Raw genomic sequence first — 576716 nt, forward strand, 5'->3', positions numbered from 1 at the left:
ATAACGTAATAAAGATTCAATGATGGCCAAGTAGAGAAAGGCAAAATGGAAACACGACATTGAAAACCAGCCAGATCTCCAGTGAATTGGAATCAATGGGTTTGAACACAGGTGAAACTGCTGCTTGCAATTCCTTTTGCGTTACTTTTGTCAAGGAACTTAAAGGTATTGGTATTTATGGAGAGATTGATCAAGCTGTTTATGATGCCAAGAGGCATCAAGAAAAAAATATTGTTTGTAAGAGTTGTAACCAAACCACCACTGAATCCATTTTAGTTATTTTAAGCTTCAGTAATAGATGCGAAAATAAGAGGGGGAAAAAACAAACTAGGAAATTAGTAGAGAACAACATACATTTCCTATTGAATTTATCATTGAACCCAGGGAAGGTTTTTTGTTGTTTTTGTTTGTTTGTTTGTTTTTATTTTCAAAAGTTTTCAGCAATAGTGCACAGAACAAGAGAACACAGAACTTAAACTCCAGTGTGCTTAGACTTCAAGCACTTCCTCAATATTCAGGATATACTTTGGTTTCTAAATGCTGTCTGCTTCAGCAAAGCTGCAGCTTTACTTGTCAGTCAGGAAAGCAAGCCATGAAAACTGAGTGACAGTCAGTATACTGTGCTTAAAATAGAATGCCTTTTGCTCCAGAATCTCAAAACGCCACAAAAGACATGCATAAAATAAGTCTCCCTTAACAATGCTCTGTAAATGTAGCAATGTTACACTTTTCTTACCCCCCAAAGGAAATACAGGAAGCTTAGAGAAACACTTTTCTTTTTTTTAAAGGAATATTAAAGAAATAAGTAAATCTGACTCTCAGTGAAGACCTGCTTATGAACCTCCTTATCCTGATTCAAGCATTCTTTACATGATTTGCTTGTGTTTTTCTCTTCCATTTTCTTTATTTGTGACATTATTTTCAGTGAGAAAAAACTGGACTGACACTCGCCATGAGTTTTCAGTGTTAATGGGTGACTACAGTGCCTGTATCAGCTCCACACACAGCTGTTTAAGAAAAGATGCAAGATGAAAATTTGTGCAACATTACCATTTATAAGCCAAATGCCCTTTCATGAGCAAGAAGAACAAGCCAAGAGAAGTAAATAAGCCAAAAAATATCATATTCTGGCTTCTTTAAAAATAAATACAACTTTTTAAATTAACTTTGATTCGTCTTCTTTTTCTGTGTATGTATACACGTGTATATGTGTTTGGGTCTGCCTGCTTATACCAGATATTTTTCCTTGACCTATGTGTATTTCAGTCAAACTGAACACCAAAGTAAAGTTTTCAAAAGTACTAAATTCCTGTGCAGTTTGTGAAAGTGAGTGGAAAAGAGAATCCATATAAATTGTGCTACTGAAGGAGGGCTGAACTCTAACCTCAACACTAACAGTCGTTTGTCAAGAGTACATATCAAACAGGTGGTGTGAATAATGAAAGTACCTGAAGACTAAAGTAGCTTCACATATTACTGAACATCAGAATACAACCATAAGCTATAAAATCGTTTCACTAGTTTCGCTTCTCCTGGAGCTCTAACGTTTTGCTGTTCCTTTATATCACATGACCAGGTTTTATTTGCTGTCCTCCAGTACTTTACTGATCTCCTGGCAATCCCGCGTGAGCTTACGTTGGAGAAATTTCTTCTTGGGAGAATTGGGCCATGTCTTCTACGGCATGACATCCTGCTGCTGCTTCCATTCTCTCAGGTTGTTTTACCTGTAGTTTTTATCTTTGCTGTGTCTTCATTCTCCCAAGGTGGTATTAGTTATAGATTTCAAAATTAACCTTCATATTAATTCTGTGATTTTGGTCACTCATTTCATCTGTTGAACACCATCCCTGGAGAATTCCATCAGGCAACTCATCATAAATCAAACCTTTGGTTTTTGTTATTCCCTAATGAAGGTTCTGCAACCTGTATTAGACTTACTAGGATTTCCTTTCCTAGCCCATCCAAGCCTATCATTCCTCTCAAAGTCATATTCAATTAATTTTTAATCCAGAGGCTTGGATGATCAGTGCCTTCAGTGAAATCATGAATTTATAACACACTAATAGCCGCTCATCTGAATTCCAGCTACGGCCCAATACCCAGTGTTCAGTATTGGCGTGTGCATCTCAAGCCTCACGTGCAGCTGATGGGAAATGCAACTGGGAAGGAATTAAGGGCATCTGAATATAATGGTTGCTGTTCACACGGTGAAAAGTAGCTTAGCTCAGCTTGTCTGCTAACACTGCTGGCATCTGGTACAAATTAGAGTGGCTAATTCCATCAGCAGCGCCTACAGAAGCTGAGATTCGTGCTGGCCACCAGGTCATTATGTGTGGTATATTAAGACAGATGGGGCAGATTAATAAGCTTGAAGCTGGCTATGCATATCCTCCTTAGCTTAGTGAAAAGCACAGACTCACAATAACTGTAGTTTTGGTGCTGACCATAATATATTCCATCAGACTTGTGTTATTTTAAATCGGGGGCGTGCTTAAAACTGCGTGACATATTCCAACTGACCCTCTCCCACAACCTCTTAGGCATCAAAACAGATGAAGGAAGACCCAATTCACTTGTGAGACACAGAATAAAGAGAAATTAATTATCGTTTATGGAATTTTCTTCTTAGTAGTCAAGTTGCTTTCTTTCATGTGTTGGTGTGAATAGAAAACAGAAAAAAAGATTTTTGCAGGGGCAGATTGAAATGCAGACTGGGTGGTATCCAGGCTCATTGGGAATGGAGAACTGCTTCCTTGCACAGAAAGAAGCATAGAGGAAATTGATAGGAAGGAGAGAAGGAAGATAAAAGATGTCAGAATGAGTGAGATTTACAGGAGAAAAAAAAAAAAAAAAAGGAAAAAAAGTGAGAAAAGGTATTCAGATTCACAAAGTGAAAGAAGCAGTAATTCAAATGCAAAAACACTCCTTCAGCAGTGGTGGATCATAGTAACAAATTCATTTATTATTGCACAATTACTAACTGCTAAGATGTTTGCTTGGAAATGTACTGACATCAAAAGATACTACCAGTACTACTGGTTTTAGTAGACTTTTGCTTTTATAAACTGTAATTGAGGATCAATCACTCGTCAATGATCAAAAGAACTATCTATATGGCTGGACTGAGAACAGGTATATAAGTGACAGGATGATAGGGAAGTGTCCCACTCTGTGTGGTGGGCTCAAGTTCTTGCTTTATGGTACATGTAAATTAAATAAGAAATACAGTAGGACAAGACAAAAAGAAAAAAAAAAAAAAAGAAAAAAAGAAAACAGAAAACAACTTGATAGATCTTAAACACTTCATATTTATTATACATTAAATAAAACAATTTCAGCTCAGTTGAGAGCCTGATGGGCTGGATTTAGAAAATCAAAACTTCTAAAGGAAGGTATGTTCAGCGTAAGTGATCATTAAGTACACATGTATTAATTATATTATAATAAAACTGTATTTTGTTAAACAATTCTCAAGTGAATAAAATACATTATCCAAGAGGTATGTATTCCAAAGGTCTTATTGCACAGCTACTGGCTAATCCATGTACTTTCAGTCTGGCAAAAGTATGTTTTGTACCACCGAGTACCAACTCTGACCGCTTCCTCATGTTTATTATTACACAGCTTCTCCTCTTTCCTCATTAAAAAAACAAAAAACCACAAACACAATATCAAACAGAAAACAAAGCTGAATATTACAAAGTGTGTGTTGTCTTCAGTTCATCTCATTTCAACCCCAAAGCAATCCATGCGTATTCTTTCTTTTCAGTAAGAGCAGGTAGGGAAAACAAAACAATAAATGAGAAAGATGGGGCGGGGAAAAAAAAAAAAGAAAAAAAAGAAGAAGAAGAAGAAAAAATCTGCAGCCACACATTTGTTCTGTCAATGCAAGAATTAAAATGCTGTAATTCTGGCTACCAGTTTCCAGGGTGGCGGCAGGAAGCACTGTGGTTGGACTCTCACTTCCCCTCAGTTTTGTCTGCCTGTACTTCACGCATATACGAATCGATGATATGCGGAGGCACTCCATCCATTAATAGTCTGAAGAATGAAAGTCCACCTACAAATAAGGGACAAGACAATTTTTCAGGCTGAAGATGCCTGGAGCAATAAAAAGGTTTGAATCATTAATTTCTGGCTAAAGTGGTAAAGATTTAATCAGTCCCTATTGTATACCTCTCATTTTAAGATGGGATAAAATTCACCCCTGTTCAAAAGCCCAGCACAAGAATTAGCCATTATTTAATCTCTGTATTATACAGAACTTTCCTGTCCTCTTGCACAGGGTGAATTTCATTTCGGCTAAGTCTCTGCTCACCACACAATAGCTTCATTGCAAGCGACCTTCCGGGATTTCCATTAGGCTGGGTGGAGCGCAGTTGGAGATGGAAGTCAGCACAGAAGGAACAATGGAGAAAACACCTGATATCAAACAGTTGTGGGATACATGCAGAGACATTCAAATTCTTTTAGGGCTGGGTCTTATAATGGTTTGTAAGTATTTAGCAAAATATTTACCGCGTTGCTTGAAAGTAAGAGCTGGGATGACACATGTAAATATATATACGGAAAAAAAAAAAAAAAATAGGATTTTAGATAGAGGTGCCTAAATTTAGACTGCTGAGAGAATTGGCAGAATTCAAAATTTTCATTTCCAGCAGAAGTATGAAGAATGATCTTGGATTCACTTGTGAATGAAAAACAGATGACATGAAATTAGCTTGCTTCGCTGAAAGCTCTGCTTACTGCTGGGGCTGCCCTGCTCTACAGCCAAGCCGTATGTTGTGCTGAAGCGTACGGTGTCTGCATAGGGAAGCTTTCTCAGAGTTTGGAGCTGGTGATGGTTGATCTCAAATCTGTGGGAGCTGAAGATTTGCTCCATGTTTGTGTCATCATAAACTGCAGCAGTGAATGCATGCTCACAAGACCCTCTTTGTTTTCTCTAGTCCTGCCCAAATTTTGTTTCGTGTCTATAAAAAGAAACTTAAAAAAATTTACTTTGCAGTTTTGTGGTGGTTAGCATCAGTATGCACTGAAAAGTCAGTTCAGAAGAAACATCCCCAGCCTTTTAGGTCCATAAGCTTAATTACTGTGTCTTTGCCACTGTGAGTAAAAAGCTGAACCAAACTTAAATTGCTGCACTAAGAGAGAAACCTAGGCTTATAAGAAATCTAGTCGAAGTACTCAATTATTTTTTTGATGCTCTGGAAAAATGGACAAGGCAAAGGATTTTTTTAAGTAGGTTTAATAGTTTTAGGATTCCAAAACAAAACATTTATTTCACTGCACAGAAAAAATGTGCACATAGTGTCTAACACACCTGCTAGGACACTCCAGATCCCGCTGATGTAGAATTAGTAATTTAATACAAAGAATCCACATTAAAACTGAAATTTCATGCCATTTGAAAAAAAAAAAAAAAAAGGAACTTGTAGCAGAAACTAAATACATGGTATTTCTGTAAATTTCATTGAAATCAAAGGATGTGTGGCAGAAATAATGGGAAAAAAAGATAAATATTTTGCTAAAAATAATAGAGGCTCTCCTTTCTCAAGAGGAAGGGTGGCATTTGTGGTAAGAGAGCAACATACCAATGATATTTATTCCTTGTATAATTCTGCACAGATATTCTGTTCTGCAAGCTGCAAAATCACCCATTGATAACTGTACTTACCTTCTCAGCCTTTTCTGGAACATGCATAAAGTTTTAAAGCAAAAGTACATTGTCAGGATGAAGACATCACTGTCTGTGAATGCTTCAGCTAAATGCAACTGAGCTGATACTTACATACAGCATTTATCCTGAGTGCCGATTTTAGGTATTTATAACCTTTATTGACACAAGGATTAACCAATTAAGGTGCAATTAGTTACTAGTGATTATGAGACTGTACTATCTCACTTAACAGTTGCATTGTTGCAAGACTCCCGAACTTACATGTAGACAGATGCACAATGCAGACAAAAAGATGCATGCTTTTTAGCATTCTTTTCAACTCATGTAGTGCAAATGGTGATATGAATCATTCATTTATAAATGGAATTAAATGTTGAATAAATATTTCATTTATGTAGAGGTATATTCCTACATGAAAATAAATGACTGTAAATGCAAAATGCGTTTTATTCATGTTAACTTGTGCTTGTGTTAAATTCCATTGGAACATGCGCTGATAGAAAGTAGTGGAAGGTGCTACTAACAGGGATTACTGTAACAAGCAATTATTATACAAATCTGATTTTACATGCATTAAAACTATCATGCTACTCATTTCAAAAACATTTTCATTAAGTGACGTAATGAAAATCATGCCATACTAGGCAAGACTTTGTATGACGTGTAAACAGACATAAGCTTCATATGCAAGTACCATATGAAAGCTTACCTTAGATGACAATATACATTCAAAAATCCTTACTGTGTAACTAAGGGAGAGAGAGAAAGAGAAGTAACAATTTAATCTCAAACACAAAAGTAGAGAGAAAATGTTGAGTGAAATTATGCTTACGATTATGCCAAGATGATGTTTTAATCCTTAGTCATGTAAAATAATGTGGGAATTGAAACACATGGAGAGTAAAAGGTGGGGATCCAGTTCCACTTCAAAATTATCATTAATATGTAAAAGCTATATTAATATGTACAAGTAACTATAAATCCTGTAATTAGTCTACAGTATAGATGATAACCAAATTATGCAAATGACATTTATTGTAATAGTTTCCAAATGTAGCTTCAAAGAAGCTAACACATATATATATATAGTATTTTCCACCAGGGGAAAAAAAAGCACACACATAACACTGAAACATATATATATATGTTGAAACTCTGTAAGGCAAAATAATCAAGTACAGACTAATTACGTACCTGTATACTAAAGTATGTACTTTGTCACATATCCACATTTACATTACCTAAAACATGCCATTTACTCTATAGGTGTCTTTACCTTTAATTAAACATTTTGACTCTATAATACATCCATATATACATATATATGTATACATATATAGAAGCACTCAACTTTATACCTATTGTAGCCATTTAAAAAAAAATACCTTACTACTTCAAATACTGCAAGAACATTGTCTAGCCTAATTTCTTAGCATATTTCATTTTGAAATAGTAAATTTGGATGTATAAAACACTGGAGACTACTTTCTGGGCATTTCTACCATTTTAAAACTGCTCTGCTAATATTCTGGATTTGGGTAAGGTTGCAAGAAAACATATTTCTATTGAAATGACCAAATTCTCTGCAATTGTAATCCCAATGAACCCAAATTTAAAATAAACTGTAAAGGCGATTAAATAAAAATATATGTTTTTAAGTATAAAATTTCTAATGATTTCAATTGGATCAGAATTTTTCCCCTAGATCCTGTAGTTTAAGTTCAGGCATAGATTATCATTCAGAGCACTAATTTGTAACCAAAACCAAATCTGTAATAAAGAATGCCTTTTAAGCACAGCAAATGACTTTATGATACTTCTGATATTTCAGTAATTCTGCAAACTAACCAAGATCTGGTTTTTGAGATGCAAAATTCTGCCTTTTGGAAAGGTCTAGGCGTTCAGGTCAATGATAGTCACAGTCATTAAACAATTCTTCATACGTCCAAGTTCTATGCCCAGTGGCATAGTAGATGCATGGCTAAAATTTTTGTAACTCTGTTGTTAAATTCCTATATTCTTGATTAATTTGGCCTTCGTTGCTCATGTGACATAAACATTGTATGCCATGAGACACCAGCTAGTTTATTCTAAAAAAGCAAATAAATACACACTTTGCATGCAGAAAATGAGTTTGAATGTGAAAAGAGAGGAAGGGAATGAGATGGAATGTCCAGAGGAGTATGCTTATTATAAACCTGGTTATTCCCCGCCAAGAAGAATGGTTCTCCTGCGTTAATTACTCCTTGATATATCACTGCAGAATTAGAATATTTATAGTGGTATTTATTCGCATTTGAAATTCTTCCAAATTGACTTTAACACCATATTTATTAATATTTCTCATACAGCATCTTCACTACAATCAATCTATCAGTGATCACCAAGCTTGATTTCACTCTTAAGACAGACATACTCCAAAAACATGTATCATGGTAAAAAGCACAGTTCTTTAACTGAATCTTATCAGCTTCACTGAGGTCAATGAAAAGAAAACGTTTCCTTACAATAAAGAGAAATTCATAGCCATATTTAAGGATCTACCTAAACAAACTTAAGACATACATTTTTTATTTTCCTTAGTAAGATGAGTATGAAAAATATATCATAAAATTCAGTTTATGCATCATCTTTAAAGATAAAGGTAGAGTTACTCTTATCTCTAAGTTCTATTACATTACATTTTCAGCACAGCATATTTATAAAAAAGGCATTGTACATGCAATTGTACTGAGCAGCCTTCTTTAAGTTCACTCAGCAAAACTGAAAATGGAAGAGTGATGTAATGTCCATCTGAAATAACATCAGTAAATGTAGAACCTTTTTGAGGATAAAACAAGGATTTTATATTATTATTAAATAACTACCATGAAAACATTCAAGAAATAAGTATTAAATTTAATAATGACTAGGAGTTATATAAATAGAAAACTAGAAAATTGTAGCATATTGATAATACTCAGAATATCCATAGCTGCTCTGTTGGTCAAATACTATGCAAAATCCAAAATCCTAAACTGTTCTGTCAGTAATTCTTCCAGGATAATCCTAGAACTGGACAAATATATACACGCGCATATATATATATATGCATGATAAACTTCAGATCTCCAACAACACAGAAATAGTTGGCTAGAGCTTCTTTTCTCCGTCATAAGGAAGATTTACGTACTGCAGTGTATACTGTTGCATGGTATAGTGATCTTTAGTGTGACTTACAAAACCAGGATTTGTAATAATACCACTGACCACTGTAGTTCATACATTCACCAGGTACACAACATTGCCTTGAGCCTGGTGATCCTATTCAGGCACCATTCAACTGTACCTCAACATTACAATTTCATACCCTGATTGTTACTTGCTGGACTAAAGCAGAACCAGTTTAAAGCTATACATATAAGTGTGCATACACACACACGCACACACTGCAATCCATTTCCAGTGAGTCAGAATCCATAACACTGTGCGTCATTGTGGTGTGCAGTCATCCAAAGAGCCCTCCTAAATGAACAAACAGGCTGGGAAACTTAAGAGAAGGAGAGTTCAACACAAAAGTCAATAGAAGGTTGAAATAAGGTTCAATTATGTTTTTATGCTCCAGTCATTTAATACTCAGTTGTATTTGTCTGTATCATATAGCAAACCCTGAGGCTAACTGGTTTGCCAAGCTACAGCTGCTGTCTCTGCCTAATCCTATTCCCTTTGAATTCATCAGCTGAACTGCCAGTCACTTTAAGAGCGTCAGCACTGAACACTTACAACAGATGTCTAAACCCCACAAATTGCTAATCTGAGCAGTCTTCAAACAGGACACTTAAAACAGTGGCCAATTTTCCTGCCAGAATGTGTAGAGGAATCTCAGCGAGGGCAAGGAGTTGCAGCCTGAAGTGTTGGGAGAGACACACAGACCAAAGAGCTGTGGTGGGAAGTGGTACTACAGTAGGTGATGGTTGATAGGAGACTGGGCTCCAAAACGGTTAACTAGGGAAGGTGAGATTTTGGGTTAATGCAGCAGCCCGTCACATAGCTAAGAAGAGAGAGACGACACATGATCCAGATTGGATGCTGAATAGCAGACTGCATTTTGGAGGACTTCCTTCAGACGTGATATAAACACAAAACACTGTAGCATAAAATGTTCTGAGGAAGATGTCTGTAGCATAGTATTCAATTTTTCAGTTGATCTTTTCAAGAAAATGTTACTTCTTTGAGAAAAAAAAAGATATTTATGAATGTAGAAATGTCTGTGCTACAAATGTATTGCAATCAATGGGTTTTGCTTAAAAGATAGGAAGGATTGATTAAATTTTGTCTACAGGGAGTATTTCTTACATCCTCATTCTCACTGTAGCAATCAATGTTGGTAGGTTCAACTACAACCCGGAGGCGCAGTGCCAGAGCAAGTGAGACTGTAGGATGTACTTCAACCAGCTAATAGGATGACTACTGCAGCCCTTAGGACATGATATCATGCTCATGCATCTATCCAAGGTTTCCTTTGGGATAAATGATTGGAGGGATGCTTGAATTTAACTGAGGTGGTAGGGTGTGTTGACAACATTAAGAACTGACTTACATGTAAAATCACAGAGCTGGAAGCAATCTTGAGATATCATTTAGTACATACCATAACCCAAACAATAAATTTTACTGCAGTCATTCCTCTAAGCTGCTCTTAAAGGCTCATAGTACCTAAAGCTTTACAACCTCTACAGGAATTCTCACGCTTCACTACTCTCAGTGTTATTTACCCTAAATATTTGTTGCCATGTTGACATATGTGTATATAAATTAAAAAATATATATTTTAATTAATCTATTTATTTTTAATAAAATCTTTAGTGCAACTGTTGTAGAAAGAATCAGCTGCAGATGGGAAAGTAGGCAGCCTGCAAACATCATGGATCGTGTGCTCCCTGTTTCAGAACACTACTCAGAGAACGACAAGTAGGAAAATTAGGTGAATACTTGTCAGAAAAAATCCTCAAAGACATAATCTCAAATGCACCTAGTAACCACTTTAGTGATTAGAACATGTTTTTTGGTTTTGTTTTTCCCCCTAGAGAAATTACTTTTAATTGACTGGAAAAGCATCTAATAATTTTCAGTGTATTTCACATTCCAGTATGTAAATGTGCAATAGTAAGAAATTAAATTCCTATCAGTATTGGTGAAAGGCAAAATCACTCCATGCCTGGCTCTTAAGAACACTAACACAGAGCAACTTCCACTGATGCTGAACAAAATCTTGGAAACTTGCATATAAAGGGAGGCTGAGTGAAGACATTGGGTGTATATCATGCTTCAAAAGCAGCAAACTATATTTCAACGCAGTTCAGTGAAAAAAAAAGTTTCAAGATTAACAGAAACAACTGTATTTCACAACAGCTGTAAAAGCAGTTACTGAAGAATAATATGTAATCAACGGAAAAAATTTTCAGTTCCTAAACTTGACAGATTAGCTTTTTTTTTCCTCCTTAAAAACATTTTATGGTATTCTACACATCAATTGTAAAAATAAAATAAAATAAAATAAACAGATGACAAATAAAAGGCTTCATACTTTTAAAACGTAAAATATGGTTGTACTACAAGCAAAGTGCTGAAAGTGTAAATGTGGGAAAGGATTTTAATACTTGGGGACTCAGAATCATATAATCACAGAATATCTGAATTGGAAGGGACCCACAAGGATCATTGAGTCCAACTCACTCCTGGATCCCCAAAGGACCACCCCAAAAAAAAAAAAAAAAGTGCATCTGATAGCATTGTCCAAATGCTAGAAAGCTTGATGGAATAGCAAAACTAACTTGGCTCTTGCCTTTCAGTATAAAAAAAAATATAGATGAAGCAACCTTCTCCAGTGATGAGGTCTTCTGCTATGCTGTAAAGAGAAAGTTTGCTTGTGATCATGGAAAAGATTCATACATCGAAGATGTGTACATTACCTTTCAAAGACAACAACTTAATAAGTCATGACAATTAAGAAAAATGATATTACGCATACTTCCATTATCTTAGTTAAATGTTCAAATTCATAGACCCAGCATTTATTGAAATGGCTTCTTGCTAGCAAATTTGAGCTGTGGGACAGGATACCTCAGAAAATGGAAACTGAAACCTAAAATAAACACAGTGCAGTGCATAAGGATGTTAAATAGTATGGCTTTCTGTACAGACAAGCATGATGACAATAATAAAATTAGGCCAATATTCAGATAGCCTAAATTCTCTCTAAATTTCTGACGGAGACACTTTTTATTGGCTGGCTTTAGGCAGCTTTCCACCCTTACAATCTCAAACTTCCATGAAGCAAAAGCCTTTTGGGTTCCAACTAAATATGACCCCATCTTTTCCTAGGAAGTAGTTTTCTGAAAAATACAGCCTACCATTAGTAGTCCAATCCAAATCTTATTGCCATTCATGGTATCCCAGACAATGCCAAATCGCCTGGAATTCACAAGAATGTTTCTATTTGATGAAAATAAAGATTTGTTGTCAGTGGTAAAGGTCTGACCTACTTTTTTCCCCTTACCTGTACTTGAAAATTCATTTTTAAATGTTTTGTTCCTAAAGCAAATACAGGAAGTATATCAACTAGCTTGTGTACTTGAGAACAGTATTGTTTGTTTCTTTTTGCTGCATGGCTTTGCTAACAAACTACATTAAGAATCTTCCTTTAGAAACAAATGTGTTTGTTTAATACATCATTTTAAAGCAGACAAAACTGCCATTTCCTTGAGAGATCCGTATCCTATTCAAGATGATTTTTAATGCGTTTTCAAAGAGCTCTATGGCTGAGTCTTACTAGAGTTTATCAGGTAAGCGTCAGAGATCTGAGAGTTATATTCTAACATTGTGTCACTTGTGAAAGAGTTCTTGCAAACACTGAATGTATGAATTGAGGTTGGGGAAAAAATAAAAATAAGAAATAAAAAGTGATGCAGTATAAATACAACACAGCCCTCAAAAGGAAAACAAAACTACCAATGTAGTTTATTCTGTACTAACACCAAGTTATTATTTTCACCTGTGGAAAAAAAAAATTGTTTAAACTCCCTTTTGCCTTGCACACGTGTGTCTCCCATGAAGAGTTTGTTCAAACAAACAGTGCATTTGCAATGATTTAAAACTCTTACCTTTTACTTCCAGTTTGCAATCAACTTCTGCCTCTCCAAGTTCGTTGACTGCTCGGCAGGTGTAAGTGCCTCCATCATATGGACTGGGTTTGCGGATCTCCAAGGTACAGACACCTTGGTTGCTGAACATTCGGTACCTTGGGTCATTCATTATAATGACTTTGTTTTTCAGCCAGGTTATTTTGGGCTGTGGTAGAAACAAACGAAAACCCACATGCACAAATCTATGAAAGCAAATATTTTTACCATTGTTTGTGATGTTCTGTTAAAGCTGAATAATCCAGAAATGATGCAAAATAGATAAAACAGTCATGGAAAATAAATAATGGTTAACTCAAACAAACACGGGCTACATCATGCCTTTGTTTTAAAGCATGTGTTTTCAGTGCAGTTTCAATCACATCATTGAAGTCATAAACATAAGCCTGTTATCAATATAAGGGGTGCTGTGTAATAACAACAAACACCTCAGCCATATCTTTTGACTTCCAATTAATCTAAGTCAATAAGCAAAGGATGTTTTTAACTGCAGTTTACAGAAGGAACAGACAGAAACTCTAAAAAGTGGACATAAATGCTCTAGAGTTCCCATTTTACTAGATCAATCAATCATATCAGAAAATAAATCTCAAAAAGGCAAAACTCAAAATAAACTGGGAGACAATGCATCTGAGAACCAATGAGTATTTTTGCAATGCACTTACTTAAAGCATAATTAGCTTTTTATAGAATAATTATAGCTTTATTTTAATAACAACCTTTACTATCATCAGTTCTGGTCCCTGTACAGCCCAGCCTTTTCATGAAGTTTTGTCCTTTCCCTGGGTTAGCATTCTTTAATTCAGCTTGGCTTGTAAGACAAATTAGGTTAACTTTCTCGGTGTTAATGGATATTGCTGTGAGCTTGCTGTACCTTGGGGTTGCCCCGAACACTGCAGTTCAAAGTAGCATTGTAACCAGCTACAGCATACGTGTTAATGAGAGGCTGGGTAAACAGTGGTCGTTCACTGAAGTCAAAATCATCGTAAACTGGGTATTTGTAGACTTTACCTATGAAATGAAAACAATACATTTAGAAAGATGAGTATTGTAGTGTAGCTAAATACCCAAGCATCTTAAGAAACTCCAGAGTCTGCCTGTCCTGATGCCAGGAACCAGCCTGCCGTAGTAATTGAACTCATATGGGAGGCTAGAAGGGGTCCTGGGAAGTGACTATCGCCCTTGGTCATGCTGTAGGATTGAGGTCTGAGGGCTTGTCTGTCTGGTGTCTGTCTGTAGGTGGTGTAAAAAATAATACACGTATATTCAATTTCTTTGCCTGACTGACCTATACATTACAGAACAGCATGGGTCCTGTCTGCTGCACTGCAGAATGTCTGCCTTGACACTGTGTGTCTCAGCGTGTTCACTCTGCTGCCAATTGCTTTTCACAGTTTGCTCTGATCTGCCTGGCTCCATATCTGAAAATCCATCTGCTTCATGCAGTCCACTAACAATACAGATGCCCTCATGGATGCTGTTTCTGTGCAAGAAAAGCCTGGTAGTAAAACCCAGTTTGCCACTGACACTTTATCCCTGCTCTGTAATGCAGATTAACATCAGTAAATAACCTTCGCCCATAAACTAAGCTGGCATTTAAACCAGCTGGACAGATTGACATCTATTCCTGTGCACAGCCAACACTAAACATCTTTTTTTTTTTTTTTTTTCAACCTGCAAGGTTTCTTACTGGCTTCAATGCAGCTTAAGCCTGATACTTACTCTCATGGCAGGAGCAAGTAGGCAGAGATTAAAAGCAATTCCTATAGCCCTGCTTTTGTTTGTGATCCAGTTTCTAATAGAAAAACAATTTGTTTGTTTGTTTTTCTTAATAGAAGTGGGTTCCGGTACCCCTGATCTCCCGTCCTTCAACCTATCTGTGTGGGTGGTATGGGTTGTCTGTCCTCTACGTCATGGCAGTCATATACTCATTTGAGACAAACAGAACTGATCTGATTTGATTTTCTTCTGCTAAACCACCCATTTCTGGAATTTCCCTTCCATAAAAGGGCAGTTAGATTATATATTTATTTATTTCATGTTTAAATTGCCATTCCAAGCTGACAACTTCTGAAATGTCAGGACTTCTGACAGCAGGGATTCAGTTTTTCCAGCTCCACCTGCAAGAGATGTGAAGCAGGCAGTTAAGCTTAACTGTTGGATCCTGCCCCCTGAAACGGACTGGAGCATTTGCACAGTTGGAGCTGGGTCTCCACTGGGAGGCAGTGGCCCACTGCTGCTAACAGAGCTGTGCTCCTCTTCCAGCTCAGTGACTTAGGTCTGCCAGTGGTGACACGAGTATGATGTCCAAGATCACAGGAAGTGACAGAGTATGGAAGAAATATCTCACTTAATTAAAACACAAAACAAAACAAGCACATACACAAAACTATTAACTATATGGACAAACAAAAAAGCCCTAATATGAAATGTACTAGCTGTTGCCTGTATCTGATCGATGGCCTTTTACCTCTAATGTCTTTCCAGACTCTGAACACACCCCAACCCTTTTGACAAGGAAAGGCTAATTAGCTAACCATCTTTTGCAATCAGAGCACTCTCTTTGGTCATTGTTGCATCCTCGCTGAGGCCACACATGTTTTCAGCAAAGATCCGGAAGTAGTACTCGTTTCCTATGACGAGCTCATTAATGGTGGCACTGGTGCGGTGGTAGTGCTCAATTACCGTGAACCATTCCTGAAACACAGAAACACAGAGGCTAAGCTTCCCCGTAGCACACTGCGCTTCTAACCCAGACACTGTTTGGAAGGACCATCAAGCTGGTGGGAGTAAGATTTTCTATTAAAGGCATGTCAATGAATACTAAGTTAGTGAAGCTGACAGTAATTAACTATTCCATCTGATGTGAGTGGTAATGAGAATATCAGAGTTCAGCATTGTACAGTGAAGGCCAAATGGCAGTGAATCATACTGAATGGTTATGCTGTGTTAGCTGGAAGGGTTCATTTTAGAAAATTTAATATTACAAATGTTGTCCTGTGCAAGCAGGGTCAAGCTCCTTCATTCCTCTTCCACGCTGCTGACAGAGAAAATACTGTAGTGGACAAAAAAACCTGCAGATGGGGAAAAGCCCTCCACAATGACTTGTGTTCACACAAGGACAACACACTAACCTACTCCCTTTTCCACAAGCTGAACATTCATGAGAAATATAATTTCATCCATGTTTTTCTGGAGCAAAAGGCATATCTTAAGGCTCAGATGGGGAGATGAGTTTTAGCGTTTTGGTCTTGCAGCAGTAGCAGGACGCCTATCCTAGTACACAATACCTACATAGCACCTGATATAAAAGAGGTTAATGCTAAAAATACATCTAACATAAAATGCAGTATGATCACAAAACATTCTTGCTTTTCCTTACTCTACCCTGCAGAGTTTTTCTGCTTTTCTGAAAACCCACTTGTGCCAAGTTTCCTGTGCCACAGTTTGTGTTGATATTTGGTTGCCTTCATTTACTTCCATCTATTTCTGAGAAATCTGAACATCATCCCATGTAACTTGAGGTGTTTTCTGTATTCCTCTGAGGACCTGTAGCTAAAGAGCTGTCCTTTGAGAAAATGGTTTCCTGTGGAAGGCCAGCTGTACTAGAAATGCAGAATTCAGCACCAGAGAATATGGGGGAACTATGACCAGAATGATCCATAACACACTGTCCCCTAGACACTGCTGTTGTTGTGTTCTCCTTAACACAGTAACTTAAGGACAGGGGGCATCATTTTTCTAGTCACTGTACAGAGATTACCTCATCATACAATTTGAAGAGAAAGAAAAAAAAAAAAGAAGAATGGGAAGGGAAGCAGAGAAACATGAGGAATTCATTGATCAGACCATGAAGCAGATCAACATAATGAATTTTAGGGGTGTGTGCAAAAAGTTTCCCTTAAACAATGCCCAAAATATCATCCTAAATTTCCAGTGTTTCAATTAGCAATAAGTGTTAAATGTAAGAATCCAAAATACCTTCTTTTAGTGAGGCATAAAATTCATGTTAGTTTAATGAAAATAATAAAAATTAAAATAAATAATAAAATAATAATAAGTAAAATAAAAATTAAAATGAACATGTTGCTCTTTTTGTCACTAAATCTCAAAGCAGTTTACAAATGACATTGTACCATTTTGCCATGAGTCATAAGGAGTTGTAGTGACTAATACAATATGCCATTACAGGTTTGAAATCAGTAGCCCCACATTTTGATTCTACTAGCAACCTGGAATTAGTTCTCTCTAATCCACCTGTCCTTTCCTGTTTACTCTTTTACATCATCTGAAAACATCTCTAGGTTTTAGAGATGGGATTCTTAGAAACTTTAGATATTCCTTGAAGATTTCCTGAACATCAACCAATGATTTTTCCCCCTACATTAATTAAACATGTAAGGCTTTTTATTTTAAAAAGAACAGTTTCATAAGTACATCAGCCTTTCAAGCATCTTATTTACTTACCATACTCTTCTTATCTGCTTTTTGAATAGTGTACCCTGTAATGGCAGCATTGCCATCATCTTTTGGTGGCTTCCATGATAAATTTACATTCTCTCCCCACACGTCCTCAATAGTTACAATTTCTGGTGGGCCGGGGCGATCTGTAATGAAAATATGGGAGATGACATTATCCGTTATATTTGTTTTCTCTCTCTGCTTCCTATACACCTTCCACTTTGTTCCTGTCTCTTTCCTACACACACCTTCCACTTTATTTTCTTTCTCTCTTTTTTTACACATGCATATGCCAAACCCAATATCCAAAGAATGATGAGGCTGCAAAATAAAACTTTCAACAGTTAACCCATATCAGAATCATGAAAAACCTAATTGGACCACTTTGTGAGTATGGTTTATAATGCGCATATGCTCTTTAGTTGTAAAAGGACATGATATTTTGAAAAAGTGGTTAGCAGTTGAAAAAGTGTTCTTAAAACGGGTAGTGTCAGACAATCATTATAAAGGCTTTGCTACCAGATTTGCCTATTATGTAAAGAAATAGGTTGGTAAAAATTAAAAGTAAATGTGTTCTCTTCTCTTTCTTTCCTGCCTACATATAGTTTCAACATATAGGATTTCTTTCACGTTACACTTACTACAAACTTACTATGAATTTACTACCATTTCCATTTTTGTCTACCATTCAACAGGAAGCGGCTTGCATTCTGGATAAACAAGAACATGAAAAGCAAAACAGTGAAAAAAACAAGAGGCTATCATGTTTGAACAAGCAAACAAGCACCTGCCATTGTGTAGGGAGGTTTACTTAGAGACTGCAAATCTATAGACAAGTAATTGGAAGTAGAGAATTGTTTTCCTACAGCCTTGGAATGGCTAGAGTCCGCTCTTCTGGCATGCATGCATTTCTGTTTCTGAAAACATACCAACAATTTGAATATCTATTGTAGCTTTGTCCTCCAAGTTCTCTACTTCCACTTTCATGTCATATTCTCCAGAGTGGCTCCTTTCTGCCTTTCGGATGAAGATGATTGTGTCATTTTCAGTGTTGCGGATGTTGATTTGGTTCTTGTCTATTGGAGAACCATTTTTCTGCCATGATACTTTGCCCTTGGCCTTCCCTATAAGAAGCCAGGAAAACAATTTATATATGCTTTGGGAAAGAGAAGAGTGTCAGTCCTAAAGGGAAATCAAAACTGTCCCTGAAAGGAGCAGAGAAAGTTCATTTTTAAATAACAGAGCATTTAAGATGTAATCTCATTAATTTACCTAAAATGCATCCTCCCCACTCCCCAGGAGACCAAAAATATTTGCATATTCTGGCTAAACTGGACAATTACATGTTTTGAAAAGAAAAAGGTTAAAAGTCAAAAAAAGCACAACAAAATATTTCACCTTCTGGAACGGCCTACATTCTCTATACTGCTGATGAAAGACGAGGGCACCTAAGTAGGGGACTAATGCTCCAGGGATCCTGAACTCTCTTCTTCCACTGCAAAAGCAGTTGAAATAGTTGTTAGGTAGACCAGCTTGACATCTTTTGGGGGGATGTGTGTACATTTTTGGCATGGTAGCACCCAGTTTATGTACTTAAATAGAAGTAAATTCCACTTGATTTGCCACTGGATTTGTCTTCCAGAGGCAAACGATTTATAAATGCTGTCCGAAAGGGTACTCTTACCCTTTTTTGAATGCCTTGTCTTAGAGAATAGAATAACCATACAATATTCCTTTAACTTCTCTGGAGCAGTGTATCTTGTACCCTATTGCTGATCAAGATTTTACTAGGCTTTTGACAGCCTGGTAGAAGCCAGTATGAAGAGAAGACATTCAACTGCAATTCTTTTATTCAGAAGAATAAAGACTCTGCGGGTAGAGAGGCAGTAACTGTTGGGAGAGGTGCTATAACTTTGCAAATGGACATATCATTGGTTTTGATCTCAATAACTTAAAAATTGCAGTTTCTATCAGAGACAATGAAATTCTGTCCACTCTTCACCTCCCTCTCAAGAACACATAGTGATCAAATGCTACAGTGACACTCATGATACCATATCTAATTACTGCCAATGTAGTCATTTTGCATTGTGCTATTGATTATCTCACATACAATGTCTACTAAGAGGATTTATGGGTTCTATGGATGACAGATGATGAATCAGTCTGTCTAAGCTAGTTACCCAGTTCAGTAATTGGCTTAACATCACATCATTCTTTGAGACATCGAAACAAGCACCTGTGTACATCTGTGCATGTCCACATCTTCTTATATTAACTCACTGGCCTAACAAAAATGTATGGAAATAAGTTAAAAAGCAGCAATATAAGAAAAATGAGTCGTGAGTAATTTTCTGTCAGTGAAAGTTCTTACCTGGAAAGGAATCACAAGATTCACAGTTTCTCCAACTCTTCGAGTATAGGTCTGTTTTAAGTGTCTTGGTAGGCGAATCTTCGGAGGTTCTGAAAAAAAGAACAAAAGCTTATGTTTGACATTTATTCTCTTTTCTAACTGATGCAGTACTGCTAGGCATCACTATAAACAGAACTGTGTGGTCTACAATTCCCAAAAGTGACCACTAAGTGTGGTATCTTAAATATATTTTTCCACAGCATTACATTCAGTATACCACTGTAACTGTGGTGGTAGGAGTAGGTGAGATACTCAGTACTACTTAAAAAAGGAATATCAAATACAAACTCTGCAGAAAAAGCCTTGAAAGCCTGAACAATAAAGGCTCAGAAATGAAAGGAAGAAATAAAAATAATTACATATATTTTTAAAGATATTTACATGATTTCTAGCCACTGCAAGATGGCTTTGTAAGGGCACATCATCAGCGTCCAACTACAAGTAAGTATTAGCCTTAAAAAACAGAACTAAATATGGAAGCAGAGTATATCTGTGAGTGGGAATAGGCAGGAAGATCTTACCTACAACTTCCTTGACTAAGATAGGCTGTGGGTGGTACCTAGGCTCACTTTCACCTGCAGCATTCACAGCTTTTACTCTCACAAGGATTTTTGAGCCAGTCGGCAGACCATTGATTGTAAACTTTGTTTTGTCTGTCAGTTCTGGGTTAGCCACGATCCATTCGTCAGCTAGTTTAGGGAAAAGAGGAGGGGAGGACGAACCAAAAGAATAGGAAATTATAAATACATCCAGTGTACTGATGAGGAAAATTATAGAAAGATAATTGATTCATTATATACTGATGAATCCATCTTTTTTCTTCTAATTAGGCTAAAATGAAATCTTGAATCTTACATAGAAAAAGTTTCAAATTTTAATGCATTTCTGTCAGTTATATATTTTCACTTAGAGAAATAAATGTTTTCAGAATGTGTCTATCATTTAATTGTACCAGAGAGAAAACTCATTTGTGTTTGAATTCAACTGATAGAAAACAAGGGGGGCATAGAATATATTTCCAAAAGCACTCAGCATTGATTTAACTTTCTTGGAGAGAAATGGACTTTTCAGTTTGTTTCAATATCACAATTAAACCAGTGCTGAGTAGTCTTGAAAATACTACTGAGAGTGCAGGGATCAGAGAAGCACATTATATTTACAAATTGCAATGACATGCCATCTCTCCTGGTGCCTTTATAAGAAGTCTGTATGAAAGTTATTCACATAATGAATAATGATGTATTGATATAAATGACATATGACATAATGACAACATTCTTAGATTTTTATCCTAACCCTAAGTGGTCACACAATCACTCCATAAGATTACACAACAGCACAGTCTCTCAGAACAGTTTCAGTACAAATGATTCTTTTCCACACCATAGGTTGCTACACTGCTAACACCTTGGCCTTTGGAGCTGGAGACACGCAGTAGCAAGTCATTTTCAATACCTTCCACATCTTATAAAGATAGTACTACAATACTGCCATAAAAGACAAGAGAACTATTATAAGATAAAGTGCCCTGCAGACTTAGCACACAACACTGTGGAAGATTTTCATAAGTGTATGTCTTACTTTTAGGAATTAAGTTCTCCTTCAAGCTGCTTCTTTCAGGTTCTAGCAGAAAAGGATTGCAATCATTGACTGTTTCCTGAACACCTCCCCCTCCCCTTTATACATGTTCTGCAGAAAATTCTAAGAGTACATGTACTCTCAGAAATTTCTTTAATTTTATAAAGAGAATTTTCTTTTATTAAAGAAGTTTTAAATCCTTTGTTGGTACTGTACCTTCCAGGTTAAAAGGTGGCTCCACCAATTCCTCAGACAGATCTGTCGATATACCTTGTGAGAATCCATCTTTAAAATTAATCAGAGACACCCACTTTCACACAGATGGAGCATTTTGTCAGTGGTTAGCAATTCCTGTTAGTAAGTATGCAAAGATAATGCTGGACTTTAAAGATTTAGAGAACCTGTACTTAGGGAGTCTGCAAGTAGAAAAGAGGAGGGAAGAGGGCATCTAGATCAAGAACAGTTATGTAGGATGCTCACAGGAGAAGTAAAGGATAAGGAAAGAGAAGGAGATGAAGTTGTTTTTAGTTTGGGCCTGATTGCAGCCCTGGACAGATGAAAAATAGAGATGAAAGGAACACTTGGGAGAGAGAAACGAAACAAAATGATGTGATGATGAGAGAAAGTGTAGGTGGAGAAGAAAACACATCATAGAAGAGAGAAGAAATTCAGAGGGTAACTTTGAGAAAGCAAGACAGAAAAAAGAAGTATTGGGGTTAAAAAAAAAAAAAAAAAAAAAAAGATCACTAAGACAGAGGAAGAAAACACATTTAACTAAAGGAAACATAGAAAGAAAACTAAACATGGCCAAAGTCATGAATAATGACAAATATGATGCAATCACTAAGGCTTTATTTCCTGGTCAAAGCTATCACTGCCCTGGATTTCCTGGAAGTCTGGATTGGGCCATTTTCAGGACAGTAAAAATACTATTTCAGTATCTGTACATGCTCCTGGATGGGTACCCTGGCAAAGATCTCAGCCAACAGAGACTCTCTGAAATGCCTATTTACTAGCTATGAAAACAGATGATTTGCAGGTACAAAACCCTTTAAAGGCAGATAAACATAGTGTCCCAGGGAGAACTATGCTACCTTTGAAATACCATAGAAGAACCACTCAGCAGTGTATGTTACTGAGAACTGACTTCTCCAACATTAAAAAGATGTAGTCTACTTCACATTGCCAAAATAAGAGGTTCAAGCTGGATGTTGTAAACCATCCCTGGAAAGGGAAGTTATTTATTATCATATTTATTATTATAACCTAACATGTTATTCATCCATATGCAATGCTAGGTACTCATGATGAGACTCCAGTTCAGTAATACACAGAGAGCTGCCAAACATGCTACCACAGTTAACAAAGTCCAGGAGTCCACCATGATGATTAATCTATGAGGTTCAGACTAAATGGAAATAACAATTTTCATGAAGCCAAACTAATGCTTATGGTACCTGTATCTTCTAAAGTATGATTACATGTACATATTGTCTTCCTATTTTCAGCTTGTGATTTCTCCTAATGATTGCTATGATAAGGAAAACTCCAAAAAACCTTCTTTAAAGCTACATCAATGAAGGAAGGAATGAAGAAGTCAAGGACAAGTGAGTTTACAAACAAAGAACTAAAAGAAAATTACAGCAGAATGAATATAGACAGTTGTAAAGAGTATCTTGAAATTGAAAAGTTATTGAATAGTATAGAAGATATTAGTCCAAAGCAGAAAGGCACTGAAAGAACTGAGAAAAGGAGGCACTGAGATATTGCAAGAAGGAAAAAAGAATTGAACATAGAGAAAAGGATGTATATTTCAATAATACAACTTTTCTTAGTGTTATTTTCTACTAAGCTTGCTTCTTCCTAGACATTTTCATAACATATATACATAAATGTCAATTGTGTATATATAGATATATATGAATATATAGGAGGCATATACAGATATACACAAACACTCAGAAACCTATGTAAAATATGTTGTACCCATTCTATTTTAACTGAGGTAGGTAACAATAAGATGACAGTCTCAACTGCCATTTTGTTGCATTTCATATATTTTAAACCTATTTGAAAAATAAGATGTAAAGAACTTGTCTCATTCATCAGGCATACAGTGATCTAACGGTCCTTAAAAGGTAGATTTTGAAGACGCCTCTAAACACTCTAATTTGCATTAGCATGTATATAATTTCTTTTCCTCTCTTTTCATCTTATTTGCCAATTAAGATATTGTAATGTCAAGGGTCATATGACTGTAACATATTACAAACACTTTTAATTCTCCTCCACCATCCTACAAATGTTAAATGAAGCATAATATTCAATATACACCAAAGACCAGTTCCCTTTATACCTGTACACATCTTGCTTGTGCAAAGGAAACATTATAGGAATGCTGCATCTTGATCTTAGATTGCATGCTTACTCTTTCTGAGCTGTTCCTGCAGCTCCCTCCCAAAACACAAGGAAAACCCTTCCTACCATTCCAGCTGTGTCTGCCTTCAGGTAATCTTCTCCAAACCTCTGAGCTTCTTGCAGTCTGTTCCTGTTCCTTAAAGATATTCAGCTCAATACTACAAGATGCTGAGTGGTCCTGAGAAAAGCCAGTGGTTCTTCACTCCCTTCCCACTCGCCTGAGTGTGCGCTGAAGGCACTCTGCTCCTGTAGTATCTGACCACTTTTGTGAACTATTGTTTTCCTGGATTGACTGAATCTGAAACATGTGACATTGTGAATGACAAATTCTCTCCTCTACCTCTTGTCTCCAGGCTGTGGATTGTATTCATGAAATGCTTTCATTGAAATAGATGTCGTTATGAAAGAACACGTCCAGCTTGTCTCCTGATTTACAACACAGTGAACTGAACATAACAGATTCCCATTCATCCAATCACACAACATTGCTGGAGTCCCATTGTCTGGCATTTGCTCACACAGTCCTGCCTGTTTGGTACTCGCTCATGAGTTGGTGGACTTTTTGAAAACAGACTTCATCTGATGACAACTCAGAATAAAATCTATTGAAAAATACTAAACTGCTGCTGCTTGGTCTCCAAAATAAATGGTTGTAAATAGGTTATGTTTGCCTATTCCTTGCTATTTCACTCTTATAAATTTATTTTGTTTCTTACATCTTTATCAATTGCCTTCAGTTCTGTGTAGCTTTAAGACTTAGATGGACATAGTTAAAGATCTTGTATATAACTAGCCTGAAATGTTGGGGAAATTTAACATCCTCACATGAACTTTGCCTGCCTAGATAACTTATACAGCCAGCTGTTGGGAAGGCTGTCCATCCTCAGTATTGTAAACTGACACTTGAAGTAGCTAATCACTAATATGTCAAGATAGGGATTACCACACTGAGGAACTCCTGTCACTAAAACCTGGCTGACCTGCACATTCTTTGTGTCATGCTTATACTCATTTATTATTTCCCATCCATCCATTCACCCATCCATCCATCCACTCACTTTGTTGCTTCCACTTTTCATTCTTCTGGAAGACAAAAGGGATTACCATGGTACTTGCTACACTGCAACAGATTATATAGTTTTTGATTTGGAGTTCATAAAACGGGTTGAACTACAATAGCAGGTGGGATGTGGAATACAACCTAAAGAGAAACCTAAACACAACCCTACAGCTGGAGGCTTCTGACTGATTAATCTCTGCCTTGAAGTGAGAGCAGTAGACGCTTGTAGAGAAAACAGTGGAGGTCTCACCTATTTTCACTATTAGTAACATACCACAGTCATTGTCACTTACTTCCTTCAAAGCAGTACTCTACAACATAGCCATCTAAACCTGCTGCTCCAATGTGGTCTGGTGGCCTCCATTTCATTGTAACTGAGGTATCAGTTACTCCATCCACTGCCAGGAGAGTTGGTGGACTGGTAACAGCTGAAACAAGTTAGTAGTGAAGAGAAGGCAGAAAAATATATTACTATAAAAGTTCACATTTTTAGTGTTTTCCTCAAATTTAGCATCATCAAGGTGTCAGGCAACAGGCTAAATCCTGCCTACCAGGCATTTCCAATCATCCTAGCACTTCTCTCCCAATTGGAGACAAACAAGGAGAAGCAGATACCTCATTCCGTATCTGCTGGCAGCCTAACCCAAAGAGCAGTAAAGGGTATTGTAGAGACATTTTGAGTAGCATATTCCACAACAGCATGCTGTAGCAATATCATGGGGAGCTGTTGAGCGAGGTGGAAACCTTTGCTACCCTACAGAACAAGGCAATTTCTTTTATAAAGTCTTGTGGTTGTCACAATAGTTTGAAAAAACAGTTTCTTTATATTGGAAGGTCACCAAATTAGTCAGTGGTTATATGAGTGACAAGGCCCTCTGTTACTTTGATATAAAGTACAAATAATGATAGGACATGTAAAATGGTGTAAGATATAACCTAACTTAATCTGGTTCGTCCTTGCAAAAGGATATAAAAAATATTTGATTCCTTTCTGGAAAAACAAAACAAAACAAAACACAACACCATACTTCAGTTAACAGGGATCATTGAGGCATAGATTAATTAATATTAGAGACTATTCAAATGTATCTTAGAATATGATTCATTATAAGATATTTTGCAAATTCATTTAGTTTTTATTTCCATAGATAGATTACATACCTGTTCTTTAAAAATGGAAATCTATAGACTCTTTGTGAATAAAATATGTAGTGATCTTCAGACTTCCGGTCACTTTTCTGGATATTTTTGACCAAAGTCATTGTCTGACTGAACTTAGAGCAGGAGAAACAGAACAACCAAGAGTATACTCCATCATTATAAATTCTCTAAATTGCCAGTAGTTTGATTTTATTGACTCAATACATGGAGACATGAAACTATTAATTTATAACTATTATTATCCTCAAAAAGCATTGACTGTAGTATATTAGGCTCACCCATAGCATGTCACTGCTTTATCATAATGCAGCATTTTCTGCCTATACCTATTTGGTCTTGGTTTATGAAAGACAATCCTTCAGGGATAGACATAAAATTTATGTAGCATCTAGCAAAGATATATCATGTGCAACACAAGCATAGAAAGAACTATAGTTGTATACTCAAATGACTGCAATAATGTATCAAGAATTATTGTCTAATGCATAGCCATTTTCTATTCTTGTTTACTTACCTAAAGGAACAAAGGACTTTGAAGGCATACTTGGTTTGGAAATGCCTATTGCATTAACAGCAAATACACGGACCTCATAAGCAACACCTTCAATCATCTTCTTTTGGCTCAAAAGTTGTTTCTTTACACAATTCAAAATTTAGCCTCATCCACCTGGAGCTTTGTTTCTTTTTCCTTTCAATGAAATAACCTATTGACCAAGACAAAATAGTATTATAGCGGACCATTTTTGACTGGCCAATATCTCCTTTTTCTGGATACAGCTCAATATCCTCTCTAGCTTCAGAGTGGTTTGGGGATTATTGTTTAATTTTTCTCTTTGCAGATTATCTGATAGCACCCTTTTGGCCTTCATGGCCACATACCAAGTTTATTCCAAACTCTACTTACAACACTGTTGTTTTTAGTTTAGAGTGCAAAGGGCCTGATTCTGCTGCTCTTTGACTTTCTTCTTGGTTCATTGTATTAGAAGATATTTCAATTTACTGAGTAAATTATTTCTGAAACCCCTGCTAACATTCAAAACAGACTAATTTATCAAGTTTTGGTATTAAGAGGTTGTCTTTTAAGTAGGGGGATTGATAATTTGGCAACATACAAAATGACAAATCTCAAAGCATTAAAAAAACAGATATGTGATAAAATTGAAGACTGAATATAAACATTCTTGCATTGAACTACTCAGAGGGCCACTCTCCAAGGCCTGAGCTGAGCTCTGATACTATGATGTTCAATAATTGCAGTGAATTTCTTTTGTCTCTATTAGAGCATCACCAGCCAAAAAGAAAAGTATGTACCTAAGATAGGTGATCCACCATCATTTGCTGGAGGTTCCCAGGTCATACACAACCAGTCTTCCACCGACCTCAGTCACATTTGGTGCCTGAGGAGGATCAGGCACATCTGTTGTAGAAAAACAAAAACAAAACTTTTCTTTGCACAGTTCCTGGATTCAGTAGAAGCAGTGCAGAGCCCTCAGGCCTAATATATAAAACACTGAGAAAACAAATTGAAACTAAATTTGCCTATCTTGAATAAATACTCTGACACACAGGCAAGAGCACGGTGATAACATCAGTAGAAGCCCTTGACTATTTTATTTTTTAAGTAAGCAGTTGTTGCATTATTCTGTATGGATCCTGATTTGGCAGACATGATTTAAGAGTTTCTAATATGGAGAGAGAAAGAGAAAGGAGGTCTTTGTAGATCCTTCATGGCAGGTGGTTAGGAAGGGGATAAACGCCAAGTTCTTCAGTACAGTCAAGACACCTTAGGTGCACTTGAGGGCATGTGCCAAGGACCACAGTTACCAAGAGAATGAAGAATGTTACAAGCAGCCTGAGACAACTGCAGAAGCTTGACCCCAGTAAAGTGAGGTGGCAGCAGGAGTAGTAATTATCTCCTACTTAAATCCCAGGCTGAGCTCATGTGTCCTTCATTAACTCTGTGCCTTAGTATCCTTGAACCTCATTTCCATATCTGAAAATGAGCAAAAACAGGAAAATGGAAGATTTCTGAGAATCTTCAACAGTTTGGTAGCTAGGGAGAACGGCATCTACAGGAGAGACCCTTCAGATACAGGAAGAAAAATTTGGCTATAGTTGTGGTGCAGAAAAGCAGGATCATTTAATGGATCATTTATTGAAAAGGATCATGATAAAAGACATCATTTGTGCACTGTTTCACATGACTTACCAACCACTTTAATGTTGATTAGAGCTGTGTCCTCTCCAGCCTCATTCTTCAATGTTATTCTGAAAGGACCTGAATCTTCTCTCTCAGCTGTGTCAATGACCAGACAGCTGCTGTCTGGGTATGTTTCTGCCCGTATTCTTCCACTGTCTGTGAGCCACTAAGAATCAAAGTAATTTGAGGGAAAATTAATGGCTTCTGATTTGAGATTCAAAGTGTTCAAAATCAAAATCCTAGTGCAGTACAGGACACTTCACATTTCATTAAAAAGTGTCCATATGAAAAATCATATTAAAGCTCTGGTTTTCAGTCAGCAGATTATCACAAAAATGACAAAATAACCAAGGGATAAATAATTAACTTCAAATACTGTAACTGTTTAGTACTCAGTTTGACCATTACATCTCAAAGGAAAGGTCACTAGTCCTCACTTACCCTGTGAGCAAGAACATGCTTATATCAACACTATCAGATGTTAATTTTTGAAAAGAGTTTAGTGGATTTTCCCAAAGTCACATTGAAATGGATTGCAATGGTCAGTAGTTTGTCTTCATTGATTTCAAATAATCAATGGAGTAATTTCTCATTTGGACAAGCCCACAGTGTTGATAATACCATTAATATTTGAAAAATACTAGTCAGATATTTGACCAGATAGTTTCGAACAACCCAGCAAAAATAACGTTCCCATCTCCACATACCACAATGAAAGTTTAAATGTGAAAAGTCTGGATTTTTGATATATACAGTCAGGGATGGGTCCGTGCAAAGTTTTCAATGAAGACATCAGATGCAAGACACCAATTGCCCAACCTACCATTTTATTCTGGATTTGACACTCCATCAGAATTTATCATTTATTTTCCAAACCTGAATTTTACTATGTCTTCCTGTCAAAACCTAATAGCCATTCTGGGCACTATGTACGCAGTGGTTAGCTGTCTGGCAGATTTTCACTAGATTTCTTCTGCATCTCATATGTCCCTCTCCTTTACAATTTATTTATAGAAACAAACAAAAAAACATATTTTTTTTCCTTCATAATTGCAGTTTTTCCTCAAAGAAATCCATAAGATTCTAAATACAATCATTTTTACTCTTCACTTTTGAGGGAGAATAGTTTTTGAGATAAAACGTATCCCCTTCTTATTCTCTGCTATCAAAATAATGTCTTCAGTAGACTAATGATTAGTTTTTGAAGTAAAAGGACACTCATTAAGCTAGAGAAATATGTATAACGACAACATACCTTATCCCCTCTACTCCACATGACTTTTGGAGTTGGCTCACCGGTGATAGGGATTTCAAGTCGTAGCTTGCTTCCTGCCACTACTGTCACAGTGTTATCTTCCCCAAGACCATCAAGGTGGAGTTTAGGAGGATCTGAAAAAGAGAGATTGTCCAAATTTTTCGTAGGGCTGCCACTCTGAGAGTTCAGGGACCACAAGTCTTAGACACAGATAAACATGCTCTACAGTCTGTATTTTCCTGGCATTTTAGTCAAGTGATTTTTATTTTTTTTTAATAAATTTGTGGAGAAACAAAGAAAATAATTGATGAAAAATAAATAGAACCATAGAAAAATTGGAATAGTAGGACCATAAAAGAAAAATTTTCTATCATCCCAAGGCAGAATTATGTATATTAAAATAATTTCTGACAGGTTTCCTTTAAGTGGCTCTCAAAAATTTCCACTTATGTCTTTCTACATCTGGTTATTGTAGACTTTCTTCATCTGGAATTAGCATACTCCAGACTATTTTTACAGTCACAGTCTTAATCTAAATCCTTTTTCTGAAAATGAAATGGTTACTTTTATTGTACTCCATGGGTATGGAGAAAAACTGATGAATATACTCTTACAAAATAAGATTTTATCTTTATTGTATTACAAGATTTTATCTCTGAGCGTACTTGCTCCCCTCTTTCTTCTCCTTAACCCTTGCCAATTTTATTTCTATTACAAGTAGCCCACATCTTTCAACTTCAATTACAGACCATTTTCTAAAGCTTTCATCATTTATATTGCTCTCCTTTAGACTTCAAATTCACTGTTTGAAATTAAAAGGCAGCGGGGTATGTCAGGGTATTGTCAGGTATTGTCAGGTATTGTCAAAACAAGTCAATGCCTTGTTTTATTTTTTATTTTTATTGCTTTTGAAAGAATGGCTTCATTAACAAGCCTTCTATTCTGCTGACTGAATAAATAATGGCCAGAAACATTTAATTCTCTAGATATCATTTAACATATTGAGGGTATAAGTAAATATGTACCTACTCTACTATTTTACCAAACTAAACCCTATTTTAAAATATTAACAAACCAATTCTTCGAAGACAACAACACTAAGTCTGAAAATGGATTATAACAAGTGTTTTACACAAACTCTTAATGGCGGTTTATGTTCAGGAATTCAACATTAAGAAGCCTTCCCTGGGGGCTGCCCCAGGCTTGTAAAATATGACTGGATCCTGAGCATAGGCAGAGCACTCTCTGAATAGCTCACATGCACTTTTGCCAAAATAGCAGTTCTGCTTTTTGAGGTAGGCATCCGGTCAGAGGAAATTGAGCTGATTGTAATCAGGGATATTTCACACTGCTTTTATGTTCCAAATGTCAGAAAAATTATATATAACTCATTGTGCCAAGTACTTACCCAAACATGTACTTTGCATGGAATATTGATATTATAGGCATCTGGTACAAACATGTATTCACCCTCATCATCAACAGCAGCGCTCGCTATAATAATCTGTGGATTCTGTAAAAAAAAAAAAATGAAAAGAAATCCATGTAAATTATATTTGAATACTGTTGAAGGCTATCAAGAAAAATCTGCATAGAAAAAGGTCTAGGAGATCTGTACAAAAGTGTAAAAATACTGACTGAAAATCCTTTGCTGGATGCTTAGCTGTACTTTAGCTGATTACATACTTTGTGAATTATAGAATATATTATTGAGGTGATCATCAAATAATGTAAACATTTCTATAATTTTTTGTTTGAACACAGAAATAGAAAAATACAGTGGTGTAAGCTCTTTGATACTTGGTTTCTGTGCTTCCGCCATTAGATTGTAATTTAATTGCTTAAGAAGAAACCTTTTGGTGGTCCCACTGTGAAAATGGTCTAACTACTGTTTGTTCGGCAGAACAAAGAGACCTGTGAGAAAAGCATATGCTGCCCTTATTGCCTAACTGCATCTTCCAGGAGTACTCCAGAATATAGGAGTATTTTTGATCTCCTATATTCTGCTCTAAGTTTTGTTCAAGGTAGTACTCACCTCTGTGCCCTTCCTGCTCCTCTTTCCCTCACCTCACCCTATAGGCTTACATTATTTGTGGGGAGCACCTTCACCTTAAGTCAATCCAAGGAGTCACTGGACAGATGGCACTTGTCCCTTGCTGGGACTCAGAATTAATGCAAACATTTCATAGCCTGTTTAGGAACATCTTCACAAGCTCAGTTCCCAGCTGTGTGAACTGCCTGCTAAGCTGAAGACAATGGGATGCAGCTAAAGACCTTTTAAAGGGTTGTAGCTAAAGATAGAACCTTTTTTTTTTCCTTTTTTTTTTTTTTTAACTGAAAAACTTTCATTGAAAAAGCACAAATGATAAATGCAAAGGGCATTGGCATTTATTACAAATAAATGCAAATTTATTGTAATATAACAGGATAAAGAGGATAAGGAGACTTGGCTTTTAAGATCATAACAATAAGTCCGTTTGAAGGACAGAGATCAGACATGATTAACAGATAGTTTTCAGTGAAATAATACACATATTGGCACATCTTTACAATGTCACTCTATCAAAAGTCAAGTCAATACTCAACATGCTTACCTTCCTTTGTGATAAAGTTTTACACGGTCACTAGCTTCAACCAGTTGTCCATTTTTGTACCATTTCCCTGCCACATTCTCAGATATCTCACATTTCAGGTGGATTTCCTGTCCAAGCCTCACAGTCTGGTCTTCTAGTGCAAGTGATATCTTCAATGGTCTCACTATGAAAAAGAGAAATAGAGATATCATTGCTAATATCAAATAATAGCTTATGATCCTGTCACTGAGCTGCTACTAGCAATCACAAGTATTCAAATCAGAAAAATGCCTCTAATACTAGAACCCTGAACTCCATATGTGAGCAATATTTACATATAAGCCACTTAAGTATATCTCTTTTAATGTTTATTTTCCCCATTGTCTGATGCCTTAGAAAGGATGATCCAAAATACCCATGCCCTGACTAAGGTGATCCTATGGATATATCCAGTAGAAGTGTATTTGAATTCTTTCTCCTCTGTTGTTTAGGTGGAGGAGGGTGTTTCTATCTGCTAAAGGGCAGTAAGAAACTTTCAAGATGTGAAAGACCTGTGTCCCCATACCTATACACCTGAAGCGATTGCAGCCTACCTTTCCTGGGACTTAACTGCTCTCATAGCTCCCCCAGGTGAACACAAGATAATTTGGGGATTTACTAAAGTAGTTCATTACAAGTAGGAACTAGTTTTGAGCCTATTTTGTCAGGCTGTTATCAATGGCCACCCAGACAGTAAACTTACTTCATACGCTTCTGGTTCTTGTGTTTGCTAAACTACCTTAATTCATCCCATGAATACCCATAGATATTACTAGCTTTTGTAAAACTTGAGACCAAGAACTTCCTCTTTCTGGAATAATAGATGCTGTAGACCAGAGTGCAGAGTGAATACACAGTACCATGCGTATGCAGTAAATATCCCTGACTATAATTTGACACAAGAAACAGTGATGGGAAAGGCTACATTTTATAGGAAGACAGTTGAAAAATACTCAGCAGAAGATGCCTGAATCTGTCACTATGACAGGTACAGTGATGGAGTCAAATAGCCATAGTGGATAATTTTCAACTTGGTGATTGAACAGCATTAGTTGGTTGTGCTTAGGATGCCATTTTGTATAAAAGAGTCAAAAGAAATATGTGTATTTCAAAACAGAGTGCATGCATATATGACAAGCTTACAACATAGGACAAACTTACCACAACCATGAACTCAAACACGGTCTGGTTCATCTATCCCAGCAAGGCCAAATCTAGTAGTTTACATACAGCTACTTGCAAAACTGACATTGATATTTTATAACAAATTCTAGTCTACCTAAAACCAAAGTGGCAGAAGATTATAAGGATTCATAAAATTTTAAAGTGTTTCAAAGAGATATACAAACAGTACCAAGGGAGCTACATAGCCATATTTTTGTGCCTGTGAGTTTACTTAATGTGGTCCTGATGCATGTTAACAGTACCCCTAGTTGTAGAATTGTTTATTTTTCCAACATACTTTCTTTTTTTCTGGTTTTGGCTCAGAAGACTTGGTTTGGTTTTCCTGTGAAAACTTAAAAAGGATTCAAGAAAAGCAAGTACTTTCCTTGAGAGTTTCACTTTGTTGACCCATTATATCTTTGCATGAATAGCTTCGTTCTCCATCTTAATGGAGTGACTGAAATTTTTCAAGTGTGACTAATTCATTGTCTCTTACTGCAAACTGGATATTTGCAGCTAAGAAATTGGTATGGAAGATAATTCTCTCCTTAAACCCCGGAGAAAGGCAAGTAAATTATTTCTGTAAGATAGCAAACTATGACAAGCAAATTCAAGAGTAAGATATATTATACTTACAATCAACAGAAAGCTTAGCTTCTGATTGGCCTCCTGTTGTCATTACTGAATAAGTTGCACTGTCATTTTTTGCAGCTTCCTCTATGATTAGAGTGTGTTTTTTACCCTCAACCTTGATTCGATATCGAGATTTAGCTTCATTGGTAAGTTCTACACCATTCTTAAACCTAATAGAAAAGAAAGAGTAATTATTTTCCCAATAAAAATCCTCTGTGAATAAGACTCTCGTAGACTGAAACTTCCAGAGAAGACAAACTCATCCATGAACGTATAAGGATATTTCTGCTGTTACTACATTTCTGAACAGTGTTCTTCTGAGATATTCTTAATAAATTTCAGCTTACTGATACAGAATACATTGTCCACATTTTTGCTACAACTAAAATATTCTGTCCCTCACCTCTCTCTCAAGGAAAACAGTAGCTGTTCAAATTGTGACTCACCATTTAACATTTGCATCATCCTCAGACACTTCACAGCTCAGTTCTACTCGTTCACCAACGTAGGTATTGGTATCCTCCAGGCCTTTGGTCACCAAAATTGGAGGATCTTTGACAAGAAAAAATTACAGATTTACAATCTGAGAGAGAAAACTAATTTCAGGAGGTTTTCAAAATCATGGTATAGGAGATAATACAAAGCCAAAGTTAAAATTACAAAGCCAGTATTGTAGCATTATTTTCTGCCTGAAATCAAAAAGGAGATTGCTCATTAAGATGCTAGTAGGAAATGTGCTAAATTAAATTAAAACAAAACAAAACAAACAAAAAAACTGTTCAGATTAATAGCTGCTTTGCATCCCCTTTTTTGATAGTTTGTGCAGGCAGGTTGATACGAGAAGTTGAGATTCATCACTCGCCTAACACAGATCCCTCTCAGAAAGTAGTAATATTAGATCCTGCAACCTGTTATGCACAGTTGGATGACCTGATGGCATAACAGCGTGCCCTTACTGTTTTAGTCCCTTCTTCTTGTCAAAACTCAGGTTTGATAAGACAATAGAAATGTGCACATGGTTAGAAATAGAAACATACCACAATGGTTATCCTACTTTTAGAGGGGCAATGGACCCATTATTTTAAATAGCTTTCTGAAATATTTGATGATTTTTTTCTTTCAATGTAAACTTTATTTTCCCAAATACAGGAATTCCCTAATAGTTTTCTAATGGATATCTAACCAAAAGGACCCTTTTAACTCAATTTGTTTTGTGTGTGTGAGGGATGCCATGAATATTATCAGTTAGACTATCAATGTTACAGGAGCAAAAAATGAAAGAAAATGGCCACTTATTCGTGGCTTTTGATAGTCTTCCATTAAATCTGGGCAGATGGAGATAAAAATAACTGATAGAATGCTTGATTTGAGATTTTTCACTAAAATACCAAACACAGGATGAAGAAAAAACAGTGAGGAATCACTAAAATAGGGAGTGATCGTAAAGGCAGCTAACACAAAAACAAGCATGCACTGAGCCAGATCCTCCCTGTTAATTTCTGTTGCAGTCAAAGAAGCCACGCAAATTTACACCGGGTGAAATAGGAGCCAGGTGGTGTAGTTACCTCTCACAAACAGTTCTGTGGAGCATTTCTCATCACCAGCTGTTACGTAATAGCGAGCATCATCTGTCATCGTACAGTTATTGATAAATAGAATTCGCTGGTTACCTTTGTGCTCAAAAATGTATCTATTTAAACAGGAATACAACAAAAATACATTAGCAAAACTGCTGGACCTTTTTGTTTTATGTAGAAATTCTTTAAGGATTATGAGAGGGAAAATCCCTGTTTTTTACATAGAACAGGAAAAGCAGTCCTGGAAAGCAATTTCCAAGTTTCAAAAGGAAGAATAAGAACAATCAAAGACCTTGTGGCAAAAAGAGCTATGAGGTAGAGTGATAATCAATTTCTGGCTTGCTCCAACATCCCAGGTTTGGATGTTCAGGAAAAAAAAAAATCAAAATAAAAAATTAACAGGCTCAGAGAGATGACAGAATAAAATGGAGTCTGAAACTCTAGATGAGTAAAGATGAAAATAACCAGTAACAGGAGACCATCTTCATTCCAACACTCTTAACATTTTTATGAAGCATAATAATAGCTAAGGTTAAGAAGTTAATATTATTGGTAGGACAGATGGCACAAGAGATCAGTAATGAGATATGAGGTTTTGGTAATGGGATATGTAGCCTTTCACCTTCATGTCACCAGTTTAGATCTGCTCCAGGTTTGTAGTGACCAAAGCTCATTAGCATCTGACAGCTGCTTCAGCAGCCTGGAAGAAATACACTGGAGCATTCAATCCAGCTCCTTCTACTGGAGAGGTACATATATAGTTGACTGCAAAGCAGTTCCAAGCTATACATAGCAAAGAAAGGGGCTAAAGAAAAGATACTCTCTTAATTACACTTCTTTGTCTGAAGAATATTAATCTAAATCCTTCAATTACTTATCTAGCAACAGAATAAGGGAAACCTGCCATTCTCTGTAAGGGACTTTTTTTTTTTTTAATTTTATTTTTTTACCGGGCTGGGAAGATTTGCTGGGACTTGGGATGTTAAGAAACATTTGAGGAACATTACACTGTTGTGCATTACTGTTCTTAGCTGCATCTGACTTCAGAATGGGATTTCTACAGCAGTTTGTAAAAGTTAGTTTTGTGAACGTTACGGACAGGGCTCTAGTTCCAGTTTTTGTTCTACCTCTACTCATGTCTGTACCCAAAAAGCCACTTACTTCCTGTATGCGAAGCCAGAGTATAAACCAATATGTAGGTGATAGAGATGGTGGAGAAACTTAGGTACAGTAGATGAATTGCACATGGCTGAAGTAAATTGAGCTAATATAGATTGTTGACTTCACTGTGAGCGATAAATGGGCAGTGGAGGGCAACACACACCTCATTCCCCTTTCCTCCCTAACACTAATTATCTAATTAACAGATAGTGTTGCCTAGAGATAATTTTACAGGTGGCTTATAAGCCAGGTAGGCAAGTCTGTAATATTAAATGTTGCTTCTCTTAGTAATGATTTACTATAGAATGATTTTGACCTTCTTCTGACATAGAATTGAGGACAAGAAACTTATTTACTCACAAAGCTTCCTGACTTTTTAAAAACTACCAAGCAGAAAATGGCTCTATGTTGAGGATCTTTAATTCTCTTCTTTCAAGATAAAACAGAAGAATCTATGTTAACATTTAGCATACAGTGACATTTTTGGGCCGTGAGCAGTATGGTATCATTTACATACTTAATCAAGTATAATGAAATGCCAGAAATAAACTCTGTGCAAACCTGGGCAAAGAGAGATCTATACAACACATTTGTCAAGGAAGTACATATGTACCTATTTTATTGCTTATATACAATAAAACCACTTACTTTGCACTTGGTCGTATTTCTTGGCCATTTTTATACCACTTGAGCTCTACGGTTGGATCTGCTAGCTCCACCATGAACCTTACTTTGCCTCCTTTATCTACCTGGTATGCTGGATCAAGACCTTTGGCAAATGCTGTTGCAGAAGAGAAGTATTATTATAAAAGAAGATCAGAAAACAAATAGGAATATGAATGCTGAATTGTATTGCATAAGACTCATTAGAGCTATCAGAATATATACAGACCATGTTATGCATCACTCTCAATTCTTGGGCTGGTCCAAACAAATCAGTTTATTTTCTAGAAACAGTATCAGCAAAAGTGTAGAGCTATGCAACTCTTATTACCCTGACGAAGTTAGTATCTCTTCATGACTTTGCAGTATGACCCTGTTCTGAACAGGATTGGGTAGACATAGCTCTGACAGCTTGCTGAGAATCACTATTTCAGAGTAAAATTTTATACAGGTGGTACAATGGAATCATTTAGAATCTGTTAAACAGGACTTCTCTATCAGCACCGCCACTCAAGTTAACAGGGAATTTTAAGCTAAAATTTCTTTTGAGGTTCCCACTATCAGAATAAACATATTGAGTTGTCTAAAAGCCAAATTAGTTTCCCTGATTCTTTTTGAAGGTTGTAAAGTGTAAATTGCAATTCCACTTGTGATAAATGTTCCAGCTGCCAAACATTTGCAAAAATATCTGAAACCAGTCAAAAGCTGTCTGTCTGTGAATCCTAGTGGAGCTTTTCAAAGCAATTCTTTGAGATGTGCAAATGTAGGCCAAGTTGTTCTGGGCAAGGTAAGGCCAGAATTCAAACATTTAAAAACACTTTAGCATCAACATTTAGTTATTGCCAGCTACAAATGTTAGACCCAGGGGAGCAGGTGACCTATGGCTCGAAAATGAGTGATGCCTTAAATGCATCACCAGCTGCTAAATAATCAACTTCTGATAAAGCTTATATTATGCATGTCTCATTGCAGGGGACTGAGGATATTGAAACAGCGGAAACAGAACTACTACATTTGAACAGGAATTATTTTTTTTTTTTGGATCTTACTGAAGTGTAAGTGATTTCAATTTATAATAAAGGTAGCATAAGGGGAAAAACACCCTACTATCACCCTGTCATATAGACATTTTGCATACCATTTAAAGATGCTTCTGTAGGGAAAACCCTGAGTACAGAAAAATCCTGATATAACTGGCAGCCTCATCCTACTCAACATGGATCTGGGGAGAGGGACCAGACAGACTGGTGCTGAGGGATGCTCTTTTCACATTACAACATTCCAGCACCTCCATGTGATGCATCTGGGTAGGGAGCAGCTCTTCCTGCCAGCTGCACAATTTCTGCATTAGCTTCCAGGCCTTTCCAGACTCATAGGGGTTGGGGTAGGTGAGCAGTTTCCCTGTTCTTCAACCCCTTAGAAATCTTCACTAGATTCAAAAACTGCCACAGTGTCTCAGCAAAATAAATAAATAAATAAATAAATAAACTCCATTTCTGCTAACGGTGGCTAGAATCAGATATACCAGCAAATGAAAAGGTTGCCCATAAAGGTTAATTTGTAGTAGCATCACAAGTGTGATGATGTGAGGTAAAGGAGAAGGAGAAAGGGTGTATCAGGCAGTTGGATTACTGCAAAATACTTTAAATTTTCTTTTGTACTTGTTGAGAGAAAGTTTTGTTGTTCTTATCTAGGTGAACTCTTTCAATCAGACTTTGCCTCAATAATACTTTTTGGATGGGATATCTCTACTAAGTATATGCCTAAAAAGATGTTTTATTTTCATAACCTAAAATTTGTTATTCTTTCTTTTATACTGGATATCCCGTATCATTAGTTATGAGTCTGTAAACTAGAATGTTATAAAATAAATTACTCTAAAAGCAAGGAAATTTATGGATCTTTGAATATCCAGCTGGCTATAAACCATTGAATATTTCCAAAGAAGACTGAAATAAGTAGAACAGTTTGTTTTACTTCTAAGAATTTAAGACAAGTTGAACTAGGCATATCTATGTATCAAATATATTGATTCAGAATATCTAATATGGCCATAAAATTCAGTGCAGAACTAGAAATATCAACCAAAGACAGTTTTGCATCATCTTTATACTCAGCACATTTTGGAACAAGCCAAGTCTTGGTCCAGTCTCTGCCAGAAGTTATGGTTGCTTGAACAATCTTCTAGCTTCACCCATATGCTATTGATCCCAGTAACTAATTTACAGGGTGACAATCATCATGGGTTAATGAAATTTTGGTCAAGCTTCCTTTCCTTTGGGAAGGTTCCTGCATTAATGTGGGGTGGAGGATTTCATCTACACAAAAAAGGAATCTTCCAGGAAACCACTGTAGCAGCAGATGTATATTGCATCTAGTTCTGAAATGCTCAACCAGAACATGCAAATGACACGTGACAAAATAGTATTATGGATAGCATGATGTATTTGTATGTGTATGTATCTGTGTCTATACGTATTGTTAAACATATACCTATATTTTATATACACATATGTATAAGCACATATCTATATTTATGTATGTACATATTGTACCACACATATTATTCAGTATGGTAGCTGGAGAAAGATAGCCCTGAATGTGCTTACCCAGCAGAGGGTGAAGGGTTTTTAGTTCAGCTGGGATTTCAGAAAAATGTCAGATTAAGGGCCAAATGAAATTAAAAAGAGCAAACAATGACAACTCCATTTTAGAGCAGAAGATATTAATGATAACACAAGGTCTAATTTCCATATTGTTTTACCACATAAAAACCTCTTCACGTAGCTGGGAGACTTCGTTTCAGTTAGGACTACTGTTTGGCCAAGAGGGAGGGATGGTTTTGGTAAGCACTGAATGGGACAGGGTATTTACACTAGCAGTGGACCAAGCCCGCCTCTGACTAACTCCTTGCAGTGTGTCGAACAGGGCTGGAGTAGTAGTGTGCATGTGCTCTTGCATGGAAATGCAATAAGTTTGGATTATAGGATAGATAGTCATGTCTGACTATGGAACATGAAAATATTCTGCCTCATCCATACCTGCACTCTTCTTCACTTCCCTGCGCATGCGCTTCAGACGCTTTAACATGCCTCTCAGGTCAGTGATACCATACTGAAAAGCAATCTTCTCATATTCACTGGGATTAGCGTTCTTCAGGAGCTCCCATACATCTACCTCAGGTTCTTCTTCTTGCTGTTTAACCTCCCTAACAGCAGCAAAATAAAATTGCAGGAGAAGAGTTAGCAAGGTCTTATCTTATCAGGAAAAGGGTGGAACTGAATCCATGGTGAGGTTAAAAATGTTTTGATGAAAATTTGAAGGTCACCATCATTTTTTTTTTTTAATTTCATTTTGACATCAAGTCTTCCATATATCTGTAAGTGAATGCAAGCCCTAGGTCCACTCAGTACGAGTGGATTAGTTCAGAATGACACTCACACCTTAGGTTACATTCTCCATGGCAGAATTTGGGTGTAAGTTTTAGTTTGTCCTTTTTGATGTAATCGGCTATTAGAAATGTTATATTTCTTCATTATAAAAAGAAACAGTTGAAAATGTAGTACTATAATAGCATATGTGCTGTTTTAAATCACTGGAATTGGAAAATTTATGATGGCACCACTGAGATTTAAGTCTAATCCATACATTTCATAATTATACAAAAATGCTTTCAAATTCAGTCCCTGTAAGTGTTGCAGGTGGTGACCTATGAAATGACATATTGAAATCTAAGGGAGTCTGGGTCTGTTTATAGTTACACCAGTGCTTCACAGAATCACTTGAAATTTGGCATATTGATAGGAACTAGAGATTCCCACACCAGATTGGAGTTGCAAGATGGATCTGATTACTTCCTTGTTTATCTCAGTCTTAAGAATGGGAAATGTTTTTAGAGGCCTGTGCTTTACGATTCAATACCATATTTACTATCTTCAACTCCAAGCTAAGAAAAACAACAGAGAAAAGTAACACTGGCAACCATTAGATGAGAGAAAATGGAAGCATCCTAAACAAAATGGCAATTTTTGAGAATGAGAGATTAGCTCAAATTGAACTGCTAAAAGAAACCAGGAACTGAAGCAGAAATGTAGACCTTTTTTCCTGTGAGTTCATCAGGCTCAGAACAGGATTATGCTGCCCTGATCAAGCTAGTCTAATGAAATCAGTTATTTTGAGAAGAGAATGAGAAAATAAATGTTTGAGAAACAAGAAAAGACTGAGCTTTGCAGTGACACACTGTTAGAATTGAGTGTGATCAAGTCAGAGAATTTTGTTTAACAGGAATACAGAAAAAGCACTGGGGATCCCTGCATGGTTGGATGAGTAACTATGGAAAAACATTTTTCTGTTTAATCCATGAGATTTATTAATTTTCCTAATATGCCAGTTTTATTTAAAAAAAAAAAAGGAATAAAAACCCTCTTACTGAGGAGTCTTTGAAATACATTGTTAGCTTATAATAATAATTAGAAAATCTAGAAAATCTCTGGTATCTAATTTTATATTTTGTTCTTTTTACTTTTGTCTGTGCTCAGGATTTCTGGAGAGTGACTATGTACTGCGAACGATGGCATTTTGCTGAGATTCCTGCTGCATGGTGGCAAGTCAAGATCAGCTTGCAAACATATGTAAAAGCTGACACACTCACTGGGGTGGCATTCTCTCTCCCAGGGCTGGCCACTTGCCATAAAACTCCTGTAGGTGCTAAGAGGAGTTAGGTGCTGTGGGTATTGTGACAATGTACCCATTTAAATCAGGCAGTAGTTGAGAATGAGGATCAGTTACAGTATCCTGATTTTCAACCAGTTTCAAATAATTTGTTCCAGGCTCCTTATTATTATTATTTTTACCCTTTTAAGTAGTGGGAGAACAAATTTGACACAGAGCAAACCAACTTTGTTCTGAGACCACAATAGTTTCTGCTGTGGGTAGAGGGCAACAATGATACACATTTTCTAAGTGGATTGATCTCATCACAAAATCATTTTCAGACCTTTTCCCTGAAAATGTGCATTTTGTTGAAAGATACACCTTTTTAAAAAAGGACCTAAATGTTTTGAGATCTTGTGCCTTTTGGAATTTCATGCTGTTACTGATTCATTGCATCGATGAAGCATAACCAGTCACAGAGATGCTTACCGAGATAAAAACTGGTTTGTATTCCTGCAAGATCAGCATGAAATTAGAAAGCAGGCAGTATATAGATTCTGTGCATTTACATTTTTGTTTGTTTGTTTTTAATGAACAAACATGTTTCGACTATTATGCATGACAGGTGAAAGTTCTAGCTCTCTTCTTGGTAGTATGACCATACATATGAGGAGTGGACCTGCAATGATACCTTTTGAAACACTGAAATGAAAACATTTATTTTTATAATTGAAATGGCTACTAATAACCACACTGGGGATTAAGTAGAAGCCTTACCGTGTAATTAAGCTCATAAGTATGAGGTTGCATTTCAGTCCTTGAAGCAAGGAGGTGAGGCATCGCTTTCAGCACAATTAAATGATGTTTATAAAGTAAAAGTTTGCTTTGCCCATTAACCACATGATACTTATACTACATTTATATGGCTATACAGTATTTATCTTATAAAACATGTGAGTTACTCTTTAGTGAAATGATAACAAGACTTTTTCACATTGTCTCTTTCCACAAAAACACCGAGACCTCTTGCATGCACCTCATATTGTTAGAAAAACACCCCCACAGGCAGTCATGAGAACTCTTACGGTAAGTTATATTAGTATGATAAAAAGTCAAACTGAAGATCCTAATAAGGGGATGGAAGATTAAAAAAAAAAAAAAAACAAAGACCTCGTATATTTGAATTGGCTCACATAATTCTTTCGCTTCCTACATTTATCTTCAGCCTTCCTGTTTTCACTTCAGTCTTGCTTTAGTTGCCAAAATACTCTTTTCCCCATAGTCCATGATCCTATTGTGAACTTTTATATGTAATTAATACTGTATATTTTTGTGGTTTTTTTTTTTTTTTGTTTTTTTTTTTTCTTTCAGAGTAAGTGGTAGATAAATAAAGAATATGGTTCTTTTCCCAGATCTCTTGTGGTCAGTTACCATTGATTTCCATGGCATATACATTTATTTTTTTTTTTTTATAAATTAAAAAAACTAGCAAAGAGGAGCTGACTAACTGTTGCAGATGAAGGCTGGGTAAGGTCAATTCTTCCTTTCCTGGAATTTTCTTAATCTGTTAAAAGACTAACCTGGGTTTAAAGTCTGAAATAGCTAACAGCATAGCTATTATATCACCAGATTTTCAAGGTGAACCAGAGAAACACAGGCCCAGGTTTTTCCCCATCACAGTACTTAAGGTGAATAAACCACCATGGAATATAGTGTGCACATATTGAAACAGAAAGCTACAAAGAATACCAGTCTCTGTGATTTGAAAGCATAATATGATTTTTTTGTATTGCAGTGGCTTATGAAATCAATTAAGATGTACCCAAAGAGGTAAATTCAACCCTTGCAGCTCTTTACTCTTGCAACAGACCCAATTTTCTGAACTGCTCATCCCTGCATAGGAAATTCTCCCCCTCAAGCCTCCATGCAAACACAAAAGAAATAGCAAGTAGACTAAATGTTATTAGTCTCTTTAGATTGTGGCTCACTTTTTTCCCAGTACACTCAAGTCTGAGTTTTCTTTACAACACACTTAAAGGTACAATTAACTGAATATTTGCATATTATACTATGAGAATGATAGTTAGAAACATTGAAAAAAAATGAAAGGTCAGAAAAGTCTTAAAAAGTTATTAATGCTACACCTGACTCTTTCTGTGTGCGAACCTAATGGTTTGCAATCCACACCTGCTCACTGCATCACTTGGTTCTCACCTACGTTTCAGGAGACCACTAAAGTCAAGTTCTCCTGCATCGTCTTGTCCATCACCGCTGTTATTAATAGAAAAAGATCAAATCTTTGTTTAATTACACAAAACTTAGACAACACACATTGCAAACTCTCTGCACGTCTCTCATACTCAACACTGTCCAGACACACAGCTAATGGTATAAAATCAACACAAACTTGTATTCTTTTTCACACAAGTTATGTTTACCTTAAACACTTGTGAAAAATAACACAAAGGTTTGTATTGCTTGTTATTATACTTTGATGACAAATTTTTGTAACTGCATACATAAATTTGCCAAGATTTGTGTTAGATTTCAGTAACACAAATGAACGTGAGCTAGTCAACACAACGAGCTTTGTTTTTCATTTACATCGTGTATCTGTATAAAAACAAAGGGCTTGTGCTGATCTTTTGCTATGAATGTAAAACAAAGATTTGTATTGCTGCGTGGTGCTTTTAAACAATGTATGTCTGTGTCAAATACCATTTGACATTATACTTAAGGCTTAACTTTCTAAATGAAGGGAGAAAGTTAAAAAACAGTACATTGTATATTTTTACAGATGAAATCATATTATTATGAAGGTGCATATTTTTCTATAATGTAACCTTAAGGAGTAAAACCTTAGTATACAAATGAACATAAACAAAATAATGCCCTTAATGTTTGCAAACAGGAAGGGCAAAATCCTGTGAATGGTAAGTCAAATAATGCCAGTATTTTATCCATGATTTTGCAAGCTAGGTATTACTTAGAAAAACAGACAATATTCAGATATATCCTCATCTGATTGGGCAGTAATTATTTCAGTTAAAAATTATTGCACTTTAAAAAAATATTTCACTTTAAAAAAGATGTGCTGAAGAGAGGTGTGTACCTTTAATGTAACATCTTTTGTCTTTACTCTTTAAATCAAATCTCTTTAAATAAAATCAGTTACTTCTTAGTCACAACTTTGCTTATATGTGTAAATTAATAAACTGCATTCATTTTCTACCTATAAAACATTTTCAGTCTGAATACTTCTGTCTTTGTATGACAATTTTCACAATAAAATATAAAGATGATTTATTTGTTGTTTTATAACAAAGGTAACTAAACTAAGAAGGGAAAAAACTTCAGATGCATAAACTTACAGCCTGTGCGTATATTAATTTTTTAATATATTTTCTGTATATTTCATGTATATTATATACTTATATTTGTATATATTATTCCTAGTTTTTCTCTAAAGATGGCCTTATGACACTTTCTTACTGTAGGATAAGATAAGGCCCGTTCCTGTCTTCTTGAAATCAGTGTGCATTTTGTCTCTGCTTTTGATCAGTATAGGATTGGGACCAGGGTCTTTCATGTCATAGCTGACAATTTTCAGGAATGTGGTGAAATATTTTACTGAATGAAAATATGTTTTTAAAAACCTCTGAAGAATCAGATATTGAATTGCCTTAAATATTGCACCTTCCCTTGAAGCAATTACATTGTAGTTTTACAGAAGAGTACTGTCTGTGTTGTAGCTATATCATTTTTACCCACTAACAAATACCTTAAGCTCCATTTTTTAAATCTTTATTTCCAAAACCAATGTGAAGTTACTTGATACAACTGCCTGCCAAGATTGATGCAAGTTCTCTACACGCTACCAGCATCCATTATTGAGGAGTTTCATGGGATCACCAGTTGAAGTTACCTTCTTTTGAAAGCAGATCTGATGTCAATGGATGGAGCAGCTTGAGAAGATTCTGTGAAGTAACAGTAATACGGGAATTAAAAACGTAATTTGAAATTAATGTAGTTTATGTAATCAAAGTGATTAGGCATGTGATTTTTTTTCTGTTTCCAGCTAAATGATCACAGTTTGTGTACCTTTGACATTAAGTTCTGATAGATGTGAAGCTGTTCAGTGATAAGCCAAGTTTACTTAATGAATTTCCCTGACCTATTTCTTGCAGATCTGCATAGGAGATCCGTCTCAGCAGTGCTTCTCTCACAACCCCTTCCAGCCTGTACACAGGCTCTGGCCTTTTTCTTCCCATTCCCTACCCTTTCTCTCCCACTTGCATCTCTTCCTTTCTCAATATGCCAAGCCTCAGAGGAAAAAGGCAGTCTTCTCTATGGCTACAGGCCCATGCTGACTCTTGGCTTTGTGTGAATTACTCCTCTGTGCCAGTCTTAATCGGATTAAGGGGTTCTGATCCACAGCAAGTGCTTGGATGCAGCCACACAGGCTCCTGGCTAGCAGACCTCTGAGCACACAGGCCCTTCCTGTGCCCCTTGGGCTGTCAGTCAGCCATTAAACATCCCCTTCACTGTGGCATACTTGCCCTGACTGGTGAAAAAACAACCCAGTCTGGGCCGTTTCATAGGCGTGTTTTACTCTGGTGAACAACTATTTGGTCTGCTGGCTGCTGTCCCTGGAATTTCGGAAGACAATCTGCCTTTCTCAGGCTGATCGTGCAGGTATGCATGCAGTGTTGTGCTGGCAGAAGTGCTCTCAAAGGAAAAGATAAGACTGCAGGTTAATGTTTGCCAATCAGACCTATTAGAATGCAGAAACAGGCAAAGGTATAAATCCAGTGCTCTCCTTGTTGGGCTATTCATTGTTTTCATGTGGTGTAGAAGAAATCTGGCGTTCTGAGGTATGATCACACCATGCCTGAGCAGGGTGCGAGCACTGGGGAGCGGTGCCCTCTACACCTCCCACTCCTCAGAGACTGCCAGACAAAACCTCACTCTCTGATAGCCCTAGGCCTGGTTCTCTGTCTTGTGTGCTGATTTGAATTCAATGGGAGTTTAATCTGCCAGTTTTTCTGATTTTTGGATCAGACCTAAACGTCCCGCAGAGTATTTATCACAATGTTTATATAAGAAATCACAGATGCTTAATTCTCTGCCATCTATGATAAAGTTCTGAACAAAATGATGTGGTATTTCAGGTAAATATATACATTTATATACGTATTTATAAAGCTTTACAGATGCAAGTGGAATCTTACCAGTGACTTCAAGGTCAAAAGAGCAACTGTCAAACTTGTCCTTGTAAGATACTTCACAGCGATAGTTCCCTGCATAGTTTTCCTTAGCTTGAATGATATGCATCTCAAATGTGTGAATCTAAAAATCAAACATAATTGCTTATTACTATGGGGGATACGTTTGCATAAAGCAGAAGTTAAAAGTTTTGTCTTCCAGACCTAAAACAGTATGGTGAGGCCTGGGTTAGAATCCACTTCTCTTGAAATTCTGCCTATTGTCTAAAACTGATCTTTAAGCTCTCTGGAGCTTTGCCCCTGTGAAAAGGAAAAGCAGGCATACCTTAGTATGACGCTCAAATGACTCCTTCAGCTGTAGGTGCTTCCCTGCTTTGCTGGCCAGGTCCATCCATTTTCCTTTAAACCACTTAACATTTGGCTTTCGGAGAAGATCTTTGGCTTCTACTTTGGCTATAAATGTAATATTCCCACCTTTTAAAAAGAAAAGAATAAAAGAAAAAGAAAAAAAATAAATAAAACAAGAATTGAGGACCACGATAGCTCAGTCATAGTTGTACAAGTTTCTTTTACAATGGCTCCTTCCAGTCTCCATGTGTTAGCACTACCATGACAGTAAGAATCAGAGGGGGTGACAGAGGCTATGAGAATATACACTGCAGAGTGTTACAAAGATTAATTATTTGGGGTCTGGAAACCTTCTGCCCTTGACAATGTGGAGCTTGGGCCAAACTAAGAAGCAGGAAAAATTAGCTGAGGCAAAACTCCATGTTGTCATGGGTGAATTGTTCCCAATACTAGCATTTCCTTGCTTAAAATAAGCACGCACATTCCTAGGCTGCTAGGTAGTTGTAACATAAATAAACTCCAGTCTGGAAAAGAAAGTCTGGAGCTCTTCATCTATTTCTATCATTAATTCTGGAAGGTGCAAAGGGAAGGAAAAGATTCTTCTGTAAACAGTAATTTGGGAGTTTCCATCCTAACATTCAGGAGTTCCAGAGAATAATACAGCTAATTCTTTATATTTATTTTCCAAATAAATCTGCTCAAAATTCTCTCTCTCTCCCTCTCTTTTTTTTTTTTTTTTCCCTCAGAAACTGAGAAAAATAGTAGGAGTGTGTAAGAAAAACCCATCTGCCCACCTACTAGTGTATCTCTATACATAAGAGACATTTTAAGTAACCTATACTGAACTTGGCACCACTGCTGCTGTGCTGCTACACTGCTTACATTGACATGTTAGTATGGCTCAGGAGTGCTGTTTGAACCTCCTTGCTCTCCCCATTTACTGTGGTCTGGCTTACTTCACAATAGGGTCGCGGACTGCTTGCAGTGAATTCCTCTGGGATGAAATTAAAACCAAAGACGCACTCTGAGAGTTTACCTCCTGTGCTCCAACTGCTAGAAGGTATTTAGACCAGTAGACAAAAGATAATCCAGAGGAAATCCCCCAGAATGGTTATATTAGGGGTGACAGTTCCACTCAACCAGCCTCCTTACAAATTTGCTCCTATTAATCAGCTCAATCTACTTGCTGATTTACATGCAGCTGCAGTGCATAAAAGTTGACCTGGGAACCTCCAGGCTACTGCGTAGATGAGATCTTCCTGACATATCAATACCATTAAAACCAACAGCATCATAGTAATCAGCTTTCTTCTCCAGAAACTGTAACTCCTAGCCATTGTGCCCAGTAAATTATTTGTTAGTTTTGAATTTTTATTTATTTATTTATTTATTTTATTTTACTTTTTAAATTCTGTTTTGCCTTCAAAGAGTGGACTTCACATCCAACTAAAATCAGTGGAAGTATTTGTAGCTGGGGGCAGAAACTTGAGTGCTGTCTGAAATGCACATACCTTTTTTCAGTCTCTGTCTCTCTGGAAGTGGCTTTTAATTTTGTTTCCAAGCACTTACCAACACTCACTGAACCACTCTGAGGTTTTTCGACGAATAAGGTGGATCTTTGGGAGTCATCGCGTTTTTCTGTCTCCTCTGGAGCTCCATCTCCAATTGACCATACTGAGATGCAGAGAGAGAGGGAAATATCAATTATCTAAGCATGTTTTACTCCCTCCATAATACACTTACCTGAACTCACTAAACTGTCTAACCCTATTACCTCTTTCTTCAGATGTCCTGAAAAATATGTAAGTTTTTGTTCACACTGACATCCATGGATTGGCTGTCACATTGTGTACAGTTCCTGAAAGAATGCTACCTCTGTGGTGACAGAAAATGAAACTCTTAGGGAAGAAGAGAGGGCAACCTGATCAGCCAAGGCGGGTACTAGGCAACTTGAATGGCACCAGCATTCAACCATGAGTGCTTTACAGAGGCAATACACAAAGGTCAGCTCTTTGTTTTTCAGAAGGGAAACCAGACATGGAGGTTCTGAAAACACAAACAGCTATAACCACACACAAAACACAGATGATGCATTGTTTCTGTGAGTGTCTCCCAAACTAAAACTCAATTGATTGTACAAGCTAGTTTGTCCTTTTTTCTTCCAAAATAGGCCACTGATGAAGCTTAATTTTGAGCTTTGTTCTCTTCTACCATGATAGAAACAGAGTTTGGGAATTAATCATTGCAGAGAAATAGTTCGTCAGATGCATATGATTCCATCACATGTTCAGGCACAGCATCTTCTCTTCTAGAAACAGATTTTGGAACTGAAAAGGAGCAATGGTAGTGAGAGAAGAAGCAAGTGAGCAACGTTCCCAAGGCAGAAAACTGTGCCAGCATAGCTGTGTGTTCCTGGTGTTTCTACTTATCTGAATATCCAGGGTTTTGTGTTGTGCGGTTATTTCTTGCATGCAAAAGCATGCTTAAAGCTAATTCCTAGCAGAAAAGGCAGGGAGAGCAAGATAGTGACCGTCTCTACCAAGGGAGGGTACCTTTCTACTAAAAGGCAAAGTATGTGTCATTCCAAGAAAGAACTTGTCACATCTCTTTTCTTTTGAGGAGTTCTGGTCAGTTCATAGGTAAAACTGAGTAAAGCCAGTGCTACCCTGGCAGTACTGTAGAGCAGGGCAAATGTGGAAATGTTCAGCTATACCACACAAAGCAGGCCATGTCTTTCAAACCAGAGCTGCATCCCTTGCTCCCAAGGGACTTCTAGTTATTTCTGAATCAAAGATAGCATTCTGTAGTTTATCCAATACTCTTTTGATTTTGGTTTTGTAACTAATTTTGTTTTTTGTAACTAATAATGACCGAATTAAACTACTTTTTTTCATTTTCTCCAGACATATTCTGAAATTTAAAGATCCTTTTCCTGCTCAGTATTTTCTGCTGAAACTAGTTTGCTAGAAGTCAAAATTGTCTTTCTATCTCATAGAGATTACTACTATGGGAACCTTTTCAACTCATGAAAATTGCTATTGCAATGACAACCATAGAAAATACAAATAAACTGTTTTTATTATCCTGGAGTCAATTAGAAATTTCAAAAAGACATCAAAATGCTAGATAGCTCTGCTGTAACATCTTTGCCTTTAATTTTTTCAATGTATTATGTATGGCATGCCTAATACCTCTGTGTATTTCTGCTTGTACAATATTTTTCACATGTAAAGACATACATGTATATACACACACGTATATACACATATATGAAGACAGATGCAGACATACATGCACACAAATATATATAGATACATATCTATATATAGTCTATATAATCAAGATATTTAGATTATGCTGATATAGTATACTAGTATATGGAAACACTTAACATAAGAACAAGTGAGAGTTACTGATATGAGCAGAAGGATCTAACAGTGCTTGGATCAGGAACTTGTCACGTGCAATAATGAACCTGAGACACCACAGGGTGAAATGGAAAAAAGGATATTAATAAATGGAAGAAACTTACATAGACTCATTAATTCAGTACCACATAAAGTAATGCATACATATTATCATCACCTCTGGATATTAGCTTTTTCCTGTTTATTAAACAAACAGAACAAAACGTGGGTTTGACGTTGCCTTGTGGGCCTGGCATAGGCTGCTATGCCAGTTCAAGAACCATGGTTGAAGTACCTGCTGCTCATTTTGTTCCAGAGGCTGCAAATCCTGAAACCACAAAACTGGGTGTAGTATGCGTTACCTGGCAGAGTAGGAAGAAAGAGGTTATGACTTTGCTAAGTTCTCCCCACCATCCTTTGAGCTGTGAGAAGAAGCCATTCTCCTACAAGTCTCCTGGGGACTGTGTATTGGATTCAGGTATGCCACTGCCACCCTGTAGGCTGAGGAAGGGAATAGTTGCATATCTATCTATATGGAAATACATATAGATAGATAGGTATGTATGTATGTGTAAAGACTGATACATGTCCTGTCTGGTGCATCAAAGCCTTCTCTCTCTCTCAGTTTAGCTGCTAGAAACCTATTTAAGACTCTGATATTTAAAAGCATTTGAAAAGTTAATGTGTATAAAGAGTGGAATTAAAAATAAGTACTATCTTTAATAAATAACTCATTAATAATGATTTTATCATGTAAAATTTGGAGTGTTTCAACATGTTGTTCAGGAGTTCTCACCTGAATCTTTTCTTTCCGCTGGCTTAGACATCCCATCTGAAAGGGAAGAGCAATTTAGATGACACCAGCTCGGAGATTACAGTTTTACTGACCTCAGGTCATTGGGATTTTAAGAACATTGATTCTTCATGCAAGGAGATTAGAATAAATATTTAGGACTGTACCCATGAGGTTGAACACCAGAAAAAGGAAGTGGACAGCTTAGAAAAAAAAATCAGAAGTCTTTTCCCCTTTTCTCTAGAAAACCTAAATTCAGTTCAATTCCCATTCAAGATTTTATTTTTAGTGGTTCATTTTTAGAAGGTTTCAATGAAGCTGATACTTTCCTCATGATTTGGGTGGTTTTAGATTAGAGGTTTTTTTATATTCTTCAATATTTTTCCGAGGGAACAGTACTTTGAATTGTTTAAATAGTCTATTTATTTATTATGTTTAAAAATTTATTATTAATAATTGAAATTAAATGTCATGGTTTTGTAATTTAAAACATTATTTATATTTTTAGCTCTTACCAGTGAGGTTCTCTGACAGTGTAAATCAATGTACTGCTACTGACTTTCCAGATAGCATGCATCCCATGGTTAATAATGCAAAGTCTTTTGGAATGGACAAAGAAAATGTGATCATTTAAGGCAGTGAAGATAATTCAAAATATTTTAATTAAAAGTTTTAACTACCTTTTTTAATTTTTTTATTATTTTTTTAAGAAAGTTTTTTCTTAAAGTTTTTCATTTGACACTCTGCAAAGCCTTTTTAGTGTCCAAAATCTGTGTTTCTTTCAGTCTAATCTCTTTAAAAAACATTGTTTTTCTTTAAGCAAATGATGCTGAAGTGTTGCCCATGTCACATCTACTATGAATTACCCCTGTACTGCTGCTTTTCTTCTGCCAACTACCCAAGGCATTTTATCTGCCAGCTTGGCAGTGATGGCTTGGAGTGGTAAATTAAAACTACCAGTCTTGTAGGTAAGACATACGGCCTTAGGAGAGCTGATTGTCAATTCTGTGGATAAATTTATTTTGAAATTAAAGGCAACTATTTTATTTTTAATTCTGGAATTTGGTCTCAAGATTAACCTAGAAATGCATTCTGTATTTGTCAATAGTAACAGACTAAGGGGAATTGCCTTCAGAGATGCTTACTGATTTTTACCTTCCAATGGCAAAAGTTCTAACAAAAAGCTCAAGACAGGACCAGAAAGAAACTTGTCTGGTATGAAGGTCCTGTACTTCAGAACACGGATTAATTTAATTTTGGGCACTGCAAAAATCTTACTCTCTAATGAGCATGTTTTGAGTTCAGTCCAAAAGTTTGGACTCTTTCTTCATTAATACTCATGAGAAAAATCCATACATACATACACACACAAAGCACTATCACAGTCAGTCCTAACCTGCTGGTGGTGTACCAGCTGAAGTGTCATCTTCATCTGTGAAAAGAAATACAAATAAAAAAAAGTGCGTAAAGAAACTCAAAGCACAGGCGACCATCTGCTTTAAAACAACTATGTGAAAATGTAAAACCTGCAAAAGAAAGGGAAAAATCATAATAGTCAGGAGCACTCACAATGGAAACTTCAAACTGATGAAGAAAGCTTTGCGTAATTCAGTAGCTGAAATGGTAAACCTTAATGTTTCAAGCAAGTAAAAGAAAAATGAGATGCGAACAGTGATCTATTATTAAATCATGAGTTTATATGGAAGCTGCTGAGTGGTTCTGTTTGTTAGAGATGTAATCCACAGTAAATACATAAAAAGCCACAATGAAATCAAGGTCAATCACATATCTGACCTTCTGAGGAAGACGCCATTTCTCTGGTGTCCATGTCTGCAATTAAAATGTGCACCATATATGCATTCAGCAACATTTAAGTCAAGATATGCAACAGTTAAAAATAGTCCCCGGTATTTATACTTTATAATTTCCCTATTGTAATACTAATATAAAATGAAAGGAATAAACAACTTGTTCCCCCCTCCCCCCCCCCAATATTATAAGATAATGCCTTAAAATAGAGACAGAACTATGATCATCACAATGGATTTTCCTTTTAAGAGCACTGAATGTTAACAATCATCAGTTATTAAATAACTAGAAGCAATCGAAATCCAGGGATTTAAAATTTGTTTAAGCTCATAAGTACAATGATAGATATGTATTTATATCAATCAAAAGCCTACGAGACATGAAAATGACATTAAACCTGAAATATTGTAATCATGAATAACAGAAATCCAGAATAAAGACTAATTTTATAACAATCTCCTAAATCTCTTTGAATTTTGGATGTTGACAAGAAATCACAGAGATACCAGTTTCTGATAAAAATACATTAAAGGTCTTAAAAGTCAAATAATTAAAAAAAAAAAGAAAAAAGAAAAAAGACATGTTTAGTAGAAAGGCTGGAATAAACTAGACATATTTAGGATCTAATATATATGGAAAACAAAGATAACAATATGTCTTTTAAAATGTAACAAAAAATAAGCTGGAGAACATTTCAAAGTGGAGGAAAAGATAGTTAACTAGAGTAATATTAACCCACATTTTTAATTAGAATTTTTCCAGATTTGGGTTTCCAGAATCAACTTTTAACTCTGAAGTCATCTTTAAACTTGTCTTTATTTTTTTCAAGGACATATGCAATACCTATGGCAAAAACACATAAAATTTAATTGCATTTGAAAGAATTCTGGTCGTATTAAATTTTATGCTTGATAGATTTTTTTATGCAGAATTTATGCAAAATTTACATGCTTATCCCTGACACTTTACTCATTCCTTTTTAATGATTCATTAGACTTCTTTTAAAAATTCCCTTGGGAAGAGGATGTCAGTTGCAATAGAAGCCTTGCACGTGAAGGATTAATTTGTTATCTTATAAATGTGTTTTCTTAAAGGGAAAGGGAAAGGGAAAGGGAAAGGGAAAGGCAAGGCAAGGCAAGGCAAGGCAAGGCAAGGCAAGGCAAGGCAAGGCAAGGCAAGGCAAGGCAAGGCAAGGCAAGGCAAGGAAAGGCAAGGAAAGGCAAGGAAAGGAAAGGAAAGGAAAGGAAAGGAAAGGAAAGGAAAGGAAAGGAAAGGAAAGGAAAGGAAAGGAAAGGAAAGGAAAGGAAAGGAAAGGAAAGGAAAGGAAAGGAAGGAAAAGCAGACATTGTGGAAAAGTTCTCACCACCTGAATCTTCCGTTGACATCAGCAGACATTGAAGATACTCATTTTCAGTGAAAGCAAAGTAATGACAAAGTCATGTCAGATTTTTTAACATATAGTGCTAGCAAGTAAATTAATGCAAGGCTAAGTTATTCCACTGCAAATGTGTCTGCAGAATTTTAGACCTACTTTCCCTTGATTTGAAATCTGTTACACAAAAGTGGAAGCTGAGATTCTGCCATCAGTCACATTGTTGATAAATTTAATGTTTTGCAGAAGTGGCAAAATCATTCTACGCTATTATTTTACTTTGTTATTATTATTATTATTATTATTATTATTATTATTATTATTATTATTATTATTTTAAAAGAATACTTGAAAGCCATGTGTCAATGTCAAAAGTCTGGTCCCACATAACTGAACATGTGAATTTTGAAATTTCCTCCACTTGAGCATCATCTCAAACTCGATTTAATTGGTGAACAGACCTGGTGAACTTGATCTTTCTTTAGTGTTCCCTTGGTGTCACTCACTGATGACCAAGGGAGCTGGCATGAGAGGTACAGCAGGAATATGTAAGCAGGAGTTCTGGCCAGGGCAGAGACACTGTTTTGCAGCTGCAGTTGACTTTAGAGCACCTTAACATTTATTTATTTATTTGTTTGTTTGTTTATTTATTTTATTTGTACTACTGCACATTGGAGTAAGTCTTCAGAGTTAAGACAGGAAGTAGATAAACATCACTAAGAGCAAACCCCTGTCTTCACTCTACATAAATAATTTGAGAGTAACTCAGCCAACTGGTTCTGTCATTTTAGTTTGTGCTAGAATTATTGAGCACACTTTTGAGCACACTCCTAAGACAAATAGTTTGAAATTTAGTTGCCTTTAGTTATCCATCTGATTTTCAAAGAGCATTCACCAGTCCCATCAATGGGACTTATCCCTTCAGAAACTAAAGTAATTCCATCAGCAGTGGAATTTTAGTAGAGACATGAATGGATAAGTGAAACCTGAAGAAATACAAGAATGAAATATGCAGATGTTTTAGTAGATGGTTGGATGTAACCTAGAGAAAAGAGATAAGTAAATCTGAATAGATAGATTGGACCTAAAAAGGAATGAGCAAATTGATATTAAAGTTCATTTATTCCAACAATTAGAAACACAATTATAACAATAGCCAATGTGTAAGATAATACTGAAATTAAAAACGAAAGCAGAAGAATGTAAAATGAATGAGTTCAGGATAACATAGTAAATTAGGCAGGATTTCTGCTGTCACTTTTTGATCTGGAGATAAAAGGTATGCTCATGTGTATCCTGTTTTTTTGTTTTTTTGTTTTTTTTTTTTTCACAAAATTCAGATGTTTTTCAAACTAGAAATACAAGAAATTATTATTGTACACACACACACAGATAAATTACTGCTGTGAAGTACTGATGTTATAGCAAAACAATGACAAGGTAACAAAGAGTTTATCATACAGTCCTTCATTTCTTAACTTTACAGTGAACATAAAGGGACATAAATATTTAATTTCACACAGACAATAACTACTAAAAAGAAATAGAACAGTAAAACAGACACACAGATAGGTATACTTCATCTCCTAACTTCTGCAGCTAATGTCATCTTAGAGATGAGGGGAAAATTTTGGACCCCATGCTCCATAATTATGGACTAAGCTTTCTTTCCTAGACACCAGGTTCAGGCATTGTCTGACTGCACCAAAGAGGCCATCCCAGATTCCTACATACATTTTTTTGTAAATTATCAACACAGTAGTCACAACTGCTAGCACCCAGGTGTCTTAGGATCACTGTAGAACTCAGATATGATTTTTTTTCTATTTCATTCCTCATTTGGAGAAGTACCTAAATCTGTTATTTCTGAAACTACAGACGTGGTTTTATAAGTAGCTTATACAAAGCTGACCTCTGGCTGTTTCTGCCTTCATTTCCTTGTTGATTTTGGACAAATGGGAGAAATGAAACCATTTCCTGATTTGTGCATCATGATCACCATTATAAAGATTTTTTTTTTGACAATCAAACATGAAGGAATTACTCTCAGAAAATTTACTTTTTCTTTGTTGGTGACACTGCAACAGAACAGTAGCTGATAGGAACAATGTCATTATACTGTTCAACAAATATATTTGTGTCATAAAAAAAAAAGACAAATACTGCTGAAAATGCTGAGTGTGGCATTGACATATACAATGCTTTGCAAAGTTGACAGTTCCACTGGAGCATGACAGAAGGTCATTTTTTCTACATATAGGTACATGTATTCAGATTTTCACTGGAATTCTTACTGAGGTGGCTGCCATCACTGTGAATTGAAACTCGAAACACCTCCCACAGTGAAATCTCAAACAATTTTTGGCCTGCAAAATCCTCCTAGATAGGGTAAGCAACAATAAAGAATTTTTGCCTTTAGGAAATACCTGTGTTCTTCTGTAAATTCAAAACAGAAATGGTATAATTGTGTATAAAAATATAACAGAAGTATTTGATGTGATACCTACCATGTTTTCTTTTTAGTTCATTAAAATGTAGGCTTGTGAACAGTAGAGAGAACACCGTACATGTTAACTTCAGGAACAAACATTTCTCTCGTGTCAAGATTAAACCAAGCAGAACTAACTGCTAAAATAGCCCAAGGCAAGAACTTCATCTTTGTTCCTATCATTAGGCATGCAAATTATTCCTGAATTATGTTTGCATTACCAAGATGACAGATTTGATTACTCACAGAAAATGTTGTTTGTCAAAATAATTGCTCAATGCAAAGATAGCTAGCAAAATAACATGCACTGAAGCTTGGTTCAGCAATTTTATATTCTAAAGAGTATTTGAGTCACGTATTCTCGGTGCATTTTGATTTTGCTGAGAAAAATGGCCATGCATGCCTTTGTTAAATAAATCTGCAATTATAAGTGTGTGAATCCAGTGTGTCTAAAAGGCAAAATTTTGTCTAGGAGACCAAAAGGCAGAACATATTTTCAAGCAAGCCATTTCTTGATTTACCATGAAAAAGCAAAACCGTGCCAAATAAAAGCAAGCATCAGTTATAAGTATATTTTGTTCTGGTTTAACCTATTGTCAGAATGAAAAATTAAAAAGATTATTCTTTTCAAAATAAGCTGATGAGCTGTTTGAATTCTACTTTAGCAGGAAGTACAAAAAGGAGTGGAATTTGACCCAGTTCCCTCAACATGTGTCTTCTTAATTGGAAGAACTTCCAACAGAGCTGAAGTCTAATCTCAGCAATACAAAATACGCATTGAAAATGGAACAGATTTTACACGCATTGGTAATGGAACAGTGATGTATTTATTCACAGTAGACAGTCCTCAAAGACTTTTTTTCAGAACTTCTAATGACCTCAGCAACTGTGCTCCCAATGGGGAAGGAAAGAGGAATGAGCTGGAAGGTAGAATATGCAATATAAAGTTTCTGTGATAGAATAGAAACAGCTTAGAATTATAGATTTTCCCCACTATTTAAAAGCTACCAATGTGTGTAGTATCTGAGTTTAAGCAAGCTTGGTCAGTGCCAGCATTCATGTTCACTTAAAGATGGCTTTCTGCTCATGCAAATCACTTGAAATTTGATCTATTAAGAAGAACGGTCTGTATAGTTATTGTTGCTAAAAAGTGTCTGTCTTGTTCAAGGAACTTTTGAAGATACTCATAAGTATCTAAATTTGCTTGTACTGCGTAAGTCATGCAGAAGGATATTGGAAGCTTCACATCACACTTCTAAAATTTGGCACCAAAATCCTGAGTCCAGCTTCTAATCAAGCAATGCAGCATCAGAACAGCATTTAGGAATGTTCTCTTTACTGCACATTTTTGAAATATATTTTTGAACTCACCTTTACCCTTTTCAGTTCCACCTTCCTGTGGTGTTTTTTGTTCTGTGTAGGAAGTACAAGTATATTTTTGAGAGGATCTTAAAGTAAAAAGAAAAACTTACACAGCATTAAAAATATATATCAATATTGTAGGTTCACTAGTATTGAATAACTGTGGTTAAAGAATTATTAATATACATGTATATATCACTTACAAATGTAATTCCATAAAGCATTTGTTATACATGTAGATGCATGCATATCAGCGCATTTTCTATGTTTTGAATGAGTTATAAAAAAAAAAAAAAAAAAAAAAGGTGTTCAGTGGAAGCTACATACTGTTGTTTGTAAATAGCTGTTAGTTTTTTGTTCTTGGGGTTATTTACAAAAGCCTTTGAAAAGAATTAGATAACATTGTTAGTATGAATGGGCTTGGATCATACATGAGGTACTTCCAAATATTTTAACGGTATCCAGAATTCCGTTCCCTAAGTGGTTTATCCTTAAGACAGTATACAGAGAGAGTTTATTGAGTGTTCTCGATTATTTCTCATTGTCTTCTTCATTATCATTTTCATCTTACCTAGACTGTTTGATTTGAGGTTTTTGTGATCAGAATAGTTGATAACTTCTCATGTACTCCAATGAAGTGTATGTGAAATAACTCTAACACAGTATATGTGAGAAAACTTGAACTATAGATTGAACAAAATCAAATTTTCTAAGTTTTCTCCATTTCATTATTGGATTCCTATTATGATTCCTATTCTTCTGTGTTTTATGTCATTCTATTTGCATACAAGGGCATTTTCCATAGGAGCTTGTCAAGTCATATGAATTGTACTGACTTCAAGGAATACACACTCAATACTCTATTTACTGTGAAAAATGACTTTGTGTGGTGAACTTACCTGTCAAGTACTTGCTATAACTTGGGTTTGGGTGAAGGTCAATGGAATAATACCCTCAAGGTGAAGCTAAGATAACTTTTGTGTCATGGAGGAAAAATTTGAGAGATCCAGTGGATATTATTCCTAATTTCTTGCTCACATGTGCATAACTGTTGTAACTACAAAAATAAAACTTGAAATGTGGAAGACAAGGCCATATTCTGTAGGTGTGACAGATCCTTAGCTGCTTCTGGTTGTTAGGAATTTCAAAGCTCCAGTTGTCTGAAATATTGTCTGTTTTGGACAGATGGTCAAACTTGTTCCTTTTTAATGGGAGGTTTGCTACTTTCCCACTAATAGCTGGGTTTAGGAGAATTCACTATTTTGGAAGGTGATGTTTAAATCCCATTTGAAAATCTTATTCTTGACTGAGTATAACAGCCTGATAGCTTGACATTGAGATCTAGAAGGAGTTCTTACAATGGCTTCCCCAAAATTTGGTTTGTGCTTAACCATAAAGGCTTACTGACACCCTACTTGTTTTACAGAAGATTGTAAGTAAAGGTGTTGGGAAAAGGAAGGTAGTTATAGAAATGTTTTCATATTTAATCCTGTGTAATTATAAAGAAAGGAAGAAGATGTTATTTATTGGACAGGATTGGTAGAAATTTTCAAATAATGCTTCAAAAATCATATTTCTTTCTGGCTATAGAAACCTGCCTGCCATTTCAGTCTTACTTAAAGGTTAAGGTTGATGAAAAACATGAATTCAAGTACAAAGTGTATCTACTTAGAACACCAGTGTGAATATTTTGGAGTACCAACTGTAAAGATCTTACTGTTGAGATAAAATAAGAAAAAAATAATTTAAAAAAGTGTAACCATCATGACTGAAATATTAATTTTCATTTTAAATATATGCAATATGAAAGAGCTCATACTAGCATGAAAATATTAGAGGGTTATTTAAACATGAAACTCCTTGTGGCAAATAATACTTTTGCCTTCAGACTTTACTATTTCTTAGTGAAAGAGTGTATCATTTAAACAAGAGTGTATTGAATCAGCCTTAAAAAATGACAATTTGCAAGATGCAAGTACATGCAGGTTTAACATGTGAACTGGAAATTTATTTTTTGTGTTTGGTATGGCTGCTCAGGTAGCTACACAGAGAATAAAACTCACCAAATGGTTAAATTAGACAACTGTAACACATATATTTATTATATATATATATATATATATATATAAACCAACATCTGAGAATATAGTACAAATTTCTCAATGCAAATCAAATCCATGAGACAAAGGTTTGCATAACTTTTCATCTCCCACTAAAGAGAAGGTAGCAGCTTTGCACAGAGCTTCAGCTTTACCTGAAACCGTAGTCCTGTGCATGAGTTTCATCTCACCTAACTTTGGCTTCCTCAAAGGTGTTCACCCACTAAAATCTAGACATCTGGACTCCTTGGGTTAGTAGCCTAAACACAGACAACCAGTGATGTTTTAGATACATTATCCAGGAAACATTCATTAGATGAGCAGATACATCCCAGGATCTGCTCCACTGCTTACAGGTGGAGCAATGTTTTCAGATGGCTAATATTAGGTGAGATGAATCCAGTGCTTGATTCTGTCATCTTTGCTTACCTTGTACCTTCAATGGGAAATGGAAAGGAATATTTAGGTAATTAGATGTTGTTCGGCATCAAAGAAGACTGCATAATTTAGCTACAGAATTTAAGCAGTCATCATTTTCCTGTACCCTGAAATCATTATGCAAATATCAGGTCTCTCTCAAAGCAAAACTGAATCTGAAAAGTCAACACAAATATTTGGGCAGGCTTCTTTGCCATTCTTACTGGCTCCTTACTTCCAAAAGGACAACAAACACAAAACATGGTATGTCTATGCAGTATCTAATCTCATGCACTTCTCTTGTTAGTATTACAGCACCAATTAGCACTTTTTACACTAACCTGGAGGTGGTGGTGCATTTTCAGTTTCAGTCTCTGAAAAATGAAGAAAGAAGACAGCTATTGAGCTTCAAGAAAAGCAAATAGTTTTCGTATATTTGGTGTATACTTGTTGAATTTGTACACAGTTTGGTTAAATCATTTCATTGCAGTTCTCAGATTTTGTTGGCTTTCACACAGGCGATACTTTGCATCTTTACAATGACAAGGTCAGAAGTCTAAAGCTTATATTCTTTGAAAAGAGGGAATTGAACTTGTTCAATCCAGAGATATATAATACTTATTTACATGCATATTTCCATAATAATTTCCATAGGTGAACCCTAGTACGTTTAGTCAGTTTTGCTTTAGGACAGCTCTGCAATATCATGGAATGCAAGTTGAATTTCAAGTTTGGGTTTGATTTGTTACAGGCAATTGGTTCTGAGCCTGTACTTAAATCTACAACTTACTAAGCCAACATCATAACTGATACACTTTTGTCAGATGATACCTTAATGTTTGAGCAATTTTCCATCAACTGGGATAGTATCTGATAGGTCTTTAATCGTGAAGTGTAATGGATACATTAATTGAGAAGGATCGTGTACAGAGAACCTAGAGGCCTCATTTTCACCACAACACCAGATCTAGAGTTCAGTGTTCAGGGCAAGCAGAAAGTAAAAAATATCAGTCCAGCTGCTCTGTGTAGAACCTACAGTTAGTTAGTTTCTTTTTTTATCTTTTATCTTTTTTTTTTTACTCACGTTTTTTGTTTGTTTGTTTGTTTGTTTTGATCTAAATCAGTTCCCTTTTCATTTGTATAATACAGAAGCTAGGCTTTCTATCCTATTCTAGTGTTATCCTTTGGGATGTCATGTGCTCTGATCTGAAAACAAGAACAAATTAACTGTATAAAGCTTAATTTTTAAACAGTTAAAAGAAGCTTATTGTCAACCTATAAAAGCATAAGAACTCTAGACTGGTTGAAAATGCAATATTTATTGGAGATAGTCTATTGACTTACAGCTCAACTACTTGCAACAAGCAAAGATTTAGAAGGCTGAAATCCTCAAGTGTAACAATAGAAGGCTGATACTAGCTTTTGTCATGTTATGGGCATTAACCTCTGGGACCCCATCTCAGCTCATGTTCAGGAAATAAAGTTTCCATTTCTGTCACACAGAAATGCTGGTAAGGCTGTTCCTTTGCACACAGGTCTAAATATAAAGAAAACATACTTTTCATTCTTAACAAATTCATGTAATACTTAAAAGGGAGAAATGCTTTTAGTGCAAAGATAATTTTAAGCTGAGTGTGTGAAAGTGATATGCTTTAGGAACTTCCAGTCACATACACAAATACTGTAACAAATTGTTATAGAGGGTCCAAACAGACTAGAGGGAAAGGGCTCAGTGCTGTAAGCCTGGTCACGACACCTATCATGGGATAAAAAGGAAAATGTATATTAAAGTCCAGCAGACACAAAGTCTCATTAGGGGAAAAAACAAAACAAAACAAAACAAAACAAAAAAACTTGCCTTTATAGCAATTTGTCTTACTGCTCTACCTACTAACATACTAACATAGTAAGTTTTTCTTTGTGGCCAAGGACAGTATGAAAATTACCATAAGAAAAAATACTTTTTGGAACATCACCCCTTCATTATCATTAAATTTCTGACTGTGCTCACTACGACTAGAATCTCATCTCTGTGGTATGGAAGTCTTTTTCTTGTATGAAAAAGTAATAGCAGAAAATATTGGAAATTAATGGGAATTATACTTATCTTTTGGAAATTTGATTGCTAGAAACAGGGAGTATTCTTACTACCACTGAATTAGAAAATTCTCCCTGGCTCACTGATCTAAGCGTCCAGTCTCAGATGGCAGGGTTATGAGTGTTTTGAGGGACTTCCCTTGAGTTTTTCTTTCATTTTTAAAGTTATTTCATGGTCTGCTATATCCTCAAAGTAAGTGCATTCTTATTTGGTTTCACTCAAATAGTTTCATTTATTAATGATTTTTATAAAAGATTGCCCATTTGGGTTGCTACTAATTATTAACAGATAATGAGAGTAGTTTAGCAAGTGTGAATGTTGTTTCAGGAGAAAATAGGCATGACTTTGTATTCTGTTCAAACCCAGATAAGTCACAGGTCTTATTTTGTAGATTTTATCTTGCCTTCAGAAAAATCACACTTAACATCTAGTTATAATTAAAGGCAGCAATCAACTCAACACAGTGAACTAGACATAGTCACTATCTTTAGTTTACTGTATAAATAAATGCATGTTCCTCCTAGAAACATTTTTGCCAGTGTAAACCTATCAGTGTACTATAGACTCAATGTTTCAATATGGCTGTTCCACAAAGCAGTGCTTTGCAGTGATATAATATAGTCAACCTTTGTGACAAAAACTTGATGTTATGACCCCTCTACATTTTTACAAATATGCAAAAAATCCTATCATACAGTGGCATTGGTCAGAAATCACACATCTTTGCAGTCCTGGCTTACCTAGCAGTAGGCACAAGTGTTGTCCAAAACCTACAGGCCAGACTTAAACCACTACTATAGTCCAAACTTAATCTCACATATGCAGACATATGTCTTTGAGGAGGTACTCAAAACCTGAGCAATGTTATGGGCAACATGCTCTACTTGACCCTGTTCTGAGCAGGTAGGTTGGACTAGACCCTCTCCAGAAGTCCTTTCCAGCCTCAACTATTCTGCAGTTCTGTCATGGGAAGATGGCTGAAGCCAGTCCAGGAAGACAGTGGTTTCTTTCCGAAACCACAGTTCAAGGTTTTTCAGGCTATTGCTAGGAAAATTGAAGCAAAAACTGAGCTGAGGATAGAGACCTGAAGTTTGGAATGGGAGGCAAAAAAGGAAGGGAGATGGTTCCAGGCATTGGAAGTGGCAAAGACGTGGGAGATACTTCAGCATAATCTTTTGGCCATGTGCGACCCCTTTCATGGTCATGCTTGGCTTACAGTTCTATTCCTGAGGACAGCCAGGAAAAAAACATTAATAGCACTGAGTAGTTTCCACTTCCCCAGAGAATGATAGCCCTCTCTGGCTGACCTCTGCAACAGGCTTGTCAGCTAGGAAAGGGCTCTGTGCACTCAACCAACAGCTTACTGTTGTGGTCTTTCCCTAGGAGGCATGCTGACTGGAGTTCCCAAATGCCATTCTCAACAGCCCTGTTGCCTAATATGGTGCTCTGTCAACGCATTGTCAGGGGGCTGATGGTAGAGAAAGTGTTGCCCCTTAGGAGAAGCACTGTTCTTCACTGGGTTGGATCAAGCCTCTTGAGCTACGGGGAAAAGAACCCATTGAAGGTCCGATAAACAACTGAGCTGATATCATAATGTGAACTTGGTCTTCTAGTAAGCAACTAAAGCTAATTTCTGTCTTGCAGCTCCTAAGACAATAAATTATGGTTTCTTCTATACACTTCTTTATTTAAGAAGCCAAGAATCTTGCATTTCAGTGAGTTGTGTCATGCTAAACACAGATCTTGATTTATTTGTTGGACTTGAAACTTGTAAAGCAGATGACTATATATGTCTACAACAAGAAAAGGAATTATCAGTACATTCTATGTGACTGTTAAGAAAAAATAACCTATTAAGAAGTGTAGTTAGCAAATAAAATGAAAACACAACTGTCACTTAGGAAAGCATCTCCAGAAATGCTTTCATGTCTCATCCATGTCATGAGATGCATTCAGGATCCAGTTTGACATAGGATATGAGCACTTAGAGCCAAGAGATTTTTATGTATGATTTATAATTACACACGCATACATATACCCTTGAAAATCAGCAGGAGATGCAATTTGACCCATTACCAACTATTTTCCATCACTGTCCCACTTTTACCATCTTCAATTTTTCAGACAAAATAAGACTTAAAGTCTCTTGCTATACATACACATAACTGTTTTTAAAAGTTCCATGAGCTACTCGTGCTAAAGTTATGGAAATGCTTAAGAGCCATGTTAAATTGGGACTGTCATTATTTAAAACTTCAATTCCATTTTAGGTCTGGCTGCACTGACATCCGACCTGCAATAACCACAAGATGCTTTGGCAGGGAATTGACAGGGTGCTTATGTGTAGTGGCCAGTTTTCAAAGTCTCTAAATTCCCACTTCCACTGGCTTCTGTGACAGCAACAAGCATAGAAACTCCCTGACATCATATATATTACTTTTCACATTGGAGTGTAAACATAATGAGGCATGCTGACAGTTCTAAAACAGTTCCCAGGTCCTACTTTACTACTGCGCTGGAGTCAAAGTATCCCAAGTCTTGCAGTTCAGACCATTTGAGAGCTGCAGGTTATCTCCAGCATACTGGGAAAGAGGTCTGGCTGTATGACCCTTCTGATCTTGTGACTCTGTGCTCATGACAAGGTTTGTTTTGGGTAGCCTTAAGAAGAATGCTCAATGGTTTTGGAAAAAAAAGAGTAATGAATACCCTCCAACCCCCCCGACATATACCTCACCCCTTAGGTGAAGAAAATGACCTTGAGCATTAAATAAGGGCTTGCACAAAGTCTAAAGATAGTGTTTCACTATTCCTGGGCTGGAACATTCATAAGAGGGAGGAGGAAAGTCTCCTGCATTTATTTCTTCCTGCAGTTAAATGTAGATTGGTTATAACCCAGCAAAGACTCTGGTCGGAACAGCCAAAGGATTCAGGATCTCACCCAGTCTGACCAGAGGGCTTACTCCCATTTACCTGAAAGGGAAACCAGGACTATAGCTGCACCACCATGGATACAGGTATGATATCTGTCTGTGCAACAGCAGAATATTAAAGTGACTTTCATATGTCAAAGAGCACGAGGATAATCACTTAATGCTTTTTGTCACAAAGGACTGTCAACTTGTGTCAAATTTAAGTAGGTGGATTAAGCTTGTGGACATAGCTTCAAGGGATCGTACAAATATAACTATTACGTAGGCATTCCTAAAGTGCTGACTCTGCTCGTCAAACAAAAATAGACAAAATACTAGTTTGGGGACAGAACATGGCTCCCTGCAACCCTTATGCAGTTGTTGTATGTAGGGATTCTTCTCTGTGTGCAGACCCTAAAAAACACTAGAACTGCGTTTGTGGCACATTGCTTTCTCTGGGGGCAGAAAGTGCTCTACCAAAATTGGTGGGCAGGGAAGGACCAAGGATGTGGAACAGTTGCTAGACAAACCTCATGTCCAGACGATCAACAGAGAAAAGTAGGAAAGATACTTGTTTTCACTACTGCTTACTTTCCTGGAAAAACAAACAAAAAAACAAAACAAAACAAAAAAAACCCCACAAAACTCTGGAGAAGATAAATAACTCCAAATGATTTGACCATTATCTATAAGTCACTTCACCCAGGCCAGTAGAGAGTCACAGGGTCATGAGTGATGTGATTGAAAGCCATAGTCTCATCTTTTGGAAAACAGAATCTTGCTCAACAAAACCATAGGCATTAGTGGAGCATTATGAGCATTTCATAGGTAAACAGTAGTCTTAGGAGACCACAGATTAAATGAGCTGGGAGACAGACAGCTTGATCTAAAATAATTTCTGATCAATACAAGTGCTCCTATTACATTCAGTTGGACTTAACCTGAAGTAAACATCTATTCTTATCAATAAAGAGTAGAATAGTTAACAGTTTGCAAAACAGAAACACAATCATACAGACAGGGTCTTCCCTCTGCCTCATGAATCTGAATTATCCACAGAGAAATGTTACTTGCATATAAATTCTATAGACAGTTCCCAATCTGAGTGGAAGCAGTAAACTATAATCCCAGCTGAAATCATTACCTTATTTTTTAGAATTCCCATGGGCATTTTCTATGTTACTTTTAAAATAAAGCTACAGAAAACATTCCAACCACATTTCAGTCCTAGGTCCTAGGAGCAAAAATGGTTTGGACTTTAGTCTAAACTTCAGTCTAAAAGGGTAAAGTTAAAAAGCAATGGTGCTCTCATGCCTTGCCTACCTTACTATTATTGTAACCAACAATATGATGGAATCTGACTGATAAAATTTATTAATATATTTCTGTTTTCCATTACCAGTAGTAATGATGATGTAGGCAGATGGGGCTGTCTGTTTTGGCTCTCTGTAACTGTTTCTGGTTAGATATAAAAGCAGTAACCTTGGGTTAAATGCTATCTCTTACTGCAAAAAAAATTAACAAGTCAGCATGTTCACTGAAGCTGAAATTATTTGTATATTCCAGCAATTAAAAATTTCATAATCCACTGATGCATCTTCAGGTAGAGAATGGAGGAGAAATAAACTTAGTATTTAGTTTTAGATTTAAATTTATATATGATTAAAATTCAAAACCATTCCTAAAGAGTTTCAGCTTGTGGGGAGTAAAAAAAAAGCAAAATAAAGAATAATAATTAGTCCCCACATACAATACTTCTGTTTCAAGAAATGTCCGTATACTTGATTTTAGGGGCCATGGGTTCAGTTCAAACCATCATATATTGAAGGCAGAATGTTCCCTGATTAAGAAGAACTGAAAAACTGGGTGAACAGTTGGAAAAAAATGGCCAATAATATTGAATTCTGTGGAGCAGACACCAAAGCAACAGGTTATAGATCCACTTGAGGAGCTGTGGTTTACTTGCCTTCATTGCCATTGATAAAACAACCATCACTTGGGTCATGTTTGTTTTCCCTGCAGTTCCCATTCTTCTGTGATGATCTTACTAAAACAAATCTGATCTTATGTGAGCTTTCACAACTTTCTCATTTCTTATGAGAACTTTGCTTTCATTATATAACTTTGCTTTGATCAATCACTAAAGAACACTGTAACCGTGACCTTCAACAGTTTATTTAATAAAATATATGTTTGCATAACTGTACTCTTCTAAGTTTGTGCAAGTAGGCTATCTAGTAAAGGACTACATCACCCATGCATTCAAAACAAACAAACCAAAACAAAAGAAAAAAGAAATAACATCAACAACAATAAAACACGTATCTCATCTCTGGTAGGAGGGAGGTAGCCATCAGAAGTCAGCACCCTCATCAGATGGTGCAAGACTTCCTTGGCAAGTTTAAAGTTGCATATGTACAGTAACTGGGAACTAGACAGCTGCCCAGAGTTGACAGTGTTTAAAATAGATGAATCTGTTAATAAAAAAAAAAAAAAAAAAAAGACTGCTGAGCACTTGTGCAACTAAGAGAGAGAAAAAAAAAATAGTATTCATGGTTGTACCTCACAGATCACAGACTGGAAGTAGACTACAATTTGAGGGCCATGTATGGTTTTGATTTTTTTTTTCCCCATTGAGCAGTTTTCTAATTCATTCCGTCATTAAAAACAAAGTCCTGTTTTTTAACTTCCAAAACTGAATTTTGTTGTGATGCTATCTATCCTGAAAAATCTTCTGGGCAAACCTTTGCTGGTTACACTATCTATACAGCAAAAGAACTTTGCTAAGATGTGTTAAAGTATTTACCAAAGTGACTTAGTTATGCTGATAAGGTAATTCAGTTTGCCATCATGCCTGTACCTTTAAGGGAAGGGTTTGTCAGAACAGCTGTACCTGCAAAGCCATTGAAAAATTCTGCAGGCCTGGGTCTGTGACTATACTGATTGATCTTTTATTCCATGTCTTGCCATGGTAGGTTTTACTTTCAAGGTTGGAAATAAAAACATTTCATTTTGAACTCTAATTGCAAAACTTGTAATAAAATGTGGTTTATACAATCCCAAAGGTCACTGAAAAAAATTCTTAGCTGATATTTTTGTCACAATATTTTTGTAGTGAAAACTGTGGAACCCAGTCAGCTTCTTTCTACTAAATGTAGCAAAGGATATGCTCCATGACAAAGGCTCTCAAACTTTTCTATATTTTGACACCATTTCAGTTTATATATCAGTAATTTAACATAAGTTCAAAATGATTCCATACTCCAGAAACTCTTATATTCATCACCTACCTATTCTTGATGATCTGATTGGTTCTTTAATGTTGATTTATTTAATGTACTGCATGCTTCTGGCTCCAGTTAAACAGTCTATGTCTAAAGGATAGCAGTAAATCTCCTGTTTTTACTTTGTAAGAGCAACAATAATAGAGCCCTGAAGTACCTGATTTGAGCTTCCCAATCTCTGAGAGATACCGCTCCAGTTTCATACCTGAAAGCCTGGAGCTCTAAGTCTCAACAGTTAGCACAGATTTTTGTCTTACTCTATTTTAAGAAGGGGCTGTAAGTGCACTGCAAGCTCTACAGAATCACCCCCACTATCCTATAGTTCATGAGTATTCACACTGCCTTTTTTGTAGTGTATGTTAAAAAGGTCCCATTAAGGCCTGTAAACTGATCCGCACTGCTCCTAAACCTGATGGTCTGTATTGTATTTGCTAGTGACCCGTAAGTGGCGCTGCTGGCTAACAACATTGCATATGTCCAGCATCACTGTCTGTGGGATCCCAGCCCCAGGTATGGCTGTGTTTTCCAGAGAACAAGGAGGAGACAGAGCAGGTCTGATTCTTGTCTCCACGTTAAAAAATAGTAATTTGGCTCATACGCCAAAATTTAATAATCCACGTTTTAGTATTTGCAGAATCAACTACACAAATCTGTGGAAAGACAGATTTTGTTATCTCCAACATTTGGGAGACTTTTCTGCATAGACACAAAATGTATGAACACAGCACAGCTTCGATTTCTTTAAATTCATGAAATGTTGCAAAATATTTTCTATGTAATAAGTTGCTTATACTTATAACTTATTTCCGGTTTCAGATGCTAATAAGAAATCAAGCTTTCAAAATGACTCCTAGCCCAGCCAAGTGAAATTCTGCTTTAAATATCCCAAATCTAATTCATCCTTGTTATGTATTTACTAAAAGCAATTAAGTCACTCATCAGAAAAGTTTGACCATTTGACCATGTGAAAGAAATATAGCAATAGATAGATATGAAACTGAGAAAAACATCTTTTGCTGCAATAGTTTGATTATATATATATATATATATATATATATATAATGTGAAAGCAAAGACTTTCACTTAGTTCAGAGATGCCATGGGGAAAAGTGAAAGCAAAAGGCACCACAATATGACACCAATGACAGCAGTACATGGAGCTGTGCTAACTTCCTCTCTGAAAGCTGCAAAACATGATAAAGTAGACTAAAGGTTATTGAATTAAATACTTCAGAAAATGAAGTGCTGCTCAGGAACTACATTAATTTATTATCCAAATTTAACAATATATTTTCAATGACAATTGCACTTCCAGTTATAGGATAAAATTCAGAAATAAAATTGACAGGGCAATTATTTCAAAAGATTGTAGAATCAGAGAATCATTTAGGTTGGAAAAGATCTCTAAGATCATCAGCCATCAACCTAGCACAGCCAAGTCTACCACTATGCTATGTCCCTAAGTACCACATCTACATATGTTTTGAACACCTCCAGGGATGGTGACTCAACCACTTCCCCAGGCAGCTTTTTCCAATGCTTCACAGTCCTTTCAGTGATTTTTTTTTTTCTAATATCCACCTTGGCACAGTTTGAGGCCATTTCTTCTTGTCCTATCACTTGTTGCTACACCCCACCTTGCTACAACCTCCTTTGAGGTAGTTGTAGAGAGTGATAATGTCTCCTGGTCCTTCTTTTATCTAGGCTAAACAACCCCAGTTCCCTCAGACGCTTCTTGTAAGACTTGTTCCTCAGACCCTTCACCAGCTTCATTGCCCTTCTGTGGACACTGTCAAGCACCTTGATGTCCTTCTGGTAGTGAGGGGCCCAAAGCTGAACACAGCACTCGAGGTGCGGCCTCACCACAGCTGAGCACAGAGGGACAATCACCTCACTGGTTCTGCTGGCCACACTATTTCTGATACAAGCCAGGATGCTGTTGGCCTTCTTGGCCACCTGAGCACACTGGTGGCTCATGTTCTGCCAGCTATTGACCAATACCCCCAGGTCTCTTTCAACCAGGCAGCTTTCCAGCCACTCTTCCCTCAGCCTGTAGCATTGCATGAGGTTGTTGTGCCCCAGCTGAAGGACCCGGCACTTTGCGTTGTTGAAGCTCATACAGTTGGCCTCAGCCCATTGGTCCAGTCCCCCATGCAGAGCCTTGCTACCCTTAAGCAAATCAATGTTCCCATCCAATTTGGTGTCATCTGTAAGCTTACTGAGGGTGCATTTGATCCCATTGTCCAGATTACTGATAAAGATTGAAGAGAACTGATCCCAATCCTGAGTCCTGGAGGACACCTGTAGTGACTGGCCTCCAGCTGGATGTAACGCCAATCACCACAACTCTTTGGGCCTGGCCACCCACCCAGTTTTTTACCCAGTGATGCATACAGCCATCCAAACTGTGAGCAGCCAGTTTCTCCAGAAGAAGGCTGTGGAAAACTGTCAAAAGCTTTACTAAAATCTAGGTAGACAACACCCAGAGCCTTTCCCTCATCCTCTGAATGGGTTACCTTGTCATAGAAGATCTGGTTAGTCAAACAGGACCTGTCTTTCATAAAATCCTGCTGACTAGGCCTGATCACCTGGTTGTCCTCTATGTACTGTGTGATGGCACTCAACCTAATCTGCTCCATAACCTTCCCTGGCATTGAAGTCAAACTGACAGGCCTGTAGTTCCCTGGGTTTTCCTTCCAGCCTTTCTAATAGATGGGTACTTAACCACGAGAACTTCCTTTCAGATCATGAGATAATTTCCAAACCAGATTAGGAACTCTTTTCATAATTTGTAAAATGTCTTCACTCTTTCTTGATCTAAACGTCAACATCTTTCTTGCTAAGATATCCTGAAATATTTCATTCTGAATCAAGGAAATCATTCACACTTTTATTTTATGGGAGTTACATTGTGGACCTGATGCTCTCTATAAGTAGATTGAGTCACAGTAAGGACTACATCTAATGTGCACTTTTACCAGGTTGGTTCTGAGAGTTATGAGAGTATGTGCCTGCCAGTGGGTAACCATTCCACTCGACTGTTATGGGGAAATGAGAGCATCAGCATAGGACTGGGGTGATATGAATCATGTAACGTATTTCAGCAAATTACAAGGAAACTATTGAGATGTGCTGACAGGTGTCATTTTAATCAAATTTCAGAATGAAACATCAACAATTTAAAATTAAAATCTGCTGGTATTCCCATTTTGTAGTTTTTTAAAGGATCAACATTTCTTTAAGGTTCATGGCTAAAAACAAGGTGAAAATGTTGGGATTCCCTCAGGAGTGAATTTCTCAGCTTGTTATCAGCTCTTTGTCAAAGTAATAAGTACTACAGTGTCAACAGTGTGTCCAAATACCAAATAAGAAAAGCATTCGTTTCGAGTCTATTTGACAGTGGGTGACAGATAATCTGATACTCTGTGATCTTTTCAAGAAGGAAGAGTCTTCTCAGACTTCCTTCAGATAAGAACGGTTTCCTGCCATCTGTACTTTAGTATTGAAACTCCTATTAAGAGACAATGTCTTACAAGTTCTGTAACAAGGAACTGTGTCCCAAGGCCATCAGGCATGTAGGTGATTAGAGATCATTTCAAATAGCACTAATCCATTACATATATCTTGTGATGCTAACAATACTAAATTTTATTCATCAGGCTTGTGATAAAGAAAAAAAAAAAAGCCAACATTTGTAGCTTTTCAGTTGAATTCATTTCTCTTTCTTCATTCAGGATGAAAAAGCGGGTAGTAGCATCCACTTTCTTAGTTTACTAAGGGTAACTGATGTTCGTGGGCTATGAAATCTATGGGTTGCTGTTTTTTGTGAGTGCCATTGTTCCACTACATGGCATCGAAAGATGATTTGCAACTAAATCTGGAGAAGAGGATTTCAAAAAAAAATTAACCGGTAATTCAGGAAATGTTTGTATCAGTGTTGCAGTGTTGCTGATGCCAAACACTATAAGAATCAGAATTTACCTTAAAAAGCAGAAACTTAGTTAATGGCATTTCTGTGTATTGACCTTGGGAGTTCTCTCTCTTCCTCTCTCTGTCTCTCAGGTTTGCTTTTGTTTTTTGTTTTTGTTTTGTAAGTATGACTGCATATGGATATTTATTGTGGCTCAGATGTTTGGAATTAAGCACTGTACTGTAAAACATTTGAGAGTATTTTGCACATGTGGATGGACAAAGGTCTTTTTCTGCAGGTAAACATTTAGGGGATCTATGGTGATGTGGATATGTGGCACTAGGCAAATCCTTGGTGCATCACGCTCCAATATTTATATGCATGACATTCATATATGCCCCTTTGTGATTGTTAGGCATGCTAAGTTACGTACATCACTCTGTATTAATACAGTTAATTTTTCTACCTTTCAATCTCATTCTGAAGTAGTGAAAGTAAAATATCAGAAAACTGTGAGAATTTTACTTTCACTGAAAGCTTTCACCGAAAAAAATAATTTAAGTCGTCTTCAGGTAACCATCAGAGTTGAATTTATTTCTCTCTTCTTTCAAGATGAAAAAGAGGGTATTTCCATCCACTTTCTTAGCTTATATTAGAGGATGTTTGCAGAACAACTGCAAAGGGTCTGATCAAAATGTCAGTTATATATAAAAGAAAACTTTTTACAGGGCATCACAGCAGAATGCATTTGAGATGTTGCTGTGAATAACAGTCACAGCTTACTGAATATACTTTCTGTCCAGCTAAAAAAGCTTTTTCTTGTGAGTAAGAGAAAAAGCCCTCACTGCAAAACATGGAAATGCAAAACAAGGGCAAAGAAAAAGGGGCAGAGGACAGAGGTCAGATTTCCCCTTTAAAAATAGGGCTAAGGAAAGCTTAGATGAAAGATTAGTAAGGCTGGAGGGAATGCCATGGAAAAAATGTCATCAGGCATCTGACCCTCTGTGCCTTCACTGAAGTCTGCATCTGTGGAGGAGTGGCAGCCACAGCCTCCATTGGTATTGCAGCTTTTCTTTGGGTCTAAAATAAGGTTTTTGGCCTAGATACTAAGTTCTTATAAAAACAGATGGTACCAAGTGTGCTATGGTGTGTATATGTATATCTGCATCTATGTGAATATCACAGCACGAGACCCAGAAGCTATTAGTGATTTACTCCATCTGCATGGCATTTCTTGTGTGTCTGTTCCTAGATATCTCTAGCTATATACATTTTCCACATCACCAAGGTTTAAAAGTTTTCTGAAATTTTTGCTAGGAACAGTAATTCTTTAGTTGTACTGTAAACTAATAAACCTCTTGGAAAGGGACAGAAATGCAAGGTAATGTATGTTCAGATGTGCAAATGGCTTGAAATGTTTTATTTCAGATCAGAAAATTGTGAAAGACCCTACCAAACTAGCACAATCTGTCCAGATTCTGAGAATCCTAATATTTCTACAAAGCAGCGCTGGTAAGATTTCTTCTTTATAGAGCAGTTGGAACTGCTGCTAGGGAACATAACTTGTGCACTTTTCTTGCACAAAAAAAAAAAAGATCCTGTGGCAGAAACTGATGAAAATAAACACAAAAATGTCCAAAGACATTCAACAGCCATTCAACAGCTGTCTTACTGCTCTTTCTAGTCCACTAGCATGTTGGAGTAGGTGAGGATTAAGGAGAAAGACCTAGCCCATCAGCTGAACCAGTAAGTTTTTCATTTGGAGTCTCCTTCAGGTTTAGCTGCAACTGTGTTCAGTTTAATTTTCATCACAGCTTCAGGGCTTTGAGAGAAGACAAAATGTGGAACAGGCTTTCAGACAGGGTTTGCATTCTGGCTGTGCAAGGCATGGCTCCCACTAAAGGAAAAAAAAAATAACAGTCTGAGCTACTGTGTGATTTACTTTTGTTTGGCACCTAAGATGTTATAATCCAGTTGGTTCTATAACAAGAAGTGGAGCAAATGTCTCTGCAGTTCATGGCCATGCATATTACTCGTCGAGTTATAAATCTGTATGGAAAGGGAACCTTTCTTCATCTGTGTCTGTGTGACTACAACCTACTCTTGGCATTTATGACCAAAATTAGGAAGGTATTCTGAGACTGTAAGTCATGATGAGCGTGTATTTTAATACAGATGCCTCTCAGGAAGCATCATGGTGCGACTGAATGCTTTCAGACACTCACTAAAACCACCATTTGATCCTATGGAGAATTAAATTAGAACAGAGCTTTTTGTAATAATCACCTGATCAAAATAACTTGCTGTAGCCACCACATACAAGGGCAACTGCCTTGAGAAGTATATCACATGCTATTTTCAATTGGACATAGGGCCAGGGGATAGCAAATTATGTAAGAAATATTTCCTAATCTCCAGTGAAGGGAGAGTGATGACTATTTTGAACATGTTCCACTGGAGCAAGACACAGTAGGATTCCCTTCACACTGTGGCATCTGTATGCCCTGGGGAAGATGAAGATGACATGGGGGGGCTCTCAACTGTGAAATGAGTCACCCAGCCATGTTCCCATGTCCTGGTACTGCCACTTTCTGCACTGCATGACAGTCACATTCACCAACACACTCACAAGTTACCTTGCTCCTGAGGGTCTTCCTTGGAAGAAATAAATTTCCTCCAAGACAAGGCAGTTTTCTGAATGGTTTACTCCTTCAATGCTCTCTACATGCAGCACAGCTGAGGCTGTGCCATAGATGACTGTCTGTTAAACAATGTGCTGACACTTCTCTAGAAAGTGTAACATCCTAAATCAACCCCCATCCAGCAAAACCCCACAGCGGGGCATACAACATCTCAGTGTTATGACATCTAAACCATCATGGCTAACCACAGCAGAGGCCACAGGTTATTTTGGCACTTTTAATTGAAACTGCATGTAAGGGCACTGGGCCAAGTAAAGGGTTGTGTGTGTGTGTGACCGTCTTCTTCAGAAGGCAGTTCTAAGCAGTGTGGATGCAAGCCATCCTACACTGCACAGCCTGAGTCCCACTGACTGCTCTATGGAGATGCCCTAAACAGTGCAGACATGGATAAGGGGGGAGAGAAACCACTTCTTATAGAGAATTCCACATTTTTCCAGGTTCTGAGAGGTCTCTGGGCAGAAATCTATCTATCTTCATACTTCTGAAATCCACAGTTACTTCATCTCTGTCCCTACAATGTCTCAGGAAGCAGAGAAGATTGCCTGAATCTGCCTTCAAAACCTTGCTAGAATGGCTTCCGAAGACATACAAACTTTTTTAGCACAGAACTGAATGTTGGCTCTAATTCACTCTCTTTATAAGAGCCTTTGTCTTTGCTGATCCACTCGCTCTTTCAGTGAGCTCAAGGAGCTAAAACTATGCATGACAAATTAAGGAGAGGAACTTCCAGAAATTGGAATTCATGGATATTCCTAATTCTGCATGTTTTTTGCTGAACACATTGCAGAATATTAAGAAATGTTTTATTATTTAACGTAAAAAAGTGTTTGTCCTTCATAGCTTGAAATGTCCTTGGTGTAACCATTCATTTATTTAAAAGCTTAAAGCTGTTGTTGGAACTGAGCAAAATTTAGGTGAGTTAATTCAGTTAACTTTGTTTTGAACAGCAATGCAATTTACCATTTTTTCTTTTCTCAGTGATATAAAAAAAATAAATTTAAATTTGAGTTGATTTAAACATTCATCTTAGCTGTGCACAAAAACATAATGACTCTTTCTTATAAAAAGCAGAGCAAGTAAAAGCAGCTGGATCTCCCAAGTCACAAAGACGTGGCATTAGTAGCACCTTTTTTTTTAACTACCCAGATAATCAGTGCACCTAACAGATTAAAGGTGCTCCTCTGCTCCAAGGAATCTGGGCCAAATGCTCATGTATTGAGGCAGAGTCCCACATGCAAAGTGAGTCCTAGTCTCACTGCAAATAATGCTGGAATGGAACACTCCCTTTCTCATAAAACTGTCTGTTGCTGAAAATCCTTAAACATTACTTGGTCAAGTTATAGAGAATAACTGTGCAGCCTTATTGTTCACTAACACTCAGTTTCTGTAGCATACCCTCCTGGTTTCTAGCTGCCACTCCAGGATGTTGCAGATCTGCAATCTCAGCTCCTGAGTCATATCTGCCAGACCCACATGGATATTTCTTGTATCCTAGAGTGTCTCATATGGCAGTAGGCATCAATGTCAGGCAACTGCTGGGTAGTAAGCTGAAGAGCAGTCTGGGCTCCCCTGACTGTAATGGCCTGCTCTCTGCAACTCTGGTGGCAGTGGGGACGCCTAGTTCAATTGCCCTCACTTCCATTTGGGTATCTGGTTCCTAGCCCAGACTCCTTCCATTGCAGTGTAGAGCACATTAAGATCTTTGTATGATTGCAAGCTTATAAAAAAATTTAAAGGACAGTCTCTTCCTAACTCCTAAAATACCAACAATTCCTCAACCAAAGAATAAAATCTTCTGTTGGTGATAAAGTACATCTAAGTCCCTTGGTGAAAGACAGAAAAATCCAAATATTTTCATATTGGCTGCCTAATAGTGGCTAAAAAGACCTTTTTTTTTTTTTTTTTTGGAGTCTTCAGAAATGTTACTTCTGTAGTGACTCACAGCAGAGGGGGATGGAGGGGATGAGAAGTGTCTGTGAGTCAGCTACACAGTTCTGAACACTCAAGAGACAAAGCTGCTTGCAGTGAGACTGAGAAACTCTGCTTAGAGCTGAAGTTAACGTTTCTATCCTCTTTCATTTTCCTTTCTTTTACATGTTTTTATATTCAGTGCAAAGCCACATTAGAGTCTGGATGTGAACAAACTTTTTGTCCTCACTCTAAATCAAGTTTATTGGACATCCTAATTTCTGCATTTTCCTGAGTAAAGAGTCTAGTATTTGGCCCTATACCAAGAAAAGTTTCCTCAGATAACTTCTCTTCAAATTTGTTTTGTGCTTTCTGTTCAAAGAATGCCCTGGATGTCCCCTCCTGAAACAGAGTCTTTTATGTTTTACTATGTATATTTCTCAAGGACTGTTCATGTTCATGTTCACTGTTATTATTTTTTTTTTCTTCCTGGCTATGTGACCACAGAATCTCCCATTTCATGTAATATATCTCTTAAAACTAAAATGAAGAAACTCATCCAGTTTTTCATGTACCAGAGGTACACTATAGCACTTTTTTGTTTGTTTTTAAGCTGTCTTAATGTGATATATTTAGGAGGTATGAGGGGAAAGAACTGGGCAGTCCTTTATTTATCTTCCCAACAGGTGCAGCAAAGGGAGGCACAAAGGCAGCATTTGCTAATTGCAGTTCTGCCAAGTACAAGTACCCTCTGGTCTGCTAAAAAGCCATTTCCTTTATTTCCTTCTAAACTCAACGGAGTTTTGATTTTAATATGACAATGTTAAATATTTTTCAAGTGCATAGAGGTACTGCTTTTTGCACAGGGTGGAAGAGATTTTCAACTCCAGTAAGAGCAACAGTAAACCAGATCAATCTTGCATTATCCACCTACACTAATATTAAAATAAAATCAATGCATTTTATAAGGGAAAAAAATCAATGCAGTTCTTTCATTTACATCATAATGAAAAGAAACATAAAAAACCCAAACCAAAACAAATCCAGTTTTAAGATTTGTCTTTGCCAGTTTTTTGTTTTGTTTTGTTTTTTCTTTTCTTTTCTTTTTTTTTTTTTTTTTCTGTCAGTCAAGTTAATCTGATTGGAAAAGTAGTCTTAAACTTCAGAGCAGTGGAGGCAGAAGGTCAAAGAACAAATCCAAAATGGACTAGTATCTCAGAAGGAAGTGTGGAAGCAACACTTGGAAATTAGCTATGAGAGGGCAAATATGGTCTAAGAACAACTCAGATCCTAACATACAACAAGATCAATGCAGGAGGACATGGGCTCAATAGAGTTTGGGATGGGAGCAATGCCCACTCCAGTAGAGCTAATTATAACAGTAAGGAGTAAGTTTGCTTTCCATTTGTAAGAGATCTTAATTTATTAGTTAGAGGTGATGAAGAGAAACTTTCTGAAGAATTGTTAGGGAAAAAATATAAGGGGTTAGGGTTTCCTTCTTCCCTCACCCATCAAAATTTGTTTACATGTGACTTTAATACAGTGCTTGTAAATGATGCATACAGGCCTGGTTTTGAGCGTGACTGGGCTCCAAAACTGAAGGTAGTTAGAAATAATAGGAATGCATTTTACAGTCAGTCCTGGAGAGGGGCAAAGATAATGACAGAAGATAAATGTCTGTATGCTTTCCTCGTGCCTTGCTGAAGCATGTCTATGCAGCAAGGACAACAGCAGCTGCACTACCCAGTTTGGTGCCATAATAAAATAATTCTACACGTTCAACCTTCTGCATGAAAAGCACAAAGCAATGTTATGCAATGTTGACATTCTGGGTTCTTGGATTTTAAGGAAAACTTTTGATCAGCAGTGTTATGTTAATTTTGGAGAAAGCCAAATTCATATGCTTAAGCAAAATTTCCATTTAACTGTTTGTTCACCTCCAAAAAATTGTCTAGTCTTGAAAATATGATATTAAAATAAATCCCACTTTAATTAATTTTTATCCATCCCTATACCGAGATTGATTTCCCTCTGGAACACTGCTTTAAATATCTACTTATATGATTTATATGACTAACCTTGATAAAACTTGTCTACTAGTGCCACAGTTATCTTGATACACCTAATTGTGCTATTAAATAATGTAAATGCTATAAATGTAATGCAAATTTAACTACAGAGGAGATATGATGAAAAAAACTGGTCATGTTTCAAAGTAACGGCTGTTTCAACTGGGCTTCTTCAGAGAGAACACTGTTGTCACGTCTTCAAAGCAGTCTCTACTGATGCACTTGTTTACCTCCTTTCACAAATTTCTTCGTGTTTCAAAGATCACCCTTCTAACAGACAAAATTTACACATAGCTTTCTTCAGAACTTTTTAATCTCTGCTGTTTATAGATCTAAAAGAGTTCTACTAAAGCGCTGGCAGAAGTAGACACACTGTTTTTTTATTTTGATTCCTTGCCAGTATGTGGCTGCTCCAGGCAGTATTCAAGCAGAGCTTGCAGACCCTTAGAAAATGAAGCTGGCAGACAGTTGATAAATGCTTTAGCTTAAAATCTGGCATGGTCATTTAACTCATGGCCATGAGTTATTTCCTAGATTGGGGAGAATAAATAAGGCAAATTTACAGAGCTGCCTACTGGGGACTGACTTGCAGCTGTCCCTGTGGGATGTTGCCCAGAAATAGTTTGCAACCATTGCTTTTGAGAGACTTGGCACTTCTACAAAAGCATATCCAAATGCCATGGCCTGTGACAGTTTAAGAGGGCACTTAATTAATGGGCAGCTCTTATTATGAATATTGGTAAAAGGAAAGGGGACGAGAGGAAAGATTGGCTGACTGATTATAATAAATTACAGGAAGTAATTATGTGAGGGAGGGTTATTTTATTAGTCACTAGGAAAACTAAAGGCTGTTAAAGTTAAATGCACTGAGAAAGGTCTTTGGCATCACAGTCTTATTCCAGTCGTCCGCTGGGATCAGTTAATGGGACACCCATTGATTTAGTCTTCACCTTGCAAGTGTGAAATTTTAAACAGACCAAGACAAAACTATCTTACAATGACATGACCATATACTTCAAGGAACCCACAGCCAATGTAGTTTATAGGATATTGACTCTCTAGGAGTACAATAAAGGCCTTACATCAGGCTGTTTCTACAGTTATGAATTTGATTAGGCTGAAGAGCTCCAACAATCTTCTCTAAGCCAAGCGGTGTGCTTAATTTGGTGATCCTATTTGTTAAGAGCATGTTGTGAGGCTACACTCTCACCAAGTCTATAAATTTCTCACTTTGGTAATTTAATAATCTTAAAATATCTCAAAGACAATTTGACTTGAAACAACAACAACAACAAAACAAACAAAACTAGCCTGAGTGCTTGCTGCAGCACTGCCTGAAATATCTATTTATTTCAGTGACTGCAGTGACAAAAAATGTAAAGCTGAGATTTTCTTAACATTTAAATGTTAGCCAGTTTCTGATTGCACAGCTACTTGCTCTTGTGTATGCTGTTTTTAACTGGAATGTCCTGTGAGAATAAGGAGTGTGGGATCATTCATGTAGATTGCTTCTTTTGGAAACATTAGCAAAGTACTAATTAGGTACTTCTGTGATGCCGAAACATTTTCTACTGCAGTCAGCCCACAATGGTTTCTTAGGGAGCCCTTCCAGCTGTGTCTGCCAGAATGTGGTCAGTCCACAGAAAATCTTTATTACTTAATTGTCTCCAATACTTCACACATTGGAAATTACCTTGAGAACAGACATCTGATGGACTTGAGTATCTGAATTCTTACTGGTAGAGCTACTACCAGTAGTAGCACTGGTAGAGTACTATTAATAGCATCAGTACCACTACAAACACTCGTGGCACTAGGATAGTTAAATACTGCCAGTAGCTCAGGTGAGTTCTTAATCTATCAAAAATCTTTAGGAAGCAGCTAATCTCTTCAGTACACTAGTGTAAGTTTGTTATCACCTTTAGCTAGTGGCTGCAAATAATCTGTCTGCAATGAAGAAGAACCACTGTACAACCTGTACCTATCACTTCTCCAGAGCTCATTCCTATCTGTGAACTTTAGCTCCATCAGGACATAAAGCTTCAATTTTGTTTATGTATCTCAATGTTGACTCACCAGAAGTCACATAGTTATTCCAATGTCAAGGTATTTTGGTTCAGAGTCAATAACAGCACAACCCCAGAATTACTTTTATATTCACTGTATTGTAAGAACATCTGTGAAACAATCTAGTCTTAAATAGAATAATAATCTTTAAAACACAAACCTCCAGACCATTTTTTCTCCAAAACATATATCTTTTGAAAGTGCAGATATATTTAATTTTTATTTTATTTTATTTTTTTAGACGTCAGTCACAGAATGCATTCTGATTACACTGTGTAATTTCCAGTCAAATAACAGATCAAATAAAAAGGACACTTAATACATGTGTAAATCATTTGAATTACAAATAAGACACTCTAGAAGTGTCTTGGCTCTAGATTTGATATAGAGGATTAGGCTCTAGCATTAATACGTGCACTTGGTGTAGCTATTTTCAGATGGATACTTCATCCATCATTGTCCTCGAGCACTGAGGAGGACCAGTAAATAAAATGATCGCATTGGTCTGTCAACACTACTTGCTTAAGATTCAGTCATGCAAAAAGTTTAGTTTTCACATGTTCCCACCCTGACAAGGTGCTTAAACTGTTTAATATTCCTGATAGTTGCTCTGCTCTGCTCCTGCTTTCTACAAAAAATAGAATATATTTCAAAATGACTTTTCAAATAAAGCAAATTCTACTGATAGGTCAGTTTAAAATCTTTTTTTAAGAATTTAGGTCAGTTTTAGATAAAGGGCAGTTTTAAAAGTACTCATTCAAACTACACTCATGGGCCTAACAGACCTTTCAGAATTGATGGGAAACAAATGATGTTTAATGACTTCTGTTCTTTCCACAAGATTGTCTGTAAGATTAAATTCAGTTTTGCATTTGGGAATGCATTAGGGAATGTGTCTGTATACCTCTTATTTGCCAGTAGTTTCAAAGTATATACAATCTGCACATTTGTGGCTTTTTAGAAACTGTAAATATCACCAATGCTAAACAACAGTTATCAAAATTTCTAACAAAATGTCTAAACCTGAACAAAAAAATAATGAAGAGCTATAGAAGTACTGCAAGTATAAGAGGCTTATTTAGCTTAAATTTCCAAAATACTAAAGAAGAAATGCTAGTTTTTAAAATGTTATAAATTAATAGTTTGGACAGTCTCCAATGTACATGATTTTGTATCTTGCTATGAGACTATGTAATCAGTTTGTTTGCTGTCAACTTGATAGTACAAAGAAGGGGCTGGTATTACTGCCTTAACTAACCTTCTGAAGCATAAAATAATAATTTCTGTGTGGCAAAATGTATCATTCTAGTTTGATCTGTATAGAAAAACTTACTATATTCTTCACTTATGCATTTGACATATAGAATACATATACATATAGAATGTATTTCCATCAGAAACTTAAAGCTTTCATGAACATATCTTTTCTGTTGAATAACTTCTACAACCTAATTTTCAAGAGGATAATGAAATACATATCAACATGTTGCTTTTTAAAGACGTAAGAAATGCTTATACCTTGTTTTCCAGTCTAGATATCTTACCTATAGAGAAATTATTGATTGCACTGCAAAAATTCTGCAGTCTTTTAAAAATGAATACAGTATGTGCCCAATGAAGCGGTTTCTTAGTATCTCTGTAAAGCCATTGTTTGTTCTCTGAAGTAGTTGGAAGTCAAAGCAGTTTTGCCTTATACCTCTGCCTGAAAGTAATCTTAGTTTAAAAGAATCAGCAATCTGTCATGATGTAATGCTCTTATGAGGCTTTCACTATGAGATGTTACTGTTTTTGAAATTTGCAAGGTGGTCTGAAAAGTGTTTTGTATGTGTGTGCACATCCTCAGGTTTCCCGTAATTAAGAAATGTTCAGCTAATATTTGCTATGCTTACCATCTTTCTTGGTGGGTTCCGGCATTGTTAAAAGAACTCTTTATTCCCAGGGAGTTTCAGCCTTTCAGATGCAGTAAGTAGTAGCCCCAAGTCCAGCTGAGAGAGTATGCAGATCAGTATGACAAGCAGAGGGTGAGAAGAATTCCTCTGCTTTATATACTGCAACTGAAATATCAATCAAAATAGCACCTCCTCTCTTTTCAATGCAAACACTTTGAAAATTGACAGTTATGGGAACCCCTCTCACATCTGTTGTCTGCAGCCTCTGCTCCCTTGGCTTTTGGAAGGAATCTCTGCTGCATTGCATGGGGCTGATGAGAACATCTATAACTTTCTAAATTCAGCTGCACTGCTCGCTCCCTGCGTCTCTCTTTGTAACACGCAGACATGCATACACATGCAGATAGAGGTTGAAGAAGTGACTGCTGAGCTATTAAAGAGCCCCTCCTGCCTGCAGAGCTAATAGGAACTACCTAAATAGTTTTACCTCTTTTCACAACATAGAAGGGACAAATAAGTATGAGCAGGATGCTTTTGATTAAACTTCACTTCCTTCTTTGGAAAGAAAGTGGGATGCAAAGATGAAGAAGTGCATAGTAAAGTACTCTGTGGTATTAATGAAGAAAAAAATTATTATTATGCTCCTGTTTGGAGCAGTGAAGACCTTCCATGCCTCCTTTCTGTTTACATTTGCTACACTTTCTTGGGTCCTTTCCCTCCTTGAGGATCCCTGAGGAAGAGACATCCTTATTTTGGCTTAGGTAGAGACTGTAGAGTTCCTTTCAGCACTTCTATCTCATTAACTGGAGATGTCACTGCTGAGAGATGAGATGTTCTCCTTTCCACCCATCCAGGAGATGTTATACTCCTTGCCTTTGCCAAGCCAGGAAGCCATACAGAAGGAATGGAAATCCAATCTGCAGCAGACACAGTGAGCCACTATACTAAGCCACTGGGCTGTCCTCCTCTTAAATTCCTACCTAAACTATGAATATGTAGGCAATAGAACTGCAGGTCAAGTTAAACATGGGTACAAAGATTTATTTTCTTATGCACTTTTAGGATTTCAAGACAAAACTGTAGTGCGATAAAGTGGTTCTGAAGGGCTATTAAAACACAGGAACGTGTTCACATCATTGTCATGTACCAGTAAGAATTAGGCTACTAGACAGCCTGCACACTGTCTAAATATACCCAAATACTATAGAAATCATATTTTACAACTTTGCATAGGAGTTAGGGAAGTTGGAGTAGTCATGTGTCTGTTTATCCTCTAGCTAGCGCATGATTGTTTACTCTATGTTTTCTGGATATTTAGAAATTCCATATATGTTTTATAAGGGGTGGTCATTTCTTTTGTTTCTTTAATAGACCAGACTATCACATAGCATTTTTCCTCATCAGGCTTTTTCTGCCATACTCATTGTGGTGTTTTATTATCTGACTAATTCATGTCAGATAACATTCATGCCTATAAAATACAGAGAAAGACATGACTCACGCTGACTCCTGCCTGCAAGAACCTAAACAAAGAATGTTAAAGCTATTTCCCCCTTGTTTTCATATCACTGTCTAGGTAAACCTGCTTATATCACTAAAATAATTCCTGTGCTTGGAAATCAAACAGGATGCCACCTTAATTAGGTAACAGGGAATTTTGTATGTCTATGTATGATTGTTGTAACACTGGGGAACTGATGTGTGTAGAGACCTAATAACACTGTAGAGACCGTTTTTTTCCTATTCCCTCTATTTCTGTCCCTACACAGGCACTGAACATTTCAATGGCTGGAACCAGAAGGGAATGAAGTGCAGCTGCTGATTGTCTCCAGTATGGTGTTTCTTGAGCATGCCTTTGTAAGATATAATTATAGTTTGCTTTGCATTTCACCCATCAAAAGCCAAGAGATGCTGAGAACTGTGTGTTTGGACACTTCTGCTAATACAAGCAATAAATATGGTTGCAGATTAGCACCAGGTGGTTTACAGAGTGGACCTCCTTCAGAATCTCACAGTGAGAAAGGACTGAAGGCCATGAATACCTCTACATTCTTGAAGGGCTTCCTCTACAGCAAGACAGCATGTAAGTCAGGGACTACCTCTGTACTACTAAACAAATCAGTGCTGAGAGCACTCACTGGCTCTGAGGCCAAGTGAAAGGACATAGTTCTCATACATCCAGTAAAACTTCCTCTCTACCGCAAGAGAAACAGACTGCAAACAAAATGTCCACAGGGCATGGCTGCTGCCATGTGCCTAAATTGTGCTTAGGCATAGTTGAAGAGTGCTTGTTGGCATAAAGCAAAACGGTAGCAGGGCACATGCTAACAATCTCTACAGGACATGTCAGCCCATGCCCTAGTGTATATTCTAGCCTTAGTATAGTCAGGCTCTGTATTGGCTCTATAACCTGTTCTAGGCAGCAGAAGAAAAAGTAAAATCATGTGTAGGAAAATAATCACAAAACACTATATTTGCCTTTGTAGTATGTGGAAAGATGTGTTCTTCTTGAGGTCTATTACGTAAAGGCCAGTCAAAAGTGCAAGCAAAAGGCCATTCAACTGCATGGAATAAACCAAAACAGTGGAGTAGCAATCATCTGAAAATTTGCTCACTCTTTCCTGACATTATACTTATGCACAGAACATAGGTCTAAAATGTTTCAGTCATCTATTTTTTATGACAACAATAACTTCCTATTATATCTTCAAGACCCAGTGGAATTTCAGTGGAAGACCCTTGATAGCTTTTTAACAATCAATGGTTAAATCAGCAATAAAACATTCTACTTTGAATTCAAATGTAAATAGTTTGGGCTATAAATTATCCTATTACCCTTTTTTAAAGAATGTATTCCCTAATTATTTAGCATTACTGTTTCAATTTATCTATCACAATGGAATTTTGTTCCATTTCTTCTCCACTGTATGGACAGGCCCTTCTGCATCTTCTGTTGGCATAGGGGGTTGGAACTACGATGATCTTTTAGGTCCCTTCCAACTCGAGCCATTCTATGATTACAATGGAAATACAGTCATACTAAACAATGTTACCTCTATGAATTCATTGCATTTGATGTTATGTTCTCCCCCACTCTGGCCAAAAATTCCAGTGATACAACTTTTCTGTAATTTGTGTACCACCATCAGCCTTCATCTCATCGACCTCAGGGGACAAAAATAAACTTTCTGAGTTCTTCACCTCCATTCCTGTCCCAATTAATGTTGCTGTCCTTCTGTGGTCTCTTTCCAAGGCATGAGTGTCCTATTTTAACTCTGTTCAGCTCCCAGCTCCTTCAGTGGTTTCCAAACAGCAACTAACCAAGGCATCAGATAATTAAATCATTCCGTCTCATCTGTTTTTAATAAATTCCCTTGGTCATACATCCAAAGCCTTTATTTGTTCTTGCAGCTGCTAGGTCTGCATCCATAATTTCTTATTTGCTGCTATTCCTAGGACTGAACTCTCTCACTGACTTCAATCTCTATTCTAGTAAGTCACTGTCTATTTGTTACCAGAGAAAAATCTTCATCTTGTCAACCAGCCAAAGGATCAGGATTGATTCTTGCAAGGCCTCAGAAACTCAAGTGTTTAAAAATTTTCCACTGAAATGTTTTACTGATATCAACAAAAGCCGATCCATTGAAACAAGAATGCTGGGCAGAAATGATCAGTTTAGAGAATGGGAAAGGATTCCAAGTCTACACAAGACAATATCTGGAACTGAACCCCAAAATGCTGATATACAGCTCAAAATAGCATGCAATTTGTAGCCAGGGCATTCAACTATGTACAACAAACTTACACTTAGGTCTCTACTTTGATACATTCAAGTCAGTCTCAAATATGACTCTTATCTTGCATGGGAATGTCTTTATTATCAGACTGCTAGGATTATTTCTTTTTAGTCTTGTATTTGGAACTACTGTAATTCACTGAAATCATTTAAAATTAATTGGAGCTGGCTTGCAATGTAGTATTTCTCTCAATCTAGGTAGATGGGTGGATGGACTGCTTGGTATGCCTTTAGTTTTCACTAAAAAATGAATAGTATCTCATTTTGTATTGATTAAAAAATAAAATAAAAACATAACAGAAAAACACTTCTCATAAGTTATAATATTTGGAGTTTTGTAACATCTGGGATACGGTTATTTATTGTGTCTAAGGAAAATCAATATGAAGCAGCAGCAAACAAGCCTTCCCTTCCATCCGGAAGGACCAATAAACATGCATTTCCAGGAGGATGTTGGAAAGAAGTTTGACAATGCTCAAGCCCCGTTTAAGTCCCACATCCCTTTCTACTGGAACAAAGCCTGAAAATCCCATTCTCCATTTCTGCAGCAGAATCACTTCATAGGGATGTCATTTTGTGCTCAGCTTCTGCGTTTGCCACATACTCTATTTAATATAGGTCATTCTAGATTTTGGTACATTCATCTCTTTTGGTGTCACTGATAATCTGAAGGGCATCTTTTCTGCCAATAAAATGAACAAATCAATTATTTCAATTTCTACCATACTGGCAAGTGGAAGACTAAAAATGTGCAACTGAAAAATGTACAAATTCTATTTTTGCAACAGAGGGAAATACCTCAGCATGGAAGAATGCTTCATCTCAGTGTAGCTGCTGTTGTTAAGTCCCTATCTGATTTGTGAAGGCAGTCCTTTTGGTCTTACATGTTTACAGAATTTACTAGTATTGATGAAAGATACCAGGATTTACCTGGCCAGCTCAGTTTGATCACAGCCTTACACTGCAGACCTGCCAGGAAAAAGACTTTTCTACTCTGTTCTTTTCTCTCGTGTAAATAAGTTGTGACCTTGGTTGAAAAATGATGAGAAATATTTTCTGTATAGATGTAGTATCCACAAATGGGGTCTTACTCTATGCAGCAAGAGGAGGGAAGATTAATCTTTAAAGCCTAGATTGCATTTTACTTTTTTCCAAGACAGTCGGCTTGGAGGCACTTCAAGGCACGTACAAGATGTCGTTGACAGATAAACACCACTTGTCAGCTTTACCTTCTGCCTTACAGTGACCCAAAGAGTGGCATTAATGTGTAAGCAATACATGCCCCATGGTGTCCTATAGCAGTCACAGTGTTTCCTTTCTGACAGTAACTTCCAGTGAACTGAGGCACTCTGCACCAAAGTCAAGAGCAAGTCCATAGGTCAGGGCAGCAGGCAAAACAGCAGGAGGAAGAAGGAGAGCAGTTTCTTTCTTTCAACTGCTTTGGTGAATCAATCAGAATAAATATATATATATATAATATAAGGGATGCTAAGAAAGGAAAAGTGATGGGAATTTTGCCATTGACTTCAAGAGAGCCAAAGCTTATTTCATTCTGTTTTTAAGAGGAAACTTGAAAGAGGAATCTGCAACCAGGAGAGGAAAGAGACATTGCAGCCCAGATTTTTGTTCTTACTTCCACAGGTGAAATTGGAAGCTACTACTCACCTGAGCTATGCCTAGGTAAGCAAGACCCATGCTGGGTTTACATGCTCCATCATACAGCAAACTGTCTGGTTGTGAATGCCTGATACAGAATAACAAAGAGTTCTCTTCAGCCCAGATTTGATCTGTTCATTAAGCATATGAAATTTATAACTGTTTACAAAGAGCACATGATTGACACAGGAAATTATAATAAATCACTCTGATATGGTGCCTCCAGTGTTGCCCTATGAAATATTGGATGAGGAAAACACCCCATTGTCATTAAAAACTGGGATTCAGATCTCCTCAGTATTGCATTTTTTGTGTGTGTTTTCTGATGCAAGTATAGCATTTTGCCATTCAATTTGATGAATTAATTTTAAATTAGTTTCAGAGTATTTGGTCTATCTTTCTAGAAGTTAGAAGAATTTCAAAAACAAGCCTGTAGAAATTAAGTCCTGGAAATTCCTGAAATCCATAACTGAATATCCCAGCGGTAACACATTTTTATCACAAGTAATTTTTTCCAACTCTGCTTTCCTCCTGATTGCAATTGAGTTGTTCCAGTGTCAAAACTCTCCAGGAACCTCCTGCAGCCAAAGAAGTATGCCCTATATTATGGGAAATACTAGACTGGTGGATTCCAAATAACTTTGACTAACATGTCTGAGACAGTTTTAGATTTATTGCAATGGCAGAGGCAGAGCTCATAATTAGTGGTTACAATACCAGTCTTATATGTTAAAATCATCACAAGACACCAAATTAAACTAAAAGAAATAAATTGAGATTAATATATCTCCTTTAGAATTTTAAATCTTGCAGTCTTACAAACTTTAGTACTTCATAGAGGTAGATAAATATTTCTACAAATAAAGATGAGTGATGTAAATCCAAAAGTCATAATTCATCAACGTTCAAATAAAAGCACCCAAGTTCAGTCATGACGAGGATGAAAATGCAACTTTAAAATTCACCCTAATTTTTTGATAGTCTGGAAATGTTGTCAAAGTGGCAGTTCCCATTCAGATTGTCACTATCTAAAATCACCTTCAGATCATTCTGTGAAGGTTTTTAACAGAAATGCATTCAATTCCTAGATGTCCTGGAGAGTTCATGCTAGCAGCATCCTTAACTGGGGCATACCTCAGTTACCTCTTTGTAAAGTGAGGGCGATAGCCCGTTCTTTTGCCTGATAGCTATGGCACTCTAATCTCTGTTGTTACTACAATATATCATTACTGTTTACATTCACTAAAACACTACTGCTGCGTGTGAATAGATGGAATAAAGGGTATCAAGTTCTAGGGCTGGTATTCTCTTTACCTATTTAATCACTTGTTCTTCACATAACTGCAGTATAATTATAATAGTATAATACTCTGGACAAATTTGTTTGACATACTAATGGTATAGTTTCCTGTTACATGTAATCCAGTGCAGCTGCAGAATGTTGCTAGCAAGATGGGCCCTTTCTCCCCTCTTTTATCCTTCCTCAGCCAGAAGGTCTTGCATCAGACCTGTTGACTATGCAGGATGAGCCAGTTCAGCTTACTGATCTGAAAGAATCCTACTCATTTGGAGCAGGATATACTTTATTTCTGTTGGTGTAGCTGGCTGCAGTAATACCCTCCAGCAGCCCTATGATAGCTAGGCATGAGGCAACGGGAGCACACAGCCGCAGGCAGGGGAGTGGGACTGTCCCTCTTAGCTACAACCTACACACACATAGTGCTAGGTTTAACGGGAAATTATACCCTCGTTGTGTCAGAGATCCACCGTTTATAAACATCCGCTTCCTATTCTGGATGATAATTGAGATACGCGTGAAATACTGCATATTGATTTCTTAATTCCAATAACATCTGTTGTGCAGAGATAAGTTTTCTTTAGCTTATCTGTCTCTTTCTTTCTTTGTTTTGGATGAAATAAATAAAATTCCTCTCAGCCTTCAGTGAACTTCTGAGGGGTCTCTCAGATGCACTGAGAGTGGGCATGGGCTGCCTGAGACATAACTGCAAAGGCAACACCATCCGCTGGGAGCACAGAGCAAACGTGCAATAATTAGCTACGAATCTCCACTTCGATAGCAGGAGGCCTTGTCCTTTTCACTAAGAAATCATTTTGTTGTTGTTGTTGTTTTGTTTTTGTTTGTTTTTGTCAAAAACTTATAACTTTATGGCTACCCTTGAACTCACCAGATGCTGTAGGTTTACCTTCTTCCTCTGAACAGTGTGCAATGAAAGGAATTGTGTATTCCCTCTCCCAGCTAACAAATATAATATTTTACTTAACATACTTAATATGTCTGAATTCCAGGAACATCATCACACCACCCTGGCTTGATTTAGGAACAAGTATTGGCTGTAACAGGAATACAATGCTGGTTTCGGTTAGTATTTCCAAAGTCACTGTAGCCTTCAGTCACTCCAAGTCAGCACTGGGCTGGAAATTAATGATGTCTTTTAATTGAGTGATGAGTAGATTTTCTTGGGGAAAATCTTGTGGGTGGAGGATTTTGGTTTGAATTTTCTGGAAAACATCCAGCAGGAATTTTAAAGATTGGCTGTAAATCAAAACATTACACGAAGAGGTAAGATTAAATATTAAAAACAACTGTTAAAATCAGTTAACAAGGACTTGCTGCACTAATTAAGATGAATAGTCTGAAGAACGTAGGCTAGCAAGAATATGTTATAGATAAAGGAAGAAACAGAGACAAGTCATGAGATTTGCAGCTTCAGTGAGGTATTGGGTTGAAGAAGAGGATCCCAGAGATATAGCTTTCAGTCCTTGTCCTTGGCTCTTATTCTAAGGAATAGCCTTCTTTCTGGATCTGTGAACCCTGGAAGAGGAATCCCATGTAGATATATTTTTCTTTTGCAATGGACCGCACATACAGAGTTCAGGACGGATACCTCGTTTTGATTTTTTGGGTGAGATCCCTTGTGTTTAAGTTTTAGTAAGCACAGAGACATTTTCTGTACCTGAACTCATTTTTCCAGACTTGCAGACAGTGGAGGTCTAGCCACTGGGCTCAGTTCAGATGCTTAAACATGTGAGAGTGCCCTCTGGTATTCCTCTTAGCATCCCATTGTCCCTGCAGAACATCTGGGCCATCAGTAGGTCTAGTGTCATACCCACCTATTCCATATGACTGTCTTAGTAACTTCAAGCACCTCTGATGGCACTAGGCACATATGTTTAGGGAGCTGAACTAAACCCTTAACAAATGGGGTTTAGAGAGCAAAGCTGAAGTGAATTTAGAAAAAGATGTCTCATATCTTGTGTTTTACTGGTGACATCCATTATAATGACCAGCCTACATGATATCTCCACTCTAGATATCCAGAGAGATTAGTGGTTAAGACCACTTGGCTCTTGGATGCCCAAAAGCAGGCTCTCCTGTTCCTTCCCTTTTCCCCTCTGCTGTCTCACATGCAGAAAGCCCCAGGGCTTGTGGGGCTGCTCCCTAGTGGCCACAGCAGAACAGGCCTTTCACCCTGCTGGTGGCTGTGCACCCACAGAGCTACGTGTTGTCCAAAGTCTTTCATTTATGCACATATGAGCCATCCAGATATGTCTCTTCTCCCAACACCTCCTCTTGGTTGGCAATGCAATGCATCTCAGTGCGCAGACTTTAATGTCTGGGTTCTGATGAGTCATTTCTCGGTGGTAAAATGATGTTTAGGGTCATTTATTTTTTTTAAGTTTAGCATAAGTTTTACTATATTATTATTATTTTTTTTAATGTTGGTATTTAAGGCACTCATTTATGGGAAAAATTCTTCATCCAAAAATAGACCCTTCTTGCTCAAGTTAGAGCCTGAGGCTTAAGGCATTAGCAGCCTGGAACCATAACAATACAAATATTTGAGAAGCCCAAATGGGGCTGAATGGCATTTGTGCACTATGCTGTCATTGTTTTGTTATTGCTAGTTCAATAACCCTCATGGGATTGCTTTCTCAGGACTTTTTTCCTGCACATTAACTGCATAAGCAAGAAGAATATGTGCCATCTGTTGGCACTCAAATTAAGTATGCAAATATTTATCTCTCTCTCTTTTTTTTTTTTTTTCTTTTTTTTTTTTAAGCCCCCAGCATAAGAAAGACATGGACCTGTTAGAGTGAGACCAGAGGATGGCCACAAAGATGAGAGGCTGGAGCACCTCCCCTATGAAGACAGGCTGAAGGAGTTGGGGTTGTACAGCATAGAGAAGGCTCCGGAGAGAGCTTACAGCAGCCATCCAGTACCTAAAGGAGGTTACAGAAAACCTGGGAAGGGACTCTTTGTCAGGGTGTGTAGTGATAGGACAGGGGGTGATGGCTTTAAACTAAAAGAAGGTAGGTTTAGGTTAGGCACTAGGAAGACATTCTTTAGCATGAAGATGGTGAGACACTGGAACAATCTGCCCAAAGAAGCTATGGTGCCCCATCCCTAGAGTGTTCAAGGCCAGGCTGGATGAGGCTTTCGGCAATGTGGTCTGGTGGGAGGCGTCCCTGCCCATGGCAGGGGAGGGTTGGAACTGGGTGATCTTTAAAGTCCCTTCCAACCTAAAACATTTTGTGATTCTGTGATTCTAAGAGGGGAAAAAAATATATCTTTGTGGCTTGCAAAATATCTGAACTGAAATGGTCATTTATATGGTAAGAAATGCTTTTTTTTTTTTTTTTTTTTGTATGAACTTCTCAGGCAGCCAGTGGCAGTCCACACCTTGCCCTGCCCAGAAGGAACCAGCCATGGTCCCAGACTGTCAGTCACAATGCTTCTTCCTCTTGAGATTCACACCATGAATTGTTCCTGCAGGCATTTTGGCCAAGTCAGCTGGATGGTACTCAACACCCCCTCTACTTCTGCCTTCTCACAGGTATGGGTAGCAGTCCAAGCAGTTACTATCTCTGGGGGTTTCTTCTCACCCTCCTTTGGCAACTTCAGCAGTGCTTGCAGTTAACAACACCAACTGGACCAGGAGCACTACTATCATCTTCCATTGCATATTCTCATCTTTGCAATGACAACCTTTGGCTGTCCAATATTTAGGACTACCTGATAATGATCACTTCTTAAACCCTCCTACTAGTTTCATCAACTTCCACCTGGCTAACATGTCCAGGGTCTTGCAGGGTGTTCCAGGAGAGGCTATTAAGTCTCTCCTTCATATTCCAGCTCACTCTTATCTCCTGTCTCAAATCTCTGACCCTCTCTTGTTTCTTTTGTTAGTGTTCTGCAGTTATTGTCTGTCATGTGCTTTTGCCAAGGATCAAGCTGCAGAGAACTATAAAAATAGAGGGGGAAAAAAACCACAAACTATCAGATTTCTGCAATGTCAGAAGGATCAGCCAGTAGGTTGTGTATAGCACTATCATTTTTCCCTGGCATTAGAGCTTATGAATAGGGATAAATGTCACATAATTTCCTGAATATGTTTTTGCCAGGTTAGGAAAAAAAAAAAAAAGAAAAAAAGAAAAAGAAAAAGAGAATTTAAAGATGTCTACTAAGTACAATTTTTAAACTTTCTTCTAGTTTTAAGAAACCCTATGTTGTTGAAGGGAGCTGCTGTCTTCACAGTGCTGTCAAAGTCATAGTAATTCAAATACAGGCTTAAAAACCTGAATGCAAGTGCCTAGGTTTTAATGTACTGGTCTTACTTTACTAAAACTGAACAGGTACACAAACAGTTCATAATGTTTAATTAAGAATACACAGACCTGAATTTCTAATCCCACACTTGGTTTTAGCCTCTACCCACATTTGATTTGAGCAAGCCGGTCTCTCTCTGCTTTAGCTTTCATATTTAAGGAATTAAGGTAAAAGAATGAGGTTCTCCACTCCCTTGTCAAGTGACAATGAAAACCATTTAACTGGCACAAGTCCACCCCCAGCTTTGTGGTCACTTAAAGCTACTTAGCCCACCACATAGAGTGGAGGTGACATCCTCAGGAATTGAGCTAAACATACAATGGATTAGAAGCTTAAAATCCCAGGTGTCTTCTCCCTGTTGCCATGCAGTTCTGTGGCACATCACACAGGTCAATGTGTATCCTACATTTGCTAAAGCAAACCTGCTAAAGCTCTATTGGCCTGTTCTAACTTGGCTCTATTGGCCTTGTTCTAACTCAAATACAAAGAGAGAAGGTGAACAAGATGGACTGTCTATTAAGAACATTCTGAATTCCTCCCTGTGTAGATTCCCCCCTCCCCCCCCCACCCCACCCCACCCCCCAAATTTCTGATCTTCTGGAGATGTATAAATTCTCAAGACAAGACAGTTTGATAAGATACTCTGAAATTTGTAACAAAGCTAGTGTCACACATATAGAGGAATTAGTGATATCTGGACAATAAGAATTTAATGAAGAATTTGAACATGAAGAAGACAGTGTTATAACATAGAACTAACAGGTAATTCTGTTTCTCCCAGAAGCCTCAGAAAAAGGAGTAGTGAAAGAAAATGTTTGCATGTTGCGATAGGTAGGATGAAAGAGATACAGACAAAGAAAGTTAAATCAGATTATGGCAATTTCACAGCTCAGAGAGTGAGAACATAAAATGTAATTTGCCATGGTGAAGAAGGAGGAGGCAGTGAAGAGATCCAAAGTGATGTAAAGTACCAGAGTGGACTGATTCAACCTCTCTTGGGTTGTTACGTGAGACTAAAACACAAAGGGATATTTAGTCTGAAGATGATGTGAACAACTGAATAACTGAAATAGTTGTATTGTAGGTCACAATGAGGCCAAGCAATACTTTAGGTTAACCACACTCTTTCATAATGTTCTGGTGTGCAATCCTATCTGCACAAAACCATGCTGCGCTCCAAGTACTTCTCCCACAGAACTTGGTGTCCTTTGACATGGTTTCTTGGTGGGGATGAATGTGGAGACCTCTGGGAAAATGTAAAAATCCATCATTCCCTAAAGAAAAGTATTACCCTCTAGGCAATGGTGCTATGCCCTAGCACTTGCAGAGAGTAGGGCGGAGGTGTCCAGCTCTTGATCCTTGCACAGGCAGAAAGGTTTCTGTCAGAATAACTCCATCTGGCCCTGAAGCTGCCCATTTCCCTAGAAGTCAAAATAGTCTCACCCACAAGCTAAGACCCCTAGGGTATATCAGTTGTCAGGTTTCAAGACGTAAAGGAATATCCAACTGCCCATGTTTGGAAAGACACTGACTTAGACAGCATTTTAATCCTCTCTCTGTAGGACCTCATGTTAGCAAACACTGCAGACTGAATGTGATATGATGCAAGTTCTGCATTCTCATAATAGGAGTTTCTAATCCTGTCTTAGTCACTAAATTGCCCTTCCTGCCCTTAGCCTTTTGCACGGAAAAACTGACTAACTCACTGAGAAAAGGTCCCCTGTAAATAAAACTAACCTTTCATTTTGTTGCTACTTAGTAAAGGGTGCTACCAAGGGACAGAAATCTCCCATTATTTTACTTACTCAGCAAGTGAGAGTACATCAAAGAGCAAAGTGTGGTTGGTGGAGGTGCCTGGGGGAACAAAATGTGCCTTCTCTCTCCCTTAATATCAACTTAATATCTAAAATTGTAGGAATTCCCATCTGGGATGCCCTTTGGACAGATGCATATATTTCTCAGATTACACGTACTGAGTTGTTTAACAGGTCACACATCCCATTTGATAAAATCTCATAATGCTGAGAACTGAGCAATATTAAAAAAAAAAAAAAAAAAAAAAAAAGTATAGTTTTAGATTTTCTACTTAGCAAGTATTATGCAGCTTTAGAATTTCCCAGATTTAATTTGCTATATGCTGTTCTGTTATTGATGGAACCTATCATGGTCATTTTTTACAGTTTCCTTCCTCTGCTTTTTTAAAAAAGTTTAAAATCCCCATCTTGGAATCCTCTATACTCTGGGCCCAGTCCACCACTTTAATGCTGTTCACTGGCCTTACTTTCCAAGTCTATCCACATTTCTCTTTCACACTGTTATACCCAGTGAAGTTTCTGGAAGAAGGCACAGGAGGACACATCTTTAAGTCAGGGGGCCCTTCAGGCTCGTTGTTCCTGCTACCAGCAGAGGTGCACGTCTCAAAGTACATTCCACAGTGAGCACTGTGTGGCAGATACAGTCTGATCATTAGCAGAAGCTACTTAACTGATGAGGCTGACAGTGTCAAACCCAGATTAAGAGGTTTAAATCTACTAAAATCCCTTTTAGGGGATGTAGCTCCTTTCTTGAGATGTGTCACTGAAGCATATTTTGGCTCAACCTTTCTAGACACCTCCTCTTCACTGACATTGCTTTCCTCACTGGAGGTATCACGGAGGTTGTATTGCACTGGCAGTATCCCTTGGCACAGAGTCAGTCTGACTCATCTTCCATTTCATTACAGGGCCTGAAAACAGCTGCAGCTGTCAGAGGTTTGCAGTTACTTTGAAACATTATGATAAAACTATACTTAACTAAATTATTTTATTAAACACAGCCTTCATGTTATCAGAAGAAAAAAAAAAGGCATAAAAAAATGAAGTCTGTTGCAATGTGTCAAGGTCACGGTTCCCCATATTTGCTTGACTTTGAGCAATTGCACAGTAATCAGTAATTGCAAACCAAAAGTGAATACCCATTTACAGAGTGAAGAGAAAAACAACTCAGACAAAATACAACAGTAGAACAGCAAAATATAATACAACATAATGTAATGTATAGTGTAATGTGGCAATCTACAACTGAATATTTTGCTATTACTTGAACTTGTTTTAACTGTACATGGCGAGTGTTTCATGAGTATACTATTTTTTCCTTCAATTTATCATTTCCTTTTAAGGGGACAATGACAAACAACAGTTTCTAAGTTCTGCATAATTCCTGGAAGCCTTAATAACTTTCTTTTATATATGGTGTATGAAAGTTTTCATATGCGTATACGTTATAGATAAGTACATGAAAACTGCACTCCAAGAAATGTTGAAGTCCATTTATTAAATAAGAGACCCATGTATAATATCAGTCTCTAGCAAACATATAAGCGTATGAACTTGGCTTGCAAGAATGGGTCCTGCTAGCATTAGTAGGCTTTGCTCTAGTAGCCAGGAACACATCACAGGCTGCAAAACCCACACAAGAGGTTGAATTTGGATGGGCTTTGCAGGCTGTACAGAGCTCCATGATATTGTGACTACAACAATCAGCCCTTGAATTAGTTTTCTTAAAACTGCAGCCATGACAGGGTATATACATCCTTGAATATATGATGGTTCACCTCTAACTTCTGTTTCTAAACTCTCCTGGGAATAGTCTTGAATATATTTTTACCATTCCAGGCAGATTTATTTTATTTTTATTTTTAAAGAAGATAGGTATACTTTCAAAGCTAGAAGACAGATTATGCCTACTTAAGAACCAATTTTAAAAAATATTTTTGAATAGTGCACTTTAAAGTGCACTCTTTAAAGTTAACTGCATTTATGTGCAATTATTTATAAAATTTCAAACTAAGGTAACAATACTGGATCAAACACATCTTTCTGTAAAAAGAACATTTCCGTTACAAAATTATGAGAGGCATTACAACAATATAACAAGTATTTGCTGGAGCATTCAAAGGTTCGTATTTGATTTCAGTGATTTAATATATTTTCCTGCCAAGGAGAATCCCGTCATTCAAGCCGAGCCTTGGGCTGTTTTTCTTTCTGAAGTTTAATACAGAAACTAGCTCTCACCTTTTTTTTTTTTTTTTTCCGAAGATATTTTCCATAAAACCAAATGGATTTTCAACATACCCATTACAGTGAGGAGGGTAACATGGCATTTTTTTAAAAAGAGGTCTGAGACAAAACAACCTAGTTTATTGTATCCTCTCTGAGATGGAGTTGTCTGTAATTTTCAAAAATGAATATTCCTTAGAGGCAAATAAATACAGTCTTCTGCTGATGGCCAGGACCAGCACAAGCAAGGTGAAACTGGCTGGAAGCAAGAGGTAAGGCTATATGGAAAGTTTCTATAATCCTAGCAGTGTGAAAAGGTAAGTGGCACAAGAAATAAGCAAACCAAGCTAGAGGTTCAGGGCAATACTCTCTTGGAGTAAGATGTGCAGGCAGCAAGTTGACATTTATGTTGTTTCAGAGTAATATATCAGAAGGAAAACAAGCGGTTGCTGTTCCTGATGATGTCAAGGTGATGGCATGATGGAAGTCTTCATACTATCCCTGGAATTGCAAGGCAGGAGGCACTTGCTCTCTGGGTGGCTCTAGGCAAGGGCTGCTACTTGCATAGTAGCCACTGTACTCTTAGAAATGGCATAATCAGAGTCAATGTATCTGAGGTCAGATTAAATAGAAATAGATTCAAAATACCCCTTGGCATTCTTGCATTCTGTTTTAAAGGTCTTTAATTTTCTTTTATCTCTGTATTCCCCACTCCTGGCCAGTGCCTGAGCTCTGGAGGAAGGATAGCTATTTCTGGCCTCCCTGCTAGAAGCTAAAAGCATACATCATGCCAAAAACACAAGATCAACTATTCCATGAGAGGTTTCATGGTAACTCCCATCAAGAGGCTCTGATAAGGTTTGAATAAGCACTGGAATTTTGGCACTTACGTAAACTAGACACTTCTCTTGCCGTCTAATTCATGCTGAATGTCTGCACAGAGAAATGAGAAACCTTCTCCGCTCAGCACAGGCAGTTGTGTCCATGAATTCAGACAGCAGACTTTAACGGGCCCAACTTGGAGCTGGTGAGTAAGAAGCAAACAGGCGATGGTTGGCTCCGTCCCCTCACCACTATCTGCCACGCACAGTGGCTAAGCTAGTGTGAGAAAGAAGATTAGTAATAAATTACTCCCCTCTTCTCTGTAACGCCTGGGAGCAAGGATGATGCAAGAAGGAACCTCCTGCATGGAGGTTTGCCCCCAGCTTAGACTGCCACCTCTCTCCTATCCCAGCCCAGCTTAGGTGCCATCAGATTCCCAGAGCTCTGCCCTGCAATTACAGTACCATCCACTTACAGCAGAAAAAGGGAAAGCGAGAAAAAGAATGGAAACTCTTACATTACACAGGCGCTGGGAAATTGGGAAATAGGAAAAGATTTTTTGCTGCTCTGAGGAGGACAACAGCGCAGCATGGCACTGGCACAGGAAGATAACAACAATAGGAGACTGAACTCATCAACTCTAATTCTAATAATGAAGAAAAGAAGCCAAAGCTCTTACAAAAGAGGTGATAGCAAACAATTATTCTCGCAACCCTAACATTTCTAAACATAACCACATGAATGCTTAATTTCTGTAAATTTCAAAACCTAGAAAAGATACGAAGTGAAATAAATGATTCAATCCTTAAAAAGACTAGAGAGAGAACTGAGTAACTCTAGCTCTGGCAACCTGACTTCAGTTCCAGGTAAAATATTAGCAAAATCTGAGAGGAGCACCTATTTTTAGATGGACAGGGCAGACAAACCTATTGGCTTAAAGCCAAGAGGGATTTGTAAATCAGACAATGCCAAAGAAATCTGATAGGCTTTTTAATGTGGAATCTGAGTGGGTGTTGTGTTTTTTTGTTGTTGTTGTTTTTTTTTTTGTTTTTCTAAAAGACCTGTGCCATATGGAAACAGCTTAAATAATGCCTAGACAAGAATTCGATAAACGGAGTAGCGAAAACTTCACATGCATACTGTGTCCTTACAGATAGTCCTTGTACTTCCTTAAATAGTCTCCTTTTACCTAGGTGCTTTCTTTACGATAAGACAAAATGGGTTTTACTCAAAATAATTCAGCAAATAAACACAGAGGCCACAGAGAAAGGATAGACAGAGTCTCCCGCTCTCCCAGCATCTCTCTTTCTGTTTTACTCCTCTCTTACTTTCCCTCTCTCACACACACTCTTGCATATAAACACATACCTTCATACTTATCCTGACAGAAAAGTGTTCGTAGTTTTTTGAGATGCTGGCTGCAGACTGTTGAGTCCAGCAACAGTAAAGGATGACATTTACAAGGACTCGGGATAAAGAGAAGCTCAGTGTTCAGAGTCTCAAGAGATGGAATCAACGTATAATTTACTAAGGAACTACACCCAGAGGATGCTTGGTCATACCAAACTTTTTATTAAGATAAACGCACAACATTATTGATGTGACTCAGAATTAAGTCAGGACAGCCTCTGCTCTTCTCTGTATGGGATGGGGTTGGAGGGAAGCATTTCCTAGTAAAATCAGGCATTGTGTGCATGACTCTGCATATACTTGGTCAGAGCTAAGGTAAGTTTGGTATCCTTTTCTTTTTGTGTGGATTTTGAATTCAAAATGAGAAACAGACATAATTCTTCTTGTGTGGGATCAAAAGAAATTCTTCTTTCTTTCTTTTCCTAAGCCAATAAAGCAATGGAATGGCATGGTAATGCCTTCTCTCTCTCTCTCTCTTTTTTTTTTTTTTTTTTTTGGAATTCATATTGGAAGTTATTAAAGCCACTTTGATTTTTCTTGCAGTTCTAGAGGAGAATGCATTAGAAGCTGCATGCCAGGAAAATTCAATTGAAGAGGAATGCACTGGCCCCAGCTGCCACCATAGCTCACCCGTGGGCCTGCTAGTTTCCTCCACCCCTCTCTCCCCAAACAAAGCTTTATCTGTTTGCTGTGGTACAGCTTGGTGCCTCACACAAAGCCACGAGGACAGCAGGCCTCCAGGAGGTTACACTTCTTTCTGAGGTGATCTGCTTTGTTTTCTCTTTACAAGGTAATTACACCTGCATTATTGAGGTGCAAGACATTTTAATAAGTATTCCTGAACAACTGAGTTTCTCATATAGCTGTGCTCTCTGTAACCCAACTTATCTGCTCTAGTATTTTTGCCCAGAGAGAGTCTGAGAGCTTGATATATTTCTCTAGGATTTCTGGATACCTCTAAAGGCTAGACGGGTGAAACCACGGACAGAGTTACCGGAGAATGGTCATGCTGGTGTTACAGCGAGTATACTCATGTCCCCTTGGGCATACACGGTCGATCCAGACAGAAAGGTTACTGAAATTCTAGGAAACCCCTTGAACTGTCATCATTGCTTATGAATTTGTATACAGAAATCTAATACATAGAGACTGTCTGATTAGACGTAATTCTGTGCCTAATCTCTGCCTATCAATTTCCTTGCTCTTTATGAAAAAAAAAAAAAAAAAAGAATCACAGGAAAAGATTCCAAAAATTATTCTGTCTGCCACAGAGAATCAAATCCCCACCAGCAAATGCAAAATGTACTCAGTGACTTATCACAGCAGTTGCTTCTGTGAACGCTGTAGAGAGCTGCAGAAAAACCTTGGGATGGGTCCTCTTGGGAGCTCTTCCATCTGGTTGCCTCATGTAACAGTGTCACTTTATTGCAGACAATCCTGTGCAAAATCAGCTTTAATGACTCTCTATAGGAACAACTATGCTGACTAGAGCAAATGTTTGCAGGATGGTGCCCTCTGTCTTGTATTTAATGCAGAACCACATTGTGAGCATCTGTCACAGCTGTAACAGATGTTATAGTACATGAAGGAAAGTTCATGTCCTCTGCCCTGGTATGAACATCAATTGCATTCTTTGCTTAGCAGTTTCAGTGCAGGACTTGCAACATGGTAAAAATTGGAAGTGACAGATCAACCTAGAGGCTGTGGTGGACATTGAATAGTTCTTCCAGATGGAGACTTTATTCCAGAAACTAGTAGCGAAGCCAAAACAATAGTAAGCTGGCAAAAGAAAGTGCAGTTTTTCCCTGTTCTAGGAAATCTTTCAAGTACTCAGTTAAGAATAACTGTGAACCACACAGGTATATTGCATTTTACCTCTCCACCAAGGTTTGCTTAGTAATTTCTGAGCAGCAGACTCCTTGATTATTGGTACATTGTCATTTGCAGAGCCCAATGATGGAAATTAAATTGTCAAATTCAAGTAAGATCAAGTTGCTTTCTTAGCTGCAGCCTAGCAATACCTTCCTTAAATAACTAAGCCTTCATCCCAGACTGATTCCCAACCATCCTTAAGTAGTCAGAGTCCTCCAGTCTTAAGAGAACCTTCTCTTACATGCATCACACAGCTGAGTAGAGCTGGCCTGAGTGTATTTTGAACAAGGAACCAAAATTATGTGAATATTAATTTCTCCAGCCTATGCTCTGAGATCCAAATTGGTATCAAAGGTGTCTCACAAGATCTATGCTCATATAATTACATCCTTATATCTGGTCCAAATAAAAATCCCTATATATGCGTACACGTACTCTAGTGACTGCTTAAAAAAGTACCAATTGATTTCTAGAGGTCTCCTCAGAATTATATTTCTGTTTTCTTGGGCTGGATTTCATTTCATTTTAAACAAGTCAGCTACATGAGTAACTAATTACAGTCTTTTCACATTTTTGGCACTTTTTCTCTAGTACCTAGAGAGGTTTCAGTGGTTACTGACAGCTCCTGTCCAGCAATACTTTATTACTCCTATAATGTACTCATGACAGGAAATACTACAAAATAAAATTTTAAGAAAATAGAGCTGAAAAAAAAATCTTAAAGGATGATTTCCTGCATCTCCTATGCTAAAGCAAGATCACCTACCCTAGTATTATTCCTATTATTTTCTTTCTAAAATGACCACAAAAACTTCCAATGGTGAAGAATGTATTGCATTGCTTCATTGCCCTCACACTTCCACCATTTTTCTAATGTCTCAATTAAATTTTCTGTGCTAACATACCTGGAAACATGGTGGTGAATTTTGATTTATAAGTTGCAGATATAATAGTTTCAGAGAAAACTTACGGAGGAACTTTGAAAGAAGGTGACTAATGCAATGACTAAGGACTAATGTAATTTTTACTTCATCTCAGTATTTGTTAAATACCTTTTATATATATTTTTATAACTAAAGAAAAGATCTGAAAACCTTCACAAAGTATTATTTTTAATGATTTAATTATGAGGTTACGAGGTTATGAGTTTTCTTATATAAGTACCATCATCTGTTTTATTCCTGCAGGATTTTCAGCAGTTATTGTTATTACAGATGAGACCTTGGTACTCCTAATAACACCAAATGTTATTTTGGGCATCCATTCACATAATACTTTTGTAAGAAAGAGCTATGCCAGATTACCAGTGGGATGTGATTTGATATGAGTTACTTATCAAGAACTGACATCAGTGTTTCTATTTTTATTGCTGAAAAATTTCTGCACAAAGCTGTAAAACATTCATGTCTAGCAAGAGGAAACAGATGAGGTGTACCTTACACATAGATATGTGATGCAGTTACTGGAAAAGTAAAAAGCTGATATGTTAGCATTGCTAGCGCACCGAACACTTGCCTGTCATTGATAAAAGACATGCTAAAATTTTGTCTAGGTCCATCCAATGTTGAACACAAACTGATACTACCGAAAGCCGGGTGACAGGTAGACTATGGGTTTTGGGGAGAGCTGCAGGAAGTGAGCTTGAGCTAGTGTTGGAGGAAGGGGACTTGGAATGGAAATGTCATAGCATGGGAGATGACCAGAGCAGAGGGGAAAGGACGGAGGGAAAACTGTTAGGAGCACCGTTAGCAGTACAGTGAGCCAAGCATATGTTAGCCTAAGCCTCCTTATAGAAGTGCCATAGACATGAGCTCATGGACACAGTTATAACACTACAAAAATTACTTTATACCAAAAAGAGAATCTTTCCTTGCCACAGATATTTGTGTTCCTAAACCTCTGAGCTAAATCCTTTGCAAAACAATGTAGCACTGTTCGCATCCTGTACATCCTACATACTGGAATACGTATTCGCATCCTGCATATCCTACATACATTAAAGCCAAGGTCACCAGACAATAGCTTGTAATGGAGCTCTCAGCTCACTACAAGCAGGAGTTGTCAAGTAGTTAGATGTCATCTCAGCCTTTTTCCTAAAGAGGAAAGTAGAGCAAGTCTTCAGTCCAGCTGAGTAAAAGAATCATTTAAAGCTAAAGCTTAAATTAGAAACAAAGAACATGAAAGAAAAGCTATTTACCTCATTGAGACCTAACTTATGCTCAGTTCCAACCAACTCATTCAGATGATCAAATAATTGTTAAGCTTTAAAAAAATGAAGCTTTAGTAAAAAGGATTTAAAGAGGGTTAGTGTTGAATTTTATAGGCCTTGCCAAAGTGTAATCTGAAGTCTTACATTTTTGTTCCCATCTTTAGCATGCTGTAGCTTGAATCATAAAGCTAGCATCTTGGCTGTGGGTCAAGATCAACTGAAGTCACATGCAGGATGAGGTAGTGAAGGTGACATTATTTCTCATACCTGGCTCAGGGAAAAAAAGTGATGATCTCTGCAATCTGTGAACAATTTAGGTTCATAAGTTTGTGACAAAGACTCTCAGGTCCAGTTTTCCACATCTAAATACTCTTTACTATCCAGAGTAAGAAAGTGCTAGACAAGACTGGATATAAATTCATCACTGACCTGGGACATACAGTGCTGTGCTCTTTGATCATATGATTGACAACTGGCAAGAGTCTGCATTGTTTCTCTGTTACCTAGTGAGTATATTTGTGAGGTATTAGGAGCATGACAAGTGTCAGTACGGGGCAAGAGAGGAAAAGGGTGAAAAACAAACAGCGATAAACACCCCTATCAAAAAGAGAGCTCCACAGTGAAATTAAGTGGATGGGTGGCTCAAATTCAAATACCAATTTTTAATACCCCTCAAAATCTCATGGAGTACAAGAGAAGTGGGTCCAAAACAAGACTTCATAGCATGCTCATCTCTAAATGGAGCAGCCTGAGCAACACCGCTTTTTGGAATTTGGAATGCTGATTTTGTGACTTCTAGGCCAAATAGTTGTAATCAGAGAATTAATTAACTGGGATCATTCAGAACATGATCAAAGCACTATATGAAGGCTCTTGCATATCTCTTTATGAAATATGTTAATGGAATAATCATAACTTCTCCAGAATTGGGAAGGAACTTCAACCCTCCTGCAATGCAGCTGCTACTAAATAGCACCAATGAAGAGGCTATCCTTGCCATCAACCACTGCCAGCATATCTTGCACCTTTCCCAAGGTCTTGGCATGGGCCATTGCTGGAAGCAAAAAACTGAAGCAGCCCAGACTAACTGTCTCTAAGACACCCATCATGAGAGTTGGTTACAGCATGAAGATGAGGTCACAGCTGCTGACATACAGAACAAAATAAATAAATAAATAAATAAAAATAATGCTTGTGCCTGTGCATCACCAAACTGCAGTGTTTGACCCTGACAAGCTGCCTTGGGAGCCCTGTCAGTGCTGCTGGGGACCTCAGCATCCTGGGGAGACATGAAACACAACTGGATAGTTACCACCTCAGCTATTTCCCAAAGCATCACCTGAACTAGTATCTTGGTGCCTCCAAAACATTTAATTAACTGGAGCAAACTTCTATTTTAGTGTCTGAACAAAAGCAGTCAGAAGACATTTGGGGGTTCAGCTCACCTCATCCCTGACACAGAGCATCTCAGTGCAGCTTGGACTTTTTCCCCTCTCAGACACCTTCCTGCCTACAAACCTGATGCTGGATGAGCCCTCTTGCAGTGGAGGCGGGCAACTTGAGTCTCTCTGGGGCAATGCAGGATCTAAGGGCAGAGCAGTAAAGTGATCATTACTTAAATACTCCTTGGGAATAAAAGTAAACCTGGCAGCTTCTTCACATGTGGGCATTGTGCCCAACTGTAAGCAAATTACTATGTCTCTGCAGTCACTCACACCTCTCACTACCTTGAAATTAAAAATTGATCCTGTCAACCTGGCATAAATCATATCAAGATCTTAAATAGATTTGTTTTCAAAAGGCAATGTGATATGAAAAATATTTTTATGAGATACAGTTCACCTGTCTACTTCACTCCTTACACTTAATCAAACCTCAACAATCATACATCGTATTAAAGGAGTAAAAGTAGCTTGAAGAGTCCATACTTTTCTTTCTGTTTCAATCTATGCAGCAAATTAAAATATTTACTATATAAGTGCCTGTTTGTGTACATAAACTTCTATAGGCATACACATGTTCTGCACTCTGCATTATTATTATGTAAATGATACAAGCCTACAAAAACTGGAAACCCAAAACTGTAGATGATTAAGATATGCATATATATATATATATATATATATATAGTCCCCTAAAAGTTTAGAACTCTAAATGGCATGTTTTGCTGTGTAATGACATAACTTGCATATTTCTTGAGATCCTAACTGGCTGATCTACATTTAACTGATTCCACGGGTATCTTCTGTACCAGGTTGTGCCCGGAAGGATTCACATGAGTTTTATGCAATAAAAAATTAATACTTGCAGACCAATATCCCTGTATGACGAGCTTAATCTACCTTCTCAGGAAGTACTGCAGCATTCCAGGCCTCTGAATAGCTTTGAACAGCTGTTGTTAAAAAAATAACTATGACACAATAGCACAAAGACTTATGTCCAGACCCACTAAAGGTAGTTCAAAGTCTTGGTGGACTGAGAATCTAAAATGAGGACTCCTGTGCTTCCAAATTGCTGTAAACCAAGACTCAGGTTGAGAAAATCAACTAATTTCTTTGTCCCCCAAAACACATCTTTACATGGTTTCATGCCTAAGAAAGGAAGATTTTTGCCATAGGAAAATAGGAACTTCAGCTTCCTCTTGCTGTTTCTTATTTCCAGTCTTGAAATATCATTAAATATAAGAGCTGTAGGTAACTGCGATCACTTTCAAAGGTGTTCATCTTTCAAGAGGGCTAGTTGTTCATTTTTCTTTCAATTAAAATGAATGGAGAGCTTTGCATGCAACACCTTTCACACCTAATGTTGGAGAGTCAGGTTGCATGGGTATTTGATTTCCAGCCCAGCAAAGGTGGCAAAAGTCTTAATCTCAACAAAAGGGAAGATTGATGTGGGTTTCCTGGAACACCTGCTGCTGAAGTCATTAATGTTTGGGGCACCGTCCTTCCTACAGTGACATCAGCATGAACTGTCCTCTTGCTTTTCACAGAAAGAAGATCAGGCCCTTACTGAACAAGATTAATAGTAGCAAGCCTGCCATTGATTATATGCTGCTGTCCTCACCATGTCAGAGGGCAAACCAAGGGGTGAATTACAGCTACCCAGGGACTCCAAAACATGAGAAGAAATCAAACTGATGGAGGCACACTGGAAATTAAACCATGCTGTATCTGAGTGAAACCGATTCAGAAAGCAGAAAGGCTTACGTTTCCTGTTACTTACAGTCTGCAACAGCCCAAATCCTGCAGAGCTGTTTCTTTAGAGCTTCTCTTTGGTTACTGTATATAAGGAGGTTCTTACACTACTCACAGCTATACTCCTGTAATGATTATTCTAGAGCAACTGTGGATTTGTCAGAGACGTAAGAGGAAGAATTCTCAAGAGGATAAGGTAATATTAATATGACAATGATCTGCAATGGAAGGGGAGTGGGATGCTGAGCTTAACAAGGTGGACAAGAAGAGACCTCACAGACAAGGACACGACCAGACAACACCCAACTGAGGTGAGCAGAGCAGGGTTGGTGGCAGTAACCAGGTCAGACACAGTTCAGAGATGGCCAGACATGTCCATAGAGATGAGGAAGGTCTGAAGTCACATCAGGAAATCAGTCTATGGATTAGGGTAAGCATCTGGATCAGCAAGGTACAAGGCCAGGCAGGGCATGGCTGTAGCACAGCTCAGGCAAAACCTGATGGCTTGGTTCTCAGCTTAAATGCAACTTCCAAGTAAAGAGAGGAGTGTGTGCTGAGACTTCATTCAGCTTCTTCTCAAAGCACTCTAGTGGGCTTTTCACAAGACATGGCATAATCTCTCAGTGACACCAAGTGAAAACTAAAGATTTTCTCCACGACTACTCTTAGTGATATGCTTAGTGACCTTCCAAGGCATTTTGAAATGTTTAATCCTGATTCTCATTTGATTTAAATACTGTGGACTGCTGAACCACACTGTAAGGAGCAATTAATATCTTCTACTGGCCATTCACTATCTCACAGTTGCATCTTTCTGCTTTTGTCTCTGGCTGCAAGCAGCTAACCCATTGTGGTAGATGAGTTTATCTCCACTGCGAAGCACATTGCTATTTGTACAGAAGATGAAGTTTTTCTTACTGCTCTGTGTCGTGGTTTAACCCGTCCGGCAGCTAAACACCACGCAGCCGTTCGCTCACCCTCCCCCTCCCTCTCTGGGACGGGGGAGAGAAATGGAAAGTGAAGCCCGTGAGTTGAGATAAAGACAGTTTAATAAGACAGGAAAATAATAATAACAAAAGTAATAATAACAATAATAATAATAATACAATGGTGATAATAGGAAAATAATAATAATATGTACAAACAAGTGATGCACAATGCAATTGCTCACCACCCGCTGACCGATGCCTAGCCTAACCGAGCAGTCCGGCCCCCTGCCCCCGGCTACCCACCCCTATATATTGTTTAGCATGACATCAGATGGTATGGAATACCCCTTTGGCTAGTTTGGGTCACCTGTCCTGGGTCTGTCCCCTCCCAGCTCTTACTGCACCCCCAGCCTGCCTGTTGGCAGGACAGAGCAAAAGGCTGAGATGTCCTTGGCTTGGTATAAGCACTGCTCTGCAACAATTAAAACATCGGGGTGTTATCAGCACTCTTCTCATCCTAAGCCAAAACACAGCATTCCACCAGCTACTAGGAAGAAAATTAATTCTGTTCTATCTGAAACTTCTGTTCTAACTGAAACCAGGACACTCTGCATCTCTCCAAATGTGCTACATTTCGAACCACCCCAACTCTACCAGAGTCTGGGTGTTTTTTGAAAAGATTTTAGCCTCAACTTCTTTGGGTCCAGACTGGAGACCTAAAATCAAGGGGCTTAAAAACTGGAAGACAAATCAAATAATTAATTATTATTTTTTAAGGTATTCTGAAGGTGTTTAAGCCATCTCCTGTGTTTTCTATATCTCAGCAAGACTTACAGTGTTAGCCAAATCTGTAAGAAATGTCTTCTCATTGTTATTGAATTCTGCTCTTATGAGGCAAAGAAGTCAGCCTAGACCCTTGGGCCAGTACAAGCTGATAGTATTCCACACAGATTTGCTGAGTTTTCATTTTGCCTGAAGGAAAAATATTACATGGCTTCACCAGCATTCTGCTTGGAGATCATATCATAATGATTAGCTACATTCCAGTTTAAACTGTCATTAATATTCCCCATATGTTATTAATGCCTCTAAATCTACAGAGATATCATGACAAACTACCAGCTGTCTTTCTTTTTATTTCATTGTGGTTCTTGAACCCTTGGATTAGGTTATGTGTTTCTGGAATGTCAAATAAGGAATTTACTTTTCCATCCATCAGTTTACACTCTGCATGCAGTTTAATGGCATCTTGCTAATACAGCCTGGTTGCACTGTAATTCACCTTATAATCCATTGTATCAACACTGACTGTTCAATGTGCAACTTCCTAACAAGGTGGCTGGTGTTTCTTAGGCGCTATATTGCTCTGGGAGAGTGGCATTTCAAGATGTTCCCCCTACTCCCAGGCTGTCTGACTTGAAGCTCCCTGCTGTCGTAACTGGACATGTAGAAATATCTTCCTTTATCAGAAAAAGCAGAAGAAATGCTGATTTGGCAAAAAGTGCCCATCTGCTCCAGAAATTCCCTTCTTCTCTAGTGCATCCAGCAACTTAAATCTGGGGTGTGTTGTTGAGTAATATGAAACAAACAAACAAACAAACAAAACTGTCTCCAGGTGTGCCAGTGGAGAGCTGCTTACTGTCTCTTTTGGGCACTTTTGCATTGGATGGTGCTAATTATTTTACTTATCTCTTCTGATGCTTCAGGAACACCAGAAAGCTGGACCAGGACAAATTGAGCCTGGCTGTTAGCTGCAAGATGGGCCCAAGATCTTAACATTCTCCTTCCTGCCTGATCACTCACCTGCCACAAGCCCACAAACATCTGACCTTACCTCAGGTATGCTCTTCTAACCCTACATATATAGTGGGGATAATGGTGTTTTTTCAGAGCACTGTGAAATCTCCTGGTGAAAGTGGTATAATAAGAGACATGATAAAAATACCATATATAAAATAGTAACTGGTGGCAATGCACTTTACTCAAGTTTTAAAAATCTAGGCCTCTTTTGAGTAAACCAATGGGAATTTCATAGGTAACTCTGACAGTTTTGGTCCAAAACACGACACAGGAAATTGACAGGATGTCTGCATGTAAGACTGATAGAAGTTAAATAAAATATGGCTTTAAACCAGTGGCAGATTTCAGCAGAATTCCTTACTGAGGTAAGGTAGGTAGTGACTGCATGTGAAGTGCCACTTGCAGGCGGGTTGGTAACCCACAGGCACTTCTGGCAGGTGTAAAACAAACAAACAAAACCCAGCAACAACAAAATACCAAGAAAATGCTACATTTTGGCAAGCGCCCTCTGCTGTCACTGTCAAGTGATTTTGTTCATGGTGCGCTGACTTCAGTTTTCTAGCTTTTCTGTAGCATAGGAGTCCTTAATTGCATTGTCTAACAGAGTATTACAGGGAATGTTTCTGTCTGAAATACACCATATTTGTAAACCTGACTGAAAGCAGAACTGAAAGCCACTGTAAAAAAAAAAAAAAAAAAAAAAAAATAAGATTAAAAAATACAGATTGTGTTTTATGGTCTTGGTGTCCCTCCAGTCCCACAACTGAATCTGTTCATGCAGACAGCAGCAGGCACATGCAAAGCCATTACCCTCAGTTTGTGCACAGATGCAGGAGTCTGCTCCTGTGGTTTAGAGAGAATCTGGGAGTTTGTCTTGACTTTGTTTGTAAAACAATGTTTTTTAAACTAGGAAACCATAAGAATTGCCAGTGTGAACAAAACCTAACTAGCAAAGAGCCTGAACAACCAAGTCGGTCTCAAATGTTATCCCGATACATCAGTGTGTTTGCAGTCATTCTTGTGTTTGGCAATTACCTATGATTGTTTAGATGTTGTCACGAATGCAGGGGCAGCTCCCATTAACCAAAAAGAAGGTTAATAGATTTGTGTTTGGTAGCCAGGACACTTTTTTTTTTTTTTTTTTTTTGGAAACAATCCATGAGGCAGTTTCTTGTAAAAAAGCCCATCACTCTGTGTAGTATTTTCCATTCTTTTTATACTCACCTGACAATGTACTATACTCACCTGCAATGCACTATACAGTGCATGCAGCTGTATGACGCAACAGGAGAATTTCTCAGCTTGTAAAGGTAGGAATTGGTAACCCACTGCATCCATCTGTGCTTGGCACAGTGGGAAACTGTGATCCATTTGTCACCAGAACACGCATCTGGTAAGCATCTGAAAGGGTGGAGGTAAGTACTTGATGAATGCCTAAAGTGCTACCAGAGGGAAAAGTTTCACTGAAATCAACTTTGAATTGAAGCAGTTCAAAACAAATCAAACCAAAACTTTTCTCAGCTGGAAGCTAAGAACCCCTCCCCCCTCCTGCCTTTGTCTGCTGAAAAGGATATATGGCACAGTAAGAGCAAGACGGAGTAAATATAGTATGTAACAATAATAGTCTGGTTCTGTATCCTTCACAGAGTCTGTAAGGCTATCAATTGCAATTCCTACTCACAGGAATTCAGAAGCCTAAATCTGAATAAATAAATAAATAAATAAATATAGCTTTGCTTATTATTTTATTCTTCATGGATTCTTCACGTATTCTTCACGTGCAGGGAAGACCAACTGACCATGAGGACTGCAGACACTGCAAGTTCAGTGTGAAAAGCTGTGTGTTGGTGCCATCTGGTGGGCCTAGAGCCACCCCCACGCCAAAGAGGCAAAGCTCTTCCAGCCAGGGCGTGACCCCACCTAACGCTGTCCTGGCTCGTAGCATAGGGACCTTCCATCAGGAAACAAGGCTGAAGCTACAGCAGATAAAAAAGAAAGGACACCCTACCTGTGATATGCTTCCTCGGTAGTTAGGCTTGCTGAAGCGAACAAGCAACATGTGCCAGGGAGAGGCACTGGTCCAGAATGAGGGGATGGGCAAGGTGATTATCCAAATGCTTAGTCACAGCTGCATGAGAGGACTTCTGCCATCCCTTTAAGAAGCATAGTTCACTCTGACAGGTTCATGTCCTCAATAAGTACTCGAAGCATCAAGAGGCACACACGTTATTTCATTACAGGGCACCTAGCTCTGCTTGGGGCAGCCTTGAGAGTGGGAGACAGGAGGAGCACAGCTTCTTTCTTAGGCTCTATTCCAGGCTTTAGGCCCTGTTCCTGGCTTTTCTGAATCAAGGAAAACTATTCAAGATGCATTGTCTAAATCAGTGTGTGCATAAGTTAGGCAGGTGGGTGGTCAGAAAGTCTGCTTTCTGGCCCAGTTTGTCTGCTGGGGTGAGGAGGAAGGAGCCAAGAGCAAAATAAAATTGAAGTCAGCAGCGGCAGCAATGGGTCAGTTATCAAAAGTTACACAGCTAGCGTAAAGCTGTTCTCAGAAGCTGCTGTTTCTGTTTCCTCTCGGTGCTTGGCACCATCAGATATGTTCAAGCCTTTACAACCAGGAAGGAGGAGATGGATGCAGAGGCTGAGGGTGGGAGGACGGTGTTGGAAGGTAAGAGATGCAGATGGGACTGTCTTTTCCAGCTTCAAAGTGACTACAAGCACCCATCCTGGTTCTGCTTAGGTCTTTGTGTGTAACCTTGGCTTTATTCCATGGAGTTACATGACAGACTTGTGCAAATACTGAGACTAGCAGCAATCCAATTTCCTACATTAAATCTTGTGTCTTGTGATATGGCTATTACTTTGCCACCCAGCCATCTCAGCCCTCCATTTTAATGGTAGATGGATCATCCCTTGGTATGTTTCTGCACCACCAATTGTGTATTAAAATCTAACTCCTGGATAACACCATTACTGTACATATCAGTAAGGGATATGGCTTTGGTTAAAAGATTTCAAGACAAATGATTTCAAGATTTTCTCAACAAAGAATTCACCACTTCCTTTGTTTTGTTGTGTACAGACTTGGGGACAAGAGGATGGAGATCAGCTCTGCAGGAAGAGTTTCTTGGGGTTTTGGTTGACAGCAAGATGAATATGAGCCAGCAGTGTGCCCTGGCAGCCAAAAGGGCCAACTGTACCCTGGGGTGCATCAAGCACGGCATTGCTAGCTGGTCAAGGGAAAGGATTGTTCTCTGCTCTGCGCTGGTGCGGCCTCATCTCAAGTACTGTGTGCAGTTCTGGGTGCCACAGTATAAGAAAGATATAAAACTGTCTATGATGGCTATGGAGATGGTAAAGGGTCTGGAGGGCAAGACGTATGAGAAGGAGCTGAGGTCCCTTGGTTTGTTCAGCCCCAAGCAGAGCAGGCTGAGGGGAGGCCTCATGGTGGCCTGCAGCTCCCTCACGAGTGGAGCGGAGGGACAGGCGCTGAGCTCTGCTCTCTGGGGACAGCGACAGGACCCGAGGGAATGGCATGGAGCTGGGACAGGGGAGGGTCAGGCTGGGGGTTAGGGAAAGGGTCTGCATCCAGAGGGTGGTCGGGCACTGGGACAGGCTCCCCATGGATGTGGTCACAGCAACGAGCCTGTTGGAGTTTGGACTGTGCTCTCAGACATGTGGTCTGATTTTTTGTGTGGTCTTTTGGGGACCCAGGACTTGGACTCAGTGATCCTTGTGGGTCCTTTCAACTCGGGATATTTTATGATTCTGTATAGTTAGAGAACTGCTAACAACCAAGAATATTTTCTGTATGTGAGCCCAATGTTGGTTTATTGTATAGTTAAATATCCTGCTGTATAGCCACAGAACTACAGAAGGAATTTCCACAATCTCTCCAGGTACTTAATTTGGGGTGGTACCTATATATATATATTTTTTTTTTTTTCAAATCTTTTTCTAACACCGTCTCAGTCCACATGGTTATTCCTGTGGCTGAAATCTGTCCTCTCCGCTGTGTGCACAGTATCCTTTATCTTTCTTTTCTTCCAGTAGTATCCACGTATCTAAGCTCTTTAGTGCCTACCTACCACACGCCTCCAATCACAAGCTAAGAAAGACAGACCGTGACATTCCCTTGTTTTATTTATTTATTTTGATTCCCCCACTAGGTTTCTGGCTCATACTGTTCTCTTTCCTCAGCTTTACTTAACTCTAATTTCCCTTTCTTTCTCTCCACTGATACCATGATTCCCTCATATCTTCTCTGCCTGCACTTCCCTCCAGTTCTTCTTACCCCTGGACTCTTCTACAGTTCTGTACTGCTCTTCCAGCTGCAGCTGTAAATTCTCATCTGGTTACCAGTTTTATAGCAAGAAAATATTAATGTTTACATATAGGTGAAAAAGGTAACACAGAATCTGCAAAAGTATTTATTTCCTTAAAAAGTATACGAGGCTGAGGAAAGTGAAACTAAACACACCGATAAAGTAAACATTTTACACAATGCAAATTCTTATCCTGGTGTGTGTTACCAGCCTTGTGCATAAAGACAGTGTGCAAGTAGTGACAGATGTGCAATTTCTTGTCCAAAATGTGCAGTTTCTTGTCAAATTTATGTACATAATGATTATTTGAAGTCATAGTTAGGTACATGCTCACACAGTGAAGGCATCCCACCCTAAATTTCTCAGTCCTCTAAAAGAGTAAAAATCCTAGTACATTCAGTTGTACAGCACATTCAAGACTTAATTCTATAAAACCAGAGACATCTTGTGTCTATTTTGTAGAAAATTTACATATTATGAAATACTACACTAGAAGTAGTACCAACACAGTTATGACCTTCTTATTTTGGTAGATGTTCACTGACATAAAATCTAGGCCTTTTTTTAGTGCTGTTTAACAAACCTCAGATTTCTGAAAGTACACATCTGTCATCTTAACAAAGTATTGAATCCAAGCTTACAAAACTTGAATTTTGTTTGAGTGGAATGTGTTGCATTGTGTCCATTACATAAAATAATTTCTCCGTAGAAGTAAGCAGGATTTAAAGCAAGGGGTAACTATCAAAATCAGTGAATTGCATGAAACATATCAGGACACCATTTGTATCTCTCTACAGAAATCAGCTTTGCCTTTATTTCTACCTGGACCTGAAGTCACTTGAAGCAAAATGCAGAACATGGAATTGAATGCAGTCAAATGGAAGTATTTTGGCACAACAACCAATTCATATGACAATACAAGCTGATCAAGGAACAGAAGCATCAGAAAATGTAGAGTTACAGGTATCATCTTGGCATAAGGGGATAGTACTCTCTTTTTACCTAAATTTACTACTTCTTCCTATGAAGAGAGTGTAAAATCAGAGCATCTCAGCAGCATTGCCATGTAGAAAAAGATCTGGAGAAGTGAAACTAATCTTCTATATATAAAGTTATAACACCAAAAGAGGTTATAAATAACAAAGCTGTCTTTTTCAGCTGAGTAGAGAACTGATGGATAAAAGTGCAGCTTCACATATTAGTGAGGGCAGAACTGTAAGTATCTTCATTTAAAAACAAAACAAAACAAAAAAAAAAAACATAATCCTTATAATCCTTTACTAACCCTGTCATGGCATGGTGAGTTTCCCAAATAATCCACTGCCAACAGTGAGATGTACACCTGGCGATCCTAACACCATATGCTAGGATCTATGTTAAAATATGTTAATATAAGTGATTAAGGACTAACAACTTTGCCAACAGGTGCACCTTCATGTGGATGCTATAGTTCAGCCAGGCATTCACTTAGAAATCAGCTCTTAATAAAGAGCATTGATGAAAAAGCAGACAGTAGCTTCATGCAGTTGGCAAATCTCTCCCATTTATAATTCATATACATTCAAGTGATAGGGAGCATGTGCTCTGTGGTACAACCACACCTAATTTCTGATTGGAAATGCTGGGGATTTACACAGAGCTTCCAATGAAGGAATGTTATCAGAATGAGATCTTTGATCCAGAGAGCAGACAAAAGTCTTGATCCCCATTCTGGATATACGAGCTTGAATCTGAAGCATTCTTTTCATTAATGTCAGGACACAAGCTACTCTACAGCTGCTGTTTTTCTTCAATAGTCAATGGCTTTTTATGAGTACCTTCAAAAGGAACAAAACTAGGTAAAGATAAATTTTAAAACCCTCCTCTTCATATGTTTGTATGATATCATATAGGAAAAGCTATGTGCAGAGAAGAGTTCCTGTGCTGGAAAGTATTGCAAGCCAACAAAGACTTGGTTATATGAGAAAGATATCTAGCTGTTAGCATGCTGTAATGCATAACCATTGTTATACATGTAACTGTTATAGTTAATCCATTCGTCTGCACACTGATACTCTTGATTAGGCTGAATGTATGGATGATAAACAGTTTCTTTTCCCAAGAAATACGCTGGAGCAAGTCTCTGTAAAACAACAGCACTGAACTGGTATGTCAGCTTCCTTCGGATTTTGATTATTTCACCTGTTCTTCCATAATTCCTCAGTGCTCTGGCCATTTTCTGATATGTCATGATCTTGCGGTTTCCCTTCCTTTCTCCCCACAACTCTGCAAGTTTCTCCTTGTTTTTGGAGACAAACTGGAAGACACCATTGGGCTTATCCACCCATTGAATGCAGTTTGCCATAGCTGGATCATACAGAGACTCGTGGAGGTACTCAAACAGACGAAGTTTTTTTCTACCTATTAAGAAATAAAATACAAAAGGTCAGAATAGAACTCATGCTGGTTTTAAAATATGAGCAGTTGTCTTTTTTCCTGGAAAGGATCGTAAGGAGAAAAAAAAAAAAAAAAAAACATACGTAAACCTAATATCCTGTTTGAAATTCAAAGATCAATATAAACTATTCAACAGAAGACTACCAGTAGCAAATGGGGTGATAGTTCTGAAACAACATACAGATCTGTGGTGACAGGAAGGGATTTGGTCATTAGAGTTTTAAGAGCAGGTTATTAGTGGATCATGACAAATGTGTGTTGACTTTGCTGTGTGTTAGGACTGAGGAGCTGCTTTTAGCAATCTTCAGACACATGCTGTTCAGGGAATCACATCCTCAGGCAGTGCTGGAAAGAGACTCTGGAGAGCCAACCTGAATGCTTTTTAATAAACGCTTACCCCACTTAATCAAAACTCAAAGTATTTGAGATGAATTGATTTTGTCAGATTTGTTTCAGGACTGTTTTGGGGATGCAAGGTAGCCTCTAATATAAGAAAGAGGGAGTGAATGTTCAGGAAGAGCAAGCTAGTTTTGAACTGTAAGCCTCACCTAGTCACTAAGAAGCTAGACCTTCTCATAGACTGTATTTTTCTAAACACATGCAGAAATGTCAAATTGCATCCAATGCAGAATAAAGGAAGCTCAGTGAACAATATTTGTCAGTCAAGTATGTTCTTCTCCCCACAGGTTCAGCTCTCACACTCAAGTTTACTAGTGAGGTTTATTAGTTTCACTTAGGTCTTGTGGGTCTCTCTCTCTGCAGTGCTCCCAGTTCCCTTCACAGAGCAAAGGGTGACCAAGAAGCTGCTATAAGGAGGAAGAGTTGAAGATTATGAGACAAAGAGGAACATTTTGCAGGAAGAAGAGTCTATGCAGAAGAACGGCTTCCACTTTAACCAAAGTGGATACAAGCAGCTGCACCTAAAGTTCATAATGTCTTGTCTTGCATGGCTATTTTAAATCAGGGTCTGGGGAAAAGAGGCAGTAGCTAAGGAACACTGAGGTCAAGCCAAAACATCTGTTAGGGATGACAGTAGCTCTGCATCTGGTGATAAGGAAATAGGAGAGAAGTGACAGCCAGACTAGGAAGAAGAAGATCCTGAAATCAGAGGTACTTTCCAAAAAATAATAAAGTTTCAGGATCTAAATAAAAATTGGCCTGTGGCTAGAAGCACATATTCTACTAAAAATACCTATAATACGTTCAAATGAGAAGCTTAAAAGAAACATGAAGGAGACTGCCTGGTCACAGTAAGCAATTCTGAATAATAGCAGGTGACATCCTTAAGTCCCCTCCAACCAGAATCATCCCATAATCCTATGAACCAATGCTAGAATGAATAAGACCTGGGGGACACCTGGATACCTCTGCTGTTCATCGGAACCTCTAGATACTGCAGACTGAGTTTCTACAGGAAAACAATAGTGTAGCCACTTCTCTACCAGCATCTCAGAGTTCATGCTGTCCAGCCTCTTAGTTCTGCTGTCTAGATTTCTCCAGCTGCTGCACTGGTTTGAGAGGGCATATGGGCTTATGTGTGCTAATGAAGCTATGTTTCTAGATTCCAGCTACCATTTCTAAAGCCCTACAGCATGCAGACACACCTGTTTGAGGTAGGGTTAGTGCATGGATCTTTGCACTGCATACCGTTGAATAAGCTAGTAGTGTTTATTACCTGTCTTTAAACCACTGCACAGCATCAGTCCAAGCCAGCAGCCTAGTTTCTGCAGGTTGCTTATGCAGTCACTGGAGAGAGGAAGCTCCTCCAGAAGGTGTTTCAGAGCATCTGCATTAGGTTTCTGCACTAAATTGGCCTGAAGCAGCCTAATTCTGTGTATGTCTCTTGAAATACATCTCTTGATGGTCTCAACTTACTGAGCTTTCATTCTTATTAAGGACTGTCCTTGAAATGCATGAGTTGGACTCCTTTCAGAAGAAACCAAACTCAGAGATGCTTTCCAGAAACATATTTAAGTCACTGCAGGTTTCAGAACTTGTGGCCATCCTAGAGATAGCCCTAACCTCCATGAAACACTTTAAACACAGACTTTGCATCCTCAGTGCTAATTGTTTCATTTACAGATCTATTCCTAAAGGGTAACACTACATGCTAGTATACAGATAACCTCTTATGCACAAATAAGAGGACAAGAGGACTAAATTTATCTAGGTATAGGGGAAATAGTTCCCCAAATCATAGTTTCTGGCAGGATATTGTCATGGAGACAAAAAGAAAGAAAACAAAAAAAAAAAAAAAAAAAAAGAAGAGAGAAAATAAACAAAACACACACACACATAAGAATAGCCATCCATTCTGAAATACTGTGCAGTATAGCCTTCTGGAAAAGAAGATTGATAATAAAGTAAAAGGAAGATTAATTAGGAAATTAAGTTTAACAGAGCAGTAACAACTGAAGTTGGCTTAAGCTAACAACATCTAAAATTGGGTAAGACTTAGAAAAGTAACATTTTTTGATTGGCATATTTGCATACATAGCAGTGAATTTCAAGAGTCAGAAGTACAGAACTTAAAAGGAGAGGTTAATCTTCCCATCGTCCCAAGGAACTTGTAGTAGTCATAGTAGCTGAGCTATTAAGCAACAGAAACCACAGTGTTCAGCATCAATGGTAAGGGATGATACAAAAACTGACACCGTGTGGTTAACATTGAGAGAAGGGGATTTCAAAAAGCAATAAAATCAGGAAGCTACTCAAAAAGACCTCACAGTCAGAAGTAGCTACAACACTCAGAGCGGAAGCTGTGGAAATCTCATCTAGCAGAGTCATACAAAGGATGCTGAATCCCAAATGAAAACCCAAGAATGAATGCAACAACTGAAGTACAGTGATGGCCAATGGCACCTGAGCTACTCTCGGCAAAACAGATATCCACTCAAGTAAAGTCAACCAAAAGGAGCATAAAAACAGCTGCCAAAGTGTTCACTGGAAGTGACAAAAGCTAAGTAATTTGAACAGTAAACAGAAAAAGGCATAAAATCCAGTACAAGCATAATAGCATATGTGGAAAACCTTCAAGAAAACCACTGCTTTGACCAAAAGAAATAAAATGAGTTATTAAAGTGGATAAAGATGTTATTGTAATTCTTTGCATCAGACTTCAACCCAGATGATTTGGAGTGAACCCATCTCTGGTTTGTTTCTTCATGTAATAAACAAGAGGACAGAATGAGAAGTTAGCAGATTTATCTTACTGTATGAGATTTAGCAGATAGGAACTGAACACTAGCAATTGTATTCTAGTTAAATTGACTTATTTCTTTTTCCTGTTAAAAGTAAAAAAGAGGATACAGAGAAAGCACAATTCACCAAAGGAGTTTTAAATTAATGCAATGCACATGTCAAGATATATTCTCTCTACACACCTTTTCCTGCCTTTGGCTGGCCACCAGCAGCATGCATCACTTGGCTTTCTGGAGTATTCTGCAGCATATGGTAGACAGTCTCATCTGCATAAAAATCCCCTGAACTGTTCTTCAAGAATTAAGACAATGAAGAGTTAGCAACAGTGTACAATCTCTGAGGAAAAAGAAACTTGTAATAATTATTTGCCTGAAGGAATGCAATCTTTCATCACCCGACCCAGAGAAGACTTTTCACACCCACAAAGGCCTGCAGTGCACTCTATCTGTTCCCTGCACTCTATCAGTGCACTCTGTTGCTCCTTAGGAGCAACATTAGCATGTCCAAAGGGAATAATGGCCCAACAGGGGAGAAGTTAAGAGGGATAATAGAATAATTGCCTCACTCAGCACCTTCAACCTTTCTGCTGGAGGACCTGTGAACTCCTTTTCCAGAGTTAATAAAATACAAGGGGCACTTGGGCTATGCCACTAGACAGATTTTGTAGTTCTTGTTACGTTCTTGCTAATCTGCTGGTTGAAAACGGGCTTTTGTGGAATCTGTTTACCTGAAATTCTTTCCCCTGCACTACCCATCTTCCATCACTCCTGCAGGACACGCTTCCAGTGTTTTTATTCCAGTGTTTTTAAGAATGAAGATGAGCTGAAGCTGAGCTCAGCGTGCAAACCATGCTGGTCTTTCCAGTCGACTTAAAGCAGACCACTGGAGAAGAAATCAAAGGCCTGGTTCTTTCTCACAGGGGCAGATGCTGTGTAGAGGCTGAAATTTATTGTTCTCTACCTCTTTTGTGCAATATTCTTCTTCTCTGGGTAAGAGAGAGAAGACCTTTTCCCTGCTGTACTAGTAGGTTTGTTTGTTAGTTGTCATTTTATGTGATGAACCACAGAATAGCACCAAACAGCTAAGATGATTCCTGAAAAGAGCCTATTAAATATGTTTTGCAAATATTTCCCAGTGTAATTTTATCTGAATTATGCCTGGCCAGACTAAATTTGTGTTAGAGTTAGCATAATGATTTCTACTAGAAATCACAGATGCTCAGCTAATTTTCCATTTATGTCTGTAGTAATCAGTTCACTTACTATCATATTTCTCCAGCTATATCCTGGGTCTTCTGTAGATGGTGCTGCAGAGTAGCTGGGACTTGCTCGGAGGTGAGAGTGATGGTTGATCACAGTCAGGCAATTTTTATAACCTGAGAATTAGGAGGAAGGAGCAAAAACTGTGTGAGTAGAAGGGAGAGAAGAAGGCAAAAACAAAAACAAAAACGACAGCAGCAAACAACCTAACATGCTCCTGGGCCTGTCAAAATGCATTTATCCTGTTGCTGCTGTCTAAATAATAAACTCTCCAGAGCCGGGATGTTTATCCAATATATAACCAGGAGGTTATCCAATATAATTTGCACAGAGGTATGTATAGTGGTACTGCTAACCATGCCCTAGGCTGGTTTTTCTTACCTTCATTATGTAAAGCAATATTTGTTAAGATAAAATTCCAGTTATTTCATAGTATTGTGAAATAGTTTGGTTAATAGAAAAAGGGAGAGCCAAATAGATCACCAGTCTTAGGAAATGGGAAAATTATTGAAGATTATAATATATGTATGAGAAAGAAAAAGGGAATGTCATGCAATTCTTCAGCAGGTCATTAGTACAATGCAAGTAAGAGTCCAGAATTGTGAATGAAGTGAAGGAGAGGAGCTGGTAAACATGATTCTGGGCAATACTGTGTCAGCTGTCCAAAAACATGATTACTTCAAATCAGCTACAGGGAAAAAAAATTCTCAGAGTACCTGTAGTGCCTGAAAGAACAACACAGAAGGACCCCAAGACCTCAGGATGTTTAAAAGAAGCAGAAAAGGACACTGGACCAAGGCACTTGGAAGACATTACGCACTGTGAGTGGTCAGAAGATTTTGGAGAGCACATCTGTTGCAAGTGGAAATGTGTGTGAGCAATGGGACATAACTATACACTGAGTTGCAAGTGTTTAAACATCTCTTTGTTGGCCCTGACAACAGATACAAGCCAGAACATTGCAAGAAGTTATATATAGAGGATCCTCCAGTGTGTAAATTACCACTGCAGTGGGGCCAAAAACTTGTTTACAACAGCTGAAGATGTGGCCCGATTGCTCATATTTGCATTTCAGTATATCATAGATAAATATGTAAGTAAACTTCCTTGTATGAAACACATTCCACAAAGAAGACAGGAGGCATATTCTTCTGAACTTAGAGGGTTTCTGATATAGCCTCTTACTTTCCTTTCCTCTGAATTCTATTCACGATGTAAAAACACCAAACACAGATTTTAAGTTTTGTAGCATTTTAATTGCCAGAGTCTTGCCTGAACTGGATTAATATAGAGCTTTCATATACTTTAAGTTTTGTAAAGTGTAAATCTTAGTCTAGAAGTCAAGAAAATCACTTTTCTTCTAATTACCCAGACTCAAACTAACATTTCTGCCTAAAAATGTTTAAGTTGTATTTTAATGTAAATAAAAAGTAATTGTGGAAATTAATTTTGTATGTTGGATTCTTTGTATTTTTTATAATTATTATTCCTCTGCACTGGAATTTGCTGCTATATGAGTTTATTTACAGCATAACAGAAGAGCATTTTTTCAATTAAAGCATTAAAACTGGAAAATAGCTATTGCACTGTGGCCTTACATATTTTGGTTGTAGGAAACCTGAACTCAGTACACCTGGGGAAGGGAAATGGGGAGCTGTCCAACGACTTCCCTTTGCTGTGACTTGGAAGATGCACACCATGCTGGGAGGGACAGAAACCCTCCAAACGTTCTTCCCCTTTTTCTGCAATGTACCCCTGAGCTGTGCATTAATCCACCTCTGGGAAATTCCTCTCCCACCTATATGTTTTAAGACATACTTTCCTGTAAAAATATAAAGCGATAGTGAATGGGAATAATGGCCCCTTTTACCTTGTGAATACTGCATTTCTTTGTCAGATTGCTGCTGCAGTACTTCTAGCGCATCTTCAAAAGCCTGGCCCAGTATATCTTGATCAGGAAAATTCTGCAAGAACATTTATTCTGTCAAGAGTCAGAAAAGACTAGGCTTGTTCCTTCAACATTGTCAGTTGGAAAATATAGTGATTATATGGAATACATATGTGTCATGCCATCCTCCTGGAATACGTATTTTGCAGAAAATTAAGCATTACCAGAATCATTGCTGTTATAAGAAAGTTCTCACTCCTTTACGAAGTCTCTTTGAGGTCAGTGGGTGAGCTCTCATGGGTAACGTTACTCACTCGTGCAAATATTTCGAAGTTCATTTCTTTCATTTGCAACAGAAGTTCACTAAAAGGGTGTTATTGTTATTGGACTGCTTTGTAGTATTTAGTACAAAGGTATGTGTTACTTGTTTAATGTGATGTATGAAGCCAACACTATCATTCAGTAACATGGACATGAAAAAAAAAAAAAAAAAGGAATTTCTTATGTAGACATAATGCCATACTATGCCATTATAGGAATCAATGTAGATTTTCAGAAAACTTTATTGTCATTCTAGGAGTTCATAACTTCAGTAAAAGCTAAAAAAATCCCCCCAATATCTGAGTTTGCCTAGAAGTTTTCTATAGGGTATGTGAAGCTCTCAGTAATGAAAGAACAGAGGCACTGTAGACTTACCATTATTTAGATATCAAAGGTTGAATCCTGTTTAAAATAAACATTATTCTTGTTATATATCTCAAAATAAATAATAATTACCTCAGCAAAAATAAAATTAGCTAAATGAAATACCTCCATATTATTTCCATTGATGAAATTAAAGATAATAATACAGATAAAAGTAATTTACATAGAAAGTGGCATTTTAAGGCAATTAAATACTGTTAGCATTGTATTTTTTTATACTTCATACTATTTTTCATTAGTAATGTTTCCAGCCTTTAACCTTGTAACTTTTAAATTATTATCCAAACCATTGTATAAACATTTATAGATATTATGAAGTGAAAATGAGTTATTGCTGACATTCTGTTCTAGTTAGCTCAACTACTCCTTTCTTCCAAAAAATACTGACCAGAATTAAAATCAAATGTTTAAATCCCTTTGTTTTTCAGACCTAGTAGAAACAAGCTTGCATTTTCCATAGTGCAATTTAGCATCTGATTATATATGAAAATGCACTCTCAGAGTAATTTTGAGTTCCAGGAGCAAATTTTGTTCATTAAAAAACAATAGACAAATTTTCAGCAAGCCTAGCATGGAGTATACTTTTATATACAACATTACTCAGAAACAATTTATTTAGAAACAATTTAAGTTTACTAACTCTTCTTGGCATAGTCTATAACAATTTATTTTTTTATTTATTTTACCTTGCGTCTTTCGTTCCTGTTCTCACTTACATTTTTATTTCAAAGTTGCAATAATAATAATAAATCAGTATTTTATTATTTGAAGAATTAATTATAGTCTATTGAAAAATACTGAGCATTTTGGTAGTAATTTTAGCAGATACAAAATTTGTCTATGTGTGATGTTTTAAAATGCAAAGAAGAGACAAGATGCTTGAATATAAACAAGAAATATTTTCAGCCAAGACTCACCATAATTGTTCTAACTGGCCTCTTTTTGCCTCACATAGAACACAAATACCTTAAAGTACATTATAAAGTACTATCAACATTTATTAAAGTTTTTTTTAAATCTTGATGACCAGGAATACGTGGCTGAAGGATATCAGCATGTGAAGTGAAATCTTGGTGATTCAGTCAATTGATCTTGCTGAAGTTGATTTCTCTCTTTGATTTCAGTGCAGCAAGTATTTCAACAAACTCATTTAATTATAAAACTGGAACAAACCAAATTAATATTTTACCTGCAATGCTGGCCCCAGATTCTTGGAATATAGAACTGTAGAAATTAAAGATATGAATCTCCTTAAATATCCTAGTGAAGAGTTACTGTTTTCCCTAAAATGCATTTGTCTAACTTAAGCTCCAAAATTGACAAATGGTAACTTTGACAGAACATCAGCAGCTACGGATAATGCCTTTCAAAGCCTGTAAAGACATCAGTATCAGCAAGACACTGTTGAATGTTCATACCATTTACACTGTTGAATTCATAGGGGAAAAAAAATAAATATGTTACACCTTAAGTAAGTTTAATAAATACACTTACCTAGAATTTCAGCTCCGCACAGAATAGAAGAAACTGTCTGGTTTCATAAATAAATGGAAGACTGGGTTCCCACAGCAATGGGCTGGCAAAGGGGCTGCATTAAATAGCTGATTTTAAGGAAGTGTTTTGGTGAGGGATTTTTTTTAACAGTAAAGGTATAGTACAGTGCTAGCATGGCCCTTCACAAGAGCCCAGGACAAAGGAAGGGTGATTTATACTGAAAATAAAGTAGAATTAAATATTTTAACTATTTAACCAAAACACAAAGATCCTGGGCAGTAGGAGAGATTCCTTTTGGCTGTGGAACATCCTAATGGATCTGTCACTGGTATATTATGTATAGGGCAAAAACCTACATCCCTGGCCTGTCCCATACAGACTGCAGTGGATCTTAAAGTTTTAGCTGAACCTCCTGTTTTGCTCAGTGTGGGAATTGGACAAAACTAGACCCCAAAATACGAGGTTGGGGGAATTTCATGTCTGCTGTTCAGGTTTGTAGTCCAGACCCATCTCTAACGCATTTACTAAACCATTTAGTAAAGATCCAGTCAAGCTGTAGTTGCTGATTTGACACACACTTCCTCAGCAGCTACAAGCTGCTAATGCTACATGTGATACATCCTCTGGGATGAGGACTCTCCATGTATTTCAGTACAAAACTTCTCACCGTTGACATAATCTATCCTGTGGCATAGCTCTATGCAGCTAAGTATTCTGGAGGCACGTTCTACAAACTTTCCTCAGCATATGCCATGAAATTCTTATAAAATAGTAATTACCTCTTACAATATTTATCTATACTCCTTTAACCAAGAACCACAGTCAAGAACTGGCCTGCACCTGTCTATGAATGCTGAGTGGAAGTAATTTGAAGCCAGTATAAGCATTAGCTATCATTTGCTTGTTTCAGATTCAAGCTGCCTTTTCAAAATTTACACCGCAAACTTTCAAAAAAATTTTTTTTTTTTTTTGAGTAAAAAGCATTAATACACGCATATGTCTTTCCAAAGTACAAATTCCACTTTGTAGTAATTCTCTGGTGTGATGTGGGTTTACAAAGAAAAATGAACCAGCAACAGTGCTCTTGAAATATCAAAATGTGATTCAGCACTGGATTTCAGGCCAAAATTTGGTTATGCAATAGCTCCCTTTCCACAGACAGTCAAGTATACTCTGTAACATGGACAAACATAGATTGCATGGTTCAGTTCTGCAGTAGAAATATACATGTATACCAGATTTAAAATTATGGATGAGCTTCAAGATCCCTTGCGAGTATCATCCCAGTAAATGGTGTGGTAATAAGCAATCTGACGATGCAAACTGACCTCCCTACCCCTACATCTCTATGTGAAGTTAGGCAGTTTCTGCTCTGCCCTCCTATGCTCCCCTCTCCTCCTGGCTGTGCAGGTGCAGGTTCAGGTCAGGAGATGGGGGCTGCACCATGCTGCTCACAGCTGATTCCAGCTCACTCCGCAATGGATCCACCACGTGCCAAAGCAGAGCCCATGGATCACATGTGTGGCAACTCTGTGAAAACACACTCAGGAAAGGGCAGAAAATGCCAAAGGGGAGGAAACAAAGAAGGGAGAGTAAAACAGAGGGGACTGTGAGGGAGCAAGAGGACAAGGAGAGAAGCTCCATGACCAAACAGGCACACCCCTTCAGGGACTGTGGCCCATAGAAGACCCATGCTGTAGCAGAGGAGATGAGTAAGAAGGAAGGAGCAGTGGAAGAAAACAATTATAAACAAGGAGAAACAGAGATAAACCACTGTATCCTGTTTCCAAGCCCCCACACCTTCCATTACCTCTCCAAAGGGCTCGAGTGTAGCATGTGGCAGTGACAAGGCAGGAGGAGAGGTGTTTGGAGTGCAGCTAAGCCTGGGGAGGGGGGGACAAAGGATGTTTTAAAGCTTGTCTTCTTTGCTTCCTAATCCCCAAGTGAGTATTTAAATATTTATGTTACTGCCAGTAAATTAAGTTAAATTCCCCAAGTCAGTTTTGCCTGTGACAGTAATTGGTAAGTGATTTCCCTGCCTGTATTATGACCCATGAGTTTTCTTGCTCCTGTTCCTCTTATCTTCTCCCCTACTCTGCTGATGTGAGCAGCTGTATGGGTACGTGGCTGCTGGCCAAGGCCAACACATCCCAGTAGTAAAAGAGAGTGAAGGTCGGGAGATTAAACTAATGGTATTAACGTCATTACAATAGTCACTCTTCCTAAATTAAGTTGCTCAGTTACAATGTTCTTATTTGAAGTAAGAGGCTACAATGCAAGGAAGGCCAGCAAAAGTCTTGTTTTTAGAGGAAATGGGAAGGTGCCATGCATAGCACAATCACATAGCATAAAAACAAGAGCAATTGCTGTCTCAAACTTCTTAATCCACCAGTACATTGCGTCTTTGGCTTGCCACAAGCTCTGAGCAAGGGCTCAGTCCACCACCCAGGGAAGCCACTAGGAGTTCTGCAAATGACAGTACAGTCAAGACAGGCAGCATGTTGACCTCTACCAATAAATCCTATTACAGTAGAAAGCCTGCTTTGATTTTTGCATTGGATGGGTAGAGGGATTTCAGTCAAAAGCCTGAAAAAGAGAACGTACTATTCAAATGTTAGTGTCTCAAACAATTGTTGTGTCTGATAGCAAAATTTTAATATCAGTTAGAAAGCACAGCATCAAGCTTTTCTCCTTCTGCCATGCTTTCAAAATAAACTTTCAACAGTAGAGTGATTGTTTAAATTTCAGAAAGTTATGTCTTGCTTGCTTGGCACTGAAAAATAGTTCATAATAGTGTTATAGAAGAAGAATTTTCACCTCTCTTTCAATAAAAGACAGATCTATATCATATACTAGAGCACTTGTTGGAAGGCTCTAGAAAGCATGAAGACTCTTTCATGAGGCATTGTTCAAATGAACAATAGAGATGAGTCTCCCCCTTTCCTAAAGAAATGTAAAACTCGACAAGTTTTCTCACCATGTATTTACAGCTTTCTCAGAATTGTTTGAATGTCATACAGGTTGTAAGTGCACAAATTGACAGACAGCCCACTCACAATTGAAGTCACTTTAATAGAAAAAGACCCTCTGTTTTTAGAATTGATTCTGTCACAGGGATTCATTTGCCCCATACATAACAGCTGACTACCAGCTGAACAGTCTTCAGAAGTTAGGTGGTGAATGTGACAGCCCCAGAAAAACTCTGTCCTTGCGTCCTTGCATATTTGTTCTGGCCTTCAACAGATCCCTTTTCCATGCCTCTCCTGGCCATGCATCTCTGTGGTAATCTTTGTCATGAATCCTCATGGCTGTAGGTTTTGTATACATGGCTGTACACCACCACTTTCTCCCTGAAAGTGGAAGAGTTGAAAAATAGCATGATTGTGCTCACCTCCTTAACCTAACTAGGTTGACCAGAAAAAATTCAAATCTCTGCCAGTATGCTGGTTCTGGTCTACTCCATCCAAGGTTTGAAAGAATTTGGGAAGTTTCTTGCAGCAAGGACACAGCCTTTTCTCTATGGAGCAGGAACAGGGAACAACAGAGGGAGAGATCTCCTCTTTCTCAGTGATCATCCAGCCATGAGTGTTTGATAGTGAATTGGTCTGAAATAAGAATTAGTGGCCTCAAAAAATACCTAAATTCACATTCCCAGCCCCAGAATATAATGAAACCTCTCCTGAAAACAGAAAAACAACAACAACAAAAACCACCAATACCAAACTAAACAAACAAAACCCAGAAATGAGCACTGTTAACTCCCAGCCTAATACTGTTTACCGTAATTTTGGTCAGCTAATTAGTGTAGAATACAGAGGGGAAAAAATGAATGCAAATAAGAAAATGAAAACCACAATTATGGCATCATATCATTTAAGCAAATCAGATAATGAAACTATGTTTGAAGATCATATTTGTGCTTGTACATTTTGTTCTATGTGTTTCAACAAACAAAATTTATTCAAATACCAGAAGATGAGAATATCATAAGTTCAAACTCTTCACTTGTCTTACAAATTGTTCTGCAAATGGCAATGAAAATCTCTGCAACACAAAAAATAGACTGTTTTATTGTAATTGGTGGATTTAGAGTATCAGTTCCTTAGCTGGTGGAAATGGGTATAGAACCACCAAAGCCAAAAGATCACTTATGATTTCTATAAACAAAGGTTCTGGCTTGCAGCTGACACTGGTATTATTTTCAGTACAGTAAGGGGAAAGTTGCTGTGCCAGCACTAATGCTGCTGCACATTCTTCCTGACTTCCTGATTTGTTTTGTGTTTTTGGCTACCTTATAAAGCACTACGGTTGGTTAGGAAGAAAGAAGATCACTTTTTTCATTTTAATCCTTCTCAAAACTCTTATTGGGCAACTTTTTTTTTTTTTTTTTTTTAAGAGTTCTGTCCAAAAGATGTTTTAAAATTTGAATTTTAAACTAAAAATGAGAGATTACCTCAATCAGAGATAATAATTTCCTTACCTTTGAATATTTTATTGGGATTCCTTTCTCAGAATCATGTTTTTAATTTTAACATTGTTTTAAAATATTTTTCCTTAAAATGCTATAAATATCACTTTAATCTTTTCAGAGGAATTTAATTCTTTTCTGGAGTTTTTAGGTCTAAGAAAAAAAAATGTCCTGTTATTTCTTAAGAAGATATTCTCTATCATTAGACTATTTCAGAATCACATATGAATATCATAATGTAAAGGATATAAATAGAAGCCCTCAAGTGTTTAGATCCTGATGTATTTCTGATTTGAGAACTTATCATTCAATCATAAAAGACATATTTACTTAGCTAATTTTACACCTGTAACTTATTCTGCTTAGGTCAATCAAATAATTAGAGTCATAAAATTAGGTATTTGGATAAATCATTGCAGAGGTTAGATGTAAAAATTTAATTATCTCTTCTGTGGCCTAAATAGAGAAATGTACCATGCATGTGTGGACAGATCAGCTCTTCAGTGGAAAACCCACATCTAAAACCTCCACTTTACAACTAGGCCCAATATATTGGTCCAGTTGTCCGTATCAGCAGGCCTTCTCAGGAAGCTTCTTCTTTGGCTCCATGTAACCAAAGGAAGTGACTTTCTGCTGGGAAATCCCATGAAGACAGAAGATCAAAAACCACAACAGAAGCACAAGGAACTAATAATGACAAGTGCACTGAAGGAAAAAAAAAAAAAAAAAAAAAAAAAAAGAGATTTTAAAGTGACATATGAAACAAGATTCTGATTAATCTATAGTTATAATGAGTACTCCCTTAAATATTGGAATAGCTAAAACACCTACAAAGTAATAATACTGTGGTGTGAAGTGAGCAAGGCAGGAATAGAAATATGAGATTCCTTTACAAAAATAGCAACGGGTAATGGAAAGATTGTCATTATAGATGAGCATGATAAAGGGTATAAATTGAAATCCTAAAGACAAAACATATAGAAGGAAGAACATTATATTTTAATAACCCACTTAATGGTGAAGCTGCGGAAACCAAACAAGAACTAGTCATTTTCCAGTTAGTTGTGGAAGAAACATGCCTTCAGATTCAAGTGGCATTCAGATCAATTGGGATTAATTCAATACTCCATTTCAACACTGTTCTCCACAGATCATTAAGCTGAGATCTGACAAATGTTAAGAATAGGTGGCTTTTGGACTCCAAAGAATGGAAGGAAGCATTTTTGTCTATTTTGGAAAAGCTGAAGAGACACGACAGAAATGTAATAATTACTGTAGCATCTGCATCCATATCAAAACTTAGAAACACTGCCTTTACGCTTTACATAGTCATGGCACCAAGCCTGTTGGAGTTTAAGAAGCATTTTGACTGTGCTCTTAGTCATACGGTCTGAATTATTGGGTAGACCTGTGTGGTGCCAGGAGTTGGACTTGACAATCCTTATGGGTCCCTTCCAACTCGGGATATTCTATGATTCTCTGATTCTGCTTAGATTGCTTAGACTTCTTAGACTTACAGCCGAATCAATAAAAAGCAGACATTACAAGTTAGGCACTGAAATACATATGGTTTTGGTGCCTTGTCTTCAGTATGCAGTATGTTGCTCTTCTTAGGCCTTCTCTGAAGCTTTTAGAGACAGTTTTGTAAGCTCCAAACCAGCAGGCGCAGCACCATACAGGAAATAAAAGTACTTTAGCTAGCTAGTAAGAAACATGAGAAACCATGGCTGAAATCCCAGTCCCTTCCTTCCTTTTAAAACCCTGCTGGGGGATATGGCTACACAAGTCAAATGTGTTACATACAGTCTGGCTGAATGTTTGCAGCAATGCCACGGACAATGGTGATGTGGGTCTGGTTCCCTTCTCGGTTTCAGGAGCTCAACCTCACATTCCCCATCATTCAGGAGAATGCCCGAAGCAGTAGGCCTGCATGTTAGATCAGGGCTACAGCACTTCTTCACCTTCAGGGTGGGACATCCAAGTCTGTTAGCCATTCAAAGGACTGTTTCCAAATCTCTTATTTCCATAACAAGTGTTCTCACCATTAAACTACAATGCTAAAACTAGGCAGCTCTCATTTAAAAATGAAACATCTAAAATTGCTTGAGGTGAAAGGTCTGTTCATTAGGACTAGGAGTGATCCAGAAGCAGCAGCCAGCCTGAGCCATGCAGGGGACCTCAGGCAGAAATATGGTGCCTGGATCCTGGGCAGTGTAAGGAAGAAGGAAGGCACTGATTTTGTCAGACTGGGCCATTACTACTCATAAAAGCCACACTGCTTATTCAGATTGGGAAAAAAAATAGAGATGGAATGACAAAAACCTATAGAATTGGTATTAATGTAGAGATATGAATAAAGAATAAGAATATAATCATTGTATTGGAAGGGGCAGTAAGGAACACCACAGGAGGCAAGTACCCAACCAGCAAAGGCTACATTACTTCACACACAAAAAAAAAGGTTAATGTACAGAAGGCAAGTTATCTACAGGATGTTGCAGAAACTAAGAAATAATATTTTTAAAAAAAATAAAAGAGCAAAATTTACTCAAGGCTATTAAATATAGAGGTATAATCAAACTTTTTAAGCTGCGAGTCTTTGGGGAATGCTAGGATGTCTGCACGTAGTGATATTTGCAGCATTTTTGTGTTACATTCAGAGATCTAATCATCTACAGAACCTGAAAAGCAAGTGGAGAGGTGTTGATGCAATTAAATGCTCACAGAGTCAGGCAACTGCAGAACAGCGCTTTTTAGCTCAGTTGGGGTAACAGTACAAAACTATTTCCTAATGATAATACATCCAGGTAGAGCCTGGAAACAAGTCTGAATTGGTGATGATTTGACAAAAAGACATTCTCAGAATAGACACATTCTTTCTAAGAAAACCCATATAAGTATGTAATAGTAAGGTTTCTGGCTGCAGTGCAAGAATTTGGGATTGTTGGTGGGACACATTTTGCAGTTCAAAAAAAAAGAGTAGCAAAATATGCTCCACAAGCTGTGAGGTAGCAGAGACAATATCAAAGAACAAGGCTTAAGAAGAGAGAGAGAGGCTGCACTAGGTCAAACCAAAAGTCCACCTGGCTCAGTATCCTGTCTCTGTAGCACCTACTAGATGCCTAAGGAAGAGCATAAGAAGAGGAAAAGCATGGAGATCGAGCTTCCAGAAGTTGACTGCACACAGACCTCCTTGTGGATTTGCTTCCATGAGTTTCTTATTTTAACATTCACGTAAAAAAAAAAAAAAAAAAAAAAAAAGCAGAATAATCATTGATAGTTATCATGTATGCCTGAGAATAGGTTGACCTTTAAGTACCCACACCTAAGTTTTGAATGCAACAATGACAGCTACCACAAAACAGAATATCTGTAACAAAATAAGGACAGAGATTTAAAGAAAGATGTGTCAGTAAGGAAAAGAAGGTCCTAGAAAGTCTGTGGCAGATGAAATAAATAAATAAATAAATAAATAAATAAAAAGGCCTATAGCAGACCTATGTAGAAGCAGACAGTATAAATGTAATGTCATCTTAACGTTATTAGTGGACAAGACATATACCAGGTTCAAGCAGACAGACCACTTAAGCATTTCTTGAGGCGCCACATCTGTTGTTGCTGTACAAGAGGAAGAATCAACATATATTATCAAGCAAGCTCTAAAGTATATTTAAATCCTCTGGAAATTACCAGCCTTAGGAAAATACACCTATAACAGAAAGCAATAGAAGAGAATCAGCCTGGGATTCCCGAGTGTGTAGTGCAAGAGAGTAGAAATAATGATTGTCATATTAATGAAAATACCATTTTTTTTCATTATAAGTATACATTTTTATTTGTTATAAGAGTACTAGCTGATCTTTATCTTAAATTCAACATGTCAGGATACTAGTATAAAGCCTACAAAATGTATTTATTCCCCTTGTAACTTCAAAATAGGCAGAAAAAGTATGGAGACTATACAAAAGCAATACATTTCAATTCAAATAAGAGAAAAACATTTTTAAGAAATCTGAGTTTTCTGCATTATTCAAATTTTCGTAGAAAATGTGCAAATTCATCAGAAGGAACCAGAAATAAAAACTGTATGTTGGCACTCACCTCCTGAAAACTTAAAAGAGAAATCAGTTTGGGCTTTCAACCAAAAGATGAAATGCTTCATAAGAACTTTCCTCCAGATATTTTTGATGAAGGTTACTTTTATCTTAAATAATTAAAAATAAGGTAACTTGATAGCTTGTTCCAAATTGTGCAATGTGCAATAGGAAGGCCAACAGCCCCTCACAGGCAGATGTACCACGAGGTGAACATGCCAATATTTTCATTATTAGGCTTTTACAATGTGGGACCACATTTTGACATCTTTCTCATGTGAATTAGTACCATACTCTACGACTGGTTCCACAAAGTTAAGAAAATGCGTGTATATATATGAGTGTATATGTATGTATATATATGTATAATATATACGCTAGATATATATATATAAAATAAATAAATAAATCAGAAGCATAGCAGTTTGAGCCTCTGACAAAATGGCCTTTTTCAGGGACAGATTAAGTCCCACCAGGAAGGTGGACATCTATTTCCTACAGAGTACAGAGGGCTGAGAAGAAAAAAATATAGTAGTAGAGACTTGAAAACCATTAATCTGAAACAAAGGAAGGTGTATGGTTACGAGGAGGATATTTATAAATAGTTAAGAGAGGTAATCTATTGATAGAGTTCAGTTGGAGACATGAAAACACATCTGACCTTACAGTCAAAAGCACTGAATAAAAGTAATTAACACACAAGAACTATTTAAAGCTATTATTGGTATTATAATTGTCACATTGCCAAAAAAAAAAAAAAAAAAAAAAAGCCCAGCACATTCTGTTTTCTGTTTCTATTGAAGGGGTAGAATGAAGTCAGATTTATGTCAGAATTCTAGATAAGAGAAACTCATTTTAAGGAACTGCAGGGTGGTAAAGGAAGCTCTTCAGAAATAGAATTCCTCTCATTACTATGCTCTGAAGATGACCATAAAAACAAGCTGTCCAAATAATGGGTTTTTATGCTTTGATGATACAAACATTTGTATGGGCATAAAATGTTATGACTAGCAAATAAATACTTCCTATATTACCAGGGAAGTGCTGAAGAAGCACTTAGGCCTTGGGAATTTTTACAATCTGATGTTAAAGAAAATCTGTACCTTGAAGGTAGGGTAGGAGACATGCTGGTAATATTGTTTCCTGTCTCGGAACCTTTTTCTCAATGGGAATTTTCTGAAGCAGTGGTTTATGGGTTTACATTTCAAATCAGACTGTCTTTTTGTCATGGCTTCTACCTGGCCATACTCTTTTCAGTTTCTTTTGGGGTAAAAGAAGTAGTAAAATCCAACAACTAACTTGTCTGAGAGGTGGGTCTATTTTATTTATTTTTTCTTTTCTATGTTCCATTGTGTAAAGGGTTAGAAAAATGAAATATAAGAGAAAAAGAGATCAGGTAAAATAAAAAATTAGGAATGGCTTGATAGCTACATCCACACAACAGCCAAAGAAGCCCAAAGATCCAAATAAACGTTTTAAAATCGAATTTCTTTGTGAGAGACCTAAAATAGAAGGCAAAATGCCTGTTGAATTATCAATGAATTCAACAATGAACGAAGAGTCTTGGTGGCTATGCCACACCTTAGCCTCACATATATGCTGTAAATGTCTTCCATGGAATTCCCCCAGCCCACACAGGGGTACGCTGTACAATACGGTCTCAGCAAGTCTAGCTCAGTTAAGTTTTCTAGGATGTATATGATAGGTACAAAAGAAACATCAAAAAGCATGAAGCAGATTGAAAACTGGAATTGTGGCTTTACAAATTAAGGCTTCTGGTTGCCTCCTGTGAAAGTGTTATTAAGCTGTTGGGAGGCTAACTACTGAGTTCAGTCATATACAAGAACCCAGAATAAAGACAGGAGAGGTTTAATTAGAAGTTACCTCTTTAAAGATCACTCCATAGATTTTCTGAGCTAGGGATCCAGCTCTAGAAAAAATTCAGATGTAATTTTAAACTCATGTCTAATTAGAAGCACATTTTGCCTTAAAACTAAGTATGTGCTTAACACATCCAAAAAAAGTTGAGCTCCAGATTACTACATAGTAAGAGGTAATCCCTGGTATTTTATTAGATCCCCCAAACGATGTCAGACATCTTGAAGGAATAAATACATGTAAGATCCCAGAGAAGGCAGCTTGCAAGTTACATTTTTAACACAATGCAGCAAGGAAAAACACTGTGCCACATGACTCTTCAAATCAAATAGTATTTTTGACCTGTGACTTTGAGAAATTACTTTTGTCATTTCAAGCCAAGCTCTTAACATTATTTGTGCAAAATATATGTTGGAGTCTTGAATAACTTTTAGAGTCAGGGAATATAGAGCCTACTCAGATAAATTAAGCACAACAGAAAAATTACATATTTCATATGCACAGCCTGAGAGATCAAGTTTTACTGCATCCTGTGTCAGGCAGTTACAACAACATAAGGGATGATCTCTAATTCTTTTCTGTGCTCTTTCAAATCAGCTTTTTCTTCTCCCGTCACCTGGACAGCACTGCAATTTCATGGGACAAGTAACTGACTGGAATACAGGCTGTGCTGAAGGAAGGATGGGCTCATCTAGGAGGAAGCTGTACCAGCTACACAGGATGCCAGGGGCTGTATAAGAGGTAAATTGTGACTGGTAATTAGAAAAGCAGAAGATGCTGGGAGATAAGACTAGGAGCTAGCAGTCACAGCAGATGGAAGGTGATTGCACAGACACGGGCCCTGAACTCCAGTGAGCTCACTGGAGTGATGGGGAGAGCTGCCAGAAGGAGATTTCACTGCGACTTGAGAAGAGAGGCTTGGAACAAATTCAACAAGAAGACTTAAAGAAGAGAATTTGAACCAATTTTGGGGGGCCTGGATTAAGAGAGTAGGACTGGGAGTGAAAAGTCTAAGCCAAGAAGCCTTAGGTTGAGGGATGCAAGAAGACTAGGAGCCAAAGACATGGGCCAGGCAAGACTGATCTGTAAAATATAAGGGCAGGAGGGGTCGAGCTTGAGGAATGGAGGAGGAAAGGCAAAAGTCCTTTTCCCAGTCCCAAACTATCAAGACTACAGCGGAGCCCAAGATTTCATCGCGGCTCTGCAGAAGCACTATCCCGAGAGAAAAGGCCAAAATCAAAACATAATCATGTCCCTTCCCTCTTCCCTGGGTGCATATTTGAACATTTTCCTTTCAAGGACCCTACTTTTTTTCTGTGCATGGCGTAAATAATAAATCTTACTCTAATGCTGAACTGGGTAAACAAGACTGTCATCTGTAGAAATGCTTCTGCATCTGTTGCAGAAGTTATAAATTCTCTAGTGATTAAGGAAGAGAGAGGATGGTCTCAAAGTTAATGCAGCTGAATGCTGCCCTGGAGAAGTGGGTTCTGACCCTGTCTTTACCACAGAGTTCCCAAATGATGCTAGGCAAGTCCCTTTGAACAAACTTTCACAGGTGGTCACTTGCTGTGTGTTCCTCATTTTCTGGATATCTGACTTGAGACCTCGGTACAGATTTGCAGAAATGCTGAGTAGTACCAGCTGCAACTGCTGTCACTGAGCACCAGCCAAGCCCATAAACTGCCCACAAATGCTGAACTCTCTAAAACAAGAGTTCTTAGGTATCTCATATCAAATACAAAAAATGAGCATTCCCTAATTTAATCCCTTTGTGCCTTTGTTTCACACATATAATGCAGGGACAATAAGATTGTCTTCACAACTCAAAGCTCTTATGAACATAAATGTTTTTGTGCTTATGTAGCATTCGTATGCTGTAATGGGAGGAGCATAAAAAAAAGTCCATAAAGAGGTTAGCAGTGCTCTCTTGAAAACAACATATAACAGCATGCAGCAAGCTATGTATGCGGATGCGATTAGTAATGAAATCCCACTGGGTAGTCAGTCATTAAAGAGGCACTAACCCATGCATGCACAGCAAAGGTCTTGTAGCAGGAACAGGGGGTGATGCAGTCCAGATACTATCTTAACACATGTATATAGGGGGCAAATTGAAACTGTACCACTCAACCAAATTTTGCCATATTGTAACTAACTTTTGAGTACTTGATTTGTAATCACAAATCCTTTCAAAGTAGTTTCAAAATTGTATGCACAGACAAGAAGGTTGTGTTTTACCAGTTTCCTGCTTTAGACTATACTCTTATTTTCCTTTTTAAAGACTGATGTATTCTTGAAAGGCCTCTTACTCAGTCCTATTTGCCAACAGTTAAGTATTAAACATTACTGATAATAAATACCACAAGTTGCCTTTTGAAGAGGTTTTTCTTTGCTATTTCAAGGTACAAAGACTGATCAAAAATTTTTTCTTTGTGAAGATGACATTGACCAGTAATAACTTTGAACCAAAGTTCAAGGTCAAAGGAACCAAAAGAAAGGAAAATAAGCTGAAGAAAATGTTATCAACCCTATGATAAACAATCTCTAAGTACAGAATTCTTACGAGAATGCTAGAAAATAATTGTAAATCTGCTTTTAGAAGACTTATTTGACTCAGCATAATATTTATTATAAATAAGTTCCTCTTTTTTTTTTTTTTTTTTTTTTTTATAGAAGGTGAAACTTGGTAACATACGGTAGCACCATTCTCACAGAAGAAAAGCAGTAATTCCACATCCTACATTTCAGCAGACATACCAGCTTTATTTTAAAACTTTTGAAGAAGTGAATGCATTCATTACACAAAAATACATGGAAAGTATTTTTATACAGAAATTAGAAGGCACTGCATAGGTAGATAGCTCAATAAATAGTTTGATACAGACAGAGCTGTGTGGCAAGAAGGAAAACAAGGCCAACAGCAATTGAGCTGATAAACACCCTTTTTTCTATGCCAATGTAGAAGATTTGCCTTGCACAGATCAACAGAAGAGAATCTCAATTAGCCAGTGTATCTTGCCAGTTGTAATGAGTACCTGGCCAAAACGCCTCTCTTTTGGGTCATTGACCAAAGAATTGAAATGAAGGAGTCTTTGAAATTATGTTTTTGTCAATACTAGTAATAAACTACATTATAGAGTATATTGCCTTTGATCTTAATGGAAGTACTCTTTGGCTGTATGTCCTGTATCTGATTAATATGTCTGAATACATTCTAATTTCACAAATGTAGTTACAATTAAATGCATAAATATTCTGTGTAATTTAGGCCTCCTTTTACCAAGCATCTATTTTAGCTGGGATTCTAGATAGCTGTTAAGTACTGTATGAATAGGTTAGTTTTATACCTTACTATACTACTGCAAGAAGCTCTGGAAAGCACAGGGTGGTTTTTTGTTTTTCTTTTTGATGAGGTCTTTTGGTTCTTATGTTTATCCCCTGCCACCGTAAGTAGCTTCTACTGATCTCTGAATCATTTCCCTGTGACATTCCAGGTGCTGTGTGACACACCACATGAATAACTGAATTTAGCTGATGAGCACACAGAGGAGTAAATGGACCCATAAAGGAAGAAGGCACAGGAAAACTTCAGAAAGTTCACACTGAAGTAAAGAAGCTTCAGTTGAAAGTAGGGTATAGCAACTGGAAAATAAAGCCACACATTTCTTATTTCTTGCAAAGGTAGGTTTTTGTTGTGGTGGTTTTTTGTTTGGTTGGTTTTCGGTTTTGTTTTAGATTCGCTTGCAAATTTCATTTCAAATTTGTAGCTGACTGCTATCTTCAAAGGCTTTGAAAAATAGACATACTCCTTCTGAAATCTATTGTCCCCTTCCATAGTTGTAATGATCCTTCTTTTTCCTGGGTGTGTTCAGAGGGTACATGCCTTAAGTTTGTTGGAAAGTGCTAAAGAAGAGCTTTCTGGGACTCAAGGAACCTGCTGATTATGCTGTGGACTTTTCTGAACTGGATATCTAAAAAATGAAGTTCATGTGACTGTGAGGAAATAGACTTGCTGATCCAAGTAATCCCTTCTGTCCTGTGCTCCAAACTGGTTTGATGAACACGTACCATTATTACTGTCATTAAAATGCCAATAGTATAAACAAAAAATAGCAAGGTTGTTTGTTTGCTTGTTTGCTTTGAACTAGTATGTTCAGACTTTTAATTTGTATGTGCTACACATTGTCATAAACACATCTCTTCTTGTAATAAACACATCTCTTCTTACCACTGATGGAGACATCAGAGGTTAAGTTCTTATCAATGGAATTTCATATTTTGTCTAACATATGTTGAAGCACCATACAGTCAGGCCAGCTTTTGCATTGTTGCTGACTGCAGTGCAAAATGAAAACTGACATGGGCTTCAGTAATTGTTCTGGTTCCAGACAAATTGTTTTTTTTTTTTTTTTTTTATCACAAAAAAACTCTGAAAAGTTAGGAAGCTTTTAAAAGAACAGTTTGAACTGTTGGAACGGATAATTTGAATGAATTTATGTTAAGCAAATATCTGTGATACGTAGATAAGTGGTTTGGTGGCACATTAAAGAAAACAGGATTCCTATTCACTTGTTGTCAACAGGGAAGCCATTCCTATCTCAAAGTGGAAGGGTTAAAGGAGGAATTAGCAGCCATATATGTATATTAGGACAGTCATTTTTTTCTGGATGATTGACAAATGAAGGCAAAACTGTTCTGAGACAAGAAAAGGCTTCTAAACTGCGGGCATCTCTACTTGTACCTATTTCAATAAAATTTTTGTTTTGGTTGGTTCCCATGCCACACAAGTTTCACCTTGTTTTCTTTCTATCTATCTATCTATCTATCTATCTATCTATCTATCTATCTATCTATTTTTAATTTTAAATGAAGAGAATGAGAAAAATAAAAATGAAGGTAAAATCAATGGGTTGGTGTTTTTTTCCCCTCATGATCATGACAGCCTCCCTGGTCTTTATAGGAGTGCCTTTGCGGTCTAAGAAACTTTCACAGTTGTAAAAAGGGTCATGGGAAGAAATTTGGACAAAGCCATGCAGAGCCACTTGTTAAGGACATTCTGTATATCTGTGGCCGACATATATACTCCCATTCACACAGCCTTTCCGGGGTAAATCAAAATCCTGCTGCTCAGGATGTTGCTCACTAACTGCTTATTAGAGGATCCATATTGTATTAAAAATATAGTATTAGCCCTTAATTAAGAAGTTCTGGGAGAAAGATGTGCTTCAGAGACTTGTTTCCAGCAAACACACTGCAAATTTCAGGGATGTATTTACATGTGAGCTGAAAGGGCTCTGTATTGCTCTTCCAACAAGAGCGAGCCTCATGAAATAGCGGATTAGTGAAACAGCCACCAGAGGAATGATAATTGTGGTATCAAAAGTAATGAAGAGATTCCTGCCCACATAAACTCCTGTAAGTTTGGGACCAGACCTAGTAGAAGAGTGCCTGACAGCCCTTAGAAGAATAAAGTAGGGGACACAGGTGATCTGCAGAGGAAAAAAGTGTCTAGAAGATGTAGTTTCTGTATGATGGAGGAAACCAGTGTAAAAGGCAATGGGTCTGTATGAAAACAACACCCTTTTAAAGCTATACTGCTGAGAAGAATAAAAGCCTATGGCTGGCACAATAAACAGACACCTGCACCTAGAAACTAATGCTTCAACAGAATAAAACTAGAGCTGTGCCAATGACAAACAAGAGTCACTAAATATATCACTAACTGAACTGTGAGTTTTCAGTCCAAAATTATTTTTCTCTTCAGAAGCAAGGCCACTTATGAAGTATTTACGCAAAAATGTAATCTGTAAAAAATGCAAATTCTGGCATGTACCATTAGACTAAACTATACTTATGATTTATTTATTTTATTACAGTTCATTCATTTCATTATTATTAAATAAACAGTTTGATTTAAAAAATGGGTGTTATATATCCCACCCGGTCTATACGGTTAGATGATGAAAACAATCTCAGTCCTCAGGCAACTATAGAAAACGAGGATTTATCCTGCTTTCTGCGAAGGATGCAAGATCTCTGGGACAGCCAACAGCCCCACTCTCTGGTGTTAATCATGTACTGCACCAGAACCGAGTTCTTGCTTCTTGCTTTGGAGTTGTGGGTATGTGTCACCTGCTGGTTGGTTGGTTTTCAGTTTAGTGTGCCTCTGGGAAATTCCTGGGATTGTAATTGGAAGGTTGTCATACAGAGATCTTGTCAATTAATCCACATTTCAGAAATGCAAGTGATAAGTGAAGAAATTAGTGTAATGCGTAGAAATAGTATACAAAAAATACAAGCCAGAATGAATGGATCAGTTGCACACAACATTACCAAAAGTTTAGCCAAGTGTTTAAAAGTAACTGTGCTGTCAGACCATCACTGGAGAAAGGATTAGCCCTCTGAACATGTGTTTAAATGTAGGTTGAGAAGTGATCAAAACCATTGTCAAAGGAACATACTGCTCTTCCAAACTTCTAAGTCCCCAGTCAGCAGTGCAGCTGTACAGACCAGAAGGTGGTGTTCCACCTACAAACATTCTAGCTCACAACTAAGTCCAAAATCTACCTTTTCCTGCTCATTTTCCTTACCTGTGTAATTACAACTTCTACAGAAATATAGGGAAGGCTCAGTATGATGTCTCCATCCAATGCATACAACCCAAAGCTAGAAGCTTCTCCATACCAGGTAGGGGAAAGGCTAAAACAGAAGGATGGGGTGGGAAGTGGTTTGCACCACCTACTGTTAAACTAGGGATTTTTTAAAGGTTTGTGCTCAAATTCATTGAAAAGTCATTACATTACTCCATTTTGAAGACCAACACATGCAAGATTATGAAATGATGTTGCAATTCAAAATAACACAATTATCCTTCAACTGTTACTAAAAATAAAGATATTAATGTAATGATTGACATTTGAAAATTTCTAGGGTGAAGTTTTCATAGCACAATAGCATACAATACAGCATATGTTAGCAGAGGTGGCTCACTGAAACTTCTATACCTGAAGTCCCACAGCTATTAAAAATCCATGTGCAGGTCCAGCAGCTGTTCTGAAACCATAGGAACTGCTTAAAGGGAGCTTATTACAGGGCCAATGCACAAAGCAGTCATAAACGGTAGGTAGAATAGCTCATAAGCAATTACGTTACAATGGCATTTAACAAAACAGTTACAGCCTTACCTTTAATTAGCGTATTTGGGAGGTGAAGAGAAGCCACTTGCCATATGTGCCCCTGAGGTCTCATGAAATCCATTCTTACATTGGAGATATTTAATTTTACAAATGAAAAGTGACTTTTTCATTAGCAGAAAATCCTTCTGAAGGAGAATATACAATTTTGCTTATATATAATTCATAGGTGGGGAAGTTGTATCAAATCAAAGAGGTACTTTTTTTCTTCCTGAGGAACATGCCACAAAACAAACTAAAGAAACTCATGTGAGAAGGAAAAAGCTATGATTTATTTTGGGTATGCGTTTGGGGATGGGAAGGTACTTAAATTCAAAAGAAGATCTGCAAATCTTTCTTCTGCATCAGTCACTGGCTGCTCTTCTAGTTCAACTTTTTCTCCTGGGAAAACTGACAGAATTATAGGTCTGGCTATTCGGTGACAGAATGGCTTCTGACCTATTACCAGTCAGAAATGAGATCTATGGATAGTGGCATAATTCTGTGAAAACACCAGCTCTGATGTGGCAGTTTGCTCACTAACTGCTCAGGTTTTGCTCACTAACACACAGCTCACACTAAGGCCTGGCCATTTGTGGAGCCATTTGGTCAGAGTTGAGCAACACGTTGGTCATTATGCAGCTGTCATCCCCTGCAGCTTGCTGTCTCCTGCAGCCATCATCCCCTGCATTCTTGCATATTATTAAACCATGGAGAGGTTTCTTCAGTATCCACTAACTTATAGAAATGGCATAGACCAAATGAATTTGATGGTCTTTGTAGACTTGATGTGGACTTCATGATCTTCGGAGGTCCCTTCCAACGGGAACTATTCTATTCTATTCTATTCTATTCTATTCTATTCTATTCTATTCTATTCTATTCTATTCTATTCTATTCTATTCTATTCTATTCTATTCACTTCCAAGCTGGATAGTATAAATATATCAGCTTCCCTGAAAAGCTTTTGAGGTGGATCCAACAACAGCAGCCAAGCTGCTGAGGCTTTTGTGCTTCCTGGTGACAGAGAAGGCACAAGCCCTCTTGCTGCCAGCTAGGTAACTATTTTGCTCATAGGCGTGCAAGTTATGAGTTAGTTATGAATTAGAGAATCTGTGAGCAAGAAACTTCATGAATTAATGGAGTGATGACATAGTAAATTCACATTTTAGACAAGTCTTTTAGAGTGCCCTTAGGACAAAAGGTGACTGAGCCCTTGTTTGCCATGTTTGTTTGTCTTCTTTCCTAATGAGCTCATAAAATAAAAATTCATTGACAGGGTACAGAGGTCCCTGTATATTTAAGAGTTCCAAATGAACCACGACACTCCCTATTCAAAAGCAATCAATAAAATCAAATAACAGGGATTACTAGGAAAGCAATAGTTGAAAGAAAAAAAAAAAAAAAAAAAAAAAAAAAAACACTAAAAAGCTACTGTGGACATTTGATGCACTCACATCTTGCATATCATCTGCAGGTCCTCCCCTTAAGGAGAGACTGTGTTAGGAAACAAACAAAGGAGGACAAAGACAGCCCAAGCTATGGGATGACTTCTATGCCAAGAATAGTTAAAATAGATTCAAACTCTTTTCAGTTTGGAAAAGAGACAACAAAGGGGGATATAAGTAGCTACAAAATCAGAAATTGAATCAAGAAAGTGCATAGCGCTTTTCTGTGGTTCAGGAAATTTAATCAGCCGAGGCTGGGAGGGAGGGCTGAAGGGCAGTGACTCTACAGCCTCTCACATTGCCTGCTAGGCATCTGGTGACATCCTTCGTCAGCAGCAGGCTACAGATCTATATGAGCCTCTAAGTGGCAGAGCATGGCTGTTGTTCTGTTTGATGTACTCGTGCAGCTTCTCATTTTGTCGCTCCCTTCCTGGTCTCACAGGGGAAGCAGGAAATAAGAAGAAACAAGGGGAAAGGCAGCCAGATGAACCTTGCACGCAGCAGAACCTGAATGGCAGAAGCAGGAAGTAGGCGGGACGCTTGTTTGATGTGATGTGCTATCAGTTTTGTCAGTGCCTGTGCCTGCTGCCGGCACTCCGGCTTAAAGAGTGGTGTTTCATACCGTTTTTTCAGCATCGCTTAAAGCACTCCTCTGAAAGAGGGTGATGAAGTGCCCAAACAACCCAACGAGGAAAGCACGTTAAAAAACGAAGACATGCTCCCACACTCCAGAGTTTGTGAGCTCCTGGAGGTGAGCCACACTCCGGTGCTGTGGCTGCAGTTTAGAAGGATGAGGTGACCCTGCTTATCAGGCGGTTCTGCCAGCAGTGCAGCCAGGGCAGGGGCATTGCCAGCCAGCGTGGCCAGGGCTGAGCTTTTAACTGAGTGCAGCACGAGGCTGCCCCTCGCAAAGCATCCTTAGAAACCTGGCACAGGTCAGAAACCTTGCTGAGAGGCTTTCCTGGCGCCTAATGGCGGTCGACCTCACAGGCCAGCCTTTCTTTCTGCGACCAGAGCGGGCAGGGAGAGTTGTTTGTGGCCTCCTGGGGCTCTCACCCCACACCTGCCACCCCTTTTTGAGGGACGGCTCCCCAGGCCCGGCGGCAGGAGGGCGGCGCAGGGCGCACCCCCACCCCGTCAGGCGGCACGGGGAAGCCGGCCCCGGGGCGGGCACGGCCGCGCTCCGCTTTCGTTTTCGTTTCCTCGGGCGGGGTGGAGCGGCCCGGGGAAGAGCCGCTCGAGGCCGGCCAGGCCGATTGGGACCGGGACCGGGACCAGGACCAAAACTGGGACCGGGACCGGGACCGGGGGTGATGCCTCTGCTGTCCCCAGCCATGGCGTTGTCCGCCCAGGCGCTGCGGGTGCTGTGCGCCAGCGGCGGCAGCCTGGAGCTGAGCGAGCTCCGGCAGCAGCTGCCGGGCCGGCCCAGGGCCGAGCTGCTGGAGCCGGTGCTGCGGGACACGGAGCGCTTCACCCTGCTGCGGCGGCCCGCCGAGGAGGCGGCGGACACGGAGGAGGAGGAGGTGGTGGTGGTGGTGGCCACCAGCGCCCTGCGCCTGTGCCCGGAGCACGGCGCGGGCTGCCAGGGGCGCTGCGGGCGGCTGCACCTCTGCAAGTACCACCTGAAGGGGCTCTGCCGCAACCAGCAGGCCAGGTGAGGCAGCGGGGTGCCGGGGGGGGCTGCGGGGAGAGGCGTTTTGAGGATAAAAGTGTGGTGTTTTTGTTTTTCACAAGCCCTGGGCGTGCGGCTGCGTTGGGCGGGGGTGGTCGGGGGTTTGGGCCCGGCCGGGGGTCCCTGAGTGAGATGAGAGGGGCCCTGCGCTAGCTGTGCCCTCCCAGCACGGAGAGGCCTCGGTAAAACCCTTCCTTGCATTTCCCTGCCGGCCGAGGTACTTGAAGTGCTCTTGTTTTGTCTTTTTCAAGGCAGGCAGGAGAGGTTTCAGACTTGTTTGGGTTGCAACACTTCCTTTCCAGCCCACCGTCCTATCTGGAGCCTCTGCCACTTCCCTGTAGGGCTAGGGCGAAAGCGCTGTTTAACCTCTGCCCCGCAGAGGCTGGCACCTCCAACAAACCCGAGCGCTCCGCTTCGTGCCCACAGAGCTGAGCAGGGATGCGCTGGGACCCCACAAAGCTGAGCAGGGATGCCCTGGGATGAGCAGGAGCAAACACTGCCTGGCTTCTCGGGGTTTCCCTGTGCACAGGTCAAACACGCCGATATTGTCAGGCAGCGGTAATGCTGTAACAGCTGTAAATCAGAAGTAGCGTGGTAATTACCCTCAGGGTAATTTCGTAGTCTGCTGTGCAAATCACATAATTACTTTAGAAGGCAGTGCTGCCGTTTTTTTTTCTGGAACTAACTAATCTGATGTGCCTTTAAAGTTGTTTAGTGTAATATAGATGGGGTAGCGCAATTGTGCCAGTACATCACATTCATTTTGCACTTGGCTTTCTTAACGTGTAGGAAGGAATGCAAGTTTGTTCACGACTTCTACACTGACCACAATCACCGTGTTTTAAAACGTTATGGATTTGAGAATTTTAGCAGTAATGAACTTCGTCAGCTTCTACTTCAAAACGATCCCTCCCTCCTTCCTGAGGTGAGCAGTGGTGTGATGGTTCCGTATGCCTGTTTCGGTGACCCTCACAAAGTGGAAGAGGTTTGATGTTAGCTGGAGATGTTAGGCATCAGTTTAGTTAGCATAATCCAAATGTAATACTTTAAATCTCCTGTTCTCTTACACAGGAGGGTGTCCCTGGTTGGCAGCTGAGCAGTCACTCAGCCGCTTGCTCCCTCCCCTTTCCCCTGCTCCCTGCAGGACAGTTTCGAGAAAGTTGAAGTAACAAAAGTGGAAAAATATGAGTGAGGGTCTGGCTAAAGGCAGCTTAGTAAGTGGAGGAAAGAGAGGAAGAGATGAAGTGTTGCATGTTCACCCCTGCTCACAAGCAGAGCAATGCCCAGCCAGTCTCCAAGCAACAAGCACCTTGTAAGAGGACACCCCTCAGTCCCTCTGTTTCTATTGCTTTATGTTGTAAGGTATGGGCCATTCCTTTGGCCACTTTTGGTCAGCTATTCCAGCTTTGTCCTTTCCCAGCTTCTTTCCCATCCACAGCCTTCCTGAAGTGTGGGGGGAAGACAAAGTCTTGGCTGTGCAAGCAGTGTTCTGCTACTGATGAACACTGGTATGTTATCAGCAGTGTTTTGGTCTCGGATCCAAAACAGAGCAGCGTACAGGCTGCTGTGAAGAAACTGGAACATGGAAGTTAACTCTATGCCAGCCAGACTCAGGACTGCTTACCACCAAATTTGGGTTGAAAAATTTCACTATTCCTAAACTAGAAAACTGGAGAGTTAGGGTAGTGACAGAATAAAATCTGCTGTCCTACACTTATATGATACAGAGCAAAATACTATTTGCTTGAGAATGTCAATGACACGGCTGTTTTCTGGTGAAAGATCTTTTTGGACATTAGCAGGGAAAAGGAAAAAACTATCAAGTAATCACTTGGAAAACAAGAAGAAAAACTTGTATGTCTTCTAAATGCAAATGTAAAATTTATTGAATTCAAACAGTCTGAATATATGTGCATGTTATACTTAAATCTTTAAGTTCTTTTTTTTTTTTTTTTTTTTTTTTCCTTACTCAAGGTCTGCTTGCATTACAACAAAGGTGATGGACCTTATGGATCTTGTACTTTTAAAGAGACCTGCACCAAGCTGCATGCTTGCCAGTACTTTTTGCGGGGACAGTGCAGATTTGGCAGCAGCTGCAAGAGATCCCATGACTTGTTAAAGTCAGAAAGTTACAAGAAACTGAAGAGACAGGGAATAAGCCCAGACATTATTCAGAAACTGCCTTCCATTTATAGGAATATGTATGCCATACAAAATAACAACGGAAGTGTGTATGACATAGAAGATAACAAGTCTTCACCATGCAAAGGTAAATCATATAATCTTTTGAAAGCACCAGAAGAGTCACCATAGTGAATATTCACACAGATGCCATTAAGAAAGAGGAAATTGAATTCCGCGTCCTGATGTATCTTTTAGGATGGACCTTGCACCCAAGTCATTGGCAGCGACTTGTCTTAAATTCAAGTGGAGTGGATTTCAAGGCATGGTTGCCTGAGAAATATAGTCCTTGGATTTTTTGTTAAAAAATAAATAAATTTAAAATGGGGGTTAGAAATCCATAACTGCAACCTGGAGATCGGGAGATATTTGATGTGTTCTTCATGAAAACGCATTAACAAGGGTAGAGAACCATTTGAGAATAGAAGTCGCATTTGTGTGATTATAAACTATTTTCTCATTTTTTTTTTCTTTTAAATAGCCATTGCCTAGCACAAGAACTCACAGAGCAGTATCCTAAATGCTTCTCAGAGATACAATATTTTGTTTGCTCTTTTCTTTTGAAGTTCCTTAGAATTGTCAGTTACTATAATTTAACTGGAAAAAAATGGATAACAGAATGGAGAATCCATGTGTGTGTATGTTCATCTCTGCTATTCTCCCTGCAGTTATTATTTCTTTAGGTGTGCTTTGATTTACAAAGTATCACATTATGAGACTTTGAATTTTGTAGCTGCCTATGTTGAACAACTGAGTGGAATGCACAGATAAGTCCATCGTAAAATGCAGAGGCACTGGATTCTATTCTTATTTTGTGGTGACTGCTAGCAACTGCATGTGAGGAATTCAGCAGCTATAAGAAAGACAAATTTAGGAAGGGTGGATAAGGGATAGGACTCCTGTGCATATGAGGTTATCAAAGACATCTTTATAGCTACACTTGTAAGACGACTTACTGAAACAAAGTATATTAATAAGGCTTATAATTTCCCCGTCTAGAGAGAAAACACAGCTCTAGCCAGGAGTCTTCATCTACAAATAATGATGAATCAGAACAGATCTGTTTGTATCATCTGTACAAAAGCTGTGGTTTTAAAGGTAGGTTGTGACTGTAGCAAGTCCAGTCTGTTTGCATTTTCTGAGAAACTGAAAGTGATAAACGTTTTCCACAGAAAAGGGAAACTTTGAAGCTTATGCTTATATTTAGTTAAATTGCATCGTAATGCTGAGTGCTGGTAAGAAAACGTTTGACTGACCCGATGTACCACACAAAAGAGTTGTTTTGTCTTGCTCTGAAATGTCTAATACTGTCCTGTGTTGGAGATTGGCTGCTTTAGCTGGGTTCACCTAAGGGATTGCTGAAAGATGGGCGTCCTGTTGCCAAATAACTACAAAAGACACTCTGAATTCTGCATTTTCCCTTGTTTTCTCCAGCATTCTTCTGTTGCATCTGTCTGAGCTTGGTATCCCTTTGAAAATGTTCTGACTTGTCCAGAAAAATGCCGCTGTGTGACTTTTTTTGTTGAGATGTCCTTTTGTCATCCTTTTCCTTTTTGATGTTCTTGACTTGTGATAGCTCTGAGGTATTGCACATCTTCTCATACGAACTGTGGCGCAGTCATCTTGACTTTCTGTCGTTATGTTGCCAGTTGCTCTACCATGAAAGCTAACTTAAAGTTCATGCATATGTGTACTGGTGATTTGTTCTTCAGTGCTATTGAGGAATGACTGCATATTGACTCGTTGAGTGATTTCCTGCGATACTGATACTGCAACTACTGTTTCTGTTGCTAGTGGAATAGTTACTGCACTCTTAAGCCTATTGACTTTCTGATGTCTTTAAACGAGCTATCTGCTAACCTGAAACTGAACACTGTTTTTTTTTAGTAATATCTCTGTGGGACTGGGTGGTTAATCTTACAAAGTTGGGTCAAGTTTTTCTTGATCATGCTGAAAAATTCTGAACTACTGCTTGTAATGATTCCATAGGTGAACACTTGCCATAGCTGTGCATTTGATTATTTCACCAGCTAGGTATACGTGTGTGCCTCAAATGTGGGAGTCTTCCTCAAAGACTTTAAAAGTAACGCATGTCTTATTTTTCATTTTACTTCCATAGACAAGTGTACCAGAACTCATTTTCACTTGCCATATAGATGGCAGGTCTTTGATGGTAATACCTGGAAGGACTTCAAGAATATGGAAGAAATAGAAAAAGAATATTGTGACCCCAAAAACATCAGGTATAAACTCTTACAAGATTTAATAGCATTTGGAGTTTGCCCTCTGGACGTGCAATATTGGACCAGGTCCTCAGTGGCTATAAATTGCTGCAATTCTATTGCAGTCATTACAGAACTAGCCTTGTTTGGCATTCTTCTGCTGACCTGGCTTCATTGATCTGCTGTTGCTGGAGATCTGATCCATTGTGATTTATTCATGCTCAAAGTCTGTATAGGACCCCTTGGATTACCACATGTGGTCTGACTGGGATGGAGTTAAAACTTTCTTCTTAGCAGCTCATACAGAGCTGTGTTTTGGGTTAGTAACTAAAACTACACTCCTGATAGACGAGTGTTTTAGTTCTTGCTGAGCAGTGATTGCACAGAGTCAAGGTTTTCTCTGTTTGTCCCTCTCAGCCCTCACAAATGAGTTGGGCTGGAGTGGGCAGGAAAGTGGGAGAGGACGTGGCTACGACATCTGACCTGAACTGGCCAAAGGAATATTCTTTCCCAATAATGTCATGCTCAGCCGTAAAAACAGGGCTAGAAGAAGAGGGATTGAGTTTGGGGGTTTCCAAGGCGGCTGCTGTTCAGAGGCTTGCTGCGCAGTCTGTCTGTGGGAGGTGGGAAGCAATTTGCTTTTCTTTGATTTTTTAAAAATCATTAGTTATTTATTATGTTCCCCTTCTTCTCTTTACTTCATAAGCTTCCTTTACCTTGACCCATAAGTTTTCTTGTGTTTGCTCTTCCTCTTTTCTCCCCTCTGTCCTAATGAAGAGGGAAGGTAAGAGAAGGGGGAGTGAGCAAGCCATTCTGTGGGTACCTGGCTGCTGGCCAGGGACAACCTGCCTCAATTATTTTATGGGAATGATCCGACTCTAGTATTTCTCACTCTGAAAAAGTGGATAAATAGTTCCTAATGCTGATGCCATAGGAAATCTTACTGAATGATGATTTGTCACATGTAGTTTTGAAAATCCGTCTTTGGTTGAACTTGTCTATACGGTTTGACCCCATGATTAGAAGTAATGTTCTCTTTCACCTCTTGATGTGGAGGATGGGAAAGTAGCATGGGATTTTTTCTACCCTTTACCCACCCTATCCCTATCCGCACCGTGGAATTGGTAGAATACCTTGTATACCTGAAGAGGAAAAAATATGTACAAACACAAGACAGAACTGGTATTGTTGTGGAAACAACAAGTTTGTATTCTGCTCTTGAGTGATGTTGACTTAATTTGAAGTTTTGTGGCAGGCTTCTGAAACTATGTGAAAAGCTTCACAAACATTTTTTTTTTCTTAACAGATCTAGTAACGTGGTTACTGAAAGTGGCTATGGCTTGTCCTGCATCTCATTTCCGAATATGTGCTGTGGCTTTGGAAAGGTTAGACGTCTTTCTACAGCCTCCTCTGTGACCAGACCCCCTCACTTCATTCTTACAACAGAATGGATCTGGTATTGGAAAGATGAATATGGTGTGTGGAAGGAGTATGGAAAGAAAGTAAGTGTGGAGAGCTGGGGAGAATCTTAGCTCTATACTAAGAATGCAGAATTACTGAGTAGTGCACAGTGTTTGTTTATATCCTCTCTTTTGTCACCCCCTCCCTCTCACACTCACTTCACAGGTGGGTTTTAAAGGTCTAACGAGATGCTTCCCTGTGTATTTGACTGGTTCAGATAGAGTGAGTCATAGTCACTGGTGAGTCATAGTCATTATTAACAGATAATTCTTCAGTGAGTCACGTCAGATAGGATCACATTAATACATTCTTTTCACTGCTCCAAACTAAAACTTCCTTTTCTGAGGTTGCAGTAGCACTCTGTGTCTTTGCTCAGCTCTGTTGGTGAATCTGCAGTATCAGTAACAGTGGTCACTGCCAACTCTTTGCCGTGTAACTTCAGGCTTCATAACACTCCTTGCTTTGTCATGAGGCAGTTTCCACAGTTTTCAACTGCTTAATAGGTGCTTTTTTGCATAAGAGCTACTGTCACACATAAAGTCTGGTGCAGACTGCAACCACCTTATGACAGTTGTTGGGTTTTGAACTTGCTTGTATAAAACAGACCAGGAGAATCTCTTTGTTTCTTTTGGTTTTGGCCTGACAGGATGATGATCATGCAGCTGCCACTGTTAACAGTGATGATCTGGAGAAAGCTTATATAGCCAAAAGTACTCCAAAGCTGCACTTCAAAGCCGGAAAACATGAATATGAACTCAATTTTGGAGGTATGTTCCATTTGCCTTTTGTTGTTGTTTTTGTTTGTTTGTTTGTTTGTCTTGTTTCTCTCTCTTTTCCTCTCTTCTAGGTCATTTATGGTTTTAAACTACATTTGTGCAGGATACGATTTTTTCCTCTTGCAAGTCTGATCTGTATTTACTCACAGAAACAGAACTCCCACCAAAGTTCTCTGGATAAGAATCGCTAGTTTCTTCAATGGCATCCTTATTCCTCCAAACCTTTCATTTTTTAGGAGTTCTTGTGTTAGGCTTAAAAATGTCTGCCAGCAAGTGAAAGGGCAACTTAGCTATTGATACTAGTACCAACACTGATGCCTAGAAGCTTCTGGAAGATTTGGCAAGCTAGGTTTTGGTCTGCTTTAATCAATGGCTAGCAAATAATTAATTCTTGGCAAGGTGTGAGATGGTTCCTTAGCGTGGCAAGATTTGTGCAGACATTTTCTTTGCATATCTCTGCCTGTCTGGAAGGGCTGCAGAAATACCTTGAGTGTGTCAAAGTACAAAGATGTGTTTTTCAAGAGTTCAGGAAATTTAAATCATTTGTTAAGAATATGTAGCTGTCCTCTCTAATGCAGCTGCTTTTCCAAGTGTCCTTTTCAGAGGCTGTGGAAAACGATCAACCTGCCTGGACTGTCATGTTGCTTTAGTTGCCTTTGATCCAGCTCCCCATTACTATCTCATTCTGCATCAAGAAAACAAGCAGAAAGGGCATATGTTGTTTGCAATTCACTTGAAAGCAGTACTAGAATCTTCTCTATAGGGTAGGGAAGGGATAGGGAACTTGTTGGCTTAGAAAATTGCATAGTAAATTAATCCCTTTCCTAAGGTTTTGGCTTTTTTAGTAACCAAGGCAAATAAATGCAATGGAGACTTCTTCCAAAGCTTGCTTTTGTGCATGGTAGAGCCGAGAGGTGGGGGGTGTTAGTGGTGTGTATTTTGTTGTTGTTTTGTTTTGTTTTACCCTCTGTATCTCTCTCTGTAGATGAAGGACCATTCTACTGTCTGTTTCTGACTCATAGTTGCAAATACAGTGTGGCAATAGCTACAAGAGGACCCAAGATCCAGAACATGATGACTCTAAAATTCAGGTTGCTGTAATTTGTCTCTGGTGGTGGTCACTAATGAATGGCCTATGACACCTATTAGCTTTCATTTATAGGGATGGAAATCTACAGATACATGTAGGAAGACAATATCTTGATTGCAAATTGAGAAGGAGGGGATACAATCCATGGAGAAAAAGTAGATATTTATTTTACAATGATCCTTTTCATAGAATCATAGAATCATCAAGGTTGGAAAAGACCTTCAAGATCATCAAGTCCAACCATAAACTGACCTACCAACTGACATGACTAAACGGTGTCCCTTAGTGCCACATCTGCACATTTCTTAAACGCCTGCAGGGTTGTGGACTCCACCACTTCCTTGGGCAGTCTGTTACAATGCTTGACCACCCTCTCATGAGGAAATTCTTCCTAATGTCCAATCTAAATCTCCCCTGGTGCCCATTAAGATAGGAGATTTTCAGCTGAGTAAAGCAAGTAAGTTTGAAGCCTTCAGCCCAGTGAGGAAAAGACTGGCCTGGCACCTCTTGCTGATCCAACTTGTATTTCCTATCTGCCTCAGACTGCTGTAATTGTGAATAAATGTGAAACAAACACTGATGCATCAAGAAAAAAGTAGCTAAGATCAGTGCGACTCACTGTCATAACCAAATACATCTTCGGTAAAGAGTGGATGATGGAACAATGAAGGGAAAATATTCATCCATTGTCTATCATTCCTTATAAAGCTTATAAAGCAAAACTGAAACTGGAATCCTTCTTGGAAACTTGAATTCCCTTTGAGCTATACAGATACACTGTGGGTTCCACATCCTCTTCGGGGTTCCATGTCTGTGACAAGATGAAAAGTTTGGTTCCTTTTTTTTTCAGCATTTTTGGCAAAACATCTTGTCAAATTTTGCTGTATTGCAAAGACTTTCTGAAACACCGTGCTGATTGTTCTGTGTCCAGGTTTCAGGACAGGCTGGGATAGAGTTAATTTTTCAGAGAAGCTGGTATGGTGCTGCTGCGTTTTGGATTTCAGATGAAAATAATGTTGATACTACAGCATATTTCAGTTGTTACTGAGCAGTGCTTACACTGAGTCAAGGACTTTGGGCTTCTCATGCTGCCCCACCAGCAATGAAGTTGGGTGCACGCAAGAAGCTGGGATGGGGCACAGCCAGAGCAGCTGACCCAAACTGACCAGAGGTATCTCATGCCACATGGCATCATGCTGAACAATAAAATGGAGGGGAGCTGGCTGGGTGGGGGTTGCCATTTCTTGAGGACTGGCTGGGCATTGTTCGGTGAGTGGTGAGCAATTGTGTTGTGCATCACCTGTTTGTTTTAATTATTAATATTACTGTTTTTTTTTTCACTTTCCAATTAAACTGTCCTCATCTCAGCTCATGAGTTCTTGCACTTTTACCTTTTTTTTCCATTCACTCCCCCATCCCACTGCGGGGGAGTGCATGAATGGCAGTGTGGTGCTTTAGTTGCATGCCAGGTTAAACCACAACTTTTTGTTTTCTTTTTTTTTCTTTTTTTTTTTTTTCCCAGCCATGATTCAGAAAAACCTTCACTATACAACAGAGAGAGAAGTTTGCAGAAGACCTAAATTTGTGTCTCAGACAGACGTAGAAAAGGCCAGAGCAAGGTAAAGTACATGCAATTGCTCATTCTGGGGTGATGCGTAATAAATAGTGCATCGTGAATGTAGTCTCTTGAAGGGTGTTAAGGTGAAGGAGCATCTGTTAAGGCAGTTGGAGGAGGGACATAACCTTTCCTACATCACTGTGTAGCCAGGTCAGTGTTCCAGCCTGGCCAACAGATTTAAAGCAACTCATAAGCTTTGGGGGTGACCGCCTTTGGGCATGGCCACAGAAAGTAGGAGATAATTCAACATGTAGCAATGCTGTGAGAAGCTGCTTATTACAGGGAGCTGTTGTATTAAAGAAGCTGATACACATGGAAGCAATAAAGTTTATGCACACCAACCTTTTCTGACATCTGAGATCTGTTTTCAAAGCTAGGTATGAGTTTAGAAACAATTATTGTGAGAACAACCAGATGATCTGAGAGGTACATAGTAGTTGGCAGAGGTGGAGACAAAAGATGGGATTCTAAAAAAGAAGTTTTATGTAATTCCATGTAACAAACAGCTTTTTTTTTTTTTTATGCATTCTCTTGCAGCACACAGTGGTTTCTTTAAACAACACAAGAAGGAACAGCTAAACATACTAACTGAAATGGGGGTGGAAGTAGCAGGGGAGGGCTGTATCTGTCCTGTTTCTGACATACGGATATGCATTTTTATGTACTTACCCCAGTTTATCAAGGCTTTTATGTGTAGATTCAATTCTTTGCAACTAAGAGAACTAGTTTCATCTTTAGTTCAGCGTATATCTAAATTCCTTGTTCATTTGGCATCTTCCTTCCTGCCATAAGTCTTGACATAATGATTTGGAAAAATATTTTCATCTGCTGAACTAAAAAGACAATTTTGAAATGTTTCTGAATATGTTAAGTTGCCTGTATTTTCCCCAAACTTGGCAAAAATGTTTAGTATCATACGCATATAAAATGTAAGTATTTGTTGTGTTTTAATTGCCTATTTGTAATGTCTTTTAATGTACAGGGGCTGTAAGCGTACCGAAGAATTTAAGGGTATTCCAGCTCACTGGGACAAATCCGCCCTGCCTGACCTGGGATTCAAGGTTTGGAGGTTTTTGTTTCATCTCTTCATCTTGTTCTTGTATGCAGGTTTGTTATGTCACAGTGCCCTTGTAGATGACTGTTTCATATGTAACATAACGCAGAGGTATTGGTAACCTTGAGCCTGATATCACACTGGGCAAGCCTAGAGGTGAAACTGGAACCAAGTTTAATCTAGCAAATAGTGGCACTGTAACTATGGCAGCATTAATTTTCACTTCTACATATTAATCCCAGTCCTTGGCAAACTGGCCTGAAGGCAAATTACCGTATTAGCAAGACTGTTACTGATGCCCAAGATGCTTAGCTTTAAAAACAGTCCAGCAAGCCATGAAACATCAGAGATGAATTGTGCCTCGGAACTTAAGGGTAGCCAGTCCCTGAGGTTTATGTGAGTAGACAGCTGTACATCTATGGAGCATTGCTGAAATCAGGTTGGCATGAGGATGTTAGCATAACTCTAGTGAACTTTTTTTACCTCTGTAACACAACCAGTTAATAGCTGCATGACTTACCTTTGACTTTTTGCCTGTCTCCACCACCATCTCTGTCAACTGTAGTAATTATGCCTACAGAAGAGTTCTGTTGTGAATCATTAAAATGGCTAACCTGAAAAATGTAAGGTACACGTCCTCAACAAGTTGTCAGTAAAGAATGTCAGCGTTAGCCTTCCCTATTTTTGATGTTTTTCATGGAAATGTGCAACTAGAAAACCTTGCTTGCTTTCAGGATTGTTATTTCAGGAACTGATTTTTGGCAGCATGTCCCTACTCTTCCCTAAAATGGTTGATCAGATAAAGCCTTTTCAATTTATTTCAAAACCTGACAGGCAGTAGAGTGTTTGTGTTCACTGGCTGTAGAGAGATAAACTATAAAGATTTAAGGATTATGGGTGTAGAGGTACTCGTTGATTTGCTGCAACATAAATTCTTTATTCTTTGTATTTATGTTCTCATTTCTTCTATGTATTTAGGTAGTGTTCAATAGGTGCGTGCACATGTATCTTGGCACAGAGAGCAAAAGGGGCTGGTTGGTCAAAAGTATGCAGCTCCTTCAATGTCCTGTGAGCAAGCAACCTGGGTGTCTTAACCCTTAGTAGTTCACGTTCCCTAGCTGAGTTCACTTTTAGAGAGTAGGGATCTCTAATCTGCCTTTCATCCAAGAGTATTTTTGCTGTTCGTGTCTCTATTTCACAGAAAAGACTTTAACGGTCCGAGTAGCGCACTAGGTAGGGTGGCTTTGTTATGATTTAGTAAAAGATGAGAGCAGCTTTTTAATCTCTTCCCCTACAGCTGATTGATCTTGACAGTTCTTCTGATGAATACAAGAAAGTCAAGGCAGACTTTCAACGCACAATGCCAAAAACAGTTATTAAAAGGATTCGTAGAGTTCAGAACCCATCTCTCTGGGAACTGTATCAATGGTACGTGTAAAGTACTGCTCTGGTATGTGTGTATGAAGTTTGTTGTCTCTGTAGTTAGTTGCATGCTAAAGATAGACAAGTGTTCCTGAAATGCAGCTGCATTTCACAATCTGTTTCCACTCCCCCGCTGAAATACCTAGCCAGAATCAACACATAGATAAAGATGTACCAGCAAACCAGAACCCAATCAAGACGTAGAGCTCCGAATAATCAGATGAGCTCGGTGGGAGGAAACCTTTCTTCTGAGCAAATAGTTCTGATGTCTGCCAGGCCTGTGTCTAGGCCAGCTGCTTTCCACTGAAGCCTTGAAGCTGGAAGTCAGTCACGTCTGGAGCTAACACTGTTTTGAAGCTGGTCAGAACTGAAAGCTTTTACAGCACAGTACAACACTTATTGAGGGAAAGCCTTAACATGAACTCGTGTTTAGCAGATAATGGTAATCTCCTCTCCCTCCCAAGCAGTGAAAGGAACAAAACATTTTTAATTGTTAAATATCTGGAGGCACTTATGTACAATGAAAGCATATTCGAACCCAGCGAGAAAACACCGTACTGTGTCCGTCCAAAACTTAGGCATTTTCAGAATTTGTCTCTGAGCACTAGTACAGCTGGAACCTGTCTAGTCACTGCGGAACTACAATGATACTGCTTTTCATTGCAGGCAGAAGGAAAAAATGCAGAAGAGCAATGGTGGAAAGACAGATGAGCGTTTCTTATTTCATGGGACCAGCAAAAAACACATTGATGCCATCTGTCAGCAAAACTTTGACTGGAGGATCTGTGGCCTTCATGGGACAGTCTATGGCAAAGGTTGTTTTTCAGCTCTTTCATTAACCTTAGGCTTGCTAAAAAAAATCCCAGTAGCTACTACAGAGGTGTGAAGTTAGAAAGGGGGCACTTGGCCATTCTGGGGCTTGTGGTGAACAATATGTGTGACTTTGGCAACAATCATTTGGAGCTAAGGCATAATGAAAGGCCTTGGCTCCTGTGCTCCATTCTGTCCTTGAACAAAAACAAACAAGCTTAGTCCAGGCCTACTTCTGTTGCAGTTTCTCCCAGTTCCTGCAAAAGGCAACATGGCATTAATTGTTTTTTGCCAGGAGCATAAATGCCATCCTGGTTACAAGCTTTTTGCCTTGTTAGAAAATTATATTCCTACCCACTGTCCTGTATACAGGAAAAGATCAACTTACCAAGTGGAACAGTCACGAGACAGGCTGACTATCCATCCATGCAGCTGAATACTTAGAAACTATCTGAAGCAGTTTTAATGACTTTTAGTAGCCACTATCAAGAGAGGAACTTGGGTGAGAGTGGGGAAGATGGAAGGTTGGGGGTCAGGAGGAAAGTCTTTGAGGAATATGATCATGTTTAAAACATCACTTCTGTGGCTCTTTAACATGTATGTTATGGAAAATAAAAGCGTAGGTAATACACAGTGGTTATTTCCACTAAAAAGGACATACAGGACAAGTGAAGGCTTTAGAAGGGTCATTCCTGAACTGCTTCATGGTCATGAGTGTGCTTTTACATTATATCCTATCTTTCCCTGCAATTCTGGTGTCTTACCAACCCTGTCTTGGTGTCTTTTCTGCAGGAAGCTATTTTGCGAGGGATGCATCTTACTCTGACAACTACTGCAGGGAAGACTCATCCCCCAAGACCATGTTTCTGGCACGGGTGCTGGTGGGAGAGTTCACTCTTGGTAATTCCTCTTATGTAATTCCTCCCTTGAAGGACGGCCAGAACTTCTATGATAGTTGTGTGAATAACTTTTCAAACCCTTCTATCTTTGTCATCTTTGAGAAGCAGCAGATTTATCCAGAGTATCTCATAGAATATGTTGACCAGATAAATGCAAGACTGTGGTAGCAGCAAAACAAATCACTGTTATGTTTAGCTCTTACAAACACTTTTCTAGTGTTGGCATAACTGAGGAAAGCGATTTTTGTAAGTTGTGTACTTGGGTAGGTGAGCAGTTAGATGTTTATTCTCTCTATCCTTCCTGTGCAATAGAAAACAAGGGGTAAAAAGACACAAAGGATGTTTTAGAATTAAAATCCTCAGTCTGTCTCCCGTTTTTAGAAGGTATCAACTTTTCCTGCATTTGTAGTATTCTGAGGCTCCTATGCGTTTACTAGATGGAGCCTCTGATGGTTATAACATAAAGATTGGCTATGACTGCCAAGTTTAAATAACGTTTTGTTACAGCTGTTTCAGGATAGATCTTTACCAATGTTCATCGTTCAGAGGTTGTCGCCTTCTACCTTTTTAACTCAAAATTTGATAAAACCTTCTTTTTTAATAGTCTACAACAGTAGGCATTAAAGTGTTTGCAAATGAGACTGTACAGCCTGTCTCTTGTAGTTAACTCTTTGTATAAATTTTTAGCAGCACTGGTTTTTTTTTGTCCCTACATAACCTACAAAGCCTTGAAAATTAAAATTTCATTTGTTGAACAGGAGCAGAGACTTATTTTCTCTTGTTAGTTTCCTCATTTAAAACAAGTAGCAAAGATATGAACCAGAACAAGGGTTGCTTTGAGCTGTGATACTTAAGCAGCTGACATTTATCAAGTCACTAACCTCTTTGTTTAGGTTTGTGAGAGTACAAAGTTTTCATGCCTTTTGCTGTGCCTACAAATGAAATAGTGCTGGCAGGTGTGGGGTGAAGAAAAGAGAAGTCAACTTCTCATTTAAGACTATCATGCTTAGGAGTGAAATGCAGTGCTTGTATTGCTTGATTAACAATAAACTGTTTCTTAGAAGTATATTCATAGTTCTTTTATAACTGCTGCGAAAGGCAGGGAATGACTATCTCCTGCTCTCATTAGGGGTACTGCGCCTTTAGTTGCAGGAGACATGCTGGTTACCTATGTAATCAAGGTGTCAGGACTTCCTTGCTGGAAAAAAAAAAGTAGTTGCCTGTGAGTAGTCTTCAGCCAATGAGCTGAAACTTCTAAAATCTCAAGATTAAGTCGAATAAGTTAATTGTTCTCAGCAAAAGATGTTGTATGTTATTAGTGTTGTACAGTTGGCATATGCAGATAATCAAAAATCTTGAACTGTCAGGTCTTTCTTAAGATTAAAGTTGCTGATGCATAGATACTTACATTCTGCATTTACCACTGCTTTAATGCTCCTAAAAGAGTACTTATTAGCGATAGTTTACCACAAATTTTTTAGAAAGCCTTTTTGTCGTAGACAAAACCTATGAAAATGATGAGGGGATCTCATCGCCTTCCTCTTATGAGGAAAGGCTGAGAGAGATGGGTCTGTTTAGCCTGGAGAAGAGAAGGCTGAGAAGGGATCTTATCAATGTATATAATAAATATCTGAAGGAAGGGCGTCAAGACATTAGGGCTGCATTCTTTTCAGTGGTGCCCAGCAATAGTATGAGAAGCAATGGGCACAACCTGAAACACAGGAAGTTCCATCTAAACATGAGGAAGAAATTCTTTACTGTGAGGGTGAAGAGCACTGGAACAGGCTGCCCAGAGAGGTTGTGGAGTCTCCTTCTCTGGAGATGTTCAAAACCTGCCTGGACTTGAGCCTGCTTGATCAGGGGGGGTTGGACTCCAGGCGTCCCTTCCAACCTGTGACAAAACTTCTGTGATTCTGTGACCAAAAAAAAGCTTCTCTCTACCTGTATTCTAGAAGTACTTTTTAATTCTTCTGAATACTGATTGACAGGTGTCTGTCAGGCAACTTTTTATTACTTCAGTGCTGTATCCCAGGAGCTGAGCTGTGATTAGCCAGAAGAAGGTTGTGCAGAACTCCTTTTTATATGAACTGTAAAACTTAGCAGCATGATACCTGAATGAAAATACCCCTTTTCATGTTTAAACCCAGTAAAATCCAGTAAGTACGTGGAAAAGCAAGTTGACTATGTTCTTTCTCTTGAGTCTAATGAGTCTAATGTCAGCAAATAATAATTCACTGAAGACAGTATAGAATCATAGAATCATTCAGGTTGGAAAAGATGATCTAGTCCAACCTTTAACCTAGTACTAAAGTCCACCACTGTACCATGCTACTAAGTTCTAAATCTACACAGCTGTACGATGTATGAAAGCTCGAGCTACTTGTGCAGAAAAGATTTTCTGCCAAAACAAAGACATGTTCATCCGGATGTTCATGGCAAATGAGAATACTGATGGCATAAGCCTTTCTTCTGAAATAGCTGAAGTCATTGTTGACTACTTGAACCAAGTGAAAAGTTATTACTCTTTTGCCAGAAAACGGAAACAAATATTTTTTCATGCAAAAAGTTGAGATATTTTTAATAACAATTTTGATGGCTAATTTGGATAAAACCATTAATATTTTTAAAACCTTTATTCCTGGGGGGAAATAAATGGGGAGGTGGGTGTCTGTGTGTGTGAGTGCATGTGTGTAAATGTGTGCATAAGTAAAGTAACCAACATGAAGAAAATGGCTGGGTGTGTTACTTTGTCATATCTTACTTCTCCAGTAACACCCAAAAGAGAAAAATCACCATGTTTTCCACTTTTGAAACTGCAGTGGTAAATTTCTTGTGTATGACAAATAAAGAGGTATTCAAACCACTAAATTTCTTGTATTCCTCTCTCCTCTGTCTAAGAGCACTGTGTTTGATGACCTTTATGAGTTCTTGGAAACTTCTTAAAGACGTTGCTGTTAAGTAGTGGAATCTCTGTACAGCTGTCAGGATTTAATTTAGAAATGAACTGAGTTAAAAGTTGTTGGCATTAAAGCTAAACTTTAAGCAAAAAATGGTATTGAGCCTCTTTTCTGAGTAATAAGGATCTCTCTTTACTACTTAAGACAAAGGAAACAGCATGAACAGCATAATAGTCTTTCACTCTCTCTTCCCCTCACTCACTCCCGTGCCACGTGAGGAGAAAGATAAGCTGTGGAGGTTGTTTCCTTTTCCTAGTAGCAGGTCTGTTCTGCTAAGATAGATGGCAAGCCTGCAGAAGCCAAACAGCTTTCCTATGCCAGCAGTGCAGTGCAGAGCACGGTAGCTTATGGCTTGCCCCTGCACGAGGCTGGGCAGAGGTCTGACAGGCAGCCACGGTCAACCCACCGCACTGCTTATGAGGCTGACCTGTAATCAGGCATGTCTGGATATTCTGCCTAGTTTTTATAAACTGTGGTAGTCAAAGTCCTGTCTACCAGTGGCGGTACCAAAGGAGTGGCAGCGCACCAGCCAGTCGCGACACCTGCAGCAGGGGTGGTGGATGAAGGGAGCTTCAGTGGCTGACACCAGCTGGGGTAGTGTGTTCAGTGCTGCATGGCTTGGAGAGGACTTGCACCCACATTCACCTCTTAGAAACCATTGCTCAAAGCTGCCTCTGAGCTGAAGGGCAAGTGAGAGTTGTGGAGATACTGCTTTCCTAGGTGTGCTTTTTCCAACACAAAATCCAGGAGGGATGACTTACACAGCCAGGGTGATTGGTACTTACTCATTTCACTGTTTCATACCCACAGTTATTGGTACTCACTCATTTTACCAGGCGGTAGGCTTTACAGACCACGTCCAGCTGGCTCCTAAATAACTCCCTGTCATGTCCCAGGCTGGTCTAGTCACAGACTCAGCTCTACTTGCAAAAATCCTAGCAATGGAGGGAAACCTGCATCCCGCCTTGGACACAGCACAACACCCAGCAGTGCTGGGAGCGAACTTCTTAGGGACTGATCAGACATCAGAGCAGGGCCAGTGTGAACCAAGCAATGAAATAAAGAGCTCATAAGTCAGTCTGAGATTCTTTTGGCATATTTACTATTGTAATTGCACAGAAGGCTCTGATAGTAGGTGAAGCTGTGTCTAAGATGGAAACATCATTTAACAAAAGGAAATGAGAAGTTGGTCATTTAAGAAAGTGTCACATACAGAGGAAATGCAGCAGTTTTATGCCAATTTAGAATAGAGCACTCACATTTGCAATCAATCCAGCATAATAATTTGTAATACCTGACTTTTTCCAAGGATACTGAAGTACAAAACTGTAAAGGTTTTCCATCATCTCAGCAGTCTCATTAAAAATACTATTTTATACCAACAGATTTCAGTAATGATTGCAAAGTCCCAGAAGATGTTTTTAATAGAAGCTTTCCATTACCAAGCAGCCTTTGCTTCATATCATGTCAGAGACTGACTAGGACCCATTTGTAGAACAGACATGCCCGATTTTAAACATGCCCACAGCTCAGCAATGCAAGACAACACACTTACTGTTTCTGAGGCGAGAAATTATTTTAAACCACTTTCCTTATTCCTCCCCAGAATGAACTGCTGTTCTTAGAAAGAAGCATTTTTGTACCAGAAATGCTAACTCTCCCTAACTTTAGGATACAAGGTTATGTTTTGATGTTGCAACCATAAATGTACCTTTTAAATATATGTGTATATATATATATATGTATTATTGTTATTAAATTCTAGAGCCAAATCTGCTGAGGATCACTTTGGGACCATGGTATATAAGGTTGCAAACACCCTGTGATTACTACTCTGTTACCAGTTCCTTTTTGGAGCACTGCTGTCAGTCTCCTGTCTCGCTTTTTGCCAGCGCTTCCAGGGGACCAGAGCAGGGCTGTTCCCTCAACACAACTCTTTCCTTAGGCATGTTGCTGAGCCCACACAGCCTGGGAGAGGCCCAGCATCATTAAGTATCCTAGTAAAACGGAAGACTGTGCAGTGTCTGGTGGCTGTATCAGCAGCTGTTGTTTAAGAGGAAGAAATGGTTTGGGGCTCTTGCTGTATTTCTGGAAAGCTGGCATCCTGTTCTCTGTCTGTCTTCTCTAGCTGTCTCGCTAGGCCTGCGTGTAGAACAAGGGATGACGTACTTTCAGAAATCTGCCTTGACTTACAGATGCAAAAAAAAATATTTCCTCTGCTACAGATTGACGGGTGAAAACAGATACTCCTTCCTTTACAGCCTAGCCTCTACAGTTTGGTCTTGTTCCCTTTTTGAGAATGTAACCAAAACTTTTGCAGGGGAGCTGGAAAATAATGACTTTAGCTCACACTCAAGTGAGTTTATTTGCATGAGTACTGTCTGAGTTCAACTTAGAAGTAGTTGGGAAAGACTCTCAGTGCAATTTCTGAGCCTGTAAAATGTGATGCACAATTGTGGCCATGGCAGAACAGTTTTTTTTTTTTGTTTTTTTTTTTTTTCCCAGCGGAGTCAGCATGGCATTCAAGACGATAGCATTCTGTTCAGCCCCAGAAACATGAGTTGTTCAGCTACTCTACATGAGTGGCACTGTCTCAGATAAATACTGAGAGTACAAACAAGATTCAGATGAGAAGGCAAGATAACTTCTGTTCAGATAAGAAAAGCCCATAAAAAAGCACACACCAGTTTCATTTAGGTTGCAGTAATCATTCCAAAATGAAGCACACAAAGACCTGATAATTTACATACAGAAAAAAGACAGTTAAAAAAAAAAATAAAAAAAAAATGAGGAGATGAACAAGTCTTTAATGGCTGAGTTATTTAGACTTTGGCATGAGCTTTCTGCTCAGTCAGGTAGGTAGGAAGTTTTTAGGCACGGATCATCCAACTTTTTGCCATTTGTATATATAAGGTGGCCAGAAAATCAGCTGTCAGCACACCATTTTCAAGAGGAAAAAGTGATGAATAACATGTAGAAATTAGAATATATACATCTTGTTGCTTTACAACTAGCAGTCACTCCATCACTAATCCATATAATCACTGTCTGTAATTGGGCACTTCTGTTTATCATGACAGGGATGCTCCTTGGAAACAGGAACAAATCCATGAATGCCATGTTAGTACTTCACTGCTACCTCTACAGTTCTGATGAAAAAAAAAAAGAAATCCCATGAAAGAAAAAGACAACGCCTTCCAAGAGCAAGATACAGTAATTTGATCAGCGTTAAGGCAGCATGTGGGAAGAAGGCAGCAAAAGGTGCTTGCTGGAGAGAAACTACAGCTAGGGATCAGTGAACAGATGGCTCCTTCCAGCAATCCTTGCAGAGAAGCTGAGCAGTCAGTCTCTTCCCACTGCTGCCATGGCACTTCTCTGTGCATCCCACCAAGAGACATGCTGTACTTAAGGAAACCTCTAGCAGAGTATATCAACAGGCAGATCAACACTTGTAAGGAACTGAAAGGTGCTTCCTTATCCTTACAATTCCAGAAGATATTTTTTGTTTGTTTGTTTATAAAAATTAAAAACAAACCAATGCCTAAAAAAAAAAAAAAAAAAAAAAAAGACCCTCAAATTGAGATCATCTCCTATAACGGTTTTGTTTTCTTGCTGAAAACTTCCCTGAAGTTTTCAAGTCTATCAGTCACTGTTGTATGGTGCCCTATGAGTTGTGTGGTGATTGAATGGGTTTGTAGAGGAGCAGGAAAGAGCATGGGGGGAATGTGAAGACAGGAAGCATACTGCTGCTCTGGCTGTGAAAATGATGTGCACAGCCATACAGCTTGAATTGATCCGTTGCTGTAGCAACTGGTAATCCCACCTGAGTGGAGTGAGGCACTTGGGACATGACCTGCTCCAGAGTCACATAAGTCAAAAGAGCTGCTGAGACTGATCGTCCTGGATCCCACTCCCTGGACATTGGCTTTAGTGCTTGCAGCACTGTTAATATCCTTGAGTCAATGAGCTAGTCAATGGTGTCAGCCACAATGCTTGGAAAAGAAAGGCCTCACAGCAGTGAAGCAGACATTATACCAACATCTTCTGATTGCCCTTAAACCTTCCCCAGTCCTCCCACTTCCTTTAAATTCGTATCTTATTTTCCTCCACCTTTCCAACATCAGTTCAGTAACCAGCAAAATGGCTACCATCTCATTTCTTTGGTCTTGGTTGCTGGAACTTAACTGGCAAACAGGGGAATTCTTCACTCCTTTTCAGTCATGTCGATGAAACGTGCTAAGTGCAAATTTTTAATTTAAGTGTATATCAAAACATTTCAAAAGCATGAAGAAGGTGCTGCTCTTTCCACTTTACAGACATAAGGAGAGGTTAGGTGTGCAGGAGACTCAGCTTTGATTCTCAGCACAGTTCAGGATAAAATCCAATGCACTGAATTTCAGCTCTTCTGCTATAACTGTGATGTCTCTTGGGCTTTTTCTGGAGTAGGGATTTATAAGTGCATCAGTAGAATGTGTCAGATAATGAATGGTAATTAAAACCTATCGTAAATCTAGTGTACACTTAACACCTGCTCTGTTCACTGAATTTGAGCATTGAGAAAGCCTCTTACAGATGAGTGAAAGGAAGTGTAATGTAGAAAAGCTAGTGAGAGTGGCTTGCTTCTTTACATACACTATTCACAGCAATTTGAAAACCACCAAGTGACTGTGAAGCCCAGACCTCGTTTTAAAAAGTGATTTGAAGCTCTCCCATAGGAGGTCAGTCAGACAGCACCTGCTGTGGGACTTAGGCTCCTACCCGTCATTGGGGTTTCGAAAAATAATTATACCCAGTGAGTCACTAAACAAGGGGTTCTATCCCAAGAGGTTTCAGGATGTAAATTTTCTTTTAGCGAGATTCTAGTGTAATGTAGACTCCATTTTTTGGTCCAAGCGTGGCTTTCGATTTCAGTTGCAAAGGAATCTGAAAGGCAAAAGAACATCTTATGTACAATGGTATGTACTAGTTTATGTGTACATAACAGCCCCACATACAGACAGCCATTTTTGCTAGGGGACCAATTCATACCAGTATTACTGTAGAAGCTGTAAAGTGCTTGTTTTACAGTCAGCTGTGGTAGTATAATATTAAATAGAATTTATAGCCAGAGGCTGAGGCAGTAGTCGCCCAGGTATATTGTAGATCTGAACAGAAAGAAATTAACTCTGTAAACTCTCAAGCTGCTGAGTAAGTGGCAGGTGCAGTATATATAGTAATTGGTGTATACTAAAGTGCTAAGATCCTAGGAAAGATGTACACCTATCCTCACCCCATATAAATCAATGGATTTTGACTGCAGTGTTGCTACACTGCTCCCTGCCAAGACAGAGGTGTGTAACTTTTGTTTTATTGCAAAAATCATAAGGGCAAACACATTTTGATTAAAACATGCAGTCCAGGTCTCTTGTCCCTCCTTATTATGGAATTGGCTCTAGCGGTTCTCTCTAATGAAGAGAAAGCCATAAAGACAAGTCAGTTGTCCTGTCTAGGACACACTGCCAACCCACTGAGGTTGACAAGTAAGGCTTTTAAGCCTCTGCACATACAAACCTCGGTCTCTGGGCAGATCTTAAATCGAAACTTCTGCAAAACCCTTAGCAGAGTCATTTTGGTCTCCAGTAAACCCATCTTCATGCCAATACAGCCACGGGGTCCTGCCCCAAAGGGCAGATATGCAAAGGGATGTTGTTCCTTCTTGGCCTCCTCTGTAAACCTAGAAGGTGAAGAGGTAGAAACCAGTTCAAGAAATGTTTTTCACTCCTGATTCTATGTTATTTTATTCACATCTCAGAAGTGGTTATTTGTATTGCTCTTAATGGACAGACCAATGGGACTATTGACAGATTATGTACTGATGGGCTGATGCCCTTAAGTCAACTGATAACTGGCTTATGGACATCAGCCTTTTTCAGCTGGTGATTCCAGGAGAGGACATTAGTACTACTTGACAGTCAGTACTACTTGCTACCTGTCTTCAATGAAATGCCTTCATTCAATGAATTACACACTAGATGTGTAGACCTGTGCATGTTTCAGGGAGAGATTACAGGTAAGAGGAAGCCAACAGACTGGAATGCAAACTATGTAGGATTAGCAAGTGTTTCCCTGCTGTGCAATGCAGAAGCAAACCAATGGGAATTGGTTTTAGCCTTCCTGATTTCTCTTTGAAGTTTGCAAGGGATGATGAAATCATCTCATGGGATTGGACAGGCCATAGAAGACCGTTGTTATGATTCATTGCAGCTCTTCTTTCTGCTCTTGGCCCAAAGAGACCAGGTTACCAGCTGGGAAGCACTGAAATTGCAGACCCTTCTGTTTTTAGAGCTGAAGTACCTCAGTCTACTTGGATTAACATGACAGTTTGCATGCATCAACTAGGTAGCTCTAAAATATTATATAAATCCATTAGAAATTAGGTTATTTTTTTCCACAAGAAACTACTATTTGAATAGTGGTTGAAAGGAAAAAGGTAAATTCTGTTTGCTGACATCTACAAAGATGGATGTATACTGTACAGAGTGTGCTTGAATCAGTGTAATTTATTAGGGTCAGCAAATAATCAACAAGGTGAGGCTCTACCCTGGCCCACAATGAGTCACCGATAAGAAAAGTTCCTTAACACAAGCAAACCTTCACAGTGGTGGCATTGCCCTGGAAATCTACATAGTCCTCCCAGCTCACAGGGTGTTTGAAGCTGTTCTGGTAGTAGAGAACTACTTGTCCAGTTCTGCATGCAGATAAAGGTTCTACAGGCATTCTTGAAAATCTTTTGCCCACTTGCATACTGTTTGCAAGAACTTTAGACTTCCAAGGCCCAAAGAACTCTTGAAGTAGTTAGAGATGTGAAGTAATACAGGCAATTCTGAGATCTTGAAAAAAATAACACTGCATATTTCTGCTAACCCTATCTCCATGCTTAGGTACCTAAATCAGATTTGTATACTACTCCATGGATACTTCCATGCAAATGGGTTAATGTGATTCTTGCCTTGCTCACCCTCATATATCATTCTGGTAAATTTAAAGCCTGCCTTGTATTATTCCTGAGGCAGATTTCAAAAAGAAATATTAGGGGGAAAAATGACCATAGCAGAACTAATTTATTATTTGTTAAGCTCTTATTTTATAATTCTTACTAACATTACCAACTGATATAAGCTGGGGAGGGTGTTAGTAATTATGCTTCATTCCTCAGGGAAATTTCCAAAGGGAATTTATCTCAGATTCATTACGTACAGCACTGTATGAGTCAATGGGACTGCAGCCACCATTTTACCCCATAATGCACGTTCATACTACTGTTAAGGTGTTGAATAAAAGTTAAGACAGCATTTCTAGATAAACTTAGCTCAAAACAAACAAACAAAAAACACCTAGACTTCCAGTTATTGCTAAGATTCCTCCTCAAAAAAAAAAAAAAAAAAAAAAAAAAAAAAAAAAATGGTCTGAGCATCTATAACCCTGACATTACTCTTCTTCATGACTTAAGGTGCCTGGTATAGCATATACCAAAATTTGCTCCAGAAGGAATCCACTGTGTGTAACACCTAAAACACATGGGTTTACCTGCTGGCGAGGATGGTTCTGGACTGCCACGTATCATGCTCAGTCATTTGCAGAGCATAATTTTTTTTCTTAGCAGACTTTTCAACACAGTGGTATCTTAAAATACAGCTGTCCATAAAACAGGTTAAAATAAAGCTGCTTATAAAACAAAATTGTGCTTTCACATAGCACCACATCAGCTAAAGCTCTGTGGGCCTTCCCCATAAGCTCAATGCAGGAACTGTAGAGTAGGGGAAGGTAACACAAACACAACTTGACAGGGGTCCCTGCAGCTGAAGATAATAAATGTTCCATGTGAAAATACGTCTTGCCAAGCACAGCTAAGAAACCAGGATCCTAGCTTAAGGACAGAGAGAAAATTCCCAGTGGGAGATGGGATAGGTTCCCTGCTCACAGCACATCCAAACCATAACAAGATCTGAGGTGAAAAGGCTGCTCTAAATCAGCCAGGCACTGTACGAGTTTCCTGCATAGCTGCATGCCAGTAAATAGACTGTCTTCCTACAGAACTTCTACATCCAGAAGTGACACTATTTGCAGCATCTGATTGGGAAACATCTAAAAACATAAGTCCTGTTTCAACTGTTGACCAGACTTTGTACTCTCTCTAGGATGCACCACTATTACCAGTTGTCTGATTTGGTTGAAAGAAAATATTTTATGATCTAAATTAAACTGCACTCCTCTTGAGGAAGATACTGCTTTAGGTGAATTTGGGAAGATTGTGGCTGTGAAGGAGCAGCAGTACCTGGTGCCTCCACTGGACAGGCTGGAGTACTGCGCCCACCCTGATGTGTGAAATAGCATTTAAGGCAGGCCTTTGGTCTCAAACAGTCCTAACAAGGCCTGCAGCTTAAGAATTGAAAGCATTACAGCACGTACCTCTCAGGAATGAACTTCTCTGGCTCTGGCCAGAACTCGGGGTTGTGGTGGAGATGTCCAACTGCGGTTTCAATGACAGCCCCGGCTGGAATATGCTGTCCCAGCACTACACAGTCCTTAGCAGCTTCCCGAGTGAACCTGCAACAGCAAGTGTCATATATCCCAGATGATTAATAAATGTGAAGACACAGCAGGAAGGAACCATAAAAGTCAATCTCTTCAGTTGGACTGACTTTGCAGTTTAGGGAGTAAAACTTTCCCAGTATATAAATACAGCAACCATTACTGGTGTTAGTGTCTTCGCAGATTACTATCATCTCCAACTACCTATAAACACATATCCCCAGTGCAGCTAGCTAACTTTTGTCCTTTTCACAGTAATTTCTGGCTGCTTATTATTTTCAGAAACATTAACTGTTGAACTGCAATTTTGCTGTTAAAGTCAGCTTAAGAACCTATTTCTTATGAAAATTGCAGATGAAATGCGTCAGTCATCGCTAATAACAGGCAGAAAGACTATACTGTTTTGCCTTCAGGAAAAGTTATATCAAACACAGTTTTTGAGTTTTATTTGAGAGGCTCCCTCACTCTGGGACTGCACCTGAAACTTAGCAAGGGACAGTTTTAATGCTAGGGTTAAGTGCTCTGCTGCTGCTACAGAAATACAGCCAATTCACAAACCATTGAAAGCCTGCAGCTCACTCATCAAGGACAGGCGAGACGTCAGCAACATAACTGTCCAGTTTCCTCCCACCCTGTGGTGGCAGGTGATGGAGTGGGACTGTCCTTAGGGACCTTACTGTGACAAGACTGAGACAAGCAGCCTGGCTGCAGCCGAGCTTGGGTCTGTAAACCCTGTAAAAATGCCGTGTGGGTGTGCATGTGTGCAGGGATAGATCCTGATAGGGATCTTTCGGAGCTTGGGTGGTCACTGCAGACCCCAGCCTGGCTGCAGGCAGCTGTGGGCTCGCTCAGCTGGCAGCTATTGCCCAGCACCAGCTGGGAGCACAGGGGCTCCCTTTGCTGCTCCCTGCACTGAGCCTAAAAAGTTGAATGAAGATTTCAGTTTCAGGGCTGTCAGTCGAGTGTTATTATAGAAACACATTCTTTCCTCACTGTCACCCAGTTTCTCTCTTTCTCGTAGACAAATAAATAGCAGAGACTCCAGACCTGGAACAAAATTCTGACATGTTAAGGAACACATTGACAAGCCATCTTTCTCATCCTTACATGAATTTGGTGACAGTGGAAACATTAGTTTTGTGGAAGAAAATTCTCTGGCTAGTAAATTAATTTTTAAAAGAATCTCATTTTATAGCATGCTTGGCTGCTACTGAATTTTCTTCAGAATACAGCATTATCCTTGTCATAGGCAATTAGCAACTTTAGAAGTTGCTAATTGGGCTAAAAGGGCTGTCCTACCCATTGCACATCCCTCAGAGTAAAAGCCAAACCAATAAACACCACCACCAATGCCTGCAGAAATTCGGAACTACTTTGCTCCATTCTCATTTTGTTTCCCACCTGACAGACATTGATTCTTTTCCTATGTTTCACCTGAAACTCAAAGACTGCTGATGCTTTAACAAGTGAAACAATTTTCACTGGTATACCACATATAACATAATAAAGCCCAGTCACCTCATCTAGGAGCAAGTATCTTTGATATTTACTCTCTGAGCAACCCTGTCAATGTCCATATAAAATATATATATATATATAAAAAAAAACAAAAACAACTTAACTTGCAATCTTTATCGATGCATAAAAGAGAACATGATGTTAAACTTTTTTATTTTAAGGTGTTTGCAATTGTGGGGCAAGTTTTTCAAAGGCTGTCACAGTAAGCTCAGCTTTGGCTCTTTTCCAGTCCTCTGAAATTCCCCCTGGCTTCACAAGAAGCAGCAAAACTGGCTAACTGCTTTGAAAAGTTCCACTCTTAACATTTATATTTATGCTTATGACAACTTGGAAATTTGACAATCATACAGCTTATAAGTTCTTTCACACTTTCCTTTCAGCTCACCAATATAACTTAATAAACTTACTCTTGGGTGGATTGGGACAAAACTTTCAAAATTTAATGGATGTAGCCATTAGCTTAGTGATATTATTATAACACAGTACTAGTGCAAAACAGTATGGGTCCAAGTCAAACAGAGATGTAAAATAGAGTTGAGCTTTCTGAATGTGCAAACCTTCCAAACCAGGGCCTTAATGAATAGTGGGTAACTTAACCACCAGCCAAGAGGCCAGGGTAGTTCTTTGCTCCCTGTCTCTGAAAAAGCAGCAGCATCTGGCTTTCTCAGGCCAGTCCTGCTGCAGAATGGCTCCATCCTCCAATCTTGGGGGATGTGAAGAATGTTGAGAAAGCAATCTTGGCCAATCTGTCATAAAAAAGTTACTTTTGAAATACTAGGATTAGCCAGTTTTCCTGCAATAGGCCACTTTATATCTTTCAAATGCACAAGCAGTATTGATGTTGGCACAGAGATCAAGGGCACACTGGTCTTCCAACAGCAGATTTCCATTTTATTTAGCTAGGGATATACCCAGTGGAATGTGGAGGGGAATAAAAAAAGTACCTGAATGCAGGTGGATACATGCGCAATGTCTCTGCAATCACCATGTCCAGATAAGGGAGCTCTTGTACATTTTGATAATCAGGGACCATCTGAAAAGGCAGGAAGAAAGGAACAATTACATTTTCTCACATTTAAGTGCCAAACTCATCTCAGATTAGCTTTTAAATCATCTATTTTTACTGGGCATTTTTCCTGTAGAAGAACTCGATGTCTCATCTAAAACAGTAAATGATAAAATTATACAAAACTGTGGGCAGTAATTAAATGTGTGTATAACATTCCTTTCATCATCAAAACACTTTGGTGTGCAGCCCAGCTGAAGATATAATAATAAATCAACTTGCTAGAAAGTATTTTAAATAGGGCATTGCAGGGAGCATTAATAGCTCCAGCAGTGATATTGTTTTATTCATGCACTGAAATCCGCACTGGACACTGGTTCCTTCCCAAGGCCAGGAGCATGGCAGACCGGGAGCGCTTCCTTTGTAAGAAACAGCAAATTGGTTATTCCTTGTCGATGTTGGAGCCAACCCTTTGCCCCTTCCCAGCACTCAAGCAAAGTGCTAGAGTGCCGTGAGGTCTGTGGAGGGGTGGGAGATGGCACTGGGACACCCGGCAGCCGATAAGGAATGGTACACAGAGGCAAATTGCTCTGCCAGGTAGTGGGGCATGAGGGCAGCTCAAATCCCGCCCGGCAAGACTGCAGTGGTGAAGGCTGTCCCTTCCCGTGGACATCCCTTGTGGGACAGTGCTTCGTTTTGCTTGGGGTGCAATGCTGGAGCCCACATTTTCCATGAGACTACAAAACTTCTCGGCCCACAACAAGGAGTAGTGAGCACCAAAACCCAAAGAGCAGTGCAGCTCAGAAGGCTTTGCCCTTGGACAGGCAGCAAACAGGCGACAGGAGACAGCAAACCGAGGGCGACCGGGAGCAGCAATGCCACCTCAGCTCACAGATGCAGGGATAATTCGTCCCTGTTGCCTTCCTCGGAAAAAGGACATTTTCGCCGTCATTATTCAGCGCTCTCAGCAGAGGGCAGCCAAAGTACATCTAATAACCTCGTCAGGAGAGCGGAGTTTTGTTTTAAATTAGAGCATCTCCTAAGGACTGACACGGAGTAAATTGGAGAAAAGCACAGACGTCAGACTAGACTAAACCTTTTATGAAGATTTGGGGCCCCTGCCGTTCACAAAGGGGACTGGATTCCATCCTTCCTTTATTTACTACAGCACTTTTCATGTATAATGCATATTTTATTGAATTTTCATGCAAAAACATATGGTACATACTGCAAATACTAAGCAGAGAACAACTCCAGATGGTATGCAGAAAAGGCGTACAATAGAGCGAGGATACCTTGCTGGATTAGGGTATCCCACTTATTCAGAACTAAGCCACCATGCACCATTTCACATTAACTGATCTTTTCGAGGAAGGAAATAGATACATTCTATTATCCCCATTTTTTTTTTTCTTTTTTTTTCGGCTCAGGAGAGGAAAAGCAAAAACAGAGAAAATAATTTGCACATGCTGAGCAGAACCAGTGTGTCTGCGCCTCTCATATGGAAAAAAAAAAAAAAGAAAAGGAAAAAAAAAAGAAAAGGAAAAAAAAAAAAAAGATGCAACTCAGCTTGTCAATATATGAAGCATTTTGTCAGTATATGTCAGATATTATCAATACAGGAAGTATGACTACTCTGACAGCCTTTCAGTGTTATTTTTATACTGCAGCAATGCCTATTAACTCAAACCTTTGGCTTAGGTCGATGGTTATCAGACAAAGGACTGGGAGACTAAAACACACAAATGGCAGCAATGCCATGAGAACCAGGGCTGAACGCTGTGCCCCAATAATTTATATAAAACCAGAGACAGGAGGATGAGTTTTATCAGACGTGTTTTGTGGAAAGGGACCTGCGGTTCAGAGGCTACCTGCCATGTCCAGGGTCGCTCAGGATCTCAGTAGCAGAGGCTGGAAGTGACCCATGATCAGACTCAACATTCAGGCTTTCATGGCAAAGCTACCTTTCTTCGTGACAGTGTAGGCACTCCAGGCTTTGACGCAAATGCACGCTGGGGTGTGTATTCTTTTTTTCCCCCCAGCTAATTTTACATCTTTCTTTCAGACCCTTCCCCTCTTCTTTTTCTCCTGCATCTCTCTGAATCCTGAGTCACCACCTCAGCCCTGTCCCTGCTCTCCCTGCCCATCTCATGGATGGGCTGGCTGAGGAAAGAGCTCAGGCTCAGAGGGAAGGAGTGCTGCAGCCAAGATCACACCATGATGTGCCTGATTCCCTGAGCCATGCGCTCTCCACTGGTCCTTCCTGTCTCTCTCATAATCCCTCTACTTACTTCTGGAGTCAATAATTAAGATAATTATACGGTAACCTGATATAATAAGTAGCCACTAAATCAAACCATACATCAACAAATAATATAACACTAAATTATGGGAGCTTTGATTTGCTCTTTCAAATAGCTTCTATACCTTGCGGGGATTAGCAGTTTAGAAAACAAAGCAAAGGTGCAAAACCAGCTGATTTTCCTTGGAAGAAAATTCCTTTTGCTTGCATAAAGAAAAAGGGGTCAGTCAAATGGCAGCACAGTGAACTCTGCTATCGTGGGCATGGCAGATACATCAGTCATTTCCTACATCTGATGCAGCTTAATTATTGACACTTCCATGCTTTTAACATCAAAGTAGCCGGACCTAATTTAGTAGTTGTTTGCAAGGTCTGACCCAGGGCTGCATAAAGTACACACCAGCCACGTATCCCTGTTTGGGAAGGACAGTTTGCTGCTGCTGCTTTTTTTTTTTTCCCCTATCAAAGAAAATATTTTCCATTTGTTTTTCCACTCCCTTTCTTCAAAATATTCCTTTAGCCAAGCACATTTCAAAGGAACTTAAATGTGCTTTTCTCCCTAAATGTCCCTATTTATATCTTTCAAATGCTGGCAGGTTTGCTGTGGTGAGGGGGTGTTGCTGTGTAAAGTTGCCACTTTAACCCCTTTCAAAAAAAAACCACATTTCTACATTGGCTTTTACTCAGGATCGGGTGTATTTTCATTAAGAGATTCCTTTCTGTAACAAGTAGAGATGTGGGGGGAGAAAGAGGCACCACGCTGCATGTAATAAAACTTCCTATATTTTCATTCTGCAGCCGCTGCTTTGCACAGCCATTTGTTGTATGCTTTGTAAAGCCCTGTAGTATCTCTTCCTGCTGACTTGGAAGTAAAGCAGCCACGTAACATCTTGTGGCATTTCTCTGGTGCATGTTTCCCCAGTTTGACTTCCAGAGGTGTGGTGGGACACTCTCACCCACCCCAGACTATTCGCTCACTTCTGAAGTCCAGGAAATGTCTAGTTTGGCCACAAACAAACTCTCCTTTATGGCTGGCAGCAAATCCGAGGCCTCAAATCCCCAGAAAAGGTGGGAAATTAATTCTTGACCCCGCAGAGCACCCTGCAGTGAAATACCAGCAGTGATTACAAAATTCCCTACGTGCTACAAGGATGATGCATGATTTAATCCCCATATAAATTCCAAGGGAGATAACTGCCTTCAGATCCACCTCTGCTTTTCAGTTTTGGCTTTAACATTTTCTAGGCTGGCAAACCTATTTTTTGCCACCACCCTCAGCTAACTTTTAATTCCTCAATGAACACCAAGGGAATCAAAGTGCTGACAGGAGAGGTCTGGCCAATCTTTCTGCTGCAGTTTGAGATGTTACTGTTCCCAGTTGCTCGCTCCTCTTTGCTGGCTGTGGTTACCAATGCCACAGCCAAGTCAGCAGAAGGGAACATATGCCTGCACCTCGGTTGCTTCCATACAACGTCCAGCATGAACCCATCTTCAGCGACAGTTTAAGACAAGATACGAACTTTTTCCCCAAGTGGCTGTCGAGTGAGGCACAGATCCTCCCCTACCACCTCTGTTTGGGGAATGGTAATCCAAGCACACATCAGCGAATAAAAGATTTCCACTTATCCTATTGGTCATGGTCTGGCGGTGCTCAGCAGCCAAAAATGAAAAAAAATCAGCGAAAATTGTATGTAGCTGACAGAGTGTGACGTGCACCTGAAATCGATTTGGAAGCAGCGAAGGCTGCAGAGACCACATTGCTCACAACCAGCGCTGCTGAGTCACGGGGCCGGGGCTGAACCAGCTGCGGTTTCTGGGAAGTTGCAGATCTCAATCAAACGCCTCGCGGGCAGGTGTGACTGCGACAACACCCGTGTCAGAGAGCTGACACGTACATCTGCCTGGGTGCAGATGCAGATCCATGAGTTATCTGTACACGTCGAGCTACACAGCCTACATCGGCCCTCCCCCAAATGTAGACTTGGGAAGGCAACAGGATAGGAGGGGGTGAGTCAACAACGAGCCAGCATCGTCCCCCGTGACTCTCACCCACCCGCCGCCCAAATTCCAAGAGCTATTCAGCCCATAGACATAGTCAGTATTCACAAACGGGTCAGCAACGTTTTTTGATCAAATGGATCAAAAGCTGCTGACAGATCAAAGAATCTGCCTGGGGTTTTGACCTTCCTTTGGTCACTGCTAGGAGCGGCTAATCCACTAAGCGAGAGACGGCCCGCATGCCCCGCTCAGCCTGGGAGAGCGGGGAGAAATGCAAGTGTCGAGTTAGGGTTGCCCCATGGCAGCCTTTCTAGCAACCCTATCATGACAGGAAAGGTTAGAGACACAACAGGCTCAAGATACAGATCAATGAAAAACAGGGTGGGGTGGTGCAACACTTGCCTATCTATAAGTCGCCTAAGGGAAGCTCGCCTCAAGTTTTACCATTTCCACAACAACGCGCTGGAATAACCGTAAGCACCAAACTCCCCACAAAGGCAGTGAAACAGGGGCAAACGTGACCACCTAAAATTTCTTGGCTTCATCCTCAGAACTTGGATCAAATACTAAAAAAAAAAAAAAAAGAAATAAAAATAAAAAATGCTTAGAGCAGTCATCATGCAATACCTGTTGCAAAATTTCTCTCTGCTATCTACCAAATGAGATGTCACCCTGAGGCATGGCACCAGGCAGGAGCAGCCCTTGCTGCTAGGGAAAAGGGACCCCACAGCTCCTGAGTCCCACTTGCCCCAGAGGGCAGGGCAGGGCAGAAGCAGCACATTTGTTGCTTGAAGACACTGCTTTAAGGTACACAGGAGTTTATCTAAAACCTGCAAGTGTCCACTGGCCAATGCCAGAGGGCTACAGATGAATTTTTTTTTTTTTTTTTCTGGAAAAATATTTAGTTCTTGATTACAGAACTGAGAACAAGGAGTAGGAAGTAAAAATAGGACAAGCCTCATCTAAGCAGAGTAAGATGCAACAACAAGAGGCTTCCTGAGCTGCCTAGCACCTCTCCTCTCAAATTCTTACAGCACGTCTTGGTAGTGCTAAAATCTCACCAGCAGGTTTGTAATTTCTCACCACTCTCTCCCAAATAAACATTAAAGTAAATCCTCAGCTCAAGCCCCTCATACCTCTCTCCCCGGAAAATAAAGGCAATCCAAAGTATGTACTCCCAAGCTCTCCCTTTATTTCTTTGTTCCATGTGGGTTGCCTGTTATCTCTCTCATCTGCCTGGTGTGCCATTCAAATGGAAATACAACACGAGGGCTTTTGCCCACCTTTGGTGGACGTGGGGCACTGATGGCTCATTGGGGTTGGGAGCATTACTTTGCTCGCTGAGGAACTTCCCAAGTAGCAACAGCACTCAAACTTCCAGCACTCAGTGCATCTCATCAAGCAAACACCCCCCAGCCCCTCCTAAAGACCATGCCTGCCAAACAAATTTAGTATCACAGCTTCTTTTTCAAACCACCTGTCATACACCCTCGTGCCTCCTCTATCTCCACCTTTCAGGTTCTCCTCTTGGAGGCTTCCTCCATCCCCCCCTTGTGTCTCCTGGTCCATCGCCATGCAATTCACAGGAGCACATGCAGAGGCAGGTGCCAATTCACAGGCCAAGTTCAGAGGTGGAGGGAAAACTTGGCGCACTACTTACACGCCGATAACCACATTACACACAGGCCGTGCAGCCAAATTCCCTCTGGTACTTTGGTGCAAATCCACACAGCTCCCTGGGGTTGTATCAATGTAAGGGGAAGGAAAATGTGGTTCTAAGTACGCACCCAACAGTGCTGGGGAAAGAGCCAGAAAGTATAAGGTTGCACCAATGTCAACTTTCTGTAATGCTGTTTTGCTTTTTGAATCAAAGACTTCAGCTTCTGACAGAAGACAGACCTGCACTAACTCCAGTAGCTTTTGTGGTGCTAAAACAAGGTCTTCGTAGCATCACTGTTTGCAAGGAAACTTCTGTGAGATAAAAATATTTCCTGAAACTGAAAAGTGTCCCAAAACCAAACAGATAAACACAAATCTGTAACCAAAACAGTCAAAAATTTGTTTCCACCTACATTACTACTGACACATGGTGATCAGCAAGAACAGAATGAGTGCCATCAGGTAGAAGATCTGACAAAAAAAGCAGGAAAAGAAGAAAATCCTTTATATGGCAAGCTACAAACTAAAAGACAGGAGAAAACAAATGTGTGTCAACGTTGGTTTTGTGAATTTGTCAGTCCCAGTTAGTCCCAGATTCCTGTGCCAAGAGAAGTGGGCGTCCTTAGGGAAAAATGAGCAAATGCCTGGGATTGAGAATGGGTATCGTGGGCTCTGCAGTGCCACGAACAAGTGCACAGGTCCCAAGGTGTTGATAGTGCCCAGCAAGGAAACTTTTCATACACAAATAGCCTCAACAGGTGACTAGAGCTCTTTTTTTTTTTTTTTTTTTTTTTTTTTAACTCTTAAGTTTTGTGGGGATGAATAGCTCCTCTCCAGAAGTGCTTCCCTACCTGTATGCAGCCAGTGCCCAACTCCAGCTATTTGGCTAATTGTGGCTGTGTTAAAATCTGTGGCCACTCAGGGCACGGGGGTTGCCCATTTCTCGTCTCCTTAGAGAGCACTCATCCCCACAAAATGCCCCCTGGTTCTCTCCCTCCGTTTGCCTCAGCCCACTGAGACTCCAAAGTCTCTCTCTACACTTGTCTGACACAATCAAAATTTCTACTTGGGTGGCAGAAATTCTGAATGGTGAAGTATCCCAGTGGGAGGGAGGCAAGGAGGAAATTAAACAGGAGAAAGGACTGCCAGAGGCCCAACAGGCTGAGAAAGAGAATTATAAAACTGGGGTAGGTCTGTCCGAAGGGCATGTCACCAGTCCAAAGCACATTAAGCACTGAAGTTCGTGCAAGATTTAATCCTTCCTGCTATAGAAGTGTCCCTTGGTGGTTGCTGCAGATCTACAGGAATAAAGAGGAGGGATTTTTTTTCTCTCTCAGCAGACATTCATGGTATCACATAAGAGCCAGATGATTTAATTTAATCATTCCTGCTCCAGCTGGTATTTTCTGTATAGAGGTGACAGTGCTTTAAATTAGGGCCTCGTATATAAAAGGTCCGTGTGTTTAGTTTAATCAAATGTTCATTTCCTCATGTTATGTTTATATTAAAAGACATCACCATGAATTTTCATGCTGCAAATAGAGGCTATCACATGGGCTAAGTAGCGAGGTCCTCATCAGTTGTTCTTCATCTCTATGGCCTCGTGTGCTTGGCAGCCTTACGGACTGAGAGATGACTCAGGCCCAAGCATGCAGTTTGGGGAAACATGCCCTAGAGAGCACAGTTCGACCTGCAAGGAGAGCAGAGCTTTACGCAAAATAAATTACTCCGGTAATTCGCCCTGCTGCAGATACTTAAATATGGGCTTGCGCCAGTGGCTGCTTAAGTCATTGGCTTCAGCAGTTGCTGGAGGAGACCTTTTCTGAATTAGTAAACAGGCAAACATTCATGGCAAAGAAACTGCAAGATTCTCCCATCACTCAGTGTAATTATTATTTGCTCTGACAAGGGCAGGTCAGTTTTAATACCATACAACATTTATGTAGTGCCTGATGCCTTGAAAACATTTTATGTACATTAAGTGCAGTACAACAATAATAAAACTTTGCCTTTCCATAGTTGCTTTTCCCCCGAGGCTCGCGAAGCGTTTAGCAAGCATTAATTAGTTGGTCATCTTCCAAACGCATGTGTGAGGTGCTCCTGGTAAATACTCCCTCCATGTACACAGGGGGCCAGCAGAAATGCTGAAGACTGAGGCCAACAATTTCCAGCCTTAAGAATCGAGCACACACCAACGCCAGCCTGCGTAAGTAGCCTGATTATTTTCAGCCTCAACGTGACTCCTGTGAGCAAGCAGGCAAATGCTGCTCTGAATGCCTAGGCTTAAAATGACCAAAAAAGAAAGAAATCTGTAGCGTGGCATTCAAATACAACTTCCAACAAAAAGGAGCTTTGTTTGTTTTTAGCTGCTGAGATCGTAATTCAGGGCTTAGCTTGTCCTTGAGAAACCGATGGCACCAAAAGTGCAGCGAGTAAAGCAGCTTTTCAGGTGCCAAAGTTCCAGTTCCTAGTTGTAGTCTCCTGCACCTCCTACCTAATTCAGGTAACAGCTGAGCCCTTCTCACCTTACTATCCCCATAGCAAAGGATCAGAGCCAAAGGGAGAAACTATTTTTTAACACATGAGTTAAAACTGATGGGCCACAGGGAACCTTGGAGCAGAGGGGCACAGTTAAGTCTAGTCTGTGTGGCAACTCTTTACCTCCACCTCCCTTTTCTCCCTATCCAGACAGTGCTAGCAAAGACTGGCTCTCTTTCTTAAGCAGGCCGTGTGTTCTGCTACTCCCTCTTTCTGCCTTATTTCTTGACTGGAGATGTCTCTTGTGCCACATCCAGTCCTAACTCTAAATTTTAGCATATGTCCTTTTTACAAGATATGAGGGAAAAGTCTGCTCCTGTTGAAACTTCTCACATTCTAGCTGAAAATCCCCAAAATGGAGAAAATAAAAGCGGAAAACTTATTTTCTGACCAAAGCTAAAAAACAACTTTTTGTCTTCTGCTCCCTCTGGAAAGTGCTGACTGCCATGGGTTTAACAAAGCAATTTACAATGGGTATGGAGAAAAAAAACTTGATGGCACTTAGAACAGTTTTTGTGTCTTTTATCTCCAACATACGAAGAGGATCCTTTTAAAAAATCTAGAAGCCAGTCCAAAACCCACGACCCCCAGCTCAGTGGGGAGCTGGCTGCAAGCACTGGTGCACAGCTACCACGACACTATCCTATGACAAGCCCCTCTAGATACTCAGATAAAGCTGTCTGCAACGAATCCTGGCAGACGCCTAGTCAAGGATTTCTCTCTCTTTCTCCCCTTGCTCTCTCTCTTCTCCATCTGGGAACGCAGAAATTTCCCTAAGCCTGTTCACGCTCAGATTTTAGTGAAGCCATCATGGTGTCATGTTCTGGCGCCGTTTTGTGTCTTTGCTTTCCTCTAGCCTTTGTAGAGCAGCATGGCACGGCTGTCCATCTGTTTATGATTTACTTTACACAATGACTTGGTCCTGATTACACTGATAGGCACAGTAGGTTATTTGAGGGCCAACTGGATCTTTGTAATGACACTCAATCTGTACCCAAATCGTGGGAACGTTTCCAATCAAGAAAAGGACAGTGACGAACTCCAGCAAGGCCTCCCCCAGGACAGCTTTCCTGTCCTTAATCCCAGCAAGTAAAAACAAAGATGGATTTTTAAAATCTGGAGTTATTCTGCAATTATCAGTACCTTAGAGGTCCATAAAAATAAAACAGAAGTCAAGAAGAGAAATCAAGCCCCGGGTCTTGCTAATGTTTAAAGATGCATATTGGAAAAGAGATTACAAAGAACAGCATTCGGTTCAGGAAGCCACATCCCTCGTGGTCTCCTTTAGCACAGACCTGAAGCCCACAGCCAGTGGAACTGCACCAATTTGCACCAGCTGAGGATGGAGCCTGCAAAGTGCAACTTTTCTGGGGAGCGCTGCGTGCTGCTGCTGGTAGGGAGCCCTCCGAGCGCGCAGAGTCACCGCTGAGTGCGTGTAAGCAAGGGATGAGAAAAACAACTCCAAGAGCTGCAGGATGAAATCACAGGGTCAGTAGTGAGGAAATACAGAATTCATTTGTAATCTGAACAAGGTCATTTCTAGCACATTTTAGGATGATATAAGGCTTTACAGGGAAGGCAAACGGAAAGTATTGCTCACGATTTCTTCTGCTTTATGAGTAAGCTGCTTTGGCCTTTATTTATTTATTACTTCACAGTCCCATAACGATCCTGGTGTGAAGACCAATTGCTCTTCTCTCTTTCTGGCTTCGCAAGGATATTTTTGCTCCTTGAACCTGATCTTTTCTCTCTCAGTCCCTGGCCAACTTGCTCATTTACCTAGCCGTATTTCCAAGGAAACCGTTATTTTTACCATACCCCACACCTCACTTCTCTGCTGTCATTTCTCTTATGGACATGCTGCTTTAAGACTTGGCATTTTATCTTTTCTTCCTCTTTTTTTTTTTTTTTTTTTTTTTTGTTCAAAGCTCTACCCTGCAGCATGTTGCAAAAGCTCGGGGGTGCAGTGTGGAGACCCAGCAGAGCCCAGCCAACACGGGGGTACCCACCTGGATGTGAGACAGCCCCAGGTGAGGGCTACTTGATCCAGAGGGCACTGAGACTCAAAGGTGACCCCCACAAAGTGAGGTGTTGCTGAACCACTCGGCATAAAAGAGCACTTTTAAGCCAGAAGAGTCCAAAAGCCATAGCAGTCTGCAGGGGGTTCACTAACAATTTTGCCCATATAAAATTCCTAATAAAACACTGTATCCTTCGCCCTCTTTTAGCATGAGTTTTGACAGGAAGATCTATGGATGCCTATAGATGGGCTAATTTGGGGGGAGGGATTTTCTGAGAGTACAAAGATGGAGCACAGCTGTAGGCTTTTTCTGTAAAGGCCCTGTCACACACACGAGAGCAGCCAGGCACACTCAGAATACCATCAACCCTGATTGCTCAGACATTATGAGCTAGGCCCCAATGTACTTGGAAACTGGTTGAAAAACATGAGATTTACAGCAAATAATAATATTTTGAACTTCACTTGCCTTCTGGCTTCTGAACCAGGATTCATGTTTTCAGCCTTACCTTTTCAACAATCAGGGTTAGAAGAGTTTTCTTGTTTGTTTGTTTTCCTTTTTGTTTTGGTTTTGTTTTGTTTTAATGTCTAAAGATGAAGTCTGGTTATACACCTGACTTCAGTACTGAGTGGTTCAAGAGAATACAAAACCCAGAGGCTTGCAGTGCAGTCGCAGGACGCCGGTAATACTCCATTTATAGAGCACCATGGGCCATCCCTGCCTGCCCTTTGGCCATCTGCTGCGAGTGCTCAGCTCGAGCCACACAGACCGTTTAAAAAAAGAAGTCTACAGGAGCAGGAACTTCACGTGAATAAGCATTGCACAAGCATGAGCTGATCCCTGCTGTATGCTGCCCCTCACAACGCCCGTGGTTTTATAGCATGCGTTTTGGGGGGGTTACTGTGAGAAGGGCCTCGCAGATTAAGCATCCAACCTCCTCAGAAAATGCCAAACTTGGTACCTTGGTAAAGCTTGACACCGAATGAAACTGAAACATGCAGACAAAGTAATTGGGGGGTGGGGGGGGAACTGTGCTGAAGCTATATATAGCATTTCTTTTCTGCTGGGTATGAGACGGGGGGATGGTGTAGGCAGGAAGTGAGGGGGAGAGGGGGAAAAAACAGATAAATTTGGGTTGCTGCTGTCACACACAGATCCACTTATCTATGGCTGAAGCCCAGACAGCTGTGTGAGTGTAAATGAAGAAATTTAATTAAAAAGTCAAAAATGAAAATCAGCAAGGAAAAAAGAAAGAGAAAAAACCAGGACTTTATGCTTCCTGCACCTAGCTTGATATATAAATAGAGACTATGTGACTGATGAAGGGTGCTTATTATTTCTTTGGCTTCCATGTGTGTATAGAAACGTACAATTTTTTCTAGTGAGCAAGCAGATAATCACAAAGCCATCAGCACACTGCTGCTATCCAAACTTTGCCTCTCTAGTTTAAGTGACACCATGTAACATCATGGGAGTCCCACTCATACGATATCTATGATGAACCCTGCAAAAAATAATAAAGGTTTGGACGGAAGAATTTGGATGGACAAGACATTGAAAAGCAGGTTACTTGGGATCATACTCTGCTGGAGCTATACCTCTTGTAGGAAAAGCACTGGGAAAAACTGCAAGCGGATACGGCTCTCTTTTGCACCTCTTGCATACTTGGTCCTGCCTTCTGTCACCTAACTTAGAGCAACCACGCTGTTTTCCCTCCGTTAGCTCCCAAGGCATTTGCAATGCAGCTCAGAAGAGCCAGAGCATCTTGCACTTTTGTCCATACCCACTGCTTTTCCTAACACATCTCCTCCGATGCCTTTCACATTATGGTGCCGCGAAAGAGATCGGTATTAGAACTTTTGGCCTCTCTTCATGTGCGCACACATGTATGCATGTGTATTTTCTGTAACACATCCATCAATTTGAAATGGTAAGAGAAGGACTAAAAAAAATATCCGATCTTTAAATCTCAGAAGATCTGAAGTGTTGGTGCTGTGAAGTCAGAAAATTCATTCCAAGTCCTATTTATCTAGGTCAGGCTGTGGGAATACTTTTTTTTCTGCATTCCACATATGCACGTCACCACTTTTGCTCCTTGGTACTACACAGGCTAGGAGCTGAAGAGCCAGGAAAGACTATAGATTGCTTTCTGCTTCCAGTGGGATTGAGAGAAAAATCCCTTTTGTGTTCCTTATAATGGAGTCTTGTCTCATCTCTACCCCGAGAGATGGATATTGAGATGGCCAGGATATTACAAATATTGTGCTGACAGCGCATGTACGTAGCCAGGGAAGGAGTTCGGTGCCATATCACCACCGCATCTTCTTATAACCAGAAGAGAAAAAACATCTGCAAGGCAGAAACAAATTAACAAAAGACTTTGTTTCTCACCAGCTGATACCAGTGTGACACTGGCAATTCACGGTCAGATTCCAGGCACATAATTGCGAGGGCAGGAGGAGCGCGGGGAGGAACAGTTGTGAGGCGAAGCCACAGGGCTTGCAGTCAGGAGGTCAAGTCCTGACACAGCTTTCCAAGCAGATTTGGGAAAGCCACTTCCTCTCCTCCAGCGTTTTTAATAAGACTGGTAAACCGTAATCAGGAGATGTTGTGGAAACTGCTGGCATGCTCAGATGAAGGCAATATACAAAGCTTCTGTTCAAAGCCTGGCCATTACAGAGTACTAACAACAACTCCACCGCTTTTTAAAAAAATATTTATGTCATGGGTAAGTTGAGTCTTGGCTGTTAACCCTGATATAATATTTAACAAGGGTAAATTGTGAACAGATCTTGAAATCTTGAAAATTGCAGACAGACTACAAGGACAGAAATTTTATACATTCCTTCTATGTAAATAAAGAAGTGAACTTAATCCCCCATTAAAGCTTTCCTTTATGATGCACATTTACTGGGGTAAAAAAGTGGCAATGGGCATGCATACACTCACCCACACAGCACAACACTGGAGGTAAAGAAACTCACTGTTTTCCTACATTTTTTTTGGAAAAAAAAAAAATGTTGTAATTTGAAGTTTAGGGGATCTGCTATCAAGGTCTATCTATGACACTCTTGGGTCCAAAACAGACATGAGGATGCTCCCTGCTCCCCACACCTCTGCCCTCTCAAATTAGGAAGAGGGAGCCATGCAGGGGAGCTGCACATTGGGGTGCAGAAGCCCTTGCCAAAGACAGGCTCACTGTCCTCTCATGTGTTATGTTCCCCAAAAGCTGAGATGATGCTGTGGGGATGCTGCTCCACCACCTGCAGTACCACCAGCGCTCTGCTGCAGCCTGGACGGGGCTCCTCTATTTGATTATTTTTTCCATCACGCATTTCTTATTTCATTAAGGGGAGTTATTAATCAGGTGCCCCACGAGCAGCGGGGCTTTCGGCGATCCCAGCGTTACCACAGTAACAAGGGGAGCCCGAGCTCCTGCTCGGTGCTGGTGTGCTTGCTCCTCGCTGGAGCTGAGGGATGGCTGGTGCTCAGTGCCGCATGTGAGCGGGCTCCAGACAGCACACAGCGTGCTCGGCTCAGTGGGAAATGAAAAGGATATAGGCTCTTTTGTCGGCTCGACTTGGTCTTAATCATGTTTAAATATCTGAAGGTCACCAAACTACAGACCGCAGAAATTTGGCACAAAGGCCTTTCTCTGAGATTACCTAGGTTTGCGGGAGGAAGACAACAAAAGGGAATAAACCGAAGCGAGCAAAAACAACCACCACTGCTAAGATGTTATTCTTCTCATTAAGCCCATGTGCTGAGCCTATAGAGAAGGCAGCACTTCCCGTCTCTCTTGCTGACAGTTCAGGATCGGGGCACAAAGGCAGGTCACTGTCCTTGGCGATATGGTAAACAAAGATAAGAGCTGAAAGCCACAGAGTATTTTTTTTAACCCTGGATAATTCTCTCAGAATAAATTCCATTGTGGAGAGATTTATTGTTTACTTAGCACTCCTCAAAAGAGCTCCCCAGGAATGCGGTCTCCTTCCCATGCGCTGGACACGAAGCGCACATTTCAGCTGAAAGCCCCGGCCAGACCTGCTCTGGGCATCTGTAACTCATCCCCGCCATCACGTGTACATAACCTAAGTGAACCTGCTGGAAAAATGTGGCCCCAAACGTTTGCCCAGATCTGCTTGCTCTCCCGGCTTAGGAACTTAAACAGATGTCTTCCACGGGCAGCCATGCTCATGGAAGTGCTTTGCCAAAATACCAACAAAAAAAAGCACTGCTGTTCTCACAAAACGCCTGCAGCAGAGCAGCACAAGAGTGAAAAACCTTTGTGTATTTCCTGAGACTTTTAGTAGAAGAAGGATCAATCTTCCCTCTACCTGCCCTACATCTCATGCCGCATTGCCTGGGATCTCTAATAGCAGACATGGCAGTAGCAAACATAACCGACCGGATCAGATTTAGGCAAACTGCCTTCCAGAAGAGCACAGTCAGGATCAGAAGAACAGCAAGGGATTTCTCATGGTTTTGTGCTGTACATTTAACTTTCTGTACCTCTTCACAGGGCTTCTGGATTTCAAGAGACGGGAATCTCTTTTCAGGACACGATGTTTGTTGCAATGCAGTTTTTAAGAATGTGCTTACTGGGGACATCCTAGGACTGGCAGAGATGGATTACTTATGGCCTTGGGCTGCACTGTAAAGTGGATTGTGAGTTTAAAAGGTTTCCGTTTCATTTTCTAAAAGAGCTATAAGCTTAGCTGTTGCTAAAGTTTCCAACAGTGTTCTCGAGGACAGTTGCTGTAACCTGATCTCATCTCCAAAGCCTACATCACTCTTCAGGCAGCCTGGTTCCTCTCTTCCTCTGAGCAATTAAGAGCTCTACTCAGCTCTCCCAGCACTGCAACAGCCATACGGCATACATGTTCATCTTCCTCTTACGTGTTTTCAGATCACTGATACCTCTGTTCACTAGGTGCCAGCTGCTCTATAGATGGCACCAGGCAGGTACTTGCCCTTTTTCATCTATTCTCATAACCTCTCTTTGAAGGTTTCTTGCCAGATAATCTGGTAATCCTAAACCAGGAGTGAGTTCTGCTATTTGTTCCAAAGATATAGATTTAGATTTATTTATTTATTTTTCCCCAAGACCACTCAAAGATGCCAAAATCATGCAGAAATCATTTACAGAGGTCAGTACATGTAGCACCAGTGTGCCATCCAGCTCCTGATGTTCAGGTCAATTGGGGTTTATCGATATAAGTGGTGCTTTTTGCTGCAGATTTATTGCACTGAGACTAGGCAGCCCACAAACAGAAGCTGAGTGGTTGCAGAGTCCTGAAGAGAGCGGCAATAAAGTTAAGCTCTCACCCTCTGTAGTGCACCCATGGAACAGGAGAGTTATTCCTGCCTGTGGTCATCACCCCCAAAACACACACTGGGTTTTCTACACCTTATTTCATGTGCTTCATACTAAACCAAGGCCACGCACCCACACACCTGTACCCCGTGCCATTTGTACAGCATATAGCACAGATACATCAATGTTATTTGCCACACGTTAGAGCATCATGTATTGATATGCTAGAATGGTGCTGGGGCTGAATCATACTTTCACAAGTGCAGGTAATTTCAAGCACAGTCTATTTAAAAGGTTAGATGGCATAAAATGGCATAATAGTTCAGGAGAACCCATGTCAGTACAACTGCACTTTAACCAACTCCTTCCACTGGATCCATTTAGCCGAATCCCATGGGCAATTTTACATAGACAATTTTATGTAGACATTTTTGCCAGGGAGCTGTATATATGCTATAACACATCTCACTGCAGACATGCAACAACCAAAGCTCATAAATGAGTTTTGGTGAAAAAAAACACTCTGTATATGTGACCCATGTAAATGTGAGGACCCTAAATATAGTAACCAGTGTCCCCATTCAGATATGTATATAAAATGCACACTATGCAAACTCATGCTCTAGGTAGTAGCCCTGGCAGGTCTCAAGGGTTATTGCTCCACTGAAGTTTATTAGTTCACATGGATCAGCACTGAAACACGTGCCCATGCTTTGTGTGAAATTTCTCAAGGGGGGCTTCTTTTTAAAAAGAAACAAAACTATGGCCTTCAGTGCAACCTCTAAAAAAAAAAAAAAACCAAACCACTGCAAATGGACTGACAGAATTTCTTCAACTTATATGACTCAGTAGTTTATCTATACATAGGAGAGAAAAGGCATCAGCCCCCTTTAAACAGTGACTACAGAAAGGAGCCATAGAGCACATCCCCTGATGATAGACTTGTTTAATTTTGCTAATAGACTGTTTTTGAATTTGTATAATTATATCAGATGAGAAACCTTCATAATTAAAATGAAATTAAAGTCTAATGTAAAGGCTTTATATCAAACTAAAGATGCTTGTACAGGGAAAAGGAAGTTATGCTGAGAGAAGCACTTTTACACTTGTATACTTCCATATATGCTAGGAAGTTGCATGGCATTAACTACTTTGGTTTCTAAATTAATACAGCTACCAGCTATAGCTATATGATGTGTACAGATGCATATAGCCATATACACGTGTATAGCCACCCACATCCTGTTCTCCCTTCAACGCCGTACACAGAAATTTACTGTTCTTTTCTGTGAGAGCAGCCATTTGAGTAATCTGTAATATGGAAAGGGCAACTGCAATTCATATACACTATTTTGCAACAAAGATCTAATTTAAAAACAAGACTCAAAAAAGAAAAAAAAAAAAGGATAGATTAATAAAGCGCCCATCCGCAAAGTGTTGACTAAAGTTTTCAATCAAAAGCCACTTTATGAATAAGCAACAGGGTCCTACATTAAGATACGCACTCTCACGAGCACACATGCACACACAAAGGAGAGACTAACAGTTATTTATATTTCCTACTCTGAGAGACAGGAAACCTCCCTTTGCATCTGCTTTTTTCTCACTAAGAAGAATAATTTTAATTACAGTCACTTGGCAGGAAGCCAATTTTGATTTTTTTTTAATGACATCTGTCTAAGCATTTTTAAACTTCCTGCTCAATGTAACTTCCTTCATTTTATAGACCAACACCCAGTTACAGCAAAAAAAAAGAAAAGGGAGTAGCAAATGATTTATTCATTTTTCATGTTAACTCTTATCAGGTATATCAAGTGGTTCATTGTTCTGAGAACTGATGGTACAGAAAGCAGATTTACAGAGGGAATTTAGGACTTGAGCAGTCTGGGAAAGGAAAAAAATACATGCATGGAAAAAAAAAAAAAAAGAAACAAAAAAAAAGAAACAAACATTTGTAACTTAACCCTAAAAACAACTTGAGAGTTCCTGTTCCACAGACCAACTTTCTTAGATTCAACTAGGCTGGTTTTCAGGAAAAAAAAAAAAAAAAAAAAAAAAAAAAAAGGGCTGAGAATAGGGCAAAAGTCAGGGCAAAAATAGGGCAAACATACTTAAAAACAAGAACATGAGGAGTCAGAAACAGTGGAGCCAGCTCAGCCACCACCTACGCCAGCTTAATTCTGGATAAGTTTCTGCTGAATCAGTGGAGTTACTCTAGGCTTACTCAGTGCTGCAGAGGTAGTATCTGGACTCCAAGTCCCCATCCCAGGCCAGCACAGTCCCTGCTTCAGTCAAGTAACCAGGGCAGGAATAAGGAACCCCAGAGCCCCTCTACCAAAACCAACCACCACAGAAATAGCAAAACCTCAGATTTCGGATGCTTACTCTTAAAGCTGCTTTCCCTCGTCTTCCTTTCAGCCTGCCTTCAGTCGTGGCTTGCAGGGCCATCTCATACAGCTTGCTGTTTTCCTCCTGTATGAGGAGCTCGGTGAGCTCAGAGGTAAAAAAGAGGAGGCAGAAACTGTGCTCGAGAAGGAAAGCTGAATTATGCAGGAGGGAGCAAACAGGAGAAAAAAAACAAACAGGTGAGCAGAATACAAAGTGGGCACTGTGGAGAGGAGAGAAGCAAGGACAGAAGCAATGGTGAGATACCACATTAGGTACCCTTCAGGTTCCTTGTCCTTTTGCTGGGATTCACCAGGGCACCACAAGGCTGAAGAGGCAGGGGACATGGGAAGGCAGGGGCCAGGCTGTGCTGGGGAGCAGCGAGTAGGAGAGGCAGCCAGCAGCGTGGAGGAGCTCGTTTTATGGGTCCTTCTCGCCACTCATTGCCTGCTCTGCTGGAGCTCAAACCACAGGCGCATACCTGCACCTGGCTAACAACAGTCCCAGAGGGATGGGATTTATAGCATACATCAGATGTACAGCCAGTGCTAGCCATAAGAAAATCTGCCTCTTGGCTGGCCCCACTGTTGGGACACAGGTAAGCATAATGAATTGTTAATGTCTTGACACCAAAGCTGCATTTTCATTCTTTGCTCCAGACAACCAAGATTTTATTCTTCTGACTTGCACTTTTCTTCAAGCAGGGTAAATCAGCTTTCAAGATAAAGGAACAACACAACGCAAACGACCTGGGAAACCTCAGCCTCCCTCCTGCACTTTCTGTCTGCATGCAGATCGACCCTACAGCCATCCTGAAAGCGCTGCAATAGTTTCTGTGTGATTTTTAATTTCCTGGTTCTGGCTGGAACCAGAAGTGTGAGTCCTGGAAGCCTCAGGAGGAAAAATTGGTATTGTCAGATTCTGCCCTAATTTTCCAAGATTCAGGAGTTTCAGAGAATATCTCAGCTCTTTAAGTGTTTGGAGACCTCACTCTCACAAGTGGCTGACTGCCTTCTGACTTGAGTCAACACAGCTGGAAAATGGAGTAAAAAAGCCCTGAAACCTCAGTGAAAACCAGATGTTGCTATTGAGCAGAGCTACTGTGTTAATAAAACACTAGCCCCCTGCACTCCCCAAAACAAAACGATGAACTCTCAGAGATTTCCCAAAGTGCTTTATGCCAGAAAGAACATAGGAGAAAAATATTTTAAGACTTGAAGCAGACTGTGGAGAGGTACGGTTCTGGTGCCGGCACTTGGATTGCTGCACAGTAAGGCAGATCTCTATTTTTAGGGAGGACAGGCTGTGTTTGTTATTTGGCAGGACGTGATCAGGACGAGTGATTGCAACATTATTGCTGGACCCGTGGTCAGCTGGATGTGAACAATATGTTACAATACATGGTTTGGTATGGTGGTGCTGAACACAGAAATGGTGCTGACGTGCCCAGGGTCGTGTGCCACACAGCTTAAACGGGGTCTGGAGTTTACATGCACCCCCAGGGCACACAGTGTTCCCCGAATGGTACTTGCATTGTAGCTGTTAAAGAAAACATCTCAGCACTGTCAGCAGCAAGGAAAAGATTCTGGGGCAGTTTTGCTTAAGAAAAAAAAAAAAAAAAGTGGAGTTTTTTTACATACTCATATCAAAGCTATTTTTCTATGCCTCACAGGATGTAGATGCATTATGTGATGTGATGTATACACAGCTACACAGGAATGCAAGCCATAACTGAAAAGCAACAGTGTTTTGTTTAAATGCCCTGTTTCATCTCATCCAGCCAACATCCCATTATGAGCCACAGGGGGCCAGCTTTCTGAGGCCACCAAGATGTCAACAGTTGGAGGAAACGTTCACTCAAATGCCCCTGGGGTTTCTCTGAAAGCAGTCACTGACATGACATCCACAGCCTTCTGCAACAGAAGCAGCAGCACAAATTTGTTAGCAGGCTACTTGAAGTTGCCACAAACTAGAGAAAGCTCTTGTCTTTGGAGAAAAGAGCTGATCTCTCCCCCCTTCCCATCACACACAACATGCCTGGCTTTTCTTCTCCCTTAGCATCACCCATGCAGCATCTCTGGAGTCAATACGGAGTGCAGACGAGCCACACACCACAAGGACGCAGCCCATGTGCCTCGGTGACTATACAGGCAGGCTTATGTCGGTTTGGTCTGAACCAGATGCCATGAGAAAAAAGGTTTTCACTCCTTGCACAGCACTGTTGTGATCAATCCCCAAGATCACTGGCAATATTGACTGGTGTGGTTCTACCACTAAGCTACAGTTGAATCACTGGTATGACTTAGACGGCTATGAACACCAGCATCCTTAATCTGTGGGTGGTTTATGTTTAGCAACGATAGCAAAAGTAAAGCCAAATTAAAAGCATAAATATGATGAGGTGTTTCAAACACAGAGTGGTACATTATAAATAATGCGCCGAATGCTTCCAATGCTCTGACACTTAAAGAAATAAAAATATGGCACCTCTCATCTGGTAGTCTCTAGCCATTTTTTAAAAAACAGACGGGGAAGCTGACTCATGAAAAAGGTGAAATGTTTTGCATAGGGTCACAGATCACAAATTCAGCGCTAGAAAAATCAGAGTTCCTTAAGCTAGTTCCCCTGCTTTGTCACCAGATAATATTGGCTACAGTACACACAAGCAATAAATTAGACTTTAAAAAACTCAAGGGCATTAGCAAATTATAATTAAGCACACGTTCGGCAATGAGATGAATTGTTTTTATAATGAGAGGCAGCAAAAACTAGTGCCTATAAATTGTAGGAGAGTATTACCCCTTCTCAGCAACAGCCACAAATACTTTTGCCAAAATTTGACGATACAGATGTTAGTGTACGTGTGTGTGTGTTTAGAATGAAGTACAAGCAATAACAGCCTGGCCGTGCCACTGCTGTGCACCTTGATGGGGAAGATAAGTGATGCTAGATCCAGAAAACACTTCAGGGCCTGGTTTAATTCAACAAATACACAGTGTTTTTTACATTAACACCGCTAAACACGTGAGTTGTGTTTTCATGGAGTGCATGATTTAAGCACAGGCCCCAAAGAGGCACCAGCTGTCTTTGATAACTGCATAAACTGCATTGACACTTAGTTATTGTTTCTCTGCAGTGAGATGCTGATTGCAAAATCAGGATGACAAAATCTGTGATGACATACTGTATTCAAACTCTAATGCTTGAAATGAGATGCCAGACTAGGACAACCCTCATAAATAAATGTTTTGATGCTAAAGGACACTGAACATCCAAAGCTCTCATTGACATTGCTGGAGATTTCTGGCAGCTCGTCTCCTTAATGAACTCAGGGACCTACTTAGGTGCTTAAATATAGAGTTAGGGGTCTAACTTTAGGCACCTGTGTCTGAAAATACCACTGCTACATACCATTTGTGTAGACTGATGCTGAAATACTACTATGAACTTTCCTTAATGACATGAAAAAGTAGGAGATATAATAAAGTTATAATAATATGTTCTCTTACCTAATGCCCTTCAGCTGAGAATCTCAAACGTCCATTAACAGAAATATAAGCGTGCTCCATTTACCATGTGAAAAAGCTGTGGTCTTAGATAAGTCAGAAGTTAAGAAAGTCAGAAACAAGGAGTTCAAGTTCCTTTCATTCACAACATCCATTCCCCAAGCAAGAAACCTGCCTTTTTTATTCTGTACAGAGGAGGATGAATAGCATGCTTCTCTCATCTTGTTTCCTATGGTCCTCTTGAGAAGCCCAACATCACAGATGGTGAATGTTACACCATAGGCCAGGTCTGAGTGCCCATCAAAGTTGAATCAAAAGGGAACAATATTATCATGAGGGAGTTTACAAAAAGAAAACTCCAAACCGTATTGATAAAGGAAACAACTGTACCACTCACTGTGTTCCTCACGGATTTGTTCTCCTTCAGTCATCCAGAGCTACCACCTTGCCCTGGCAGCCGGGCTGGTCAAACATATGTTTCTGCAGATGATCCAAGTGCCAGCTGGCAGAGGGTAAGAAGGGCAGTCATGCACAAAAAGGTTGGCCCACATCTTCTTCTGACTCTGAAGATGCTGTTATCTCTGTCACCCACTCAAGCTCTAATGTCCTACAGTGAGCCATGGCATGGTGGGACTGTTTTTGACTTGCCACTCCACCATGCAGCCATCTCTCTTCCTTAGGAGTAACTGTTTAGCTTATAGCAGAGAGCAGCTATTAGGACAAGCCTGTTACACTTTCACTTGCAGTACTGTCGATTAAACAGTTAAACGACATGCTGTAACAATCTAATAAACAAAGCCCTTCTTGTTTGTTGATACACCAACAGTACCAAAGTGGCACACATCAGGTAGAGACATCAGCTAAGGGATGTCTCAGTGATCATTACCTTTACAGCTACATGACTTCTTACATCCTCCACAAGCACAAGATGCAGGGCTTTACTCCCTGTGAAATCTTACCCTTTTCTTCCTGGAGCTGCACAACAGGAGTTTGACTGTCAAAAGAAAGGCCAGTGTCCCACTCCAGGTTGCTGCCTCCTACCAGGAGGAAGGGCTAGGTGTGATGGGCCTCCTGTCTGAGGTCACCGAGACTGTCCCAGGTCAGCCTGGGGACAGACGCAGCCCTGTTGGGCAGCATTCCCCCATTGCAAACCATTTTCTCACACCCCCTTTTTCTACCAGCATTTATGTTGCTGCTGGACAGGCCCTCTCCCTTTGATGAAAATGGAGGATTTTGAACTCCGCTCTCTGCAGGTGTCCTCAAGCAGCACGGGGAGTGGGCTGCAAAGAGGTCCCCAACAACTCTTCGGTAGCACAGGGCTACCCTGCATAGCATCTGACAGCCCACATCAAATCTGGGCCGTTTGGGGTTATGGGGATTTGGGGTAGGAAAGGGTTAGCCTTTCCTTCTTCCCTCCCCTCCTTTCTGCTCCCCCAGCCTGCTCAAGGACTGCCAATTAACAATGCACACACACTGCTCAGTGACTAAAACCGCTGCAGCAGAAAGATTGAATGAGACAGGGAAAAACTGCTTTTGCAAATTCAAATACCCGTCTTTCAATAACATAAACAGCTTCCCTTGCTGAAGCAGCAAAGCCCCGCATTGACTGGAATGTCTACTTCCATTTCACAGAGGAATTAAAAGATCACCAGCGCCAGCCTTTGAACAGATGACCGCCTTCGCACCTGGTACCGAGGGCACCAAGCAGCTGGCACCACTCTGGCCCCCACACCAGGGGCTCACACTAAGGCAACAACCACTTGACCTGAATGCCTGGCTCACCCAAATTACCCCCTGAAACCCCAAATTATTAAGCATTGATAATCCTGCATAAATGTGTCCTTCTCACCCGTCCACAAGCCCTCAGCAGGGCCAGTTGTCCCTTGCCATTTCCAAGTTTGCAAAGACAAGCATATGGCAACACCACAAAAACTTACAAGGTCCTTCACAAGGCAATTGGTGTTAATTACATTTTTTCCCGTTTTCCAGTGTATTGCAACAAAATAGTCTCATCTTGTATGCACTGTTATGATAATGAATAACTTACACTGGTTTTGTTCTGTACAACATAGATCTCCCAAATCTCCAACATGTTATTTGCACATGCACACAGATGCAGCATCCACTGCAAAGCTTTTTTTGGTGAAATCTCCAATAGTGAAATGTCAGTGCCACCTCTGCTCTCAAATGATGCAGAGAAATGTCATAGAGAATCAGAGAATGGTTTGGGTTGGAGGGGACCTTACAGACCACCCATTTCCAGCCCCCCTGCCACAGGCAGGGACACCTCCCACTAGCCCAGGTTGCCCAAAGCCCCATCCAACCTAGCAGTTGGCTCTCCCAGCTGAGCTTTATTCTCGTTGTTTTAAAAGTTATTAATACTCTAGGCAGCATAAATAGCTGCATATAATTTTCAAATGTCTGTAATTATCAGTGCGCTAAGTATTAGTTTGCTTCTTTAGACTTTTCTAAATGGGCTTAACTACGACGCAGGCGGTATTTATTTCTCATTTTATCCCAGCTATTTCAATTGGAAAAAGGTGGCTACAAAAAGGTTGACTTATCTGCAACACTACAGTATCTGTCAATATGTCACTGTGATTTAATGTGGAGGTTATAGGGCATATATATTTTATTATGCTTTGGCCATTTCGTGACACTTGCAATTACAGAATTAATAGTGTTGATGTTAGGAGTTAGAAATAAACAATAGTTCATCTAATGATTGATATTTGCTGAAAACAAGATTATCTTTAATGTAATTGAATAATTAGTTATTGATGAAGGGTTCATGATTAATTTCATGATTAATTACAATTTACCTGCCTTAGCAGAATTTTAAAAAATGCAGTATTAATTATATTCAATGACAATGATGAAAGAAATACAGAGGAATTCTAACTGTTAAATCTCACAATTTCAACACTGTGATTATTAAGAGTAGTTAAAAGCTCTGCAAAACCTTCCTATGACACTAAGATCAATGCACCAACCTGCATCAGCAGAGATTGTTGTCCTCTGCCTCTGGGCTACGTGTCCCCCTTTGCTGTGAGCCCTTTGGATGTGAGCCTGAGGCTTTGGGCCAGAGCACCTACTGGTGCAAAGCAGCAAAGTTCCTTTGAAGCCAGCAACACAAATAAGAATACATTCAAATTAATCGCGTACTCGTGCAGGTCACCTGGGTTATTTACACTTTGTAAGGAACCTGGACACTGACGTTGTGGGATTAACTGAAAAATACCAGAAAAATATTGAGCAGTCATTGTGTAATTGATCCATGGTGGACGCATATGGATTGATTTATATCAGACCATATCACAGTGTCACAGATATGTTAATAGTATCCAGGAAGAGCATAAGGAAGCGAGCATGTTTATACAAGTAAACATCTTACAGGGACAGACACTGCTAAAATACTGACTAGGTTTCAGTCCTGTTGCTTTCATTTCTGCTTACAAAAGGAAGTATGAAGAGACGCCAAATAGCAAAAGATGCTGTTAAGAAGTGTTTTCAGGCTTGCAGATGTTACATACACTTTCTTTCTTAAGGCATTTGTTCCCTCATTTCTGGCTTGATAAAGGGTGTCCCCAGCCTTAGTCCTTGATCAGCTCAGACTTCAGCAGGTTTTCATGAGAGGGGCGGAGGAATGACAGATTCATCACACAGATTTCACCACTGACAGCAAAGCAATTCCAAGGTGGATCAAATGCTTTAGCACAAAGCATCACTGGTTTTCCGGCTGTGTTCAAGAATGCAACGGGTGATGGGATCCCTCCCAAAAATATAAGAAACAATCAACTAGATGGAAAATAGAGGTACAAGCACTACAGGTTTCCAAAAGCACTTAATCTGCCTGACAAGAATAATCCTGACGCAGTTGATCCAAGAACCCTCCTATAATTCTTTTGTTCTGCAAGTCTCTGCAGGACACCTCCTCCTTTAGGAGCTTGCTCTTATTCCCTTCTTCTGGATGGAAAGGATTTTGCTGTGCTCCTTTCTTTACTCCCCCAAACCCTAATTCAGAGACGTACCTTGCCCTTTCCCTCTTCTCTCCTCCCCAGAGCATAATTAAAAAAAAAAGGGGGGGGGGGGGGGGAGCGGGGGAGGGGAAGAAAAGGAAAAAGAAAAATGTAATTTACAAGGTGGAAGTAATATAACAAATGATGCCTTATGGGGAAACCCACTGCTCTAATAAAGAACTAGTAGGATCTTGGGATCATTCCTTGTTGGGGAGGGTTAATGGAGGCCCTGCTCCTTTGCATCACAGTATTAATCTTGACATTTTTAAAGGAGAAAACTCTCTCCACTAAGACATAAAAGGCTTTGCCTACAGCACTGCCGATATGTACCACTTCTATGCAAAGCTAAAGCATGGGAAGCTATAAACCACTCTGCAGTCACTGCCAGCAGACAAAGGACTTTCTTTAGAGAAAGCTGGAGACTGCAGAAAGAGTTAAAACAAACAGTTAAGATTATACAGCTCACTTCATTTTCCCTTAGGAAACTGAAACATCCCTTTCATTCTACCCCTGCTCCCCCTATAACAAGTTCAATCCACTCATATGAAAGGGCCACAATACAATACCCTGAAGGGAAACATATCCCATCTGTGATGTGGACTATTCCTATCTGAAGACCTTGGAGGTCAAGGCTGAACTAAAAGAGCAACCAAACTACTAACACAGCACTTGAGCCTGGAGAAGTTAAGAAAGAATCCCTTGCAGCAGCTGTCCCTGGGCATCCAAGGGGAACCTTGCGTAAACTGACAGCTTTGGGGAAGCGACCCTCGATTGCACGATGGCAGATTCAACCGCTGTCTCATATCCTGAAAAAATTCAATTTTCAAAAAAAAATAGCACTTGGAAGAGGTCCCCTTTTTATGACTTCTTCTAACATGGTAAGCTGTGAAAATATAATTTCTTTCTATAGTATAGAAAGATTTCACTCACTATTAAAAGCTTAATGTGAAAATGAAAACCATTAAAAGGATATCTGTGCTCACCCATGTACTAATAACAGCTTTGATCATTAAAGATGAGTTTTATTTAACAAATGCCCTGTTACTGCCAGGGCTTAAGATCTTGATGTCTCTTTCTTTATTCCTGCGGTACATTATAATTGCAGCTAGTGATGTTTTAATAGAGGTTTCAAGTTGGCTGTGAAGGCCTGGGACAGGTTCCATGATCTTCAATGTGTTGGTTGTGTGCATGAGGAGTCTTGTGGACCCTTTCAAACGAGGCTCTGAGCATCTCCTTCCTTGTGAAGGCACAAGCTGTGATGACCCATTTGGTCTCCCTTGGTTCTTAAGAAAGGAGTCCCCTTGGTTTTCCTCTTCATGTTATTTCTTTAACTTTTTGAATTCTACTTGGAACAGGCAGTGGATTCATTTCAGCAGCCACAATAGTGTGAGTGCATCACAGAAGCTGCTGGGAGTCAGCTGGGAGTGAGCTGGGAATAAGCTGGGTAATTGCCCCCTGCTCATTTAATCCAAAATCTCTACTACTTGATGCTGAAGTCTTACACTGGATGAAAAGCCTTCATGCTAAAGGTAGGCATTTTCATTGAGGCAGGTGTAGGGACAACAACTCAGGCTTGCAGAACTGAAGGGAATATAACCTGTGGTGCAGGCAAAAGGTTGGCTGACCAACTGCTGCTGTTCTTTATCCAGCTCTGGTGCACCTGTATGACCAGGCAGAAGCTTTGATGATGACCTTGGGAAACTTTCAGGTTCTAGTCCCACGGAGAGGACACTGGGAGCCCAGGTGCTTATTCAGGGTCCTAACCAATTCAGTGGTGTCTCACTGAAGAGCAATGGTCTACCCATTTGCAGTTCCTCTACTGGGAAAGAAGCCAATTTCTCTAACGTAGAATACAAACTTAAATCCACATTGTCTTGTCAGTTTAAGTAAACACTGCAAGCTTTTAAGAAACTATGTCCTATTAGGCTTTTGAATATCATATGCTCCAATAAAACCCAGATTGAGGGTGGAAATTCTCAGTGGTATTGTAGTAATAATCACAGGAATAAGGATTGCAGCAACATTCCCTCAGGAAGTCTGCTTCACTCTCTGATTCCCATGCAATAGGGATGTGTAAATTATTCAAATCTACCATGCAGGAAAAAGGGCTCTTATGAAAACAAGTACAATTGCTATTTAAGAAGAGAAGGAAATAATGAAGAAGGAACTTCTTACATACCCGTATTTTTTTTCACAAAGCAACAAGTGGGATTTGTACGCAGAACTACTTACTGTGAAAATCTAGTTTGTCAGTTTTTAAGAACATATATATATATATTTCAAATCAGAAACATCCAAGGATACAAAGAAAGTTTGAGAGGCTTGAAAGCTGAAATGACAGCTTTAAAAAGCATGACAGTAACTGAGAACCTGTTCAATTATTTTACTAGCAGAAAACTCTTTAGCTCTTAATGTTCATTTTACTTACAAGCAAAACTTTGCAAACTTGGGTTCTTACCCATGATATACATTTCTGCGCTTGTTCTGGCATGCAAGAGAAAAACAGGGAATTACAACTGACCTGGCACAAAACTTCAAACTAAGTTCGTGACAGCGTTTACAAAGCTAATGCTGTGTGACATGGTTAGCAGGTCATATGAAAGCAAACCAGAAAGTGGAAGTAAATGATGTAAGAGAATTATGTTTAATTTGGGGAGGTAGAACAAAACTTCAATTGCCGTGTTGTTGCCTTGAAAATAATACCAGATGGATTCAGAACTCTAAATGGAAGAAAAAAACCTGCCAGCAGCAGCTGCACTTTACACTTGAGTAGCCACACGGGGAAACCAGGGGCAGGTCCTCGACCAGGGTAAATTGCCCTCACTCTGAATGGAACCTGAATTCAGTGGGAGTCTATCTGTTCACTGACTTCAATGAGCTGTGAATTAGACCCAAGAGTGCCAGGTTTCCATGATTTCAGAATGCTCTCTTCCTCATTAAAATGTACTTACTAGTGACAGCAGCCAATGTTAACCTAATGAACAAAGAAGTTCATTAGTGACAAAAAGTGCTAATGCGTTTTTATGCACCACTTTGACAAAATCATCTGAAGAAACCAGAGCAAGAGCCTCACCTCTGGCTGGCTTGGACAAATTCCTTGGCCAAACAACATGGAAGATCTCCAACAACTGCCTTGCAAGCCTACAGACAACGGCTACCTTGGGCTAGGGAAATTTGGGAAGCATCAGTGCTGTGAAGACTTTGGCTGGTATTTCCCTGAAATTCCTGCTTTCACTTAGATTTCCCAAGACTCTCAATATTAAAGGAAGAGCAGCCCTTGCCTGAAGAAGCTAAGGCAAAGACAAGGTGCTAAAAGGATGCTCTCTGGCTTTTTTACCATGTAACTTTTTAGACTCTTTGATTCCATCTCCCTTGTCCTAAAAAGCTCCTTAGAGTAAGTCCATACTGCATTTAAGGCCTCTAACGTGGATGTAACCGCTGAGTTAGCTTTGGGCCTGCTAAGAATAATAGGGTCACCAGCAGCAGAAATGTCACTGAGAGCTGAAATGTGCCTGAGTAACTAGGTTAATGCTCAGATAATTAATTTACCCTGTTGTCTGGGCTGTAAAGGTTACTTTGCTAACCAAAAGCCAAGCAAAAGCATTATCTTGGTTATGTCTCTTTATGCAGCAGCCATACTATCAAATATGGGGCATATGCAGAGGAGGCCCTACTCAGCATCTTTTATGTGTCTGGGTTCAGTAAAGACATGTGCCTTTGAATACTTCTCACTTGTTTTGTTTGTCCTGTAGGCTTTTGGATTCCTGAAGCAAAGATCAGATGCTCTGCTGCGAAACCAAGAATAACATACATCGCTGGCCCTCAACACACCCCATATCCAGCCATAACAGTATTTAGAGGAGCAGCATCAAGATCCTGATGGCTTGTCATGCAGTAAAGGGAGCCACTCAGTCTTCTTCAGAGACACAGACCAAAGAGGAGATTTTGAAAGACAAAAACGGTACATGGGTGCCACATTTCCACTGAGGGACAGGGAAAGTTAGGCTAGAACACTAGCTAGAACAAGGCGCAAATGGCAGCTAGCTCGCCCAGCTACCACTTCAGCCTTCCAGGAGTATCTGGTAAAATCTCTGGCCTGAACCTTCTCTGACCAGCATCCTGCCATATTAGACATGTTTTTACAAACTAAGCATAAAATGCTCCCCTATGTGCTTACCTCAGAACTACATAAGAAGCAATTACACAAATGAAAGATCACAGGGACTGAGCTCTCCACTACTCCAGGATGAAAGAAGAGTGATAACAGAAGGCAGTAAGTGAACCTTAAAAAGAGCTTGAGTCACCTCAGGACAATCCAATTCAAACGGCCTCTGAGAGGCTGCAGAGTAAGGAAGGATTACTACATCCAGCCACGTCCTTCAGCTTTCCAACATGCTTTTGGTATGGAGCACACCACAGGCAAAAGTGAGGAACAATGGTATTGCACCACATACTTCCCACCCAGAAGCTGCAGCCACCTTTGAGACACCACTGGCCATGTTTTTGACACATGTATCAATAATTAAGAATGAGAGATAGGACTCTCAAACACAAAACAACAAACCCCAAACCCTGCTCCACCCTCCCAACACCAAGCCCTTAAGCAATACTGGAATTATTAAGAGCATTAATTGCTCTACAGCTTCAAGAACTCAACCTCTTGAGAGAGCTGCATTATAAGATAATTCTGGCTGCCATCTCACAACGCTGTGCTGAGCAGGAGAGCTCCATAACCTGCCATAAACACAGACAGGAATACAGTATTGCTGTAAATACCATCATGTCTCAGAGCAAAATCACAGTGACAGGCACTCTGGTCTGCTGCAGTTTACAATTGCATGAAATAGGGGAGTGGGCAGGGTACAGTAACAAATAACAGGTAGAGATTTCAAAACAGAGAAACCCATTATTTGTAAGAAAGATGCAGTCAGAACTGCAGGCAAGGTATATTGATGGATTCTCAAGTCTCTGGATGTTGATCCTATTATGCTAAAAAATTACTTTATCCCCTTTTCCACGATGCCATGTTTACTTAGGAGGCATTCAAAAAAGAGAAGAGGAAAAAGGGTAAAAGAACAAAAAATACAATGACTGAATCTAAATTTATACGCACAACAGAGACAGATAAAGCATCCCAGGGGACCTTATCAGTTTTACACAATAACCAACAGGCTGTTTCCTGTATATAGCAGCTTAAGGTCGGCGGATGTTTATTAGAGGCAGAGGGGAAAGGAAATGCAGTATCTTTGACTGACATGGTGTGGATATATGAGGAGTGCTATTTATGCTTTTGACTTGAATAAGAACCACAGTGAGTCATAGCTGGTTTATACTTAATATTCCAATTAGTGCTCCAGGAACGCTGAGCACTGCTACCCCCAAAATGCGGGGCTTGCTTACTGTTTCTTACAAGAAATATTAGAAGGCAGTCAGAATTTAGGCTTCTTCAATCCATTGCCATCTCTCTGTTAAGAACTGCTGGGATAAATCAACCTCTTTCCACCCCCTCTGATTTTTTAAAAAGACATATTAATTATTAAACATATTTATATCATGTCCAGTGGGAATCCAGTCTAGGTTTGAGGCCACACTAAATACAGCTCTGTGGTATGCTAGAGAAATAGGCTGTCTGTGTGCTAATTCTTTTCATTCCTGGAAGCCCTGTGGAAACATGAGAAGAGAGGTAGGCATTTGGTCCACTGTTTTTCTATGAATCAACCTAATACATTATTGAATCAGGAGTTCTGGAAACACAGCAGGCATGGAGGGGGCTGGGGGAAGGGAGATCTTCCTGTGCAACAACAGCTCTCCCTGCTATCCGGCTATGACGAGGAGCTTTAACTGGAGGTGGGACAGCAAGCTGGAAAAGTTAGAAAAATACTGAGTGTTTAATAGACACCCTTCCCTAGAGATGCAAGCAGGCATTTGCTTGCCATCGTTATGCTGCGGTGAGTTCCAAGAGAAGGTCTTTAGGGCTCCATCACGCTGCTTTAACTCTGAGCTGAGCACGGGATATGGCCACGGGTGTAACATTTCGGCCTCATCGAGGTAACAGAGCACACGATGCTTCAATGTTTCATGAGGAAACAAAGCATATGGAGAAGCATCTTGGGAAAACAAGGCAATGCGCTTCCTGGTTGGAAGAGGAGAGACAGTAAGTTAGTGTCTGCTAGAGACTTTGGAACTAAAGGGGCGATACTTCATTGTAGGGAACGTGAACTACCCTGTCGTGTGTAACCAAATGCTTCCTTCACTTTTCCCTCTGGTGTGAGACTGTACAAGTACAATTATACTTGCTTGTACAATTACTCTTATTTGCTCTTTAAAACCCCCATCATTTTTCAGTGCTGTACAGAAGAACAAACAGTGATCACGCTCCACTTAGAGCTTTATTTACCTGCCTTGGCAGGGGAGATGACTTTCCTGATTCCATACCAAATGGACACAGTCCCCGAGGCCAAAGGCACACAGGACTTTTTTATCCTCAAAAGCCTCAAGAGGGACACAGTGACCAAGGCAAGGACAAGGATGAAATGGAAAAATTACTCTCTTTCCACTACCCCAGGATTATACAGGCTTGCAAATAAGGAAGGGCATATGCCACTCTACTGAGGGAGGTGTAGCTGTACACATTGCACATCACCAGAAACATGTTGCTAATGATTACTCTTCTCTGCAGAGAACAAAAAACCTCACTCCATCACCCAGAACAGACAGATAAACCTTCAACTTTGTTCCAGTCTCCTTTTACGAAACCTTATGTGTAAAACTACTACGTCTCCGTTTACATTTGGAGATCCACAGAGGAGGGGGAAAGGTATATATGGACACTTAACAGATATTTCCAATAATATCCCAAACAAATTAGATAGAAATTTACCTGCCTCTTAAGTAAGGCCTCTGGTCTTGTTAGAACACTGACTTCCTAATCATAACTCTACTACTGAGCTGCATGTTGTACAGTTGGGCTTGGAAGCTCAAGTTTGATTTCTGCAGGAGGTTTTCAAGGAGAGCTCACCTTCCACCTGAATGCCGTGCAAGGGGAAGCCAAACATCCAAATTTCAAACAACTTGGCTTATTAGTATCATGCTGGAAGCTGCTAGATGCACATAGCCATCCTGAAAGCCTAAGTCATACTCAAGTGCCTGAGTGGAGAAAATTTTTAGAGCCAGTTAGTCAAGTGCAGTTAGGCATGTACCTTTTCTGTTCTGCCCCACAAGCTGCATGTCAGCTGGGTGAAATGGCAGCAGAACAGAGTTTCAGGCCAGGCTGAATGGCTCACAATCTCCACTCCAGGGAGCAAGTACACCAGGAGGCCCTGCCACCACTTACGCCCTGACAAGCACCTGTAGACTCAAAGTCTCACCTCTGTACCAGCGTCCTGCAAGGATCCATTCACAGACATCTTTCTAACATGCAAGCCTGTATTATTTGTACCCTGTAAAGTCACCAAATAAATGTTTGGAGAAATCTGTCCTCAACTGCAGATGTCAAGCAGAGGTGAAGCCACTTCCATTGACTGTTTTGGAAAGGGTAAGCAAGTGGATGGATACATGTACTTTGAATTACTGACCAGTTAACTTCAGCTGCACATCTCCAGCTTTTTTTAAGAATGAAAAAGCAATGTATATCTTTAACCATGTCTGAGAGCTCAGCTTTGAGGAATACAAGTCAACTGGTAGTAACAGTGTTTCTTGCCCCCCTTGGCCCCGTTCTGAAAAAGAAACGGATAAACTGGGGTGAAGTGATTGAGGGTGGAGATGGGAATGAGTTCACTGTGAATCATATGGCTACAGAAAGGGTACGACATGCACAGCCTTCAGTACAGCACAAGGGAGGGAAGATGGGTGTCTCATGAATTATGAGTAAAGTGGGACAATTTGGGGAAAGTTTTAACTTTAAAAAAAAAAAAGGGAAGAGACCAAAAGCCATTAGATACATAACCTTGTAGTCTAATATGGCCATAAATTAACAGCTGCACTATATTATGTAAATTTATGTTAAATTATTCACTACCTGTCACCATATCCCCATAAAAAATCTACGTACTGACATTTACGAAAAATGACATCTTCTGATAATAGTTTTGCTACATATTTCAGGGGCTGCAATTGCCTTTTAACCATCTTGACTGCTGCTGAGGCAAACACTACTTAAACAGGGATGCTTTAGGAGGTTTAATTAATTCATTACTATTCACGGATTCACCCTCCAGGAGGGCACCGTCCATGTATGCCAGTGTCCTTAGGGCAGTACGCTTCTTCGTATGGTTTCAGGACTTGCTGGAGAGGAGCCAGGAAGGATCACACAGGCCCCTCCGATGCTCCAGCTATGAGCTGAAGTTGGACATCTCATAAAGGTCCTGGGTGAACCCGTTTAGTGCCAGAGGAGCTGGCTGCTAAACACAGCAGGGCCATGTCCAAGTGATGCACATTCCAGCCTGCCCTCCTTCCCTCATAATGAAGGAAAGCAATCACCCAGCTGTGAACACATGAGCATTTCTTGGGATAAGATGCTTCCTGAATCATGCCTGGCTTGAGACTGTCCCTCATGTTTCCAGCTGTGTGCTCCTGCTGACTATGGCTAATATGCAAGTGGGCCTCCCCAGTAATTCTGACTCTAGCGAGGCACAGCACACAGGGCATGTTATGCATGCTTATTCCAAATAGGACATGCAATGAGTTGGGGAACTTCTTTGTTTCTCATTCCTCCCAGCCTCTCAAGCAGCAAGGTACATGCAGCTTTACTGCATCTTATTTGAGGCCCTTAACTAAGGCACCTATGTTAGAAGCCAGCAGATCATTCAGACTTTAGGAAAGGATGCAATTCCCTCTGTGGACGTCCACCTCTATCAGTTACAGAGGGAGCCCATGATATGTGTTCAAATGAGCTACACAAGGTTTACTTGCCTCACGCTGCAACTCCGTGTAGAGAGTGGAGCTTCTCTGGTACTTGGTGTCCCTCTTTAAGGGTGTAGGCAAGAAGGTCTGCCTCAGCCCTCCAGTCAAGAAGAGAATTTGACTGGTTTTACTAACAGATTGCTAGGAGACCTCAAACATCCAGCTTATGCACAAACTGATTTACACACACAGAGCAGCCACTTGTTACAGGCAACAGTGTCATGACTTACAGTGGCAACAGCGACTGAAGTTCACCAAAAGACTCCCGCTGATTAACTTTGCACCAAGCCAAGGGTAAAGAGTAAAGCTCTGAAGTTCACTAAGAAATAGGGAAGAAGATCTGCTTCTTCAGCAGCTTCTTCCTGACAAATTTTGAGTATAAGCTAAGAAGAAGGGCAGAGGGCAAAAGATAAAGGAAAATTCAGGCGCCCTTCTATTAAGCCAAAAAACATGCAATAAACTAATAACAACAGTACTTCCAGGGCCAGTGTCCCTAATTTGACCTTGCAGTTCTGCTTAAAAGCATTAAGTCAACATTTCAGAGACAGGAGAAAGACTGTATGTTAAGGAAATAAAGAAAGAAAGAGAGGGGGGAGGGAGGGAGGGAGAGAGGGAAGGCAGAAGAATAAACAAGCTTTTGCGACAGCAGGAAGCTCTCTCTTAATTCTGAGATAATGAAACGCTTCTAACCAGGCCCAACTGCTGAATATTACAAGAGCCATCATCTCGTGTGGATTGCATGCAGCTTTATTTTCTACTCCCCTGCATGGACTGAATATGATTCACAGCACAGTCACAGGAAACAGTCATTACTATTTATTTGGAGCGAGATGAGTGACTGCTCTAAACAGCATCAACTGCACCTGCGATAGCGCAGAGGATCTTTTTTATTAAGCACACCCATGCTCTCTTTTTTCACCCCTTCTCTTCAATATTCTCTTCACAAAGAGCATTTTATTACAGCACTGGCTGTGTAGTTCAAAAGGGAAGAGGCAAAATACACAATGATCATTAGCAAGATGCAGAAGCATGGCAGTGAATGTCAGCTTTGACACTGTGCGCCCAGACGCACCCCTACTCTATGTACACGCCACACAAACAGGATGTACGCAACCACGAGGAGACAAGCAATTCGTGAAATACAGCAATATATAGCACAATGGTAATATTATAATATGCGTATATGGGGGTGCACCCCACCACCACCAAGTCCGCATTTCTGCTGCTGCCTGGACCTTGCCAACACACCCCAACTTCACCTCCTGCAGGCAGCCACAGCAAACACCTTCCCAGCACAGCAGCTCCTCCGTTTCCTTCACAAGACACTGCTCACAGCATTGCTGCAGCAATTCATCTCTGGCTACACAGAGAGGCAAGCAGCCTGCTTCCTAGCTTGCTACATCTCCTTCTCCTGCTGTACTTCAGTAGCTGATGCTGAAGCCTTGCTAGTCCCCAAAATGCTGCACCCATGGTAAGCACTTCCCTGATGAGGTGATCAGGCCTCAGCTAATTCCCACCCCATCGTTATTTCCCCTGTCAGCAGTCTCTGCCAACAAAGGTATGCTTTTAGACAGCTATTCTGAATTTAAAATACAGCTATAGAAAATTCAGAGCACTCAAAGTACAGACCTCTCTCTAGTCTATAGCCTTTATTGCCCAAGTGCATGCACCTGATGTGCTTACAGAAATGTCCTCACTGGCAAAATCCTCTTAAAATGGCACAGTGCTGTTTTCTGCTGGTTTCAGGCCAACAGCAAGGAGAAGTTAAGGCCATTTCATCCCTCTGCTGTAGGTACCAGTGTCTCAAGTACCTGCATCCTGTGATGCCATTAAAAGCTTCAGGAGATTAAGAGTGTGGGTTTTCTTGTTTGTCTAACAAAGTAAGGTACTTCACAAAGTAATGATTGCTCTTGAAAACTAATATTCTTAATAGCAATGAACAGATGCAGACTGCATTGTTTTTTTTTTCCATAGCAAACTGAGTACTTATTTTTGTAAATTATGTGTAGCCTCTGGGGTAAGTGTGATTTCTGATCACCACACTTAGCAGAGGATCCTAAGTTTCTACATGGTCCCTCCAAAACCAAACATGACCAACACGAACACAGCTCCCTCACAAAACAGAGAGAAGTTCAGAGGCCCAACACCCTTGTGCATGATGGTTCATGGAAAGAACAAAAAAAAAAAAAAAAAAGAAGAAAAGAAGGACAAAAAGAAAAGAAGAACAAAAAATAAGAGCAGAGAAGGAAGCAAGGAAGGTGTAGGGGAAGAGAGGATGAATAATGATGAGAGAAAAGGGGTACAGGGACTTCGTGGTGCCTTACATTCTCTTTACACTACGGCAGTGTCCTAATTACATGTAAATCATGCACCTAGATGCTAAAGCAATAGGCATAGATAAAAAAGACGTTGGTTAAAAAAAAAAAAAAAAAAAAAAGAAAAAACAAAGGCAACTTATGTTAATACATACACCACTAAAAACTGCATTTGGCTGGGCTGTGAGCTGTGAATGTTCCTAGCTGTTGTGGTGCACACTGCATGGTTTTCCCCAGCTGGTTTCAAAAATCTCTAAATACTGCTTTCCCAAGCACCACCTAGCAAAGGGCTGGTACAAGAGGATGCACTTCCCACCTGAGGAGGGGTTGCACCTGCTTTGTGTCTCAGCACACAGCCGGTGCCCCGAGCTGAGGACACTGCTCCCCTGCAGGGCTAAGAGTTCTGCTCCACCATTTGCAGCACCAGACATCAAACAGAGAATAAGGACTCTCATTTCATTGTTGCAAAAGCATGGTGAAGTATATAACATGAAACAACATAAGATAAACATGTCATAAGTGTGTAAGAGCCTCAAGGTCCCAGCAGAGGCCAGCAGTAGGGGTATCCCAGCACTGAAGAGCACCAGGCAGCAGAGCCTTCCATGAGGCCATACCTCCAAAGGCCCATCCCACAAAGGCACCTGGTGCTGTTTCCTTGCAGAACAGCCTCGTGACAACCTGACCACAAAGGCAGTGGTCATGGCGATATCAGTCCCAGCATGATGCCCGCTGTCACCCATGGCAGGGGGAGAAAGCTGTTTGCTTTCCATGCCCTGATAGCTTTGCTTACCACACATTACACAGACCTTGTCACACCACATTTGATCAATGGTCCGTCTATGTCAGTACTCTGTAGAAAAGGAGAAGCAACCCTGTATCAGGGTTACTGATAATATAACCCATGCTGAGTAATATAAATATTTATAATATAAATAACTCATTTCCAGCATTAGGCCTTTTCCCAATCCCAAGGAAAATGTCTTAAATCCTGAGGTGGGAGGGCCACCTAACACAGTCCCAGTTAAGGTGCAGTTTGCTTTGCAATATAAACACCAGCTCACTAGGAACTGATCTCAAACTATCATCAATTCACTTTTGCCTCTGATAGCCATTAGTAAAGCAATATCTGGGGACAGACAGGTCCCTATTACAGTGCAGTAGTCCCCGAGCTGACAGGATCACTCCACATGTATGCCCCCTGAAGCAAGAAGCAAGTCCCACATTTTATCTTCCTGCACTGGTGCCAGCTGCGGCAAAGCCTGGGAGCAGTGGTTGAGGAGCAGCCATCGTGGGCAGAAGCAGACTGGGGCCAGACTATGACAGCTCATGGGGCCATGCAGAAGGAACAAGCTCTGAGCTGGCCAGGGATGGAGCAGCCCCGTGTCCTTGGCCTGGTGCAGGCCACCCCTCACAGCAGCATGCTGAGGGCCAACAAGGCCGTCACGGTGTCCATTTGCTGTCAGGGCCTTCCCTCCTTGACACCGCCAGGGCAATGCCTGCCCCACTGAGTTATTTTAAGCAAAAGCCAGGCTTTGAGGCAAGAAAGTGCTTCTCAACGTGTGAACTCTCAGCCCACAAGCAGAGCTCGAGCTGTGAAAGGTTGGTGGGCTCCCCCCCTGCCCCTGGTACTTAAATGATTAATTAACGATTTCTAGAAACTAATTCACAAAAAGAGAAAGGGCAGATTTTCAAAATCAGCTTGTAAATGGAGCAGAGCTGATTCTCTGGCAACTCTTCTAACAAGGCTTCTTTTTTTTTCACAGTATTTGTTTTATGCTTCCTAAAGATCTGTCCCTCGTCTAAATCCCAGCAGGGGGAGATGCCAGTGGAGTTTAATTACATTCCACCTATGGGGAACATTCAAGGAATGGGACTCTGAAAAAAAACAACATCTTGGTCTAAAAAAAAGGGGGGGGGGAAAGAAAGAAAAGAGAAAAGAAAAAAGTAATCTGATTAAAGCAATGATATGAATGTGCTGCGTCTATTAACCATAGGTTTAAAACATTCCCTTCTTACAAGTCTCGAGGCACAGAGCCAAATTCTCTGCTGAAGCAAACAGGGAATTTATACCATCAATTTACAGCAGACGTTCAGCATCAGGCCTATGGTTTAAATAAATAGTCGTTCAAAGCGGGATTTAAAAGGGTTTTGGTGGTTTGGTTTTCTTTTTTCTTATATACAAACTAGACACACCATATTCTCTGGTGAAAACCCTTGTGACTGAGGACAGGTTTTAGCCTGGACATGAGCTATTGTTAGGGCTCTGAAGGATGAAAATGGGCCCAGTGCCCCACTGGCTTGTCTGTGTATGTGGGCACAACACGCAAGCAGTAGCCAGATGCTGGGGGCACGTCTGACCAGGGTGGGCCAGGCAGGCATGAGCTTGAGATGTGCACATCAAACACAAAAGGGAGCCTCACCAATCTCCAGCCGTGACATGGGAACCAGCTGCCCTCAGCACAAGTGGAAAGGAGAGAAAAAAAGCACCACAGGTAGCCTCTTCCAGGTACAATTGTTTGAAACTGGAAAACACATTTAGTTGAAACCTTTCTCAATGGGAATTGGGCTGCTCCTGTGTATTCAGCTGGAATGCCTCAATGGTAGGCTAGAGATTGAAGGAAAAATGCTGCGTTCAACGCAGAGGGGGGAAACTAGGCCTTGTCACCATTCCTCCTTCTGGTGCTCCTAAACCAGCCACCTTGGTGCTCTGCAACTGGTCGTGATGAGAAGGATCATCAGCACTCAGAAAGCAGCTCCCATCTGGAACTGCAAAAGGGATGGTGACCACCACTTTCCCACTATCTGGAGTTCGGTATTATGTCCTGCTGGATACAACAGAGAGACTTTTCACCAAACAATATTGCACTGAAATATTTAAGCATTTGGAACATTCAAGTGCAACAAAATTATCAATGAAACCAATTAAGAATCTTGAAATAATAAGCACTGATGACAAAATGTTCCACTCCAGTGCCTGCCATCAGGCAGTCAGGATTTATAACATCTGCCATTTACAAAACTTATACCCTGAAGGATCTCAGTGCACTTTCAAAACACGTTTCCCCATACATGTAGTCCTGCCGAGCAAGGTGACTCAAACCACTCAGGCACACCAGGCAGTGGTTATGATGTTACGGGTCACGACCTGACTTCAGATCACAGCTGCAGGAATGCAAGTGTATGTGGCATCAAAAGCAGAGAAGCTGGAAAGTGCTAGCTTTGAGGTCTGCTGGGCCACATCCCAAGGTCCAACCCAAAGCAGCTTTACCTGCATCGGCAGATGCTGGAGATGGCGATGGAGACCTACAATGGTAGGTTGCTGGAATGTGAGCTGAGAGATGGCAGGGCAGAGGTGGGGAGATGGTCACTGATTTGGCAAAAACTCAGGGGGCCAGCATTTTGTGCGCTGGGATTTTTCAGCAGTTTAGGACAGGAAGTGAACTGATGTCAGGCAATCAGCGCTGCAGATGGGACTTCAAGCAGCCAGCATGTAAATGGAGTTTGGCAAAGATACCATGACTAACAGCCTTTTTTTTTTTCTTTTTCTTTTTTTTCTTTTTCTTTTTGGTGAGAAGTGCCATTTTTAGATACAGTAGGAGAAATGTTGCCTTCCGCCTGCTAAGAGCAGGTGTACAGATGTCGACAGAGGGCTCAGGCAAGTGCCAGGTACTCGAGAGTTGTCACTGGGTACGCAAGCTGCCGAATGCCATCTCTAAGTTTTTACAGGAGGTTTTTTTTTTTTTTTTTTTTGCTGAGGTTTCCAACTAACTGCTTCTCTAGCAGACCCTGTCCCTGGGCTCACTAGCTCGGTGTAGCCTCATTTTTATGTCGCCTTTGTTTCTAAGTTAAGCCCTCTATGCCGGGCCAGCTTCTAAGGGAGGAAAATGGTAGGTCTCTGACTCACCAACGTGGCTCCTTGTAAGCTGCCCACGAGACAGGTACAGCTAATCTGAAATGACGCCTGGTAACTGCAACATGTAATTTCAGACTCAAGGCACCAATTTCCCAGTCAGTTTGTAGCTACACTGTGTTACCGTAATGGGTTCTCTACACAATTATCACAACACTTAGTAAGTTATTCATTTCCGAGAGAGCTAAGAAACGTTGTAAATGATTTTCATTTTAAGGGAAGCAGGCATATCTCCCTTTGGAAGAAACAAATCAAAAAGTTCCTCCCACGTGTTTTGTTTATTATTAATGCTTGACAAATAATATTATTCCATCTATAGCTTTAAAATATCTTTACTTAAAAAACGTAATAAACACACAAGAATTTAAAATCCAGGTGTGTGTGCCATTGTGGCGATGGCACGCATCAGACACAGGCAGTTTGAATATTTTATACTTCATAATTTTTTTCTTAAATAATTAACTAGCTTTAACTAGTGACTGTCCAGTTCTTCCAGTGCTTTGGGTTTAGCTGCACATTATATCTCTGCATGTTGTTTTTGCAGCTCTGCCTCTCCCTTTTCCAAGTCTAGACAAAACACATCCACAAGCCCTGATGGATTTTTAACTTCAAATCTGTTTCATGCATCACTCTGAAGAACAATGTAAATTAATTTCCTGCAGCCTTCCCCTCCTGCAGCAAAACCAAGCAGCTCCATTTAATATCTCTAGCTTAGCAGGATGAACCAGAATCGAGTCTAGTATCTCCTACCACGGTAGGAGAAACTCATTAGCTCCAGATGGTAATGTGGGCTTGTTTGATTCTCTTTTTGCCTTGTGCAGTCCAGAAATGAAGAGGTTAAAGCCCCATAGCTTGGTTTGATTACTGCATGGCTGACAGCAACGCAGAGCTGGACCAGGAGAAAAGGCATGCTGCACCATTAGAGCTGCACCCTTTGGCTAATGCATGGATATTGAAACCTTTCTCCCTAAGGCAGACTTGGAAAAGTAAGTTCTCCCAAGACCTTTTCAAAAAACACCTGCTGGTGTCCTGGTCTATGCTTACCAGCCCGTAGCATAGTTCAGCATCAGACACAGCAGATATGTAATCACACACATATTTAGATGTAAAAAGATGCTCACAAGGGCTTGGTAGCATTTGCCAATGCGTTGCTTAAAATTTGCATATCTGCATATGCACAGCAAGTGACTCGTGGCTACCACACATCTTTGCAAAGACTGAGCACTAGTGGGATTAAAATTATTACTTCCTTAATCCAAAACACTAAAAATATAAAAGACAGAATTCGTGTTTCAATTCAGTTTCAAGCAAGCATTACAGCAATGTTTTGACTTGGTGGGAGTTAAGAGATCTGGTGTCACTGTTTTCCCATAAAATCAAAACCCCAAACCACTGCTTGTGCCAACTCTTTCCAGCTAATTTCTCTTTGTTTATTTATAGAACTACAGAAACAGGAAAATAATACCTTGACAAAAAGATCTAAAAACACTTAGAAACATTGAACTCCAGTGACAGCTACAATACTTGAAACAAGTGAGCACGAAGCAAAACTAGGTCTGTGAAATAAGCTGGGTAATATTTCACATTGGTGGAGATTCCTGTTAGAATACTCTATCAAATTCCAATGTCCGAAGGATGTTAAAAAAACATAGGTGAACCTCCGAAAACAGGCACACAGACTATCTAACTTCTTACATAAATTAACAAATAAATAAAACTTTTACAAAAGAAACTTTACCAAAAAAAATTTTAGGCACTTAGAATTTTACAAGAAAACACTACCAGGTGATAACATTGCAGAATACAATTATAGTTGCGCAGCGAAGAGAAAATACCTCTCATATCCAAAAGGCCTTTTGCCCAGCAGTCAAAGAATGATGGAAGTTCAGGGGAATCTGAGGGCAATACATTCAAAATGGAAACAAACACAATCTTTATTTAGGAGAAGGATTATTAACTATTGGAAGAGATTAAACAAAACTGTGGTAAATTGACTGATGCCAGAAAAGCCACGCAGGAGCAGGAGGATTCCTTGTGTGATATTTCCCAGCCTGATTTTTGCACAATGTCAGGACTGGTGACTTGAGATGAATCCTTATGTTAGGAATGGGGATGAAATCAGAGCCCAGTTCCAAATACTGCCAAACATGGGAAAAGTTCACATTTGCATGTTATGATATGGATCTATCTACGGTTTTCTTATAAAATCAGATCTAGGAAAGAAAGCAGGATGCTCACTTTGCACCAAGTCTCTGTGTCCTTGCATTGTTCTCCATTTAAGTGCACTGCTAAGGCTCAACTGATAATAAAAGATTGATTTAAAAGACCATTCTACAACCTAAGCAAACACTGAGCCTGGTTAATGTTACATATCATATCCCTCTTGTCATTTACTGCTACTCTGCATGTTTACTGTGTCTCTCACTCCCCCTCAGTACCAGCCCCAATTTACAGCGGAGCAGCTGGTCCTTGGGGGCTGAGCACACAACGGCAACCCTGAGCCCAGCTCCAGCAGCTGCTTGGTAACAAAAGCACAGCACTGATCTCACTTAGGAGCTGAACCAAAGCAACACCCTCCCAAGGCTTTGGGTCAAGTCTTTGCAGATTTCCTAAGTTACAGGCATCTGGATATCACCACTCTACAAACTGAATGTAACCTCCAGCAAGATCCAAAATTTAATCAAATAATCTGCACTGCATTCCTCTATCAAGGTTCCTACTTCAGTCCAACTGAGAATATAGAAGAAGGCAGTGTGAACCAAAAGGGATAAAACAATTGTTTCCACCCCATCTTTAACTTTTATAAAACAATCTTTTGCATGAGTTATACTTCTTATATCAAAGCACACAGCATGACAAAAAACATCCATGTTCTTCCACTAATAAAGAAGGAAAACTTGCTGGTGTTTGTCATGTTTTGTCTTTTCTTTCTCTCATCATTTTTTGAATTACTGGTTTGCTTTCTGCTCCTTGCCAGCAAAGACGAGTCTTACTGCTTTCCTTTAAGTAACAGGACTGTAAGAACAAGGGATGTCTTTGGAGCCCAATCCTCAGTTACACTAAGGTCCTACTCTGGCAGCATAAACAAGCCTTGCCATAGCTGCAAGCGCTTGTTTATGTGCTAACAAGATGGTATCACGCAGGAATAAGGTGATGGCAATACTACTGCAGATAAGTGCAGGAATGTTGTGCGCACACCTTGACAGTCCATTCTCATTACAGGAGTGATGAAAGGACATAAACGGAAACCAAGAAGCAGGCTCTTGGTTTGCAATTACCCAGCACACAGTTTGTAGGATTTATATGTTTAATTAATGCAAAACATGCAGGGTTCCACAATTCTGTAAGGACAATATGTTGAAGACAGGTTTGTCCAACATTTCCAGAACAGCCAAACTTGCAACAAAGGAAAAAGAATAATTAAAAAGATTACCACAGCATTTTGTTTCACTTGTTTTTCTTGGGATTCTTCATTTTCAAAGTCAGGAAAGACATTTTACACCATTTAATTAAAACAACTGGGAGTTTTCTTTAAAACATATACTAATTTAAACAGATTTAATTCAGTAAAGCCCTATGCCCTCGGTTGTACACAAGATTAGACTGCACAGTAATGAACTCCTAAACTTAAAATCTATGGTTTAATTAATTTCATAGACAATATTTTTTTTTTTTATTCCTGCAGAATGGAAATGTTTGCTTTGTGGGACTACACAAAACACTAAGAAAAAGATTATTCGCATTTCTGTCCTTGCACAGGGCGATGCACATCCTTTAATCTGAGCACACCAGTAGACCTAGTGAGTTTAGTGATTTAGATCTCTATGTGATGAAAATCCATGTATTTTTACTTAAACACATGGGCTTAACAACAGATTGTTTTACAAAAGATTTCTGTGGCATTTAAATCAACAAGAACATGCAAATAGTGCACGATGAGATCTTTTTTTCCCCACACCAAAACTTTTAAATTCTCTGTGCCTCCTGGAGATCACCGCTAAAAGCAGGGCCATTAATATTACAAGCCCTGTACATACATTCATAGGTTAGTACTTACGTATCATTTGGGTGCTAATGTATTAAAAGTGCTAAAATAACTTAAAATATTTAGAAAAGATGCAACATCTTGCTCCCACCAGCAGAAACCTGCAGAGCTGAAGTGGTGGAGCTAATCTAAAGGAAAAAGTTACTTGCCTGACAGTAAGAACTTGGGCTAAACATTGCTCCAAATTGTTTGTAAAGTGACTACCCATCTCTCTGGGTAAATATGAAAACCAGGTAAGCTCTGTTACAGAATCAAATAAGGATTACCGACCCTGTGCAAAGCACACAAGACTGTCACAATGCAAAATAACAAGCAAGGTTACGTGTAAGGTGTATATAGGCAGAGTGGTTTCTCTGTGAGTGTCTCTGCAAAGACCTGTACGTTGAGGAGAGAAGCAAAGCGAACAGGAAAGGAAAACAAAGGCAAGCAGGAAACAGCAGGCGTGGTCTCAGAAACACATCTAACCTGGCCTGGAGAAACAGCTTTGGAGAAAAGACAAAAGACAAAAACATCACCTTTTTTAATCCCCACTTTTCCTCCCAGCAGGGATCTCTGCTGGCTGGTTTCTACCAGGTGGGTAGAGCAAAATCACTTTTAAATAACAATTTCTCCTAGTATTTTGCCTTCACTACCCAAAGTTTGGGGACACATACCTCAGCACTTGGGTGCCAGCACCACGGAGCTCGATGTGACATCCTGGGCCATACCTGGGGCCTGGTGGAAATTTAGCACTGGGTTTCCGCCATGTACCAGATGTTTTGGTGGGTGAAATTGAGAGACTTTGGGCATTTCTGGAGCATCCATCACAAACAAAGCTGCTTGTGAAGACATCATCTTCAAGAACAGAGGACAATAGTAGAAAGCTGGGAGAGTGCAATGATTTGATGCACTGCAAACGGGTAGCTGTGCCTTCTACCTTAAAGATTGAAAGGAAAACTCAGCCTCTGGCAAGGCTGAACCCAGTGGCACTCTAAATGCCCAGAATTTGCCGGTTATCAAAGGGAAGGGGCATTCATACTGCCAGCAAGCTGTGAGGTGAAATTCAAGTAAAGCCTTCACGACTGATCCCCCACTTCTCCCTTAAACTGAAACAACATCAGAGCTATCTGCCAGTGGTGCTTAAATGCATGTTTTTCACATCACAGAGGCAGGAGTTTTGGACCCCCTGATTCCTATACTTACATACCTTTGGAAATTAGCATAAACATCTCAGCTGGCTACCGATGTGATTAAGATGTGCCTCCACTTGGCAATTTTTCCTTTGAAACAAAGCAAAGGCTTTCATTTGTTAAGTGAAAATTCCCTGGTGGAAACCCGTCTCTCTTTCCCTCCCATTTCTGACCCCATATTGGGCACTTTAATCTAATTTCGGTTTGAGGTTTTAGAAGCTGAACGCTGCTTCTGAAGATCACTGAGGGAAAAGAAATCACTGGGAGGAACACCACACTTTGAACTGAAAGTCTCTGGCACAATGCATATTGGAAAAAGCACCAAGAGCATTTCCCAATCAATGTAGCCGTATTTTTCACACCCAGTTAGAAGAAATGGAAACCAGCGGTAAATAACACTGCTTTGCACAAGTCCAATTACCCTAAATGATAAATTGCCTAATTATTTCAGCTCTAGAGTCTTTCCCAAGTTCTTTATCCTTTCCTTTGTAGTCACTGTCTGCAGAACAAGAGCGTTTGACTGTTACTAATTAGTGAAAAAGAAAGATGCAGGACACTTAGTAAATTCACTTTCCTTTAAATCCATTTTACAGTTATTTTTCCCCATCATGGAAAAAGAAAGTAATAATTTATTTAAAAGCTGCTCTGCTGGAAGAAATTTTTTCTCCATGACTACTCTGTGATATTACAACAGTCAGCTTTTGTTTTTTACATTCTCCAGAACGCCAAAAGATTAAAGGCACAGCAAGGTTAGATTAACACCTTGAAATTATCTATAAGCTTCTCTACTTATCAGGCTATTAAATCTTCATTCCTGACTGCACAAAACCTTCTTCATATCGTATCCTGAGTGCATATAAACTTGATGTGTCTTGAAAACAAATTCCAAAAAGCAGGAGCTCTTAAAAGTGGTTTGTTCCTGCTCATGATATGGCTTTCTGACATCTTGTTACTTCCTTATTCCTTCATTTAGATCAATGACAGCAGTAACGGGCTGCAGATAATTGCCCAATGCTCAGAAATTCTCCAGTTTTTCTCAATTTTCTCTTTTAGATTTAAAGTCTGAGTATTGAGAAAGATGTTAAAGCTTATTTAAATGTCTATTGCACCACAAGGTCAAAATCATTTTAACCCACTTCTACTTTTGACCAGAAGGTGTGCTGAGCATTAAACAAACAAACAAGCAAAACCAAACCAAACCAAACCAAACCAAACCATTTTCTTCTCCCACTTACTAACAGAAACTACTCAAATTCAGTTTTGTTTCAGACGCATACAAAAGCAAGATGTTTTATTTTGAAAACAATATGAATATTCTATTGAATCCTGCAAGCACAAGTTTCATACAGGCGGAAAGATGAGGCATAACAGTATATAACAAGGAATTCTGCTTGTCCTAATGCATTGTCCTCAACATGTCCTAATGCACTGTGCCTCAGTGGCAGCCACAAAGGATAATTCCAAGGACTGAGAAAGCAACTGAGTTTTCAGTCTCACTACATCTGAAACCTGACTAAGGAAACTACAGGGTCTGGTACCAGATATTAAATGAGTCTTCATTCAAACACTTATTAATCCACCACGAGTTAGCTAGAAACCAGCAGTCCAGTCTCTACAGGCAATCAAGGTTTTAGGGTATAAAAACTCTCTCCACTGACCACAGATCTGACCACATATCTCATCTGCTCCTACAGCAGTCAAGTCCTACTTCTGAGCAGCCCACTTTCATAGAAGACATTTTGTGACAGTAATTAAAAGATGCAAAACATGACTATTTATATTGAATTAAAAGTTTGAAGTTGCTGTAGAGGATTTGATTCTGGAACAGACTTTTATTCTCTCTTTTGAAAGTCAGGCATTATATTTGTTTGCAATACCAGTAAAAAAAAAGAAAAAAAAGAAAAAAAAAAGGTGGAATTCAATACTCTGAGACAATAAAACCTATCAACTGGTATGAAAAGTCCCCAGATAGACTGAGTTTCCTACTTTTCTTTGCATCTTCCTGACTACTCCCTCTGCACCAGTCTTCATATCTGGTTAAGCAGGGAAACGTTTCCTCATATCACTGGAAGACCACTACATTTTTAGAGCAAGGGAACACCCAGAAATACCACCTTTTCTTTCATTCCACATTAAAAGGGAAATATAAAAATAAACATGAGAAACAATACAAAAGCCATCTCATGCTAATTAAAAGTAACACACAAACACATTGTTAAGAATGGAAATTATTTAAATATATATATGTGTGCTGCCAGGGTGGTAGGAGATGGGGGAGGGGGGGAAAAAGTAGAGGAGGTCACAAGAAGTTCATCCTACCAAGAACTGCTTTACATAATCATGAAATGCAAACTAGTTTCCATTCCTTCTGGCACAGGCTCATTCAGCCTTCACTTTGAATGCTTATTGACAAATAAATGGACTGGTTACTTCCTATTAATGCTACCTAATTTATGTACATACCTGCAGGAAAAATTCCATTTTGACCTCACATTCATACAAGCTAAGATCATTTTTAAGCTATGAATATGTTGAATACTAGTTTAATTTCGTCGTGGTTGCTGCTGGGGTTTTGCCGTTTCTTAACAAATTAGGCGTGTGTTCTCCTCAGCACAGCTTTCACACCTTACACGTATAATATGTGCAATTCAGGAATCTGTGTTGAACTTTCAGATGAAAGACCTTCTTTTCTTCAACCATGATTCATTTTCTCCCTCCGTCTCTCATATGCAGGCATGTGTGCACACACATATGACTTGTTAGTCATTTTTGGTTTATGAGCTGTTCAGCAATACCTCTCCTCTCTTCCTCTGCCCATGAAAAGTCCTTACCATGAAAGTGCTACTTGTTTTCACAGATCTCAGGAGTCACGATTGTCCTGAGCAGTACTTTTAAAGTAAGATTTTATCCCTGAGTCTTGAAAGCATCTCAGAAGTAGACAATTCAGTGGTGATCTCTGCAGCAGATGAAGATGCTGGGACCAAGGTATTCTTTACCTGAAGAACCTGCCTATTAACCTGGGCACATGGAGGATCTCATTCCATCTGGATGCTAACTAATAAAGAGCTTGGAAATGCTTTTTGTTTAGTTTAGTGTTTAAAATTCCCCAGGAAACAAGTTCCTGCCTGATGAATGATACTGGCTGTTAATGCTGAGATACAGTGTGGGGTCCTGACACATATACCCAAGACCACCCTCTATCATTTGTAAATTCAGTGAGGCCAGATGGTTTAGTTTCTCCAGTTTCTTGCATCTGTGGTTGTACCTGAAGCTGGCTGTCCTCCTCTTCATTGTTAGGTACTTACAGCCCAGCAGCACATACCTTTTGGAAAACTTTTTGTTGCCTAACCCCAACAAAAATTGATGCATATGAGTGTCTAAACACCTTTCTGTACTTTCCCTACTTCACACACATAAATCTCCTAATTGCTAGATAGACTGCCATCAAAAGATCAAGCAAGTGCACCTAGGAAGGGCATCCCCATTCCTGAGAAGTCACACAGTGTACACCTCTTTTTCTGCCAAACATAACCCCTCTGGCAAGACTGATAAGAGTATGTCTGTCTCAAAGACATGGCAGAGATGCAATTAACTTTGCTTTGGGCTTATCTCGTTATTCGCTTCTGCAAGGCTCAACTGCCCAGTGCAAAATTTGATCGACTAATTCTACCTGGAACTACGCTCTACTCTGCAAATAATGTTACCTACCTGCAGCTAAAAAGACAATACTGATAATAGTAGTTAGCGCTGATTAAACACTGATGTTGGCATGAATATGGCTTTCACTGTCCCTGTGGGCAGCATGATGATTGCTATATAATGTCCAGAGTGGTATTTGGGAGCAGCTGGGATACAAATCTGAAGAAAACTGTAACCAGTTTCTTACTCAGCAGTTGTATTTTTCCTTAGATTAAAACCAAATATGCTCTTTCCTCCAAGAAAGCCTCAGATAGGGAGGAGGGGGGAAACAAAAATGGGGAAGATGCATCCTTCCCTTTACTTGTTCTTTGAGGAAATCTGTCTAATAGCATTCAAAGTACTGCATTATTAAGATGTTCACCATTAAATGTTCCATGTCACTAGAAAAATTTATTCTTTAACATGAACCCTGCAGCAAAGATAGTGGGTCAATTATTATGAGAATGGCAAAATACCAGGAAAATTCAGGGGTGAAAATGAGTATCTGTCTAGCATACATTACCTGAGACTCAGTTCTGCTCAAGAATAGCAATAAGGTAGAGTTACTGAGCAACATGTGACATTGCAAGCAAAAGATAAATTAGACTTCATGGGCAAGAGACTGATAAGCTTGAACTGAACAAATGGAAAATATATATATATATGTATTAGTTTGTTGGAGAGAGGAGGAAAAGAATCCTATAATGTCAAAAAATAAATAAAATTCTGTGAAATATGGGCACGTTAATAGTCTCGACAGCACCTAATTCCTCGCCATATAGAATCACCAGTTCTCAGCTGTCAGAAGGATTTCCCCAGAAAAGAAATATATATATATTTTCATACCCAGGTTGTCTTTTCAGTAGGGTTCTTGGAAAAATCAAGGAAGGACAATGCCAAGATACCACTGGGGTTTAAAACACTGGCTTTGTTTTTATAAGCTAAGAGTAGACTTTTCAAGAAAGCAAAGCCAAAGCATTTCTAAAGCACACCCAAACTTACCAGCCGACCAGCTCAACTCTTTACATATTATAAATAACCTGAATCTTGAGGAGGTACTTATTTTTTAAAGAGGGACCTGTGGAGAGCAGAGACCTGTAGATAGCATGTGAGAACTACTAATGCATAGCAGAAATAATTGCCCTCACGTGTCTGCTGGCTGGACACGCTCCTGTTTGCCCAGAATTCTGCCGAAGGGCAATGGTGGTGCCTACAAACCGCAGCAGGAGTGGCAACGGGGATCTGCCAGGAAGGCTCCCAGGACAACTTTTCCAGCAGGCACCGTGAAGGTACCTGGGACAGATGGCAACCCACGTAAAGCAATACCTGTGAAGTCTTGCACAGTGGGCACACTGAGCCTGAGCTTTTTCCCTGGTTGCTTCCCCTCAGCATTTGAGTCTGGGAGCAAGCTTGTGTCAAAGTGGGTGCCCAAGAGGTGAGCATGAGTGATTAATTAACTGATTTCAGACATCAAGCAATTGTGTGAAGAACCGCAGCAATATAACCCAACAGCATTCAGTCCCTACACGTTTAAAAGCATGTTTTTATTTGTTAACAACAAAACTGATTGCTGACAGCTGACACTTGTGAAGGCTGTGAGGCCCTGTAACATTTCCTTACACAAATAAAGAAATTAAAGAGGGTCGTTTCCTGGAACAGAATAAACAGCAACACGATAAAACATTGCTTGTGCTTACTGTTTCTGTATGTTTTGTGTGTGTGTATATGTGTATGCATGTGTAACAGTGACTCTCTTCTGTGGAATTTTTTTTGCAAACTATTTACAATTCAGGCTCCCTTGATAAATGCAAGCCTCCACCGTCAGCAATATTTGCTTAGTGAAGCTTAGTCTCTGTAGTTGCCAGCTTCTGAGAGCATAGTGCCTTGAGACACTGCATGAAAGGCACCAAATTCATGCAAATTGTGGGTAATTCCCTGACAGTGCCATCTCTCTGACTTTCACCTCTCATTTTCACTAATGCTCAGAGAAAGCAGTCTGTGCTACCAAGGAGATTCTCTGCATAAACAGCTTAAAAATATAAAGTACTCAATCAGGCACAGTGACACCGTGACAATGGTGCTACCTCTCACTGCTCTCTGGGCATTTTATGGGAAGGGAAAATTCTGAAAATGCACACTCTCCTTTACAATGTGACATATCTGTTAGACTGCAGGGACATCAGTGAAGGAGCTCCTCGGTGTGATGAAGAGAATCATAAACCAGAGTGTGACTGCACTCAAGTCAGTGATGATGAGCCAAGTTACCCCAGATGAGCCGCTGCCCACACCCAGTACATTTGATAAATTACAGCACGGTTTATAGCTGTAAATCACAGAGGAGGGGCTTATGTATCAGTCCAGTTCAACCCAGTCCAGTCACAACTGACCACACACAGCAGTTATAATGGAATTAAGCTGTACCTTTTCATAAATGAAACAATGGATTGTGATGGCTGTGGGCTGGCATCATTCAGTATTATTGACAAGCAGGAAATGCAATTTAAATATAGTCCAATTGACATTTTCAATTAGACATATTGAAAATATTCCTGTGTCATAGAGCAATAGAAAAGCGAATATTTATGAGAATAGGAACATTTCTTTCCATTAAAGGAAAACCTCCAAGTCTTCATTTAAATAGTGAGAGGGTATCTCAGGACTTTGAAGTGTACTTAAAATTTATGGACTCTTGCCAGTGGTGAAAACGTTGGTATAAGTCACTGCAGCGCTGAATAGTTACACTAGTGTTAATAGGAAACTGGATGGAGTAGAGTCGTATTGGGACTTAACTCTGCTCTTCATTCCTCCACACGCTGATGTTTCTAACTCTCATGAACCAACAGTTACCAGAGACTGTAAGGAAAACCTGCTAGGGCCCTAACTTAAATGATCAGTTAAATCTATGGCTCTGATATGGACTTTGGGCAAACCATGCATTCCTACCCTTATCCATAGACTGGCCATATCCCCGTTCTGCTTGTCTTTGTCCCTCTTCCTATCGCATGTGCAACAGCGTTCTGGAGTTTTTATGATTCTCTAAAAATGCCTGACACGACAAGTTGTGCAGCAACTCCTCCTCACACTGCTTGTCCTAAAGTCATGGCACAGCAAAGGCAGGGGCCAGCCATGCTTCTCTTTTCTTAGAGACTCAAGAAAGCTCAAAGAAAAGTCCATGGCAGTGCCCTCTAACACAGTATGGGATCTCTGCAGCTCTTGCATTATTTATAACTAAGAGGTGCACACAGCATTTTTAAAATAGAGTGGAAAACCCTGTTGGTCTTGCAGTCTTCAATTAACATTTTACAGTAATAGCTGCCCTTTCATTTATTTACCGTTATTTTCTTTTTTTACTCCTCCTGACTCCTGCTCTCCCCTTCGCCTTTGCTGGGGCAGCTGAAGGTATTCCTGGACATTAGCAGCAAGGAGGAGCGAGTCTGCTTCCCCAAGCCTCTCTGGAGCTCTCCTGACTAGTAAAGAGCCACTGCAGCCTTGCGTATTGGTGCAGCAAAACATTTCTCACATATTTGAGCAAGGGTCTATAACCAGCACTAAGCCTTTAATACAACCGTTTCACATGGTGCTTTAGGTAATAGCTAAAGGTTTGTGTAGGTATGGCCTGACAAACAAAACTCATAAGCACCAAGTCTTCCCATAAGCTAATGCAAGACACAGCTGTCTCTCACTGGGAATGAGCAGTTAAATTATTTCTGAATCTGAGATAAAAATTCAGATTTGTCTATGCCTGGCACTGTCAAGTATGCATTTCTTCATTACAGGGAGGCACAGAACTTCATTCTTACACCTCTTTTGCCTTCCTCAAACTTCCTCAAAGTTTTCTTGCTTTCTCTCCCTCCAGAAAATAATGACCTCATTTTGGTGGTTTAACCCGATCTGTTTACTTTGCAACAGATTAGGAGCACATACACAGCCACTTACCACATTTCACCCAAGGGCAACAAATAACTTCTTATGAGAAGTTAACTCGATCACCTATGTTTTTGCAGTTATTTTGTGCCATTACTTGTTCTTTCTAAAATCGTGTAGTCCCGTAAAGCCAAATATATATATATATATTAATTTAAAATTGTGAATGACTCAGGCTTGAGAAGAGGGAGGAAAGAGGGAGGAATGGAGACATTAAAATGCTAAAACGAGAAAAGAGGTGGGAAAGAGACCTCATATAAAGGGAATCCCCAACATGGAAGCTGAAGCAATTTTTCTCTCCCCTGTGCACTACTGTGAGCAGGCAGAGCAGCCCAGGATGCAGTGGGGCTCAGAAGGAAGCGTCCATCTGTCCAAAAGGAATGTCTGCTGCAGGCTTGCTATGCTTCTGCTAAGCACACACACACCAAAAATAAATAAAAAGCAGCTTGTTTTTACAACCAAATAATCAGCCACAAGTGCAAACCCTGTGCATGAAGTACATGCCTTCTGAAGGGCTCTTTAACAGCTTGCACAGGGATCCTTTTTGACTGAAATGGAGAGGGTGAGAACCACGGGTGTACTCCTTCACACCTGGTTAATGTGGATAAAAACATCTCTTTCACAATCATATGGCCTCTAACAGTTCTGGGATGGTCAGCCACAAACCCTATAAAATAATCTGGTCCTTGAAATAGCAACCAGTTTGTTTGTTTTTCCCTGTCTTCTTTTATTGGTATATACAAACTAAATGCCAGCTTCTCAACTCATGTACACCATCCTACCTGCATGAATACCAAACATGTATTGCGACTCTGCTGGAACCAAACCTCTGGTCTCTGCAGAAAGTCACATTCTTTCATGCAAATACACGTGTAGGTGTCTTGCCCCCACTGGCTCATATTTAACTCTCTTTTCATCTTCTTTATTCAGTCTTTACCTTCACAGTATCAAAGCAAGATGCACACTCAGCAACAAGCTTGCAGCAAATACTTCCATCTTATCTTCAGTGGATGTCCTTTCATGGGGCGTGTACTACACTCCCAAAGGATTCAGTAAGAGGACCAAGCCATATCAGTCGCTATGATTTTAATTTCAGTCTATTTGTTAGAGAAATTATGCTTAAACTCATCTTTTCCAATGCAATTGGAGCAGACACTGGGACTAACAAATGTAAATTACTACTGCTAAAATAATCACTTACTAATCAGAACCAGTTTTAATATATATGAGAAGAGCTATATGGAAAGCTAGATATCATCAGTATTCCACACTTTAAACAAGAATCTCTACCTCTCCTCACCTTTCACTGGTGTTTAGAAACACTGTGCTCCTTGTACAGACAGAGTTGAAACAAACAGCCCAACAGATGGCTCAATAAGAAGTTAGTAGCAGGGCCTCTGATCTCCTAAATCAGTGCACAGCACCTGAACCATGCTGCCTCCGCACACACCTTGACATGACTGCAAGAATAACTAATCACTTCCCATACCAGCAACGCGTTCCAGGCACTTGTGTGTCCTCCAAGACTGTGCCTGTTACATCAGCCCCAAGGGAAGATGTGGTGTGTGGTAACAGCAGTCACATACTGCTTTGTCTCTCTCCTTCCACAGAGATGGTGAAAAGCTCTGTGCTGTCCCTCCCTACACCCCAAAGATCCAGATTGGGGTGTGGAGGGTAATAATGTGTGTGTACTGCTCTCTACAACAACTGACAGTGGAGATTTCTCTTGTTTGCCTGATCCACAGACCCTGAAATGGGCCAGGTGCCTCTCCTCATTTCCAGGGAAAGAGACATCATCCAGCCTCCATGTTATGCCAGCCAATAAAAGACCTAAAAACACCCTCTGACAAACAGATGAGGAAGGTCCTGGAGGTAAATTAAATTAAATTAAAAATAGGTGACAACCCACTCCAGACATTACTTTTGGAGGACACTTACGTGGAAGTGCCATCTCTATGGTGCATTCAGGTGAGCTGGAGAGTGGCAGAGAGGTCTCCAGGACAGGGCTGACACAAATGTGGCAGGACACAGGAGATCAGTATGACACGTCCAGTTGGACTTGCCTCTCCACCAGGCTCCCGGCTCCCAGCATAACACCGGGGCCAGCCTACTTCCAGTACCCAAGCTACTGCTCCTGCTCCACACCACAGCAGCTTGAACCACACTAGCACAGGGGTCCAACACAGCAGGGCATCAGCTTTCTCCTTCTCACTTGTGCTGCCCTGCTCTACTAAGGTAACCGCTAAGCAAGAAAGACAGATGAAGATCAGAGCAAACTCAGGGGTATCCTCGAGCATGAAACCCAGAGCAAACTCAGGGGTGTCCTCAAGCATGAAACCCAGAGCCACCAAACAACTGCAGATACGCCCAGATGTGCTGATCTTGCTCTCCTTCAGGCTATGGCAGGGTCACCATGCGTTGAGTTTTTGGCTGGTGTGTCAGAAAAACTGGAACCGAGCCTGTCATTTATAGCACCTTTACTCAGATGGCTCCCACATGTCTTTATAAACTTTAGTAAATTAGCGTATAAACTAGATCTATCTAAATAAATCACTCTGTCTACCACCAAAGTACAGCCATCCCCAGGATGACATGCAGCAGCTGCTGTAAAATCAGACCGCAGCTCTACAACCACAAATTAGGGCAATAAAACATGCTGCATGAGGCAACTGAAACGGCTGGAGGAAGGAAGGGGGACATGGTGGAGAGCATTTAGTCGTTATAATTACCTGAATATAAATTTGGATGGAGCGGGTACTGTGTTTAACACTTGCATATCTGCAAATCAAAGCAGTCTTCCGCCACCTGTCAAAACAACTTGGCTGTACCATTCTCCATGTTTTGGCCTTCTAAAACCCTTTTGGAAAATTGCAAAGCACTTTGATAAGAGCAAAGCTGATGTGCTGAGCACAGACTACAACCTAATCAAATTTCTTAGCAACTGACTTGATAACGAACTGTGAGCCTGTAGCTGCTATTCCCCCTCCCTCTCTCTCCCTTGCATGACAAATGAACGTAGCATCTATATATTCCCTGTTTTAAAATAGCTTCTGCTCCCGTAACTTGCAAACTGTCCGCATAGATCTTCTTTTCTGGGCTAAATGTAGTTAATTACAGTCACTGAGGGGACTGAGCTGCTGCATCCTTTTCTTTATTCTGGAATAGGCTCCTTGAACAGTGTATTGTCCCCCCTCAAATCATACACTGTTTATAAAAAGACATATTTTGAAGAAAGGGGCTACATAGATTAGAACTATGAATTTCCTGGTATAAAAGACAGCACATGAATATTTATCCTTCTCTCCCTTTTCTCCTTGGCCATACAGCCATATACATTCTCAGCTAAATCTGAGAATTAGGAAAGTACGGGGAAGTGATTTAAAACTGCTTCCAATCAATACATGGCATGGAACAGCATGGTTTGGGATGAGACTGTGGTGCAGTGCAGACCTGAAAAAAAATCACTCATTTGAGTGCCATCTCTCTACATCAAGTTTTAACTTCTCTGTCACAGTTATTCCTAGCTCCACAACCTCTCCGAGATGCTGCAAGGCTGAAATTATTAGCCAAACATTTCAGTCAGAAAATCAAGAGAGTCAAATGTTATCCATTTGAATTGAATTATTACTGAAATACTAATAACAATGAGTGACAGCTCAGATGGACCACATGCAACGTAAGGACAGGTCAGTGTTCCAGCTTGGATCAGGAGCACGCATACAAGCAAGTCTCTCACACTGATTCTCACTGCAGTCTCCAAGGGCACAGACAAGGTTCCTTTAATGACAGCTAAACCACAGGATGATTCCAACAACTAAAGGGCTTTTGGTACACAGGACCAACTAGAACTAACCCAAAATAAACTCTCCTGAGATGTGTACAGTGTGCACCCAACAGTCCTGCCAGCTGTGCCTGACTGTGAATCTGTGTCTACAATAGCACACTGCTTGTTAACGCAGATGTAGCCATGTAGATGGTCTCCTTATACAAAATGTCTGCAAATAGTAAGTTAATGACAGCTTGCAGGGCAAATATAGCTCATCAGCTTTCTATGCACTTACGTGGAAAAGTATACTAATTCTTATACTCATCTACGGACCACGCATAGGAAGGACATCATGTACCTATCATATTTAGACATCTCTCCCAGCAGTTTCACTTTAGTTTCTTCAGCTGACAGTTTTCAAGAAGTGGAGAAGAGTTAAAACATATTGTTCTTGGGGCTACATAACAGGAATTTCTATGTGCAATTCTACCATCCGCATTAACCAGTAAACTGCATTTACTTCAGGCCAGGTTGCACCGTCACAGCTTTGCAATCTTAAAGGAAGTCAACTGAACTGGACATGAGGGCATAATTAGGTCTGTATTTGAATGAAACAAATAAAGGTACTTCAGCTTGAGTGTTGTAGAGCTAATACCCTAAGAATATAAACCAAGTCTTGTAAGTTTGTAAGTTGGAACATAGCACATAACTGGTTTCATTGTATTAACTCCTACCAGAGGTATATGAAGCATGCAGTGGGGAAAAGCTCTATGGGCCAGATCATTCAGTAGTAACCTCTCTGCTGTTGTCTATCTGCACCCTCAGAGCAAAAGGAATCTTTGATGGAGAACCACCACTTTCAGAACATCTTCATGCAAGACAAAACATGTTTTCTGTGTGCAGAAATCCTGGCTTCTATGCTTACCCAAGCAAAAGGAGGGAAACAGTAGCTTTTGAATGGGCATGCTCTTGCATAATCAAGAATTTACTTTGTATTACCAACCAAACAGATAATCATGCAACACTTTTCTACATCTGTAAGTACAACGCAGCGCATGGAATGCATGGAAAATATGAAACTCCCAAAATTGTATCATTAAGGGTTTCTGTATGCAAATCCAGTAGCTAAAATCCTGCAAGGCATTCATCCTTGTTTCATTTTTCTCATGATACCCTCTTGATCCATTATAAAAGAGTTCACCAAAAAGATGATCAAGCCACTCAATCTGAACTCTCTTAACTAACAACCAGTGCAGAGAGTGTAGGGCAGAAGAATGGCTGCAACGTTGTCTGTTAGATACACAAAATACTGGAAAACAGGACTACAGGAAATATGAACATATTTGATAACTACAGAAAGCAAAGGAGAAACCATTCAAAATCAGTATAAGATAATTAGATATTTGTGATTTTTTCAAAGTGTACACATATTCTGCTGCTAAAGGAAATGTTAAAATATGAATATTTAAAGCAAGACATTGAAGCTTATGATTAATCATAACTCTTTTTGTGTTCTTGCAAAGATCAATAAATAAAATTCACCACAAAAGGAACAAAAGTATCTGGAAAACAGGAAAATATAAAACTGTGTAGTTTTAGAATCCACCCACAGCTGGTTTATTTCAACAACACAAAATGTTTTGTAAAGGTTAAACTTCCATCGTGACACAAAGTTCCCAAGTCATCTCTTCAGATGCTCCAGTGACATCATGTAACAGTTTCAAAATAATAAATAAGTAAAAGCACAAAAAGAACCCCCTAGTATAGAACAAAGTTGAATTTTTATCTGAAAAAAAAACTCTCTACTTTATGTAGGTACTCTATCTCTCATAAGCCAGTCTGACAGAAAACCAGAAGACATACCATCAGCAAAGATGGAATACTATTCTTTTCAAAGCACCACTTAGCCCAGCTCTTGAGAAGACAACTTTCCCCTCTTTTTCCTTCACTTAAAAATGAGGAAAACTAAGGTAATGTCATGTAAAATCTTGATAATAGAAGATGTGTATACAAATGAGGCAAACCGGGGTCATTCAGGTGCCATATTGTCATGATATCCACATTGCCTTGCTCCCTCCACGCCCGTGAATTGTACTCACATGTTTTGCTGAGAACTTGTCTATCTCCTGAAGCACCTTCTCCTGGCATTCTGGGTTGGTGGCTAACAAGTACGTGGCGAAGGACAGGGTGCTAGTGGTAGTCTCGTACCCAGCAATCAGGAAGAGAAAAGCTTGGCCTGCTATCTCATCCTCCGTTAACGTCTTCTGAACCTTTTCAGATGGTGTCTTGCCAGCAGGAGGCACCTCATTCTGGCTGGAAGTGGTGGCTGGACTGATCACATCAAAACAGCCAGCTGCCAAGGCATCAGCTGAGTTGCGGGAGTCGAGCATCCACTGGAGAAAATCTCTGCGTCTCTGCAGAATACAGGATGAGAAGAAGCACAAAGACTGAGACACAGAGTGGTGCCTTTTCCCATGTGGGGTGGAAGGAGAGAGCTGTTTGCTATTTATACTGTGTGCTCAGCTCCGACAGAATGGCCACTAATCTTTCATTGAAAAAAGAGACTTTTATAAACCACCTGGAAATGTCATCACCTTTTTGGCCCATTTGTTTGGAGGAACCATACCCATTCGTTCACATGATCCAAAGTCTGAAAGATCACCTAGGTTTATGTTTGCATCTACAATAATTCCTGTACCAATTTAATAAGACAGGACTAAAAAACTGATCTCAATAAACGGTGCTTTTAATGAGAAAGTACAGATGTAAATATTATTGTATCAATGCATATCAACCCAGTTTTTTGTTTGTTTGTTTGTTTTATTTTTCTTTAAGTATTTGTAGAAATGCTTTACAACAGTAAGCATTCCTGTACTACAAAAACCTGTTTGGGTGGCTTGTCATTGCAAAATGTCCACTGAATGATTCTACTGTTATGAAAACTGTTTTCTTTTGCACTAGTTTCTGACAGAAAAACTCTAATAAACAGACCTATGGATAAGAATGAGTTGACTCCAAACCAGCCTGGACAGCAAGCTTGATTAGGCTTTGAAATATAACCCAAAAGGTTTGAATTGACTTTTGGGAGTGGGCATAATAGAATTGTGCTGAACCTAAGCCATAAGACTATGTGATTGATTTTCAATTCTTCAAATACCAACAGAATACATGATAGCTCAAGGACTTACAAGTGACTGCAGTGCCAGAACATGACAACTTGTGCACTGGGATGGACAAAAGAAAGGGCTAAGTCTTTCTTCAAAAGAAAAAGAAAAATGCTGTAGAGCTATTTATCTATTAAAAAGGAATCATTTCAATGATTTCTTGGATCCGATGAGAGATGCGGAAGAAATGGGAAAGCCAGAGTAAAGGACAGGCAAAGAAGATAAAAGTAAGGAAGAAGTAATTAATTACAAATGTCAGAGGACTTAAATCAGATATTTTTTTCGACATGATGTGGGAAAAGAGAGCAGTGAGACAACAAAAGAGGAGAAATATTTAGTCTTGTGCTTTTCTCTGCTGCCAACAAACTGTTTGGACTTGGTTATTTTGGGGTCTGAGTAATACAAGGAATTAATACATTGTGCCTTTAACTGCTCCCTCCCTCCTCTCCACAGGAACTTTTCATTTTGCATGTGTACAGTATGTACCTTGTACCCATGTCCACAGTGCATATTGTACCCTGCTACACCTAAGAGTTAATAATCCAGATAGTAACCAGTGCTAGTCATCACATGCTGAAGGACTCTACAAATTGGCCAAATGGCATTACCTTCAAGGCACAGGATACGTGCTTTTCCTCCCAAGAAGTGAAGGCACACAAAGCAGCATTATACACATTGAGCTCTGTGAACAAGCTCCAGCTCTGCAAATAAATCCTTGTGCCTAGACTTAGGCACAGTTTCCAGATTCAAACTGGCCACTTTGCCCCAGTGATAGGATACCACTAATCATGTATTTTCCTTTAGACTGGAGGAAACAAGACTCCATGCATACTTCTGCTGTGCACAGCTAAAACTTTCATGCAACGTTTCCAGGAGGGGCTTTATTAACAAGCTAGGAATCCACAAATACGACAGATAGTCCAGCTCCTAGGCATGGCCAACACTTCAGGGGGCTTTCTGGTATGTATATTTGGGTTACTGTGTTCATCAGTGTGTGGATATACACTAGTCTAGTATTAGTCTAGTATAGTAATGAACTGCATCTGTAGAGATCATAGAATCATAGAATCATAGAATATCCTGAGTTGGAAGGGACCCTTAAGGATCATCAAGTCCAACTCTTGACACCGCACAGGTCTACCCAAAAGTTCAGACCATGTGACTAAGTGCACAGTCCAATCTCTTCTTAAATTCAGACAGGCTCGGTGCAGTGACCACTTCCCTGGGGAGCCTGTTCCAGTGTGCAACCACCCTCTCTGTGAAGAAGCCCCTCCTGATGTCAAGCCTAAATTTCCCCTGCCTCAGCTTAACATTCCCTTTTATTCATACAACTAGTCATCATCACCTAAACTACCTTTATAACAGTCTAATTACATCTATGTTCATTGGAGTTGTACCACTGCAATATAATATTGTTCAGATAGTATCACATTTGGAGTAGGATTCATCTTTCTCTAGCATTCATCCTTCTCTAGCTGTGAATTTTCTTGTAAACAAACCCATTGCTCTCCAAGGATTTGCAGTCCCCAGTCATGAACTGTAAGCTGAGACTGGTCTTATATTTAGACAATACATTCTCCGGAGCCCCTTGAAGATGTTTCTCCAACCTTAGACAAAATCAGGTCCCAGTCTTATACACAGCATATGGTTATTGCCATGATAGTACAGTCATAATCATAATGACAAGTGAATGAAATTTCATTCATGAGAATTTTTGCTGAAAGCAAACTTAATGAATGCTAGCATAAGTGAATATTCCCAAGAACGTGCTCCAAAATGCCTCTGTGGCCATTTTGAGGAGCTCTTTTTATTACTCACATAATATATTTGGTTAGGAATTTAAAAGCTTGTCTTGTTACAGAATCTGCTTGTAAGGTCACCCAGTCTAGAAACAACTAGCTACCTTATCGGTGCTATGCAATTTGTTCGCAGGTGAGCATAGGTTGCTGAGAACAATGGTTTCATAAACAATCCTGACAAAAACTACATTCATTTGTAAAAACTACTTGAGCAATAGTGGGAGGAAAAAAGCATAAAATTGGAAAGATACAAGCTTTGTTCAAGATAATTCTACACCGTTCAAGGAGCTATATTTTAGCAAAGATTCTCTTCCTTATGGTTCATTCTACTTCACTTTAGGCATCAGTATAGAATGCAACATAAAAAATAGTCATCAACCCAAGCGAGAGAAAAGATTTCCAGGGTTATAACCAGTCATAATGAAACATATTTTTCTTCCGCACCATCAGGATAGAAAAATCACTCTGACTCAAAAACCTAACAATGGCAATAGAGGCAAACACTAGCATAAAACCAAATATAATTGGATTGTTAAGTGCTGGAAATGAGAAAAAGGTATCTCATGAAAATTCACGTTTTTTTTCTCTACTCAGGTTGACAGCAATAAAAAAAAAATAAATAAAAAAGACAGTTCAGTCTGACAACAAACCAGGTACTGAAAGTGTCACTGAACAAAAACATTCTCTGGTCATCACATATGGCTGCTGGCTTCCTTTTTCCATCAGGGACATTTGTTTGATTTTCCTTACAATAAGCAAAAGCCCATAATAGGTTCTATCCTGTCCTCTGACACTTGCATAGTTACATTACAATGGCATTGGAAAAAAAGTTTCTGCTTCAAAAGAATGGTGTGTCAGTGAGACAGGCTCTTGTTTTGCCCTGGTACAACACAGAGTTTATCATTAAGCAAATGAAAATCGAAATGAAAGATACTATTTGAAAAATTGTAATTTCAATGCAGTATGGGACAGGGTGCATGTCTAACTTGGTGGTGACACAGACATCCCCTTTGAAATATATAATAAGACAAGCCCTGCTTTCAGCTTCCCCGAGATAGACACCTTGCAATATATTTCCTGACACCAGTGTTCTGGGCTGTATCATTTCTCTCATTAGTCTCCTTAAGCATCACCTGGCCATGCAGGGAAATCATTCTGCACAGAACCGTAACGAGCTACACGCTACATACTGGAAGAATAGATGTGTGCTATACTGGGGAAGGCCAGTCTGCCAGTATCTATCACCCCTCCTTAAGTCACCGCTTTTAAGTTTTACAGCTGTCAAAAGAAGAGAGAGATATCACTCTTGTGACTCTTCTCACAGGAGACATGGGTCTTGGGGGGAAGGGGATGTCTCCAGCTCTTCCCATCCTAAACAGGGAACTGCATTTTCATATCAAAGATTGATATACTGGCCAACCTCTCGGTAAGTTCACTGCTGATTTGGGGATCCAGGAGACCCTTGGGTTATGTTTTCAACAGAGAAATTGAGGCACGTGACTCCTATGCAAGGTGAAATGAAATATTACTTAAGGAAAACTATCAAATGTATACCAGTTGGAAGTTTTGCTCCTAATGCTCTGATTTAACTTCAATTTTCTGCTAACTGTACTTAAATTTTGTACCACTCTGATAGTTCAGTTCCCCATCCTGAACCCAGAACTATGAAAAACAAGTTAAAGATGAAGTAAGGAAGCAAGTTGGAAGACGTGATTGATTAGTATTCTGTAAAGCACTTGCTGTGGTGCAAAAGTCATACAAATGTGATGCTGTTAATACAATACCACACACAATAAGCTATGCAGACCCTCCTAGCCTTTCTGCAATGCTCTGATGGCAGTTCAGAAAAGCAGAAACTAAGCTTCACAGTCCTTATCTGACCGGTGTAAAACTCACATCTCTCTGAAATATTACTTTAGCTTCCTACAAACTCATAAAAACACTGCTATATTAGTTTATTTCCAGGTCACTTTTTATAAGTTTGATTTGACAAAGATCTTTTTAGGTAAGAACACTGGTGTCACCCTGAAGTTATCAGTAAAGTACTGCAGAAGCTACCCAGATCCTCTTGAACTGAAATACAAAATGCAGTCCCACTAAAACTATGATTTTGCCAAACTTCTTTGAAAGGGTCACACACAACTTCACTAGCAGGTTTCATTTGGTTTCTCAGTGAAATCATGAAAAAAGCCGATCTCTCTGCAATATACTATGCCCCAAAACCTTTATGAGAGAGCTTCCTTTTGCCTTGGGCTTGAACCCAGAAGCTGGAATTAACTGTGAGGCCAGAGCTGACAGCCCTCAAATTTGTGCGCCTGAAGGCTGAAGGCATCATGCTCCTGTGGATGATGTTCAGCCCTGGAAGGATCCAGAGCCTGCTGAACTGCAGGGTCCTGCCCTTGTTCGAGAGTGGCTGGGAGGTTTTCAGTCTGGCAGAAAAAAACTGTTTTGTTTGCATTTGTTAACATCAGCTGGCGGAACCACTGCAATGTTTTTATTGTAAATGAGCTGAGTGTCTGAGGGCAGGCATGTCTTACAAAGCAATATAACTTACATTAAAAACCTGCATAAATTTAAAGCAAAAAAAAAAATAGTCACCGAGTGCCACTTGGAAAGTGGAGCAGCCTTTAGCAGCCCAGACTGATCTTAACATCTGTAGTGAAACCCCAGACTTGGAAGGTTTTGTGTAAGTTTGGGCTTGTTCTGATATTTTTATACATTACCATTTCTAAACCCCTATGGGAGTTTCTGGCTGTAGTTCACTGCAGTAAGAGAGCACTATGAGTACTGAATGACACCATATTTCATGTCAGAAGCCACACCAATGCCTTTGCTTTCTACTTGAAAGAAAAAAGAAATGTCCCTCCAACAATATCACAGAAATGCTCTCTGAAATGCTGCGCAGGCCACAGAAGGGGCAGGTGTGTCAGCAAACTGCTGAAAGCACCTCAGCGTGGAAAGTGTAAAACGTGTCTCCTGCATGTGACCAACAGCGAGTATAAATCCAAGTATAACACAGATTTTATTGGCTGAGGTGGCTACTGAATCTACAGAGTGGCCAATATGAATTTGTGGTCAAGGCACTGACCACCAGAGAAACCAGGATGCTTAGAGCTACACTCCCCTTTTTGCTTTTAGAATACAGTTTTAAACTCTCCATCTGTACAATTGGTACAACACGCATCAAATCTTATAAAACCCCATGAGGAAAAGCTAATGATGATCTCAGAAACCCCTTTAAGACCTAGGATGAAAACAGATTTACGGACTCAAAGAGTTTAAGGCAGAAAGCACCAACGCATCAGGGAAAGAGGCCTGGAAGGAATTCAGCAACTTATCTACTCCATCCCCTCACCACAAGGCAGGATCAGCCAAACCAGCTCTGACAGCTGTTTGTCTAACCTGTTTTTAAAAACCCAGCCAAGCTCCAGATTCCCACAGCTTCCCCAGGCAGTTTACCCCAGCATTGAACCGTTTGCATCACGAGAGGTTTCCCCTCCTCCAGTGAGTCACTGCATACATTGCAGATCATGAGATGGCACCCAGCTGCACCTCTAATGTCCGGAGCCCCACAGCTTGTAGGTATATGTGTCTGCATATATAATATATGTTACTGCAGCAGGTCTCTAACAAAGCATGTTGATAACAACAACAGCAACAACAAAAAATCATACTGCTGAAAAATACAAAGCCATTTTCGCTTGGTAGTGTCTCAATTCAAGAGGTCAAGGAGAAGAGCGCTCAGGTATTGCTGTTTTCTTCCTTGAGGATTTTGCACAAGTAGGAACATCTTTTCTGGTACAAAGAGATCACAATACCTTCTTTGGCTCCTATTATACAAGCTGAGCTTTGAGGCAGTGGAAGAAACCCTGGTGCTTGAGGCTCTGCAGCCTCACTTGGGTTTTGGGCACATGGAGAATTTCACAGCTGGTTTACAACTTCATTCTGATATTCAGACTCGTCTAACCTCCAAAAAGCAAGGTTAAATTAAGAGCTTGATTAATCTGCAGAGGCACATGCAAACCTAAATTAATCTGACAGCAAAGCGTGGGGAATTTCTTATAAAGAACAATTTGTTAGGGACCCATGTACCTTCTCCTTATGCTTCCACAAGTGGCAGTAAAGGGCTTACATCTGGAAAGACCACTGCTGCCTTCTTACTGTATTCCTACATCACCTAGGGATGAAAAGCAATCTGAATTTGTGTTCTTATTGGTAATGAAGAGAAAGCAAAGAAATACTTCTAGTTGAGACAAACTGAACATAGGTCTTTGTGGCTCATGTAGAAGGAGGCTATTTTTAATCTTAAACACGTGGACCTCTTGCCTGAAATCCTAGCTGGAGGCCTGACTTGGCTGGAGCGGGAAGGGATGAAGAGAGATTACAATTAAGGACACTGAATGTAGTAACTCATACATTTTTCCCACCACCCTAGAGTTATACCAGAGTTTTAAAGCATAACCTGAACTTCAAACATAATCCAGATAATATATTTCTGGGTGGCACCTGCACAGTGGCACCTTAGGAAGCCAATGAAACAGGCAGAGGAGATGGTATAAAACAGTATTATACCACAGACCTGCCCAGGAATGAATAAGCCACGCAAAGTAATTCAGAGCGAAGTTTCTGACGTCTTTCCTGCTTAGCTACAGACACAGGAAAACAGCAGGAATTGTTCTTACTGAGAAGATGACACTTTTGGCCTTTCATAAATCTGTCACTTTGGACGTACTTTGGTAACATATGGGTTGTGGTGAATAACACGGAAGAGAGAAAATAGGGTACATATCTATTTCATTCATTCATTAATTACGTGGACACACAGGGAAATCTATAGCTTGCCTGGAGAGATGGAAATCCTTTCAGTAGTTCTTCTGCATAAAACCAAGAGACTGCTTGCAGCCTGGTCTTTTTATAAGCAGTAGAAAACACCCCTAACGAACTGACTGCCATCTGTGACTTTGGGGGGTTTCCTTTCAATACCAGGCTAGGCAGAATGAGCTGTGTATCTACAAGACACAGTAAATTTCTCTGTAAAACTCAGTTTAATGGCAAACTAGTGCCCTGTACTTTGTGGCAGCTGGTTGGCAGCTCTGCTGCCCTGGGTTGGCAGCCCCAGTCCAGAGCCCAGTACAAAGGCGTAACCGCCACGGCTCCCTCTGTGGTGTGCCCGTGTGGGGACAGCTCAAAAAACAGCCCAAAATGCAATGGCAAGAGAGTGTCACCCAGCCTGTGTCACAGTGAGCAAGACACAAATGACGCTGGACTGGAACCTCCTTATTCTCTATTTGCAAAATATTCAGTATAACAACGCTCTGGTAACAGCTCCTGGCATTATCACAGTACAAACAGTACATATTGGATATGCACATGCAGTAGCTAAGCTTCTCCTGCCCCACATGTTTTGCTGCTTGGAGGCGGAGGAGTGAGGTTATCAGAATACACAGCGAGCAAACAGAGCAAGAGAAGAAATAACTGAGGATGGAGAACAGCTTGGGCCAGCCTTCCCCCCCAATCATGCACACAAGTGTGTGAAACTGGCATCAACTCCAAGTCAGCCCAGAGCTGACCACCCCGCTGCACACTGTGCACACATCCTCTCCCAGGGCTTATCTGGCCTCCTAGTGAACCATCTGACACTCCTCCCCTCCTCTATTTGCAGGAGGAAGGGAGGATGCAGGAAGGGAGTGTTTTAGGATAAGTGCCTGACACCCAGCAGCTTGACCCTCTACTGACTCAAACTGCTGACTAAAGGCTGCTGTTGCAGGCAGCCCTCTGTCTTTTTTTGTTGTTGTTCCTCTTTTTTTTTTTTTTTTTCTCCACAGATTATAATTGTATTTACTTAAATTTAATTTCTCATTAATAATCAGTTCTGGTTTTAGCAGTTGCCTGACATTCGAGATTATGCACAGAAATATCATCATTGCTTCTTTGTTCTTCCAGCCCCACGTGCTCTCTTCACCGTGCTTGCAAAGTCCCACCACTCACTTCAAAGAGCCATCAAGATGTCTGGGGGCTGTCCTGGGACTTTACTGTGCACCTCGTGTTTTCCCCCATCTCTTCCCATGATTTGTTCGAGATCCTCCCTTTCTGCATCACATTACATACAGATTGCATACATTCTGTGGGAAGGAACACCTTATTATTCAGTTTTGTGAAGACCTTAAGTAATTCTGGGTAACAAAAAAAAAAAAGTCATTGTTTTTTTAACTGAACTAATTATAACTGTTAGACTGATATAACCGATACACGCTGTTAGAAAAAAAGCACAATGTTATTTATGGTCTTTATTAACAATTGAAAAAAAAAAACAAAAACAACAAAACAAAACACAAAACAAACCCACCACTTGCCTTTACTGTTGCTTTTTTTCTGAGCAACTGCTCTTCACTGCTGGTGGGTAATCCCACTGCTGGTTTATCCATTCACGATCACACCTGCAGTCTACAGTAGGATTTATCCCGGATCTTTGGCTACATTAAACCGGCCTTACCGATAGTACATAAATCTCCTCTACATGTGGATCTCCACTTCTGTGCACAAAGGGGTACTGGTTCCCAGTGCAGTGGGTGAAAGCAGCACTGGGAAGGAAAGGATTATTTTCAGCTACCCGGTAACCGATAATAAATTGTGTTATCCTCTGCAGTTTCATGGATGCTCGGTTCAGTTATGAGCTTTATCCAATAGATGGCTCCTCAGTAGCAGGAAGCATTCTTCCCCTGCTCTCCTTCCCTTCAGAGAGTTTTCAGTTTGACTTTCTAATATTTACACATCCATTATCTTGCAAATATAGGCATTTTGCTCACACTGATAAACACACAGAAGAAGCGTGTGTGCACGAATGAAAGAACAAAAGAAAAATTAGATGGTATTTTATATATTTTCATGCCACTTTGTCCTCTGCCAGTACAGGGATGCATGAAAAATGACAGGCAGGCAGCACTGTGGTCTGGAACGCTTCCTATAGTCACACACTAAAAAAAAATACAACTTCAGAAACACATGAATATTAACAGAATGCCAGAATACCAGCCGTCTTTTTCCCCGAAAATATGAGGACTTCTCCCATATCTTACAGATCCCTGACTGAGCAATACTTAAGCAACTTACAGGCATCATTACTCCTCTGTCAATGAAAGATTTTTCACAAGGAAAAAAAAAATCCCTATGTGTAATTATTGATATAATGAACCAGGAGAGCTCTCTGTAATTGGCAAAATGCCACAGGGTGCAAGTTAATATCATTATGAGTAACACTGCCATTTCTGAGATGGGGAAAGTGAATAAGCTTTTGTTGTTTTCCAGAAAAACACAACAAGGATAAGAATAGCAAAACCTGAAACATTAATTACATGCAGACAAACCCTGTTTATCCCAGATATGCAACTGTGACTTCCCTCAATCACAAGAGCAGTTCTTGGTCTTTTCTGTCCTGAGATCTCTCTCGCATCTCAAAAAGATCTGATCAAACACCTGCCAGCGACCCCAGTTTGGGGCTCATGACCCCTCTGGTCAGACCACACAAGTGAAAAGTGAAAACAGAACACCCACAATAAATAATAAATCTCATAGAAGCCAGACCATGACACTTTAAATTGCTCCAGATTAAATCCCTACACTTCAATGGGGCACAACTATAAGCCCACTATACCTGCTGTTAGCATTTAAAATAATAGCATTCCTAATAATAACATTTATGCTTGAAAAATTAAGTTGCTTTGAAAAATGGGGAAAAGGCACCAGTTTAGTATAAACATCCATGTAAATATATATATAAAAATACATATCTTAGAGATCCTAACATTAACACAATTACAACCATAATAACAACCGTGTCGAGTGAAAAAATAAATGTTTTGGCCCTGTTCAAAGCTCAGCACACAACCACTGTTTACATTTCAATGCTCTGAAAGAACTTGCCAAATGCCATACCTCAAACCAGCTTTTTGCTAGCTCAAAATTGGAAATTTGTACCAATCCACATTTTGCTTACTCCAAAACAAACTCATGGGCTGTGACACTATTGCTTCCCCTTACTCGTGAGCAAACACCCCAAGGAATCCTCCAGCCTAATGGGCACTGAACAGAAGCACAGGGGATGCAAGGGTAGCCCCATGCTCTGGGGACTCCTCAGTTAGCACAGGGGCCCTTTGTGTGCCCAGACCTTGTCACAGCACACAGCAGCTGTGGCACCACTCTAAATTGTGCAAGGAGCAGATTTAAGCCCCGGCCAGTCCCAGTACTGGTGAAAGACAAAAGGTCCATCTTTCCTCCTTTCTCCCCCTCAGGACACTGCAGGCAGCAGAAGTTCCCCTGACCCAAAGCCAAGCATGCAGACTTTACCCTCCTCCTCTTTTTAAAGGGCCAAGTTACAAACACACGGAGAATCAGAGTTCGCAACTGAAATCCTGACAATGCTTTCCACCATGGAGCAGTTTAAAGCAGGCAGCAGTGATATTCATTAAGCTGTTAATAATGGATTGTGGCACAAAGCAATTTATCAAGTTTCCATTGTAATTAAAATCACTGAATATTTGGGCACTTGCAATGCACCTAGCTCTCCCCGTTCCTGAAGCTTTACATTTTAATGTGAATTATGGCTCCCTCTCCCAAGAGACCTGCTAAAAAGCCCGTTTTAATTGGTATGTTTTTAATTGAGATTACATTATTAAAAAGTGTACGTTTCTAATGATGAGAGAAAGGAGATGCTCGGCTCCCCTCTAGTCTCTCTCTCTCTCTTAGCTACAGCTTGCTTATCCCAGCAGGAGGAAAAAATGAAGGGCAGTCACTCCAAAGAAAGTGAAAGAAGCCCTGAGCAGCCAAAGGACACGAAGTCAGGGCAAGGCTGCCACTGACTTTGGTGGTGCAGGATCTCGTAGGAAGATTTTTGGAGAGGAAGAGGAATTGCTGCAATCGTTCAGGCTGCTCTTTAGCAAAAGTCAGAGCGAGGAATGCCACGCAGAGATTCCTGCCTCGCAGCCAGCTGACACCGAGGGCACGTTCCAGAAAGCCTCTCCTTAAGGCTTCCAGTGACAGAGAATCTGTCATTTCCCATAATAAGGGACTCAAATGTTAAATTACTCTCAAAATCCAGATACAGTCATGAGCGGCTGGGGTTTATCAAAGGCCTCCATCTCTGCTGGCTCCAGCAGGCTCAGGAAAGGGAGGCAGATCCCAGGGCAGCCCAGGCATGGTGGCAAGAAGAGAAGAGCCCCAGAGAACAAAGTTGAGGTTTACTTTGGTGTGTTGAGGTGGCCACCAGGCTCAAAAAAAATAAAAAAAAAAAAAAAGTAACTTCATACACTTGGCAACAAAATGCAGACCCCATAAATGGTTCTTCTGTTGGCAAGATGGGCTGTCAGTGTCTCTTAGAGCAGGAGTATGGATCTGCTAAGGTAAGTAGACAGAAGAGAAAAGGAAGAAATATCAAAGGAGTGCAAAGTAGATACCAACAGTTGAGACAGATCAAGGGAAAAAGCCTCCGGAGATCAAAACATACCAACAAATGGACAAGACGGTTGAACCAGAATGAAATATCATGGAACAGCTTTTTCATAACCGCTTCAGAAAAGGTCATGCTGTATTGCAAAAAGAGGACGGTGCATGGGGCTGAGAGAGGTTACTGTAGGCAAATAGAGACACAGACAGACTAACAGAGAAACATTTCAAGATCAAGCCAGCAATACCACAAGTGCTGCAACTCCCCTTGTAGTTCTGGGAGTGAGTCAGGGAGAAAGGAAGGTGAACCTATAGCAGATAAAAGAAGAAAAGACAAAACATGAAACAAAATTGAAAATGATAAAACCAACAGAGAAAGGGAAAACTCTGCTATTGCAGTTAGGTCAGTAAATCTATGATTTTTGTCTAAATTAAGAATTCAGATGCTTCTGTCTAGTTGCATATTTCAAAAAAAAAAAAAGTCTGTTTATAGAGGCAAAATACCCAAACAAGCTATTGCTCTGAATGGAAAGTAAAATACATACATGAAATGCCTCTAGTCCCATTCAACAGATCCCCTGAAAGTTTAGAGCAAGTGTAGGGTTTAGGAAAAAAAAAAAAAAGTGTATGCAAATGAAGATTAGAGGTTATATCCCACCTTGGCATTAAAGGTCACCACCCAGCTATGCAGGAAATTAATCTCCATATGATTTTGTTCTACGACAAGATTCCCTTTGTTTGTTGTTTGAAAACCCCACAGTCTGGATGAAGACCAGATCACAGATTAGGCAGGAAAAAGGAAGGGCTTTCAATGACCTAAAGCAGGCTTTTCTGAGAAACTTGGGAGGAACAGACCAAAAGAGTAATATAGAAAAGGGAGGAGGAACTGAGAGAGAGCAGAGTTAGAAAGGAAAGCAAATGGGCACAATTTCAGGGTGAGGATTTTTCCTTTCACTCAAAGGGACAAATGCTGACACGGTAACATGAAGGAAAGCAAACAAAAGAAAGTGAGAAAAGATATGTCAGAAAGTTTTACTTTATGCTGAAGGAATGGCAAAGGAGAACAGTGCTTCCAAGCCTATAGGAAAATGACCTTAAAAGAGACATGTAACACTGCTTAGGCTGGGTATTTGGCACAGATGAGAACATGCAAGCTTACTTACTGATTTGGCATGTATCAACAGATCATTACTACATCAGAGTCTGCCCTGAGTGCTAGGGTAAAAAGGCAGCTGGAGATGCTCTACCCCCTTCCTACAAGGAATGGAGCCATGGACATAGCAAAGTCTCACTGGGTATGTGCAACTTCAGTGACTTAATACCTAGCAACATGTCCCCAAAGACACACAAGAAGCCAACAGGTTGCAACAGCCTTGATCCAATTATTTTCTCTGACTGGAGTATCAGGAGAGATTCTAACCAAGCAGGGGACAAACTTTATGTCTAAGGTCATGAAACAGCAGTATTGAGTACTAGGTATAAAAAGTATTAAAACCTATGCCACATCCTCCTCAAACAGATGGCCTTTCAGAAAGATTTAATCAGACACTGAAACGCATGCTGCGAATACTCATTACTAGCACAGGATCAGGCTGGGACAAGTGGCCAGCACTGACGTTATTGCCTACAGGGAATTACCACGGGCATAAACAGGCTTTTCAATGCTTCAGCTTCTCTCTGGATGACAAGCACAGGGTCCCCTTGCCATCACAGGGGAAGCCTGGGAGGGTAAAGCAAAAAAATCATGAGGGGTGGGCCAGGTCTAGTTTTCAGGGGAGAAGCAAGAGACCCGGTCCCTTTTAAGGAGCAACCATCTTCTTTTTGGCATCCTCCACTTTCCACCTGTGCTGGTCAAGCCACCACAAAGATCAATGAAACTGAACAGTCACTGAGTCTTCACCTAAAGCACAATGAGCTCTTACTCTAATTTTTACTGACACACAAAACCAGAGCTGTGACCACTCCCTCTCCTTTGGTATTAAGAACAGGAAGAGCAGGGTATAACCACAACAGGCAGCACACAGAAGGAGGTGTCCAAAAGGTGAACAAGCTACCCAAAAGGAAGAAAAAAAAAAAAAAAGGCAAATCTAGAAGAGGATTTCTGCTCTCCCCTTGAACAATGGAGGAGTTCCTTTGAAAAAGACAGGTTTGTCATTTAATTCTTCCCTCCTCCAATTTTTTTCAGAAAAATTTTACTGCAAATGTACTTTGAAAGACTCCTTACACTATCTTTTGGCCTGGATTTTTGATAAACAGTATTTTAAGAGACTGCTTTTACCATATAAACACAGTTTTAAAAAGTCACTAAAACCCTTGACATTACCGACAGCTGAGCATGTGGGTTTATTTATTTTTACGCTGGTTGAAAAAAAGCTTTTCTTCAACACTAAAAAAAAAACCCTTCTCAATTAAAAGATGTTTCTCATATGCTGTAGATCAGCAAAGCCAAATGTCCATATCGCTTCCTGCACTGAAAATGGGAGGAAAATGCATGCAAGGCTCAATGACAGAAGTGTTTAAGACCTTCCTCCCTGCAACTCTGAAGGCATCCAGTTGGCCTAAGAACTTTCTGTGGATTTATGATACTGCAGGGTGCATCTGAACCACCCTTGTTCTGCCCAGCAAGTGGTAAAGATACCTTTTTTTATTATTATTATTATTTTGAAGGCCCTCTAAAGTGGCTCCTTCACATGTCTTACTTAGCAAGTGAGATTAGCTTTTTCAGCATACTGACATTTTCTCAGCATTGTCTGCAAGATCATTCCTAGCAACTCCAGATACCCCTAAAATGTAACCCATTTTGTCAGTATGAACATCCTGGTTCTTTTATTTCATTCCCATGTTCACTCATACATCTATGTTCTTGCAAACTGAAGTATGTGAGCAGTGCTCCAAGAAGTCAACGAGATTGCTCAGGTGCCTGATGACAGTTTAGAACCTAGACTGGAGCTGAGGTTGGACATATGAGATATCAGACAGGGATGTTGCTCCTGAAGAACTGAAGATAAACAGCAGTGACTGAAAAAAATAAAAGGGAGATGGAGGTATTGGGAAGAGTGTCCCATATGTCAGATTGTTTGTTATGGTAGCTGCAGGGCTTGCTGGAGTGGGGCAAATAATACACACATTATGCCAGCTGCTTGTTCCTTGCTTAGGATCTATAAAGAATTCTGTCTGCTCCGTAACAGAGGCAGTAGAAATGGTGTGATAAGAGCAAGGGGTAATAGCAAGCAGATCTAGTATGTAGTAGCTGGATGCAGGTAATCAAGCAGATATTTGCTATCTCCTTGTGACTGCAGTGCTCGTAAAGTGCTGGGCTCACAGGTGTGCTGGGCTGCAGAACTGGGACAGATGCAGCAGTAATGCAAAATTCTTCCTGATTCCCCATCACGCTTCAGGGAGGTGAGAAAGTCACTGTTCTCCTTACTTATTCTGTCCTTGATCTGTTTTGAGGAGAGAGACTGCAGAACTGCATTTCATGATGAAAGCACCTCAGCCAGACAAGTCAGCCCAAGCCTGAAACCAAAAGATCCTGTTTTGTAGGCCAGCAGTTAATCTTTGGAAAGATAACAACATACTGACCAAGAAATTTCAGCTAGTGACCAAAAGTAATAAGGACTTTGAGCTCATTTCCTTCTGAGGATTTAAGGCCTTGCTGTGTTTCAATGGCCACTTAAGAAATCCTGAGAAAGTTATAAAATTCATTAAATACTCCAGCTTAAAAAAAAAAAAAAAAAAAAAAAAGTAAAGATATTTTTCTTCAAATTTGGGAAGGAAAGCAACTTTGAAGGCAAGCATTAATGCATGGATTTTTAAAAGCCGATGAATAACTAAAACTTCTTCTACCATAATGCCACTTTTTATCCTGTTAGAATCACCGTGTACTGCCCAAGCACAGAAACCAGATTTAGCGTTCTGAAGAATTTTAATATACTCCAGAGGAATGATACTCTTCTGCTTAAAACAGCAGAGATATGGGTTCGAGATTTGTGTTCAGTCCCCATATTAAGCACAGATTCTCTCTATATCTTTAAAGCACATTTACTGTTCTTGGAAACTCACTTCACTTTCCTCGCGACAAAGGCAGTGGGTAAGAACACGATCAAACTGTGAGAACAGCCTTGTGGAACAGAAATGCAGTGTCCCTCCCACAGACTTAGCAAAACAAAAGGACCAGGCTGATCCTTCATTTTACTGACTTTATTAATCAATTCAAATGAATTATTTAATATTGCCATATCGTATGTGTCCTTAAATGGACACCACGCTCATTCAAACATAAACAAGTTCTGCTTCGTTTTTTATGACGGCAAGAAAACTGCACACTATTAGAAAGTGTCTAATCCTCCCATCTGCTGTTTCCTTAGAAAAATATTTACTTTTAAACATCTGTACTGCATTTTCCACAGTTCAAACACACACATAGCTCCTGGAATGTACATAGTATTTAGCAAATTTTTAACTAAGTTTTCTTAGTAATTGTATAGTTTTCCCTTGACAAGGAGAGGATCAGACTTTTTTTCAGGAGGATTACCTCTGCTCAACTCATTTCAAGCAGCTCTTGAATAAAATAGTTCATTAGTTCACGAAAAGGAAAAACTCCAGGGAGCTGCTGAGGGAAGGAAGAGAAAAGAAGAGAGTGCCACAGTAATTAGGTTTTCAGATTGTCCCTTATCCTCCAGAATGCAGGTACATACACACATGTCCCTCTTCCCCTTAGGTAAAGCATTTAGGGGAGCTCATTGCATGTTCTTCCTTGGGAATCAGGGTTCTAGAGATTAAAGTTTTAACCAGGCCATCATTTCCCAGAAAGATACTAAAAGATACCACCTCTTTATAGCATGCTACTATAACAGTTGAAGGACAGATGCCTCACCTTTACAAGCATTTAAGTAGTTTCATTTCAGACTTCCTCAAAATTCAGTTTCCTGACCCGCCACCTCATTTTAGGTTCCTATGGCTGGTGCTGGAAGACCAAAGGATCTCCACTAAGCAGAAACCACGCATGCCTGCCCGGGCATGTAAGCAGCAGGAAAATGGGAGGAGGCTGCAATTCATCACTAGCAGTTGCTGACCAAAAGACCTTTTTCAGTTTAGACCTAGCACAAGAGAGTACAGAGTATCCCAGGGCCATACCAGTCTCTGGGAGACTAGGTCATCTTCAGGACTGACAGCACCATACAGCTTCTTTGTGGCTTTACACCACGTGGCACAAGGGCAGCATGGTTAACAGTGAAGCTTTCATGCTCTTTTTTCATTTTTCTGTCTGCCTGCTCTGGATTTGCAACAAAAGCATTCGGGTAGCCCATACATCTCCAGCAAAGTTGACCAGAACAACTGAGATGCAAACGAATACAGTTCTGGTGATACTTCTCTGTGCTTTATCACCCTCTCATTTCAAGTCAGCTTGAGACCACCAAGAAACAGCTGATCATCATCAGAAACATCATCAGGTCACTACCTCCCTAGCATGGATCATTGATCTTGAATTATGCATTCACAGCTGACACCAAAACTGGAAAAATCAAGAGATGCCAGAAGAATGTGTTGCAGCCTCCATGAACTCTCCAATTCTTGTTAAATGGTGCACAGTTTGAAAGCCAAATTTTCCCACATATCTGTTGTGATGCTGCAAAATTAATGTTTTGCAATATCTTTACGTTGTTGTATTCCCACTGGTATTACCATGAGTTAAAAATGAAATTCAAGCCTTTTTCTGTTAAGGGGAGGGGGTGTTGCTTTCATCCCGCAGTTTTAGGAGTTGCAATTTTGAGCACCATGAAAGACTTCTTCATCTAGATATCATCATTAAAACAGACGGGCAAGTTAAGAACTGAGCTGTAACTTGACAGAAAAACTCTTCCATGAACAATGATTTGCATATCAGATTATTAAGTGAAAATCTATCAAACTATCATTTCTTGAAACAAAGTCTATCCACCCTGTTTCTGGAAACATGTTGCCTAAGGGAAAAATTTAAACCTGGGCAGATAATCAGGATAAGGTATTTGAACACTTAAATCCTGCTGGAGTCTTCAAAGTAGGTGTTAAGTGGTGCATTAAATTTGTGCTGTTTCTTCTGAGCAGGGTGAATTTGCTGTCCTGTAAATAGTGGGAAAAGCATTTTACAATAATTTGAATTCATGAATAAATGTAATATATTAAAATTTCTAAAATACAACCACTAAATGTTTTTGTACATAAGCCAAATGAGTGGAATATCCAGGACTGAAATTATTTGACTGACCACAGAAAGATAATATATAATTAAAATGACATCTGCAGCACTAACCGATGGGTTAAGAGAAAGTGACATCACAGATCTCATATAAGCTGCAAGCGTATTATTAGATCTAAACCTGGCTGTAAAATTACTATCTGCCCGTGGGATTATCTTTAGGCATTCAGAAGCATTGTTTCATTTACTGATGGAACAAGGATGATAACAGGCTGACTTTGCTTGTCACATTATTTTTTTGGCCTTTCTTTATTCTTTGTTCATGTTCACTGCAGATGAGAGGAAGACAAGCTTCAGCTGAATCACTTTCACAGAGCTCTTCATTGTTTTACAGTTTGTTCCTTTTTTTTTTTTTTTTTTTTTTCCCCCAAAGATAAAAACATTTTTAATGGTGATAAAATCAATGAGGAGTAAAAGATGCACACAGTGTAACATCTAGGAATATGGCAATCTAAGGAATACCCATTGGCCTAATGCGGTAAAGGAAGGCTGTAAGACTTTGCTTACAGCTCCCGTTATTAGCATAAGGAACCAGTAGCTACCAGTTACATCTTGGACTCATTAAAATTCAATGCCAAAACTCCTACTGACTTCAGGAGGTACATTTCATCACTCTAGACCTAAGACACAGGTCATAATTCTCCTTCAACTACAGGGCTATCTGGGACACCTAATCTCTGCAGATTACATTTCTGCATTAAACTGGACAGCAGCCGCATTTTGATCCATTTCACATACCTTTTTAATGTTCCTGGCAAATTCCTAAGTTGCCTGTATTTGTAGCAAAACTTGCACTCCACCAACCTAAACTAGTCAAAATTTTAAGAGTGGATAACAAGACAGGCAGTGAAGGTGGGGAAAAAAAGGAAAATCCAAACTTTTCAGTCACTTTTGAAAGCCATGTTAATGATCCTGAGCTGCATAGGGAACTTAATACGCTCTCAGAAAGCTGGTCCTAAAGTGTCTAACTCCCGGTACCTGAAATCATTCCCATATGACAATTTTGCAAACTAGGCAAAAGTCCAGGAGTAGGTGGGACCACTGCCAGTCATGGACTTGTGCATACACTGTTAAGGTAAACATGGACCTTGTACTTTCTTCCACACTGTCCTGATACTGGGCAGCTACTGCCATATGTTATCTTTTAATGAGTCTCCCAATATCCCTTCCAATACAATCATAAGCCTTTCTGCTCTATCAGCCACTGAGAGCTGAAAACACACTGCATATGGACATAATGCTGACTCCTGCTCGTCACTAGAATCTCATTTTTCTTTGTTTTCTCTCCTTACCATACCCACCTGTTGTCCTTTATCTTAGTCTTCAATTTGAGTGACCATCTCTAATATAATCAAGAATTTAGCCCCTGACTGATGCTGCCAATGCTACTTCCACAGAAATACAGTATATTAATACAAAACACATAGCAGTTAATACATTAACTACCATTAATTCACATTAGATTGTTTCATTGCCCCTTTTATAACTGATACACAGAATAAATAGCTTTTTCATGCAGACCCTGTCAGCATAAATCTTTCAGTCAAAACTCTCCATATATACAGCCCCATGAATATGCTATTAAAAGTTCACACAGGATCTGTGCACTAGAAATTAGGTGTCTGCAACCACCTTAGATACACCATCCATGTTTCTGAATCATGAATTATTTGTGATTATTCTGTGACTACGCAGTGGTGCATAGAAACTTTGGGGTATAAAGAAGGATGGATACAAAGACCTAAAGGCTACTGGGGAGGAAAGACTCATAAAGATAGAATTGAAGAAAGGTGAGAATAAGGGGACAATAAAGGACAACAAATATGGAAGTGAGATTTCACTGGAGAGAGTGTCAAAGAAAAAGAGTAGAACGTGCAACACAGTGCAAAGCAGCAATATCTTTGAAAATCAATTTGATTTTTAAAAAAGTGCCTTAGATATAACACCGTGAGAATTAAAATCCGTACTATCCTGAAAGATGACAGCTGGGGGGCTACATTCTGAAAAAAATTTGGGATGATCCATCCTCACCTGTGCTGTTATCCCATTAGAACTGCTGTTCATCTCAAAGTGGAAAGAAACTTTTCAATTATTTCAATATTAACAGATTCTTAATAGGTACGTTATGGCACATTTCATGTCAATTGATATGCAACACTTGTCTGTTACCTTTACAATGGAATTCTCTTTGATATTCTTTGTTTCTCACTACACATCCATAATTAATTGGTTAACCTATTTTCAGGGAAATTATGTGCAGTCTGGAGTAAAGAATGGTCAAAAAGGACAAGCAGACCCAAAGAACTTTTATATCACAAAATTTAAGTACATGCCTATGTTCCCAATGCTTCATGTATTGAAAATAGAGAGACCTTTATAAAAATATCTGCGCCTTCAGAGTCTTCATAAAATAACAGTGATTAACACACAACAAAAAACTCAGAACTGCCTTATGTCCAGATGAATAAGAAAGAGATGGGCCACAGCTGATTTGCTACTAATACATTTCAATTATTTTGCATACTGGGTAGAATTTACTACCTCTTTCTTTAACCATCTCAATAATAAATGTTTGCTCTTAATTAGACATGTAGGGTCTTTCTTTGCATTTTCATAAACAGTAGGAACTGCCATAGGGCTATATAAAACCCATGTCAGCTCAGAGGTAATGACTGGGTTGAGACACCCTGTGGGGGGCTCCCGCTTCTCATATTGTTAAGGAAAGCCAGCACAGACAAGACACCTGATGAAGATAAGAAAAAAATTTTACAATATGAATCCTTCTGGGTCTAGAAACCGGGTTGGAAAGCCATCCCAGATGCAACATTTTCTGAATCCTTATTTGGACAGATAAAGCAAGAGAAGCAGTCTTTCTTGTAATGTGTTAACAGTTCCACATCAGCACCAAGACTGGTTGATGGTATATAGAGCTAAAAATGAATAAAATCTTCACTAAATTGCTTTGAACGTTCAAACAGACTGAGTTCACTTTTTCAACTGAGGCTTATGCCACTTCCAGTTTTTCCTCAAAGCATTTGCTTATCCATATATTTATCACACAAATGGTTTTACCTCAGCTGCATCTTGCTGGTCTCTGAAGACAATTGCATTTTTTATAGTTTGGATAAAAAATCCATTCAGTTCCTTTTGTTTCTTATTTGGCAGAATTCGAAGCAGTGGGATCATTATGAATGGGAAAGAAACTGTAAGAGATTTAAAAGGAGAAAACACTGAGGCAGAGTGAAAAAGCATGTAATATCCCTTTCCTTTCATTAATATTACAAATCTCATCAAGTGGGATGCATTATTTTTGTGAAAGCTGTTTTTTCCACTTTTTCTCTCTCTCTTTCTTTTTTTTTTTTAATTTTTATTTATTTATTTTTTTCTTCTTCTTCCTCCTCTGTATGTTGGTACAGGCTTTCCTTTTAGAAATTCCATTTTGGCTGGAACTCCCTTGCTGGATAGTTGCCTTATAAGTTTTCCCTGACTGGCAAGTCTTCCACAATGCTTCCAGATTTCAGTTCAGCTTCTTGATGCCACAGAGCCAATACAACAAAAGGAAGAATTACTTTCACTGCCTACTTGAGCAGTTGCATGCAAAACGTGGAGGATCTTGACTCCATTTAGCAAGTTATGGCACTGATCCATACAACTGTGTAGTAGTAATTCCCATTTACAGCTCTTCAGTATTTGAATATTGCTTTGCTACTTTGTTTTGCTTCTCTAAACAGATCAAAGACTCTTAAAGTAGGATGCTACTACAAGGATGGTCTCCAGTCCATCGCCTTTATAGGCGATAGTAGGAACTAGATACCAGAGTGAAGTCTTGTGCTTGAATAAACCCATTGTTAAATCATGAACAGCTTAGGACTAACAAATCAGTCCATTTTCAGAAAACCCCTGTTGTCAACGGGACAACACTGCTGAAATTCAGACCATGTAATTTACTAACAGAAGGAAATCAAACACTTTCAGGCAATCCAACCCCAAACTCTACACAGCAACTTTCTTTAATGGAGGATGCTGTTAGAGGCTAGGGACAAATTTCTGTCCCTTCAGAAATTAGTCACAAATCCCACTTTGCAATCAGGTTAAACATTAACCCCAGGACATTTTGGATACACAGTTCCAGAAGGAAACAGTTCATGTGCTGCTAGTATAGGTACAATCTGTAATGCCAGCAGGATCAGATGGGCACAGGAAACTTTGCCACTGCGCCACCTGACACTACTGTGAACAGGTCTAGATAGTAACACAGTAAAAACTTATCAACCTTGACTATGCCGCAGCTTATTCAGCTATAATTCTTACTGCCATTGTGTTAACAAAGCTTTCATCACCACGAAACCTTAGTAGCGTTCATGACCTAGAACTAAATCGTCTTGTACCCTGTTCTTGTACTCCCAGTCTACTCACTGGGAAAATAAATGCATTCTCCTGAAGACAGCCTGTGCTGGTACTTACCATCTTCATCCTTTATAGTTATCAGCCAGGCTGCTGATGCTATTTAAATAAGAATTTAGAGGACTTACGCTACCTGCTTATGCTCCTCTACTTCTCTTCTGGTTATTAGCACTCTTTTATTTATGGGTGAGATTTCAATCTCTACCAAGTAAAAAGAGTGCACAAAAACTTTGCTCCCAGGTTCCCAAGGGCTACACTTTATTTACAACATATAGATTAGGTTGCTGTAACTCTGTTTTAAAACAGAAGTGTAGCCCACAGGCTACAGGTGCCAGAAACCTTCCTCTCAAATCAAGCTGGAGCATTGTTTTCTGTGACTCTTGGTTTCTGGAGGAAGTTGCATTAATGATGACAGGAGCTGTAAAGCATACCATGAAAATCTAGAGGGTTTCGTGCACTGTGGGCTGAATTCCGAACATTTCTGAAATAAAGCTCACAATACATCTTCCTGCTCCTGCTTCCAGATGTTTTGCAATTTCAGAATGACTTTCAGAAAATTACCATAACAGAGTAGACAAAGGTGGACTGTACTTACGGATTAGAATAAGAAGAGGCTTAAACAAAGACATTTCAAAGAATGTTCTGCAATTCTTAACAAAGGGGTCATCAGGATTCTTCTGAGAGTCCACCTGCGTTCCAAAAGCTACGCTACCGACAACATCCAAGGTAAAGCAGTTGTAACACCTGCATTAAGAATGACAATCATTAGCTACAACTTACATATCCATGAATATCTTGCTTCTACAAACATCGCATAACATTGATTTTTGTCTCTGATTTTCTTTTTGCTTTCAAATTTGGGCTTTGCTCACAGATATTTCCATCATTCTGATAAATACTGATGTTTAATAATAAATACTATTAATAATTATTAATAATTTAATAATTATTAAAATAATAACCTCCTCTCCCTCTACAAAGTGAACATGTTTTCATATAGCTCAATAATTCTACTAATACTTTATATATATATTTTTAAAAAAAGTTCATTTGTTATTATCTTGGAATCTAATGCAACAGAAACTCAGAAGAATTATTGTAGTATACATAGAATAGAGGTAATCTCTTTCTCTTTTCTTCAGTTCTCAAAACTGCATAAACAATGTCTCCACCAGTCTAGTCTGAACTCTCACAAGAGTCACAAGAAGTCCTTAAATAAAATTTTCTATTAAGGATTTCCTTTGTCTTCTTAATAGCTCCTTTCTAACGCAAAATCCTGGTCAAAACCATGGGGAACTGACTCCAAGTGAAGCCTGTATCTCTGCAGAGTGGTAGCAAATGCTTTGAGAACTACAAATGATCTGTAGATCTCAGCACAGAAATTTTAGAACTTATTGAATCTCTCCCCACATACCTGGCTATCTAGCCAGTTATCTCACCGTTTTTATTTCTAATGTCCATTAGCAGCTATACTAGTTTTGAGATAACAGACTAAGAATGTGAAATATCCTTGTAATTTAGTTCTTCTGATCTGTTGGTCAAGTATTCAATGACTGATTCGTTATGTTTTTCTATGACTGTTCTTTTCTATAGAAGGTTAATATCAAATTCTCTGATGTTTTAACTTGATTAAGCATGAATCAAGAGGACAGGACTCAGGCCCAGTATATCCTGTGTGTATACTGTGAAGCAGAACATCTCATACTATAATCCTTGGATCACTGTCATTCTGAGGACAACAAAGCTGAATTTAAAGATAACGACAATGCTGCAGAGCTAAGTAACTTGTTTGGATTTTCAACTCTTACACAAAACAAAAAGGCACTGCTGGATGTTGAAACGTTAAAAGAGGGGTTCTGCAACAAAACAATAATCTCAGAAGCCCTCAATCATTTACCTCACCAAGTTATTGAAAAAGCTTAAACCCTACACTTTGAGTTGTTGACAAAACACAAAATGGCTAAAGCCAACTAATGTACAAGAAGACAGAAGGTTGCAAATAGGGTATCTACAGCCAAAAAATGGCTCCCAAGGCAGTTTTGTGAAACTGCAGTGCAATGAGAATCACATTTATATATGTCAAACTGGCTGAAATGGTAGCATGATAAAATAACTGGAAGAACATATTCTGAGATGGTCAACATCATTCATTTCTACTTTCAAAGTCTTTTCCAAAGTGCCTCTCGAGAGGTGAAACCTTATCATGGATCAATAGCTAAAAGACCAGGCAAAGAAAAAGGACAAATGGAAAAAAGGGAAAAACCCAGAAGGACTAAAAAGGTCAATTTTCATCAGAGCACTAGGCTAAATGCAATGTATCATCTCAGAGTCTCATAGTAACTCCTCAGATATTTAATATAAAGAAATCTTTGTGCACACACAGACACTTGCATGCATGCATATACATTTACTGGACAAGAGATGGTTGAACAGTGACCAAATATCCAATCCTTTAGATGAAACAAAATTATTTGCACTGTTCCAGGTAGGGAAAAGTCATGAGAAACTTCAGAAGGTGCTGACCAACCTAGCAAATGAAATGTACACAAAATAGTGCCTGACAGTAAGGATACATTTGAACTATTCATTCACCATACAGAGATCCTAGAAGTATTGTATGTGCTCAGAGAAGAGGCTAGACACTATTGTGAACAGCTCAGTGAAGATCTCTGCTGAAAGAGCAACAAAAAATGATAATAGGATCTTAAATGCATAACAAATGGGAGAAAGCACAGTATGGAAAATATTAAAGTGTCATTTTATAAATCAATGGTGCATTCTCATCTGGAATACTGATCTCATTGTTTCACAAAAGGCTAGCGTGCTATTAGACAGGGTTAGTAGGAATGTGATAAGAATCATTAAGTGCTCAAAAAAAGTCATACCAAAAACAAACAAACAAACAAACAAGAAAGTGATGGACTAGAGGGATTTGATACTAGATCAATTCCTGTATTTGTACATTATTGGCAGACGGTACAGAGCAGACTGGACAGGGACTGGTGCAGCTTTCCTTTCTGCTTCCAGCTGTTAAAACTCCATTAAACAGCTGGAAATACATTAGATGCATTCCCAAAATTACTTTTCAAGTATGCAATGGCTCTCCCCATGAAGAAAAGGCATCTATCATCAGACACATCCTCTATCCTATGATCTCCACTTATAAAAGCAAGAGAAAAAAATAAATCTTGTTATACATACAGTAAATGAATATCTAGAATAATTGCTGCTATTGACTTTTTTTTTTTTTTTTTAATCTGTTACTCATTTCTGGTATGTTGAACGTACCTCTGGATATCAAAAGCTTTGCCAGAATCTGCATAGACTTTCAAGTTACTCAGCAGGACATCGCAGGCCTGGTTTATTAGCGGTGTCATCTAGAAAGGAATGCATTCTATTGTGAAAATTGTTAAAATGTAAAATAAATAATAATAATAAAAAAATCAATTATTCTAAATTAGTTTTATCCAGTAGACGGGATGGAGCTCTCAGGACCCTCTGCAGGTGTGGTCAGGCACTTTTGCACAGGTGAGATGAAATGCTGGGATTGCCTACACTATTACAGGGATGCCTTTCTCCAGCTCTGGGCCTAAACTCAAAAGGTCTTGTTGCTTACCTGACCTTTGGTTCTTGTCCACTTATGGCTATATACATGGAGAGAGACTAAGAAAAAACATTCCTCTCTTTTTTTAATCATTCCCTGTCCCAGCTGACCATCTATCATGATCCATATTTACAGGTCCTTACATTTTGTCTACGTATACTACTGAGTGGAAGGAATATTTTCTGTGGTCTTGAAGTCTTATAAAGATGTCACCACCAGAGGCCTAGTATTTCCGTCTTGCCATCCCTCAGTTTGAGGGATTTAAGGAGTACATCGGGAAAGCACTGTGTATATCACTACAGTTTGCTGTGGGAAGAGTGCTGCCATTACCTGAGGAGAGGGTTGTCTGGAGTGGCAACCGTCATTAAGTGGACACACGTGTGAATTTGTTCGGCTAGTGGTTCTTTCCATTCGCTGACAAGTGATGGTCAGGTAGACCTACACATGCCCTGTCTGGCTAATAGTGAAATAGTGTCTGCCTAATAGTGAAAGTCTTCCTCTTCAGCATTTCATGGAAACCAGACATAGGCAACCATCACGACCTTCTTAAAGTCCCTCTATAACTCGTTTCATAAGAACAGCATCAGACACTTACCTTGATTATACCTTCAGGAGGGACAGAGGAGGATTCTGACTGCTGCTTTGAGTTAGGGCATAGCAGCAATCCAGCCATTACCCTAATGGTATTATTTGCTATGACTCTTCCTCCAGGGAGGCTACTGACAGATCCTCCTACATTTTAATACCCCAGTCTTGCCTCAGTTATGCCAAGCATTAGCAGACATATGCACAGCAACCCGTCTTTCCTTCCTGAGCAACCTCCTTCAGCATACGGATGTCAACAAATATGAGAACAGACTTGTCCTACTATTCTGACATTCTTGTTACCAAAAAAGACTTACTGCAGCCTCTCAGCACACTCCACAAGCTATGCAGGCTGCCCAGCCAAGTCCATTTTGCTTGGCACTTCTACCTCTGTGAAACTGGCATAACACTTCGTGCACAGGCACGCTGCCATCCCAACACATGGGCAAGACTGTACGCAGTCAAAAGGCCAACGCGGGAGCATCCAACATGTTCTCCAAAGGCAGAAGTCTTAGTCAAGAATGTGTCTAGCTGTTCTCAAAGTCCCATACCTATACGGGACAGAGCAGGATGTCACCCTTTCAGTTCAAAGCTGGATTGATTTGGGCTGTGCAACAGGAATCTCACAAAACAATTCTGAATCCAGATTAGTATTCTGTAAAAGCAGCTGGTATGTGTGTTTGGGAGGTGCACACCATGTTATGTGGCAGTTTTCTGCCCCTTTTGGCTTTCTAAAGAAGGTCCCCTGCAGTGAGCTTCATCTCAAATGATTCAACAAAACTAACACATTTCTGTTCAACAAATCAAACCAGGGTAAAATGCTTTATAATCTCTGGGTCCAGCCCTTCGAATGAACTGAGTCAGTCAAGGAGAACAAAATGAAAATCCATATTTTAACAGGTACGATGTTTTCTAAACAGATGGTGATCATTTCAAATTTTTCCTTTTATTGCCTTATTTTCTCTTTCATTCTTCAGCACATCACCAGACCTGAAACCACCCAGCTGGCTGCTATTGCTTTCCAACAGCTGGCAGGGATGGCAGGGGCACATACGCCTGGCCAGGGCATCTCGCAGCACCTCTGAACTTTCCACATTCCACCAGCCTGTCAAAATGCCGTAGCAATTTATTTCTAGACAAAAAGATATTTTTATTAGCACATCTAAGCAGGAAAGTGGGGAGGGGGGCACATGGATTTGATTTATTGTTAGCATTATAGGACAGAGTCATATCAATGAGACAATTATTTGCATATGAAAGCTACGGGGGATATCTACTTAGGAATCCTGGGTTTGGGTTTGGGTTTCTGTTCCCTTGGGGGACATAAATTAATCCAAGTTTGCCAACTACAAAGACCACAGAGTGAAACGTACTCAAGTCCCTTAATACTTTAAACTCTGCTCAATCATCAAGAAAAATAAAATAGTGTTGGGGGAGGTGAACCACAGCAAACTTTGAAAACAGGCACGGTAACAGACATGTTGATCTACACTGCCTTGGGTATCACTAACTTCCTATACATTATCGTTTGCCAGTCAGAACATAAAAGCTGCATAACCTGCCTGAGATTCAGTTCTTGGTGGGTAAACAAACCCCAGCTGCTCTGTGTTCAGATTGGCTGAGAGTAACAGGATGAAGAAAAATCTAAACAATATGGTCCCTGTAAATATTTGATCTGCCAGTTATCTAATAGCAAGAGTAGCCCAGAGTCCAAATTTCTTTCTTTTGCCAAAGGAGAGCATTTGGGGTTAGGGTTTTCATGATGCCAGGGGCTTTGCCGTATAAATCCTGCCAATTTGCTATTTGGCACATAACAACAATTAGTTTCCGATTCTGCATATGCATGGTGCACGGGGATGTTTGCACTGTTCAAAGACATCGGAGTCACATTCCTCTAGTTAGATGTGGACCTCAGTATTTACCAGGATTATTCCCCTTATTCTTAGCATCCAAGAAGTCTGGATTGTATTCACTGTAGACAGTCACACCAGAAAGTTTTACCGTTCACACGTAGTACAGCAAGGTCATGGCAGGCCTCTTGTCCCATAAATGGGATGGAATATAAGGAAAGAAGAAGGAAAAAAGGACACAACCCCAGCATAGGAATCTCTTTTGCTACAGATACCAAGTCACTAAAACCAGGAAAAGAGCAGAGGTGTGTTTCCATCATCTCACAGTGGGGCTCTGCTACTCAGGGCCACAACTTACCAAAGAGAGCAACTCGAGCAGACACTGACTCGTGGCTCTAGGATATGCACATTTCACATATCAGCTCTTAAGTTAGTGATTTGCATCATCTCAGGTGAGTACACTTTCTTTGCTGAATAGCAATTGCAGCTTGCAGAGACTCTTCCAAAATGCCTCTTACCACTGTGCAAGAGTAGAGTAGAAAGAAAAATCAAGGAAATCTCACAGCTGCACTGCCAGATCCTATGTCCTAGTGGGATCTGGAAGATCTACGTGCCTGAGACTGACACCAGAGGATTTTCTTGCACTGTTTTGTCAACTTATCACAAGTTCTGCTTTCTGTCTCCCTTTGTTTGAAAAAAAATGCCGTAACACAAACTCCACTTCACAGCTTATTTAGGACAATGCTACATTATGTTGCACTCTCTTCTTTAATTTTTGTGTTCTGTTTTGTTTTAATGGTTAGTTAATGGAGGAGAGGATTCCCAGCATACTGATAGGAGATGACAAGAGTACTGCAGCACCATCAGAATAAATAAAAATCAATGGGTTTTCTGCTGGTGCTGGCTGTAAAAGAGAGCCAAGCTATTTATCAAGTCTGACATGGGGTCCAGAACTGCAGGATCATCACAAGCACCACAGCAAAAAGGGGAGAAGCTAAATAAGAAACACTAAATAGGGAATCAAGATCAGTACAGCACGATCACTAACATTTCAGCTCATTTCAATATATAATAGCTGAGGAGAGCATGACAGGAACACAGAGAACTGCATCTTTTACTTGAGAACCTCCAGCTATATTACTTCACAAATTCCTCATGCATTACACCTTGGATCAACTTTCAGTGGTTGGTAATATTCCCATTTAACAGATGAAAGATGTTTCACGTAGAGAGAATTTAGGCAGCTTCTACCAGATCACACTGAGGCAGTCAGGGGCAAAGCTGGAAGTGAAACTTGGTTCTCCTGCTTCCTCTCTCTCATTTCTCATTCTCAGTGCTGCCATAGCAATGGGACAGCTTATTATCAGATCTGCTACCAACCCCAGTGGCATCTCATGGGGGATGAGACTACTAACTCTTACTGCAGGATCAAGCCTAAAAGTCTGTTGACTTACGCTATGTTCACCATTACCGTAGTTGAATTTACCTTTATCTGGATCCAAAGCTTCCTTCAGCTGGAGTGGACTGCTTTATTAATCTTTGCATACACATTTGAAAAAGAAAATTAAAAGAAGGGGAACAGAGAGTATGGAACTCTATATAAAACAAGACAAAACAAAATAACAGTGTGGCAGAGCACAGCTTTTAAAGTGAGCAGTTGAGGGTACAGAGAGCAAAAACAGAAGATGCTAGAAAATTCTTAAAGAATGTTAGGGAATCAATTCTCTTCATGCAAGCAGCAATGACTGCACTGGCTCCCCAATAGCTCTATAACCTCTGGTTTCAATTAATTGCTCATAACTTTGCAAAATTCTGGGATCAACTTTTCCTCATTTGGTGACCAGCTCTTGGAAACAATTGCCAAACTGAAGTGAAATTCCTCATGCTTAGTGAACTTCTCAGTGACGCTACACCAATACCACTGAGACAAAAGCACAAAGCACACTTCCACCCCCAGCCACAGCAGCTAGATGTCTCTGTGGGGCATTACAGTTCAAATCCTAGCAAATATATATTATCTTCCTTGGGATTTGTCCCATAGCAGTCAGCTCAAAGAGTGGATGACCAGCTTCTCGTTATTGCTAGTACTGAAGCTGTCTCTCAGTCTCATAGTAGATTCTTGTGTTTTGGAAATGGAGATATCAGGAGTCTGTATCCAACTCTGCACATCATTTGTCTGAAGGGATTGCTATGGGGAGCACAAAGAGTTGTTAACATTTATAGCTCTGTCACAGGCTAATAGCTCCCAGTTCTCTCAGAGCATCCAGATAGACAAGTCTATGTTCAGAGCAGAGCTGGGAGCTGCAGCACTCAGGGGGAACCATTCTCCAGAGCAACTCTGGTATTATGTGAAGGCAAAGTAGACATCTAGGGTGAACACGGTGGTAAGAAGATTGTAATGGTTTTATCTGTTTGTTTTTTCCAAAGTTTAGATCTCTGTGGCAAAGGAATTGGTGTCCTAGGAGAAGAAATAAGGTATGTGCCTAGCAGTGTTTATAAATATGTATCAAACAACAAACCCAGGTTCTTATGCAACAAATTCATAGCAAAAATAACTCATTTGTAATTCCTTTGGGTTAGAGAGGAAGAGTTTATTAAAAACAATATGACTTCTACATAATCGTGAATACTCTGTAGTATGGCCAATACTAGAACACAATATTTCCATTTCCATGCTGCAGAGGTTCTGACAGAGTACTAAATATGGGAGAGTTAAAAAGTGGGATCATAATTAATGAGCATTGATTTCCTTTGAGAAGTGTTGGTATGGCTTCTAAATTAAGCAACAGCAAGAGAAGCATATGAGCGAGGAGTTAAGTTGCATTAACTTCAAATCCCAGGACTATTCATCTATTTGGGTTGAAAGTGAAATGCAAGGCTGAGGTGTACATCTATTCAAAAGAGGTTCTTAAGCTAACACAAATTTATTGCTGGCATTTTTCTGTGCAGGGACAGAGAGTCTTCTGGTGAAGACATGAGACTGGAATGAAGTCGGACCTTTTAGAGAGACCCTTCTCTCCTTTTTTTCCCACTTTCTGTAGACTTCGGAGGAGAAAATTACCATTTCTGGGTAACACGGAGCCTGCACCCCTTGTACCGAGTTTGGAAGAGGCAGCACAGGGAAAGCTGACCATCGAGCTAAAAACAAAGGTTGCAATTTCCACATATGAGCTGGGTGCAAGGTGCTGGCTGGCCCACCATTTTACTTTCTACCCCCATTTCCTCCGGCCCTGCAGCTCCGCCACCAAGCAGCGCAAAGCGAGCAATGGGACTTCTTCAACACGAGTCAAACCCTGCAAACCTGCCTCTGCCAGGCCCCAAAGCAGGACGCACGGGGCCTCTCCCCGCTCGTCCTCACCTCGCTGTGCCGGTGCCGGCAGAGGTTGCTCTGCGCAAATGGAGGGGAGCGCGGCTTTATCTTTTGTTACTTCCACAGCAAAGAGCCGAAGCCGGGAGCCGCGCTTTGCCGATGACCTGCAGTAAGGCGGATTAATTTCAGCTCGGGAAATGCAGAGCTCCCCTCTCCCGCCACACCATTAGCGACTAATCGCCTGAATATTTAAAAATCCTCGCGTCTATAAAACCCGGCGATGGAGCCGGTGACAGAGCAAATGTCGAGGCGCATAACCAATGGCACTGTCAGTTGTGATTAATCAGCATCTCCAGCAGGCTTGCGGCCAATTAGAATTTACCATAATGAGGAGGTGACAGCCGGCGTTGCTAAGCGACCGCTGTCTATAGAGCTGAGAGAGCCAGACACATTTAGATGTTACTGTGGATTTCGACAGCGGCATGTCAAAACAACACAGGCGTCTGCCCAGTGGAAAATTTTACAGCCGAGGACTGGGCACCAGAGTGAGGCATGCTTCCCTTTCAGAATAAAATACATAAAGGAAGAGGTGGTGGTTTGTTGGTTATTATTATTTTTTTTCCTCTCCCTTGAAAGGCGACTTTAAGCAGTCAATCATTTATCTGAGTTTAATTAAGAGATATCGTGTTGCTGGAATAGAACTTTGGTACTGGGTAATGGGTTCCCATGGTTAAGGAAATGCTGAGACATTTATAGGAAATTAGCAGCAGGTCAGCACGGAGACATTTATTTTCAGTCAGAGGTATTTATCTGGCAATGACATTCTGTTCCAGTGACTTATTTTATTATATGAAAGGATTAAAGAATAAAAGAAGGAGGGGGGAAGGAGATGGAGAAATGAAAATAGACTGACAGCAGTTCCTGCGTTAACGTGAGAGCTGCTGACTCTGCAAATAATGAAAAGCTATGCTCCAGTTGGGAGCAATAACCTTTTCTGTACTTTAGCTTACTCCTGAAAGGGCTGGGGTAAGGCTCTTTTCTGACTTTGCTACACTTTTATGGGCAAACTGGCTTATACAGAGAAAGACAGAGGATCATATCTTCAGATTAGCTATTCTGATTTACACCCGTCTGTGAGCTGAACCACATTCTACACATGCTCTACTGGACATGCTACTAAGATCTAAGTAAACTGGCAAAGAGTAGCAGATTTTTTAAGCTATCCTTAATATGGAGCTATATAAGTAGATGCTAGCACAAAAGAAATCAATTATGTCTTCTAAATCAGGAAAGCAACACTGCCTACAGCTTACCTCTTTCAGTTTGGTCTCGCTGAAGGCTGGGGTCAGCACACTCCGGACATATTTCCATCTGTCATCACGAAGACAAAGGATGCTGTCGAGCATTGGCTTGGAAATCAAGTTCGGCTTCTAAGTCAAAAGAAAACATAGTTCGCTTTTAACACAAATGCAAGTAGAGTTACTTGAGTCTCTGGAACTTGGTAAGACTGGCCATGAATGGCATTGCGTCTGTGTCCCATAATGAGAGAGGTTCAAATAAGTCCTGAACGCCAAGCCAAACACAGATGAGGCTAGAGAAAAATTCCCTTTTGCTGTTTGCATTCCCTCTTGGGCTTGTAAAAGCCCTGGGTCAGTCCACCAGCTCCTTACTCAGATTGTTCTGGTTCTGTCGTTTCTGATGCTCTCCTGTGATTTCCAGCTCTCCTTTGCTGAACCCTGGTTTCTTTTCTCCCTTTCTAAGGTGACTAGCAAGAGGGCTTGTCAACACTCCTTCTCTGTGTGACATGAGTGACAACGCACCGCACGCGGGTGTCGGTGGGGGACACGATTTCTGGTGACAGCTGGTATGTCAGACTGTTACATGCATTTTTGAAGTCTTCAGAAAATATGTTGATTAGAAAGCAAGTTCCAGTCCTTACTCTGCCTGTAAGGAACACGCTCAGAGAGTTTTGCCCAGCTAAGATGTGCTGGCTTGGGACTATTACAGCTTCAGCACTTCGTCAAACATAGTAGTAGTTTAAAGCACTGCCCCAAGAGGTTCTGTACCAAGATGACTGCTATGATTTACTAAATTTTAAGAAATCCCTTTCTGTAGAATAGTGATATTCACCAAGGATTACAAAAAAAAAAAAAAAAAAAAAAAAGATTTTCTGAGAGAGAGAGAGAGAGAGAGGAAGCATGTCAGAAAACAACACAATTCCATCTAGAAGCAGCCTCAGGAAATGCCCCTCCCCACAGCAAAGTGCACTACAACTTATATTATTGCCAGAGGATATTTTCCTAATTGTTCTTGAAGGCATCCAAAGATGGAGATTCAATAAACTCGCCAGGCAAACCATTCCAGTGCTGGACTACTCTTAACATGGCAGTAGTTATGGTCTTTAGCAGTAGTGTTAACAGGGACAGAGAAAATGGGTTATTCTCTGCCTTTCTCCAGCAGCTCATATTGAAGATTATAACAATCACTAACCACGTTGCTGCTATTTACCCCCAAAAACACCACTTCACTCAATACATACTTATCAGTCATGCTTTTTGGAACCATTTGTTCAGTCTCATTTCTCTCCTTTGCATACTCTTCTATGCAATTTACATCTTTCTCAAGGTATAGCGTACTGTGACTTGACATGTTACTCCAGCCAAGGAAGGATTTTTTTTCTTATGTCCTGCAGTATATATTCCTCTCTATTCACCCCAGAATGCTACATACCACAGCATAACATTGTTGACTCATATCCTGGCTTGTGGTTTACTGTAACTCAGACTTTTTTTCCTGAATAATTGCTCCCTAGGAAGTTATTCCCCAACCTTTATCTACAAAGTTTGTTACTCCTAAGAGTGGTATATAGAACATGTCCCTGTTGAAATGTGACTGTTCATTTCATGATTACTTCTCTGACTGATCATGTCTACTTTGAATTGTAGCCCTTTCTTTCATATTGCCTTCCCAGCTTAATGCCCTCTGTATATTGCTATCACACTCAATGCCACCGCCATCTAAACCATTAAGAAAAATACTGAACAGCACTTGCAAAGCAGCCACCTCTGGGATCCCCCTGGCTAATGCCTCCATTCTGACAGTGGATCATCCCTAAACACTTTCCAAGTCTTCTTCAATCAGTATTTCATGTATCGTACAACCATTTCCTCCAGACAAACCATCCTAAAATTGGTGGGTGGGGATAAGAGATGTACACCACAACATAGATATCAGGCTGTAGAGAAATACTTGTGCATGTGAGATCTGGCACCCAGACACCTGCCCACCTACCTAGGGCAGTGGTGGCAGTACATTCCCCCCATATTAACAGCAGTAGCAAAGTTCCTATATTTTCCTAGGAAAGACCCAAGCAAACCAAAAAAAAAAAACATATGTTGACTTTCCCAATGTCATCCATTGATCCATTTCACCCTCTAACATTTTCCTCAGTCATCCCTTTATTATGAATGTACATAAAGAACTAGTTCTTACCACCTGTTACTCACCTGGATACCTACATTTCATTTTCTTCCTTGAGACTTTTGATATTATTGTCCCTATATGCTCTTCTTTTATCCTTATTCCTGGAACTCTGACCTACTTCCCACTTTGTAAAAAAAGCCCCTCTTCTCTTTATAGGCAATGAAATGATCATGATTTAGCTGCACTGGTCTTCTATTGAACATCCTTAACTTTCCTCCATACAGGAACAGTTTGCACTTAATATCTTTTCTTTAAGAAGCTGCCAGCTTTCCTTAACACCTTTTTCCTCCACACTTGCCAGGAATCTTGCTACACTGCATAAGCTTCTAAAGTACATAAGTTCATTTTGTATTGTAAGCAGGCTAATGGATAGTTTTAAATACTCAGCAACACCACCCAGTGTAGTAAACTAATGTCACTGAGCTGACGCTACAGACCAGCTTTGAGCAAAGATGAACTGTTTGCAAGTAGAAGAGTATGCAACATTAGGCTGAAGGAAGACACTAAGTCAAGTACTCTCATCAGATAACTACTGTGAGATAAAATATGGGTGCATTTTTAATGTACACATAGAACTTCCTACTTCATGCAAAAAATAGGGAAAATTTGGGACAGGCTGTCAAAGCTGAAGTGGTTTGGACTGTTTTCTCTGAGTATTTTCTTTAAGCAAATGATCTGTTTTCTAACTTGTCAGTGGGTATCTGTTTTAAGGATCAGAGGTGCAGTTACAGAGACCATCACTCACTAGAGCTCTGTCACATTTGTTACAGATATTCAAAGGCATTGTAGGGTCAGAAGAGAGAGCCTCCAGATTACAGAAAGGAACATTATCCTTGAAGAAAGCACTGAATGCAAGCCTCTGCCCCACACTTTTTACATAATGTTAGAGAAGCCCTTTACACTAAATTTTGGATCAGCAGGCCACTAAATAAGTATTCCTCATTTCTTTAGTTTAAATCCCAGAAGCCCAGATTACAGAGTCCCTGAGCATTTACTGATGCCACTGAAATCAACAACAGAGAACATGACTTGATCACACAAAATACATTGGTCCAAAAAATTAGGTCATCACAGCGGGTCCCTCAAATTAGCAAACACTCTTGGACATGCACTTCAACCACTAGCCTTCTCTCCTGATTTATTAAGTAGAGATATCACATCACCTCTTCTGAACTGCCACTGTTACATTAGCATTTTTGAGGCACTCAGAAACTACAGTGAAAGAACAGAATAACAATTCCCACAAGGAAATGACGGATTTGTCTTGCAAACAAGGTTTGAATAGTACACAGAAAAAAAATAAAAAATAAAAGATCAAAAAAATTATAGGGCAACACTCGGAAAAGTATTTTGCATCCACTTCTAAATTGAAGGCTGCCCAATCTGTGCACTCTATAAGACAAATCTCCTCTGGAAGACAAGGCTCCACTTAGATAATAACAGATGGGATATAAATCTGACTGCATTTGACTTGAAGGCAAAACCCCTTCCTAAAACCAAACACTTACCCTAAAAAATGCTCCTAATTGCATAAAGACTGTATATAGTGCATTCACAGACAGGGGCCCTGTTACTGAATGGAAAGCCTGTTAAGTATAATGCTTTAACTATGACACTAACCATAGCATTGCCTTTTTAGCACTCTACTTCATGTCAGCAATGCTCACTTAGCATATTTTTGGAGTGTATAACATTATACATATTTAAGCACTGCAAGGAAAGGGAGACAATTTTGGACTGAAATTGTTTTACTCTGTCTCTTTAAACTGGAAACACAAAAAGATGTTTGTGTTTATTGGAATAGCATCAGTGTGACTGACAGTGTATAGCAGACTTCATTTACCAGTTTTTCTTATCATTTCTGCAAACGCTTTCCTTCTAATTGCATAACCTATGTTGCAGGTTCATATAGCGGGAATGAAAATGAATTTGGTATGAGAATCAGCCTGAAGTATCTTAGTGAAAGATGAAGTGTCACCTCGCTCTGAATGGACAAAGTACTAGCTGTTTCTGAGAATTCTTGATCCCACAAAAATCATTAAAATAAATTACCATGGAAGGCAGCTGAAATATTTTCAGGGGTGGGATTTTGGTTTTTAGGCAAGGAAGGAGGTTGCTTTTAAGTCAAATGCAATCAGATTCATATTCCACCCGGCATTATCTAAATACCCAACAACAGCTCTGTGCTTCCTTCTCCTGTGCAATCAACCATTACTGACCGTGGTACAGTAATGCTGCATGAAAACTACTAGCAGCATGGTAATCCGCCACAGCACACCTGCACAGTGCTACTGAATTCCCACAATCACACACACGTCATGAGAAATAACAAAGCAAATTGGAGGAGTTTCCTTCTAAACAGATTCTTGAAAGACCGGTGCCTTTAAAATGGAAAGCAAATGTTTGCAGATGAGCAGCATCTTTGCTACTGACGCAAGAATTCCCTCCCCATTAAACTGTTCCTTAGGCTGACCCTTCAGACCCACTTATTGGCTTGTTCGTCCCCAAGTCAATTTGGCTTGCTATGTATTACTAAATAATTCAAGCAAGCAACTATTCTCTGGCTCCGAGGGCAAGTGGTACAGCACGCCTCCTGTCCCCAAGGTTAAATCATTTTCCCAAAGAGAATGGCCACATCCAAACTGCTTACTGGGAGCAGCACATGTTAATCTCCTGAACTGTGCCCGGACTGTGCCTGGGGAAGGACTCATCAATACAATACAAAACAGTGCTAAGAACTGCATCAGTATGGACGTCTGTAGGACCTACTCATGCACTAGTATATTGGCACGGTTGTTTTTGTTTTCAGAATTATAACTATAGCCTTGTGAGTGTGATTCAAAAGTCATTTTCTCCTTTTCTGAGTTTGTCACTCACAAGCCAGTCTGAATCACTGGGAGCCAGCAATGACTGCCTGAAGCAGCAGGAAGGGTGGCAGCACCATGATGATCCCTCAGAAACCTTCTCAGCTTTTTTCCTTGGATAGAAAAATAAGGAATGAAGTTTGCCACCAGCAGAAGAAGGTTAACTCAGCCATGCACTCTTAAAATATCCTGAAGAAGTGAAGCTTCAAAAGGACCAAATGGGCATCTCTGAAGATCCTTAAGAACCTACTAGCTCCAAAGCCTAATATATAAACCATTCACCTCTGTAGAAACAGCTGCTCATTTACTCCATGGGCTTTGACAACATGGCATGAAATTAAAGTCTGCAAAATGGGATCTCAGAAACTTTGTCTTAACTTTGTCTTAACCATAATTTAGTGTTCCCAGGTTAAAAAACAACCAAAAATGACTCACTTCTGCTGGAATCAACCCTCAGCACTGAAACCCAGGTAAGATTCAGAAAATGAACAAGGCTGTAGAGAACCCAAAATCCCAAATCCTAACAGGAAATCCAACATTAATTCTGGCATTAGTCAAATGCCAGAATTTACCTAGCAAAAACCATTTGCCTTCATGCAAGTATTCAGCTTTCTCCTAGCCCTGTAAATGGAATCCCACACCCACACTATTTTGAAAATCTAGCCCTGGTAACAACCCTACAGCTCATGCCAACAAGAGCCATCTTCTCCTCTCACCTCCAGCCTTTGTTCATGGGCACTGCAGTGTCCAGAGATAAATCCAGATGTAGCCCCCCCTGAGTCCCCCCTTTTCCTTCTTTGGGACAATTCTGAGGTGTGTTCCCAATGCAAGGTCTAATCCTCAGACGTGCCATGCAGTGTCTGTCATAGCTGTAGGAGTGATGGGGTTGGGCTTTCTCTCCCTGTGTGAGCCACAGACAGCAGGGCTGCCACACCAGTAGTTTGGTTTGTTCATCTTTTTATTTTCAAGGAGGGTTGCTGTCCTTCTCTTCCTAAACGCACACTTGTGACCAGGTAATGCCACCCTGCTTAAGAAATTGCATTTTCAATTTGAGTTTAACAAGATAACAGAGAGAAGGCTAGTACCACGAAGACAAGTCTCTATCCCCACCCCTCAGAAATGAATTATTTGTAAAATTTTTTCATAGGATTACTTCTTCAGCCCTGCTTGCACTTGACTGACAGGTCACCACCACCAGTTCAACCAGCAGGTGGAACCAGTAAGCCCATGAACTACTCAGACAGTGTTTCATCCAGGCAGTGGCAGTGGCATGACACTTAAGGAACAACACAGCACCTCCTCTTAAAAAAATAAATAAATCATCATTATAACTAAAAAAATGTATATGAAACACAACAAAAATAAGCATCTAAGAGTTGCATTATGAAAATGGGATTGCAGAAGATGCCTCCATATATTAGCTTAAAATTTTCCCCCTGGTAAACTGATATGCTTTTAAACTTGCTTGGAGATTTGTAAGAAGAAAATCCTGCTTGGCTCTCTCTGCATTCGTGACCTTGAAAAATATATCTATCGTGTAGTGACTGCTGATTGCACCAGGAGGAGAGCACTGTGTTACATGCTATTAAAAAAAAAAAAAAAAAAAAAAAAAAAAAAAAAAAGCAAAAGCAGAGTGGGTTTTTGTCATATACTCTGGTTCATTATCACTTCCATCTATGAGGTTCCTGCTTACATGGACATAGCAGGCATCCATAACTTTTCACAAACCATCACATTTTCTCATAGCTGGAGAAGGACTCAGCTCCCCTCCCAAAGTCCACAGCCTTCATGGAGGGCAAAGGCCTGGCACTGCCCACTAAGCACTGTGCCCCCGAGCAGGAGACAATCGGGTCCCTCCCACCCCTCTGCTCTGTCTGCAGGGGTCTTTCCACCCGTATCACAGCAGCAGTGGTTGCTACACACAGGTGTAGTGTCTCCCCAGGTAGACTCAGTCTTCACTTGCCTTTCCTGAACTCTCTCTGTAAGTCCTCAGAAGCCACACACCACACACTGTGGCATGTGGGTGACTGAACTCAGTCCCTTCTTGCCCACTACAGTTGAGCACACACACACACACACATAAATTTTCCCCAAAGCCCTCCCAGACCGTCATTATCTCTACTGAAAGTCTATCGCACTATTTCCCCCCCTTATTAAAGTCCATTTAAAACTAGCCCAAGTTTAGTATCTCTGATTTAGGAGGTCACTTTATGATTGAAGAAGAAAAAAATCTCACCAAACTAACTCCAGCAAGTTTGTATTGCTTTGTACTTTCATAAAAGCGTCTAGTACACTTATTAAGCTTAATTTGAAACCAACATGCTTGCTGAGAAGGGAAGGAAATATCCACGTATTATGTATTTATTAGGCTTTTAGGTTCTCCTTGGTCATTAAATGACTTCAAAAGAGTGTTACAAGGTAGAATTGGTTGCAGTGATTGCAGCAATTGTCTCCACTCTACTGTACAGATTAGACTATACAAAAAAGCATCTCTGACCCCGTTCCTTTGTTGTCAAGTTAGGATTTTCAACAACTGACTAATGGCTACTGTTCATCATTACTCATTGGAAAAATGGCACAGCCAAGACCAGCTTACAAGTAAATACTGGCATTTTTCCTTTCTGTGGCAAGCTGCCTGGAAACATCTGTTCTTGTCTTTGCAAACATTCTCTTAAGTCATGGTTTTGTCAATAGAAACCAAAGCGAGTCATTGCTATGAGGCAAATATAACCATTCGTAAATGCTAAAATAAACACATATGGCCTCCTGCAGCCTGACCTAGACTGGTGCAAGACACACATCATTCCATATGTTGATGTAAACAAGACCAAAATTAAGTCCACACCTTCATCTGTTTGCATATGAGGAGCAGTTTGGATATTTGGGGTCAAAACAGTCAAAAAAGTATTTACTGTTAATTAATTAGGAGTTTTGATACTACAAACAAATTCAGGTTGTGCTAGAGAACCTGTGTTCTATACTCAGTTTCTGCTGTGCTGAGAAACATTTTTAAAGCATAGCGTTTAAATCTTTAAATCTACTTTCCAGGTGACGTAACTGGACTATTTAGTGTTGGATAAAGTCATAAGATTATTAAAAGCCTCTCTGTTTATGCAGAATTTTCCTAGAGGAAAGGTTGAGGACCAAAAGTTTCCTTTTACAGATTGTAAGGTGAACTGGGAGAAAAATAGCTCCCACTGCAGCAGATATATTCCCATGTTTTCAATCATTAGCATGCAGAGAAATTGCAGGTGATGCCCACAGGAAGCCAAGCTAGATCTCTGTTACACAGAAACATTATATTCTATAATCTGCTCATTCAGAAACATCTTTCTATAATCTGCTTATTGAAGGACATCTCCGCAGAACCTCTGGAGATTCTGGAGAATACTAAGGCAGATTTTAAATACTACCCAACCTCCCAGTACTTGTCCTCTAGGCTGCTGACACCTGTCAAAAGCCTTAGGTCTGCAGTTAGATACCTCAGAACTGCCTTCACCAAAGCTGAGCACAGAGTTGTCGAAGCTGCTGTGGCAGCAATGCAAGAAGAGTCCTACACTTCCATAGGGCCTTGCCACCTCCCTCCTGATTGACATCACAGCACAGTGGGGTCCAGAAGAGAGGCCACTACAGCTGTGCTCAGGGGTTACCCCCTTTCTTTGACCTGAAATGTGAAGGAAGTCATGATGGTGACTCACTTACACATCATCGCTGAGGGAACTCAACTCACACACAGGAGAAAAAGTTGCAATTCCTTCCTGTGGGTAGAGATGGGAAGAAAGGTAAAGAAATAAGAATAATGAAGAAGGAATGAACCATCACAGCAGGAGAGGTGAGGGGAAGGTGTGGGGAGGGATACTATTCCTAAACCCTCCTGTCCTTCCCAGGGAATACTTAGGAGCGAACTGAGACTGGAATTAGAGCATTCATTCCCCTTGTGAAAAGGGCTCCAGTCTCAGTTCCTCTCCAAGGTCTGTTTATACAAAAACTATCATGAGATAAAGGTACGCGAGTAATATTTTGCAGTGGTATCTGAAACCTTGGCCTCTGTGATCAGCAATATTTTGTAGCAGTATCTGAAACCTTGGCCTCCCTGATTCAGATGACTGCCCTATGAGGTTGAGGAGGTGTGCTGACTTCTCCACCAGAAATGCCAAGGACTGAACAGAAAAGGGAATTTCTTCCACACAGAGTGCTACAAGTGCATCTTCCCCAAGAATCACCTATAGGTTGCTACGCAGGGCACTTCCCAGAGAGATGTGAGTGCCTTGCCACAATTTCCAGCAGAGAAAAGCATGAAAGCCTTTTTCTTGCACTCTGGGCACCTCCCCTTGTACAAAAGGAGATGTGTTGTTGCCTTCTCTTGCAACTCAAAGGAATTTGTTTGCTGCTATTTTTTTCAGAGCCTGAACCACCAGGCAGTTTCAAAGCATACCTGTGAGGTCCAGCATCATGTTCATAGGTCTCCTAGGCTGGACACAAAACAGGTCTCAAAACTGCTAAGCAGTTTAGCACCTAAGTTTTTCTGACCAAGCTGAGAGGAAGAATTGCAGGTGTCTAAGAAACCTCAGTGATGAAACTGCCAGCCCCAAGGGACTCAAGGCACTTCCAGGCATTAGGTATGGCCCAGCGAGGGTTTTAGGGATCTATATCTTCAGTGTAAGCTCCCTGAATCGGACTAAAATGCGTAAGAATTTCTGATTGCTGACAGAGCCAAGCTAGCCAGGTGAAGGGAAGCCTTACCAGTGGCTTACTTTAAAAATATTACTCTTAGGAAAAACTTTTCTTCAGAGCACAGTATATACAAAAATGTCACTTTTTTCTCACTTTGTATTTTATTGACAATTTTGGTTTGAAGTCTTTCACTGAAAAGAAATATAGAAAGAAAAATATAAATAATATATATAATACAACAATATATATATATTTTTATATAGAAATAAACTGGCCAGTCCAGCTTAAAATCTCAGAGCACCGAGAAACAATAAAACATGTGAGTAAGCAGTAGATAACGTCTAAAACCCGAGCGTCCTTTTGAAGGGCTTCTGTTGGTCTTCTAAATTCCCATATAGCACCTAAAAGCTGTTGCCCAATTTCACATTTCCTATAAGACAACACCCTGATATACAAAATATACTTCAGTCTCATTTACTTATTTTGAAACAGAACATCTTCAGATTGAAGAGCTCCAATTCATGCAAAACAAATGCAGAAAATTATTCTATTTTTTTCCTCGATGCCAAAATGAAAATTCGAAAACAATGTCAAACAAAGCAAATAAAAGGTTACATGCAAAGACTCTTACATGACTTTCAAAAATGCAAATGGGTTCAAGATGCTATTTAAATCAAACTACTGGAAAAAAGGGGCTAGTAGAAGTTAAAAATGTGGATGTAACCTACAGCTCCACAAGTCCAAAAGCCATTGACAGTCAAAGTTAGGGGGCTATGCTAGAGGAAATACCACTCAACACTTGCTATGTTCTTGTGCTCTTGCTTTGAGCATCTGCTGCTAGTCAGAGGCAGAGCACTCTCTGGCCAAATATGATTCTTTTTATCTTAGATTTCCTTTGAAAAATTGTTCAGAAAGAAAACTCCAGGTCAGCTGTAATGGCAGCACGACAAGCTGTCAACAAATCACATTTGCAATATCCGCTTAGCTGAAGAATTTGAATTCCCTGCCTGCCACTTCACAATTGTTTCTAATTACATTAAGTGAATATTTACACATCAGGGGAAAAAACAAACTTCGTATATTAAGATCTCCACATCTATCTGTCAAAACACTAATGCATTTTCCTGATAGTAGTAGCTGCTTTAGCTCCTCGTTTATTTGTCCCTCAAGAAGAGCTGAGCTATAAAACTTTGTAAGTAGTTGCACAGCACACTTCCAGGATTTTATCTTCCCAGATTTCACATTTGTTATTATTTCTTAGGATTTTTTCTAAATTGATTGAAACCAAACTCATTAAAGCATGTAAAAACATGCTTGTATGAAATAGCTTTTTTTTTATTATTATTTGACACTCACATTAATTTGAAGACATTGACAATTAAGTGTTTGTCACAAGACAATTTCAACAAATAAAATCCTACTATGTACGGATAATACCACAGGACCTACAGACTTATCATGAGTTGCCTGGAGCTCTCAGTTTCACTAGAACAGCCTCACTTCACAACCAACCTGTAACCAGACTGCTCTTCATATCACTCGTGTTTGATTTCTTCAAGGAGAGGAGTTAAAACGCTCCTCTGAGTATCAGCAAGTACCTTGTTCAAAATAAATTAACAGTATCAGCTACTTTCACGTTCCTAAGCATATTAGCTTGTGATAGCAAGCAGTGTGGATTATGAAGCATAAAGCACGTCACCGTACCTTGTAATCTGAAGAGTTCTAGGACAAGATAGAATTAAGCAAACAAACAAGCAACAATAAAACAAAACAAATAAACAAAACAGATTGGAGACCCCATCCCGGAGGTCACTGATCCCTTTCCTGCAAACCAAGACACCTCCTGTGCATGGAGGGCTGTTCCAGCATCTCATTGTTTCAGTTTTACTGTATTCCCTCCGTGACATGAAACTAGAGAGGTCAGCTGGATGCTGAACTCTCCTTTCCCTAAGTTGCCCTGCCCACCATTTACTTGCCCCCAAAACCAGCGCTAGCATTTCAGAGTTGGACATGCTGGAAACTCAGCAAATGCACAACAGGACAGAAAAGTGTCTGCAATTCAGATTCCCTTTTATCAAGTGCCCAGAGAAGGAACAAGTGCCAGCCCTCAGAGGGAAACACCTGCAACCTTTCACTGAGTATTAACCTCAGAATAGCTGGGCACATGCATAAAGGCAGGTGACTTGCACAGAGCTTGCCACAGCCCTGCCTGCTGAGAGCAACACAGTTCTTCCTCCAGAAAGGAGAAAAGAGGCCTCACTCTCCAGAAGCCCACATGTCAGTGAGGTTGCCAGGCTATGCATACTGCGTGCTCCATGCCTGACCACATGCCCCAATGCTTCTGTCATTTATCGGCCCCTGCACGTCCAAGCACGGCTTTACTGGGGGGCAGGAGAAGGGGAAGAGAAGGGGCTGCCGTTTCCAGCCACCAGTGCTGGCTGGTGCAGCATGTGCTCCCACATCACACGGACTGATCTGGCATCTGCACAGCTGCTTCTCCACATCTAAGGTCAGTGCTGAATCCACCCCTGTATCCAACAGCCTGATAAATTAAAGGGATCTCGAAACTGAAAACAAAATACAATAATAACCCTCTGCAACATGTCTCAAACCCTGGTAAAACTTTTCCTTAGAATAAATCTTAACCCTGGGACCAGCCTAAGATCTTAGAGCCAAAACTGCCTGTGCACTGCCAACATAGTATAAAAGCCACCACGAGCACCAAGGGAATAGAAGTGAGGAAATGAGAGCTGCCCCACTGGACCGCTGAGGAGGGAAAAACCAAGGCTGTGCCATCCAGCAGCCAGGGCATCCAGGGAACATTTGCCTTGACACGGTCAAACACCAGCGAGGGAGGAGGTGTTTGATCCAAAAACTGACATCAAACATTAAACAAAATAAAACCAGAGCTAGTTAGAAATGCTTATAGCTGCATGGTTGAGAGAAACTGGAAATACTGCAAAATCAATTTGCTTTTCCAGGGTTTTGGGAAGAAAAATGGAGAAAAGTTCCAACAAAATATCTTGCTATATATGGTTTTGGAACAAGATAACGTTACTTTGCAAACTGAAACGGCCATGAGTTTTCATTAAAAGCTTTAACTGAAACAAAATATTCCAATTAACTTTTATTATTATTATTATTTGAGCTTTTGACTCTTCTAAATCAGCCACAATATGCGACTTTCCCACATTGCCCTCAATGCTTTCTGAGATTTGATAAGGAAATGTTAGGTATACATATATTTTTGAATTCTTATCATTGGCAATATAGTATGCCATATATCCAAACTGCAGTCAAGTCAGTTTATACTAGGATGAAAAAAATGTTGTGAAAGGTTTTAATGTCATAAATATATAACATTATATATATATATATATATATATAAATCTTTCATGTGAAATGAATCAGTCACAAAGTCAGGATTCTCAGCCTTTAGGCATCCAGCTCACGTGACAACTTGTAGAAGAAGTTAGTGATCTGTAGAGCCCTGTCACCAGAGAGCGATACTTGCAAGTGAGTTTCCTCAGTCTTTAATAGTTTTTATTGAGTCTATGTTTACTGAGATTCTTCAGGGGCTTATAAACTTAAGCAGTTTGGTCAGATTTTCAAAGTGTTTTTTTTTATATCCAGCCCTTACACCAGAGGGATCAAAGCCAAAGTCAAAGAAAAGGACATTGTGTTTATTTTTCCCCACAGTGGATAAATAGCCCTATCTTTTCCCTAGGTCTCTGTTCCAAAATACCAAGACCATTTTGACTGAAACCTTCTAAATGGAAAATATTAATTGAAGGAGTTAAAGTCTGATAAACTCCTGAAAGGTAAACATTAGAATGGAACAGAGTGGGCAAAGTTAATTATAGATATCACCTCTGCCTCCGCTACTATACAGCTTCTTTGGAAACTGATGAAATACTGGAGTGAGTCCTGATTACATTAAAACGTGACTGAAGGTCAAAGACTGGTTAAACTGGGATGCTTCTGAGCCATTGCTAAATTATTCAGAATTATTTTAGGAAACCTGCATAAAAAGTGCAAGAGTGCAGTTTTAGCTTCATCTAAATGCGCATACGGAAAATGGAAAGGGAAATGGTGAAACTGTCCTTTGCAATTGCCTTGAAAAGGGAAAAAAGAATATCTCATGCATCTCAAACTTACAACTAACCTGGCAGCGGAGAACAGTGCAAGATGGTTCTTATTTTTACAACTTAGTTCCCCAAATCATTTTTGCAAGAGCAGGCATGAAAGGAAAACAAGAATGGCACACATTCTGGTAACAAATGCAGTTATTTTACTATTGCTTAGCACCTGTGAGAGGAGATGGACAGGAGTAAATAATTAACGATGACTAACAATCCTTTTCTTTTGCTTCAGGACAGCTGTTTCCTGATCCATGTGTATGCCTGTTGCTGTATACGTGTCCGTATGTCTAAATGAAGTCTCCTTTAGCTATCACTGAGCTTTCAGAAAGATGTGAATCAGTGGCCAGCAGTGCCCAAAGCAGCGAGCACTTGTTACGCTGGAGATCAGGGAGCAAGCCATGCAGTGTGAAGACTTGAAATTTACATTCCTCCTCTTCTTTTCTCTTAAGTGTGGTGAATTGAAAGCCCACAAACAGCGACTGTCCAGGCAAGTGCTCTGCAACTTTCTTCAGTCGTGACCAGGAGCACCGTGTGCGCAGCCCTGAGCTTCACCTGCACCCCACACTGCAGTGTGCTCCCTTCCTAAGGTTCAGACCAGCCAACTATTTGCTGTCGACTATTTACAACAAAAGGTGCCAAGGTACGTGGCTGCTATATAAACAAAGAAGAATTCTCACTAGAAACTAAAATAAGCCCTGCCGACTCATTTTTCACTTATGATCCATAAGATTTATAGCTGCAACATGTTGTCAGTGGTAAGGAGTGCATCATCTCTAAATGCCCTTTCCCATGGAGGTTTTAGTCTTGAAGAATGAACTTAAAATTGCATGTGATCACAAACAAACAAAACCCAAAGGATGGCAAAAATCTTTTGCCCAGACCAAAGCTACTGGAGTTAACCGTGAGGTAATTTCATAAAGATCAGAAGAGAACTTTCCAGCCTATCGTCAGGGAAACACTGAAAAAACAGCGGCATCAATTTAAGATGTCAGTACCCTATCAGCGGTTCACCACTCCCCATCTATTGAGGATTACCACTGTCACAACGGAGCTGGTGGAGAGCCCATGTGAGCTCTCATCGTCTGCTTGAGCACCAAGTCAGCTTGCATGTCTCTGAAAAAGTCTGCATTGATACATAAACTAAGATGGATTAGCTTCTGTGCTGAACCAGATGAGGAATGCTCACATGATCCATTTTATAGGTCTTGCTATGGGAATGGGAAGTCCAGCTGAGACATGTTAAAAGAATGTGTTATCATTGTGTTAGATAAGAATATTACCACAATCTTAATATATATATATATATATACAACAAAGAAAAAACAAGACAGCATCAAGCCCTTCATATGTTCAAGTTTAAATATAAATGTAAAGACAGGTGAATGGATTAAGCAATCTGAAGGGATGACTAAAGAGCGAATTATTCTCAAATTATTTTTGATATGACTTACTTTCAAACTACTTAAAATGAAAAGCAGAGGCTTCCAAGGATTAGTATAATAATGCCCACCTGTATCACATTAACTCTCACTGAACAGGAATGAACTTCACCTACAGACACACAAGTCCTCCTATCGTATTCTAAACAGAAAGTAGATCCATTGAAAAAAAAATCCACCTGCTCATATCCCATTAGAGAAAGGGTACAACAGTGGTGGTAAGCTGATTCATAGCCAGCAGACCCATTCGGACAAATGATGCCCAGGTCATTCTCCGGCACTGGAAGTCACCACAGTGCTGGTTGCTGGAGACTGGGTGGAAAAGCCGGAAGGAAGATGAAATGTAATTGTTTGCCTTGTTATTATACTGGACCTGTGGCTTCTGCTGCTGGCCACCTTTGAGAAGAGGATGCTCAGCTAGGCTACATAGATCTCAGGCACAGTATATGGGAACCATTCAAGCTATCACAATTTTCCGGGTCACATCTGATCCAATGCTCAGTGCTGAACTTTGAGGCTTCTAGGTAGGTACATGGAAATCAGTTCTCTGGGCAGAAATTAAGGGACATGACACTCTATTGTATATCAAGAATAGAGGAAAGAGAGAAAACTGCAAACAATGAAACTGATCTGCTACTGACAAATAATAGTTTCAGAAGTCAGAAGTGACAGACTGCAAAAGGGATGTTATTGGAGTAACTAAGTTTAAAGAAACAAAAAAATCTGCACAGCATATGCCCAAAGAAGTAGGATAAGGTGACTTTCCCTTAAAAATATAATAATAATAATAATAATAATAATAATAATAATAATAATAATAATAATAATAATAATAATAATAAATCAACAACAGAAAACAAAGGTGGGGACCAGCAATACAAACACAAGCTGCATCTCCTCTGCACACATACACCTACTCATAGCAGCCAGCTAAGGACAAGGTTAGATGAGGAATCATAGGATCACAGCATGGTTTGGGCCGGAAGAGACCTTAAAGATAATCTAACTCCAACCCCCCTGCCATGGGCAGGGACACCTCCCACTAGGTCAGGTTGCTCAAAGCAATGCTGTATCTAACCAGGAAAATCTATTTATCAGCCTTAAGATTTCACATATTTTATCCAGCAATAAAATGTGCTCTTTAAATAAAGAACAGAGCCCTGGGAACAGATAGTCCCTCCCTGTCTATAACTGTTGTTTGTCTTAGGACTTGCAGTATGAAAGCAAAGTGCCACAAAACCAGTAAATAAATAGCCAATGTGAGTTTGATGAAAGATTGGCTCTGAAGACTGCTTTTGGCCTGAATAGAAAGATATGCTTTCATCCTGTTTTGACTATACTCATACGTTTACCTAACATAATTGGATGTAGTTAATATTGCAGGAGCCTTCAAGCAGTGCACATTTCCCTCATTAGTGGGTTTAAAGCCTTAATGATATCTCCTGTGCTGCAGAAAAGCCCAATGTAGGCTTTAAAAGTGATTGGCAAGTTTCAACAGGAGAAAAACTGGGGGGAAGGGAAGGAAAAACCTAATAAAACTGATCTTGGCTTCTTCAGTCATTTAAAATAGGAAATTTGCGGAGTGAGAGGAAAAAACAAGGTGGGCTTAAATAAACCAATAAAGGTGATTTCAAAAGTTGCACTTGCTGTAACTCAAAGAAACACATGAAAGAACAAGGGAGTGGGTGGAAAGAGGGGCTCTCCCTTCACATACCTGCCACATGCTAAAGACACACATACTCAGTCTTACACAAATGCTTCCTGACATAAACAAGTGCATAGGCATAGTGTTGTCAAATCAGCATCTTCCAACACCTGCAGCAAAACCACCTTTTTGTAGTTTCATTATGCAGCTTTCTTTTTTTTTTTTTCTCTTTTTCTTTAAGTCTCAATAGACTTGGCAGGGAAGCCTTGCATCTAAGAAACAGAATGTCACAATATACTATTAACTAAATACATGCAAAGGGTTCAGGTTTTTGTTGTTTGTTTTGTTTTGTTTTTTGTTATTGACTAATTTTGACCATTTTCCAGGAACAGAAATTTCACAGGCTGGTTTAGTTTCAAAAGAAGCGTAATTATGTACAGCTGTATTCAGTATTTCTTAACTGCCTTGAACAATCAGTGAAAGGGAGATTTGCACACATTATCAGCCACTATCATTAGTGCTCTAAAGTACGTAATCCATCTGGTGTTCTGGTGTCTACCTAGGAGCAGGTATTGAACCAACGATGGCTGCACTATAAAAGCAGAAAGAAAGAGCATTAAAAACAAACAAAACAACACAGCAACCCCAGTCATTTCTCCATGCCATATTGTCCTTGTGTTTGTTTCCCCCAATGGTTTTCCAAATCATTTTCTATGTATAGGCGTGGAGAGTGGAGAATTAAAAATGTAAATTTCATCAACGTTCAGTTTTGCAGCCTTCATAAAGGAAGAGGTATCAGGATACCATGGTGATGGGAGCACTGCAGCCCATTAATAAACCAGGGAAAGACTCAGGGATAGATTAAAATACTTAGACCCATGCTGAAAAATAACTCATATTACAACAAACCCTGCAAAAAAATAAAATGACTGTCCATCTCAACAGCAGCCGTGGTCTCAACCTACTGATTCATCATATCCTGATGGGGGGCAAGGGAAGATGAAACTTGTTTTTAAGCCTTTCAGTCTCCTTACAGTCAATTGCATTGCTTTTATATTGCTGAGGTTTATGGCCCATGGCATCTGAAAGCAGACAACCCATGTCCTTCTTTATTCTGAAAAAGAGCCGCCATACACAGAAGTAGAAAGTTTTTATTCCAGTATTCCATCTGCGTGCAACCCATCTGTTCCCACCATCTCTACTAGCCCTTCGCACAGAAGGGATCAGCCATTTTTCTTTGCTATCTTACCTGGAAATATGACCAACTTTAGTGTTCACTTCCTCAATCAAACATTCATAAATCTTAAGCAAACATGATCTACCTTGGTCACTAAGCTATTATTTTAAGTCTATATAGGGAAATATCCTACATACATTAGCCTCCCTGGAGGTATTTAAGAGACGTGTGGACATGGTGCCTAGGGACATGGTTCAGTGGTGCAATTGGTAGAGTTAGGTGGATGGTTGGACTCGATGATCTTATGGGTCTTTTCAAACCTAAATGATTCTATGATTGTGTATAATGATTCTACATTAACTACAGTCAGCATTTTTAAATTGCTTTCTAGTAAGCTGTTCTGTGAGAGCCTGAACTATTGTTTTCAGCATCTTCCCTAAAGCTTTAGGTACCTGTCATTACCAAACACTTAAACATATGAGAAGAGACTGTTTGCCCGCCTCACCAAGAGAGGTGCAGAAGGACATAGGCTCCAGTTTAAGGGAACATCCTTATTCTGGACAGACTATTAATAAAAATACTTAGGTAAATATTCACTCATGGCCCACTGAATTAAATGAGACAAGTATATGCATGTATAAGGAAGTAAATGGTAACATTTTTTTTATGACTAGCAGTTCATAGGCAAACTCCAGGTGTGCAAGGTAAGTATGAGCTTTCCAACCTTGCAGGACAGATTTCACTTCCTATTCTGAATCAGATTTACAAAAGAAAAATGACAAAGTTCAGAGAAGATAATCCTCAATATACAGTCAATTGAACCTGTTAATACTATATTTGCTACTTTTTTTAGTACTTCAAAATAGTTACTTGAAAAAAAGAAAAAAGCAAACTTTCAAATAAAACTCTTCCTTCTATTTCTGAAGCTACTTAAAAAAAAAAGTCTTCCTAAAAAACAAAAAAAAAAAAAAAAAAAAAAAAAGGAAGAGATAGAAAAGAGTACAGCAATTGGAATTAACCAAAAAAATCAAAACCCAACAATCGTTGCCATCAGTTCCGAAGCACTCACATTCACTAATGGCAATGTTCAGCTGGAAATTCCCAACACGCTCTTTTACATTTGTTAAGGTGACAAAGCACTTCCTAAATGATTTGTCCTTGTGAACACAGGAATTCTACAGCAAAGCCAAAAACTGAGCTCAGAGCTCCTAAATCCCCACCTAGAGCCTTAATCACAAAACCAGACTTCACCTCACTGGGATTCCGAGCATCAGGTGGTTCCCAGAGCACAGCCTACTAACACGTTAAGTTTTTCTTTAAGGATAACTGAAGCCAAAATCTGATTAATTTTACAGTCAATAGCAGCAATCATTTGACAACATTAGTTTTGTGCTATTAGCTGCAACAGATGGGGAATAAGGGGTAATTTATTGTGCATGCATAAAAAGACATACACAGCCTGAAAGAAATGACCCTCTCAATATTTATTATTTTAATTTTTAAAGTGTCTATAGTGAGCATATGCACTCCTACTTTAAAACATTTAAACAAAACTGGATTTAATCACTTAGAAAAATTAACTAGTAAGCTCTGAAAGCAAGAAGAGGAAAGAAAAAAGAAATACAGAATTAAATGCTATTTTACAAAGTAAAGGAGAAGGCAAAATAGTTACACACACATTGACCAGGCTAGAAAGGTACACCAATATGGCTAGAAGATAGCCATGCTAGGGAAGGAAAGTGGATATTTCATTGCAGTTGTTGAGCCCAGGAGCTCCAGCCCCAGCAAACCCTCCTGAGAACCACCAGGTCAGAACAGGGGTAAGAGCCCTTGCCCAGCTCCCTGGCAGACACCAACACTGAAAAAATCTCTCAGGCATCTGGGCTCACATGGCTGTACAACAGCACCCAGAGATATGCAGTCAAACAAATTAATATTAAACAGTTAAGTGCTATACAGCCAAACACGTTCCCTCCTAGCATAATTCCCTTTCTATAATCATGCTGTACCAGCCAAGATTTCAAACCAACGATGATCTAGCAGCTGTAGAAAACCGCTAGGCAAAAAAGTACATCTTAATAAATTCACTGCTTGGACACCTTTTCACTTATCCTCGTAAGGCACAGAGCGATTTTTGGAAGCACTGAATATTCTCAGCTCAATGAGACTGAGCCTTATTGTACATGTGGCAGGATCGACACTTGCTTCAATTTGTCCTACAAAGGGAGGGAGGGAGAAGAGAAAATTGCAGCTCCGTCACAAAGAGCTGCGCGTTCAAGGCACGGCCTGCCATCGGGTGGGATGGCTTTGCTGCATCATGAACCGAACTCTCACCGTGGCACTGGAGGAGGCACATTTTGTGATGTTCCTGTAACATGGCTTGGCACAACTGAGGTCTGCAAGGCTGTAGCGAGGACTGGAGTTTCAGCATTTCCTCAAAGTGCAAAGAAACCCCAAATCAAATATGTGTGCATCTATACACATCCAGAAATACGTACAAATACGTGTGCACACGCAGGAGTAACAACAATACTGAGACAGAAGCCTTATGCCGGTCACTTTGCATGTCCTATGCGAACCTGACAAAAAACAGGATGAAACAAGATGAAGGAATAGAAAAATAAAGAAATATATTGAAAAAGACTGGGATGATAAGTAAACCTAAAGCCCTTTTACTCCTTCTCTCCACTCCCTCAAAGAGCAGCTTGCCTCTAACTAAAAATTGCAATCCGATTATTAGCACACACCGGAACATCACTTGTGTACAATACCATCCCACTGAACACTCATTCAAATTGTGGTAAACTGAAGCTCTCATGACATATTTCAACATTTTTTTTTCTCTTGTTTAAATTGTCTGCATCATTTCCCAAATACTGACTTTCCCACCATCACAGTGTGTGTGTGTGTCTGTGCTGCTCCAAACCAGGCGCCCATGTGAAGGTGAGCCCCTGGCAAAGTATGCTCATCGGCTGTTTACAGATTGAGTTTATTACACTTTGCAACAACAATTTGGAAATAAACTAAGAAATTCACATGAGATGATGATGATGACACTGACACAACAGGAAGACATTTAATTTCAAGAAAAGAAACATTTGTAAACCAAACAACCACGGGTACAGGGTCAAGACAGCACACATACACATTTCTGGCAACAATACGCAACTTTTCGCTAACTATTTTTGTATGACTTGTCTCCAGATGAATATATGAGTGGGTTTATTTTTCAAAACAAAACCCGTATTTGTCAGAGAGGAACTGAAGACGCAAGCCCAGCCTGTAAGCTGGATCAGACCTTGCGTTTGGATACACAACTGCATGGCCACTGTTTACGCAATGCCAGCACATCGGCCGGGCTGCTGCGCACTGCAGTGCGTGCGCTCTGAGAACCAAGGCAGAATGACTCCGGTAAGATCTTGCTCAAGACACGCCAATGACCCTGCACTTGAAAAAGGCCAAGAACACACACACACACACAGTCAGTTCCTGAGACACCACACTGAGCTGTTTCAAGCCAGTCATGCATCCAAGCACTGCTCTGGAGATGAATAATTCCTATCAGCCAGTGTGGGGTCGTCTGAAGTTAATGGCAGTCTGCTGATTCACACTGGCTGAGGCCCTGGCCCAAAATTCACAGAATCACAGATGGCTGAGATTGGAAGGGACCTCTGGAGGGCATCTTGTATCAAATTTGGATAGACCTTTTGACAGAGCAATGTACACAGACACTTTTCTTGCTGGTACTCTGTCCCCAAGCTAGAGAGCAGAAAGATCAGCTGATGTGCGGCTATATCAGCCATCCTGCACCATCCTATCTGGCAACTGGTTTGTTTGTTTAACGCCACAGGTAGGCCTGGAGCTTTACAGATTTAACAAAATAAGGATGAAGCCAACAGCTTAAGTGTAACTGGCAATTTCTATCTGTGAAGAGAACAACTGTGTCCCGCATGGATGAATTAGGAGTGGAAAAGGGGAAGGACAAACAGAAGTGAAAAGAAAAGGAGCTTGGGCAACCCTCTTTTCCTTCAAGAGGGATACAAAGAATTTGTACTGCCATGTTATCTCAACTTTCTTGCTAGCTTTTTGTTATTTTTCCTACTTCATTATTATTTGTTATTATCCCATTGTTACTTTTTCCACTGTAACAGCAAAACTTCTAATGAAAAAACGGTGCTGTTCTCTTAGAGCTACTGGAATTGGTGCAGATTTGTGTATTTAAAAACATCGCCCTCCTCCAGTGGGTTGGCACACATTTAAGGATTTGGTCTGGATCAACTACTAGTTTCCACTTGTGATAGCCACATGAATTCTGGCAGAACACTGACTCCAGCAGCCCAACAAACCTCAACTGGCCAGTGCTTACCTTCGCCTTAGAGATCACTGATCCACATTTTTGGTCTGCAGCTTTGAGGAAAATCCTCATTTATATTAGATACCAGGTAATCTCCTCTTCAGATTGCTCCATCCTAACATTCGGCTCTTATGTTTTTAAATGTACGCTTCAATGATTCTAAAATACTAATTCAGAAAGAATTTTTCATTGCAGAAATTAAAAACAATCTGAAAACAGATTATGTATCATTATCCTGCCTGGCAGAATGCAACAAGCATCATAAACTTGTCTCACATGCAACACAGTAATGCAGCTAAAAAGGGTAAAGAACGTTCCTAGTGCTTTTAAAAGAAAACTTCTATTCAAGAAATGACTTACCACGGCTGTGAGAAGAAGGTATCATTTACTGCAGCACAGCCCTGCCTAGGATTCTGGCTGAGGTTTCCATGGTTAACCTAAATTAAAATCAATTCCATATTTTTTGGCAGAAGGTCTATAAGCTAATTTTCATCTTTTCTTCTTCAACTATAATTAAAAACATAGGGAAAGGGCTTCATATGCCTTAAGTATGAAGGTACATTACAGTAGACATTTCTGTTTTTAAATGGATACAATGCTCACCTTAATCAAGTCAAAATTAAGAGGGAAAATAGGATGTCATTACTGCCTTTCTGTGATTATATGGTTAACACTAAAATATACCCCATGCATACAGGGGAATAACATCCTGTGTGCAAGACCTGGTTGCTGGCTCTAAAATGAAGCGAACCTTACTGTAGATTTGATCTGCAGTCACCATACACTTCTGTCACAAGAATTACTAATCAGTAGCTCAGAAGGAACAGAAGAGGGCAAAGGAATCTAAAAGGCTCTTAAAAGCAATATTCAAAAGAGATTTGTAGCAAGGATGCGAAATGTGTAGTATCAAAGGGAAACATATTCGCATAAAATGAGCAATCGTTTGGCTTCTGTTCACATGCAAAATCTACTTTGTCCATGTAATGAGTGAGCAGTCTGCTTCAATGTGGGAGAAGCATGCAAGTGATCTAGCTCTCTCTGGACATGGAGAGAGGACACAAAGATGCTGCCTTTTCTGCAGCTATCACTCAAGCACAGCCACCCACACCCAGCACAGATAGGGCCAATTCACCCACTACCTGGTGCTATTGCCATGCTTTGGCCCACTGAATTTTGTCCAGCACCCGGGAGCATGGAGCTCCCCTCGACACAAGGAATCCTTATGGCACTCCATCAATCCAGCAACAGAAAATCAAGTTACTGAAAATGATTCCCCGTATCAGTACAACCACAACCAGGTCCCTTCAGGCCAAATACAACACCACGCCAGCTCTCTTGTAGCAGAAAACAGAGAAACATGAGATTGTCATTATTTCAATAGGAATGGCAAACCCTCTCGTCTGTTCTGGAGAACAAGTCTTACGAGGAGTGGCTGAGGGAGCTGGGATTGTTCAGCCTGGAGAAAAGGAGGCTCGGGGCGACCTTATTGCTCTTTACAGGCACCTTAAAGGAGGCTGTAGCGGTTGAAGTGGTTGAGTCACCATCCCTGGAGGTCTTTAAAAGACGTTTAGATGTAGAGCTTAGGGATATGGTTTAGTGGAGGACTGGTTAGTGTTAGGTCAGAGGTAGGACTAGGTGATCTTGGAGGTCTCTTCCAACCTAGATGATTCTGTGATTCTCTTCCTCCAGAAGAAAACCAGGCAAAGACAGCCTTTCCAGCTCCACGGGAGATGTTCTGGGTCAGGAACCCACACATGCCATAACCTGGCACTCACAAAAGAGAGCTGCACACGTCTTCTTACACTTTAGATTCAGCATCCAGACTGTGGGTAGCACAGCCCTTTACATTTTTCCTTCACTGAAACACATGATCTCTTATCTAGGTATTAAAATAAGCCAACTCTTCCTCCAGTCCTCTCAGCAGATTAAAACCACCCTGATTCCATAAAGATTTTCTGATTACTTCCCAGCAAGTAGCCAGCAAGTGTAGAATCATAGATAAAGGTCATTCTTCTTCCAAGCACTCAAAGGTATGACGTTATGTTGTGGGCAGCTTTAATAAAAACCGAAGCATCATCTTATCCGCTCTTGTCTATCAAGTACATCCATTGTTTGCAACTCTTCACAAATTCAATTTTCCATTACTTCTTATTATAATATATATATATTTAGATCAATTGAAAGAGTAGCAAAATATACACGGAATATCAACTTTTTCTGCTAATACATTTAGCTTTTAGAATTCATCCTGTGCATCCTGCAACTTCGTGTGATTGATACAACTGTTACAGAGTGTGGTGAATAATCTCTCTTTGGTATTCTGGGTTAGATAACTTACATTTCCCTCTGGTGGATAAGGCACAAATCTAGATTTTGGAAATGTATTTAGGGGCAAAAGAAGGGCAATAGAAAGAAAAGATCATGGTGGGTTTTCCCAAGGCCTGTTCAAACCTACTGGGATCACCCCCTTTCCTATGTTTCCCACCCTGAAAAACTGACACTTCCAAGCCAATGAAAAGGCTTTGGGTTGAAATAATAAGTTGTCCTGCTTCTGGCTGGGAAAGAGTTAATTTTCTTCCCAGTAGGTGGTGTGGTGCTGTGTTTTGGATTTAGGATGAGAATGATGCTGATAACACACTGATGTTTAAGATGCAGAGCAGTGCTCTCACAGAGCCAAGGACTTTTCAGCTTCTTGTGCTGCCCTGCCAGCGAGGAGCCTGGGAGGGGACAGAGCCAAGACAGCTGGCCCAGACTGGCCAGAGGGATGTCCCATGCCATGTGGCATCCTGGAGAAAAATAAAACTAAGGGGATTTGTCTGGAGGGGCTGCCAGTGCTCAGGGACTGGCTGGGCATCACTGGTCAGCTGGTGGTGAGCAATTGTGCTGTGTACCCCTTGTTTTTTTGTTATTGTGTTGTGTTTATTTATTTTCTCAGCCTTTTTTTCCTCCTTTCTTACTAAAGTGTTCTTACCTCTACCCATGAGTTTTTGCACTTTTCTTTTCAATTTTCTCGCCCATCCCACTGGGCAGAGGGAGTGAGCAAATGGCTGTGTAGTGTTTAGCTGCCTGCTGGGTTAAACCACAACATAAGTGAATGCCGTGTCTGGACAAAAATATATTAGCGTAGCTCTACGAACAGCATTAACTCCAAAGCCAGTTCTACAATCACTCATCAGCACAGTATCTGGGGAAGGAATGGGTAAAATAAGGCAGAGGGATCTATTCTGTGTTTTGAATTCTTCCCTGGCAAACAGACACTCTCACTTAAAGCAGAGGAGCTTGCTTTGAGTAGTTTTTAAAAGTATAAACAGAAGCAACCCTATTAAAAGCTTTAAAATAACATTTATTCAGTTGATATGAGAAAAAAGAATCTATTACTTGGAAAGCGCTTTTCCCACTCTCACTTTTCAACCATTATTCACATACAACCAAAATTACATCTGAATAAATCTCACTGCCCTTCTTTACATACTATACAGCATTATTTATTATCATATAGGATCCTTAGTATAGAGCATAACAGAACACTTCACTGATAGAGTTGATGGTGAATTAAAGAGGAGAGGAAGCTTCTAGTGTAAAAATTCAAGAGGGGGAACAGATTCCCAAGTCAGATGTGGAAGGACTTAGAAATGGAAGGCTGTTTATCCTCTGCTAATGAAGAACAATGGGTGGAAGAGGGGGAAGAAGTGGAAAGTGGTACATACCAACATCTGAAGTGTGCAGCTGGGTGAGAAGACCATGGTATGAGTAGATAAAAGCATACAAGATGAAGTTCACTTGAATTAGATCTATGGACATTGGGCAAACTAGATATAACAACAGTGCATTGTGGGGAAACTGCTCCTTTTATTCCAGAGAGAGGTAGGAGTTAAATTTTCCCCTATGCCACAGGCTTTCTGGTTGGTGGCAGGGATATCACTCAGTCTGCACCTCAGTTCCTCATGCATAAAGGAAGGTACTGTGCAGAAAACCCACAGATTGTTCAGCGGACAGTAAAGTGATAAGGGTAAGATATGAACCTACACAGACAACTATACCTAACTGATCTCTGATGAAGTGAAAAAAAAATTAAAAAGAGACTGGTTATAGAGACCTGAATTACCTTAATTTGAGAAGAACACAAATATTACAAAGCATGACAGATGGTTGTATAAACAAAAGAAAGATAAATGTCTCACCATCAAAGCCTGAAGAAAAAGTAAAATTTGGCCAATATAGGAAGGATGACAATGCACAGACAGATATATTCAAATGATGAAGCTGACTGAAATTAAGAGCAGAATGAGTATGTGAACATACCCTCTCAAAGAAATGCTCTCTAATTTCAGGAGGTGTTATTCGTGCAGCAGTTACTACTATGAATACTGCACACAACCTACTCACACCAAATATACAGAATAAAAGCATGGGAAAGTTGTAGACAGGAAGAAACAGTGTTCCTGTTTGTGGATGGAGGAAGGAAAGGGGCAGGAAACTCCTTCAAAAACAGAGAAAATTGGGAATAGGCCTTTTCCACATGCAACTACTTCAGCCTAAGAAGCTTGCACGCTGGGATTCTTCCATTCAGATGTGAGTTACAGGCAGAACAAAGGTTGACTGGTACAAGTGGTTATTAAATAAGATACAGGTAGTCACAAGATGAACCTTATGTACCAGAAGAAGCAAGCAAAGGAGACAAGCAATCTGCAAACAGACTGACTGGTTGCAGAGAGGATCAGAGGGGCAGAGGAGACAGACAGCTGATCAGAGATGAAATTTTCCCTGAGGGCATGAACAGCCCTCCTGAATACATACAGGCTTATGTGAGAAGGTTTGAGCATACAAAGGGGCCAGGAGGAAGAAAGGAATGGATGGCACTGAGGCAGCGTGTGGTCAGTGTGATAGTATTTCCTTTTAAAATGCTGGAAATTTTTACTATACCTCTGACCACACAGCCCCCCTCTTGCCCTCCATTATCTGTTCTAACAAATGCGTAGAAAAGTGCTTTTCAATATATATGTGTATAAAAGTAAAATAAGTAACCAACAGTATATGTAAAAGCCCTTGCTAACCCCAACTTCATCCTTTTCTATTTCTTGTTTTCAGAGTGCAAAGCAATATATGTTAACTGAGAGAGGTATGCCCATGTCCCCAGCAGCCTCCTCCTGCCCCAGAAAGTCTAAAAAGACAAAACAGACCATGGGTGGGAGAAAGCAAATAGCATTGTTCCCATATTACAGATTGAAAACCAAGGAAGAAAACCTAGGATTTTCCCAGGAAGTAAGTGGCAGAATTGGATACTGAAACCCTCTCTCTTCAGCATCCATTCGGTGCCTCAGTCACAAGGGCATTGCATTTCTTTTTAAGATGGTCTCTTTCATTCTCAGTGTGCTGGTAACAGGAGCCTTTGACTGCAATGCATACACTGAGTTTATATACCTTTAAGTTTTAGGAACCATGTTGTACTACTCCCCACCTCTATTTCCAGCTGTCTTGCAGTGACTTTTTGTCTGAGCGCAAATGAGCAGTACTACCACCTCTGGCCACAAAGAGGACCTTTCTATCTACTTACAGTTCTGTTGGTGAAGTTACTGAAGTCTGTCACTAAGATTTGCTTGATCATCTCTGGTGTGGAGACCACCACAAACATCTGGCGACCAATGTAGTATCTGAAAGAAAGGAAGTAGAGAGCCATTTTAGCAGATAACATCAATGAGAGATCCACCTTCTCTAAAATCTCTCTCTTGGCTTGAAAACACTTGCCATGAGCAAATACTACAGAAAATATATTCCCTTGTGTAGATCAGTATCTTTCCTCCTCCCTCTCAACTATTAAATTAAGATGCATGGTCCTGGAATTTAAAGGCAACAGCTTAAAACCTTTTACTGATTAATCAATACTTAGCCAGCATTTTAACCTAATGGTTTACACACTCTGCACTCACTTGTGAATTCTGGACAAAGCGATGCAGTACCACTAAACCTAACTACACAGAGGCAAAGCATTAGTAACCAACAACTCCAATAGTCATGAAAGACCTGCAACGTCAATTAGCCTTCAGCTAGCCATACAAAATGTCCCCCCAGAGTGGCTGCAATAAAGGCACGCTTCCACCACTTCTATTGGAAGCACTGGAACTGAGCGCATCTCAGACCACAGGCTCATCATCACCATGAACACATCCACCTAACAGATACCGAAGGGAGAAAAGAAAAACAAAGAAGAAAGCTGCAAGGCTCACTAAGTATAAAGAAAGTAATAAAACTTTAGGGCAAGACTGGGTGACAGGGGTGACTCACTCTCTGCTCATACACCTTCTATCTCCCTGCTCCCAGTTTGATCAGATCTTGTGGTGCCAGGATCCATCCCTTGGGGGACTTGACACCACAGTGGGTGCTACAGAAGTACTGGGACCCACCCCACACCCCACAGCTCCGAGGGGCACAGAGCTCCCTTCTCCAGCAGGATTCCCCCCAAGGCCCACGGCTACTCCAGGACTGCTTGGCTGCTGTGCAGGGGTGAGGAAGGAGCACGGCCAGAAAGCAAAGGTTTCCTGCTGTCCCTACCTTTGCTGGTTGCTGGCCCAGAAAGACTGTGCAGGTGGTTCTGCCTCTGCTCTGCCGGGAGAGAGGAAGAGGAGGCTGGAGGCAGGCACAGGAAGGCTGGGCAGCTCAGAGCACAGCACAAGAGCAGCACCACAGATGCTGCAAGACTGCGGTAATATCAACGCCTGATCATTTTGGTACGATACAGCTTAGTATCAATGTGTTGCTTATCACCTGTCTACATTGCAGCAACAGAGCAGACAAGCAAACCCTGGGCTGAATTAAATTTAGTAACGGGAGGTTCCCATGGCAATGAAGCTGCAGCAGCACCGATTCCACCAGGGGCAAACAAGTCAGACAAATATCTTGATTCCAAAGCAGGGTTTCACAGTCCACCTTGACCTCCGTACCACCAAAACTCATAAGAAACAAATAGCAGAGAAGAGTAAGGAAAAAAAAATCTGCAGGAAGGAAGAGATCTTCTTTTCATGTTTGGTGGGTTTCCAGAGTGAACAGTTATTTCCCAAATCCAACCCACAGGCTCCACTTGTACCTTAGACACAGGTTCAACATATTCTATTAAAATAAACCTTTCTCACCTCTCCCAGTTTGCTAAATCATAGCAAAGTATCTGTCTGTTAATGGTAAAAGTTTTCTTCAGAGTCCTGAGAGTTGCCTAAGGAAGAGCTGAGGTCTCATTTTCAATAGAGTTTGGATCAACCCTGGGCAAAAGATGATAATACCCCACATGTCCCTTCCTCACATACTTTGTACAACTTCTCTGATGTTAGAAAGGCAAAGCAGGCTCCCAGGCTGAAAATCTGCACCCCTCTGAGACTACCCAAGATGATCAGCCATGAATAATGGTCTCTTGTGCTGATCTCTCTTCACACTTCACATTTCTCTTCCCCTCCCCAGGTTTACCACAGTCTCATTTAAAGGTTAGTGACCGGTACACCTCAACACACAACTTTCCATAGGGGCCAAATCCCTAGCACCAGAAGCCAATTGTGTCTACCCAGATATTTTAATCCTGAGCACCAAGAGACACCTGTGCATGACACCTCTTCTTACTTCAGTCCTGGGAAGTAGCAGAAAGCCTGCTCCAGTCTGCTGGAACAAGGGGACAGTACTCACAGTCAGAGCCCTTATGTCACAGTACGCTTTGTGCTCGAAGGTATTCAGGACTAAGATTTGGGACAGGAGCATCTCCTGCTCAAGCTGTTTTTACAAGAAAGTGACTCACAAGCCAAGCTTATGCAAACAAATCTATTCATCATCCTCCAGCTCAGACCAGTCATCCGAACTCCCAGTTCTGCTTCCACAGCTAAACTCTTTCTTTTTTATTTACTCTTTTCTAACTTTCTGTCTATAGGCATCCGCTTTCCCCTTCATTATCCAGTTATAAATAAGGGCAGGGAAAAAGAAAGAAGGAAAAAAAAAATCCCTTAAAATTTATAAACTGAAAATACTGAAAAAAATATATTGCTTTTTAAACAAAGTTCTGCCTGCTTTTAAGAAACAACTGCTGTAAAACACACTCAGATGACAATCTTCTATTGTATCCCACACAGTCAAAGACCTCTTCCTGGCCTTTTTTCCATTCTCCTACTTTCTGAGTATAATCTTTCTAATGGGACACAGAAAGAAGCATGTTTGGACATACTTTGGAAGTCAAAACTAGGAGCATGACTTCCATGCTCTTCCCCTGAGGTTAAGGAAAAAGGACAAGAGCTAAGTGTGAAACAAGATTGTATGAGCTATTTCATTTACCAAACACAGGTCTAGAACTTGCAAAACCACCAGAAATACACTTAACTGAGTTTTAATACACTTAAAATCCTTTGCAGGATCAAGGCCTCAGTCTCAAACCAAAATGGTATCTCCCAGCTATAGATTTTTTTTTTACTTGATTTGAAATGGCAAATAAAAGATAAAATCCTCCTGAACAATAATCTATTCTTCCAAAGCAAATAACATATTCACCCCTGCCATGTTACTTCATTTTTATTCTGTATTACTACATGAGGATATCACCAACCTCGCGCAGACTTAGATTTATTATTGAACAAAACCCGATATTCTTGTCAGATTTTAATAAATAAGAGTTTGAGAAAAACAAAAGCCTCCCAGCAAGTGCATTACAAATGGATTCATGAATAATTTAGGACACCACTTTTTATTAACTTTCTCTAGGTTAATCTTTTCACAGGGCTTGTCCACATGCCGAAGTCCTGTCTTTAACTGCAGCGTTACAGTACCACTACGCCGCTCAACCCAACCCTCTGTCGTGTTTCCATGCAGGGCACTGAGCGTGCAATAGAAGTGCTTAGGCTATTGCCTCTTTCCTGCACAGAAATACGGATGTGTGAATATAGCACGGTGTCCTCAGAGCAACACAACTCTGTCCACACGGGAATCGGTTGTAAGACACGCGTAAAAACAAAAATTTGTGACGCACACAAGTGTGATTTTCAAGCGTAGATGAGGTCTCACTTTTTTAAGCCACGCTGCAGGGGCAATTTCTCTTAAATTCCGGTTTAAAATGCAGCCCTCCAAACTAGGGGAAAACATCCCCGTTTTTAGACCAGTGGTTTTAGATCCATTGCAAGATGAGACAGGGCAGACGTGGTCCATTGAGAGCCTAAGGACAGCATGGGCCTGTGCCAGGGGACAAAGCAGTGTCACCCCAGAGGCTGCTGGTGGAAGAGGCATGGAGCCTGTGGTGCACCAACCCAGGGAGGGCTGAACAAAATGGTTTTCAGAAATGTTCAACAGAGGGCACAGATTTACTCCCAGAAGTTATGGAGAAGCCAGGCTGCCCTCCAGCATGTTTACCAAAGGTCAAGGGGGTGGTTACGCTGTGGTGTATTGAGCAAAGGAAGTTAATCTGCATCCAGAGTGTTTTAATAACTTCAGAGACTACAAATACCCGTCACTTGCAGCAGTTTGGTTTGTAGGAGCAGTCTCCGTTCAAATAGAAGCTGATGAAAGGGACATCTTTTCTTTTATCCTCCAGGATAAGCAGCGATCTGGCAATGACTTCTGCTGTTTCCCACATGCCCCACCAGTGCTTCTTGAAGAGCCACGGCCCTGGTAAGACAAGGGCCCCGCTGGACAGCCCAGCCCTTGCAGCACCCAGGCAGTCCCGGGACTCCTGGGGGCACAGCTTGCTGTTCCCAGGTGATGTAGCGGATCCAGCAGCTGCTTGCAAATCCACAGAAGCACCACCTCACTGCATGGGGAAAGCCAGAGAGCACACAGGGCACACCATGGCAAAGGGCCACGTGTTTTTGGGTAACACCCGCATGGGAAACACCTGCAACCCTTTCACCTTGTTTATAGCGCTGCTGTCAATTCACAGAAGACTTTGATCTCCCTATCTATTATCAGTCCTGCGGATTACAAACACAGCACATTCATCATAAATCACATATATGTTGTTAGGCAATAAACAAGGTTTTGTTTTCTATGCTGCAGTCTGGTAAAGTACACAAAGATCATCTGGAAAGCTAAATAAAAAAAAAAGAAAGAAAGAAAGAACGGCACCAATTTTATTATCTCCATTTTCCTCAGGGAAGAGCAAAGAACAAAAAGAAAGAAAAAAAAAAGATATATGTTTGCATACTTAGAAATACAGTGGAAAAGGCTAATTTTCTTAGGAAACATTTCCAAAAAAAAAAAAAAAAAAATCCTCGATCACTCTGCCTCTATTATTTAGAAACACTCATATTTAGAAACACTCATTCACTGCAGGCAGAAAAATGCAAAAAATGAACAGCACGCTGCTTGTGTAAAATAGGACTCAAGGCTGGTGTTACTTGGTTAATTATTTCAGAGGTCAGTAAATTGATTTGTCGCAAGCATCGTCCCCTCCTGGCTCCTGCTGGCAGCTCAGACTCGGCAGGACTAAACGATACATAACTAACAGCTGCAAAGCCCAAACACAGCCTTCGCAGAAATGGCTACTTCAGTCCAAGAGGAAAAAAAAAAAAAAAGGAGGGAACAAAAAATTGCCAGGTACCCATGAGTCCAATTATTATTTGTGTTATATTAGCAGTGAGAGGCCTCAAAGGTCCCTGGGCCCTAATTTGGTCAGAGTTATACATAAATAGGAGGCCTGGAGAGCCCCAGATTTAAATAACCACAAGCAACAAACAGTGAGGAAAACAAAGTCCTGTACTTTCCAGCTGTGGGACTGAGGCACAGGCAGAGATGGAGGAGCTGGGAATTGCCAGCCATCAGCTCTTTTTCCTGTTGACTCCCTGCAGGACCAGGGCTCCTCAGCTGTCATTTACATCCGAAAATCTGCGGCTGGCTTTCTTCAGGCTTAGTCAGGCATCTCGCTGCAACGTCTGGAGTGCTCCTGGGCCACTTCTCCTGCATCCCAGGCTGTGACACAAACCACGGGAGCGCCCTTCGTGGGCACTCAGTGTGCTGCAGACAGAGAACTGAGAAAGGCACATGGCTTCTTCAGAGGGGGAAGAAATAATAATAATAAAAAAAGACACCCTAGACACAGGTGATCCTGTTGCACATGAAAATGAGGCACTGGTAGCACTGAGAAGTCTCAGACACAAAGAAAAGTTTCCAACCACAGCTCTGCCAGCGCACACATGCCTTAGCCTAAGACTGATCCAACCCATTGTATAAATTCATGAAAAAGAAGACATGGCCACAGTGATTTCTATTTAAGAATAAATAGTTCCTCATTTCCTTTTTTTCAATGAACTGTGCTTCTTTGCATGGCATGAAAGCTTCAAAATAAGCACACAAAACTATTAATTTAATTCCTGGCCGCATTAAAAATATCCCATAACGAGATGCCCAGGCACTCGCACGCACTGTCTGCGCTGCCCTGTATTGCTCTGCGCCCACCTCTTTGTCCACAAACCCTGGATTAAAAATGCTATCTTCTACATACCAAGAACCTCGGCGCTATCTCAGGCTTGCACCTTGCTACAAGACCTCTGCTTTCCTACATGCTTAAGGAAAGTATCGGGAAAGGAGGAAAATGCTGGGATTATTTATATTCTCTCCACCACAAAAAGCAGAGCTACATTTAAAGGAGCTCCTCCCTTGTCAGGTGCCATAAAAGACCTGTGGCACAGGAGCAAGAGTAGCGCTAAGGAAAAGGGGTGCAGGCTGGGGCCACTGCAAAATACGGAGTGTGTAGAGCCTTTCAAGTACCTTACACCACGTTGCAAGCGAGATCTGTTTCTGGGCATCTCTAACTCAAGCTAGGGTTTAGCAACCTGAGTGCCTCACCCTCATTTACCAGCCCCCTTCCAAGTGAGCAGCGTGGGAGATGCAGACTCCACATGGCTGTGTTAATTCATTCATGAAATGAAGTAGATGACATTTACCCACATATAAGGAATGACAAGGGATTAAATTAAGCTCACCAAGTGCCACGGGGAAGAAAAAACAACCCTCTGAATTATACAAGCATATTGGGCAATCAGTGTCCATTTGGTTTCCTGAGGAAATTTTAGTCCAGATCCAAGTGCAAGGTCCGGTCACAGCAAGCCCAAAAACTCATGCCTTTGTTCACGGATGGGGAAGAGAAGCAGCAAACGGGAGGGATGTGAATAGGGGAAACATTTGTTTTCTTGTACTGGGCAGGCAGTGGGAGAAGAGCAGGGCCTGGCAGGGTGCAGGCTGTGCTCCTCCACATCTGGGAGTTTCCCCTTCCCAGGGCCAGAGGGTTTATTTTGATGCCAGCGTCCGGGTGAAAACGACTGCCACCATTGCAGCACCGCCGTTTTGCGTCACGTCGCTCCCGCTGATTAGCTGCATCAGTGCGCCACTTCATTAATGCCGAGAGAAAGCTGTAAATAAGGGACCCTTTTTATAGGATGCTCCTGGAAATGAGAAGCGCTGAGATGTTATTAAGAAGCCAGCAACTCCTGCCTGGAAGTAGGGTGCCATCGTGACTGGGTGATGCTCAAAATGCTCGTAGCTCTCAACTTGGCAAGCTTGCCAGAAGAAGGTTTCTAAATCTTTTCCCACCGTGTTTCCCACCAAGCTTGGACTGTGTCGGTCTGTGTTTTGTTACCCATGTTTAGACTGTGACATTTTCACCAAAGCTTGTTTTGTCTGCGCTCGTTAAAGCACAGTATGCCTGACTGACCTCATGTGATGTTGCAGCAGACGTTTCCTGTGTGTTTCAGCATATTTGTGTGCCTGGCCTTTCTGTGCGAGACACAGCGTGAGAGCAGTCTCATCTTGGGCTCTCTGCACCTAATTCAATACCAAACTATGCCTTTTCCGTGCGCTGTGAGAAAAACCACCAGGTTACTATTTCCAGAACACTGGATTACTATTTCTAGGGAAGGCTACATCTGGGAGATAGCAAACTTTCTGTTTCTCCAAACTTTACTCACCACCATTTACACAGTGTTCATTTATATGGATTTGTGTGAGTCTATTATTTATGTTCGATGGCGTTACTTATTTTTATCAGTGCAAAAAAAAAAAAAAGCAAAGGCTACGAGATGGCTGAGGACAATAAGCAGACAATATTACAAAGGTTAAAAAGAGTAGCCCTTTCTCTGTCTTTTATTTAAGAAAAAAAAAAAGAAAAAGAAGAAGAAAAGGGAGGGAGATGCACATATCCTGATCTCTAGTCAGAAGCTGGAAGCAGCTTCCCTTGACAGACAGGTGAGCAATTTCTAGGAAATAACAGGAAGCATAAGGGTGGCTGGGCTGCAGTCATTTCACAGAAGATAAATGGAGATAGTGCAGTGTACTTGAAGATGAGGGATACAACTGGGATGCTACTCAGAAAAATATGGCTTAGAGAACATGCAGGGTGTGCAGGGCATTGCTGATCTCTAGCAGAGCAGGGGGGACCCATCCAAGCAGACAGCAGGGAAGCCAGGGAGGATCCTCTGTGTCCCAGGATGCAGGAAAGCGTGTGTGCATCATGGTGCAGGCTCCAGGGAAAATTTGGGGATGGGGGACAAAACCATGTGCAGCCATGCAGAGAAAACAAAACTGGGGAGATGTGGAAGGATTTAAATATAATTTGTGATATTATGATGCAGCAAGATACAGCAATCTATTACACAGGTTGACTATAATAAAACCACAAATGTAATAAAGTTGCTAGTTATATGCCCATCACTAACCTCATATAAGCAAACACTCTTCAAGAAAACTAAAACAAAATCTGTGTGATCCAACTTCTGCCTCTCATTAAAGCATTTCTGACCACAATAAAATAGAAACTTTTATTATTTTTCCTCCCCGAGACCTGACATCAGGGTACAAACCAAAGCCATGTGTAAGACTGCATTTCTACAACCTTCACCTCGTATACACTTTGCATATCATGATATCATGGCCAGGACTCAAGTGTGACTAGATATTTTCATATCTCCGGTTTTGGTTATCCATTTTAGCCCTAAAGGAAAGGAACAGCTTTCAGAAAACACTGAGCATCTCTATCTGCTGAAAAGTCATGTCCTGATACATATCTTCAAAAGAGGCATTCAGAACGGAGGCATTCAAAATCAGTAGGCTGTTTCTGTTTGTTTTAATTCTGTACTTTATCTTTTATTTCTTCCCAGGCAAGACAGCTCATCTACCTCCTGTAAATACAATCAGCAGTAGTGGACGACACAATATTTTATTTTTGCATGTGTTTGAAATAAACACAGACAATTTTCTACCAGCCTACCCCCTCTTAGTGGCATTTGGCTCTTAAATCAATGAGAGCGCTGCAATATATTGTGCACCATCACTTTTTATCCCCGTGCTCTGCTTAGGTTAATGCAGATCCATGCACTTCTGGTATCATACTGTCTTAATATTAGAATATTTTAATTCCTCCAAGATAGATGGGACTCAGTGCACTGATTTCCTACGTTGTGTACACAACAACACGATGAAAAGAGCCATATTGACTTTTGCATAACAAACTACACAGACATAGAGTACGACGTTTTCTTAAATAAGAAACAAGAGACTGCGACTCGGCCATGGCTACCAGCCTGAAGATACCTGAAGTCTAAGCAAACAAAAGCAGGGTTTGCTGAGCAGAAACAATGGGCACACCACACAGCTGGTTCACATGTTCTGTGTTCACAGCTGCCAGCCAGCACTGGACAGCCTCACTCCAGCAAGGAAAGGGTTGCCAGGCTGGCACGAGACGGGCAGTCACTGGGACTCATTTTTCTTTCCTGGGCTGCCTTAAAAATAAGTTGAAACAAAGGAAAAAAGGATAGTAACCACCTACTGAGCTCCTGGGAATGGACTTTTTTTATGCTACAGCATACAAAATGCATTCAAGCAAGATTCTTTTTTTTTTTTTTTCAAGTCCTTGCATACCTATAGTAGTGTATACTTTTTCTATACATTTTTAAGACCTACACACGCAAAATCATTTAATTTTGTTAATGCATTATTAAATGCGCACTAAGCCCAATAAAAGTCATTTCCCAGCGCTTTATGCATTTATCATGAAACCACTAGCAGAATTCTTTACAATAAAAATGCTAGCCGTACACATGACCAAACTAAATTATCTCGGGAAATGGCTAATATCTGACCATGTGGAAACATTAGAAAGCTGGGCTTTGTTATAGGAGTAGAAGGAAAAAATAGATACATTTTCTTACAGAAAAAAAAAATCATCTAAAGATAGAAATATTTTTAATAGCAAAAAAAAAAACAAAAAAAACCTGCAGCTCCAGGAAATTTTCCTCAATCAATTCAATCTGTCTCGTGCTGGACCTTAAAAACCCATTAAAATAACCGTGATAAATTTCCCAACCTCTTTCAGTGCACCACGCAGAAGACAAAGGAAACTGCAATTCAACAGAGAAAAGGAAGAAAAGAATGGAAAAAGCTGATAGATTGTGTATCGGTGGTAACATCCTCGCTCACAACAACAGGCGAATCTGCGCCACAAAGGACGGCAGGAGCAGAAGGGATGTGCACAGCTGACAATGGCACTCCAAAGTAATGACTTCCAGGAAAATCTGCTGTTACGAATGGACATCACGCTGCTGGGAAGCAGTTGAGTCACAACTTTCATAACATCGCAAATTATTTCAGCCTAAAAACTGAAGTACTGAAGAACAGGACAGATACAGCCCTGGTAAGACAACCGTGGGGATAATATCCTATACAATCAGCTAATGTGAGCACCTGGTTTAAATTATTAAACCTCACTGAAATCCATGCAAGTTCGAGGAATTGACCCAATATTTAGTGTGCAGTTATACAACACAGATCGTATTTCAAATAGTAATATTACTAAGAGCACCGCTCCGTTGACCTATTTTTTCATTGACCACCTTGTACGTATTATCAATTGCAACAAATACCCTCCTTTTGCTGCCTTTTTTTTTTTTCTTTTTTATTTTGAGCCAGATGGTGGGGTTGGAATTTTAAAACAAATTACATGTCTGTTGTCTTATCCTGAGACAACCTGAATCCCTGAGGATGATGGAGCTCGTTTAGTCCTCTTGCACGGAGCTGCCCTTCCACCCTGTGCACCTACCTCCGTCTCCTGAAGGACAGCCCCAGCACGGCGCATCACAACAGTGCTGGGACCTAGTCCCCATGCACACACTGCACACATTCAAGCTCTGCTCGTGGCCGCTTTAGTCAGCTGTCCCCAGCCCACATTTGGCCGCCCTGGGATGTTAGTGAGACGTAGGCTGAAGAATTTCTCTTTGGCTTGGTCATAGCTGCTTGGCTAAAGGCCTCAGGACTCCTGGGGACCTGCCTCACTTATGAGCTGAGTAAATGTTATCATCCAACATTGCTTTACTATATTACTTCCAAAACCCAGTGGGTCTCTGATGTCTGCTGGAACTATTTCCTAGAGCCCTTCCCTCCACGTGGTGGAGTGCACATGAAACGCCAGTATTTGTACTTAATATTTTGGGGGAGAACATTTCTCAACAAAAGCTTGCATTTTAAATTGCTCAAAGTCTACTTAGAAAAAAAAGGGGAAAGCAAGCTGAAAGCAGGCCAATGCAAACAGCACATATTCCTTCTAATCATGCTGGTACTGGGGCAAGATCAAGTGACTCGATCCTCATGCAGCAACAAAGGTATAGCAGAGATACAACCCACTCAATCTATCCATAACCCCAATAAAAAAGGCAAAAAAAAATACAGGCACAACTGTAGGATGAACCATCACTGAAGTAAATATATTGATCTATCAAAAATGATTGAAGACTGACAATAAAAGGGTTATAAATGCTCAGAAGGAAAAAAAAAAAAAAAGGAGAGAGAGAGGAGGCAAAAACAAAAAACCTAAACCCAACCCACTGAAAAACTCCCACCTGCATTCACAGGGAAAAATGGACTGGAACAATAAAACACAATGGCAGTGCTTGTACGTCTTTGATAGCTGCCCCTCCCAAAAGCCTGAACAGCCTTGCTATAAAGCAAGCAAATGAAAATGTAAATGCGTGAGCAATTGTCTGGGGGATTCAGATACTTCATGTCCTGTAGGCAAAGGAAGAAGGGGGAAGAAGGAAGGGAGAAGGCACCACTTTTAATATTTGTAAGTATTGATCATGCTCTCCTCACCTGGAGCCCTTTTAATCCAGCAGAGACCTTACAGTTAAATATTCAATGCTGCCTTCACGGTAGCTTCAGCACTGCTAGCAAAAGCCTCTTCTCCTCTGACCTCAGCACAACTCACTGCTCCGGCTCCTCCAGCAGGAGGGGGCACACAGGGACAGCCCGCAGATTTCTGGGGTGACAGCCGGAGGAGATCATGGGAGCAGCCACCCACAGAAATGCAGTATTCAAAATAGCAGGTTCAAAAAAAAGCATGGGATTGGGAATTGCCCTGAACGCAATGCCCACAGCAGTCAGGTGTATGTATAAACACAACGATATATCGATGGTGCATCAGGGGCTTAAAAAGGCTTAAAAACTGTGTATTTATTTAAGCATTTTGCTACGGAAATCAACAGTTGCAGTAGTTTCCCAAACTCAATTCCGTTTTTCACTATTGATGAAAATCCAGCTGTGCTACTGTCTTGGACAAAAGCAAATAAAATGCCACTGACTTGAGAGAAAGGTTGGGTCTGCAGCAAGAAGTCACTTCAAGTATTTAATCTTACAGGTTTACAATACATTTCTCTGCCTCAAAATCAGAATTTAAATTATTTTAACAGAAAATAATTTAATATTTAAAGGCCAACATTTTTCCATGTGATATTGCATTACCATCTGACCTGTTTTAACCCTTGCTTCTGTGCTGTACTTTTAGACTGATTTTCTCATTCTCCTGCCCCATGCATGTTGGGCCATGCATGGGTGGACACAGAAAACTGTTACGCTGCTTAGATAATATTTTACTTTGGTCCTTCCCACAGAGTATTTTATAAGATGTTCTATGTGATGAAAGGCCCCAAAGAACCAAGATCCTCTCATTTTCGAAAGACACTGCAGCAATTCCCCGTGTCCTTGCCAAAATCCTTTTTCAATAAAACAGATTCCAACATTGAAAGAAAAGCTTGGATTATTGCTGAGTGATAAAATGTCTACTGCTAGCCCTTACAGAGTCAGAACATTGCTCCCAACTCACTCCTTTTTCTGTAAGCTACTTTAAGATGTCTGGATACATCTTAACATTTGCTGTACCAAACCTAATTTTATTCAATAGGTACCAGCATCCAAAAATCAAAGTTATACGACATGAGAGAGACCTAAAAACATTGGGTCAAGACCCTCAAATAGTCATGGCTCTTTGCTTTTAATGGAGCTACGCCGAGGTAAACAACAGCTTGAAGGTCCAGACCACTATTTCCAGGCTTGTTTACACGGGGGAAGAGAAGAGATTCTGGGACAAGCCATGGCTGGAATCGTAACTCAGACTAGAAAAAACTCCTGCAGGAGCACAGCCCTACCAGTATAATAATTGCTGGGGGAGTTGGTCACTTTTTTCCATGATTTAGTTTGTGCCATTCCACAACTGCTGTGTCCGTGCATGGGATGTGTTTTGACGTTACTATAGCTGTTTAATTATACCAGTACAATTTTATCAGTATGACTAAAAGAAATCCTCCTTCAAGACAAGCCTTCAGGTTTAGCCACCAGATTTAGCGTAAAGAAAGATTCCCAGTCCCCAGGGTAATGGGGGCTCAAGCTCACTCCACACTCACCAAACTACAAAAAAAAAAAAAAAAAAAAAAAAAGCAGCTTAACAATTGAAAACAACTTCTTTCCCTGCAGCGGGCTCTACTTTTGCCTATTGCCTGATGAAATCATACCCAGTTCCCTACCAACTAGCAGAAGGTCTGACATAAAGCAGACTCTCCAGGGGAGGAAGAGAGGTCGTCAAACAGAAAAAAAAAGGGTAATTTGAAGATGGTGCCAAAGCAACAAAGGAAAAGGAGATATTTTGTTTCCCTTATTACTAATAAAACATAGTAGACTAAAATTGATCCCCAGACTAATAAGGTAGAGGAAAAACTAAAACCTATATATGACAAAACAATAGAAAGGTAATGAAGAGATTTATGGAAGTACATAAAAACCTTGGAATGACGTAAAATTGTCAGGTCATGTTACTGTTTTCAGCTCAACGTGGGTAAGAAAACAAGGGAGGAATAAAAATTAGAGCATGGAGGGAAGAAAGCATAGAGTGGAAGGGGATGAGGAGAAGAAAGAAAGAAAATAAAGCCAGGGCAAATGTTTAGGGGGGAAAAATGCAGCTAGAAGCATGAAAACAATGCCCACAAGACAGGTCTATCAAGGTAAAATAAATAAATAAATTAAAAAATCCAGAGCCCAGGTGGTGTAACCATCAAAGGACAAGATACAGTAATGGAATAGGAGGCACCTCAATAGATACCTGGGCAAAGCTGTGGTAATCCTCAAGGAGGAAAACGTGACAATTTCCAAGAAACTAAGGAAGTCATCCCAAACGTAGTCCTTCACAACACTTGGGTGTGCTCAAGGGCCGAGACCCCACAAAGTCTTTTCTCAGGACACCCACCCAGCATGGCGAGAGGGGTCTGACCAGCACCTGCCTCCTGGAGTTCCTGGCAGCAAACTGGGACATGCAATGGATTGGTTATGGCTTCCAGTTCCGTCTCTGTACCTTCTCCTCCAGCTCCCAGTGGGGCAATTGTGGGGAAGAGAAATCCCTTTTCACAGAATCACAGAATCACAGAATCACAGAATTTCTAGGTTGGAAGAGACCTCAAGATCATCGAGTCCAACCTCTGACCTAACGCTAACAGTCCCCACTAAACCATATCCCTAAGCTCTACATCTAAACGTCTTTTAAAGACTTCCAGGGATGGTGACTCCACCACTTCCCTGGGCAGCCTGTTCCAATGCCTAACAACCCTTTTGGTAAAGAAGTTCTTCCTAAGATCCAACCTAAAATTATCAATTTTCCTTGATGCTTCTGATGGCACATGAGAAGGAAGCCAGAAGTCACTTTGGGATTTCTCTGGGCTGCCACAAAGAAGGCTAAACCAGCCGTAGAGAGTGACCTACCATGCCTGTGAGGTGCTGGCAACCAAGGAGGGCAGGAGGAGCTCCTGATTTGCAGCACTGGTGTAAAGTTGCTCTGCTTCAAAGGCTGCCAAGAGAGGGAAGGGGTGGGGACATCAGAGGGATGATGCATTTTCCTCCCTCTGTGTAAAGAGAGGGGGAAATGATTCAAGAGCCTCATTTAAAAATTGCTATGTATGGCACTGGGAACACCAATTCACAATCAGATGCATAGCTGGTGAAGTCAGCGACCATTAATAGCTACTGGACATTACGTATGGTATGCATCCGCTTCAGGTTTGCAGCAATGCTTCTGGCTGCTGTAGGAAATTCTAATAAAAGCATTGATTTTGCTGTGCATATTGTATAACACTGCTGCTTGCCTATACCTCCAAATAGGATTGGTTTACTAAAACAACGTCCCAGATTTTTCAGTCTTTACAGGCCACAGCGTACTTCTTGCCAAATGGTAGAAAGGGGAAAAAATTACAAGGTGGACCTTACAGCCTGTTAAGATTAACAAATGCAGGCTCTGGTAAGTGATGAAGAGGATAGATTCAAGGTGACACTAAGACTAGGAAACTAGTTTTTATAACTATGGGTCTCCCTCAGAACATCCCCTCCTCCTCCCTTAAAGTAGGATGCCACAGTCTGGTATGCAGGTGCTGATCATAACAGTGTCACACAGTTAAGAGGAGGCAATCTGTTAAGCAATCCTATCCCAAACCCTTTAAAATGATGATTTTAAGTATTAATTAGCTAAGAAGCAGGCAGTAGAGATCAAAGATCACCTGTATTGTATACTAGGTGTAAAACACTACTCAGGCAGCATGTTTTCAAAAAGAAACTTCAGTTTTCAAATAATCTTAACCTGGAGCTCACGAGGACTATGCTTTAATAGCTGAGTACCAACATGCAAGGAAACATGGGTACTAAGAAACACCTCCTTGGGAGCAAGCAGAGGTACAACCTCCACTCAGCCAAAGCTGGTACCTGTGCACGGAGCAACAGACCTCAATTTAATGAGGTTCCTCAGATGGTGCAAGGGCCTGCACTGCTCTTTCAGTCATCACAGCTGACATAGCTGTGGCCAGTCTCACAGAGCCTTTCTGCACCCAACCTACACTGCTTCAATTGAGCTGTACTGACCAGGGAATTTCCCTCTGTGCAAACACTAACTGAAGCTACAACCTCATCAGGCCACACATTCTTCAAGTACAGAAATGAGCATCAGGAACACGGTGCAGCTGACTGACACTGTCCTTTGCTGCCTTGCCAAGCGCGGATAAAATACCGGCCTCATTTGGTTGGATTTCACACTCCCTTTCCAGAGGTGTAAAAGCTTACGTCAGGCCTTTGAGTTATGTCAGCTTGGACAGCTGCAGTGGAGTCATGGTGCAGTCACGGGTGGAGGAAAGAAACTTGGAAAAAATGCAGCAGGGAGCACATACCTGCACTGCAGCCACCCTGGGGCTACGTCTGGAATCTCACAGGGACGTGGATGGTTTTGCACCCAGAGGAATTCATCACTTGCACCAAACTTTTCCATCCAAATGGTTTTGTCTGCACTGAGGACTGGGACCATGACATTTTGGTGGGCCTCTGGTCTTGTGTTTGTGAATACCTAGAAAAAAAGGGCTCCCGGTCTTGGATTGCAGACCTGTCTTGGACTGCAAGAGGCTACAGTGACAAAATGAAAGCCAACCTTCACGGAGCAGACAAGCTCAAGTTGAATGGTTCTTGTGGGAGGTCATAGTCCACATGCAAGATTTTGTCCGTGGCTAAGAGCTCATTAACGAACACTTTCCACATTACTAGTACACTGAGCATCACTTTGCAATGTCCCAGAGACCTAAGTACATTTGAATCATGCCAGAATTAAACTAGTCAACTAATTCACTATAAATTCAGCCTATAAACTGCATCCCACAGGTCTCCATGCACAGAGCTTAAACCCTTCACAACGATTAGGCAGCAAACCTATTATAACCATAACAGTAACACCAGACTCCAATTCCCAAAACAGTGTGACATGCCACCTTTTGAGTAAATCTCTAGGCTTCAGTCCCACAAAAGGCTATGTTTTCATGACCAATTAGCTCGAGAGAAAAAAGACTGGTGATGATATACCCCTAAGTAACTCACAAGTTATTACAGCAGCTTGATTTAACTATTGGAACTAACTGTAACCAGTGCCTAATTATGGCTAAGTGTGAGGAGTCGGATGGAGATGTAGCACTGTAGCGTGGCACTAATTTTTAGCCAGGAATATCATTAGGCTTGTGTTCTTCTTAAAAAGACTTTTAAGAATTAGCTAATTCCAAAAGTGTTAATTAAAAAAGTAGTGAGAGGGGAATCCGAGAGTTTAAATTAAGAATATTAAGATTCCCCCATTGTTCAGTCAATTTTTGAGATAATCTCTTCCATTTCAGAGAGAACAGCTAGCACATTACACAGAGGAACAATAAAATTTTCTACATGCAAACTGCTGTCAAAAGAGAGGGTGGAGAGGGGGAAGAAATATTTTTCTCCGCATTAACTTCTTTGAGCTACAATAAACCTAGGTGTTTGTGTGTACCAACAGCAGTTACAATATTTTTCAAGCACAAATGCAATTGTTTCTTTTACTGCCCTGATTCATCAAGGTAGATAAACTTCTGCCTAACTCAAAGCACATTGAGTAGCACCATTGACTTTAATGGGATTGCTCCTGTGCTCAAAGTTAGGCACATATTTAAAGGTTCTCCTGTACGGTGTCTACAGCTTGCAGGTATTTAAAGGAAAGAGAACTAATTCAGAAGAGCAGTTCTAGGTGTGATCAACAATCCAGCAGAGTCAAAGAGCATTATCACAATAGATAAAGAAGGAAATAATGTGAGAAAAATAAATAAATCTTGACGGGTTATGAAAGACCCAACTCTGGTCCAAAAAAAAATAAAAATAAATGTATTGCTCTAAAGAAAATAAAAATCCAGGCAAGTGAGGCTACCAAAAATCTTTATTAGATTAAATGTGAGACAGATTATGAGGAGCTATAGATCAGAAATAGAAAGCCTGTTTTTCTTCCCTCCCCTATGCTTGCCCAGGAATGATTTTCTCTAACTGAAATACAAAAAGTAAATTGTTTAAAATATCAAAATAAATGAAGGACCACAGGAGAGGTGGTAAATCCGTTAGAGCCCCAGTGTAAAAGAGGAAATCAAGCAGGATAAGATTGTTTCATAAAACTAAATTATTTCTTTACATGAGTCTTCAGAGACAAAGATGAGAATACCCGTCCCAGGATTACTCTTCCCACATAAAGCAGAATAAGGTTAGAAACCAAGAGGTAAAACACAACAATAACAACAACAAAGCAAACAAACAAACAAAGATCAAGTTTGTGAAATTAAAATGGCAGTAAAGAAACTGCTTCCTCAAGTAAATTAAGTGCATGATGAAGATATCAGTTGTTCCTTGCAGGATGAGATCCTGCCCCAGTCCACTTTAGGTTCTCAATGTGGTGTTGGAGGAGGCATAGCTGGTAAGGATAACAACTCATGACAAGCTCCAGATTTCCAAATCCCAGAAAAGCACGTCCCTGTACTGTACACAAAAGGGGAAAGCTCCAGACCTCTGCAGGGACTAACCAGTGTGCCTCAGCCCTGATGCAGAGGCCAGGAACAGCAGTAAAAAAAGCCCGTGTCTTGTCCACTGCCATTTGGCTCTGGACTCATCTGCAGAAATGCTAACTATTGCCATCTGCAGCAACCATTTCTGGGGGGGGGTAGAGGAGAAGTCAAGCATTAAGACAGAACAAACTCCAGCTGCATAGACTTCTGAAAAGCTGTCAACTGCCAGTGTAGCTTATCATCACAACTAAGCTCTGGACACATTTCAAGTTAATGACTGACTCCATGATCTATCCTAATCCTTTAAACCAGCCAACCATTTAAATGACCAGACTCGATCTTGGTTCCAATAATGACCTATTAGAAAATCATTCAAGGAATATTAGGAAGTCTTTAAGGAAAAACAACACCACCACAACAAAAACCAAGCAAACAAAAACCAACAAACAAAAAAGATCAGACAATGTGTAATTCCATAAACACCTTAAGATAATTTTCTACACTATTTTAAGTTGCTTTCTGAATATTACTCTAAAAATGTACTGAAGTAACCTGATGCAAAACAAGATGCTCTTTTTATGGGAGTAGAGCTCCATTCACATCGGTGTTTTCACAAAGCGCTTCAGGAGTGCATGCATGTACCCATTTGTCTACCTGCACCTTGACATCTTTCTGTGATGCTGTGCTGATCCTGGGATGCTTGCGCTGGTGCCCAGCAGAAGCTCAGCATGGGTAGATGCAATCTGGTGCTGGTGGTTTTACTGGGGACTGAGAATGGCTTACAACTGGATCTCATCAGAAACAGTCTCCATAATTCCTCCCCGCCATCAGAGAATGCAGATTCTGAGCTTGTTGACTCCCTTTAGCAGTACACAGCCCAACAGCCCTGGACTCAAACTCCCTGATTGCCACCTCCTTTCTAAGGTTGGTTTAATCCAAGAACCCTATTCTTTCTTGTCTTGGACTCATCCCTTTACCTCTTCCTTCTACATTGTTCTTGTCATCATTAGCACTTATTCTACTACATAGTTGGCCAGACTTCTCACAGCAGGTTGAAGCTGAGAGTTCAAATGAATGAAGAGCAAGAGTTGGATTTGATCTGCTGCAAGCTGTTTCAGATGCAAAAGGACATGAAGAAAGAGTATCACCCCACAAATTACATTGAATTTCAATCTTCTGTTCTTACTCTTTGATTACATAGAGTGAGGTCTATTTTATAAACTTGTATACTCTTCCCCATGTCCAAATATATTGCTATGGTTGAAGGCAGAATACATTCAGTCACCTGTTTTCTTGTGGCTATATTGTATTTTCTGATCATTCACTGCTGGAGTGTTGCTGGGCCAAGAGTCTGTTACTTATTTTGGCACTATTTTCCCACTCCAAATCATTAATACTCACTTACAGCGTTGTAAAGTCATAATAATGCAACTGCACTAAGTGGTTACATGAATACAAAGTGTGTATACAAAGTAAAATCAACTCAGCCACTACATCTCTGCTAATGTTGTAGCAATCACTTTTCTTACTCTATCAAGTATGCTCGTCCTATTCATTTCTCATCAGAAGTTCTTTGTTTCCCTGCCTCCTCTTACCACCTATTTCTCACCAGTAGTCAAAGCCTGCAATTGAAATGGAACAACTGGATATTGTAGGGTGAAAACAAAGCATCAAAACAAGAGTACATCCAAAAAATAAGTGACAGAAATCACTAAGTTCCACAGAAACCAAGAGTAGATTGCTTTCCAAACAGGATGTCTTTCACTTTTTTTTTTTTTTTGGTATGGGAACCAGCATGTACAGAGATTTCTTATATAGAAGGTGCTCCAAAATATAGCTGAACCAAAAACTACCATTCTGTTGCATGATCTACTCAAAAACTACGCTAGTGGCTTGAATTCCCTTTGTTCCAGCTCTGCTTTTGCACCGAACGAGAGCTGTTTGTTTCCCGCTTGGCCTCCATCTTGAGCCACCTCTATATGAAATCAGACAGTTTGCACAGCACACACACACATCCAAAGACAATTTGCATTGTCTCTCTATATAAAAGAGTAATACCATCACCTCTCCTTTGGATCAGCACACGGAAGCGAAAGAAAAAAATGCTTTTGTGACCTACAAAAGCCTTACTTGAAATAATTCTCTACGACTTGAGGCCTTTTGGAATGGAAGGGATATATTGTTTTGACTTGATTAAAGCTGAAAAGTTGATTTGACATCCTGTTGTCAAGGAAACCAATTCACACACAAAAGAAAACAGTTGTGATGGTATCATTCAGACTATTCAAGTGACCTTAGAAAGAAAAAAAAGGCTTCAGTTCCAAAGATTTGTATTCAACTCACTTCACCACTGTAGAAATAAAGATCATTGCTCTTTATGCTTATTGGAAAGCAGTTTTCAATCTGGAAAAAGCAAAATGCCACATCTTCTTCCAACTACCAGATCCAATACTTCGCTGGGGCCGTGCACATAAACACACCTACCATTTACTGCCTATTTCAAAGAACCACAGAAAGAATCACACAGATGCACAGAGAAGGAATTTCTTTAATTGACAGGACTGTGATATACACCCCCCGACACATACACACATCTATTGAACACCAGCTCAACAAGTAAAGTTTGAAAATGCTTTCCTTCAACTACAAATCAAGCTTACCTCAAGCACAGCAATGTATGAGCCTAGCTTCGTTTTCCTGAGAGATATCAAAAGCAGTATTTATTCTCTGCCAATATCCTGGATCCCTCACGAATTAAATTTTCCAAGCACAAAATAAATGGTATGCAGTTATGCTCAATCTGCTTACTCCTCCTACCTACTGGATCGCAGGGAAGCAGAGCTGTCCTGGCTGACCACTACCACCACCATCCAGCTTTGCAGCCCATGAGGTGTCCCAGAGGTTTCATTCCCTGTCAACTGGGTAGATGGGAGAAATGAAACTTTCTATCTATCCACTCACAGACAGAAATTACACACCTCTTTCTCCCATGACATTGCCTCTGCCTGGCCAAGTGAACAGACAGATGACTAAATAGCAACTTGTCTCAAGTTCAGCTCAGAAAAAATAGGCATGATATTAATAAGGAGGGAAATACACTGAGCAATGAATGCCACTGTTCTTGCATTATTGTCATTTAAGGGCATCACACCAAAGGTCACAGAGATAATAAGCCTCAGTCCTTTTGCATTTGTTACACAACATACAAATTGCCACAGTGTTAATGAATATATTTCTCCATTCCTGGCCAGCTAAGACAATGTATTATTTCCTCTTAGACAAGTGCCTAACCCTTGGAATTCATTATTTCTACTGCTTCTTGCAGCACTTTGTCCTTAGGGCTGAGCATAAATGCCACAAGAAGGCTGTGACTGGAGCATCAAATGCTTTGTATGGCTGAGTCTGACTTCCTTTTGATAGAGCTTTTTTGGCTGGAAGAACGTCCAAAGTGTATTTATAGTATTTTTAAACAAATACATACACTCTTTCATATATGCTCTTTTACAGAGTTTCATAAAACTCCTGGAGAACACAGGACAAAAATTTGATCTTGTCTTTACTTCATGGACATTGCTTGATACTTATCTATTGAAGTAATAATTATGCTAGAAACACCAACTCACCAAAACAATAGAAGTTACCGTGAAATAAGTGCATTTCCACTTAAAGCAATGACAACAGGAAAGTAGTTCTCAGAAAAGGAATAAAGATCACAGAAATGTGGAAGTGCTGGATGAAGAAATACACTTAAAACCTCTTTACTCTGAATAACCTGCTAAGGGAGCACAGCTGAGATATAGAGAAATGAATGCCTCATTTCTAAACTGTACTTCATTGTATTTTAAGTTTAGTATTTTTGCGTAAAGATAGCCAGCTATAGCTGAACCAAATTCACACTATTTCATAAACTAGGTTTTTGGTTTTGTTTGTTTGTTTGTTTTAAGACATTAAATTATTATTTCTGATCTTTGCATAAATATAAAGAATACATTATAATATGTTGTAATTATATGTATATATGTTGTAATTATTTAATTATAAATATAAAGAGAATATTGGTGCTGGTAGCTTTGTATAGTTCTGAAAAAAAATAAACTTTAATTAATAATTAATTAAATTAATATATATATTATATAATTAATAATTAATATTGGAAAGGAGTCCAGCACTAAATGCTGAACTAAAATAAACCAAGGCTACTTTCTGCATGTGATCAAACAGCCTCTACCTCTATCACCCAGACTGAAATACTGCACTTTGCATTTCAATGAGCATCTTATTGTGGTATATTCTCCTCTCCCACCCAACAAACCCAAACCAAAGCAAACAGCAAGACCCACAAAAGCAGACAGCTGAAGGTACAACTAAGCTTACCCACAAACAGGTCCATACTCCTTTATGAGTTTTGTATGGTTTTCCCAAAAGCCCTGGGTAAAAGAAAAACATCACAGTATTTTAGAACAGTGCTTAACAGAAACCCAGAAACCCTGTTACACAGTATTGCTAACACTCACATCAAAGCTCTGAACCTCAACTAAGAGAGACACTGCATTAGCCGATAATCTCATCTTTCTCTTATTGTCCATCTCTGAAAGGAGAGTCTACAAATGATGATTGAAGGAAAAGGAAAATCTGGAAAGCCATTAATATGTTTTCAGAGCTTTACAATCTGAAATATGTTACCATTTCACAATATTTTTGATTAATTTCATGATCAGAGTCCTGACTCATAATCTTATTCTGATACGTGTGTGGATGGAAAAACTGACATAGAAATTAATAACAGAATAAGTATGACTTATAACACACTAGAGAAACAGAGGGAATGTTGAAAAGGTTGTGGGTTGTTTTTTTTGTTGGTGGCGGTGGGGATTTTTTTTTTTGAATAATGTAACTAAAAACAAAACAACCCAGCAAAATTGGAGTTTAGCACAAGGCAGTCCCCTGGGAGATTCTGCAGAATAGTAAGCAGATGTATTTTAACAAACTTTTAGAATTTTCACTGTGTTTCATTTTCATAATTGATGAAAATTGGTATCCATTTATATAAACATGTCTGCCTCTGTGCTAAATTGTTACTGTCCTAAATGAATTTAAATTGATTAATCTGAAAGAAGGTGTGTAAAAATTATCCCCAAAAGCGAATATAAAGAAATCTGTTTTAACAAAACTGCAATACTTGAAAATCATCCTGCATTGTGTTTGTAACTCGTCTTTGGAAAAATAACATATTTGACTGCATTAATCTGCATTTATATTAATTCAAGGAAGGCTATTATGATCTATCTTCATTCTTTGGAGAAAACTAACAAAATAGAATACTTAGGCCTGATATTGAAGCTTACTTATTTTTAAGACATGCTAAAGAATGTTATCTAGAATGATATGAACCGTTATAAATACATAAACCACAGTCATAAATAAACAAGACCGCGTAACCTGTTAATGCACTGAGAGCATTTTACCACACTAAACAAACAAACAAAAACTCTGGTAATCAAAGGTGTTTGCCTCGCTTATCACCCTCAGGTGTTAACTTAAAACCCAAATAAGCAAACTACGTGGCCCAGCTCATCGGCCCACGCTGGCCACATTGCTCAGGAGAGCATCCCCAGCCCACATGAACACACCTGGGCAGCATGTGAGGTAAAGCACGGCGGTGGCATGGCAGAACCAGGCCTGTGCTCAGCCCGCTTTCCTCCTGGCCTGGGCCTTCACCAGGGAGGGAGACCCCGAACTGCAGCCCAAGCCCCCTGGCTAAGCTTTGCCCTGGACCACGAGGAGACAAGCACATATTGCCCCCCCTGTATCTACCAGCTGCTCTCTTTATTTACAACACGCCTGTGCTTTAAGCAATTCAGTGAAGAAACCTTCCAGAAATCTGACTTCTTGGAAGCACTTCTGGCTTGCTACTGTGGCGTCAGGCAGAACACGTTTCAGAGCAGGCCTGTTAACCAGTAACTGCTCTTCCACCTCCAGGCCTCCTAAATGATTGCACAGAGCTAAAATTAACTTATTTACCTATTTTCCTCCCTCCACAAAGTGAGAAGTGCAAACCTGCAGGATAGGAGGAGGAAGGGAGTTGAAAAGTAATGAGGAGAGACCACAAGAAAGCACCCTTGGGAGCAGCAAAAGCCCCTGTTCCCCACAGCCCTGGTCACTCGGATGTCATGCCCTGCTGTGCCTGTCCCCACCAGCCACTCTGTCTTGGCCCTGCTCTGAGGGCAGGTACAGTGTGGTGAGCACCCAGCTGCACATCTCACCAGGTGAAACACCAGCACATTGCATGTGAGGGACCCTGAGAGGTGTCGGGGGCCAGAGCATGGCCAAGATGTGTGTGCATCCCTGTCTGCAACACAGCGGGACAAGACCGGGGATGTGGTCCGGAGATGCTGTTGAGAGGGAAAGAGAAGGCGAAGGAGAAAGGTGGAGGGGGAAGAAGAAAGTGTTGATGAAGAAAGCCTCATTACAGTTGATAAAAACTTCAGATTTTTTAGTGTTTCTTTTTTATTCAGTTATAATATGCAACTATAAATCAAAATCAACAGCCTTATCTGAAGTCCCTGCAAGATTTTTAGGTAAAGCCTGGCGGTGGCATGACAGAACCAGGCCTGTGCTCAGCCCACTTTCCTGGGCCAGGGGACACGCCACATCCACAAAGCCCTGACAGATTTACAGCATCATCCCTGAACATGGCTTCCAGTAGACAGGTATCTTGAAAACCTCCACTTGTGAGTCGTGTTTGAAGTACAGCAAGCCTCATAACTGCTACTGGCAACTTTTATTATTATTATTATTATTATTATTATTTTAATTTCTTTTTAAACACTAGCCACTGTTAATCTCCTCCAAGGGTCATCATTGCAGGTTTGTCCAGGTTTACAGTTGCAATTGTACTTAATGCTTACAGGATAACTGAATATCTGACCAATGCCAGCAACTGTTCTAGATGAAAATGGAGGTAAGAGACCTCTCCTCAACTCCCAAAGACCACCCAGTGGGTGAGCACAATGATGAGGAAGCAAACTCAGAAATTGTGCCTGCTGGACATGTACCCAGTGGTTTAAATGGCCATAAGTCAGGAGCTAAAATGATGCAATGTGGGGGTTAGGGAATAGAGAACAGGGAAAAAATGGAAACAGATGTTTTTGGTTCTTTTCTTTTTTTCTTTTCTTTTTTTTTTTTTTTTTTTAATAAAAGGAAAACAGAAAGAAACCAAATAGCAAAACAATGCACTATATTATGAGATGACACCATGCACATCAGGAGGAACTATAGCACATTAAACAGAGATTGGTAACAATGAAGTGTAAAAACGTAGTAAGTAATGCTGTTCCAAGACAGAAAAATCACTTGACCTTCTCTTTGTCTGGAAGCTGCAGAATATGAATTGTCATCATCAACAACAACTCAGAGAAGGGTTAGGGCAGGGCAGGGAGGAACGACTTGCTGCATGCGGCTCCTACAGCGAGGTACCAGCTTGATGACAGTGCATTATCAAACAAGATAATGCAGGAGTACGAAAAGCTTTTTTCCCCTGAAGAAAGCATATTTTATAGCATCTGGTACACCATGGAAACAGCAGCTCAAGTGGGCTGACTGCTGCACACCCAGAAGGCTTCTTTGTTTACATGGCTGGCAGTTGCCTCCCTACAGAGAATTTGCATTCTCCCCTTCCTTTGAGCATGCATCATCGGCTGCATCTGTGGGCAGAACCACTCGCAAGGCCAAATCCTGCTCTTAGGGATGCAGATGCAACCCCTATGGAAGGAAAAAGGATTTGAGTTTGCATCAGCGGGAGCGAAATCTGGCCTCTGCCAACCATCTATCTCAAGACACTGGGTACTGAAACTTCAGCCTGTACAGCATGCAAATCAAAGGGCTTCAAAAAGGGACTGGGGGGTGCTCAAGTACCCTCATCCCTTTTTTCAATAGATTCTGCCATTCCAAGATGGATCCTTCAGCAATATCCTCCTTATTGCATATTCACCTTGCTAATGCCTCACAGTCTCAAAAATCTGCAGCAGTCATCTTCCCTCCTTGCTGAAAATGGGTGTAGGCACTTAGCCAAAGTTTTCAGAAACATCTAGTAGCATTACGCATTTTAATTTTGGGGGTATCTAACACATAATCATCATAGAACTGATTGGGTTGGAAGGGACCCTAAAGATCATCTAATTTCAACCCTGCCATGAACAGAGATGCAACTCACCAGATCAGATTGCCCAGGGCCCTATCCAGCCTTGAACACCTCCAGGGATGGGGCATCCACAATCTCTCTGGGCAGCCTGTGCCAGTGCCTCACCACCCTGAGGGAAGAACTTCCTCCTTTCCAAGCGGGGCCTCACAAGGACAGAGTAGAGGGGGACAATCCCCTCCCCTCCACTTGCTGGCCTGTTTATGCAGCTGGTCTAGGCTGCAAGCGCACACCACTTGCTCATGTCAAGCTTTTCATCCAGCAGAACCCCCAGGTCCTTCCCTGCTGGGCTGCTCTCACTGGGTTCTCCCAGTCTGTACTCACGTCTGGGATTGTCCCAACCAGGTACAGCACCTTGCACTTGGACTTGTTGAACCTCATTAGATTCACAGGGGCACACTTCTTAAACTTGTCCAGGTCCCTTTGGATGGCACCCCTTCCTTCTGGAGTATTGAGTGCACCATTCAGCTTGGTGTTGTCTGCAAACTTGCTGAGGGTGCACTTGATCCCACAGTCTACGTCATTGATAAAGATATTAAACTGTGTCAGCATGGGGCTTATCAGACTTATTTTCAGTAGTTGCTCAATACCTGCAAATCTCATGAGCTGAAAATAAGGACTTATGTGACTTTAAGCTTAAACTTAAGCTTAAGGTGACCCAAAGTGCATGAAAGATGCTTTGTAAAATTTCAGCTTGCTGCAGCTGGAAAATAAATTACACGAACGTAGCTAGAGTCTGTAAGGGTCACTAGATAAAATTGTTTCAAGGGGACTACATTGCTGGTATCCAGAAAACGCTCCTGGTAGTAGCTCAAAATATGGACTCTAGAAGTCAATACCAGAATGCAGCAAGGGCTACTAAGCAGCAATGTGCATCTCAACCCTGACCTTAAAAGAGCACTGGGGCTGGGAGCAAGGTGGTATTTGCACACGTGAGCACCTCCTTGCTTGAGGATGCCAGTGGTGGTGTTACCTGATGTGTTACCCACTCACAGGGATCCGGACAGGCAGCACCAACTCATTTCACTTAGGTTGGTTCACCCCAAGGCCCCTTGCCAAAACAGCCTGGATTCAATCCTGTGACTTGGAAGCCAAAGATGTCACATCCCAATTAGTAGTCCCATATATGCTCCATCCCCCACCCTCACCTCCCTGTAGTCAGGACTGATGTTCTGTTTCACTATGATATTAGCTGAAATACCAGTGTTTGAGCACCCACACCTCCTGTCAAGAGAAAAAAAAAATAAAAATCTATACACTTACTTATAGTACATAATGGCAATGAATGACAACATTTATAGATGGGATTTTTACTATTCAATGGCCTTTGTGTGCCTTTTTTCCTTGGACCACTTGTAAGTGCTAACAGCCTAGTCCCCTAATCAATATATAGATATATATTTTTCAAAACACAAGCTAACATTTAATTAGAGCAAACTGGTATCTGACTGCAGCCCACTTTGAAGGAATGACCCCTAGATTGTACATCATCTCCAGTAATAATCCCAGTGAAAACACTAGGATGCCAGCAGATAAGGAGGAGAACAGCATGAACTTCTAACCAGCCTGATTTCAAGCCATGTACATAGTTTGTTTCTTTTGATCGTTGCCCTTAATAGCTGTCCTTTGTGTGTAATTTGGTTTAATTTATGTGTATGCCATTTCGGATTTTAAAAAACACATATAGCCCCTTCCAAATTTATTAAAAGCAGCCTTCCTACCCTTAATAGTTATTAAGAGAGGTTAGTGTTATGTAATTAAGTTAATCCTCATCTGTAAAGGCTAATTAACTGAACACTAATTGAATCTGCATATGAAAATGTGGACAATGTGTTCTCATTATATAATTTGTTTGGTATTTAGTTCAGGTAATTTTTTTAATTGTATATTTTCTTCTTTTACCTTTTCAGGTCTTAAAGGAAAAAAAAAAAAGTTGGCAGGTTCCTGTTTGTGTGCTGTGCTAGCTCTTGCCATCTTCAATGAACAGCTCGCATATCAGAGTCTGGAAAACCTGTTCAAGCTCCTTGGTCAGAGAGGCCAGGGGCCTCAACTCCTCTTTTTGATGACTGAGTCATCTCAAAGGATCAGATGGCACAATACACTTCAGTCATGCCAGTTCCCCACCCCACAGCCTGCACACACGACCAGCTCAAAGCCATCGGGGCAGTTTTGGCAAGGCACTACCCTTTCACCCCCAAAGATCTCTTCCCAGTAAAGTCCCAAGGAGAAAACAGCTTCTTCCTGTTCTCCTCTGCCTGGGTGTGCCTGCATTACAAAGGCTAGACATGTTTTGGACCCTTTTCAGCCCTTACTTGAGACATTTACAGTTTAAAACAGTCAGGTTTCCAAGAGGGAATTAAGAAAAGCACATCATCCTTCCTGGTATTTGCTGTCTCTCCCCATTAACCAGGTTAATGGCTGATTCAAATAGGCTGGTAACTGAAGAGACAGCGGGAGAGAAGGGAAGCCAAGCAAGTAAATACACAATTGCAAGCCTGACCTCAATAGCATGCAGGATTTCTCAGTGCATGGAACACATGCAGTCCTCAAATTTTCTCACACGCACCACTACTTGTTTTAACATCTAAGTTGTAAGCCCCAGCACTGCCTAAGAGGCATGGCTGCACAGAGCAGCTGCAGTTGGTTAACATTCCCTTGTGCACCACTTCTGGCCCACTGGCAACAACCTGGCATCCCTGCTTTGCCAGAAATACCTAATGGAAGAGCATCAGAGAGAGGAATGAAAAATTGGATATACCCTGTGTATCCTTCTTTGGGAAGATAACACATTTTGCAGGTAAGAGTACTTTGGAAGATGTACACATGTTGGTAATACATTCGATCTGGGGCATACAGAGAAATTAGTATGGACTTTGATGAGGAAAAAGAGTACAGGCATGAAAGGAGGAAATCCATAAGTGTCTCAGGGGTCAGGCTTGGGACAAACTTTGCTCAGTGTTTTGAGGACTTGACTTCGGCAAGGAAAGCAGAGAGACTTTAGCCAAGTGTGCTCATGATTCTGTGGTGAAAGACATCGTCAGCAAATAGATTGAGACTGCAGATCAGAAGAACTGGATGAGCTGAAGAACCTGAACAGCAGCAATGAATGAGAGCCTTTACTTCAAAGCAAGACTTCATGCCCTCAGAGGGACTACATTATCTCCAAGACTTTCTGCAATAACAGATTGTTTGAAAACGATGGAGAAGGAAACCCTCAGATAGACACATCAACCACAGGATAACAATGAACAACAAGCATGGTGAAAAATATAATCGCAGCAAATCTGGGGTATGCTTTCTCTGGAATGCTGCATGCAAATCTGATGAGCCACATTCAAAAGGAATGAATTAAAAACGGAACAAGTCGAGAGAAGGGTTACAAGGATCCTCGGGGAACGGAAGGCCTGTCTTACAAGTAGTAATTAGGAGAGTTCATTTTAGCAAACCAAAGGTTCATTTTAGCAGACCAAAGGGAGGAGATATGCTTGCTGTCTATAAATGTACTGGGAGTAATCATCAGGGAAGGAAAATATCTATTTAATATAAAGGCCTGCATTACTAAAAGATCAAATGAATATAAACTGGCCGTAGATAAATGTTGCTAGCAATTAGATGAAAGTTACAGACTATCAAAGTAGTAAGATTTTAGAACAGCCTCGCAGCCAGAATACTGGAGGCAGGAACCTCGAGGAGGGTTTTGATGCAGAGGACATGGCTGGATGGGAATACTTAGAAAAACAGAGTGAAGGATCAATAACCCAGCGCATCTATTCTGGTCCTGTGCTCCTTAAGGTGTCATACAGCCACTTCCAGAATAAAAGAGACTCCTCTCTAGTGAAAATTTCATATATGCACAGTGCAATCACATTTCTAGTTGATTCAGCTTAACTTTCCAAAGCATTCCCATGTAGATATGGCCTCAAACATAAACTTGGCCTGCTGCAATAAGATTTTCACTTTCCTTTTGTCTTTCTACTTTCATTCTCATTTCACTTTACAAAGTTAATTTCCACAACATCTCTGGGATGGTAAGTGCCCATCTGTCACAGGTGGGGAATTGGACGTACACGAGATTAAGCAATTTGCCAAATGCCATGCAAGAAGTCAATGGCAGAGCCAGAGATGAGTTGCAAGTTCCTCAGTCCTTCTTGATGTCTTACAAACCCATTCCTTCTCTGCCACTGAAACACAGACAGCATAGATAGAAATGAGATAGGAATATCAACAAATTTGATCTATTTCTGAACATTCAGACATATCACATGCCTGAGGCTTCAGAGAAAAGCAAGAGGAAAAAAACAAAACACCACCAACAAATACGCAGTTAACTCTAAAATGTTTTAAATAGGTTTCTTCCTCACCCAACTATTAGCTTGGATTCAATTACTCTTATCATAATATGCATAGCTATAAATGTAATTAGTCATAAAATTACTCAGACCCCCAAATTATTCCAGCTGCTGTATTTGACTCCCTGATTCTTGCAGTGATGAATTCTCCAGACTGATTACACTGGCAAAAGTCATATTTCCTTTTATCTATTTGGAAGTTGTCTGCCATTAGCTTAGACCTTGTTTATATCTGCTGTAGAGCTGTAATTGCAACTTTACTATTTTTATTAAGACTATTGTCTAGATAACATATAAACCCGCTTGGCCCTTATTTTATTGAATAGCAAATGTCACAGAAGACATCTATGCAAGCTTCTGGGAACCTTTATCAAAAACAGAAAACATGTTATTATGAAGACATGTACAAAGAGAAATACAATTTGTGCAATGTTTGTTCATGAAAGGCTCTATGAGGTCTTACAGACAAACGGCAATTTGTGATCCTGTGATAAATATACATTTATAAGAAGTCAAGAAATTGGAAAAAAGAGAGAGAAATGAATGATGGATCTCGTTTTTACTAGACTGTGTAATTTCAACTAAATCTCTTCTAAGTTGCACTCAGTTTGGAAAGAAGACAATTCTCTCCCACACAATAAGATTTTCTCTCTTCTTGTACGTAATTCCACTGGATCACTAACTGTCTTTGTTGCCTTTCTTAATATTACTACATCCTCAAATTACAACAGGAATACAGAGAATTACAGTGCTCTCTATAGGAGGGAATTCATTGTGCAATAGAAGACCATTGCAATGTGTATTTTCACTGTGCGCTCAATGGCTCTCAGATGGATTAGCGTAAGCATTCAGCACATCACTAATGGTGAATGAGTTTTATTACTTTTCTTTGCTGGCCTCCCTTAAGAGGAGCAAAACAGCAATTGCATGATCTAAACAAATGAGAGCTTCTTCTTGGAGGACAGACAGGCAGACATGCCAGTTAAATCTAAGGGAAACAAACATTTGGGGAATACTCTGACAATGCAGTACTGTTTTAGGGGGCAACAAGTTGGCATCTGGAGAAATGAAAGTTGACTTCTTTCCCAAGAAAGGGAGGCAGGGACTCTCTTTTCCTTCAGGTATTTTCTCTACTACAGAAGAGTGTTCCCCTTCTCAGCTCCAGCAATAACAGATTCCTCTAGGTTATGAAAATGTCATTTTTCAGGATAAAAGGCATTAACCAATCCCATTGTGCAACAGTTTCTCTTTGGAACCACAGAGGGCAAACAGACTGAAAAAAAATACTGGAAAAGTTACACATCCATATGCAAATCTTATTTCTTCATCTACAGAACTGGAGTCACAGTGCTTAAGCCCTTTTCTGATTCAAACTCTGGGCTATCTCATATCACCTTAACTCACTAGCACCCAAGCAGGTATTATTTAGACAGGTGGGTTTCAAGAAAACCCTCAGCTTTAGGAAGCAACATTACTCATTCAGTGGGTGATAATATCTCAGCCTCCTCAGAGACATTTCCCTTGCAGAGGGCCAGGGGTCTCTGCTGTGGTTTATGAATTGATTATAAAAATCAATATCACTTAATTATCTGTAACCATCAAGTCTGAAACTATAAAAAAAATCCGAAGGAACTAAAGATTATCACAAGCTCCATCCATGTTCAGCTCCCAGATTTTGATCATATGTTGTGCCAACTCTAGCACACAAACCAGTGCCCAAATCAAAGCACTGCACTGCACGCAGAGTATTCCATCAAAGGCAGAGAGCTGGAAAGAGCATTACATGTGACACATTAATCATGCCACTTAATGCATTACTGGAGGATAGCGGGACTACTTCCGTATTTTAACATAGCTGGACAAGCCCAGCTTCCTCTTGCTGAATTCCCACCTTGTATGGATGCAGGCTCTCAAGCATGAAAGCAGAAAAATGTCCCTATAGACTGCAGTGCCCTCTGATGCAGAACCAAGCATGCTGCTATCTGTAGCTTGGACAAAGCCATTTTTGCTCCTATCTATCATATGGCACCTCTGGAAAAGCCACGAGGCTAAGGGCTGACAAATCAGCTTGACACACACAAGCCCCAAGGTGAGCCCATACGTTCAGCAGGGTACAAAGGGGCATGTGGCTGCTGAGCTATGAGCATCTTTCACCCTAGCCATGTGAACAAACACTTTATGTGCTCCATCCTGCTCCCAGACACACAGTCAACCAGGTAGGACAGCCTTAGCCTAAGCCACTACAGACAGAAACGTGTTGTGAGATCCTATGCAGAACGGAATAGTTTTATTCCTTCTGGAATAAGACAAGCTGCAGCCCCAAAAGCCACATCAAACCACACAGTTGACTTTTTGCCTAGCCTAAAATAATTATTTCAATAAAATCTCCTTGTTTTCCTAAGGTAAGTTACTTTTCACGTTCTGTTCTGAAGCCAACCACTGTTCAAGACCCAAGCCACCCAGGTGGTAGCTGGTGGGATCCAAGCACAGAGAACAGATGTACTGGAAAGCCACACTGGGCCTCCCTGGAACAAGGCAGACTGAAACACACAGTGCCAAGCCCAGCACAGGCTGGGGAGAGAATCAGGGAGAACAGCAAGAGCTGGGATAGCACAAGGAAACTACACAGGAGGCTTCAGTGGAGCAAAAATTTGGGATGGATCTCACAATCAGCAAGGCTAGGACCCAAAGTGAGCACAGGGCACCACAACAAAGGCACAGTCATAACTTTGAGTGCACCTTGTCAATCTGTCCAAATATATATATATTTTTTGAATGAATGAATGACACTACACACCTGCAAATAGCAGGTATTTTCCACAGAACTGATGCATTTAGCTGCCCTGTCACAGCTGCTTTCACCTGCACCCAGAAGAGAAGAGAAACACTTGGCACCCCCATTCAGTGGCCAAAAAATTGGATGCCTTGGCACAAGGCACAAAGCTGAGAGCAACCACTGCTCTTCCCTCTCCCTGTGAGTTAGCTCTGTTCCCAGAGGGCCAGGACACTGACAAGAAGTAAGTACTTCCTGGGACAGGACACAACTCTTCCATTACACCCTCCCTGTAAAGCAACAACCTGGAGGGACTGTAGAGGAAAACGAGGTGCAGGGAACAGCAGCATAAGCAAGCTCCTGATGAAGACATCATCTCAAACTGAGAACCGTCTGCTCTTGCACTGTGCTGCATTTCTTACGGATACAGTACCAAATTGCCATCCCTGACAGAGCTGAGGGTTTGGACATTCCTGGCTCCAAGGTGGTCCTATAATGCTCATCAGCAGTTCCAAGGTAAGGGCTTCCTCCTGCAGGTCCTCAAAGAAAAAGGGAGTACGATCTGGTAAACAGTAAGAATCCAAATTTATTGATATTAGAAAGACAAATTCTGTTTGGAGTTTAGACCTGAAATAATAAGCTGCAACGTTAAGATATTATGCTAAAAACTTAACCTAACATCACTGTTAGTCTCTGGTTTGTCCTCCAGAAAAAGGGCTGGAGGAGTCAATAGTAGAGAATAAGGCATCTGCTTGTGCCCTGGGAAGTAAAGGGGCATCCCACTAGACCACTGAGGGAAGCAGGACACCCTACCAAAGCTACAAGGAAGCTCCTGCTGATAAGAGAAGTGGCAGAAGCTTGCTCTTTACTAGCCAACCTCTAAACCCAGCCCTTGGACAAAACATCAGGAAATGCCACAGCATGACCAGAAAGTGAATGGACTCCTGAATCACTGTAAGGCCCCTGAGGGTTTTCATAAGGACAGGACAGTTTAGGGCTGCTTATACTCCAGGGATTAAGTTGTTTTTTTTGTTGTTGTTGTTTGTTTTGATTATTCTAAAAACTTGGCCTCTTCAGAAGTCTTGGGTCAGTACCTCTTTTTAATTCAGATGCAAAATTATGGGGTCAATCTGGAATTAAAAATAAAAACCAAGAGTGTAAGAATCTATCCCTCACTATCCCACTAAATTTCAGGCTAAAACTGTTGTGCTCATACACATATATTAGAATTTCTATATGCTCATTAAGAACAGCCCCAGGTTAATTATATGACAATGCAGGATGCCAAAGAGAATCATATCCTCCAGAACACAGACAGCTATCTCTGCTCCTGTGGAACAGGTTATTTCTAGAGGATGACAGATTAAATTCAATTAAATCTACAGCTTTGATGCAGTGGCTTTAGAGCAGGGTTTTCCTCTCTCCCCCAAATCTTTAACATAGTAGCTGGACATTTAGCTTGGTTAGGCGCCAAAACCTTTGCTGGGTGTAAAGAGAGAGGCAGGAGGAAGAATGTTAACGGCCTCTTTTTACAGTAGCCAGTTGTCGGAGGAGGTGGGGGGAAAACAAACCACACGGAAAACAATTGCCAATTAGTGGTCTTGACCATTTAAAAATGGGTCCCAAAATAGTCAGCTAAATTGTTTCACCCGGAGCAAAATTACCCATGGATACATATGCATGCACACAAAAACAGCATCTCTTGACGCAGTGCTGATGGTGACTGCAGTCAAGGAAGAAACATTATTACATTCCACATGGTGAAAAGACCACAATGCAGTAATTATTCTGAAAGGTTTTCACAAAGCACAATTATTAAGCTAACGTTATCCCATTATTGTTTGTTGCTATGGAGATAATATGATCAATATATTTTCTGGATTGATTTTTTTAATACTACTAGCACATTTCACAACATAGCAAGATTTAACTCAATGCATTAACTGATTTTAGTTTATGATTGGCAAAGTCTTGAGGCAATAGATTGCAATCCATCTCACGCCTATTATTCTATCAAGACACTTAATGTCAAAATCTCTGCTGCAAAAGCAAGTTTTCCTTGTTGAAAATGAGAAAAAGGATAACAAATTTCTCTGAAGAGAGGCAATCTTTTAAACATGAATTTAACACTTATTCATATTTTTTTCCAAAGCCAAACAAAAATAACCAGCCTGACTAGGGAAGGAGCGGAAAAGCGAGTTGTGTTTGAACTCTCAACTTAAGATGCTTATTTATTCCAGCGGAGATGTTTTGAGCCATTATCCTCCTCTGTGTAACGTAAACTGTTCCTGCAGCAACAAGAGGCTCTGAGAAGGCAGCGGTGGTTGAGGTGCTGAGCAAGAGCCCACTGGATGCAAATGCAGCTTACAGCCTTGCCACAGCCTCTCTCTGCAGTCTTGGAGGAGTCGATCACTAGCTGCTCCCATGGCCAAAGACAGCAGACACTCGGCTGTTGGTCTCAAGGGGTGGTACAGAAAAACTGGTGTAGCCAGAGCCCTCAATTTCTTCACCTACAGAACTGCCAGAACCTCTCTTCCAGGTCTGCCTCTGCAGATGATGAGCTTTTTGCAAATCAAGCAACTACTGCTGTGTTTGGACAGTGGTGAGCCTGCAAGAATCTGAGTCTGTCAGACCTTTGGAAGGCAGTAATACAGTACGTTAAGAGGCTTCGGTTCTAACAAGGTTGTTTCAGCCAGTTACCTCTCACACAAATAGCTGAGCTCATCATTGTGTGAGATCTCAAAGCCTTTTAACATATATTTCCCACAGTTGTCCACAGAAGGATTTTCACTGGTTTTTCTCCCCCCATACGACTGTGGGAATAGTAAATTCCCTTCCCCTCAGTTGCAGAGGTGAACATACTTTTGTCAGCATGGTTTATGCTCAAGCCAGAATTTACAAGTGCAGAGTACTAAACATGGGGTAATTAAATAAGAGGAGTTATAGCAGCACATGAAGGTAACAACACCTATTAACTTAGGAGAGTCATGCAGTTAGACTTTTAGGTTCCCGTGTTCCTTTAGCTGGATTAGGCACCAGTATATGAACTTTGGCCACAGTGTGTACAACCGCTTGCATAAAGTTATTCATTACGGTAATTCCACCTTCTCCCTTCCCTAAAGGCATCAGATTGGGTGGTCTTGTCTGTCTACTTGAAGTGGGCTGTGGCCCAGTAATGTAACTTTTGGACTGAATGGAGGGAATCCATCAGGAATGATCATTCACAGATTAAATTTGTTGCCTGTGCAACACATCTGGCTCTTCTGGCCCAGGGGATAAGTAAAAGAGTTAGGAATTCACATTCACATCCCACCCCCTACAAGATCGCCGTGCTGCCACTAACCCAAACAGAGGCAGGGATTGTTTATAAGCCACCTTTGCCCTCCCTGGCCTGCATGGCATAGATCATTCTCTTCCATCATGTTCCTGAATGATGCCGCTATTATCAAAAAGCCTCTGAACTGCATGGACATGTGCTACAGTGTACGAGACAAGCACATGCGTTTAGCTGCTTGCCTTTGCACCTTGTTTACTGTTATGATACCTTATAAAGGATTTTTCTGCCAGACAGGGTTTAGAAAAGTAGGTAGGATGCTCATTCAGATGGGCTATTGTCACATGAGCAGCCTTAAAGGCACCATCTGCTAGCTCACTGGCACAGCAAAGCATTGCTTAGTACACATCATTGTTTCCAATATAAAGAAAAACTTCATTTGGTTCAAACCACTGACTACATGCTGTCCCCCAGAATGAATTATCACACAACTACACAGAAATTGTGCAAAAATAAAAACTAATTTAGCTGTGGTCAGTCAGGGATATCAGTTTTGGTAACAAGAATGATAAAATTACATTCCCAAGCAACTAGTCTCAACAACAGATAGACAGCACCTCTGGTAAATTGGCTGCAGGCCTGGTTTTCATGCTCATTTGTATTGAGTAGAACCCACCAGTGAGACCTGTTCACCTCAGTGCTGGAGGAGTAAGATAGTTAGCAAAAGTAAAGCACTCAGTGTCCTGCTGTGTGGATGGACACTAGACACACTTTGCTTAGTTACATTCTGTAATTGCTATGTATCATCTTCTAGTCAGATTACATTTTTTTATTATCATAATTTTTTTTATCAATCCAAGTCCCAAAAGGTATCCACAAGAAAACTCACTGTTACTCCACGACACAAAGATCAAACTTTGCTGTTTGGCTGGACTCACGCATAGTGGAGAGCCGTACAGCAGCAAGGGGCACCACACAGAGGCATCCCCCACAGCAGAACCCTGCCCCTAGAGCTCAGCCTTGCCAGCCCAGCTGGCCTTGGCCACTATGCTGACCCAAGCTGCTCTAGAAAGGTACTGGGGTCCCACAGCTTCACCTTCCTCACTTCTCTGCACATATAAACGCTGCTTTCGCGAGAATGGAGAAAGCACAAAGACCACACTCATCTTCAGCCTTTCCACAGGTCACATCAGGATGCAAAAGGCTCTCACAGACCTCATTCCCTGCTCCCACTACTGCAAAATATAACTTAACCTACAGCGCTTTGCCCATAACTATGCAAAAAGGTGGATCTGAGCCGGGAGGCTGGAAGAGGAGCCAGCACAGCCGCGTCGCAGTCTCAGAGCTCCCTTTGCAGGCTCCGTAACAGTGCTGTGCTCAGGGAGACGGGAGCTGTTCAAATGTTTTGACAGAACATGCCGATTCCTCGGGAATGTTTTTATTCTAGTCAATGTGCCAATTCTGCACAGATTTCCAGTGGAAAGCAGGCAGACAGCCTGGGTCTGGGTCTTCTGAAATAAAATGATTTCACGTAGAAAGAAGAAAGTTGCAATTTCAAACTATTTTTTATCGATTTGTAGTTTTTTTAGTCAGTTTGATCATTTTCAATTTTACCTGGGAACTCCATTTTCTAGCAGGCTCTAAAGACAGGCCAAAAGACACCAAAACACTGTAGAAAATTAAACTTGAGCAAAATGCCTCAGAACTTTTGAGATGCTCTGTTTAAGTAAACAGAACACAGAGATAAACAACACGGAAACCCAAAAAGCCCACTAACCTTACACTAAATAAATGATGTCCTAATTAGGAGCTTCTTAGTCTGGTTCTGCAAGAACCCAAACACCTCCATGTTTGTATCTGCAGTTGTCTTTCAAAGGCTTTCTTTTTCCCTTTTGCCTTAGGGAGTTATTTATAGGGCTATTATAATTTGAGGTCTGGTCTTCTTGTGGCAGGTCCTCCATCCAGGAAATGAAATAGCATTAGAAAATGAAATCTCACATTTATGAGGTCTCTGAGATGGTTCCCTGGGGCACTGGGGGGGGAGGGGGGGAATACAGAGAAAAATATAAACACAAATATAACTACAAGATACTTGCATGGTTCCTAATTCTGTCTGTCATGAACTATATGAGACTCTTTATTAAAATGGAGACCCTTAGTATAAGGTCACCAACTGCATCTTTTTCCCTCTCGAAGGTTTCCAATTCCCTTCTTGTGTGTGATACGGAGGCTTTGCCACCACTCCTTGCCTGCAAGGTGATCCTGTCCAAGACTGTCCTCACATGTGCAGCATGAAGAAGGATAACTCAAATGCCACCCTTCCCCAGCTGCCTTGCCTCATGTTTTTCACAGAACATTATATGTTCTTGAGTATTAACCTATCAAAGCGGATTTGTTCACCACTTTGCAAGCTGTAACCCTTGTAAAATTCATGTATCAATCACCAATTTCTTGTTCATACCTCTTTGTACATATTTCCTAGACTAACTACCCTGCAAAGCCACAAGGTGTTTTATCCCATCCAGGCCTTCCCACCTGCTGCTTCAATATATAGACATAAAACCAAATAAAAGCCAAAACGATTAAGACTTTGGGAAGTTTGACTTTCCTAGAATTGGAAAAGGTCATCAGATACTTGGGACAACACCTATAGAATGTGACAAAAAAAAAAGTAAAGAGTAATTTACATTTATTTTAATGTTTTGCTCCCCCACCCCACAGCATTTATTATCAATATATTTGGGAATATTTTAGAACTTATATCTAGGACTCAATGTCTTTTTCTCTTGCTTGTAAGTCTCATTTGCAATTCCATTTCACCATGACAAGAAGAACGTTTGTTGAGCAGGTTGCTGTTTTTTTCTTTTGCCTGAATATTTAGAAGTGTCCCAATATAATTTTTCACTTTTCCCTGTATATCATTAGAAATCACTTAATAGTCACGAGATATTTAAGAATTACAAAATGGAAAGATAATAGCAAGGAAATAAAATGAAAAGTTAAAAAGTACAAGGATACCCCGTGACTGTATCAATCATTCCACTGCATGGCAAAGTGAAAGCAGAAAGAAAAGCCAGTAGCAATTTGAGATACCTGGTTTTAAAGTACATAGGTTTGTTTAGACTTCCTGTTGAAAAACTGCTTTTTTCTTCCTCAAACAAACCTGATTCAAGTGCAAATCTGGTCGATTCTGGTTTCACTTTATTGTCTACACTTAGACAAGTTCTGAGGCCTCTGAGTATGTGGAGAGTTAGATTACTTTTGAACTTTATAGCACCCAGACAACATTGGCCCTTTCTTACATCTCCGTATCTACCTAGGCAATTTTAATATCTGGATTAAACTACATAAATATTTGTCAAAAATTTTCAAACATTTCACCTATTTTTGACAATATAACAAAAGCCCAAGCGTGCAACAACTGCTTTGTACCCGTACCACAGACACTTAAGCCCTCATGGCTCTGTCCCAGTGTCCATTCTGCAAACTTGGGCTGTCCTTCCCAACACTGCATCCATTTGACTAAGGATCAAGACTAAGACCTAATTTCAGGAACTGTTCCCTCAGCCAAATGGAGGTGGTACACCCAAAGTGCACTGTAGTCAGACAGAGAACAGCACACAAGGAATACCGGGGATTTAATGGCACATGTTTGAACAGGCAGTTCTCCAGAGCCTTCTAACACTCATTTGAACATAAAACTGAGCACAGCTAGTTGCAGCAGATCAGATGTACAGCAGCTGTACCTTCCTACTTCAGAAAAGGGCAGGGGAAGTATTTGTTTGCTACCCTTTCAGGATGACTTGATATGCAGAAGGCCAGCTTCTTATTTGAAGAGACGTGTCATGCTATAAACATTTCTAGTGGAGCTTTGGTTAGCAGCACTTGCAAGAAAACCCTAATGAAAATAAATTGTTATGTATTTACCCATATGCTGAGGAGCATATGGCTAATGCATTTAGACACTGCTAATGAAGTTAAGACTCAGCTAAATTTGTTGGCTCATGGATAACGACTATTCTCAACAACCAATCTGAGCTGGCTATAATTTTAGCATTACAACTGATACCTGGCCATCATTCTAAGTACTGATGCTGCTGTCATGGAAGAACTTTTTTTTCTGAATGTGGATTTCTACACATCACAATAGGAAGGTGAGCAGCATATGATACTGCTAAACTCCAGATCTACATGCAATATGAACAAGTTACAACTTCATCTAAAACAACAGCGATTGCTCTTACTGCAGCACCGAGTCTATTGCTTTCTGTTTTAATTTCAAGGAATCGCAGATTTTGTGTTTACTCCAATCCAATTCCCTCCAAGCCAGCACTGATGTAAATTTAGCCAAAACTGAATAGAAGGCAATCAGATCTAAGAAATATTCCTGTTTTTTTAAGGCCATGTGTAGAAGTCCATTAAATTTTACCACCGCAGCTCGAAGTCCTCTTGTTCAGTCACATCACTATGAAGCCGCTCTTCAAGGTTAAGGTCCATATTTCTTGCAGGAATCTTAAATCCTTTGCATGACCACAGAGTCCAAGGAAAATTCCAGTTTGAACAGTTACACTGGGTCTATCTATATGCTGCTACCATTCAAACTCTGCATTATTTTAATTTCCTTAACCCAACTACTATGTAGGACACCTGTTTTATGTTCTCTGATGCTAGATTTCATGCCAGAGCTAGCTTTAACCTAGCAGTACACACTTCTTAAAGAGTAGGCTACTGATAACACTCTGGAATTTGCTGTGATGAACTTGCAAATACAGTCTCCAAGAGGCACAATGTATGGCAAACTTCCCCTAAACCACTCCTAGCAGCAAGATGCCATTTTAACGATGCAGACCTCTACTTTGATGGATATTTGGATATTGGGTAGCCATTTCTCCATTGACACACACACACACACACAAAAAAAATAATAAAAAAGGCAATGATTTTGGTCAAGGATGGAATGGAATAGCAGAGAAATGTCCATCAGCACGGTGATCTTGGGGACTCACCTTATTCAGACATCTTCATTTATAGGCCAGAGCTCAGGCTGGCATTGATTCACAGCTCTCTTTGGTCTGTGTCTATTGATGGATCATTAAATTTCCTCCTGCCTTCAAACTGACCAGTCTATTAGAGACAGCAGTGATATCAATGTCCCCAGATTTACCACAGAAAAGTCCCTAGAGAAGTCACTTAGGCATCAATCAGAGTGTTTCACCATAACATGATGAAAAACAAAGAAACAAACAACAACAACAAAAAAACAACACCAAGATGTATGTACCAGAACACCATCTATGCCAGCCATTTTGTGGGTGGGTAAAAAGAGGCACAAGGTGAAACAAAAGAAGTGGATCTGCTTATTCAGAAAATAAGGAGTCTTTGTCCCAGTCAAACTTGCCCAAAATCACTCTGGGAGTCTGGGGAAAGCTGGGAGCATGATTGGAAAGCCTCTGCTCTCACTTATTGTACTGCTTTTGAAAACATCATTCTCTTTCCACTTAACAGGTAAAGGCCTTCTCATACAGCTAGCAGTTGCCTCAATTATTGCCTCCTTATCACAAGCAAGCATGAAGTATGCCAAAAGGAACTACCAAAACACAGTTTACAGAATACCAAAGACATGATGCTGCTCATGAATGAAATTTTCATCTCCTCTGAGAGACAGTAACTCTACATCTCCACAGGAAGGCACAGGAAGGGCCCATCCAGGCCTCTTCAGCGCAGCACAAATAGCAGTAGGAGGTGCTCTAGGCAGAGGGCACGCAGCAAGAAGCTGTTTCTTGGAATACAGAAGTGATAGTTCAGACTTCTTTCTCCTCTTATATTCCAAAATAAACATTATATATTATTCCAAGAAACATTATATTCCAAAAAAGCAAAACCATCTTTCATGGCCACTGCCCTCAGGTCACCATTACCTACCAACAAAGCAGCAATGATTCACCCCTCTTTTTCTGTCACAGAAGACCTGCCTGTTGCTTTGTGCCTCACAATACCATCTCTAGCTTCCATAGAGGCTAATTAAAGAGAACCTGTTGACTCCACATTCAGGGATAACTTGTGAGCACAGTGATCAGAAACATCAAGTGCAGGAACACCAAGGACATCGTGTCTGTACAGAAGGCTTTCTTACAGAAGGCTTTCTGAGGAACATGCGCTGCTCTCCCTGCTGAGGTCCCACAGGCTCAGAGAGTATGTTGGGATGAGCCCTAGCACATCTCTGCCTGAGGCCCTTCTGAAAACCAGCAGTCCCACTCCTGCTGAGGGGTGCCAATGGCATGTAGTCAAGCTGGAGTCAGCTAATTGCCACATATCAATTTCCTGCATTAGGCTCCCACAGCCAGGTACCGCACTGACTTTGTCAGGGGATCCAACAGAGCTAACGCCTGATCAAAGGAGGTGGCACAGGGTATCAGCTGAGACTAGGAGAACACATGTATTTAAGAAGGAGAGAGACTGGCTTTACAGACACAGGAAGTACATGCAAAAACACATCTATCCCCAGGTTTTCTGTCATGTTGCAGACTGAAGTGGCTAGCTTCAGAGCATTTCATTTGACATGAATACACAAATGGGCCTTCTGGTCAAGAAGAATTTTTCCAGGCCGTGAGAGAAGACCTGAAGCACCCTGTGAGGCCCATCGGGGCAGTCAGCAGCCCACAGTGGGTGCACCAGGCTGGTCTGTGGTACCATGGCTTTATTTTCTGGTTCCACACAGCCACCAAGAGGCAAAGCACACGCTCCCTACTCCACTCCTCTCATTTATCTGTGCAAAGCAACACAAAACTATATGCAGGCTTTCACTGTCAGTGTAAACCATATTATTCTTGTAATTAAATCCAGGTCCACAGCCTTTCCCCGACCCTCACTATTTGCCTCCCTCCAACCTTGTTTGGGTTTACGTGCTGTGTCATTAAATTCCAGTACAGTAAGTGCTGCAGCCTCTCTCCAAGCATTGAGATACTGCTTTCTAGGCTGCAAATTAGACATGGGGTTAAATTCATCCCTGCAAGGACTCAGCCTTTTATTTTTCTTTACTTTTCAGTCAAAAGATGCTTTTGGCAGATACGTAGTGGAAAAAGATGATGTTTGCTCTCCGCTTCCTCCCTGCACACACACACACACCCTCCTTCTCCACTCCCACCCATCAGCCATAAAACAACACAGCCCAGCTAGATCCCAAACTGAAAGCAAGACAAAGCATCCACACAGCCTCCACTTCCATTCAGCAGAAATGGGCCACTCCAGGGTAGCCCAGGATCCACAAGTAGGCCAGGCAGAAATAAACAGAGTAAACAAAGAGTATCCTGTCCAAGCGGAGAGGGGCTAAAGAGAGTGATGTCCTTCATTAAAATGCAAGGCAGGGATGCAAGCACGCAGCCGGTCAAAAGCATCGCAGGAGCTTGCTAGGAGCACTCAGAGGAGAGCAACACATGTTCACACCAACACAGGGACCCAAAGCACATCACCCAGTTGCACACAGCCTGCCTACCAAACCCCAAACAAGGCAGCTGAGGCAGACCTACCACCACCCCAAAACAGCAGAGAGGCAAGCCCCAGGTTGCAGCAGGGCGGTGCTCTGCAGGAGGCTGAGCAGCGCAGGCAGGTACGGTACCAGGCGACCAGAGCCGCTCAAATGTCAGAGCCAGTGACATTTAAAAACAGCACAGCTGCCTTTTAAGAGAAGGATGGGAGACAGGGAGAAAAGCACAGCAGAGCCATAGCAACAGGTCAAGGGTTTGCCACGGTTCTTTGGAAGGAAGGGTAAAGGGGCACGGGCACTTTCTTGATTTTCAGAGCATTTGTCACAAAATCATTAGTCTAGGAATTAATAGGATAGTTCTGCTTATTTCTTCTGTAGCCTGCCCCTCTCGCTCATGCACCTGCATGGGCTTCAAAGTCAAAGCCCACGCTGTGTATACCTTTGTGTCTCCTGTTATGCTGCTATGGGGAAAAAAAGAGAAAAAAAAAAAAAAAGAAGAAAAAATGTTTTTCCACAGATTGGTAGGAAAAATGCAGTACGCGGAGAGATGGGGGAAACAGTCAGGAGTTCCTAGCACAATGCTAGTCTGTCTGCTGCAAGTCTGCTCAGTTACCGGGAAAATTGAACATGCTGCTTATTTTTTTTTGAACAGCCTAATCATATTTACTATTACATCAGACTTGCCCACCACAATTTGTTCTCATGCAATGAAGAATTTTTAATCTAATATCTTGGACTCCGATAATTTCCCAGCTGCAGAACTGCAATAATTTCATATCTTCTCATTTTTGAGATAAGCCGATTAACGTGGATATGCTTTAGTTTCGGGTTGCGATTATCCCCCTCTTTTTTACTTGAGGGGAAAGGGGCAACTTACAGTAAAACAACTTTGTTTTCCCCAAGACAGCTCTTAAAGTCTACTTTTCTGTGATGGAGATAGGTCTTTCCTGTTGCATTTCCCTTATCCCCTTAACTTTCAGCACTTCCCCTTCCTTTCTGAGACACTACATTACAGCATCTCTTATTTCAGGCATTTCTCAGGCAATATATTTTCCTACAGAAAAATAACTCTTTCAAGAAAAATATCATGGAGAAAACATTTTCTCATTTAAAATACATTTGAAAGTTTATTAAAAAAGAAAAAGGAAAGAACAGCCCAGCACTATTGGTCAAATCTCGCTTGCATTTTCAGGCACACTTATAGAATAATAATGACAACAAAGGGAATGATGAGGCTTGATGTTCTGTTCACATATACAGTGGAGTAAAATGAGAATCTCCACTAATATCAGTAGAACTGATTTACATCCATGTAAGCAGGGGAGAAAGCGAGCAAATCCTTGAATTTATGCCATTAGAAGCTGAAGAAAATGCTGCTTACTCCTAAAATTTTTTCAATACCTTTTGATGTTTACTTTTTTTTTTTCCCCTAAAATCCCCAGGTCTGTGATTTACTCGATTATATCAGATGGACTCACCTTCCTTCTCCATTTTTTTCCCCTTAAATTTCTAGCAATCATGAAAGCCCAAAACCATAAGATGAGCACACTCTTTGGACTGGAAGAATATATTTGTTGAAGTGTTTGGATTTCTAAGTCTCATTCTGATGCAGAGGTTTTCAACTCGTGTTGATTTGTAGTTCAAATTCAGCACTGGAAATGTAAAAGTTCCGTGTATGCAGATTCCTGTACAGCACATGAGAATTCATTCCACTTAGCCACCGTTCATTAACTCCTCTGAAATGGTTCAAGGGCTAGAAAGCCCTTTTAGTGGGATTGTGACTTGTGTTTTCCCACACACAACATTGGTGATACTGCACAGAGCAAGAAGGAGCTGGCCTATTTAAAAGGGAAGACCTTTAAATGTCCAGTTTAGTGAAAAGGCATGTCTGCATGAACATGCAAGTGCATTGCTACTTCCTAAAAAAACAAACAAACAAACAAAAACCTGCTGCTCTTGCACTACTGCGCCACAGGCAGCTAAATCCCTAAAGTCCCTAAAACCTACCCCAGCCCTGAGGAAGGTGGGAGGCATCTCCTAGCTCTCCCCTGCTGGGAAAGGGAGGGAACATGGTAGCTGTCCTACAGTGAGAGTACCTGTAACTTGAAAATGCTCTAGTCAAGAACATCCAGCAGTATAAGAGCAGCCCTCCTCTTACCAGCACATGGGCATCATTATGGGCAATGATTCTAAGAAAGCAGCCACAGAACCAGGTCCAGAAAACATGGTAAAAAATGAGGGAAGAAAGAAAAATTACAAAGATTTGGACTCACACCTGACTGTTCCTATTGACTATAAGACTATAAACAGGACAGACAGTGAAACGTTGTAGTGCTGGACGTACAGCCTGGTGGGGCTTGTGCTCCTGCAGTGTTCAATTGCTTAAAAACTCTGGCTGAAATTCTTATTTCTTGGTACTGCAAGACATAGTTTCATGGATACTTTCACTTATCTTCTCCCCAGAAGTTACTAAAATTACGTCCATTTTCTTCATTAGCCTGCTTTAAGCAAGTTCTATGAATGCAACACTGGTAATGAAATTTGCCTAGCAGATCACAGATAATAGTTTTCAGAAACTTTCTACTCATACACTAGTACAGGGTAAGCCTGTCCACAGCATGTCAAAATAATTTAGTCTCCAGGCAGCTTTTCCTACAGCAAGTGTTAGCAGGTGACTAACAATAAGAGGATTTTGTCAGCAAAGGCCTACGGAACAAGTCACTTCATGCCATCCAGCTGAATTCAAACCAGAACAATCAGGGTGAACTAGTCCATATTCCATACAATCAGCATCTCCTGTATCTTAAAGTCATCCTGTCAATCCTTTTCAAATGAACCAAGAGCAAATAAGTCCACCTTTTATGCTATTTTCTAAATGAAATCAGATGTACATGTAAAACCGGTATTTAAATGGGTTTTACCTAGTAATGAGTCAGATATTGACGGAACAATCACCATGAAAACCAAGGTAAGAAGCACTATAATCGCATTAATAATTCAAATCTCAGCATGGATGTTGATGACTGTGCACTTAAAAGAGGATATTGGGCTGTAGCTGGAGTTAGCCCAGATTTCCTGAAAAGTTGTTGGAACATAACAGAGACACACTTGGGAGACTTTATTGAGAGTCCAACCTGAGAAATGGCAGCTCCTCATTATTAACATAACTCGGACAATCAGAAGCATTAGAAAAGTTGAGCAAGGAATAAAAAACACCAGCATGAACAGGCTGAGAGAAGGTGAAGGGTAGGAAGAGTAAGTGAATTAAATCCGGTGGCAGAATCCCCAGTACTTCCCCTCCCAGGCTGGGATGGGAACATTTGGGGCACAGAACAACAGCATTCAGTGGTAGTCAATTCCAGTTACTGCTTAGGAGCAAGCAATGCTACAAGCTTTAAACTAAATGTGTACCATCAGCAAAAACACAAACAAATAGAAAGGTCGTGCAAGCCAAAACCACTCAGTACAAACCAGTTGGGGCTAGTTATCGTAATCTGCTCTATTCACATAACTAAGTTTGTTTCACTGAGGGCATGAACTTTCTTGGAAAAGCTCAAGTAATTAACTGCAGGAGCTTATGTATTTTCTTTCCCCTCAAGTTTACTTTATCCTGAAATTAGTGCTGCTTGCACACAACCGTTTCTACCAATTCACTCAAAAAGTGGAGTTTTGCTTGTTCTTTACAGAAGGGGACGCTTTAAGGGATGGTACTACTGAAGTGTAGGATCCTTTTCAATTCCTCCTACCTCCTACCCACAATTCACAATATTTTGGATAAATACAGATAAAATTCTTCCTTACCTCTTGGAAAAAGAGCAGGTTTCCAATGAAAGGAAGAGGTGGAGGATGTCTGATCCCTACTTTGCTTAGTTTGGAGAAGGCAGAGGTGGAGTACCTGGAACAAATAAAGAATTACATTAATTTTGGACCTTGTTACAATAAGACTTCCAGAGTAATTGGTTCAGGTGGCTTCCCTAGGTTCAGAGAAGGGAGAAGATGCTTTCTGTATTGGCCAAACAGAATGATCAGTGAGGTGGCATTGCTCAGCCACAGGAGCAAACACAAAGCACTGTTCTTCTGTCCTCTCAGAAGCACCAAAAGGACTGAAACACATGCCTACAAACAGGGCAGTGGAAATGGAGAGCTGCTCCTCTTCCCCAGGAAGTCGTGTGTGCATCAGAAGCAACTCGCTAAAGCTACATGAGGTTAGAACGAGACTGAAATGGGCATTTGGGTTGTGGCACAGCTGGGAAAGAAGCAAGACAGATCTTCACATGATTATTTTCTTTTCCTTCTATCACCACTACCTATACAGATCACAGAACAGGAATTCAAACTAGTTGCAGTTGTGTGAGAGCCAAGACACTGTCAGTGTTTTCAAGTCAAGCCTAGTATTTGGGCCAGATATGCTGATTAAGTGATTTTCCAGCTGCCAGTCAGCAAATTAAACAAAGATAAAAAATACAGGGAAACAAAACCCAGACTGAAAAGCTTCGTGTATCCCTTGTTTCAGATGGAACTGTGGCATGTTGGCAGGCACAATACTGGGTGGGGGAGGAAACAACCCCATAGCCCCTTTACCCCCTTCTCCTTCTTTCTTAACACATACCAGTGGACTTCAGGTGGTGAAACCTGGAAGATCAGGAGCTAACAGCAGCAGTTTTGATTAGCCAAAGACACAATAATACTGATTATTATCACGTTGAACACTATCACCAGGAGAACCAGGGCAAAAGATCATTGAAATTAATAAAGGCTGTCTCTTCATTAGCATCCCAGCTCAGAGCAATAATGATTTTAAAGAACCTTCTCAGTTGCCCCTGCTTACTGCATGATGTTTCAATGTCTGGGGCAATTTTGGTACGTGTCAACTACACTTTTTTTGAGAGGAAACTCAGAGGAAAGTGAACTTGAGGCTCTGCTCTCATACTTTATCTATTAATAGGGCAGTTCTGAACTAACTGGTGGTCCTTCAGCTTTAAACCACAAGCACGGTGAGACTGTTTGGTCCTGGAGATCAAATTAAATCTAACCCAAAGTAAAAACCATGAACTGCATATAGTGTAGGTGTAGGGGTCATGATGTCAGCTGCCTTAGTCTGCTGAGCCTGCAATTCACCTGAATTGCATAAGAGACATAGCCAGAAGCAGTGCGCTGGGATCCCAGTGAGCTGACTCCCCCTTAAGCCCAGCTGACAGTCTCGTTGACTCCAAAGACTGTGCTTAACCCACTGCTATGACTTGGACACGTCTGCTTTCAGATCCCATAAGCTACATAACGCCTCATCTGAAACACCCTACACGATGCAGGCAGGAATATCATGGTTTAATTAAATGGGCAAAGAGCGCACAATTCCTGTGGGACAGCGAACATGGGGGAGAAAAAGAGTCGGTGGCAGAAAAAGGCCCTTCCCTCCAACAGGTGGGAAAAGATGCTGCTGTGAAGTGAAATATAGGAAATTAAGAGTACTAAACCTCATGTGACCAGCAAAACAGAACAGACTTAAGTATCTAGTTAGCTTTTTGTACTTGTGTTTCTTGAGATTTCCTGCAGCACAGTACCTATTCTCTTAATGGATTTTCTTTTGTGAAGATACTTTACAAAAATTATAATCAGAAGATACAGATCTGAATATATTTAAATATCAGCAATGTGCTTCCTATGTGGCAGTACAAACCTTCCCAAACACAAACCCTCTAAATAGAAGTGATGTCTTTATGCAGGAGTGCTATTTCAGTATTACAGGGTATTGGGGGGAAAAAAGGCACAGAAGTCAAAATTTATTACACATTTTACATATATTATTGACTTTTTGGCTGCATAACTGCTTTAAAAAAAAAAAAAAAAAGTTTGTTTGCTTGTTTTTTTAAAAGCTGAAATACCTAATATTCTTTGGGAAGAAAAAAAAAAAACATTTTAACTTCAAAATGACAAACAGCCTACACGATACATTTTCTTCCCCAAAGAGGGGATTTTTTTTTTGCTGCTGTTTGAAATCTGCCTAAAGTGTCTTTGTGTCATAGCAAAGACCTCATCTTCTGTATGTAAACAGTAGAAGAGATGAAAATCTCTCTCAATGGAAACCAGTCAATTTTGCAGCATTTTCTGTTGGATGTTTTTACTGTGGAATACGTGACAGGTTACAAAACAGCAGCCAGAGCTGCAGCCAACTACTAATTTCACTGTAGACTGGACACTGTAGACCCCTGATCTTCTTGTACTGCAGACTCAAACAGTCTTACACAGCACAATTAATTGATGTGATCACCAAATATTTCAGAAGGAGCAGAATTAATGAGTATGGTGCTCAAAACTCGGCACCCAGGTTCATAAGACAAGAGCACACCTGGACTCCGTGGACTATTTATGCTTAGATGAGCAGTTCATCTTCGTTAGCTTCTGAACTTTATTGGCAGCTCCATACCAATAATCTGTTTTCCTTTTTCCTCTTAAGAATTTTTTCTCTGGTACCTTTCATTCAGCTACATTTGAAGTAGGTTTTCAAAATATAGAGAAATGGGGTTTACAATGAGATGGGAAGCAGAAGCACTGTAGTCAGTGAAGTGTATCAAAAAAAAGGCAGGGCCGGCAATAAAAATAAAATTAAAAAATCTCATCACTAAACACATATAGCTCTGTATCTGTGATTTCATTGCAGTACTGGTACTGTTGAAATGCCTGTAGTTTTGCAGAGAAGAGTATGCAAGTGTGTCGGGACTGACCATGTTGCACGCACAGAAGGAGGAATATTTACCATTACAAAGGTAATCTTGACTTTAGCCATTTCTAACATAACAGCTTATGTTTTGCAACCTTAATCATCACTGTAAGAGCTTCTCCCCCACCCCCCACCTCTGCAATATTTCAGCTGATGCCCACCAACTGGAGGGTAGGAGGAGGGAGAGGAAGGGGTGTTCTGGAGTTCATTAAAAAATAATTACAAATTAAAAAAAAAAATCTGTCCTGTGTAACACACAATGAACACCAGCAATGCATGCCTCTGACAGCTTCATGGCACAAACCTCTGCCTCTTCAGCCAGAAGCATCTGATAACTGGAACAGGCTAATTTATGTGATTCAGCTACTCAGCACACCCATGACACACACTTGGCCAGTAGCTTGCAGAGTTGTGCTCTAAGTAGTGCTGGGGAACACAGTGGCCACGTTTTGTTGCTGAGAAGGGGAGATGGGCCAGAAGATGAAGAGTGCAAACAGGCAGAATTGTCTTGCAGGTAGGCACACTATGTTCATCTCGACAAGCTGACATACAAATGAAACTGTTCTGAATCTGCCTTATCACCAGCAGGAAGTCTTATTTCTCACTCTGTTACTTAATGCACTTCTGTGTTAATTTATCCCCCCCAACTTATCTGATAGCAGGCAACTTCCAAAATAAAAAATGCTGTTTCTGTGTGTGCGCACTAAGGGTAGAAGTTTATTGATCAGACTAGCAAACAGAAAGGACAAAGATAAAAACTACTGGCCTTTCCCTAGGCTGAAGAGCCTTTATAAGGAAAATGAAAGGAAAAAAAAGATACGCACAGCTATATTATTGCTCAAAAATATACATTTCCACCTTTTGTCTTAAATACTACCTGCAGTTCTGATACTTCATCTCAAAGAATCTAGAAATAGAAGAGATATTGGGACATGACCAAAATAACCAAAGATACAGAACAACTTCTCTAGAAGGAATAAATATCCAGGCTATAATGTTAACCTTGGAAAAAGAAGCAACTGATGCTGCATGACAAATACATATCAAATCCTGTATAGCTTAGAGAAGATAAATAAAGAATTATTACTCATAATTGCTAAAAATAACTAACTAAATAAAAAAGCCACACACAACAAATAAATGTTCAGGTGGCAGGATTAAAACAAAGCACTTTTCCAAATAATCGATATTCTAACTATGGAACTCCTTGCTACAGGATGTTGTCTATTCTAGATGCTTAAAAAGCTTCAAAAAGTGATGAAATTAACGGAAGGAAAATCAGCAGGTATTTAATTCGTGAATTTAACAAATGTAAAAGGGAGACATGGAAAAAAGATTAAAGGGAAGGAGAAAAAAAAATATTTTCATAAGCAGGGAACTGGTCTGTAGGCTCCCAATGGCAGCATGAGATTAGACTGCAACAAAGCCTAACAGATAAAACTTCAGACACTTCAAGTTTTCTAAAGAAGATGTCAGGAAGGAACCTTTGTGCAAAGAGGGGCATGATGAAGGTAAGACTCTGATGGCAACAGCATTTACTGGACAACCTACCACGTTTCCACTCAAGGGAGAAACATACCCTAATATTTACACATGTAGGGCTTCCTGCACAACTACTAATTTAAAACCCTGGCATTATATGTTGAACGAAGTGACAACACATCAAAAGGAATCAGAGGAACAGCAGTAATGAGCTGGATCAATAAACAATTCAATAACTCTTTGAAGACATTCAAATGGCCTCTCAGAGCTAGATGATCTCTGTGCAGATTAAACATAACTGTTAAAAGAAAGTTGGCATGCCAAATACATTCCTGTAGGCCTGTAAGGCCGACTTAAGCTATCTGAAACACAAACTTACTGCCATGAGACACCATGCAAAAAAATGAGAAGGAATCCAAACCAACAGCTAATTAACATAAGTTGCAATGCATATATGTGACAGAACTAGCTATCTGCCTCACCAGTCCAGTACTGATCACTACTGAAAGAAAAAGTATTATATGGTCTACCATAAACTGCAATCAATTCTTACCGCAGATAACATTCACAAGTTGCCAAATCTGCATCACAGACTTTAACATACCATTGAAATCACCCCAAATCCCTCTCTCAATAGAAAGTGCGTCATTCCTTCTACATCTAAGTAATGCACATCCTAATAATATTTGAAAGCTATAAACTAGGACACTCAGAGAGGAAGAAAAAAAAAAAGTAATGGTTTTTAATCTTTTGGGGAGCTGGGAGGTGTGTTATTTTGGAAGACTGAGTAGGAAAACAAAGCATTTTGCTAAAATAATGGAAAACATTCCTGCCAAGTAAGACATAATCATGCATTTTTCACCTATTTGCCTCTGTTTATGTATACCCACACTAGGTCTCTGTTAACACTGGGATGTACTTTTGCTCAAAGTAGTGATAATATACAAAATAATGGTAGCCTCCCAAACATTACAGTGATGGCTCATATAAAATATATAAGCCTTCCTGGGAGCCCAGCCTAGAAAGCAGTCTCACCAAAACACTGATATCATCCCTGGTCTCACTACAGAGTTGAAATTTCTGCTCTTAGTTCTCTCTGGGAATTTTTGCATTATGAATACTGCAGCACAACCACTGGAGAGCTGCCATCACACAAGTCTTTCTTCTCATCTGATACTCAGGACACGTAACACAGAAAATCATGATTTGGTCCAACAGAGGAACACACAAAACACAGGTCTTGAAAGCAGGTATTCCAGAGAGTATTCCAGCCAAGGCAGACACCACCTCTGGTTATTACCTCCAGCAACTGAACTCGCTGAATAAAAAAAGTCAGCCAGCCAACCCCAGAACGTAGGTAAGTCTTGAAGCACTCTCTCCCAAAGCTGATGGAAAACTGAGGAAAGGAATACTCTCTTACAACCTGTTCGATTAACTTTGGGCAAAGGCTACCAAATTGCCCTTCACTGTTACCTATCGGTAGCTCTGGTGGAAATGAAGGTTTCTGCTGAGAAGTGCACTTGGATGTTTGACTACTATTAAGAAAAAAGAATATTTACAAGTACAGTTTTAGTGTATTGTTGAGATAAGCTTCAAAAGAGACTTTAGCCAGTTTGGGATGAGGCTGAGTACTGCAATTTCATTTTCAAGCTCAACAAATATATACTTTTTAAACTATGAATTTGTAGGGCTGTAATACCAGTTCCAGAGATAATGAGAACTTCCATGTAATGCCTGCTTGCCTTAATCACTTGTTTGCACTCCCAATGTTTGAATTTTGAAATAATTGCACAAGAATAAGACAGACATTACACACACTTGCACCATCTGCCTCCACAGGGGCAGATGTTTTCCAGCTGCGAAATGTAAATGACCATAGGATTATTATTCCTGGTGCACTAGCAAGTGCTTTAATGAAATAATGTGCAGGAAAGGCCAAATTATATGCCCAATATCACATTTATCCCTCATCTATCTGCTAACAATCATTTTTTAATCCACACTGTTCTGGTCTGCTGAACAATTCTTTTAGTGTCTCTTTTTAATAAGAGAACCGATAGGCTCAAGGGACTAGTTGTAATAAGGCTGCAGGTTGTCACAGTGCATTTAAAGTTTGGGGGGTTGCTCTGGTTTAAAAAAATTAAAAATAGTAGTGAATCAAAGCTAATTAAACAAAAACAAACAAACAAAAAAGCCCATACAGAAAAGCAAGATGCTTCACCATGCTCCAGAGTAGCCCTGAGAGAGACAGATGGTCCGTACAGCAGGCCGATGACAGTATTTCATCACCTCTCTCAGAGTGCAGCCCCTTCACACTGGGCAACAACTTTCCCAAATAAAGAGCAAACGAACGAGTCATAAATCCACACTTTCAGCCCTTCACAGTGGGCTCAACAGCGACTGAGTTCATTGCACACTTATATCTCTGTGGTATCCCTGGGAAGGGAGGTGTGGCCTACATCCTGCTCTGGGCACAAAGCAGGAGTGTCCACGGGAGATGTGAGGTCTCTGGAGTATGGGGGACCATACAAAAGGTCCACAGGAAGCCTGGGGCAGAGCTGAGTCCTCATGTCACAGCCCACTGCCCTACCTGCAGGACTAGCCTTCCTTTTGCTCCCCAGGACAATTGGCACTATATCTCCTCTTTTTTCAATTTCCTTTTCCCACCTTTTCCTCACACAGATGCCGTGTGGCATGCATGAAAGCAGTACCACCTCCAGGCCCTAAGTGCTCTTGCTTCAAGCCATGAAGACTGAAGTTTGCAGAAACAAGGGCGGTGTTACAAACATGATTTTCAGAAATGAGTAAAACTTCATAAATTTTTTCCTCCCTCCCCATGTAATCACATATCTTAATTTTGTAATTAGGCATCTTAATTACATAATTAAAAGGACAAGAAGTTTCAGCTTAATTAGCCTTGCTAATTATTACACAAGGTCCTTTCCTCATGATGTAACTCCACGTGCAGACAACATGGCACATGTTGCTGTGTGCACCACAACCCTTCCTACATACCAGCAACAATGGTAAGGACAAAGGTTTCATGTTTAAACAGAGGGAGGAAAGCCTGCCTGGGAGCCTGATCACTTCAGGTTTTCAAAGCCACACAGCAAGCACTTGCTAGGCCTCTGACCCACTACTTCATAAGGTCTTCAGCGCTTCATGGTCCACTACTTCGTGGTCTGCAGTGCTACGGTGGCTGCGTTCCTGAAACATTACCTAGCACACAAGCGCCAACACACCATGCAGGCAAAGCCAAGTTGTATTCCCAATAGCACACTTGTACCTCAGCTGTCACTTTCAAATCCACGCTGTTCTGGTCTATCAGACAACTCTCTTGACGTCTGTTGCTGTTGTCAGGGAACTGGTTTTAGAGTTCAGGTGCACTACCGCATTCCTCAACAGCCACAGGACGTGCAGAGCCACTCAGTGCCGTTACCACACAGGAGAAGTAAAGGACAAAACTACTTCAAGATAATCAACACTTCCCAGTGCATCCAGGCCTGATAGGGCTTCCTTGACTGAAGGCAAGGTGGGGAACGCAGTCCTTCCTCCCTTTTCCAGACCAGCCTCTTGGCATGCACCAAAACAGACAAGGTATTTCTGGAACAAACCTCTGGGCATCTTCCCCCTTTGTAATCTCAAATTAGCAGCTCTGACAGACTGCAGGGACAATTCACCTCCCTTCAGACCATTCTGGATAAATGCAGACAGACCTCATGATTACACTGCACATGAAATAATTTTTAAAACTTATTTATTAAGGTTAACATCAGTGGGGCACCACCCATTCTGGGCATGGAACATTGCAGAGGTCCTGCCGAGCAGAAACGGATGTGATCAGGGAGCCAGAGATCATTTCAAAATGTGCAGAGTGCCTGAATTAATGGTCCACAGCCCAACTTGGTTCCGTCATTTCCTAACTTTTGTGTGCTTGACTTTACAACCTCCATAATGTGCCTTTAATGCAATTTTCTCTATGCAAGTTCTCAGGTTTTTAAAAAGCTCATTAAAAATCCATCACATTGCATCACTTTGCATCCCCAGGGGTCATCAAAAGACCCTAGGACTGCAGCAGAGGCCTCTGCCAAGTGAGCGAACAGCAGAGCTGACAGAAGAAGCAGGTTGTCTTTCATGTGAGGGAGCTGCGAGGCACAGCCTGCCGCAGGGTCTCACCAATAGTTCCTCAGGGAGAAAGAGCAGCAAAATTGAAGCATTCCCCAACTGATCTCTGCCTAACACAGTCCTGCATTCCTCCATCTCATCCATTTATCCTCCTCCATGCAGCTCATTACCTAGTTTCTCCTTCCCTAGACCCATTCTTCCCTAGACCACTTGCACAAGTCCCCTCCTTTCTCATCATATTAACATTCACTTTACTCAACCTTTCCCTCCTCCCCAGCCACACTGCAAACAGGTGATGGGTGAGTGGAGAGGAAAAGGGCTGGCAGAGAGGTGGGACAGGCACTCTGCTTGCAGTTTTTGTGCCCAAGCCTCACTGATGCTATTGCACAGGGGATCAGCTACAGACAAGTCTTTTCTGAGTTGTTGTTGGAACTGCTCGCAGGGACTGGCCACCTAGTCAACCCTCTGCACAAAGGGTGGGAATATGCTTAGCAAAGACAGAACCAGAAATATTAGCTTAACGTTATAAATAGGTTTTAAAAAAAAAAAAAGAAGATTCAAATGAATGTGTGCTAACTTCAATTTTTGAAGGCTTCCAATTGACCCAAATTTGCACGAGAAAGGCAAAGGGTACATCCACTGACGCAAAAAACACCTCCTCCCACCCAATACTGCACAAATATTACATTAATATTTGTGGAAACTAATATTAAAGTCAAAAAAGACCTCTAGTATAAAGTAAACCTAGAAAGATATGCAAAATAAAGCAAGCAGCAAGCAAAACAACATTTTTCTTAAGCTTCTCTGTCAGAAATGATGGAGCTCATTTTAACTGAGATTTTTCAATAATTTCATCTAAGACACCAGCCCTAGGAAACTTCAAGCACATCTGGTCAGAGTTTGAAAAAGCAATAGACAATTGAAAAATAGAGTTATATAATGAGAGCATCATACAACCTTAATTTGTGGTGCTCTCAGACCCACCTATAATTAAGTATGCCAGATTAGAAATAAAGGAAGTGCTGGCTCAGACCGAGAGCTCACATAAAAATCTCAGCTCATTGTTAGTTATTTTACGCAAGTTATAATCCATTATAGTAAAGGGTGACAATGACAACATTGTCTGACCTTTAATTACAGGAAAGATGCTATAATACTGTACATTACCAGACAGTCAAAGATAAAATTGAAATTAATACTGGAGACACTGCCTGCTCCCCAAGACTTGGGAACTGGGTGAACTCTGATGCTACAAGGAGAAAGGTTGCCTCTGGTTTTATTTTCTTGCCTTGATTTTCCTTCCTCCTCTTCTTCCCTTTTTCTTTATTCTCAAAGACATCACAATGATTAAATTACATTTTTCCCTCCACTTCATTTCCAAACCATGCAGATACAAAGGAGGCACAAACACCTCTGGAGGAGTGATCCCATGGCCTGGAAGGTGGCTGAAGCTGCCGCGTTAAGCAGCATAGAAGGAGCCACTGGAAAATGAGAATGCTTCAGGGAACAAATGTTAATCTACTACATCATGAAATAGACCCAAAGCTGGCAGCAAAGCCCAAGAACTAAGCAAGAGAAGCTACCACACACACATCCAAAAAGTGCAAGTCTAGAGATTTGTATTTTGCTACATGATTTAATACCACTAGAATTAAAGTGAAGAGTGTCTGGAGCTCCCTTAGTGAAAAGCAGAAAAGCATTGTGGTCACCAAGAAACAATATAATTAATTCCTGGAAGCAGGAAGAGGTGATCCTTCCATCCTCCTGAACACACAAACAGTAAGCGGAAGTTTGGAAGTTGGGTTCAAAGGCTTGTGGAAATACAAACACACAGACAAATAAATCCAGCCTGCTCTTTGCACCTTAGTCATGCCTCCATGAAGTACCTATGGGCTGACAAGAGTTGAGCCCACATGAAGGAAGAATAGATCAGAAGAATAGATTGTCATAGCGTGAATTCATCATGTAAGAGATAATGTGATTAGGAGCAAGGTGTATGCGCAAATATTGTTGCCTACATCATCAGCAGCAGAATACCCTTTAGCAACTGTAGGCATGAGACAGGAAGAACAGTGAAACTATTTTAATTGACTTTCAGTGTGCTTGAAGAGGCAGTCACCATCCGCAGCCTGCGTAAGCTACCGTGGGCCACTAGCCAAGGCTGATAACTACTACTGCAAAACAGAAGGTAGTTGAATCAATGCCAAACAAAGCCAAAGGAAAAGCAGAATTTCAAACAGACTGAATGAAAGGATCACAGAAAGAAAACTTAAGGAGATACTTGGAACTCAAAAAACTGCCAAAAAAAAAAAAAAAAAAGAAAGAAAAAGTGAACTCAAGCATTGCTCCCAAGTACCATCCAGATTAAAAGCGGAACAAAAGCATCCAGGGTTTCCTGGAACTCTGAATCACCCATTCAAACAACAAGGCGACTGAGCAACTGAGTAGAGGCAGGAATAGCAACACTGGGTATGCACAAGCTGTTAAACCCAGAACAGCATGGACTGAAAGGTATTTTCCTTCTTTAATCACTGAAAAATGCAGCAGTATTGTGCATTACTTGTAAAACAGCCGGTTGGACTGTTCAGACAGAAGTGTACTTTATAAGCTGACATGTTCCTCTCTGGGCTGGTGGTTATAAAAAAAAAAATGCTTGTTGCACATTATCTCATCTTCTGACTGCACTTTGAAGTCCATTCTGTCCATCCCTCCATGACACAGACAAGCTCCAATCCTTAAGAATAATTCTCTTAACTTTAAAGAAACCTTTGTTCAAGTCAGATAATTTTCATGTACAGGCTGACATGGAAATGGTTTTCCTGGAACAGAGTTGATTTGCATTGCTTGGCGTCACAGCACATGACAGCTTACTCCACAGTCCGTTCATCTGGATCATCCATAATCCACACGGTAACAGTCCTCTTTTCCATGAAGCAGTTGTGCACATGACAGGAAGAGCTAATTTTAATGAAGTGTCTTTGCTCGCATATCGGTCATGTTCTTTCTTGAACTGTTTATCTGGCAGGCTGGTGGATGCAATTTGTAACCATTGCTCTCACCTAACAAAGGAAAGTCCATTACTGTTGCGTGCTTCTTCTACACTTGGGTCTTTAACATATGACAGACTCCTACATGAGTAACATACCATATGAATGCATTACATACACACACACAGCATTTCTCAAAGGACCCACTATTGCACTCCTGCCCCAGCTCACCCTCTCTCTGTTATTTAAATGGCCTCTAACACTCCTGGCACACAAAAGCAAAAGGCTTCAACACCTCAACAGCAAGTTCACTGAGATGGTGACCATCTTTCCATTACACTGCACAGCCTTCATCGTTGCCCTGATTGTTGACAGGGGTTCCTAGCTCCTGCTAAAGTGAAAACGATAAATAAATCATCATCACGGGGTCCCCTAATGGGAAGGGAAGTCTGCATACTATCAGCAGATTACTTTTTAACTACCACCACAGACTAAAATTCCAGAGGGAGGTAACGATAGTGAGTCATTACTGTGAACGATTCACCTTCACTTAGAGGCAAGAGGACAGCTGACACCTGGAGAAGCCAGTTTTCTTCAGCCTCCCTGCAAGAGCCTGGGTGCAGATCAGTGATATTTTCCAGAGGCAGAACAAAGAAACTAGGGGCTTTAAAAGAGGTTAAGAAGTTGATAAAATAACAGGACCAACAAGAGACTTGAGATCTAGAACAGAAGAGCACAGGAGCAAGGCCCGACACAAACTACAGAAACCCCAGCAGGAAGAAAGGCTCTTGTTTAAAGAAAGGAAAGGCAGAGTTTCAGAAGTCACATACTGGACAGGGGATGCAGGATCCTCACCACATCTCAAACAAGGTGTAAATTCAGATACCAGGGAATAGGTTCAGTAATTATTACAGTTGTGTATTTTTAGCGCTAACTAAAACAATTATTATTTATTTATTTTTATGCTCATTACAGGCCTGTTTTGTTATTTCCAGCTTCAGTTTGTCTCCAAGGAGCTAACCATAAACACGAAGCTAGAGGCCTGGAGACGAATACATGCACTTACTGCTGGGGAATTTGGTGCCTCTCCTAAGTGAGCCAGGCTGAAAGATTCAGTCACAGCAAAAAGGCAATGGGTTACAAGCTTTGAATCGGATGAGTATGAAAAAAGACACTGAGGAGAAAGTATTAGCACAATCCACCCAAACCAAGACAATGTACCGTGTGCCCAATGAGGTATACTGGAAAATAGTGACCCTCACTGGCCACTGCTAGAGCTCCAGGAACTCTTTAATATTAAAGCTTATCTTCAAAGTGGTAAGTGAAACAGTGGCTGCAATGTAAACGCCTGGCAAATACTATGGATTCCTAGGATGGCACACGACACTGCATAATGGCTCTTTTATTTAGCTATTCCTAGTTCAGTTGCAGAGTAGGTAACTCAAGCTAGATTACTTTTGATTCAAAAAAACATATTTTTATATTAATGTATACATCCATATATGTACATCCATACACACACCCACGCACTGTAACTGCTCAATTCCCCACAGAACAAAATGAGTATTTAACTGCTTTGTGTGTCTTGCTTGCTGTTTGTTTTCTGTACGTCATGCTTTCCTGCGTGCTGAGCATCCACCTTTCACATATCCCTTGAAGGTGTATCTGCAGCAGAGGTGAGTTAAGATGACATTCTGCTACCATGCACTCACACTGGCATCCTTCAGAAAGGGCTGTTTCTCCTCCCCCTCCCAGGAAGCTGCCCTGCTGAACAACACTCAGGGAAAACATAATATGAAAGGCTGAAGATTTTCTACACTAGTCCTAGCAGTTGCTGTTAGGTTTGTTCTGTTCCCTTCGTTTGGCTCTCTGCTGCAGACCCTGGTCCCCTCACAATCTCTTTTATTTCACAACCACGCAAAGGTCCAGAACCTTCCCATGACCAACACTCTAGCTCAGTGACCTCTCAGTTGGTGTAATACCTTTCTACCCTCAAGAGAAAATAGAAAAAGATAAACTCTAAGGATTCTCAGAAAAGGAAAAAGAAAATGGAAGTATGTGAGGAAGCAAGTGGCTGCCTACTTGAAGTGGTTTATGAGATTGATTGGTTTCACTTTTGCATCCACAGCTACCTGTGTCTGAACAAACAGTTTGAGTGTTTCTTAAACAGATGCAATAGGAAAGTTAGAAGTTGTAACTGAGGAAAGCACAGTGTAGCATCCTGATGAAGGTGAATGGTCTGAAAATTAAATAGCCTCACATAATTTATACCTAACAAAATGGCTAGGACTCTCTATGCTAACAATACTGAATTTAACATATCCCAGAACAGTTTGAGTATTAGAAGGATTGCCAGCATAATCCCAAAATATAAAGGGACAGGAGAAAAGCAGAGGTAACAAGTCAATTAGATTGACAACATCCCTACACAGAGTAATGGAACCCTCAATTTGGGATGCTGTCAACAAGGAATTAGAGGAAAGATGAAAACTTCAATTAATGTTTTTAGTATTATCAGACAAGCCTTTCATTTTATTTATGTATTTATTTATTTTTTGGGTGGGGGAGCAGGGTTGATAAATATAACCCTTTCAATAGAATCAGTTTGGGTTGGTCCAGTGCACTAGAAGCAATAGACCACTTAAATCTTGCCTAAAAGACCTCACACTACATGGAGAACTAATATGATACTAGGTTAGACAAACTATAAACTGGCTCAATTCTTGGCCACAAAACATAGCTGACAACCACAAGGTATTTATCAGCAGGTGCCTCAGCAGCATGACTTGCAGGGATAGCTCTCCATTCACTAATAAGAGGAATTATGAATTACAGCTATTATAAATCTGGCCCCAGATTTTCTGTGCCAAGCGACGGACATGTCCACCAGGCTCTCGGTCATCCTGCTGCTGTAAAGCCATTGGAGTGGCCATGGGACTTGATAACTGGAAATTTGTCCTGGCAGCTATTTGATAAGTGTTGGGTGTTATACACCACCAGCAACAGCCCTGCTCCCTTTAACATCAGGAATCCCATCCTGACCATGATATTTGTAGGGGAACAATTCAGTCAGCAGGTCACCTATTAGACTTGGGCTGCAGGAGGCAGTTGAGGCATCCCAAAGTGCTTGCTTGAAAGAGCAAACTGCTGAAAAGTGTTTGCTCTTCAAACACCTTCCCTCTGCCACCCACCTCAACGTATCCCCTCCTGCTGCTTTCCCTGTGTTCATCTGATCCTTGCCTGTGCTGATGCAACCACTAGATCAGCACACAAAACTGGCAAAAATGAAGCTGGTGGTATTGTATCTAGAAGGAAAGAAAAGGGTGCCCATGTAGTTAGCCAGACAGGTCCACCGAACGGTCAAGTGAGTGCCAGAGTCAGCACCAGACAGGGGTGATGGGAAGGGGAATATCCCTTCTGGCAGGAGCAAGCCATAAGGTCAGCTCAGTCACTGTGTGAAATGTTTCCCTTAGACACTGCGTCTCTAAAGCTCTTTCCTGGCAAAGTTAACACTGACACAAAGCTTGGTAGGACGTCACAGAGCAACAAGGACAGGCTGCAACTACAGAAGAGGGAAATGAAGTCATCTGGCAGCCTGGCGAGACATCTAGGAAGCAGAAACACAGATCGTACCTCCAGCACTGAAAGGAGATGGAGCATACAAAGACTTAAGCAGGGAAATGCTCTAAGAGTGAGCAGCTTTCCATCCTCCCTGACAAAGCCAAACAAATGCATGGAGCTCAGCATAGCCATTACAGAAACATAACCTTGAATAAAGATGACATATCTTGGGATGCAGTAAGATTAAAGCAATTAACCAGGGGAGCTAGGGGACTCACTGTTGCTTTCAGGTTTTAGAAGACTGCCTTTTTTTCTGTCCTTAAAATAAAAAAATATATATATATAAAAAAAAAAGCCCCACCACACATCATACCTAACAACAGGACTTCCCCTAGCAAGTCTGAAGGAAAACAGCCTGAATACACAGGAAGTCAGACTAGATGGATGCATAGCTCATTCTGGTCTATAAATAAACAACTGATTAACTATCACTCTAATTGCTGTTTGCTATCGATGGAAGAGGGACTATTTCCCTCCTTCTCCATCAGGGAGGGATTTGTGCTACCAATACAAATCAGTGATAAAATCACGGAACTGGCCCCTTCCACACCAATGCAGCCACACAAGTAAAGATAGCAACAAAAAGGCTTTGGTTAGAAACTGGCAACAGCTTATCTACGAAGACAAATACATTGCCTCTTTAAATAGGAGACTAAGCAGAGATACCAAGCACGCTAACAATTAGCAAAGCAGCACCAGACATGTTTAGGTTTTTATGAACTGAAAGGTTTATTAGGATCAAGCACTTGACTTTTATTTTAGTGCCTTACCCTACAATGTAGTTTCATTAAACACGTTTTAGAGTATAAAGCCTTCTATCTACGGACCTTATTAAGAGGGCACAAGCACTAACAGATGCACGACCACAACACCGCTACCATTTGGAACTTTATAGCACATCGCTGCAGGATTTTCAACAGGCCTCTGGACAGAGCAAAGAGTACATGTGGACATGTGAGTAGCTGTAAAGGATGCTTTCCAATCCACAGCTACCACCAACAACCTGAAGCATCTTTTAAGAAAGGAGGGGGAAAAAATGAAGAAAAAAAAAGCAAAACTTACCCTTTCACTGCACCCAAACAGACTCACTAATAAGTACTGTACTTTCTAAAGATACAGTGATGTGAAGAACCTCTACCCAAGTCCCCTCTCCAACATAATGTGAGAACCAACGCATTTTCTAATCTACTCCTAACCACCAGACTTGATGAAGTACATTCTCAACTTCTAAATGCAAACACCCAGAGGAGACCATGCATCCTTCAGCAGCTGTGCCTGCCCTGATTTACCACTCAAGGAGACTCAGACAGGCAGGATTATTTATTCCATTAGCAACAGATGATGAAACTGAGACTTGCTACTATGAGCAGGCCACCTGTGGGCTTAGACGTCCTGAAAATGAAGGTTTTGTCACTATACTTCTCTCCTGATAGATCAGAGCTGGAAGAAGAGTTGCCATTTTGAATCTGAAACAAGTCTACCTGAATGGAGTCGTAGCACCTGAGAAAGGAAAATAAAAAGATTTTGACAGCAGGACTTGGTGGTGGGACAAAATTTGCGGATTGGGCTATCAGGAGTGCTTGGGACTGAGCTCAGGCAGGGAGGATTTCACAGTTGCAGCTGCTGGCACCTTGGCAGAAGGGTAGCTGTGCCTCGTACCTGCTCCTAGCTGGCAAAGCACTGCAAGGAACAGCGGGGCCGTGACTCAGAGGCCCCGTGTTGTGAAACACCAGCAGAGCAGTCAGCCCGGGCTACCGCTGCTCCCATTGTTCCTCCAGCAAGTTGTGGCTGGTGAGAACGCAGGTTACACGTCTCTAAAGCCTGTGGTGGTGGTTTGTTTGTTTATAAAGGCAATTCAGTGCTTAGGAAAGACAGTACGTCAGCTCAGGCAGTTGAGCCGCTCTGAGTACGTGGTGATTGCAGCATCCAAGCTAGCTGCTCGGGCTCCCCCACCTTGCCAGGGACTTTGCCAGGGCCTTGCTTCTGCTCAAGCAGCAAAATGGCAGTTCTGTGCTCAGCTGATACAACTCCCAGGTTAGGAAACTTTTAAACAAAACAAACTTTCCTGGATTTAATTAAAAAACACAAGAAGAAGTAACCCAGGGGCTGCATACTCCACATTATGCTCGCTTATTGGAAATGCATTTTGGTGTTTCTCTCATTTGAGAGGAGAAACATTATGCAGTTTGCATCGCTGCCTGCAGCCACATTTTTCAAACTGGGGTGTCAAAATACAAAGTTCTTAAATCCATGTTTAGCTATGCAAGCAAAGGGGCTCTATCTTAACCAGCCATTGCACAGGAATCCCCCAGCAACAAAGGTGCAGGTGCTTGACTTTTTCTAAAGAAAAAAAAAAAAAAAAAAAAGTTGTCATATTATTTATATATGTGTCCAAATGCAGGCACCTGAGGACAGCAGAGCAAAGACATTTTGACCACAAAGGCCAGAGCAATTAAGATGACAGAAGTGCCCAGCTGCAACAGCCTACAGCTGTACTAGAAACTCTGGGAAGGAATAGGAAGCAATATAGGGGTGGGAAATAGAAGGGAGGAAGGATGAGGTGAACAGAGGTGTATGCATTAAGTGTGCGCCTTAGAAAGGAGAAGGCTCCTGTTCTCCTGGAACCCCATCTCACCAACACACAGCTCAGCCCTGAGAAGCACGGAGCCAGCAGGCTGCTGCCTGCCCCGCGCCTTGCAAGGCAAAACCGAAACTGAACTGCAGGCTCTGCCCTACTGGTTCCACGTATAAAATTACCTTGGCCCTCAAAAGCTATAATTTGAAGAGCAGAGACACAGCTCTCACACAGCTGAGACGCACAACTGGCTGCTCAATTCTACCGAGTGTGTGCCGTCATGAACCCCTAATTATCTGCACCGTCGTGTATAATTATTCAGCCTGAACATGTAGGAATCGTAAATACGGGAATGTTAGGCACACTTTCATACATTCAATAGCATCCTATGTTTGTACACAGGCGACTCTCAGTGAGTGTAACTAAGATCATGCCCTCAGAGGGGCAAGCAAAATAAATAAGAGATCTAATGTACATGTCATTTATCCCAGGACCTCATATGAAAACAGAAAATCATTTTCTAAAATATATAATCAACAATATTCTTTTTTTTTTTTTCTTTTAAATAATTGGACACAGTGCTTCCATGACCTGCACTGACAACAGAAATTGAAGCTCATTATTCAAGCCTGCTGTGATCATTATGGAGGAAAACATGAGGACAGAGTCATGAGCAGGCAGTCCTAGCACATAGTTTTTAAGGTCAGTAAAAGTTACTGTGTGATTACCTTGAAAAAGGGACATTATCACAGAAATATAAATGTGGAAATGGAGGAAGGATGCAGTAGGGAGATATCACTATGCACATCTGAACAGTCCTTCATGTAGTTGAATCTCACATTTGCAAAAATCTGGAACTACCCAAGTACCAAATTCAGCATATAACACAGGGTTAATGTAACCCAAGCAAAGAAAGGCTGGACAAATCTATAACAGCCAGATCTCATCCATTGCCTTCTGAGATTCTGGGTATCAGAAAGATTGAAGCATTAATAGCTGCTTTATGGATTCATTACCTTACAGGCTTTAAAATCTGCATAAAAATAGATTCAAAAAAAAAATAAAATCTCATACTCAAATCAAGCACAATCGACTGCAAGCACATCAGACAGCAGAGCCCCAGTTTTATCAGAGGGACGCTGACACCACGGCACGTCTGCTCTGTGCTGGATCCATGGGTGTGCGGGGAAGGGGGCAGAGAAAGGAGGAGCACACAAGCCCGTACACAAACATGCTGTTATCTATTTATTTCCTCTCAGAAAAAAAGCAGTTAGCACAGCTCAATCAAATCTACGGAAAAGAGCTAGGGACTCATTCAACCACCCAATTTCAACAAGCTCTGTCTCCCCGGGCCTTATCCCACATGTGCTGAAGACCATGGGATTTCCTCAGCTGACCTCTGTGGGTTTTGGATCAGACCCACTCCGCAAGTAATCTCATTTGATATGGTTGTGTTAATTAGCTGTACTGCTGGAATAAAAGCATTACAGAGCATGAGAAAGGCTGACAAAATCTGACTTATAGAAATCAGAAGCAAGGCCTGAACATGATAAAGGTAACATAAGGATTTTGCCCTTCCTGTAGTAGGGCAGTAGTGTGATCAAGGGTGAATAATGTAAATAAGTCTGCAGACTTTTTTGATCACACATGCTATGAACACACATCTCCAATATATGTATATTTATTTATTTCTAAATTATATACATGTATTACTGTACTAATATACTACATACCTTATAAAACACATAAAAAGAGAAATTAAGAAAGTATAAGATGAAGTAAATGGTATTTTTATTTACTTATTTATTTATTAATGATACATAAAATATTTCTCCCTGCACCCAAATGAATCATCTTCAGCATCCGTTGTCGTGCACACACCCCACTTTAGTGACCACTGCCATAGTGGGCTCAGACATGTTCCTTTCCCCATTGCCAATGACATTTCAAAGCCCTAACCATGTACACGCAGCCCCTGGTTTGTTCTGTCAGGAAGCTGGGCAGCACAACAGATGTTTGCTTTCTGCATGTGCTGGCTGTCCCTGTATCGCAGCACTGCTGGCTTCTGCTCAGCACTTAGCTTTGTAACGCTGTCCCAAAATTTCCAGTTACAATCAGTGAATTAAAAAAAAATGCCCTTAAAATGGCATTTATGTTTTATAAACAAAAATTCAAAATTAAAGTCTTCTGACCTTTGTTTTTACAGATTGAAAATTCACATGCTTTGCTACACCTCTCAGTCGCTTTTTGTGTCTCCCCTCTTTTCTGTCCTTCCAAAGACATCAGCCTTCACTTTTTTATTCTCCTGTTTCCGTAGATATGAATAAGCCATCCACCCCTCTGTCTCTCTGCAAAACTATTCCCAAAATCTGACTGCAAAGCTGAATTTTTTGGCTCCTTTGCATCTTACCTAACACCACCTCTTACTGGTCTCAAAAAAACCCCAACCAACCAAACTTTGAATTAGTGAGCTCTGAGGCACGAAGTCAAGAGCATGTGTTATGGAGCTTATTCACACAGGGAAGCCAACATCACCTAATAAGATAGAGCTTTAAGGCTTTACCAGTTTATGGAAAGACTTATGGGATAACACAGGTGCCTGCAGTTGCAGGGGATTGGGCTCAGAGTCTCACGAGTCCCTTTTCCAGACTCACCCCGTCATGCTTTCTCCTTGCCACCTTTTGCCTGCTTACTACTGTTTATTGCTGGGCTGTCCTATAAGCAGTGGAAAGCAGAAAATGTGCCTTTGTTTAGTTTTTGACAGGCCTACTCAATCCTGTATTTCACGAGCTATAAAAAAAGCCATGTTAAATTTAGAGCACCACACCTATTATCGTTTCCAGCCAAAGGCAGGGCCTCCACACTTGTCTTCATGCTGACTGCTTTCCGTGTAAGCCATCCCCTTATTAACATCAATTGCAAATCAAACCGTAGAGGTGAAATTCATCACTGTGCACAGAGTCAGCAGGTATCCTACTTCAGCCCATCAAAACAGGGCTTACGTTGAACTCTAAGTAGTGCTTAGGTCTTATATTAAGCCTTTGTAGAGGGCGAACTGCACTTTTTCTGAGTTACATTTCATGCAAACCATAGCACTAGGAAAATAGGCTTCAGCACTTAGGCACTGTGCAAATAGGTACTACAAGAAAAAGAAAAAAAAAACCTTCTACAGATAGGCTAAAGGGCACTATATTAAGAAATACTTGATTTTTTTTTCTTCAATGCCATTTTAATCTAAGAAACCAATCACTTTTCTGAGCAAATTATAAGTGATGTGATCTGATAACCTGTAATAAACACATTATGTTCTCAAAAATGGACCTTATCAAGCAGGAAATACCTTTTAAGCTCCTCGAACTACATGAGCTTCCAAATGCATGTCTTTGTTACTGACATGCCAAAAGGAAAATAATCTTAGGAAAGACCCAGAAAACCCCACTAAAACCAGAAGCTGGTGTTCAGGAATGATCTTCCCTAATAGGATTTTCTACCGACATAGTTCCACTGACTTTTATGGGAAAAAAAAAAAAAAAAAAAATTAACCTGATTTGTGATTAAGGGAAAACAAAAGCATAACTGCTGCTACAGAAATTCTACAAGCCTTGTATTATCTAACTTGCTGTCCTATCTCGCCTCTTCTGCCGTGAGTTTAACCCAGGACTGCAGCTGGTCTCAGCCTACAACAGGAGGGCAAGCACCACAGGGCTCTTAAAAATGTCCCATCCAAAAGACTGAACCTACACTGCTCTCTTGCTTTTTGTTCACACAACCAGAGCAAAGCTATGAGTGCTGCACAAAATCTGAAGTGTTACAGGACTGCCAGAACACCCTGCATTAGCAGTGCAGTGCTCCACTGTAGTGTGGCAAGGCCACCATGGCCAGGACCAAGTGCTCAGAGCTCTGTCAGCAGAGCTGTGGTGATCAAGGATCACGCTTCTTTGTGTCCCTGAACATTGTCATCTTGTCGTACAGAACCATGCATTAAGCCTGGTTTATTCCTCCAAGAGCAGATAAGGAGCACTGCTATGGAGAAGCAGGCCTTACCCTGTCCTGGCCAGATGGTGCTTCTCTTCTGGCAGAGAGGAGAAAAAATCCACAGCTCTTTTAACCACTTCACCTAGCATTAAACTACTCGTCCATCAAAGTTTGAACTCACACTGGAGGGATGGCACATCACTGCAGAGCTTCACGTTCGTGCCTGGCTTCTAGTCAGTGAAGGCAATATCTGCCTCTGCTCTGTGTCAAAAACAGGCTCTGCTGCCCCAGAGCACCCGTGAAGGCTCTTTTCTTAGAAGGAGAGATGCCCACAGTGGTGCTCCAGAGGACACACAAGCAGGCAGCTTAATCTGGGCTGCTAAAGCTTTGTACTGGTTAGTGATTACAAAACTGCTAGCCCTCAGTTAACTAATCATGCTGTCTGCAACCAAGAGAATCTCACTGACCTTGAAACAAAGGTTACCCACATGTAAACTAGCAGAACTGAGAGGAATACAGGAGGAGGATGTTGAGCCTTTAAGTTCAGTAGATCTTGACTTTCACATAAAATTTCCACTGATTTAATTCATTACAGACAACCTTTACACCTCTTAAAATTAATGTATATGAATTTTCCTTGGTATACATCATCCCTTTCTCTAAAGGGACAGACAAAAAAAAATGCAAGAAAATTTCTCAAAATTACCAACAAAAACTTGCAACAATTTTATTAATTCCATATAAAGAACATCAAACTTTGAGACAAACCTGTGCAGATGTGCGTGCATACCTGCAGGAAGTTTCCATGAACTATTTCATGTTTACATAATTCGCTATTTATGTGGGCACAGAAAATAATAATGTTCATTTTGCTGATGTCCAACCATGACTGTGTGCATAGAAATTCAGAAATTGCCACCTCCCTCAAACACACAGTGTCAGGAGGACAGTTCCTTTCCCCAAACCACAAGACAGCATGAAGAGCCCAATGCTGTATTTGCCCTGTAAGTCTACACACAGAAGGAAGCGTGATCCATCAGGGATGTGAGCATATGTGGGAGTGAGTTGTGGCTTGCCTTAATCAATCAGTAAAAAATGGCACAAAGACACCTGAACTCCAAAAATCCCCCCAGACTCCTCTCTGTGCTTTTTGTAGCATCTCCCATAAGCACGACTCCACTATTTCCTCCCACTCCATTTGTACATAGCCTTCGTCTCCTCACAGTACTGTGCAAGCCCGTCAGATCAATAAAACCTTTATAATGCTCACAGGTGTTGTTGTGCATTCCTGTTCACGTAATAAATACAGCAATAAGCCAGGAAAGCCAAATGACTCTCTATGCTTTTAACAGGTTTAGGAAGGGTGTGGGAGAGGGGGAAGGAACGAGGGATATGTGGGTAACATGACAGGATTGTTTTCATGGATATTTTTGTTTTAAAAACAAAAACACTGATGTGTATACACAATAGAGCTAATGAAAACAAAGAGGGTTTCTGGATTTTTTCAACAGGTGATGGGCTAGGTGAGAGTTGACACTACGCATACAATGAAAGAAATGCACAAAAGGAGTTTCCACAGATGGATGAGAGTAGAAACCAAACTGAGTTGTAGCAAAAATATGTTAAATCAATATTAAGCACAGACAGCGTGAACAAGTCTTTATTTGGAAACAGTTTGAGACATAGCCATTCTTCCCAGCAAGAACACGTGCTGTTTCTGAATGGTCAACATGGTGTTGTTGTAAGGCATGGCTGGACATGCACCACCAGATCCTACAAAGGGACAGCTGCAGCAGGATTGGTGCTGAGCAGGCAGTCGCACCATGGTACGGAGGAACTGATGGAGCTGTGAGAGCTAGCAAGGCCACGGGCACAGTGTGAAGGCACCACGGAGGGTCAGCAGCACCCTAGTGGCTCCTCTGGGCACTTGCATGAGTGAGGAAACACAAAGCAAGCCAGCAACCTCGGCCCCAGCCTCCCCACTTTTCCCATCGCGGTTCCAGACCACCTCTTTTGGGTACGTGCTCCAGTCTGCAAGGAGCTGGAGGGCAAATAACAGCGTTAATCATTCAGCACAAGGGCCTCGTGGCCAAACAAGCTACAGGGAGCAGCAGCAGATAGGCAGACAATGAAACTTGAGAAGAACGCACATTGTCTTTGTGAGTACAGAGTAACAGCAGCCATCTAATGCTGCAGACTGACTGTCTTTCAAAAATGGCCCAGGCTGGGCACGAAGTCAAGATAATAGCTGCATGCTCTTCCTTGCAGCCCAAGTCATTTATGTAGGCGACCACACAAGCGCTCACGCCGCAGGGCAGGAAAGGCACAAACAAGGCAAGTCAGCTCTCAGACGGTGACGAGGCAGTTGTTGCGACCACAACTTTCCCCTTGCTCTGTAATCACTGTGTGCAGAACAACTGGAATAAAATTCCTGGAATTTATTATAGATGCTTCGCTTTGTTATCAATACGCAGGAAACACTGCAGCTACGCTGTGGAGGAGAGATAGTTTCATGGTACTCATTTTTCACAAGAGCATGATATAATGCATAAGAGCTAGCATGCTGCCAAGAAAGCCTACAATTTTAGGTCCTTTCTTAGCTCTGACATGGGCTGGTGCACCAGCAGCAAATCATTTCACTGTGTTTCAGCTCTCCCACCTTTAGATGGGAAAAACAACGCTCTTGAAAGAATTCCAGGTTTGTCTATTGAACAGTTGAAGGCTTAAAACAAAAGGAAATGAAGAAAACAATATAAAGCACACACCTCTGGGCTGAAGCAGTGTTAGAGTAACTCCTCTGCAAAGCAGAGCCACTCTTCTTTTTCAAATCTAAATGTTGATCAATAATTGACATATTTTTAAGGATGAATAACTTGGAATTGTAGAGGAAACTGGTCTGGCCTCTTCTATGCTTCCTCTATGGATACTCCTCTTAAGCGCTTGGTATCTGTCATAAGTATCCATTTATCAAGCATTATTTAAATGTAATCTCCTGGTAGGACGAGACAGACTGCAAGCCGGAATTAAACCTAGGCAAAGCCTATGCAAAATTTAACCTAGATAATGTACTTGGATTTGGATGTGTTAAAAGGTGGTTTGTTTCTGATAATGGGGTTTTCTTGGAAAGGGAGAAAGGGTAGGCAGGGGTGGGGATTAATAATGGTATTTATAAATATACAGGGTTGCCAGTTTCGATAGCCAAACTCAGAACAATACTGCAATCAGCAAGTCCAGATGATGCACATCTGAGCTAATGCAAGCAGCACAATGCATTAGCATCCCAGCTTTTGAAAGCAAAGACTTGGTGGGGGTGGATTAGCTTGGCTGGCAACCTAAATCTACAATGGGAATCTGACTTACTTTTTGGGGAACTGAAATATCTTCAGTGCACCTCCCCTAATTTGTCAGCATTTGCTAGCAAGTGGTATCCCTGTCCACTCCAGCAGTTCCCTTCCTAGCCGTGTTTCTAGGAAGGCTTCACTGAGGAATGTGCAGGGTACAGATGGATTACTTCCATGTTTATTCTTTTATTAGGAATTTGTTTCAGCGAGCACCTCTATCATAACACAGCCTGATTTATGCATACCTTACTGCAGGGAAGAAAAATGAACTAAACTTTCCACAGAACAAGGTGACCTCATGCTTTAAAAAAAAAAAAAAAAAAAAAGGATTTTTGTAAGGGACAAGACTTTGCCCTCAACAGCAAGCTGCAACCCAGAACCTGTGTCAGTCCAAGTGACTCAGTACATTACAATCTAGTGACAAATTCTTACATCAAAGCTCTTCATTTCAAGAAGCACCTTTACAGTTTACATATTTCTTGGGGGCAAATCAGTCACTTCCTTTGGGGCACTGGCAATCTTCATTCCAGCAGGACCAAGGCAGTGATTAGACTTCATTAACAGGTGGGACAAAAAGAGAATGCAACAACTTTTCATTTACCCTTATGGGAGCATCGATCAGAGGCTTCTGCACTTTTTTCCCCCAGCAATTGAACTTCAGAGGAGAAATAGATGAGGGAGATGAAGCTGCACAAGGCTTGTGGATCTAAGTTTGTGGGGGAAAGTGGAGTAGTCCCAGAGATATGTTACAGAAAAGAGCCTTGTAGCTCATCGGCTTGCAGTTGAAGACTGCAATGGAAAATCTAGATCAGCTCCTCTAACTGAGGGAATGAATTCTTCCCTCCACTCCTCAGCACTACGTGCAGAGATAAAGGTTTGCCCCTTGATGCTTAGCAGAAGTCTGCCTTCCGAGTCAAAACAGTACTGTGTCATTTGGCTGTCTGGGCTACACTGTACATGTGGCGTCTGCTTGATCTTCTCAGACTGAAGAAGTGCTGGAGATAAAGTATGTGCAAATAAAAATAGTTTAAAGAAGAATGCTGGTGATAACGCCCAGTGGTACCTTGTGGCTTTGCGCTTCTAAATGTTCTTAAAAAGCTGCTGATGCCTTGGGGGAAATCAGCAGCACTTTCTGCTTAAGGAAATAACTGACGCTCCCAATCTCTTCCTCCTTAACAAAATTAAGGGAGGTATAAACAGGATGAGCACATCTAAGAGGCTTTTTGATGGGCAACAGACCCTGATCTCAATCAAGGACATAAATAGCCCTCATACTCTCCATTGTAGCCCAGGAAGCCCCCCCCCCCCCCCCCCCCAAAAAAAAAAAAAGGGACAAAATTGGAAAAACAAAAACAACCATAATGGTTATCTGTAGCCAAGATGACCATAAGGTCTGAGGGCTCAGGTTTCAGATGGGAAAATATGAAGTGCATGACCCACAAACCCTAAAACAGTCAAATTTCTATTTTAAAGAGCACAGGAGAATGCAGGCTGTGTGGAGACACCTGAAAACTGAAAAGAGGTGCAGTCAGACCCACCTTTCAAGAAAAGCAAGACTTGCATTGCATCACGTGCAAAATAATGCCTTGCCTGTATAGCCTTCAATACTGTGAAGCAACAGAAGGGGGGAAAAAAAAAACTACCATCCAGCTGCCTCGGTGGAGAAAAATATTGAATTATTCTTTTTAAAGTTTTCCAGCACCAGAAGTGCTCAGGTAGGTCAACAGCAATAAAAAATAAATATATGAGAGAGAGAGTCATATGAACCCCTGTGATGATGCTCTTTTCTAAAAATAACCACGGGCACTTATTTTGCCCCTGAACCCAACGAGCTGAATAAGATTGCGTTACAGCTGCAGAGTCACATTGGGAGATAATAAGGGATGTGAGCCAGATTCTCACCTCACGTAAATCCGCGTAGTGCCACTGGAGTCACTGCAGTTATTTCAAACAGCCCCAGCGGAGGATCAAGCCACACATTTTGGTGATATACATAGCTCACAAGGAGTGTGACCAGCTTATTAAAATTCATATTTTTCCAATTGCAAGTGTCTCACATGCTTCATTATCCACATTTTGTAATTTTTATTTATTTATTTAAGATCTCAAGGAGCCCTGAAGACCAAGCACATATTTTAAAGGAAAGTAACCAGAAATAAAGCAATGGGTATTTAAAGTTGGGTTTTGTTTGCTTTTTTTTCCTGCTTGTCCTATTTAATGGGTCAGAAGAGTGAGCAGGTTAAGAAGAGGGTCACAAAGAGGCCCACTGAAACTATCCTCTCTCTTTCTTCCCAGCTAGATCAGAGGGTATACTGGTTTGTTTATTTTTTCCTGTTGTAACATAGGTCAAAGTATTAAAAAGACTGAGAAACACCGACCTCTTGCTTACAATCTTCAGGCTTGCACATATGACAAGACTGGGCAGAAAAGGTTAAGTTCAAAGCAGCTTGGACCTCTAGGGACACTTTGAACTACTTTAGCATAATCTAAATTCATAAGGACCCCTTTAATGTCTAAGTAAACTAACAAACGCTTTTGGAACAGTATAGCATCCCCTAAGGAAAAAGAGCTGTGCAGTAATAATCACTGAATTACCCAAATAGTCAAAAAAATAGTCTGATAAAAAAAAATCCTATTAGAGCTGCTCCCTTCCTTTGGTAAAGGTAATTGCATTTTTTTTTTCTCCTTTCTAAAAACAGCAGCCACCATCTTCTTTCCAAAGAGAGCCAGTCTTCAAAGCAAAGTGCCATTCCTGATAATTGGTGGCAGCCCACAGCACGGACGTTAACTGTTTATGGCCAGACTGTGCTCCTGCTGCAGGACAGGGACGGTGCTGCCCTGGTCCAGCCAGCAGAGAGCTAGAAAGGATTCACACTCCTCCAGCAGAGTGCACAACCAACATGCTTCATCCTGGCTTTGGACAAAAATAAACTTGAAAAGGAGTTTCAAACGCCTCCTTTGAAAGATGAGCTCCTCCAGAGCTTCAGTGGTGTGTGCCTTGCACTTAGACATGCGCGTTTCTAGAAGTAACATAGGAACACCCTTGTACCTCCAGAAGAGACACAACAGAAGATTTCTAAGACCAAATGATCCATGACATGCTGCAATGGGAGAAGATGCTTCACACTCAGAACAAACTCCTATGTTGTCAGTAGCCACTCATAGTTGCTAGAAATAAATAGGGCAACGTCCCACTTACTTGAAGTTGCGTTTCTTGACAAAGAGATTACTTTGGATAGGGAAGTGAAATTAGAGTATCTTATGCTACCACAGGAACATTATTCCACATCCTCAATTCTGTGTCATTTCAAAAAGGATCTACTGACCTGCCAAAGCATGGTCAGGAAGGAACATTTCCCCTCTTATTATGTACAAACAGAAAGCATAGAGAGGCTTGTTTTTTTTTGTTTGTTTGTTTTTGTTTTTGTTTTTTTTTTTCCATTTACTTCTACAGCAGTGTTAATTCATTTAGGACGAGGCAAAGGAGTCATACATCACAGGCTGTTTCTGGGAGATCAATGTGACATTTTCTTGCTGCCTTTCTCTTGCTTAATCCAGTATTTACCGAAATTGGATGGATGTCAGTACAGCAGGCAGAGCCTTCATCCAGGACACTGGCCAAGAGCTATTAGCTGATGATGAATGCAGCAGTACCAGCACTCCTCTGCTTCAGACTATAGGATCTTCAGGGCAAGAATGTATCTCTGCTTTGTGCCTTGCACCATCAGACGCAGGCAGAGAGGATCCTGCTTACTTCCAGGAATGGCTGAAGAGCAATCTGTGAGCTCGTCCTGAGGCTTGTACCCTGACAGGAGATCTTGAAGAGGAGGAAAATACTGCAGACAGCCTATGACTGGTTCGTTATGAAATGGTAAGGAGGGATTGAAAGCAATACACCAAGCTCCTATGTGGTGGAGCCCAATACTAGCGCAGGAGGAGCACGTTACGGAACAGAGCCCTTAGGTGTGAGTGAAACAGATACACGGCAGTTTTGCTATTCTTTTCCCCCAAGGTAACATCAAGGCTTCCACTCTGTCAGTGAAGGCAAAAGCAAAAGGAGTTGGCAATAATGGCCAGGATCGGGTTCCCATTTAAAGTGGTCTCTAGAGAAGTATGAGTGTTCAACATCAACAACCATAGCAGCTGTGGAGCTAATGGCAACACTTTGTCCAACATTTCATCAGATACAGTAAAGATGTTGTATCCATATGCCATTAATAAAAGGCAAAAGGAGAATTCAACAATTAGTACTCAAGGAACATAATAGCTGTTTTCCTTATTACTATTTCTGCTGGAGGAAGGCTTCGCTTATACTCAAGGCACGGCCTGTAACTCCAGAAATGATCAGAAGGAGAAAAAAACAGAGATAGTGACTAAATCAGTAGAAGGACTTCAAAGCATGCTGGGCTGGCGTGCTTGTACAGTAGCAGTCCTCACTGTGCGTGCACTCATCCAAGTAGGGAACACAGCCTGCCAGATGTCCCATCCAGCCCGTGGCCTAGCGTGGAGCAGCAATGTCATGTATCCACAATCATTGTGCAATTCACACACACTATCAGTGCTGGAACTATGCCCAGACCAAGCCCTGGTCATTCATAAATATGGACAGAACCCAAGTCCTTGATTATAAACACTCTTACACACAGTTATGCAAGAGACTGAATAATTCAGGCTTTCTTCCCAGATATAGCATAATATTGAACTATGTAAGAACACGAGTCTACTCTGGTACAGCCTGACATTTCTGTACATCAGCCCTCCTCTCTGGCATGACTTGTAAGCTGGGGAAGAGCACAGCCTACAGAAAAGCTTACAGAAATGTGATCTCTCACAGCAGCACCCTCTCCCTCCTGAGCATCCCCCCTGCCCGGCTCCTGCTGCACATGTTGCAATTTGCCTTAACACCAGGATCCTAATGAAGGAGAACCTGCTCTGACAGCCTGCTGGGGTGACACACAGCACAGCTGGCACCATTATACCAGCAGGACTGCAGCAATTTTGACTTAAGGAAGCATTTGGGTAGGAGTGTGCCCATACTGAGGTACAAGATGTAGAAGTCCAGCCAGAGCAAGAAGGTTACTGTGGGAAAGTGCTCTCCAGTCCCAGTCTCCATCACAACCCATCTGCTCCATTTCAATGCCACACATGTGCTTCATGGGGTTGCTGTAATAACTGGATAGCTAACAGTTAGAGAGGGGGTTAAATTTAACAAAGTGTTTCCATCTAAAGCACAAAATACTACCAGCATTCCCCCAGTTACCTAACACCCTCCACTGAAACAGCTTTCTCTCAGCGGCTTACTAACACACCTCCGTATCGACAGACTTTCTTCCTTCCTCCCAGTTTTCCCTTGGCTACCCTATCTCTGAAATCCATTTCCTCGACTTGCACAGGCCTGTGATACCGTGCATTACAGACAGAAGTACCTCGCTCCATGAATGCTCCCATTGACTCCCGTGAGCGGTCTCCCGGGCAGACCAGCCTCACCCTGATCTGCAGCCGCATCCAACTCCAATTTCCTGCGTTTCAGGAATTCAAGGTGCTGGCTGATTTAACACCTCAGGAGCCACATGTGAAAATGCTCTGGCCATGCCTTCCCTGCTGTACACGTGTGAATGTTTTCAATTTGCATACAAGTAATAAAGCAAGTCAATCTGAACTGCGCATCGTTTTGCAAGGTGACTTTCCGGATCCTGTCAAATTTGGCCATTTCAGAGTTTTCTCTTAGAAGCTTTCTATTATCTACACATCCTATCAGGAGAACAGACAACGGCTTTTTGCAGGTTTAGTTATTTGATCGCTGCAGCAACGCACTCCTGACACAGTTTTATAGCAGCCCATGGAGGTTTCTAGCAATCCTTCTTCCACTTCTCCAGCATACAATGGAATTGCAGCACGCTGCTCATACACTCGTAAGCCTGTCCCAGTCTTTACAGCCAAGTCGCTGCTGCACGGTATTAAACAGAAAAGTAAATTATTATTCTCTATTACATTACATGAAAGGGTAGAATACAGCCAGCTATTTAAGACTTTGCATAGTACTTTTAACCTAGAACAGAAAGTGCACGTGTTGAAAGCTATTTTTCTTTGAAATGTTCAGCTAGATCTTCTTCTCTAGATGAGTATTTCACATGGGTAATGCTAAGCAGCAGAAAAATATTTCTTCCACAGGCATTCATTAAACAAATTCCGATATAAATCCACATTAAAAATCAATCTGAATAAAAGCCCAGACAGGTACTTTACAAATGCTCAGCTTATTTCTCGCAGATATTCACAGTAAAACACAAACACGTTCTTGCCGCCCTCATCTAATTTGGACTGTTTGGCAGCTTTGCTTTGGTGTTGTACCGTGTTTACCAATTTGGTTTGGTGCTTGACAGGTCCCCACAGCAAGGAAGAAGTACAGACAAAAACAAACAAACAAAAAACCAGCATTGCCATTACTTAATTTTCCCATAGAACTTCTACACTCTGATTCAAAAAGAAAAAAAAAAGAAAAAAAAACACCCTAAAGTAATTTATTTTTCTGCAGCTAAAGAACATTTTGTGACAGCAGGGAGGACGTTCCCAAAACTGCTTCTTCCAGACCTTTGCACACACTGCAAAAATCTGCCAGTGCCTAGAGTGATTGTTACCTTTTATGCATGCACTGTGCAAATGTTACATACAAAAAAGGAGATGATTTTTTTAAAAAACAAACACAAATTTCATATAAAGAATGTACTTAATTTTTTTTGCTTCAGTATGGATGAAAGTTTGAAGTATTCTCTATCTGCCTTGAAAGACAACCACCTCCCTATGAAACACAGAACACACTTTAAAGGTCTGAACCTTATTGCTACCATATTCATTGAAGACACGAGGAACTAAATTAGACTCCACTGCATCCAAGATATTAGGCCAGCAAGCATCTTTTCATCATTTGTTCAGCACCTAATGCTATGGGGCCTGGTTTCTGTACCCCACACCACCCACAGAAGTGTGTGTGGCGGAGGAGAGAAATGATTGAGATTTTTTTTGCTGGACTTTGTAGGGCATTGCTCCACATGTACTTTGTATTTCTGATGCCAGCCCGTACATCAACTCATCTCCATGCTCCCCTCCTGCACGCATTCAAATCGGGACAAGCACAGTGGCACTCCGGGCTGCCTTTCTATTTATGTTTAAATGCATCTACCCCTGCGCCTGTGGGCAAGGAGAGCAGCCAGCATGCCTGCAGAGACAGCGCTGTGGGCTCCTGGCTCCTGCCAAGCTCTGCAGAAGCCTGGCTCTGGCCAAGCTCTCACCACAGCCCCTCGTCGAGCACCGCCTGTTCCAGCTGAGCTCACAAAGGATGCAGAGGTCCCCAAATGAAGAGTTAAAAGCTGTGCGGGGAAGTCGAAGCAAGCCTGCAAAAACATTTTGATAAGCTTGTGTGCGAGTGGAAAGGCAACAGTACACAATAGCCAGGAGCCCACATGCTCTGCCCTGGGCTAGACATAAATTCTGCATCCAGCTCCTCTGCTCTAAATGATTCCAGGTCACATCCATACATCACCAAACTTTACTATCGTGCTTACGGTGTTTAAACTTGGGGCAGGAAGCAGCTGGCCTCCAGCATATGATCTCATATGGGTCTGGGTAGGTATTTCCATGGGAGCATGGTACAGCTTTTAGCAGATTTAATTTCTGCTCTATACCTGCGTTTTCCTGCCCAGGGAAGGAAATACCACACAGACTCCAGCTCAGGCAGTGGGGCACTGATGGAAGAGCACCTGCAGAGGGAACCACTGTGTTGCAGAGATGTTGAAAAACCAAACAGATACCCAAAAGTGAGAGACTCACACCGCAGGCACTTCTGCAGAGGCAGATGTGTCCCCCACACCAGAGGCTTCGTCCTGCCTGTTGATCACCAGTACCATGGGCTCCTTGGCTGGTGAGGCACAGGGCAAGCAGGCACTGAGGAGCCATTGTTGGGCCTGGGATTGGGGAATTGGTGAATCCCATCACGTAAAGCCTGTAAAAGCCAGCAGGTCCTCCAGCAGAGCCCACTGTGCAAGTCACGGCCACCTGAAGCCACCAGGACAAGCCCTTTGGCAAGTCCACCCAGACTGACAAGAGCAGCAGTTCCCACCCCTGCCCCAACATATTTCTGGAGGGCCGTGGAGATTAGGTCTGGCTCCCTGCCTCACTCAAGAGGGCTTTCATCTGCCCGCAGCCCCAAGTCAGACAGGGAGCCCCTTCAAGGAGCTATCCCACAGGCTGCGTGGTCTCCTCACTAGTTACACCAAGGGAGAACAAGCCAGGGCTCTGAGTAACAGATAAGGCTGGGCAGGTGGGCGATAATCATTGTTATAAACTGACGCCAGAATAATTGAAGTAAATGTCATGAAAAGTTACCCTCACGCCTACATGCATACTAACATGCGATCTCCACAAAGCAGCTGTGTTTTCACATAGTTAGATCAAAGAGGCTGCAGAGCAAGAAGGTCATGGTTTGGTTACAGTGTCTAAACAACTAAATCAGTGGGTACCACTGGGCCTGTCACTCGATCTCATTACCCTGACCTCACCAACTCTGGAATTCGGTGACCTCCCCAGATCAATATTTCAGAAATGACTAAATTTTTAGAGTATGCAGAGATTCCCTCAGAGTTGGCTAAATAATTACATCAAAAGTCCAGGAAAAGGGAAAACTTGTCCCCCTTCCCCCTTAACATGAATTTCCCAACTGCTGTGGGATATAGTACACACCCAGGGGGTGGAAACAGTGATTTTCCTTTGCAATTTGCATCAGATTTTTTCCATTATAACATTTTGGGGGGATGGGGGGTTAAAAGTTTTTTGTTCTTTTTTTTTTTTTTCCTTATCAGATTGCTATTGCAGCCTTTGTTACATTTTTTTTCAACTCATATTTTCCAGGACTGTGCAAAGGGAACTCTGAAAGACACATAGGATGCTTTACTCCCCAAGCTTATTTTTGTCATTTTAACCTCTGTAAACCGAAAGCCAAACTCCTCAGCTGTCAACATTTAATCACGTGCAATCATATTTCCTTTTGCCAACTTTCATCATAGCATTATGTATGCAAGGAGGAGGAAGCAGAGCTCGTAGCCAACATACTGACACTACTTTGTTTTCCATGCACCTGACACCTGTTTGTCTGGTTCCAGCTCACCAAAAAGCCTACACTGGCCACATGAATTAAATTAACTTGAGTTTCAATCTTCAAGCTTTTTTTTTTCTTTCCTTTTTTTTTTTTTTTTAATTTTGTTTTTCACAATAAAAATAGCCTACTTTCAAGAACTTGGCTAAGGCTTCTTCCTTAAAGTTTTATTAGTTCTGCTTCGCAAGAATAAGTCTGGCAAAACAATCTCACGGCTTTATCATGAATCCCTCATTATTTGAATTTTCTGAAAGCATCAGTTTTAAAGCTGCATGACTGCATAAAGAAGTAGAGTTTGGGCACGGGCAAAGGGCTCCAACTAAATCTTATTTCTAGGCTTGTTGTTGCTACATAGAACTGAAAATAATCTCAAAGTCCTCAAATCTATGAGTAAGTTAACACTTGTTTACGACTTAAATAGCAAAACTGAAAGTCATTAGGGTTAGGGCTCCCTTCTCCCCCAAGCTAACTGTACAGTATTTTGGAGTTTGAATAATGAATTTAAGCATTAAAAAATTCTGCAATTCTGCATTCTGTCCATGGCAGTGGAACACAAGTGCCAGAGGCTTTCGTAGCCGCATGGAAAGCTCATACCCACCCCCTACAGAAGTGTGCCATAAGCTGCCATCTCTCACCAAAGAGGCAGGACATTAAAAGCAAGGACCTGCGCCAGTGGAAAGTCTCCTGTTCTCTGAGGCACACATTTCCTGCCAGAACTGCGAAAGATTCCCCTGCGCCTCTGTTTCTCGTACTGACACACTGAACAGTAGGGATGATGATTATTTAGGGGGTTTGGCTGATACTGGAGAATTCTGTGGTAGAGCAGTGGCATTTCTATTGCAAAATAAGCTTCCCAAGCCTACCTACAATGCTGGATATACAAGCCCTGAAATTGATTGAATGCTGGTAATCCTGCTGGGACTGCCACTGAGACTTGTCTTCTCCAAGTTAACATGTTATAAAGTGAATTTATTCTGCTCTGTATTTCAGAGCTCACACTTCAATTTAGGGCAACTCCAAGGAGTTCAGTGGTGCTGCTCTTGCTTTACAGCAAGGTAATAAAGATCATAATTGAGCCCTCTATGCTCCTAAGATATTTCTTACTTGGTTTTGCTAGGAAAGGTATATTCCTCTCATCACAAAGGCACGCATAGTTAGATAGCATGTTGTGTAAAGATTATTTCTCCTGATGTGGCTAGCTGTGACTTCAACTTGGGCATTTGAGCACCCTTACAGACTAAAGAACAACAAAATGTTCTTTGTAGGTGAAAACTAATTTTAAAACATCTATTTAACTTGCTCTTGGCAGATAGAAGAATGCTGGTTGCTTGCTTGCTTTTAGATAGTGAAGTTAATAGCCCTCCAAAAACAACTCCAAAAAATGCTATGGTGACATACCATAAGTAGTGATGGCTGGGAGTTCCTTTTTAATTCTTTTTTTTTTTTGTAGTCAGAAAAGTAAAAAGAAGTTTATTTCTCCTCCTTTTGCATGCACATGCAGTGTCATTCTTTTTCTATTAAAGCAAAATCAGAGCTGTACTCACATTCACCCATGGCACTGCTGAACTCCTTGCTCTACACAGAAATTCCTAACCCATCTGGTGGTTAAAGAAATAATAATATGTATGCATATCTAAGCTTATGACCTCAGAATTAGTCTGCAAATAATCTGTAAAAGTCTGAGGTAAAGTGTACCTATAAATGAACAGCACAACTAAACTAATGAAAAGATATGCTGCTTGTGTAAGTGTTCCGTGTAACGCTGAAGCAAAAAACAAGGGGGCAAACAACCTTTTGTTAGAAACATGTCTGGTAATAGACATATTTGCAAGAATTAGTGTTCTAATTCTTCTAAGGCTGAGTTTCAAGTTTCAGTTTACATGAGCCTTGGCCAAGATAAGACTTTAACCAATCCTCTAAACCACAACTCAGTTTACATCTTATTCTGAAACGCTGTCAAGATTAAACATATCATAAATTCAGGAACCAAAGAAACAACCAGGCCAAAAGCGAGACATCAGCTGGGACTCTGAGGACAATCCCAATTTGTTCTTCACTTCTCCACAGAGACTGCTTAAGGGATAGCCCTAATTACTGGGCCTCTAATTTGATTTCTTTTATTTTTAGACACAGCATACACCACCACAAAAAGATTTAAAAAGAAAAAAGAGATTGCCACAGAAGAAATTTGACTGATAGTCAGCTGATAATAAGAAAGGAATTGTTGTTTCCCATAACCTCTGAAATGCAAATCCTAGACTTGGAATAAAATTACAAAAACACTGATTACATATAGAATGGTTTCCATCTCAGAAAAACAAGCCAGTTCCACTGAATGTTGCTGCTTCAGAGTTGAATGCATGCACCTAGGAACCACTGGCCAGCCAAGTTATATCACATGTGTTCCCATTCATTTTTAGGGTCTGCTAAGGATGCATTGATCTTTATCCAACCAGTAGGGTTTTTTTGTTTGTTTGTTTTGTTTTGTTTTTGTATTGTTTTGTTTTCTGAATAAACATTTTCCATACAATGCATATATTTGATATAAAATGTACTACCCAATTTTAAAACACTGTTAGTCTGTGAGATCCTACCCTGCTATTTTAACTGAATGAAAGGTTTCATATGCAGCTCAGGATTGGAAAGGCTAGCATGAAAGTAGTTTAAAAGGAAGGAAGCCTCTGAAAAGAATTTATTCCACCATTTACTACTTATATTCCCTAATAAAAGCATGGCAAACTGACTTTGTCAACTGGCTGGAGCAAACTGGCCAGCAGATACCCCAGGGAAGGGATCTGGCCTTGGGGGCTGTAGCATGGTTGGCCACTAGGCAAGTGCTTTGGGCACGCTGGGGAGCTGGGAAAATGACAGGCTGGCATGATCAGGCTTGGCAAGATTGGGTCAAGTGTAACATAGCATAAACGTGATTGCATAGATCACATCACTGATGATCATCAATTTAGCATCAGCCTGAGCATTCAGAGTCTAACCAACCTTGTGCAGATCTTAAGCTGAACAAACAGTCACGGCCACTGAGATCTGGTCCAACGGCTCTAACAGTGCCTATGTGGCCTGCAGCCATGCAAGTGAGATGCTTTTCCTAGATAGAGATAATGGAGTCTAGTTCCTACCTTGGGTGCTGCCAGGATCAGCAAGCTGCGTAGGTCTCTCCATCAGGGAGGCAAAAAGCACTCCCAGCTCAGAGTGGTCTTGCATGGATTGAAGCTCATTGCCCTATCTCTGTGATTGGAACTATTGAGCTCTACATTTGAACCATTTAAACTCCAGCAAGGACTTCTAGCTATCTCAAGTAAGGAGTGACCTGAAGTTCCTGTAGTTCAACATTTTTGATAGCTCAAACAAAATAAATAAGTAACAATCATCCAACTGTCTTAGTCCCATGTTTAGTACCTGGTTACACTTTGGCTCAGTTCCTGGTAGAAACTCCTAGAGCACAAGGGTCAAGACAGAGCTTGGGGGAAGTCGTCCTTGAGCAATTGTTCTCTCATAAACCTTTTAATATCCAGGCCCCAGCAATTCTGCAATACTCAGAAGCTCCAGTTTAGATTCAGCCTGACAGGACTCAGTGATGTGCTTTTGTCAATAAGTACATGCACTCCAGGCTTACTTGCTTTACTTAAAGTACAAATCATAAAGAGTTGTAAGTGACAAATTCCCCAGTATTGAACCTTCATGGCTGCCAAGCAGCATGCTGCAGAGCAGAATAAGGAGGGCTATAATTTTCTGTTCTTTGTTTTGTTATTTGACCTTCAGTTTTTCAGTTTGTCCTTGGATCAGTCTGGAACTAAATATAGTTCTTTCAGCATTATTTATGTGTTTAACCCAAAGCTACCAGCATGTATCAAGGGACTATCATAACACTTCTAAATTATTTTAACAGCTTATTTCAAATTGGAAGAAGTGGTTTTTGAAAAACCATTGTCAATTAATTATGATTCCACAAACTCCTACCAACTCTCTTGTGTTTTGTAACAATTTGCTCACAGCCTACAAGACAAAGCCTCCAACTTGCTCAGAGAAAGCTCTTGAAACTGCCCAGCCTTTGAAAATGCTGACTGATCTTTAAATTAACACATTGATAATGATTTTGGCCATCAGTTATTGACAGATGCAATGTAATTAAAAAAAAAAAAAAAAAGTGTATAGATAGATAGATGGATCAGCTGCATCCTTGGGGATCAACAGGCACAGGGCTGAAACGTCCCTTAGTATACTACATCTCTATGAACTGTTTGGCACAGGAACCCAAATCCACCACATTGGAAGTCATTAATGTCTGACTAGATACAGTAATTCCTTCCAAACCAGACAATATATTTTTCAATCAAAAGGTCTTTGCTAAGCAAGGAAAAGATAAAAAGAGACACTGTAATGATCTTCTCAGAAACCTTGAGAAAGGACCTTTTCAGCCTCAGTTAGTGGTTGTGTGGTATGTATGCCAGCTCCAGAGCTAACCAGAACAACAGGAGTTGGGTGGGTGGGCGGACAGATAGAGGGCACACATACGTGCATACAATTTCTATCACACAAGAGCAATTTTGCCCGGATCATCACAATTCTACAAACAGCATCAATTTTCTTTTATTTACATAACCAGTGCGAGCAGCGTCAGAGAAAGATTTATGGTGCAGCTTGGGTTTCTGTGTGGGTTAGTTTTTTTACAGTATCAATATTATGTTTAGCAACACTTTCAGCCAGAAAAAGGTCCTTGTCAAAGTCAAGAGGTAAGAGACTTATTTCTAACTTTTCTCAGGTAGGAAAGAAAAAGAACAAGATGCTTTATCACTGGTCTAAATAATGCAAGCAAAATTCAGCCTAAGAATTTAAAGGGTTTAAACTGGTAAACCAGCTTATAGGAGTTATTTAAAAGATCATAATTTCTTGGTTAACAAATTAGACAATTTTTCTACGTAAACTTTACAAAAACATTTTTAAATTTCACATTCAGCTCTATAACTTGACACAAAATAACATCACCAAAAAAAAAAAACAAAACAGTGGTTGCCACCAACAACTGGGACAAGATTTCTGACTATTAACTATCTCTGTTTAAAGACAATTTTTCAGAAGAACTGAGCAGCTAAAATATTTTGTTTCTTTGGAGAACGAGTCAGCTACGTTACAACACTTTATCTCCTCAAAGCTCTGAGTTTAAACCTGAATGATATTACCAGTCTAAATGCCTGGACACAAACAAATCACCTTGAGAAACTCATTCACAAATACAGAACTTAAAAAAATGATTAATTACTTACAAAAGTGATTAATTTCCACATGGTGGTAAGTAATATTTCTACTGACCTTTTCTTGCTGTGCCTTAATGTTAATAGGGCAATTGCACAAAGTAAAGGGAATCAAGTTCTCAAGTAATTTTGGGACCCTGTTTTAATGATACAGCAAATCCAGTTTTAGACAAGAAACATTTGATCAAAACCATCTCAGCCACACCATCCAGAAGTGTTGATCTCATAAGAGTAAAACAAGCTCTGCTAATTCCAAATTGTTAATATGGAAAAGTAAACTTTGAACCAGACCAGGTACAGCTTGCCTTCTCCCAGTAGCACAACAGAAATGGTATAAGTTACTCTAACTTATTAAATTAAAACTGTTTCACATGCCCGCCCTGGTCCAGATTAGATCTGTCTTGAGGAGTGATCCAGTGTTGATGAACATGAGCGCACAGCCCGCATAGCCTAACGATAGATGCTGGAGTTGCATGCACAGGCTGCAGTTTTTTCCTGAAACTCAGGACAATGTATCTACCACAGAATGAAGATAAACAAGACTAAACCAAGGTGGTGTCATAAAATACATCCAGGGTCAGTAGCTAACATCCCCGTTGTAAAAGTTCTATTGTTTTTACCCAAGGTTACTTCCTTGGCTGCCAGAAGTCATTTGGCTAGGGATGGGATAAGGGGGTTGCTTTGGGGGCTTAGCATGATCTATCCATGGATCAGCTCAGTTATGTTTTGCTTCTCTTCTTAGAAACTGCTTGTTCCTAGTCACACATATATATATACATATGTATACATGTGTATACATACATGTATACATTCAGGCTGTTTACATAAAAACTCTTGGGAGCTATTTGGATGAGAAGCCACAGTATTTTCCCATCAGTTCTAAACCACACTTTGTGAGGAAACAAGAAGAGGCGTTGCCAAGTTTTATCGCTTCCCCCCACACCAGCTCCAAGTTCCTCCAAGTCTCAGAGGCCACTGACTATCCCCCCGCAGGGACAAATGCGACTCCTCCAGGCCCTAGCTGAGGAACATCTGGCTTAGCCCCCCTCTTCCTGTACAGAAGGGAGGAGATGAGCAGCAAGATGCTGCTGAGATAAGAGGCACCTGCAGCTGCCCCTCTGCCAGGAACTCACCTGCAGCTATTCCTGACCACGTGGGAGCTCACAGCGCACTTTCTCTGCCATGTCTTCATCCAGCACTGTCTGCTCTGTTCCATGCCTGATCTACCTCCATGGTGCTGCTGGTCTCACCCCTCTCTACCATGGCTTTTGGCCATTTGCTTGAGCCTCTGAACTGTTCACTAAATAAAAGCAGGAAAGCAAGAGGTGTCAACAACCAAGAACCTTCAACAGGCTAGAAGGGCCACTTCTCATGCCTTCCACCAGACTTATTCCTCCAACAGGCTTGTACCTGGCCACAAAGCCACTGCAGCAATAGACACAAGCTCCTCACAGGCACAGGCATATGAAAGCACCTGCAGAGCAGCAAACTTCAAATAAGCCTTTTGGCTGTGTCCTCATCCCCGCCTGTTTATGATGCACTCAGGCTCACTCAGATTATTTCTGCCCCTCATCCTTTCACAGACAATAGCCCGAACCCATTCAGAATAAAGACGTAGCAGGTGCAATTGCAGAGCTCCTTCAGCATATCCTCTTGCATTGCTAAGCTACATGCTATGAAACGACCAAATAACTCTATTAGTAATCTATTTATTAGTAATCTTATTATTACAGGATTGTAGAAGAAAAATAGCGGAGGTAGTATTTTTTGCTTGTTTTCAACGGAGCTGCCACTGTCTGGAGGAAACCTGTGTTCTGCACATACAAAGGCACACACGTATTTCATATGGTGCATTGCAAGCCGCACGGAATAGAAAGCAGCTGGAGGAAAATGGCTATAGAGAAATGGTTCTCTTGGGCATCATCTGTTGATTTGTTTTGTTTATAGAAGGAATGAGATTTTTATCTCTGCTCAAAATATAAAATGCTTCCATGGCACTGAGCTCGCTGCTTGGCTACACTCGCACTCAGGAACGTAAATAAAAAGGGGGGAAGGAGGGAGAAAAGGCTTTACTGCACAAAAGCCCCAGAAATGTCAAAAATTAAGTAGAAAAATGTCCGTCAGTGATACAGTCAAGGCTTGCAAGAGGAACTGAGTCACTAGCTGTCATGGAAATGAGGTCCTCCCTACAGTGCTTGTTAATAGCTCACTTCTACTGAAACTGAGGAAGCAGGTTAAGGGACAAACTCCTCAAATCCCAGATCTCAAATTGCAGCCTGCATCCTGGCTGTATGAATAGCCTTACACTGTAAATACTCCAGTCCTTATGGCCTTTGAAGACACAGATTTTTATGGTCCTACAACCACTGTGTACCCAGAGGAATACTCCAGCCTTCCTCCATAACCTTGCTCTGGGGAGGCATCCTCACTCTAGGACTGACACCCAGGAGCTGATCATCTTTCTTTCAACAACAGAGCTCTGTGTCAGAGTTCACAGTTGATATGACTTCCATTTGTATTAAGAAAAAGTCATATTATCAGGAAAGAAAATAAGTTGTGAAACTGCTAATTAACTACTGCTAATAATTTTAAACTTTAGAAATGTAACTACTGTGCATTGTATCCAAAATATGAAAAATTACCTCAAGTCTACACATTTCTGGTAGACAAAGTTTAAAATACTATTCTTCTGAACTGCAAAGACCTCATGTTATCATAGCTAGTAAGAGTTAACATAAAACTGTGGATCATTTATCTTTGTACTACCTATTCTTGGCTCTTAAGAGGAGATGAGAGCAGGCCAGATATACCTCAAATAACTTTTAGAGACATAAAACAATCCAGGATAGTGGTGCTTTACTCACTGCAATATACTGTCCCTGAGGGTGTTCAAGGAAAGGGTGGACGTGGTGCTTAGGGACATGGTTTAGTGGGTGATCCTTAGGGACATGGTTTAGTGGGTGACATTGGTGGTAGGGGGATGGTTGGACCAGATGATCTTGGAAGTCTCTTCCAACCTTAATGATTCTATCCTTACATAGATGTTCAGCTTCTCAGTGTACCTTCCATGAAACCTATACTGAGATCTCTTGGAGACACTGCTGTACCTCAACCCATGATGTGTATTTCAGAGATTTGTTAAAGTCTTTGGAGAACACGCAAACCACATTGATATTTTAAGAGCTGGAAGAGGGCCCTTGCAGTCCTGACCACCATTTCTTCTCTCACTCTTTTCCTCCTGCTAGCATGCAACATACTTAGCTGTTCCTTCCTCTCCCAGGGTGGCTATATTTCATGTCTTTCCCACATTTCAAACCACGTGCCTCCACAACCTCTTCATCTTGTTATAGCTCTACTGAGAGGGTGTTTACATAAAAGCTCTTTGGAGCTTTTTGGACGAGAAACCACAAACATACATGCACAGATTGCATCAGATTTATTGCTACTGAATAACTTAAAAGAATACTCTGGGTTACAGGTTCAAAACTCTGCCAATAGTTCCCATCCAAGAGCGTTCGAACAGAAGGAGCTTGTGATTGTATAGTTACCAATTACACATCTCTTCTGAAGTCCATTGCCTTTTCATCCTTCCCATATCCCTCAACGGCCAACAAGTATCACAAGGTTTCTGTCAGCTGAAAGGAACTATTCTTTCCAAGGAAGTAGACTTTGCCTGCACAAGCATATAGCCACTGACCCCATGCCCTTCTGCTCCCAACATATATCTCAGTTGAGTTCCTTTACTCCAGCCTCAACTTTCCCAAACATGCTTGGTCTCAATCTCTAACAGCCCCCTTCTACTTAATGTGGAGTCATATCCTTCTGTTCCCAGCCCTTTGTTCCTGTCCTTCTGCAGCCATTGCTGGACACATTCAGCTTCTTTTCCTATTAAAAACAACAACAACCGCCACCAAACAAATATAAGTTTTTGCCCTTTTCACCTGTTTATTGCTTCCTTAGAAAACAATCCCAGACCAACTGTATACATTCTTCAGAGCCATTGAAAGTGTTAGCCATGGAAGAAACTACTATATGGACAATCTCCCATATGTTAGATGGCCCCTGCATTAAAATTCTCATATCCCTGTTGACCTGCAATGTTACTTCAGCCATAGAAAATGCATGTAAAATGAGCAAACAGAGTTTAAAAGAAATGGTCACCAGTTTACGCAATGGTCCATAAAGAAAGGGAACAAAGAGATTGACATTGAACATCATTTTCTCAAACTCATTCACCATTTCTGTGAAATTGAAATAACTGCACTTCCAGACCCAATCCAGAAAATACTTCAACCTTTTTCTGCTGGTGAATTATCAGCAGTTAGCACACAGTGAGCTCACCGAACAGTAAACTTTGTTTTCAGTGGGGAAGACACACAAAAAACAAACCTAGGGAGATAATGGGGAAAAAAAAAAATCTAAGGGATTCAGGTATGTCATGGGAAACCATTAATTATAATGTCTGAATAATATGTCAATATTGTATTTTAAAATGGTTTTCAGGCAGCTCCGTTAAATACTGTATAAAACTTCCCTAAAGAGGAGCAAGACACAGCAGTCAAAGGCGTTAGTTAACAGTGAGCCAGCAGTGAGGACAACACAGACCCAACACTGTCATTGATGAAACCTGATGGAAAGACAAAATGAAACAAAGAATAGTAGGCAGCTTTCTTTTAAAGAGAAATCAGGTGCCCCGAGAGACCTCTCTGAGTCTCAATTCACTGCACAGACACAGCAAGAGACTGCCTCTGCGCAACAGGATGGAGTGTCCCATTGCTCAAGCAGCCAGAGCCTTCTCGCTAAGGTAGATTTTTCATTGCCTTCTTTCCTCCTTTAATTTCAATCCTGTTTGGTGCACCAAGGACAGTGTGTTAAGCTCCTCATGTTCCTCATACAGTCAATAGATGGAGGCAGGAGTTCCCAGAAGTTAGTGCAGAGCACCGAAAATTACAGTGTGAGGTGTCTGCATATTGCCAAGATAAACAAACCAACCTGCCCCAAGCTAAACAGCAGATCAGAAGCTAAACCCAACGTGCTAGTCCAGGAGAGCTAAACAAAACACCAGAGAAGACTCCCAGGCAGGAGCTGCCTGGTGGAGAGGCCAGAGTAATTGCACAGTCCCTTGCCAGTCTCTCCTGTCTATGTAACCCACTCGAGATCAGACCCAGTCCATTCTAGCCCTGCAGGAGGGGAAAGCAGAAATGGGACTGCTTAAGGGCTGGATCCAGCTCCTGTCACCCAGTGGCATTTGCATGCATCAGCTAACCTCACAGCACTCACTGGTTATGCTCCAGTGGATGCTAGATCTGGATACGATGTCAGAAGAGAGAGAGGTGAATATACTTGTTTCATGAAAAGAAGCTAACTTATCCTTGTAGGTATACCTTAGCCTACAATTAACACTATAATCTCCCTGCACTAAAATCCAATTGTGCTTAAGGGATGAGGAATGAAAGTGTTTGGGGAAAAGCAAAAACCATGAGGAATAAATAGGCTGGAGACTGATGCCTTTACACATGTGTTAGGGTAAAGTACCTTTAAAAAAGAAAAAAAAAAAAAAAAAAAGGAAAAAAACACCACAACCAACAAGCACTTGAGGACCTTCGAATAAACACTACTGGCACTACTGGTCATGCAACCCCTATTTTTTTATTTTTATTTTTTTAATGAACATGAGAGGTCTCAGAGTTGTAATGAAGAGCAGGCAAGCAAGCAAAAAACAAATTTCTCAGCACTAAAGGCTGAACCACCTTTAACAGGATAACAGCGGTGTTACAACTCAGTCCCTGAGGGAACCCCAAAAATAAAGCTGAAGATACAACTGTAGTTCTGGAAGACTGTTTTACCTCTCCCCCAAAATAGAGAACTTTGTTTACTTAAAAGCAGCATAATCAGGGCAGCGAGTGAACCTCATTCTGGATGATCAAATCTACCTTGTTTTCAAAGGAAGAAAGCATTTAGTCATTTGTGGTATGGCACTTCTCCAAATTATAATTTAGCAGCTTATGCTGCTCCTTCTCAGGCTCACCTAGAGATGATTTAGCTGGAAGAGGAGGTCGTATATTGCACAGCTGTGGGATCAAATTATGTTTGACGTGTTAGTGGGAATTCCAGATTTGCTTGATGTAAAGCTGCATGACAAAGACCATTCGGAATCTGTTAGCTTTTTCTGTCATCAACAGCAGTTTGCTGATATTTCCTGTTGAGTCAGATCCTTCTAGCTTCCATAATGGGCCATTTGAATAAAGGGGGGCAGAATGACTTCCACTGACATAATGGCCATTTTAGGAAAAAATAAAAAAGCTGGGGTTAACAGAATATAAAAAAAAAAAAAAAAAAAAAAAAAAAAAAAAAAAAAACACTTCCCTGCCTTCTTCCCCTGTGAACCTAATGCTGGAATCAATGCAAACCGAGAAACTACCAAGCTGTAATAAGGGAAGACCCTGCTCCTTCTCAGGCTCACCCAGAGTCACTTGATCTAGGTAAAAGAGAAGGAATCACAGCCTGATAGCCTAAACCTGAAGTCAGCCACTGCTGTGGGAGGGATGCACAAGATGAAAAGAGCTCAGCAGGCAGAGCCTGGTGAAAGTGCAGCCAGAGCCCAGCTGCAGCCCAGGAGCACCAGCCCCTGAGCACTCGCTGTCTGCAAAGCCCTGCTTTCTGACAGCAGGTGAAACAAGCTTGCTTAAACACCTGAGGAGTAGGATGCCTCTCTGAACCTCTCAAGTCAATGAGCCTGACATGAGAGCAGAGCAATGCATCATTACGGATGTGTGTTGGTGCTCCATATCCAGGCTTCGGTTTCCAGACACAGCGGACCTTATAGCACCGTGCCTTTGATGGCTTTAGAGAGAGCTGGAATAGTCTGGGCATACCCACCCACAACCGGTGCTTCTTTCTGAATGGATCCAGGTTTTGTACAGCCTGATGATGGATCTGTCTGGAAGCTATATAAGGATGTGCCAGAGAGAATGACCTCCTCAGCCTAGGCTTGCACTCAAACCATAAGCATAGAGATATATATGATCTCAATTTTGCCCAACTCAAGCCCAAACAACAAGGTTCTGCAAAACCTGAGCAGAGTTTTATTTGGAGACAGATATACCTAAGCTTTCTCTTTCATAGCGCTTTCCCAAACCACAGATATGAAGTAATGCCAAACAAGCAATAGCGTTAAAGTCACCTGTATCAAGATACTATGTCCTGAAATTAACTTGTAACTTCTAAAGTGGCCTACTACATATACAGTATCAGCCAGTGAACTCTAACACATTCTCTCCCATGTGCAAGTATCAGCTGCATTTAAGTGTATGCAAATGTCCAGGCTTAAGGACAGATTTAAAAAAGAAGGCTTAGTTTTCATTTTTGTTGATTAGTGGCAGCAAACGCTTTGGGTCAGGATTGCCTTGTTATGCAATGCATGGACAGTGTCTCAACCCAGGGCAACCCAAGTCTCTCGCTGTCTAAGTATTTCTGTTACACAAGTGATCATAAAATTACTTCAATGTAAAAATGGCATCTTTCTGAACAATTTAGCTTTTCAGAAACAGACAAGGACATTAATGGTATATATTTTGCTATGTTTGAAAGCATGCAATTAGACGTGTATCTTACAAACATAAACAAACACCTCCCATCCAACCTCCAAGTTTTTGAAAAAAAACAGGTTTGTTTAGACAAGGGCTTGATAATCCAGTTTGAACACAGGTATCTGAATGCTGTGACAGCTTCTTCATAATGCTAAGCTTATGGTACATTAAACTTTAAAGCAAGATAAACTCCTGCTTTCATTTTATCAAACATCTCCCCAGACAGCAAAAAGAAAGGCACAAAACAATGTTTGCATCTACAACCAAGCATGGGATACCCAACTCAGCATACACTTGAAAGGAAAATGAACAGTATGTTGCAAAGATATACCCCTGTACTTTTCAGTACAGTGGATACAGTCAATTGGTCTAATATCATTAGGATTTGTAAATGTTAACCCCATTCCTACCTTAAGTGTTTGTTTTTATTTCGTGCCTGAAAAAGAACCCTGAGATTCAGAGATTAAACAAATAGAGACAGCAGTCCTTGGAATTGAGAAAGGAATTGCTTTTAGAAGAAACCGATCCAATAATCAGTTTGGCTAGTAGAAATCACAGAGGGTGGGAACAACATAGACATGAGGGTTTTTTGTTGTTGTTTTTGTTTTAGTTTGATTTTTAGTTTGTTTTTAACAGCACTCAGTGTTGTGTCTCTGGTATTACCAGGCTTTATGTACTCAGCCATATACCACCTTTTTGTTCTCAGTAAAGCAGTAAAATTTCATTGTCTACCACAATAGTAAGGAAGTGGCAACTGCCATTGAAGAATCCATGGTATGAGATCTACAGGAAAAGACTTGGAGCCATGGATAGCAAGTAGTAAATATGAGGAGGGAAGTGGACAACTAAGTCCTTCGTAAGTGGAGGACAGCAGGCAGACCTGAGCACATTAGTTACATTAACAGAAGACAGAAAAAGCAGCTTCATGTTTGCTCACCCTGTTCTAAATCCAAAGAGATTGTGTACCCAAAAGCTTCTGTTCTCTCCACTCCCAAAATTAGATCGGCTGACTTAAAAAGCCTCTCCCTATAGCAGATTTAAGGCCATATGGAGGATAAACACAGCTTACAGTCACTGAATTCAGGCTGACACAATACACTACCAGAATCATGTTCGTATTTCACGGATGATGGCATGTAAGAAATCAGGTGTGCTATTAGAGGATATTTTTAAAAGAATCATTGATAATATGAATTGTACCATAAAAAACAGTCTAAGGAATGACCTAAGCATCCAGGTTTCCTCTTAAGACTTGTATCTTCTCCAGAAGTTTATTTTTAAACTGCTACAGCCTCTCCTCCCTTTCCCAACCAACCCTTGCTTCTCCCCCCAATTCATATGACCTCACCTTACGCAGAAATGTGAAGAGATTGGTCTTATCACAACTTAGCAAGATATCACCTGTCAGCTGAACTGTGATAAATCACAGCTGGCCTTACAATGCACACACTAGCAGCTACAGAGGCTTAGCTGATGGGCAGCAACTCAAGGGTGTCATTTGAACCACAGAGTACCATTCATCCACAAAAATCATGCTAAGGAAATAGCTCAATAACATGGCAGTTGACAACACCATGGTAAATCTAACGCACACTAGAATTGTAACAACTCACTTCTCTACCTACAACTGCCTTTTGTTTAGCATGTAAGCCTTTTAAAGCAAAAAAAGGTGGACAAATTGCCTTGCCTTTGTACTCACAAAACATTAGACACGTTAAAACCCTGATCAATCAGAAGTTACTCTCATAACAAACTTTACAACAGCAAATATTAATTCCTCCCTTCCCCTTCTGAAAAGTTACAATGCTGGCAGAAAAAGGCAAGGAAAAAAAAAAAGAGGGATTCAGAAGTTATTAAAATATGAGAGTAAGGCTTAGAATAAGGAACTTGAGCAGTTATTACTTTATTACTACTTCTGACATAGGTAACACTTGTGTTCTCTAACTCCTAGAAGAGACACACAATTCTGCATGCAATATGATTGTACTAAGAAAAACCTCTAGAATGAGGAACCTGCCTTTCTATCAGCAACCCCTTACATACTCTTTAAATAATTCCTTGAACCCAAGGTTTCAGCTGAGAACAAAGGAGGCTATGCGCATGAGTTGGTTTTAACTCATTCGCTTAAATAGAGCTGCAATATAAAATAAGTTTTATACAAAATAGAATCTTATATGAATAGACTGACAGGTTTGAAAAACAAGCACCACGCTTGTAGATATGCTTCAAGCCACTAACTTTATGTGTTCAGTCATTGCATTTTACTGAAATAAATGGATCTGAATAGCTTGGTCAACCAGGCAAACCTACCAATAAGCCCAAGTATGTTGCCCAAGATGCTTCACTACAAGTTTAAGAAGCAATGCCAGCTTCTCATTGGAAGAGTGGCCTAAAGGCAGCCGTATTTAATAAATTATCCTAAAACCAACTTGCACCTGCAGATCAATAAGATCAGTTAGCAATAACCACTGACAGGTAAAGGTATAAAAAATTTCTCATCATAAAACTCTAGCTTCCTTTACTCGATGCCTTCACAGAGCTCATCTTCAGCCAGGAAAGGAGAGACACTGAATGACATATCTCTACTGTAAGGCAACTTCCCACCTCGCTCCTAAATTGGACTTTCTGCAAATTATATGGCACATACTCAATTCAGCAGTTGACTGTCCACAGCCAGGAGTCTGGTTCAAGTTTGATTTCAGTCTGCCATTAGATCCAGCTTTGTTTATGTCAAGACCAGATTCTGCACAGAGCTCCCATGTCTTCCCTCCAGTAGGAAGAACAGCCGTCCTTAAAATGAGTCCTAAAGTGAGGCTCTGGAGAAGCGTACACCAGAACACACAGTACATTTGCACAGAACAGTTCTGTTTCTTCACAGACCTCGGCACATCTTGACATTTACTACTGAGGAGCATCAGGCTCTCCCAGCCACCTCACAGGCTGCCAGAGCTCACCAGCCCACGTGCTGCATTTCTGAACTGTGTCTCTGCCTCTGGCCTCTCTCCCACCACTTTAAGCTTACACACATCCACAGGTCAGCAGTTAAACAGTGTGGATTTAATGAAAGATGTAGCCTTGCCATTTTTTTTCCCCCAAATAAAGTTCAAAGTCAGTGTAACTGACTTTTGTGATTATTTGAGCCAGAGTTTTGAGCAGATCTTATTCAGAAAGCAGGCTCATCTACCTACCTGATATGGCAATGCACATCAAATAGAGGCTTGACTTGACTCTTTTTTAATCTCTCTAGACTCTCCCTTAACACACAAGTTGAACAAAGTTTGACAGGATCAAAGAATAAAGAAACATGAACAGAACCGATCCACCACTTACACTGCTACAATGATTGTGCTGAACTCATGGTGCCACCATTATTTTCTTTGAGTTTAGCTTTGGGTTTTATTATGAGGTTCTTTTCCTGCCACTCTCCCTAAAACCTTTTCTCAAACACACATGCAAATGAGGAAAAAAAATAATATATTTCTTCTCCTGACTGGAAAGCAGGATTTGAAAAGGCATTCAAGTAAAACCAGACAGAAAAGCATTCCCAGATCAGCCAATTTAATTTCCAAAATAAATTATCTGGACAGGGCAGTATTCTTCCCCCCCCCATTTCAGCATAGCTCATTGCAATGCTTACTGTGCCTACCAGTAGGGCTGCTGTTATTCTGATTTGTATCTATTACTCAGTGTGGAAAGAAAAAGAGAAGAAATTCAAGCAGCAGTTAAAGTGCCTATAAACCTAAGCCAAGAAAACTGGCAAGTGACAACTGTGCAGCATAGTACAAAGAGCCCAACGAGACCTTGCAACGAGTACTGTTTCTTTCTGACCAGCACCAATGCTCCTGCTGCCTGAAGAAATTAACAAGAAACCAACAGTAATAAGTTCTTAATTTTGATGACAACTTCTGTTAGCAGTTTGTTTGACTTAAGGCAAAACATTGCAAGGAGACAGAACTCTCTAAAAAGCAACATGAGTTTTGTGAGCATTCATTTCAACCTCTGCTTCCAAACCTCCTCACCCTCCACATCCCTTCCAGCCAATTATCATCCAGTTTCACCTTGAGAATCGAAGGACTCCGTAGATGTTGGAGGAACTTCGGCAGGCTTTGTGTGTGACGCACGGCCCATATCACTGTTATCACTTACCAGTACAGCAGAACCACGAAGACCGCCAGCAAAGCCAGAGTGAGCGTTGTACTGTTCATTTCTGTGGAGGAGAACGCCAGGAGATCTACGAGCTCCATCTTCCTCTGCTACAGTGCCAGCCTTGAGTGGTATGAGTGTGTGTGTGCAGGGGAAGGTCTCCTCAAGAGCTAATAAAGCCTTCCACAGCTATATGAATGACATCTGCAACAAAAACAGGAACCAAGAGAGAGAAATACATCAAGTCAAGCACCAACTGCAAACCTTTCCTGTTCTCATCGACTGCACACTCAGAGAGAAAACTTGAAGGTTTACTGAATGGGTAATACGTAGTAATTCCCCCCCTCCCTCTTGCTGATCGTCATGCCAGTAAATATTTACATATCCACTGCTTAAGACATCAGTGAGGTCAAATAGGTTCTTAGACATCAAGTGTGGGAGACTGGGGAAAATGTGGGGAAAAAGAAAGAGGGGAGGAGAGCCTGACCAGGATACAGATTGCGGAAGAAGAATATAAGACTTGTCAGTGGTGCCCAAAGGATACAAAGAGTGGCATTCTGCAAAGTAGCAAAACCAGAGCATTTCTGCAATAGACAATTTCATTAGCATTAAATCTCCAAACTCGTTATACTGTAAAAAAAACGAAGACAATAAACTTTAAATTTTCACAACTAAAAGGAGGAACTAGGGAAAAGCTCTTCCAATGCTAGTACTACAAGACTCATATAGAAAGAGAAAGTAATGAGCACAAAACCCAACTGCAGCACCGGGCATGTAAGTCAGGTCAGCCGCACCAGTCGATTCACACGTGCAGCACTGTTTGACCAGCTCCACTCAGGTTCACAGGTATTACAGCACATTTTCCTGGCTCAATGTAGTGCCCCCTTTGGAGGTACCATTAACCAGCCTCTCTGGAGATACAGTACAGGAGTGACCAGAGTATCTGTAGTATCAAGGTTAACATAAATATAAACATTGAAGCACGTCTATGAGAGAAGACCATCAGCCTGTCACACACAAAGTTAGTTAATACCAGTATAAAAAATATTCCAGATTGCAACATGAACTGCTGCAACTTGGGGTAAACACTTGCCCATGACAAAATTCTCTGAAACTACGCAGTATATTGTTTGTTACTTACGAAGATATAAATACCCATATATGCACTGCAGCCTTCCCACATATTCCGTACAGCCTGTTTGAAAGTTAAGGAAACTAAAACTACTCCAAAAACCTAGGTTTGTGAATTACATGGTAACCTTGAAAAACAGTCTGCAACATCTGATTCCCATAACACACCAGATGAAGAGCAGTTTCTTCTCATACAACCCCAAGATAATAGCTTAGATTTAATGTGCAAGGCTCCTCCAATATCACTGTATTACATTTCCTGCTCTTATCAGAGAAGTTAATAATATAGGTATCAAAAAAGTAAAGTCTCTAACACAATGGAGTTTAATTTTAAGAAGATTTGGCTGTACTCTAACTGAATCACTGCTATTTTGGTTCTCTGGGCTTCACAACTGCATTAATTCCCTTCCATCCTCAGATCCTTGCAGAATAAGTAAAAGGTGGTAACCAGCTCGTCAGCTCCACAGAACAGCACAGCAGATCACAGAAAACCTTGCTTACTGTATTAACATTGCTATTGCTATTCTGGGTCAATAACAGCTCTGCCAGTTTGCGGCTACCAAGTTCTCCAAGAACATTTGCAACAAGATTCAAGACCAGTGACGCAAGGAATTAATCAGTGGGCACAGGCCAATCCCAACCAGCAACTGATCCTGTGGGACTTTAAGAAAGAAAATAATTTTTAAAAGTCAAATAACTATATGCATTAAAGTCTCTTCAAAAAAAAAAAAAAAAAAAAAGAAAAGAAAGAAAACCAACCACCACAAATGTAGAAGCTAAAAAATAATATTCCCGTTTCACTGTGCTTTCATTTACTTGGCTTTTTAATTAAAGGTCATATTTATCTGCATACAGAAGACTGATACTCTCCTATTCAAGACTGTGGTTGAATTCCTATTAAGTTCAGCAAACACAGAGCCAAGTACAGACCTTGCTTATTTTTTTAAGAATTACACTGGAGACTTGTCCCAGTCACACTGGGAGGTAGGTGGGATGAGCAATTCTTAAACACACACATCTTGAAAGAAACCAGGCTCTCGCATCAGCATCCAATTTGGAAGAGAACACATAATCAAGCACCCAACAACAACCATTGTCATTTTCTGCTGTTGATGTTTGGGGTTTATTTTTAATCCTCAGCACCTGTTTCTTACTAGAGGACTTTAACACGGCACCTCCAGCCATTAAGAACAGTGGCATGTAGCATTATTTCCAAAACCTACCTGGAATACTCGTCACTGCAGACCCACATGTTTGCAGTTACCATCCCATAGTTAAGTACTTCAGCTGCATAAAGAATCAGAAAAATCCATAAAATACTTAGCAGGACAGGGGAAAGGAATCAGGGATGTGGGCAGCAATAAAAATAGGCTATTTATCAGTCCTACGTCCAGTGTCCCCTCTTTCTTTACATGTCATTTACATAAGAAATGCCATTCTTATTAACTAGCTAATAGCACAAATATTTTTCACCAACCTCCCAGCTGTTTTTATGGAGACACATTGAGCAGGCTGATTATAAGGATATTAAGGAACTATGGAGACACACACGAAGTCCTCACTAACCGCATGCTGAAGGAAGCCAGAGATAAGCAGAAGTGGAAGTAGCCTTTTCCTGTCCATCTCCTATGAGTCAGCAGCACTATCTGCATTTGCTTTCACATGGCTTCTTTCGAGATAATATCGACCAAGGTTCACAGCTCCTTGATGTGGTGTCATCGGAGCTCTTCTCTTCTGCAGCAATGAAAGTCCATAGATTTCCACCTCATTCAATGCAAACTTATGCTCAAGATACCCATCCATCCTTTCTTCCCCAGCACTGCCATAACCGCAGACTTGGAGCTCCCCAGTGAAAGTCAGTCCTACAAGACAGAAGCAGCTCTGGCTGTTCAGGATTGAACTTCAAGCTTGCACACATGTTCACAGCAGTAAATATTAAAAAGGGAAGTGCATTAGTGCATTCAAAGTATGAGCAGCTGAAGTGCTCCTCAACTGATAAAGAAAAAAAAAAAAAAAGGCATTTAGAAAACCCAGGTTTTCCAGGAAGCATTCATACATTAAATTCCTGTCCATTCTAATTCCAGGAATAATTTTTATAAATGCTCTTCCAAAACAATGCATTTCAACTTCAAAATTAATACAGGCATGGCAGTGAGCCTCAGCAATGCTTGACGTAAACAAATTATCACTCAGACAAGAAATATAGAGCTTATTAAAAAAGCAGGATTATAGGCCTTCTCAGAAGACCTAAATCATGTTAAGGATTTTGACCAGTCTTCAAAGCATATCAAACGGAAAATGTACTTTCATTTATTTCAGAGGCTAATGGCTAACCAGCTAGACTAACCACGAGCTCTTGCTAACGACCAAATTCAAATCCTCTCATGCTATTCTACTTCATCTGTTTTAGGTCTATAATAATCTAATTAAGGCTGAACCACACCAACTTTACCATAGATGAAGGAAGTCCAGAAAGGTGTTAAGCTTAAATTTTATAGCAGTTTCTCTCTACAGAAATTTGTAGCATAGTCCTCAGATCAAGGAAGTCTGTTACACAGACAGCTTAGCCACAAAATACTGCAAATGAAATACCACAGAACAGCTTAAAAAACATGAGATTAATCAGAAACCAGTTTACATATAAGCTTTAACAAAGCCCATGTACAAAACTGTATAAGTATATATGATATTAATTTAAAGACAAAAACCTTTCCAAAGTAAAAATGAATTCTTAACCTTTTTTAAGGTAGACCAATCAAAAAGATCAAAGGTACATTTCTCAGAGTTTTTTGTATATATTTAAAACGACCTTAATAGCCAAAGTACTGAGAATATTAATGTGTTAGAGCAGAGGGATTTACATCTGGCTTGTATGACTCCATTATTGCTATCCAGGCTTAAGGACTGACCAAGCAGATTAATCAGGTGGTCTTAACCTCCCACATGAGAAACGATGACAAACTACTCAATGGACAGACCACCGAGGCATCAGAGTCCACTTATAAAGATCCTGCTCTGCATTCAAAAAAGACAGGAGCACTGAAAGGACACCGCAGACTCATGGAAGATTCTTGAACCACCTTGAATAAAATCGCTCCAATGAACTGGATCTCCAAAAGGCCTACACCGCAAGTGTGAAACCACGCTGAGGAAGCTGCTTTCATGACGCTTCCTACCGAGAAACATAAAGACAGACTTTTATACTTAAATTGTTTCCCAAAGTCAGAACCTGGCTATGTTAAACTAACTACTTCTCAGAAAACAGGAACCCAACTTAAAATTCTAGGAAAGCTGAAATGCAACCTTGCACTTTACTAACAAATTTAAGCTTAGACGACTAAAAGTTTTGGTACTTCAAACTCAGTCAATATCACAGGGGCTAAAAAACTCATTATGCTAACTAAATGTAGTGCCACTGCACTAAGTCCTCTCTAAAGCAACAAGCTGTGAGATATCCTAGTTATTTCAAAGAACTCCACTTAGAAATAGCACAGATTTTGTGGTCAAAAGGAATGACAGTTTCTTCCTCTTGCTGTGAGAGCTTGGAATGAGTTTCTAAAATAAAGTTACCTTTGCTAATAGTGACATTAAGGTCTTGCAGCCCCAGTAAAATTTCAGAGAAAGCAGAAATTAATGTAACATCTGCTGCCCATGTCCAAGCATTTCTAAGCAAATTGACATTATTAAATAATCTCTAACTTGTTTATATTTCTATAGTTTGCTTTAGAAACATTGATTGATTCAAGCAATCCTATAATTTCATTACCCTATAAAGTTGACTGCAGATAAGTAAGGATTTATGTTCATGAATCAATAGTTCCACGCTGATAGCAAAAGCCAAAGCACCCTGCCTAGACTAGTCTTGTAGTAGCACAAAGCCACATTAAGTTTGCCTTCGTAACAATATCGTGATAAGAATCAGTAAGTTATAATTCCTTGTATGAAGTTCGGTTTTTAAACACCAAGAAAAATGTCTAACTTTCTATGACTGAAAAGCTACTTCAGATAGCAAACTCAAGGCTTGAATTCTCCAAGCTGCGTTTTAGTGCTGAACCACAGATCGAAAGAATGTGAAAAACTTAACAGAAGCACTGTGTTCTATAATTTAATTAACTAAATCGTGCTTATCAACTTCTCTTTCACCCACTAGCCCGTGGAATCGACACCAAAACATACAAAGCCCAGTCCTTTTCTGTGCTTTGCAGATAGGAAGATACAGAACACTGGTTTTCTCCAATTAATGGAAACACTTTGAGAGCTCAATGTGCTCTGTAGCTACTACATCCCCCACCTTACCTCTCCAGTTTGCAGTTCAATAATTTTATTACGGAATCCTTTCAATAGGATACAAAGAGATTCCTTTAGAGAAAGATTACATGCAGCCTCCTTAAAAGGGGCAGCAGCTTTGGAGGCAATTAGCCTCAACGTTGCACTGCTCTGCGCAACCTGGCTCCTGAATTGCCAGCTGGAGAAATCCCGGCCTTTGCATCCTTCTAGTCATCCTAACGGAAGGAAAGAGAGTGCAAAAACAAATAGCATGGACTAGGGGAAGAACAGCAGCTGTGAAGAGGCAGGTTTGAGAGTGATGTCCCAGGGCTGCTGCAGGGGGACCACCGCCACCATCTGCCCTGCGTTCTGCTTGGGAAAAGGACAAGTCAACTGTGTGCTTGTATTGCTCGCTATCTCTCTCTAAAGCACCAGAGTTTAGGAGACAGGAGGGGAGCAGAGGACAACCTCCACCTCGACCAGCCCGTACCAATGGGTGCAGCCCCAGAAAGCTGAACATAGCAGGGAGGCCCACCAAGGGCCCCAGCACACCAATGACCCCAGCACACCAAGGGCTGAACCAGGACTTGGGGGCCACGCAGGGGTCCAATCAGAAGCAAAAAGGGCTAGAAAGGGGGTTGCAACATTTGCCCAATCTAGGGGACAGGGCTGGAGACAGGCTTTCTTTGCTGTAAGGCCACGGTCCACACAGGAAGGAGGGCTGGAAACGAGCATACCTCCAGCTGGCCTCAGGAAGAGCTGAACCCCCAGGTCTGAATTTCAGTGGGGCTCCTGTGCAGGGGGTGATGGGGCCAGTGGTGGGGCCTCAGGTAAAGCCACTCAGGATTATTAAGACCTACGAGTGGCCTCAGGGAATTGGCAGGCTCAGTACTAAGGCCTGGAACAGGTGAAAAGATAATGACAGGCACAATGACTTTCTTTTATTTAAAAGAATACATTCACTAATAGTGCGCCTTTATCAATACCTTGTCAGAGCTCAAAATAACAAAAAGGGGAATGTATCAAAAGTCTCAAAAACCTTGAATCTCAGATGAGGAAAGCAACCATTCTTCACCCTAGGTCTGCCACTATTTTTTCAAATAGCATGTGCTTGTAGAAGAAGCCCCACAAATGTGAACAGAGAGTATTCCCATGGGTTAAGGCCTTCAAGCTGACTAAGAGTGGTAGAATCAAGTCCCAGCTGGGAACTGCAGACAGTATCAGCTCTGCCTGTGTGCATTATCTCTAACTGTCTAACATCAGAGTGATTGGATGCAATTAACCCTCTGAGATGAATAAGAAAGCAAAATGAAAGAGCAAAAGAATGTACAATGGATTAGACGATATGAACATAACAAAAAAAGGCCAGGCATTACAATTCAGGCACTACCACCAGCTAGTCTCACCGCAGAAGAGGAGGTAAACTGGCACAAAGGAAAAAGAAAGGTCAAATCAAGCAAGTCAGGCTATTGCTATTGCCACTGTAATGGTTTTCAAACTTCAAGAAGCCCAGAAGCTATTAGTCTACATCCACCTGTAGAAAGGAAATACAACTAAGAAACTGCAAACAGACTCAGCCTGACAGTTCAAAGCAATCACTAAGGACAACCCCAGTTCTTCAGCATCTCTTTAGCAGTATCCACAGAGCCTCTCCTGCAGGCTGCAAAAACAGCTGTTCATGGGGAACGGGAACTTCTCCAGCAGAACACCCGCTGCAGGGTTTGGTAATTCTGCTCTGGCTTTTGTAGACAGGCAGAGGGAGCTTGCTGTCCTGTTGCCTCTCTTGCTTTTGAAGATGTTCCCCATGGTAAAAATTTCAAAATACCAATAACTGTGGTGTGAACAATCCTGTCAGATTATTTTCAGATGGCCCTGATAACACAAAAGGTATGATACACTGGAACACACAGAGCTGTGGCAAGAAGATTGTGTTTGGCAATAATAATAAAGCAATATAAAGAACATTGAAAAGCTTTGACTTTTGCCCCATATCCAGGGGATATTCTCTACCTAAATTCATGCATGATATGATGAATGATTCTTGGTAGATCATGCCCAATATTCCCAAAGGCCTTCTTACCCATATGAAGGGAGCACAAACAACTAACATACAAATTGCAGCCCCTTAAATACTACAGAAGGGCAAATGTAACATACAGATGTTTTTACTCTAGTTCAGCCTTTTGTATCCTCCCATTCTTTGCTTTTTTTTTTTTTTTTTTTTACTGCAGGCCTTTCTGCTGGCCTCTTGTACACTAATTCACCAAATCAGAACTCCCTTCAGCTCCCTCCCACTCATTCTCAGCAGATATGTTGTAACACACGCATGCATAACTGGTGAGGGGGCAAAAGTAAAAAAAAAAAAAAAAAAAAAGTGAAGAAAAAAAAGTGAAAAACAAACTTGCACAACAACAAAACCAGCATTTCCAGATTTTCAGTTCTTCCTGCAACTCTTGGCTAAGCTGGTGTTTTTATTGTTTTTGGCTTTGCTAGAGCACTAGTTCTTCATTTGTGCAATTGTGGCAAATACAGGTTTTACTGGGGGCAAAAAGGGTCAACCCCTCACAGCAAGGAAAACGATGTTCCAAAGCTGTGAAATTCAAAGTATCTGGACTAAAATACTAATTAAGCTATTTTAATTGCTCAATTAAAAAATGCATGATTTTCCTGCAGTCTCATGAATCTAAGAGTGAATTTGTGATTTCTGAATGCTTGAGGTTAGCAGTACTTCCAAAAGGGCATGAACCCAATAAGCTGACCTGTTAGCCATGGGAAGAGAGGTTAAATGGAAGACTAAGTAAGGTGAGATGTGAGTTGAAACAGCAAGAAGAATTTAGTCTCACTAAGATTTCAACCCTGTTGATGCTCATGCTAACTTGCTCCCTCATACTGATGCACAGACAGGATTTGAGCATAAGGTTCACAGTGAGCCCAGCCTCCTACCTCCTTCCTACCTTCTGCTGCCTTCTACCAGCTGGCAGATAAGCCTGGACTTAAACTGCGGCTGGCCTAATGCAAAAAGGACATAGGTATTCTTCTCAGTTTCGCTGTAATATCAAAAAAAAAAAAAAAAAAAGAACATGGAAAACACCTTTTAGCCATCATACTTTGTCTTTTTACTGGCTGCTGATCAAAGCTAAGGTTCAAACTGGAAAAACCATGGCCCTGTGACAATCTGAGAGGACAGCTTTGTATTCGCCAAAGAGCCTAACAAAGTCTTCAAGCTCCAAGGGTTATGTGGTTTTTTTTTTTTTTGTTGTGTGTTTTTTTTTTTTTTTTTTTTTTAGCAATTCTTAGAAGTTTCTTTCTATTCTGAACATGCTGCTGCTTTCTTTACCTTCAGCCAATTAAGTCCAACAAGCTCAAGCGAGCAATTGCAATGATAAATCGGCTCTAGTATGAACACGGCCAGCAGCCCTGGCAACTGTCCACTTTTAACTTCAGCTCTTCTCTCTCACTATCCATTTCTGAAGTGTTCATTTTAAGTTAGACCACCGCTACCTGCCAGCGTTGCCCCTTCACCCAGTGCTCACGGTTACCTCACAAAGCAACCAAACTGGCACAGTGGGACATCGGGCCCGGCAGCCCTGTAGCTATCAGCCAAATTTAAACAAGGTGCTAGCTCTGAGAGTCAGACCTGTCAGACACGCACGAGCAGCTACCTCCCTGTCCCAGGTATGCAGGAACTGCTGCATGTGAATAATACAGCGAGACACTTTTTGCTGAAGTAAAAGTCCCATGCAGATACCCCAGTGGTGTGGGGCACCTCCTGGAGGCCCAGCTCTGCCCGTGGCAGTTCAGGCTACCAACAGCAACCACCCAGGTGCCCTGCAAAGGAGCTGGACTAATTAGGCCAGGGGCAATGGGATGTTATGATGAACTTCAGTTTATTTACCTTACCCTAGTAAGCAGAGTGACACACGAATGCAAGATGCCAGATGGAGTAAGCTGGCTGGAAATGGAGAAATGCCCGGGGTTTCAGGAGGGACCTGTATTTATGCAAGACTAAAAGCTGAGGGCAGGAACAGCAGAGACATACAGGATGAAGGCCTCGCCGCACTTTCGATGAGGTACAATATCTGCTGGTCATCTTTGCCTTGATTTCCAAGGCAAGTCTGTGAAGCAGTGAGGCATCACAGTAGGGAGGCGAGTGCTCCTGGGGCCTTGCAGTGCACATGGGGTTTTCATGTCACAGCCAGGAATGATGCAGCTATAAGTCTGGCAGAGGTAGAGGCACTGCCCTTGTGTGGTGCTCACAGCTCTCGGGGTGGAGAGCACCAACTCTAAGGGTAAAATATTGTTTTTCTCTTAGTATATGTAACTCCAATTAACCTTATTGGAGCATTGTGGGTACACTGAGAAGATTACACTCCTTAATGTGCAGTTACAGCTGTATTGTAAATGCAACATTACATGTTTTCTATTATGGTTCAAGACCGCTATGCTCTTCAAGACTGTTATAAACCTCAGAAAACAGGGGTTTATAATGGAAACACTGAAACACTCAACTCTAAAAGCCCCGGCAGAGAGGAAATATAGCTATAAATTCAGCTTCTGTTTTCCAGCATATACATTGACAAGGTATGAATAATATGTATTTCTCCACTTAGAACAGACATATGTACACATTGCTCAGGGTAACCTTTGCTGTAAAAGTGGAGGATGGAAAGAGCTCAAAGTGAAAAGAGCAACCTTTTGTCTTGTCTTTTACAGAATCACTACAATTGCAATAATGACATAAAAACAACAATTGAAATTTAGTAGCCTGTGCTCTATGGCTGGATTCTGAATACTTTTTTTTTTTTTTTTTAAGGGTGGGTTATATTTTTGCAGCCAGTGAGAAGAAAAGGATACCTCTCCCCCAAGTCCCTTCAGACTCCTTATTTTGAAAAGAATTGGCAATTTGGATACTACTCAAATGACACTGCAAATCACCTCACTACCAATTGCAAGTATATCAGTCCTCTAATACATATTTTTGGTCCCTAGCATCTTAACACAAGCAAGGAGCAAAATTTGGACTAGCAATTACAGGACCTGATAACATAAAAGGACACCAATCTGTTTGGCAAGAGAAAGATGGGCAGGCAACCGTGCTATTATTGGGGCTGTGACATTTGGGAATTTCTTCAGATATTAATAGCAACCACAGAGGTGGGTCAATATAATACCATTAGCCACATCACGCTGTTTGACTTCTGATATGTACCGGGAAAGGAAAACAAAACTGACACAATTGCTTTTTGTGCAGCACACTGACGACAGATGCAACAGGGAAATTCATGCCTGTTTAAACATTGCAGGTAGGGCTGGGGGGTTCATGCTTTTTGATGGGGTAACCCTCACCTCCAGGAGGGAGGCAGGAGAGGCACCCACTGCTCAGGGCTCAGTGCAGCAGGATAACCCACCACCATCACGCTCCTCTTCCTCCAGCAGCTGCCCTGCCCCGGGGTTTCGGTGGCACCCTGGCCATGCCTCTGCTCTGGAGACAGAGCTGCTGGTTCTGCAGTGCTCTTGTTACCCAGGTTAAGTTGACACAGGTGGTGTCGGCACATAGGGAAATGCCCGAAATGCAAAGAGGCTGTAGGCAAATATGGTTTTGATATTAGTGCTACTCACGTTTGGGAAAGGTTCTTGAATGTGTATGGGATGCTTTCAGGTTCAGTGCCACTGCCCCAGCAGATTATTTTCTATTACATACACATTAGCAGTGTCTGTTACTGTAAACAGTGAGAACATTGGGTACACCAGAAGCCTGTGAGGTGTATGAAACACTTCAAGTGAGAAGAAATCCAGGAGCCCTCCCCACACCAGCAGCTGGATTTTAGGTAACGGCACTTCAGTTTGGCGCTTCTTGCCAGTCCCTCTGACATTAGCTACAGCATCCTCATTTTAGATGTATAACCCCTCCTTGTGGGTAAGCCTTCAGGAGCACTGTGCTTAATGTTTCTGCCCTCATTTGATTCATGAAGGGCACCTGCTCATTAGCAGTGTGCTTTCTACCTTTCCATACCACAGCAGCCCATGGGGCAGAGCCAAGCCCGCCCAAAAGCCATACCTCCACATCAACCTCAGAGCAGGAGGGGAATTGCCTCATCATCCAGACCTGTTCAGCATTTGGCAGCAGCTGTGGAGATTAATGGCAAGGTTTCTTTATTACCATTAAAAGGGCAACACAGTTCTCAGCAGAACTGAGAGCTGTCTCTTGCATCTTCCTTTGGGTGGGATCTTCACTAGGACTAACTCCTGTCTCCACTTCATTTAAATAGTCTTGCAACAGCAGCCTTAACTAAAAACATCCACTCTGCTCCTACATCATGCCCACTGCCTGCTGTGCGACCCCAGAAGCAGGACCTATGAGCCCAGTCCCTGTCCACACAGTGTATGTTCAACCCTGGAAGGCCCACAGAGCATCCTTGTGCCAAGGATTCCCAAAACTCTACAGAAAATTTACTCGCAGGTGTTAGGACCAACGGCAAGGCTGGACCAGATCCCCAGGAAGCCACCTGTCAGAGGACCACCACCAAAAGGCTCGGGAGTGTTTTACCTCAAACATGAAGTACACAAAGCTGCTTATCCTCCCTGCACTGTCCTGACCGCTGCTCTGTTTCGCTGAGTGGCAGGATGAAACCAAAGCGTTTCCAGGAATTTCTCCTGCTGACCGTGGTGATCTGCACAGCCTGAGAATGTCAGTTGCCTACTGCTCAGCCACCCTGCAGCAAACAGCAGGAACGCTGGAACAAGGAAATATGCACAGGCAAATGCTCTCACAGCCGCTTAACCAAAATTTGTGTTTGGCTGTTTCTTTCTAGTTATACATAGGAAGTCAAGATAAAAGGAGAAAAAGGAAAAATACAGGGGAGAAAAAAAAAAAAGTGGAATGAGAAAAGCAAGCTTAAATTCAGCAAGAAATTGGATGTCATAAGACCCTTATTCACTAGATCTCCAGTCCCTGTAGGGAGTGGGATTTCTTCCCCCGCCTTCTTCTAAGGCTGAATGAATATTTATCCCTGCTAACCTTCACCCAGCGGAGCCAGCAGCCGCACTTCCAACCACAGCTGCAGGGGAGAATGGCATCCCTGTGCAGCGGCTCCCACGTGCTAGCACTGCAAACGCTTCCCCGAGCCAACCCAAATAAAGCCGGCTCGCCCAACGGCGTGCCACAAGGGCGAGATGGCAAAACCCGCTGCCCAAAAAATGCACCGCCCGGACAGCCGGCGGGGCAGCGGGATTTACAGCCCCCCTCCTCCTCTTCCAACTCCGCAGCAATCACTGCAGGATCCTTACCTTGACGTGTCTCCTGTGCCTCTTCCAGCGGTTCCTGGTCAGCCTGCGAGCCAGCAGCTGCACTGCACCACCCCAAAGGGAGCGGTGGAGCACGTAGTCATCCTGCCTCGCACCCAGCGGACAGGTGCTTGGAAAGCTGCCCCCGGTGCGGTGGCAGGGCACAGCCCGCGGGACTACAACTCCCAGAAGCCCCCGTGCCTCTCAGCCCTTGCCCCCTGCTGCTGCCCCTCGCCACGCACTGTGGGGGTTGTAGTTCCTTGGGACGTGCAGTGCCCCTCGCTCCGTGCCCTTGCTTGGTGCGTGGCTGCGTGGGGAAAGGAAGCAGGCACTCTGACACCTATAAATATCTTTATTTTAAACACATATATACACACGTGCACACAAAAGCAAGAATCAGCAAGTATTTTTTGTCAACAGTAAGGGGAAAATGGGAAGTTTGTCTACCTTTTTTTTTTTTTTTTTTTTTTTTTTTTTTTGATTTTGGTTTGCTGGGAAGGGAAGGGGAAAAGGAGTGAAAAAACAATCGTAAGCAAGTATTGCCAAATAACTTGCAAAATCAGATGGGAGAAACTCAAATGTTCCCATACGCTAATTAGTTAATGACTGGCCTCAAGCCTTCAAACGTGCCCGTACTTAACTGTATCCTCCACTGAAGTGAATGCAATTGAATCTCATACTCCAGTTGTTCCAGAAACTCGAGGCCTCTAGAAATTATAAGCATGGCTTAGTAATGGTGAGATTTTAGAAGTAATTAAGGGCTTATCCACAGTGGGAGTTGCTGCACAGAAGCCTCGCTTGCGTAACTCCCCTCCCCTGTGCTGGACATGTATTTCTCACTCAGGCTGCTTTATTCTGCATTTGTTTGCACCATTTGGGCTTTCAGCTCGCAAGTTACCTTTGCCTGAATTGACAGACTTGTGCAAGGTGAGCCTAAACTGCATGTTCTATTTTAGCATGTGTCTGAGCCTTTTTTTAGGCATTTCTCTCCAAAGCTAGGTATTTCTTTTGAAGACCAGAAGTGAACTTTCTCACACAATCTCTGCTGTCCTCAATTTGAGAGATCTATAGGAACACTAAGTGCCCTGAGACCCACAAAAAAACCCCTTTGGAAGCATGGCCCTATTTGCATGAGTAGGATCAAAGTATTTGTTTTTCTTATTCCGAGAGGAGGGCTGTGCAGAGGGGAGAATGCTCTCCTTTCAAAGCAAAATATCCTCTCAGTAATTACTCCTTGTGCACAGCGAGTTTTAATGATACTTTGTGGAGAGCATACATAAAACTTATAATCTGTCCAGAGTATAGTCCAAGCTTTAAAGTTTTGCCCAAGTTTTATTAATTGCACATGCATCAAAAATGTGAGTAACGTTAATGCACAACCAGCCAGAAAAGCTCTTCCAAGACCAGTAGTTATTAAGCTCATGGATATACGAACAGCTTTCCATTATCAGAGGTAAAGAGGAGGAGAAGAAAGGGTTGTTTTCCTAGATAATGGAAAATAATAATACAGGAGCGATGCAGGAGGTCGTACCACCCAGACAGGTGGTACCCAGGAAGACCTCTTAGCTTCCACACAGCACCACACAGCTGGCTCTGTGCAGTTGTATGGCGATGTTCCCACACCAAGAAGACATCCCAGAGCCCGGGACGTGATGCGGAGGCACACAAGGAGTCCTGCCAGAAGTGCAAAGGACCCACAGTGCTCCTGGACCCATACACAAGCCATGGCTTGTGGTGCTGAGACCACGCAGGGCTGGTGGGTGGCCGCAGGACGTCTTCGCTCCAGCCAAGCCACCAAACTACTGCTGGAGTCCTCCTGGCCCAGGGAAGGGTTTAGCTGCATGGCAAGGCGCTGCATCTCATCTTGTACTTCCAGAACAAGCTGGCACCACACAAACGGCAGCCTTAGTCCATAACCTCAATAAGCCTTCCAGGATGATTAAGATTCTACAGTATGCGACTCTTAAAAGTAAGGTTTCATAGACTTGCTAGAAATATGTGAGTTCTGACCTGGCACTTCTCATTCTAATTTTTCTGAATAATCTTTTTTAATGCAGGTTTAGAAAAGAGGAAGAAAAGAAAAAAAGAGTGTGTTCTTTTGACTTCAGTTCAAGTTCAATTGATACAAAATCTATTAATCATTGGCATGCAATTTACATTGAGAATGTATTAAAGCAGAGACATAGAAAAGCCGGGATGGATTGCTTCCTAAGATCCTGTCTCATTAAGGGTGGAGCTACATTTATTTTCTTTTTTTGTTCTGAACTCTGTAGCATTTGGTTGACTGAGGCAGTATTGCTTATTATAAATGAGCTGTAAAGGAACTGCTTTTGTGAGCACAGAATTATTACTGACTCCAACAAGTACTTTGGTAGTCCCTGACTCTGCAAAGACTTGCATAACTAAATACACCAGGAAGAAGTCCATTGAAATTGCTAAGGTCTCTCTAATGTTTTCATCTTCCTATTTCTCAGAACAATAATGGTCTCAGTCCTCTATTATTTGCAAGAATTCACAGATAAAATCTGAATAAAGAGGAAGCATGGATAATATAGCGCCAGACCTTCCTATTGTTTCACTGGAGTAGGGAAATCCACTGGAGACTACACTCTGTGTAAACACTGGCCTGACACTGGATGCCCTGCTTCCCTCCCCGAGGGAACGGCTGACGTGGGGACCTCAGCCCACCCCACTCACCCCATCACCTCTAGCACAGAGCTGGAAGAGATGCCATCTGTAAGGACCGCAGGAGGATGAACAGGATGCGTTTCCCATATGGACCAGAGAAGCAAAGTCCAGGTGCAGCTGATTTCCCAACAGCAGAAGGCAGGACGAGAGGAAAAACGATTTAGTGCCAACGATGCCAGAGCTAAAAATCCCATTTCTTTCCACAGGGGAGATTTCTTAAAGCCCCTGCACAGCACAGCACTGGGGGGCCCCAGCCTGCCCCCTTGCACAGAGCTGAGCAAGTTTGCAATATCATTCGGCTACATACATGGCAACAGCTTGCTGCGTGGTTTCCATATTTTGGAAAGACCAGAGCTTTCCCCAGCAAGTTCTCTTCAACACGTAGTGGGCAAGGGAAAAATGGGTGTAAAAGGAATAAACTTGCACAGTGCTGAGCATCAAACCATGAGCCCGAGTGCTGATGATTCCCATGGATACCTTTTGCTGCTGCACCTTGGTTTCCTGGGCACTTGCTGGGACAGGAGCTGGTGCTGCCGTCCCACCCCATCCCCGGTAGCATTCTGCTCTGGGAAGGAATTTGCAGGGCATTTTCACTGGGTTTGACTGACCACAAGTAAGCAGGGAAATCAGCTTCTCAATCTGCAGACAAAATGGCAAACATGCAGCGTGTGCACAATACTTAATGTGCTCCTTTGTGACCTTGATGACATGCTGCAAACCAAAGCAGAGGGAAGCTCCTGGGAGGGCAGCTCCTCGTCCTGTGACCAGGGAGAAAGCGATGTTCACCCTCTGCTCTTCCCACCCTTGGTCCTTTCTGGCAGATGAAAGGAGGCCGTGGGGGGAACCTGGTCTGGGGAAGCCGCAAGAGCAGCTGCACCCCGGCGGGCGAATTTCGGAAGCTCCTTGTTCTTCTTACCAGTAGATGGAGCAGGGCTGGCATGGGAAGAGCGAGCTGCAGGGAGGCCCTCCTGCCTCCATCCTGCCCCTTCCCAGGAGCAGCTCCTCCACGGAGAGGTTTCACTGTTCCCACCCAGCAGGTTTCCTTCCTTTCCTCCCCTGGCAGGAGGATCCAGCCCAAAGCCCTGCCAGGATGAACGTACACCTCTCCCAGGGCTGCCTCCTCACACTGGTGTGTGCAGAAACCTGAACAAGGCAAGAAGGGTTTTATAGAAGTGTTTATCACCTCTTCTTCAGTGGTGCATGCATGTCCATGCTCACATGTCCACAGACACACACCTGCCCTTTTGCAATTTTGAACTACCTTGGGTAGATGGAGACCTCCCACATACCTGTGTTAACCTGCTGTTTCTCCTGAGCTGGTTCAGTGTCACGACCTGCAATGACCAATGAGCTTATTTTCCACTCTTATTTCTGTTTCTGTTGAGTTTAAACCAGGGTCAACCTGAAAGATGGATATGTGCATGTCAGTTCAGCAAATTAAACCTACAGAGCTAAGGATGCCCAGATTCCCAAGGTGAAAAATCAGAGATGGGGCTAGAAATGGAGATGAATTACTCTTTTCCTGCTTAGCCCTGGATGCAGGAATGAATGGAACAAGACAATATTAGCTCTCAGCCCTCCCTCTTGCCTTAGGGTCCCTCTCCAAGATGGATCCCCCCTGACACCCATTTCCTCACCCCTTTTGCTTTGCTGTGACATTAAGAGACACAGGTCCTTCTGCAGCTCCCACCCACCCTATACACTTCAAGCTTCAGAAGTCAGAGATAGTGTCCCTGGCTGGCACACAGCGCTGTGTTGTTCCCATCGCATGATTGCTTTGGATAACCTGGTGGGTACAGGTGAGGAGGGCACCAACAGCTGCATTTTCCCCTGCCAGTGTGAAGAGATGTGTCAGACCCCACCACCCCGTGTTGCCTCCATGGGTCAGTTACCCACGGGTAACTCCTCTGCAGGCAGCAGGGCTCGCTGTGACAAAGAAGGTCAAGAAATAAGGCAATGCACGGCACAGTCAGGGACAGCAGCTCTGGATCCTCCTCAGCAGGCAGCGCTCGGTGGGCATCGCAGTGGATAATGCAAACACAGTGCCGCTAACGTGTGCATGCTTCAGTGCAGACATAAAGAGTGACAGGTTATCCTATAAGCAACACGCAGTGCTGTGCAGGGTACAGCATACCCCACAGAACACGTACGTATTTGCAGAGAGAGACGTGCGCAGGTAACTTCACTATTTACGCCACATTCCTCCCTGTTTTCCCTTTTGGTTTTCATTATCCTGCTTTCTGAAGCCAGCTCATTATTGTTCCTCAGGGGAGTGGGAATATTTTCTTTTCTTTATTTTTCAAAAGCAGTTCTTTTGTTTGTGTCATATATGTGATCTTCACCATCATTAACTAAGACATCACCTGGTGTTATGCCCACAGGGGCAAATACAAGCTTTGTAAAGTACATCAGTAGCTCATTTGCTTAATAATGGCCTACACATTTGAAGCCAAAATGTAGTTGTATAGCCCTGGTATGTTCCAAAACTGCGGTAGTAATGTCATTTATTTTTGCCTGCTGGAGAAAAAACACAGATGATCAAAAATCCTAAAAGCTCATATCTGAGGAAGAGCAGCAAGAAATCAAGAGGATTTATATTCTGTCTTCCACTCTTCTAGGGGCAGAAAGAGTTCCTCCTGCAGAAAATGCCTTTGACATAAAAGTTTGACTGATCTGCTGGGAGGACAGTAAGGAATAGCATTTTATAATGTTTTTATGGGGTATTAAAAATCCAAAGTGGCCAAGTTTTCTAATGGAAAAAGTAAAATATTTAAGGGTTTGAACAGAGGCACCATCTGCACGGGAGCGACCCCAGCCCAATTGACAGCGCGTGAGTGTGTGCGTGTGTTTCAGAGAGACATTCTTTGTTTCAGTTCCATTATAATTCTTTTAAATATTTATTACTGGAATGTAAATTGTGCTGAAAACTGAGGTCTTTGCTTTGGAAAAAACAGACAATCACCTACCACGGGTGTCGTGGCTCAGTGGAATATCCAAGTCCCCTTCGGAGAAACAAAAGGATTCGGTTATATAAACAAGTCACTGTGTTGAATTATAAAAGTGAAAAAAAAAAAAAAAAAGAGCAAAAACCTGCTGACTGCTGGTTGAACTACTCCTTGGCTATGTGTGAACTGAAGTTCTGCAGATCTAGCAAGAAGCAGGAGCGATATTAAAATGAATTGGTTACAAATAGTGGAAATAGTCCAGCAAGCACATTTAGAATATGCAGCCCTAAGTATGGTTTTGTTTTCAGATTGCTTTGTCTTTATTTTGAATGTAAAACATTAATAAGCTTCTTAAGGAGATTGGGGATGGGAGAAAACACTGGCTGATCACCTTAAAGCCCAAGAAAATAAAAAAAGTTCTCAAGTTGCTGGATGAAATAACAAACCAGAATCGGTTTATACTTCTTACATTGCTATGAAAGCTTTGCTTCTTGATCATTTCCAGACACCAGAAGGTTATTAAAAATCCACAAAGGAAAAAGAAATTCTACATTTATAGGAGCTCTAAAACTTATTTTGGGACCTCAGCTTGTTACCAGCGTAATGCAAAGGGAAAGCCTGCGGCATGAAAAGAATTGGTTGCCAAAAAGAGGGACCAAGGACTAACACTACCGACGTATCGGGAGGAATTAACCACATAATTTGGGGGAACACACTCTGTTTGAAGGGTCAAAACTGAAGTAGGCTGATGTGGATAGCAGGTATTTGTACCACTTTAAACCCCACTGTCATTTCAAAGATATAAATAGGCTTGGAAAAATCAGATTATTGGGAGGATTAAATTGGGATCAGTGTCAGTAATAATCTATTCCTTTGCGGTGACACCGATTTAAAAAGGGAAAGTTTGGGGGAGGGGACTCACGGTGTACGATATTGCCTATGAGCTGTGTGGGAATGGGGAATAGAAAGCAGGGGAAGGAAAGCTGAACACCGCGCCTGCCTCTGTCTGCTGGAGCCCAGGGGAGCATGAGGGCCCAAGAGCCTCTTCATCAGCAGCACTGGCCCAACACCCTGTCTCACCAAATGCTACTTCCAGTGACTGAATGCTAAAATATGCAAGCTATTCTAGTTTGTTAAACTAATAAAAAGTCCCTCTGCATTCCTGTACTTCCAACCCCATCACCCAGTATGCTCCAAGAGCCACAAAATCATACAGGGATATTCTCTCTCAAAAATAAAATAAAATAAATAAAATAAAATAAAATAAAATAAAATAAAATAAAATAAAATAAAATAAAATAAAATAAAATAAAATAAAATAAAATAAAATAAAATAAAAATAATAAAAAAAAACATTGCCCAAATCTTCTCCTAGTGTTGCCTACCCTAGTGTCTCCTGGCCTGCTACCAATACCAGTGCAGGTGTTGCCTCCATTGCCTAATAAAGAAGCTGGTCCAGGCTCTTTATCATCGCCCCAAATACATTTTTACAAGTGAGATCACATTTACTCCACTCTTTTGGATCCAGAATGATTTTGATAATGGCAACTTTAATTTAGTGATAATTTAATTTAGTGATAAATTGCCTGCTGGATTGCCTTTCATCCGGAAACATGAGAGAGCAGACTACAAAAGGTACCTTGTGATGTTGAGCGCAGAAAGCATGTTTAGATTTGTTTCCTCTCTAGCTTTTTGGGAGAAAATTGAGGGCTGGATGTTCAGCTCAGGATCTGTTTAAGCTAGATGATACTTCCCTGGCAAGCCAGTCCTGCTTTCTCTATGCCCCACGTCCACCAGCACCACTGTTTGAAGGGGTAGAAGGTCCCTCCAGCGAGGGACCAAGAACATCTCATGTGTTTGAGTCTGGGGAGGTGTCATTGGTGTCTGTCAGCTTTTGGGATGTGCCATGAGGCCTGCCCTTTTTCCAGTTTTTCCTTAATAAGAATAAAAGGTGGATGAGGAAGATGCGTATCTTATTGCAGAGTGGTGCTTCCCCTTCTGCTGGCCGTCTGAGCAGGCTGGGAGACCAGGGGTGGTGCGGCTTGGGGCTTCGAGCACATTTCAGTAAATACACCTGGCTATAGCAAAGTAGTGCTGAGAGGAAAGGAATGCAATAGTTACTGGAATAAATAATACTTTGGACAACTACCACATCCATGCTGCCCACTGACTGGAGCAACAATAACAGGGTAAACAATTCCCAGCACTGGCCTCGGGTACTTCCCCTAAAGTTTACTTTCAGTCTATGCTAAACAAATTACTATTTTTTTTTTCTGTTGAAAGAACAAATGTTGATATTTGGATTTGTGCCTTTATAGCTCTATCTCTTCAATGGCTTCCTCATCAAAGCTCTTTGCATTTCTCATTTATTTTTTTTCTCTTAAATATGTATTTACATTCCTTCCCCGCTTCTTTAGACACAAAACCTCTGCACGTACAGAAAAGCTCCGGTGCTCTTCTTTTCCTTCTGCCTTTCAGTCCTGCTTCTGCTTTCCGTTTTTACTTCTGCTCAGTTAATTAGTCACTCGTAATTATTTCCCTCTTTATTTATGCAGGCATATATTTTCCCTTGGACGCTGCTGCCTGCTCCTTCGGAGCCGGCGTAACCTGACTCCAGCCCTCCTCTCTCTCCACAAACCTACTGGCGTCACGCAGCCCGGCTCCGGCTGCCCTCGGCACTCAGCGCCTAGGCTGGGTGGGTGCTGGTGCTGGGTGCTGGGTGCTGGGCGCTGTCCCACAGCCACCACCAGCCCAGGGGGCCAGGCACGGGCTGGTTACATCTACGTGACCTTCAGCTCCTGCTGCATGAGCAAAATGATGGGTGCTCTTCCAAACAGGGCATCGCCAGGTGGGTTTTGAGAAGAGAAAGCCAAGCAGAGCAGGATGGGCATGAGCACCTCGTGAAGGTGATGAAGATGAAGGCAGCTCGGCATCGCTGCTCTGCTGGCTTTTTGTCCCTTTGCCTCCCTCCCCTGCTCCTCTTGTGCTGGGGAAACCAAGCCTGCAGCATCATCAGTGCCTGCTTCAGAGGGCTGCCAGGCAGCACGTCACTGCTGGGAGGGTCACGGGCTGTAGTGAGCGGTGATACATCAAGGAAAAGTCTTCATGTAATTACTGGTACTCACAGCTCTGCCTTCCCCAAAATTTAGGGTAAGGAAATAAGCTATAAGGAGATGAATCTTATTTCCCAGCACCTTCTTTATTTTTGCATTTTCAGTCTGTGTCAGGGTTGCTGTCCCACAGGCAGTGCTTGCTGAGGGTGTAATTCCTTTCTTCTGCATTTTGAAGGATTTTCCAACTTCATCCTTGGACAGCAATTAGAACCAACAGAGCTGTTCAACAAGCAGGGAAAAAATCTTCACAGAAACTTCTTTTCTGTATCCTTTTTTTTTTTTTTTTAACTTCACAGGTTTTCAAAATGTGTTTTGAACACTTCTTTCTGAGGTTGTAAGTAAATTTCCCTCTACTTTCCTATAGCTGGGTAATAATAGAAACAACATATGCCCCCTTCTATATCCACATTAAAAAAGTTGATGTCTGTTCCACTTAGAAACTAACTGCGACTGTGATCTGCATTTTTTCATCTCATCTCAACTTTCTTGTGGGATCATTTTAATTTCTCTGTAGTGGTAGAAAGAGAGTCCCAAGTCTGTGTTTTTCTCAGAACCGGGCTGAGACCGTCCGTCTCTGGCCACAGCTTTTGGTCAAGCTTTCTTTGAGCAACTTGATCAAATTGGGCAAAGGCTGTAGTTTGTCTAAGCAGCAAACTGTCTCTTTAGTACTAATAGCCAGAAGAAATTCTTCCTGTTAATGCCAGTCAGGCTCCCACAGCTCTCTGCTTGCTTCTAGGCAGCTCCTGGTCCTAGGAGTTCAAAGCTTTCATTGCTCTGACACCAGGACACCTTCTGTGACACCGCAAAGGCTTGGAAGCAGCACCTGGTTTGATTTCAGCTGTCCCATTTGCTGCAGCTTGCTGGGTTTCAAAAATCATCCCATGCATGAGTACTTGCTCTGCGCAGTCTGCAAGCAAAACAGACCCAGGCGACACCGGAGGATGCTGAGGGCTCTGCTCTGGTGTGCACAGCATCGGTGCCCGCCAGCAGGAGCGTGTCCTCCGCAGTGCTCCCCTCCTGCCTCCCCTCTAAAGTTGTCCCCAAGGAAATCCCCACACCATGATCCTCCCTCCAGCATCACTGCTGCACTTCCCGGCCAAAATGAGAGCAAAACCTATCATAACTTGAGATTAAAAAAAAAAAAAAAAAAAGACAGCTCTGATTTTTTGTGATGGGTGAAGCTTTTCGGGGCCAGAAGCCCAGAGCTGAGGGTACCAGGGCCCCTCTGGGTGACAACACAAGCTGTGATTGTTTTCACAGCACAGCGCAAAATTCACCTTTCCTCGGATGCCCCACAAGTATGAAAAGGAGTGAGAGGCAGAGGACAAAGAAAAGTATTCAAGTGAAGGGGGCCAAGCACTAGGATGGGAAGAGCAGAGTCCACGTTCAATAACATTCATGCTTATCTCAATATTGTACCTGGCGCCTAGGTACTGTAGCAATTGGAACCTCATAAATACCAGTGACAGATAGTAATTAGCACCCCATAAATACCATCAACAGATAATCTTGCCGCTAGGAAGCAATAACAAGCTTTTCATACCCAACTGGCCAAGCAAGCTTGAAGGTGAAAATAATAAGTAGATGGAAAAAACACCATTTGGAAACTAAGGTCTTCCTCTGGAATCAAACTTTAATGGAAATAAGGCCTAAAACAGCAGTCTTATGCTAGCCTTAGGCTCCAAAGTGCCCCAAGTCAATTTATATCTGGCTGATAAAAGGGTACTTGATTGATTCATTACAGCCAAAGGCTCAGCTCCTAGGAATGCGTGGTGCTTAATTTTTTTTCTGGGATCCCTTTGATCTCTGCTGGCGGTTGAGGAGAAGGCTCCAAATTATGAAGTATTTTTGGAATTATATTGAGACCATTTCACAGAAAAGTCACCTTCAAGTCTCCAAGAATTTCCTTGACTCTCTCTGAAGACACAGAGAAGACGGAAAGCTTCTAGTGTGATGTTTATCTGAGAGCAAAGGACTAGAGCAGATCCTAAAAGAAATGGGTAATCCAATCACATTTCGACCAACATTAAGATTTGGATGTAGGACCTCGAGTTTTCTATGCATGTTCTCAACTAAACACACAGGTTTTAGTTTAGGGAATGAAAGTAGCACTAACAAAATGACAGATCTCTGTAGATCAGATAGAGGAGGAAGACAAAACACAAACATAAAACTGACTAAATGACATATGGGAGAAACTCACCTTTCCATTCAGTGTGTTAAATTCCACTAGCTTCCACAGCAGTATTTATTCCAGGTTAACAAACTGTGTAGGAGGCACAGTATCTGCTCCTTGCTTTTCTAGTTTTAGAGCTCAGAGGGTCTTTCAACTTGTCCTTTCTGCCAGCCTTTTGCCATGTCTGCTACCCTGCTGTAGATGAGTGGCTGTGAGCTTGCAAGAATTTGGGGTCTTCTCACCTCAGGTGTTGCTCAGCAGGACTGGAGTCTGCAGTATTGGGCAAGCAGGCCAGCAAAGCAAGTCATGTAGTGAGGGAAGCTTCAGTGCAGAGAGCATTCGGGTGCATTCATTGACTATATTTACCCGGGCATTACAAGATACTAAACATTTAGCAGAACCAGAGCTTTCAGGTATTCTTTTTAGTATGCAGTCGTGAAGGGCAGAGCTGCACGTCGAGGTCACGTCTGTGTTGAAGCATTTATTTGTTGAAACCTCCACTGACTTAATTAGAGTAAAATGCATCAAGTGTTGTTGTTACAATCTGCTTTGCAGTGACACAAACACACATAATTCTTGTTCACATGACAGGAGTGTCCAGGTTTTGCAGCTGAGCCTCTGACAAGGAAAGCCAGGTTTGAGGGGGAAGAGGGAAGGAAGAGAAAGGAAAGGCCATCAGCATTGCTCAGCTGATGCTGCTAAAAACACACGGCAACAGCCGCTAAGCCTTTCGCTGCCTCCGTCCTTCCCAGTAGTCTCATTACTGTAAATAATGCCGCAGTTATTTGAAAACTCAGGTTTCCCAGGGCTGGCAGCACTGGGGGAGCAGGCAGTGTGAGCCATGCTCAGGCCTGCTGCTCCCAAAGGCTGACCCGAGGCACCTTTCGGTCCCTAAGAGCACCTCCGACAGCTTCCAGTCCTAACTTCTTCCCTCGAGTGAGAGCATATCGTGGCAGCTTCTCTAATCACGATGTCTAAATATAATACAAGGGAACACAGTTTAAGAGAGCTCAGATACGCTTTTTTTAAGGAACTGTCAGGAAACTGCCTCTGTGGCTTGCTGGTTTAGAGTAAGATTAAATGAATCAGTCTCAGCATTTGAATGCGTGGGAAGTCAGAGACAGCAAAGTGACAACTAAGGACATTTTATTTATAATAGGGCCCTCCTCCTATAACTATTTGTGCCCAAGTCCTGTGCACTAAGTTCAAAAGTACCTGCCCTTTATGTAAAATTACTCACAAATGCTACGTGTAGGCCAGGTGGATGTCTGTGCTGGTTTGGTTGATTATAAAGTTCATGTAATTATTATTGAACCATCTAGTGATGTTTGGGGGAAAAAAAAATAGAGGTTATTATGCAGCCACTTCAAAAGACTCTGCCTCTCCGGTCCTTCAGCAGGAAACTTGCACAGCAAGGAGCAGGCCCAGCTGGGCATCACTGTGGGGAGCAGGCCTGGGGTATGGCATGGGGATGGGGTCACTGCTCCAGGAGCAGCTGGAGGAGCATGGCAGACCCCAAAGTGGGCCTGTAAGGGCTGAGGGGAGAGTCAGAAGCAGCACAGGTGGAGCACTTCACTAACAGGGACCTTTGATGCTGAAGCTGCATGTCCCCACTCCTTGAGCTGCAGCACCTCTGACTTTAACGCAGAAGTTCAGAGGTTTCCAAACCAAGGGTTCCCAAACACAGGCAAAAACACTACAGCTACAGCTGCAATCACAAGCCTGGGAGAAATTCAGTTGTTCATAGTAGAGGTTGATTAATGAGCCCAACAGGGGTGAAATTGTGAAGATAAATGGGTTCATCAAAGGAAAAGTGTGGTCATCTCAGCCCCACAATCCCCAGATGGGGTCCCCAAAGTTTTGAAGCATCCTTCTGGGTGAGGCTGGGTCATATCCACAGATCTCAGGCAAAGTGGTCGGAGGAAGCCTACGGGGTGGCACAGGCCCTTGGAAGAGGCAGCAGGACTGCTGTGTGCCCAGCCTCCGAGCAGATCTGTCCAGGGGGCTTAGCCAGCCCCAGGCTGGGAGATTTCCTTCCTCCCCATGTGCCAGCCTTGGCCTTTAGTCTGTAGCATCAGCCTGAGCCCCTAACTGGGAAATATTATTAAAATGGCATTAAATATTAAGAGAGACAACACAGCATCTCTCACAGTGAGGGAGCTCCTGACACAGCAATGCTTTTCCTCATAAACTGCCTTGACAAACAGCTTACTTATATTCTTATTTCAATTAGATGAACTGCGATGCCGTGGTGAGGATGAGTGCGGCTGGGTGTTATTATGAGAAGTAGTAAATATTTATTCAGTTCTCTCAGCATGGAAGTGGGTGGGCAGCAGGGTCTCAAGACAAGGCGTCCTCAGCACAAATTTTAAAGCCATAGTCACAGACTGCAGCTAACCGAGCTGTGCAAGCCCCAGGATAATTGTGCAGACCCATCCCTCAGAGCTTCACTATTAACACTGGTAAAACATTAACAGTGATGGGCTTCATGGCTGGGTTTGGCTTTTACAGAAACAGGAGTGGGAAATGCAAATGACTGCCATGAAATATACAAATAAGGGTAAATATCACGAAGGTTTCCTTTCGCTGGCCAAGAGCTTCAGCCCAGCTCTGGGCTGTGTCAGGGTGGGCGCTGCATATACCAGTTGTAACCCTTGGCCCACCCAAATGCATGAAGTCCCCTGGCAGATCAGTGATCAAGCCTACACTCAGATCTCTGGGTTCCCAGCTGAGCAAGGGCGCAGTGCAAAGGCAGGGAAAGCACTGCTGTAGAGATCTGAGCACTGAATCTAAGCGAAGAAGATCTCCATCTCTAAGAACTTTCCCCGTAATTTCAAGTATTTTCTGTTGTCAGCTTGGAACTCATGGAATTAAACATGCATGCTTGCCTTTGAAACACTGCTAGTCCTATGGTCATCTGGGGACTGGGAATAAAAATGTTTAACTTAGAAAAAGCAGTTGCTATCCAGAAAATCCCCAGAGGCTCTCTGCAGCTCACGGGTCGGAAGCCATGGGGTTCCTGTCAGCATATATGTCCTTGTCCCTAAAGTGTGGAAGATCAGCTTCAACATACATGTACTTTGCAGGACAGAGCATCCCTCACATTAGTCCTCTACAGCTCTTTATGTAATGCTGTCATCACAGCCTGTCCTGTATGAGATTCCTTTCTATGTGTTGCCCTTTAGATTTGAAATAGTTTCTTCCTTTCCCTTCCACTGGTGTTCAGGAATGGACTTAAAATGGGGTTAAATCTGAAATTTCAAATGCAGAAGCACGGGATTCAGAGTGCAAGAGGATTCCTCATGCACACACAACCTTACAAAGATTATTTGGAGTCTGGCCAGTCCAAATTGCCCTTCCAAGGAGCTGTGCTTAGGGACATGCATACCTGCCCATGGGCACAGCCCTCACAGCATTGCTGGTACCAGCAGAGCTGTGCTGGTTGCTTTCCAGCAGAAAGGCTGAATTTGTGCTGGCGGGGTCTGTCCCAGCCATGAGAGCGATAGATTGTGTAGGAGAGAGTGTGTGAGGTGGAGTTTATGGGACACATCGGTGGTTTCATGGAAAAAAAAGCCAAGGAATTACTTAGGAAAATCAGAGCAAAATTTAGAAGAGCATCACTTGGAAAAAATAAAAATAAAAAATTAAAAAATGGGAAAATATTAGGGAAAAAAAAATAGTGGAAATAACTTTGCTACACACTGGGCTGTTTAGAGCAAGATATAAGGACTACATTCATCTTTCTTGTTTAGGATGGGGATTTTTTTTCTTGCTCTAAGTCTGTCTCTTAACACAGCCTCCACCGTGGAATAATTAACCAAGCCTGAATCGCAAATGCAGTGCTCTCAGGAGCTAGGTACTGATGTGCCCTTTCCCACTGCAGCTGAGGTAGGAGGATTTCTTGCGAGCTCTGGGAGACAGCAGTCTCTCAGGAATTTCAGAGCACAGAAAATGCACACGACGAGGTGCTGTTGGCTATTTTCACCAGGAGAATTTTCTTCAGTGAATTCTTCCCCCTTCCTGCCAAGGACAAACCTCTGACACCAGCCCACATTATTGTTTGAAGACAGATTGAAATCTCGTGATTCTGACATCGTTTTATTTTTAATTTCCACACTGCAAATGTCAGGGGAAAAAATACCCTAAAAATTATACTTCAGAAAAGACTATAATTACTTCCAATTAAATCATGGCCCTGGTTGTTTGAAAGACTTGACCACAGCTAGAATTTCATTATCTGATAAGCACTTTTCTTTTTTTTTTTTTTTTTTTTTTAATATATTTCAAAGTTTCTTTTTTTTAATAATAAGAAGAAAAGGATCCAAAACCCTGACAACAATACCTGAGCCATCTGCAAAAGCTAGATGATGGGAAATTGCGTTTAACCCCTCAAACGCAGAGGCCACATCATTTTTAGGGCATTTATTTCAGCGATTCTCCTGGGGGAGAAGCAAGGTTCAGGAGGGTGACCAGACATGGTTGAAGGCATGGAGGAGGTGACCCAGATCTCTGCCTTCCCTGGGGCACTGAGCAGACCGCGTGCTGGCACTGCACCTTGCTGCCATTCCTGATACCGAAAGCACTCCACCAACATCTGCCCTGTTCCTCGGTGCCACGCTTCTGTCTGATCAAGGTACGTACATTGAAGACGCTGAAGTTACACCAGCATCATCTGGTTTTGTAGTGGGAATGCAGCCTCGTTCCTCCCTGTTGCTGGAGCTGTCTGCCTGCACCGTAAATCCAGCTGCTGCCCCCCGTGCGAGGCATTTGCATCACGCCAGCCGCAGTGAGGATGCCACTGACGTTCAGAGTAAAAATATCTGCGTCGTTGTACAGTCACACTCTCTGGTGCATGCGGTAATTTTGCTGTAGGTTTCTGTGGTATTATTTTGAACGCCAGCTGTGACGGAACCATTGGTCCCCAACCCCACTTCAGTACCCCAACTAGCAGCAAGCACATGTGGGTTGCCAGCAGTGACCCTGGATCTCAGTATCAAGGGTCAGGATTTTCTCCAGGTGATGCCTCCACAGAGGCAGCCTCTACCCAGCATTACCTAAGGACGAGCAGAGACGCAAGGCTGGGAACGGACATACCACAGCAGGCTGCCTGATGCCCACAACTTGCATACAGAGCAGACATTCCTGCCATCCACGGAAAAAATCCTCCCCCAAATACTCCACATCACAACGGCTGGTCTCTGAGCTGATTGTACTAGGAGGAACGAAATTAAAAATTGCCATTGACTCACCATTCAAAATATGTGAGTGTACCCAGCAAATAAAGTAGATTCCCTCAGCACTTACCTAATAATTTTGCTTTTAATTAAACTGTCCATTCCCGTGCTGATTTACATTTAAAAAGAAAACATCTGTGTGTATTTCACTGGGAAACCTTCCCCTGGTGTTTACAAAAATATTTTGCTTTGCTTAATGTGAAAGATTTGGGGCCTGATTCTCGTTAACAAAATGATGCCTTCCAGCTCCTTCATGAAGGCAAACAGGTATTAAGGGTTCTTACTGACGGGGACTTGCACTCCCTGCGTGCTTACAGCCTTTTGCTTGTGCTTTATGTATTATTATATTTTTTTTTTTTTTAGTGTACATTACAGTCTTTTATTAGTACATGCTGAATCTTTCTAAAGAAGAAAATGCAGTGGACAGACTTGACTATGGCAACGAGCTGAGAAAGCTGGGAGCCACAGACCCTCTCAGCCTTCCATGCCAGCCAAGTACCATGCACCTTTCTGGAGAGGTGATCGACATCCCTGAGATCACCAAGATTTACCCATGTGGGGCAGAAACAGGAGCAAGTGCCCCTGGGCCATTGCACAAAGGCCACCGCTCCTGTCCCAAGCTTGCTCCCAGCCACCGCTGCCTGATGCTCACAGAGGATGTAGCTGGTGGTGCCGCTGCCCCGATGGTGCACGGCTTTCCCCAACAGGACCATGACGTTTACAAGCAGTCTACGTGCTTGCCCGCTGACCACGAGTGTGTTTATGGCAGGCGAATGGAGAAGTGAAAAATCGTGTGATGACACATTGAAATGTGCTTCTCCAGCACCGGCTCGCCATCCTCTCCTGGGGGAAGGGGCCAAAGAGAAGAAATACTCTGTTGGGGTGGGAAAACCTCTGTGGATTCAAAATTTTAGCACCGTGCCCTGTCAGTCACATATATTCATAGAGCATTCACAATGTCTCCCATGCCAGAAAGACAGCCTCTGCATGGTCTGACCCAGGTGGGGTGCAGATGACCAAGGCAAATGTCCTTGTGTGGCTGCTCAGCCTGGAGGAGATCAGAAAGCAGGTGGTAGAGCTGAGCCACCTCCTGAATGCATCACTATCTGTGCACAGCAATGGCAAAGGGCAGCAAGGGGTTGTACCCCCAGCTCCAAGGGTGAAGGTGTGCTCCTTCTGCATGCCCACATGCTGCAAGCTTCCTCCCTGCACCGGGCTTCAGCAGCTGGTCTCAGCCAAGGATGGGGCTGGTTTTGTTTACCCACATGTGCCACGACCTCAGCTGGCACTTAAACGTACGTAGAGAATGGCCCTAGTCAGTGAAAATATCTCCATTGGCTTTCTTATCGTTACCAGCAGATAAGCATCTATAATTTTTGTTGCATAACTGAACCAGAAGGCAATCAGGAATTGCTGTCCTGGGCCCATCAGTTTTAGCACCTTGCCCTAAAAGAGGCAGAATAACCTGTGCTATGGAGCCAGGCAGCTTAACAGCTGTGTAGGTAGATCCTGCATAGGTTTGGCTGTTCCAGTGTCACCCTCCATGCTCCTCCAGCCACCACAGTTGCCATTTCCATGCCCAGGCAGCACAAAGTGAGTCCTGAGAACCCCTCTGCTGACCCCTTCGTCTTTTGTTCCGCTGGGGAGTGGATTTGCTTTATGTTTTAAGCTCTGGTGTCACGCTAAGCTTTGATGGAAGTGCAGTTTAACGCAGGCCCAATGGCTACAGGATAGCTCAGGGTAAAACTGAGAGGGCAGAGAGAAGAAACCATTGGTGCACCTTCCTGCAGCGGGGACCACTGCCCCCATTTTACAGCTGAGGCTGTTGGTTTACAAGGTTGTTGTGGCGAACCTGAAGCCATGCTGCAGCAAAATGCAATGACGAGGAAGGAAGCTGCCAGATGCTTTATTCTCCTGCTCCTCCACTGTGTTTTTGTCCTCTGCAGTTCTCTGATACTTTTCTGCCTCTCCTTCATGGCTCTGAAACGGAGCTCCACAGCTGCTGCTCTGATCAAGGGCAAGGAGACAGGCCGGGATCACAAGCATCAGTGGCCTCGAAAAATAGAAAATATCCTCAATCACAGGAGAAGAGAGAGGTGCAGAATTACAATGACCAGAAACGCGTTTTGGGAACATGTGAGGTTATTGGCTTTGTGACGAGAGCCGAACACTGAGGGTCTGCACAGCTCGAGAAAAGAGGGGCAAGAAGCAAGCTCAAGGACCGCACCACTGCTGTCGGCACTGCTCGCCCACCAGCTCTGGCCTGGACTTCCCAGTGGTCCAGCTGAAGGCATCTCCATTCCTTTCCCAGGTTTGGTGGTGTCTGGTCTGGGGATCACTCTCAAAACGAAGCACTGATGAGACCGCAACAGGTTTTGCTCCCTCTGCTGTACGCAGTCCTCCAGTGCTGGCCCAGCCGCCTGCGCCCTCCAACACCTCCACCTGCCCCGTTGGCCGCTCCCCAACCCCAGCGCGGTCAGCACGCAAAATCACCTTCATGCCGTAAACATAATACAAACAGGAGACAGCCCCCATGGTGCTTCAGGCATTTTTAAGAGGGGGAAAAATCATGCAAAATGCAGAGGATACCTCGCACGCAGTGAGGCCCAGGGGATCAAGACCTCTGCAGTGTGGGCACAGCCATCCAACTCTGTAGGGTGACCAGTGCGGTTTGTTCCCTGGTCCATATTTGTCTGCTGCTGTAGGCATGCTCTAGCGCCACGAGGCTGTTAGGACAGCTTGAACCTCACTGAAATCCCTCAATAAAAGTTACCTCCTCCTCCTCCAGACATCCAGAGGAGGCAGCCGGGTGTCCAGCCCCGCCGTGACCCAGTGCTGCTGTAGGAGAGGTTTGGGCTGGCAGCAGGAGCAGCAGCGAGCGGCAGCGTTTTTAGGACCGGCCATAAGAGCAGGCATGAAGCGAGTTCATCGTCCCCAGGCTGGTCCCAGACTGCTCACCAGTTAGGAGCTCCAGGCGGGCAGATCCAGACACAGCTAACGCAGGATCGCAGCCTGAGGTTTTGTTTCCACCTTTGCCAGAGGCTTTGCCGCTGTGTGTCTTGCATGGGTCTCGGCTTCCTTGCTTGTGTCACGGTACCTGGTGCCTTACCTTCCTTTGTAAAGCCACTTTTGGGAAAAAAAAATGGGTTCTGGATAACATGGCTTTGCCTATAGTTTTACCGTATGAATCGACAAAAACGATGTGGGTCGGGTTGGTGCTCTTACAGCGAGAGCTGAATGAGGGAGATGGATCCTTCAAAATAAAAACGGGGGGGGGGGGGGAGGAGGGAGGGGTAGCAGTGGCTGTCAATCTCAGTAAGTAAACACTTCTTTGATGTGGTTCTTTAAAAAAAATAATAAAAAAATAACCCAAATCCTAAAAGCAACATCGTATGTTTATTTTAAATGCATCCGCTAAATATTTACACTGAAAGCAAGCTAAACGAAAAAAAAAAAAGGGGAAAACTGGAACTTTTGTCAGTGAACCAGATTGTGAAATGCCTTGAGGGAATAGAAGATTTATTTGGGGAGAGGGGGAGAGGTAGGAATTTTCCATGCTATTGTAAAACATGAGCTCAAATTATATGATCCCCACAGCCAGTGAATTGCAAAGCTTCAATCAGCTGCCTTTTTCTATTTTTTTTTTCCTCCCTTCCTCTCTTTTCTATAAAGAGGAGGGGGGGGGGGGGGGGAGAATACATAAGTGTTTCACCAACTTCTGTTGACTGTTCCTTTTTTCTCCTGATTGAAATGTGTTGTTAAACAAGATCCCACATAATCTCAGCAGAGGGTTCCTCTCGCTCGCTCCCTCTCCTTCTGGGAAGCCGCGATCAGTGCCATCGGCGCTTGATTATTTGCAAACTCCCTTCGCTGGTTTTTTTTTTTTTTTTTTTGCCATTTTTTTTTTTTTTTTTTTTTTTCCTCCTCTCCCTCTCCGTCTCCCCTCTCTCTCTCTCTCTCTCTCTCCCTCCGTCTCTCTCTCTTCCCCCCTTCCTCTCGCCCCCAGCGCAACTTTCGCAGGCGCCCCGGCACACGCAGCCATGCCGCGCTGAGAGCGGGGGCACCGCGCCAGCCCCCCTCCTTCCCTCCCTCTCCCTCTCTCCCTCCTCCCTCTCCCTCCCTCCTTCCCTCCCTCCCTCCCTCCCTCCCCAGCGCCGCCGTCCCGAGCCGGGGGGGCCCCGCCGCCCGCCGCCCCTGCCCGGCCCCGCGCCGCGCCTCGCCCCGGCCCCGGCCCCGGCCCCGGCCCGGCCCGGCGCCGCCGCCCCCCGCCCGCTCGCCCGCCCGCCCCGGCCGCGTCGGAGGGCCGGCAGCGGGGCTGGATGTGCCCGGCTCCCCCCGCGCTGAGGCGGGCGGCGATGCAGAAGGCAGGCGGCAGCTTCGCCTCCGCCGAGAGACACCCGCTCAAGATGGCAGATGTGTGCTGAGTTTGGGGGGGCTGCGATCTCTCGCGTCGTTCGTGGCGGCGTTGCCATGAATAACGGGCGTCCTTGCACCGATGGCCCCCATGTACGAAGGTAAGCCCCGTGCACGCCACGGCTCCCCTCCAGCCCTCCCCTCCCCGCGGGACCGGGGGTCCCCCCCGCAGCAAGCCGTGCCCCGGGGAGGCTGCAGCCGAGGGGGGAGGTGTGTGGGGGGGAGACCGGGGCGAGGACGGGCTGGGGTCGCCACCCGCTCGCCCCCCACCCGCCCCATCCAGCCCGTCCTGCGGTGCGGGGCTGGAGGGGGCGGCGGGCGAAGTCCGTGCCGGTGGCGAGCAGAACAATGAGGTGGCCGGAGCTTGCCCTGCGCCTCGGCGAGGCTCTCGCTGCCGGCTCCTCTCGCCCCTTTGCACGGAGTTGTGTGTCCCCCCCAAAAAAATAACACAGCACGGGGAGGCAGCGGGGACCCCGGTGGCAGCGGGCAGGGGGCACGGGGCTGCCGGCAGCCTGCTGTCAGCTCGGCGGCGGGGGGGGGGAGACCTAAAGTGCCCTAACTTAGTTCTTTGGGGTTCGAAGGGGGTGTGTGTGTGTGTGTGTGGTGGGGGGGGGGGTGCACGTTTTTTGGGGTGGCTGGAAAAAAATAATAATTAACGATGGTTATTATTATGATTTATGCGTGTGAACGGCTTGGTTTAAATCCCCTGGCGCTGCGCTGACGGCAGGGTGCCGGGGGAGCATTACATAAAGCGGGGGGAAAGCCGCCCGGTGCCGGTGCCTTTGCCGGGGTAGGGGGATAGGGGAAGATAAGGGGGGGGGCCCGGCAGTGGGACTGAGGCTGGGCAAAACTTAATCCGAGGGGAAAGCCGACTCCGGGCTGCGGCGCCCGGCAGCGGGGCGGTGTAAAGTTACCGCCCCGCCGGGTTATTCCTGGGCAGCCCCGCACGGCCGGGACCCCGCGGGAGACAAAGACGGAGCGATTTCGGCAGCGGAGGGAGGCCGAAACCCTCCCTTCCTCCCCTCCCCTTCCCCTCCTTTCCCTTCCCTTCCCTCCCTCCCCTCCCCGTCTGCCGGAGCCCGGCGCCGCCGGGGGGCGCGGAGGGGCCCAGCGCGGCTGCGGGTCGGGGCCGGGGCCGGGGCCGGGGCCGGGGCCGGGGCCGGTGCCGGCGGAGGGCCCCGGGTGCCGCTCGGTGCCGGCCCTCCGGAGGCGCCCTCTGCTGGCCGAGCCGCCCCGCCAGCACCCCCCGAGCCCCGGGCAGCCTCCAGCGGGAGGCCGAGGCCGCTGCGCCGCCGCCCGAGCCCACCTGCACGGCCCCCGGGGCTGCTCGGGACCCGGCCGCGGAGCCCCGCGAGGGGACGGGGTCGTGGGGGAGCCGCGGGGACCCGGCGGTGGCTTCTCAGCCCCCGTGGGTCCCGGGGAGGTGGCGGTGCTGGAAGTTTGGTGCCCGGGAGCACCCAAACTTGTGCAGCAGCAGCCTGGCCCCGTGTGTGTGTGTGTAGGGGGAAATGATCACGCCCTGACAAGCGCGCTGTATGAACAGATTCCCTGGAAAGGCTGTGGAAAAACCCCAAGGCAGCCAGCCGGACTCTGCCCGCACGCCTTGAGCCTCGGAGGAGGCGACTGCGCCAGTCCCCAGGAGCCAGCCAGCAGCGCGAAGGTGGATGGGGATTGTGCTGGCTGCAGTGTGCTTGCGGGTGAAGTTGCTCCTGGATAGGTTACAGGCAGGCGGAGGAGGGGTTAATGCATGTTACTCGCCTCCGAGTTGCCGTGAGAGGTCCTTAGAAATCCCTGAAATATCGCAGCGCATCGATAAAAAACTTATCGCAGGGGATGCGATCGCCTCCTTGGAAGGAGACGGGGACCGCGGTCCTCCCTCCGGAGCGTACCGTGTGTGTGTAGCAGCCCGGTCTGTGGCCCTCCTCTGGAGCATCGGCGACATTTAGGCCGCTGAGGAGAGCCGGGCGGCTGGCTGAGCGCTGCGGCGGGCAGCTGCTGCGTTCCTGCCGGCGCGGCGAGGGATGGGGGGCTCTCTCGTGGCACATACGCACGCCCACCGCCACCGCAAGGAAGGCAGGGGGACGTGAAACAATATCTCCGCCGTGCAGGCTTTCGGAACGTCGGCTCTTGTACCGAAAACGTGCCCCGGGAGGAAATGTGACACCTCGGAGGCCTTATAAAATGGTTCCAGTGGAACTTTAGGTGAGTGATAACACGGAGCACACGCACGGCATCACCGGCGAGTCTCGGCGTTTAGGCGAGCTTTGTGCCTGCACGTACCTTGCAGCTGGCTTAAATACTGGTTCTGGGAAGTAGAGCGGTGCCTCACCTGATGTTAATAGGCGAGGCATGATGAATAAATAAATATCTGGTGTTAAACCCTCCTTCCTCCCCCGTGCCAGGAGGATTTTGCCATTCTTTTTAAGGAATTCAGAGCTTTTGCTGTCGTGTTCTCCCCTACCGTTTTTTCTCGTTCCATCTCTTCCAAGTGTTGCCGAGCTGAGTGGTAAAATGAAGGACATAAAAACCTTCCAAGTAAAATAAAACAGAAATAACACCGCTGCGCAGTGCTTGACCTGGATTTGAGTTTTAGTTGTGAGCTGTACAGGGAAACGTACTGGGCTGGAAAGCAGGCCTCCTCAGGTGTAATTCTGCACGGCTCGAGCTCGGGCAGGCCAAGCACGGCCGGCATGCTGAGCGCTGGAAACGCAGCGGGGTCAGGGTGGCTGGGCTGGCCTCAGAGGGAGCGAACAGCCTGGGATGGGGAAGAATCTGCTTCTTCGGGCTCTCCTCTAAGCCGTGTTGCCCTTGCTGGGCAGAATCATCCTTGGTGCACTCATTGTGCGCAGTTTCCTCTTGTGCAGAGGACAGATCCAGGGCCTGCGGACCAACTGAGACCCTGTTCTAACAGGGCTTGCCACCAGGCATCACCAGGGAACGGCCTCTGGGCAGCCCTCTGCCCTGGCTGGATGTCAATTTCCAGCAATTGTCAATTTCCCAGCAATTTCCTGGGTGGCTCCTACCTGGCATCCTTCGGAACTGGGTCTTCAGGAGGCGTTGATGTGCCTTAACCTTTATTTTCTAAACAGCCATTACCTCTGTTTTGGTTTCGTTCCTTTTTTTGCTTTGCTTCTTATTCCTGACAACTTTGTTGCAACTTGCAGCGTATTTTTAGCAGCAGCGTCGGTAGCTTTATATGTGGGTGGCTTATGGAATTAATATCCGTAATATTTGTAAATTGCACCTCGCCACTGGTGCCACTGCTGGAGCTGCGTGCTGGCGGGGAGCTGCCTGTGCTCAGCTCCGTGCTGGATAAAGCGTGTGGGTTTCGGAGGCCTGAAGCTCTGACCCCGTCCGTGTCACGGCTCAGGTCCTGCTCAGCACCAGGGTTTTCTCCCAGGGCTGCAGGAACAGGCAAGTCCCGCTCGTTTTCCAGGGGGTTATCAGATCTCCTTAAAGCGTGCAGAGCTTTCCCAGCGGGAAAGCGGCTCCAGTGACACCGAGGAAAGGTCCTTACCCCAAAGTTTGTGCACTGCGATGATAACCAGGAGGCGCTTCCTGTTTATGAAGCCGTGACCATAACTTCAGCTAAATCAATGCTGGGACCAAAAGCCCAAGTTTTTATTAGCTCAGGATACGGCTATCGCCAAGATAACAGGAAGCCCCCTCCAGTTATAATTATCGTTCTTATCATGCCGCAGCATCTAGCGATTAAATGGTTTTTTAGGAGTGATGGGTGAAAAATGCAGCTTTATTTTTGGAAGAGGAAACAGCGCGGCTGGGACCAGGGGTGAGCAGACAAACAGCGCGCCAGGACAACGAGAGGAGGTCACAGGTACCAGCCACAGCCGTCAGCCCTCTGACCCGGAGCAGCACGGGCTCCTTCGTGGCTGTAGAAGGTGAGGAAACCCAGCTGGATGTTGTAGGACACCTCAGCTGGTCTGCAGGGGTTGAAGCCCTTCCCTCAGCACTTGTGGGAGTGAGCCCCCGTGTGAAAAATCCAGCTGGCTGCTGGGACGAGGCCTGAAGGTTTGTGAGAGTCGTTTTCCCATTTAGCAAGTGGTTGCTCTTTGCTGCCCACGTGGATGAGGTGCTCTGAAAGCGTGAGATGAGCAGACTGGATAAGAACTGGTGGGCTTGCAGGTACTCTGCTGATTGGGGACAGCCTGAAGCCCTCCTTGGTGCCTGTCACGGTTTTGAACTCCTGGCACTCACTGGAAGTTAAATCATTTACTCAGAGGCAAGCAATGCACTTAGGCGGCTAATGGAATAGGGCTAAGTTCTGGGCACATCCCAGCGATGGCATGTGGACGTTCATTCAGGAGGAAGGCTCTGGGAAGCCACATCATGGAAGGGTTGGTGACTTCGGAGCGGAGGCCAGTTCCTGCCCCAGCTGTGGCCCTCACCAAGTGGGCCCCAGGTGGTAGTGTTGGAGCAGTCCTGCCAGGCAGCAAGGTCAGAGGCACGTTCAGCTGTGGTCTGCTCAGGTTGGGCTGAGACACCAGTTTGAGGCAGATTAGACCAGTTCTCTTAGGCACGGGTGTCGAGGCAGCTGGGATAGAGCGTACCTTTGGGTGGGACAGCTGAGAAAGGGAGTTTGGCACAGGCACATGGCGTGTCCCCATCCCTGTATCCATAGAGGACAAGATGGATGAGAGGTGAGGCTGGGTATTTTTGTAAGTTCCACCCTTTTCCTCTCTGATCCCGATTTAAAAAGATATTTTAAGGCCTGTGCCTAAATTTAAGCTCACAGGCGGTGCGGCTGACTTCATTAGAATTGTTTATGTCTTTAAAGCTGGCCACACGCGTAAGTACCTTTCTGACTCACGGCCTCTATAGCTTAATCAGTCCATTTATAAAAATGAGGCTGTTTCCTCACCCTTACTAGGAAATCTCTGCCCTCTGAATGTGAAATATTGTTTGTGTGTTTTCTTCTGACTTTTGGAAGGTTAGCTAGTGGAAAACAAGAAGCAGGAATTAAGCTCTGTTTGGAGAGTAGGTTTTCTCATCACCTATTTACATACCCTAATGTGGACCTAGGTGTTTAACGTGAGGCCTTCTGTTTTGAAACTCTTCCCCCCAGCAGTACAGAGTTCAGCTTTTGTTTTGAAAACAAGCCCAGGTGATAATTTCGCTCCAGATAGGGCATTTAGCAATTTGTCTATTTGTGGTGTGGGGAGAGCAGAGGCAACGTTACCGCTTCCACCTGCTTACAACACAGAGGTAGAGAGTGCACCTGAATCCTCTTTCGTCTGGCCACAACAGGAGCCGAGATCCTTCCTCTGGAAAGCACAAGGGCATGTATTTTGGGAGCACTCTCAGATTCACGTAGCCTTCTGAGTAAGGTAATTTCTACAGCACAAAATCGCTCCTGTGAGACTTGCAATCTTATAAGGCTTCCCAGGGCAAATGAGAGGAGGAGCAGGCCCAGTCCTCCTCGGCTAGCAAGGGCATTGCCACGTCACAAAACACCGTGGAGAGTCCGGGGTCAGGGCTGAAAGCATTGAAAAGCCGTGCCATTAGAATTTATTTATCTAATGGAAGTAATAATAACCCGTAATACCGTGTGTTTATACAGAGCTGCGTACGTTCAAAGCACTGTATAAAGAGGGGCTGTCTAATCAAGCCCCTGACAGCATGCCAAAGAATGGGGTCTTTTACTTATTCACAGTGGGGGCACGAAACAGCCAGCAGGAGACAGGCGTCCTCGGATGCCAGCCCCCGACACTGCCCCCGGGCTGGGGCCTGATGGCAGCAGCACGGACCAGTGGCAGTGCCAGCGAAGCTGTGTCCGTGCATTTAGTGGTGTCTTGGTCATGTTCTGGAGCAAGAAGGAGTTCTGTGCCAGGCGAGGGATGGTGTAGTTTGCTCCTTTTTCTCCAGCAGTTCCCGCTGAATGGGATGTTGGTTGGACAGGCAGAAGCTCGCTCTTTGTTCATGCCTCATGCCCAGTCCTGCTCACCTTCCAGTGCCCGTGCTGACATCTGCCTCTGGAAGGATGAAGTGAGAACCATCACTCAGAGTTCCTGCCGTGACAAGTGGGAAAGGTCACCAGTGATATTTGCTGGAGGTACTTGGGAAGCTCAGAAGGGCAGCCGTGTTCCCTGCTCGTTACAACCTTTAAACCTGAAAGGCATCAGCAAGACCTGGAACGAGAGTCTTACGCTGAGCTAACCTGCAGGCTAACGTCTCCTTCAGTTCTGGAGGCTGACAGGCTTATCTTACTCTGTGAGCTGTGCTGAAATGCCAAGGGAACTTCGCTCTCAGCAAAATCAGAGAGATCGTAGGAAGTGGGCACAGCAAAGATTTCAAGAGGTTCTTCCCCCTGTGTCAAAACAGTGTGTGCTGTGCCAAACGTGTGCTTGTCCAGCGTGCTCCATAACACCTTTGTCTAGCGTATTCCCCATGAATGGAGGCTCCACAGCCTGCCCAGGCGATCGCTGCCCTTATCTGTCTTTGTCAATGTAAAGATTTTACCTCCTCCGTAACTTGTCTGCGCTGTGCTTGCTGCGATTCCTTGTTCTATTGACAGCAGATGTGCAAAGTTCTTCCTTTTTCTTTGTCACGTCTCTCGTCGGTCTTGTCTTCCCTAGGCTAAATCCTTTCTCAAACCCATCCTTCAGCTCTTTGGCTGTGTCTTGTTTGCTGCAGCCCTGACCATTCTTCTTGTTCCCTGCGTTCCCTTCAGCAAGCCCACACCTCCTGAATGGCACTGCTACAGCACAGTGCTTTACCGGGGGCCTTACACTGGCCATGGAGAGCAAAAATACCCCTCCTTGTGCCTTATAGGCTGTGCTCCTGTTTGCTCTGCCTTCTGCACCGCAGCATCGTTCATCAGTGTTTAGCTCGTGATGTGCTGTGGCTCCCAGCTCGTGCCCTAAGTCCGATGCCCCGTGAGCTGCTTTCCATCCCGTGTGTGTGGAGCCAGCCTCTCCTACCTAAGCATGCGGTTCTCTTATTTGTGCTGTCGGAACTGCATCCATTTGTCAGGGCTGTTTGGAGTTCTCATCTGATTGCACTGCCTTCGCAGCCCCTTCCTGCTCGGTGTCACCTGCCAATTTTTTTTTAAAAAAAGCACGCTCTCTGTGTATTCACCAGGCTTTGTTTTCCACTCTGCAGTCCCAAATAGAAAGCCCAGAAAAAGAAAAGTTATTTCATAAAAAAGCCTTGCCCCCCAAATATAGAAGAAATGGGAAAAAAAATCACAAAACACTTGGCATTTTTTCACACCTCCTGTTCTTTGGTGCCTTTAAAGTATTAACAAGAACAGTTGTATTTGCTGTTACAGCACCAGTGCCAAAGAAAAGCAGGACCTTATTGCTCATGATGTTGACATGAAGTGACAAATAGTTCTCGTCCTAAAGAATTTACTTTTTAATTTTATTTTCTTGTAGCTGCAGACACAGGATAGCGGCTAATGCAAACAGGATGGATCCTGTGGAGATAGGAAATCGCAACGTATGGATTTGCCTAAACGTCTGACATTTGGGGGTTGATTTGGGGAAGGGAAGGGTGAGCTGAAGGGAGAGGGGAAGGAAGGAAGTAGGTCAGGGACGAGACAGAAGAGGATGAGAGAGACAGGTGGGGGAGAAAGATGATGGCAAGTGACTGTAACAGGAGAGGGAGAAGATCCCTGCAAAGTTTAAGGTCTGAGGCTGTCACAGCCAAGGCCGTCAGGAACAGAAAGTTCAGTGAATTGCTGAAGGTTCCTGCTTGGGCTGTTTTTGCAGCTGCTCTTACTGACTTCAGTCTCTCCCACTTCTTTTCCCTGCAGTTGTCTCTAGCATCTCTGGAAGGGAAGGCAGGCGAGGATGGGAGGTACTGCCTGTATCCTAACACTTACAGGCAGGAAGGAGAGCCTGCGTAGGGATTCCCCTGCTGGAGCTGAGACTGGAGGCAAAAATGATGCTGTAGCATTCCCAGAAGATCTCTGATCCTGCTCTCCATGCCGGGGAAATCCTGCTCTGGCAGAGATTAGCTGAGGTATCAGTACTTTTCATTGATCTGAGCTTCCTGTGGTTTCCTCCCTCTCTGCCGCTGCCCTTTCCATGATGCCGGCAGCTCTGCGGGAAGAATTTGATCTCGCTGTCCTCACTCCTCCTCCCCGGCAGACCCTGCGTGCTGGGTCCTCCTGCAGTCAGGCACCTTCATCTGATGGCTTTAAGGGCACGCGTGGCTGTCGCACCCTCTGTCCCTGTGTCTGTCCTCTTGTGGTTAGTCCAGGTGACTGAAACAGAGGGCAGCTGCCAGCGGCGAAGCTCAATCACACCAGCATCGTGCCCTGCTCGTGTGTGTGTGTGTAGCCCTGAGGCTGGGTGTGCTTTGAGTGTGTGGGTCCACGTACTGTGCTCTCCAGTAGCAGGCCAGGTATTTCAGGATGTTTGGCAGTGAGTCCATAAGATTATGGGTTTTCTCCTGGGCGAAGAGAGCAAGAGAAGCTATTTCTTGCTTGTAGCTGGGCGTTAGGGCGTTTATTTGCTACTGGATGTGTTCCAGTGGATTCAGTGTGTCTCTGTTTATTTTTGCTTAAAGACACGACTTTTTTTTCCTAGTCAAAGGTCGTAAAGGTGCACGGGCTGGCAGGTAGCCAGCGGGCTCCCCATCTATCAGCTGCATTGGGGGGGTGTTAGGCTAACGCTTCTGGGGGGAATTTTACAGCAGACGACAGAGTGGGATGGTGGAGACTTGGACTCTGGCAGCAAGGCTCAGAAAACATCCAGTCCCAGAAAACTTGCAGAACATTTCAGAGAAAGTTTAGTTTTTCAGGAAGCTCCTATAGCTTTCCCAGAATATCTTTACTTGGAGGCAAAATTGGTAAAGTGTTCTTTATTTTTAAAACGCGGTTTATATTCTGCTCTTGTCTGCAGCAGCGCCAGCGCCATCGATGTATTTATCTCTTTCCTTTTAACACTTGCCGTTCCTGGAACGTCTCCTGCTCGGCAGCTGTTTGGAGGTGGGTTTTTTCTTCCTCTCCCATCGCCATGTACCTTTCCTTCCTGTTGAAGGCATCCATAAAGCTCTCGTGGTGACATCATAGCAGTTTCCACGGCAACAGATTATGATACTAGAACAGAGGATAATATCAAACAGGAGGAGGAAGAGATAAATTATGGTGTTTGTGTGCGTGTGGCTGAGGGCTTGATTATATTCCTACATCTCTTCCGAGGATGTTGTCTGCCTAGTTTCTTCTCTGTTTATCTTATGTGCCTTTTAAAGGTTAGGAAAAAGCTAAAAAAAATAAAGACGAGCTAGAGGTCAGAACAATACGGACACATATTTTTGATCGTCTCTATGTAAACCTAGTAGGCTGAGATTTATTTTTTTTTTATCTCAGTGGTAGCTCTCCCATGTCCCCTGAGAGTCATCTAGTCTGGAAAAAACTTGGAAGCACAACAATCCCCTGGTGCAGCTTCATTTTTATTTTAATTACAAATTATTCATATCCACTGGGATAGGATCTGCTGGGATCCCAAGCCCAGGATCCCTGTGCTGCAAATTTTCCAAAAAGATGGACAAACGTGGCACAGCAGCACCCCTGGTTGCTCACAACCTGCATTTGAGAAAGGATGCAACAGGTGGACAAATCCACCACGTCTGGCATGAAAGAACAGGGGCAGGTGAGCAAAAGAAGAATGGTGGCAGAGGTGTGGTCCCTGGAAAAAGCTCCAGCATCTGAAGGAGTTTTCTCCTTCAGATATGCTGCCAGCTTGCTGGAAGGTCACTTGGCAATATATCGGCTCACCTTAGCCATGCGATGGGGCAGGAGGGTATGCAACGTGCCCGGCTTTGTGAGGGCGATTTGGTGCCTTGCACAGGATGTGCAAGAAGAGCACTGCACAGCAGCTCTCTGGCTCTGGGCAGGCTGCCGGCGGGCTTTGTGGCCGTGTTGAGTGAAGAGTTTTTGGTCCGGCTTAGTGCAGCCAGGCTGGGGAGAAGTTGGCAAGCAGGAGGAATCGCACGAGGTGCTCGAACTCCGTAACGCTGTCAGGGGTTAAAGTTACAACACGAGCGCACGCAGAGCACCTCAACAGGAATTAATAGTCAGGTCACCTTCATGGAAGTGTACTGGAAGCCAGTCCAGACCACAGAGAACTGGTTTGGTGTGCTTCCCGTGTGCAGCTCCGCACGGGATGACAGGCATTAAATATAATGACAGGCTCCAGCGCTGGAGGCTAGCCCCGTTGCTGAGCCGGCTGACAGCGTCGCCCTGCGGGGAACGCTCTTCCACCGCCAGGGCTCCTGGTGATGGGGCAGCGGGGACTGGAACAAGTCCTCTGCAGAGGGAGGGGAGATCGCAACCTTTTCTCTGAACCCAGCTTTGAAAAAGGACAGTTCTTGCCTACAGCCAGTTTGTGGGCACCGTGGAGAAACCCAAGCCTTAATAACTCCCCCAAGGCATGTGCCTGCAGAGCAAGTGGGGATCGCATTTAGTCATGAGTACAAGTATAAATTCCTTCATCTCTTCTGGCACTATCACTGGCTCTAACAGAAACCTGCCTTCCCATCAAACTCCCCCTCTGCATTCTCTCAACATCAGAGGATGTATGTATTTAGCAAGCGGGGATAAGAAACACATTGCAAACCCCATTTAAAATAGCTGCACCACCTGACAAGGACATGTGAAACCCAGACACAGGCATATCCCATTGATGCTGACAATACTTTTCTTGCAGTGTCATTTTCTCATTCCTTATCTGAGGCTGTGAGCACCTGGATAATGAAAGTGCAGCTTCCAGATGCCTGCGCTGTCTGAAAGCTCATGTGAGTCGGAAGGGACAGTGGATGCTGTTATAGAGCTGTGTGTGCGAGAATACAAATGGGAGAGCATGTAGGTACGTGCACACGTGTGGGACTCTTCCCGTGTTTGAAGGCATGTGTAGGAGCACACATGTGGCTGTGGCTTTTGAAGGCCGTGTGGGCCTGATTCTTCGTAGAGCTGTTACACCAGCCGCCCAGCAAACTGCGTTTGCACCAAGGCTTTTCTTCACTGCAGGGAATAAAGAAGGGAGATTTATCGTAAGTATAAATTAGGCCTTCTGTGTGTTTGTGAGCTGTCTCAGCCCGTACAGGAGGAAATATATACAAGGTGAATGCAGGGTGTTTACGTAGAGTGATGCCGTGGCAGCGTGTGTGTTGGCAGGAGCGCTGTCTGCAGTCTGCATGAGGGGCTGCGCAGCCTGTGTGAGCGTGGAGGGCTGTAAATCACGGCGTGTTTGGGAGGGGACACTGCCACTCTGCCTGTACAAGGCAGGGAAAGATTTTGAAGCAATGTGACTCTTTCAGGCTGAAGAACAGGGTTACTGGAAATCCAAGCTGGAAGAAAATATAATCCAAGACGTTTTGACTGGGAGTGATCTGTAATCCACACCTACCAGCTCGTCTCCAGCCTGAGCCAGAACCACTGCATGCCTGGCATCTTTTACACACCTCTCCCAGCACCAGGTTTTGGTGGCTCTACTGGACCGCTTCCTGGGTATCTCTGCAGCTCCGCTGATACCTCTCAGGTCCCGCCTGCTGTATCCTCAGTTATTTCAGTCCTGACCTGGTCCTACAATGTAGCTGGCATCTTCATGCAAATGCAGTAGCTCCTCAGGAATCTGTACCCATTTAGATGTGTTGACCATACCACTCAGAGTCTCTCGTGTAGGTGAGACCAGTAAAGTAGCTGTGGCTTTCTCTCCATCCCTGTAGGTAGGTGTCTGAGCCTTGGTTTTGCTCTTACTCAAACAGGAACTCGTGCTACAGGCTGTGGAGTTTGTCTCTTTAGGAATGGGCTTGGCTTTCGTGCGCCTCCAAAATCATCACCGTTTCCCAGAGGAGCACTTGAGTCATTATCAGTCCCCGTGTTTCCTCTCAGCCAGGAAGGATTTGAAGGGGTTTCAGGAAGAGGATGCTTTGCAAGGAGACGTCTGCTTTCCCTTGCCGTACCCTGTCACAAACAGATACCGAGTCTCCTGCCAAAAAGCCCCTGCCTGTAGAAAATAAGGTGGGAGAGAAGAAGACGGGATGTGGGTGAATGGCAAGGCAGGGCAGCGTTTCAGGTGGGGGTGCCTGATGCTTTTGATAGTGGGCGCGATAAAACAGATGTTTGTGGCAGCGCTGGGGGTGCACTAGGAACGTGCTTATGTCATTTGGCATCACTGGAACAAGTTGCAGGTCATGGATTTTCATTTGGGTTTCATTATTTCTCTGCAGCAGCCATCAACAAATGGAAAGTTTCCCCAAATGCGTTGCAGCTGCAGTTGGTTCTCTTGACTGCCTCGCTCTCTGTCACTGTAGGACTTGCAAAGGGGGTTGGGTTTTCGCTCCCCTTTCATATTTTGTCCTCCCTGCCAGACTCTGCCCTCTGCCGCTGCCTCCCTACCACAACCCTGTCATGTTCGGTCACGCTTGGCTGAAGGTTACCAGCCCACCTGAGGCTTTCGTGGCCAAGGACGGGCGAGCCAAGTGCTGGGAACACGCTGGCTTTCTGTGGGAGCCGAATCCCCCGACACGGCCTCCCGGCCTGTGGGGCAGTGGGTGTGTGGGGGAGTGAGAGCGCAGGCATGCTCACGTGGCAAAAACACTCCATGGTTACCATGAAGCGCTTGCTAAAAGGCAGAAATTGGAGTGGTTTGGCTAAGCCGGGCAAAATGAAACAGGAGGCTTCTCGTGGCGGTCCCCATTGTGTCCGCTGGGGGTGCGGGGAGGGCAGGCGCTCATCCCCTGCTCGGGGTGGGCCAGCCTGAGGGATGGTCGCCCTGTGTAGGGTCATGGGTGACAAGCCAGCAGCGTGTGTGGAGCTGTGAGACCCAGCCCTGTGTCGAGGCTGAGTTTCACCCATGGTATGCCAGGATGGCCTGCATGGAGGAGAGGCTGAGGGGCTGTGGAGGCTGCGAGGCTGGTCCTGGCCAGGAGGCCACTCAGAGCCTCTCGTCCCAGCAAAAGCGTTAGATTTGGTCAGCTGTTAAACTCTAGGTGTGATTAATTGTGGCCAGCGATTCTGACCTCGGTGGTTTTCGCTGGGTGCCCAAAGCGGAAGAACCGGGCTCGTTCTGCCTGCAGGCCAGCTGGCCTTCATGCATCTGGTTACGTGCCTTCACCCCTGGAGCTCTGACCCCGAGCAGGCGGGCTCGGCTTGTGGCGGGCAGCAGATCACCCCATTGCTTCACCCAGGGCAGCAGGCTCTCTCCTAAAGGCCACTTAGCCACTGTGGGGACATCATTTGGAGGAGCCCCTTGCTTTCCTTGCCTGCCCATGCCTTCCAGTTCCCCACACAGCTGCCCCTTTCCTGGGGCTGCTGGAGGGGGCGAGATGCCCCAAGCACATGTATTCGCAGCAGGCCGAGGCTCACAAATTCTTCCTGCTGTTCAGGCCTTGATCCTTGTTTGTTAATTGGTAATAATTCTTGTTGCGTTCACTTGGGGTGACTTCAGCACTGGGTGCTTGCGTTTATTTCAGAGCCCTGTCAGTGTGTAAAACACAGCTGTAGTTTTAGGAAAGCCGCACAGGCTGCCAGGCTGCCCCTGGGCTTGCACGGGGCGCTGCGGTGAGGGGCCCCCACCAAACCTGTGCCTGCCGATGTGCCAGGGGCCTGGGAGCATCCTCTGGTGTCCTGCCTACCTTCCTAACCTGTCAGGTCCATGGCACTTTGGCCAGCACTCTGGGGAAACGTCTGCTGGTGTTTGTCAACCTTTACAAGGAAACAGATTGTTTCTAAACCGCAGCTCCAAGCGTAGCACAGACTGGAGGCTGGGAGGTAACCGTAAATCCTAGCTCTCATTTGCACAAATACATGCGGTTCCAATCCTCAGGGCGTTTTGCCTTCGCCTGCCTATACCTTAGTTTCAGAAACATGTAAATTTAGTTGGGATTTGTTCCTTCAAATCACCACAAAATGTGGCCAGGGGTGGGGGCTTTTAAAGTGCATTTGGCATAGAGGGGATGAAGAGGATTCGGGATGCTCCAAGGGGCAGGAACTGGTGGATGCTTATCATTTACGCCCTGCCAGAGGGGCGCACTGGAGGGACTGGCTACACCAGGAGAGCAGTAATGACATTTGCAGCTTCTTACTTGTAGGTCTGCTGCTCAGATCAGACCTCTCAGCTTTCTTCTGGCCCAGCCTGTGAGACCCCACACACTGGGTCGTGTTACAGGGGTGAACCCAAGCGTAGGGTCATGAGGTGGATAAATGTCCTGTCAGGTGATAGGGGACAGGCTATGTGGTGAGGTTGCCGCAGGAGAGGGAGCCGATGCTGGCTAGCTGGGCTTCTTCCAGCACAGAAACCTCCAAGGTGCCCCTGCCTCTTGGAAGAGGCCAGCCCTCATTCAAGGGGGCACACGGAGCAAAGTAGAGGGGGTTTGTTTCTGCCCAAACCTACCTGAAGCAGTGGTTCCCAGGTTTGTTTGGGCTCAGCAGCAACGGCACATTGGTACCACTGGATGTCTTACCTATTACAAAGTTTTTGTTCACGTTTGCTGGTTGTTTACCAGACCTCTAAATCATTACAAAGAGCAGCAAGCCAGCTAAGACGGCCTGCGGGGCTGGGCTGGGGCTGGGCAACCCCGCTGCGGCTCCCTGCAGGAGGCTGTAGGAAAATGCTGGCAAGGACACACAGTGGGAGCTCTGCATGGACACGGGCTGTGCTGTGTGTGCTTGCCGGAGAGATGCCTCTATTTCCAGAGCTGCCAGTTGAGTATCTTTCACCTGCACAGACTTTCTTGTAGGGGAAAAAAAACAGAGCTGAAGGCTCTTCCACAGAGAGGCTGGCTGCTGGAGGACCCCCCTGAACCCCTCCATTACCGTCTGCAGGGGTGAGGGAGAGTTTCGCGTCCTCTTCTGCCTTTCAGCTGGAAAGAATGCGGTGTGCTTGTGATCACTGTGGCTGGGGCTTCCTGCCATGCTCTCTCGCCATGCTGATGGGTTTCATGACACCTCTTTTAGCACCTGAGGATAGGTGTGAAGAGGGAGGAGGTGGAGAAGGAGGAGAAGGTGGAGATGATGGCGGTGGTGTGAGTTAATACAAGACCCAGTGGGAAGCAGCGGCAGGCAGTGTTATTTCAGTGGTTTGAGCCAAAACTTTCTCTGCCGCTCTCTCTCTCTCTCTCTCTCTCTCTTTCTCTCATTAAATTACAACTAATGCAAGTAGCATTGTGAAGGAGGAATTTGGGAACTGTTGTTCATCATCCAATCACTTGTAACGAATGTGCTGCTCAGTGCCATAGCCCATAGCCTTGCCGAGAAGTAATTCACTTGGTATTTGTAGGCATGACATGCATGCCATAAGAATTCCACTGTTAGCATTATTCCAGCATTAGCGAGGGGATATGAAAATAAATGATGAGCTATTGTTTTTCATGATTAAGTCCAGGCTTTCTGCTCCTGTCTTTTTTTCCCATCCTCCGTCTGTGGGAGGAGAGGCCTCTCTGTTCCTTGCATTTTGCCTTCTCTCATCCCCGCTCCTCTGGCCCCTTCCACACCTGCACCCTCCCACTTCTCGACCTGCCTGTCTTCAGGGAGAAGGTGGATGGCAGGGTCTAGGTTTGGAGGTCAGCCAGGACGGTTCGTTAGATTCCTGTAGGAAATCAATCACCACAGAGCGATAGGACATCAGAGAGGACCGTAGCATTTTTTTATGGCTCTACAAAACCATTTTGCCCCACTGTCCCCCACGGAAAGCCCTCCTCTTTGTGGTTGCACTGGCAAGTAACAATTTGGGGACGGGACAGCAGTTTAGTACTTCAAGGTAATCTGCAAGCCTTAAATGACTCTTGTATTATTATTATTATTATTATTATTATTACTATTATTATTATTATTTTATTTATTTATTTATTTATTTATTTATTTATTTATTTATTTATTTTAAATGAAAGGTCTTGAGGCAGCTGTCAATCTGGAGGTACAGGAACAGAGCTGAGCAGCCCGTAGCAGGGTCCAGTGCTTAAAAGGAGAAGTCCACGGAGCAAGCAGGGGGGGATCTGTGACCCACAGCTGCAAGGGGATGCCCAGGCGTTCCAGTGGGCTATACTGCATTTTCTGTGTACTTTTATAAATGAGGAGTTGAACATGACAGGGGAATGAGGCAGTTAAGTATTATTTATCCCTACTTTCTACCAGGGGGTGACTGAAGAAGAAAGCATAGCAGTTTCAGGAATGACCCCTGTTTCTGGGATCATTGGTTCCTGGGGCCGGTTTAAGCAGGCATGCGAACACCCACCTGCTCGAAATAAAAGACTTCTTTGGAAAAAACAGGCTTAAATATCCCCATGAAATCCCCGGACTGAGTCAGTATCAGCACTGTACAGGATTCCTGCGCTCTGAATCTTATTCTTAATCAACTAACCCAGGCAGTCTTTCATGTCGCTGAGTTGCTTCTCACTCCAGTGGCCCCAGCCCGTGTTGGCTGTTCAGCAGAAGGCCTGGCTGAGCTGAAGGCAGATGGCAGGGTAGGAGCTTGTGCTGATCCTACTACTATTAACTCTACCACTCCTCTGCACAGCAAGCTGCTCCCTTTGAACATCAGCAGAACCATTTTTAAAAGCCCTGCAGCCCAGCCTTGTGTGACAGAATAGCTCATTTTGTCGGGGAAAGAGATACCTTGGCAAACTTTTGAGCATTAGCTGTCAGGGGTAACCTCAAGACTCTGGAAGAAGCAGCCGTGGGCTTTGAGAGAAGAGCAGAAGCCAGCTGCAGGTGCCATGTTCCCACCTGGCAGGGGACGTGTTAAAGCCATGTCTTTTTTCCCCCGTTTTCTTTATTCATTCTCTCAGAAGAGGAATTTTCTGTGACGTTGTTTTGCACGTAATCAGGGTTGTGAAATCCAAAGCTGCTGGATCATCCCGCTCGCACCGTCTTGCCAGCATTGCTCAGCACTGGGTAACCTGCAGGACTTTGTGGTTACTGTGGCCCCGTCCCGTGGGCCTGCTAAATGTCTCGGGCCAAGAATCTCCCTCTTCCCCTCATCTGCACTGGGTTACACATCTGCACATATACAGACATGCAGTACACAACCTATAGCACTGATAGCACATGTGTATGGCTTGTCCCAGTTCACTTCAGGGCCATTTCAAAGTCCCATGTCCTGCCTGAGCTCCTCTTTGCCACCCTCACTGAGATGTCCCAAGGTCTTTCTGACGGAAAAGCGATACCTGTGCTTGATCCTGCTAGGATTTTGCAATATGCCGAAATGGGGTGGTGGTGACGCTGGGTGTGAAGCCATCGACTCATATTTACTTGTGATCTAAGAAAGCATTTTCAGTTCAGACCTCAAAGAGCAAGCTGCTGTGTGATTTAAAATTGTGTTACCAGCAGAAACATATGACCTCATGGTATGAATAAGCAGGAGGAGATCAGCAAAGAAGTAAGCTTCTACTGTACACAAATGTCCACAGAAGAGAAAAAAGAAAAAAAAAACTTATTAGAAGACTCAGTTGTCTGCGTAAGCAAAGGCTGGGGAAATGACTAATTTACTGGTTCTGTTGTACATGCAGTTTGATTCAGTTGTTCTTCCTTTGATTCACAACCCCCCCCCTCACTTTCTGTACCCCCTACCTCAGCTTGGCTTTTTCTGCCTGTAAGGAGAGAGCAGGCGAGGGAGGGTGGGAAGGACTCAGCGAGGAAGGAGTTAAGGGACTGCTCAGTGGGGATTATAAAACAGCCAGGCACTTGGAAACAGTTAAGAAGAGAGAAACAGATCTGCCAGGAGGGAGTGTGGCACTGGAGCCGGCGATTTGTTTTCATGCCTCCCGACGCGGCGATGCAGAAGACCCTCCTAGAATGGGCGCCGAGGTACCAGGGGGGCGTGGGGAGGGTGTCAGGGGTGCCAGGACCAAACAGGGAATGGGCTTCTCCGGCCCTAAGTTGGCAAGGCTTCTGACCGAGCCTTGCTGCCGTGCTGTGCTCTGGATGTGTGTCGTGCCTGTCTCGGGGTGGTGGGACTGGTCGCCTGCTGCAGCCTCAGGGCATGGGCTGGCCACGGGGGCACTCTTGAGATGCTGGACCTAGGGGAGGTCTCGGCATCGCCTTGGAAAGGTGGAGGTGACAAATCTGCTCTCTGCTGGAGCACAGAGCCGAGGGTAAGGTGTGGGCAGGTCTGTGGATGTGCTTACGCCAGCCTGAGTTGCCTGCGAGGTCCCCCGTGGGGGTGGCTGGGGGTGGACATCTTGTGCAAGGCCACCTGGCCGCGAGGAGCCTTCTGCCATGCTCTGATGAGGTGGCCCTGAGCCACAAGGAGCTGCGTTTTCACTGTCCTGCCTTCCTTTCTCAGCAAGCCCACCTTGCGTGTGCTGTGTTAGGCCTGAAGGGCTCAGGCCCGGGGAGGAAAGGCATCTGGAGGCAAAGTGACCCATGCGGGCCAGGCTGTCCCCAGAGATCCCCAGCCACTTGGGTCTGCTTTTGTGGTACTCTCCACATCCCGGTGCTTTAGGCAATGACTGCTTCCCTGTTTGGGGAAGCTGAGAAGTGACCTGCACGCAGGCCCTACCATCACCTCGTGGCTCTTCAGCTGTGTGTGAGCGCGGTCTGTGTAGGAGTGAGCCTTGCGGTGACCACCACACGCGTAACGTGGAGGTCCCTTCTTCGTGGGGAAGGAGCAGGTGCAACTGTTGAGCTGAAGTGTGCAGAGAGGAGGGTTAGTCACTCCGCAAGCGTCAGGGACTTGCTGAAGGAAGAGCAGGAGTTTGCTGACTAATGCCTGTAATGTTCGAGGAGTAAATGAGAAATACAGAGGGAAACCCCCCGTTTCTGAATTTGGAAGATAAAAAAAAAAAAAAGAGGGAGGAAGAGAAAGAGAAAGAAGACATCGAGTTACTCCTCAGCCCCCTAAGTCTCTGACCTATATCTCCCTCCTTTCCCTGGGGCCATTACTGAAATTAAAAATTAATAGGGAACAGCCAGGTTTTACCTCCAGGGTGCCCTTTCAGGCTGCCACGTACCGCAGGCTGAGACCAGCGGATGGGGCTTTGGTGCCCCTCAGCATGGTACAGAAAGCGGATGGTCTCCGTCCAGGGTGTTGGGAGGACATCCAGATAGGCTGGAAGAGAGGAGGTAACTTCCTCGCTGGGAAGAGCGGTCTCTGGCTGCAGAAGGCTGGGAAAATAATGTCAAGCCGACACATTAAGTGAAAATAGACCGGTAAAGGATGACAGTCCTTGAAGTTACAGTAACTTTACCAGGGGAAATGGAGGTGAGAAGGAAAAAAAAAAAGTATTTCAGGTCATTAGCCCTCTAAGGGCCAAGTTCATTGTATCTGCAGAAGATTCCTCTTTCTCTTCCCATTCTTAGTTTTTTAATGAGGAAAGAGAGTCCTTATTTAAGAGGCTAAAACCTCGGGTTGTGGGTCAGGAGGTTTCATTTCCCAGTTGTTCTGCTGCCTTGCTGTGAAGCTTGGGCAAATCACTTTCTTTTGGTTCCATCTTTGCCTCTATGGGGTGGGGATTGTGATACTTTTTTTAGAGCATTTTCAAAGCTGTGGATGAAAGGAAAGGCTACATTTTCCAAAGCAGCCAGGGCTCTTCAAGGAGGGTACTTGCAGTATACACAGCGGACAATTCTCGGGCTTGAACTTGCCATGTAAGACTTGTGTTTTGCTCCTTGCTGCCATCTTTTCTCTCCCGTGGTTAAAAGAGGGACCTGTTGCAGGTATTTGGCCTCTTGGCCATGAAGGCCTGCAGCCCTCCTAAGAAAGGAGGTGGTGGTGAGGGGAGAGCAGTGTGGGAATTGCTCACGAGGCCGTGGTTCACTCCAAATCTGTATTTAATGTACAGGTCTGGATGCATCAGGTTGTCTGTTGTGCTCCTTCAGAGCCCAGCTCCTTATCTTTTTGCAAGATACCTCAATTACTGCTACATTTTGTGGTAAATATACTGCAAAATCCGGAAGGGCCAGAAGCCAAGGCATAAGGGCTATCTCTTCATGGACTCCTGCCTCTCCAATATTAGAATGCCTCGTACAGCTTGAGAAACTAGGTTATATAGCAGCTTTAATGGGGCTTTTTCCAGACACTGATTGACCTGATTCCTCGGACCAGCTGTTTTATTTATTAAGCAAAATAGGAGAAAAAGAATGCATCTCCTACATAAACTTGATTCCTCATGGAGAAAGTTTAAACTATCTTTAGCTTTTCATAAATTGGTACGGAACTCTTTCTTGATGCTGATTTCAGAGATATTAATTTATGCACTAGGAGTGAGTAAGATTTGCCTCTTCATCTAATCCTGTTTCCAGAGAGAGATTTACGTAATGTGCAGTGTAATTTGTCTAATGTGCAAGTTTGTATGTAGAGTGTACCTAGATCCAGTAGAAACAGGGGGTATAATAAAGGAGAGCACTGTAGTGCAGTGCTGTAAATCCCTCTGTAATTAAAAATACTAAATTAGTCAACGTTAGTGCAGTCAGGAGACGTTACTAGCTGGAAAGCAGGAATGTATGGCAAGAGTTTCAGTGCAGGACAGAGAAACTGGGTCTGTGTTCATCCCTGTGTGCGTGTGCTATGTGTCGAGGGGGAGGGACAGCTTATAACATCATTCACCAGGAATACAGCTTGGGTGGCAGAGAGGAATCGTCAGAATTATCCCAGGGCTGTCCTTGCACACTCACAAGGTGATGGAGCAACCAATTCTCCTGCCAGCTCGCATGCAGTCGCACTGTTTCCACCCAAGTCAGTGGACGGTTTCAAGGCTGGATCTAACACTGCTACAAAAAGTCTCTCTAAAAATAATTTACTGCTCTGAAGAAGGCTGGCACCATGTATTGATTGATTGTTTTCCCCCTTGTCTGTCTGTCTCTCCGTCTGTCTTTCTTTGCTGCTATTAACACAGATGAATCGCTGCCTGAAATTTTCAGATGGTTCTTTTTTAGGATTTTCTAAATCTCCTTGTAAATAATCAGGATTGGCTGGTAGCAATGTAAGAGTCCCTGCTTCTGAGTAGTTTGTCTGTCTGTCCTTTATCCAGCTTACGACCACTGCAGCCTATAATGCCTGATACTCAGCTTCCTTCCTCTTACAAGGAGAACAGGAGGGAAGTCGGGGCTTATGCTCTAAGCAAAAGTTGCTATTTGGAACTGAGTAGCAGGGCTTCATTGTGCATTAAGATTAAAAAATAAATGAATCTTGTTTATCTGAACAGAACCAGAATAGTTAGTTTGCATTTAAGTTGGACTTGGTTTTGTTAGTGTAATATCTGCCTCGTGTGGTTTCTTCAGCAGCTGGATAAGATAATCCATGAGACAGAAAAGTACATGTTATAGCAGTGGTATAAAACCCTCTTTTGGATTGTTCACCACTTTTCCAAACTTAAATTTTTCTGGGCTAAAATTTTCCATCCCAGTTACCTGCTTCAGCCTGAATAGTTAGAAAACAGCTCTCTGCTGTTTTTGCTGAATGTTAAAAATAAAAAATGTACAAATAAATGAGAAAACAACCCCCCACCTTAACAGCCCCATGGAAATTCACATAGTATATATGTCAGATGCACCCCTTCTGCTGTCTTTGAGAGCATCAACCCAAACTTGGCCAAGTTTTAAGCTTTACAAAAAAATGTTGTTGTCACATTCTCAGCAGACAAAACAAATCTCTGAAGAATTGGGACCTAAGAGTTTCAATTAGGCAGTTAAAATTAGTGGAAGCTTTTCATGTTAATCTCTCAGTGCCTCAATTCCCTGCCCATGCCATATGGGTAATGCAGCGTCTTACTTTATGAGGGCAATTGTGAAAATACATTCCTTTATGTTTGTGAAACATTCAGTTACTCTAATGATGCATATGGTTGGGAAGCCCATGAGTAAATTACTAATTCCGTCTGCTGAACAGTTTGACGGGTACCTAGTAAACAAGGCTTGGGGCCACACCTCGACCAATGCGGAGAGGGTGAAATACTGAATAGTTGCTCACGAAATGAGCACAGTGTATCCTGTGTACCGGGTGAGGCCAAGGTCCTGTAGAAAAATAGCCTGTTATTATGCAATTAGCAGCTCTAGCACCATAGCCAGGCAAAGGGGGGTGAAGGAAGATCGCACGGGCAGTCATAAACATGAAGTTTCCTAAGCCTTGCATTCTTGATTTGCAGCTTTAAATGATCTTGCTTTCACCTGTGTTGCTTTCTGTGTAATTGTCTGTCACATGGAGTGGGCATGAGGAATAATAAGCAGCTGTTGCTTTTGGAAGACAAGGCAGAGAAACATCTTGTGCCATCGGTCATCAGTGAAGAATATTCTTGGCGAAGTCTTCTGTCCAGACATTGCGTATTGGAGCACGTGTGACCCTCAAGGTAGAGAGAAGTCAGGGATGGTACAAAACCAAACAGACCAAGATGTCTTTTTTTTTTTTTCCCTTATGACAACTACTCAATTTATGCTGTTTTGCTTCAGTAACTCTGTGTACCATTAAACAGTAATGCCACAAACCAACAGACTTGAAAGTTGTTTTAAATTAGGACAAGATCATCCTGTTGCTTTTTGCTGTGGGTCTTGTGGGAAGGCGCTTCCTTGTTTTACCCTGGGTATTCACAGTCCTGGTTTTTCCCTCTTCCAGGTCCTGCCCTGGGGAAATTCTCATATACACATGAGACTGGTATTGTTACACTTGGGAAAATGACCCTGCCCTGACTCATAGGCAGAATCATCCCCAAATCTCTCTGCTTTTGCTCATTTTCTTCCATTTTGCTTTTCCACCCATATGTGTTTCCTCAGGTACAATGAAGTAGCGCTGCCCACAGCCTGTTATGAGTTCAGAGTCATGTGGGGGCAGTTGCAGGGGAGGAGGATGCTCTGGGTGAGGGTTTTGAGTTCAAATCACGATCACACTACAGATGACCAAGCTGCGGGGAGGCTGGGATGCACGCTGCGGCAGGAGTCTGCCCGTGCCACCGTGGTTTTTGCTGCTGCTTCTGCACTGACTTAGGGTGGGAGGGCGCTGCTCATTTTGATGCTGTGGAGCAGGTGGGAGCTGAGAGCAAAGATTGCCGTGACCCAGGAGCTGGAAGTGATAAGAGTTGTGTAGGTAGTCTGACTTTAAAGGGTTACTGTTTAGCGCAGGAGCAGATCACTGAGCTGTACAAGTTGAGGAAACTTGTTTGTTCTCTGCCTACCATATGAGTCAAACCAGAACGTACATTTTCTTCAAATCCCTAAACCCTAAAACCTTTGCACAAGAGCCTCTTCTTGATGTGGCTTCCATAATTGATGTTTGGTTATTCCACTCTTGCTTTTCCCCATGGAGTTTCTTTTCAAAATGCCTTGTATTTCTTTTTAATTTTGACTACACGTGGCAAGTTTATATTTTAGAAAGAATATTTAAGGGTCATTTTTTTGTAAAGATAGGATGCCGACAGGGTACTTTGGGGAGGGAACTGCTTATTATTTGTGGTATCCCTTGAGAAGCTGATAACTGAGGTCCTGGCAACGTTTCCCCTTCTATCTGTGAGCTTTCACAAAGGCTTGTTAAGGGTTGGTCTGCCAGCAATGGCTGGGTGTTACAGTTCTTCAAGCATTAGGCAATTTTTTAAAGCAGTCGTAGTTTCTCTTTCTATTTCTCTGTCTTGCTCTTTTTTTTTTTTTTTTTTTTAATAGCAAATGCCTTTCACATTCCCTGCCATTGACTCATCCAGAAGGAGGCACGCATTTGAACTGACATCTCTTAAGTGTATAACTCTAAAAACGACTTAATATAATTTAAAAGTGAGTGGTGGGCCTGTTGCTCACGGAATAAGGTGTCCAGCGCTCTGTTTTCCATGGGCACCTGAGGGCTCCTTGGCATTTCAGGCACTTCCCCTGGCCTTGTGTCCTGGGAGGGAGTGTGGAGCTGGGGAGCAGTGTGTAGCCTTCACCCCACAGGGTGTCTGTCTGAGAGCTGTGCTACTGCAGAAGGAACACTGATTTATTTGAAACTGGATTTCTTCTATTTTAGTGCTCATTTCAGCAGGTCTGCTGTTGCTCTTTAACAGGACACCTTTTCACCCCAAATTTTTTGATGGCAGGAGAGATCTGGGTGAGATCTCTCGGCCCTACTCAGCTCTTTTGAAACCGTGCCGATGAAGTCGGGGTGGAGGAGCTGATCCTGCTCAACCTGAGGACCCTGTGAGCGAGGAACAAGGGGACTGTGGTCCCGTGGTGTTGCTTCGTGTAGCGTGTGCCTGCATGAAGAAACTGAGTACTTGAACATAGCCCTTTGGGAGTCCGCTGCATTTCATCCGTCTGTTGTCCTCACCTCCTGTTCTCCACAACCCAACTGCAGGTTGTTGACTTTGTCACAATTTGCTGCTCCCCAAATACCCAGTACTAAGGGGTGGAAAGTGTCTGACCCGTGACTTGTGTATGCCCTACCTCCCTGCTGCAGAGCTTGCAGGGCACCAGAGCTTAGAGATCCTGGGAGGCAGAAGGAAAGGTGGTGAAGGTATTGTCCCCCATCTGAAGACCTGATATTTGCTAGGACACAGAGTGCATTCTTCTGTTTCTGACCTCTGAAAAGTTTCTTGAAAATCTGCTCTTTGCCCCTTCACACCAGCCTGAGCTGTTCTGAGTTGGGCCAGAGCACATCTGCCGTGGTAGAAGGGATCACCTTGCTTTCAGAAAAAGAGTACAAGGTGGCGCCAGCACTTGTTTTAATTTATTCCTGCTCCTGGGTGTAATTATAACCTCTGGTTTTCAGTGTGAAGGTGGAAGGGTTGTGATTGAATGGGGCTAAGGTCTTTTTCAAAATGCATTAATACGTGACTTCTATGAAAAACAACAACCCTCACACAGGAGACCGGGCGGTATTTGCAAGCTGCCTGTGGATTTATGGAGCGTTTTGGAAACACGCAGTTCATTATTTCCTGAGACCTGTTTCTTTACACAGCAATGGTGTTTGCTTATTCTGGGACAATGATGAGACATGAAGGTATTTAAAAAAAAAAAAAAAAAGAGATAGAATATGTTTATTTCTAAAGCTAATAGAGACACATTTTTTAGCAAAACAGAAATAAAATGAGAAACCTTTCAGTACCTCACTGGGACTTTGAGAGGTCTGCCTAGAAAAAACTATTTATCATATTTTTATTAATACCATTTTTATTTTTTTTATTTTTTTTTGCTGTGAAGGCTGTTTACATCAAAACAATCTCTTTGTTTTTAGAGTTCATCTGTTCCCGCTGCTTCTTTTCCCAGCTGAAGCCACAATACTCGGTCTGTGACCTCACCACTGGCCGCAGTGACAGCGCCCTGTCACAAAGAGGATTCTTCACCCCAGGTGGAGAACGTGCAGCAGGAGCAGATGAGCTCTGCCAGACCAGGGAGCCTGTTCGAATTTGCATGGTGCTGGCCGTGGGGAACGAAGGAAGGGGAAAATCCACAAGATGTTGTGGGACAAGGACTACTGATGAATGCCTGTGCAGGTCTTCTGCGGGCATGTGACTTAGAGAGTCAGCATCGGTTCTCTAGACCAAACCTTCCCCAGGATTTCTTTTTCAATCAGTTAAATGCTTCAGCAGACCAAATACTGAACTGGTAGAAAATGACTTAGTTTAAAAAAAGGGAGAGTGGGAGAGAGGGATTTAATTTAGCTTCAAGTATGACTCGGGTACCTAAACTGTATCTGCAAGCTTTGTGGGGGTTTTTGCTTTTTTTTTTTTTACTGCTTTTTCTACACAAAACCCCTTGCAGAAAACAAGGGAAGATGACTAATGGGCTGATCCTGCAAATGCTTACACATGTGGTTAGCTTTAAATGTGTGAGTTATCCTGCTGAAGTCAGTTAAGAATTCATGTGCTTAAACTCAGACACAGACCCACGTGCCTGGAGCATGAGGGTCTAGTCGGCTGCCCTAGGGGAACAGTTAAATAAAGAATTTATTGAATATTTTCTGATGCAGACACTGGCTTGACCTGGAAAAGCTGGAGTTGTTGGCCTGGGTCCTCCAGGAAAAACAAACAAACTGGCCTTGAACCTTTACTTTTGCCAGCCTAATTCATTTCTTGGGTCACAGTCTCACAGTCGCTGGGTAGAAGGTGAGGCATGTCTCAAGGCTGCACTGAGGGCTCCGGGAGGAAGAGGACTTCCATGAGCAAAGAGCCGTTTCTCCAGCATAGCTTTCCTGCCTACATCCAAATGCAGGCTGCAGGAGTGGTATGAGGCAGCCAGCACCTACGACCAGCTGGCTAAGTGCACTCGGAGGTGTGTTTTCCAGAAGATCCGGAGCAGCCTCTGCAGCCACAGCCCCCAGTGACTAATGAGCAGCTTTTACTTGCAAGTATTTGCCCACTTCCAGCATCCCAGGCAACCCTCGCGTCTACTTGGTCAGGGTCCAGGTGCCCAGTGGGAAGAGCCTGAGTGTTACTCTTGCTTTTCCCCATGCAGAAGCATTTCTAAAGTGTCACAAGCCAGGACGGTAACTATATTTTTCAGGCAAGCCCTGTAGCATAACTATACCAGCAGCCTTGGGAGAGTGGCCATCTACTTAAATCTGTGTTTCGGGATGTCTGTGGATTTTTTTGTTTGTTTGTTTGTTTTGCAGGGCTGCACACACTCTGTTGCTGTTGTGGCAATCCATATGATTCATGTCTTGCACAGTCTGACAAGTTTTCTGTAGCTTGCGTGTGCCGAGCCACACACTCCGTTTGCTGCACTGCTCGCGGCTGGTACGAGCGCAGCCCCTCATGCCAGGACCCGGAGGGCTCCGGGTGCAGGGGCTGCTCCAGGGAGCTGCCCTTGTAGGCTTTGGGAGGCAGAGGGGACATCAGAACACTTGCCTGGACTTTATGTTTTAAAACTCCTCCAGGAATAGCCTGTTTCTTGGAGCAGGCAGAGCAAGGAGAGGGAGGGTCAGTTTGGGGATCTAGCGGTGCTGCCGGGATCCAATTTCATATTTATTTTCTGTCCCTGCAGAGCGTGGGCTGTGTTATCATTTCATTTTAACAGCTCCGAGTCTCTACTGCTGAGTCTTTAAAAGACCATGTCCATCATACCTGCTTCTGTTTGACACCTGTCTTCCCTAAGGCTCCAGCGTTACACTGGCTGGTTGCGCCTTTGCTCGTGGGTGCCCATCCAAACCTTTCAGCTTTCCTTCCCTTTTCTTTCTTTTTTGAGGGGCTGGGAGCAGAGGCACAGATGCATGGCAGCCTCGCTGAAACCCAGGAACAGGCTGGAAAGAAGGATTAAGAAAAAAACAAGAGTGGCATCAGGAGTTGGGAAATACGGAGCAGTTCTGTGGAAACCTGGCCTGTGCCATCTCACCTCTCATTGCTCGGTGCCACACACTGCTGCTGCTAGGGCCAGCCAAAAGCAGGTTTTCTAGGGGGGCCACAGGGCCCTGCACTGTCTGTTGGCCCCATGAGTTGTCCCTATAACTGCTTTGGAGTCCTGCAGGCCGCTGGCTCTGGCATCTTGTGGCAGTGCGTTTCAGAGGGCGATGGTGAGCCGTACGAGACGGGTTTCCCCGAGCAGCTGTGAAATGTGCTCCAGTCCTTTCAAGTCAATGTTATTCTTCCATGACAACACGGGGAGAACAGATGTTCCCTGGAGATCTACCTATTATTCATTTTGCTGTAGAGCTACATCTTCTCCCTTTTATTTGTCTCCTCTGTGAAGTAAATATTTCCATAATAGTTAATATTAGGGCTTTCCTTAGCCCCCAGTGATTTTTTGTCACTCAGCGACATCTATTTTTTTCTACTTTTGCCAGAATACCATAAATGTGAACAGAGATTAAGACAAACTCCGTGTCGCAGGGCGCTGATTTTGTAGGCGCTGGTATGAACGTGACCATTGTGAACTTTATGCACATGACTGACTTTTGTGGGACTGAGGTCCCACCCTGTGCTTCTTGCCCATCCCAATGAGCCAGAGACGTGCCTGATGGTGTGTGTGTGCCCAGTGTGATACCACATTTGTCCGGGCTGGGCACAGGTCGGGATCAACACCACGTGCTGGGTGCCGAAATATGAGGTTGTGCTGTATCGTCTAGGCCAGGCTGAGGCAGCTTGCACTGCATCTGCTCATAGCCTGCCTCACCCAGGCCGGGCCTAGCAGTCTCCCACTGAACTCGCTCACAAAACTTTCATAATCGCCATAAAAAAGCCTGTTAGGTAAATACATTTTCTGTGCTCAAAAGCAATCTCCCCGCTCCCTTTTGTTCTGAAAACAATAGACATCGAAATGAAATACAGAGCCGTGTTCTTGAAAGGTCATAGTTGTTTGGCCCTCAGGTAGGTTGTATATTGAAACGGGTTTTGTTAAGGTTTGATGATACACTAAGGAAATGGAACAAATTGGGGCTTTGGCTCGGAGAAGTTGGAAAATGCAGCTTGAAATTGCCGGTCATCTGGAAGATGGAGGAGGGCATTTCTGAGCAAAGGAGCCCCCTTTTTCCTAATGTGGCCAGGGTGGGGAACCGGGGGGAGAAGGGCTTTGTGTCAGGTGCAGATCCGGCTTGTTTGGCCTTGTCCTAGTTTCATTTAAGGCCTCTTTCTGTCTGCCTTCAAGTAACGTCTGGTAGTGGTCTCCAGCCTGCGCTGCTTCGTGCATGGCTGGTTGCTAGGACAGCTGCCGTCATCCACGTTTTAATCATGGATGCGATGACCAATTCTGCATCTCTTCCCAAGCTTTGACTGGATGACTCAGCTGGTCCTCTGGTGACTCATTTCCATCTCCCATGAGCCCAAGAAGGACTGAAGAGGGAAGCGTGGCTATTTTCAGATATGAATAATGACCAAACCCGGGGACTATGTCCACAAAGGAGTGCTACAAACTTTGAATTAATTGGGTGTTTATATGGGGTGTAAACTGGCCCCCTTCCCACTGAAATTCTTTCCCCAGTTACCGTACTTCTGCTGAGTCTAGTTTCCAGCCTCTTCATCCACAGGGATATTTGTTTTGGGAAAGTTTTTGAAAGCTCTCCATGAGTTTTGAGTGCAGAAGGCCTCACGAATGCTCATGGGGCTTTTGGTACTAAATTCCTTTAGCTGTTTTTGGGTTTGTTTTTTTGGCAGTTTCCCCCTCTCATCATTTACTGGGATTCTCATAATCACTATAGCAACAGCCATAGGCCCACCTCAGGCAGCTTTTCTCTCCAGGCATTCTTATGTTAGACATAAGGTGTCCAAGGTTCTCATAGAGCTATCAAAAGCTCTTGTGATTGACTACAAGATGTTACTGATTTGTTTTTCTGGATCCTGTGGAAACAGAAGTGTGTTTGCTTCTTGTGAGAAATCACTCAGAGCTTACTTTCCCAGAATCTCTTCTTTCCCCTTGGCTCCATTTGGCCTGACTTTGTTTTCATTGTTGGTCAAAAACAGTAGGTGAGACCGTGGACAGCTTGGCTGTGCTGTCACTGATGCCTTGATGATGCTGAACTTGTCCCATTGTATCTAGCCTGAATTATCTACCTTCTTTGCTGTATAGAAAAGAAAGAGCGGTGTGTTGTGGCTTTAAAGGACATGGCTGCAAAACAGCTGTATTAGTGCCAAGAAGATGCTTATGGAAGAGATTAGGTAAGTGGCTGCAGCCTGTTAAAAGTGTATAGTGACACATCAGGTCACCAATGTAGGACCATGGGTGAAATGCAGGCCTGACAACACCTTTATTTGGCTAGCCTATTGTCTGTAGCTAACTATCCTTTCTAATATGGATTTTTGATTTGGTAGGTTTGGCTTCAGCTACTCTTGTGCCCACGAGTGCCACACAGGTGTTACTGGCAGTGACAAGTGAAGGCAGTCGTACATGGCTTGAGGTGTGCTCAGGTGCCTTTGTCTCGGCAAGGTGCCATTCAGGGCACTGCCTGTCATCTCTAAAGCACAAGCAGACTGGAGCAAAGTTGCACCAAGGGTTATCTTTCTCTGTACACCCCACCAAGGCTGCACTTTCTTGGTTGAAGAGGAGCACGTACAGCAGGTCTGATGGTGGGGCTGTCTCAGCTGAGGGACCTGCTTTTGAAGGTGTAGCCCATCACGGCAGTAGCATGCACCACAGAAGGCATTTGGTATGTATTGTGCTGGATCTTCAGGTTCAGCTTTGTTCCTCTTCTGTCATTCTTTAGTCTTGCTAGTGCAAGAAGCCTTGAAGCCATGGCATTAAGCAGTGCAGAGCCGAGTAAGTAAATATGTCAATAAATAATCATATCCTGCACAAAAGAGAAACCTGGGGGAGAGACTGATGGTAGATAGGGAGTTCTGCCGGTACACGTGGAGGTTTTTATTGTTTTTTTTTCTCTTAATGACTTCCTCTGATTTCTTCTCTTTTAGAGCTTTGGGGGGGGAGTAGGCAGTTACTGGTATCCCTCAGCTTCTTCATCACACACAAGGGCCTTATATCCCTCCTTCTCAAGTCAGATATCCTTTCCTGAGCTCTTGGATGTTTACTCTTCAAGGCTCTGAAATCTTTCATGTAATTTATCCCCATGCCTAAACCAGGTTTTCTTTCTGTGTTAACAAGAGCTTCGAGCATCACCTAGGCTGCCCATCCTTGGCTAACCAGGCTTCTTTTCTGCACACTGAACTGGCCCCTGTCCTTTGGGACCTTGCTTAAAAAGAAGGTTGTGAAGACAGCGAGAGACCAGGCAGGTGCTGCCAGACCCCATTGCCCATAGCAAGTCAGCGGTGTGGGGCAGAGCAGTGTCTGGAAACACTTCTGCAGGATTGCTTGGGGTACCTGAATAGCTTCACTCGTTTCTTTTGGAGGAGAGGTTTGTTGCCTACATGGGCCATTCTGTGGCTGTGCATGTGCAGGCATGTGCATGTGTGTCTGAGTGTGGCCGTGTGTTTGGTGTGACAGAGATCAGTGCAACCTCAGATAAAAAATAAAAACAAAATCACTGGGATTTATGGATGATCACAGTAACAAGGGTTCCCAAGGATACTTGTGATAGCACTGGGTGCTCTCGTAGGGAGCACTGCGGCTCGTTTTCACTTTGGTTCACTACAAACTACTTGGCATTCTCAAAGAAGAAGGGATCAAGACAAACTTGTTATGTGGCACTTTCCTGCAGGGCCACTCTTTTCAGATGCTGCCTGTGAAATAGAGAGATGACTGAATCGGTGTTTTTGAGGAGAAGTTAATTTACATCCAAACCTTCAACCCAGTGCTTCCCCATCCCATCGTGTGCCTCTGCCCGCCCTAGTTCTGAGCTGTGCTGGAGGCCCCAGCCCTTCGCATTTCTTACATCTTTGGTTTTATACTCACTTCAGAATACGAATCAAGAGCTGTGGATAACAGTGAAAATTGTGACTGTTTGGCCACCATTTTCACTTTTGGAACTTTTCTTGGCCCTGAGGAATGGGAAGGCTAAAGTCCAGAAGGCAGGCTGAAAAACACATGCCCAAGATGTGTTTTCCTTCCACAACTGAAGGGCTTTTCTCTGTGTAGGTGTCTTTCTGTGCCTATGGAAGACAGGTTATTTACAGAATTGTTTTAACTACTTAAAGCGCAGGTCAAACAGTCAACCTGAAGTACCCTTTTTTTCTTAATTTTTTGAAACACCCCATAGCTCTCGGTGTAGGGTGCTGTAAGTCGTGTCTTTGGTCATTGTTATTTGAAAGGGAGATGTTGCTGCAGAAGCGAGGTAATGTAGTTAACCCTGGCTTTGGGATAGTCAGGAGGTCACCAAATCAGTCTATCTCAATTTCCTGATCTGGCACAGCTCTGTGCCCAGCTTCCCCACCTTTCTCCTCGCATCTTCATCTTCCTTTGCAGCTCGGATCCTGCGTATTTCGTCCAAACCTCACCAGAGGCTTGTTTCTCTCCAACAGGTCTGTATCCTGACGGAAATGAAATGAAGGGAGGGACTTTGCGAACAGGCAAGCTGACCTTTTCAGCCCAGCTAGTGCTTGATCTGAGTTTCAGATTTCGTAAACAAAGCAAGCGCTGAATGTCATGCAATTGCCTCTTTGCAAATGAAACACTTATGAAAAAATCCTGTGGGAGTGAGAGGCTCAGCCTGAGACTCCAACAAGCCTTGCCCATGTCCTGCCTTCACAGGTAGGGTTGCTTCTGACAAGTGAAGTATGCGAGGTGCCAGCCATTCCCTGTGGTTTTACTGCACTTGCGGGCGAGTTGGAGTCACTGCCATTACAAAGCTAATATTTACAGGTGGGAAGGCATCCAGGTGGAGAGGCAGCAGTGGTGGAAAAAGCCCAAACATCCTTTCCACGAGTTTGCCAGCGCTGTGTGGGTGATGGGGGCACAGGCAGGGCAGCAGAGGCAAATGCTGATTCATTTTGGTCCCTTTTCCAGAGCCCCTGGAACCCTTTTCTGGGAACTAATATTGCTGACAGGCAGGTAGGGCAGCTAGTGAAGTCTGTGGGATATGGGGTGGAAAATGAAGCAAATGCTCTCTTTTCTTGGTAATATGGGGATACTGTTGTCCCCCCTATTTGGAAGAAGGAAACTGAAGTGACCCAGCTGGGTGACGTGACCCACGCTGCCTGGAAAGCAGAGTCACACTGAGAGAGAGCCTTCTTATTTTCAGTTCTGCTTCCAGGATGCAACTCCGTCAGCAAGTGGTAATCAGAGACGGAGCTGGTGGGAGCCCAGAGACTCTCGTGTTACAGATCTATTGGGAGGTTGGACGTATGGACCCACACACGTGCTAAGCTTCAGCACAGGGCAAGCCCTGGCCGGAGTCATATTTAGTTCTCAGTCTGTCTTGTACAGCTCTCCAAAGGAAGCTTCAGGTTCTGTAGAAATGCTGTGGTTGCCATTTGCTCCACTCACCCTCCATGGAAGATATGTGATGGGAGGAAGGAGGCTGGCCAGAACATGTGCTGTTGCCAGACAGTCCTACCTGGCACATGAATGCAAATTACCACTTGTAGGTTCATCTGGCACTGTTTGGGCTTCACGGTGGGGCAGCCACAGAGCACTCCTTGGTAGCATTCTTTGCCATCTCCTCTGGCCATCCCCATCACTTGAGGAGCTGGCTGAAGCGTGGTGTTACAGACGTGTTCCATGTCTCATTCGGCATGGCACTGCTGTGTCACCACGGTCTGCTCCTCCAGCAGCCAGGCTGATGGCTCTCCCAGCACGCTGACCACAGCCCGCAGCTGGGTACCAGCCTCTCCTCTGCCTGCCTGTCTGGGAGAAGCTGAAAAGAGGGACGTCTTTGGCAGAGTGTTGTTAGACACTCATCAGTGCCTTAGAAGACAGAGCTTCAAAGCAGGGCTGCTGTCAATCCCACCTGCCCGGCGTGGCCTTGTTCTTTCTTTCTCATCCCCAGTCTGTCTCCAGAGGAGGCTTGCTTCTCTCGGGAGTACCAAGTGGTTGTTTGTAAAACTTGTTCCTGACTTCATTGACACCTACTTTCCTAAAATGTCTGTGCATTGAGATCATGCATAAGTTTTTTCACACTCTCAGGCAGATCTCGAAGGCTTGCAGGTGCTGCTGTCACCTCTGTCCTTATCACTTGTCACCTCATTTTGCTGCTGGGACTCCAGCAGTCCTCACAGGAGCTGAAGACTTCTCTCTCTGGCTCAGGAGGGCTGTTGCTCAGTGAAGTTCATAAGGCAGGGCTATTCATCTGCCTTCTGGAGCTGCTGGGACCTGCCTTGGGCACTGCAGGCTCCCAGCTCTCTTACATTATGTCTGAAGATATCCTGCCAGAGCTTTTGCAGCGTTATTGCATGATACCCATAGAGGTACGGTATGATACCCATAGAGGTGTACCCTTTTGACAGGTATGCTGAAGGGAGTTTATTTACTGTGGTCTAGCTCTGTTTTGTCAAAACAAACATATTCATGTGCTGCCCTCATTTCCATTCCTGTGGCCCCGGAGAGAAAGTTTTCCACTGTTCACATTGTGCTGGGTTTTCCTCCAGGAGGGGATCCAATGTCTCAGCCCCTGCCTGCTCAGGGCAGCATGACTGCTGGCCCCTCTCACACCAAGGCCTAAAGTCGGTGTCTGGTCTGGTGGCTGCAGCATTTGCAGGGAAATAATGATGCCGCCGAGCCGCTGGTGAGGAATACTTTAACCTGCGTTCTCAGGTGTTGCATCATTAATGAACTGTAATGTGAAACATAAACTAGCCACAGGATTTACAGAGGAAATCTATAATATCTCTTGTCATTACTGCAATTCATTAAAGTGGGAGACGGAGGTGACCCTGAAAAAATCCTTCACTGAGGTGTAATTAAGGACTTAAATACAGCCTATATGTTTGTCTCTGAGATTTTACTTCATGTGCCTAAAACCAGAAACATGTCAAAGAGCCCACAACTTGTTACTCAGGTTCGTGGGCACCTGAACCCACATTAAAAAGATGAATAGGAATCGTGATGTTTCTAGATAAAAGAAGATGGCTAATAGTAGGGTCTTGTGGGTTAGAGTGGATACGGGAGAGTGGAGTTTTGTAGTGGTGAGAAGTGGGATTGTGGTCACTGAGTTCTGAAGGAAAGGCTTCGTAGTGCAGGGACTTGACTTGGGTCTACAGAGACAAAATAAAAGACGGCACAGATGGTTCAGAGGGAGGGCTGTGGCTGGCAGTGGCTTCTGTTCACTAATTCCTTGGAGTATGGTGTTTCAGATGTATAGCAGGCTTCTTTAAGCAGTTGCCCACAGCCTGAAGCCAGCTTGCACGGCACTGTCTAGCGACCCACCAGATGTGGTGGCTGTGGGTGGACAGGGCTGGCGCAGCCTCTGGGTTGCCATCAGCAGCATGGGGCCTGCCTCCTTGTCCCTCTGTGTGGGATGTGTGGTGTCTCCGACTCACCCAGCTCCCCCAGGGCTCACCATGGCTCCCACCTGGGGTGGCAGCGACCAGGCCCCATGTGGATGGCTCATCCACCTCACAACCTCTGTAGGAGGGCAGTTGAGGTGGCTGTGGGACAGGGGGTGTGAAGATGGTGGCGGTCAGAGGTTCCTGGCCGTCTCGCTGTGTGTTGGAAAGTGTTCTTCCCCTGGCCGTGGGACGTGGATCCAGGAAGGCAGCTCGGAGCTGCACGAAGCCAGGTCTGGAGCAGTGCAGGCGGCAGGCTCTGTCACTTCCCTGAGAGCCGCCATGCTCTGCTGAAGCAGTTAAGAAACTACTAATTAGGACGAGACAGTTTTAGTAGCAGGACAGGAAAAGCGGAGCAGGAAGGCAGAGGGATTTTCCTCTTGACATCTTCTGCTCACCAAGGACAGGAAGGAGCCGAGGCTGTTGAGGTCTGAACTCTGCTTTGAGGTTGTCTCCAGACACTCGGTAGCACAGGGGAAGGAATTTGCGTAGCCTCCAGGGACGTCAGCTTTAAGGAGGTTCCAGAAGCGTGTGGTACCGGGGACAATGCCTCAGAAGAGGCCTCGCAGAGGCCACCTTGACAAAGAGCGCCGTGCTTTAGACACGGCTATTTTGGAAGTGCAATACATTAGACATACCTGGCAGATCCCCTTTTCATTGCCTCCTTAACCCGGGTGTGTATATGAGTTTTCAGGCCTGTGCCTCTCTGGGGAGAAGTGGAAGATATTTATTTCAGGAGTGTCTTGTGCGCATCATTTATATGCTGAACACATGCCGTGTGCTTTCGACAGTATTTTTCAAGCAGGCTCTGTCGTTCTCCCAGCAGTCAGCAAGCAGCCTCTGGTTACAGCGCACTGGCAGCTCTGCAGGTACTGCGGAAGGTCTTCCTGCCTACTTAATACAGGGCAGGGGCTTGGTCTCCTGCCACTGCAAAGGCCACGTTTATAAATCAGCACTAAGTGCTGTGAATGAAACAGAAGAAAACATCAGTGACTTTCAAGCTGTTCTGTCTTGAGTCCCCAAAGTGTATTTTTCACCCTCTGGGCTGAGGTGGGTGGAGAGGGAACTTTACCTCATTCGCTTCCCTGAAACCTGTTGGAAGTTGTGGTGAGGCGGCTGCGTGATGTGTGCATGTTGAAGAAGGCCATCTGAATTGTAAACAGCACCTGCTAAATTATTATTAAGTGAAAGCCAATGTGGGAGGAGTTCTTGGGAAAAGAAAAAAAAAATAAAGTTGGGTCTTTTAATAAAAGTAATTCGGTCTGTTTTAATATTGTCCCCTTGCTGCACACTACATACTTCGGCTCACGTGGATGCTGCAGGGAGTTACCTAAGTCATATCAAGGGCAGGGAAGGCCCCATTAAATCCAGTTACTATCAATTGTGTGAGAGCTTTAAATGGCCACACTAAAACTCATTATTAAAGAAAGGAACTATCAATTTTATTTAATGCATCGCACCCAGCCTTGATTCAGCTCCCAGCCCAGAGACTTGCCAGGCGAGCGTGGGGGCGATATCAAAATGAGCCCTGTGTTCTCCAAAGCCCAGGAGGAGGATGCTCCTTCCCCAGAGGCTGGCTCTGGGGGATGCTCGAGGGCATCGTGGCCATGGGGCTGGGCTGGCGTGGATCACCATGCCCCAGCCGGCTCGTCTCTTCACTGGCGTCGTTGGCAGTTATCAAAAGGCTGAAGGTGTAAATCGTATCGCAGGCTGCAAGGTGGAATTTGATCCTTGTAACAAGCCCTCCAACTCCTGTGCACATTTACTACTATTTCTGCCATTGCTGTGGAGTAAAGATCTTTTTTTTAAAAAAAGAATATGCCACCAGCATGAATTGAAAATGTCCTCAGGAAATTTGAGGTTGTGTTTTTCTCACATTAGCTGCACAGGCAAATTTGCAATAAAAATGACTTTGCTGTGGAAGCCTTCTTTTCCCACCACCAAGCTGTCAGTCAGACTGTAATTTCTCTGTATCGGACTGTGCTGAAGAGCTAGCCGAGCTATTCTCCTACGACATGTGTCCCTAAAACCTCAGATGTGAAAAAATCATTTTGGATGGAAGGAAGAAGATTTCATATGGGGGAAAAAAAAAAAAAAACTTTATCTTACAATGAAGTACGACCTCTGAGAAGGGTGGCAGTGGCAGCAGTGGAGTCCAAAGTCCTCCTGTTAGCCACCTCCTTCCTCCACTCCCCTGTTTTTGGGGTAACAGGGTGCCCTGTTCCTGTGCAAACAGCGTTGCAGGGACAGCAAGGGGCTTGTTGATGTGGAAACCAAGCCCTAACAACAACTCATTTCACCGAGGGGCACAGGCAGCCATCTGACGTTGACAATGTTGAGTGACTGCTGACCTTGTTTTTAGCGTCAGCTGATACCGACTGGAGCTCTGCCAGTTTGCACCAGTTGAAAGTCTGGCTCTTAATGGTGGTGATTATCCTGGTTTTTACAGCAGCACTGAGAAAGTTGCAGCTGCTGTGCTCCTCATCCAAGACTTTAATTTGGGGGAGACTGAGTCTTCTGGGGTTATTTCCAGGGGAGCATGTGGGAAGAACCTCTCTCCTTCTTCTGCGTCAATCCTTTTTCCCCCTTTTTATTTTATATGAAGAGATATTGCTCAAGCACACCACGAAATGAAAGCCATAAAGCTATAAATTACACCTCAGCTAGCTCCACAATATGTTACCAATTACATCTGCTTTATTATTCGCGTCCAGGGGGAAAACATACATCACGCCAACCCCACTCTCCAGAAGGGTTGGTACTGTACTAGAAAGAACACCGTGACTCTTCTCAATCAGTGGAAAAACAAACACAGCTTCAGCTCACTCACACACGACGTTTGTGTCCGGGATGACAAGCTGAGTAATACTGCTGCGGTTCTCCGAGCCCGCCGCGTGCTACGGCATCTGTGGCCACATCATCGCCCTGTGGAAAGGAGAGGAGAGAAAGCTCTTAGAGGGGCAGGGAGCTGGGGGATGACTTGCAAGAGCTTTGGAAATTGCTGCCCAATAGGCTCTGGGGGGGGAATTAACATGAATTGCAGCAAACGGTATCAAAAATGAGATTAGGGGAAGGGGGCATGCCTGACAAGAAGGGCTTGTTGCGGTTTGCAGGGTTTGGGCAGTGTGGAATAATGCTCGTGTTGTTCGATGTAGGTGTGTATGTGTATGTATGCACGTGTGTAAGTGCACCTGTGTGCTTACGTACTCCAGAACATCTTCAGAAGAACAACAGCGACCAGTGGAGAACGGGCTTCTTTGAGGAAAGGGAGCTGGAAGGTCTCCACTTGAAGGAGTCATCCATGCGCATTGCCGAGTTTGTTGTGTTGTTGTTGCTGAAGCATTCCTTCAGCTTCTAACTTCTTAAAGCTGCAAACAAGTCAAGGTTATGTTTGTGCTTAATAATTCAGCAGCGGTGCCAGCTCAGCATATTGTCTTTTTCTTCCCTAGTCATTCTGGTTTATTAAAAAGAAACACTGACGACAGACAGAAGGGTTGAAGGAGCGTGTGCCTTTCTGCTTTAACTCTCGCCGGGCACTGGCTTCTTCCATAAAAATCCCAGTAGACTTGTGGGGTTCTTGGTACCTTCGCCCCAGCAGCACCATCCCTGCTCTGGGAAGGGAGAGCCAGCAGAAAGCTGGGACCTAGCCGTCCTTTTCTCCATAGACCACCTTCTGAACAGGAACATTTTCTGTTTCAGTGGGATGTTACCCAGATTCCTCAGTCAGCCTGTCTCAGTGATGCTTTATTTTGACTTTGATTATGAGGTTGTGGGTTTCTTTTTTTTTTTTTTTTTTTTTTTGAATAATGGTGTAGAAGATCATTAGTTCTCCTACAGGAGAAAAAACAGTGTTTTTTTTCTTTTCTTAAAAAATAAATTATATTAGGACTTGATTCCACCACATGCTAATTTGTACCTTGTATCGTTAACAATGCCGTTCATTTCCAGGGGATCTGCTTTCCAGTGACAGTGTTGTCACTGTGAATAAGAGGAGATGAACACAATTTTACAAATCTGAGACAAGTAAGAGCACACGGTGAAGCTCGTGTTGTCTAACTCCCATCATCAGTGTCCCTGAGCAGAGACAAGCATTGTGCACGATTCCCACACACAGACTTGGCAAGCAACCTGAGACATCATCTGCTGCTTCTGTCCTGGCTCTTCAGCTTTGTCAGTGCACCTCTGCCTGTCATGGTGTGTCATCTCCTGGTCCCATCCTGGCTCTCTGCAAGCCAGCAGCTACGCAGTGGTTTTATGGGGGTAAACAGAGGTCTTAAGTCACGTCTGCCAAACTTGTTAATACAGGATGAGCCTGAGGATTTGAGATTTGGCCTCCACAGGCAGAATGCTTTGCAGTATTTTACATCAGCAGAAGTGATCTAGGTACATGTGTATTCCTGGAGACAATGGGAATAGGAGTCTCCTTAGGCAAAGGAGGTAAAAATAACATTTACATTCTCGTTATTAAAAATGAGAAGGGGAAGAGCAAGAGAGCAGAAGTCTCAGTGTTTGTTAGTAGAGTTCAGCTGGGAGTAATGATTTATTTTAGAGCATTGTTTTTTATTTGTGTTGAATACATATTTCTGAAAGAACTTGATTTTGTGCGTGTGCTGTATCTGAAGGCTGTATCCCATTCTCCCTTATTGCCACCGAACAAATGGAAAAAGCTGGGGAAGGCGTCTTGACACTGTGGTTTCACTCTGGTGTTTTATTGCAGGTATGGCCTCGCATGTGCAAGTTTTCTCTCCTCACACCCTTCAGTCAAGTGCCTTCTGTAGCGTGAAGAAACTGAAAGTGGAGCCGAGTTCGAACTGGGATATGACCGGGTACGGCACACACAGCAAAGTCTACAGCCAGAGCAAGAACGTGCAGTCCTCCCAAGCAGCCGCCGCAGCAGCCGTCAACGCCTCCCTCCAGATCCCCAATCCAAGCATCCCTTACGAGCAGACCATCATCTTCCCAGCAAGCACGGGGCACATCGTGGTGACGTCCGCCAACAGCACTTCTGGTGTGGTTGCAGTGTCTGGGCAAACACTGGGCGGGCCACACAACCTGATGCGTCGCAGCACTGTGAGCCTTCTGGACACCTACCAAAAATGTGGACTTAAGCGGAAGAGTGAGGAGATAGAGAACACAAGCAGCGTGCAGATCATCGAGGAGCATCCACCAATGATTCAGAACAATGCCAGTGGGGCCACCGTAGCCACCGCCACCACCTCCACAGCCACCTCCAAAAACAGTGGCTCCAACAGCGAAGGGGATTACCAACTGGTGCAACATGAGGTGCTCTGTTCCATGACCAACACGTACGAAGTGTTAGAGTTTCTTGGCCGGGGGACCTTCGGACAAGTCGTCAAATGCTGGAAACGTGGCACTAACGAGATTGTGGCCATCAAGATCCTAAAGAACCATCCTTCCTATGCCCGGCAAGGCCAGATTGAAGTGAGCATCCTGGCTCGGCTAAGCACAGAAAGCGCGGATGACTACAACTTCGTCCGCGCGTATGAGTGCTTCCAGCACAAGAATCACACGTGCTTGGTCTTTGAAATGTTGGAGCAGAACCTCTATGATTTCCTAAAACAAAACAAATTCAGTCCTTTGCCCCTTAAGTACATTCGACCAATTCTCCAGCAGGTAGCAACTGCCCTAATGAAGTTGAAAAGCCTGGGACTGATTCACGCTGACCTCAAACCAGAGAACATCATGTTGGTAGATCCATCTCGACAGCCATATAGGGTCAAGGTCATAGACTTCGGTTCAGCTAGCCATGTGTCTAAAGCTGTGTGTTCTACCTACCTTCAATCCAGATATTACAGGTAAGACACTGGGCTCAAGTAGCATTGCTAGAAGTATTTTACCTACGGGAGTTTTGCTTCTTTGCTGCAAATGGATGAGAGTCATCCCTTAATCCTAAGCCGGGATGGCTCTTAGAAAGGCTTGTTGGCAATAGGAATATGCTCAGCTCTTGGAGTTTACTTGTGGTGAAAACCATAGTCAATTTGTAAATAACCATAAAATACTGACTGTTGGGGAAAAAAAAAAAAAAAAGAATTTACCATTTACAATTTAGAAAGCCTTTCGCCATTGTCTGTGCTTCCTTCTCTCTGAGACTGTTTCCAGAAGAGGGACTGGATCTGGGGAGTCTACATTTCCTTTCCAAGTCAATACAAGTAGGTTCTTGGTTTCAGAAAGGCCTTAACCTAAACAATTAATCCGTATGTTAGCTGTATCTTCTAGCTTTTGTTTGTAAGTGAAAGCAGGGATTTTTCTAAAACAAGGTTGGCCAAACACACTTTTCTTCCACGCGGGATGCTGTTGGTAGGGATGAACGAGTATTGTCAGTAATTTGGGGTTGGACTGAGGGCCTGTCTGATTCCCACTCTGCTGATTCCCACTCACAGTGATTATAATGACAAGTATGTTGTGCTGGGATAGAGTTTATGACCTCTGCATAGGTGCATGCAAAGCAAATGTGTGAACCAGCTGTATTCCCCTTCAGTCTGTTAAACATTTCAGCAAACGAGCCTCTTCTCGTTTAAGGTCATCGTCTCGACTCCAAGACACAAGTTCCCTTGATAGATGTTCTCCTCAGACCTTCTTTTTGGTACCAAACAGCTTGATTTGGCATCCCAAGAGCCAAGAAAAGCAATTCTACTGCTAGCTCAGGCTAGGGTAAAAGAAGTAAGAAAAAAAAAAAAGCATATTCTTTTAAAGGACAGCTGAATTTAGAAATGTTTAGGCCATGTTTTTGTTACTGTAATTCTGTGAAACAGGAGCAAAGAGGGAAAACGTAATCCTTCTTGATGAACTGATTTAATGAAAATTTGTCCTGGTATCGTGCACAGCTCATCAGCTGGGTTACAGAAAAGCAGGGTAGTTGCTCTCTTTGTAAATAGGAAAGAGCTCTGTCCTATGCATGGAGAGGACTGGGGAAAAAATATCACATGAGTTGTTTTCAGACCCTTTTCCTACTTGATAAACATCCCACCGACAAAACCTTCCTGAGCTCTGAGCTCACTAAGAGTTAATTTTCACAGGAACAGGAACTTTGACAATGTAGCACTGCAGCAGCTGATTTTTATCTGCTTGTCCTTTACTCTGAAGGAGGCCAGAAAAAAATCCCCAGCCCTAGTTTGTACCTCAGAAGAGGCTTATTAAATGAAATACTCTACCTGATGACAGTCCCATCCTCCAGGAGAGACATGTTTCTGTGGTAAATATGCAAAAGCTTTTAGGGTTGCAATTACCTGGCAGACTCGTAAAAAAAAAAAAAAAAAAAAAAAAAAAAAAGATAATACAGGCATTTTGTTGTTGAGTTATCTGTGATTCTGCATTAGCAGCCTAGGTCCCAAGCTGAAAGACAGAAGGGGCAGCCAAAATGAAATATGTGACAGAAAGCAGAAATGAAAGAGAAAAATGGTTCATTCTCAGCGACAAACAAGGAATATTTTTGTGGCAGTCTCTGGGGAGGAAAAGGCTTGATAAAAATTTGCTTTTTATATTTTAAATGTTATTCCTGCCTGGCCTGAAGTTGCAGCTTGTTAAGTTCTGTCTGTCTAATTCCTCTCTTGTTTTCCCTGCCTGAATTGTCGGGAGGAGGGGCAGAAGGGGCAGCAGCTCACTGGGAAAAAAAAAAAAAAAAAAAAAAAAAAAGAATCTTGTTGGGATGAATTACATCGGCAGGGGGCTGCTGATGAAGCTAAATTCAAGTCATGAGGAAAATTTATATTCTTCTTCATTTTCTGATGGGGAAAAATACAGCACAGAATAAAGACCTATTCTGCTCCAAAGAGAAGGAACTTTCAAGCTAGGGGAAACACGGGACTTTATAAAGATTTCATGTGTCTTCCATTTAATTTACACTTGTTTTGCTTGCTAGAGTGTAAAAGACAAGGGGATGACTTCCAGAAATGGCACATTTAAGCTGAATGTGAAGGAAAAGCTTCCTGAGAGTAAAACCTTTTAGACTCTAAGCAGACATGCCAGAGAAGTGACTTGCACATTTAAGGAAAAACTAGGCAGAGCGCTAAGAAATACAACAGAGGTTGGTTCTTAGCTGGAGGTTTTTTATTATGAGCTTTTGGGAGCGAATTCCCAGATCGACCCCCATATTTTAGTAACAATTTTTTTATTTTCCCTCTATCTGTTTTTTTTTTTTTTTTTAAAACACTACTTTCAGGAATGTGGTGGCCAACTCCTTTCAAGTGAGGAGAGTTCTGTGGAGCCCTGGTAATTCTCCCAGCAGTGACTCACAGACATTTCCTGCTCCTGTAAATGATAGGCATGCTTCCTTCTCCCTGAGGTGGAAGACAGAAGGGACTTGAAACAAACTTTGTCTTCTTTCTTGACCAGAATTGGTGTGTTCCAGCAAAATAAGACAGTCCCAGGGCTGCTCTCTCCTCTGCTTGCAGATAGCACAGGAGCCATTTGCCATTGCTGCCATGTAACATGCTCTGAAGATACGCTGAGATCCCCAGGCAGATTTCCTGTGAGCAGGACAGTGGGGAGATGGTGTATAGCATCACTGGAGCAGCTTGAGAGCCCTCACTGAGTGCTCCCACATCAGGAATATTTCTGTCACATCAGGAATATTCCTGTCGGGTTAGGCCAGAAGGACCGCAGTGTTGTTGAGGTGGCATTGCAAAACAGGAGGTATCAAAAAAGGTCAGCAAAATGTCTTTAGTTTAGCAAAACTTCTCTCCCGTCCCTCTCAGAGGACGTAGCCTCCTCCAGGCTAGATCTGCTGCCCTAATTGATACCCCGGAGATTTTCCTCCCTCTCTGCTGACTGTAGGGGACCTGAGGCGGGCCGTGCTGGGCTAATGTGCGCCTCGCATGAACGCCCTCGCCTCTGAGCATCCTCCTCTGGGAACACCAGATCCCCGGTGCCTGCCCCAGCCCTGTGCTTGCTGAAGGGTGATGAGCAGCAGCCAGCACCTGGCTGGAGCAGTGCTGGCACTGACTCTGCCCCTGAATGACCGGGGACCGTGCGCAGGCTGAAGGCCTCAGCCGGAGGAGGTGGGCTTCTTCGGGGAGCAGCCTCCTTCCTCCCGTGCAGCTTCAGTCTGTAAATTCGCCGTGGTATAAACGTGCCTTCTTCAGACCTGCATTTGTCATACGGCGCTCTTGCCTGTGTGTTTTTCCTAAAAAATGCCACAGTCTGAAGGGGAGATCATTCAGGTAGGCTCTGTGGTCTGTTTTTCAGGAGGCCAGAGGGATGAATGACCAGAGACCCCTTCTGGGTTTATAATCCCTGCATGTATAGCTTCTCAGGAAAACTCATATCCTGCAAAATGCAGGGCTCAGGCTTCATCAGATGCCCCCAGACACTGGAGTCAACATTCACACACTACCAAGGAAAGAGGGATACCTTCTGGGAGAGGGACTGACTTCTCTTTGGAGTACTACCACCATGTTACGCTGCCTGCTTGTTTTTTTCTTTGCTGCTCAGCCAAAGCAGCTGCTGTGCTACACCCCAGAGATGACTGCATTTCACTAATTAATGGCATAATCACCTTATGAGATTTAAGTCTTTCAGAATTTGCAAAGTAAATAGTGGCTGTCACCCCTGCACTGTTAATGGATAAGTGTAGTTTTGATGCCTTGTTCTCCAGAGGCTTTGGTATGTGGCATGTCTGGCCATGGGCTGAGACGTCTGCAGTGTGGGTAAGTGGCCTTTGATCAGGTGGTTTGATAACAGAGAATGAAACTGAGCGTCAGTTTGAGGAGGTGGTTATCTCTGTCGGTCTCACTGCAAGAAGATACACAGGCAAGAAGTGCTCTGCGCATGGTGTCGGCTGCTGAGTGCCTTGTGTAGCAAACAGTGAGGTGCGCGGGTGGCTTTTAGCTCTGCACGCTTCGCCAGGTGAGCACTGGTCCTGAGGAATGCCGGGGGCTAAGCTGTCTGTGTCCCCTCCATCCTGCCACACGTGGACATCAGGTATCATCCTCCAGCCACACGCAGCAAGGTGGATTCCTGAGCAGCGTCGCCGCCTCCTCCCCATCGTGTGACTCACGTCGTCCTGGCCAAAACTGCCCTTCCAGTGAGGCAGCAGTAATGGCAGCAGGGATAGGCTGTGCTTATTAGGTTAGTCAGTGCGCTGGCATCTGTTAAGTCCTTGTATAACAGTGCTAATGCACTTAAATTTCAAAATCTTCTGCCGCTCTGGACTTGCAAAATCATCTCTGGGTGCTGCCTGGCCCTCACTGCTGCAGCGCTGTTTTCTCGTGTATATCTACTTCAGCTGCACATTTCCAGGGGTGAGAAGCTCGCAGTCATTTCTGCTGCTCCAAAAGGATCACGAAGGAGCTGCACATCTCGTTGCTGACACCGTATCGTGGCCAAAAGGGGTGTTCAGTGGACGGATGGTAGGCACAGGGCTGCATTTCCAGCACCAAGCACCCGCCCAGCCCCTCGAGCTGACCTCTCCCCGCTTGTATGCAGAGGAGGACTGGAAATGCACTGACACGGGCAGTTCCCCTCTTCCTTCTAGTTTCTTACTGCATTGCAAAGATTCGTGACTGAAGTATGACAACACTTTGCATGAGAGCATCTGACAGCACGCAGACTCATACCCTTTCAGCAGCCGAGACTCGGTTTCACTCAGTGGTGATACGCCTGTTAGGGTTACAGGCTTGCAGGACACTGTGGAAGGCTTTGTGAAGGAAAGCAGCCTTCCAACTGCACTATTTTCAGCAGTCTTTCATTTCTTTCCCAAGGACACCAGAGTTTGGAGTTGTTGTTTTCAGAACCAAAATCCAGCAGAAATGTTTTTGCAAAACCAACACCAGGATTAATTGAATCTCGGTTTCTTTGTATCCAGACCACCAAGCCTTGGAAGGGAACAGACACTCAGCTGAAAGCTTTTGGCTTTGTCCCATCTCTGTGATAGTCAGGCCAGGTTGGTTTTTGGTTTTACAAAAGTGAAGCGAAGACAGTTCTTTGCCAAGATCCTTTGTGTATAAATCACCCCAGAGCAGGCATGGTAAACAGGTGGTGTGCCCATGATGCATCCAGCAGAAGATATGCAGTGTGTATTCCAAAATAACTCCTTTTCTGGAGTCTAATTTAAAACAGAAAAGCCTATGCTTCAGCCTAAACAATATCTTCAGACTAGAGTGTCCCCAGGGTTTTTTTTGCTGAAACCTTCTAACAATTTCCCTAGGCTTTTTGCTCTGAGCAGACATCGCAGCTGCCCCTTTGTCCTGGCCACGTTACTGATCTGCCCCTCTCTGCCCCTGCCTCTCCTGCTCGTGATGCTGGGGATGGGCTGAGGAGAGGGAGAAGTCTTGTGCTGCTCCCTTTTGGCTCATCCTTGTCTGAACAGTGGAAAATGCAAATATCTGAGTGCTGGGCCAGTTCCTTTTGGCCCCGCTGCCCTCCCTCAAACCAGCTCCTGCGCAGCAAAGATGTGGGGTGGCAGTAATGATTCCTCCTGCAGATCCCAGCCTCATGGTGCTGTGTGTCGATAGGCAGGGACCATTTGTGGCTGTAGCTGAGGGACAGGGACCCGAGTGGCCACCAGCAGCAGCTCGGAGGGTCCGGTTTGGCATGAGCTGGTGCAGGTGAGGGACCAGTTCCTGACAAGTCAGCTGCAGCTTCACAACTTTGTCCAGCAGGAGGAAACACCACAGCTCAAAGGCACAAGGAAAACGTTGGCAATGTCCCGCTAAGCACAGATTAAATAAATAAATAAATAAATAAAAATTTGGGCTTCTACAATCCCCGTAAATTGCTGGAACAGCCAGAGACCCTAAGAGCACCCCAAAATCTGGGCTGCAGGCCCCCTGTTAACCATACCATGCCCTTCCCACATTTCTTTTCCCTTGTTCATCGTTGCTAGAGCGATTTGCGTCGAGAAGAGTGTTTGTTTCTGAGGAGTTCCTCGTTTCCAGCTGTTTACCTTCCCCACCTGAAATTACAAGCTCCGTTAACAGCAGATACAGGAAAGGATAGATCACGGCCTTGGGTGCAGGGAAAGTGGCACTTTCTGGCGTGGAAATATCACTTCAAACACGGCCACGTTTAAGCTCCAGCTTTCGAGAGGGCTTGCGAGGAGGAGGCAGTGAGCAAACACACTCCCTTACCAACCTTCCACCTGAAACAATCTCAGAGCTCCTGGCACAGCCGTCCACGAGCCCTTCTGATTAACCCAGCGCTGACTCCTGGACTGCTCCCTGCCTTCTCTGCACCCGCTGCCAGAGGCGTTTTGGTAGCCCCGGGAGGAGCAGCGAGGGGCTAGGAAGTGCCAGGCCCCCCTCTGGAGGTTGCCCACGTGTGCTCTGGGGGTTTAGAGGGTTTTTGTTTTGTTGTTGTCTCCTGCTGCGGCGTCTCTCACATCATCACCAAAACAAGACTGTCACAGGATTTCCTGCCTTCTATTTTTCTAGTGAGCAGGGGCCGGCTGCCATCGGTGTCAGCTGTGTGCACCAAAGACCTACAGGTTGGTCTCTGCCCCGAGTTGCTTGCTTCTGCGGCTTCAGGTTCACCCTCCTTTCTCTCCTCCCACCCACGTCGCTTCCTCACCAAACGCGAAGGAAGCGCAGTGGGGCAGAAGGTGCCCGGCTCTTCGCCTGGGGCAGCTGCTCCTCTCACAGCGGTCAGCAGAGGAGAAAGCGCTGTGGTTGTGCAGTGGTTTCCTCTGTCCCTCTGCTCTTGTTTCAGGGCCCGTTGGGGCCCATGCACTGCCTGGCTCTCAGCAGCGCTGGCTGACAAGAAGCAGAAAGAGGTGACGGGCGGTTGGCTTGCCATCAGTGCTCCCAGAGCAAAAATCAGTCGAATTAGTAGGAGATTCATCATCCACGCATCCAAATATGAAAGGGGCATTAGCAACACAATTTGCACAGGCTTTCAGGGATGCTTTGCTCAAGTAGCACATACTTAAAAATCCTATCAGGCTTTTGCATCCGTAACATCTCCCCTGCACATTTGCTCACTGCAGGCAAGAGATTGGTGTGTATCACAGAGGAAGCTGGCTGTGTACATCTGTGCGTTTATTAGGGTCACAAGTTTTAGGCCCCAGCATGGTGGGACTGAGAAGCTGTATTACACCAAAGAGCAATTTCTGATTGGAAAGCATTTCAACTCTGCTGCTTACTGTCTATGAAGTTAGGAAAGTGACTGACGATGGTTCATACGTGAACGAGTCATTACAAGAAGAGAGAAATGACCTGAAGATGCTTTAATTGCAATGGGTTCCCCAGTGTCAGGCCCCTTAATGCTGTCATTTCAGTCCCCAATGTTTGTGTCTTAACTTCCTGAGCCAGTTGCTGCACTGGTGGTGCTTCAAATTAGCCTAAGTGAATGTAAGTGCAGCTGGTTCTCAGGTGGGGCTCAGTAATTTTCTTTCTCCAGGTCCTGCTGGGGAAAATGAGCATCTCTCTAGCACCCGAGAGTTGTTACCTTGCTTGAAAAACACTAATCTTGTGGCCTGGCTTAAGCTGAGGTACAGCCACAGCTGTTACCTGTTTAAGTAGGAAGCTTAAGAAAATCACAGAATCAGAGAATATCCCGAGTTGGCAGGGACCAACAAGGATCATCGAGTCTAACTCCTGGCTCTGTGTGGGGCCACCCAAAAGTCAGTCTGAGAGCATTGTCCAGTGGTGTAACACTTCTCAGGCTCTGGCAGGCTCAGTGTCTTTTTCCTTTTAGGCCAGATCATAAAAAAAGGCTATTCTGCAGTATTTTACAATGGGGAGAAGAAAAAAAAAAAAAAGAAGAGAGGTATGTATATATACTGTGAGAGAGCCTCAGCTCTAAGAGAATAAATAAAAGGGAGGTGGCTCTAGGAAGCTGGAGAGGGGGTGGGCAGAAAGGAGAAATCCTGTTGCAGAGGATGGTTACCTGGAGGTCACTATTCCCTGCGTATGGAAAGGCGTAGGAGGAAAGAAGATGAGGTTTCACCCTCCTTGCTCTCTGAAGGCTTTAAAAACAGGATAGCTGATTTCCAAACAAAACAGCGTGCTTCTTCTGTGACAAGCTGGAAAATAAACTGTGAGTCTCTGAGTGGCAGCTTGACCTCTGCCTTCCCCTTACTGAAGGACAGAAGTAATTTCAGTTATTGTTTTACTTGCACAGACACAAGTTATGCTGTGCTGACAGGTTTTGCCTTTATTTTGCCACGACTATATAGTATTGTTGTTTAGGGGCACGTTCAGATCCTGTTCTTTCCACCCTGCTTCTGCTGATTTGCGTTAGTTTTAACCTGGTGTAGCAGACTTCTACCTCCTTCAAAACTTGTTGTACCCCTTGAAAGGCTCTGTTTGGAGGGTAAATGCAGGGTAAGGTACAGAGGGTTTGACCTGGGTCTGACTGAAGAGAACTTGAATGAAGAACTTGGGTTAACTCTTCCTCATATATATTTTTTTTATTTTTATTTTTGTAACCACTGCAATTTGTAGCAAGTTCCAAGCAGAACCTCTCAAACATAAGCGTAGTGCAATGGGCCTGATGGGATGTGAGAAATGCTGAAAGTTTCTTATCACAGAATTTCTAGGTTGGAAGAGACCTCAATATCATCGAGTCCAACCTCTGACCTAACGCTAACAGTCCCCACTAAACCATATCCCTAAGCTCTACATCTAAATGTCTTTTAAAGACCTCCAGGGATGGTGACTCCACCACTTCCCTGGGCAGCCTGTTCCAATGCCTCACAACCCTTTCGGTAAAGAAAGGGTTCTTAGTGTCATCACTGAGCTTCTCCCTTTGCAGAAGGCTTGGAGCAGTCTTGGATGACTTTGGTGACTTGCTCAGCTCCTGAACCCAGGACGCTCACCACCTGAAGTGTTGGAGAATTGGGAAAATGGTCTGTTCCAGCAGCTGGTGCTCACATAAAAGCAGGCAACAAAAAGCTAGCAAGGTTTCGGTTAACTTGGTAACAGGAGCGGTACTGCAATGAGTTGGTGTCTTTAACTGGAAGTCTTGGGATGAGCTCACTCATGCTAGTACTGCTGAGCAATACCACGTTTTCTCCCCGTCCACCCAAAGGTGTCTGTTGCTGTTTACCTTAGGCTGCCTTCCCCAGAAGCTGTGTTTTCTGCAGCGGGGGCTGTGTTTACAGCACCTAACACACAACCATTTTTGTGGCTGAGGCCCTCAGACAGAAGGGTAGCAGAGTACAAACAGCCCTCAAACAGAAAGGTAGCGCTGGGAGACGTGACTGCAGGGGTTAGCACGCACGGCTGGGGGACAGCTGGCGTGCAGGAGAGCTGCTGACCTTCCCCCTGTCCTCCTCGGTCAGGGCTCCTGCTTCAACCAGTTGCTTCCACGCAGAGCTGGGCGCTGGAAAGAAAGTCCAGGGTGGTAGGGGTGGAAGGAGGATCTGATGGCTTAGACAAAATAAATGGAAACTTTTTTTTTTCTTCCCCAAAAGAATGTTTTGCTTGCCAGTGGGAAGCTGCAAACAGGGTAGTCATCCAAGAGGGTAATGGAATATTTCCCTGACCCTCAAAACAATGTTAAGAGGGACAGATGAAATCTAAAAGGTAAACACATTCAGCTGAGGCTAGCTGAATTTCCTGGTTACTATGCTGAAAAAGTTAATGATGAAACACTGCCAGTTGTTTCGGCAGGTAAAAGGAAGTAATGGTGCAGGCCTGTATCTAAAACAAAATAAATAAAGTTTACCTAAGAGATCTTGTCCCTGTAGCTGTCAAAAACACAGCTCCTGCCATTGTTAACAATGTAAATCAGTGGTTCAGGAGGGCTGCATGGGTACAAACAAAAGGATAAGCTTGCCATGTCACTGTTCCTGTAAAGCTCTTCTGGAGGTTTCTTTGATAACACCTATCTCCTCGTAGCAGGTGTGTGAGGGACCCAGGAAGGGAGAGGTAGCACGGGCTGGAGCCTACGTAGCTGTGCTGATACGCGTATGGAGATGTCGCTTCCAAGCGTATTCCTTTGTAAGTGAGGTCAAAATATAGCGTGATGTGCGAGATATATAATGAGTGAGAGGAAGAAAGACATGCTAACTGGGTTGGAAGATAACATTTTGTCTTCTGAATGGGTTCTTGTTATTGCCACCGATTGTTACTTTCAGAAAAAAAAATATGTTGAAATTATTCTTTTCTCTCTATTGTTTAGCTCTTGTTCTCAGCTTTGTTATGGCCACAAAGAGATGATAAAAATGGATTGGCACAAAGTTGGGTTTCGTGTATCATTTAGAGACAGGTTTAGAGTTATGTTTTCAGCCCTTAGCACTTTGATAGGGTCTGTTCTTCATTTTGAAAATAGCAATAAAAGAGTAAAGAACATAAGAAAACACAATTTTTTTTTAATGAAATTGTCAGTGCTGGTTTGAACTTTGTCTCTGATCTGTATGAAGTCTCTGAACTGTGCAGTTGGAAGAAAGCAGATAGAAAAGAGAGAGAAAATGTCCATGTTCCTGGCTACTTTAGACAGTAATAAAAAGCCCCCAAAGTGTTACTTGTTTTTAATCTGTGTATTTATGTCTATATAAATCCACTGAGAATAAACGTTTGTTAGATTTAGAGAATTACCTTTCTGCATCAGTACCTATGATCTAGCACAAAAGAAACTAAACTTAAGCTTCTGCAAATTGCCCTCTTGGCTTCCAAAGGCATGGGTAACATTAAAGCATGATCTGAACTGGAATTAAAGCGAGGAGTGGTGGTAAATGGGTGTGAAATGTTCCTGTGTGGTGATTGGAGGCACTGTGTGTGCAAAGGGAGATGGCTCACATTGAAGCTGAAGGACCAACCTGCAGCGTTTGGCAGCATGGTGTTGTGACACGGTTGCCAACCTCTGACCTTGGTGGTGGGTGTCTTTCCATGGGGACCTTGAACGAGTCCATGCCTTCAGCCTCCTCCTCAGAGAGAGTTGAAGAAATCTCCCCAGCTGCTTCTCCCCAGCAGCTGGAGAAGTGCAGTAGTGCCTGTCCTACCTGTAAGTTGTCAGGGTATTTTCCTAACAGCCTCAATGCGCTTCTTGGGTCTGGAGGGCAGCAAATACAGAAGTTGGGAGAGAAGCAGCAGGAGCAAACCCAGGGCAACAGAGTTTAGTTCTGATAAAAGCCATGGATGGCAAAGGTCAGAGTTGCTTGAGGCAACTGATACAGCAACGTGAACTGCTCCTCTCAGCCCGATTCTGCCATGTGGTTTCACGTGGGATTTGAAGAGATTAATTTCCAGCTCAAGGTGTGTGCTTTCAAGCAGCCCTGGAGCTCCAGCTCCTAGACAAGCTCACAGCTTTTATGTTAGCCTGTGGCTACAGAAATGGATTACTGCCCTCAAAATGGCATTTTAAGTCATGTAAGGATCTCGTGTGCAGCACATAACTACAGTCCTCAGTTTTGCAAGGGGGATGTCAAGGTGGTCCACTGACAAGGAAGAAAGAAGATGCTGCTTGTTCTGCCTGCACAAAATGCCCCTGATTATTATTATTATTTATTTATTTTTGTCTTGCACAGTTCAAATTGAACGGTGAGTGAGGACCTAGAGCTAGGGAAGCAGGGAGGCTGGGAAATGCTGACTTAAATCTTCAGAGCTGTGGGTACGCTCAGGCAGCTTGTAGAATAGCCACTTCCATTGCATTTCCCCCATGCTTCTGCCTCTTTTTCCCTCCTGAGAGGGATCCACATTGTTGGGTCTTTCCCTTCTGCACCAGGAACAGCATGTTTGCTTTCTATGTTGTTTCCTCTTGTAGGTTTAAGGTTAGGCTTCAAGCTTTGCTGCTGTCGTGTCTCCTGTCAGTGATGTGGCCAGGCGGTGGGGTATATCTCTTCACGATGCTTTGAAATGGCCGCGGCACTCTTGGTTGCGTGCCCACACAACAACGTGCCATGGCTTCCACAAGATGGCTGCTGTGGTGGCCTAGCTGGCCTGGCCCCTGCTGGCCTCCAGCAGGGGAGGGAGGACCAAGTCGCTTCAAAACCATGGTAGAAAGGATAGGAGATGGCCGTGGCTGCTGCAAGGCCTGAGCTTGCTTCCCATAGTGCTGCGGGCAGCCTGCACGATGAGGGCATGACTGGCTGGGAGCTTAAGGGCTTCCTTATCTGTGCGGCATGGCACAGGCCCATGGCAGCGCGTAATTAATAACGATAACTAGCCCTCCTTATGCAACCAGGGAATGTCTGACAGCGTTAGTAGGTGGTTGCTCAACAACAAGGCATGTTACGACTAACCAGCTGGGACCAATTACGAAAGCCTCAGCGGTGCTAGCAAGCGCCTGCCTGCTCGCATCCTCCGACTAAGTTGGGAAGACGAGTGACTGCTCTGCAACATGTGGGCAGCCTCACGGCCTGCTGGCATGCGGAGTTTGACTGAAGCTCAGCCACCACATCGAGCGTGGGGTGTGTGCACGCTCCGGGCTGTGCCTGCTGGTCACTGACCAGCTGTGGCTCCCTGCATCGGGGCTGTCTGTAGCTCGTGCTCCCAGATTTGGGGTGGGGAAGTGCCCCCAGGGGCTGCACCACCACCACCTCCCTCCCTACTCAGCAGCTTCTCCCAGCCCCTCACCGCTGCAGCAGCATCCATCCATTCCCAGGACCTACCCACAGCGAGCAGCTGCAGCGAAAAGCAGGAGCTCCCACTCACAGCTTCCTCATCGATGCTTAGTTGCTACACGAAGATTTCAAGAGTGTGCGACTAAAACATAAAATGAAGCAAAAGACTAAGTGGCACTGCACAGAAGAGAGGGGAGGGAAAAACACTGAATCATTGTCCAAAAGGTGCAGCCATTAGAGAATAATAATAGTTTTTGTCTGTGGTGCAGCTGGGGCCATGGATGCAGAAGGAAGGTCCTCAGTGACCTGTGCAATGGCTCTGTTTGTTTAATGTATGAAAACAAAGAACTGAAAAGCAGACAGGGCCCTTTGCAGATACTGCTGCTGTCTCGGTTCCTGTATCTGTGCCCTCTCTTGCTGCGTGCGTGTGCGTTTTCATGCTCCAAATCAACTAATCACAGCTACATGCTCTTGGATGCCTTCAGTTTTGCATCTCCTTCGCTGTGCCGGGGCACTCCCAGGTTGTAGAATTACTATTTTTGTAATTTAGAAACTACAACAAATAACGTGAAGTCAAACGGTTACTATTTTATTGTCTGTTTCTGCAACTGTCCTTCAGAACGAGCTTGTAGTAATGACATTATTCCCACCCCTCCACCCTGACCTCAGTCTTTTTCTATCCATTTAGCGAATGCTGCAGCTTGCTCTGTTTTTAATGGGTGGGAATCAATGTGGCTTTTTAAAATTGGATTCTCTCTGCCTGCACAAACAAAATCAATGGTGTTATTGAGCATGTGCAGGGCTGTGTGAACAGGAGCAAGCCAGCGGAGTTTGCTGCCTCAGTGAGGAAGGGGCAAAGCTTGTAGCTCACGCTGGGAGGATCAGGCTTTATTTCTGTGATTTTTGGTAAGGGCTGATGAGCAGCTCAGCACTTTACAGAAAGCAAGGTCTAGGGAGCACTCTTCATCAGATTAATAAGATTTTTAAGGTGATCAGCATGCTGCTGTACAATGGACTAAAGCCAGAGCAGTTTGAGTGCTGGCAGGAGGTTTGAACATCCCAGTAAAATGAGATTTGATCTGAACCGTACTTTAGTTTGGTATCAATTAAAAACTGGGTTTTCCCCACCTCATTTTGCTCCTGCTGTGGCCTGGTCAGAGACCAGAGGTCTCTGAGCTGAGTTTCAGAGGGAGCATCAGGGATGAGTTCTTGCCTTGTCCAAGCAAAGTGTTTGTACCCAAACAAAGGGGATGGGGGATTTGTATACCCGTGTTTTTTTTGTTGTTTTTTTCTTTTGTGGGGGAATGCGTTCACTAATGCTGAGCTGTCTGGGAAACTCAACTGACAGAATTGTTTATGGCCTAGGGAGATGGGGGAAGGGCAGATTACAGATGGATGGTTTTGGTGTTTTGTTTTGTTTTTTTTCCTACTTCTTCAGGGATAATCATCAGATTTAACATTTTATTGTATGGTGTGGGAGGGATGGTCTCTTCCAGCATGTTCTCTTGGAGACATCAGTGTCATGTGTAAGCCCTGGTTCACAAGGCTGTGGAAGATCACTTGTGAAAGTGAATTAAATGATACAGAATATTTTCAATTAAACCCAGCTGGGTAGGTTTATCACAATCCATGAAAGTACCTTGTACTCGCTGGCCTTAAGAGCCTACCAACCACTGCCGCCGGCTGTGTTGGCAGGACAAAGAGCACGCACGGAAAGGAAGTTCAAAATTTATTCCTTGTTGAGTCTTGACCTCCCTGTGCAAACTACCAACACAGCGGGTGTATTTGTCTTCCAGGAATCAGACTGATACTACCAGCCCTGTCAGACGGGATGCCAACAGCCTTCCAGCTGTAGCCAGTTTCAGACACCACTGATACGGGTCAGATTCAAACCAGTGACTTTAGTTTTATGTGAAAGACTCCAGAACCTTTTATCAACCTGCAGGGCCATTCAGTCATTTCGCATAAATGCACATGCCAACGCTTGTTTTGAACACGGCTTTGTTGGAGCACAGCGAGCTCAGTGTTTTGAATGAGAGCAGAAATTTCTGGCTGTATGACAGAATGGGTTTTCTAATGTTCCTGTCAGCTGAGGAGCTCTGGCCTGAAAAGGAAGGGGTGGCAAGAAGGGGACTTTCCTACAGAAAGGCGTGCTTGTTCAGTGTCCTCTGTTCTTCTGGCCAAACAGGGTTAGCTTTAAGATGCTGTCAGCTGAGTGCGGAGCCTGATGAGTGGAAAGGAAGAGTTGTGTTTATGATGGTTTCATGTCTCCGTAGCCGGGAGGAAAACCTGAGCTGGCATTTGGTTCCTGACAGCAAGTTCTGCTGTAGTGCTGCTCATGGATCTGGCTGTGTTACTTCCCAGAGAAACTCTCTGATTTTGGTTTTTGTGACCCACTTCAGGTCTCTTGATTTCGAAGTGCTCAAAATCTCCATCACCCCCGGATTCCATTTGCACGTGGCATGGGAAAGCTTCTAACAAACAAGGAAATGAACCTTCTCCTGCTGTCCCAGTTTGAGCGAGGATTTCTTTATGGCTATCATTTAATTATGAGATTGTGACTGGCCTGGACAAATGAGACAGTTTCAGTATCCTATAATCAGTATGGCTCATCCATGCATACATTATAAAGTATGTAGAGTAGCTATAAATGATGCAAGTACAGTGCTTGGTATGTGTAAGTATATCCTGGTGGGCACCCTTCTTCAGTGTGCAGGCGCTGTCTTATCAGTGCAAGAAGCTTGTGATCATCACATACCCGTTAAAGAAGTGAAAAATGTCTTTATTGGCCTCTTTTCTTTCCTCAGACAACAAAGGTCCTTCTTAGTTTTTTTCAAATGTTGCCAGCAGTGGGGTTTTCTGCAATTTGCAAATCAGTGCAAGAAGCTTCCCGTGGCTGAAATGCATTCAGCAAAGGGTCCAGTTGAACACCAGTTTACCAATCACCTAATTTCCACGTATAATGCAGTTTTTAATCCATACAGCCTTTTTTTCAATATCTACTGCTGAGATTATTAGAATTTGGGAAGGAAAAAATAATACGGTGTATTGTAGCATGTACCAGGAGGGGCTTTTTTCCTCTGGCTTGTGCTGGGGACCTCACAAAGCAAGCCGTTTGTTGTGGAGGGGACTCTCATAGCTGCGAGGGCAGGGAGGTTTTCACACAGCTCGATGCACCATTTCTCTCCACTATAGGATCAGCAGTGGGCTCTGCTGGGGGTGCTGGACCTTTGAGCTGTTCGTTCAGACATGGGCAGGAAGATCCAAATGTCCCCATAGGGGTTACCCAAAGTCCCAGGTGTTCCAGCTGCCCCTGCCTGGTACCATGGGAACGCGTAGAAAACATTGGTGAAACTGCTGGGGGGAAAAAACAAACAAACAAAAAAACAGGAAATTATGATTTATTTGGGGGTACTTTTTTGAGGTTTTAGGGTTCATACTGTAAAGGCTTTGGTTGGAGCTCTGGCAATTAGGAACTTAATCAAAATAGAAAGCTAACATTGTTAGTTGAATCTGCAGCTGAGAATAAAGGAAAACAAAACAAAAACAACAAAAAAGTATTAAAAAAGTACTAGTCACTTCAAGACTCTTCAAATAATAAGGGTATTTGGACTGTCCTGAGTTGTTTTGGTTTGGCTATGTGATTTAAAGGCTCCATTTTGGTCTAATCAGAACAAAATTTCCCTCCACAAAGTGCTTCTTCAAATTATTTAGCAAAAAATAACCTCCTTCTACTCTAATTAAAAACCTGCCACTATGAAATCTTGGTGGTAGGCATTAATGCAACATTTCTGGCGGATGAAAAATCAATCCAATTTCACTTCATATAGAGGACATCTTTTCCTTTTTTCTTAAGTATATATATATCCCGTCCCCTTACTAATCTCTAGACTGCATTCTTAAACATTCTTCAACATTTTTTTCCCTTCTTTTTTATGGCAGAGTAAAAATAATAAGCTGAAGTCTGAAATAGAATTGTTGCTCTTCAACTTTCCAAAGCGGTAAGGGAAAATAGATTACATACATAGTGAGTTTTAAAAATCAGCCAGTGTGTGGGATATGCTACACTGAGCCTCTTTTCAGAAAAGAACTGGATTGCAGCCTTTAGGAGCTGTGTTTACTGTAAGAGAAACCGAATTTATAGCAAGTAAAGGATGTGGGAAGTACCAGCTCAGTGCTGCTGCGATGACTGCAAAGCAAAAATTAAGGAGAGAAAAAAAAAAAAAAGCTGTACAGACAAAACAGGGATTTTCCGCCGTGCAGATAAATTACGGGAAGTGCCTGAAATCCATTTGTTCTAGGAAGGTGCACACCATGCAGTCACTTCTTCCTTTAACCTATCGAAGGGTTAAAAGTTGGAGCTCGGAGTGACTCGGGGAGAAACCTCCTGTCACAGCGCTAAAGACTCATTTATTGGGAGAGCGCTACGCTGCTTACTGTAATTGCAAGAAAATTAAAAGAAAGCAAATTAGCTGGGAGCTTTTCAGAAGTCTTCCTCCTTTTGCTGACGTTAATGAGATTTTTCCCCATACCAAAGCAGCTTTAATAACTTCCGCCGAGTGGCTTCTGCAAGCCATTGCTTACCGAGGGAAACAAACCTGGCGTGACGGCAGCTCTGCAGCGTGCAGGGGAAGGAAGGGGCGATGTGGGCAGGGGGGCTTGTTGGGGTGGTTTGTGTTGCAGTCTCATGTGCTGGTTATCTGCCTGCAGACCTGTGCCTCCGCCAGCCCCCGTTCCCAGTAAAATGTGCCTTTAATGGCTTGGGTCCTGGTGTGGGTCTTGTTGGGGTGGCAGCTGCAAGCGGGAGGGTTGCGCTGTGAGGGCGAAATGTCGTGGGGCTGTGTTTGTGGCCGAGGTATTTGCAGGAAGGTGAGCTTCCTAAACCAGGGTGGAGGTCGGGACAGAGGGGAAGGGCTCAAGTGTGCTCGGCTTCCTTAGCAGGAATTCCTCTGTGAAGCAAGAACCTGCTGCTTTCCAAGAAACTGGGCTAGCAGGAGAGATGCTTTGGAGGCGAGGGAAGGAGAAGAGTGAAATTATCCATGCGTTTGGAGGCCCCTCTGTGGGGAAATGCTGAGTTGCAAGCGAGTTGTGTTGCAGGAAAAGGCTGGAAGACCCCACTTTGCTCCTCAGTCCACCCAGGAGAGGGGTGGCCACCAGGGTTGTGCTGAGCCTGATCCCTGAGCGAAGGAGGCTTGAGGAGCCGTAGCCATGCGGATCCCAAAAGGACAAGGGGACGGTGAGGCTGCAGCTCTTCCCTTGGCTTGGCTGCGGAGCTTTGCTGCACAGAGCTGCAAAAGCACCTTGGCTTTCCTGCAGGTTGGCGATGGCTGCAAGTGTTTGTTTGTGGAGGGCATCTCTCGAGCTCTGTACACACAATCCCAGTGTATACGTACGCGTGTATGTTGAGTGGGAGCAATATTTTGTAATTTCTAAGGCACTCCTACGTGAAGAGACGTGGGTGCCTAAGAAAACATAGCTGAAAGCAAAATCAACATGACCCAGTAAACAACAGCTACCGAGCACATGTGTGCCTACCGTAACGCAGATCCTTCCCGCGCGGGCTGTGCTTCTCTGGGCCATGAGGAGTTACTGCCGCTGAGCTGGGAGCTCCCTGCAGGGTTTCACTGAGTGCAGGCGGTTATTCTGCAAACTTTCTTCTGCATTTAATACCCCACTGTCCAGGCGTAACACGACAACATCCAGTGGCTACAAAGCCTGCTTTGTAGGAAACGTTACCCACTAGGTGCGGTGCAAGCGGGGCTGGTTTTTGGCTGTGGTTGCTTGGCAGATACCTTCCTGGTGCTCTCCTGTGGGTGACATCACGATTTGCAAGTTATTAAAAGTTTAGGAGGATTCAGAACATTCTCTTCCAACGGTTTCTAAATATTTCATGCCTGTCATCTAAAGCAGTTTCAGTGCTTCAAAACAGCAGGAGAAAAAAAATATGCATTGTGTATTTATAATACATGATTGTTGATCTCTGCTGACATTTATCTTTACTCCAGAGAAGAGACCGGATAACTTGGTTGTGGCTCTGAAGGTAAATGTCATAACCAGGATAGCCTGTTACAGATATGTATTAACCCTTTCAATTAATTTTCTTAACACTTTAATTGGCTTAACAAATGGCCCTGTGATAAATTAGGCCTGCGCTTTTATCCTCCTCATTTAAAGGAATTGTGTGATGCAAGTTGTGCTGCTCCAGAAGTCAACACAGAGATGCGAACCATAAAATCACTCTCCAGGGATGACAGCGGAGGTCAAGCTGAAGGTGCAGGAGCACAGAAGATGCTGGCTTTATGCATCAGCAATTAACATGACCCGGTGGGAGAGGAGCTGCACAGCAAAACACTTGGTGCCAGGGACCTGACACCCATATTTTTGGCCTGGATGAGGGCTCTTAGGGGCTAGCTCTTGTTCAGTGCGTGAAGAGCTGTTAATACTCTGAAACCACTCTGCAATGTGAACATGCAACAATGGGAACGATGAAGAAGTTTGCCTTGAAAGGGCCCCAACTGAAGCAGTGGTGTATTTGTACCCAGTCTTGTTTGTAACTAAAAAAAAAAAAGGGGGGAGGGGGGATGCAATGGGGTGAGGAGGGGGACTTCTAGACTTAAGTGTTATTTCAAGAATGAACTTGAAAGCAAGCTAAACTTAAACTGAATGTACTTTTAAATATATAGTTTTTAAAAAAAAGAAAAAAAGACCTTATGATTTTGGAGGTTGGCAAGTGACTTCTTAGGTTGTCCCTTCCCAAGAGAAAGCCTGCAGGAGCAGTCTCGGTGGGAGAAGAATAGCTCTGTGACTCTGATACTGAAGTCAGAGGAGCTGAGCCTCTTTTGGTTTAAATCCTTGCCTTTCTGGTGCAACAGCTGTGGAGTTGCTTGTGGTTTAAGGTCACTGCAGCGACAGCTCTTGGAAATCAGCTTCCAGAATTGCCCCAAATTGTGACATGAAACTGCCAAAGAATCCTAGACTTTTTTAACTTTTTTTTTTTTTTTCCCCACCCTGGACTTTTATATTTTTATAGACACCAGCCTGCTTCTTCTGGGGCCAGTGCCCTTTTGACACCTCTTCCTTTGGGTGGTCCTTGGGGACATTCCCTGCTGGAGGATTTATGGTGTACGTGCACAGCCCACTGCTCTGAGGAGCCAGGAGCTGCCCCTAGGTGCTGAGAACCAAGGTGACCATCCCCACCACCACACCCATGTGCTTCTGCTTCATCATTGCGCTGCTGGAAACTTGCTTGTATAAGAGGGTTTTGCGGAGATCACAGCAAGAAAATGCAGACTGCACCAGTACCAGGGAGGGACAGAAAGCATAAAGCCACCCCGCTCTGCCTGCCTGCTGGCTGGAGAGGAGGGCTTTAGATAAATGTGGTTTAATTTCATCCCCTGGTTGGCCAGCACCAGGGGACTCAAGGTTTTGAACTGAGGACAATAAAAGCAAAGTAGAGCGTAGCTGCTTTGACAGCTGTCTTTGAGAGCTGCAGCTAGCCACTGGAAATGTTTGAGACGGAAATGCTAGATTATAGTCAACTGAATGATTAAGGGATTACCATTGAGTTAATAAAAACATTAAAAAAATCACGCCAGTCTCTGAAGTGTGACAGGTTACTAGAATCGTCAGTGCTCTGCTGGAGATGAATCTACTCCAAATAAGATGAATTTGTAAGTAAAGAAAATGTTAGGTTTGACACTTCAAAAAAAATTCCTCCTGTTGGATGTTTGTCTCCTTCTTTTCCCCTAGTACTTTAAGACAGGATTTCCACATCTAAGATTTGGATCTGTTCTGTGTCTCTCTTAAACAGTGAAATTGAAGTCTGAAAAACTTACTGTAGGAATAAAAGATCAACACCAGCCTGCTGAGATAATTTCTAGAAAACTGTACGTTGTGGCCAGGTTTTTAAAGTATCTCCACGTAATTGTTTTAAAGGATCTTGGTAGTTCAGACAAAAGGTATCTTCCCTTTTATCTGCCTGGCTAGTCCTCCCTTAATGTACATGCATAATATATAGTTTAAATGTTTTATCGAATATGTTAAATACTTTAGAGATTTTTTTTTCAGGTAAAACTTCATTTGAGTACAGATGTAGAAAAAAAATCATAAATCATTCAGGTTGGAAAAGACCTCTAAGATGATCCAGCCCAACCTTTAACCCAGTACTAACGTCCACCACTAAACCATGCTACTACCTTCTAAATCTACACCTTTCCTGAAGACCTCCAGGGATGGTGATTCAAGTCTTATGCCACGGACTTTTGTCTGTGCAAGGGCAATTATAGACTGTATTCTCAGAACGGTTTGTAGGATGTTGCAGTGACATAAGCTAAAAAGAATTAAAATGTTTACATCGAGCCATAGGAAAAGCACAAGTAAAGAATGGACGTTTGCTGAATGAAGGTGAATCCTGAGACTCTCCAGAGCGTGGTAGAGGTAATGCTGGAAATTTAAACAGAAGAGAGCATGTTTGCACCAAAGAGGAGTGTAGATACCTCCTATATATCTCCATTAACCCTGCTGAAGCTGATGTGACTGTGCAAAGTACGAATCCACACAGAATTTGGATTAGGAGCCCTCTGGATTTGCGACGAGCCGTTTCACATCTGCAGTCACTGTTAGCTTATTCTGTTAGTGGTGGAAAAAGCTGTAGCATTTGTGAGAATAATAGATTGAATGCTTATTTTCTCTTTTTTTCTTTCTTTCTTTTTTTTTAATCTATTTCTGGAGCGTGGAGATGAGTGACAGAAGCCGTGGAGGCCAGTTTGCTGCACATGGGGTGGCAGCTGATGGGCTGGGGGAGCTCAAGGGATGCTTCACTCCTGGTCCTTCCAGGGAAGACACCCTGAAGCTTTCCTGGTCCTACAAGGTGAAAAAGGTCTAGCGTTGGGACCTCAGAGCAGAGGATAAATGGCCCTGTGCAGACAAAGAAACAGGCACAAACAGCGTGTGTTACCCCCTGAGCACTGCAGGAAGGCGGGCAGGGTTGTGCTGTGAGCAGCCACTTCCCCACGTTGGGTCTGGTGGCCCTGCTCCAGGAGAGGTCACCAGCAGGGCTCAGGGTCTGTCAGACGTTGCAGCCTCGAGCAAGAGGTACTCATGGGTTTCCACGGGGCTGAGTTCTGCCCCAGTTTGACATCGGGGAACGGGGTGGCCCGCTCTACACCATGGAGGTAGAAGAAGTGGAATCGGTCATTGCAAGCAACTCAGGAAGAAGGGGGAGAAAATAGGATGTGAGATAAATTAATCCTGCAGACTACATCTGCCCCTGAGTTTGGTCAATCAGGAAGAAAAGGGAAGTAATATAGACGCTGCAAGTTTATTCAGAAGTTGTCAGTCTGGAAAGCGCCCTGCCTAAATTGAAAATAGCTTCCCTTTGCGGAAGAGGCTTCCTTGCTTGTTCTTTATATATTTATATCTGACCTGGGGAGGCTTGATGGACAAAATGTTCTGTACTTATTTCCTCTTCTTTTTTCGGAAGAATGCAATCATGGAGTGCAGGAGAACTGAAGCTGCAGGAACTCATGGTGTGTACCTCACTGGGGTTAGCCTCTCCACACCATTGCAGGGACAAACACCATGTTTCTAGGACAAGAGCTGGCACCCGATGGGCTCCTTTTGTCCCTGCCTTTGTGCTGCTGCAGTGGTGAAGCTGTGCTGCTGTGTAAAGAGCAAACAGCCATTCCCCTGCCTTGTTCTGGAGGCTTTGTGCTTTCCTTAAGCAGAGGGCATCAGCCTCCTCTGTGGTGGAGACAAGGGTGAAGGATGATGAGACCAGTAAGGCCCGTGTGAAATAACCCTAAAGGACCGCAGAAGAATGTATGGAAATCTCCACCTGACTTTTATCAATTAAAGGGAAAAGGGGAATAGTATAGGCATTGCAATTAAAAAAGGTAATGGAGTCTGATTTACATTTCAGAATGTATTAGCTTGGTTTTAATTGGAAAATAATTTGAATTGCAAGGGAAATAATTAGATTAGAAAGCCACTCAGCAATTTACTGCTCATATTCCCCAGAACCGGACTCCTGGTTCAATGGAGTAATTTTGAACATTGTGTGAGCTGTGTTTGATTTCCCCCCTCTTTGCCCTCCCCTTCGCTCCTCTCCTAACGAATTGCGTGCTGGAAGTAGAGGCACATCTTCATTATCGGCTGCGTGAGCTTCCAGCCGGTTGCAGGGGCTTTACCGAGGAACAAAATTTGTGAGGAGTTGTGAGAAAAGGGCTGGGGGAGTTGATCTGGATTCCACCAAGCCATTTATTCTAAAGCGAGGCTGTAAAAGAAAAACAAATTTCAGGTCAGGTGTGGTATCTGTTCTTGCAGTGGGCAGAGGCATTCTGGAGTTGTTCAGTGCAGGAAAACTGGAGCTGGAGATAGGCAGTGCGTGCAACGAGCTCATTATTTATCCCTGGACGTAGATGTATAGCTGGTGCTACGCTTACAAAAGGCTTAGCACACCCCTAAGCACCTCGCAGTCCAGGAGTCCTTGTCCTGCAGACTTCATGCATGGCTGAGCTGAGCCCTGGTTTCCCTCCTCACATCTCGGGGTGAGTGCTTGTGGATGGGGACAGAGGCAGATGAGCAAGTGACCATCTTGCTCACCTTTCTATGAGACTCAGCCTTCGTATTCTAAAGGAAAATATTTTCTGTCCCCATCGTGGAGAAGTACGCAAGGGAATCTTATTTGGGGCCTTACCCATCACTGCTTATTAATGTTATAAATCACTGTTTGCTGGTTCATAAAAACAATCTATCATAAACTACAGATCTTGAAAAAATCCTCACAGATCTCAGGCAGAAAGCAATCCATTACTGCTGCTTTTTCTCCTTTCTTCTCTGCTAGGTCTCACAGACTGCGCCATCAGCCCATGGTTATTCCTAATTATTTATTTACATGCATAACCCTTGCCTTCCCTTGCAGGGCAGGAATGCTTCTTTCACTTGAGGGACAGCTAAAAACCGATTTGATTGGGCATGAAGAGTAATTGGACGTCATTTTGAGAAGCAATTCCTTTCTGTAATCCATCATTATTGTCATGCTAGCATATTCCTGAGGCAGGGCAGCATTTGCTGATCTCCGATAGTCCTAGGCTGTTGTTTCTCCAAAGCAGAGGCCCCTTTCTCACACTGACTCTTTTCCAGCCCCTGTTTATTTCCTTAATGACTGAAGCGAAAGCAGATATTGTTAGATAAGTGGCTATAAATGATTCTGGCAGCTTTGTATAAAGGCATGTGATGAATTTTCAGGAAAGAATTTGTTGCCAGGATAGCTTCTGGAGCCAAACCATTGGTGCCAAGCTAAACGGGAAGAGTGTGTTGGAGAGGCACGTAAGGGAGCGACCCCGCGGGGCTGCGGTTGTGGCCTTCCTGCTGGTGGGTCCCTTCTCGTAGTGGTGTGGCGATGGGTGGTGCTGTGCTCCGGGCTCTGACCTATTCACCAAAGCTGTTATCTGGCCGTCTTCCTTCCTACCACTTTCTGGCCACATTCAACGTGCATCTTATTCTGGCCATTCGGTCTTGGAAGCTGTGTGAGGAACCCAAGAGGTTTGCTGGTCCATGTGTATGCAGTGTGTGGCCTGTCCGTGTGGCTACGTGGTGTGAGGACAGCCACAGGTACTTCCCTGGAGATAGACAGAGCTGAATGAGGTACCAGCAAGGGTCACAGCCCTGTTTCTTCCCTGAGTCTGGGGCTCTTTCAGCAGGAGCTTCTCCTCCTGCCTTTCCCAGTATGAGCACCACAACCACGGCCTGCTAAAGTCTCACCCACCAGCAGCACTTTGAATTCCCAAGCTTACAAGCTGCAGAGCTGTTCTTCCATCTGTAGGCTGGCTATGTACTTGACTTTACTTTTTTAATTTTTTTTTCTTGCTGAAAGCACAGACCGAGGGGAAGGGCCCCTGTGGCAGGACCCTCACCTCTGGCAGCAGTGTGCATGCACAGTAGTTTCCATAAGTTCATGTTCGTTCCAAGTGGATTTAACTTTTATTTTCAAATGCCAGCATTTGAAAGGCATATAGGGCTGAGCTAACCATGTAAGTAATTAGGCTAGGAATGCAAGCAGAGGGGGCCATCAGCACTCATTATTTAAGAGCCAGCTTCATTATTTTTACTGCTTGGATGCTTATCTTAACATCAGCAGCCGCTTTTATTTAAAGGGGCTTTGCCTTGCAGACTTGATGCTCTTTGCTAGGCTGTCCTGGATGGGTGCTCAGAGATCGCACACATTCCTCAGAGAGATGAAAATCAAATATTCTGCTTCAAATGTTGTGCTTCCCAGTGCTGAGTCTCCCAGAGAATTTACACCCTTTGCAGGCTTTATAGGGTTTCCTACCCCTATCCCTGAAACAGTGCTGCCCCCACGGTAAAAGGATGCTCTTTGCCAGCACCTGGTGTAGCTTAATAGGTCAGAGCATGAAAGCTATCCTGGGCATCTAAAATTAGAACATGATGAAGTCTGTTGGGAAAAGCAACATCAAGTCACGCAGTTCCAATCCCTGCCCCAAAGTGCTTGCAGTTAAATATCTACCTTTGTGCTAAGCTCTTGTTGGATCCAACTTATGATATGGGAGCTGATGAAACTGCACAAGCCAGTGTGAGCCACAATGCAGTTGTGACTTTTATTCTGGCTGCTTTTGTAAAATATATATACGTATGCCTAGGGCTGTATTTTGGTGTGGTGTCTGCGAAAGGGGCAAATATCACAATTTTGTATACCACTTGACCATACCAGTGTATTGCTGGGTCCCATCCCTGACCCCTTTCATCCTCTTTGCTGCTTTTTATCACTCTTGTTCATATGGTGGACGCCTGGGCTCTGCTCCTGCAAAGGACCCTTGCACAAGGGTGGGTCCTTCCACTTCCACATGGAAAAAGAGGGAGTCCTTCAGTCTTCAGTAGGAAAGATTAGCCTAAGATGCTGGACTGCTTTGTAAGGATGTATAAGCAGATGTGCTGCACTAGAGCTTCTCTCACGCTGCCCAAAACTGCCCAGAAATTTGAAGACGTCTTGCAGGAGATGGATCCCACATTTTCTCAGCAAGCCCGTGGGCGCTGAGCTGTATATTTGTTTCTCTGGGTACGTGGGGAGAGGAGAGGAGAGGAGATCCTATCTTCCACCTTGCTGCTCTGGTCTTTCCTGCAAATTCGTGCCCAGCCCAGCAGAGTTAAACGCTGCTGCCATCGTTGCGTGCAGGGCTGCTTTGTTGCCATGTCAACTGTGCATGTCATTTGTTTACATTTGATTTGGCAGAACATTTCATGATAAGAACCAAGGCCTCGAGCGACTTTGAACTGGGGGGTGGCTGGGCAGGGGCACGGCGGGATGGGGAGCGAGGGGAGAGGGTCTGCACCCACCTTCTGCCAGTCGCCCACCAAGCAGGCACACGAAGACACACGGGAGCCTTGTCTCCACAGTGAGTTTCCTGAGAAGTTAGGAGCATGGGAAATAAATGTTGGATTCCCGTATCAATGCCTGTAACAGCATACATTAATTCTCAGGTGGCTTCTCGTAGCTCAACCCATCAAGCATGAAGGTTATTTCCACAGCCTGTTGCAGCCAAGGTTCCCGCAGCTAGAAATTTCTGTAATCCTACCAGATTCCCGACAACCAGCTCTGGATTGTTTTCATGTGTTAGTCAGTGATGGGAAGAGATGAATCTCTACAGGCAAAGACCCACGATTCTAGGCAAAACTGTGACAGACTTCCCTGAGGAGTTCCCCCAAGTTAAAGGAATACCAAGGCTTGGCCCTAAGCCAGGGAGAAAATGTGTGTCTTAAAGAGAAACGAAAACCTACAAAGACTGGAGTGGCACGATGGCCTCCTTAGCAAGCACAACAGCAGTGCAGGAAGACTCGGTGCAAAGCTAATTTTTCAGAATTACTTCGAAGACAATGGTGGTTTGTTTTTTCCTTAAACGGAGGCAATCTGAGAAAGGGTTGGTTAAGCAGAAGAGATTTTCTCCCAACTCCTGTAGCGGTTTGCCAGGGATGTTGTTCCCCTGCATTTGTTACCTGACTGGGAGTGATAAATTCTCTGTTTTCCTGCCCGTGCTGTTCTCTGCCTTCTGGACGTGAGGTACTTGGCTTGTAGTGTTGGTGGGACGTGGAGCGCTGGGAAACTGAGGGGGTGATGCCATTTCCCCCTCCCTTCTTAAAAGAAAGAGATGAATTTAGTGTGTGGTAATACGAAAAGCAAAGTGCTTCCCAGTGAGGCTCCACAAGGGAGGGTCAGAGAGGGTGTAAAGTCCGTGGTCCTTTACAAGGCGCTGCCTTTGCCAGCTCCCCCTTGCCTTGCCGAGCAAGTCACAGAGACTGCAGCAGCGGGTGGGCTTGCTGGGGGGTTGCTGCTTTCATCTGAGTGAAAATAGCCTTCATGTGTGATTAATGTCCAAACCACCCTATGTTTCAGGGAGCGTAGGAGAAATGAGTCGTGGGCTGGCGGTGTGTTCCCCCACCTCGATCTCTGTCATTCTGCTCGTGTATATCCGTGTGTGGTAACTTGTCCTTTTGCTCACTGGGGCAGCAGGTACCTTCTGGGGGCACGATCCTGTATATCTCCTTCGGTGACGGTGGCTGCTTAAGCAGCGCTGCCTCCGTCTCAACATGGTGTATCCGATCTGGTGCTCCTCCCAGCACAGTGAGCGTTTGTGCCTGCGTGTCCTGAGCAAGAGCGCAGGGCTGGGAACCGGGGTTCAGGGCTAAACCTGCACTGCCACCAGGAGATGTACCTGGAGAGCACAGCCTCCAGAACAGCACATGGGGTTGGTTTGCTTCCCCTTACCCCTGTGCAGGTGGGACTCCGGTGCCTGCTTTTGATGTTGGCCTGCAGCTATGCAGAAGTCACCCATACCTGTGCCCAGTTTGTTTCCCATCTCCATTCATCAGGGTGTTTGCCTCCGATCAAGAAAGGTGGGCATGTGGTGGGGAGCTAGGTGGGGAAGGTGGGCAGCGTGGTAGCATGACCTGTGTTGAAACAGGGGTGAAATGCTTGTTTCCCTTTTCCTTTCCCTTCTTGTATGGTGTGGAGAGATCGCGTCTAGGTAAAGGGCTAAACCAGCCTCATGACTGCTTCAGTCTTTGGCTTCTTTAGGGCTGCGTAACTGCGCTACCAAATGCAGCTATTTTTATAAGGTGGGTCCAGCTCCTGGCTGCTGACCAACAGTTTTTGAACTCCATTCATGCAGCCCTTGAAACAAACCACTGAAAAATAAAACCCATGAGGTACTACCGACATGCGTAGGATTTAATCTGGCTCCCAACCTGTGTAAGGTTTTTTATAGGGCACTAATAATCACATGGTGTGTTCCAGTTCCTGCTTTTTAATTTTCTACTTAAGGGCGAAACTAGGTGCTTTCCTCAGAACAGAAGATTCTTTAATTTTAGACACGAGGTCTGGCACCCTTTGTGGAAGCCAGCTGTCTTCTTATTTTCCTAGCAGTGCCTTCATTCTTCTGCATTGCAAGCCAGCTCTTTCTGTGTGGGATCCTTCTCACCTCAGCCCTTTCCCAGTTACATAAAGAAGGAAAAGCGCTAAAAGAGTGGCCACGCTTAAATTTAAAAAAAAAAAAAAAAAAAAAAGTTGAGAGTTAAGGTCCTTTCTGATGTGTTGCTACATGCCAGATGTCTGCCGATGGTTATTTCCAAATAAAAGCGCTGCCAGGTGGCAGGTGTGGATCTATAATGTTATCTGCAATAGCGAGCTGAATATCAGGTAATAGTACAGAGTACAGTTGAAAATAATGCATCTTGGGCTTGAATCAAAGATCGCTGAAGATAGGACAGTGTTTTGTAAAGATTTAATTTGTTATATTGTTTTGTAGCCGTCCCCTCTCCCTCATTTTAAAGTTGGCATTTGTATTAAAATCTAAAACTCAACGCATGGAGGAAGCTTGCACAAGTTCAGCCCAGTGGCTTTGTTTGAGGACAAGGGGTTTGTCTGCCTGCCTTCTGGATGTCCCCTTTTCCCTTGCTGAATCTGGAAAGATGACTTAATCCTTCCCCCAGCTCACCTCTGGAGCATCATCAGCTGGAAGAGGTGCTGGTGAGTGGTGCAAGATGCTCCTGCTCTGCCTTGGGCTTTAATTTTCCTGAACTGCAGCTCCTTGGAGACTCATGATTCCTATGCCAAGAGCAGGGACATGTTGTTTCTGTATTTATTGGGCAAGGCAGATGCCCTGTTTCCTCTGTCACTCCTAGCAGATGAGCTTTCCAGATGGGAACCTCGTTCCAAATAGTTCTTCAACAAAAATGACATTCCTTGGACTCCTTGTTCTCTAAAAGTGCTCCAAGTGACCTTAACACGTTCTCAGCTGTCTTTTACAGCTAAATATTCCTGAAGGCAAGGTCACCAATTGCAATGAAATGTTTTACTAATAAACTTGGCACTTTTATCTAAAGATGGTCCTGTGGCTAACATACAAACTTGGGAGAAAGGAAGTTATTTTCTTGATTACTTGGGTGTTTTTGTCTAAATTATTTGTCTTCTACATCTTAGTTTTCCCAGCTATAAAATGGGAGTAATAAACGGTGCTTTCCTTAGCCAGGGATATTAAAGTTTATGAAAAGCCAACAGATATTTCTATAGAAATTATAGGAATACAAAGGGCTGTGCTTAGGGGAAAACCTGTAAAAAGGTTTCTGGCTTGAAACTAAGCGTATCTGGTGTGGAGTTACAGAGAAACAGTGCACAGGAAAGTTGACAATACCACTTCTACAGAGCAGAGCTGCACTTCTACGTCCACTTGAGAAGTAGGTTTGCCAAGACAGAGCCTGAGATACTTAGGAGGGCAATCTTTTTGGTGTCCTGGAGAAAAAAAAAAAAAAAAAGGCATTGTAGCCCGTAATTTAGCAGAGTATTAATGACCTTATCTCCTCGACAAAACTTCCTAAAAACTCTACTCAGATAGATGCACACGCACAGCTTTCTCCCCAGAAGTTTGGAAGCTAGGACATGCTTTCTCCATCGTATAGATGATTTATTTCCCCCCCAGCTATTCCTCTGGAGTGGCGTTAGGACGCACTGAGCTAAGTGCAGCTGTCTTTGCACGGAGCCGTATTTGCATAGAGCTCCATTTGCATATGGGCTGGTGCTGGCGTACAATATTAATAAGGTCTTAAAGGAGAGCAGAGGGAGGGGGAGGGACACGTGACGATTTCAGTCTTGTCTAAGCAAGGCCGTGCAAATAACTTCCTTTTATCCAGAATTAATGACTAATGCGTTAACTGGCCTCCGAGTGGGACTGTGCTTGCCTGGGAGCGGGGTCTGCAGCAGGGGCTGTGCAGCCTCCTCCACCTTCCACGCTGCTGGAAATGGGAGAGGGTTTGTCCACCTTCGGCTGCAAGGCTGTCAGTGGAAATAAACGTAGCTTTGTGTGAAGGCAGAGCACGGGAGTGGATGAGAGAGAGACAGGGAACAAAGGGAAAAGGGGAAAAGAGCGAGGGCTTTACGAAAAGGAAGTAGGAGCCTTGTGCTTGGAAGAGCAGGCCTGCCACACGTGGCTCAGCAGGAGGGACGGCCCTCAGAGGCTGAGGGCTGTGGGTACCTTGCCATCGATCTGGGTGGTGGCAAAGTTCGGGCCCTTCCTTATGGGTTAGCTCACCGTGGTGTGTGTCGTTAGCTCCTCGTGAGGATAATGGGATTACAGGACCCTAGGAGGCCAAGGAGGGATGGCTGTTGTGGGGAACTGCCCAGCGTGACCTCCACAGAGGGATCGCCATCGTGCTGCAGGCAGCCAAGAGCATGTTTGGGGCTGGCACACCAGGCACCTTCCTAACAACAGCCCAGAAATGCCTAAGCAAGGGGCCAGGATTCTCATGTTGAGGTGCCCTTTAGCCCTGAGGTGTGAATTGCCTGGTGTTGGGAACAGCAGGCCATCGTTCAAACCTGAGCTTGTCTCTAGAGAAATTTTCTCCTGTGGTAGCTCTGAGGCCTCAGCCGCCTTCCTTGGGGTGCAGTGCAGCTGAAGTAGATCACCTTTTCCCAAATTCCTGGTGATTCTGCCCAAAATGGAAGGGGTAGAGGGAGGTGGAGCACGCGGTGCTCCCATCCCCGTGCTTGGCTTGGTTTGGTGGTGTAACCCGGTAATCCCACAGCACGCACAGGGAACGGTGTGGTCTTGCTGTGGGGATGGTACGGGGGAAGCTCTGTTCTTCATCAGTGCCGAAGCCGTGAGGAGAAAAACAAGCCTGCAACATTGCCTGGCAACACAATTATTATAATAGGGTTTGCTTCTTCCTACACTGCCCAACAGAATTATTTTCTCCATATGGTGGAGCTACTCTGTTTTTAACCAGTTCTTCCTGCCCCTTCACCAGATGGCTGTTTCCAAGCGGGACCTCGCAGCTCTGGTGTGAGGCTGATCTGAGAGCAGGAGGAGGAATTACAGGTGGGAGCAGGCTCAGGACAGGGCTGCCAGCCCTGGTCTTGGGGAACGAACCTATCTGGAGCGAGACATGAGGTTATCATCATCAGGATGAATGTTTAGATGTTATCGAACGGGGAAGCTCAAAGCTAGCATCCTGTTTGTTTTTGGTGGCTGTGAGATTTTGATGAGAAGACGGTGATGAAGGAGCTCTAATGGGGTACACAACATGAAGTCTTCCCCGTCTGTGCTGCCGGGTCACTTCAGGCCTGACCTGTCACAGCTTGTTGTCCTTCTTGTCTCAGGTGCTAAGCACAGCTTTGCTAATACACTGCAATCCTCATCTGCCTTCTTGCTATTCTTGTCCTCCCGGGGCAGGGCACCCACCTGTAAGCTTCTTGTTGCTCCCCAGCTGCCAGGGAATGGTTGTGCTGCACCACAACGTGCCTCTGCGGCGAGAGCATCCTCGGGGTGCCAAGGACAGGGGGAATAAAAATAATATAAAAAAAAAAAAAAAAGTACAAAAAAATACAAGGGAGATGCAGAAATTCCAACCATAGACACAAAGCGTTTAAAATAAGTAAACCACTTCCTCCGTTTGCACTCGAAGGAAAAAAAATAGCCCACCTGGGTTCCGGGTAGCCAGACACTGCACCTTTTTGTGTCCAAGGGCCTTCCTCATTCGCTTTTAGCTGCTTTTCTAAGGAAATGGGACGCGTGTGATCACTCTGCCACTGCCTTCCCCTCAGCTTTCCAATCCGGCGGACGAATTCTAGCAAATTTGATGCAGGGGGAGGGGTCTCAGCGGCATCGAGTCCTACATGTTTCATGAAAATCAGCAGCTGGGCAGAGCCCCTGTTAATGCACGCCCCGGGGGAAAGGCTGCAGTGTCAGCTTGCCACTTAATGGACTGCTGCAGGAGCGAGCTCTGGTCTGAGACCCCTCTCCGCAGGGAACCAGGCTCCTTTCGTTCTGCTGCTCACCGCTCAGTTAAAGCACAAGCCTTCCCGTGGCCTTTTTTTTCCCCTTTTTAATTCTTTTTTGTTGTTTTTCTTTGAGACTTGAAAACAAAAATAACACTTTTCATCTTCAAAGGGCTTTACGAACATCAGCTAATTAACCGTTCCCTCATCTAGCTGGCTGCTTCAAGGAAGAGTGGGAAAGCAGAATTTTTTTATTATTATTATTTTTTCTGAAAGCGAGTGAGCTGGATTCTCAGAGGGCCCATCGGAGTCCTGATGGGTCTGCGCCTGCTGCTCCACGCCAGAGCGTGCGGCTCCGTACCGCGTCGCCGCTTGTGCTTTGTTTCTCTAGCAAGTAAATAAATAATGGAATTTCGAAGCAACCCAGAGATGTCCCCCAACACATATTGCACAGCTTATGGGTAACTCATCGACCTGAAAAAGCTGTAAATTGACTTAATTGGGAGGGGAAGAAAATTCCCATCATTCAACCCGTACACATTAGATCCTGAAATTTTCTTAGAAATTACCTTGAAAGCATTTAGAGCTCTTTTGTTCTAATGTCTCTCAGGATCTTGTGGGCATTTTCAAAGCCAAGACTTTTGGACATCTGGTCCAGATCTCCCCCCTTGGTCCAGCAGGCTGTACTAGGGTGCGATGTCAGTCTTGCTGCTGATGTGAGAGCTCAACAGGAGTTGCCCGTAGCTGGAATATCTGTGCCATGATCAGAGTCAAAGGAGGCAGCTCACTGCTACAGCCATCCCGTGCTGCTTTTTTGATAGCTTGGCTAAGGGAAGCCTCATCTGAATGCAGGAGGTGCCCCTAAGCGTTGGGAAGTGGGGAGTTTGGCTAAGATGAGAAAAGATTTGGCACTCCATGTGTGGAGGGGAGATTTTGCATGGTGCCTTTGAGACACAAAAACCAACGTCCGCTGTGGGTTTTCTACGGCATCCTCTCCAATGCCCATTGTGAATCCAGCTCAGAAGTAAAGCTTTAGGGGTGGTTGATGCTCTGTGGTTTTGGTCCCATAACAAACGTATGGAAATGCCTCGGAGTATTTTGGTGCGGTAGGATGTGGTTACGGCCAATACAGTGAGTTAGTCTCAGAGGGGAGCAGCGCCACGCTTTGGGTTCTCTGGCTTTTGTGGAGGATGCCTAGAGCTCCTTGGTTTTTCTGAATCCTCCTGGTATCTTGTTTTCCATCATGATCAGCCTCAAAGGAATTTGAAAGGCTTTCCCCTTTCTAGGATTCTTTTTCAAAAGCAATTCCATATTTCATTTCCTCTTGAGACTGCTAGTACAGGCTTTTCCAGTGTGATTCTTTCTTCACAAACATCAACCGTGTGTGAAGTTTTCTGGGGTCCAAACCAGGAAGTTCATGCACCTTTGTATCAATGAACGACATTTGTTGTGCAGGACTGGCACTCATCAGCATATTTTTTCCCCCACTTTACATCAGCACAGTGTTTTGTTACAGGTTTGGTTGCAGTTAGAAAATAATGATTTTAGTATTGTTAGAGGATGAATTAATTGTAATTTCTGGTGAGATAGAAAACGAGCAAAACCAGAAAATAGTTCTCAGATCGATGGCTTAAAGTATTTCTCACTATTGTTGCTGCAGAAGAAGTTTTTCTTTCCTTTCTCATTTACTACTATTCTGCAACTGAAAATCCTGGCTCCAAAAATACTGCAAAAGGAAGAAACAGTGATTACGGAGAGCAGGTTCTCAAAGGAAACTCTTTTAGGTTTCCCCAAAAGTTGTTTTTTTTTTAAATGTAAAATAATAAAGAATATAAAGACCCTCAGGGTTCCCTGCATCAGAAACGTGATGCTGTACTTTGAGCAGAAACATAGCAAGTCCCCTGCAAATTCACTGTCTTCAAATCATTGCCTTGTGCTTCCCCTGCCCATCTCCGCATAACTCTAATTTGGCTGCCCGTAAATGCATGCATAAATGCGCGAGAAATGGGTCCAGAGTGGCCCTCAAAGCCTTGGTTGAGTCTGCAGGTCTGGTAGATAGGGGAAAAAAAGTGTAATTTTTCTTTTAGACTGAGAAGTACTGTTCAGGCGTCGGGGGGAATGCAGTAAACAAGGAGCCCGGCGCTGCCGTTTTTAGACAAGGCACTGCTCGGAGTAGGATTGCACTTCAGGAGGTGCTAAGTATGTTCAGCAATATTGGCATTTTGTTTCGGTTGGATGAAGATCCGAGAGCAAATCTGAGCCTTTCATGAATGGAAACAGTCTTCCCTCGCACACCCCTGCTTTGCTTCCCTGCATCACGTTGCAGAGACCCACATCCCTCCCACCTCCATCCCACCTCCACCTCAGCGGAGGGGTGGGAGCTCCTCACGAAGCAGGGAACGCGTCCCAGGAGCTCCCCTGTCCCAGCTGCACTGTTCCGCGGGGATGGCAGGAGCTGTGCTGCCGAATCCTTCGGCAGGGCAGCAAGAGGAAGAGTCAACAAAATCCATAATTAATAAAGCAGCGGTGGTTTGTATCTGGTGCTGGGCGGTGGGTGGGACGCGGGGAGAGGCGGGTGGGAGGAGGCCGCGGAGTAATTATAGATGTGAAAAATGAGGCAGGAACGCGCGGTAACCTTTCTAGGTTAGCCGTCTGCGTGATCGATGGCCTGCATTGTTTTCTCTGTAACCTTTCCATGAACCTCCCCTTAGAATAACAGGGGAAATATAGTTATTCCCTTCCCTGTCTTGTTTGTTAGGAAAGTGCTCATGTCCAGCCGTCTTATTGCACCCTCAGCCTTGCCGTGTGCAGGCAGTACATCACATTTCAGGTAATTACTTACACCTTGTGCAGGAACATCACCATCCTGCCCCTGCTCGCATCCTCTGTGTGCTGGGGCTCCCCACCTGACCAGGTACCGCTGCTGGAAACAGCGCCCGCTTTGCTGCCACGCTGGGTGAACTGAGCACTGCAATTTCTACGGCTGAAATAGATGCATGTGGAGCTCTGGGGACAGCGATGGGGACAGGGGCAGCAAAGGAGGTGACAAAACCTAAGATTTGCTGTGGACACCAAGCTGCTGGGGTGATGAATCTGTGTGCTTACACTGTTACTGGTGGCACAGACTTAGGTAAAAGCCCCTTTAAGTGAAGATGTCGGTCCACCTGCATCCCCTGGCTGCTGGAACACGCTCTGGTTTTACCTATCAAACCCAAACTCGCTCTGTTTTCAATAATTTCACAGCCTTTGAGTGATTGGGTTTCTTAGAGTTGCAGTTCTGAAGTTTATAAACCCCGAACTCCTTTGTCAGGAGGAAGATAGCGTGGTTGAGGCAATTCAGAGGGAAGCATATGATGTACACCAGATAAAATTGCGACATGCAAAAAATGTGAAGAATGCCAGGAAATGGTCTTGAACTGCGCAGTTGACTTAGAGGGCTAAATGGTTACAGGCAGTCGTGATAACTGAAGATACAAATGTGTACATAAGGGAGCCCTTTCTTTCAAGAAAGGGTGGATCTTTGTCTTCATGTCCTGGGAAGTACTTTTGATTGTTGTGTTCATTCCTCTGGAGTAATTACCAAACTTCCCCTCAGCCAAAACCATTCCTGATATATGGGGATTTCTTCGCCCTTTACAAGGACACTCCTGGCTACTTGCAAAACAGTCAAATTAAGAAATGACGTCCGTACTGCAGCGAGATCCAAGGACAAATTAAAAGTTAAAATTAATCAGACGGGAATCATTCCAAATTCTGCTCTTCTGTAGCAAAGAGGAGGAAAAGTTTCTTTTGTTTGTCATTTTTCTGCAGATTTTGTCTCTCCAAAATCTCTCTCGTGGGCTACCTAAAGTTTTAACATGTAGAAAATGTTTATATTTTTTTCAGAAGATCGGGGTAGCTTTAAGGATTTGTTTTGGCAAGAAAAAATTGAAACTGTAAAAGGAGACATTTGAAGAGTCCCAGAAACAAATATATGACTATGTGTTGACATGTTATGAAGGTGTTGGGAGCGACTCCTTACTTAAAATTGTGTTGAAATTTGCACTTACTATGGATTTAAATTCATCTGCTTCACACTTTAATGATTGAATTTAGTCTCCCGGTTTGGTACAGAGATGCGTTGGAGAACAATTGAATTTTCCATGTAATGATTTTAAATGAAGAATGAACTCACTTTTGCAAAAGACTTTTATTTTATGAGTCTCCCTTCTGTTGCCCTTCCACAAGAACTGTGATTCCTTCTGAACCGTTCATGCATTCGTGCTGATATCCTGCTCTTCTGTCCGGCTCCTGCGAGATGCATGGCACCTACAGGTAGAGCCAGAGCTGAGGAGGAAACAAACCGGTGGTTGGAGCAAGCAGGGGCCTGAGATTTTAGGGATGATCCTTTGTCCTTCCTGAAGATTTGCTGAAACCTTCCTGCCTCATGCCCCTCTGGTACCTGGCAGTGGGCTAGCAGCACGTCCCAGCGGGGCCCATCACGGCCTGCGGGGCCCATGCTGTGAGCTGGCTGCGGCCTGGTTGTAGGTCCTGGCTTAGCAGATGCTGAGCAGCAAGTCCCAGAGCCTGTAATTCCAGGGTGATCAGGGATTTGTAGCCAGCTTGTGAATCTTTTAGGTCAGGGACTGTTTTCTGTTTTGTTTTGTTTTTTGTTTGTTTGTTTGTTTTTTTTACAGCACCTGGTATGGTAGAGCCCTGCTTCATCCTTCCAGATATTAGCCCAAACATCAGTACAATAAAAAGTTAAATTCTGAGAGGAACATAAATTCATGTTCCTCTGATTCTGTGAAAGAACAGTGTTTTGTGTTGTTTGTTGTTTTTTTTTCCTCTCAGTGCTGTGCCCTGCTATTTGTACCGGGAGCTTTTATCACATGCTCTACGTTTTGCTTCGTGGTGTGTGTTTATCCTCGTAGAGCTCGAGTTAAATTTGGAAATTTTCAGCTCTCTGCTGCAGAAATAGCCAGCTCCAGTGTGCTCTGGGTACTTCCACGGGTGGGCTGGCATGCCTGGGCCTTTCCCAAAATGACTTTGTAGACCGTGCAGGTCTTCCCAGCAGAGGTCGGGTGCTGCGACTCACTGAGCTGGGCATTGAATTTTGCGAATGGTTCCTGACACAGCTCCCTACTACCTGGCTGGGTGATATTTACAGGTCATTTCACCTCAAAACCTGCCTTGCATCGCTAATACCGTTTCTTTAGAAAGACCCTTCAAACCCATGTATTATTAATGTGATTCCCGAATATCATAAATAGAAGACACGGTGGCCTAGTAGCGATGGCACGCTGTTCTCAAGGACCCCGCTTCTTTTCTTGGCGCTGCTACGCTCTCTCCATATGATCTTGGGCAAATTGCTTCCCCAATCTGTTCCATTGTCACCACACGTCGTTTTAGATCATAAATTCTCTGGAACAGACACAGTCTTTTAGCACGTCATCTTTTAATGTCTAGCGTTATGGGGCTCCAGTCTCCACTGGGACTTCTGCGTGCTACAGAAATACAAATAGTTGCTACTAATAATAATATTAAATCTGTGTGGCTCTTCAGAGATAAGTGAAGGGCAGTGCTCCTTTCTCTGAGAGGCAAGCAGGATAAGTACTTTATTTTTGTCTTTGTCTTTTTTTAATTAAAAAAAAGCAGCCAGTGGACATGATTAAAAGGGAAAAAAATAAAGGAAAGCTGCAGAAATTTGATACTTTTAGCCTCAGACCTGCTACTTGCTGTGTGAAGCCAGTCTTAGGATCATGGCCAGAGCCTGGTTTGTATCCCTGTTTGCCAGGGTAGAAATCGTTTGAAGCCTTATACTGGCAGTTGGCTTGGTAGTCAGCCTAATCCCATAAAACCACCATACAGCTTGGTGCAACTTTGGGTATTTGCTGTGAGCAGAAGTCTCGGGGAACATTACAGATCCGGCCCAAGGAGCTTCGGTTGGCCGATACGTGGCAGGGCTCTGGTCTGGAACGATAAGGGACTGGGCTGGAGCTGCGAGTGGCCGGATGGGAGGCATTGGAGGCAAGAAGTCAACTCCTGACTGCATCTGTGTGCCACGGGATTTTTTAATTATTATTCCATTTCCAAAGAAGTGCAGCAGCAACAACTGAAGGTCTTAAATATTCAGCAGTGAAAACAATAGATTTGAAAAGGAAAACAAAAAGTTCAAGCCAGCTCTGGCATTGGTGGACATTTGGCTCTGAGGGAAGCGAGAACAGCTTGGATTTGCATAAATTGCATACTGTGGGTCAGAAAGCAGTCAGAATTATGCTTGCATTGCAGTGGCATGAATGGAAGCACATAACTGGCATTCTTCCCCTCTTGATCAGATGCCTCCTTCAGGGGATCTCTGCACCCAATGCACTGCGGCTCATCCGTTCGCTGCCTGGCATGGATGGGGCTTTTGTTTTCAAATTACGATTTTTCTATTCTCCGCTTTCTTCCATAACCTGGGAAAACCCCAGCCCGCCCTGCCATGCGTTACCCTTTGTCTGAGGGAACAACCAGAGGTCACAGTGTGCTGTTGCACCACCCCACATGCATGTTTCTGCACTTTGGGGGCAGCATGGAGCTGCTGTGCCCCAGGGTGATGGTGGTGCTCAGCATCGTGCCCCTTCTCTGAAGTGCACAGAGCCCTGAGTTTCAGAGCCCAGGCTGATGAGCATGTTCGTGATCCATCCAGCCCGGCTTTCTCTGGGGATGTACTAAGATGCACGCCCGGCTGGGACAAGCTTAGTGTGTCTCTTGGCTGAACCAGGACCCGGCTTTCTTTTCCATTATTGGGCTTAATAGCTTTTCTTGCCTCTTAAGATTTCCAGCTCAAGTGCAACAAAGACTTGCCAGTGGATTCAGATTCAGCAAAGCACTTAAATGTGTGCTTAACTTTAACTGTATCCAGTGCCCTCTGGGGGACTCAGGCAAGTATTTGCTTCAGGTTACCCATCTGGTAAAGGGCTTTGCTGAACTGGAGCCGCAGCCTCCAGCAAGCACATACAGTGCTGCTGGAAAGTTATGTCGGTCAGACAGCAGCAGCCACGTGACAGCCTTGCCATCTGCAGATCGCTCCTGTTCCCCTCTCTGCCTTAGAATTAGAATAGTTCAGCTGAAGGGGCCCACAAAGATCAAGTCCCACCCTCACAGTACAGAAATTTTTCCCAATGTTCAGTCTGAACCTCCTCTTTATTTTGTGAGGCTTTACTCTGTGTCGGCATGGCCACCCAGAGTGCCTCCTCTCTGATCCACGATGGCTCTGCGGTGCCACTGGCCACACCAAAGGCAGAGCTTGTGGCCATGCCATGTCCTCTCCTGGGATGGTACCCACCGTGCTGTGGTCCACCCAAGGACAAAGGCAAATGGCAGCTAACAGCTACTGGTGGCTTTGAGCCTCTTGATTTATCCACAGACAAATGGTTTCACCTATTGGCATTAGGAAATCACATTGATTGGGGAGATTGTGTTTGTTTTTTTTTTTCTTTGGGTCTGATAACTGAAAGGGCAAGTCCTCCTTTAATATTTTCCTGGCCTGGCCTTGGTTCTTTTGTACCTTGTCCGAAAAAGCTTTTATATTTAAGGCACAGGGAAAATGATGTTTATAAAACAGAAAGTACGGGAATTTTCATTCCCCTCTGCCTTTAGGAGGAGGAGAGCAGCTGGTGGAGAGTGGATGAGAAAGGCTTTATCTGCTATATTTTGGTTACTGCGCTTTGAGTGATGGGTTTAATAATTGATAGAGCAATTTAGCAATGATCCATAATCCTGAAAGAAGCCTACGCTCCCCTCCCTCTGCCTCTCCCTCCCTCCAAGACTGACAGGCTGCTCTCAGTGTTTTTGTCTGCAAAATTTCATCCCTTGGTTTCTGTAAACAGCCTGACATGGGAGAGGAGAAAAAAGCAACTGTTTCTAAATCTTTTGTCTTGTTTCCACAAACAGCTGCGCTGCTTTCTCCAGCTCAGGGCTTCAGTCATTTGCTCCCGCTGAAGGGAGCTGGAGGTTTTCTCCCCGGCCCTAACCTAAACGGAATGTATATGTGCAATGTATGCATGAGAGCAGAGTGGGTCCACCCAGCAGCCACCCCTCCTTCCCCACTTAAACCCTGCGTTAAAGGCTTCTCTTCCAGGATTAACCCATGCAAATTCCTTTTCACAACAGCCTCGTGCTGACAGTCGTGGCAGGCGTCAAGACCCCACTTGGGTGCCTGGTGTGTAGGTATCTGCATGAAAACCCAGTTTTGAAGATGGATGCACACGACCTGTACTCACCCAGCTCACCCCTGCAGCAGCACAGGGCTGTGTTTGTGGCACGTGGTGTGCATCCCTCCACAAGTTTTAGCTCTCCTAAATTCTGTGCATGATATCCATCTCTCTCTATCCACGAGAAGTGCACGCAGAGAGCAGAAAAGGTGACAGAAGTAAGCAAAAGGGGAGAAGAACAGACAAGTTTTTAGGTACCAAATCTGTGTTCAGGCAAAGGGAGGAGGAAGAGGGGGAAGAAGTACAGCCTGGCAGAAAACTGGGTATAAGCATAGTCAAGTTAGATGTATCAGGTTTTCTTTTTCCATATATATTACATAGACGTCAGATTGACAACAAGTTGTAATTAAGCATGACATCAAGTCAGCTATGCACAGCTGTATTATTCCTTAAAATTACAAGGGGCGAGGTCCTTTGGGGCACAGTGAGGTTTATGGTCTCTCCACCATGGGAGGTCTGGAAGACAAGCTGGCTGAGTGCTTGCCAGGAGGGACATAGGCATAGATGGCACTATATCGGGGCAGGGGGGCAGTGGGTGGCTTCCTGGGGTCTGGGCTAGCCCTAGGAGTCTCTGGCACAATCCTCTGGAGTATTTTCACCCTTAACAGCCAGCACTGGTGGAACCTGAGCAGCGTCAAGAGATGGGTGGTTTGGTCTGCTTCTGTGATTTATGTGCTACTAAATAGCCTTAGTGTAATGATAGGTTCCTGAAGCTTGTTTGATAATTATGCCGCTCAAGTCCAGAAGTAATTCTGGTGTAACTTGCTCTGTTTTGAGAAGACAGAAAGAACTGTGTGTGCACTCGATAAAAATGCCCTGGGACCTACACCTGAACTCCCCGAAATGCTCCCAGCTATGCAGTGTTTTGCCTGGATATGTAGGAGGATCGGGGTGACCTTGCTATTGACCAGTGTGTACCTACTGTACTGCATGAAGTAGCTGAGGTGGAAAGGGGCCTCGGGGGGTCATTCAGTTCACCCTGCTGCTCCAGGTATGGTCAGCTCTGAGATTAGAGCCTGAGCTTGTCTTGCTGGAGCAAGTGATATCGAGATATGGCCTCACAAGCATGGCTGGAGGTGGGTAACCAGCACCTGCCATCTGCTGGCCCTGTGGCTCGCCACACAGCCTGGGAGGCCTTTGGCCCCGCTACCGCCAGGGCCTGCGTTCATCCCCAAGGTGTTCATGGCCTTTCCAGATGAGCTCTCCCCAGCTATCATCACCCAGGTTCACCCATCCCAGGTGTGGGACTCAGCGTTTGTCCTGGCTGAGTGTCACAAAGTCCCTGTTGGCTCATGTCTCCTGCCTGCCCGGATCCCTCTGGGTGGCAGCGTGCCCTTGTGGCAAGGTCCCCCCAGTTTGGTGTCATCTGCAGGCCGGCTGAGGGTGCACTGTGCCTCCTGCCCCAGGCCAGCGATAAAGATGTTAAACAAGAAGGGTCCCAGGATAAACCCCTGCAGTACCTCACTTGCTACCAGCCTCCAGTTTATATTTATGTCCTGTAACATAAACCAGCACCGAAGGCTGAGTGGATACAGCTTCCAGTCCTCTGAGCAGATACAGATATTTTCTGATGTGTTACAAACTAATCTGGAGGGATGGGCGAGGGCAGTGTGAGCAGTTTCTGCCACCAACAGCTGCCTACAGCCTCCTTCAACAACCATCACCTAAAGGCAAGGAGCAGGCACACTCTGTGCTGAAGGTGCCAGCCAGCATCAAGTTTTGAGTTTTTTTGTTTTGTTTTGTTTTGTTTGTCTGATCTCTATACTTGCCCATGAAGGGCTATGTTGAGACAGAGATGCTCAGCTACGGGGCCCTCCCAGAGGTGGGGAACTATTCCCAAGGGGGACAGTTTTAAAATTCAGAAAGAGCCCAGCTCTCTGAGCCCAAGTCTGTGGAAAAGAATTTTTTTGGCATTTGTTTTTAATGTCCTGTGATGTGTGGGTGAAAAAGCCGGTGAGCTAGACTGGTAATTAATTTTGCTGACAGAAACACCAGACAATGAAATTACCCTGCCACAAAGCTGGGTTGCTAAAGTAAATACTCTGCCAGTGGAAGGCCTGCAAGTAGGACAGGGTCATATGTGAGGTGCAAGCAAATGATGAGATGGTGCTTCTCTCTCTGGGGACCTGTGGGGACCCTCATGCCCTGGGTGTGGACAGAGAGGAGATGTGTGGTCCCACACTAATTGCCAGCAGTTCTCTACAGGACACAGATGCCTTCAGGTGCTGGGGCACTTGGTGGACCTAGCGCTGAGCCAAGGAGCAGGTCGTCCTTTGCTGGCCAGGGCAGTGATGTTGTCTGGGAAAGGGACGGGAGATGTGGGAATTGGGGATGGGCTGGCTGCTTCTCCCTTGGAGGTGTGTGGGAGGAACCCAGCTGAAGAGAGGGCACAAAGTGCACAGAGCCCAGCCCTTTTACGTGGTGCCCAGTGACAGGACAAGAGGCAATGGGCACAAACAGAAACACGGGAGGTCTGAGCATCAGGAAACACTGTGAGATGTGCATGAGCTGTAGACCAGGTGGTTGGGCCTGTGTGCTGAACAGTGCATTTCGTTGAGAGACATCAAAGGCAGCTCATGGCAAAGGAAGGACAGGAGGGTGAAGTTTCCTGGTTTCCCTCTGCGTGCCTTGTGCTGGAGGCTGGAATTACTGTGCTGAGGGCACTGCAGATGCACAGCCGGCACGTACCAAGGTATCTGGCAGCGAGCTGCCTTTGCATGGTCTGAAACGAGGTCACCGCCAAAATTGAAAGGTTTGGTGGGCTTGTGTTTAAAACAAGCGGTATTATTGGGATGGAAAACACTTCACTAGGCAGCCATGAAGAGATTTGTTGAAGACAGAGTAAACCACACATTGCTGTTCTGGGAGAACCTGCCGCCATGTGAATTTGGGTTTGTAATTACAATACTGTGATGTGCGCACTTTAATAGAGTATTTTACCCTGTTATATAGTGTTACCAGCTGCAGAATGGAGAAATCCCACATAACAACTGCCTAAGACATGAAAATGTTTTCTTTCGCCTTGGAAAAGAAAATTACAACATTCTTAGGGCAGCTGAGCTAAATCTGAGTGCTTTTAGGAATAAAAGGGTCAGTTGTGGAACGGCCTGCACACGCATTTTAGGACAGAGTTACTTAATATATTAATTATCTGTAAAAAATGGTGGGCCAGCAGTGAAGTGCCTGAGTGTGCAGATACCACAGAACTGTTTAAGTTATGCTGCAGGAACATTTAAGGGATTTGATCTGGGTTACAAACAACTTTATTCCAGAACAGCGCAGCATTGAAAGGCAGTAAGCATTTGAAGAGGAAAACTGAACTATTTCTACATAATTCTACATCTTAAATTAACTGTAGCTCCCTTGGAGAAAGGGCTGTGCATCTCAGAGGATCTCCCAGATAAAACATCTGCTGAAATGCCTAGCATCACTCCAAAAAGCAAACAAAATACTAGGTTCAGGGAAGACTGGAATGCCAAAGCATTCTGCAAATAGCACAAAATAAGTCTGGGGAATATCCTTGCGTTTAAGACTGTTTATAGATCTGCTCAGCCTGTCTCCAGGCAGTCATGTCAGGAAGAGGAGCTGTAGAGTCAGGGGAAGGGGACTGAAACATCCACGGGATGGAAAGCTGAGAAGCCAGAAGCTGCTTCATTCAGAAAGAAGACAAGCAAGGGAGAACAAAGCAGAGAGATAAAAATACCTTGTGCTAAAAGGAAAGATGATTCAAGATCTTAGGTTTTCACCTTTAGGCCAATTCATGTGAGCATGAAGCGAGAGGTGACAAATTTAAAGCTGATAAAGGAAAATCAGGCTTTAAACAACAGACTTGAGATGTTAATTAAAGCAAAAAGTTGTCTCTGGAACTCCGTGCCACGATGTGTGATTGAAGCCAAGATCTCACCTTGCCTGAAAAAGCTGGCATGTGCTTTTGCTAAGAAAGGGAGGAGTTCTGTGTGTCTGATAAAGGTGCATATGCAGAAGGATGTCTGTGTGCAAACCAATCTCCACCTGCCAGAGGTTCGGAGGAGATTTTATCAGGGGACGAGCTGTTCCTGTGCAGGACCTGTAGCATCTCCACCACAGGGTTGGCATTGGCTGTCAGCAGGGAGTGCCAGCGGCCACTGCCGGGCAGATGGACAGACAGACGTTGCTCCCTTTGGGGTGACTCCAGCTCTCCCTTACGCATGACAAATGGGAAGTGTCCGCTAGCGGAAAGTCAGGAAGCCCGCTTGGTGCACGATACCTGTCCTTCTCTTGATGTCCTAATGACTGGTTAATTAACTTAACAAGGTCTTTTGTCTTCGGGCTGCTCCCTCTCTGTGGAAGAGCTGCAGTGAGGAAACGAAGGCAGGGCTGTGAGAAAGCCGTGACACAAACGCTGGCATCGGTGTACGCACAGCCCCGCGGCATTTAGGTCTGGCCCTGCTCACACAGGGGTTCTCACCACTGTTCCAAATTTGTCGTCGGCATTCTTCTGTTTGGGCTTTGATTGAAAGTAATGTTTAGGCTTGATAGAGTACTACAAATACCAGCTTTCAAACAGGGAAAATAAAGTAAAAATACATCACCGCCTCCCCTCTCCACAATGATAGGTCTGGTTTAATATAATGAATGGCATTCTCTTAAGTTGCCTTTTATGTGTCTGAATGGTATGGATGAAATGGCATGGGCGCTGGCCTTGTGTTTTACTTCCCAACAGTGGAGATGCAAAACTTTGTTATGTGAAAAAGAAATTCTCATCTAATTGCAGAAGCTGGAGCTTTATGGAAAAACGACTGGACAGCTGAAGACTCGCAATAAAAAATGAGGAATTTTGGAATCTCAAATTCTAGGTCATCCCTTCTCGCAGGGGTCTGGAGGTGTTGGCAGCATAAGTGTGGGGAGAGAGGGGAGGAAGTGTGTGCTGCATATGACAGCAGTGCGAGTGTTTTTTTTTATGAACAGGGAGGTTTCTAGACAATATCACGTTGGGAATATCCCATCGCTAGTCCACCCCTCCGCTCCCTCCACTTGAGTTAGTGGGAGGGATCTGAAGTTCAGGCAACGCGAGGCTGAGCTCTCATTAGTGACCAGGGACATTTCGTTCACAATGTGGAAGGCAGACAGGGAGAGGCAGATGGCTTTGAATGCAGGATTTACATAGTAATGAGATTCAGGTCACCATAGCTGTCTTTTTCTCTCCGCATTTTGTCTAGGTGTCGACTAGTGTGCAGGGATGACGGAATAGGAAGGAAAGGAGGAAAATTAACCCCTTGTTCCTAAGCAGAGATTGGTGTTAGAATAAAGTTTGTCATGACGGGCTAAAGAGCAGTGGGATATGAAAACAGCAATCAAAGCTGAAATTAGAAGGGCTAAAGGTAGCTGCTTCTTAAGTTGCTGTCATGTGGTTGTTGTTTTTCTGTGTTTGTTTTGGGAATGGCACAAAGCAGACTAGCCTTAAAATCCTAGAAATTCCCTTAATTCTTACATTCCATGTCTCTAGTTTGAGAACAAATAGTTTGGGGCTTTTATCATTACAGGTCAGCCCCAAAATGGAGAAGTTTGTGTACTGAAGATAAGGCATGGATTCTTGTTACATGGCCTTTGCTTGTTTCTTTGGAAAAAAAAAATACCGTTTTGCTTGGTTTCTTAGCTAAAGACTTGTCTTCACATGACTGTGTAATAGCACGATTAAAACATAATATTTTCCACTGCAATCGGTAATCCTTAGTATGATCTCACTGGTGTCAGATCTTATCCTGATGACAGATGGGAAACTGGGAACCATGGATGGTGGCACTTGATTTGCTCAGTAGTCAACCTCAGACATTCCCCAAATATGCATCAGGGCCCAAGAAATCCTAAGGCTATTTTTAAAATGATGAAAGTTTTAAAGCAATGTGTGCTTCTTTCTCTTATCTGTCTTCTTTCTTTTTTTTTTTTTTCAATAGTTAGAGGAGGATGGGAAAGTTAAGTTTTCCTTTCTGTTGTGCATCACCTGACTGCGGGAGGTGAGGCTTTAAAAGACAGCGTTGTAAGATCTGCAAGAAGAGCAGGAGAGAAGCCTTAGGTGGTCCCTGTGTAAAAAAAAGGAATTATAGCACTGAACTGCATGCGGAAATCTGGGCTGAGGTGGGGAAAGAAAGAAAGAAAGAAAAGCGACTTGGGGAAGTCTGAGCTAAGAGACTGCAGTGGTACAACATGACGGCTGTGCTGCCTGCTGCGGCCTCATCCTCATGGAGAGAGGGAGCTGAAGCTTTTACCTCCTCTGTTTCCTCAGCTGGGCTGGCTAATGTCGAGACCTGCTGAGCAGAGGTGTTTCGGTGGCCATCTTCTGAAGCAGGCAGTAACTACGTGGCGGGACTGCCGCCGCTTTTTGCCCGTTTCAGCTGAAAGAGAAGAGGAAATTTAATCAGGTGTCTGGGACAGATTGGAAAGCAAAGGCTTCTTGGCTACTTCCTCCCGAGGAACAGACTTAGATCTAATAGATCTAATTAGGTTATTTCTCTGTTTTATGCTTGCATCCATTTGTTTAAAAAGTCAGTAATCCTTTTATACCAGTCCTGTAATGATTATTTAATGTCTGGCTGTTTGTGGAGCCCTCCGAGCGCGGTGAATGGAGGATGTTTTGTAGCAGAGTCAGCGTGGTTCCTCAGCGAGCTGGGCCTGGGCGCCTCCAGGGGGGATCTCAGCTGAGCGGCCTGGAACGTGTGCCTCGTCTTCCCTCCCGTCGAAGGAAAATAATGGCAGCTCTCCCCTTTGTAAACTGCTGTGAAATGTAAGGCCTCGGCAGGGCTCTCTCTTGACTAAATGGTGCCAGAGGATTTAGGCAAAGATAAATATTCACCATCTCATACTTGGTCGGCAGGTACTTTGCCAGCAGGCAGAGGAGCCCTGCAGTAGGAGCAGGCCCACTTGTTGACAGCAAGCAGCATCTCGAGTGTGAGCGGATCTGTGCTGGTGGCTAACGTTTTCTAACCTATTCCTTTGCAGAGCCCCTGAAATCATCCTTGGTTTACCATTTTGTGAAGCAATCGATATGTGGTCATTGGGATGTGTCATTGCAGAGCTGTTCTTGGGCTGGCCTTTGTACCCAGGAGCTTCAGAGTACGATCAGGTTGGTATTGATGTCGCCCTGGCTATTGATAAGAGCTAAAATGTTTGTGGCCTTTTTTTTCCCCTTTTTTCACAGTGAACAGATGCCAACTTTTCCCGTTTTGCTAACAGGAGATATTTGCATGCAATTCTTACCCTCCTGAGTCAACTTTTCCATTATCCACCCGGAGTACTCTAGGTAGCCAGTGTGCTATTCAGCATGCTGACTATTAAGAACTGACTGCCTAAGTGAATTCTCAATCAAGAGTAAACGTTCCCGTTGGCTAGAGAGCTCTGTACATGTCTCTAATCATTGAACAGAGCAGGCACCCTTTCTCTACTGTAACAGCAAGTATTAAATAAAGGTTTATTTGTTAGAAGAAACTGCATGAACTCCACTGCATTTCATAATCCCTTTTATGAGGGTGTATATTAAAAGCAATGACAAGAAAGAGAACGTTCACAGTGGTGTAGGTTTCTAGTTAATATAAGCTGTCGTGGTTCTCTCCCTATAGGCTTTTATGCTTCCTTTGTACTCCTAAAACAGATAGCACAGCGGCTTCTAGAGTCAGGGCTGCAGAACAATTTCCATTCTGATAGTCTTCTTCCAGATGATCTTAGCTTTCTGCAAATACGGCCTGAAAAGGGTCTTTTTACTTTTAGAAAAAAATTAAAAAAAAAAAGAGGGAAAAAAAAGAGGGTAATAAGTAAATAACTTTTTCGCATATGAAAATGTTTCTTTGACTCATCTTTCACAAACAGTATTTTTTAGCCTGAGTTTTAAATGTGGTATTTGGCAGGGGAAATATCCCGCAGTGAAGAGATGGGCCATTAGTGATTCCAAAGGAAATCAGATGTAGCTGAAAAACTTCGAAGCGTTTGAAAATCACATACCAAGCATGAAGAGCAGATTTCTTTCTCCTCCCCCCACCCCCTGCCAAAAAGTCGTAAAACACACAGCTGAAAAAGAAATCACCATATGTACCTGCCCAGCTTAACTGCGCAGCGCAAAGTTTCCTCTGCTGAAGTGCCGTGAAGGCTCCTGGGGAGCTGGGAAGGGGCAGGAGCTAAGCCTGGCCCCTCACTGCAGCGTGTGCTGCCTTGCAGCTCTTGTGCTGGGCTGCAGGAAGGCTTCTGCTGCTTCTCAGGTGTTTGAGCTCCCATGGACGTAAGGAGCTGCAGAGCCAAGCAAGTCAGGCTCAATGGGCCAGGGTCGTGAGTGTTTGGAAGACGTTGGAACCACAGCTGCTTTTTATGCCTCTATTATGTGTTTGTTTGTTTTTTTACTCTTCTCTGTCTCTTCTCTCAAAAACATTTTCATTTTTTCCGTAGGATTTCTAGAGTAGATGAACATTTTACGCATTTTGCAGAGTCTGCAGTAAATTTGCAGTGCGAAATATTCAGAAGTCAGGAAATGCCAAAGTTCAGGTTTCATGTGCCACCCCAGGCGTGTGTTATATCAGTCTTTAATTATGTAATCACATACCCTCTCTCCTTTGAATAAATAAATTTAAGTCTTGGATTCTGGAAACACATGTGTAGCATCTTATAGCTGTCTGAATGCCAGCGAGGTCATAATCATGGAAGTAACCCAAATAGCAAATGAAGTCATGTAGGCGATAGAGATGAAGTACTTTACACGCCATGAGGGTGTCAATGTGTTTGAGTGTATATTTCATCTAAGTTCAAAGATAGTCACTTCATAGTTTTCTGGTTTGAACTTCAAACTGCTGCTAGGAAAGGCTGTGTGCTCAGCTGGGGATATAAACAGCAAAAGTTAGAGCGCAAATATCAAATTATTGAAATTACCTCCCAGAGAGGAGAGTGTGACATAAAAAGGTGCAAATCAGTGAAACTCACCACTGAAATCTCTGTGTTGGTCTTCCCCTCTGACCTCTAAAACCTAGGGACTTTCCTTCATCCGCAGATTTTGTGGCAGCATAACACAAGGGTAAGTTTCCATAGATGCAAATGATAAATGGAGGAATGCCGTACGGGAATTCTCTTTCCTGTCATTCCTTTCAGTGTGGGTTGTTTTATTTTTTTTTATTTTTTGGTGAAGTCTAACTGTGCACTACGTTTTCTCTTTCTTTCTTTGTTCCATTGTTTTAAATGCCTCCTGCCCTCCTTCAAGGAAGACCTCCAGAGATCTTCACAGGATGAACAGTGACCTCTCATCCTTCTCTTACAGATTCGCTATATCTCACAGACACAGGGCTTACCAGCAGAGTATTTGTTAAGTGCAGGGACAAAGACTACAAGGTTTTTCAACAGGGATACAGACTCACCGTATCCTTTGTGGAGGCTGAAGGTAGGAAGACGTTCCCTTGTTTCTTTTACCTTGCACTTGTTGGTTGGAAGTGAGGAGACAACCGGGTCACCTCAGAGCCTAGGTGTACGCATTTTGTGATACACCACAGACACTGGGGTGGGTATGGCCCGAGGTAAAACTGCCATCACAGAAGTCTGCAGCCCTTAACTCACCTGCTTGGCACAGATTTGTGGGAAATTTAAGTCCAGAGTTCACCTGGAAATATCCCTCGAAGTACTCAATGAATTAATGTGTAATTTAAATGAAACATGCCCCGGGCAGACTTCGCTCTAATATCTACTGCATTGAGGAAAAAAAGAAAAAAAAGGAAGGAAGAAAAAAACAGAAAGGATTTTATTTCTGACAGTCATATCTACTTGTAATGCAAGTGGGCCTTGAATCTCTTGTACCAGCATGTTTGCTGTATTCACTCCCTAAGGAGAGAAGCAGTGGGCTTCTGGCTGTAAGGATGAGATGCTGAGCTTCACAGTGGGGCAGGGTGTAGAAAACCTTTGGGACACCAGCCTTATCTGGGAGATGGTCCTCCTTTGGAGGAGGATCCTCTGAAGTGAAAAAGAGAAGAGAAATCTCCAAATGACACAAAATGTGTCATGTAATCACAGTGGAGAAAGTGTAGATGTTATGTGCTCAGGCAAGAGGCACGTAGTGGTCTCTAATGAGGGCAGGGTGAGGCATGAGCTGGAAGTAGCACGTAATTCGTAGCTGATTGCTGGGCAGTTCTGGTCAACGCCTTTCTCCTGTTTTGAGCAGACACCAGATGATCATGAGGCAGAGACGGGGATTAAGTCGAAGGAAGCAAGGAAGTATATTTTCAACTGTTTGGATGATATGGCACAGGTAAGAGCATTGGTGAGTAACAAGCAAGACCATTTTGCATGCTTTTGGACAACACCGGGAAAGAGGAACTACATGTTTTCTGCATGTATCCCATTCTTTTCTTTGAGGAAAAAAAAAAAAAAAAGATTATGCCTACCAAATCATCTCATTATGTACTAATTTGTAAGGGGACACATGCACAGGGGCACGTGTTTTCAATGTGCTGTAGTAAAGCAGCCTTGGAAAATGGCTAAGTCACATGTTTGAGTGTCAAAGTCCTGTGTTTTCTCTAGTCTCTCTGCAGCCCCTCCATGTGACTGCTGGCAAATCACTTCACTCCTCTGTTCTTTAATGTTTCCATTTGTAAAACAGTGACGTTGGAAATACCCTGACTGTAACAGAGCTCTGTGAAGTGTGACTGTTTTGGGGAATGAGGAGTACTAATTCACTGCGTCAGTTCCATGTGGTTGTGAAAGTTAATTCCAGCATAACCACTCCTGCGACTGTATGTCTGGAGTTGGTGCTATCAAAGGCTAGACACTGCAGCATTCACAAGCAAACATACAGAAATTGAGGAATGAAATCAGGAGAGACTACATTAACATATTTTTTTTTTAATGATACCTGAATGGAATATTTCCCATAAACTTACTGCCAATTTTTATTTATTTTATACGTGTATATATTTTGCTCACAGTACACATAGTAAAATATCTGATAGCACGGTCCTTTATATGACAAATATACTGATGGCCAGAGCTTGCCTGCTACCACATGGAAGCTGTTCATCTTCAGTGGAGGGTGACTAAGTGTTTCATTAGCCATTGACCCAAGCCAGCTGAACACTTAACAGTCTGTCTGGAGATCTGACATGCACAAGCCAGATGACAGCGTGACTAGCCACCCCGGAGTCTGCCGTGCGACTTCAGCAACTCCTTCTGCAGATATGGAGAGGCACACAGGGCTTGTGCTCCAATGAGAAGTAAACACAGTTTGCTGAGGACCTGGCCATCTGTTTTTTCCCCTTGGTGCTCATCCTTGTCCTTTCTCTTTTAGGTGAATATGACAACAGATTTGGAAGGAAGTGATATGTTGGTGGAAAAGGCAGACCGACGGGAGTTTATAGATCTGTTAAAGAAGATGTTGACGATAGATGCCGATAAGAGAATAACACCGATTGAAACTCTGAACCATCCTTTTGTCACCATGACACACTTGCTTGATTTCCCTCACAGCACACAGTATGTGGCTTTCATTTCCCTTGGGTTTTGAACTGAGGGGTAAAGGATTGGTTGTTACTAAGACCAAATGTATCTGAGGGATGTTTTTTAAAAAATTAAACCCTGAGTTTTAATCTTTTTCTGGTCAAGAGAAAAAGACAATTGCCAAATCTAAGGTTGTAAGAATTGTGTTGTAGGTGCTTGGCATTTAAAACACAGCAGAGTGTACTACATTCATTATGTAAATATTCAATAATTACATATGTTTGCATTAAAATGCAGAAGAAATTATGCAATTAGTGCTGAATGTATCAGTATATCTCCAAGTAATATAGCCCTGATTGTTAGTGCAGTAATCAACCTTATCTGCAGTGGGAGCCGACCCTTCCTCCCAGAACCTTCCCATCTCGCAGGGGTCAATCTGGGGCTGTTTGCCATTTAAGGGAAGAGCTTTTTCTGCAGCAGTCTGGTTTATGGGAACAGACAGCAGGAAAAAAAAGTTCAGGTTTTGGATTTGTTGTTGCCTACCTGTGAAACTTTAAACACACTGCTCTGACCTCAGCTGCAGCATTTGTGTGATGGAGGTGGACTTCACTCCCTGATGGAGATGTGAAGAAGCATCATGCCTTCGAGCCTTACTGTTCCTTCTCCTAATGCTGTGTCAGGAAGTGTAGCAGCCTAAAATGCTGGAAACCTGCACCCAGCACATCACACTCATCCCCTGAGAAATTCACATAGGGCCAGATTTTCGAGGTGCAAAACACAAGCACATAGTGGGAGTTTTCCAAAGCACTCAAAACACCTACCTTTGAACATCCTGCTCTTACAGCTCCTTGCAGTTCAAAGTGGTTTTAGAGGCTGTCCCTTCCGTTACCAGCACAGCACCATGCTTCACTAGGTGCTAGGTGCATGGGTGCTTAAAGGCCGTGAAGAGCTTGGGTACAAGAGTAATGAGGGCTGCTTAAATACTTTAGAAGATGTTTGTGTGCACACTGCGGAGCAAAAAGTTACAGTGCATCAGCTCTCCTGCCCATATCTCTGCTCTTATGTACCTGCAGTACTTCAAGCTCATTTAAGGTATTTTTCTCTCTGTGAAGGAGAGGTAGCTGCTTTTTTCTTGCATTTATCACGAGATAAGAGCAGCTGTGTACCAGAAGGTAGTGGGTTCATGATCTGCGTAGACCCAGTTTTACCCTGCTTAGACATCTCTGAGTGTTATTATCTATAAATAGATACGAAGTGATAAAGGTAATGAAAACAAGGCAGGAGGTTTGTTGTGCTAAACAGAGAAAAAGTGAGTTTCATATAAAAACATTAAAAATGACAGTCTTTTCTAACAGCATTAATATCATATACAAAAGTCTTCTCATTTGCAAGAGCTGACTGTGTAAGAAGGAGAGATTTGTGGCATAATACGTTGCCCTTAGAAATCTTTCTGCTAACACCACAGGCAGGTCTTCAGTTTTGAGGTTCTCACTCATGGCTGCTCGGGCAAAGCCCCAGAAATGCTGAAAATGTCATTGGGACCAATATCAGTAAGAATTTTATCTGAATAAAAAATTCAGCATCGGGTCTCTGAATATGAAATGTGCCAGCCGGGTGCATAACCCCACATAGCCCCTCCATGCTGGAAATGGTGATTGGTAAAGGGAGCAATAAGCTGTAACCAGCGTGGCAGGGTGATGGAAATTTTGTCTGTGATTGCCTGTGGTTTTGAGAATAGAAACTTCAAAGCCTCGAGAGGTGCAGGGACTTGTAATCTCTCTTGAAAGTAAATCAGGCAGCAAAGAAAGTGAAAATATATGGAAGATGTAGCTTCTGGAAGGAATCACTGTTGTGGCACGCTTCAGAGAGGCTGTAAGTTTGAGCAGCCCATAAGGGGTTGTTCTGCTTACTTCCAAGCAAGCAGGAAAGCGAGTTTAGCTCCCTGTCAAACATATTTGACTGTGTGGCTCTTAATTTTGGGGGTACTTTCTGTCCTGTTTTGCTCTGTGCCTTTCTTTTTTACCTTTTTTTTTTTTTGAGACACAGAATACAGTATTAATTAGCAGAGATTATACCATTTTACATAAAACCTTTTGGTAACATGCAATATGCCATGTACAGAAAATGTACTCTTTTCAGTGCTTTCTGCTTTTTGGAGGGGGAGTTACATTCATACTTGACTGGAAAAAGTCAATCGAATAGTCTTCTACCTTCCTTTGATAAAAGTGTTTGACTTCTCTAAATGTTCTGCAACTTACAGGTATTTCATAGTTCTTTAAAAGAGTGCAGATAATGAGCAGCTATGCACAGTGTCGAGTCTCCCTTGTCTGGAAGTGATTATGGAACAGATACAGTAATCAAGAAATTACCTGTAAGAGAGGAAAGATGATCATGTGAGTAAGAGATGAGACAGGGATAAAAAGATCCAGGTCTTCTTCCTGACCAATCCTAGCAATCATATGAGTTTGTATGAGTTTGTTCCTTTTGAAGGGACTTTTTTTTTTCCTTAAGAAGTACGTGACATGAAGTTGTCTTTACTTGCCCTGCCTTTAACAGCTTAGATGATTACAAAGGAGGTTATGCATATGGCCGAATTTTTACAGCTACAGCTGATTTTCACGGCTTGTATTTTATATTTTTATTGATCGGAATAGTGGAAATGAAATAAATCCCTTTCTATTTTTTTTTAAGTTGTATTTCAGACTCTGAGGACACATTTGTAATAAACACAAATATTGTGTAAGAGTTGTGGAAATCATGCATAGGCTTGTAGGCCTTAGAAAAATTAGATTTTATTAAAAATACAGTTTTGCTCAAGACCACTGTACTGTTATCTCTTAAACCCCTGTGTGTCTTGGTATGGCAATTATAAAAGTGAAGTATTGACAGTTTCATGTACCAGACACCTAGAGTGCTCTAGCAATGCAGAGAGTATTTCATCTGCTTTACTGAGGACACCAAATAAGATATTTCTCAAAATTTCTGTTGCTGTACCAGTAACATTTCAAGTGAGGTCTGTATAAAGAAAGAGGCTGTAATCTTTCTCCCTAGAGATCTGATTCTCAGTTCAAGATAACCTCAGAGCCTGATTCCCTTAGGGTGTTGATGAATCTGGTTTTGGCGTAACCTTTTGGCATATGAATCGTCCCATTCACTACAAGAGGACAGCTTGTGTGTTTTAAGATAAGCATCTGCAGAAGTGTTTAGCCAGACAGGGGCAAGGTTTTTTCTGCTCATCTGGACTGAGCCATCAGGAGCTACTTTTTAAAAGGAACAAGTAAGATTTTTCAGGGGTCCCAGTGACCAAGAACAGTCAAATTCTTCCTTGCAAGACTTTAGGCTACCTTTAGGCATACACCTGAACAGGAAGCATTATTTGTCTTTTCCTCTCAGCCTCAAGCAGATCAGAATAAAGGCAGTGTCTCGCTTGCTTGCTTCAGTCTCTTTCACTCTTTCAAACTAGCTGGTTTGTTTTTTCCTCCTGATGTCCGAAGACTGACAGATTTGCTTCCTTTCTGTGACTTATGCTCAGTCCCATGGGGGCACTCAGGAGTCCCCGAGCAGCCACTCTCATCCTGACACCCATTTGGCCCTCTTCAGTGCAGGCAGGGTTGTTCTGACTCTCACTGGTAAAGAGACCTGCATAAAACAGCAAAGTGCATACAAGCCTAGAAAGTGCTAAGCCTGCCATTGAGACCTAACCCAGGGCTGCTGTGGTGAGCTGTTGCCTCTCCTTGTTGGTTGGCTGGTTGGCTGATTTTCTGCCTTCTCCTCGCACAGTGTCAAGTCCTGCTTCCAGAACATGGAGATCTGCAAGCGGCGGGTGAATATGTATGACACCGTGAACCAGAGCAAGACGCCATTCATCACCCACGTAGCCCCGAGCACATCCACCAACTTGACCATGACTTTTAACAACCAGCTGAACACAGTGCACAACCAGGTAAGAGCATCGGTCAGTAGCAGCCAGTGCTTGAAACACTTACATAATTGGGGCCTAAAAGACACAACACAAAGGCAGCGTCTCATTTCCCATGCAAAAAGCTGATACTTTTCTACTGTCCTTCCTCAGCTCTTCCTCATTCTTTTCTTTAGGCAAACATTAATTTCATGACCTTTCGTGTGATTGTGAAACATTGCCCTCGTTGTTTACGTTGTTGTTGGGGGTGATAAATCCTGCTTACCTGGGAAGTTGCTATGGGGAAAAGCTCATTAGTTCCTTAATGCAGCAAGCAGGCAGGACTGCAGTGGATCAGGCAGAAGTATTTGTGATCTTACAGCACTCCTTCAAATTGGCATTAGGTAAAAAGAATTTAAACCCTTCTATAACAGACATGGCACTGTAACAGCTCAACAGGAAAGAAGATTTTAGGGGTAATGTTTATTCTTCTTTCTCATTGGTTTCACTCCAGGTGCCACAGCAGACACAGTCACCGTGTTACAGAACACACTGCAAAACACACTGGTGGGCTCTGGCTTTGTAATCATACTTCGTACTCCTGCATTAGTTTTATATACCCCAGTGTTGGGCAGTGCCATGCTGACAAATTTGCTATGACTAGCAAGCTCAGTTGTTTACCACGGGCCTGTATTACAACAGCAAAAGGAAACTCTCCAGGGACAGCACTCTAGGAGACTGACGCTGACGAAATAGCAGCTATCCTTTAAGCCCTTCTGGAACTGGCTGCTTGAGATTCGCTCTAGAGATTGCAGGTGGTATTGCGGAAATGGCGCTTGGCATTTCAAAAGCAGAGGAACTAAAGGATTCTGTGTGGATGTTCAGGGTGTTCCTGTGTCACTCGGAAAGCCAGACTTCATGACTCAGTTCTCGATGCATGTGATCACAGAAGGTCTTTTGGAGCAATTCATTAAGCAGATGCACGCACAGATAGGTCATGGTTCAGTGTGAAAGAGTATTAGTTACAAACACTAGTTCCCATTCTTGACTGTTTCTGAGATGCTGACTACAAAAATTCGTGCTACATGCTCTGCTAGGCCCCAGCTGCAGGGCAGAGACACCATTTGTACCACAGTTGCTAGTAGGAAATGCAGAACTTGCTTTCATTTCCTCACAGCTCACTTGATGTTCAGACCGGTTGTGAGCTGGGGAGGTCTGTGGTAATCTGAATTTTCATAAGGGATGTGCTTTGTGAGCAGAACTGGTATCTCCAGTGTTCCTGGAAGAAGTAGTAAAAATGTTTCCAGGAAGGGCGTTCTGATTTGAACAAGCTCCAAGCCTTTTACCATCCTTTTCAACATACCACTCATCTTGGCTCCCCAGTGATCCTCGTCTCTGCAAGATCCCTGGGTTTTGCCTCCTTCCAGTTGTGACTCCCCAGATCAGCAGTGTGGGAGCTGTTGTGGTTGCTGCTGGGCGTGTTGCACAGGGGAACAGATCACACTTCTCTGCCTCTGCACGGAGCGGGAAGGAGAAGGAAGAAGAAACGTTTCACCAGGGTGTCTCTTGTGGCTGTGCAGCATGGGTACCCCTCCCCAGCCCAGTGGCAAACAGGGCAGTGCTTAGTGCTGGGCCTGCTGCCTCCTACAGCTGGGATCAAGGCTTCATCTCGGTCTTCTTCATACATTCACTGCGAGATAAGTGTTGTCTGACTCGTCGCCAGCAGTGGTGCTGCTGTGTTTGGATGGGAGGGGTAGCAGGGAGGAGAAAGATGGGCTCTGTTGTGGTAGATCCTATTTGCATAGACCTGAATGCTAAGGGCATATTTTTATAGAACAGTGGCAAAGCTGTTTAGGGGTTGTTTGTCTGCGACTGCTGCAGACTCGGTCCAAGTAATACACAAGTCACCATGAGATTTCTAAATGTTTTGCAGAACATTGTGCTGATATTTGTGACTGTGCAATATCCCCTGCTGGAGTTCCTGCTCTGAGAGGTTTTAAAGTCAAGCCAAGCAAAATTTGGACTTTGAGAGTATTATTGCTATCTAATGTTATACTTCTGATTCCTCCAGATTCAAACGTAATTTGAGGGGCATGTACCAGCTTAGATACAAGGCAAAGGAAAGGCTGTAATCCACCTCTTAGGGTGAGGCTTTGCAGGGAACGGAGGTGCCAAGTTTCTTTTACCTCAGCAGTGTGAGCTTCTTGTAGAGCTGTGTGTGTGATGAGAGAACAACACGATCTGAGGGTAGTAGCATTTTCTGAACCCATCTTCTTCGTGCTGCAAACCAGAGCCAGCTGGGGTCTGGCTGGGGCTAGAGCTCTGCTTTGGAGAACACGCTGTTTCTGAGCAGTCCACAGCAGCGCTGTGTAGCCATGGGTCCCATGGCATGGTACAGCTGCTATTATTTGGGTAAACCATGTTCCTTTCCCCCTTGCTGCCCTCATCTCTGTGCTCCTCAGTGTCCTGCTCCACCCTTTGTTTGTTTTCAGTTTGCTGTTTTTTTTTTTATTTACATTTTTTTTTTACTTTATCTTACACTATCTTACTTTCTTATTTTAGTTTTGGATTTTGCTTTTTTTCCCATCTCCCTCATTTTTTTGTTTGTTTTTGTTTAATTCCCGTCATTCCTTTAGACCACCAACCTGGCTCCCACCTCCTCCAGTGCCACTATTTCCTTAGCCAACCCCGAAGTCTCCATACTAAATTACCAATCTGCACTCTACCAGCCCTCAGCGGCGTCCATGGCTGCGGTGGCCCAGCGGAGCATGCCCCTGCAGACAGGAACAGCGCAGATCTGTGCCCGGCCTGACCCCTTCCAGCAAGCTCTCATCGTCTGCCCACCAGGCTTCCAAGGTAAGTAACAGCTTCACCAGGTCTTGGCCACCCCCTGCCCTGTCCCCACTGCTCATTTATTTAGCTCTTGTTTGAAACAAGCTTCCTTAATGCAGATCATATGGAAGAAAAACTGAGCATTGAGGTTGTTGCAGGCTACTTGGATGTCAACAGGGTGAAATGTCTGCAACAGCAGAGGATTTTGTAAACGTGTTGCCTTCACCTCATGGGTTGGAGGTGGCTGGTCTAAAACAATGGGGCAGGCGCTGGTATCTCCAGTGGGAGGGGTAGGGAGTGAGGGAGAACTTGTAATATTTGTCATCCTTTGCCCTGAACAGAAATTTTGAGGATCTTCTGCCTTACCTTGGCGAACTTGAAAAGTTTCCCCCACAATAACAATTCATTAGGGCATAAATAACTGCTTCATCGTTTCTTGTTAACCCAGATGTTAAAAGGGCAACTCAGGAAGTTAATGCAGTGCGGAGCATGGTGCTGGCAGGGATGAGGGCTTGCCCCCATGACAGACACTTCCCTGCTGCACACAGCTCTGCCTGTGTATACCAGTGGAAGGTACTGCTGTCCACTCCCAGACTGAAAACCTTGGTTTGTATACCTGATGTTCCTGCCTGGATTAGACACATGCACAGGCAGTGACTCCAATAACTGTACAGGAGCAATTCTGGAGATGAGTTGCTGCCTTGATTTAGGAGTAGTAGCATGCTCACTAAGAGCACTAGCTAGTGTCAACTGATATATCACGCCTCTGTACTCCCAGTGTGCAGACCCTGCCCGTAAGACAAGTCGGTTGATGACCAGTCGTAGACACTTGTCCTTCTCTTGACTACACACTGCAGTAATTTTGTAAAACTAGCCAGCTATCTGTAGGAATCTACAAGGTCTACATAGACCTTGGTTCAGGTGGTGCAAATTTTGCTATTCATTTTTCCAAGCCTCTCTGTACATCTGTCTCTAGGCACTTGTTAAATGTTCTGCAAGATTATCAAAGCTCTTTTGAACTGGGGGAGTTTAGTAAGACCTCTTCTACATAGTTAAAATGCATCTCAGGGGTTTGACTTCAGAAACGTATTGCCAGAACATGTAAGCTAACATCTTCAGCTTGCTGTCTTGAGAAAGCTCTAAAAGAGAGAAGGTAGCATGGGCTGTGTTGTGCACTAAGGTGGTGGAGTGGGGAGCTTTCCCCAGCTCAGTTAGGCTAATGCACAGCGAGGCCAGCAATGGTTGGAGGTTGAGGTGCACTAGGTCAAACACAGCCAAATAAGAGTCTTCTCAATATAACTCCTGGGAAGCCGTGCAAGGGAAAACCACTCATCCAAGACAAGACTGAGTTAGTGCACAGTTCTGGATGCCCATCCCACTGTCCCTCTTTGGTCACAAGAGAACATTCTCACATAGCAACGTTTTTTGGCTGGCAATGACCATTTTCTGTTGTCAAACCAGAGAAAAGTCATCTAAGAGAAACCACTCCCTCCCCTCTCTTCCTTTTCTCCTTGTACACATGGCATTGAATTTTTTCCCCTGGATTTGAGATAACCTAAAAATATGAAATACATTAATCCCTTAACATCTTTGAAAACATCTTTTCTGTACCTTCATGCATGTACCATGTTTATTAGCATCTGATGGGTATATTTGGACTGGGGTGGAATATGTGGGACTCCTAGAATACCAATATTTCAGAGGGACTAAACACTGTGATTTAAATGGATATCATTGGGTGCCTTTAGGCACCTCTGAAAACCAGACTCCCACTCCTAGCAATGCTGTTGATGGCTAATGATGTACTTTCTGTGCCCATGCAACAGGGTTACAAGCCTCCCCTTCGAAGCATGCTGGGTATTCCGTTCGGATGGAGAACGCCGTTCCCATTGTCACTCAGGCTCCTGGGGCCCAGCCTCTGCAGATCCAGCCAGGACTTCTCGCACAGGTAATGAGCTCTGAAGACACCAAGCAGAACGGGTATCTTCTGTGTTATTCAGCTCTTGGAAGCTGAGGAGAGTAGTTTTTTCTGAGGGCAGAGAAAACCATGTCAGGCCTCTGCTGAGGAAGAATCAGTAGGAACCCTCATTCATCCCCAGCTTGTGGTCTCAGTGGCAGTTTGTGGCCAGAAGTTGTGCTGGTGAATTGTATGCCACTGAAAAACCTCCCATGCTTCAATTATGCAGCCTTTTATGAAATGTACTTTTATTTTTAAAGTTATGAGAGAGATGTAGTCTGCAGAGGCAAGGGCCTAACAACCAACGAGCTCACCTTGTCATCAGCACCTGTTGGCACAATTCTCCAAACTGCCCTCACAGAAAAAGCATGGTTCTTCCCAGGAAGACACCCAAATGAGAATAGGTATCACTGTTCACATACACTTTCTCAAAAGAAACCCAAGCTCCTCAAAAAAGAGTAGTTTATCACTTCTTGTGCATCTGCACTTACTGGTTTTCAGTTGGTGCCATGGTAGGTCTGCCAATATCAGACATGTTTCTGGGAGAAAAACAAACAAACCAATCAAAACAACTTGTATTTAGCATTAAGTTGTGGGGCCTGGAAAAGATGACCTACAAATCAAAAATGCGTTTAGTTGATTAGGATTAGTTGATCTCCCATGCTGCCATCAATACTAGCACGTTCGTTCATATGCAGTCAGGTACCGGCGGATTTCAAGGTTTATGTCCGTGTGCTGGATTGCCAGGATAAGACTTGGTGCAATTGTGATTCTTCACCAGCTGCTAACTGCACTTACTGAGCGAAGGCACATCAGAACCCAGCTTGCAGCCTCCATGATTTCCATTAGATAACATGCCCTGCCTGCTCCCAAGGAAAGAGTCTTTGTCAGAGGGCTGTCTGTTTGACATAAGGCTGCTGAAACATCGAATCTACCTCAGTTGAAGCCTGTCGTAACAGCCTACATGGACCATCTCTTGTTTGGTGGGAAAGGAAGGCCTAAGAGGCAGTTGTCCTGAGGGCTGCAAGAGTCTGGGGTTGTTGTGGCATTGGTGTGCTCTGCAGCGTAGTCATAGAGAGGAGGGTCAGATCTAAATCATGGTGAAGACAGCAGGATCCTGAAAGATCTTGTGCCTTGCAGTTCCTTTTTCTCCTCAAGGTGGCCTTGTTTGGGTCACTGCTCAGTCTGGGAGTGAGTGCTCAGGAGAAGTTTTGCTACAGATCACTGCCCTGCCCCAGTTACAGGAACTGTTGTTTCTCGGGCTGCCCTCTGGTACTTTATATTGACATTTTATGCACTGTCACTTAGACAATGGAATTTAAGCTGTTTCTGAGAAATGCTCCTCGCTCACATAGATTTTATTTTTCATTTACTAGAAGAGAGGCAGTCTGTCTGTTGATATATCTGTCTGTCTCAAGTGATGAGAAACACTAGCTTCTGCTCTGATGGCAAGGCACTCTGATTGATGCTGGTGGCATCTGGTGTCCGCAGGCCTCGCTCGGTTTGGGCTGAGCAGCTGGGCCGATAAACAAATCTGTACCCAATTCCAGTTTCCTGAATGGAAAAACACAGCTCCTTTGTAATGCATTGTAGTCACATCTGATCTCTGGATGGCTGTGCTTCTCTCTCTCAGCTGAGAGCTATCCCTCTCATGCACAGCTGCTTATCTAACGCTGTTCAGCCCGACCTGTGCATTTGCTCCAACTACGAGAGGGACAGTCCCCAGCAAAGAGCCTGCTGCCTCCAGAGCCCACTTCTGTCCTTCCACCCACTCCTCACGCCCCAGCACTGTGCGGTGCCATCAGGCCCTCCTCTGCTGCCCACCCGACGGGGGTTGCTCTGCTCGCCCACATCAGGAAGATACTGGCAAAGCTTTACTGCATCCCAGTGCAGCTGGCATCCAGCGCTCCCTGTGTGTTTTGTGTGAGGCTGGCACTCCTGGAGGCAGGGCAGGGGAAAGGGTTCCAGCAGCTGGATGGACCCACGGCAGAGGCGGTGATGGATGTCGAGCACTGTCTCTGGCAGCTGCATGTGTGCAGCCTGTGATGTGGAGTTAGACAAAGCAAGCAGCCTGCGAGGTGCTGAGCCGGTGGTGAAAGTAACTTGTTACTTCTCTGGGTTTGTTTCCAGCCTCCCAAGCAAGTTTGTCCAAATGCTGTATGCACAAAGACGAGTGAAAGAGGACTGATCCTGTCTTTCCTAGTACCTCTCTGCAGCTTCAGATCTCAAAAGGGACAAAGCCATACAATTTTTTGGCAGGCTTCCATGACGTGACCCAGAACTGTCCCCTGTCCTTGAACAGTGCCCTGAATTCTTGAGTTTCTCGCGTTTTAACTCCTTCCCAGCGATGCTTCTTCCCATGGAGGTCCTGCCACCAGCTTTCAGAAGAAACACGTTTATTCCATTAGTTGTTCTTGTTTACACCAGGAGCGGGAGCTCAGTCGCACCAGGGGCCGTACCACCTCTGGGGAGCAGGGGCCAGCGCTGCACTCGGCCACGGCGGCACAATTTCACAATAATGCAGTAACTGGGAGCAGATTGAGGCTGCAGGCACAAGCCTCCTGTGTGTAAGCACCGCGCGCTGCGCTGGTGGATCAGCCTAGACAAGTCTTACCTTCAGATTAAATGATTCAGTGGTCCTTACCTAATAAGTGAGGAATTTGTGCCTGGACCCTGGCACTGAATCTAAATCTGTGCTCTGCAAGAGGGGAAGGAGTTTGGATATGTTCAGTTCTCTTGCTGAAAAGGGAGGAAGCACTTTCCTCTGCAGGTAAATCCAGGTGGTCCCTTGGGACTGAGCACAACAGTAGCTGAGTCTCTACTTCTAAATCAAAGCAGGATTAAAAAAAAAAAAAAAAAAGCTTTTTTTTCCTCCCTGATCTTTTGCCTCTCTGCCATTTCCTCCTACTTGCTCTGACCAGCACCAGGCTGTCAGTCTGTGGCTGTAGTGTCTGCGATGCAGAGCTGTCAGGAGCCCTGTGACAGTCCTTTCTTTTTAGATGTTGCAGAGAAGCCTCGTCACAGCAGCCTTTTTGTCTAACTTAGCAACATGGATCGTTTACAAGATGGTCAAAGTTTGGAGCAGAACTGGGAAAAGTTCAATTTTTTTACAGAGGATGGCAGAGGGGGATTAGAAGGATAAATTACAGGATTCTTGTGAGGATGGAGATGAGGACTAATGCATGCATGCCTGGACAAAGACTCCCCTCATTAAAATTTGGCCTCCTCGGGAGGTTATACAACATGGGCCTAAGGAGGGTTGTAGCCAGTGCCCCTGTGTTCCCCAGCCCTGGCAGCACACAGCAAAGAAAGTTTCGCTCTGAAGGAACTGGAATGTGACCGAGCCAAAAAACAGCTCGACTCGCGTGTGGAGTCACTGGAGCGGGATGACAAGAGGGATGATGGCATAGCAGAGCGATGGCTCACCTCGCAGGGCAGAGATCTCCACCCTGCAAGCAGGGCAGCTGCTGAGAAAAAGCCGGAGAGTGCACAGAGAGGACAGGCACGTGATGAGTAGCCATGCATAGCTGCATTCTCCTTCGGCCAGGGGTCCTGGTCAGCTGGACCTAAGGCTACTGGGCACCTTAGCCCATGCAGGAAGATGTCCCTTCTGTGGAATGCTTGGTGGCTGATATGTCCCCCCTTTCAGTGCTCCCAAATTCCTCTTCTTTTCCTCCTTGCAGAAGCCTTGCAACCCCTTGTTCTCTGATCCCTGAAAAGTTCTTTCTTGTTTTAAGCTGCGTTAAGTTCCCGAAGTCCTTTAGGGTCTGTTGAGGTGGAAAGAAAAATTGGCTGGCACGGGGGGAAAGTGGCACTTGATGAGACCGTAGTGCCCAGCTGATCCGAACCGTCAAAATTAAAAGGTGCTAATGCGTTGGATGTTTGGGTTGAAATGCAGTTTCAGTCCCTCCCATTCCTAGTTTACCCTGAAACACAGCTGCTGCTTGGAAGGCAGGGAAATTTTCTCTCTCTTGTGCTCTCTCTATTGATAACTTTACTGTTTTGTCATATTTCCTAAAACTATTCTTGATCTATGACTGAAAAACACTAAGAGCTAGGTGTTACGATCATTATTATTGTGAGGAGCCTCAGCTGGGTATGGATAATCACTTATGTGCAGCGTATGGCGAATTTTGCTAAGAAATACTTTTTCCTCTGGCTGACAGCAAGCATGGCCCAGCGGCACACAGCAGATCCTGCTCCCTCCCGCCTGGCAGCAGCTGACCGGGGTGGCCACCCACACTTCTGTCCAGCACGCGACCGTCATCCCGGAGTCCATGGCAGGCACCCAGCCGCTGGCAGACTGGAGGTAAACTGGAGGCACGTGGAGGACGTGCGTAGGTGCCCGTGAGACAGGCAGCGTGTGTGAGTGTGTGAGTGGTGGCCTCCGGAGTGGGGCAGCTTCTGGTAGAGGCTGTGTTCAAGAGCTGGTATTGAGGGTATGAGGGTTGTCTCTGACAGTGGAGATTCAGCAGCTTATTTGCTGTCATGGAGCGCTCTCAGGTATCCCATGTGGACACCAAGAGTGCATCATTGTAGGACCAAATCTCGTCTCAATTTGGTCTCATCAATGTGTATAAATACCTGAGGTGTGGGAGGCAGAGGGATTTGGCCAACCTCTTTTTGGTGGTTTGTGGGGACAGGACAAGGGGCAGTGGCCACAACATGGATGACAGGAAGTTCCGCAGCAGCGTGCGAAAGAACTTCTTCACGGTGAGGGTGACAGAGCACTGGAACAGGCTGCCCAGGGAGGTTGTGGGGTCTCCTTCTCTGGAGATATTCAAGGCCCCTCTGGATGCCTACCTGGACAGCCTGCTCTAAGGAACCTGCTTTGGCAGCTCCTTCAATTCTGTGATTCTGTGAAATTTTCTCCCAGCCTGCTTCCAGCCCTGCCATCCTCTCCAGCCTCCTCCTATTCCTCATGGAATATTCCTCAGGGCACTGTGCAGCAGTCATCAGTGCTGGAGAACACCACTGGCCTTGGCCTTGTGAGGCTGTGGAGCAGGAGGGGAAGGAATGGGGGCTTCAGCCTGTGCCCCCAGCACCCCACAACCACACAATAAATTGTGACCTCCCCAGTCAGAGCTGCGGGCAGCTTCTCTGTCCTCCATCCTTGCAGCCCAGCGCTGTGCCATGGCGCTTCCTTGGGGGGAAACGCTCCTTTCTGGGCAAAACCCAGAAAGGAGCTGACAAAGACTGAAGAGCCCCGAGGCGGGGCCTCGGTGAAGGCGGTGGGAGCCTGCGAGAGAGCCTGCCGAAGAGCCGCCGGTCGCATTTTAAACGTGTCCCTGTCTCCCCCCTTTGCAGAAACACCCACGCTCACGGCAGCCACTATAACCCCATCATGCAGCAGCCCGCGCTGTTAGCTAGCCATGTGACTCTCCCCGCAGCCCAGCCCGTCAACGTGGGTGTCGCTCACGTCATGCGCCAGCCGCCCGCCGCCGCCGCCACCTCCGCCAGGAAGAGTAAGCAGCACCAGTCGGCGCCACGGTGAGTGAGCCCCGGGTGGGCAGCAGGAGGAAGGATGGTCCTCAGTGGGCAGCAGGAGGGAGGTCCTACCCGCCTGGTGCTGGTTACAGCCCTGAAAGGCAGGCGTGCTGACAGGGGTGGTGTGTACCGATGCCTGTGGGGTAAAATACAGCTGGTTCCACTGCCCACAGGTTACTTTTGTGACGACAGGTCCATGGGGGCAGGAACACGTCCCTGATGTCTGCATGTAAGACTGAGCCTTTCAAAAACAATTGGATTGTTATCTGTCTTCAGAGTTTGATGCCCTATTGAGCAGAGGACTGGGGTGGCTGTAGGCTGCCTTCAAGCTCTCTAGCTCCTTAGCTGGTCCCTATCAACAACAGCACATTGCAGCGGTGGGCACCCACACTGGCCATTTTCTGATCATGGCAACATAAGAGAGAAGAGGAGGCTCAGGGGCAGCCTTATTGCTCCCTACAGGTACCTTACAGGAGGCTGTAGTGAGGTGGGGGTTGGTCTGTTCTCCCATGTGCCTGGTGACAGGACGAGGGGAAATGAGCTAAAGTTGCACCAGGGGAGGTTTAGGTTGGATATTAGGAAGAACTTCTTTACTAAAAGGGTTGTTAGACACTGGAATGGGCTGCCCAGGGAAGTGGTGGAGTTACCATCCCTGGAGGTGTTTAAAGGACGTTTAGATGTAGAGCTCAGTGATATGGTTTAGTGGAGGACTTGTTAGTGTTAGGTCAGAGGTTGGACTCGGTGATCTTGGAGGTCTCTTCCAACCTAGATGATTCTGTGATAAAACAGAGATCATTTTATAAGGGCATCTCATGCAGGGGCAGTCTATCAACTGGAGGTAGGAGCATTTGGCTCTGCAAGGAGAGTGGGTGTTCGTTCATGTTATGTTATGTGGGACAACCAAAATGGTGGGGTGACTGCACTGCCTGTCACAGCCATGTGGCCTTGCTTAGAGGACAAGGCCATTTAAGAGTTACGTGCAACTGTTCAGGGGAAAGTCTTCTGGGCTGTGAAACTAGCACCTCCGCTGAGCTACATTCCTGTTTTCAAAAAAAAAGCAAGAAAGAAACAGTGCAGGGGAGAGAACCAAAATGGGTCACCAGTCATGCAGTGGCAAAAACAGGAGCTTGTGGTTTTCCTGGGTGACTGGACTGGGGCCAGCGGAGCTTGGAGTTCACAACCAATTTGACTCTAGTTAAGAGGCCACTGTTTAAATCCTTCTCATTTATCTGCTCTCTAATGTTGCATTTACTTTGGGTGGGCTCCAGCTGTCTTAGTCCATTCGTAATGTAGAGCAGAGGCAGCTACGGCCCCAGCAAGCCAGCAAAATAACGTGCCTGTCGCAACAAACGTGCCCGTGTGGGGCCTCCCCTCTGCCGGGGCAGGGTGCCTGTGTCCAGGAGGAGTTGGACACTGACGGAGCAGTGGATTTCTAGGGCTGTACGTTTCCATTAATTGTGGAGCTTTTGTAGCCAAACGAGGAACGTGCTCCTCCTGGCTGCTCATTGGTATTCAGAAGGCACCGCAAATGCTCCTGTGCAGTCATTTGTTATGCAAAAGACCCTGTGTAAGTTGGTGTAGTGCGATATGTCCATAATGACTTCCTTGTGATAGATGCTACCTATTCCTTTTGTTAGCTTTCAGGCCACACTGGAAATGCAACCCAGACCTGACTGTAGAACAAAACAAGAACTTTGTTTTTTTGGTTTTGTTTTTCTCCTTTTTTTTTTTTTTTTTTGAATCTGCAAATGTTTTGCAATGAGCAGAATAAATGCAAGTGGCTTTTTTTGAAAAAAAAAAAAAAAGAAAAAAAGAAAGAAAATGTGGGAAATGAATGAAATGAGCTTTAGTCAATGGGCTTTGGTAAATACATCTGCAAACCTGTGCTGCACTGTTTGGTGGACAGATTCAGTGCTTAGATCTCTTACCCAGGTGGGTCCTTTACAACTTTCAGGCAGGGAAACTGAAATAGGATGAATGGGGAAAAAACAGGGCTTGGGTTCTTTTTTCACTGTGTTAACAGAAAGATTTTTTTTTTTTTTTTTTTTTCTGATTTATATGTGCTGTATCTGCTGCCTCACATGGGAATGAAATGAAACTGAGTGTCTGCCTTCCCATCTGGGTACCCTAATCCATGGGACTCCACTACTTTAGAGGATGAAGCACTGGGCAGGAAACGTTCATTGAAAAAAAAAAAAATCTTAAATGGAAAATTAAATTTTCAGCTAAGAAAATCAGTTTTCCTGATAAATGACTGTTGTTTTCCACAATAAATTCTAATTTTACTTCTAGCTTTTTCTAGCCAGAAACAAAGACCTGGTCACAACACATCCTTGCAGTTCATCAGGTACAGGAGAAAGGAATTATCTATCGTTTGTGCACTTTTTCCTGCTGTGGCAGGCGCTCTGTGCCCGCCTGTGTTTTGTATGTCTGGGCTGTGTGAGCAGCCTCTACTTCCCAGCACAAGCTGTAGCCAGGGACTCCTGGGAGGCAGCATTTCTCATTTGGAAATTTATGGGGAACACAAAATTGAGTTTTTTACTAAAAGAAGGTACTTTTCAGCCAATTATAAGAATAAGTCATGTGAGGCACTCTGACATTTGAAGAGGCGACCATGCCAATTTTGCAGTTTTCCCAGACTCCATAAATCAGTGTGAGAGAATGAGAGGCCAGGAACCAAAAGCTGTGGCAACAGGCAACCGAGCAAGCTGAGATTTAACCAACTAATGGCCTTTCCTGTTTCCAGAAACGCATCCACCTACGAAGTTTCATCCTCTCAGTCCATCAGCTCGCCTCAGCGGTCGAAACGAGTGAAGGAAAACACGCCGCCTCGCTGTGCCATGGTGCACAACAGCCCTGCCTGCAGCACCTCCGTCACCTGCGGCTGGGGCGACGTGGCCACCAGCACCACGCGGGAGCGGCAGCGGCAGACGATAATCATTCCCGACACCCCTAGCCCCGCAGTGAGTGTCATCACTATCAGCAGCGACACCGACGAAGAGGAGGAGCAGAAGCATGCACCCACCAGGTGAGCAGCAGCTCTGCTCTTCTCTCTGTTGATGAGAAAAAGAGACAGAGAAGAGCTGTAGGGTCCCAGGAGATACGGTTGGATCCTAGCACCCAGGTTTCTCATTTGGGGGGAAAGAGAATGAGGAGGGCAACATACTAGCTGGGGAGCCTGCAGACCTGGTTATGTTCCCTACCACACTATACATTTGCTGTGTGATCCTGGAGAGCTGTCACAGTCTCCCTGTACCATGGTTTCTCATCTCTAAGAGCAAATAATAGTTTTTTCTATTTCACAGCACTGTTTTAGAAGACTGTTTTAGAAGTTCTGTGGTAATGATCCCCTTTAAGTCAGATAGCTATTTAAAGCAAAGACAATAAGAAGAGCTTGAAAGGAAGGTAGTTTAAAATGGCCTTTTCTCTTTCTAAGTGATCCAAGCATCTGTAAAGAGCATTAAATAACACCTTTAATACATGGTATTTTCTATAAAAAGGTCCTGAAAACATTTAACTTTGTGGTATAAACACTCAATAAGAGTAAACACATTTGCATGAGGGTTGCTCAGCTCTGACTGTGTTTTCAAAACATCCCAGAACCATTGTCATCTACGTGGCAGAAACTGATGGCTTTTTGACTGACTCTGTAGAGAGGCATAGAGGCTATAAAGGCTGTGGTGAGGAGTTTGCTCCTCAGAGAATTAGCTCTCCCAAGTAAGCAGTGCGGCACAGGACAGCTGCCACTGCTGATCATCTACTGTGCATGAGACAGGACTTCATTTTCCAGGACTGTCTTTTCAGCACCTTTCATCACATGCAGGCACTCTAGGTTTCCCATCTGATGCCAGTCACAAAATATCACTCAGTTTTCTAAGTTGCGGAGAAGTAGCTGTGCAAACAGCTGAATAATTATACCATCTTTATGCGGGTAACTGAGCTAGGAATTTTTTAACCTTATCCTTCCAGTACTGTCAGGAGAGACTTATTATTTCTTATTTAGGACATGCTCCATGGCAGATTTTACTTTAATCATTGGTGTTATCTTTATCTCTGCATCTCTGTGCTGCGGTGAAAAGTGGAACGCTGCAAATACGAACAGAACAGATGAGATGCATTTGGCCTCAAGGAGCTAAAGATCTGTAAAGTAGAGCTGTTCGATTCAGGTGTCTAGGACTGCAATTTCAACCTGCCTCCCACCAACCACCTCTGCTTTCCATTCCCTTTTCCCTTACTGGTGAGCTCCACCAGGCAGAGAGAGCTAAGTGCTTCCCAAATTCAAGCTCACCATGAATGAAATTATTGTAATGGGGAACTGATCACAGGACAGCATCACATATTTCAGCTTAAAAAAATAATAATTGCTGCAGTATTCCTTAGTTTGGCAGGCAGAAGAAAGTATATTTCCAGAAAGGGTGGGGTAAAAGTCAGAGTGGAAATCAGGACTAGAATAGAGAGTCCCCTTTTCCAGGGCTTTTAAAGGAAAAGAAGGTACAAAAGAAGATACAAAATTATTACTGAAAACTAAGGACTAAGGTTTTGAAGCTAGGCAGCAAGGAGGCAGACATCTGTCTCAAGAGTCATGGGAGCTATTTGCAGCTCCATGGTGCTGGTCCCAAGCTTTGAAAAATCATGTGCAAGTACTTAAACTTACCCTCTGGGTATCGTCTTGAACCCAAAGTAGGGTGGAAGGAAGGGCCACTTCATCGAACAGTAGTCTCCTCTGCCTCACCTTGGCTGCCATTTGACCAGCTTCTTCACTCAGCACCTCTCCAGGGAGACAGGCAGAACAAAGTTCTGGAAAATGTCTGGAAATCAAGTTGGGAGTTTGGGGTATTTAAATGTTTGGGCAAGGTCTGCCGAGGGGTTAGGAAAGTAGTCCCAGGAGCCAGGCTTACATAAATGAACTGGCTTTCATATAACTAAAGCATATTCAGGACACGTTCCTGCCTGGGATCAGATCCCTGGCTACTTTTTGTATCCATATGGCATATCTATACAGAGTGCCAGGACTACAGCATTCCTGGAAGGCCGAAGCTTAAGAGCTAGATTTAATTTCTAAGCAATGTAGAGACATTTTGCATGGACACGGGCTGCTCTAAGGCACTTTCTGGAGTTCCAGAGTGAGTTAAATTGTCCATGCAGATATAACCAGAGCGAGTGGAGAATTAGGGGTATAGAGACACAGATGGAAAACAGTATGTCAGAATGGGAATTTTTGGTTAAAGTCTCAGGGAGAGCAAAATCAGCCTGCTCAGAGCCTTCTGACCTGGGTAGATACAAGACCAGATTCTCAGACAGAGTAAGAGTCTCGCTTTCAGCCAAGGAAGCCGTATCAGCATTTAATGCCAATTAACTTTGCCCCTGCCAAAGATGAATTTGTTTGTTTTATTGAAAGTGCATCACATTTAGGAAAGTATCTCCTAGTTTTCTTACTCATGTATTTTTTGTCTCCAAGAAAAATAGGAGTGGCAGTGAGGTCTATGCCTTGTCGTAATTGGTGCTGAAATGTTCAGGATCCATGACTGAGTCTAACATGAAACTGCGCAAAATGTGTTGTCTTGCCCATGTTTATGCAAATATTATGCTATTGGGCAGTAGCAGTGGTGTGGGGGTGAAAAATAAGGAATAATGTGAAACATGTTGTGAGTGACAGCCTAGTAATTTTAGCTTTTTCAAGACTAGAATAGAGAAACAATATGGCAGTGGATCAGTCACAGTTAACTTCCTGATTCCATCTTTTTGATAACCCGTGGTGTCTTTGGATTAACTTCATTGAGGTTGGATCAGCTCCTGAGCTGGCTACAGCACCTCCTTCTCTTATTTCCTACGGGGTTACAAATTTCTCTTTGACCCATGAGACTAAAATGTTTGCTTTACCGATGGTTCAGTGAAGAGAGATTAAAGGTACTTGTGGTTGTGAGAAGTAGCAGATCCTTCAAAGATGCAAGAGTTCGTAAGTCTCAGTTTGAGAAAGACTGGTGATGCTGATAAAACATGATACTGCTGTAGCAGGTTGGATTTGCTCAGACAGAAGAGCCTCTCAGTCTTAGCAGAGGAGCAAAGAGAGCTTTTCCGCTACAGGAGATGCAACTTCTTTATTGTCAAAAGAAAAATGCAAAGAATTCTGTGTGATACAGGCAGAATTTCCCTTTACCTGATGAAAAACACAGATGTTCAAGTAGGATGTTTATGCAATACCAGCTGACAGAGCAGGCAGGCCAGCATTTTGCTCGTTCTTCGCCCACATGTGTTTTACCCCGAGGATGAGAGTAGTTTGGTGTAATCTTTTTCAAATCAATTGTCATCTAAAAGCTTCACCTGTTGGGTGAAGGAGCTGGGGAGGTGGCGTTGAGGTAGGCTCTGAAAGAGCTGCTCCATGGAGCCTTGTCAAAGGGGGCCATCTACTGGGCCCCGTCCCTGTGCCAGGGGTGAAATTACAGAGGAGGGACCTCAGGGACAATTCCACAGGAACCATCTTGAGGCATGGTCGGAGATTCAGGGTCAAACTCCTGATTAAAAAGTCAATTTATCAAAACCAAGACTTTTTACAGGATACACTGAGGGTTTTTTTTGTAATATCCCACATGCAGTGTAATCTAGGGAGGGAAGCTTTAAAATTGCCAAAAGTTTTGACTTTTTTTTAAGGGGAAGAAAATGTTAGGAGATTAACTAATTAAGTCTCAGACTTTTGTTTTCTGGTTTAATGAAATTTTTTCTTCTTTCAAACTAAGCAATAGGAAAAATTTTTAAATACTCAAATAAAAAAGGAATATTTTGACTAAATTAAACCTTTTTTTTTTTACCTGCTTTCCAACCCAAAGACATAGTAGAGCCTCTCACTTTTCTACTGTCTGCTCTGTCACTAGTATCATAAGTAACACTCCTCCAGCTTGGTTTCCCATTGCAGTAATCACTGTCTTCCTGGGCAAGAAAGAAAGAAAGACTGGCCGTAGCTATCACGAAAACAGACTTGAGTACCTGCCTCCTTGCCCATCTTAATGGGCACAAAATTCTTGCAGGGTTGGGATTTTTTCCCTTTTCCTTGATGGTAAGCTATACAGCGAAGTCTCTGTGTGAGTTCCACATATTTACCTTATTTGTGTTATTTTGCAGTGGCAGTAGAGCCTACTTCAGAGGGCATTCATTCCCCTTACACACAGAAATTGCTAGCAGGCACAAACCAGGTGTTTTTGCCAGCTAGCTGATCTGTATGTGCGGGTCAAAATACCCTTTGTAATTCTCTGTTGACACCTAGCCTAGTGTGGCTGTGTTATGCTGTGCATAATAATGGCCTGACTCTGCATAGCAATACCTTGACTAACCACAGTCATCTGGTAAAAAGATGAGTGCCTTCTATCTCCAGAAGACGCACCAACATACAACTAATACTTAAAATAACAGAGATAGACAGTAGCTCTCTCAGCTAGCCTTCAGCAGCAGGACCTTTACAACCTGCTGAGCAATTCAGGATAATGACTTAAATAGCTACAGCACGTGCTGTGTAGCCTAATAAAATGGCCTCAGTGTAGTACTTGATAAATACTTCTTACCATCACACGCTCACAGAGAAGGTAAGAGCAGATTAACAGGTCAGGACAGAGTTTGAGCTGTACAGAGGGGCATGTTCTCAGCACTGAGCAATGCGTGGCATAGGATTTCAACGTACAGAGAGAGATTGCAGTGGCAGTGCGAGTTTTTGTTGGCTGACTCAATACTTTCCTAGAATAGGTGAATTATTCTGAAGCAGCAAACTCAAAAGTTTCATCTTAATGAGTTTTCAGAGACCTGGAACAAAATTCTGGTGATGTAAAGTTAACACACTGTGGTGTGCATGCACACCAGTTCAGAGGCAGGGCTGGCGGAGAGCTGCCTTCTTTCCCCAAACTGGAAGGCCATCTTGGTGACCTTGAGAGCTGGAAGCCTCTGTTGCCATAGCTTCAGCCACCCTGAAGGGTTTGCATCTCTGCAGCTAAACCAAACACTGAAGACTTGCTCCTACTGGACTCCGTTTGTTCCTTCTGGGATTCTGGAGGGACCTGAGATATTCAGGGAAGAAGGATCTTGTTCATGCAATGCTATCAATTACCAAGCTTTTTGGCTGAGCCTTCTGCAACTAGAAATCTCCTCTTGAGCTGCACTGTTACAAGTGTTGTTGTCCCTTGTCCTTATCTGTGGATAGATGGTTTTGGTGTCTTTTAGCACCTAACTCAGCATCTTCTTTTCCTTAATTTCCTCTCAAGTTTCATTCTCAAGGTTTGCCTTTGGCACCTTTCCATTAACAGCATCCCAGATGCCCAGCTTAGTTCCTTGCCCTGTGCCTTTGTACAAAGTATCTTCTGTTTCCTCCATCAGGTTTTCCTTCGAACTCCTGCCTTGCTGTGGGGATAGGGACCCACATCCTTCCCTCCACTGTGCACTCACGAGGGTGATGTATGTTAGAGAGCTGTCTCTGAGAGCTGCTCCTGCATATTTGAGGCTGCTCTGTGCCTGCACATTAGATGGACGTGAATTGTTTTGTATCTGAGCTTGAGCACAAGCCCTTCAGGAACAAAAAATAAGCTTACAAAGCAATGCTTATTTTTTCCAGCTGCTGAAAGGGAGGACACAGCTCCAGCCACTAAGGGTTAAAAAAGCCTTCCTGGCTTCCTGCTTTTCAGTCTGTGTAGATGGATTTGGTGCCACTTTGGTAATCTTTCCCTCCTCCTTCCTCTGGAGAATTAAAATACACCTACCCCTGTAATGCAGGCAGGCACACGAGCTGACCAGGAACACACACTGGCTCCCAAGGCTACTAAATCACGTATGCTGCTGCTACTGTGCTTGCAGGAGGGAAAGCAATTACCAGGGTTGGAGCGAGCTTAATAGGAAGGGGGCAAGACTTTAATAGTATTTTTCTGTGTAAGCACAAACATCCCCAAAAGCTGTTGCTGAGTTATAGGAACACAGTAAGCTTGCTGAGTAGGCAAGTGCTGTGTCAACAGGTAACAGCTCTCAGCCCTGATAGTTTGTGAGCAGGGAAGGCAATACATCAGCCTGGACCCCACACAGACAGCTCCTGCCTTTCTGTATGGTGGGCAAAGCAGCTCAGTCTTCAGAGGGAGCTGGAAGGAGGGCAGTTGCTGGCTAGCAAGCAGGCTTTGAGGAGAGGGAACGCTAGCTCTTCTGGGCTGAATTTTCAAAAGCCCCCATTTCAGCTTAACGTGTGCCTTTAAGCCTGTGAATCAACTGATTTTCAGCGTGAGTTGGGCCTTTGATGCCTTTGAAATTCCCACCCTTAATCTCTCAGGCAGGCTGCGGTGCAGCAGGTACCTAACTCTTCAGCGTGTGCACAGTCCCGATTGACTCCTCTGCGTTCCCTCGCATTAACTGCGGTTGCTACCTTTTCTAAAGAAAAAAATCTGGCTGCCTTCAATGGGACTCCTCGTGCACTGGAAATGATGCAGCCTGCTACATCAAAAGGCTAATCACTTGGGCCCTAATCCTGCAAATATTTACCTATGTGCTTTCGCTCCGTTACTGGGAATAGTCCAGCTGACTTCAGTGGAACGACACATATTAGTTGGACTAACCACTTCTGTAAGGTCTGGCAGAACCATAGCTCAGGTCCTTCTCAGTTTCTCATCCATGAAATTGGTTTAATATCCTGCTAGGGTCCCTTTCTCTGGGAAGGTTTGGGTTTGGGGTCACTTACTTGTTTAACCAAACAGATTTACTTAATTTTCGTGCTGTGACCAAAGAGCTACAACATTTTGAAAGAGAAGACTCATCACGGAGCCTGCTTTGGCAAACCTTCAGTCAAGTTGGTGAAAAATATGCCCATTCTAAAACAATAAATAGCACAAATTTCACAAAAAAATACGCTTCCAGTTCTACAGCTCAACCTTTCCCATGTCAAGTATCAGCCGACAGCAAGTATTTCCAGTTGAGCAGCTCAGCCCCTTATGTAAGGAAGGGACTGTAAAAGAATAGCTAGACCTTATCAGTTGTCAGAAAACTCTTTAGTGACTTGATTTTTCTTTATAAAATGTAATAACTGTCAGAGGTAGAGAATATATATCTCTTCCCAACTGGCAGCCAAGGGTAGCTGCAAAGGGCAAGCAGTGTGGGTACTCATAAATGTGTTATTAGAGGCATTTCTACTGAAGGGGAGAGGAATATTGATGCAATATTAGTCATTTTTATTGGTTTAATATTCTTCTTCTGTAGCACCATATCCAAACTGCTGTATCCTTCTTCACACACAGTAGCTGTCCATCTAAGATAACTGTTGCTGTTTTCGTTCCTAACCTGGCTCCTTGTGGAATGCCAGAGTACAAGGACTTGCTGTTGTACACCTTCCCCATCTGAAAGATCACAGACCCTGCAAGGATTTCTTTTTTCCAGATGCTTGTTCCTCAAATTCCCCTCCTTCTCTGTCTCCCTGTTGCAGGTATAAATGCTTTAGGATAGCACTGTGAAAAATACCTCTCTTAAGGTATTTTTCACAGTGCCTAGTACATCAACGTGGTCTTGTACCATTTTTGGGGTATGCTGGGCCCCCGTGATGATAGCCCAGGAGAAGTTGGTGATGGTAACTTGTTTGTGAATGCAGCACTCCAAGGCACTCTCTAATGGAAAAGACAGCTTTCAGTGACAAATCCTGGCAGTTAAGTAGCGAGCTGCAGCTTGCAAATGCTGTTGGAGAGGCGTTGGGACAGACAAGTTGAAGGGAACCTATCAGCGCTCCTTTGCCACTGTGAGAAACAAATATGCCAAAAAGTCCTTGCAAAGAAACTGCTCTCAGTGTCTGCTTAGTCTTTCCCTGGGTATGAAGCGATGCTGAGACTAGAGAGCAAACAGCCATGTCACAGGCTAAGACTGAGTTTATCAGCTCTCTCCTGAACTGGACCTGCCAACATGAGAGAACGGAGATGTGACTCAGTGGGAAAAGGATCTCTGTCTCTGTAAAGTGTGCACTCAAAAAGTTAAGAGTTGGAATCCTTTTCTCCGTGGCATTTCTGTTCCTGTTGGGGCTGTTTCCACCATTAAGCCTAATTACTTAGCTTTTTATGTGCTATCCATTTCTTTTCATCATTTTAAAAACTTGAGTTGCCATAACAACATAATGCAATCAGTGAAACATAGCAGCTATTTTCTGTAGTCAAGGTCTGTGCACTGTCAAGGATGTGAGCCATTTAAGCAAATCTTCACCATCCCCCCTCCTCCCTCCTCTTTTTCGCTCTCTCTTTCTCTCCCTAAACAAGCTCATAACAGGAAGGAGAAACCATCAGGAATAATTAGACACAATAGCAGAGCAAATCCCAATCGTACTCATGCAGTCTAGTCTAATGAACTTCTAGCACTAATCTTGGAAGTGTTGATGTTCCTTTTTAATCACTTTTTTGATGTCATAGATAGATTAGCTGCAGCAGGACCTTGATAATCCGCACAAGAGTCAAGAGACTCAATGCTTATTTGGAAAAAGAAACTAAAAAAACTTCTGTAGGGCGATACATAGCTCATTTTCTCTTCATTCATTCCTCAGTTTCAAATGCTTCTTGCGAATATATGCCCACTGTAGCATATTAGTAAATAGAACAGAGTGTATTTTGTAGATTCATGGGATTTAATCACGAAAATTCGTAACATCTATTATTAAATCATTGCTGGAAGGCTGGAAGAAACCGCCACATTTTTGTGTGGGTGGTGAGACTTGCAACAAAGCATAGTATAACTGCTGGGCCTCTACTGCATACATATATAAAAAGCAGTCTGAAAATAAATCTGGCAGTCTGGTTCAGTGCTATTCTAAGCGGTGTGAATATAAGATCTATCCACAATGTCTTACTCACTCCTTGACCTCCACAAAGTCTTTCCTGGAATAGCAATATGTGAGTTTTGCAGCCTAGGATTTGGCTTAAGCAGCCTCTGTCTAAGGACCGAGGGTGCGCTCTGCCTTTGCAGAGCTAGCCTGCCGTGGGCAGATTCTTCTCGTGGCTTCCCAGTTGATGGCTCCCCATTCACTCTTCCCATTCGTGTGCTTGTGTTTCAGCACCTTGTCCAAGCAGAGGAAGAACGTCATCAGCTGCGTCACCGTGCATGATTCCCCCTACTCCGATTCGTCCAGCAACAACAGTCCTTACGCCGTGCAGCATCGCGCAGGGCAGAATAACGGGAACACCTACGACACCAAAGGGGTTCCAGAGACTCACTGCAGTGGGAACCCCCGAACAATCATCGTGCCACCACTGAAAACCCAGGCCAGTGAGGTGTTGGTAGAGTGCGATAGCCTGGCACCAGGTAAATTGCACCTCTTCCGTCAAGAAAATTAGTAAGAAATAAATGATTTATCTTGGAAGAATCTCATTGTTCGGTTTCATTTTGTTTGTTTGTTTGTTTTGTTTTTCAAAGAAACCGTGCTCCTGCCCTTCTCTCAAGTGACACATCTGTTCTTGGGAGCCGTATTGCATTATTTATGTGCCCTGGTACACTCAGGAGTCACGGGGGCAAGTGTTATTCCTAGTTACTTCTGTGCAAACCCAAGAGCAGAATGCAGCCTGTAGCGCAACATTTGACGTGAAAGGCTCCCAAATGCAAGTGTGAACCTTTGCTTCCTTGCCTTTCCATAGGTTTACTTTAAAATGGGTATGAGATTGAAAACACATGTGCATTTTCATCCAAACTTGTTGACATTTCTGGGAAGAACATTTCCTCAGCATCTTCATTATGGACCGATGAGGTTTGCTCATCCAGAGCCTCTGCAATGTTAGATAGTACGATGTGTTGAAAAGGGGCTTATGTGGAAGTCTGGCCCAAAGCAATTGGCTTTGAGCTACTTGGCAGTCCTTTCTTTTGACACAATGCTGGTGAACACGAAGGCTCAGAGGGTGAGCTCCCCGCTAGCTCCTTCTCCCTCCCTTCCTACTCACCATGAGGTCAGCCAAGCCAGGGCTTTTATATGCTGTGCACACTATTCTTTCCTTCCTCTCTTTGGGATTTGTACCTGCATCGTACAGTTCTGCTGGCAGAACAGTTCCTCACACTTCTGAAGTATCTATAAAACCTCCTCTGGGCCCAGTTTGGGGTCCAGGTATCAGGTCCGCTTGTCTGCCTCTAGGATAACAGGCTGGCCTGTGTATATGAAGCACTGCTGAGATACTCTCTTAAGTAAGAGAAACCATTTTCTTATCCTGCTTCTGTTGTGTATCTCCTCCCAAAAGCCACTCTGGAGGAGGTTCAGTGAGGAAAAGGTAGGGTGAGCGATTAAAGAATGTGATATAAGCTACAAATGTGTTTCCTTTCCTGGCACAGTCACCACCAGTCACCACTCATCCTCCTACAAGTCCAAGTCCTCCAGCACCGTGACCTCCACCAGCGGTCACTCTTCAGGGAGCTCGTCTGGAGCCGTTGCCTATAGGCAGCAGCGACCAGGAGCACATTTCCAGCAGCAGCAGCCTCTTAATCTAAGCCAGGTAAGTCAACTGAGACAGATTTTGGTGGTGTGTCATCCAGCTGCAACCCACTGCTCCTCCAGCGTGGGCTGTACTGTTCTAGCCTAATGATAGTTGGGCCCCATTTGAGTTAGATCGACTGGTTTCAGCATTGCTGCAGACCTTGATCTTCTAGCTCAGCTCAGGCAGTAAAAGCAGCGCAGATCCTGCCCCTGAGTGGGCTGGCAGTACTCTGACTGGGTGTTTTAGAGTCAGATCATCTAACAGTGTGAGTGGGAATAACGTAAGAGAGGAGGTGCTGTGGCTCAGACACAAAGGAGTGGGACAGGACCATGCAGGAAGGCCTGAATTCACTGTAGCTGTAGGTAACTGTGGGAAGAGTGTCCTTCAGGTGAATGGAGTGCATCAGTCCCACTGCAGGAGTGAGAGATAAGTCCCCGTCCGATGTGACAAGGCAAAATTGAGCCTCTGTGTGCATACATGACCTCTTGTCATGTAGTGAGTTTGATCCATTCCATGGTGAATCTGAGATCTGGGAAAAATCCCGTTACTCGGCTTCATGCCGTTCCCAGAATGTTTCATATTCTGTGACCAAAACACCCAGGGGATTCCCTGGGAGCTTCTTAAATAGCGCCCTTTTCGTGGGCTGCACCTGGAGCCTTTCTCTTCCCTGAGGTGAGGTGATGAGCCCGGGGAAGTTAGAGCAGTTACTGCCATATCCAGAGGAGAATATCTGGAGAGCTCAGAGGACAGTGCCGTCTGGCATCCAGAGCTGGATGTAAGCAGAACTGTTTTAAGAAAATAGTCTGTGGGAGAAAAACGCTCCCCCTCCTCAAAGTTTAGTTGAAATTTCAAAATGCAAATAACTTGAAATAAAAGTGAGCGAAAATAGAGGAAATGGGTAAAATGCCGTTTCCAAGAGGGGGGGAGGACTGTGGCTGCCACATTTCAGACCACAATGACAGCACAGGGAGTGCTTAAAAGGATGAAAAGAATTGGAAAAATAGAAGGAAATAACATGGAGCATTGCCCTTCCTGCCTTCTAATTCCTACTTTATTAGTTATTTAATGCTCTGACTACACCATAATTACAAATGGCTGGGAAAGCTCCTTGACATTATTGTGCAATGCAAAAAACAACTTAGAAAATCCCCGAAAAAGTACATTGTTCCTGTCCCACTGCAAGAAGTTGCCTGTGCTAAAGTAATTATAGTTGATTGCACGAGGCTACCAGGCACCTGCAGAATCTGATCGAGTTGAGGGTTTTATCTTTTAAAAAATAAAGTAGTTATTCTACTTACTGTGGACGTGATAACCTCAAAGACCCAAACTGAACAAAAATAAATTGCCTATTCCAGGCATAGCTAAGTGACTTCATTCCCCTGAGCTATCAGTGCACCGAATTTCATCATCAGAGTTCAGTGACAGAAGCTGGGTGTTGTGTGAGTGACTGGACTTGTGGAAGACGTTTTTAGGACCCGAGCATCCGAGGTTGGGTCTTCATGGTAGCTGTATCAGCAGGTCGTGGCTCAAAATGGGGGACTCTGCTCTCCTTCTGGGGGACGTTCTGGTGAATGTACGAAGCTACAAGGTCTTGCTAGGCTTGGGAGGGACCCTTTGCCATCGCCTGTTTCCGAGGGAAGATCGCGGTGATGCTGAGGGTTTCAGGAGGAGCACGAGGGCCTTTCCTGAGGCCAACCTGGTTTCGCAGGGAGGCTCCCAGGCACGGCTGAGGAGGTAAAGAGCCGTCGTCTCTTGTCTTGTAACCGCTTATCACTATTGCTGTCTTTATCCAGGCCCAGCAGCACATCACGACCGATCGCACAGGGAGTCACCGGAGACAGCAAGCCTACATCACTCCAACGATAGCTCAGGCCCCGTACTCTTTCCCGCACAATAGTCCCAGCCATGGTACAGTTCATCCTCACTTGGCCGCGGCTGCCGCTGCTCACCTGCCCACCCAGCCCCACCTCTACACATACACCGCCCCAGCTGCCCTGGGCTCCACGGGCACCGTCGCGCACCTGGTGGCCTCCCAAGGGTCTGCGCGGCACGCCGTGCAGCACACCACCTACCCCGCCAGCATCGTCCACCAGGTCCCTGTCAGCATGGGCCCGCGGGTTCTGCCCTCGCCCACCATCCACCCGAGTCAGTACCAGGCTCAGTTTGCCCATCAGACCTATATCAGTGCTTCTCCAGCCTCCACAGTCTACACTGGATACCCACTGAGCCCCACCAAGGTCAACCAGTACCCTTACATCTAAACACTGGAATAAGGAGCGAGAGACACACCCGCCGCGGGGGAGCGAGGCGGCTGCTTTTGTACTGAAGAACATGACAAACTAACAATGCAATGGGAGGCTCGCGTGAAACTTGAACGAAGGAGACTTTCAGGAAGAAACGAGAAGGAGGAAAGAAGGGGGAGAACCAATTCTACAATTTTTATTTAAAAAAAAATAATAAAGAAAATGGAAAAAAAGAACAGAAAAAAAAAAATAAAACCACAAAAAAACAACCATTCTACACCAAACTAGAGAGAGAGAGAGAAGCAGAAGGACCCTCCAGCGGGTCCTGTGTTTTGAAGAACTTCACCAATAGACTTTTAAAGGTTATTTTCATCCAATAGTGAGCTACATTTAGAAATTTGTTGTCCAGAACACCTAAAATGAAATCCATTAGGTTTTTAATCCAATAGGTATATGGATTAGGGATTTATCCAGCATTTCATAGGGTTTATGCCCCATCCTTGCTGCGGTCTCCGTATCCCAAAGCACACGTGGGGCTTTGGGGTTTTTCTGGAAATAGAAAGTGGGTAAGGGAGGATGAGGGAGGAGGAGGAAATGTTGTCCCAGTGCTCTAAATTCTGATTAGCACTGATCTGCTTAAACGTAACAGGGCAAAACAGGCCACGCAGCACTGGTTGAGATCAGAAGCAATGGGGTTGTTTTTCCCTTTCCTCAAACACACTGGATAAATCCCTGAGAAATGCTATTCCTAAATGAGATCTCTAATAATGTATGTTGGATTTCAGTTTCATTTTATTTCGTTTTATTTGGAGTTTTTCCTTTTAATCCCTAGCCGTTTTAGTATAGGAGGAGACATTTTAGCTGCCCCCGGTAGAATGTAGCACTATACAGGTCATACACCCTTTTTACTATTTTGTGTTGAACTTCAACGATACCAATAGACTATTCCTCAATGTGATTGCACAAAGAAAAGTGATATAACATAGGCATGTAACAAATGTGATTGTCCAGGTATGTGTGTGTGTGCGTGCGTGTGTGTGTGTGCAGATGCTGCCTTCTCTCTGTGGTGTGTTCCTCGGCACAGCCATTACAACTGTCACAGTCTTAGTTTTACATCATTCCCTCGTAGTGCCTTACCGAACTACAGACGCGGTTTAAGGGTTTACTTCCACTGGTACTCCTAGAAACTGACTGAGGCTAGTCGGAATTTAATCTCAGCTCTTTTTTCTTTTCAGGTTGTTTTTGCTGATTTTCTTCTTCTGGTGATGGTGGTGTTATTTTTTTTTTCCCCACGTTGTCAATCTTAGCTCACTTGGCAAGGCGTTGGGGAGGCTTGTAGGGGTTAGAAATGTGTATATCTGGGTGTTTTCTCTAGCACTGGATGGGCTGGAAGTGACCAGGTTGGTTGTGAGACCCAGCATGACTCCCAGAGGGTCTGAAGGTGTGTTTGTGGATTGGTCTGTTTCTTTCCTGTTGAAGTAACAGCTTTCCTCCCCGGAAACTGCATTCTCATGTTGCTGCTTGCCGATGTTCTCGGTGGAGTAGGAGGACAGAGTCCTCCCAAGTCGTCAGGTTGTTTCAGTTGTACATCTGAAAGGGGAACAAAACTTTAGCCCATGGGAGGGGGAGACACTAGCCATTGCCATCATCTCTCACTACATCTGTCGGTGGGAGGGAGTTGGGAAAGGTAACAAGCAGACCCAAAGCAAGAATGGGAAAATCCAGTTAAGAGAGTCAAACTCAGGTTTCTTAAATGAAAGAGAAATATTGCAAGACATTGGGCTTTACCCACTCCAACACGGTTGTGGCAGTAAGAGTTTCCCTTCCTCCCCTCACACCAGTTCTGTGAAAGATTTCCTGCAGCGGTGTGGTGCCCCTTGACTGGGAGGGCACGTTGGTACTGTGGGTCCTCCACACTGAGGAGCACTACGTGGTCTTGTTCGCTGAAGGTTTCTGAAGAGAGCCTTCCCTACAGCTGGGCTTGGTTAGGAGGGAAGTTTTGCTAGTAACAGCAGTTGCACTGCTGCATCAATATTTGGAAGTGTCTCTAGAGTACCCATGTCTATGGTCGGGCTTGGGAGAAGGAAGAGAGTTTGACAGAAAGTTTCCATGAAATCCACATGGCTGCTCAGCTCCACTCCACGATTCCCTGTAACTAGAGCATGAAGTATTTAAGCGTTTCACAAGATGCTGGAAAATAGCAGGTTCATTGACAGAGTGGCGAGGGGTGGGTTCCCTGGGTGGCGATAAGGAAGGAGGTTCTCTCAAGTGGGAAAAGATGACAAAAGGACAAGCACAAATACATTTTCTTGTGGTGAGCACATGGCTGGCCTGGAAGAAAAAGGGATCCTGCTATGTCGGATTCAACAAGATGGTTCAACAAGACTGTTGTCTTCTGGCAAACCACCAAATAACCTCCTGGTTGCCAGCTCCGATTCTTGGGCTATCCTTGCACAGTTTTCTTTTCCTGCCTGTCCTTCATTCCAGCTCAATATACTGTAGATGAAGATGTGATCTCCCAGCAGTCTGTGCACCTTACCCCTCCCTTTGGAAATACAACACTTCCTCTCTCATCCGGGGCAGGAAAATAATTCCCCGTTCTCGCTGTAAAGTTCTGGTGCATTCCTCTCCTGTCCCACCAGTTCAGGAATGAGAGCGTCATGCTGCTTGTGTCATGAAAAGGAAAGATAATGTTATTTTATTGTATGGTTGTTATGATTATGATTATTATTTTATTATTATTATATTTTACTCTGGGTTTTAATTGCACACGCATTCCTTAATCTTTGTGTTTGTTTTTTTTTTTTCTCTTAGTATTGTTGTTGTTATTAATTTTATTTCTCTCCATCAGTGGCATCAGAAGAGTTGCTGTGTTTGTGAACACTGCAGAAGGAAGGGGAAATAAGGTGGTCCTGAGAATGAGAACCTAGGAGGAGGGGGGCGGCTATGGGAGACGGTCTTGAGGGACAGTGTTCCTCCATGTCCCATCTGCATTTCAGAATAAGTCAGAAACATTCACTCAGAGGCCAAAACCAAACACCAGCTAACAATGATCTATCAGGAGAGTAGGATTAAAGACAGATGAGGACCTTGGGGCCTTAGGATCTGGCTCACCATCACTTTGATAGGACATTTATTTGAGATCAAGCCCTACTTGTGCTCCAGGCCATGATTATTTGGCCTTTTTGACTAACCCAAGGCCACACGATGTGGTAAGGGTTGGGTTTTCCCAAAAGAGAAATCAGATACGTGGTTCTCCAGAAAAAGGACTAGCAGAGGAACTGCAGTAGAAGAGTGCACATGGTTCTCAGTCCAGTCACGGATGGGATAAACAGTGCTGGTGCACACAGCAGGCGTTAGCTAGGTAAAACACAGCAGCAGAAATAGCAGGTCCCTCACCTGTTCTTCCACTCTCACTGAAGATTAGTCAGGTGTCCACAGGGCCAGGATGCTTGGTTTGCCTTTTTTTTTTTTTTTTTTTTTTTTTTTTTTTGTCCCTGATGTAGATTTTCCTTTCTTTTATAATTATTTGTTGTGAAAATTAATTAAGCTATTCTAGTCTCTAGAATGTAGGTATTTATGTTTTCGATTTGCATCACCTGCTCTGTTAGAATGGGGGGAAGCAGTGGCTGAATTGAAACTCCATAAAAAAATGATAGGACTTCAGCAGAGACTTAATCATGCACTTGAGTGCTTTACTGAAGAATAGACTTAAACCCTTCAAGTTAATTACTTGTTTATATGCTTCTCTGGCCTAGGACTGTTGAAGCATGGAAGGCTGTAATCTCAATCACAAACGTGTTTTAGTTGTATTAATTGTGTTTTCCCTGTGTACCCATCTGACCTGCTCTCCCACGCAGGCTTGAATCTGATTTCGGGGGCGTTTGGCAGCAGAGCTGGTAGAGCAGCACACGCTGGCGGTGAGGAGCGATGCATTGCGTGTCGGAGGAGGTGGCCTTTCACGTTGTCCATGCTGGAGTCGCTGACCTGCCAGCTGGAGGTGGCCAGATGATCGCGGTGATGGGGCACTGGTGGCAAGGGATGAGCAGCATGGCCGTTGAATTGCTGTGGTGTGGCGACAGCGAGTGAGGGCTGTGTTTTCTGGTGGGTACAGGGGAACTGAGCAACACCTCCTCCCTCACACCTGTACAAAGGCATGGTATGGGAAAGTGTGGTGCTGGTAGTCACAGGGGAAATCTGATCAGATTAGCAGAGGAAGCAAAAGTTTTGCATGCTATCGGTGCCACATACATAATAACAGCCAGCTTGTTTTGCTTGCAAAGTCCTTTGGGGAGGAAACAGGATTGACGTGTTTGGGTTGGGTTGGTGCTCTTTGAGGATGTGGAGTAAACTGCGTGGAAACTTGAGAGAGGAGGCGAATGTTTAGATACTGGAAGTGTTTTGGGTGGCTTGTGGCTGGCATGGCAAGAAGGCGGTCCCTTTCGCCATCATCTCATCTTGCTTCCTTCGCATGGGGGAAGCAGAAAGAAGCACGGACATTGCCTCTCCTTAGGGGTGGATCTTCAGACTATTGCTGTGAAACCAGACTGTAGAAGGGAGTGGAGAAAACAGTTGACATGATCAGAATGGAAGACCTGAATGGAAGCACTTCCCACTGCAGACTGGAACAAATCCAGTCATTTGAGAGAGCACAAGCAATTGCATCGTCCTCAGCAGTTGTACCTGCTTGCACCCAACAAATCAGGCCTTGTCAGATCTCTTTCTCTCTCTTTGTTCTGTGGTTTTGTCATAATATCTGAAACATTCCAAGGAAGGGACACTTCTATCTGACATTTTTCCTTTTTTATATTTTCAAGGGATTATGTCTTGCAATTTGGTTTGAAGGAAATTCCATTTGCAAACTTGAAGGGCGATAAACCCAGCTTTTTCTTTAACCAAAGAAACTTTATTTTTTAAAGAGAGAGAGAAAGAGACCCCCACCCACTATGGAAATTAAACCAAGTCACAAGTCACAGCTGCCAGGCAGCAGTGATAAACTGTGGAATTGCCTCATTTGTCTTTTTCTTTTTCTCTCTCAAGTTTCTATCATTGTCTCAAGTAGCTAGCTTGATGAGCAGAGAAATTCACACTAAATATTGCTGCTATCCTAAACTTTAGGGGATGTCAAAAACGTTATTCTTCTCTCATTGCTGTTCACCTTAAGATGCATCAGTGGCAACAATGCGGTGTTGAAATTGTGAGCTGTGTAGTGGGGATAAGCTTCTGGGTGTTCCGCATGCTTCTGTAGTACCTCCTTCTCGGGATTTGAGATGCTGGTTTTGTTCTGAGGGTCAGACCTCAAAGAGTGCTGCAGCATCAGGCCTTATGTGGCTGGGTAAGGGTATTGGACTTAGTGGTGTGCTCTTCCACGGCGTGGCAATCATCCCATCGGAGAGGTCTGCCAGTTTCGGGATAGCTGTATGCAAAGTCCACGTTACTGATCTTTGCTCAGGGTGGGCAACACAGACAGGAAAAGCGTGGGACGGGAAGGCTTTCCCCCTTCCTGCTGACGTAGCCCTGCCTGTCCCACAGGAACGTCAAAGCAGTTGGTCCCCAATCCTGGACACCCAACCCCATCACCCCCCTGGTCCCCAAATCTCCCTGGTTCTCCTGTGAGGAGAGCCCGTGCCCAAAGCACGTGCTGGCCCCTGCTCGCCTCTCCTGGCCTGCTGCTCATGCAGGGAGGAGGAGGTGGGGGTCTCCACTGCTGGGATCCCCACCCCTACCCCGGCAGTGCCCGGAGCTGGTGCATTGATCCTACAGCACATGGCGGTGCTGGGGCAGCTGGCAGGAGCACAGCATCGACCTCTCCTGGCAGGTCCCAGTCCCATGGGCGGCACCGCTGTCCGCCGGGGCAGTGTGAGGCGAGAGCTGCCAGCCAGGGCTCTGTGACAGAGGTGGCTTTTCCCCGAGTGCCTGGGGGTGACCCCAGTGTGTTTGGCAGCCTGTTAAAAGCTGCCGGCATGTGTGACAGCCTGCAGGACGGGCAGGGATAGGCCCCACGGGCGCTAGGCCCCGTGGGTTATAGGCCGTGCGTTACAGCACCAGGAGTGGGGCTCGAATGGCGAAGGAGCTCGGTTCCTCAGAGGTCTCACGAAGCATGCTAGGAGGGTTGGCTTTCTGCATTTCTAGTTTGAAACTCCTGTTTCTCATTTACGGGTTAGCTTTGTCCTTCCAGTTTTAGCAGTGCTGCTATAACAGACTATTCATGTGTGTTTGAGGATAAAGTTTTTGTTTTTAATCTTTTGCTTATCATAGTTAATCTAAGAAAGGCAATACTAAAGGTATATTTTTTTCCAAAAATGATATTTTTTACTGCACTGATAAATATTGTGACATCTCTGTTCTTAACTCTTTCGCTGTGAGGGGAACCGTGTGCAGACTCACACAAACCTTGTAAATACTTGCGTGTACTTCTGACAGCCAGGGATTTTTTTTTTTCTATTTTTTTTTCTTTAAAACAAGGTTTCCTCTTTGAAACAGAAAGCAATGGGGCAACAATGCTCAGAGCAAAAGCAAAGCTTATCCCATTTTCAGAACATAGCCAAGGAGTTTTTGCAGTGCTGGCATAGAGTTAATATTTAATGCCGATGTGTTTTGATTTTTTTTTTTTTTCTCCAGCAAATTGTTTGGAAAGGAATAAAACAGAAAAGCTTTGGTCTGGAATTCTGATCAGAAATGTTATTCGTCTCTTTTATGGCACCTCTGATTTTTGTTTTTCCTTTCTTTTCCAAAACTGGCTTGCTGCAGGCTTGCTGGCCTGGGCTCTAGGTCAGTTGGCGGCTGCGCCGGGCGCCTGGTGCTCAGGGACCGCCGACTCCTTTGGAAGCAAACCCGCCGCCGGTCAGGATTCGGGATCCTGACGGCGACAGAGGGTATGCCAGCAGACCGTGGGGTACCCTCGGGTTTTTTACAGAAGGATTTAGATACACTTATATTACGCAAACTGTGACCTAATGGCAATAATTACCTCAAATGTGGGCATTCATCCTGGTTTTAGCCTTTCTGAAAACATGTAGCCAGCTTGAACTTTGATTCAAAGACTCTAAACTCTGTATGGGCGGAATAACGATAAATGCCCACCCTGGTCATTGTTGCTTGAGTGAATTCTGAAGACAGTGAATCTTTAAAGAGAAAAAGTTAAACCAAGGAATAGATTACTCTTTTATGTATTTTAATCAATTGTGATGTTAAATGCACATGTAAGTATATATGTTTATAGCTACTGTAAAATGCTTTGGCCTTCTAGAAGATATTTAATGAGTCACATTTTAAACCAATATGAACTGAATAATAGACTGTGGCTACTTAAACAGTTTTCTGGCTACATTTTATAGTTATTACAGTGTTTTATAGTTTACATTTAAACTGGTACTTTTTAAGGGAAATCTTGTGTTTGTAAGTGACACCTTCAAAAACTCAATACAGCTGCCTCTTTTTAATTTTGCCCTTTACAAATGGAAAAGTACAAGTGTGTCTTTAATATGTATATTCTGTTCTGAGGTATAACATAGTGTTGGAAAGTCAGTCCAGAGATCAAGTAATCCACTGTATTCCAAAGTCTGGTTGAAAAACACTCCACCCACATTGCGGATTTAGCACCTCTAGTCCAACAGATAAGCTATTTGTTTGTGTGCTCGTTTAATACCATACTTTATCCAACTCCTTGGGTTGAAGCAGGGAGCGCAGTACTTCCAAATTCACTGTTCTGTGTAGGATCCTCATCTGGATGAAGATACCCATGTAAGAGAATGAAGGATATTCAAAGGAAGGATTGTATTGTACTGTTGATAAATCTTTAGCCAAATGATTAATTCCTGAGTTTAGTGATTGCCTGTTTTATTTTGGTTTTGTGTGTGTGTGTGTGTATGTGTGTGGTGTATGACAGCCACTCAGAGGCAATGCTGTAATTTGGCTTTCGTCTGTTCACCCCGTTATTACAAACGGTGCTTACCACCGCAGAAACTTTTTGAACCAGTAAACTAAATACAAAGTTCATTGACCATCTCCTTGTCAACTTTGTTTTCTTAGCCAGCGTCAGTTCCCATCAGTGCTGTCTCCCTGCTGCTGTTACGGTGTACTTTGCATCTGGGTATGTCACACTACCCCCTCCCCAGTCTCGCCTAGCTGTCTAGCTTGCTCTTTTGTGTTCTGTCACTCAAGTAACCAATGAACATGGTATAAATGTCTGCTGGGCGAAATGGTACTGCTAGGTCATGAAAGCACGGGAATTGGCATTTAAAAACTTAAATCTGTGTCTGTGTGAAGAACCGAGCTTCTGTGGTGGAGCCTGGGCACCCCAGGGGGGGCCCTTACATTTCTGCCCCATGCCCGAGGCACTGGTCCCAGGAAGCCCAGGGTCAGCGGTGTTGCAGAGGAGCAATGGGGATGCTCGTGGTGCCGCTGGCTGCTGATACAATCCCCCAGTGCAGCTCAGGGCTGCCGTGCCCACCCCGTAACCCACGGAACCAAAGCGACGATGCATCGCATGGCAGCCCACGAGCAGCGCTGGGGCTGGCAGGGATCATCCCCCCCCTTTCTCAATCATCGCCTTTTGCTGCCCTCGGCACTTGCACGACCTTTTGTTCTTAAGGGGGGGGGTCAGACCCGCAAACACCAGCACACTCAAGCGAAGGAGACAGTCCTTTTGAATACTTTGGCTTGCAGATTGTCAGGCAAGAAGGGGTTTTGGCCACTGGCAACGCACATCCCATAGAACCCGAATGGTTATGTATAGCACCGCTGCCCTCGGAAAGGAAAAAACAGGCTTCTGCCATGCTTCCATGTCACCTGGTTACATACAACACTTCTGGCTCCCCTTCTCCCCCACCTTTATTCCTTCTGTGTTCGATTTTGTGTTTTATTTAATTTTATTTTTTGCTCTGTATTCTTTTCAAAATGAAACTTCCATGGATATCCCAGGGCACAACCATTTCAGGTGTAAAAAGGATCTCCTCATCCCCTGTTTCACCAACCAAGAAACCAAGGCTTTTTGGGTACTGACTCTACTTGGGCAGAATCAGAATGTAGCCTGTATCTTTCATACCAAACCAAATTTCTGAAAGGAGCGGAAGTGTAATTAATAGCTTTATTAAAGGAGTGAGAGAGAGAGAGAGAGAGTAAGAGAGGGAGCGAGATGGAGAGAAGAAAGAGGGGCATCTAGGAAGTTGACGAGGCTAGACTTCGGGTAGTTAAAAACAAACCAAGAGGTGAAACATTATTTACGAACAGTAAAATCCTTTTAAAATCAGGAAGGGGGAAGCGGAGGGAGCATTTTATACCTTTCGACTGCCCACAAGCCCAGCGCACCCTGGATGGAAAGTGGAAGTTAACGTACACTGAACCAAAATTCTTGAGGGGAGAGAGGGGAGGAAAAGCTGTGAAATACTATCACCACTGCAAGGGAAAAGATGCCCCTGCCCCAGCTCTGGATCTCGAATGGTTCTTTCTCTACAGCATCATCTCAGCCCAGATACCCCATGAAAGCCCTGAGCCGTTGTGTTCCTTCACTGTACGGTTTCTGTAATAAGAGTGTTAATCCATGTTAATCTTTGTGAAAATTATTGTGTGCAACAGTATTTTCTTGTGTACTGCTTTTTTTTTTTTTTCCTATGTGAATTGTCCCTTTTTTTCTTCTTTTCTTTTCTTTTTCCTTTTTTTTTTTTTTTTTTTCACTTTTGGAAAATATGTCTTTCTTCTTTTAAAAAAAAAACAAACAAAAAAAAAACACAAAAAAAACAAACTGATGTGTTGTAGACCTCTATGTAACCTATTCCTTAGTCTCATATTATAGGTATGTTATAAGAATGGATATTTTACTTGGCTTTAGAATGTTTTACAAGAAAATTAATTCTTAACCAATCAAGTTCTTGCTACTAAAAAAAAAATGCTTGTGTTTTTCATCATGACGTTGTGTGCTTCTAATTAATAATCATTTTCGTTGTAGAAAAATGGAGTGAATTTATATTAGTCTTGGAAACTAATAATAGCATTGTAAATTTATGAGATGATTTTAACAGAAAATACATTATAGAAGAATATAGTTATTTTAATTGTAATATTACTAACTGTAGGGTGAGAAAGGAGGTCCCGTTGTGGTGAACTATGTTATAGCTTGTTATTCACGGTTTCTTTTTGATCATTTTTTCGGTCTCTGAGGTGAAACGAGTTATTAATCAGAATTTGTAAACTCACATATGCATATTGTATATGTGTAGAAATGTAATCACACTTTGTCTTGGAATTACATTAAACTGTTTTAAGTCACTGCAAAGTTTGTGTGTCTATGTGTCTTATCACTAGTTAAAGTTTGGTCTGAATGTTTGGTTAGTTTTCAGTCACTTTTATTTAATCTCCCAAGTCTATTTGGAAAACGTTGCTAATAGTACCCTTAATAATAAGTAAATAGTTTTCCTTTTGAGGTGGCATTTTTACACGTGTGAGACTACCAGTTTGTTCTCATTGCAGAAGAGTGTGTTTATGGTCGGATGTTCAGCTTGGAGCTTCACCGAAGCACAGTATGGTCGCGACTTGCACATCCCTTTGGAGCTCCCCGGCACGCTGACAGAGGTGCGGGCACCAGCTGCAAATATCAGCCTGGTTTTTCTTTGCATTATGCCTGAGCCCCTGTTTCATTTGTTCCCTTTCATCTCTTTGCCAAGCCCCAGCTGACCTTTGAGAAGTTTACACAGACACCAACGTGCTTCAACAACCACACGCTGCCACCGGCAGCACCTGCCCTTTGGGCAGTTTCCATTTACACCGATAGACTCACTTGGGCAGGATGCCTGTGAAGGATCCCCTGTTACTCTGTGCCACCCTGCAGGAGATGCCCTCCCTCACCCACTCCCTGTGCCGGAGGGAGAGCAAGACCTCCTCCTTTTTGTTGCTGACATTTTCCAGCACAGGGACTCGTGTGTGAAACACCGTGCCTCCTGGCATGCAGGATTCATCTTCTTAATTTGCCCTCTGCCTTCCCATAGGTGGCCAGTGAGATTCACCGTGGTTTATACTGAGCTGTCTAGTATATGAAACATCAGATAAGCGTTGCTTTGGATTTCTCGGCAGATGCTGAAACCTGTGGTAACAAGAGGACACAAGAGCTAGCAGCCTTAAACTGGCTTAGACCCCAATTCAGCAAAAGCAATTAAAGCTGTACTGCTGGTGCCTATTTAACAAGCCACTTAAGTTTGTGTTTAATTTAAAATTGTGTATCCTAATAAACGTCAAGCTTTTAATCACATACTAGCAGGTAATTGCATGGGTAGGTGCTTTACTGGAAATGAGTTTACTGTGTTATGGTATAAGGAGAAGACATTGGTGAATGGTCTGATCTCAGAAACAGCTATAAATCATAAAGAGCAGAGTTTCTTAACTTTTCTTATAAATCATAAATGGCAGAGTTTCTCCATGTTTGCAATGTGTTACACTGTCTTGTTTTGTTGTTTGTTTGGTAACACATCCATAAAACTGAAAGAAAAAAGAAAAAAAAAGTTTGTCATTCTGTTGTCCAAGACCAGAACAGATTAAAAATGCATTGCAGTCGGACTATGTTATTTCTGACCATTTATCCACAGGAGAGGAAAATACTTTCTCAGTTTGAGCAGGGCTGCTTCCGATGGAACCTGTGATGTCTCACAGGAGGAAATGAGGATTTTCAGCCAGCAGATGAAAAGGTGAGAATGGTCTCAGAGAATCAGATATGCCGCCAGTGACCCAAATCAGGCCTCCAGAGTGTGGGACATCTGAAGATTCAGCCATTTCCCAGGTTTCTCCATGGACAATTTATCCACACATCTACTTGCAAATACTCCTGAGTTTCTTTAAATCTAAACTTGGTGAGTTGCTGGGCCTCAGAAACACTGGCACCTGGACCTGGAGAGCATGACCCTGAGCAGCTGGTACCAATGAGCACCACCAGCTCTGGGTCATGCCTGCTCTTCCTGGCCCAGAAGGAATCCCTCTTGCTGCTCTGGGAGTGGTTGCCTCAGCAAAACCAGTTCAATCCAGGTGGGGATGGCTCTTGCTTAAAATTGAGATGGTGGTGGGTACGTGGATGTGGCATACATGTATGTTTGGTGTCTGAAGTCTGCCTCTTAAGTTTGTATTTATGAGGAGAACTTCTTTGATCTGCGGCGCTGCTCAGCCCTTCTGGTCGCTATTCACTTCCAACAAAACTGGAAATGTGGGCAGGGAGAGGAGGGCATCGGTGCTGCTCCAGGCCCCTCAGACCACTGCCCTCCAGCCCTGTGCAGGTGTGTGCTCAGCTCAGCACAGGGCACCCAGGCTGCAGCTGTGGGCCTGCACCTCAGCATTTCAAAATCCTTCCTTCACTTCTTTATCCTTGCAGCCGCTCGCCTTTGCCGTGCCAGCCAGGCCAGGGCAAACCTGCCTGCATCAGCGTTTCCTCTCGTGCTGTTTTCCTTTGTTTTCTACCGCGAGGTGGTTGTGCAGACAACGAGCAGTGAAAGCCGACATTGTAGGCGCCGGCGCTGCATAGGGAGGCCTCTGCCTCTCGGGGCTCCTGCTCACGGGGCGGCAGCGTGGAGGGAACCCCCGGCCCACGCTGACAGGGACATGAGTGGGGACCCCAGGCCAGCTCCATCCCCTTCGGGACTTGCAGAGAAAGATCTTACAAAGTCACTTTATTCCCCTTCTGCTCTTCCGAGCTTGTTTAAAAGATATATATATAAAGGTTGTAATAATGCGTGGTTAAAAAGAAAGACTTACCTTAATTCAAAACGCTGTGACAGCACACAACAGCCATTTGTCCCCCCTGTGGGTAAAACCCTCCCATTCCACACAGTCCCCAGACTCCAGAGCTCTGCTCGCCGCTGTGGCAGCATGTCAGGGCTCCCTGGCTGCTCGGATCTCTTCATCCTGCCTTCCCCCTTCTCAAAAACATCCCCTTCTAGTTGTTAATGACCCCTGTCCTGCATGACCCCATTTCCTCACCTCTCCCCTTGCCTCCTTTCTTTCCTCTCCGTATTGGTTTGACCCCAGCATGTGTGTGCATAATTTAGCAGGGTGCATGAAAGCTGGGGGTGCAGGGAGAGCAGGCACGGCTTGTGACAGGCAACAGCCTGTAGTGGAGGGTGATGAGAAAAGCAAATCCTATTAGTAGTGTGGGGTTTTTTTGTTTGTTTTAAGCTTTAAAATAACATTGTGAAAAGAAGAAACAAAGAGGCTGGGGCCCTTTCCCTGCAGCCGTGCAATCCCACGGCTCTGTAACCATCCTCTCCGCCAGCAGCCCTTGGTGCTGCCTGATGAAGGACGGAGATGGAGGTGCACAGCATGGACCAGTAGCACAAGGGAAGTAAAAAAGGCTGTGCAAAGAGGTGGTGGGCAGCAAAGGGTGGGAGAGGGTCTGGTGCCACTGGGAAAGGGGAAGCGTCCTGCGACCAGACACAGGAGGGAACAAGAGAGAACTGGGCAGAAACTGGGCACCGAGTTGAAGAGCAAAAGAAAATGGTTATGTAGATATAAGATACAGATCTTCCACATAAGAGGAGGTTTTCAGAAACAATGACTTTCCACTGCTCTAACCAAAGTACAGAGGGCGCAGAGAGGGTGCCGACCCCTTAAAAAATCGGGTTCTCCCTCAAGCAGATTTTTCGAGCCAGCCTCTACCGCAGCGAACTCCAAAGTGGGGTGTAAACAAGACAGGAAGAAAACATTCCTTGCACCATTAATAAGCAAAACAAAAATATTTTAAAAATAGAGTAGATTTTATTCTCTATGCTTTAAAATTCTGGGTTTGTTCACATTTTCTAAAGTGTGTCATATACGGAGTTACGCGCATATAACCCACAAATAAATACAAAGACATCTATCGGGTCTGCATCCTCAAAATTGACCTTTCCAGAAGAGCTCGGAGGCCGCTGCTGGGGGCTGCTGCATGGGCCCAGCACCGCACCCATGGGCGCCCCGGGGCCGGCAGAGGGCGCCCGCTGCCCGCGCCTTGCCTCGGCCCGGCCCGGCCCGGCCCGGCCTGGCTCCACGATGTGTGTGTGTGCAATGGCAGCTTGGCCAAAAATCCTCCCCCTTCCTCATTTCGGTCCCAAATCCAAAAGGCAGCTCTGCTGTGGAGAAAATCGACTTCATCCCAGCCGGCCCTGGTGCGGCTGGGAGGCTCGGAGGCGCTGCAATAAGCGGTGGTCGCAGGGGAATCCAGAGGATGCAGAGACAACTACAAAAAGAAGAATATTAATAATAATTAAATATATAGAGATATATTCAAAGATTTCAGTTAAAAAAAAAAATAGTTGGTACTGGAGGGAAAGCAAAAGTTAGCGGAATATTCCTTCAGCAGGCAGGTGAGGATATCACTGGGGCTTTCCTCTAGAAGGAGTCAAAGATCCTCAAATCCCTGCCTTTGATCTCAGGGCCTGCCTTTGATGGCAGGGAGCAGCGCTGTGCCTGCGCAGAGGGGTTTATAATGCCGCGGCTGGGTGCCGAGTGTTAACAGCGCTGACACATCCAGTGCTGGAACCGCCAGCTGTGAGATTCCCTCAAAATCGATGGAGATACCTGAACGCAAAATCTGGCTGGGGTAAAGGCATGAGGCCCACTCATCCAACCCAGTTCCCTTCCTTTGGTCGGAACTGGGAGTCCTCTGGCTCCTTGAAGCCATGCTGCCCAGAGGCTCCTGGCTATGGGAAGGAAGATGAAGCTCATCACTTCTCAGGAAGCTGAGGGACTGTTCAGGGTTTTTTTTTTTTTTCAGGCGTAGAAGGAGGGGGGCGTTTTGTTTTTCCTCATTACCAGCTCTCATAGGAGATGGGGCTTTCACCAGGAAATACTGCAAGGTTCTCAGCTATGCATGGGCACTGCAGAAGCCAATGATCTGCTGTGTGGGGAAAAAGTAGCTGGTAAGTAATTTCTGACAAGTGAAGTGCGTGCAGTTTACGACGTAAGCAGCTTGGCTCCTTTCACAATGTTTCATAATGCTCCTGGACCAGCTTTGTCATTTATGACCTTTCTTCACTACCAGCAGAGGTTACAGAGAAAGGGTGTGTTTTTTTCAAGAGATTTCAATAGGGTGCGTGCCTCCTTGCCCTCAGAGTAGGGGCAGATGGGGTCACAGATCAGGGCGCACGCTTACTAAGAAGCTCGGCTTTCTCTGGCTTCCTTCTCTCTCCCTTTTCTTCTTCCTTCTTGTCTTTATTTTCTCCCATCCTCTTGATTTTACATATGAGCGGAGTTAACAATGGTGCTGACCAGTCTGTGCTGAGCTCTCTGTGACTGAGCCACCCCATTTGCTTGCCCAGGGCACTGCATTTACTCCCTGAACTGTGAAGCACTTGTTCTTTATTATGGCCTGTGTCTCCATTTATTTACAGAGAATCCCCAGCAAGGGGAATTTGAAGTACATTTCTGAATACAACAACGATCGTCTGACGGTGATCCTTTCCTCCTGAACAGTGAAACACGCGTTTCTCCCCTGCTCTCTGTGGCCTGGCGTGTGCTCTTTACACAACAGGCTACCCTGGCAGGACAGCCATATGATCTTGAATCTGTTGGTTTCCTGGTGAGTAAGCATTGACACGTGGGAAAATCTGTTTTAATTTTCTGGGAAATCCTGCAATTGGAGAGTCTGTGGAGGATCCTAAAGTGAAGGAGCCCCACTAGTTGCTCTGAAGCTGCAGGCTGTGTGAAAGGGGCTGGCTGAGTGCAAGGAAACCCTGAAACTCCTCTGGAGAAACGAATGCACTGCTACTGCTCTCCTGCAGAGGAGACCCTCTGATCATGCTGAGCATCCCAATGAGGAAGAGAACGAGTGTGATGCATCTTTTGTACCTCCAGGGAAATGCAATCATAATCTCTGATCTGGTGCTAATTGATGCTAATGAAAAGGCTCCAGCAGACTTTTGAGTAGACCCGCAGGTAAGGAGAAATGATACCATTATCACTGCTGATAACAACCAGAAGGACAATATTATGTTGTCATCAATCATGGCAGTAGCCAAACCTTTTGGACAAAGGTCAGGAGAGCTTTCCAGCTCAGTCCCCCTCACTCATCCCTCACTTCTTGGGCAGTCTGGTCTCTCTGGTGGCCAGGGATTGTCTCTGAAGGGCAGAACAACACATGGTGGATGTACCAAGGTGGTGATCCAGCCGTGCAGACCCTCACATCCCTCTCTTGCCCACTGCCCTCCCAGAACGCAGTTTCATACATGCGGTAGCTCTGCAGTGCTCTGCAAGGGAGAGGAAAAAGCACATCAAGGGAGAGGGAAGGGACATGGCATGGGTTAAGCCCTGCCCCTAAGCCTCTACTGGAGAAAAGAGGGATGCCCTGTTCTGTGCAGGAGATCAGGGCAGAGATGGTCAGAGTCAAGTGGAGTCAGGATCCAATAAAGGTGGTACAAAGCAGAGCAAAAGACTAATATTAATTTTTCCCAGAAGAACAAGCCCACTAACTGCAGACTGAGTAGCCTTGGCTCGGTGTCGGGGAAGACCTGCATGGGGTTCAGCTGAGAAAGAACTGCAGAAAAGAATGATTAATGCCACTGCCATAGTTATATGGTAACTACAAGCAAACTTGTCAAACCTGATTTGTGCTTTTATGAGACGATGAATTTGGTTGACAAAGGTAATTGCACAGTGATAATGTACATGAAACTGTGCTGGGCACGTTAGCCAGTAGCGCAGTGCATTTTGATCCTAAAAATCAGCACTCTGCAGTATCAACACAACTTGTGTGAGCTGCTCCAGCAGGAGGCCGAATGACAGGCCTCAGAGTCAATGAGGAGTCACAGAATCACAGAATTTCTAGGTTGGAAGAGACCTCAAGATCATTGAGTCCAACCTCTGACCTAACACTAACAGTCCCCACTAAACCATATCCCTAAGCTCTACATCTAAACATCTTTTAAAGAGTCCATGAGAGGCTCGTGAGATCAGGACTATGCTGGAAGCTGTTTAATTTATTAATGTATCAATTGAATCTATGATGGAAGTAAATGTGAAATCTCTATGGATAACACCTGGGGCTGGCAATGAGTAGGAGGACAGAGGAGCATAAGAAGTCAGCTGTGCAGAGTGGCATGCCCAATGGCAAGGGGCTGCTTGGTTTTGGAAAGGTAGAGTTTGCAAGTGGGAACAGGCTGGAAAGGTGTAGCTTTGTAGATAGTGTTGGCAAGTCATCCAAGATCTTAGAGATTTGGAGAAATTAAATACTGGGGGTTCTGTGGGCACAGAGGACCTGTCCTGTACCCAGAGGAGGTCTCTAGGATGCAAGACCTCCAAGACCAGCACCCTCCTGGCTCCCTGTCCTGGGTAGCAGAGAGCCTTTTCCTCCCCAGCTTGGCTGACCAGGAGCACCTCCAGCCCAGGCTGTGGAGAGGACATCCCACAACCAGCAGCCCTGTAATGTGAACGGGCACTTGAGTAGCTTAAAGCCCACGTGAGGAGCAGAAGACGTAGCCAGTGGATTCAGCCTCCTGGTAGCATTTGCTCAACTGATGTACTTGGGTCTGCTGTGAGGGAGGACTGTGCTGTTTCTGCTCGGAGCAGGCTCATGCTCCTTCTGCAAGCCGATCCCCCCTGCCCTGCCACCAGCCTGGCACGGGCAGACAGCAGCAGGGGAGCGTTGCCTGGGGACTGCTCCGTGCACCCCAGGGGAGAAGCAGCAGGGTCAAGTGACAGCGCCCTTCTCAGGTTCGCCTGGGTTTTGTTGTGATGGCTGTCGGTTGTTGTTGCTTCTCTTATCTGGGAATAATGAGTTCTCACGTTTCTGTACCGCTGCCGAGGGCGGGGGGGGGAAGCATGGGCTTCTGAGGCAGCCCACACATTCATGTAAGATGAAACAAAATTTGAAATAAATAAACAAAGCTCTTGTGCATTAAGTCTTACCAGAACGCACAGTTGTTTTCAATGACTTCCATTGAACATAGACACACCTGTTCAAGGTCAAGTGGAAAACCCAGCTCTCTCTCAAAGGCTGGTTTTCTCTAGCTTGTTCCAACACTGCTTTTCATCCGTTTCTTTTGTTGCAGCTGTGGTTTTTAGCAGTTCAGGGCTTTCTGGATTCTCCCTGGACTTATGAGAAATTAACGCTTGCCTGCACGAAGGTATGTGGGTAGATGTTTCCTGCTGTAGCTTTTTAATAGCTCTGTGCTATCTCAAATGGTGTTGGTATGTGGTCACTGATTCCTATTTGCTTTCTCCACATCCTTCTGTACAGCCAGGCAGGAAAATAGCCAACAGCACAACTGAGATATCGTCGACGTTCATAAAAATAACTTGTTTTCTCCATCATTTTTCACACATACATTTACCTTATTGCTTCTGTTACAACCACCTTAAACCATCAGCAAGTGGCTTCTGTACGAAAGTGTCTGGGATTCAGGAAGGGCTGAAGCATCGCTCCCTCATCATAAGCAGGGGTTGCCTTGTTGATGTGCCCTACCTCGTTTCTCTCCCCACAGTGGCTCACCTGGGGGAACGGTTTGGATTCTACATACCCCTGGTTTTTCTTTGATCACTGATATTTCTTAGGCTGGCAAGGTAACTCTGCTTTCCTGTACATGAGCTATTGTCAGCTTACTTATGAAGGGGGATAATTACCCAAAGTGTTGAATTATCAAAACATGCCAAACGGCAGCCCTCCTCCCCATTAGCTTTTTGTCAGCACTTGGTTCTTTTTTTTTCTCCTTGTAGTTGCTGTGCTTATCCTCCCTCCTGTGTGCACTAACTGATTACACTGATATAATTCCACTGAATTTGAGGGGATTATTTTCCGAATTATACCGGTGAGTCACCCTTCTGTCCTTCCATCAGTTGCCCTGATCACAGCTGTATTTCAGGGTGTAAAATCAGTGTAACTGCCAGAAGCTATGAATTATGGAGGTGGGACTCATTAGACCTCAGGGAATCAAGCAGCTCTCCTGTAACTTGCCTGAAGATACCTGAGTTGAATCTCCTGAGACTCCAAAAGTTTATCTCCAGCTGCTCCGACTGCATCTAATTTATTTTCTAGTTGTCGCAGGTTTCTTGCTTTCTATCTTCCCTCTGCACAGTTTTCCATCTCTTTGCATCTTCCTTTCTTTCCCTCATTATTGCTTTTTCTTTTTAGCTGCACGTTACAATAAAGTGTGCTTTTCTAACGTGTTTCCACATGAGGCTGTGCTGGAGCTCAGGCTGCAGTGAAAGGAAAGATACTAAAAATATATCAAGAAGTACGCTGCTGGGTAATTTAAAAACTAATATGTCTTGTGTTAGCCAAACAATAGAGCATTTGATAAGCTGTGCACTGCTGAGAGGATCATTTTCAAAGGGTCATCCACCTGCAGTAGAGAATCCACGGATAAGAGGTAAGCTTTGGGCTGACCTTGCAGCCAAGAATCCTCTCCCCCCTTTCCCTTCTGTCTTTGGGGTGGAGGTGAGGATGCTAGAGCAAGGGGCGAGGACATTCGACAAGATTTTTCACTGTGAGAAGGAATGACAAAATGGAAAGGAAGGATAGGGGTGGCGAGGGATGGAAAAGATTAATAATTGTTTCCTTGGCAACTGAAACCGTGGAGCCTCATGCAGGAATCCCTGACAGAAATCCTAGAGAAAGCTGGGCGAGATGATCACAATGGTCTCTTCTGCCTTCAGACTGTTGCAGGCTAAGTTTACACATCACAGCGTGGTGCTGCAGAGAGAGATTGAGTCAGTGCTAAATGGAAACCAGAAGCTGTATGGCTGTAAGAGACCCTTGGGAAGAGAAGCCCCATTGTCTCCCTTTTATAAAATGAGGATTTATATATATATATATATATATATATATATATATATATATATATAAAGCAAAAGATGAGAAGATGGAATAACCTGGCAAAGATTATTAAAATGTCTTTGGCAATGCAGAGTGCAAGCACGTTACCAGTCTCTGCCCGTCCCCCTCATCACTGGAGTGGGACCACATTCCCCTCAGCTGAGGGTGTTCTGAAGGTGGTGCACAAGGAGGGAGCAGAATGGCAAAGGGAGTGGGAAGCAGGCGAAGCAGGCGCTGTGCAATGAGTGCTGTCTGCCCTGTGCTCTACGGGCACTACCAGCACGAAGGGGTCCCCGTCCTGCGCAGTGCTCTGCTGCAGCAGCAGTGAGCCTCCATGAGGGGATTTTCATGCAAGAACTGGGGCATAGATATGAATATTAATGAAAGCAAGATTGACTAACTTCTTGCTATTAAAAGATTTCTGGTCCCAGAGAGTAGGTGGAGCCTTTTAAAAAATGTATAATGAAATATAATGTGATACATAACTTTAAAGGCATTAAGAATGTGGATTTTGATCCTTTCCAATTTTCTGTTTATATAATGCTGTGCAAGCGTGAAATGGAAATATGCTTTCATTTGAACACTTTTTTTTTTTTTCCCTTCTCCTCTATGTCCCATATACCAGTAGTTGTTAATGCAGAATTTTATGGCCATGCATTCTGGTGAGCCACTTGGCAGTGGGCAGCTAGTATTGATTTCTGCTCCAAAAATAGAGCATCATCAAATGCTTGTATATCTATAAGCTTATACGTGGCTATATATATTTATTTATAAACATGGGTGTTGCAAAGTCATAAAAGACATATGAAGGTTAAATCAGCGTTTTAATAAATAAGTAGCCTTGCCAGTTCCAATGGAAACTTTTGTGACACCTGTGTATTTGATACATAATTCCTGGAGAGCGTAATCTACTGCTCCATGCCCGTGAAAGACATCCCCAGGCAAGATGCTGGCACATTTCTATACCTGGAGTAGAAACTATAGATTCGGAGCAGCAGAATTTCCAGACGGTCATGTTGGAAAGAAGCACTGCAGCATCAAGGCAGCCAGTGCACTTATTTCTGTCTGATCATGACATTAAGTAATTGCCGATGCCTGCATCACTATCACTTACTTCTCAGAGTAGCTTAATGATAGGAAACCAGCTCCGTGAGTGATTCCCTGTACGAATGAGTAGAGCTGTTACGTGTGTCTGTCTGATCCTCCGCAAGGAGCTGGCGGCTGTGGCAGTTCTGAGAAAGCAAAAAATGAAAGGATCCTTAGAGAGCCGGTATATATTTTTTTTTCCTCTTTGCTCTCTGTGATGGAGAAGGCTGGTGTAGAGCACAAAATGAAATTTATGTTCCCTGAGACTTTCTTCTGGGCTGGCACTGAGTACTCACGAGTAAAATACCGTGTCAGTAATGTGTCAGTATGGCCATGTTCTCGAGTGCAGTGAGAGGGGGCTACTACAGAGCATGCCAGCCAAAATAAGACAGAAGAAGTCTGCCTTCCTGTCTGATGTATTTCTGAAAGGTAATTAGGAAGGGGGTACATATGTGTGTGTATCTGGGTGTGTGACCATAGCATGTAAAATATAGGATGCAAAGCTAAAAACAGTGTGTTAATTCATTACTGCTCTCCCTTTTAAAGTCTTTTTTTTTTTTTTTTCCTCTTACAGCTTATTTTTTCACCCTATTAATATCCAAAATATGCTTTTCTTTGATGAATGTCATTTGGAGACCTGAATAATGATGTCAGATAAATGTGTAGTTTTCATAATTTCACTTCCCTGAGAGGTAGCTATTCCTTTAGGGCAAAAAAAAAGATGGAAGAAACTTAAGGGAAAAAAAATGAAAACGGAATTTAATTCTGTTATTTTGATTCATGGATACCCAAAATGAGACATCAAGCTTGGGATTCATTTCATCTAATGTTATCCATCTGCAAGAAAAAAAAAAAATAGTTATCAAAGCCTTCCTCTACAGACAAAGGAGAGAGATAGGTCAGACATTGGCCTCTGGCCTTGCCTATTTTATCATGAAACGCGTATTATGCATATCATTTCTTTCCATTCACAACAAAGAAATATAGCATAGAGAGTGAGTTTCAAAGAAACGTATGCATGTAACTTCAGTTTAAAAAGATCTACTACGTTTGTCCTGGCTGAGTTAAGGAATGCAAGTTCTTTCCAAAGTAGATGGAGGAATGGTTTCATCCCACCGAAAATGAGAGGTCTACAAGCCGTCAAGGATGTGGAACATTAAGCCAAAATGAGGAAATGCTGGATAAGTATTTCAGAGGAACAGAAACAGAGAGGGATGTCCCAGAGTAGGAGTCAAGCCTTCTGGAGGTTCAAGGAAGAATATTCCCAGTGTGACATTATCCAACCTTTTTAAGATGTACCAAATGTGCTTCCTTGCAGAGAGGCAGGTCAGTTGGCTGGGCTAATTCATTAACTTGATTTCGGGAAACTAGCATGCTATCACCAACTTATATAAGTCGCAATGTCTTTGTTGTTTATCTTTAAGTGCTAGATCCTGGAGTCACATCATTTAATAACAACTCAGGCTTAAAAAAAGTTCTGTGTTTTTCTGGATGGTGGACTAAGACTCGGAGATGTGAACTGTAAAGGTCCCAAAAAAAGGAAAAGCAGACACAAAAACAGATGTTAGCGATCCGTTAGCCAGCCTTACGATTTCTGAACACTCATTCTTGACCACCAAGCTGGCATTAACATAGTGTTAACATCTTGCATTGCCTGCCTTCCAACACGGCGTCAGCTCTGGTATAGATGGAAGGAAAAAAGAATGTAATTCTCTGAATGGCCTTCCTCTTTTCTTCCCTATCCCCTGTGTATTCATAAAGCCACACTTTGCCCTGTACTGCAGCTCAAGAGACATTCAGAGATGCAATTATGGTGCAAACGTAACAGGGTTATTACCACAAGAACACAACAAACCACTCTAGCTAAAGTATGTGTATTGCAGGCCTGTGATGTTAAAACCAGACTTCCTTAAAGTGCCTTTGGTCGCAGACAATAAAAACAACTTGTACGGCAGAAGACCACCGAAAATAACTTTTAAAGAAAGGATCCATTTTTACAATGGAAGCACTTCATCTGATGTGCAAACCTTGGATCATAATTGAAAGTGAGACAGCCAAGGGAAGCAGTAGGTTTAGGCTATGGGAATTCAACTGAACAATGTTCTGCATTCAGATAATTGCATGAAATTGGGCTATTAGTGTAATTTTTGCAAATTGCAGTAACATAAAACAAAGTAAAATATTCCCACTGTACACATTCAACTAAAGCGCTAAAAAGGGAGCGACAACTGGTTTCAGACAGAGCACAGAGGACTCCCATTAACTATTCAGAGCTCCGTCCAAATATTGCTCGCAGTCTCACAGGTTACTCAAATGGACTTTCAAAAGGGAAACTCTTTTCATAAAATCCCAAGTAAATAAACATAATGTAATAGTGGTGGTTTTCACTGGCAAGGACATTACTAACATGTCCTTTAGCTGACCTTAGAATAATGTTGCATAAAATATTGCTGAGAAGAACTGGAGAAGGAAGGACTTCTGGCTCCAGTTCCTCTCTCCAGCAGCTCTCCTGACCGAATGTCAGCAGTAGCTGCAGCTCGTGCCTTTTCAGCTTCCTCTGTGGCATGGGATTATTCGGTCTTGTGGCTTTCCCCTAGCTAAGAAAAAAAGGTTATCAGCAGAGATGTCCCAAATCCTTCCTTGTCTTAATTTCTCAGCCTTTATTTTTTACCCTGCACTCACCTCTGTGACTCGAGCTCAGCATCTGGAAAGAGCATCTGCAGAGAGGATGGTTCCAGAGGTGGCTTTTGTAAGCACGGCTTCAGCACATTTGAGTTATCCAAGCAGAGAAATGCTGGCCCACCACTGACCCAGGCTAATTATCCTAATGCTTTGAGCTCAGTCTGGCTAATGCCTACTGCCGTGGTACCTGAGCAGGAGGACTGCAATTAATTATGCTTTTATCTTTATTGAATACTTGGATGCTCAGGAGCATGTGCCAGCCACATGACTGGCTGGGCTGCCAAGGGGAATGCCCGTGTCACTAACATCTCTGTGGGGTTTGGAAGCAATTTCCGAGTTGTCTGCCTCTTCGTTCCCTTTTTTGAAGACAGGGAAATAATTTTAATAACGTTTGTGATGATCAGAGAATATGATACCAAAGAATCAATTCGGGTACCTGTGGTCAGTAGTTCAATTTTGTACTTGTGTTTTTCAGCTTTAACTCTGCATTGGAGTACAGAAGACTGCACCCTGTCAGCATCCTGTAACAAATGGAAGCGTAAAAGGTGGTCGAGCCCTGGAAAAAGTCCCTTAGTTCCAATTCATTTCTCTGTCACTAAAGTTAGCAGTGGGGTAAGCCTTTCATGCCATCTGATTTGGCTCCCTGGATCCCACTTTGTGCCCTGTCTATGTGAGCCTTCAAACTCCAAAAGAGGGGATTGCTGCTGCTGTCCTCAACAGTTCATCACCGTGCTGGCGTATCCCACCGGTGATCCAGACTCAAGTTTTCCTTTTTTGGATTAAATTCTTTCTGTTCCAAACATTGCCCTTAACAAACTCTTCTTTTCTTGACAATTAAGGCTTTTCAAGCATTTTATGTCTCTTTATTACATCTGCCTGCCACAAGCCTGCACAATGGTCTCTGAGAGCTTCCTTGGGGCACGGCTGCACTGCGACGCACTGTGGTGCACATTGCCTTGAGGCAAAGCTGAATGAGCCGGCTCCAAAACTGGGATTTGGGCTTTGAGTTTTTAGTGCAGTGAGACAAGGGCCATCTTTTCCGGCTTGCTCCATTTGGTGTCTGTTCAGCTCAATACAATGAGGTCCTGGTTTGCCAGCAGGGTTTGTAAGCTTTACATTCAGGAAAGGAGAGGGGTGATGAAAGAAGGAGGAAGCTGCATGTAGCTCTGACTGCAGTGTTCAGTGCTGAAAAGGATAATTGGGGAGGGATAATGCTGTTTGAGGACAATAATGTGAAATACGGTTTAAGAATCATGCAATTTGGGCCTCAAATGTAGTCATATAAGGTAAGCTTCTTGCTACACAGGTATCTGGGTGGTGACATTTTGCTGAGAGAAGGGGAAGCAAAGTGGGAAGAAAAGGTCTTAACGGTGACATACAGACAGGAAGGCTGCAGGAAGATGAATGTGAATGAAGAAAAGAATAGACAACAGAAGTGGGGGTGTTTTATGGCAGGTATTAAATGGGAGGGAGCCTGGGGTTGTAACTTCTGGAGGGACCAGAAACCATTAGCAGTAGGAAACCAAAGCAGACTTAGGGAAGGAAGAAGGGTTCTTACAGCTTTTGTAAGGAAGAAGGGCTCTTGCAGCTTTTATCTCAGGAAGGTCAAGCAACTATCATCTATCAGCAGGAGGAAAAGCTCTCTAGAGGTGAATGGCATGGGCTAGACATTAAAAGTGTTCATTCCAGCTGCTCCTGCTGAAATCTAGCAAAGCATCTACTCATTGACTATTTGACTTAGTTATTTTTACTTTCCAAAACCACTGATCCCTGAGTCTGCAAAATCTATTGATCTGCTTTCTTCGTTATGTAAATTAGGATAGCATTTGATTAATCTTCGGTATAATCTATATCTGGGCCAGACAAGAGGAAGCCTTATCTTTTTAAATGACGCCCAAATGGTTTTCGGAATGGGAGATGCACCCTCAATTGTGAAGTGATGATCGGAAACAGATGTGGGAGAGGATTTTGCAAAGTCTGGATATTTTTTTGGAAGTGTTTATTGACATTGCATGAAAAGGCAGTAAGGTTTGTTGATTCTGTTTGGTGGGAGGACTTTAATGGATGCGAACATAATGGACCTTTTTACTGAGCACTCTGTTTAAGATGGGATTACCAAGGATAATTTATAGTAAAGTCACTGTACTTGAAGCTTACTTAAGTTCCAAATTTACTATAGACAAGACTTTGGCTTGCTCAGTTTTGTGTGTTGTCCCATAACACAGAGAAATAATGTAATTGTTGTCATGATCAGTACTATAGTAGCTTGAAGTGCATTAATTTTAACAGGGAAAGTTAGCAAAGTATATATGGAATTATTTTCTGTAGCTCAGTGTATAAGGATGGAGGGTAGTTTGATGGTACAAAATATGTCTGCAGTGCCATTTCTGTATATGGTATGTCTGTGTGTTATAAAATTGTATTTTTAGAACAAAATGGGATAATTAAGGTCATGATTGTTTGCAGATATGAAGAAAAGAAGACTTTAGCCTCAGAGAGCGACATACCTCTCCACTGGAAGAACACCACTAAGTCCATGTAAGCTAACACATTTCTGCAGATGAACTGAAGAGACAGGAATTTGAGGCAGAGGGTTTTGGCATGTGGTGGAAGTGAAGGAGTCAGAGGAGGCAACCAGCGTAACCACTCTGAGGAAGAAGTGCACAATAAGACTAGACCATATTGATCTGGGAATGCTTTGGGTCTTTTTTATGTCACTTACCAT

General features: G+C 42.4%; 4 protein-coding genes across 8 annotated transcripts; 2 read left to right on the forward strand and 2 right to left on the reverse strand.

Annotated features, from left to right (window-relative positions):
• Positions 1 to 117674: 117674 nt before the first annotated feature.
• On the reverse strand, positions 117675 to 124574 carry SPIC (Spi-C transcription factor). Its single transcript, XM_032180563.1, has 4 exons — positions 124469 to 124574; positions 122602 to 122714; positions 121522 to 121630; positions 117675 to 118102 (listed from the first exon to the last, which is right to left on the reverse strand). Exons 1-4 carry the CDS (start codon positions 124572 to 124574, stop codon positions 117675 to 117677), a joined length of 756 nt encoding a protein of 251 aa, XP_032036454.1.
• A 22431-nt stretch (positions 124575 to 147005) lies between these two features.
• On the forward strand, positions 147006 to 162546 carry LOC116502139 (protein mono-ADP-ribosyltransferase PARP12-like). The gene is made up of 12 exons (XM_032207892.1): positions 147006 to 147402; positions 148210 to 148345; positions 149395 to 149689; positions 150601 to 150699; positions 151721 to 151844; positions 153130 to 153325; positions 153931 to 154051; positions 156673 to 156769; positions 157751 to 157829; positions 159120 to 159250; positions 159911 to 160059; positions 160847 to 162546. The coding sequence occupies exons 1-12, from the start codon at positions 147062 to 147064 to the stop codon at positions 161119 to 161121; spliced, it is 2043 nt and encodes a 680-aa protein (XP_032063783.1). The 5' UTR covers positions 147006 to 147061; the 3' UTR covers positions 161122 to 162546.
• A 4941-nt stretch (positions 162547 to 167487) lies between these two features.
• TBXAS1 (thromboxane A synthase 1) lies at positions 167488 to 408038 on the reverse strand. Of its 2 annotated transcripts, none has more exons than XM_032207857.1 (14): positions 407981 to 408038; positions 395300 to 395500; positions 344130 to 344223; positions 318627 to 318679; positions 296183 to 296279; positions 268164 to 268280; positions 260790 to 260878; positions 258097 to 258245; positions 256170 to 256300; positions 234558 to 234872; positions 174944 to 175032; positions 172359 to 172496; positions 169461 to 169623; positions 167488 to 168833 (listed from the first exon to the last, which is right to left on the reverse strand). In XM_032207857.1, the coding sequence occupies exons 2-14, from the start codon at positions 395395 to 395397 to the stop codon at positions 168759 to 168761; spliced, it is 1608 nt and encodes a 535-aa protein (XP_032063748.1). In that variant the 5' UTR covers positions 395398 to 395500; positions 407981 to 408038; the 3' UTR covers positions 167488 to 168758. The 2 variants fall into 2 exon arrangements, with proteins under 2 accessions (XP_032063748.1, XP_032063749.1); XM_032207858.1 differs by lacking the exon at positions 407981 to 408038 and adding an exon at positions 397905 to 397960.
• Positions 408039 to 428460: 20422 nt separating this feature from the next.
• On the forward strand, positions 428461 to 550660 carry HIPK2 (homeodomain interacting protein kinase 2). 4 transcript variants are annotated; one of them, XM_032196341.1, is made up of 15 exons: positions 428461 to 428647; positions 467920 to 469018; positions 516157 to 516280; positions 518450 to 518569; positions 519341 to 519427; positions 520463 to 520647; positions 524392 to 524554; positions 527146 to 527365; positions 529168 to 529289; positions 533465 to 533607; positions 534606 to 534788; positions 537532 to 537813; positions 546820 to 547067; positions 548079 to 548239; positions 550015 to 550660. In XM_032196341.1, exons 1-15 carry the CDS (start codon positions 428629 to 428631, stop codon positions 550480 to 550482), a joined length of 3624 nt encoding a protein of 1207 aa, XP_032052232.1. In that variant the 5' UTR covers positions 428461 to 428628; the 3' UTR covers positions 550483 to 550660. The 4 variants fall into 4 exon arrangements, with proteins under 4 accessions (XP_032052232.1, XP_032052258.1, XP_032052241.1 ...); XM_032196367.1 differs by having other exon boundaries at positions 527239 to 527365; XM_032196350.1 differs by lacking the exon at positions 428461 to 428647 and adding an exon at positions 430728 to 430748.
• Positions 550661 to 576716: the final 26056 nt, after the last annotated feature.

This window comes from Aythya fuligula, chromosome 1 (genome assembly GCF_009819795.1).
Source record: "Aythya fuligula isolate bAytFul2 chromosome 1, bAytFul2.pri, whole genome shotgun sequence".
In the NCBI taxonomy this organism is placed as follows: domain Eukaryota; kingdom Metazoa; phylum Chordata; class Aves; order Anseriformes; family Anatidae; genus Aythya; species Aythya fuligula.

What these genes read in the sequence shown, in the direction of transcription:
- SPIC (XM_032180563.1), bottom strand. Translation starts at nt 124,574, where the DNA reads ATGTTCTTGCAGAATTTTCCTGATCAAGATATACTGGGCCAGGCTTTT. An exon ending in ATAGCTGGAGAAATATGATA is followed by an intron (nt 121,631 to 122,601) that starts GTAAGTGAACTG and finishes TAATTCTTGAAG; the next exon opens with AACAGTTCAGGGGATTTTTA. An exon ending in CCAGCCAAAGGCAGGAAAAG is followed by an intron (nt 118,103 to 121,521) that starts GTGTGTAGAGAG and finishes ATTTCTTAATAG; the next exon opens with GTAGAAAAAAACTTCGTCTG.
- LOC116502139 (XM_032207892.1), top strand. Translation starts at nt 147,062, where the DNA reads ATGCCTCTGCTGTCCCCAGCCATGGCGTTGTCCGCCCAGGCGCTGCGG. An exon ending in GGAAGGAGTATGGAAAGAAA is followed by an intron (nt 153,326 to 153,930) that starts GTAAGTGTGGAG and finishes TTGGCCTGACAG; the next exon opens with GATGATGATCATGCAGCTGC. An exon ending in CTCTGGGAACTGTATCAATG is followed by an intron (nt 159,251 to 159,910) that starts GTACGTGTAAAG and finishes TTTTCATTGCAG; the next exon opens with GCAGAAGGAAAAAATGCAGA.
- TBXAS1 (XM_032207857.1), bottom strand. Translation starts at nt 395,397, where the DNA reads ATGGAGCTCGTAGATCTCCTGGCGTTCTCCTCCACAGAAATGAACAGT. An exon ending in ACCAGCAAGATGCAGCTGAG is followed by an intron (nt 234,873 to 256,169) that starts GTAAAACCATTT and finishes TGTATTCTGCAG; the next exon opens with AGACGCAGAGATTTTCTCCA. An exon ending in GAGAAGTTCATTCCTGAGAG is followed by an intron (nt 169,624 to 172,358) that starts GTACGTGCTGTA and finishes TTCACCTTCTAG; the next exon opens with GTTTACAGAGGAGGCCAAGA.
- HIPK2 (XM_032196341.1), top strand. An exon ending in CTTCAATCCAGATATTACAG is followed by an intron (nt 469,019 to 516,156) that starts GTAAGACACTGG and finishes ATTCCTTTGCAG; the next exon opens with AGCCCCTGAAATCATCCTTG. An exon ending in CAGCACCAGTCGGCGCCACG is followed by an intron (nt 534,789 to 537,531) that starts GTGAGTGAGCCC and finishes TCCTGTTTCCAG; the next exon opens with AAACGCATCCACCTACGAAG.